This window comes from Achroia grisella, unplaced genomic scaffold (genome assembly GCF_030625045.1).
Source record: "Achroia grisella isolate CSIRO2021 unplaced genomic scaffold, CSIRO_AGI_Agris_v1 utg856, whole genome shotgun sequence".
Classification (NCBI taxonomy): Eukaryota; Metazoa; Arthropoda; class Insecta; order Lepidoptera; family Pyralidae; genus Achroia; species Achroia grisella.
The window spans coordinates 2584515-3088475 of record NW_026713045.1 but is presented as its reverse complement, the minus strand read 5'-3'; the positions used below and the strand labels follow the sequence as shown (position 1 = coordinate 3088475).

The 503961-nt window shown below is 31.9% G+C and overlaps 20 protein-coding genes and 1 long non-coding RNA gene across 34 annotated transcripts; 13 read left to right on the top strand and 8 right to left on the bottom strand.

The window, feature by feature from the left end:
- Nucleotides 1–9184: 9184 nt before the first annotated feature.
- On the top strand, nt 9185–11226 carry LOC131852694 (protein Wnt-4). Its single transcript, XM_059203408.1, has 2 exons — nt 9185–9258; nt 10278–11226. Exons 1-2 carry the CDS (start codon nt 9185–9187, stop codon nt 11224–11226), a joined length of 1023 nt encoding a protein of 340 aa, XP_059059391.1.
- Nucleotides 11227–48596: 37370 nt separating this feature from the next.
- LOC131852598 (protein Wnt-1) lies at nt 48597–70438 on the top strand. Its single transcript, XM_059203283.1, has 4 exons — nt 48597–48743; nt 58561–58823; nt 66367–66665; nt 67547–70438. The coding sequence occupies exons 1-4, from the start codon at nt 48649–48651 to the stop codon at nt 68072–68074; spliced, it is 1185 nt and encodes a 394-aa protein (XP_059059266.1). The 5' UTR covers nt 48597–48648; the 3' UTR covers nt 68075–70438.
- Nucleotides 70439–72865: 2427 nt separating this feature from the next.
- Nucleotides 72866–76755, top strand: LOC131852741 (bone morphogenetic protein 1-like). Its single transcript, XM_059203466.1, has 6 exons — nt 72866–72878; nt 73378–73632; nt 74320–74507; nt 75203–75344; nt 75819–75952; nt 76169–76755. Exons 1-6 carry the CDS (start codon nt 72866–72868, stop codon nt 76664–76666), a joined length of 1230 nt encoding a protein of 409 aa, XP_059059449.1. The 3' UTR covers nt 76667–76755.
- On the bottom strand, nt 76668–119123 carry LOC131852580 (protein Wnt-6). Its single transcript, XM_059203252.1, has 6 exons — nt 118816–119123; nt 97473–97693; nt 79004–79110; nt 78143–78352; nt 77508–77648; nt 76668–77081 (listed from the first exon to the last, which is right to left on the bottom strand). Exons 1-6 carry the CDS (start codon nt 118875–118877, stop codon nt 76761–76763), a joined length of 1062 nt encoding a protein of 353 aa, XP_059059235.1. The 5' UTR covers nt 118878–119123; the 3' UTR covers nt 76668–76760.
- Nucleotides 119124–146471: 27348 nt separating this feature from the next.
- Nucleotides 146472–183028, top strand: LOC131852619 (protein Wnt-10a). The gene is made up of 6 exons (XM_059203312.1): nt 146472–147134; nt 157070–157317; nt 169857–170146; nt 179391–179522; nt 180442–180563; nt 181299–183028. Exons 1-6 carry the CDS (start codon nt 147043–147045, stop codon nt 181531–181533), a joined length of 1119 nt encoding a protein of 372 aa, XP_059059295.1. The 5' UTR covers nt 146472–147042; the 3' UTR covers nt 181534–183028.
- A 2861-nt stretch (nt 183029–185889) lies between these two features.
- On the top strand, nt 185890–194680 carry LOC131852651 (neither inactivation nor afterpotential protein C). Its single transcript, XM_059203350.1, has 16 exons — nt 185890–186180; nt 186595–186699; nt 188141–188517; nt 188603–188693; nt 188994–189275; nt 189363–189751; nt 189834–190382; nt 190463–190755; nt 190944–191242; nt 191317–191606; nt 191814–191963; nt 192076–192179; nt 192504–192572; nt 192836–193023; nt 193382–193581; nt 193861–194680. Exons 1-16 carry the CDS (start codon nt 185890–185892, stop codon nt 194678–194680), a joined length of 4497 nt encoding a protein of 1498 aa, XP_059059333.1.
- Nucleotides 194681–194721: 41 nt separating this feature from the next.
- LOC131852645 (protein tramtrack, beta isoform-like) lies at nt 194722–206529 on the bottom strand. The gene is made up of 7 exons (XM_059203343.1): nt 206309–206529; nt 206040–206231; nt 205071–205211; nt 203611–203998; nt 203173–203284; nt 202045–202264; nt 194722–199311 (listed from the first exon to the last, which is right to left on the bottom strand). Exons 1-6 carry the CDS (start codon nt 206489–206491, stop codon nt 202045–202047), a joined length of 1236 nt encoding a protein of 411 aa, XP_059059326.1. The 5' UTR covers nt 206492–206529; the 3' UTR covers nt 194722–199311.
- A 743-nt stretch (nt 206530–207272) lies between these two features.
- On the top strand, nt 207273–214018 carry LOC131852629 (lipase 3-like). Its single transcript, XM_059203324.1, has 6 exons — nt 207273–207346; nt 209085–209214; nt 210585–210783; nt 211998–212359; nt 213214–213372; nt 213536–214018. The coding sequence occupies exons 2-6, from the start codon at nt 209086–209088 to the stop codon at nt 213914–213916; spliced, it is 1230 nt and encodes a 409-aa protein (XP_059059307.1). The 5' UTR covers nt 207273–207346; nt 209085; the 3' UTR covers nt 213917–214018.
- Nucleotides 213306–216655, bottom strand: LOC131852628 (uncharacterized). 2 transcript variants are annotated; one of them, XM_059203323.1, is made up of 7 exons: nt 216327–216655; nt 215733–215855; nt 214529–215350; nt 214335–214455; nt 214102–214268; nt 213942–214018; nt 213306–213391 (listed from the first exon to the last, which is right to left on the bottom strand). In XM_059203323.1, exons 1-6 carry the CDS (start codon nt 216552–216554, stop codon nt 213980–213982), a joined length of 1500 nt encoding a protein of 499 aa, XP_059059306.1. In that variant the 5' UTR covers nt 216555–216655; the 3' UTR covers nt 213306–213391; nt 213942–213979. The 2 variants fall into 2 exon arrangements, with proteins under 2 accessions (XP_059059306.1, XP_059059305.1); XM_059203322.1 differs by lacking the exon at nt 213306–213391 and having other exon boundaries at nt 213891–214018.
- Nucleotides 216656–217235: 580 nt separating this feature from the next.
- LOC131852647 (repetitive organellar protein-like) lies at nt 217236–231901 on the top strand. Of its 2 annotated transcripts, XM_059203346.1 has the most exons (21): nt 217236–217762; nt 218080–218121; nt 218920–218952; nt 219293–219316; nt 219577–219600; nt 219784–219807; nt 220495–220518; nt 220881–220968; nt 221512–221597; nt 221982–222101; nt 222493–223338; nt 223404–223593; nt 223666–224888; nt 224954–225082; nt 225165–225366; nt 225712–228407; nt 228501–228764; nt 229155–229302; nt 229741–229906; nt 230944–231106; nt 231518–231901. In XM_059203346.1, the coding sequence occupies exons 1-21, from the start codon at nt 217415–217417 to the stop codon at nt 231665–231667; spliced, it is 6990 nt and encodes a 2329-aa protein (XP_059059329.1). In that variant the 5' UTR covers nt 217236–217414; the 3' UTR covers nt 231668–231901. The 2 variants fall into 2 exon arrangements, with proteins under 2 accessions (XP_059059329.1, XP_059059330.1); XM_059203347.1 differs by lacking the exon at nt 219577–219600.
- A 32-nt stretch (nt 231902–231933) lies between these two features.
- On the bottom strand, nt 231934–243100 carry LOC131852633 (integrin beta pat-3-like). Its single transcript, XM_059203327.1, has 9 exons — nt 242928–243100; nt 242821–242865; nt 240287–240696; nt 239345–239846; nt 238196–238524; nt 236718–236828; nt 235157–235364; nt 233908–234289; nt 231934–233492 (listed from the first exon to the last, which is right to left on the bottom strand). Exons 1-9 carry the CDS (start codon nt 243018–243020, stop codon nt 233290–233292), a joined length of 2283 nt encoding a protein of 760 aa, XP_059059310.1. The 5' UTR covers nt 243021–243100; the 3' UTR covers nt 231934–233289.
- Nucleotides 243101–245315: 2215 nt separating this feature from the next.
- On the top strand, nt 245316–254113 carry LOC131852634 (integrin beta pat-3-like). Its single transcript, XM_059203328.1, has 8 exons — nt 245316–245486; nt 245928–246325; nt 246610–247108; nt 249194–249540; nt 249645–249791; nt 251094–251286; nt 252196–252592; nt 253434–254113. Exons 1-8 carry the CDS (start codon nt 245358–245360, stop codon nt 253631–253633), a joined length of 2310 nt encoding a protein of 769 aa, XP_059059311.1. The 5' UTR covers nt 245316–245357; the 3' UTR covers nt 253634–254113.
- A 1583-nt stretch (nt 254114–255696) lies between these two features.
- On the top strand, nt 255697–299774 carry LOC131852754 (integrin beta-1-like). The gene is made up of 7 exons (XM_059203483.1): nt 255697–255991; nt 271723–271911; nt 273349–273653; nt 276646–276721; nt 278192–278558; nt 281253–281469; nt 296623–299774. Exons 1-6 carry the CDS (start codon nt 255818–255820, stop codon nt 281462–281464), a joined length of 1323 nt encoding a protein of 440 aa, XP_059059466.1. The 5' UTR covers nt 255697–255817; the 3' UTR covers nt 281465–281469; nt 296623–299774.
- A 204-nt stretch (nt 299775–299978) lies between these two features.
- Nucleotides 299979–392665, bottom strand: LOC131852753 (serine/threonine-protein kinase 26). Of its 2 annotated transcripts, XM_059203481.1 has the most exons (13): nt 371012–371141; nt 370104–370605; nt 360971–361195; nt 318012–318228; nt 310024–310316; nt 309436–309581; nt 308474–308631; nt 306476–306636; nt 305778–305921; nt 305260–305355; nt 304546–304656; nt 304214–304294; nt 299979–303895 (listed from the first exon to the last, which is right to left on the bottom strand). In XM_059203481.1, exons 2-12 carry the CDS (start codon nt 370392–370394, stop codon nt 304214–304216), a joined length of 1923 nt encoding a protein of 640 aa, XP_059059464.1. In that variant the 5' UTR covers nt 370395–370605; nt 371012–371141; the 3' UTR covers nt 299979–303895. The 2 variants fall into 2 exon arrangements, with proteins under 2 accessions (XP_059059464.1, XP_059059465.1); XM_059203482.1 differs by lacking the exons at nt 370104–370605; nt 371012–371141 and adding an exon at nt 392205–392665.
- Nucleotides 392666–393831: 1166 nt separating this feature from the next.
- Nucleotides 393832–401270, top strand: LOC131852657 (tubulin glycylase 3A-like). Its single transcript, XM_059203359.1, has 10 exons — nt 393832–393962; nt 394242–394404; nt 395776–395969; nt 396493–396668; nt 396779–397219; nt 399027–399238; nt 399325–399415; nt 399494–399664; nt 399751–400004; nt 400071–401270. Exons 2-10 carry the CDS (start codon nt 394281–394283, stop codon nt 401060–401062), a joined length of 2655 nt encoding a protein of 884 aa, XP_059059342.1. The 5' UTR covers nt 393832–393962; nt 394242–394280; the 3' UTR covers nt 401063–401270.
- On the top strand, nt 400780–406190 carry LOC131852658 (tubulin glycylase 3A-like). Of its 9 annotated transcripts, none has more exons than XM_059203365.1 (6): nt 400780–400799; nt 401459–401547; nt 402796–402874; nt 403099–404245; nt 404322–404837; nt 405363–406190. In XM_059203365.1, exons 3-6 carry the CDS (start codon nt 402836–402838, stop codon nt 405854–405856), a joined length of 2196 nt encoding a protein of 731 aa, XP_059059348.1. In that variant the 5' UTR covers nt 400780–400799; nt 401459–401547; nt 402796–402835; the 3' UTR covers nt 405857–406190. The 9 variants fall into 9 exon arrangements, with proteins under 9 accessions (XP_059059348.1, XP_059059345.1, XP_059059344.1 ...); XM_059203362.1 differs by lacking the exons at nt 400780–400799; nt 401459–401547 and adding exons at nt 401573–401851; nt 402352–402502; XM_059203361.1 differs by lacking the exons at nt 400780–400799; nt 401459–401547 and adding exons at nt 401573–401856; nt 402352–402502.
- Nucleotides 406191–407872: 1682 nt separating this feature from the next.
- Nucleotides 407873–413649, top strand: LOC131852692 (UPF0430 protein CG31712). Of its 2 annotated transcripts, XM_059203407.1 has the most exons (5): nt 407877–408138; nt 408218–408377; nt 408956–409156; nt 410046–410129; nt 410396–413649. In XM_059203407.1, exons 1-5 carry the CDS (start codon nt 407984–407986, stop codon nt 410558–410560), a joined length of 765 nt encoding a protein of 254 aa, XP_059059390.1. In that variant the 5' UTR covers nt 407877–407983; the 3' UTR covers nt 410561–413649. The 2 variants fall into 2 exon arrangements, 1 of the variants encoding a protein (XP_059059390.1); XR_009357949.1 differs by lacking the exon at nt 410396–413649 and having other exon boundaries at nt 407873–408138; nt 408956–409689; nt 410046–410130.
- An 833-nt stretch (nt 413650–414482) lies between these two features.
- On the top strand, nt 414483–417355 carry LOC131852642 (mannose-P-dolichol utilization defect 1 protein homolog). The gene is made up of 4 exons (XM_059203339.1): nt 414483–414758; nt 415098–415296; nt 415835–416039; nt 417032–417355. Exons 1-4 carry the CDS (start codon nt 414671–414673, stop codon nt 417272–417274), a joined length of 735 nt encoding a protein of 244 aa, XP_059059322.1. The 5' UTR covers nt 414483–414670; the 3' UTR covers nt 417275–417355.
- Nucleotides 417356–418870: 1515 nt separating this feature from the next.
- Nucleotides 418871–433639, bottom strand: LOC131852608 (tetratricopeptide repeat protein 14 homolog). Of its 2 annotated transcripts, XM_059203297.1 has the most exons (19): nt 433506–433639; nt 433043–433349; nt 431379–431455; nt 430998–431120; nt 429515–429735; nt 427993–428133; nt 426581–427257; nt 426091–426326; nt 424862–425031; nt 424082–424234; nt 423710–423784; nt 423109–423294; nt 422838–422928; nt 422336–422482; nt 421441–421664; nt 420818–420997; nt 420245–420484; nt 419588–419710; nt 418871–419422 (listed from the first exon to the last, which is right to left on the bottom strand). In XM_059203297.1, the coding sequence occupies exons 2-19, from the start codon at nt 433341–433343 to the stop codon at nt 419251–419253; spliced, it is 3537 nt and encodes a 1178-aa protein (XP_059059280.1). In that variant the 5' UTR covers nt 433344–433349; nt 433506–433639; the 3' UTR covers nt 418871–419250. The 2 variants fall into 2 exon arrangements, with proteins under 2 accessions (XP_059059280.1, XP_059059281.1); XM_059203298.1 differs by lacking the exons at nt 423109–423294; nt 423710–423784.
- Nucleotides 433640–444208: 10569 nt separating this feature from the next.
- On the bottom strand, nt 444209–445943 carry LOC131852702 (uncharacterized). Its single transcript, XR_009357950.1, has 3 exons — nt 445687–445943; nt 445462–445596; nt 444209–444353 (listed from the first exon to the last, which is right to left on the bottom strand). It is a non-coding gene; the product is annotated as an uncharacterized LOC131852702 (long non-coding RNA).
- Nucleotides 445944–475892: 29949 nt separating this feature from the next.
- On the bottom strand, nt 475893–481632 carry LOC131852616 (uncharacterized). Its single transcript, XM_059203310.1, has 3 exons — nt 481537–481632; nt 481090–481316; nt 475893–480342 (listed from the first exon to the last, which is right to left on the bottom strand). Exons 2-3 carry the CDS (start codon nt 481312–481314, stop codon nt 480061–480063), a joined length of 507 nt encoding a protein of 168 aa, XP_059059293.1. The 5' UTR covers nt 481315–481316; nt 481537–481632; the 3' UTR covers nt 475893–480060.
- Between the last annotated feature and the right edge of the window lie 22329 nt (nt 481633–503961).

The window sequence follows — 503961 nt, the reverse complement described above, 5'->3', positions numbered from 1 at the left end:
TTGTCTAATATTATTTAATATTAAATAAATAAATAATAATATATACTCGTATTAATAAGAGAGGAGGTGATTGTTAGTAATGGAAATTATATTCGATCGAATATAATTTCTTGCTAATAATGTGTTATTTCGACCACCACTCAGTTTCTTTTTGAAAAATATGCATTCACCCTGAATTACACACTGACCTGACTTCATATTCATCCTATCATCCTCCACTGGTATACCGCAAACGTATACCATTAGGGAAAGCGGGTCTACAATACCATATTTGTCTATTAAAAAAGGGGTTTTACATTGCCAACAAGGCCATTACATTTTGGCCTAATATAAAAAAAATAACAATTGTCAAACCATAACAATACTACAGTTCACTACTAGCAGACACTCTAACTGATATATAACATCGCATTCCTGCATTACTGATTGGTGGAATTTCTAATAAAAACTCATTAGACGGCACACTATGGCCATATTCGAGTTCATTTTCACGTCGTCTAAAAATAATGGGTCAGTGTAAAGTTTCGACAAATACATTTAACAGGTAGTTTGTTGACAGACACATCAAACAGTGACCTAACTTACTTTGTCATCTGTGACCTAACCTCAATAATGATCAAGTTACTCGGCGTTGAGCCAGTTCAGTGGATCCGTACAATTTATCAATTTCTATAACTCAATAACTTGAAACGACGTCGGCCCTAACATTCTAGAATACCATCTTTGTTGGTCAGTTTTAATCATTAATTTCATGTCAATATTATAAACGTGAGTCTATCTGTATAGGCGTATGCTTCTTTGATACCATTTCATAATTGCACTGAAAGAATATTAATAAATCCTGAGTTTACTATCTTTTATCTCAAAAAAAAAAGGAGCTAAATCACTTGTAACAGCTAATAAAGGTATAGATTTGGTAGTTACTTGAGCTACTTTAGCATGGTATATATTTTTAGATCACATTTATTTATTTATTATTACTCTATTTTTTACTTGAAAAATCGCGTTCAAAATAAAATTTAATATGACTATAAATTATATCACGATAATTTATATTCTTTCTAAATTTTATTAACATTTATTCAGCCGTTTAGTTAAGTAAGGTAAGTTGTAGAACAGATATTGTTGTAGCAAAGTAAAAAGACAGGACAGAAAGATAGACAGACGGACACACTTTCACAATTATATAATTAGTATTGATATAAACAAGATAAGGTAAAAGATGAACTAGACAATAGAAATTAAGTTACTCGTAAGTTCACAGAACCCTAAAAAGGGTTATTCACTCTCAGCCATTATCATGCGTATATCGTGTTACTTTACTACATTTATTTTATCTAAGCACAGATAATATAATACTGTAGACTTATCTAAGAATATACATGTAACAGAGCATCTCGTCAATTAATAAATAAAAAAAAATGAAATTCTCATATGAAGAACGGATGCAGAAAATTTTCTCAAATGAGAAGAAAGTTGAAGTTTATTTATCTTTATTTATTGATATGAGAGCGTCGCGGCCTATTGGTATACTACCGCACTTAAGACTTCGTAGATAGGGAGTTCAAGTCCGCTTGACATGTGACAAAATAATTATGTAAACATTTAAATTTCTGACTGACTCTCATGATAATAACACCGTTAACAAATCAAATTAGTCTGAGCACTGATAGTAGACTCAGCTCTGCTAAGTTAGATTCAGATGTAGCTACCAAACGAAATGCAGTATGACAAGGAACTATAATATCACTTCTGGGATAACGGTCGCCAAAGTATATATTTTTTTAATAGTATAGGGAACAAACGATCCTGCGGACCCATCTGATAGTAAGTGATTATCGGCGCACATGAGCACCTATTACCACCAGGGCCATTACAAGTGCGCCGCCGGTTTTTTTAAGAAGGACTAAGCTCGTTTCTTGAAGGTTACAATATCGTATCAGATCGGAATTACCAATGCTGGAAGGTGATTTCACAATATGGTTGTGTTATTATATTCATTATAATAAAAACAAAACACACACGTTCATTGCATGATCACGTCTCACAATGTAATTATTTTCTCCTATACGTAGATAGCCCAGTTGGCTCTACGCCAGGGGTCGATGACCTCTCGTAGCACCGCTACGGTAGCACTGGCTTCGTCTGGGGTGGCAGTGTTCTGTTTGTATTAACGCCTTATTCCTGTAATTTACAGATAGTAAACTTATTGTCTTCGTTGTTCCATATATTAAATATATATGTATCTACTTAATAACAGGTGTTGCATTAATATTGTAATTTCGACATGTATCTGTTTTTTTCTCATTTTTTCATAAAACAATGGATTTTAATTAAATTTAAAGGAAATTATATACAGACATATGCAATGTATTACATAAAAAATGTATACGAAGTTGTAGGATCAGCTAGTTTGATTATAAAGTAAACTTTACTAATGGCTTACTAATATTATAAACGTGAAAGTTTGCAAGTGTGGGTGGATGGATGGATGTTTGTTACTCTTTCACGCAAAAACTACTGAATGGATTTTAATGAAACTTTACAATAATAATAATAATATAGCTTATAAATATATATAGCTTATACATCATAATAACATATATACATTTGATTTTTTATTTTTAATAGATATAATATTTGGTAATTTTTTTTATGTTTAACGAAAATGTGCAGATTTACTTCGAATTCACTCTCTGCAGTTTAAAATATAAATAATTTTTGAACCTAATAATATTAATTGATGGAAGGTAGAGATTTTGCAGTTTATTAGGTTCGGTAAACAAACAAACAACTTTGTTTTAATATTTGTATAGAATTTATAAATCTATAAATAATATAACTATCGGACGGTGTTCCTAAATCTGTATAATCCCTTTGTCAAACATACAAAATAGACGTGATGTTTACGTAACAACTATGTTTATTTAGGATCAATGTCTTGGGGAGTGTGAATGGTTTTATTATCAGTAGGTAATGTTTTCTTACTACTCTACATGCCGACTTCTGTTTGGAAATTTATCCGTGTGGCTGGTGACATAACCTCACTGGTGGATATAGAGATTAGTTTAACATATATACATAACTATGTGGTAGTGGACAATAATTATCTATGTCATTAAGATTATTTATATATAAGTAAATATAGAAATAGAAATAATGTTTATTCAAATAAACTTAATATAAGCACTTTTGAATAGTCAAGTTTTTTTATTCTACCGCTTATTCGGAATGCAGATTCATCACAAGAAGAATAACCAAGAAACTTGTGTGTTGCTTTTTTAAATAAATATTGATTTACTTATAATAATGATTCTCTCTAGTGAGTATTATATTTATGAAATGATCTCTCTGTTCACCAATGTTTTTACAGTACTTACAAGCGATTACAAGCGATTACCCATTACTTAGTCTGCTTTTTTTAAATAAAAGATACCTATTTCTGTCCTCGTGATATAACCTAATCTTTATGCCTAATGTCCCTAAGATTGCTTTAGTCGTTTAGTTATAGTAACAAACAAATAGACTATGTATAATATATTTGTATAAGTAAAAAAAAAAGTTACTTTGTCTACATTGTGGTAGAGACGCTATGATTTCCCGCCTCTTGTTCCTATTTCAAACACAGATTATATACAATTAGATTACCTCAGACGGTTCCAGTCTGTGACGGTAAATTTAAAGCCGGTGGCACACAGTTGGGAATGTTTTGTTCCGTTTTCAACGAGAGCCGGCGAGACGCCGCAGTCTCTATCGATCCGCGCCCAACTAAGCATGGAGATGTGCGAAATGTTCTCTACATAAAATCGTGAAATTATGACGAGGCGAATACTATTTATCTATCTGTTTGTTAAATTTCACATAAGAATCACTGAATGTATTAGGATGAAATTTTTACAGAATATTTTTAAAGGGATACATTAACTAATTTTCTATGTAATAGATTTAATACGCAATACACTCTTATTGTTTAAAATATTATTAATAGTAGTGGTGTTTGCGACTTATTATGCGTGTACTTTATTTGTACATCGCGTTCTATTTATGGTAATCAAAAGATAACAATAAATAATAACCTTTATTTAGGAATATTAACGGTGTAATTTTACTAGTCCTGTGCCAATTAATAATCTTCGTCAATAGTACGTTTACGACGCTATTCAATATTTCATTATGAAATGCTAGATAGACAGACAAGTCTTCCGCACCCCTCTAGCAGGGTGCAGGTTGGGGCCTCGGGACAAGCCCCTTCGCCTCGACATCGACTCCAGGGCAACAACCTCCGAGGGACTGGGTTTAGGCCCTTGAGGGCAGGCGTTCAGGTATTTAAAGTTAGTTAACTTAACAAAAAAATTGAATAAAAACACAATATTTACAATTAAATCTACCTTAAAAATTAGTGCCATATCTGGGGATTTTTTTAAATATATTTTTTCGATATTTGTCTGTTGTTTTTTTTATGGATGGCGTATTGAACATTTACAGAAAATTAATTTTGGGGCGTACGTTTCTGAGTTTTGTTTAGAGCATATGTATACTCATAATTAATAATGTATTTTCTTTGAAAATTTCTACGTTGTGAAATATTTTTAAAATAATATATAAAAAAATTATATACCAAGGCAGTAAAAACTACAAGCATTTCTAATGTATGTTATTAACTTTTACCGTATTATATTGTAGCGTTTAATAAGAAACATGTAATTACTCTAACAGTGTCTGTTTTGTGTCGTCGTAGGTTGGATTGTTCTCGAAATTAGGTTAATTACAAGAAGGACATGTATCAAAAACATTAAATTAGTTTGATATTACGTGTATTACAAAATACAATATTAATTAATAATATCAATTCAAATTATCTCTATTTACAATTAATGTTTTAACATCATTCACTTCAAATAAGGGGCAAGACATCTACTACTTCTATAATTATCATTATATCTATACACTTTTAGTCCTATCGGTACAATTAGTTTAAGAAGATTTACAATACGATAGAAATAAAAATTGAAAAATCGAATAGCATTGTATTAGTCAAATTATCGCCAAATGGGGGGAAATGAATTACTACTACTATACTATACTATAAATAAATTATAATTATATATATATAAATTATAATAATTATATACTATATATAAATAAATATACTATAAAATTACTAGCAATGTACCATGTCAGGTTGACCTCTACGCAGTTCCCCCTGGAAACCATCGTGATAAATTCTTGGTGAATTTGTCACGATGGGCTGACTGACCTGACCTCATGCTCATCTCCACTGGTGGCCCGCCAGCGTAAACCTTAGGGTGTAAAGCGCAGGCGGGTGCAACATTCCATTATCATCCACAAAAAATAAAAATTTCGCCAAATAATTATATAGGACCACATGAATTAAGTTTGAAACTTCCTAAATTTATTTAATCTCATTAATCCTTTGGAATTTACTTAGCAAATTACTTAGAGATAATTATATTTACTTAAGTATCTATCGAGACAGATACATCTTATATAAACTAGTCTGAGTGGCTACCACTGTCTTAGCTATTTCTGCCGCCAACGAGTATGCTTTGTTAGATACAAAGATAGGATAAAGAGGTCAAACTCCTGAGTTCTCTGAATGGGAATGCATGAAAGTTACCATAGAAATGTGAAATGGTGATGGGATATCCGATAAATTATTTATGTCTACAGGCGTCTTTGCCACTTTCCATCGGGTGATCTTAAGTCTTGTCATTACAGTTGTATAATAAATCTCAATGTACCTAATTTCAAAAAAGAAAAACATTTTTATTATTTTATTGTTTATTTTCTTTTACAAGTGTAAAGTTTACAGAATTACCCCAAACATCTTTTATGGAGTAAAGTGCTATAAAGAAAACTCAGAAATAGACAGTAATTGTTACTTCAAAGGGTTATAAAAGCTAAAAAGTGACTGTGAAATTGAATTTGAGCTTTATTTAAGGTGGATATTATACTATTTCACAAAGGAGTGTTATAAATAGAAACGTCGAGCTCTTATTTTCTTTCGACATCTCCGAATATCGGAATAAATTCTAATAATCTATTATACCCGGGTTTGTATTCTTAAGATATATCCCTCTTTAGTAAATGTAGTAGCTATATATATAATAATAACAAGAAAATATTATTAGTATAAAAAATATATATTTTTTATACTCGTATAACTTATACATATACATGATACATGGAAATTGTTAACTTCTGACAGTAGCTATGTTATATAGATATATATAATAAGACCACGAGACTATTCCCGACGGTTCTTTATTATTCCCGAGGATTTAGGTGTTATGTCCCTGTACCCAGTAATTTAAACAACACAACTCAAAAACAATAACAAACACCGTAACTCATTCAAACCGGATATAATTTGCAATGTAAATTGCGTGGTGATAGAATAAACTATAAAGGAGGTACTAAGTCAGATATTTGGTATCGGAAATTTCTATAGGTATCCATATGATTATTTTATTCTAGAATATCACTAGTTGTAAGTTGTAAAACTCTTCAGAACCTTCAACAAAATGCAAATTTTAATTGTGTTACAAGTTGTTAAGGTTCTCCTCCAATTATTTATAGGCCATGTTAGTATTTTATTATTACAAGTTTATAATGTATAATTGCCCATAAATATACAATTGTTGGAATTAATTCGCTACACTAAAGCTACAATGCGCTAACGTATTCTATGTATTGCATATTTGAATTTAAGAATATTTTCCAATTTGTTCAGCGATTTTTAATACAACAATTAGGTAGACAGCAATATTTCATTATTATATTATATTACAAATTATATAACATTTAGATTTATCATTAACTAAATATTAAAGACGAGGACTGTCTCATCATATTATAAATGATAAATATGCTATTTGTGTCTGTTTATTACCTTTTTACAAACAAATGGATGAAAGGATTATAATCAAATTTAACGTGAGAATAAATTGTATTATGTGGACATAAGACAGACAGACAAATATAAACTTCTTGTATAGGTATCTTTTTTATAAAAAAACAGGCGAAGTCGCTGGTAACACCTAGTTAGAAATATTTGCAACAGACAGATTTGGAAAAAACTTTTGCCTACATGAAGGCATCTTTCAGTCGATTTCTACTAGTTTATTTACCAAAATCCTAACATATTTTCACATGTAATTCTACACTAATATTATAAAGAAGAAAGACTTGTATTTTTGCATGTCTGTAACAGATAAACTAAAAAACTACAGTAGAGATTTCTAAAATTGTTTCACCATTGAAATATTACACAATACCTGAGTATCCTACTAAAACTTTAATAAAGTAATCCAAGGTACTCGGGGGGGCTACTAGGATGTAATATTAAGAGAATTGCATTGCAATAGTTAACTCTTTCGCACCATGTGTATACAATCGTTTGACGTTCAATAATCTGAGCTTACGAGAGCATGCAAATTGCGAACTGCATGCGAGGCGGAAGTAATCACCGAGTCCTTCACGGTCTGTATGTCACCCATATAGACGATATATAGGCACTACAGATTGCAATAAAAGATAGCAATGATCATACTAGTTCAAATGTATGTGCATAAGTTTAAATTATAAACACTAAGCATTACAACACAGAAATTACAAATACTAATATTCAAAATTGCGAAGGTATGCAAAAAGGTAAAAAACACAGGCATTTTATCTTGACAACGAAAGAAATACTTAATTAGCATTTTAAATATTAATACACATATAAAACACCCAGACCACCAATATATCCAATCCAAGTTTCATGATGCTAAGAATCGAATCAGATTCCATTGGAAACAAGGTGCTATGCGGTTAGGCATTAATTCTTGTTAAATTGTTTAGATGTTTTTAAGTACCAAGCTGACGACCTCCTAATACCTTTGCAGGACCTACATGATATATATCACGGACCACAAGTTATCATGTGACACCTGTAGTACTACTACTTATAAGGTGCCATTCCGAAGGAATAAGATGGTAAAGAGAATACAGGACAAAGGAATGAACGTAGTAATTTCTTTAATATCGTCGCCATATCTCACATTTGAAATGAAATACATCTTTCATACCAAGCTACTTGGTGGAAGAAATAGGTGACACAAAGATACTCTGGAAGACGACTTATTACGAAAACAAGCCCGGTGCGCTCTCTAACCTGGAAATAATTAGAATCTATTTACTTTACTATTCTTATACATCCTTTCACTCTTGATTATCTAAAAAAGTGCTTTGTGGTTCATGACGATTCGCAAGACTGAGAGCTGCGCTATTCGAGACGTCTTTGTCTGGTAACCTCGGCTTCTTGTACTGACTTCTTTTATTCAATTATAAATAAAAATAAAGTAATAATAATTATACTGGTGGTAATAATAATAATTAAAAATACATTATAGGTAGGTATAATCTTTAATTGTCGATATAAAATAAGTATGGAATTGTTATAATGTATTAATGTAATTGTTAGGTTTAGTAATAAAAATTTGCATGCCTATTGAAAAAGGACATAATACAACGCTGACTGCTTATATCACTGTGGCTTAATTGTATATATAATATATATATTATCTGTCTACAAATGATTATTACTATTTTTTTTCTAAATATTTTTTCTGTACACAATAATGAGTTATATTATTAATATTACAGTAATTCAGTATTACTCAGTAAGGTTTTGTTAGATTTTATTCTTGGTCAATTATCTTTCACTGGTCATATTTACCGTTAGCGTCAACATAAGCACAATTCCATTATTATTCATAAAATGATGAGTTAGTATCCTAAGGTCTAGTTATCAACATGACAAAGTAGACACAAAGTCAATATTGAATATATGATGTTAGATTTCATATTGTTTAGTCTGAATAGTATTCCCATATACAATTTTACCACGTAAGTATTTCGATGTAAAAATGATAAAAATGGCAACCAGTCTAGTCTGTTAGACACTGTGTTTGCTTTTAAATGTGCGTGTCATGTGTGAACACTGATTTCTTCGTTTACTAATACCATTTTAGGGCTGAGCACGCCCTATTTTGATTATCTATCGGCTGTGCCTTTGTCTTACCAGCCAAGGCTCATTGCATTCTACAATGTCATCAATGATGCAAGTTCTGTCTGATATTCCATCAAGTCTTGATCATGTGATAGAATTAATGTAAACATGTTTAGTTGTAGTGTCATCACAGTTCTGTTGTTATTTATCGTTTCAATTATTGTGTCAAAAAATGTTGAAGGGTAAGTTTGCATATATTTTATAATATTCGTTTTGAATAGCACTAACTTATAAATTTGGGGTAATATTGACATGATATTCTAAAATTAAACATTATTCGAAATAAATAAGCTTAGGTAAAAGATCTATTTAAGAAGGCCTTTATAAATTAGATCAAATATACGGACTATGATAATAATATTTTATTATGGTATCTTATAAAAAAAAACTAAAAAACTTAGTGATAAAATGCGTGTGTATATGTATAATATTATTATACTAACTTGCGTTATATATTATGTATTTCTACATGCAAAGACGCCCTAAAAATGACTAATTATACTTTTATTGTATTAGTTAATTAGAATGTATATAAATAACTCCTATGATTAATAATTCTACTTACTTATTGTTTTAATAAAATTGCATCATTTCCATCAAATTATATCTACTTACAACTGATAAGATACATGACTAGATAGCACTATCATCCAAACATCCTTTAAAGTTCAAAATTTTCCAGAATCCGCAATTCCAAAAACACATGCTCTGTAAAAGAACTTATAGTACAATATAAGTAAAATAAACATGAAATAGTAAAGTCATAATTCATTTTCAAATTGTATTTCAGTGGTCGTGCCAATTTATCGTTAGTCAATATATTCTAAATACTAAATAACAAAGACTATAAAATATAAATAGGTATTTTTACATTTCATCTGTTGTTTCTGAATTATTTAACTTCATATCTGATTGTATAAATTAGTTATTGTATTTTAAATAATATAATTTACGTAATACATTAAAAAGTTCAGTATAGGTAACGTTACGGACTTGGGGAATTATATTCAGTCATTCATTGATAAACTGACAGTCATCAATAGTATAAAAGGTGAAAAATACATCTACACTGTGCGTAATGTTTTATGCTATTATAATTATATTATTAAATGGTATAATTAATATTAAAATAAAGACCACTACTGTATTAGTCGTATTAAAAGTGATAATTGAATCAGCCTGTGTTATTTAATGTTTACAGATATCAGCCTGTACTACAAAAGACCGTAGAAGCATTATTCACAGATAAATCTCAAGTTATTTATCCTGGGGCATGTAAATTAATTACGCCTTCGTCTCGACAAGCAAAAATGTGCAAAAGGAACCCGAGTCTCCCGAAATTCTTGCAAATAGCAAGAAATCAAGCAATCGCCGCTTGCGAGGAGGCTTTTCGCTATGATAGATGGAATTGTTCTTTAGTTTTCAACAGGAAAGTGAAAAGGAATATTTTTAATAAAATATACAGAGAGACAGCGTTCGTTCACGCATTGCTAGCGGCTTCTATGACTCACGCTGTGGCTAAAGCGTGTGCATCAGGAGATTTGACACGATGTTCGTGCTATGGCAGCTTTGGTAAAAATTCTTCTTGGAAAATTGGCGGTTGTGGCGACGATTTCAAACAAGGAAAGCGTGTAACGAGAAACTTCTTGGAATTCAAGCAAGCCGGTACCGACCAAATTGGTCAAGTTCTGAAACAAGACGTCGTAGTTGGAATCGATACTATGGGAGAACAAATGAGGGAGGTCTGCAAGTGTCATGGTTTTTCCGGATCATGTACAACAAAAACATGTTGGAAGAGGCTTGGACCATTCAACTCTGCAATGGGATTATTGAAAAAACATTTCCACCATGCCGTGAAACAAAAAATCCTTAACTACACCGTCAAGAGGGCAATTACGCCGAAATTAAGAAATAAACTCAAAGTTGATAGGACGAAATTAGTTTATCTACACAAAACACCTAATTTATGCATTAGTACAAAAGGCAGAGTGTGTAAGGATAGAAATAATTGTGCCACTTTATGTTGTGGTAGAGGATACATCACTACTAAAAAGACGATACACTTTAGATGTAGATGCAGGATGGCGAACTGCTGCGCTGTGCAATGTGATACTTGTACTCAAGAAGTAGATATTTATACCTGCAAGTAGTAATTTCAATATATATGTGGGTAGGATCTCATAATATAAGATTGGATTAAAATTTATTTCAATTCCTGTTGTTCTGACTGACTCTCTAGTGACTGAAACATAGATAACAAAACCAAAAGTAAACCAGGAGACTGCGGTAGGCTTGATCCCTAATAGTTTTGGTTAATATATAACATATATAAAAATGTTGATATGTGATGTGTTTGTTCAACACGGCGTCGGCAGTTCATAATAAGTCTGACTACCCGATACGTGATAACAGTCATTAAGGTTATTATTATTATTTACTTTCTATTAACAAGAGCTATTCTATTCTGAAACACTGTAAATAAGCTAGTAAAATGAGAGTGTAGCAAAATTACAGGTACTTGTATAACGAAATTGTTTAATTTACGAGAATTGAAATGGTAATTTTCTTTTATATAAAACATGAAGTTATTTTTTTTTATTTAATTAGTTTTTTTTATTGACTAAATAAACTACTTAACAAGCTTTATATGTGGCATTTAAAAGATAAACACAATTCGGCCCGTATAGGTACAAACTTATTGTTAGGTAGTTCACAACCGTTAGATAATTCGCCTCGCTATATCCGTAACCGCATAGTGGAACTCTCCGTAATTAAACTGTATCTGCTCAATCAAAAGGAATGTAATTTGGCTATTTTTGAATTAGAGTAACCTAAATTAAAGGTATCATTTTTTTTTTATATATTATACTAAGTAGACTTTTAATAGAGAGAGTTTACAGATGTGCTCCGTATTAATTTTATTGATCGTATTATACATTTTTCTAATCTCGATTGGCTACTTTTGATGAAAAAAGTTTGAACTTTGAAAATAAATATCATTCCCCTGTATCATCTTTGGCGCAGAAAATCTGGAAGAATTTCGATTAGTAAGGGCATATACGAGTAATACGGTATGTATAAACATTAGGGGAAGGTCTATAGGTCTACCATTAAATGCGTTCATTCGAGGTGATAAGATTTTGAATCTAATGAACTAGAAGCACTGTTTTATTAAATTATATATACCTATATATTTGATAATAATCGTAATTTTATTTATCTCAATAACTGTTATTTAGTATTACATACCTATTTAAAAAAATGTGAAACCGAATACATCTACAAATAAAAAAAGCTAACATCACTATCTACCCTTTTTGTATAGTACACGGTTCATTTAGGCCTACCCCTTAACGAACCTATATAATATATACCTATGAATGACTATTAAGACAATTACCTACATTGAAAATTGCTTTGATAATGTTTGAATTTTAGTAATACTTTTTTCATTTCAAAGAACAGTTTTCTAGAGATATTTCTAAAATCTACAACTAGCGTGTATGTGCTTTATACTGTGAGGAATAGAAAAGAACTTATTGTGACAACAATAATCACATTATTTATTCCATACAAAAAAATCGATTTAGACTTCTTTTTTATGAGTCGATGGATTTTCTATTATTTTGTTTAATTCCGCTACAATTATCATGTGTGATACTACAAATATTCGGTGTGGAAACCTGACCAGCGCTACGACCTTCTCTAATGGCGATCAAATTCCGACCGTTATTGAGTCTACACCCATATCGCGACAAATGTCTCGCCTGTGAAGGAGGCATCATCAGATGTTGAAGAGTTCGGGTACAGCTCAGAAGCCTAGTGTTGACTCATCGGCGACCAAACCGCGACCCATTCTTTTTTATGTCCCTAATTATAACGGCAAATAAGTAGATGGTCTACTTGATGTCAAGCAGTAACCTTCGCTTGTATACCTGAACAGCACTACGGACTTCACGTTATTATGTGACACCCGTGATATCACTCATGTGTTGCCAATCCAGAGTACTAAGACATCATGCTTTTTATGCTGTAATTTCACAGCCTCATTTGCATCCCGTAACCGAAATATAGCTTACAGAACAAGCTGTTTGGCAGTTAAAATAGGCAGACGACTTTTTCAGTCTACCTCTGGTTGTTATATCTTTTTTAAGAATAGGCACGAGAAACATTTAAAAGATATCAAAATATAATGAAAATACTTTAAATACATACATATACAAAAAAGAATAACATGGAATTGAATAATCAGACTCGTGCCTTTGGTCAGCCAAAGAGATGTACGAGGGAATGTTTAGTGCCATCTATGTAATAAACGGGAGGACTTTAACTTAATAAACTTGGCAGCGAAAACTTGAAATAGGACGTTTGATTGTTACTGAATAAAGTAAGTACATATAGTAGTAAAGTAACCTAACTATATAAACCTCTATAGGCGAATATAAATTACTACAATATATTGTATATTTAAATTTTTTTCCTTGTCATACCCACGCCCAAAAAAGGTATCTCTTTGATTTAGTTTCATAAAATATCTGTTTATCTGTTAGCGGTTCTGAGATTTATCTGTTATGGTATTCTTAAAATCTGAATATTTTTTGAGTTTCTGTATATAAATACACAAATTTAATTATAAATCATCATCAATTTTGAAACTTATTGCCATCTATGTAAACGATACAGTAGTAATAGCATATTTTGAAATCTGCTTATGCGACTCTGTCTGCTTACGAGTGTAGATTAAATAGTTCGATAAATATACAACAGATGGCGCTGAAAGATATTTGTCAATATTGGTAAAATAAATTATAGCATTGGTCTGTTATATATCGTTGTGATAATAATAAACTAATACATTTTATATGTCTCTATACAGAATAATGTATTTAGTGAGAATTCGGATTAAAATCGTGCAAAAAAAAAAACGATTTACTATGTTTTATAGAGACGTGACTAATGTAAGGATGGTAGGTAAGGGTCATATACCCAGGACCAGATGTATAATAAATACAGAGCGAATCAAATATAGTCGAAATGATAATCTTATCAATAGATGGCTGACAAAAAATGAAATAGTATCTAAATTAGAACCTACTTAAGTTATTGACACTAAACTTTGCATTATGGAATATATAGATTTACTAATAGAGATCTGGTAAAAAAGAGACTTACCAGCGCATATCTACATACTCGAAACTTACTCGAGATCATTCAGAAATAATTCTGTTTATTTAAAATAATTAAAATCGTTGATATTGTTTTTTAAATTACTTAATAAAAACCTTCAATGTTAGATAATATTTTTTTCTTGTGACTGTATCTATCTGGTATTATTGATTAAAGCTCTGCATACAAATGTGTCCACTCGATTGAGTCGCTAGTCATTGGATTGTGAATGATCATACATGACACGTTCGCTCGGCAACTGAGGGAGCACACTAAATAAATTTCACCTTTAGGCCAACCTTCTCACAATATTTGAAATGTCAAGTCTGGAACTGATATACAGTATGATTATTTATTGTAAACATGTTTTTAGTCATTTAGTGTTTTTGGTTACTCACCCAGACGATTTTGGAAAATCTTAGTTATGTTAGTACAGGAAGATGAGCCGCTTGGTCATAATCTATAAGAATATGTTATAACCGAAATTTTCTAAAATATCTCACTTTCAACTATTTTAGCCGCCAAGCAGCCTCCTTTGTAAGATATGACAGAATATAACGAGAGTCGTATATTTACATCTTACTGTCCTCTTCGTGGTGCTGTTGGATGCAGGCGACCGTTACCACTTACTATCAGGTGGGCCGTGAACTTGTTTACCATTCAATTTCATTATGACATAAATTACCAAAAATTAACTCATCCTGATATCTTCTCTTGTACTGATGTTGTTTTCTCTTACATGTCAGTACTATCAGCTGATAAATAATACAGCACGCTACAGCCAGCTGACTATTGTTTTATCTTCAATATATAGATTTAACTATGATTTAATAGCAAATTCAATCAGGAGGAAATATCTGAATTTGTTTCTCTTTTACATGTTTGCGAGAGTGCTACTCTTCAACCTAACCTCGGAAGGGCAGAGTTTCACTAAACTTCATAACACAATTTTCTTAACCATGTTAGAAATAAATAACGAAATAAGCCCCTGATCTGACCTCATTCTTTCAGACTCTTCTTATCTTCCCTTAGCTTATACCTTTAGCTCAGACTGGTGTAGAATTCTATTATTTTTCATTAAAAAGAAACTTGGTATCCACAAATTACAGCGACAAGCAGTCACAATATTTACGGTTAAGCAATTCATGCGGCAATTTGCAAACATAATTATGTCTACCTACCTAATTGATTACACTTAAAACTTCGTAATTCACGTTATTCAGTTTGCATATTGACATACTAAATAACACATTACTAGTCATATTAGTTTATTGCATACTTGTAAATGTATTAAGCATTAAATTCGAAGATATGTTGAGATTTAAAGTCAGTTTGTTATTTAAAGAGATCAGCAGAGAAAATCGACTCGTCGGGTGCTCTATTCATAAAATAAACATGCTTAATAAAAAATAAACATACTTTTTTATATGTTTATTTTTTTATGAAAAATTTATAAACAAAATAAGTTGTCTAACTTATGTTTCAATAAAATACCAGCCGAGTCTCTTGTGCGGTATTTTCTGCAGATTTTGCATTCTTTGTGTGGCGATAAAAACAAATATTATTAAAAAAAACGCACATTAGTTACTTGAATAAATAATATTTATATTTTCTAATATTATAAATTATTTAATGATCTGCCTGTATAATATAGCTTTATAGTCTGAAGTCTAACAGTCTGAAATGTATTATTATTTTTATATATGTTATATTTTCCAATCTTTAAACGTCTATCTAACTAATAATCGCAATTAGTGACTAAAACGACCTAATATATATATACTATGTTATAATAGTCTAAAGAAGCAATAATGTGATGATTATAACGCCTTTAATTGACTCATAAAGCTGACGTTCGACCACAAAATTGCGGTTTGTTCTCTATACCAACACATGTAATTACCACGGTTTTAATAAAAAATAAAATCGTTCAAAAAACTATAGCTTCGAGTTTATTTAGTTATTGGCCCTGCAGCGATGTTTGACCTACTATGAAATTAACTCAATATCAAATCACGCGCGATTTACTTTTTATACTCTTAATAGGTGAAAAAAGGGGTCAATACTTAAAAATTTAAATTTTTATGTAGTAGAGTAAGGTTGCCAAAAACTGTGCTATTATATACCAATATATCTTTTTTATTTTTTTTCTTTTTCCAATGAAATGTAATATAATATAAAACTGTAACAGTAAGCTACAGTTTCATGCTTAGAGCAACTATTATTTTCGGTACGATGTGTGAAACTAAATTAGGTAGTTATAATATATTGGCCACGGGGGATTACATTGATAGCAATGGGAACTAGTGCCTCATTGCTAGCGGTTCTCCCTGGAAACCATAGTGGTTATAGTACCTTGTTTATTCGCCCGAATGGGCTAACTGACCTGAGTTCATCCTCATCTTATCATTTTGTACTGGTACCCCGCCAGTGTAAACCATTTTCATACCATACCATTTTCATCAAGAAACGAAAAAAAATATGGATACTACGTTTCAACAAATTCTTAATGTCACATTATACTCCTATGAGTACAATGTGACATTAAGAATTTGTTATACCTATAGATAAATAATAATAAATAAAATAAATAACCTTGGACAATTAATAGAGCACCATCTAGTCCCATGGAAAGTAGAGCTTGTGTTATGGTTACTAAATAACTGATATAAATACTTTTTTTGTAAATATATATATACTCTACATAGAATACATCGAGACCGATACAAACAATCACACTCATGAATACGATAGTTTGCACCATGCGAGGAATCGAACTCGCGACCATCGGAACGAAAGCGATGTGTTAATCTGCTAGACCACCGAGGCTGTCATCGATAAAATAATAATTAAAATTCTTTAAGAAATAGCAAACATAATCATGTAACATAAAATAATTGAGAGTATATATTTTTAAAGTCGATTAATAAAAATGAATCATCACATTGGTAGTGGGCACTGTTAGTTAGCTGAGACAATGCTAATAAAAATTATGTTGTTCTAACCAATTACTGGCCATTAAACAAAACTTTATGGTCTAATTCAATCCCGATCGACATGAAATTTTAATACGAGCCATACTTTTATTTATGTTTTGGTTGAAATTTTAGTTATTACAGTTTTTGTTCTTTATATATTTTAAGTTCCGGTTACGTGGGCAAAAGAAATAATTTCGAGAAATGTATAATGATAGGCCACGTGGACGGAAGAAGGGAGAGAGGCACTATGGACTGATGCTATTCGATATTTTGTCAAGCGAAATATACAGTCAGCGATCCACTTGGTACAAGGAATCCACAAAGAAGAAGAAGTCTCTTATTATTGTGGGTGTAGCGTTTGTAAGTGTTCATTAAATTAACTTAATTTACTATAATTTAAAATTGAGTCTGTGTATGTATATAAACGACTGAACGGATCCTAATGGAATATATATATATATGTATTTAATATAGGGTATATATTGATTGTGATCGCATTTCTAGTTATTAATCACACTTACTTCTATAAAATTTTATTATATACAAAGTGCTTATTTTATAAATAGTTTGTGATATGGGCGTAATAAATGTTATCTTTCTTTCTTTTTATTGTTTTAGTACCAGTTTCAGTCCAAAAAATAATAAAGTAGGATAAAGAACGGGTAGAGTTCTTTATCCTACTTTACTAAGGCCAGTAGAAAAGAATAACAATTATTTAATGTCCAATTGAAATTAACTATATTATTTATATTCCACGCTATCCAAGAATAACATGGACTATCTTATTATTTTGTTTGGAATTTCATTTAAACACACGCTGTAAACGTCGTCCAAAGAAATAATTAGTGTCTAATTAAATCAATTGCGTCGAAGAACACTCCGTATATAATAAATATCGGACGGAAATCAACCGTCACTACATATTATTAATGTTGGCTTACACCGATGAAGTTGTCGATACCAAAGCATAAAGACGTAAAATACTTTGCTTTTTGTTTTGTCAATCTGTCTGTTGCGAGGAGCTCACTAATTAATTACCTATGTTAAATAATGCGATATTATGCATATCTCATCACACGCATCAGTTCACACGGAATCTGACTTGAATATCTATTTTTTTTTTGTTTAATATTTTATTAGCGATTTCATCTTTTAACAGTTAAAATTATTATTTTTATTATTTTTAAATAAATAACGTACAATGTCAGTAATTAACAGAATAAAATTCAAATTGTAACGCAATGTACAACAAACAAAAATTTATATTATTATTACATTTAATTATTGAAGTTAATTTATTAAATTACATTTTGAATAAAGTTTTACCGTACAATGTTATTATAGGATAAAATTTATAATAGATAATGTAATCTGTAATAATAATCATATGGGTCAACATTAAACTACAGAATAAGCAGCATTTCAGCACCTGTATGTCCTTTAAAACACATCCATTGTCCCAAATAACAATTTAAATCAAGTAAATTCAGTCAATCTATTGTCAAAGTAAGTAATTGAGACTACTTAATAATTAAATGACGTTATTCCAGAGCTATTTTAAACTGCATAGATGTTTGGATTTCTAGACATTTCAATACCTGTAACTCAATCATGTTACTTATATAATAAGTATGTTGCATTAAGTACGAATTTTATGGAAAAAACATATTTATCAACACATGTACAAGTAACTTAATTTTTATTATTATGCAACTATTACATACTTTTTGCACATATGATCCATTCCTTCCGTTCGTACATTATACCATGTGGATATTGGTAATAAAAATTCTGTTACCACCCGCAATCTCAGTTACCAAGAAAAATAAGTTCAAGAGCGATTACCGGCTTAATAGTTTCAAAAAATAAAAATGTAATTGAGTACACATATTTTAGAACTCAATAGACACGTAACTCTTTTCACTTACTGCTACTTGACAAAGCCTTAAGTAGACCCCGAGTATTAAGCATAATTTCTATTCATTGTGAAGTATTTAACAATAACATCTAGTAATTCAACATTAGACAATTAGAAAAAAGTTCTTTTAACCTCACACATTCAGAATACGTTCAAAGGATATTTAGTTTTAAGTATTTGGTAATAGATATTGCGAAGTCAGTGGATCGGAAAATGATGATCCCAAAGAAAGAAAAGAAATGCAAGTAGAGAGAAAGCACATCTATTATTGTATGCTTAATGTGTATATAAACACCTTAACAAAATTAAGTACATATTTTACTAGATCAAGTTTTAGTATCTTTGATACTTGATATCATATTTATTTTAATACTGATATACAAGTAAAGCTTTTAAAAACTGTTTGGTCCACACTTTAAGTCTATTTTATAACAATATAATGTAAATATAAATATTAAAAAATATCAGCCAAATCGCTATGCTTAAATTGTTTTTTTTTTATTTTTATCTTAATGCGAGCAAACTTTAGCTATAGGTGAGTTTATTTAATAACAAATAAATTATATTAATTATATATGCTTAAAAATGTTTCTTTTAATTATTATGCATAATTTTGTGTAACAAAATTTATACTCGTCATAAGTATACAGAAATTCTTCGTTATACTTAATAGGGTCTTGCTCACTTACCTGCATATTCAATAGGCGATGTCCATGTAATCCCTACACAAAGGGATTAGGGCCAATAAAATCTTGTATATTTGTTTGCGACAAAGTTTACAGTTATCCAGTTGCTTTCGGAACTGGTGGCGCGTGTGATCTGCTAAGGATAAAGGGGATTGCGTCTATTTGTTCAAAGTTTGTTGGTTATAGCAGCAGGCTCTTAGAATAGTAAGAACACCATTTGACCGAGGTAAATTTTATACAAAATTATTTGCGTGGGTACCTCTGTCTCGCCTATTTCTGGTGCCAAGCATTTTGCGTGCATATATAAAAATAAAAATAAGTGTTATATCGCCGTGTTATCTTCAATTTAGTCACTCTTAACAATGCATAAAAAACACACAAAAATTTGAAAGTCGGTTGAAAATAAGTTTCTGTACATTGTACTTATATATACGATTAACAGAATACTTATAGGGTAAAGTTTGTATGGAACTAGTATTGAAGTATACTCTATAATCTGTAAAAGGAATGATCAAAATTCGTTCAGTATTATGTATGTACATTACGTCCATATTTACAAAAAAAAAATGTACCTAAGCACTTCTATCAGTTACTAGCTTCAAGCATCCTTTTTATATATACATATAAATAAAATTGGAGTCTGTTTGTAATAAATGAAAATAAAAAAATGAAATAACCGTTTTTTACTACATGCATTTAACATTTTTTATAATTTTTGTCTGTCTGATAGTTTCGGCTAACCTTTGAAATGGCTGGACCGATTTTGACGGGACTTATGTAATAAGGAGTAACTTAGGCTACTTTTATTTTAGAAAGATAAAGTTAAATTCCACGCGGACGAAGTCGCGGGTACAGTTAGCCCCAAATAAGTTCTGCTTATTTAGGGAAAAATTGCCGCTGTGAAAATTATTCTGAGTTATTATTATTAAATACAGATCGTAGCATACACAGAAAACAATTCAGGACCTATTTGCAACATCAACCAACTATTTTATAAAATTAGTATATCATATTTTATATAAACATAACAAATAATTGATCAGTAATTAAATATACTTCAATATAATTCAGTCAAGCATTAATTAAGTCTAAAGAAATCCTTTAGATCAAACTCACGCACACTTTACAACCTCATTACCATTTCAACATAGAACGCAACCAAAACTCAATAGTATTAAGGGCACGTTCAGATATTTTGATTATTTAATTAAGAGAGCACGGTTGAGGTCCGTTGATAATTGGGAATGACGTTGGACTGGTCCGGAGTCGTTTTGTTAATAATTTTAATCTCTTCATTCGTAGCCAACGGGTTTGGTCATAGTTTTGCTTCTTCATTTGTTGTTTAATGTTTGGTTACAGTCGCGTTCAGTGAGCGCTATTTTTTATTTTTAATACTGACTAAGTGTATATATATGTATATCTTATATATAAAATTCTCGTGTCACAGTTTTCGTTCCCATACTCCTCCGAAATGGCTTGACCGATTCTCATGAAATTTTGTGAGCGTATTGAGTAGGTCTGAGAATCGGCCAACATTTATTTTTCATCCCCCTAAATGTTAGACTACCCGTCCACCCCTAAATTTTTATTTTATATTTTTTAGACAAAATTTTTAGTTTCTATTTTTTATGATACAATTACGATACAATACAATATATAAAAATACATACAATCCTAAATTTTCACCCTTCTATCATCAACCCCTATTTTTTTATAGCGTTATTAATTTATATGGCAAAACAACGTTTGCCGGGACAGCTATATATATATATATTCAACGACAGTAACTGCGTTGCATACCATGACTAGAGAAATAAGCATTAAGTAAGTAAGTAAATTTTGTTTCTTACTAATGGTAGAGATCTACGACGACTTTACTGGCAACACCTATATATATATGTTTCCCGATAGAAGGTTAAAAATAACGATTTTAGTGGTAATGGTAAACAATTTGACTGTTTTACTGATGACGCCTACTGTTGCCTACATACTTATATCACTCAGCAGTACCATTAACATATCTCTGTCTTGTGCGGATCGGAGTATCCTTCATGCGTTGATATTTTCAAGGATGGAATGATGCATATGTAACCTATTATGTTTAATAAATATATTTCAGTTCCATTTTAAACAGTATATCGTAGATATAAGTCCTCATGAGCTACATACTCGATCGTACCAAAAAGGTGATAGAATTAAAAAAAAACCTCATCGCTGCATCTTTTAAATTATGTATTACAACATCGATGTATTATTTAACACGTGTTCGAGCTTTCGACACATTTCTTGTTGGCTCCCTGTAGAGAACCTTGCTGTTTACGTTTGGTCTAAGTTACAGACTTATAATCCTCTATTTCAACAATTATTATAATGGATTTTTTTATATATGAAATATTTGTTAAATCAAATCACATTACATCCAATTACACATCTAATATGCCAACCTATTGTAGAAATTTTTTTTATTATTTTAAAACATTATTTATTAATTTCATTTCGGGCCATTTTTTACATTTTGTTAATAATAAAATTTTCTTAAAGCAAATTTTAGTAAAAAAAATTAAAAAAAAAACCGAAATCCTACTATCTGTCCATACATAAAAAGTAATAATATATATGATAATAATAACTTTAGTATTCTAATAAATTCTCATATTGACTGAGTTGCAAGAGAAGACTTAAGGGAGGGATTACCAGTAATAGACATTATTAGTTCAAAGCTAGCAATACACCCTGTCAGGTCGACCTCCACGTGGTCTGCCCTGGAAACTCTTATGGTTATTTTTTTATGCACTCACCATAATGGGCTAACCTGAATTCATTATCATCCAATCACTCAATCATCCTTCACTGGAACTTCGCTAACACACGTCGTTAGCGCAGGAGCGTATACCATTTTATATATGTCCATAAAAAATAGAAAGGTATTGCAGTCTATAGAATTAATCTGTTACAAATGAACTATTAGTTACAGTTTTTTATTTTTGTACCATTCGACTAACCTTGACACTGTTGGTATTTTTTATAATGTCAAATGGATTGACGTAGACAGCTTCAGAGACCTGTGACAGACTGTGACAGAAGGTAGTCTACTACAATGTTAGCCTACGTATTTTTTGTCACATTTTACAATATAACATATCCCTTTTTTATTTGAATTTATACTAGTTCATAATGTATTAGATTATAATAAGATTCATAGATAGAAACATAAATTTATCTCAGAGACGGAACGTAAAATGTAAAGGACTTTCTTAAGTTAAATCTTACATATATTATAATCGCAGAAGTTAGTGAGTGTGGATGGATCGATGAATGGATGTTTGTTACTCTTTCATGCAAAAAGTACTGAATGGATTTTAATGAAACTTTCCAATAGAATAGAATACTTGTGCTTATACATCAGAATATCACGCAGGCTATTTTCACGCGGATGAAGCGCGGGCACAGCAAGTTTTGTATAAAGTTGTCTGGTGGCTACCTCTGTCTCGCCTATTGTAGCCATCAAGCACCTTGCATTGTATGCAGGTACGGTATCTCAGTCCTTCTAAATGGAAATACATGATTCCTACGCGACATCACATATTAACGTGGTAAATGTGTTTCTCATGGGTTGCCATCATACTCGTGCTTTATCTGTATCAATTTCAATTATGTGTCCGAAATTGCGATGGTCTGAAGTTCGAACCCCTATTGATGCCCTCAAACTAAAATCATGTCCGTCTGGCAGGAGTTGGTCTTCAGAATGCTAATGCGATACCGTGACTCTAGCATCTGTGGCTTGTAGATACTCCATCGTGTGTTTTTTTATGAGTAAGAATATCATACACCCAACTCGCTTTCACTCTGACGCAGGGACTAATTTTGTGAAGATTATTTCATATGTAAAAAACAAATGGAGTTTGTTTTCAGTCTCCTTAATATCCTTACATTGATCCAAATCTATGGTGGAATCCATGAAATGGAAGGATTTATATCTCCTCTGTACTCGCCCCCATTTCAATCAGTGATGCTGTAGAGGCCAGCTGCAGCTAACAGCTCTAGAATAGATCGAAAAATAATAAACAATCAGGTGTATCGTTATCAGAATCAAATATCATATTTTACTCGTAGTTACATCTGCAAAAGTAATTAGACTATAATTGTAAGAATGATAGCAAACTATGTACTACATTTGGCTAGTTAACGGGGTTGTATTGCAACTAAGTATATCTTATCGGAGTATGTCCATATAACTCTACAGACCTAGTTGTGAACATGATCTTATGACTTCCTATTTATCTTGTTAATGTATCAATTAATATTGGAATATAGAAAACTATCTGTATTTCGCGTTTTTGTCTGCTTTATTATGTCCATTCTCATGAACTGTTACTTGCTTGGTTATTGTGGTGGACTAAGATGTTATGCCTTTTATTCTATAACTAGCTACCCACTCCGGCTTTGCACATGTGTACATGTACTTACTATACATATAAACCTTATCATACTATCTATTGCTCAGAACTGAATTTTATACTATGTAAAGATTTCGTAGTAATATATCCTTTAACTGAAACACAGCTTACAAAGATAGCTACTAGTCGGTAGAAATAGATGACACAGAGGTACCCACGGCATCTAAAAGTATGTATGCGTTAAATACTCTTATACTTTTTGTGCAGAGATATTGGAAATTATTATAGATATTTTGGATACCAAATTCACTATGTATATTGGAATAAATGAATGCTATATGTCGAGTATTTGTAGACATGTATATTGTATAAGTCTTTACAATCGATGCTAATATAATTTGCTCCTAGTTGTAACATTAATAATTCTGGTTAAGAAGAAATTTCTGCATCTCAATTTAATCAATGTATATGAATACTTAAGAAATATATTTTTAAACATACTTAGAAATTACCCCATTATAAATATAATGGATAATATCTATATATATTTGCAGTTTTCTAAAAAGCCTCCTGTGTAATATAGGAAAAAAAATATCTGACGTATCTTTCGAAACGATCTGGCTAGTGAGTAATAAATATAAAAAAATACAAAATTTTGCTATTCATAATGTTATAAGGATTATATGGAATAATACACATCGCTCATAATAATAGTTATAATGTTAAACGCCAGTACATTTCAAACGACAAAACTGGATGTCGAAAATTTGAATTCGAATAAAAACTACTAAATTGTTTTCTAGTCTTGTGGTTGCTGTCTTAAATATAGAGAATGTTAATAATACGCCTATTGGATAGTGAGCAGTGTTAATTAGCTCCACTCACATAAAATACATTGATATATCTTTTCAATTAATAATATTTACTTACTGCTACGATTAATAAGCGAGTTTGCGTGCGTAATTATTTTCAACGCCTTCGCGAGATTTTTATCGAATGTGTTCTTAAGAAACTGTGATACTGTTTTAATAAGAAATACTTATGGCTTGTTTTTTATCTCCTACAAATATTTTATCACAAACAGATGTCAATTATTTTATTTAGTAAAAATAAATGTAATTAAATATTAAATTATGAACCGTAAACACATTCCAAGTTCATTCATTAAGAAATATTTGTTGACTAAAAAGCACATGTATATAAATCAGTATTTTCAAGACATATTTCTTATAATAATCAATTGCGTTTATTAATATAATTGGAAAATAAATATAAATATACCTATAATAACTACTATTGTATATAATAAGTATTCTACCAACAAACGTACATACAGGCTACATACAAAATTAAACTTATTAATAGAAATAATGTGAATTAATTTATTAAAAAAATAAATAATGAAACGAAGGCATATTCAAGTAATTTCATTACCTAATAAATATTTGTTGATTAAGTTAAAAGTAATTACTCCATACATTGGATCCTTATATTTCAAAGATTGATTTTTATAATCAATAAAATCTGAAAATAACATGTATGAAAAAGATAAAAATGCAAAAGTAAATTCACCTTAGTATTGTACCAAGAAACTTATTGCTAACGTATTGAAACGATTTCAGTATCAATAAAATTGATCTGAATCACGGTCGACACTTGAATTTTCAAGCCAATTAAGTACAAGCAAGTGTATAATTAATCCACGTCGTCGAGTATGACGACAGAAAGGTCGCTCTGGTTGCGAGATTAAAATACATATAGCATGCGGAGTCGATCCAATGACGGCAATAATTAAATTTTTGGCGAAAGAGATTGGAAAGTTTTAAGAGTACACTCCTCATAATTTTTTACACAGATATTTTTTATTAACAAACATTAGGTGAAATTGTCGTTTTCTTTAAGAATTGTTTAATTTTCGTAATCATGGATTATTGTTAATTTAAAAGGTTTATTAGTTGAGTAGCTTCTTCAGTAATTTCCGCCTTTTGTTTAATTTCGTCAATAAATAAATTCTATAATTCTATTTCTATTATTAATGCAGATTTGTCAGATTCAATGTAAATCAGAATAAACTATAAATAAAGAACCTATGAGCCTTCAGCTTAGGGTAAACATAAGGAATGACGACTCATTTACATGCATTGGATTCTGCCGATATATTTAAAACTGTACTATTGTATAAGTAATACCAACACTGCATTTTTCTATACATGCTCGTTACTTGAGAACCGCATGATTATTGGTAGGTTGATTGAGTTATGTGGTTACCTACCCCAGTAGTGTAACTGGCGCAATGTATGGTAGAGTCGACCTCTACGTGGTTCGTTTTTAAAACTGTTATGATTCCTTCTTTATAAAATTGTCATGATGGGATAATTAACTGACCTCATGCTCACCTTATTGTCCTATACTAGTGCACGGCCGCGAGTGAAATATATCATTCTCTTCCATTAAAAAAACCTATAAAATAGATTGACAAACATTAAATATAATATATACCCGTATATGCTACAACATCAGTGTAAGATGTCCAAATCAAAATATTTAGTTCACATCACGAATAATTTCACTTCTCAATCACTACAATCTCGCGCTATCAAGGACTGCACCGCATTTTTCATCGCTCCTTACGATCTCTTTAATTTCATTTCGTTGTGATTTTTATGATAAACCCTTTACTCCATGTTGAATGTATTGATTGATAATATTAGATAAGATGACGGCACGCGATATTCTTAACTGAGTGAAAAAGGAGGTTGACAAATCGATTTCATTCAGTTTTTAGTATTGGTCTTATTGGTTTTATTTGGTCTTATCTTAATTATTATTTATTAATTTATTGATAAAAACAATTGAATAAACAATCATAAATCATACATTGAATTAAATAAATTATAGTAAATTATTATATTACTGTAATTGTTTGTCATTGAATTAATTAAAAATAAAATTATAAATTTTATTGTTTGTTGTAAAATTAATTATATTTTTGCCCATAAAGAAGCAGAAAGTAAAATTCTTTGCTGATATTGAAAGTTCTGTCACATATTTTTATTTATTTATTTATTTATTTAATTCAGGCTACATTAAATGACTCAAATAATAATCAAATATGTAAAATAAAATTGTCTCTATGGTCACGGCACTGACGACGGCAATCTGCCACGGTAGCGCCGATAGACCACCCCCTTCGGCCAGTAGTCCTCCTTCATGAAGGTGGGCCATTAGACATTAATTAAAAATAAAATTAATAATTTTGGAAATAGAACAGCATTCGTTTATTGTTTGTACACATGAATAACTGTAGGCTCATTCCGCTGATTGGTTTTTTAACGGTACAATTACGCGGGACGAGGAAAAATCAAACTCTAGATGCTATTTTACATTTCTAGCGTCATCATAAAGAAGCAGAAAAGTAAACGTGGTCGAAAGTGACGGGAGGAAGCTTGTTAATATCCTTCGCCACAAAAGTCGGCACGTTCGCTGATATTGAAAGTTCTGTCACATATTGCATTATTATAAATATTTTGGATGAAATGAATCATAATCAGGTAACCAGAGATTTTAATGTTCATATAATGAAAACGTAAGATTATAATAGAATTCACCTTCTATATTTGCACTATATAAATAAAGAAACACAGCTGATATAATATATGAAAGTGAACATGTATATATATACAGTAAGACGTTAAAGTACTTCCTTAACACCTTATTGTTTTATCAATGTTAAGTACAGGCAACATTGACTGGGAAAAACAAGAACAGGATTCAAAAAATAGTTTTGTTTAACTACCAGTAATATTCCCATCATTTAACTCATTGTTAACATAGACCTCCCCATCGACATTGTTATTTATTAGATTTGTGTATACAGTAATTCACTTTTATTTAAAGTCAACAAGTTGGTTGGACAAAACAGTATCTATTATAAACTCTACTATCCTGCAATTATGCCAGTCTCGAAAATAATCGTCACGATTACCTTTCAAAGCCTCACGCAGCCACATGGCGCCATCATTTACAACCCTAAGGTTCCCGGTTATTGTTCTTGCATCTTCATTCAGTACAATTCTCCCATTAACTGGATTAGTACCAATAAAGCCCTCCATTCATGGCTGTGCGTAGTGACCTTGGTCTGCGTTTGACTTAAGAGTAATTGTAAGAACACAGACTAATGTTGGTTAGTGAAAGCTCATGTGGACTTTCTTTGTTCTGTATTAAATAATTTCCTCACATACGCTAACTAGTCGTGCCCCCCGGTTTTCACTCGCTGTCTAAATACGGTTTAAAAAGAATGGCATTCACTGTCAGTCTCTGATACACAAACAGAATGATTGTAAAACGTGACAAGAAGTGAGACGTCTTAGTTCTCTGGAATGGCAGAACATGAGTGGTATACTAAGTGTAACATGACAACGTGATGTCCGCAGTGATGTTCATGTTATATAGGTAACGGTTACCGCTTACCGTCTGGTGGGATGTTAGCTTGCCATTTCAATTATAAAAAATAGCATGAGAAGAGTTTCTCTCTGGAACTACTCTTCCTAGTTGTGAATCTATGGTGTGAAAATAGAAAGCAAAGTATGATTCTAGCAATATTATTACTGCAACGAATAATCATATCAGTTACTTTTTTAAAAGAACTATGAAGTTCTTCTCATTCCATTGATTCATCGTGTCTGTGACGGGTCCATCGTGTGCCAGTTGAGAGAAACTTCGTGAAGATCTGTTACACAGGTGTAGGTTAAAAGGGGTTCTCTTTGATTATCCACAGTAATAAAAAAAAGAGTATTCTATATACTTTTAAATTTTTAATCTAATATTTCAATAATTCCCATATGAATATCAAACACAACTGCTAGAAGAAATGATTATCCGTTATCCATTTTGGTATTCGTTATGCCATTCTTTCATATATTTATATTATAAAAAAGCAAAAAATATTATTATTATTGTATATAATGTACCATTAAAAATATTTTATTCATACGCCGCCCGCCCAAGTAGGCTATATATCTAATTGTCAACGTTGTAATGAACACCCGGCAATAGGAACACCTCCTTTTCACCTATTATTGCCATCAATTCACATAATGAATATATTTGTATAGATAGATACAATATCCTGGGATCCATTGCCACCATGAAAGCGCGAAATCGCCGCATAACCTCATGAAAAAAACCAACAAATTCATTTATTTACGTGTCAAGACAAGAATGCACAACACAAAAATAAATATGTAACTGACGCCCATTACAGGGAGATACGCCTTAGAACACCTTTTAGAGAACCTTTCGAGCCGGCGCTAGATGGCACAAAGGCAACAAAGGGGAAAAAATAAAAAAAAAATATCGGGATTGTAATGGTACAAGTGATAAGAGAAACTGTTAAAAAACTTTAATAATATCGCAACAATTATAATAGATAATTAATTTAAATAGTACATACTGGTTATTAAGAAATGGAAAAAAGTTAAATACATACATAATATAAAATGAACACTACCTATGTAAGAAAAAATAAAAATTAATCTCAGAAAAAAATATTATGTTCAAAATAATTCTGTTATAACTTATAAAATTATTTCTTATACGAAAATGAAAAATATAAAGTAAGCAGACTTAGACTTTCATATTCTAATTAAAAGATGAATTAAACGTAGTAGGTATTTTTAATTTTATTTTTGAGTTACAACAATTGATTAACAACCTGTTAAAGTAAAGAACGGTTAATTCAAAATAATCAGTTTTCTAGACAGTTAAACTGCTACCCGCTGCCGCTATTACCTGGTAACACAAGCAATATTGTCGGATCTTTTAAGAAAATACGGACGCGCCGGGTGCGTCCTTTTTTTAAAGATTCACGTGGGAGGTGCGAGGTAATTGCCGAAATTCCTAATTTTTGACAATCAATGGACAGGATATTGCTATTATGATGTACCGAAATGGACTGCGATGGGGCTGCCAGTTATTGAACTGTTCATAATATCTTTATTATGTATCTAAATGTATATCTTGGGATAAAATTAATAAAAAAAAAATTTTATATCGGCGCGCTTCGAAAATATAGGAAAAATGTTGCCACAAAATTTTTATAATTCTTTTAGGACAATAAACATTATGGCGATATTTTAGCAATGTAATTTTACTTACATATGAAATTTGAATATGAATTTTACCTTTTCTCTATTTATGATGTAAATAATTAAAATTTGTTGATATTTTAGAATGAATAACTTCACAAATAAACATTACGACGAATATAATACTTGTATAGTTTGAGCAGTATTAGCTAAGTAAAAAATACAATAATACATAAATAGGCATGCACTTTGGAGTATATTATAAATACTCTTTATAATATTACAGTTACAGAGATATAAAATATTTTAATGTCGTGAGAACGAGGTGTTGGACCCACACGGAGTCGGGATTTTTAATAAATTTGTTTGTTTTATATCTCTTTTTAACACGATGAAGAGGAAAAAAGTAGGAATATCAAGAATGAATGCCCGACAGCAATACAAAATGCTATCCAGCACTGGTTCATTCGTAACGCTCTGATCTTATGCTTCGTGTGTAGTTTAGTGATGGAAAAGATATCGACAAAAATAATATTAAATGTACTTACAATTCATACTTTTTTAATTTTATTTTGTTCCTTAAAAATATTATAGATATTATCGTTTTAAATAATTTATGTAATATAATTTCAGGAAACGATAAGTAATGCCATTACAAGAATATATAAACACATTTATTACAGAAAATTTTATTTTTTATCTGCGGCTCTATGTATTAACAGTAGTGAGATATTATATCATCGATAGAATATAGAACGGCTAGTTAAGTATGTGTCGACCTATCTAGTCAGCCACGTTATAAGAAAATAAATATCTAAGGTTGTTGTTTACCATGTGATATATTATTTTTAAGTATGAAACTCATGACTGATATCGAAAAAGTCTCGATATTGTCATATTATGTTATCAGTGATATTCTGGATAAAAACAGAACAGTATACAAGCAAATAACATATCATGTATATTTTAGTTGTCTAAGGCAACATTAATTATTAAGATAATGTGACTAATAGAATCGACATTACCGTTTTATCGATAAGAACAGAGAGAATCCTTTAACATCACTCAGCCCCGCCCTTGACACATAAATAATCTCAACTCACAAAACAATATTCAAACACTGTAATTTGAAATCAAAATGTGGCGAGTTTGTCGCCTAATTTGTTAGAATTATTCCCCTAGATTTTTTGTCCCTGTTCCATCTTCTTGCGAAAATGAGTAAGCGATTGCTACGCTTGTTGTGGGCTCCAAAGATTAATTGTTAGATGAATCATTATGTATAAAGTTTTTTTATGAATCTCTATTAATATTAGTTTCTTTAGTTACCTACCTGATACGTGGGGGGCGTATGGCGAGTTGAATTAAATGTTAACAAATTTCTTATTCTGAATGGCTTGTAAGTTAGACAGTTAATTGCTTTGGAATTCCTTCAAAGTTTTGAATGTATTTATTTTAGATGGGGAGCGATAGAAGTTATATTCTATGTACATATAAAATGGATAGATGGATATAAATGGATAGATATTACTGGAGACGAAATTAATATAGGTACCTACTTAATTGCTTTGTGCATTAAGTATGGTGATTTTTCAAGCAATTATTATTGAACTAATTAGAGCTCTTAGATATTACAGCTATTTCTGAGGTAGACTTTGTACTGTATAGGTGTTCTTGTCTCAGCTAACTTTATAAGTTAAGTTTTCATTGAAGAGTATAATATGGGGAAGAGATATGTCAACGCATTAACGCGAAACCATATGACATCCAGTTACATAAAAATGAAGAGATACTTTGTACCTGTGAAATCCCTTTTTACAATTTAAACGGAAAATTACAGAAGAGTTAGTGTGTTATTTAATACGTAAACAGTAAAATCATCTATTGTTCATAATCATTGTTCTAAATTGCAAATATCGGTCGGATATGAATAGAATACGCAGTCTATGTAGTAGGTGTTCAATAACCATTAATTTATAAAAAACAAAGAGTTACAAAGGATAATCCTTTGTTTGCCCTAATATAACGTAACAAGACACAAAACGAGAGTTTAAAAGTAAATGTTCTTAGAAGAGCGGTAATTGTAAGCCACATGTCGGAAGAAAGGTAACTGATAGCGAGCAGATAAGGCTTTTTAGATCTATTGTGCTGATGAACAAGTGCGAACAAGATACTGTATTCATTGTGGAAAGGGAATAAAAAGACCCACAAAGGTTACCCGCTGTAATAATTTTTATGGGCCCTACCATTGGCCGTGCAATAACAATAAAATCCGAGCAGAATATAACTGTACCAATTCTAACTATCTATTTGTGTACACATACGACTAGTAGTGCAAAATGGTTATACTTAACGTGTGTGTTAGAAAGTAAACACTAAATGGTGTTTTCTTAGAATTTTAGTTTAATACCATATGGTTGTTGTGTTGTGTATAATCATTTTTAGGTGTATTCAGACATGTGCTGTCCCTGTCCTATGAGTAAATATAGCAAAAACCTTCAGTAACGCGACATTCTTCATTCCTTTTCTTGATTAAAATATAATCGTACAAATTAATAATGTAACAACAAAACAACATTAATGTCTTCTACATGATTAGTGTACCTAGTAAAAGTTTAACCAAAATTGCGTAGAAAACTAACGAAACGGATTATTTTTTATCAAAAAAATTGAGTACAAATTATTATTTAATTGTGAATATAAACGTGACCTCTAATTTTGAATAAATGTGTTCTGAATTCGTCCCTTCCTGAATTCTCTTTCTCGCCACCGTATACAACAGAAGATCAATATTCCATCATCATAATACATAAAAGAAATTGCACTATTGTTTAGTTGTATCACCGTTATTGCATTGATATGTGAAACAACTAATTCACTTTAGAGGTTTCTTCGGGCGGTCTATACAAAATCGATGTTACACTCGCCAATGATAAAACCACATTCCTAGAAGAAAATAACATGAGTACTTTGTAAATTTCGTAAATAAATTTTTACTTAACAGAAAAAGTAATTGTTAACTAATTTGTTATCAATGGTGTTATAACACCGCGGCGCCAATTCCAATTTACATTGGTGTGCAAACAAAGGCTAGTTATCTATGACGGTGTAAGTTAGTTCTCTTCCTTTTGCTATAGGCGTGTTCGGAATTTGTTCAAGATAATAGAACATCTACATAGTTGTTTATTGTAACATAAAATAATATACTTAATGCAAGTACGTTACCACAACTAACAAAGATCATGAGCCAACCACGAGTTAGAAAGATATGTATAATGGATTTGTATTGCAGTGAGTATTTCTATCTCGTTCTCACGCCGGTAATATTCTATCCCATTATGATGTAATAAGATGGAACCATCACCCGCCATCTGCAATCATTAGTAACTACTCAAACAAATAGAGCACAAGATCTCTGTGATCCTGAATTTGTGGAAGATGACCAATCTTATTTAAAAGAAACGTGTAGACAATAGCAAGTCGAAGGCAAAACAGTCATGTAAGTACATGATTATTTGGAACCCCTTGATCGATCTCCCGTCCAATTAAACGGGGATCGAAATTACGACGGCCTAAGCTGAGGTTCGAACCCATAGCGGTGCCTTTAGACTAAAGTCTCCGTCAAGCGGGAGTAGCCTTCAGCCGCTCGTCGTCCGTCTGCGGGTTCGCTTCCTATCGTCTGGTGAAGCTCTAAAGGTCGGCTGCGGCCAACAGCATTAGACTAGTTAGAAAAAATGACTATTGGACTGACATGAGACAAGTTGTGTTTTGATGTTCTCACTACATAAAAGTCGGAATTTCTAAACATTAATTGTATACAATCATTTATACCGACATTACAGGTAGCAATCTTAACTAACTTTTCTTCGTAACTAGTCATATCTTAATGCACGATATACCAAGACCATTTTATGGTATTAGAAACCTGTAGGTAATCAAACAACCTCTAAATTTTTGTATGTACAAATCGTAAAATGTCCATATCTAACAAGTTATTTACCAACTACTACACCTCTTAAACGTTTACAAACTCTAATATCAGTTGAACTATAAAAACGGAAGGTTTACAACCTAACGAATATACACGAAGGATCAGGAAACGAGATTATAATATTCAGTAAACTTTAGCTGATTTTTATTGGACCATTTCGTATTCATTTGTTTTTTCGTTCATTTGGATTTCGTTCATTCGTTCAATTGGAACTTTTATTGCGTTCTATAAATATCATAGTACTAATTATAAACCAATAGATCGTACATCCTTACATTATTACCAAATACAATATATTCGTTCTAATTATTAATTTAGTGACGTATTGTAACGAAGTCTATGTATGTCGACGATCTGAGGCCGTCTAGCGGTTGGCGTCGCTGTTTGATTCCTCGCACGGTATGCACATGTATTCATGATTGTTTATATTTTCTATGTATATTATATATGTAATTAAAAAAAAATGTTGTAATGTGTTGTAAAAGTGAGTATGTAAGTGTAAATATAACGATAGGTTATTTATAAATTACTTGTCTTATATTCACGAGTATAATAAATTCAAATTAAAATTCAAAATATCTTTATTCATGTAGGTCTATTACAGACTGTTATGATTAGTCAAATCTACCGTCAGTTCGGAATGATTTCGAGATGAGAAGAAACTCAGCTCGTATTATTTTCAAATTAAATTAAATTCAACTTACGATAATAGATTTCACCCACAAACTAACTTGTGTATTGTATATAATTCATAAATATTTTACTTTAAACTAAAATACTATTTATGACGAGCAAAATATAAATCAAAGTATTCCTTAATTCAGAGATGATTTAACAAATAAATATATCTATTATATAATGCTCCTAGCTAACAAAAATATAGAAAACGAGTAATTTGTTTTATTACGTACATTACATAATATCTAATTACCTATAGTTACTTCGAAAATGTTTGGACAAGCCCCAAGGTGAGATAAATATAATGAAAAATAATTAAGTTAACTCGAACATGTCAATTCTGAGCTCGAAGCTATATTTTTAGAATACAGTCGCGTAGAATCGTTTTACTACAAATAAGTGTATAATGTTAGAAGTGCTAGTTAAGGAAGTTAGAATGTTTAATTATTTTGATGATGTGACTCAATCATGCTCAAACGTGGATTCGAAAGGAAATTAAATTCTAAAGATAGGAGAACCTATGCAGGATAGGAAATGTCGGTTTAGGTATGAAGGATTTGCAATGAGTATTATCATTTATGATGCATTTTATCTTTGCTGCTCACTTAATCATAATGAATGGTCCATATTGTAGTAATGTCTATCGTTTATGATTATAGATTAGATTTTTATATAATAGGGTTTTCATTTTTTGTACGCTTAACCCCATTCTCGTCCATTTCAGCCGCCAAGCAGCTCGCTTTATGAGCTACATATTTCAGTTGAAGGAGGATATAACGTATAAAGCAGGATATAATAATAATAAGAGGCATGATATCTTAATCCTCTTGAATGGCAACACATAAGTGGTTTCACAGGATAACGTGATGTCTGTAGTGCTGTTCAAGAATATAGCGGTTATCACTTACCATGAGGTGGGCCGTCAACTTGTTGGTCATTAGGTATATAAAAAATGCTTTATTGAAAAGCCACGATGACGTTTCCCTGATAAAGTTATGTATATAATTACATTTCACTATGTTATTTCAACTTGTAATTTTCTATGTTTACAATTAATTTTCAGTGGAATAAACAAATCTATCTACTAAAAATCGACTCTAGCGAGCTAAGTATAAAGATTAATAAGCTAAATACTTTTGTTTGCAACAGTACACCGTTACATGAAATACCGACTCATTATTACGACAAAGAGTGGCGCCCGCTCCCACAGTAACATTTCGATACATTTCTTCAATGGCGGCCATCTTGTCCTTTTTTCGGGTCGAAACGCCGAGATTCACACGCTCCAAAGTGAGTTGTCTCTTTGTCAGTTATTTTTAGTTAAACGTTAGCTACAATCATTCGACTATTAGATAGACACTGTATCGATTGATGGTTTTGATAACGTAATTTTACTGTTACATTTGACATTTAAATGTTGGCGCTACATTTTTTTTTATTTCAAAATGAAGTGGGTCTTGCAATAACAATATTGACGTGTTTTAGATTAGTATCTCTAATATAAGATTATATTACTACTTTAAACATAACAAGCTATAGTTATGGGGATTATTATTACCATATTTTAATTTTTTATGCAACTGAATTGAAATATCAAATAGGCATATAAATGATACAATATTATCATTAAAAACAAATATCAGTATAGATGTATTTTGTTGTGTATAATGTTTAAACGGATTATGTCTCCATTGTAATATAGATGTATTACACAAAAGATTTTTGTGCTTTTAAACTGTGTTGACCAGAAATCCGAGAGGTGAATTAAAGAGTCTATAAAAGTTAAAACACATATAAAAATAATAAAATCATGTTATGATGGTAGGTACTTCGATGAGATGAGACATTTTATAGAAGAATCCCGGAATTGGAATACTGTACACAGGTTTTAATTTTGTATATTGATATCGCTCTGGTTGAACAGTAACAATTTACAGCTCAAATAATAAATAAATATATAAGGAAAAAATAGAAAAGACGTTTAGCGAATTTTAAATTAAAAATTATGACCATTAATGTTAAAATGTTACAACACTGTCATTTTTTTTCTTGTGTGACCACACACACAATTAATGTATAATGTTTACCTAATTTCTGTTTCGGTTGCAGATAAAATCAAAATTTATGCTAATATCGATATTTAAAGGGTTTACGGCCTCCAAACTTAATGAATTTAGGTAATCGGAAATACCACAAATATAAGGTTTTATTCTTGGGTGGTAGATTTATAGATTTGTTATTACATCTAACTTTAAATTATGAGGTGTCTTAACTGTACTTAATACAGATCTACATACAATTACAACTACTATAATACACGTATTACATTCAGACAAACCAATATAAGTATTGGCAAGACTTTATTATACCATTTCGCAATTTTTATTATTATTTTATATATTTATATTACTGTCTAAGCAATATTGTACATATTTTTAGTAATATTTATTTTTATTCGACATCATTGTTTGGTTCTAGTATGTATCTACTGATTAATTCATTTCTTGTATTACATATGTAGTGTAATAAAGAGATAAATAAATAAAAATAAGTAGCTAGTAAGAATATTAGCCGACAACTGCCAAGAGAATTAGTGGCTTATTTATAAACGAACCATCAACCAATTCTATTACTGTGACGGCAGTCATATAACAACATTTTAATCCGGCGAAGTAAAAAGTTTGCATAAATTATGTGGCGGTGCGTGCGGGCGGCCTCTCGGCGTGAACTGCGGCTCAAGTTAATTATATTAAAATGTGCTTGTGTTATAGCCACTCATGTCTTGTGGTGACCACTTGGTAGATACAAGAGTCTACTAGATCCGTGGAAAATTATAGTTTTTTTTTAATATAATCGGAATGGCAAACAAGCATGAGCAGTATCCGTTGCCTAAGTAACCTACGACATATTAATTTTTTGTATATTTACTACACAGGCAGACTAGCTAAGTTTTCTTTTCGGAGTACTCTAATGTTGGCCGCATTTAGCCTTTACAGCTTCACCGTACGACATGGGGCGAGTGCAGATGGCACTCAAACCCGCGGAAAGACTTATGCAGCGGTAGAGGGCCAACTCCCACCTGACGTATACAGCTTTAATCTGGGGGTACTGCAATGGGTTCAAACCTCGTAATATCTTTTTTTTTTTTAGTTTGACGGGGGATTGATCAAAGGAGAGACTGGATAACGGCACAACAGATACTAAATAATTACAGCTGATCATGAGCACCATCAACACCAGATGAATTGCAGTTGAGTTTTTAAGAAGGGTGGACAGTGCAACAAATAAGAAAACAGTTAGGAGGGAGGAGGATGTGAGTCCTGAATCACGATTCATAGTGCGAAACTCAATAATATTTAACGCCGGTATTCTAGAGGTCGATTCGAAACGGGACCTTTCGTGCTTCATAACCACGCGTGCTCTACCACTGAAAAAATAATATTATTACGTTAAATTGTGGGAGATCGCAAAATAAAGTGTTTAAAGGACACTGTGGCGTCGGTGTGGTCCACAGTCCGCCTGCGGCTCACCGCTTGACGGATCAATTACTTTATTGTTGCCCTCAGCCCCAAGCCTTCAGCTCGGTGCTTGCCGCGTTCACATGCCGCCTCTGAGTGTCTTATGTAACACGACTGCTACAAATTATAATATACGTCAAAATATAACTCACAGCTTTATTTCTGAGTATACTGTTTGTTTGTTCAGTTCATTTATCACGAAATTGTGTCCGATCTCCAAGCAGAATGAAATGGCAATACGGTTTGGGAACTGATACAGATTTAGGATGACCTGCAGTACTATTTTTTATCTGTGGATCTAGACAGTAGTGGACTGTGAATGGCCAAAATTATGACTATTGTGTATTATTTGGATTTTACTTAGTTGGGTTTGCTATTCTTTTCTATTTTATTTTTAATAAAAATATAGATTCAAAATTGATTCTAATTATATTATGGATAAATGTTTGCAATGTTTTCCAGGAAAATAATAAAATAATTACATTACATAAATTTTAAATACATTTATAATTTAATTGAATGACAGTCTCGGTGGGCTGGCTGTTTAGCACACCGTCTAACTTCCAATGGTCGCGGGTTAGATTCCTCGTACGGCACAAACATTTGTATTCATGACTATAATTGTTTTGGTGTTTCCTATATATATATTGTGTATGTAATAATTATCTATGTATTTGTAACAGTTGTCTATTGCCCATAACGCATGCTCTACTTAACTTGGGACTATATGGCGTTGTGTGAATTGCTCTGAAATATTGTTATTATTTAAATATAAACTCTGACTTTAAGAACTGTTTCAATATAATATATTTTAAATAAAATAGTATATAAAACACATACTTGATTATTACATCTTAAATAAAGACTTTAATATGTATTATAAAACCAAATTGAGTCGAAAATGTTTGGACCGGCATGATAAATTGTATGTTTGCAATCGCACAAACTTAATTTTAACCGTTCAAACGCCGCGCAGTGAAAAATGTTAAAATATTCGTTTTATAACCCAAGCAGACAAGACCCGGGGGCTATGAAAAATTACCTGAGGTACTAAAATGCCGCTTGCTGACGCTTTACGTCTAAATTTTTGCATGCTTATGTGGTAATGAATGTTATACAATTGAACCGGTCAACGATGGGAAGTCCGCAATCATATACAGCTAATAGTAATGTAGTACTTACGTCCCCCACTATATGGTTACCTACTACTAATAGCGCGACATAAATGTCATATCCATATCCTTCTCCATCCAATATCGTATATCCTATAGTACTTGCAAATTTCATAATAACTGGTCAAGCCGAAAACAAAGGTATGACATATTTGTCACGCTTACTTACTTTCTCCTTGATACTTAAAAGTAATAGCTTTGCCTCGACTGTATCTGAGTAGAGTTAGTATTATGAGTAATCTATGTAGCAATATAGTAACAATATGGCTACATGTACCCCACGTCTGCCCAAGCAAGTTATGATAAAAAGTACCTACACGTTCGCAGACGGTATATGCTGGTGAGATACCAGAAAAGGAAGATAGAATTAGCTTGAAGTCATGATCAGTTAGCTCATAGTTGATAATTTACTGGAAATTAACGATCCTCGTTTCCAGGAGGGACCACGTGGAGGTAAACTTGACATGAATTACTAGCATCACTAGTTCGAATCATTAGTTCCTATTACTAACAATTCCTTCTGCCAACTCTATGTGAATAAGTAAGAATATAAAAAAATCCAATCTCTATTTTTCGCTTTTATAATCTTAAAAGGATTACTATATGTGTACTATGAGTAATAATCCTACAATACTATTGGAATGGCGGTTTAATGATAACTTCATTTTAATGATACACATGGTCAGTTTCCAGTGGACTAGCCCAAGGCCGTGACCTTGACCTTCACACCACATAATTGCTACTACCAACCTAGTTTTTGCTCACGTCAGTCATAACTGCAGTGTTGGATTTTATTAAATGCCTCCAAGCAAATTTAGGGGTGTCAAAATGTATATTTACACTATTTTTAACCAATTTTATGAACCAATGTCCCAAAATAGTTCTAACGATGTTTTAAATAATTTTAAAGAAACCTTCTGGCGAAAAATAAATAATCGATTTGTATACAGGCATTGAAATATTTGTGTACCTAAATACGAGTATAAAATAACTATAACCTGCAGTTTCATCTGTTTTGTACAAGGCAGAAGAGGATATAACGAATATGAATGGTATATATATATATATATATATATATATATATATATATAATATAACGAATATAATGAATGCATGAAACAGACATACAGTCACATTTACGCATTTATATAATTACAGTAGTACAGATTTTTGTGCTATTGTTAATGTTTTTTGCAATCGAAATTTTGAATTTTGGGCTACATTGGTCATTTAAATGTAGTACAATAGGCAGATTTAACGCTGTGTGTTTTTTCTATTAGTTAATATTTGAGATGTGCAGTGAACAGTGACTTAACATTAAATATGCAAATTATATATAGATTAATGATATTAGACATTGTTAAATATATACACATACATATATTATATATTCATAAATAAATCACATATTTATGACAAAATACTTTATAGATTAATATGACATACATTTTTAATATTACATATATTGGGAAGAGATTGTATATAAAATACATTTCAAAAATAAATCCAAAAGGTATCACGTTCCTTTAACGTAATAATACCTAAGTTTTTATATACACTTTAATATGAGCCCAGAATATGTTAACATATATATCCAGAAAATAAATAATTTTCCTCATCCGTTACTGCATTATACTGCGATTATTAAAGACGACACGATTATATTTAAAACCCATAAAGAAATCAACACCATCAATGACGACGACGAAAGAATTCAATACACATTAAACAAAAGCTAATCGAAGATCAGATCCGATTTAGTATAATTTTTATTATCATTAGCGACCAATGTAAAGGTTCAATGCCTTTATAATTTTATATATTAACAACTAATAACTTTAAAAGATACAAATGGAATTTCATTGAAACCAAACCTGGGCTTAAGTCGAGTTTTTATTGAGTCCAATCACTCACACTTTTTTTTTCGGTACCTCAAAATGACTAACCCGTGATATTAAAATGCTATTAGTCTATATGGGAGCGATATATCATTTGAGGGCTGTGATTTTATCGTTCATAAATGCGTACAAATATTCCGATGTCTCTATATTTTTTGTTAGTTTTTGCGAGGTAGTAAAGCAATGTTCGGTGGGCTATTAGGTGGTCGAGCTTATGCGAAATGAATTTGGTATTTCTTTTGTTTATGTGCGAGCTCTGATTGTCTCACGGTCTACAGGCGGAGGAGTTGAGACCTCCCCGAGGCATAGTGAGATGCCATAGCGTCTAGCAAGTTGCTCTTTTGATGTGTGTTTATTGGGAAATTATAAATGAATTCCACGGAGTCTATTCATTCATCAATTTGATATATCGATCGGTCGGTAAATCTCAGATTTTTTTAATGTAGATATTATACATACAGTCTGGGAGTCATCTTCCAATGTTCACTATAGCTACTTAATAGTGTATCTCACATAAATATATTAAAGTGGTTTCGTTTATTAGAACAGGTCCGTTTTTTACGACAACTCTCACAGGATAATAACTAAAGTTACCACTCAATTTACAAGCAAAACTACAAACCATGAAATGAACAGAACGGATTAAGCGATCATGACATTGATATTTTCATCACTGAGCATCTCTATTAAAGAGCATAAAGCTAAAACCTGCCCCGTCATAGATAAATCATCAGATGTGTTGAATTTGACGTTGCCCTAACAATTCCACGCAGTCGGGAGGAAAATGAACGGCTACTTATATATATTTGTCGTCATCATAAACCGATTGTAAGGGGCGGATGGTCATTTTTTCTTCGCTCTATGGGAGGCGACCACACCGACTTGCGACCGCCTCGCCTATCCGTAAACACAATAAACCTTCATATTTACGCTCACTCCAAGCAATAAAGATACAATGAGCAAGTACTATAAAAATGTTATCCGCTGCCCGCTTTTCTATTGCTCTCGAACGGAAAAGCGATCTTAAAATTTGAACGAGAACGTTTAAATTTCATCGTGCTCGTTTAATACTCGTGAGTCGATTCTCATTGTCCATTTATAGAACTTATTTGTAAAGTTGCGCATTGTCTTAAAGTGATATTTGTGTTTCGTAAGAGATAAGCGTGGGGTTGGGAAAGCCGACTGGAGTGAATCATTCGATCCGTTTTTGTATGTATTTGCTTAAGCAGTAAGTTTGTTTGTTGTTTTCCCTGCTTTGATAATTGCAGTTTTGGGCTTCAGGGTGTAAAATAGATATTGTTTGCTTTTGTTATCGGTGTCCAGTATATTTAGCGTAGTTTAATTTTTTATACACGTAATAAATATTTCAGTTAAAATAGTACAAGAACAGAAATAAAATGTGGCGAATCTACGAGTACAGTCGTAACTTTTAAGAGATAAGTGAGTTGATATCATTGACCAATATTAATTTGTATTTAGTCATATAAAAATATCTATATAAATAAGGAAACCTATTATGTTTGACACGAAGATTGTACTGCCAGTTAAAATTAAATAAATAATTTATCTTTTTTATCTGTTTAATTCTTAGAAGTCCTAATTTATTTTAATTTGTATTTTGTGTAATATATGTAGATATCTATAATAATTGTATATGTATTGTTATATAATAAACGCGTATGTTAGCATTTCATTTGTGCCATTATATGTGTACATAATTTATATTATACTTATAAATTAGTTTACTGATGTAACATTATCAATATATTTTCCATTACTTATCTACCTAAATGAAATAAGATTTTTAGGGACCTAATAAAAAGCAATAGTACCTAACAATGGTAAATTTTGTTGTGGGGAGAGAAAGATCTCAAATCACAGTTGCTCAGAACATAGAAGAGAGATGAAAGCTTGCAGTCATAATCTGCAATTTTTTATCTATTATCAATTCCTAATAAGGTAGTATCGCTACGAGAGGAGAATAGAAACCTTTTAAACGTTTGATTCTTATTTGAGATACCTATGGTTGATAATGGTAATTGATAAATGATTGACTGATCATCACCTACAAACATAATTAGCGAACAACAACTAAAATCATCTTCTGGTGAACACGCTCTATAGAAAACAATAATCTATTGTGTACAACTCATTATTTACCTCTGTTACAGTTAAACACTATTGTTGATTATTGAAGAATACCAGTCGAGCGTGAAAAGCTTACTACTTAAAATATCTGCAAATTAAAAGCGACTTTAACTACTACATTTTTAAGTTACATTTCGCTTATTCATTTACAAACTCTTATTTTGCTTGTAATGTATCTTTTTTCATTTTCACTAGTGTAAATTTCATGGTCCTCTTTGTTAGTTGCACTTCTGTTTCAGTGAATGAAGTCGAGCACAACCTGTATGTCGTTTAATTTTCTACTTTATGTCTTAGGTGATAGAGCGCTTATAATATTAAATCAGTTAATGTTAACGGCTACGAAATTAAATTTATGGTGCGGTATTGGCAGTAGCGAGGAATTCCATTGAAAATACGACAATATATTTACTTTAATAGGCTTGCCTTTGAAGCACAACAAGGAATACTAATTATTTCACTAGATAAATGCAATGGTATAAAATTCTGTTGTCAGTGATTTAATAGTTTATTATGTACACTGAATTATTAGATACTAATAGCCCGCCGCGGCTTCTCACTGGGTGATCACAACTTTGGGACTTTTATTTATACTATATACTAACTTAATATACCTACCTAATTATAGCCTAATATTGTATAAGTAGTGCTAGTAGAAGATACAAAGGAAACAAATAAGTAAGGAATTAAAGGAAGTAATGGGGACTGTTACTAGCACCAAATAATTATTTTATGTTTGAGTCTATGGTAATAGATTATATTATCTGTGGTAATAGCAATGCATAAGTGCCAGAGGATGGCACCATTGATTCCTTGAGCTCTCTGGTTTTCTCGACTTTGTCTAACCTACGTTGCTCGGTGTAATTAAATTAATGTGTGATTAACATATAATAAGTTTAGTTTAACAAAGATGTTTTTATCATCATCAGCAACCCACAGTTCACGTTCTAAACAGGGACTAGTAGCCTTATTGCTGCCAACATCAATTCAACAACAACACAGTTGCCCTGGAATCCATCATCTTTACTTCCTGGTGACTTTGCTACGCTAGGCTAACCTCATCTTATTTTTTTCCCCGCCAGTGCAACCAGGGGAACTATTCCATATTCATCAATTAAAAAAAATACACAGAAATACTAATGAATACGACTTTGTACAATAATAATAATGACATGGACAATTCACATAACGCCATCTAGATCCAAGTTAAGCAAAGCAGGTTTGATATGAATACTATTTTTTGTGTTAATATTATACAAACATAATTTAAATAGAAAACATGCAGACCGATATAAAAATCACACTCATGAATACAAACGAATCGAACCCGCGATCATTGGCAGTAAAGAACTGTGCTAAACCATCAAGATCGATAATGTTTTCCACTTCTGGTGCTCAGATTGGAAGTTACTTTTGGTAACATATATATACTATTATAAATAGAGAGAGAGCGGTATATATACGTAAAAGTATACTCCGGAACAGCTGCTAGACTACACTCGAGAACAAATGAGAACTGTCAGCACGCAATACATTGATCTCGAACATTCCAGATTGTTCTAGATCACTCCGTCAACAAGTTATTACAACAAGGTATCCTGTCAGGGTTTTTATTCATTAATTGCCAGACACTATAAACGTGTCAGGCTATTTAAAGAATAAATCTATTTTACATGTTTATAGAACATGTATCTTTTGTATCTCAGTAATTTTTCTAGTGTCAATCTATAAACAATATTATTTTAATATTTTATCTACTGCGAAAATTTTAACAAACTCACTAATATTTGAGCACCTCCGGGGCGGGCCACTAGTTTACAATATTTATAAAGTGATTAAATGTGTATCTATAGAGAATCGGTTATAGCACACATCTGCTTCCAGATTTCAAGTAGAACTCAAATACATGGATATTCAATTAACCACAACACGGAGATGTCATATGACGAACATGTGGTTAAAGGGCACGTGCGGGCTTGTTACTGTTTTTTTAGTCCGCACTTAAATTTTAATATTTAGCTATTTTTATCTTAGATTGATTTATCTATTCACTATTGTAAACAAATTACAACGTATACATTCATGACTGTTATTCTAAATGGGATGGTCAGAGGTATTGTTAAAGGTCGATGTTGTTGTAGTTCAGTTTAAAAAGATGATATTGTATTATTGATAGTGTAATATACACTTAATATATGTGTATATTTTAGTAATCCAAATGTATAATAATAAGGAAATGGTTTATTAAAGTGACCATAATGTTATATGTCGAGACAAAGATCGCGTTGATGTCTTTTTCAGCAAAATGCTGTTTTCGAGAATTTATAACTTTATTAACGTTATTCCACATATATTTTAATACACGTTCTATCACTCTACAACCACTACCATCATTATTAACTATATAATGCTTTCCATCACATTTATAAAATAATAGTAAACAATTAAAACCAAAAATTAATCTGAGGGACGACAGTAACACCAAATGCTATATCATTGCTAAACTTAGACCAATGTTTCGTTTAATTTTAGATATGGATTTTGTTAGGTACTTTCTTCTTCTCATGCATTTCTACCCTCAGGCAGCTGTGATTATATAGCTGTGTTTGTGGTATAATGTAGGTAATATGATGCCGGCATAGAACCTTCTGTAATGGATAGTATTTGTAATGATGACTAGTGACCGTATGATAGTAGTAGAGAGTAGGATCTAGTCGATTTTTACGTGATCCCGCCGGAAGATGTACAGTTACATTGATTATAATTAAATTTGTAAAGTTACTATAGAATATACCTAGAGGTCACGCAGTGTTCGAAATTTGACCAGAGATTTTAACAATAAACAAAACAGTATACGCGTATACTATATATATGTATATATATATATATATATATATATATACGAGTATATAGTATTTTCTTTATGATTAATTTATAAAAAAAAGTATTCTGTAATCTATAGATACTCCTTCTCTATATAAATTATAAGTGTTGTTCACAATACTTGTTCAAAATATTTTTAAGTATATCGTGTATATCGAGGTGAAGTCATTACAATGAACTAATTTACTTCCGATGGTCGCAGGTTCGATTCCTCGCATGGTACAAACATTTGTATTCATTAGTATGACTTGTTTGTGTCGGTCTGGATTCTATGTATACCAATACTTACATATATATATTACAAAAAATATGTATTTAAATATTTGTAGCAGTTGTTTAGTACTCATAACAGAACTCTGATCTATTCTAGATGGCGCAGTCTGAATTATCCAGATTTGAATATTATTATATTAAGGCGCAACAAGTGTACCCATAACTACGTAAATCTTTTCAATTAAAATTAGGTTTTTATACTATTGTATAATTTAAAATAATATTATCTACTTTATAATGTAGGTATATTAGATGGGCATGTGAAACAATTTTAGTAAGTATTTTTAAATGTAATAATTTAGAGTATTGTGATTGGTGTAGAAATAGCAAATATTTAAATATAACTACAACAGTATGATTGAAAAATTTTCAGCCGTAACAAAGTAGTGTCATAGTAACCTTAAACATAGGAGATAAGTAATACCTACCTACTTATAAATGTGGCGCTTCAGAAATGCATTAAACCAGTTAATTTTGACCATACCATTAAAAATAATTTTAATTACTTCAATTTCAGCACAAGTTAATTGCCGTTAATACTATATTTTTTACATTATTTCATTATTTTTTATAGTCCTTTTAGATATAAATTACAGATTGCTAGTTTTATTCCTAATGGTATTAAAAAATCTATATTAAATTTGAAATACAATTGAACACCAACCAATTGTCGACCAGTCTCGGTGGCGCGTTGCGGCGAAGACATCCGAACGTCCGGACACGTGCTCTCGCGCACATTGCGCCGGCGCAGGCCAGCTTCGCCGTGATTGGACGCCACCGCCCCTCCCACCGCGGCGGCTCGCGCGCGATCTGCTGACTCATACCTCCGTACCAGGAATCAAATTTCATCTACTCCCGATTTGCTGCTCCATCCTTTTCTTTTATCATATGGAGCGAGATGGATAGCGAGATTTATCTATGAGAGAATTTTTAATTCAGGATGAAGGGTCTGTTGTAAAAATTGGAACAGTTTTTTACTATAATTAGTCTGGAATGTTACTATGTGAGACTACAGAATAAATATTTAATACCATAATCTTTAATGACTGTATAAGTTAGTGGCTTATATTTATTATTTTAATACTGTACCGAATACGCAGGTAGTAATTTATAAAAATGAAATTATGTACTGTCTTACATAATTGTTTATATATTTAATGGGTACCTACCAACGAAGGTGTGTAGATATATGATATATTAATACATTATTCTATATTGAATAAAAACAGAATTGAAAATAGTTAATTGTTATAAAAAGCCGCAGATATGTCTAGTGCAGAACTGAGAGCAAAAACTCGTCACCAATCCTGTCCAAGTTATTCATCTTAGATCATCTGAAGCTATGCTTATAAAATCGCATCTTGAGATAACTAGTCTGCAACTAAATAAGTATGTAAGAAATTGCATTCATTGTTGCAGCAAAAACTAGATCACTGTCGGCCATGTTCCCTTAATAAGTACTTAAGAAGATTAAATTGAATAATGATCCTATTGTATACCTCGATACTAATTTTGTCACACAAACAAAACAATTGCTTACCGAACAAGATCGTCATTACAATATTATTCAACGATAGCCGAATTGCATAACGTCAACCTAATGACCTAAACACGACAAAGATTACTCGAAAAAAACACAGAAGTGCGAGACCAATCGGGCGGTATGACAGGTACGGCCTCCCACCATACGACTCCGCCTCGAGAGTGAAGCCGGTCCGCCGGCAGACGTAACCGTGCTGCGACCGACCGCGCTCATGTAAAAGTACGCGGAACCGCCCATTGCAGAATGAAGTGTCCGTGGTTGTTTGTGTTCACTGTTTTGTGTATGAGGTGCGAAGCCGCCGGCAACAAGCCGCGGAGAGGACGCGGCAGCATGTGGTGGTAAGTACTACCCATTACTGCTTTAACGGACTACAAGACTAGCAGGTCTACTCTGGAGTTCAATCACAATATCAATTTTAATCCAATATACAAATCGGTAACCATGTGCCTATATCACTTAATTTTTACACCGATCACTAAATATGTAATTAATACGTTGCTAATCTATGTTCAAGAGTATAAAAAAGTGCGAATCGGTATTGAAAGTCATTGGATCGGATTTTGTTTCTAGATTAGACGTTGGAATGTTTGAGATTTTGAGTTAGTATAGCAAGAAAGTGAATTTTTGAAATTCTAACAAAAATACATTTTATGAAACTTTATAGTGGAATTTATTTTTTAAATGGAAAATTCGTGTGCATTTTATATACAGTTATAGTTAATAGATAAGCTTACTATGCTAGGTGTAATATTGATTCTCAATTCTACATACTAATTAACAGCGAGCGTTTTATTACGAGTATGCACCCGCCTGTAATACATAACTAGGTAGTAGCAGATGGTTAACTAATTACTCCATGCACTTATAACACGTTACTGGTGACAGTTCTGTTGACATTTTAACATTATTCACTGCAAAACAACAGTTCAGAGAGACAACAAAAGTAATGCTAAGTAATCCCTATTTCATAATAATCTTTACTAAGAATGATTATTGCGAAAGTGTGTCTATCATATATTTAATACTGAACAGCTGAAAGGATCCTAATGAAATTTTACTCAATATAATAACAATATTCAATCTAATGGAAAATAGGAAAAGTCATCTGTTACAGTTAGTAATGTACTTTAGGCAAAATTTAATGATTGGTTGAATTCAGTAAACCGTCGTGCCTTTCTTATAAACTATCTTGTGATAACAAAAATAACTTAATTCACACATCTAGTCCCAAGCTAAGCAGAGTTTGTTTTATAGGTACCTACTAGGCAACTGACACAAATACTTATTTTTTTTAAAATAGATTTATACATAATATAAGTATACAAATAAAATAAACAAACATCAATAAAAAAATCTTATGAATAAAAAAACAAATGTTTGTACTGTGCGTGAAATCAAACCCGTCACCATCGGAAGCAAGACGGTATGCTAAACCGCTATACCACCGAGGCCGTAAATAAAAATATCAGTTAAACAATCTCTCGTATTAAATATTTAAATATTATTAAAAGTTACACACTTCCGCGTGTCTGTGCTTATCTTAAGTTCATACATAGTGCACGCTATGTAGCCAGATGTTCTTACCTTCATAAACAGTTGTAATTAGCGACTCATTAATAAAGGCGTAAACACACTCGCGGGGGATCGATAATGATGAATAAATACCTTTTACGTTGTACACAATAAATGAATTGTGTGAAACGTGTAGTAAAAGGACAATTAATGCGCGTGCGCAATTTAGTTTGTTGTTTTAATACATACGAGTATATACCGTCACAATTGTTATTATGATGCATTTTTTTAATGGATGGTAATGGTACGGCCTATGCTAACGGTTTACTTTGTCAGGTCATCAGAGGAATATCATAAAATGAACATGAGGTCAGGTTAGTTAGCCAGACGTGAGAAATTCTCAAGGAATTTATAACGACGATTTCGAGGAGGAATCGTGAAGGTCAACCTGATATGGTGATATGGCCCATTGCTAGCAATGGGGACATTACTAACAATCCCCTTCCTGCCAGTAAGAAACTAATTATTAATTGTTAACCTCATGGAGAAATTCAACACTTGACATGACCAAATTTCCTTGGGCATTAAAATCCAACGTGGCAGTGGCGAACCTACTGCTTTATTTCGATTTGAGTAGGTTTTGTTATCCATGTTTCCTTTACCGGAGAGTCAGTGAAAACTATAAATAGACAGTCAGTCAGATTCAGTCAGTTCTAATGTCAGTCAGATTTCAACTCACGACCTTGTGGGGTAAGTCATATAATGAACCATTACAACGCTCTCATTTTAGTTTAGCGTCATCCTTATTAAAGTTTGGTGCAAGTAAAATGCAAGCTATGTGGAAATACTTTTTAAATACTACTTTCGATTCAATTTAAAAGTACTCGATATCATAATATCACTACCCCTAAATAATAATCTGTACCTACAAATTTTAGACAGACTATTCTTCCAATTCTTTTATAATTAACAATAATAATAGAAATTACTGATGACTAAAATTATCGGTTATTTTAGTTTGAAGTTACGTATAATATTTATTGGACTTAGCGCAATATCCTAGAATAAACTACGCCCGTCACCCGTCGCGTCTCGCGATGACTGACATCTGTGTATTTGTCCACACTATCATGTGCTCCTGGAATGTTACTTCTAATCCTCCCGGGTAGACTATTATATCTATTAGACCTACATTACAATTAATAGAATTATCATAATAAAAAGTGATATAAGAAAATTGTATTTTAACATAGTGGCCTTCATAAAGATATTAAGTGCAGGATGGAAAATATAAGGTTGGTGACAAATTGAAAACATATATGTATATATGCCATTTCGTCTCAAGGTAAGCAGAGCTTGTATTATAAGTACTATACAACTGACATAAATACTTATTTTTTTTTGTATATACAAACTGTCATACTTATAAATACAAATGTTTGTACGGTGCGAGAAATCGAACTCGCGACTATCGGAAGTAAAGTGGTGTCCTGAACTGCTAGACCACCAAGGAAGTTAATCTTAATAAATAATTAACATAGTACCTATGTTCTTCATTATTTAAAAGTCATCGATTACATGCAAAAGGTTCTTTCCTCTTTTGAAATACCTACTACGAAGATATTAAAGATAATTTAGAATTGACTATTTGTAATAATTGTTGTAAGTTAATACAATTCTAATTATTTAAATATTATATCTATGAGCAAGTGTATAAAACTTTTTTGGCGCTTAATATAAATTTGACCACCCTTGACGCCGTGATCAGCAGTTGTACTGAAGTCTAACGTCCTTACATCATCATTCTTTACTTCTATTATAATTGCAACAATTACAAACAATTGTATTTGCTGGTACCCATTTATATTAATTGTTAATTTACTTAAGTATTTATTACTGAATATAAATTCATATTATTTCAATTAAATATTGATTTGCTTTTAGAAAGCAGCCATGTAAAAAATATAGCTCATCATACAAAAAGATTTTTGTTTACTGTAATTTATAAGAAAAACATTAAGGCAACGATTTAGTTAAAGAAGAAAAATTACATATCTAATACAAAAAACCTATTCAGGTAGGTAATATAGGTACCTAATTTACTAGTGTCATTAATATAACTAATTCTTTACTAGCCAATTTGTCTACTGGTACCTATCTAATACCTATATTCATCTAGGTATTTAAGCTATAATATATTTTACAAAAATAATATTCAAATATCAAATATAGCTACCTATAGGTATATATAGTAAGTACATATAGGTACTTATATTAATAAAAATTTATAATTTACAATCTATAATCTAACAGATGGTTAAACAGGACAAAACTCTCACGATTAAAATGCTATCATCCTCATAAATACGGATTTAATTATGCATTTATCAAACATAACACTAATAATATTAAATTGATAATGTGCAAAGAAAAACTATAATTCGCTATCTTAAACTTTATTTTATGGGCTCATAAAAATACTTTTCGCTTGTCCATTCAAGCCACTGATTTATATGTAACTTTCACTCAATATTTATAACCAATAAATTAACAATCACTCTTTAACTACTCGATTAGCGAATGTACAAGTAATAAAACAGCCAAAGAAATATTCGATTTTCAAATTGGAATTTATTGAATGATTTCATTAAATGAATTCAATATAATATTTTCGAATGATAAATTTATGTTATTAGTTAATATAATTAATTTGAAAATGTTTTCAATTTAATTATTTATAATAAGACTGGTCTCAGTTCAATTTATTAAATGAATATAATTATTGCGCGGTATACAGCAGCCAAGTGGACGCCGACGGCTCGTCAATTACGTTACTTGATTCACTTGGAAATGTCTATATAATTCTATAACTATGTAAAATAGTCGTATAGATTATTGTTATATCTTTAATTATATAACTCTACTTATTTACGTATGTGCCAAATGTAATGCTATTGTAAAGATTCTTATAGGTATTATTTATATTTTGGTATTGTTATGCTATTACGACTACCTACTACATTTTGTATATATGTAGGTACCTTTATAATAGTATCTAGTACTATTTCATAGGTAGTACCGCTACCTAATTATAAAAGGACAGCCTCTTGCAGCATTTCTAAAAAAATTACTACTCAAATTTCATACCAGAACATCTGGTATGAACTTTAACTAGTATTTTTTTATGATATTAGTATATCATAAAAATATATTCAATTTATGAATACTGCAATATATACGGAACGAATATATTTGATATTGTCTCTTGTAAATGAAGATAATATTTAAAATGTTTTATAGACCAAGCCGCAAATAACAGTTTGTATTGAATAAACATGATTGGGTAAAATACTTAAAATCATCATGACAACTCATTATGGTTCTACTGATGGTCATTTATGTCTTATTTATTATTTCATAAGAGAAGTATTCAGATCAGGAGGTCTTTCTATATCACGCTGAGCAGGCGGCATTCTCCAGGAGTCTTCTTCAATTTCAAGGTTTTCTTCTCTTGCACTGGTGTATTTCTCTATAGATAGGTATCGGCTGTCTCTTCTATTCCCTGTATAGATTTAGCATTAACTAATATGCATTAGTTACTAGCCATTACTCTCCACTTCTTCAGCAGAAATCTGGCACCTATATGCAATTACTTCTGCATGACCTATATGTCACTTGAGAATGTTTAAGACCTACCAATAACATTTTTATAATTTTATCAGTACCTAATAAGCAGTTTTACTATTACATTTAAAATTACTGTCAATTCTAAATATTTGTAACATCATTCTTATATTTTATCTATGCCACTGTCGCTGAGAAGTGTGGCTCGCGTTCATTGCAACGTACAAATACGGTTTCAGTTTGTATATACGTAATTAGTTCAACATGATTACGGCATTTATAATGATTAAATTTATTATCATTTGTACTAATATTAATATGTTCATAATATGAGATTGGCGTAGCATAGATAGCCTATCCCGATTTATGCCGCAAGGTCGTGAGTTAGAATCTTCGACATCATGCGTATATAATCTATAACTTCACTACTTATCTCATCTTTCTAATTGGTACTGGCTGTACGAATAGTTTAGACAGAGATGTTTGTATAAAATCTGCCTGGTAAACTATTCATTTTATTTATCAGGGTATCAACCGCCTAATGTTAAGAAATAACTATCTCCTATATATATTAATAACACGAAGAATCACGAAGATCACGTTATCATGTGACACCCGTGATACCACTCGCATTTAGTTTTTCCAGAGGATTAAGATGTTATCCTGCAATGTCAGTGCATAATCTGACCCTACAGTCGATATACAGCTTACAAAGCAAGCTAGCTGCTTGTCGGCTAAAATAGGGTAGACAGAGGAGGTAGATGACTTTAAAAAAAACTTTGAGTTTTACTCATATACCTATGTCTTACTAATATTGTAAACGCGAAAGTTTGTGAGTATGGATAGAAGCATGTTACTCTTTCACGCAAAAACTACTGAACAGATTTTGATGAAACTTTACAGTCCTATAGCTTATACATAAGAATAACATATAGGCTATAAATATCACGCGGGTGAAACTACAGGCACAGCTAGTACTATATTAAACACCCGGAACTTTATCCGATATAAAGTAAAGATACGTGATTCATGACTGCAAATAAAATCGTCTACATTAAAAAAGAATATCGCCACACCTTACTTAATTCGTATGCGTACCGCGTAGTCCATATTACATTACGCTCAGAATCGCGTGCCGGCGTCACGATAACTCTGATAACACTAACCAATTTAATAAGACACATCGTCTCCATACAGAGTTATACCTGTTAACTACAATACCACTGAGACGGAAGACGCATTGGGTTTCTTTATACTGGTTAAACAACTTTGTGAGACGTCAACAAATTAAATAATAAAGGGCTTATTTGTATGCGGGATGCGTTTCTCGAATAAAGCAGTCCGTTTAAGAGCAAGTGTCGCCTCTCAAATTATTGCGAAGCTAAAATATTCGCATGTACGAATATGTAAGTAAAACTCAAAGCATACTTTAAAATCTTAGACCAACAAAATTGACAAGATGGATCACTACATACAGTAGTGAAGATTTAAATACACACTCACTTACCCTTACGTACAAATCATCAAGATGGAGCATTACCCTGATTACATGAATATCTAAAATCCTGCTCTAAAGATATATACACTTACTAACCCACATATACATTTATACCTACAACATTAATAAATTTGACAAGCTATTGCAAAATTAAAAAAAATATATATTTTACCAGAATATCACCGAGATTGGTTATTTTTTCGAATTTTATTTTATTTTAATGCAATAGTCAACATTTTGGTTATTGAAGTCCATTTTAAACTATCTTGCGGTTAAATTAAACATAAAAATTATATACGTGAATATTCCAAATTTAAATTAGCATTATAAGTAGTTTATGTTTATAATACCATGTACAGTCGCAACAAGAGCTTCTATTTTAGCGTTAAGTTACCGGAACAACAAGGTACAAGGTCCTGATTTATCTTTTTAGTTTAGTACCATACGTCACAGACAAAAAGGATGTCCTAGTTAGACTAATTTATAATTTTTACTATATTTTATTCGATTAAAGTTACTTATTTATGTACTATAAATAAAAAAAAAACGCACCCAAAAGTCAAAGATGACGTTTAATTGCCACAAAGAGACACAAAGCGCACCAAAGACAATATTTGTTATTTTGACACATTCACACAGACTTTATCTCTGTGCAAACATTACGTTTGCCCGTGAAAGCCATTCAGGGATTTTTTCCCGTGGTATTTGGTTTCCTACCAACAACGTGACAAGTGCGAAGGACTTTTTATAAGAACGGGCAAGTATGGACATGCGTAGTTTTTGTTTATATGCGGCCGTGGGTGTAAATATGACAGGTTTTTTAATTTATTGCACCCACGGACGGATTAAGTTCGTTTAAATGATCGTCACGAGTGCATACCTGTGTATGCATTTCAAGGGTTATAAATTAAAAATAATAATTATGGCCAGTATGAATATTGATTTTATTTTAAAATACATTTATTCTGTTTTTTTTGTATTAAATGTAACGATCTTCATAATATATTTATATTTTTTTTTAGGTTGAAATGGCTGAACAATAAATGTTCTATGAAGATTATATTTTTTTGCAAAATGTATGACATTATATAAATTATTATTGTTAATATTATAATAATCTTCATTATATAAGGTAATAATAATTAGTATGAAGATTTATTATAAAGATTGTTTTGCATGTTGAATAGATTGAATGTCAGGACTACCATCGAGTACATGTCCATAAATCTTTATTACTAGATTAAATAAATAATTTAATTTTTTTTAGTTGTATGTCTCCTATTTATGAAGATAAGTTGTATCTAATATAGAGAGGTGACCCGAGATGCATTATCTTTACTATGTTTACATACAAGAAATCTCGAAAACTACTCTTATGAGTAATAAATTCATACGAAAATTAGTAGTTTGATGGTGATTTTGTTTATCAGATTTTCATATTCTATATAAAAAGTTTTTTTTTTATATTAAAATACGAAAATGAAAGTTTCGACTTACGATTTTGAAAGTATGGAATTGCGTATATTGGTCTGGGTGGTACCTATAGCGATTTAGCACACCGCTTTGCTTCCGATAGTCGCAGGTTCGATTGTGCGCAATCATTTGTGCAGTGCAAACATTTGTATTTATGAGTATGATTGTTTTATCGGTCTGGGAATTTTCTATGTATATTGTGTATGTATTTAAAAAAATATATCTAAGTATTTGTATCATTTGTCTAGTACCCATAACCACAGATAATATAATATTACATCCATAACACAAGCTCTACGTACCATGGGTACGATGGCACTGTGTTAATTGTCCAGGAAAAAAAAATACTACAATGTAATCTATATTACTACTAGATATAGTGGCGCCCTCAACAAGCATATTAGAATTAATTTATTACATGCAACTAAATATATTACACAAATTTTATTTTATTCCATTGATCGTTGTTATAATGACCACACAAGATTATTACATATATTATAATACACAAACTCTATTAAAATAGACTGTATTATTTTAGCCATAAAACTATGACTAATATGTTTATAATTAAGAATAGAATTAATTAATATTATGTCAGAATATAAAGTTCAGTTTTGACATTGTATTACAATTAAAAAAAAATATTTACGTATTAATTTACAAAATAAAACGCGACTTATCTTTATTGCCATAAAATATTTTAAATAATATGTTCAATACGTAGACAAATCATGGATACGAATAATATTTTATTAGGAAGAGGGGTTTGTTAATAACCGAGACCCAATGTTGTTGGACCCAATGTCCATTGCTAGTACTATATTTATTTTATTTACTTAGGATCATAAACAAGTTTACAATTAGAAAACTTAGAACTATTTTCAATAATACTACTCCTACTGAGGTAGACTTTGTACAAAGTACTATATATAGTATATAACTATGCAGTACCGCCAAAAATAGTCAGTATTATTTTAGGGAACCTAAGTACAAATTTTACGAGTACTACTATCAGAATAATCTAAATAAACATTATTATTATCGAATATTCCGTGGCACAAGGATTAATCTTTCTCTGTTGGCTGGTGACTTTATAGCCGCACGCTCGTTTGCCAGCTATTCTAAAAAAAAGTTTGTACCTGTATAATTTTTAACATTATCTGCAAAATATTGATTAAATCTGTTATAAAGTTTATTTAGTTAATATTTACATATGAAACCGACTGTATCAACTGTTGTAATGAATAATCTGATCAATATAACTACTTCTTCATGGTGATGCACACGTTAAAACATTGTCTATGCGTCTCTATTTCAATTCTCTAAGGAAATGAGAATTTCCGACGAACACGTTCATATTTGCGTAGCACTCGACTACAAAGAAAGGCAAATAGAAAAGTAATACGTTTTCCAGGGCGCATAGCGCGCGAGACACGGTGCGCGCGAGTGCGTCCAGTTTTTTTGTGTTACCCTGCCGAGACGTGGTGGTTCGGTGCCCGGCTGGGGCGCAGTCAACACACCGTGATCTCGATCGCTCTCCACTCTTGTTTACTCACTCAGCCCTCAAGGATTAATGCGCGACGCAAATATTTGTCTAAACGTCTGCAGATTGACAGTTCGAACGTAAATTGTTTGTTGTCTTTACCTTTTCAAATGAGCATTTCATTTGGAGTTGAACCCATTGCCTTAAGTGGCGTTCTTGTCGTGTTTACTTTTTTCAAGTTTCGAGAAGGCTCACGCATTGTCTTTAGCGATGTGCGATGTCGAAATTCATTCATATCATGCGTATTTTATATACGATGTGGTTTTTATCGAGTTTTGAAGTATATTCACCAATGTATTCCCAGATTCAGTAGCATTGGCAACTGCTGACGTTGTGATAAGGGCTACACTATAAGTGTATAGGGTAGAAATATAAACTGACATAAAAACTTTTCAGATAACTTGAGGTTGTCAACCACTAGAGCTCGTATTCCAGTGGTTTACAAGCTCGAACGAGAGCATCGTCGCTCTCATGCGATAGTAAAATTAGTATTTCTTTGCAGGGGTATTGCAAAAGCCGGTGAACCAAATAACTTGTCACCTATATCACCTGGGGTCCTATATATGGATCCAGCAGTACACGCAACGTTAAGACGAAAGCAGAGAAGACTAGCCAGAGAGAACCCTGGAGTATTGGCAGCTGTAGCCAAAGGTGCCAGTATGGCAGTTGCTGAGTGCCAACACCAATTCAAGTACAGAAGGTGGAACTGCTCCACAAGAAATTTCCTGAGAGGGAAGAATTTATTTGGCAAAATTGTCGACAGAGGTAAGTCGATTATCAGATTTTGTAATGATGACTAAACACTTGACAAGGGTTCGGCTAATACTCATATCACGCGCTCGAACGAGAAACGGCAATAATAAAAAAGAAAAGAGAAGTAATCATAAAAATAACTTTATAAGCGATTATAGTATTTACCTAAACCTCGTTAATCTATAGTTAAAAGTAATAAAAAAAACATAACAAAGCAGATGATAAAGTGGTAACAATTGAGTACTTATTTTTCAAAATTCATAAAAAGTAAACTAGCAACTTACAAAGAGGTAAGGCGTGATATTTAAAATGCTTTGTGAAATCACAGCTCTAAAATATGTACAGTTTAGCCCTGCAAAAAGCAATGAATACAAAAAAGGCTTATATTTTTTTACTCCTAATTCCGGCTACAAAGAGTAGCTACAAATTAAGTGATATCTTTAGTTGGCAACCCTTTTAAAAGATTTTATCTGTATTCAACAAGAGGGTAGCGAGTCGGGGGCATATTATAAAGGGCTCATCAAGATAAAACATCCCGGATCAATTACATGAGACCGAATGACGTTTGAGTTCCCGTTTCTCTCTTTTTTATTTTTATTTTGAATGTGTTCCATTTCGGATTTCTCTTTTTAAATGCTTTATTATTTTGTTATAATTAAGAGAATTTACTTTGTTTATTATTGGTATTATTTATTTGTTACTTTTTATTGTTTAAATAAAATAAAAAATTAAGCATGATCTATATTATATGATTAAATATATTGACTTAATAATAAATACCATTTGAATAATTAAAATGCATGTGTCTATTTTACAAACTAGTCATAATCACGCCAGCGTGAATAGATACATTTTGTTGATCTGAATGGATGTAGATTGCTATCAATAGATACAAATCAGCTAATAGATCTCCATTTGCTTTACGATATCGCTTCACAACTCTATTTAAAAATATCTAACATAAATATCGGTAGGTGTTTTAAGTATATACATTGATTTAAAGCTAAACAATGTTTATAACTCTCATTCTTTAACAGAATACTTAAAAAACTATAATGTTTTCTGTTCGCATCTAAAATCGTATTGCGTAGGTTTAATAAAATTACAATGTTATATATTACTTTTACAAAAACGAAGTAATACCTTTTAATATTTAGAAGTAAGGTTCAGAATACTTTGACCTTGGATTGGTTGACGACAAAGTGTTATTTGTAGTTTGAATCAGGGCTGTCCTATCTCCGGTGTCCGATTACGATTCATTGTACGCGATACGGCTTATTATGAGTTTGCGAACATCTGGTCTTTAAACATTATTCGCTTTAATAGCACAAAAAGCAGTTGTGATTCACAAATTGTTTTTTAGTCTGCTTTTTTTTAGCGTGGATAAATAATTTGTGTAATCGAAATACCAAATGTTTTGTAACAGTTTTTATCGATGTGAAATATTAATAAACTAAAAAACTTACAACAAAAAGATTTCAATGGATCGAAGTTCACCGCGCTTGCATTAGGGGGTTATCTCGAAAATTAAGAGCGCTCGCCTCCGCGTATCTCCGTCTAATTCGATCTTATTCCGAATTCGCCTCGATAGCGATATCGAGACGATGCGTTACGACGGACTGTGCACCGGTTATTGACCCACGTTTCTAACGTTAATGAATTGTGCAAGCGCCTTCATGTTTCTATTAGTTCGGATGCATTTCGAACACTTTGAAGTCAAGATAAGAATGAAATGAAGAATGAACGAATGAATAATGAATGAATGCAAAATAAATCTGGATCAGAATAATTTGGTGATTTATGTGCAGAATTACTATTTTTTGCAACTAACTTGTATGTTCTTACATACAGCACTACATTCTCCAGGTATGAGTATTAAGTACTAAGATTCTGGATTAAATGTTTATAGTCTTATAAATGGTAGAAGTAAGAAATAAATAAGAATATACTTACAGACAAACAATGTTATCAGAAACATAGCTGTTTCTAAAAAATTTGGCAAATAATAGACATTATTAAGCAGCAATAAATTCGGATAATTGACAATAAAAAAAAAACTTAGATGAGGTCAACTGAATCACAAAATACGATTTTTAATTAGTGCAAATGTGTTGCGATATGCCATTAAGAATTAAATATTCATAGAATAGTAAATTGGTAACAAATTGCAATTAGATTTATATGTTTACACAACATTAATATTATGTTATGATAAAGAAAAAGATCCAACCCGGGGTCGACACTGCCTTGAGGCGAATCCAACCAGAATAAAATGCGTGAATGAGCAGGTAAATCAAAAGAATTATTAAAATAAGGCTCGAATCCAATTTATTTATGTGTCCAAAATAAAGTTTATAAATGGAACAAAACCAATTAAACTAAAAAAAAACAAACTTTATGACCGTTACCACTGGCCGTTAATTCAATCATTTATCATCTAGACTAAATCCTACCAAACAATGTCACACAACGTAATATTTATACCATCATAAATTCATTTACCCATAACAAAAATAATACTAACAGGTATAAAATAGAACAGAATGAACTATAAAAGCTAAGTACCATTTTTCTAAATTAAAAGCCAGATACAGTATGAGAAGCCACGGGACCACCATCGTAATAATTTTACTCGATAAAAAAAGCAAAAAGGAGATTACAAAATTTATGTTATATGCGTGTGCATTTAGAGCATATTACTTTATTAAGGGCAGGCAGGGCGGGCGAATCACGCGGCTGACTCCATATTACAGGCCAGACGCAAATATGCACGATAAACATTTTAATACATTGTAATTACGTTCATTTGAGTAACGCATAAAAACGTACAACCGACCGCGGCGGGGGACCGTCGTATCTTGCTACTCATTAAAGAAAAAAAACGGCAAACTTAACTGAAATCTATATAGAAATGGTCATCAAATATCTGTATAGATTTGTTTCGAGACATAATTAAATTCTGTGCGTACAAAGCCCTCCTGGATGGGACACGAATAATTACTAATTTACACGTTGACACTCCATTGACGCGTCGGACACGACAACTTCAGTTCATTGTGGTGTAAACCTCAAGGATCGTATTAACACAAATGATGACAACGGCACAATAGTTTGGCCTTTATTCGACGTGCCATTGTCGCCCCGAGAATAGAAAACTGTATGGTTCGGAATCCCGCGGCGAGCCCCCTGCGGCGTAGTTTAGCGACGCGACTCTTCTCAAAATGAGTCCACGGAAGCCAGATTTACACCTAACATACCTCCTAATAGCAGGTAATTTGGTCAATAAAGTCCCTTTATTTTTTTACATATTTCCTGTTTTGGTGTCTCTGTTAGCCCCCGAGATTCCATCGTCGTGGGTGGATAAAACATATAAAACGATCGACACCGAAAATAAAACGGATATAAAATGACCTCGACGAAATATTTAATGCATAATTAGATAAGCGTTTTGGGTTTTGTGGCGTTTGAATTGTTTTCGAGATAATACACGTTTTGTGAAACTGAAATGGGACGATTAAATTTCGATGTAGTTGCGGTGACGGGCGAAGTGTTTGTTGCTCCTTTTTATCGAACGATGCAGCCTCTTGTGATTTTCGAATTTATTGTTTACGAACAACTCACTTAAAAATAAATTATTTTCGGTGTTTTTTTCTCGAGTTTGAAAACAAATGTCCATTGTGTGAATGGGTACTGTGAATCGACGTGGTGGATAGTAGCGAGTGGTAGCTGCGAGCTCTTTGTGCCACTCACAATGAGTGATATACGACCGACGTAATTTCGAATTGTCGCAGAGAAGCTTCGGAACGCGGACTCAATGTGAAATTATCGCCCATACACGGCATAACGAAAATGAATTATTGCTCTTTATTGCCCCATCTCACGTCGTCAATATCGGTACTTTAGCATTGAAGTAAAAATCACCTCCGCAGTTCTATTTCTGTTTCAATAGCCGCAGAAATTGTAATCTCATTAAATTCACGAACGAATTTTAAATGTATGGGTATAGAATAGAATGAATCCAAATATATAGAAGTGATTCATCTTTTGATACATTAATATGTTCTTGTAAAAGTCTGTTTAGATACGTTACAAATAATGGCGTCAATGACTTCATCATTTATCGATAAAGCTGCCCGATAGACCGATTTCTAAACCGGACAAACATCTTATTATAAAACGAGTGATTTATGGCTGTTTTGAGTAATTACGTCTCATCAAATTTGAATAATATAAAGTCGTCATAAATAAGGCACAAGAGACGCGAGACACGATGCGCGAAACCCTCATAAGTCAATCCTTCAAATTAATCTTGTGGTAACACCTCGTCGTGATGGCTTAATGCGGACAGGAACATATTTAATTAGTGCATTAATTTTGAATTATTTAATGGTTTACTCTGTGAGGCCAGGTGTTCGTCAAATGTCAACAGTGATTAAGTTTTATTTTACTGAGCGGATGAGTGGACACGAGGTAGGATTTACGAGTTTTTGACTTTTATAAATTTTCAACGCCTCGCCTTAACTGCCAATCCGTTGGGATGGAATTATCGCTCGCTGCTCGCGTTGTAAACCGACTTCGGGGCCATTTATTATCTGCACAGATAATCCACGGACAGCACTTTATTATCAGTTATAATAATAATTTACTTTTATAGATCCACATTATTTTTGTTTGTTCTTATTTGATAGGTCAAAATTACATCAATAAAATAATAATATACATAATTTATTTCAGTATTTTGAATAGATGAATTAATAACTTTTCTGTTGTACATGGTCGACGTCAGATTAACATTCTAGGTGTCTAATTAGGATAATAAAGAGAACATCTATTATGTTTAATACCATAACTAATACACCCTATCGAATGAAGACTTCTTACATCTGTCATAATTTTTCTACGTCGCGATTTATTCGCATAACGCGACAATCGGATTGTAGGTCGTGAGCGCACCTGGTATAAATTATTCAATTATTTATAGTAACACAAATATTCGTCTGTTGTTAGTTCCAAATAAATAATCACTACTGTCCGATGTCAAACGAGTTATTGAGGCTTGGCGATGATTCATCTACTAGACGAGCCTTAAAAATTCTCACAGAGCAATTAAAAATTGTTTCCAGTTGTTTATATGTATAATTGGTTAGATAAAATTCCGTTAGATGATGGTTAGATAAAGTAAAAGTAACTAAATAAAAATCTCAGCGGGCATAGAGTTTAGACATCTGTCGCGGGACAGATGTTTAGACATGAGGACCGTGTTAGAGGATGTGCGTTGATCAAAGTATATATGGTTATGGACCACCTGGTCTATGCTTCTAACTGATATACTTCAAATTTTAAGGGTATATTAATAGAAGTATATGATTTACGTATTGCGTTGCAACCAAATATGTTTATATCAGTAGTGAAAATTAACACTAATAATATTATGAATAATACTTAGGTACCTACTATTAAAAATAAATCGATTAATAAATTAATAAATAAATTTATTTACATAAATAATATTTATTGTCTTTTATATTAAAATAAAAATATTTTAGGCAAACAATATATGTAAGATATAAATTGTCTAAATAATTAATTATACCTAAATTTAAATTTATTACATACTTTTAGAGTTCTTTAATAGACAGTCTCAGTTTTTCGCACTTAAATTTCCGCTTAAAAGTAATGAATACTTAACCCTGAATAATGTTCTTAGATTTAACTATTTGATATAGATCATATATTTCGAAATTTGCAATAGTTAGAATGTTATTTTTAATACAACTAACTAGGAACTTCACATTCCGTCAGCTGTAGGTCGTGCACCTATCGAATTAGCCGAAAGCGATTACTTTACGACTGTTATTTACGTGTACCTACTATCTTTAATTGGCTAGCACCTATTCGTTATAGTTATTTAAGAAAACGTTCGAACTCATTACGGAAGATAAATGCACCGCTCGGCGTCCGCTCGCATTCGCCTTGAATTAATTTCGTTCGAACATTGAATGATGGCGAAATTGACATTAAAAATCCCGGTCGAACGTCTCAAGTAATTGCTGAATAAAATACTTTTGTATAACATCCAAAAGCGAAGCACAAAAAGCGAATCCCCGAGCGGTTGCCGCTGTGTGCGCGCCAGTAATTTATATCCGTACACGATGACAACTCAATAAAAAAATGATTTCATTTGCTTATTGAGTCTTTAATAATGCTGGCGCGGGATTCGCTCGGCCTGTTCCACATATTATTATTATAAATAACAACAAATACGCGTTCTTATTATTTTTACATCCATACAAGGGTCCGTTTTTTTCCGATTGCATTTTATTGTAGGCTGCGAGGTGGCCGGAAGCCCACCAAAGGCGCACGCGAGCCGCAATATATTCCTAAGTGAATGGCATCAGCCGCTGAGGTGACATGTGATTACGTGTATATTAGGACGGTATTAATTACGCATTTTATTTTTATTCAGATATTCCCCGATCGCTATCTGAGTCAGCGGTTTTATAGCCCTTGAGGAATTTCATCATAACCTTGACGCCGCACGAGCGAAAGCTTAATGAGATGGGCTTCCACCAACAATAGCTCTGTTATTAATACGTATTATGCCGTAAAATTACAATGTCTACGCATGCGAATTAATAACAAGATAATGTCCATACACGACAATCGGGAGAGTTTATGCACAGTTTTTAATGAGTATACTAAAAGACGTTCATTATTCATCGATGTCCAGTTTTATCCGTTAATAATATCGTCCCACTGCGAGCTCGACTCTCGTAGACAATGAGTTGGTATGGTATTAATCGATAAAAGTACCAGGGCTATTAAATCGATATTAAGAGAGAGAATTCGATGCGCGCCGTACCACTTGTAATGATCAAATTTATAATCTCTCGGGTAGGTAAGAGGCACTTCTTTTATTTTCAATCGTCGAGATATACCCTCTCTCTTTTAATTGTATTTTATGAGTATTTGATTCTAATGCTGGGCCATTAATTATTTATAGTATTCGATACGGGATGAGAGCATCGATTTATGCATTCGTCCGTTCGAGATGAATGAATGCTGTGCAATGATTAGTTTATGCTCAAATATGTATGTTGTTATAAAATCACATACTCCGCGGTGGGTCATATCCTTATAATGACAGTCACAAAATTAATTTAATATCAAGTAGGCATTCAATATATTTTTAATTTTCTAAATTGAAAAATAACTACAAAAGAATTCAAAAAAGTATTTGACAAAACCAATTCAGTAAAACATTGGGGTCCAAGCCCTCGCCATCTGCAATTCGTTGATGAGCTTGAATGTTTTGCGTATCGAAATTTAAATACCTATCAGACTTATTTGAAATGATATGAGGTTTTTTGTCCCCGAACCCAGATAATAAATATTGATTAAAATATGATACCTTTTGTTGAGGCTTTGTATTTATTTTAATGTCACAAATATTAATATAAAAATAACTAATCAAATGTTAATATAAAAATATTTACATTTTATATTTGTTTATAAATATTATTGTAATAAATAATACGTATTTCTTTTGTCGTAGGTTGTCGCGAAACAGCGTTCATCTACGCTATAACCAGCGCTGGTGTGACACACGCTGTCGCTCGTGCGTGTGCTGAAGGATCTATCGAGTCTTGCACGTGCGATTATTCGCATGTCGATCGCGCTCCACACCGCTCCCGCGCAGCTGCCGCAGCTAATGTGCGTGTTTGGAAGTGGGGAGGATGCAGTGACAACATTGGCTTCGGCTTTAGATTCAGCAGAGAATTCGTAGATACTGGAGAAAGAGGAAAGACACTGAGAGAAAAAATGAACTTGCACAACAACGAAGCTGGCAGAGCGGTAAGTTACAATTTATCTCGTCTCACGATTGGTCCCTCCCATACTCATCCATCAATACCAGTTATCCAATCGCCACTTAACAGTAGCACCTTATAAACATCCATTAAACAAAACAGCCATCGAGTCGACAACCATTGTCAACGGTACGTGTTTACATTACCATTACGGTTGACGATCGATCGTCGGGCACTTGACATGTCGCTAAGTGTAATATTAATTATGCGTCAGACGGCTCGGCCCATCGCGCAACGACTACGCAACAGGCACCCATTCGTTGCGCTCGCACATCTCCCTCCCACCGTACACCCACATTTGCATATTCACTGTCCGTTCCTTCCCAAAATCCATCAAAAAGGGACTGCATGCGCCTCGAGCCACCCAGACGCATCATTAAGCCACGCGCTTAATTCCTGTCACGGCGAACGCACTGGGTGTCCATCTGATGAATATTCACAACATTCCATCGATTGTTTAACACATATTTGGACACTAGACTGTATAACATTACCAGATATCTACATGTGAATGAATAAATACCGTCGCACATGTTCTCCGAAGCGCCTGCGCTTGGAGATAGGAAAATATTGACTGTCTCCAATCCTCACGTCATTTATCTATCTTCTAAGAATGATAAATGTCCCTGGAATATGATTTATGATCAGTCCACACGCGGTGACGACCGGCCCACCACTTCACGATTTGTAACAATTTGCTTGATCGTGAGATGCGATCGATGGAGTGCGCTTAAAAGATAATCGATCATTTGTATCAACGCTTATCGAAAGAATTTAAAGATATTTAGACATGACCAGAGACCTCCTAGTTCATAACTTGGAAAAAACTTTGACTATTTAATACTAATTATTTTATTTTGTTCACAGCACGTGCAAACAGAAATGCGGCAGGAATGCAAGTGCCACGGTATGTCCGGATCGTGTACAGTAAAGACTTGCTGGATGAGGCTACCGAGTTTCCGATCTGTGGGTGACGCACTAAAAGACCGTTTCGACGGGGCCTCGCGAGTCATGATGCCTAATACTGACTTGGAAGTGCCGGCACAAAGGAATGATGCCGTACCACATAGAGTACCGCGAAAAGACCGATATAAGTTTAAACTGAGGCCTCACAATCCAGACCACAAATATCCAGGGAATAAGGACCTTGTATATTTAGAGTCTTCGCCTGGGTTTTGTGAAAAGAACCCCAGGCTCGGCATTCCCGGTACGCATGGGCGCGCCTGCAACGATACCAGTATCGGTGTCGACGGGTGCGATCTCATGTGCTGTGGTCGGGGTTACAAGACAGAGACTATGTTTGTAGTGGAACGGTGCAATTGCACTTTCCATTGGTGCTGTGAAGTCAAATGTAAAACGTGCCGTACAGAAAAAGTGGTTCACACGTGTTTATAGGCGTCCATGAGATGCTAATGACTGGTACACTTGTGATCAATAACTCTACATATTTAAGTGTTGAACGGTTGTGATTGTGACTAAGGAGAGAGTGCAGTGGACCTGTTTAAGTACTCGAGAGCAGATAACGGACCTTGTATATAATCACGTCACTTTTTCATCTATCGAAGTCGTCGAAATCGTATTTAATGTTGACTAATGTACATAGTTCTGTTTCACTCTTTATATACGATAATTGATGCGGCGTGAAATTAAAATAAGCTACTCGTTCGAATAATTTATTTGGCTATTAAGTGCGAACATGTGATCTAGTAACGTTATTCTCTTTTTTGTGGACACTGACGTTAGGAAATTAATGATACCAGATTAACGACGATTTATTTATTGCAGTTTGTCATCTACATTATTGAGATTCGGTTTATTGATTTCCTTACGCTCAGCTAGGTAATTAAATTTTAGATATCACTACGCGCGGTAAGCTAAAACCAAGTGGAAATATTATGCGAATGCTTACGATGACTTTGACTGGTATTTCTTAATATCATTTTCAAAGTTTATGTCCAAGTTATGAAGGAATAATCCCTTGTAATGGTTGTAATAATCATATGGATTTTATAAATGCTTTCTATTTTATAGATATCCGCGTCTGGTGCGTCGACGCGTAACTGTTTTGAGATCCAAGAGCAAAATTATCTTGTAATTATAATTTCATATTATAATTAAGCCGGTTAATGGAATTTGTGACTTAACAGCATTTGCATAAAGTATCTTCCTGGGTGTCCGCGATCGGAGGTTGCGCTCAGGCTTATCAGTGAATAAGTAGCGCCATCGTAAAAGTGTCCTACATTACGAGATAAACGCTCCCGAGAATTTTAATTAAATATTAAACGAATTAAATAATCAGTATTATACGTATTATATTTGTATGCGTGTCGAGTCTGATATTTCAAAGATAAAGATGCACGCAAGACCACTTGACACTTGTTAAGTATTATACATTTTATACATATTGCTTGTTCATGTAAATTACTATTATTATAGTTAAATGCATGTTACTATGGTGAATTTTTTAGCCATTTCTGTGCTGTTCTACTGCGAGTAGATAAGTTATTTTTGGGATGATACAAATCAATGGAGTGTACTTTTCATTCACCAAATCCCGACGCCCTACTTACCTTTATAACAATTAATAATATTCCTTGAATTCTGGAACTGATATTGACAATAATTATGAAATAAATCACTTAGTCGATAGAAGCAAATTAAACCTCTATATATGAATAATAAACCATTCAACAATTAATTAAATTTCCAAAATTAACCGCTCAATTATACTAATCAAAATTAACATTTGACTCACTTTAATAGATAATTTCTGTGTGATTCTGTTCTGTACTAATAATATCTGACAGTCCAAATTAGACAGTTTGCCATAAAATATAAAAGCTTTATTAATCGTAAAAGTACACTTATATCAACGTGAATGATATTTCATATGTGATATAAACATAGTTTTTAGCTTATAAGTATCGATAGAAGGCTTAACTTAATGCGCTTGTATGATAGGCCACGGCAGTGAATATAATAACTAATACGTATGTTTTTATATAGAAAAATATTTATTGAAAACTTGTTTTAATTTATTTTATTTTACTTTAAAATATGCTTTTTAAAGTAAAATAATTTGGTAGTTTTAGTAAAGAAATCCGATGTTAAAACACTCGGTGTTTTTTAAAACAGGTATTTGTGTACTTACCTATATCTATTTAAATATCGCTTGTATTATTGGATCTCTGTACATAGACTTACTTATGGTAAAAATATAATACAGTGACAGAGTCTAAGTAATGAGGAACTGATAACGCGTCGGATTATAAAAGACTGAAATATTTTTTTTTAATTTCGTAGTTGTAATATCCATGAGTGGATTCATAGGTACAGCCTTTGTTTGGAGTTTTTATAACGAGAACAATTGTGATAAAAAGTATTTTAATGTTATTTAAAGCCAGTTCATAAGAAGTGTCGGAGAGGTTTGGTGCCATTTTTTTATATTTCTTTTTTTTACATCTGACAGTCCTATTCTGTTTTAACAAAATTATTTCCATGTACCAATCAAATTGTCGATATGAAATTAATTTTACGCATGTAAATATTGTCATTAATTATTAATGTTATAAGTTATTTATGTGAATGTAGCATTTTAATATGTTAATATTAAGTAAACAATACAAATGAAATCAGCTGAACTTATCTGAATCTCAAACTTATTGTTGTGTATAAATTTATGTACCTTTTTGAAATATATTTCGTCCATTGACCGCTTTTGGGGTTGACACATTATTATAGTATTGGTTGTACATTAAGCAGTATCTATTTATAATTAAAATATTGATTAGTTGTTACTAAAAATACAAAAATTGATCAAAAATGTTTATTGGTTTTATTTGCCTCAATTTAATGCTGATTATGGAATACAAAATATTCACATACTAACTATACATTAACATAATGAAAGAATTAATAGAATAATTACTATAAAATAGCTATGTTATGTAACTATTTTATATATATTAATGTAGTATGTGAAATGAATATTTTATTTCCTTTTTTCATAATCCACGACTTCAAAAGATATTCATCAGAGTTCATGGTGTTCTTGTCTACAAACACTCATTTGATAGGAAGTGGACTCCTTAGCTCCTATCAGATGAGCTGATAGGAAAAAATGTTCAACATTAAATTACACAATATCTTAAAAAAACTCCAGAACAGAATTTAAAGACTTTGAAGTCACAAAAAATGTCTAAAAGTTTTGTAAAAACTACAAAAGTATGTTAAGTAAGTCTTAAGAATCACATGCATTCAATAGACCGTGCTTTGTCCGTCTAGCAATTGGTCTGTTTGGTGAAATTATAAATTTCTGAAGTAATAAATGAATTGGGCGCTTTTGAATATCCACACGCAATGTACATTTCGATCAATTTGTAGTCTTTTGAGTCTCAATTAAGTATAATATATTATTTAATTGTATATAAGCTCATGTAATTGTTATGAATAGACGTGAATAACTTTACATTTATGTATAAATTTACTATTGTTAATACATGTATTAAAAAAAAGTTAATTTATGTAATGACTAAGTACGTTAAATAAGATTGAAATCCACTTCCGGGCATTTACCAGACAAAATACATCGAAATGTAAATCAAGACTTTCTCATTGCTAACTGACAAAGAATAACAAAGTATCGTCTCGAAATATACGAGACAGTAACATCTCCATTAGACGTTTATCTGTCCGTATTTCGTGTCGAACGTACTTTACAGCAGCTATTAAGTATCGAGAGGCTATTGCTATTCAGTATCTATCTCACTCCCACTACAGAACGAACAGAATAAGCGTTCTCATTTGGAATACGACACGTAGTCGGGTTTGCGGCAACAACCCCTGAGATGTCCACCGCTCGATATATGACGATGTTTCCATTTCGTTATTTATGCGCGTACACTACGTAATGCAACTGTCATAATCTCTGCCATTTTGTTTTATTGCGAACGCAACCGTTGAGATCGGTTTTGATAGCGCGCAATTTTCTGAAACAGCTTTATTTTCTAACAAAGGATCAATGGTTCGTCCGAAATATATCTTATGGCTTTGTTTTAAAGTTCATATTGGTGTGTCGTCGTAACTTGAAAGTGAAAAGTCGATCGGTGTTGGTGGTCGCTGAGGGCCCGAGGCACGTTCCCACGAGTATCGCGCACGCTGGAAAATTTATGTTTATGAACTGAGAAATCTGTCATAAGGGATACGAATGGCGTGGCTGAATCTGAAATAGCGTGAATAATTTTTCACGCTGTAGGATTTTTGCATATTACAAGCGCATTGCAACATTCCTTAGCGATGCACACGTAGGATGTCGATGTAGGTACAAAAATATAATTTCTCGTAGAAAATATCGACGGGATATATTGATGCGGAACATATTCCTGTTAAATTAGAATAGAAATTATGTACATTATCCTATAAATTCACCTGATATATTGCGTATTAGTATTCCAAAACTGAAAGGCCAAAATCTGATGTTTAAGAAGAGATAAAGTACGAAAGAGAATTGTTGTTGGTAATGTAACATAACAGGTAAAAATTACTTATAGGGTACTTTTATTTTGTAGGGCTTAAAAGGGGTTAGAAAATTGTAGTCATTAATAATAGTTTAAAGTATAGATATTATTATTGATTGCCTAGAGATTTCGATTTTAATTCGCATTAATTGAGACAAGTAGGTGCGTATGAATGAAATGAAAAATTTGAAGTAATTTAAAGTTAAATGAGAACATTAATTTCTCAAAGTTGACCATTAAAATATAAAAACAATTATTCAAGTCTGGTATTGGAAGGTCTGCTATTTTAATATATATATTAGTATTTGTAATACATACACTAGCGACCGACTTCGTATAGTGGTGTGTGGGCCCGAAGTTACGGTATACAACCTATATATTATAACAATGAAAACCGTATTAAAATCCGCTGCGTGGCTACGAACAGACGACAACAGTCATTTTGTATTATTCAACTCACAAATCCATGGAAATAAACAATGGTAATATTATAAAGCCTGCTGTTATCAGTTTTGTTTTAAAGTTATAGATGCCGTTTCAATATTTGATTACAATATTTTATACTGCAAAACCTATAAATATTAAAATCAACGTGCACTTATTTCAGTATATCAAAATGTGGAATACCTTTACAAGAAATTCTATTTATTTATCTTGTATTTTATTTATCATGTGCCCAAGAAGTTAGTTTATATTATACTGTAACATTAAATTTAGCATCTCTTTCGTCACTGATGACTAATAGCAAAGTCCATTATCACTATAAATAAATCATCGACAAGTGACGTGTAGGATTGACATCTGTTGACTGAAATTATTGGGGGATTTCCGGAGGGTTTGATTGAAAGTTTCCATTCTAATTATTTTAAAGTTCATTTAGTTTATAATTAAGTTAACAATTAAATTAATTTATTGTTAGGTTTCATTAAAACTTTCCATTAAATTTAAATTAGTAATAAACTATTTTGGGTAAATGAAATGGCAAATAAACGCAAAGTGCCTTCACTTATAATATATTTCAGAAAAAGTGAAGACACTAAGTATAAAATTCTTAGATTTTTTTTAATATAATATAAATCATTAAAATAATTATAAGTATTCGTAATTGAAGTAAACAAAATATACTTTCAATTGATGTTATATATCTTGCATATAACATTATTTTTCTTACTAATTTCAAAGGAAATCGTGTGCTAACTTCACCCTTACAAAATAATCCGGCTCTGAGAATTATACCAAACATAGTTGATGATTTTGCAATACCAACTAAATCAGGAGAAAAATGGGCAATCAAGCGACCTATAAATGACAATGACAATTCTGCGAGCAATTTACAATCACCTGAACCTGGCTTTGATTTATCTGAAGAGGAGATGATTCGGTTGAAAATTTGGTCAAACGGAGTTGTACCATATTACATTGATAATTTGTCTTTTGGTGTGTATTATAGAGGTTTCTTTTATAACAACTTTTGTAAATATAAATAAACAACTATACCTTCAGTAATTGTCAACTGTCGATGCCAGTGTTTTGGTGAACGTAAAACTATAGACATGCTGTTCATATTTCACTGTAAACAACATGCGGAAGCAAGTGTATCGCTATCCCTTAGGTACATTAATTTGAATTGTTATTGAATTTCATTACTGAAGTCAGAATTTTTTTTATTCAAATTATATATTAACTTCTACTAAATGTTACTTAAAATTATATGAACTTAACCTATTTGCTATCAACGTTGTTTGTTATTTTATATCCATATTCAAAGAGTACCATATTTTAAACTCCTGTCTACAGGTAAATAAAGTGATCTATCACTTTATTTTATTAACAAGACGGTATTTAATTATTTTTCTGCTTTTATTTGACATTTGAAGTGTAAATGTAGAACTTTGACAGGTGGTATACTTTCACATAATATTTAGATACACTCTGAAATAGCACCTCTTACATAGTGCAGTGTTTCAGGAGTTTATATTAATTATAATGAAATATGTCCACTCTGACAAATTATTTCACAAAGTACCTACCATTATAAATGTTCATAACAACTATAAGTAAGAACGTATTCTAATTAATTTAACGTATTTTTTAAACCTTTACGTATTCTTTCTCTAAAATAAGACAAAGTACTGCGAGACAGAATACGGAGCTACTTAGAAGTGATCTCAGGTTTGTCTGGTTTACATTTTCTGGAGTTGCCTGCACCACCCGAAGACAAGACTACTCGTTGGGTGTTTTTCATCAACCGCCGAGGACAGTTGTCTTGTGGTGATAATACTATAAAGGAGTTCACCAATACAGGAGTTCAGGTATGTAATTTATTTTTACCATTCTTAATTTATTATTATTATAATCATTTGTACTGTCCTCATTATTTTTTTCATTATAATTTCAGTTCATTCCTAATTTTTGCCACTAGTAGGTACATCCTTCGGACTGACTATTTACTGACATAATTGTATCGTATTGTAAGAAAAGTATCTGTAATTGTTTTTGCGAATTTCAACTACTTCCTGTGACTAACCATTATTAAAAGATTAAATGATTAATTTTAAATTATTAAATGATAATGGGTTGCTTCTGGGTATAAGTAAATAGTTTAAAAATTCGACACCTATATTTGATGCCTACATTACTTAGATATATGTACAGTATTTTTATATTTTTCATATGGAAAGGTCTGTAGCTATCATTTCCATATGGGGTTGATGCAAAGAATTATTTTGTGATTTTGTTTTCTGTTATATTTATTACAAATAGTAATAAATATCAAACTCATGGCTATTAGATAGTTATATCTATAGGTAGCCAAAATGTCTCCTGTATCTATCAGTAAGCATTTTACAGATTGTTCATTTTAAAATTATATAACAAAATTAATTACCTTAGAGTCGTAGTAGTTTATCACATATCTTTATCCGCAAATGGTTTATAATATAGATACTTATTGTTTTATAATTGCCAATATATTTCTTTTTTTTTTTATTTTATACCACTAATACAGAAAGTGGTGCTAGGGTACGACTGCTTGAGTACAAGCGGAGGGATGGCAGAAGTCATTCTGACACTGGCCGGAGTACCACCACAGCATAACGCTCCCAACCGGAATGAACACATTACTGTAGTTACGGAGAATATTATACCTGGTAAACTAAATATTAACAACTAAAAGTGAATTAAGGTATTATTATTATAAAAATAATCTTTTTAAGTCGCTTGAACGGTGTTCTGTTTTATAAAATAAAATAATTTGTATGTATTTTAGATGATTCCTATAGACCTAATGTCGAATTTACGTAGAAACTAAATAATCGTGTGACTACATAAACATAAGAACTGAATAAAATAAAAATACAGATACTATAAAACACGTATATTTTACACGTTTCAACAATATGTACCTTATTAATTATCTACATTAATTCAGTTGATTACTATTAAACGGTAAACATAGCTGGGTATGAAGAAATTGATTATTTCCCTGAATGGTAGGATATGTTATGAGAATTAATAGAGAAGGGACATAAGACCTTGTTTAATTAATAATATATTACTTAAGTTTTAATTATAGTAATAAGTCCAACTAATGAAATCTCACTAAAAGACACTTCTTTTTTTAGAAAAGAAATATTTGTTCGAAGCAGTGAAAGACAACGAATGGTTATTCCATGATTTGAAGTATGACTTCTCTAGTGCTGGACACTATAGCTTTCATAAATACACTGTAAATGGATCGGCGACTATTAAACCAAATGTAAAATTATTTATTAAAATAATTCCCTATAATAACATTTTTATTAGTAACCTAATCATATTTTGTTTTCACGGCTGATTTTAATTAATATTTAAATAATATTATGAAATTTGTCGTGTCTAAATATACAGCCGCAATTTTTTTTCTTTATTAAATTTCAATAGGTATGTATATTATTATTTTCTGAGATTTTAATGCATTTTATTAATTCTATAGTTATATGTACCAACTCTAATTGTTGGTGAAGGTGATGGATTCAGTAACTTGGATATATTAAAAATTAGGATGCTGTACAACTATATTTCTAAGAAGCAACCTAATGCTGCAAGAGTACCAGATTGTATTAAAATATTTGAACCGGGAACAAATTTTACTAGTTATCAAACAAATAACGATGATTATATGGAACCTCGTAAGAAGCCTAATAGATTTTTAGGACTATCCAATGATGAAAAAGAAGCCGATAGCAATGATGATAATAAAAATAATCATAATGAATTTAATCAGCAAACGCATCATGATGATGATAAAGAAAATGACGAATATAATAGTAACCCTAACATAGAAGATGAAGAACTGAACCAAGAAATTAAACTGGTACATAAAAAAAATCATGGTTCTACTAAAAACATAGATATTCTCGGTCACTTATCAGACTATAATACAGATGATATTCGGCGTCCTGTACACCATAAGTCTAAAATAATGTCATAAAATTAGGATATCAGAGAAGTTTCGAAAAAGTGAATAAATATACAAATATTTAGTAGTAGTTTAATTTTTAAACATTTATTGCTTTTTTATCACATTAAAGACATTTTTGTATGTCTCGTTTGACATAGCATGTGTCACATATAACTTCGCAACACCATTTAAATTGGCAATTGCAATTTTCAGTCTCTTTGACCGTCGTATGCTTGTAACCTCTTCGACAGCAGAGCTGATCACAACTATCAGTTCCTGCAGAGCTTACATTGCATTGGCGTCCCTCGGTCCCGAGAGATCCAGTCTTCATGTTTGGGGAACAGAAGTCTGGAGATTCTTCGGAATAGATTATGTCTTTCTTGCCAGGCCTTTTTATACTTGGACTTTCTGGCATGAAACTGTCGCCATCGTTGCTCGCGATAACCTGTCAAAGACAGTAATAAAGTATTTACTTATTTAGTAATATATAATATTGCTGTCAAAAGCAGAAAAAACTGCTAAAAGGCTATCACAATACTGATTATACACCAATGAAATAACATATATTTTAACATAATTATGTAATAAAATGTGGCAACAAACAAAACCTGCATGGTTTTGTTATACTTAGTAAACATAAATTATTTATTCAAGTACCTAATAATAATCATACATTAAAAAACATCTTTAAAATTTTGGCGTTTAAGCCTAATTTAGTAACTAATATACAAACATCCAAATCTCACATTTACAACATTAGTAGAATTATACACTAATAAAATAGGGTTAGATTTACCACTAAAGTAATAGATCTAAAACTGAGAAAAGTGTAATGAAATTATTACTTTAATTTTCAAAATACACATGTTACCTTCGCAGCACCTTCGAATCTGTCACGTAACTTATCGCCGACTTCTCTGAAGGTAGGCATCCTCCACCAGCACGTTCTCAGCATACACGAGCCTGACACTCCATGGCATTTACACTCTATTCTCATGTTATTTTTAATTGCCTGGAACAAATATATGTAATATAAATATATGAGTTAGAATAGATGAGCTATTTAGCTACAGGATAAAAAACAAATAACCAAGGATGAAGTTTCTCAAGTGAAGCTTTGTAAATTAATTGCTAGGTTGACGCTAGATAACGATCAGAAATATAGTACAGTTAGCGCAAAAGCATTTCTTATCGAAATAATAGAGAAGCAATGTGTTTGAAGATGTAGTTTTATATTTATTATTAATAATAGATTTATTTGCATTATCTACTTGGATCTCGGTTCCTTTCAGATATTACTTTGTACCTAAATTTATAGTTGTTAGTGTATGTATTGCTAATATATATAAATCTTCACAGAAATATTTTAAGACATTTTCACATGTATCTGTTGCACTTAAATGTTATTATACATGTTCTTTATTTGTATTATAATTTTATAGTATGTTCAATTATTGGCAGTGGATTATGGAACCTTAGCATTATGGAGTAAGAGTTCTTACTAACCAACCTCCCAGCGTTATGGTTATGCAGTTTGATCATAGTCTTTATGTCGCTTCGTTTTCTGTACCGGCTGTCCATAAATTCCCTGGATTTCTTGAGGCCGAAGCGAACATTGTCACTGCATCCGCCCCACTGCCACCGTTCTGTTGGTACAGTCGATGGTGGGAGAGGGACGGTTGTAATACGTCCTCGACGAGGTTTTAGCGGCGCACCCTATGGAAATAGGATATTAACTTAAATAGAACAGATATGTAGTTAACTTCACTATTCACATTTTGCGTAAAGTAAAATCTTCGACAAATTTGAATTGATTGAATTTTTTTCTTACTAAAAGTATATTTTATCGACCAGTTTCAACCAAGTTTGATTGACAGGTTGTTGGATCACCTTATGGTAGGCAACCGTCGCCTATATACATGAACAGCGCCGCAGTTATCATATTATCATATGGCGCTTGTAATATCTTGCCATCATTCATAACGAATGTAACGACATTCGTATGTTGCCATTCCGGCTGACTATGATGATTTACCTCTGTATGGCTGTAATCTAGTAAATTAGAAGCCTTATCTTGCCTTATATCTTCAACATATACAAGTCTTACAAAGCAAGAAGTTTTGCGCAGGTGGTAGAAGAATGATACGTAGGTACCAAAGCAGACGAATTTTTACAAAGTCTACCTTGGTGAAAAAGTATTTGAATATTGAAGGTCAGGAATTTTCAAAAGAAAATATCGTACTAATGAATATAAGAGTATAAGAACATTTATAGGGTTCTCTTTGATTTATTGTCGATTATCATGGTGTACATTTAATGATGTTCACCATACTTAAATTAAAAACCTAGCTTATTAGATAACACTACCTTTTCACATGAACACTCTAAGAGAGAACCAGCTGTGCAAGCTCTCGTTATGGCGTATGTAACTCCAGCTGCCGTGATTGCATTTACGAAACCTGTCTCTCTTGTGTCTGCAAAAATAGAAAACAAATGAATGGTAAGTATCAATAATACAATGATATCAAATTGGTGATAAAATTTATAGCATGTATATTTTCCTCCTATGTAAATAGTGATAAGTGGTAACGAAGAATTAAAACAATGTGTTACCAGGAACTATTTGTTCCCAGGACGTATATGCAACAGGATTAATAATAATAATAATAATAATTTATTTATAATAATAATAATAAATTTCTTATAATTAATGTTAGTAGATACGTAGAGACACAAAATACACACTCAAAAATAAAATACAAATAATATCAATAATTAATATTAAATTAAATAATAGCATAAAAACTATAAGAGAGAAGAAATTTTGACAAAAATCTTATATTAATTATACTCTGTCATAAATACCTAAATAACTTTGCAGGTTGTCTATTACACACAGTAAAAGTTAACTTACTAGTATTCTTCTTAGAAAGAAAACCTTTCCAGTAGTAAATGGAAAGATAATTTCCTTAAACACATCCTTGATCCCGCAATCGCAGGAATGAACTTGTATGACAGGTTTGTAAATGACTTTTGTAAGTTTACTATGTCTTTTTACTTATCTTTTATTAATGTACAACGTAAGTTTTATATACATTATTACTTAATGATTGATCTTTTTACCCCCTTTTTGAATAAATGTGGTAGGTACAATTAGAAAAAAAAGCGAAGTATAAAACACTGACCGTTCCCGCTACAAACACTGTGGAACCTGTATCAAAGTAATTGCACACTATTCATTCATTATAGACAATTTATACCATTTACAGTCATATAGAAATAAAACAGTGAAGAGTAAGTTAATACAAAATGATACAAAGTGAAGCGTTTGACCCAAAAATCAATATTCACACGAGGCTCGTAATAAACATTGATGAGCTTCACGAATCGAAGGTTCCATCCATAAAACATTTATGGGCGAAGTACGGTACCAGCAGACCTCGAGCGAGTCGACAAGACTTAGTAAACATTACCTTTTCTGTATTTATAACTATAAAAGATTTTTTTATAAACAACGAAGGTGGAATCTTAAGAATATACTTCGTACGTCAGCGAAGATCATTGTAGACCCCTTACAATCTTGTAATTTTGCTTGCATACTACGAGTAGTTACACCACACCTTCATTATCGATTGATGTAAAAGAAAAACTTGAGTCATAAAATCTGATACACCCATTGATATTTTTTTATCTCTGAATCCTTCATATTTAGTATGTACCGATGTGGTGGCGATATTAATAATGTGACTATTTTCTACGCACACTATTAATACTGATTAGTCTTCATACTTCTTCTGAATCTTAATTTTTATTTCTTTTATCTATAGATTGAGAAGACTTTATATGGTGTAGTCAGGAATGAAAAATGATTTACAATAGAGTTTATATAGTTTTGGAGATGTTGATGAAATTTCCTTATATATTACAGACTACACTGAAAGAGATAACTATGAAAATATAATGTACAGATTTATGCTTTTAGATATAATACAAAGTTTTTGCAAAAGGGTAGACAAGAATGTCTAAATATCATCTCTTAATATGATGTATACTCTTAATGAAACAGAATATTATCTTCAACTTATTAACGAAATATTAAGCAATAAATATCTTGACATCTCAACACATTTGCTTGGCTATCTTATGACTTACTCGTAAGTACGCTGAACTATTGAACAGTGTGTCAATGATTTTAGAGGCACTCGGCTATAACAATTAATGGCGAGTCAACCGATGTTGGATGAATATTCAGACGCCATGAACAAAGTGAAAATTACTGCACAACTCGCTGAATATGCGTCGACCATCATCACTGTGCGGTATGTTTTTGTTTAGGTCGATGACTTTATATTAATGACCATTGGATGGTTTTATACCCCTGTATGATGGTATATGATGCTTTTGTATTCATAGCTTTTATGATAGTTGCACTGCATATTTTATAGATATTGTGTTTGTTGATTAACTGGTACGATAAATTATTTATAGAAGAAAGATATTACCTGAACTATGCATAAAAATATTAATTGATCGATAGGTTTGCATTGAACGAAAAATTTATAACAATAATGACAAAATTATAGATTGAATAAAGAATAATTAAAATCGCACATTCTTTATGGAAAACATTATGTATATTTAGAAAAACATAGATATTGTAGAATTAAACAGATTTTTTGTTCGACTTGGTTAATATATATTTTTATGTTTTTGAGAATCTATTTCTCATTATTGGATTTCTGTTCTCAAATAAAGATCCCGGTTATTAAATGGAAAGCTAAAACATTTCGCAGACGCAAACAGTTACAAGTGTGGTAAATCATTAGAGGTTACGTTTCGCATTTGCTTATTTATTCGCAAAAAAATACATAATATGTATGCATATCAAAACAAATTACGATTGTCGACTAGATTTTTTTGTGGTTGAACATGGAACGACGCTCCCGCCTGTGTTAACGGTATAAGCTGGCAGGCATATAGAGGACGACGATGGTATATAGTCAGGTTATTTAACCTAGTGCAATGAATTCACTAGTAATTAACTACTATGATTTAGATAGATATATAAAACTTTTATTTCTGTTAAAGGCGCACACGCATACAAGGAATCACATTTTAATATAAAAAAGTAGATACACAATTATATTGGTCTGTTAACAAAATACAATATAGGTTTCTAGAGAGAATAGCGTAGAGGGCGATCTGATTGCTAAAAATGCACCCTATCAATGGAGTCTCTACTCACAATTACTAAACATCCCTTAACTACCAACAATTTGATTTAAAGTGACGTAAGTCACCGCCTTACTTCCTATTGTCGCGGTTTCCATAGCTCGCACGGTGTAGACATTTGTATTTATAAGTATTTATTATAGTTTGTATCGGTCGGGATGTTTAGTATGTATATTATGTATATATGTACTAAAAATTGTATCTATATATTTATATCACTCTGCGTAGCGTGTGTCTAGCGTGCGACTAGATGGCGTTGTGTAAATTGGCCTGAGATATTGTTACATATGTTACATATACCTAAAATAGCAACAGTGATAGTGCTAAATGTGAATAGATACACAAAGAATTTTTACTAATGTTGTTTGTTAAGTTTCAATATTGTAGATCGAATGCCATATATATATACTGTCATAAAACGAAGACTAATGAACAATATTTCAATTTTGCCATCTCATTGTGAAACATGTTAGAGCTCCAGAAACTAAATAGCGTACCATCACACATAACATTGCTAACAAACCGTTTCCTATTAGCCATAAGCGCAAGAGACAGTTACATTGATGACATTGGTCATTGTTGCGCGCGCGCATTCATTTTAATATTATGAATGAGATGCTGTTTTAAACAATATTTAATATAATTCTATAATTATTTTTGAAGATATAACTTATACTAATAATGTATTCTATAAGCAAAGGCCAGTACGAAACTAGTCTGTTAGATCATTTTAGAACTAAGTAGATTTTAGTGTAACTTACAGGTTGAATATTGATAGAATCGAATCGGGAGTATCGAGAGATGACTATTAATGGGATATTTCACAAATGTAGTTTATTTACATTTCATTCAATCATATTCTAAGTCCAGACTTTAGATATCTAATCAAGCAGTGAAAATCTACGTATGTATGTAAATAATAATATACTTATACATATGTTAAATTAGCAAAGTAAATAACCTGAAAATTGTAAACACGATATAAGTCTGTATTAACAAGGAGCAGTCGACTAGGCGAACAGACATCACTTTATCCAGTCTATCTTCTCACTGGACAGGTGTTCCAGAATAATATATTGATCACTAGTGGCTAAGCTCGGTTCGGCAATAGTAGCGTGGCATTCATTAACTTCAGATTAGATAACCGCGAGGTTTGCGCAATGCAGTGCAGTTGACGGCAGATCGGCATCGGGGGCCTATCGATCCCATGCTAATTGGGCCGACCGCGGTCCGACGCGACGTCGTATCGTCGCCGCATTCCCGCACCGCTGCAGCCACCCGTCCCGAGAGATACAGCAAAATTTATTGCACGAACAATTTATATAATTGACGTGCGACAAAAAAGCGAGAGTGCACACCTATCCGCCGCAGAATTCGACCCGTAATTACACGGCCACCGATTGTCGTAACAATTTTTATCGGGCCGTGATTAATTTTCGCCGGACGTCGTCAAGGATGCGTCCTCCTCTGGAATTATGAGAGGAATGTCAATTTCGAGATATTTTGCTAGTCGTTTAGCAGCCGAGGGGGAAAAGTAAGGCAGAGGGGGCGAGGTGCATGGGAACAGGTCCGCCCCATGCATGCCACGGACGCTGCGTTTTTTATGGTGCGGAGGGCGCGCGGTCTGTCGATAGGACGTCGTGCTCCCGACACTCGCTCGTCATTATAAATCCACAGCGGTGAACTCAGAGCGGGGCATTCCACGCGCTCCGTCCGCGTTATGCGCTGTAATTATAACAAAACGCGTCTCCGACTCGCAAATATGTCGTTGGAAACCAGGGACATGACATTCTCATCACCAAACGTTGTGTTTTTTATATTGTTCGACCTCGAAATTCATACTGCGTCGAGCCACTCCCACGACGACCGTCGATTATATTCGGGGATGTCGCGATGGTAACTTTTTGTGGTCGCTGCCACGAGCGCCGGCGGAATGTCGGTATTCGTGTCCACTGCATTATTCAGCGGAATTGTCGATCAATCAATAAAACCGATTGAATGAAATTGATTCACACATAAAGTCTGTATGGGTTCCATAACACTCTGATGGCGAGCGTTTTTACAAAAACAAAATACTTGGAAGTCGTTCCGCCATTCACATCAGTCCATCAGTAGCACGTGCGATTGATTGTGCCCATGAAAATGTCTCGTACTTTTCTCAGGACGAGTAATTGGAAAACAACTTAGTAAGGTTCATTTACGACGGCGCTGCAGTATTTGTAATGTCGTGACCAGTTCCAGTAGGAAATGCGTAATTAATTCTCCTATCATGGAAGTCGTAGTTAGAAACTTTTTGCTCATTGCCACTACTCAGTTCTTTCCAGCGACGATGTTGTCACGATATGTCATATTTAGATGACAGATAATAAATCATTCTGAAAATGGATTATCTCTACTTTATCAGTTGCGTTAAATAATAAATATAAAAATAGACAAACGCCATGGATGTTCCTTTGATGTTTCATTACTTTATATTTGCTATAATCATATATAATTCTTGGCAAGATGAGGATGAGATTGAAGAAGCATATTATATTGAAAAAGTGGGCTAGATTATTACATTACAGTACTAGTTAATAAGATTATATTAAAAATTGATGGTTATGGTACATGATTTTAAAAAGAGACTCTTTTCCCCTGTAAATTTTCGATATTTCTGAAATTCCCCTGTAGCTAACAGGGGACTTTTATTTCTGATGAGACTACGATTTTTGTAGCACGAAATAGGTCTACTTAGCAATGTATCTATTTAATACGTTAGTACTACAGCCTTGGGAAACTCTGTATAAAAAAATAAAGGGTCATTGAAATAACTACAGTACATTTTACCATTATACAATATAATACATAATTATTGTAGACATTCAAAATTCCTGACTTGGATTAAGTAGCCTATTCAATAATTAAGTAAAATATGAAATATATTTCACAAAATTTTAAATTTCAAACTGCTAGTATGGTTTTTATATACTTAGATCAATTGGTTACATGAGTATTAAAAAATCATTATGCAATTCCAGCACAGCAACAAACGAGAAAACGTGGAATAGAACATGTACACATTATAGTTGAGGACAATTCTAATAAATATAAGCAGCGAGGTATTTCCAAAAAGCAATCCACCGGACTGAGCTCTTTCATATCCAGTGAACACATCAAAGAATTAAAAACAAAATGACTGAAATTATTAAGTATTCCACCTTGATTCAATAGATGAAGCCACAAAAAGAATTAGCGAAGTTGTAAAAAGCCAATTACAACATTAATCATTGTATTATCAACATAAATTACGTTGATATACCAGAAAGTGAATGCATGGTAACGTCAAATTGGGGAGATAAGCCGACTGCGTCCCATCCTCCACGCGATCATCTACACAGGCCATATGTGAAATTGTTGAGAATTTTGCAATTTTAATTTTATTTATAACGAGACAACCCAATGCATAAGCGAATAGCGTCAATTATCTGGACTTATCGATGAATTTTTCATGAGATCTTTTGCTTGTTATTTTAAGAGCAAGAACCTCTTTGTTATAAGTTTGGTAAGCGATTATAACATTTACTACTTATCATAGGTATATGAAATTTAGATGTTATATTAAATAAAAATAGCAGTTTGCTTACTCCTTTCCAGTGTAATGAAGATTAGTATTTTTCTAAATTTAATTAAACTACTTATGTAATCAGATATGAATAAACTGTTTTTCTTTTACGTTTTTTTAATTAAAAAAATATTTATGTACCTATTCAATATTGTTATTTCAATAAAAAGATAGGTATGCCATAATTTTATATATTTCAAATACACAATTTAATATCATGAAGATGTAATAAATAGAATTATGTTGTATTTTTGCAAATAATTTTTTCTTTTTATAATAATTACGATATTTTCCCCATTATCTGTGTTCTAATTTCTACTATACTGAAAATTAACTATTTATTAATTAAGGTTTCAAGAAAATTTCCATTTTTTTATATTTATACTCTAAAAAGGGCCTTTGTTATGTAGTCATTGAATAACGTTTTTCTGAACTATACTAATACTGAAAATTATATTTTAGATATCCTGCACCTACTTTAAACATAAAGCATACATTTAAGTTATTCCAGATGGAATAAAATTAAATTAGAAAGAATTATCAATCATATTCTTAAAATTGACGAAGATATATGTTAGCTTAAAAAAAATAATCGCACTGTTTATATTTTTAACGTCTGTTGAAAATAACAATAATTAAACTGCCAGTCGCACATGACTTGTACCGCACTATAATCGGCCGGACGTTCCCGCTAGAAACTGATAAACTGAAACTCGCTTCTCGATACAGATCGCAGTCGCATTGGCTCGTCTGACGCGACTTTAAATTAACCGTTCACGCACTCCTGTTCAGGAATTTTAGATTTGAGATGGATGCGGGAGGCGTCGAGACACTTGCGCTTGCGCAGTTAATAAACAGATGATATAATATCTCGCTCGCTATACGATAAATCTCGCGAATCTCGTTGTTCCTATCTAGCTGTTGTGTGTAGGTAAAAAGAATAGAATAGAAATAATCTTTATTCAAATGAACTTATTATATTCACTTTTGAGTAGTCATATTATTTTTATTCTACCGCTCATCCGAACGCAGACTCATCACAAGAAGAACGAGCAAGAAACTTGCATGTTGCTGTTTTACATAAATGTTATTTAGAAACATTTTTAAGAATTTTGTGTGAATACAAACTGCCAAATAGCAAAGTTGACATAAATAAATTAATAGTTACTTGAGTAATAAAATAAATCAATTATAGTTACGTTAAAGAAATAGCTTTTTAATTTCAGGGCAAAGGGGATTTTTAGTAATGGGGACTAGTACTTCCATTGCTAGCAAACGTGTCAGGTTGGCCTCCACGTGATTCCTCCTGGAAATCATTATTGTTAATTCCTGCAGATTTCTCTACGATTGGTTAACTAACTTCATTCACATCTTTCTCTACTGATACCCCGGCACCGTATACCGTACCGAGCAGGCAGGTCAAAAAAAATTGTACTTTTATAAACGTCTTCTATTCTATTATAATATTTGTTAATTTTAATAGTATTTTGACTATTCTTTTTGAAATAAAAGATCTTAATAGTTTGTTATTTTGTTTAAAATGACAAAAAAAAATTAAACTATACAATAACCTCCAAATAACCAATTCGCCTTTTCAACACTAGTTTTTCTATATCGAAATAATTTGTTTCCAATAAACATTGTAAGTAGTAAATAATTAGAGATTTTTTTAATCACAACACAGATTTATTATAATATTATCGCTATAATTTGATATAGCATATAATAAAAACAGTAACAAACCAATCAAGAGAAATGTATACCATCCGATACATTGTATTAACTCTTGTTAACACAATTTATTCATGTACCAAGAGAAATTCCTTCACGTAACAACTTCATCCATTTCTTTACTTGAGTGAATGTACGACGCGATTTCCTTACACAGTCTGCCAAGTATCGGATGTCGGACGAAGCCGGGCGTCGTAAACATGTATGTCATACAGGGTTATACGTGCGAGAATAGCGTCATCGTTAAATCATATAAAATTAAATGCTATGCTAAAGTACACGATAGTTTTATGTTCCTGGGCTACCAAACAGGATGATTTTGAAATATAAAGTTTTATCCAAAAATTGTTAGAACTGTTTTGTATTACATTACTCGTCCCTCATAACTATGTATTATAAGTTTTGTATATACTAACGTATACTATAATAAATGTATACCTCTACAGCAATGTCACTCTGGAATAACCTTTCAAACAGTGAAAAAATTACTGTTTCTGGAGTTTACTTTTATGATAACAAAAGATGTTATCTCTCAAAATTTCTTTACTATATTGTTTGATTGATTGATTTGTTTATTTAAAAAATTATTGAATTATGTATTTATGTATAACCATTCTAAAAATATTCCAATGTTGTATTTAATGTAATGAAACGTTCTTGTATTGTTTTTAATAAACTATGTAAAAATTAACAATCAGCTCGGAGTTATAAGATTGAAGTTTCTATATCTTGTGTGTAATGTAATCGTATAATCATATTAAATGTGATTTCTTTTAAAATGGTTTATTCGGAATTAGTAGGTATTACCTTTTTTATAATTATGTTCAATAGTTTTTTCTATTTTAATTTCGCAGATTTTCTGGTAATTTTGCTGTATCAACATGGTAGATAAAGATCCCTTATATAATAGACAAAAAAATATTTAAAAAATATTTTAGTACCTGTTACAGCATTTCCGTGTACCTCAAATCCTTATGGTAAAATATCCTACTACTAATAGTACGGTAGGTACAGTATCTATAGAACTACCTAATCAGAAATTTACTGCTAAATAATGGTGTGGTTGATAAACTTCAAAATCTTATTATTTAGCACAGTCAATTCCTATTTTACATATATAAGTCTGATTTTTGTTAGTATTGTACTTACTATTCGTAGGTACTCAATTACCTATCTAAGTTAAACTTAGAAAGGCTCGAAAAACTATGGAGGATAGAACCCAAATTCTCGGTTGTTCATTATCTATACACAGGAAATAACAGATTGAATTAAAAACATATTAGTTATATGGTGTAAATGAAAAGTAAATTACGCCTGTATTTACGATACGCAAATTGTATCTAAACATAGCTGTCCCATTCACTTTCTTCATTCTGTCTGATACTCCAACTAAATTACTTCAGTAAAAAGACGCCCTTAAACGTGCATCAGTTCAATACGAGCACAATACATCCAGTTGTCAACGCGACCGCATCGGAATTCTTAAGCGGACGCGAGCATTTTATCTCATCTGATTAATTCAAATATTTAGCACAATAAATACAGGTCGGCGGGGGTGAGCTCGCGAGCGGAGAGAGGCCAGCCTCGTAACGTTGTCGCGACTGTCGGCCGGTGTGACGGCGACGCGGCGACAGCGGACGGTCGACAGCGGACGGCGCATGCGAGCAATTGCGTCAGTGTCAGCGTGTCAACGCGCAGCCATTGTGGACCGTCTACCCAATATATGAGCAACGCCCGATCTCTGCGCCCGAGCACCTGATTTATCGACGTCCCAGCACAACCCGCGGTACGGGACGCGCTGTCGCCGCCCGAATAAAGCGCATTCTCACGCTACTGAACGCACGCGAACTCTCCCATCTCCTACCCGTATTTAAATGGAACGATCGTTTCTCATTCCTTTCCCCCAGATATTTTACGTCGAGTAATACGATACGACACTGTCCGGCTCTTTCTGCAGTTTTCGCGTTCGTTTTTTCCATCGGCCCGCTATTGTTCACTTGTCAATTTCTTTAGCTAATGCGAGTAAGCGTCTCATTATGCGGTGCGGTGCGTCCGCGACGCGCATTCGGTGTTGTGACAGCAACCACCCACCGGAAGGGGCCGAGCGTCATTCAGCCGCGCACAAAACGCGAATACTTTATTCAACGAACGTCCGATGGCTAATTTGAATGGATTGTGCCTGTTTAATGGGAATAATTAGCTCTATTAATGCTTTAGAGTATAGCGATGAAGTGTCTCAATGGTTGTATGTGCGTCGTGTGTTATCTTTTGTTCTCCTAGTTAGCGAGTAATTAACGTTGCGCATTCAACGGCGCAGATGCGGTCGCGAGCGCAGGTTGCATCACGGGCCGGCCATTAATTTGTAGCAGATATGCTGCTGCACGCACAGAGCCTCGAAGCGACACATAATAAGGACAGGCGAGATTTTGCAATCAGTCAAGCTGTTAACTGTCATAGCGTACCGTAAATGCATTTCTCACGGTGACGAATGCGCATCAACCAGCCTGAATACCACGCAATGACTTCCCTTATTTACCCTCATTAAAATCAAGAGAAAGAACTCTTTAACACAAAGTTATTTCTTGGTATTATAATTCCTTTAAAGTCGTATTTAGTTAAAAAAGTAAGTTACCGTGGTCGTTCTCACCGCCTATTTTAGTGTGCTTCTGTATTTCCTTTAATTTGGCAAAGGCGACTGTGACAACTGCGGATTGTCGGAGTGTCGCGCGCGCCTGTCACTCGTGACGGACAGACGGCCTGTTGTTCTCGGTGAAAGAAAAAAATTAATTCAGACTTAAAGTATAAAAGGGAAGGGGCTACCTGCTAATAAGAAGGTGTGAGTGAGAGACGGGAATGTCACAAGATGCTGCAGATTTCCTACTGAGTTGGAGATGGTTACGAGATGTTGGCGCTACCAACAATTTCGTGCTTGAGACATCGATTACTCCTCGCGAGCTGATGTTTGAATTTCAAATAGCTGAGGAGGGCTATTGTTTATCCGACCGTAAGCCAGCATGCTGACATGCTATATCGAGCCCTTATAAATATTTAACGAGTCTTTATTTGGTGATCCGCAATCGTTTGTCAGGTTTTGAGAACTCTAATAAAGTTATAAATGAATGCGTAGCTATTAAATTTTCTTTTTCATTACAGTTTCTGATACAATGTGTAATATTTAAATTATAATATCTTTTCTGTTATATTATTAATACACCCGTATTAGGTATACGGGTATATATATTAGGTATATATTTCGGATGAATTCTTGAGAGATCTCTGAGATGAGCATGAATAAAATTCAATTGCTATATTTAGGATATAATAACAATAACAGATTATAAATTAATGATATTACCATACATCTATGTTTCGTAATAATAACCGTAAGTGTTGTGGTCGAATCAATTACCGATATCGATGAGCTTATGACCACCGCCTACACCGAAAGCATCGACTCAATGGAGATCGTACTTAAGTGAAAAACAGATTAGATATAAGAAATGCGCCCTGGATATTACACTATAATTAAAAACATTTACGTGTTGAGGGCGCCAAATTTATCGCTGAGTTTTTTGTCGATATAAAGCCATTCGTGTGTATTTATGTTGGGTCCCGGGCATGTGTGAGGTCCGTTGGGTCCAGTAGTCAAGTTATCTTGTGGTAATCTTTATGGCCCCCGCGGACTCCTCGCTGTGACCTGTCGACAGTTAATGGCTTTCCGAGATTAGTATTAGGTTTGGGTCCCCAATATTTTGGGAGTCCGTGTTTGTGGCTTTGTTTATAGCTTAATTAGGCTGTTTTGTTTAAATGGATATCATCACCGGCGTCGAGTCTAGCCAGATAAGGTGTCGAGGTATTTACGATATGATATGTCGGTGCGTGGTCCGATTAGTTTTGTTTTGATTGAGTTTTATGCCACTTCACTATTAAATGGATACTAGTTTATTTTGGACAAGCAGTACCAGCGGCTTCGCGCCATTTATTTCCCTGGATCTGTTTGGTTATTACATCGAAGCAGCGACATGATCGCATTCATCACAAAAATAGCTTTGTCAACCTGATATTAGAATATGATAGAACATAATTTACTTGCAGACCCGCGCAACTTCATTCTGCATTATTATTATATTTCACCCAACTTACATAATATCTTTTTAAATTATAGCCTTTGTGTAAGTCTGAGGTATAAACTGTATTATTGTAAAGTTTCATAAAAATCCGTTCAGTACTTTTTAAATGAAAGAGTAGCTAATATACATCCATCCATTTATACAACCATACTTACAAATATTTGAGTTTGTAATATTAAGTGAGAAGCAAGATTTCACCACATATTTCAAAACATAACAATGTATAGACACATTGCGACGTCATATAATTATTATCTAAACGAAAAGTAGAAATTGTCAGAACAAAATCTTTAACAACATAAAAATAAAACAAACAATTAATGACTCGCATTAGTAAATTGAAACGGCCGGTATATTGACATAAAATATAAAACCTATCACATAAATTAAACGAAAATAATAATTGTACCAAGATTATGATTAATTTTGTATAACGTCATCTATGTAGGTACCTCTATTGCACGTATTTCAGCTGCTTTGTAAACTGTTTTTCGGATTAACTGTGTGATATAACTATGAAATTACAGAGTACAGGGCCATGACCTTCTGAAATTCATCAGGATCCTCCTGAATGAAAATCTAAAATGGGATCATAAGCATTAGACAATAATATCCGTGGTACTGTTGATATATATTGGAGATAGTTATCACCTACCATCAGGTGGGCTCTCAGCTGGTTTGATATTTTATTTATTTTAAAAAAATATTTACATTTTCATTTTCTTCTTCTACATGGTGTATTATTACGTAAAGTTGAGATAGTTATAACCTATTTACTATAAAATTATTTGTGTTAAGAATCGATTATCATTAAAATTTAAAAAGTTAAACATTAAAAAGTTATTCTATAAGCAATTAAATATTAGATACTAGTGACCCACACCAGCTTTGCTCAGGTGAAATTATTGTAAGAATCTTCGATAGATTAGATGTTCCTACAATATATAAAAATTAGCACTTAAAGTGTTCTATATATAAAATATTTTTAAATATTAATGTTAGTTTTTTCAATAGAAACATAAAATCTTTTACATAAACATAAATCTTTACTATATTTACCTACCTAATATTATTTTAGATGAACAAATGAAAATTTTAAGTACATATAAAAAATTAAATGATGTTCATATTTGTAAACTTAATTGAACTTTTCTAATACGTGTAGACACAATTATTAATATAATGAATAAACCGTAAATGAATCATTACTTAAACGGTCAGCGGTCAGTGGACACTGTCCAATAACTGATTTAAATAAGAATGAAATCTTTTTTCATTGATAAAGATTTGACACCGAAAAAACAACGAACCGAAGAATGCTCGGACTTACTAATGAAAGGGGCCAATTAACGACGATTATTTTTTCTCATGAGTACTGTAATATTATATAGGATGTTCGGTTATATTATACTTAATTACAATATAAAATATTAATTACAATTTGAGTGAATAACTGATACACTTTTCACTAATCTATTTATAAAATAGTAGATAATTAGATGTATTTGTATAAGTGCCTTCTATGTACATTATTAATGTATATATAAAAAATATATTTATATGTTTCTAAGAGTTGTTTGGTGCCCGTAGTATCAGTTCATACTTGTTAGTTTGCGACTGTTTGGCATTATTAATTAAAAATAGTAACTTTACTATTTGTTGGAGCCATTTGGTTTTATTAATAGCTAGTGATCACGCCCTGGATGCGCCCTAGTACTTATAATTGTTTAAGATATATATTAACATAATGAATAGATAATGTTTTAATAAAAAAAATTGGTCCAGTGATTCTAGAGCTTACTTACCTCATAACGAAATGTGGTCTCGCTCTCCCTTTATAATATTAGATATCTAAAATTAATTTAAATGATTTACTGTAAATTTATATTTAACATAGCGTTGGGTTATTAATTATAATTTGTAATTTATATGTCTATTTAAACATTCTTTAAATCTTTCGGAATAAATGGTATCATGTTTAATAATACTAATTCACATTTTAATTAGGACAATCCGAAACACTCTGTACGAGTTATTTTTTCTTGTCACCAAGTGATAAAGAATCCGGGACTAATTCAGGTCTGTAGCCGATGCGCCCGCGCCACCCAACGCTGTTCGCATCAATTTATAGGCTTTTAACCTAATTTGTTGACCGCCCCGCGCCCCGAACCGAACCCCATACCAGTCCGACCCGCCGCCCACGCGACTACCACACTTGTTTTACTTTTTCAATAATTAATTTAGTATTGAAACAAAGTTTGCTCTTATCTCCGAAATGGGATTTTGATCCTGGATTTAGAAGCTCAAGAATTCATTAAAGCAGATAAGATGATCGAGTTTCGCTAAAAAAAACGCAGGATGATGAAAAATAAAAGCACCGAATTAAGCTATCATGCGCAGCAGTAAAATATTTAATTAATGTATTTTACATTAGCAAAATGGCTGTCAATATATCCAACAGAGTCGTAAAAACAAGCGTTGACATTTAATATCTGAACGTATTTAATGTCTCGTGTATGTGTGTGTGTAATAAATACTTTAGTTTTTTTTATTGTCAAATGGTTGTTGCAAAAAGGTGTGGGGACAATCGCGGATAATTTATTAAAGAATGTTTTAAAAGTCCAATGGTGGTAAGGTTTATAAATATTTTGTATTCGGACGAAATTTTGACAAATACCACTTAATTTACGCTAATGAATCCCAAATGAATGCACGAAGAAAAATAATGGTCGGGACCCTAGTGCTTACCCACACTCATTAGGTTTTATCGATAATGCATTTATCGTGCATACTTAATTAGTTCTACTTTATTATTATTTATGTTTTACATTATATAAATTGTATAAATGAAATATTTTTTACAGCATAAAAATAAATTAAATGATATATTAATAATAATAATAAATTCTTCTTAGCATTTGTTTGTTTGTTACTTCTTAATGATATAAGAATTCTCGAGTATGTAGTGTTTGTACATAGTCTATTTTTTATCTACAACATTTTAAGTGGATAAACAACATAGTTGACAGTGACTAATATTTAAAACAGACACTTACTGTATAAGAAAATAAGAATAATCAATCTAATTTCACGCAAGACCCTATTTAGATAGGTGTATAGTATTATGTGAATTTAATTTCTGATTTATAAGAAGACATAAAACATGTTTCTATATTACTTTAACACGCTAATCACATGAAAATTGGCAGAGCGCTAGTTAAAACTTTAGGAAACAATCCACGTAATGTTTACCATTAACGTCTCATATACGGATCTTCAATGAACAAGTTAATTTCGCAAAACTATCGACAGCATATACAGAAGTGCAACCCTAAAACGGGCGCATTTAGATAAACGAGCGGCCACATAAAAATCAACTCTTTTGCTCTAATCGAATTAGGCTCCGATATCCATCTGAGCGATTTAACACATTTTGCGTTCTTTTATTCATCGACTAATAAAGGCAGCAGGTAGCAGACCCACTACCCACATTTTATAGTATCACAAATGTTGATGAACTCATTTCGTTGACTCGATACACCTATTGGACGACTATGCGATTAGTATCGAATATCGATAGATTCTGATTGCCTGTAATTGAGTAATCGTTTGAACGTCAATCAAGTAGAATTAAAATACCGAAGGCTTTTTTTGAAACAGTATTCGCATATTTATAAATACTATGTGATATTATCTTATCTGTGCTTATACTAAATATTTAACCTATATATTTAATAGTGTAAACAAGTAAACTAGTGAAATTAGTATTGAGGCGATATATTTTATTATACTGAAAATTAGAGTATTATCTGAATAATTATTTCAATATATCAACACAAAAACCCTATGACAATAGATACAATATAAATTATTATATAATCAGGGACACTTCCATTATCATAATCGTACAAATACACTCTAGAATACATTTTAATATTAAAATAGCTCTTTTTGTAGTTAGTTGAAAAGTGTATACATAATATAGATGCTAAGAAATCCAGATATTGGTCCAAGAAAATACTTTAAATTTACATTTTTTCGATTTTTTTTAAATATAGCTATATCCTGTATCTCAGTAGATTAATATTTGTTCCTTGAATTTGTAACTAATCATAATTTTCTTAAAAAAAATTAAATACACAATATTTTACTGAAATAATTACTTATAAAATATTTTTGTATTAAATCAAAAAGATTTTTATTTTTATTTTAGTCTATAACTAACATAGTACTCCTACTAAATACACAATGAAGTTAAGACGCCAATTACTCATAATACTAATTAGCTAAGTCGAGTTAAAAGTTAGAAATTAAAAAGGAATCATCCGCATTTATAAAACTTTTGTATTGATTGATCGTAAATATATGTGGTACAGTGTTTATATGATGTGCGAGCTTTGAGGTTAAAGTGTTACGACGGTAAATTGCGGTTTTATTAGCTGCCCACTAAAAAGGTCTGTTTGATTGCACCATTCAGCTCTTTAATGATGGGTTAATGAGTCAATGGTTTTATTTTCACGTAAATATCATAAATAAGCTATATAAATGCATGCTTGTGCTTCGACTAAACATCTAGGAACATAACTAACACAAGCAATTAAGGACTCTGGGAATTTGCAACTTTTTTAATCCTACGAATTTTTTTTAAGGCAGTCAAATGTAAGCGACAATTGAACATACTTCACTGAAGATATCTGAATCCAACATTACAACGTAGCAAGTCCAACACCATATATCATATTAATTTTGTTCGTTATGGGTGTTTCCATCACCGGGGTGTCAGTCAGAAATAAAAATTCACCCAACAAAGTATTTGTTTTGGTATCGATCAGATTCGAACTTACAATATTTCGGTGTAAGTTGGTAGTAAATACTAGGCCATGTTTCTCATGTAAGGCCCTTGTTTATATACTGTGTATGTAATAATAAAAAAAAAAACAATTTCTTCACGATGTATATAAAAATTTGTTTGAATTATTTGATTGATAACCATATCTGTATGAGTTCATTTTGCACCTTACACAATTTTTATTGCGCTTGTCTGATTTTTTTACATACCTAATTGAAATGGTAAACAATCTAACAGCAACATCTTATAAGAAATGGTAACCGTCATGTCGTCACCTATACATATAAACAGCCCCACGGATATTACGTCATCATGTGACGCTTGTGGCAACCATAACGTGTTACCACTCCGTAGAACTAATATATAACATGCTTCCATATACCTACTGTAATTTCAATACCTTATGCTTCAACCGAAATACATCTTACAAAGAAAGCTTGTTCGCAGTATGATTAGGGGATGTATTTATATGTCAGTTTTGTTGTATATCTATAAGTAGTTTAATCTAATAAAAGTAATTTACAGACAGATAAAGTAATGTAGAACGGTATAAAAAAAAATTGTGAACAGAAGTACTATAGTTTATAAGAATGTCTGCAGAAGAAGACATTTTGTAGTTAGTTTTTCCCGCGCAAACGTAACTCGCCACAGATGCACAAATGTTGCACAGTGCGCAGATCCAGTAGGATGACGAGCGCGTCATGGCAGTATGCGCGATATTAATACTATGAGTATTAACAAAGCCGCTTGTCATTTGAAATAGAGACAGAGCTAACCACGCAAATGACTTCGTACAAAGTCTACCTCGGTAATTTTTTTTATAGTAGATACAAATGAGCTTGCGGCTCACTAATGCTAAATGATTACCGCCACCCATCAGCGTCCGCAATACCAGAGGAATTGCAAGTGCGTTGCCGACCTTTTAAGTAGGAATAAACTATTTTCTTAAAGGTAAGGTTTTCTTAAATATGGTATCACTAATCTGTTTATAATAATATGAAATTACCCTGGACAATTAACACAACGCCAACTACTCCCACGATAAGCTGAGATTGTACTATGGGTACTAGACAACTGATATAAATACTTAGATTACATGACATATAATTACATACGTAATATACATAGAAAACACCCAGACCGATACAAATAATCATACTCCTGAATACAAATATTTGCACTGTGCTAGGAATCGAACCCGCAACTATCGAAAGTAAAGCGGCATGCTAAACCGCTACACCACGGAAGCCGTCAAATGTGTAATTTCTAAATTGTGATATAATATGTTACCCCTCATAAGTATTTTCCTCATGCTGCGTCTCTGCGTTGTGCAGTTCCACCTTCTAGTTCTGAATTGATGGGCGCACTCCGTAGCACCCAGGGTGATGCCCCTGATGATCTCCTTCAGTAAGCCAGTCTCGTTCTTGCAGATTTGGGCGAGGCGGCCCCGCGTGCGCCGGTTCTTCTTGCAGACCATACGGGGATCTAGAATAACTGCGCTGCCAGACGCCCTGTAACAAATTATATATAATTAATAACCGAGTATTAGTTCGATTAGTCTTCAAATCTGATTATGATACTTTTTGCAATCGATAATGTTTATTTACTTAGTCGTTTTTTTTTTTAATTTTTACAATTGACTTCGTACGGGATTTAATTAACTTTAATATATAAGGTTGAACTATAAGTTTATTAATACATGGTAGAAGGTACATGCAATATAATCATAAGTCTAATATAATATATCGGGGGAAGGGGATTGTAAGGGGGATTGAAGAGGGCAATGTGGACTGAAGAACTCATTGCATGCAACGTACCATGTCAGGTTGATCAACACGCGGTTCCTCCTGGAAAACATTGTGGCAAAATCCTGGTAAATTTATCACGATGTTACTATTGTAGTTATATTACGAGTTAACTGAATTGTTCTCATACTCATCTTGTCATCCATTGGTGGGTACCAATGGATGACAAGATGAACGCCAGCGCAAATCGTTAGCGTAGACGGAAGCACCATACCATGATCATCCAGAAGAAAAAATATAATATATCAATATGCATACATATATAAATAATTACACGTGAATCAGTAGGTACGATCAGTAATATCATAAATTTTTAAATCTGTGTTACAAAATCACAGTCATAAAATCCGACATCCTCACTACAACTAGTGTTGTGGTATTAAATTGTTGGAATCGATATACGACTGGCCACGGCGGCGACGACAGCCAATCGCCAGGTTGTGACGAAAGATCGATTGTTTACTCGATAAGAGTTCATTGTCAGAACTGAGAGCATTGAGTGCAAAGCTGGTTAGTCGGAATAAAATTAGACGTGTCTGTAGACTGCTTTCCGGGAACTGGGTCTCGACATTGATCGAAGTTGATCGATTATTTTCATCATTCGTTTGCTTCGATTGTTGTCGACGGTGCTCGCGTCGACAAAAAAATGGATGTGATGCAGATTAAGATTTCGTGGGGAAAGACGAAATGCAGTGGATATTTGCTAAGTTTCAGGTTCGGTAAGTATTCAAAACTTCCAGTCAATCACGGTCAATCATAGTCAATCAGTTAATAGTTTACATTACACCATTATGTAAACCGATTTTGTTTTTCTGACTGAGATTATAATCATTGTTTGCATTGAATTCGCTCCTATAAATGTGGATTGGATTTCAAAAATAATATTTAAACTGTTTTCCGGACTTCAAGATTTCGTGTAGATAATTACCTAATAATTGTTAGCTAACCTACTATGTGGTATTATTATCTAATAACGATATGTTATTACTTTTTATTGTAGTATAATGTTAGTTACACACAGCTGTTTCATTTCATAATATTTAAATTAGATGAGGTTATTTTAATATTATTATCTTCTACAGAATTATAAATCTATAAAAATAAATTAAATTGAAGTCTCTGTTTGTAATTTAAAATTAACAGTTTTTCATTAAATGTATTTATGTATACAGAGGTATATACGGCCCTCCATCAAAAAATTAAATTTAAGAAATTTGTCAGTCTGTCTCTTTGTTCTTGCTAATATCTGAAATAGCGGGACCGATTTTAAAGGGACTTTCACTCTGTAGCTAATGTTAAGGAGTAATTTAGACTACTTTTATTTTAGAAAATTGTCTATATTAATAAAAAAATAAGTTTAATTTCACGAACAAATTTGCACCCGCAATAGCTATCCAAAATATAAATAAAATTGTTTTAAATTCAACTAGTATGTTTCGAGAAACTGGAGTTTCTCGATGGTTGTTGGCATTGGAATGCTAACAACCATCTAACCAACATGGTTACATAAATGGCAGAAATTTTCAATAAATAAAACTGAAAATCTTCACTCATTACCTTATCTCCTCTTACTCAGTAAGTTATTTCTTTCAATATTTTGAAGAAGACCTAGAGTCCAGCTGTAAAACACAGATGGACAAGTCTTTCGTTAGTCGCTATTTAGACCGTAGGATATTATTGGTAGATAGGTGTAGGTACCTGCTTTATTATTTTATTTGATGCTGTCGCTTAATAATCTGCCTAGTAGGTAAATTGTATTCAATACATTTAAATGAATGTTTTGTACTTATACATATATGCATTCTAAACTATTAATCTTTTTGGAAACAAAATTATTTTTTTTATACATATGCTATAACAATTTCAATAAATGGTCAATACATTCCGAATTCAATATTCATCACTGACATCATGAGTCACACTCATCGATTTGTAGTATGAAGTACATATATAAATCTTAATAATTCAGTAGTAATTTAATACTACCACAAATAAGATAATATTACATACGTATTTGATAAGTAGTAACAATTATTCAATAAAAATTGAAAATTGACAAATAATACAGATAAAGACAGTTCAGTAGTGAAAGCTCTTTACTATTGAAGCTGTAGTTGTAATTGTAGTTTGGTTTTTCAATGAAATCGACCGACAGAGTTTCATGAGCTGCCTATCAACAGATGCGAATGCAGATCAAATCTAAATCAAATCGAATACTTGCATGACATACTTGTGCCCTACACTACAGTTTAGACAATCTGTATATATATAAATTAGGCAAAATTTCAATACTGTCCGATAGAAATATAATATTAAGACTACGCAGACATATAGTGGTAAGTACAATGATTAATATAATGTGTTGTGATGGCTTCAATATAGACTAACATACTTCGGTTATAATTTTCTAATAAAGTGATATAGACCAACCTAGTTATGCAATTGATAAATAATGAAAGTGTACACATCTGGCATCTCTTCGAACGCTCTAGATGTTACGTAAATAAATATATCAGGAATCCATCTAATTCATGCAAACAACTAGAAGTGTTGACCTACAGTTTTACTACAACAGTAAAAAAGCGAGTACAAGCGTAAAAGTCAAGATGCTTGTAAGTTACGACCGAAACACAGGTGAAATACAAGATTCCAGTGCGAAATGATTTTATTAACCCTCAAATTGGCGCAAATGTTTACTTGATAGCCACGTCAGTGTTTCATAACACTCCTGTATCGAAGTTTTGTGAGTTGATTCAATGCGGTGTGTTATATCGGAAATTATTCAAGCGCCATACACGATTGTTAGTTTTTTGCTTCAATTCCTCACTTGTTTACATGTTTTTTTCTTATACCATAAATCTTTTTTTGCGTAAAACCTGGTACATAAACAAAGATGTTATAACGTTAATAAGTGCACATCTATATATACTAAACTGTGGAAAAAACTGTAACTAGCCGGTGTCTGTAGCATATCTGTAGATACGAAATATTTAAGACACTAAGTAGAGGCCCAATAGAAACATGCAGATATATAAATATTTTAGTAGTTACAGTTTTGACCACTAGTTTGGTATATATATTTATTATTACATAGTATAAAACAAAGTCGCTGTCGCTGTCTGTCCGTATGTACGCTTAAATCTTTAAAACTAAGCAACGGATTTTGAAGCGGTTTTTTTAATAGATAGACTGATTCAAGAGGAAGGTTTATATATACAATACATGTACACCCGTGCGAAGCCGGGGCGAGTAGCTAGTATGCTATAAAGAGAAATATGATTAAAATTCATCGACATTTCATAAATTTGTTATGATGAATTATTGTTAGTTGGTAGTTACACCAGTCCCCGGCTCTAATCACTATGACTGATTTACTCTTATTTAGTTACTCATCCAATTGTTTGTATATTTAATATTTTGACTCTATATATATTGTTTTAGTTGGTAGTTTGTATTCACACATTTCAACTTAAAAATGTAAAGTTACAACAAATTATTTAAAAGAGTCACACGCAATTTTTTTCTTATGATGAGATAGCTATCCGAATGAGTGGTAGATTTAAAAATAAGCAATGATTATTCAAAAGTACTTCAATATATGTTTACTTGAATAAAGAATCTTCTATTATTTTTTGAGGATGAAGAAATATTTCTAATATCGAAGTACTATCCTTGTTGGCGACTTTCTACAAAGTCTACTTCGGTAAAACATATATACAGGAGTGTACAGGTTAATACAAAGCCTCGGCGAGTCATTACCAGCGCTTACATTAGGCGAATCAATCGGCTTACAAGTGGCATCTGAATGCGGCCGAGCTGACACCGCGACGTTTGTCGTGTGTTTCAGCCCAATGGGCGCGTAACTGCTGATTTATGTTATTTTTTTATTTATTATCAATTTATACTTTTTGTATTCGGTACTTAAGTTAATTTCATTATATTAATTCTCTTTTTGTTCGAGATCTGTCTCTCCACGTGTCATGGCCACAGTATACACGTATCTTACTCTACATCGATTAAGACAAAAAATTGACTTGTAGACGATAGTACATTTCAAAACTTTAAAATTCAATTGTAATTATTGTTATAACTAAAATAAAAATACGAATTACTTTATGCAATAGGTATACACTTATTTTATAAGACTTAGGATAAGAAAGGTTATGTGTTACAGATTATATTATTTTGTTTATACCACAATATATATGTATGTAACTTTTTAATTAATGGATTAATTGTGGAAGTGTGGATGACATTTAAGAAAATGTAAAATCAACATAAAAGACAGAAAGTGTAAAAAAATTGTGAAACTTAATACTAACGTTTTATACTGTAGTATAAATGTTTAATGTAAATACATCTTACCTATTTGCTATTTATGAGATTTCTTAGCGACAATTTTTTTTGGAATACAAAATGTATTTATAAACAGTCATGCCTAATCATCCATATTAAGTGAATATATCTAAAAATGCTACCAAAATGTACAATCTAATGTATAATAATTGCATGCTAAAACGAAATAAGCAAGTCTACCTATGGCTAATATAAATAAAGGCGCTGCTTAGAATGCAAATAGTTTTACTCAAATCATTCTTAGACCAATGCCAAATACTCTAATCTTTCGTTAACGTGGGAAGTGTTATACATGGTAATAGCCAAATACTGTGCCCATACAAATATAATGCATAATGTGTCTGTATGTCTGTCTGTTTGTTACATTTACCCGACTTAATGGTTGATCAGATTTCACAGAAATTTGACGTGAAGATAGACCAAGAAGAATATCACGAGAATAATAAGAATGTCACAAAGCCAGACATAGTCTATGTTTTAACTAAAAAAAAAAATGCGGGCAAAGTCGTACGGAACAGTTAGTGTATAAAGCTGAGGAGTTTATTTGTGTGGTTGAACTTGTTAATAGTAGAAATTACTTATTCTAATTAAAAACTTCTATTAGTGTTGGATAGCTCATTTATCGAGGAAGGTCATAGGCTGTATAACGTCACGCGACGACGTAAAGGAGCAGAGCAACAATGAAAAACGAGGCAAATGTGACGCAGACGAAATTGCGTGGGTAAGCTAGTTTGAAATAAATATATATTATGTAATTATTATATTTTCCATGTCTACTTAAGACCTACTTAAGCTATTTGTGGCGAACATTTAAAATAAACATATTTGTCAAACATCTTGGAGTACCTATTACGAAATACTCCGTTGGTTTTAGTTTATTTTGGCTTCAATTTAGGTGTTACCTAGGAACGGGTGTTTTAGTTAACGAAGAAAACCGTAATAACCGATTGCCATTTAAAAATGTGCTCTACTGGTTGTGCGTTAGTGTTAATATTGTTATAACTGATGTAGCTATGGACAATTGCCAAACGGACGACACGTCTGTCTATTCAGATGAATAAATTAGCTGTGATAAGTTGAATGTCAATTAATTATTCTTCAAAGCACCATATGGCGAGTGGTGTGGCTGGCCGAGGTGTAACGAAGTATGTATAGTACTGTCGGGGTTCGAATGACAAACACTTATAGGTCATTTTGCTATGTAGATATTAGTTTATCTATCACTATTTTCTTCAAACCGTTCCGATAGAGCGGTAATGAAGACATTTGCAACGGAACCACCAAACTCGTTGAAATCACTGCGTTCTGTTCGACAACGTTTTAGAAAGCAGAAAAAGGTAGTATCGTAATCAGATACGAAACATTATTTTCCCATACCTAATATTTTAACACTTGGTGTGTTTTAAAGTGGTTTAATAGTAAGTGATAACCGCCAACTTACATGAATATCAGTATATATATATGTATATGTAGAAAGTGGTGTTACGGTCATGCTTGATATAGAATTTTAGTGACACGAGAATAACAAGATAATGGATTGGGCTCACTATATATATAAGTACCTATATACCTTGTATATTTTATTACGCATGGTAATTGAATGATGGACTTAACTGAATGGTCAACAAAAATTAGGTGGGCAGTGCTTTCAAAAAAATTGTATATATTTATAATAACAATGTAAAAAAACATGATTCGGATTAAATGAGTCTATAATACTGAAGACTATAAACAACAGAATGTATCAACAATAACCTGTAATAAATGGAGCGATGATATACCGCAGGTAGCATTACGGTGGATATCGACTTGAAGAAAAGAATCCCATGTAAATATTGCACAGTTCGAAATTTACTTACAGAAGACTATAAAGGGCTAATGGTATGATGACATTTCCTTTCTACAATAGCCAAATGAAATTCATATACGTTTAAATGCAACGGCGGGTACAAGTAATGAACACGTCGCCGTTTCATTTAAACGTGATAGATCAAGCAAGCAAGAAATAATAACTTTACTAATACAATAGTACCATTGCACTTCCTTTGAACTGCACGAATATATAGATTTGACACTACTACCACCTACTAACCTAATATTGTCTAAATGCCAGAGGGCGGGTCCGACCTACGGAGTGGACAGGTAAAGACAGGCTGACATTTAATGAGTTAGTACTTCACACTTCTAAATATATGGTACGGAACAATTCATTACATTGAATATTAACTTTAATGTATCTAAAATTAACAATACCTGTAGTAATGAAACTTAAGTTACGGAAAAATATTTAAAAAATTATAAAGTGTCCCTATCTTTTGCATTTTTCTTACTAAGACTAATCTTTTCGATATTAGATTGTATAGCCTGCCCGCCCGATGAAAAGTGATATTAACTATTTACTTTAAGTAAATTTATAGCTGTAATAAATATTTTAGCATATGTAAAAATTACAGTAACTTCATGTAGATATAACAGACTTTTTCATCCATACTAATTATAAATTCAAATGTGTAGCTGTTTTTCTGCTCGTCACCTCTTCACTAGTAAACGGCTGAACGGATCTTAATGAAATTAGACATGAAGATAGATTGTGTACAAGGGCAGGCATAGGCTTTTTATCCATACATACTTATAAATAAAATTAGTGTCTGTTTGTAATATTGAAATAGTCGTTTTTTACTATCTGCATATGAATATAAATAAGGCACATACACCAAAACAACCTTTTTTAAAATTTTTGTCTGTCTGTATGTTTGTTCCGGCTAATTTCTGAAATGGCTGGACCGATTTTGACGTGACTTTTTTTGGCAAGTAGCTGATGTACATACAATAGGGAGTAACTTAGGCTACTTTTACTTTAGAAAAGTAAAATTAAAATCCACGCGGACGAAGTCGCGGGAACAGCTAGTCTAAAATAAAGCAGGTGATGTCCCGGGTAACATTTAGTATTATATATATACTAGTTTAATTTGTATTCATGCCATACTGAATTTAAATATAGTTTTTCCTAAAGCATTTTCATCCTAATCTACTTTATATCTATGGTATAATTTATCTGTATATAATAAGAATCAGCGTTTTTGAATCTGTTTGTTGTATTCCATTGCATTAATGTTCAACAAAGATACATTAATACCGTGGGCATGAGCTATTTAGTTTGCAATTTATACGTGCACATTTAGTCTGATTTATGACATTATATTACCGAGTTTCATCACTCGGTGCTCGTCTAGTTAAATATGATAGTTCGGGCCACTGTCACCATGACCTACGTCAACAATAGGATTGCAGTTGGCACGAACACAATCCACTGTTTATTGGATCAAGAGATATTTGCTGGCTGTAACCAGTTTGCGATTTGTAAATTGTTGATCTTTAACTGAAAATGAATGTATTAAGTCTATAAATTTATTGTGTAAATATCATGGAATTGAAAATGGCCGGTTAATCTATATTCTGGCAACTGTGAATTAAATTAAATCTTAATAAGTACAATGCTGACGAGTATGTAACAGGGGTAAGTAAATTGTATTTACGATTTTATGTAACCGTTTTAATAGTGTAGGTAAGTATTGAATACTCAATAAAGAAAGGGAAAGATAATATTGTGAATTAAAAGAAACGATGTCTATCAATAGACGGAGGAAAATAAATGATTTGTTTATACTTGTTTACATCATAAGATACTCAGTGTTTAAAAAAAAAAAATAGATTTAAAACTTAACTGAATAAGTGCAACCTAGTCAAATCGTTTAATCTTTTCTAAAAAAAAATAAGTCTTTAAATCCACTTAATATTTGCTGTTCCCCACTTAGCCTTTTATGTATATATTATACATACATACGTATATTGTAGAGTGTGTAATTTTATTGTTATAATTTTATTTTAGATATTACTATAAACAAAATATTTACTTTTTCACCTAAATAATGAGATAAAGGCAAAGCAATGATGACTTCTTTCTGCGTATAAACTTTAACCATGGCATATTTCATACGATCGTTTATGTTTTGTAAAAACATGTGCAAAGTTGTTGCTTCACGTATTAATATATAATTATCTAGATAAACCGTATCATGATAGACTGTCGTTACGTCACTGACCAATGGTTCTAAAATGTTGAATAATTACTTTAAAAATAAAATAACCCAACTCTCAATAGCTTCGTTATTGATTCGTTTCTTATAATAGTATTTCATGAACAGACTAAGATGTTACAGTTTTATGGATCTGGTATGTTTTTCCTCGTCTGGATCTTGATTTAGATGTTACCGGGAAACGTTTTGATTTAAAAAATGTTTTTATGTTTATTGTACTTAGAATTAAATATTTAAATCATTATTCTGCAAACGCTATGTATTAATCATTTTCTTTTTAAATAACATATTTGTTTTAGTAGTTTATGTTTTAACATCTTTTTTCTGTCTTCTTGTTAACTCGGTTTTTGTATTTTTTCATATATAGTAAACTATTTTAATTTTTTTTTTACATTCTTATTTCTTCTGTGACGGAATATATTAGTAAAAAATATTGCTTTTTTCTAAATTCTAAGAAACACTTCTCCCGTCATATATTGCGCTGTTTAGAAAATTAATCCAATTCTCTGTATTTCAATAATGCTAAATTATTATTTAAAACTGTTGATATAGTGAATACTTATAGAAAAAGTAGGACTTGGAGTTTCAAACTGCTACAATAAATTGTAACATTAATGGTTATTATGTGTTTGATCATTTTATTTTAAAATAATAAATGACTGACTTTTAGGGCAAAATGAATGTTCTAGGAGCTCATACCAGAATACTTGTTAGAAATATTCAATGTAAATGTTTTTTTGAAAATTGATAGGTAACGCAGACGTATCCAGTATACGGTACGAGCATTCATCACGCGGAAGGGCTGATAATCATTCAACTAGGGTGACAATGAATGAAGCTGTTTGCGGACACCGGGCGAGGCGCTAACTCGCGACTTCGACGCGATTAGCGACTGCATGACGAGTTAACTGTAAACATCATTACCATTACCTATTCAACGTCATCCAGAGTTCCAATTTCAACCTTAAGCAATCGAAATACAAGTTGGGATTGTGAGGTGGTTGAACGCAAATGTCAACAGCCAGCAATCGTCAGACTAGATCGCTCTGTCACAGTGTATGTGAGCAAACACTTTTAAAAGTTTATGTGGCTATGAGCAATGTTGTCGCAAGGTTTTAGCGGTCGCATCATGGCCGTTCATGGCGGCTGTGGCATGTAGCTATGTTTGTCGTGTCGTTAAAATTGGGTCTGAGACTCGTGGTCGCATTGTTGTCTTTTTAAACTTTCGAAAGTTTGACCTGTGGATATTTTAAATGATTCTATCCTAATAATAATATAAACTTTTAGTTACACTACAGTCGATTGACGTTTAGTTGTCAAACTAATACATATTCATAAATAACTGTTTTATTAAAGTATTTGAAATTAATACATTAACTGAAATAAAATACCATTACAATATGCTTCAATTTGTTTACATTATTATGGATTTGTTACCAATATCTTATTAGCTGCTATTTTTTGATATTGAGAAACAAATAAACAATTCTGTACTGTTACTGTAATTCTCGTAAGTATATATAGATATTTGTTAATATGTCAGTATCAGCGAACAAAGTAAACTCTAAAATTGTGACGTGACATACTTACTATATACAAATTTTATTATGGATATCTTATTTCTTACTTTAGAAGAATTATAGTGATTGACAATTTTTGGCATTACGTACTTTCTGGCCCTTACAATCGATCCTTCGTCCCATTCTAACAGGGGTCGAAAATACAAGCCTATTCTCTACAACCTGAGTCAAGATTCAAATCGCTACCTCAACCTACCTCAGATTAAAGTCGTATCCGTCAGGCAGGTTTTAGCCTACATAAGTCCGTCCGCAGATTTGGAGTGCCTTCTTCACTCGAACTCATGTCGTTTGGTAAAACTATATACGTCAGCTACGGCCAACAGTAATAGAATAGTCTGACAAAAAAAGTTCTTTCTACCTATCCCGTAAAAAACTAGTATGAAAATAAAATGATACTTTTGAAACTAGAGCACACTTGTCCCTGAAAATATTCGAGCATACCGTAAGTGGTCAGTTGTCATAAGTTTTAGCGCCACCGCAGTTTACGTTCATAATGGGTGCGAGATACGATAATTGGTGAAGTTCTACGCACAATGACATGCACTGTCCTCTAGATGTTACGTTGGCAAAGATTACATACCGTGCGGGTGGTACAATTTTATATGGACTCAAATTATGAGGTTCTCCTGAATGGCACGTGTACAAAAAGAGAGCTGAGTAGTAATGCATGCGCCAATGCAACTTGGAATATTCTAAATATATTTTTTTACCATATATCCGGTATTTTTACTGACTTTACTTTTCTTTGGTTATTAAAATTAATGAGAAACAATGCATTACTATGTAATAAAAAAATATGTAAAAATCATTTGAGATATTCCGTAAGATATAAAAAGAAATAAACTCTATTGTTAAAATTGTTAGTTATTCTCTACATTTTATTATTAGTACAATTTTAAGTACTGTCTATGTATTTTAATTATAAGATTTTTATACATCCCAACTTTAAATATGTAGGTACTATATCAATTTATAAATAGTTTGTAAAAACCAAATTCGGTATATTCATCTATCTGTATGTTAACTTATTTATTTTAAACCATAAAAAGGATTACAACGCAGATTTTACTGTCATTTAGAAAAATTTTCGGTGCATTAATATGATCAACCATCTCCAAAACGTGTATGACAAATAGTATTTTTTTTCTAATCGTGATATATATATATATATATAGCAAAATTCACCGAAATGTAAGTTGCAGTATCTGTCTGTGCAACTAATCTTTGTCTCGCTGACACGCTGTTAGCAGAGCATTGCTAAGCGCACGACAAACATGCGCGGGCGGTCGACGTTGCGCGCGACAGGGCATCGCACTGCCGTCGGTGTTAAATGAACTAGTTCTCTCTTGCTGTGTACAGAATCTTTGATAGTTTTCCACGTACATGTGCGTTTTGTTACATTATTTTCTACCACTACTGAATAAATTGTAGATATTAAGATGTTGGTACTAAATGATCTTCTGAAATTTTTTTTTTAAATTTTGATATTTTTCAACATAACAAACATAAATAGAAAATAATATAACAAAACGCACATGTACATTATTGTACATATGCGTTTTGTTATATTATTTTCTAACACTACATATTATTCGTGTAAGAATGTTTATAAGTTAGAAATTATATAATTACGTGAAATTGGCACACGTCTGCATACGCGTTATTTACAATACCAATATTATACTTTATTAGTAGATACTCTCAAAATATTTCTTTTGAGATTTAATCAATAAACCAAAGTAAATGACATGAATATAACAGGAACTTTATTAACAATAATATTCGCATTCCTAATTACAATATCACTCTTGCTACATTATTTCTATCAAACATCTCTCGCACTTTGAGATGCGTCGTTAAAAATTTTAATTCAAGTTATATCAATTCCTTTTTCAAATCCGTCCAAAAATTTAAAGATTCGTCGATTGTGAATATCTTGATTCAACCACTATTATTTACAGTATGTTCAATATTTATTAAATGTCATTATTTTTTTACGTATCTGAATTTTACGTAATTTATCTTATCGATTAATTTTAACGTCTACATCCTATTACAAGATTATAAACCATTTAATTTTGTTACAATCAGCCACTAACATTAATGTTTTGAAGTAGACCAGACTTTCGCCGATAACTAGTGAAAATTTTACTGCCCAGCATTTAATGAGCAATAAACTACGCAACGAAGGCAAACCTAGAAATTACTGCTAGGTAATACTGTAACTGTAAAGCTGTTTTTGCGACTACAAAATATTACATAATAATAATAGGTCAATGGAACTCGCTTGTCTCTGGTTATCCTGTAAGAAATCTGCCGTGAAGACAAATTGATAGGGATATGACATTCGTTCATTCACAATTTAAGAGCCATGCTCTTGTAGATGGAGCTCTTGCTACTTTCCACGATATTCCATCATGCTTTTTAAATGTCAATACCATACGACTCCAATTTTGGCTTTACGTCTCCATTCCTTCCATTAAATTTTTCTAACAATAATAATTGTCATAAATTCATCGTATCGCATCAAGTGTCTTAGCATTTTCCCTTGTCTATTTTATATAGTATTCAATATCTGCCTTTTTTCTTTCACCCTGTTTTTTTATACGGCGATTGTAGCAAAGATGCAAATGGTCCATCTGATGGTAAACGGTTATTGCAGCCTAAAACACGAGGATTATGGTACGAAATAATCATAAGATACTATTTCTATATATATACATTGCAATTTATAGTAAACATAAAGTATATAGCACTTGGATTACAACTTGTCATTTGAATGACAGAAATTATAACACACATACAATCAAAAATTTTGTTGACTATTCACATCGCGCTAAGCTAACCCTTCGTACAACGTGCTAATTAAGTATATCTAATTATTTCCTATGTTTACGGATATAAATTTCCAATTAGAGGTAAACAGTGAAACGCCTATCAGTATTATCTATCAATTTTTATTGTCATTAGAGAACCGGAATCCAAATGTTGTGACTACTCTCGACGTTACAAAGCGGATATAGGCTTGTCTGATACCATTAGACAGTTAAGGGTCGACGCTTTTTATTGAAATACTAGTTATGTTATTTAGGTTTTTGCGGAAAAGCGTAAATTCCGTGTCAACAAAGTATTTTCTTTATATTGGTTCAGATAATTTTTTTTTTGTGAAATAATTAGAATAGTTTTTCTGTTCTGAGTACATAGATTGTCAAAATATTAAAATATATACAAGTAGATAGATATATATATATATAGGTATAAAAAGTTATACAAAATACAAGTTGATTTTATCTCCACAAAGTTGCTACAACTACAGCTTGAAACATATGTTTTGTACTACGTTTCTTTATTTGGTGTTCTTACTCTAGTTTTGCAGTAGTAAGTATATAGATATATGAAGTGATATTAGCGGAAGAAACTTCGCCTTAATAAAATGAAAAGTAGCCATGTTTTAATGTGAAGTAAATAAATTAATTACCTCATAAATCTTTAGATATGTGGAATTGAGGCTACCTATTAACGATCTAATATTTTGTAATAAAAAACAATAAAATTAACTAATTTATTCCACTAATGTAATGGCAGAAGCCAATAAAGTTTCCTTTTCCGTCGCAATGTCACGTCCGAACCATTATTACAATATACTTATATGCTTTATTGCTCGTAAAATTAGCAAGATTTGCATTGAAAAATGGCGTAACACTTCAATATGTTTTTTGCTTTAAATCGTATATTTTAATTTATTTTATCTTTCTTTTTGATGGTGTTGATTGAAGACAAATCAATTTTTATTAGTCTCGCTATTGTGATATAACCTTATGAGGATTTCTGTGAGTTGCTCATCATGTTATCGAATGGGAGTTTCACTGCATAATAGATTCCGAAACGGGAATGTCTGTAGTACTAATGCGTAATACTAATAGTACTAATGCGGCCGATGTAGACCGAAAGATCAGCTAGCTAAAGTAGCAAATGACAAAAAATAGCGCCATATAAGAAAGATGGAAGAAAAAGTCTAGTGAAGACATTGTAAGGAAACGTCCATCGCTCTAGATATATGATAATCTGTAACAATATTACAGAAAGTTCATATTGATGTTATTGGCTAAAAATCATATTGTATGGCGCAATATTCTTAATATATTGACGGCTTCAGTGGTCTAGCGGTTTGCACACCGCTTTACTTCCGATGGTCGCAGGTTCGATCTCTTGCTCGATGCAAACATTTGTGTTAATGAATGTGATTGTTTGTAATTGGTCTGGGTGTGTACTATATATGTAGGTATTTATAAAAAAAACCATTTTTATACTTATATCAGTCGTTTAGTATCCATAGGCCAAGTTCTGCTTAGCTTGAGGCTAGATGACACTGTGTGAATAGTCCAAGGTTATTATTTTTATTATATCCCAATTTATACAATTATGTCTATATTCATGAGTGAATAGGTAAATTGAAACGTTAGTGGTAAATTACATCACTGAGGTCAGCGAAAGCGAAGTGCTGACATGTTTCGTAAATATCATGTCAAATTACATACAAACCCATCAGGTATCCCTACTATAATTCTTGATTTTATTTATCAAGATCTCTTTAGCTGCCAGAGAGTTATTAATTAACTAATAGATATTTTATTTTTATACCAAAACGTGGGCGAATGATTGGAATCTCCAACCGCACCCACATAATAGCTTTTAAATACGTAGTTTTATTAAAAGCTTTATTAGTAAATTATTTAGCGTTCAATTGGTTAGGCAAGCATTTGTCCGAGTCAGACAAATTTGCTTTTGTAAGAACGGAAACACAATATTTAGTGTTAATTGCTTTGTATTTAATTAGAAATATGATAATTTATATACAAAGACCGGGATTTTCATTCGTGCTTCAAATTTCTAACAATACTATCTTCCAAAAGGTTTAAAAAAATACTATAGTGATAAGTAACTTATAAACATTGGAATACATATTTGAATATAGATTTTATATGTATTCAAATGGGTTCAAACATCTTCAGTTCCAAAAGGTTGCAAATAAAAATACGTTTACATACATGATTTTGAAAACATCTCTTGTGAGATGTATCTTTCTGGTGCTGCTGAAAGTGAGCACATATAGTTAAACTTTGAATACTTTGATGTGCGCTCTAAACCGACCGGGATGGCTAAGTGCAAGTGTTTCTCAAAGTTTAAACCCGTGATTTTTCATATTTCATTCACCAATGTACTTGGAGAGAATTGTTTTTTTTTTCTAATAGTCATGATTTTCAATAATTAAAGTTTAAATAAATATAAAAGATTCGTACTTACAATAATTTAGATCAATTCATCAATCTGTCACAGGCGGCCAATTTCGCATAAATTGAATCATTCTTCACCATGACCGCTCGTTGCCTTCTTTTGATAGCCTGTGATTATGGCTGTCTCATCAATGAAGTTGCAACTTAAATGTAACATAATGACTTCACTTAGGCTTAGGCAGCAAGTTATTCATTATGCAAATTATCTACACTAATATTCTATAGAGGAATGATTTCTTTTTTTTATTATTCATGTTAAATTTATTCGGATAATCTCAAAAAAAAATATCGATTACGAATTTTCTTATACATACAGATTTTAATAACGTTACATTTTAATAGCTATTAATATAATTCTATTTATTACATAAAAAAAATAATTTTTTCAATGACTTTATCGTGTATAAAAACACACTTAAAAACACACTAATTGTACAGGATAAAGTCATTGGAATCATAAATAAAAGTTATTACGAAACCATTGTCATAGAAGCAAGTTGGAATTAATTGAAATATTCCTATATATGTAATATGCAGGTAATAGGGTGTATGAGGATGTCTGATCAGACATCGTTATTATACATCGATTATTGATCGTCGAGGTGGAGAATATTAATATAGGGGACTAATCGGTGCTAATGATAGCTCTGAGCACCGTTTCAGGTGATTTCCCTTCACATGGTTTCTTTCAAAAAACTAAGTTTTGTATTTGTTTGTTGTATAACTCTACCATTTTAATTATGGATCGTGATGGTGTGCACGCAACAGTTTTGTTGCGTGCACTAGTGCGTAAACATTACTAGTGGATAATAATAGGATGAAGATAAAGTCTTGTACAAAGAATCAACGTCGATGGTTTCCAGAGAGGATCGCGTGGCTGTACTGTCCCTGCGAACACTATAATATTACAAGCGTATGCGGAATCACCAATTCATTATTAAAGTAATCGTTACTACATTTTTGATTAACATATTTGGCATAATATCTATGCTAGGCTACTTTTATCTTTGTCGATCAGTATATAGGCAGAAGAGGCCTCTTTGACGAAATAGATGGCTGGCAAGTTGCCAAATAAATATGAACATAAAAGTATTCTAAATTTTACAAATAAAATACCTTAAATAATCAAGAAACTAAGCATGGAATTTACCTTAAATTTAAAAATTAAATAAAAAATAATATTAATTATAAAAAAATATGATCAGTACACCTTTATAAAAACACCATCACGTATTGTATATCGACTTGAGGTGTAAAACGCAGGCTGAAGGCATAAAAACTGCACAGATTCCATTTTTTCCGTTAGCTGAACTAAAATTAAAAGTTCAAGCACTTATATAAAACGCTTCGAAATTATCCCACAGTGCGAACGGTCTTCTGCCCAACCATCATTTTTGTTGTTCATGGACGCTCCTAATATAAGGTTCGCATTGATTAATTGCAAATTAAAAACTCAACTGAGGTGGTTCGCCTCTCGATATGACTTTATTGAATTTCATGCCTCGTGATTTATGTGTTGTATTACGAATTTATTATCGACTGAGGGCGTAGCGATTATGGCCGCTTTCTAGTGGAAAGCTTGGGAAGGAATTTCGGTCTGAATGTTTTATAACATATTAAAAGTTGTTACAATACCACTACTTGTAGTAGTTTCAGTATAATTTAGAGTAACAAAATTTCATATAGTAAATGTATTAGAATAAAATATTGTTCATCCAATTTTGTTCCATTTGTAGTAGAAATTATAACTAAATAGTAGTTTTTAATAGTTAATTATCACTACTTGTTTGTTAAACAAATACTAGAATTATAAACGTTTGGTTTGTTTCTTGTGCTAAGTGTTGGCGCCATAATTATTTATTTAATTTTCATGAAGCATAAAACATATACATTGGTCAACCACTATATCTCAGTCCCAGTCAAGCAGACAAATAGTATATTTTAATTAAATTTAATTATGAAAGGTCTGTTAGTTATCTAATATTCATAACATAAGCAATTAAGCATTACTTAGTTTTTAATAGACGGCGCTGTGTGTGTATCACATGCCCAGAGTTCTTTGTTTATCTTTTTAATTCTTTCCATAATTTTATTTTTCATTGTTTCTCTATTTCCTTCATAGTTTTTAGCTTTCTTTAGACTATCTTACCATAATCATATCTTACAATATCATAGTAATATATAAGGAAGTATACATTACAAAACAAATTCAATTCAAATCAACGACACTGTGATTTAGATTAAACCAAACAGTAAGGAGCGTTGAAAATCTTCTTTATTGCACTTCCTGGTAATAAATTGCAGTTCATACTAAATCTACTGGTGACTTTTTAGTTTTATACGAGTACGGCCAGACAGAAGATTCGTCGCGGGATATTTGTATCGTAATTGATATACCAGTTAAATTGATAAACGTACTATTGCCAACCCAAGCCAATGAACTTTATGGTACCTAAAATAGGGGTACCTCGGAAATTCACGTTGTATTAAAGTTACGTATATATATATATAAAATAAAATGTAATCCATTATTATTTGTTCATGTCAAATTAGAAATACAATATATAAGTACTAAGTCAGTTATTTTAAGTGTATTGTGTTGTATCCAATATATATGTGTAAAGTTATATATAGGTAATTATTTGTAGTAAATTGAAATCTATTTCCATTTCGATAGGAAGCGTAATTAAAGGGATATGCCTAATTTAACTGATGGCGATTTAATATTAAAAGGCAATTAAACACTTAAAAAGGAAAGGTATGTAAAAAATGCACGTAAGCGTCTACAAAGGCCATCTTATTGGCTAGTGTAATCTCTACAGACAATCTTTTCATATAGATTTAAATTAAAAATAATCACTCTACTGTCACCTAGTGTAGGTGTTTAAATATAGTTATTTATAAAAACAATGTAATTACTGCAATCGAACATTTATGTTTTAAACTTTTGATTAAATAAAGGTAGTGACATGTATGAATAAAATCAGACATTTATTACATTGCCTCACACAAACTTGAAAATTATATGACAGAATATATCATAAACGATTTTTTTTTGCTGGTAAACGTAGAAAATCTTACGACGAAATTTAATTCTAGTAACAGTTCTGCAGTAATACCATTTGCAGTTTATTCTTATTGTAATATTTAGTTTCAGTTGGAAAATTCAGTTGAAAAATACGAATAAGAAGAAGATTTAGATAAATAATGAAAATTTAATTCAAACATTTTATATATTTTATCGAATAGGTGTTATTTTGTGGAAGGCCATTTCTTTACTTAATATAAATGTTATATAGCGAATTTTATCAAATGAAATAAATCCATTAAGTTTACATATTTTACCAATATTAATAAAGCGGTACCAAATTTGTATAATTTTCAAAGGATTGGATAATTTAATAAAAGATAAAGGTAATTTTAAAAGCATGTTCAAAAGTTGGACATTAAAAACAATTACATTCGTATATATTTTTCCAGTTTCATACACATTAATACCTAAAGCCCATTGTCCACGTCCAGATGAAATATGTTTTTGTAGACGAAATCAGATTATTTGGTAAGTATAAGTTGTTTGGTGGATGAAACTATAAATTCCAGAGTAGACAAGATGTCTGATCAGCCAATTATACATTAAGATCTGATCCTGATCCGATCCTCCATCCATCCATCCATCCGATCTGATGCTGATCTGACCTGATCTGAATCCTGAGTAACTAGCACAAAGTAAAGGGATGATGCATTACAAAAGATGTATGCTGATTGTACGAACTTTTTTTGTTGTTAGCCTATTTAATAAGTACGACGTATAGTTAACAATTTGTAATGTAAGTTTGACTCTATCCACATACAGCCTATATCATTTGTAACGTAAGTAATGTATATTGTGTAAGTAAAGTTACAAACAGATTGTTTATATTATATAACATATACATATACAAATATATAGACAGTATATATAATATAATAATAAACCAAATAAAATGCCACAAACGCTTTTTCAAGACTTTTCTTATGCAAATGAAGTAGCGTGTAACAGCTAGTTCATTATGATTAGACAGAATAGAAAAAGATGTAATAAATTTGTTAATATTAATAAAAATGCTATCTATGACTAGCAACAAATGCTACGATTCAGTGTCCAGCGGACCTTAACTTGAGCCGGTATTTGAAGCAACTGTCACGTGGGACGAGTAAAAAGCGCCGCCGGCTGTTATCGGTATCACTTTCTATTTTTAACCGACTTCCAAAATGAGAAGGTTGTGTCTATTAAACTGTGTTTTTCAGTTGTTAAGAACAGATATCAACTATTCTTTCTTTGTATAGTATATTGAATATGACATAAGTTAAACTATTCATAAATGTGATTAAACAATTTCATTATGAAATTTCACAGTTAATTTATTTCTATTGTCAATATGCTGTTACGGAATCAAACATTATTTTTATAACAATATTTAGAAATATTTAATTTCATGTTAAATAACTAAATAAATATAAAATAATTATTAATAGTGCTCAATTAGTATCTGAAACCTTTTCCACTAGTTTCTTTTAAATCAAAACAATGTGGCCAATCTACGGATATTCTTTCTTTCCTGGTGCTGTTGCTACAAAGACACACACATATGAATAATAGTTGCCATTATAGCAGCTAAATAAAGATTAGTTGAATGTAGGTATTACCTTTACTACATAAAACAATAATGTCCCTGTACAATTCACACAGCGCTATCTAGTCCCAACGAAGCAAAGTTTATGTTTTGGGTACTAAACAATTGATATAAATACATAGATATATTTTCTTGTAAATACATATATAATATACATATCAACCACCCAGACCGATACAAACAATCATTCAAATCATGAATACAAATGTTGTCACTGTGCGAGGTATCGAACCCGCGACCATCGGAAAACAGTGATGTGCTAAAACGCTAAACCACCGAGGCCGTCATATATAACTAAATAATCATTCATAGAATGCAAATTACATTTTAATCATCTTAGTATGTTGAAATGAAACGTGTGCCGTCGGCTATCGAACGACTACAACGAAATTTGAAGCAAAACATCAGTTGTTTTATATAGTTATAACAGATAATAATAGTCGATACTTACCTATTTTTAAGGCATAATTAATAATAAATTTGTGATATTCAATTAAATGTATTATTAACTTTAGTATTGAGACAAAACGAGAAGTTTAACTAGTAAAATGTACGTAGAGACTTGAACAAGAAGATATTTTATGTTTATGAAAGATAGCGATACTTAATAATAAATAAAACAAGAAATATATAACAGTAACGTAAATAATTTATTAATGCTTCAGTTAATAAAAATACTCATAATTATCTCAATAGGTAGAGTTAAGTAAATTTTATATTGTTTTCAATTCAATTTCTCGAGCTCGTTATCGTTTGTAGAAAGATTCTTATAAGGTGTTGTAGCATGCTTAATTTATTTATGGTATTCCTCCCAAACTATGAACTCACCACCAAGAATCGGTGATGGGCGCAAGCAGCAGCAAGCACGCAGCGATGACAACGGGCCGCATCTCTCGTCGGACATCACTGCCCCCACCTCAATCCCTAAACATGACCCCAAAAAAACTTCTACTACTAAATCAATAATGCCATCCCTAAATTACAGTAATTTCAAATTTCGAATCGCTGCGAAGTTCGAACGTTTGTGAAAATGCGTTCGATTTTCAAAACAACTCCGAATTTTAGCGGTGTGTCGGTGTCGCGTGCGTCGATCCCTGTCGGCGGGAGATCGCGGCGCGGACTGACGCTCACCTGAGCGCCCACCCCGCCGCACGCGCAGAGCAAAACAATTTTCGCGCTATTTTGGCTAAGATTTTAGCGGATTAGGCTTCGCGTGATTAGATATATAAAGGTGGGGATATGAACATTTATTATTTTAGCGACGCGTGTGGGCGATTTGATAAATTATCGTTTATTCTCGATTAATGAAGAACTCTAATAATCCAGTTTTACGGTTTAATTAACTGCATGTACAATTATAATCTTGCGCGTCAGTTGTAGAGTTAGGATTCGTGGGAATTGTGCTCGGTGTATATTTTCGATGCACATTTGTTTAAGTTTGGATAGGGCAACACTTACAGCTGGCTGATTACAGAACGAGTGATCGACAGTGAAGAGCGTTCGAATATGTTCTATAAATAGAGAACACGTGCGAAAGTCTAATTGTGTTAAACAAACAACTTGTAGCTGTTGTTACACCTGGCGCTTCGCTAGTGACTTTAATGTATGACATTTATAAAGCTCTGCATTATTTTGTGAACAACTTAGGCTTATTGACTTGTATACAAACTTCAATAAAAAAAGTAAATTAAATCGCCTACCCATATGTATCTATCATTAAAAATGCGGGTAACCTATGAACATATACTTTTAATATACCCGTAGAACGTAATTATCGTACACTTTCGTAAGTACACTTTAATAAAATAATATGCTTATAATAGCATTTAATAAATAATGATCTTATGCTCTGAATGATAGTGAACCATTGGTCAAAATGCCTCGAACGATATTTTAGATATAACGACGTCCTCAAAAAATATCTACAGGTGGAGTTACTCTATGTTGCTACTCGTATGTTCGACAATAGACAATGAATTACTAAAATAATGATAGAAGCCTAAAGTTAAATGTTCAATTTGTCCCTGTTTATACATATAAATCTATATCATAATAATAAATGTACACTTGAATATTATTTTTATTTATAATTCAAGTATATGTAACGTTTAAGGACAGCCGTCTCTTGAGTACTTATCTATATTAGTCGACAATTAGATGACAATAACATCAAATCAAATCTTCGTTTAGAAATGTATAATATGACGATAATACGTCATATTATACATTTCTAAACGAAGGCTTTTTATTCAATGGTCCTGGGAGTGAGCTTTTAAAAATTTGTCGACTTAATCAAGGTATTTGAAGCATATCAAACAGATGATCCAATGAATAATAGTATTTTGATTATAACATACTTATCTGGATACTAAATTCCATAGGAGTCAGTGCCAATTTTAAAGTTTCCAATTTTGTTTGTTTAATGTTTTGCTAAATTACAATCGAGATAATATGTAGAGTACGTAAAAAAATATTGCAAAAGAATGAGTAAGCATAGATAAGATAGTCGACCCGCGTATGGTTATAATTGTACAAACCCGGGAGTTGTTACGTTCACTAAAGATTTTCGAGGCAAAGGAGGCATCCTAATATCGAACCCCTTACTCCTCAAGGGATAAGGAAAACCTGATGCTGTTATTGACCAAGCGCTTATGTCATTTATTGACGGAACTAATATTATTTTGATTATATTTTATAATTTTTTAAATTAATTTAATCTATACTTTTGAGTACTCTCATACTTCAACCGCCAAGCAGCAAATTTGTAAGCTATTATATTGTAAGTTTCGATTGAAGGGTATAATAGAGCAGTGAAGTTAAAGGGCAAGAGGCATGACATCCCTTTCCTTGTATGAACTGTGTTACTGGCGGTACTATGATAACTTGATAGTAGTACTGTGCATGTATGTATATAGGCGACGGTTAATACTTATCATCAGGTGCGCCGTCAGTTTGTTTGCCACTTATGTATATAAAAAAATGAATTTGGGGCAGTATAACTGTTAATAGAAATTATTGAGAAGCTATTTAAATATTATTGTTAAGGTTAAAAGTATTCTATTGATGTGGCAAGCCAAATAATAAACTATTCTCACAGGTCATCGGAAGCGATTGTTATATAATTGATTTGCAATTGATAAACAGGGATATGATATCATAGTCAGTGCATGTTCTATGATAAATTGTTTATGCTTACTTTAAATTGGGCGAATATCAAAAGAAGATGGAAAGATGCTTAACAGGCTACATTGGTTGCATCAAACGAAGAGAATTCGTAATTGTCGGTGAGCGGTTTTGCATATTTTTCTACGAACATTCAACATTGTTTTTTGAATGAATTGTTTAGTATCACAATTGAAAATATGCAGCTTCCAAATAGATTAAGTTTAGATATTGAAATACCAAATAGTTACAGCAGCTAGGTATTTCGTTTGATTTTTTTACGCCGGCTGCATTTTGTCAGTTTTTTTCACTAGAAATATTTTGGCGCCGCCGCGACGGAAGGCATTTATCGCATTTTCTGAACGTTAGTAATTCTGGCTCATACCACATGCGTTATCATAATAATTAGACATTACAATTTGGTCTGATCAAGATATTTAAAAGCATGTTTCAAAATAGATTTTTTGAAGATGTAAATTGATTCAGAATGAGCATAAAGTACTAGCTTTATTCTACAAAAAAGTCCCCCCATGTATAATACTTAAATAGTGAAAGTTTATTAGTGTCATGGTAAAGTCCTGATAAGTTATTTTGAATCGAAAGAGTCCAAAGTATTGAAAAAATAAAGTATATGTAGCAATTATGCACACTACACTATAGTTAACCGAATAATATAATAGATAGAATAGAACAAATGTGAAAATACTTTTTTTAAAGTTAGTTGAAAGGAAAATGTCGCTCAATTGCCTATTACGTTTTGCGGTACTTTAATTCAAATATTATGCTAATGATAAATAATACTTCATGCGCGAGGAAACAGTCGTGTATACAAACACACTCCTCTAGTTAGTTTGAAGCCCAAAGAAACCGTTCACAGTGCCGACTTCTGCCTATACAGTCCACTTGCGACTACTCCAGAATGCGAAGAAATAACACTGCAGTTCAAACAAAAGGTCCCGACAATCCACTCGACTTAAAACGATTCCGGTGTCCACTTGATTCGAGATCTTAGCCTCTTGACTTGGGAGCTTGAATAGTATAATCGATATAGAGCGACATTCAGTACTTATTCAAATATTAATATATTATCGAATAGCTAAATCGACTGATTATAATAATGACTGAATTTGTAATTATCAGACCTATCTTGTACTATATTTGTGGTTACAAATAATTCAGACTGTTATTTATGTACAGTAAAATAATTTTACATATTAAATAAGAAATTAAATGTTCTTCTAGTAGACTAGTATTAATTGTCAGTGTAGCAAAACTTGCAAATTCTAAATTGGTCGTTCCTATTAATATTTATGTAGTATAATTAAATAACATAATGTAATAAAATAATATTGATAAATGAACGTAACAATTTTTATAGTAAAAGTAACCAACTTGTTATTTAAAAAAAAAATAGATAATTTATACAATTTCTTTTGGAATTACTCTGAAAAAAAAATTAAGATGCTAAAACATTTTGAATAAAACTATTTAAGATAGTTTATTGAAGGATATATACCTATTAAGTAGATCTGTATATTACTTTCTATATTCAACTAAAGATGGTCCACTTAAGAGGAAATACCTAACAAATCGATTAAGTAATGTAAAGAACTCATTCACTAGTAATGTCAAATATAGTTTAATTTTATCGATATCGACATTAAATATTCTTTTAGTAATTATTCTACAAGTGTTGTAAAAGTCGATTATAAAACTTGAAATGAAATAAGTCATCCCGAGACACATGCACTGTAGTAATACGTTCAATTGATTGTTATAATTGGTATATTAAGAATATTTTTTTTAATTAAGTTCCCTAGATATGGTATATCTACCTACCAGATAGAAGTTATATTTTTATAAGTTTAATGTGCCGTCATATTATAAATACGTTCATATTTTGTCGATAAATTAACTTTATCAATGATAAAGTTAATTTATCGACTTTATAAATGAGCACATCACTGATGTTATCGCTTCATCGATTAAAACATTTTGATTAGCTTTCAACCTACGATCGATGTCATAATCGGTTATTTTATACAAAACGGCGTAAGCGCCATTATAGATACTTCGTAATACGTCATTTACATTCGACATGCGCTTTAAAAAATAAATTCCGTACATTAGTCGCTTATTATAATAGTAGATAGATGTAACACAAAGAGACATGATGCCACCCCAGTCAAGTGACTTTGCAGGAACGAATATCGACTCGATAGTGATCAGAGATGTTAATGTCGATATGTCAGGCGATAGCAGTCAGTCGACATCCCAATTGAAGTCATGAGCTTGACGAAAATCTTAATGAATTGTGACTTTTCATGACGCATATAGAATGGATGTATCTGTTTAAAGAATAATGTTATATTTGTATTGTAACGGGATATTATGTTGTTTACATAAGAAGATTTGAAAGTTTAATGTTCCAAAATAGGTAGAAGCTTGTCTATAAAACATATAATGCTAATGTTTTTATTTTTACTAGACTAGGTGACTCTATGCCATGTCATATGCCTTACATAATTACAGTATCCTGTAAAAGACGATTTCTGCGAAAATTCATTTTTATAGATTTTAGTACATATGTACAAATTATGCATTGCACTAAAATTCTGTTTCTATTGGACGTTCATACATCCAATAGAAATTATTTTTTCTTTTCTTCCTAATTATGACAAACGTACGTAAACTATAATAGTAAGTATATTTTAATGCCAAAAATATATCTAAATGTAGAGTATAAGTTTACATTCTATTATTAGACAAGTTTCAAAGAAAAAACCATTTTATTTATTTATTTATTAACAACATTTATATTTATATTATTTATTTAGTTATACTCTTTATATTTTTTCACCACAAAACAAAACAATTTTTATATTTATAAATATCCTATTTTTGTTTTTCGTAATTAATAATCAGTTAGTTCAATAAAAAGTTTAGTTTCACAATTTTTTAAAAAAGTTTTTAATCAGCATTATTGTTAGAAGTTAAGTTGTTTACGGTTCTGACTACCCCATCTTGGATTATAGTCATGACATATTATTTAACATCACAATCTTAGAGAAGTGATTTATCAAAATTATGTCGAATGGCACTGACTTTTAAATTTCGGCTATCTGTGTGGGACATCCTATACAACATATAAAGTAATAACCTAAAAAAAGTGATCTCAAACTAATGACCATTACTGTAATTGCGGAGTTTCAAAGTGAAAAGCGGCGTCAAATCAATTGTTAGCGCGGTTTGTTCGTGCGGTCGTGGAAATAATTAGTGCCCCTTGAAAAATTCTCATTTACAACGCGTGATAAATATTTACGAGTTATTGTTCCTTGATGGTACCAAAGAATTGTGTGGATATACACACGGACAGTTACTATTAATATATATTAAAACTTCAATACACAAATGAAGCTTCAGGTTTTCACAGAGCTTTTATTATATGATTTTTTGTAGTCATTAGTAATTTAATTTTTCATAAAAGGTTTATTATTGCCTCCTCGGATCTCTGCATACTAAAAATATATATAATAATATAAAAAACGACATAAAAATATTTTAGGACTTAGCCCTTAAAAACCAGTTTTAACTAGAAAAAACGAGTATGAGCCTAAAACGTGTACACAAATAACAAATAACATGTCGAATTTATCTTTAAACACTTTTCTATAGTCAGACTTATTTTTTAATCTAACGCTCATTCGAAAAGCTGTCTCATCACAAGACGAAATACAAAGAAGAAAGAGGGTATTTCGTTAATACAAATGAGACATCCACACTTTTCTCACGTCAACAAACATGTATACGCTTAACACGGGTTCACAAACGTTTACTGTAATTTCTTAATAACATAACATAATATTTTATTAGTACCAGTTCGCGGTAAAATGAGTTAGTTAATTAGTTGTATTTTAAACAATGGTGTTGACCTACAGAGCTTGTGTTTTATATTCAACATAATGCGCCGATATTTGATATCGTTGTAGCGTTTTATAGATTTTTTTTAGAAGGGAATCCTGTCAACCAAACACTCAGTGTTAACATTCATAGGAATGTGGTGATTTTGTAAAGATTTAAAGAAATATGAGTTTCCGAAGTAAGTAGTTCTAAAATAAATTTATTTCAGTTACATACATATACACACCATAAAATAAGTGAAAATGAAAATTAACAAGCTATTTTAAGAATTCGGTCCTAAAATAGTGATTAAAAGCATTGATATTTCAGTGGTAATAATTTTAGATCAACTGAATTTTCTTTTATTACATTTCAGATTGATTACACTAGTAAAAAGTAGCCTACATAGGGTATCTTAGTCGCCAAACAGCTTGCTTTGTTAGCTGCCTTATGGTTGTAGAATCAGATTAGGCATTAAAATTACAAGACAAGAGGCAAAACAAGTTAGAGGCATGAGTGGTATCACAAGAATCGTTATTAACGTTAAGGTACTGCGCTTCATGTTGTATGGGTAACGGTTATCACTTACCATCGTGTATATCGTCAGCTTAGCAGCAGTATGTTATTCCAATTACGTCAAAAAAATATCAAAATATTGAATAAATACATCGTGCTAATCAGAAACATCGTAAGCATTTTGCGATTATAAAATTCCGAAAACAGCGAATATTAAAAAAATATATATGTATTATATTAAAAATTCGCCCAATAATTTTCTAAAACCATAATTAATAAATGATTTATTGAATTACAAAAATCGTCATTTTATGCTGACGTAGTTCAATTCTGCTAAACCCCACATTTCGCACCCTGGGTTTCCCACAGCATCTGAATCATTTCAGTAAAAAGCGTGCAATTATGTTCTGAATCACTATTAATTTCTTGTCTGTAATAAGTTCTTATAGAGTATTGACGTATTTTATTTCTAGGAAATGATGAAACATTTCAGAAAAGTGTAGGTGATAAATAATTTAAGCAAATCATTACACATCCGCATTGTTAGACAGGTTTTTTTCGAACTACGGCCAACTTTTAACATTTTCATCTGATAAAAATGGGGACGAGTATTGAGAGTACTTCAAACCCTCAGAAGAGTACAACTGAACAGCTGACATCCAAATCTCGCTACGTGAGTCTGAGATCATACTTCCTAGGGCTTAAAATCTTGTAATTTCGATATACAGTATAGCTAACAGGCTTCTACTTTAATTATACACAATACATACTGATAAATTTACTTTAATTATTGAGTTAGAAAGTTGATTCCCCAAAAGTGTTTTTAAAATAATGTATTCTCCGTCTTAATCGCGACTTACTAAGATGTTCAAAGTACTAATACTAACTAATACTAATACCACTGTATCTAAGTACTAATAATCACAATGAAGATTTTGTCATTGCTTTAAATCAATTGAAATATTACAATTTTGTAATATTTCAATTGATTTAAAGCAAAACCTAACAGTAATAATAATAATTCATTATTAGAAATCAAGAATAACTAGTTACAAAATTGTGTAACTGTATAATATCACAGATTTTTAACTATATTTGGGATTATTAGTAGTCTTCCACTATTAGATATTCCTTTTCACCAATGACTCACATCAACTAAAATGTCGCATTGTTCAAAGATAATTTGTGCGATTCTCACGGTCTTGGAATGTTCTCAGGGGAAATATTGTGTCTCTCAACTGCACAGCCTACCGCATCCGCGAACCACAAGAATGGAAGATATTTGGGTTAACATATATATTTTTTTTGTTATATTTTAGTCTTGTTAGACTAGATTTATACGGTTACTGAGGCAAATATGTATTTTTCCCTACGTTCTTATGCTGTATATTTTTGTATAGTTTCGAAAATACCCATAAAGAATATTATTATTGAGATGAATCTCAATAAAATTTAAATAATAAGTATTTTTCAATAGACATATTTTTTATTGTAATAATGGTTAACATTTGAAATTCAGCCATGAAAACATTGCTAGAAAGTTACCTGTTGCTCTTTTAAAAAAAAGACTACATTTTTAAGTTAACATTTGTGTGAATTTAAATGACTAAATTGTACCAATTCATTAGAATCAATATAAACACATAGCTGGTTGAGTAACAAACATCAGTTGTAGTGATCAGAGCAGACAACAAGAACAATTTATAAACCGTATTATAACTCTTAAAAACATATTATAGTAGGTACAGAGTATCAATGAAGATAATACATCACACGTGCGGGCCTCTTTGTTCAAAAGCCTGGAGCCCAAAAAAAAGTATTTTTACCTCAATATCCATGTAACACGCCACCTACACCCCGAAAGGCAAAAGCGCACCGAACGGACGCCGTGATGTAAACAAAACGAGCGAGGCCGCAATAAAAACGCTGTAAAATTTTGATGTTTCTATTCACCATCACCTATCCTGCTTCTATACTAAGAAAAACATATCTCCATCCCGTTCTATCTCTTGAGAATGGCTCGGATTATTATCAATGCACTTTACAGAAAGCAGAAGTTCCGAAGTCCGTCTGACATTAATGTGATTTTGAAAGTAAATTGTGTAAGTTTAGTGCGAGATAAGTAGATGGGGAACGAGGTGTCAAACTATAAAATTAATAAATGGAGCTAGAACTCGTCACGAGCGCAACGGTTGTAAAATTTTCTATGAAAACAGAATAGAGATTAGCAACTGCAGTCACGGACTCACGGACTCTCATCCCAGAAAGGAATATGATGTTACGTCGAAAGGATTACAATTTAACGTAGTTTAAAAGACGATTAATGATCACACTAAACCTGAAACATCTAAAACCGTTCTGTATCACATTCATGAAAGTCTTAAAAATATATAACTAACTATAGGGTATATAACTATAAAATATAAATAATTATAAGAATGTACCTATTATGAATGTTTGAATGTATATTGGTAATACCTAAAAGATCTACATATAAATATGAATAAGCACTGACCAATTTTCGTATGACTAACCAATCACTAATATTTCTTATTATAACATCAAAATATTGTTGTTTTGGAGGGAATGAAGATTATAATAATAAAGCGGGGATTTTGGTGCGAGTGTAATGTTAAATAAATTAATTTTGGGCGCAAAATACATCGACGCAGTCTGTAATCGACGAACCGCGCCAATCTCCACGTCTTCCATTTACTAATCGAATAAATATATTGGATGTGGTATAAATAATATTCTATTTAATCATGCAACTAGGTCTAAGATTAACAAAAATTTGCAGATATTGCCAAAATAAAGTGAAAACGCCACTACATATCTTACGTGGTTATAATCCACTCACACATTAACAAAATGTCTTCTTTGGAAAGTACACACTCTACGCTGACGAGGCAAAAACTATCGCTCATAAGATTATTCTTAAATTCTCATCTCTGACAAGACTAGCGAATTCTGAAACAAAATCATCAAATCCAAAGTAACCCAAACCTCCTTATAAAAAATCATACAATTAACAATAACATACCGACGAAATTATTGTAGGAGTCTTTTTTTATTAAAATAGCCCATGTTACTTGCTGACAATGTAGCGTTCTGTAATGAAAGTATTCTTATTATAAGCCAAGTATGTTTTGAGAACAAATTAAAATTTAATTCTTTAGAATATTAATTAAGCGTAAGAATATGATAAATATGAAAATGATCAAAAAATGTCTCTCAATTTCCTATTTAACAATACGATCCTGGTTATGACCATCCCAGCCCGACCTGACTTTACAGCATCGTCTGATCTCTAAGGCAACTATAATATTAACCTACCTCTATATACATAGCTAATTACATTTTTAATACATACATAATAATATAAACATATACCAATCCAATTTGAAGTAATTTTACTCTTAAATACAAAGTTTTCCTATCGGAAAATAATGTGTTAGTTGTCTGGTACGTAAAAATATATATATATTTATTACATAAATTTACAATTATATATATAATTTATTTTTATACATCACCAAAAACTTCGTTATAATATTAAAGACTAATAATATATACCGCATCCAAAATATATCTAAAACGTATATGATCTCGATTGTGTCCAGTAATGATCCGAGATCCTTATCCGATCACCAATTTCATCGGAATGCGAACAGTGCCGAGTGCAACAATCGATACAGATCCCGACCTAATGGATCCATTTCGATTGGGATGTTAGGCTGCGCTTGATTGCTCAAATTGTGCTAAGCGATTTAAATTAAAAGGACATTCAAGTATTTATAGTTGTTCCTTGTATTTAAAGAAACGTTTTCTTCTTCCGATTGTCAAAATATTTAATTTGAGTTTTTTGCGTGTACTTGTAACTGTAATTACGACATGTCTTCGTTAACACATAATAATAATAATAATCTTGGACAATACACACAGCTCCATCTAGTACCAAGCGAGTTCCTGTTATGGATACTAGATTTTTCTGTAGATCGATACATAACATGCCTACATAGAAAACACCGATACGAACACTCATACTCATGAACACTCATAATGTTTGAGTAATCAAATCCGCCACCACCAGAACTAATGTAAAATCTAGCTATTTTACATTACTTCCGATGGTAGCGGATAGACCATTAAGGTGGCCAAGATTTTGATGATTATTTTTACTACCCATGGGATTTTTATCGGAATATTACTCCTAATTTTATAAAGGTAAGTTTTAAGAGGCCTGTGGCACCATATAATTAGACGTATGTAGCAGTTTCTGTGTGAATCTATATCCAGATCATTAGAATGACGTATGCATTAGTCATCCCACTCATCAATGAATTGCATGTGTGAATCACTGCGATTAAGCTTTAGAGTAGTTTTTTTACATCCCACTTGGGAAGCGAGAGTTCCTGTAAACGCAGTGACGTCATTAGTGCTGAGATTTCCAATCTGTATTAAGTAATTTGATTACTTGAAACAAGTGAATGGACTTTTTATAAATAAATACTTATATCTGTTTAATTACCTTTTTATAATAGCTGCATGTACTTTTTGTAATAAAATAATAAAAGTTGACTTTTTATTTTATTATAATATACTTAATCGAACATTGTACCTACTCTTTCATTTCTAGCAATTTTTTAAAAGTAATTGTGCTTATTAACTTTGTGTCTTATTTATATTTTATACAAGAAAGTGTTCAATGAAATTAGATTTAAATACCTACCTATGTTATAGGTGCACAGAATATAATAACAAATGAACCAAATAATATTGTGGGTAAAACCAAAGATCTCGTCTTGTCGTTTCGATGACAAAAAGAATCATCAAAATTCATATATAATTAAAGATTAATATTAGACATAAAAATCATGTAGAATCGTTCGTTTGAATTCACTATTATTCTTTATTACACATATAAAATTAAATATTATATAAAAAGAAGTGAAAACATCAAACTGAAAAGAAATTTGTTTCTAAAAAGGAATTGCTCAAAAAGTTGTATCGTAAAGTTCGCCCATATTCGATATTCATAATAATAACAATGCTACATACACACACACACTGCCCATCTCTGTCTGCAACATGACAAAGCATTATCCCACCTTAATATAAAAATTAAATAAAATTAATTATACAAGCACAAACCAACACCGGCAATTACCCAATAATAGCAATAATCATACAAATTAATACTTACTGACTAAAGAAATTTCTCACGAGAAAACTGACATGATTATTAATAACGACTCAAGAGGGAGGAGCGATTGACACGTTAAGACAACACAAACAAAAATATCAACGTAAACAAATATAGTTAATTTAAACTTTACAGCTATAGATTTAAGAGTTACAGTGAATGTAGATATAAATGTGTGATGAGATCCATCCGATGGTTATCAGGTCCACTGTAGGATATCTTCTTAGTTTCAAGCATTGGCGTTCTGGACAGTGTATGACGGGCCGCATTGTCAGCGATTATTTGCGTATCATTGTCGACAGGTATCGTCTTTTAACATTCCTTAATGTAAAAATGTTTTTATCTATATCTAAATAGTGTAGTAAATTAGATGTTTGAGTATCTATTCCTTTAGATGTAGACTTTATTGTAATTTATCTAAGTATCTTTATCAATTCTATTTCATTCGCCAAGTAGCTTGCGTTGTTAGGTGCGTTTTGGTTGAGAGGTGACATTAATCAGAGAAATTACTGTATCTGGATAAATACATTTACCTATATAATATATCTATCTCTATAGAAAACAGCCAGACAATATTCATGATTGTTTCATGACATGAAAAGATTGCACCGGCCGAGGAATCGAATCCTCGATCATCGGAAGTAAGGCGGTATGCTAAACCGCTAGACCACCGAGACCACCGTACTACATATACAAAGAGCTCTCCAAAAGCAACTATCCATCAGATTACAATTGTCAGATACAAACTTTTTTTTCTAACTGCAGATGAGGTAAGAATAACGTCAGCACCTTTTTCTGAATATGCCATAAGAGGCAACAAGGGGAGTAATGCGTACTATACAACAGATGGAATGAAATTCGATACCAAACCGCCTGGAAAACATGATAATAGTATACCTAAACTCCTTTACTAGGAGAAACTAACACTCTGTTCTGAGAAATAAAAGTTAATAATAAATAAACGTAATAAACAATATCTCTTGATATTTCTCACATATTTCGGCCACCAGGCAGTTTCCTTATGCAAGCTGAGATCCAATTTGAAGGGAGAAAATACCGTCTACGGACTTATAGATTTGGGTATCCATAAATGTGTATTGATGATGTAATTGATAAGTTATCGGGTGATAATTTATGTATGTATGTATTATATATACATTTGATATAGTACGTGCTAGGGCCACAGGCCACGCCCCCGCCACACCCACCGCCCCCGCAGACGCCGCCCGACCAATTTCCCACTTTTTCAATTTCAAATTCTAAATTCCAAAGTTCGAATTTCAAAATTTCTCGACGCGAAACAATTCCGCTCCGCGGAACTTGACGAAACAATGCTCTTCATACAGTTCGTTTTCAGCTTGAGCGAAAGAAAGGAATGCTACTTTTGTGGTATGCTTGTTATTTTTTTAATATAGTGAGGATTTTGCATTGTGCTTTTATTGGAAAATAAATGCTATTTTCTAAAGAATAAAGTTTGAATTATCTGAAACTGCAATTAGAGATAAGTAGGATTATATTTACTTACCTATATGAATTATAATAAATGTAGAAACTTTGATTGTGTGAATCAAATAGAATGTGGAGAACATTTCAAACTATTCTACAAAAAATATCGAAATATTTTTAAAAGCACAGGCAAATTAAATTCTATATTTAAATATAAATATAGAATTATCAAATTATTAATTTACCCATTAGATAAATTTGACTAATATAATAAGAAGTAGCTACTTTTATTACTAGATAGACATATTCCGAAATATCACACGGAACTACTAGTCATAAATTAAATAGAATTACCAAGCAATTGATAGACATGCTTAAATATTTCGACATATAGTTATATGTTGCATCGAGCTCGACGTTGACAGCTTGGAATACCCCTGACTACCCCATCTAGTATAACAGCCGTGATGGTATATTGTTATTAAAGTGCATCAAATTAAATATTAAGTAGATACCATTTTTAGTTAGTACCATTTTTTTAATAATAGGTAAATGGCACGTAATATTTTTGTATTACAGTGCCTTATATTTTTTTATTTATACACTTTTTTGCTCCAGTTACAGAAAAATATTAATTAATATAAAAATAAGTATATACAATGATGAATACAAAAGGCGGTCTTATCACTAAGCAATCTCTTACAGACAACCTTTAGGTAGACGGTGAAGATATAAGAAAACGAGTAGTAGGTGATGTAAATGACAACACAACTAATATAGATATATAAATAATACCTGCAAATATACATAAATATAAATGCCCTTTTTATCTGTGTGTGTCTTTAACACAAACAAAATATTTAGCTATCTATTAAATTTGTGTAATATTAGCTGAACACCTTCTCTATTTGTAAGAAAAATTAAGTGAAGTTACTATAATACCAATGTGAAACTCAACAATTGCTCAAATCGGTTATACCGTTTCAGAAATACACAAAAATTCTAACAATCATTATTTTGGATTCTATTATGTTGATAGAGTGACACGATAATAGTTTTTCTCATATCGCACATCCCGTAAAAAGGCCGCAACTATAAAAATGTTTTATTACATAAATAAAGCTGTCAAAATCTCATGAAGCTATCGACAAAAATGAAGGAATAAATGCAAAAATACTAAAATTTTGCGACTTTAGAAAACATAAAATTTCAGCATAAAATAGAGGTATGCATATGTGTGTCATAATTGTATTTACGTAAATTTTAAAAGAAGATTTACAAAAAAATGTTTAACAAATATACAAAATATATCTTACAATCTAGCTATTGTGTAATTCTAATTACTTATTTCTTCTATGAAACTTTTAGCTGATAGTTTATGTGATTATTGTTACATACTTCACAATGCGTAACATTACACGTTTTTCATACCTGATGTTGGGTAATTTTAAATACAGCATGTATTTACAAGAAAAAAAAATAAGAATATGTTCATGTAATTAAAATTAAGTAAAAAATAAACTATTTTTAGCTAATTGTATAAACTGACGGGCACCAATGATGGATGATAGAGGAGCAGGAGATCAGATGAATTTGCAAGGAATGGTAATAATAAATGATAGAAAAATCGATCTGCTTTTAGACATTTACCATAGAAGAGCGAATTGATAGAAGTGTATATAAAAACAATAGATAAAAAGAATACTTCTATTTTAAATATGGATAAACGAATATACAATTGCCAGTGAATCTTATTGTAGGTCTAACAGGAATTTACTAACCATGGTTTCCAGGATGGACCGCGTGGAACTAAATGTACCTTATATTGCTAGCAATAATATTCAATATTAATTCACACATACAATACTAGCTGGTCCCGCAAACGTTACTTTGTTATAAATCTAGCTGTAAATTTCAATAAAAAATATATCCTGTGTTATTCAGATGCATAAGCTATATTAGTGTAAAGTTTCGTAAAAATCTATTCAGTAGTTTTTGCGTGAAAGAGCAACAAAGATCCATACTTACAAACTTTCACGTTTAGAATATTATATTAAGATTAAGATTTCTGAAAACTATTAAAGTACTAATCATCATAATTTCAACTTGTGTCTATCCACAGTTGGATATAGGCCTGTCCCAATTTGGCTTTGGTGGTCTAGCGGTTAAGCACACCGATTTACTTCCAATGGTCGCGGGTTCGATTCCTCGGACGGTGCAGATATTATTCATGAGTAAGATTTTTATATGTTTCATGTATGTATATAAAATCTAATATAAAGCTATACCGTGTGACTAGAAGGCGCTGTTATTGTTGAGTATTATTTATTTATTTCCCGATTTCTTACACCATGTGTGATCATCGACTCCCGGTCACCTTCGTGATATCTTCGGTTCATCTTGCAGGATCTAATATCGCTATTAAAATGTAGGAGTTGATGGTAGAAGCAGGAAATGTAGGAGTTCGATGTATGTATTATTATGATTTTTTTATGATTCAGTTAACGATGAAGGTGGTCCAAATCGAGAAGGTTGTCGATGACATACTAATAGACCAATCAAAATAAAAAGTAAACCAAAAATGTCATTGATCAAATTAATATGTTTCCACATAAAGAATCGCATTATCTCCGCAATCTAACAATGATAAATTCTAGATGAAAAGCATAATAGCGCTAAAATGCATCGTTTATACTTATAGTGCATTAAGAAAAACCCAGATTATGAAAATATCTTAGAGATGGTACTATAATACATATGAAATTGGTGTCTTGTCGTACTGGCCACTTTGATCTCAAATATCTCCTCTTTCGCCAGGAATTCAAAGTTCAAATTTGTACAGTTATTTACTCATGCATTTGTTTTTCGAAAACCGTAATCCATATGTTTTTTCCATCTTTGGTTTTTTCTTTACGTCACTGAGTTTACAAAATGGAAAACATAAAATATCACGTTTTTTAAGAGTACGAATTCCGTCGTGGCACCAGTGTACAGAAACGACTTTAATGATGTGTATGGCGATGGTGTCGCAAAAGAAAACACAGTGCGTTTTTGGTTCCAATGTTTTCGTTTTGGAAATTTCGATCTGCAAAACAAGCCCCGTGAGCAGCCAGAGTCCAAGGTTGATAATGAAGAATTAAAGGCTAATGAAGCGGATCCATCGCTAACTACGTCCGAGTTAACTGCAGGCTGCAGTGTTAGTAACAAAACTGTTTTAATCCACTTGAAGCAAATTGGGAAGGTGAAAAAAGCTTGAAAAGATCATGAATTGAATGGAACAAATCGACAAACGTGCGTAGACTGCTGCGTTATTAGCCAACCGGCATAATAATGAAGAGATTTTAAATCGGATCATTACCTGTTATGAAAAGTGGATCTTGTACGATAATCGGAAACACTCATCGCAATGGCTGAAAGCAAACTATCCTGCCCCAAGCGAAAATTCAAACTGTTACTTGTGAGCACTTAGTGGACTAGTGCCTGTGTTGTTCACTTCAGCTATATCTGGCCAGAATATTACGACAGATGTGTATTGTCAGCAATTGCAAACCATGATGGAAAAGCTAGCTGCTAAACAACCGAGACTGGTCAATCACCGTAGGCCACTGCTGCTTCAGGACAACGTTATGAAATTAGAAGAGCTTCAAATGTCCAAGATATCCACCATACTTCTTGCTTTCTTTCAAAATTTTGATAACTTCTTGCAAGGGAAAAAATTCCGATTTATCGATACCCGTCCTAATGGTTTTTTAATAAAGGGATCAATAAAACTACATTTTTACATTTTGATTAAATAAATATATTATATTTTGAAACCTCAACTGAAATTGGCGTTTTGTAAGGAGTAACTCACAAATTTCATATGTTAGGACCTAATATATTTACTACACAAGTTGGAGTAAAATTAAAGAGATTTCGACAGATCCTCAATGTCCGGGGAAATTCCAAATAAAATACGCATTCGCTGATGAGACACCAAATAATAGACAAATAGAAGGGGAAGAGTTATGAGAAAAAAAGAGCTGCACACAGCGAGCCTTCTGAAATCAAGCATTAGTATGATGCACCGCTACCGATACCTAAAATATATACAAAGACTTGATGAATCTATATAAAGATAAAAACATACCACCACACTATCAGACGTTTTATAAGAACTTAAGTACTAAATCTAAGACTAAACTAAACTAAACCACAGAGTCCGATTCCAAAGTTGAGGATAATGAACGTTAATAAAAATAATAAAAATATCACTATTTTGAACATTTTTTGATTAAGTTGATTATGGAGGCAATAAACATTTCTTTAAAAATAATAATAAATTAATAATAACCCTGTTTGTTTTCATATTCTCTAAATTAATTTGCCCCTATATTTATACTTTTGACTTACATGCACGCACATAGATAATAGACTATTTACTGTAAGAAGTAGGTATTACATGATACAAATTAAATATTCAGTTACTTTCCGCATTATAAAAGCTATTTTTATAAATACACTAACTAAACTAAAATAAATGGCTCCCTAGAAATACGTAACTCGATGTACAAAAAATTATATTTCGTTAAATAACAACGTAATTATACTTGCAATTCTAGATTTTAATGAAATATAGGAGAGTATAAAGTAAGTAGAGTTAAATTTGTTCATATATTTAAAAATACATAACAATAAAGCAATAATTGTAGTTACCCCTGCAAATGTTCTTTGTGTTTCGTGGAATACAGAAGTAACCGTGTTTTTTTTGATTATCTGGAAGTACATGAAGCTGTTCCTAAATTCAATGACACATGTAGTTGAAGGCAACTGTGACCTACGATTTTCTCTTTGAAACTTATTTCTAGAACTCATACAAAAAATATAGGACAGTTTTTTTAAGCTCCTGAAAAGTTGGTGAAAATCACTTACTTCCTTTTTCCACGAATGGTGCGATATGAGTATGTATTTTTGATGTACAGACAGCGATTAGTTACATTTTTATTATAATATAACTATAGATAAATCATAATACCTTCAATCACGTCGTGTCATTCACTTATTAATAAAAAGTAGGGAATATATAGACAATACAATTTAATATGAATGGACAAATCACAACACATTGGAAATTAAACTCTACTTCGCTTCAAACAAGACTGAAATTCTAATGATACGTTGTTCTACATGGTATACTAGATCCTGTAGTCGATGTGGTTAATCGTGAGCACTCACAATAGACTGGAATCACTGCCACAATGGGAGGTAATTAAACCACAATCCAAATATTCTCATGTCTTGGCGGATATCTCGCCGGTGGTCGCAATATTAAAAATATTGTCAAAGATCAATATTCTAATTGTACGCAAACATTTGTACCTACAAAAAGGCGACCTCTTAGAGACAGATTGCGTACGTTCAAAAAATTTATTTTGTTATATTAGTTCAACTATAACCATAAAAATATATTAGAAATAATTCCGTATTAAATTATTTCTAGTATTAGGTATTACAAATGTGAAATCAGTTACGTGATCACGCTTAAACTATTAGGTTGTTTTAAATATAATATTTATGTTCACAGGTCATATTCTAGATTATCGTCAGTCACATGAATATATATCGTATACAATTGTCTCTGTAATATTAAAATAATATTGAAATCAGACCTTATAATCTATCCTGTCCAATGTAATGTAAGTCCTATTTAATGAAAATTAGAAACTCTTTATTTACTTATATTTGTGAACAAAAATTATGATAAAATTCACAGTACAAATAAGTTCATTTATTAAGAAATTCATCTTTCTTTCTTTATTATGTCTATAAGTAAATAAAGTTTTATGTGAGTTATTAGTAAATAAATAACTTGCAATATTTTGCAACAATCAATAAATAATACAAAAGACAATATAACGATATAAAATAATATATGATCTCTATTCAAACCAATAACAATTATAATCTGTGGCATGACTGCGCACCCGCAGTGGCGTTCCCACAACGACCTCCATCGCTCACCGAACGAACTGATGAAATTAGATCGATTAACATGATAAATTTATCGATTGTTGCATCGACGAGTCGATACAATCGATACCACTGACAAATTACGCCGTACGCTCTCAACTCTGTCCCGTCTACACTCAATCGAGTTGATCTCGATTTAGATGACTGACGTTTGTTTAGTTGAAAGTTAATTAAATTGCAATTGAATCGATCCAGCTTTTTGTTATACTCGAATCATAAGTATTGTAACTTGCGTGTTTTTGTACGAATGAATACATTCTGTTTAGTGTCAAGTTCATTGACTTAATGTTATTAAGTTATTTAATACTTTTTATTGGTTCGTTGGTGATGTCTATTGAATAGCGATTTTGATCCTTGAACTCTCGGTTGAGATTCCCAGGTCAAGCAACCGAAATAAAACCAATATGTTCCGCATACTCGTTTAAGCAAACTTAATGTTTTCATTCATCACCACAACAACTGTGCATGGGGATTAATAACAATACATATATGTATTAGATATACTTATATAAAAACTGTTACGATAATCATTGTATCTGTTTTTTGAATATTTATTCAAATCGTCGAAAATAAATGGAAATCTTTGTACTAAGTTCAGTTATAAATTGCAAAAAGAATGCTGAAAGAATAATGAAAACCTTTTAAATCAATTTATCATTGTAATGACCTGGTAAGTATGATAATCCACTTTAAGGTCTCAGAATATTAAAGAAAACAGGATTCAATATACAGTATCATAAAAAAGGTCTCAGAATCGAAACTGGTAATAGTTTTACTTAATATCAACATTGATAAAAAAATTACAGCATCACGGATCTCTCGCATCATAGTCGAAATAAGTGACAGAGTGTAGTTAATGAAATACGTACCGAGATACATCGGTGTATGCGCCGGCGCAGACGCGCGGGGTATGCCAGTGTCGGACATAAATCACTATGCGCTGACACTCGCTGACATCTTGAAATTCGGCTAATTGACTAGAAAAAGGCATTCAAAGATAGATAGAAAAAGTATCTTTACGATTATAAACCGAGATGGGGCAGACATAAAAGGACATATTTCGACTATTGCAATAATACTTAAATAACCACAGTCTGCCATATAAATCTATGGGTCCTCGAGAACCGAAAGAAATACTAGAGATCCAAATTAGCACTGTGCTGAGAGTTTCACAGTACCTATAGAGCCAATTTGGATTATTTCAATTTGATATAGGAAACATATAAATATGCAGGAATGATGTATCTATTTTTGTATTGAATGATGTATGTATTTATTTATGTACATGTAGATGTATCCTGCAACCTACCTACATCTGTGCAATGCCAATAAATTATGTTATCTATTAGATACGTTTTTACCGGTTGGATTCCATCAAAAGTTACATTGCTATTCAGTAATATTAATAATAGTAACCCAGGACAATTCACAAAGCATCATTTAGTCCCAAGCTAAGCAGAGCTTGTGTTAAGAGTACTAAATAACTAATACAAATACTTATATACATTTTTTTTCTAAATACATACATAATACATATAAACATAGAAAATACCCAGACGTATACATACAACCATAAGCATGAATACAAATATTTGTACCATACCAATCAAACCTGCGATCATCGGAAAGTAAGGCGGTGTGCTAAACTGCTAGACCACCGAGGGTGTCATACAGTCAAGGGGTAATCTAATATCCATATAAATTTGTGTGTACTCTTAATAGAGTTTCCTATTACAAATTACTTTGATTATAAAGACAGTACACAAGTTTGTCGTGTTATATGAATATACATATAAGTGTACCTATACATTTGTAAACTACTAACATTACTATTAATTTATTCAAAACCTGTACGAATTAACAAATTATCTTACTACTGAGGTAGCATTAAAACCATTCAGCGATAGTTGGTCAATACAATACGAAATTTATAGCCATGTTTCAATTATCGTTCACTTTTGCATTTTGCATAGAGAGAGTGTTTAGAATGCTAATGGAAGGAAATCTAAATACTAGATATTGTTGATCATCTACCTCTAGATATTTCTATAGGCAAAAAAAAGTTAGTAGAGCCTCTGTGAGACAATAACATAATGTATATTTTCATAGTATATATATCAACGTAGCTATGATATTTTAAAAACCATAATCTAAGTAATAAAATGTATGTAAAAGGTTCGGTATTTGTTTAATTTTTGTGTGTGCCTTAAACAATATGTTTGACAATTCTGTACTATTCCTGTTTTAATCCTATAATGTCCTATATTATTTAATAAGCAGGTAACAGGTTAATTTTTAAGAGGGGACGCTCATATCCAATATCGGGGCATTATTACACTGCTATTGTCGCTAAAAAACAATAGTTATTATTTTAACAATTTTAATAAATCCGCTATATTTCTTTATCAAATTTATAAACTTTGTACTACACCTTTTAAGTTTATTTTAAATTATATAGTGCAATTAAAACTTAAACAGATTCTGTAATATGCCTAATTAATGCGGATGTCACCATCCGCCGATTGGCTGCTCTACATCACTGGGATGCGTGTAGGGCAGCCAGGGCAGTTTATCAAGATGGCTAAATGCTCGCAATTAGCCCATGTGAAATGTCGCATACACATGCTAACGAGATACCGCCTCAGGCGCGCGTATGCGCATCATAGTCTAAGTCAGCCCGCACATAGCACGATTGGACGTCCTTTCAAATTAGATGGGCCGTGTACTTACGACTTTTTTTTTCTAAGTCAATTGTGTCCTTTTATTTATAATATTATTGTACAATAAAGTATTACAAACAAACAAACAAACTTTTTTATGTAATTACTAACAAATTAAAGGCATACTCGATTTCATTCATTCATTGTTCTACCGAAATATCATATAAGGCAAACTCTTGGGCAGCTGAAATAATTGAAGCGGAGGTACCAGGTAGGCTTATTTTTACAAATTCTGACTCGGTAAGACGTCTACACGTTTTACATTTACTTTTAAAGAGAAAAGATAATTAATTTTACTCTGTCTTTTATATTGTGCAACGCAATGAATAGTAGCTATCATTAAAACACAATCGGTAATAACATGTTGAGTACCTATAATATTGTCATTTTTGCATAAGCCTTCAGTAAAATCTGTATGGCAATGGAAATAGATGTAATAGAGATAGAATAGTCTTCATTCCTGAAAGACATATATTGTTTTAAATTACTATTTAATTATATATGTTCAACTTTAGCTCCTTGCATACAATTCTTCAGTCCTTAGTTCATTCTTCACAAAATAACTAATATATAAATATTCAGTAAAAAGATACTCATAAGTTAATAAATATATTGCATAGAATTATGGAATAATGCTGTTAATTTAAAGTTGTTGTTTAAATATTTAAAGGCTTCATTAATTTCTCACTTTTTTTTCACTTGTTACAAAATCGTTACGTTTTGTCGTACGTTGATAGCCCGCCTTAAATATAGCGTTCGGCCCTCTACTGATTTATAACCCTTTTATATAGTCCCCTAAAGTTTTCTAATTGTGCTCGTATGGAGTCTCCACAAACTTTACTACAATTAGCGCACTTATGGGAACTGTGTGTTGATGAGACCGTGTAACTTTATGGTATCGTACACCATACAAAAACTATGAATTTATGATCATAAAATGTTAGCTATACATTTATTTTTTGTGTTAATATTGGAAATGTAAATAGGGATGTTTGCATTTGCATAATGTTTTCTTTTTCTAAAACTTAGCCACAGCTGGCTATCACGGCTGACATGAAAATAAAAGTCAGAGAGCATTTCAAATCAGTGGAAGGTATTGTAGAGCGGCTATAATTCAACTACTAATTACACCATTTAAAAAAAATGTTTTTTAAAAATAGAATACTAATAAAAATAAATTACACCATGATCTAGTTAAACGGGTATGTCTAGACCATTTAAAAAAAATGTTTTTTAAAAATAGAATACTAATAAAAATAAATTACACCATGATCTAGTTAAACGGGTATGTCTAGAGAATACGCTATTCTTTTCTTTTCGATAAATCTCTGTATAGAATGTTTACTGAATATGAAAACAAAATTGCGCAAGATTGTAACAAAATGTACTAATAATTGTCTCTTATATTATTGGTAATTTCATCATACCGCTACCAACCCTTACATACCGCAAAATATTTCCCAGCTAATACCGCAGAGTTGCGATACGTTCGCGAGGTAATTGTTAATAACAGAAAATGATGCGTGACAGTAGCAAGCGATGTTTGTGTGTAACACAGAATTGTACGTACACTGTTCAATCGCATTAGGTTGCCAGATTAAAATATTCTACTAAAATTATAGGTGACATATTATAAGTACAGATATTGTATCCATACTAATATTATAAATGAGAAAATGTTTATGTCCGTTTGTTTCTTACTACTTTACGTCGAAACTGCCGATTGGATCTTAAGAAATTTGGCGTGCAGATAGATTGTATCACGAGGTTGCATATAGTCTATATTTTATCTCAAAAAACACAGATTTAATAATATTTATTTCCTTTTTATCTCCATTTAAAATATCAGATGTGTGTGCGTAATACGCCAGGCATTTCGTTCTGAGAACTTGGCAACACTGCAATTAAATGTGGTAAGCTATCCGCTATAATCTTGGATATTTATTTAAACACAAGTGTTTACCCACTAATGACAGACAACAACTGGTCATAAGCCGACACTTGCGGGCAGCACCTCGTATATTATTAAATACATAGCCTCGGAAATTACAGTTTAGTTATCAACAAATTCTATACACTGGTTATGAATAAATCACTGCAACCCTTTTACTAAGGGAACATAGACAATGTTCGAGAACTTTCTACCATCAATTTTTTTTTTGTATAAACGTTCTGTTATCAATGTATATAATTGCAATAGACCGATGTCTGTACATTATAGGCGATGAAAGAAAACGAATATATTTTTTACCTGTCTGTCAGTCTGTCTGTATGTTTATATACACCCATCGCGCAAAAACTGCATGGAATTGAATACAGTTTTCAACAATTAATTGCTATAGATCTACCTTGAAATATAGGTTCTATTTTACAGCATAACATTATTATTACACGCAAAGCAAGGGGGTTTTATAATAATAAGCAAATTTTTATAATAATAAGTTTTTTTTATAATAATTATTATTATCATCTTTATTACACAACATAACAACATGACAAATAAAAACTAATATAATTCACTAAAACTAATATAATGGCAAAGTATAATTTTTAGGTATAGTTTATATATATAGAATTTTTCTATTATTTTCCATCAAAAATATAAGATATTATATTTTGAGAATGAATCTATATTAGCCGATTGGAATTATGTGAATGAAGCTAGAATTGTGTGGAAGGTACTTTGAGGTTGCCAAAACCCCACATAGCTTAATTCTCTCTTCCTAGCGCTAAACTAATTGAACTATATACGTACTACATGATAGAGAGAGGGTGTGAAACAGATAGATAGAAATACTATTACTTTTTATTTCTAAATATGCTCTGAAAGCTCTATTTAACGTGAAAACCATGTAAATTATAACTCTACACGCTAATTATAGTCCGAATAAATTTATTTAGCGTTTACAAATGACTCAAAACATTAATTAGCGAATGAATTTCATTTAGCGTTTATACTCGTAAGTGAGAGGTTCGTTCTCAGTCTTTAATAAATACCTTACGTCTCCACGATAATTATCGTTATCGTTAATTTGTGACGACAACAAACCTAATATTGACCGTTAATCCACCGTGACCACCGTAGCTTTACGACTAAGTTATATTTATGTGAATGACTGTTTTGTCAAACGCACCATCCATTACGGTCATTAAGTTATCCACTAACTTTTCTACAGTTTAATCTCAGTTTGTGACATAACTGAACGTAATGGTTTTGAAGCGGTTATTAAACGTGTCTCGTACCCAAGTGAGAATCGTAAAAATGATTGAAATCTTTTATAAAGTCTGAATGGTACTTTACGTTGGAAATTAAATGTAGTGAAGCTTCCAGCTCTGTTTTTATGGAGTATGACTCGCCACCTGTTCATCATTATCGAGAATATATACCATAGGTGGTCCATGATATTCAATAGCCATTCAATCCCAAGGTTAGGCATTAGGGTTTTATTATTATTATGCCTACTAATGTTATAATTGCGGAAAGTGATAAAGATTGTTTAATATCTCTAAGTCCATCACACTTAAATACTAAACATGGGACACAGAGAGACTGTGCTTAGAATTAATAAATAACAAGTGCATGACATGGGAATAAACTATAATGACTGTCAATATGAAAATGAAAATCTCATTCATATTTGGAGTAGGTAACATTGGAACAAATAATCACTATTAAATCTATGCAACAACCTATAATAGTTATAAAAAAGAATAGTTCGCAATGCCATTCTTTTTATGTTATAAGATAAGAGAGCTTTTACATGCAAAAAATCATCAAAATTAATCTATACAAACAATTGCTTAAATTATACAAGGAAATTAGTTACACAGCACAAATATTACTTTGTTCCAAGTGAAGCATAGTCTCGTGTCTGAGTGTCAAGTGAGATCAAAGAGATGACTGCATTTACATAATGCCTGACCGCGCATAAGCAATAAATATCTAAATATAAGGGATATGATATGCGATACATACTTAGTTAATAATATAGGCATTAATGCTGAGGAGTTAGTAACACAAATTAATTAAAATAATATAAAAAAATAATTAAAACAATACAAATAACAGTTCAATATTTAATGTTAAAGTAATGTTTGTAACCTTAAATTACAAAAAGCGATTAACTATCAAAGACATAAATCCACTCTGACAAAACAAAGTGGATGACTTTGTCAACAGTATATCTATATGTTAGAGTACAAATTACACATATCTTTTACAATTACATAAAAGGTAAAGTATAAACTTAGAAGGAAAAAATATTACAATGAAGTAGGAGATTTTTAACAATGAGGACACTGGTCGACTTCCTCGCAGTTCCCCCAGAAAAGCATTGTGATGAAGTCAGGTGTGGTGGTCCTGACTTCATCATCATGATGTCATCCTCCACTTGTGCCCCTCTAGCATATACCGTTAGTGCAGACAGATGCATCATCCTATTGTCATACAATAAAAATAATAAATAGTAATAGGTACTTACGCAAAATATTGTAAGCACTATGATTACAATTCACTATTTATTGAATTGTTACAATCTTAAGAAATAGAATATAAATTAAAAACAATTGTTCACAATTACAATTTTGTTCAAAGGATTAGTATAAAATAAGAATTAGTATAGAATACATATTAAGAACGCAAAATATTTTAATATTCATATTGTGAAATTTAACCCTTGTAATAACACAACCCCTTAACTACAGGAAATTGAAAGCTCTATTTCGCCAATACTGAGCTAAAAATGATAAAATACTACAATGAAAAATAGACGCAGCTTAAAAACTCTGCTAGGGACATCTCTATGATATGACATTATTAAATTTATTTTAACATAAAAATACAAATGAAAATATATCTTATAGTCATAGAATTAAGAATTACAATAAAAACAAAATTATTGAAAGTTAAGAACAGTGAGACACGCGACCAAATCACCCCTAATGAAGGGTTGTTATCACCCTAAAGTTAGGGGCTAGTGTATTGTATGGACAAGCGGTTAGTACTTCTCTCTTGATTATTGAGCAATTTGTCGTTGTTGGGTTAAGCTTTTTTAACATTATTATTTGGTGACATGCATATTTTACTATTCGTATCACATATCCAGTCTATACTGAAAATAATTAATATCAAATCAATCATAATTGAAAAGAATAAAAATATGTTCGTATAAATTCCATTATTTATACTTTTGAAGATAAATATGAGTAGACATAAATTAAGCATTTTTTCTTATTGTATAACACAAAACAGTACTTTAAAAGTACAAGTAATAATGACTTGATGATATTTTTCAATTCATAACTGTCTCATCTAAATACATTATAGCAGTCACACAAATAAACAGTTACATCAACTTTATAGCGTTGACAGTCATGTCTGCAGTCATCATATCATTTCGTACACAGTTGTAACTACAAACAGTCATCTAACTCGAAAACAAACCAATGACAACGGGATAACATTTCCCATCGACGGGAACATGCGTGGGGCGGCGTTTTATATAGACAGGGTTTGCGTCCACGAGGCCACTGTCAAACGAGACCTCTTTCTGAGCACACGGCTATTGCCCATCAGTGCTGTGCCGAAATGTTGGTAATGATCGCGTAAAACGTACAGTAATGAGAAGTAGGTGTGGCCGTTCCGAATAACGATAGCACGCCCCCATCTTTTTTTGCCGGCGTCTGGGCGGCGCGAGGAGTACGCCTCATCCTACGCGGTTTATGAACGCACCGCGCGCACCGTACGCGTCCCGAGGTAGATATACCGACGGCGCGACGCCGACGGACACTTTAACATAAACAAACAAGTTTTTATTCGAGGAAAATGCGAAAAAAGTGGTACGAGCCATGTGTGAGACGATTCCAAACGGGAAAACGACACTGTCACATCACAGTGATTTTTTACCAACTGTAATTTATGTTCTGACACATTTATTGAAGTTTCGACGTCAACAAAACAAACAAAAAACGATTGTAATGTAGTGAGCGGACAAATAGAAGTGTGTTAAAAATTTTCGCGGTTAAAAACTAAAGTGCCAACCTTATAGGTACAATGTGCCCGCAGAATAGGGAACTAGTGTTGCCAACATAAGAAGGATGTATAAACCGGTGTGGAAAAAGTACAGAATGCAGAAAAAAATATCAAGGGCTATAGTTTTCATATTGTTTCCTATATTCAATATGGTCAGGTGAGTTTATCTAATAAATTTTAATTAATACTGTAAAAATTACATTTAGATATTTCATCTAATATATAATTTGATGTATTTTATTTAAATTATCAATAGAAACCAAAATATGTAACTATAATATAGTGTCAGCAGGTAGGTAGTTACCAGCTGTGTTTTTTTGAAGTATTATTATTAGTTAGGTGAGATGCTATTAAAGCTATTTCAGCAAATAAACCTTTATGTGAGAATCATAAATACATTAATTGCGAGACGTTTTAAAAGAATATTCATTCCAGCAGCAGTTTGAAGATTGTCATATTAATAATAATAAAATATTGGAATACAATTTTGACAATTAATGACACATATCAAAATAAATAGAAATAGAAATAATCTTTATTCAAATAAACTCATTACAAGCACTTTTGAATAGTCATATTTTGATTCTACCACTCATTCGGAATGCAGATTCATCACAAGAAGAATGAGCAAGAAACTTGTGTGTTGCTCTTTTTAATAGATGTTTTTTTTTATATAAATAATTACAGTATAACAAGTAAGAGGCATGCGATAATCAACATAGAAGTCGCTACGCACTCATTATTAATGTAATCAGATAATATTGTCACTGCTATAGATTTAAAGTTTTTCTATAAAAACATTATTATCGTTAACGAATTCTTCAATTTTATAGTAAGCTTTTTTGCAAAGGAACTGTTTTATTTGACATTTAAATCTTTTTTCTGGCAGATTTATAACAGAAATATGATTCACTGCGTCCTAATGGCTACGATTATGAGGGCTATCGATTTTTTTTTATTTGAGGTTTTTATTTTATTTTTATTGTTTGTAGATAAAGTCAAAAAACTACAATAAGTGGTTTTTTATTGCTACGAGATATTTACAACGAATACTTATTATAGAAGAGTTGTCATATAAATTTTGTCAACCCTATCTCACTGTCAATATAATTGCACAGTTATTTATATTATAACAATAAGCCAACAAGCATCAAACAAATAGGGGGCAGGCATTGAAGAATACGCAATGAACGCGACACCAATCATGCAAAACAGGCATAAGTAGACATCTCACTGAATAATGATACGGTAATGAATGAATAATATTACAGCTACAAATAATCGAGCTTGTGTATCTATACTTATATCATTACTCTGTAGAAATATTACTGGAACAAAATATGGCGACTAAATTTTACTATATACAAGTATATGTGTGGTAATACGTTAAGTAATACGTTTTTATACTTTTATGAGTCTTTTTTACACTTTATTGTGTTTTCTATTTAGAAATTTTGGTTCTATCCCATTGATACTCGATCTATTCGTTGTATCTATCTTCTCTTTAGTACTCTCATCGAATGTACATCTTTATTTTTAACATTTAAGGTGGTGAACTAAAGGTATAAAATACTGGTAAGAATCATTCTCTTACCAGTATTTTAAATAGTCTTGACCTACCCGTAGTCTTGATATGTGTGTAGGTTAGTTATAATGTTAATATAATTTGCTCTACTATACATACAGTTCTCATATACATACTAGTACATATTATTATCTAATCTATTTCAAAGCAACGAATGCTATTTAAGACGTACTTCATTTGAAGGGTCATAAAAGATAGTGATATTATAGAGCAAGGAGACATGGCACATGATATTAATTCTTCGGAGTTTCCATTCCGGAAAAAAAATGTTGTGTCTTTATTTTATACAAATTGTACCAAAAATAAGACTATGCGTATTCCACAGGCGTCACATGATAACGTGATGGCGTTACAACCTTATATTTTTTAGTATATATTAGCGACTTCAAACCTCCACGTGTGCTATCAATGAGTTTGCGTCTCAGTCACATAAAAAATAGCAATTAATGTATTGTCGTAACAAGTGTACACTCAAAGTTGACATTTTAAACGCATAAATATCTGAGATATTCTCCAATCAGATGCAAGTAGGTAATGAGCGACGTAATGGATGGTAATGAATGCAAATTTAAAAGGTGACAATGATTTGTCGGCCCACCCAATAGCTCGTAGATTTACTGGGCATGTTAATGCTCGATATGCCACTGCACGCGGCTGCATAATCGTCGGTCCGTTTGTATCGTGATTGATATTCAGCCTCGATACTACACTCAATGGAACTTCCCCTTCTATATATTGAACTAGCGATCCGTCGCGACTTCGCACGGGTGGACATTTATGTTTAGATATTTACTGTTACCACTTACCATTAGGTGGACCGTCAGCTTGTCTTCCATTTCAATATATAAAAAATAAACAAAAAAAATAAAGGTTAGGTTAATAACCTTTATTTTTTTTTATGTAATTGAAATGGAAGACAAGCTGACGGTCCACCTAATGGTAAGTGGTAACAGTTACCTTTATACCTGCTCAGCACCACGGACATGACTCCATTGACACCATAAATGCGTTGCTATTTCAGAAGAATAATATATTAAGTTTCGCGTCCAGTAATTTCATAACCAGTAATTTACACTGACCTAACGGTTTGTCCTGGCTAATAACCGATGGACATCTCTTTTTTTAATTATTTTGCTTTTATTTTCCGCAGCGCAAGCGATGACAATTATTTAAGTTTTAGTAGAAATGTATTTTTTTTTTCACTGTAATAAGTAAAGTCAATGTTACTCAGGAATAATGTTATAATTTTTGCAATTTTTTTATTTCGATTTAGTAGCTATTCGTTATAAACACGGGTCGTGCTGTTGTGAAAAGTTCACAAGACAAACACAATTTCGCGTCTTTCGCGTCATGTCTTCTTACATAGATTAATTTGAAGTCTAAAGAATAAGGGTTATATCTATATCAAATTCCCTGTTGATTATTTGTTATGAAATGTTTTTTAAATGAGAATAACAACAACATTAAGATAAAAGATCCAAGTCCATATAAAAGATATGTACCTACGTCCTCGTGTGATCATATAGTCTACATATATTCCCATCAAAATTCATTTAGATCTGTTCAAGCTTTTAGCTAAAGGTATCAAACAGATAAACAGACCCACTTTCGCATTGATTAATATTATCAGTATACTTATGGATATATTTTTTTAACAAATAGCATAATTAATGGTCAGAGTAGATATATATCTTACAGATAGTATTCTTTTTTATTGCTTGCTGGTGGAGAGACTACGCAAAGGTCAAATAAAGTAAAAATAAAACCCTAAGAAAAAATAGGACAATAAATCGAGCTGACTTGCGGTGAAACTCTAAATGGAAGCTGTATCCGTAGAAATCGCAATATATCTATTTCACTTAAGGGCCAGACTCATAGATATTATATAATAATATCAAAATGGACTCTTATTTTAGTTTTTGAATTCAATTTATTCATTTGCCACGATTATATTAAATCCCTTTTAATAGCCGGCCTCATTTGTCTAGCGGTTTAATTCCAATGATTGCGAGTTTGATTCTCGCACGATATAAATATTTGTATTCCTGAGTTAATCTACTTTCCTAAGTATATTGCGTATAATAAAAAAGACTATTTCTTTTTTCGTATTTATTTGTTTACTACCCATAGTACAAGTTCTACGTAATTTGGTACTGAATGGCGCTGTGTGGATTGTCGTGGGGTAAAAATAATAATTATAGTGTTGTGATTTTCTTATGGCAATTATTGATTATTCAAAAAATATAATAGAAAGGTAGCAGAAATACAACCATTATTTTTGTTAAAGATACTTTGATACCAGCATTTATATACTATATAATTTGCCAATGGCACCCATTGGTTCAGTCAAATCTTGACATTTTCCTCTGAGCGAGGAAGTTCTTAGTCTTATTCTTAAGGCGAGTGGGCTTGGTACCTATAATATAAATACATATGTCATACTAGTAATTGTATGCAAAAAAAATGTCAATTACGAGTAGATATATATAATACAACAGATCTATGTAATGTAATAGGTAATAAAAAAAATACATATCTGAAATATTTATATATATTTCCACACGGCAGATAAAAATATACTGATAATGTCACCTCTCCTTAATAATACTATATGTATTCGATTTATGCACTTCTTAACACTTATCGAACTAATTGGCTATGTGAGTAACATTTTTAAAGATAACACAATACCACAAATCAGTCCTGTATCTGTTGCTTTCTCGTTGTAGATTATAAATTGAACAAATACGTATTAAATACATATACACATTGTTCATACAAGGAATTTCAATCAGGTTGCAGTGTATTGGCACCATAACGACATAAGTAAATCAGACTACTTTCCAAGTTTGAACTCAATGGTTAATAGAATAGAGCTAGTTTTTTCAAATCACCAGGACACTTACGTCGTTGTAAAGCAAAGTGTTAGAGAAGAGAAAAGTATTTGCAGAATTGTCGGCATGCAGAGAGAAGCAATGCAAGTAGCTGTAATTTGTATTGAAATAACCTCACTGAATGGGTATGTATCGTAGCTTTTCATCAGACCCGTTCCGACATCAGATTTATTATTTTTTGCGTGCTCTTAAAGCAGGGAATTATTGTTTTTGTCTCATCAGCAGGAATTTTTAAAGCAATTATTAAGTTTCACGGCAGGGTTTAATTGGATCAGGGTTTAACAACTCGTATGGGGACGATGTTAGGTGCACTGCAAATGCAGTTAATCCAGCAAAAAACTTTGCAGTTTTCTTAGTTGTCATACGTGACAGTCTATAAATATTTTTAATGAAATACGTTATTTAAAAAGGTATTAAAATATCCTCCTAATATAGCATCTACGTGAATATAGTAAATATTATATTTATAGACAGATATTAAAAAGATAAATTGTTTACTTAAAATAAAAGGACAGCCTATAAAAATTGTAAAACTTACGTAATATTCTCATAGACAAATACATTGTGTCGAATTCTTGGAGTCACCCTGAAAAACAATTCCGGATGAAGTCGAAATGACAAAACAGCAACTAAATACATGAAATTTCCTTGCTCAGTTATAAAAAATATTAAAGATAGATCATTTATTCATAAATTTTTAAAATAATTATATAATTTTTTTTTTAAATGTACATTTCAACTAACGCTAAATTATTATCTAGAAAGTAGGTAACTGAAGGCGCCGCCTTATATGATTACCGACACTTAATAATTTGAACTTTAGGTGTAGTATGACCTCAAGCAACAGTAACAGGTACATAACAAACTGTTATTACACTCATCGTTTCAATTTAGTCACCAACGCTACCATTTACGCGAATAATGATACAACATTCACAGTAATACACGTTTCATTAAAATCATTAAATGAATTACAATTCATCAATTTCATCATTCAAGTTGTCCTTTAATAACACACGGGCATACCACGAGCGTGGGAAAGGGACTTGATAACTTAAACAGTTATGTAAAGACGGAAAACAGTGTTTAACTTGTTTGTTATTGTATTTAGTGTTCCTTCATGAAATGTCGTATTGCCGCATTTAATTGTTAAATATAAATAGGTGAGGCGGAAGACATATGGCCACAGAACGATTACACTGCAATCTAAACGGAAGTTATCGTACCACCTACTTAAGCATCTATAAAAAATACTGAAAAACTTTTTTCTTTATTTTCTCTTCGGAGAAAATTATAACCTATACCTATTAATATGTACATATAAAGTAGAAAAACTCTACGAAATAAAACTGAAATTGTTATCAGTACAATTATTTTTTCTTAGTTATCTTGTTTCAACTAAACTATTTATCTAGGATAGCTATAGCTGAAAGACTTTTCAAAATTATGTTTTTTCGATAATTATCAAAAAATATAATTAATGGTTTTGTATTGTAAACTTAATGGATTTGTATTATTTTGTTTAATTCCGCTACACAGCTCAACACTGAAAGATTGAATTAAATTGAATTGATTGAGTTAAACAAATTAATACAAATCTTTAATAGATTTGTATTAATTTGTAATAAAATGGACTTCTGCAAAATAATATTTATTATTATAAAAATAAATTGTCTAAAAATAACATTATTTAACCACTCTGTTATCTCTACATATATAAGTATATAATATAAAGTAATAAAAAATTGTAATATCAATCTAATTGTCTTCATGTATTTCTGTCCGTACAATGTATAGGTAAACTGGACTTAGGTTAGACATAAGTTGTATTTGACAAATAAACTGACGATTCACTTGTTATAAAGTGGCAAACATAGCCTATACATATACATGAATAACACCACGGTCCTAATTTTATAATATAACGACTCTACTGTGTAGTACTGGACTGTCTGTACTAATTTATAACTACCCAAGCTCTATAATTACTATATTTTACTTATTTTGCCTATGTTTAATAAAATATACTTGAATTCTTAGAATGTATTTATTATATTCGATTATTCGTTCTATTGCTATTCGATTGCATTTCTTAAAATCTATGTCAATTAATATAAATCTTAACACCTGCTCGTAATGCGCAATCTAATCTTATTTTAAATGAATTTATTTAACATAAATAACAAATTAAATAGTTGACAGCGGCTTGTAAATTAATAATTTTGTTGTAACTTACTAACAGTTGCACACTTCATTGTGCATAATTAAGTGTTTGTTAAGTAATATCAAGTTAATGGATATAACAACTATAGTTGCTATAATAAATATTACTTAAAGTATTTGGATAGGTATTCTGTGAAAATGTTTAAAATCTCAACTTATCTCACTCCCTTTACTGTATAAAATATATATCTTTATTATAAAATACAAAAGTACCGCATAGCCAGGCATGGATGATAGAAAAAAAATTAATTGGTTGTAATCAGTATGTTGTTGTTGGTTGTATCCACAAATAATTAGTAGTATCTACTATACTACTAAGAATTCCTACTAGCGACCTCGTAAAGACAAGAGCAGTGATGGACGATGTCTCTATATTTAGAGATGATTTCAAATATTGCCAATGGATGCAAATAAGATATTCATAATAGATGAAATTTGGATATTCATATTAAGCCTGTACAATAGATGAACAATAATAATAAGTAAACGTCACGACTATTAGTACAGATAGGGTAATCAAAGGCTTCGTCAACAATCGATATCGTGGTGAACGCAACACTTGACTTGCCAACATTTCACTGGGTATGGTTGGTATATTTTAATCCAAAATGGTAGAGGGCCGGCCTATTGCCATTTTTCAGATTTTGATGTCTTAATCAGTATTCCCTTCAACGGTTTTTTGATATCGGCCTGATTTGAACTCACGTCTTCGTGTCGGTGTAATAAACAATTATAAGTAACGAGTTATTCCTTCTAGAAGCTCTATTATAAGTATACATATTTCTGAAATAAAGCAGGACACAAATGTCCGAGATTCCATTGTTTCAACTAATATTACGCCACCACCATCCTTCATAAACAATTCTACGGAACACTAAACTTTACACATTAAAATCACACTTGTTTAACCATTTCCTGGTAACTGCTCTCCACTGATAAGGTTTTGTATGTCTCAAAAAAACAAATACACATACAACGCGCCTCAAAGTCCAAGTTTTATTTACCATCAGGGTTAAATAGATGAAGGAATTTACGTCTATGTATTCTATGTTGTTTGTTTAATATATTCATAATAATAATAATAATAATCCAGGACAATTTACATAGCGGCATCTGGTCCCAAGCTAAGCAGAGGTTGTGCTAAGGGTGCTAAATGAGTGATAAAAATACTTAATCCATTTTTTTTTTGTGAATGCACACATAATTACATAGAAAACACCCAGACCGATACAAAAACTCTTACTCATAAATACAAATATTTGCATAGTGCAAGAGATCGAACCTATGACCAACATTTGCAAAGTGGTGAAACCGCTAACCCATCGTGACCATCAAAAATTTTTAGTATAAATTTTGTAATCTATTTTAAGGTTATATTAACTCGACCGGTCTATCGATGTAATTATTTTGAAAGGCCAATTTTCATTATTGAATTCTCTGATTATTATATACAGATACATATTAACTATTATTTATATTCGCATTTTATAAAAATATATGAAATATTGATTTCTTTTAAATTAAAAAATATAGTCTTTATATAGAAAAATAGGTGTGTAAATGATAATTTTTCATCACAATTATTTATAAGTAACTTTTGTCTATAAATCACATCATAATAAGAAGATAAAAATTACAATTCAACTCGGACCTTATTTAGTATTTTTATTTATTTATATACAGGAGTACCACCACGATTTCGTCATAAACGTCTGACAACTTTAAAATTGATTTATTAGGCTAGACAAAGCTGTTTGAACGCGTCAACTACACCTCCAAACATGCAAGAAAAACGTTTCCTATCACCACATCGGTTAACAGTCGCGTAGATCTCATACAGATCTGTGTCGCCAGTCGCTACGTGAGACGAGCCTTTATTATCTGTCACAGTTTCAGCAATGACAGCAACATGGCGACTATTATTTTAAAGATCTAAATTAGAGATTACACCTAATTTACTTTATGTAAATCAATTTTATAATTACCCTTATGGGTATTTATAATACCCTTATGGGTAGAGGATGGCCGAAAAAGAGATGGATGGCCTGCATGAAAGATGATATGGCAAGAAAGAGAGTGACTAACAATATGACTGCGAATAGAGATGAATGGAAAAGAGGAAGTGAGACCAGTTTCGTAGTGTAAATAAAAATTAATATTTTACAGTTATCTACGAGTACAATACTATTAAGATTAGTGCCCTGTTAACATAATTTCACCTCATATTAAAACAATAAAATTCTAACGCTCTTAATTTTTATAGCTCACGCTTAACTATTCTAATATTCTTAAAACTGAAACTATGTATACATAAAATTGAGAAATTATTTCCAGAATTAAGTAAATTTAAATAAATAGAGGGTATAAAGTATTAGAAGCGATCGTAATTTTTTTTTATTCAGCAGTATAAATACACAATCATGATAGTAGATGCCACGATACTATATTCATTTGTAGTGTAACGCGTAAAAAAATATTTAATCACATCCTATAAATATAACTTATGATGGGATTTCAATTGCATGAATCTCTCTTTGAACTTCTAAATATTTAACATAAAGAGAGAACTTCCATCGTCAAACAATACCACTGAGAAATTCCTCGCTCGACTCTCAAAGTCCATTAATTAAAATCCTTCAAAACTTACGAGTTCCGCAGCTGAATACTTTAAAAATATCTGTTTAAACTCGGGAGCTGCTAAACAAATTGTTTCATCCACAAACTATTTCAAACTCGATACCATCAACGCTCAGAATAAATTAATTATAATGACTTTTAATTATAGTAAATAAATGCCCAATTAGTGGCAATATTTTAGAGGAACGTGGACGTTATTGACTTGTTTTGTTGGCAATAAAATGAAATACATCTTGGATAATTTGATAATAATTTTAATCATATTGAATATACTTTCGATATAAGTTACTTAAGCTAATTAATTATCTATACTGAAGTGCATAATAATACTGTCAAAAATATTGTCTGTTTCATTATTTTTTTTATTATCTAGGCTATATGGTTGTTGTAGATATTCAATTTGTTCTAATTATAACAATTTGTTGTGCTTTTATCATAACTAATCATTCTATCAAGTGATGTATATGGGTAGGTACTCATAACTAGGTATATATCATCTATTGATAATACTACCTCTAAAACTTACATGATTAGTCAGAGAAATGTACCACATCAGTAGGTAGGTATTTTCTACTTTCATAGCTCATACTAAAAAGCTAGAACACAAGCTGTTGAAAATGAAAATAAGTTAAGACATGTTTTTATATATATATACGTACATATGTATGTAGTATATCGTGCGTATGATTTTGTATATTTTTTTAAGTGATCCATTAACATAGGCTCTAACATATGTAATACTGTATATTTCAGTTCAAGAGACAACATGCTACCACATCACCTCAAGTTGAATTCAGCTCTAACATGCCGCCTAGTCGGAGGGTTGACCAGAGAACAAAGAACTTTGTGCCATGATCTTCCCGATGCAGCTGCTATAGCATTCGAGGGTCTACAGCTAGCAGTTAAGGAATGTCAACACCAGTTTCGATGGCACAGATGGAACTGTTCAAGTTTATTGGCGAAGAGTTCCAATCCTCATGCTAGCTCAATTATGAAGAGAGGTGAGTTTTTTCATACCATAGTCTCAGAGAATATTATGAATTTGTAATCCAACTGGCCAACAGATTTTCATTTTTTACCACTATATTTGACATGTTTCGGACTTACATATAGGACTATATTTCTAGATAGGAACAAGTACGAAAGTGTCTATCCATAAAAAATTGGACCATAAATGGAGACAATATAAGGAATGCATAAAGTATGCACAAACTAATTCGCAGAGAATTCATTTCCGATACACCGAATTTTAATTATTCCATTTTCTTTTATTATGTTTGTTTAAATCGATCATATAAATATAATATACATATATTATTAATAATAACAAAATCCAACTAGAACTATACGTACTAAACAAATTATAGAAATAATTAAATACATCTTTTTTTAATATATTCATAATATACATAAAAAGACTTCAGTAACACCTATGAAAAATTTAGACCAATAAAAACATTATATCAATACCGAATCCTAGACTATTAAAAAGAAAGAAGTGTCCTAATCGCTAAACCACCAAGGCCGTTAATCCGTCAAATAAAATTCCGGGACGTATTCATAATTTGTAACTTTTTAATAGTTATACTTGATAGCAAATTGACAATCCAAAAAGTTAATTATCGAATTCATAAAAATAACAACTTGGATTTCGATAAAGGTTTATGAAGCTTTATCCGTTAATGGGGGACCACCAAAAATACAATATTACGAAACAAAGTGGTGGCAATCAAACGCCGATGGCAAAACCAGTCCCATGTAATCCCATATAAGAATATATTAAAATAAATGCAACTAAAACCTCAAACCAATCGCGATCAGCCATTACAATCTGAATTTATTACGACGAAAAATTATTCACGCACATTTAAGGCGCACCGGGAATGACAGACGGACGGACACATTCGTAATATACGTATTTACAGAGCCATCTTATTCCTTTATCTACGGGTGTGAAAAGGCTTTGTCAATTTGTTTTTTTTCCACAATCATCGCACACGTTGACGTGTAAATTTACGAGCATAGGAGACAACAAATAATAAGGTTCTTTATGATAGCCAGGTGGGCCCCGCTCCCGCGCCCTGCGATTTCACGCTACGTGTGGGTCCAAGAGGCCCGCCCCCCTTCTCTACCCGCAATCGCATTACCAATTAATATCTTAACTGGAATTACCTCTTCGGAACCAATGCAGTCACTCTATTTTCCAGGCGCACTTTTATTGCTGCACGCGTTTTAATAACATGAAATTCACCTCTTTATGTGTTGTAGCTTTTTACCGATTTCAATATTAACATTTATTGGCAAGGTTATGTGGACGCATTAATGTAATTACGGATTATCTGAACGACGTGGAATACGGCCTCGGAGTTGTTCTGACTAGGATATCTAGTTTTATTAGTTATTAGTAATAACCCGTGACGACACCTTCCGGTCCTTGACGGACACGACTCCGTTTAAATTGAAAAATTGTGAAAAAACAGCGTGGCTAAATACTTAAACATCTTTCTTAACTTGCCCATTGTTGGGGTCCCGAATTGAAACGCCGACGGGAGAATGAAACCAACAAAAAAAAAACATGAAGAACAAATCGAGATGCTTTTAAATAGGATAATAGCGATCGATGATCGAAAGAGAAAGATAATAACGATACCGGGCCGTTGGTTTTTTGTATGAATGTTGGATACATTGATGAAAGAATGCTGTGGACTGATGGCATTCTGGGCAGATCATGAGATTTGTTCCGCTTCCCTGAGATCTTCCACACGTTGTTAGCGCTCTTGTTGTACGTGACTTCGTAACAATACACTCACAATGGCTTAATGACTTTTGTGAGGCTAATGAGCGCATTGTAGATTTTCACCTCCTATTTGATAACCGATGGTGGCTGAGATTAGCGTGGAGACTACTCTCTCAGCCTGGATCACGTGAGAGAATGGCGCGCGTCGGACCAACAGGGTGGCGAACATGCGTCGATACGAATCTGTCGGCGCGGACGCACGTGACATGAATCCACGAGGGGAATGTGTCATAAAAAAGTGACATTTATTGGCGTTTTATATCAACAACGTGTTCACAGGTGACGGAGTACCGACGACAAAATGTGTTTAGGTATGATGCTGCAAAAACGAGATCCGTTTTATGTGATGCTCTTATCTGTCTAAGTGTCGTGGGAAATTCTTCACCGTCAACGATGAGACATCTTTATTATTAAATTTTGCACGATTTTTATTCGGTCTCGTAACATAATGAATTCCACCCAACAATTATTGTAACTCTTTTGGTTATATGTCAAAATATTGTTGCCAAAATTGTAAAGGTGTCTGCATTAGTCGAGAGTCATGGTTCACCTAAAATAACAACTATTAAAGGGATTTAAACAAAAAGTGGACGTGTCGAAATGTCTCAATGCGGTGATGTGCCTCAACCCTCTAATGGCAGCGATAACATCTTCCTCGGTGCGTTACCGAATCGTGCTCCTTCAGATGCCCCTAAACTGTGAGAAAAAACACACAAAAGATCCCATAAAAAACATGAATTTGTCTAAAGTTCCCAGTTTCAAACGTGACATCGAGTGCCTTTTTTGTTTAGCCTTTTTGTACCTTGTCAGATTATAAAGCGCATTTACGAGTTAATTAAGTCGAGAACTATATTAGTGATGTTGCGGAAATTTTATAATAGTATTAGTAATGGAGTGACTGAGTTATATAATTTTGTTGTTTTTTGTTCGTTTAGAGAAAGATTATCATCGTCGTATACGTCAAGTTCATACCATATTTATTTATTTCTTATGCTACTCGTTTTTTATAATTTATTGTGATATACTTATTTCGGTTTTAGTTCGGTTTTGATAATGTAATTGTAACTTATCTACCTATTGTCAGTATCTACTTACAGAGAAAAAAAATAACCTTATTGAATACACAAAGTGAATTCTGAAATTAGTATAAAAAATGTATAAAAATTAGACATTGTGGTAAAGTAACCAAAGTTGTTCCAAAATGTAAAGTAGAACTAGAAAAAAAAATCTATAGTGGTGACTGTAGCACTGATAAACATAATGAAATAACGTTATCATCCAATAATGATGAAAAAAGTCTAGAATTAAAGATTGCTGCTGCTTGCTATAAAACAATGCTGTTTTATAAAACAGTATATAATTACGTTATAGGATATTTTTATGAATATTGTGACTAATAAAATAAGAACACTACAAAACCTGTGTTAAGTATAGAGTAGTTTGTGTAGGTTCTAGTAAGTTTAGGTGACGTTGAAAGCAATGACTGGACAATAACTATGTAATATAACCACATACTTAACCTTGTTACTAATATAATCGTTTAACATACATTTAAAATGACATTTTCAGTTATATGAATTAAGCTATTTATGTCAATTCGTTTAGAATAGAGTTAATACTAGACTTGCTATAATTTAGTCATAGGTAGATTGGACTAAATATATTTAATAAGTTTGCGAATTAACTATAGACTGTACTAACCATCTTTTTGCACAAAGACGAAGAATACTATCAACTTGATCTAAATCCATCTTGGGATGCAATTAAATATGAGATCAATAGGCACCTATATCCATTAAAATTTCTCAAAATGTATGCGTAAAATGCGGTCGTCTGCATACACTCTTGGTTTCGACCAGTGCCTTAATTTGTCGTGGCTGACGTCACAGCCGGTATATCGTCAGGTTTCGGCAATTAGCGATTCGCAACAGCCATACCTCAGGGCTTTGTCCGGACCTTAATTGAAACAAAATATGTATTAACGAACATTTTAAGTGGACTTTTCAAAAACGAATATGAACGGATAAGAGGCAGATATCAAATTGTTTTGTAAAACTTATCGTCAGTACTTCATTTGAAAGTATTTTAATGGCAGGTATTATAAAAAAGACCAATTAGTTTTTTTTATGTAATTAAATTGGCAAACTACACTAGTGTATGTACTATATGTGTATATACTATAGTACGCCTATATATAATACTTACATGAAGTACTACGGATATCACATCATAATATGATGTCCGTACTACCCGTAATACGTTGATATTCCAGGGGACTAAAATATAATACCCTGTAACCTAATTTTCCCTGCCATATCTCACCCTACTACCAAAACATAGCTTCTAGGGAAATTAAATGATCAGAAATAGAAAGATATGGACAACTTTGTAATCAAATAATGCTAAAATACAGTTAGTACAAATGTTCCAATTCTATATAATCTTAAAGTTTAGATGCTATCAGTATTCTACTTTATCTATACATACAAAGTAACATTCTCTTAGGCAGACCCAGGCGATATTATCAATGAAGAAGTGCAAAATATATGTCATTGCACAAAGAGCCTGGAGCATGCAACGGAATTGGTAATAGACCGGCCACATGGCTCGACGAAACTACTTATTTGGAATTGCTTGAAGATGCTTTTAATTTTCCATCGACAATAAATGTCATAGTAGTGTACAACCATTAGATAAATATACATATAGCGTATGGTAAATTAATAATAAGTGTATAATAATATCTGTACATAAGTACCCTCCCCCTTTACTTATGGTATATATACAATGTACTATTATGGAAATAGGGTTTAAGTTTGGGGCTCTCAGGATACTGGGACTGGCACTGGGCCATAAACTGGGCATGGTTTTATAATTCGATGGTGGCAAACAAAGATACGGCCCGTCTGATGGTAAATGGTTACAGTAGCATAAGGAAACTTGAGACACCAGGGTTTTAAGAACCTCAACTCAATTTTTCAGTTTATTAAAAAACATATATTGGTTGTGTTATAAAATTGGCTAATAATGTGGTCACAAAGATACAAATTTGGCTTCTTACACAAGTAGTTATATTTAATATATTTCACTTAATATATTATCACCGAAGAAGTAAGAACAATAATTGTCAATATAAAATTGTAATTTGTAGAAAAATAAAAAAAAATATCACTAAATAACATAGAAAGTACACAAATGACTAAATCATTAAATCCAATAAATCGTATTCCGTTACATATTCTGGCAAATACGAGTCGTAACTAATTAAATCTGTTTAAATGTCTCCACCGGCATATGAATATATACAGGCAATTTGCACTCATTGACGAAAGAAAATCTGCAGGAGTTCATTCATTTTGGCGCCAGATTTATGAGCTATCGACTTCGAAGCGAGAAGGTGCACGAAAAAATGTTTTAAAAATCACAAAGTGCGCAATCGTAAATCGTGCACGTCGCGCCGTGCACGTGAGCACACGAAGACGTGTGCGTATCAAAGTTACACACGGGAAAAAGTTGGCCACCGTCAACGGCGCGCGGAAAAACTACTATTATGCGCATCCCATTAAAAGAACGTTCGAGATCGCCCATACATCTTTAAATTGTTTAAATAAAGAATGGCAGACGTATAAAACGTTTAATGATAATTGAAATTTGTGTTTGCTGTTTACTTAGGCCATTCTGTTTTTTTCTGTTCAACGGCGTCCACGTAGCTGTCTCGTACAAATATTGATTTAAACAAAGTTAATTCTCGATTACCAAGACATCTGTTATTATTATTCGAATATTACGATTACTCAATGTTCACTGCGATCTATATGTATTTGAGAATGAAAGGTGTCATCTAACCTCTTAATAAACATAAAGTTTGGTTTTGTCAACAAGTTTTCAATATTTTGTTGAATTAATAATGTACACAAAAATCGATTATTCTTATATATTAATGTATACGAATATTAAATAATTTAAATGTCTGTAATAACAATTAGTCTAGTCAATCAAGTCTCCACTATATAGTAAACTTTCATTCGTAGAATCGAAATAGTGTTGTACTCGTAATGACAGACAAAACTTATAAATAATTAAATTTAATAGCGTCACATGCTTTGCCCACCATCCCTGCAACTCTAGCTACTATAAGTATTATAGCAATAAATGTAATGTTTTAGGTCTGGTCGTTTAAATATATAATGTTAAGCTAGAATAAGAATATCAAGTGCAACCAGCGGCTTCACTCTTGTAAATTAGGATAAATATATACCAAATGTTATTGCGAAGGACAATATATTCTTGCGTTTGTCTTGTTCTGTGCTTACTTCAAATTCATAATTCTTAATACAACAAATATTATGATCTTTACATATAATAAATGTTACTCTTAACCTAAATCTCCATCATATTGCCGGGTTAATTTCGTATGGTTTTACTTCGCACTTATAGAATCACAATACTTTTTCACAGAATATTGCGCCTTCCCTTAATAACCGTTTATAAAATGTATGTTGACATATTACATACATTTTATAGACGGTTATTAATATGTATATAGCTAGTATAAATTATAAATTATCATTATAATACAATACATAATGATATATTATGGGATAATATACTTTTCAAACAGAGAAAGGTTTTCTCAAATTGATTTAGTGGTTTATGACTCATTAATCCGCTGCCTTCCTCATTATAATATTAGATATATAATTAGTACCTAAATATACAAAAAATAACTATCAGCATGGTTGTCTTACCTTTTAATTATTATTTGGGATCAGCGCAGTATCATATGATACTGCGCTGATCCCAAGTCCCCTGCGTTTGAATAAATACTCACATAACCCTTATCGTGTTTTATGTGAACACATAATATAGTCTCCCTGCAAGTGCGGTCGTAAATCTTTGCAACTCGTTCCCTTGACAACTCGTAACGAAAATAATTACATGTCATGCATTATTAAAACAAACACAGACAAAAAATAAAAAGGCGAGTCAAGTGTAAGGGAAGAATTTAAAATCTGTCACCCGCTTGTAATTCGGAGCGTTTCGTTGGAAAAAGTCGAAAACGAATAATCGGAATTCATTCATGTTGATTATGGTATTCGACAGTTTTTGGTTTGGATGAAATACAGATACTAAATACACATACATACATAACTTCACAACTATAATCCTAGATGGGGTAGTCAGTAGCACTGGTAACTGTTACCGGCAACATGGCATGCATGATATTAAAGCGAAAGAGCCTGCCGCCGTCTCTTCAGATTAATAAATAATACCTAAGTATTATTTCATTACTAAAGAATAAAAGATTATTAATTAAAAATTAATTTCAAATTGTTCACAACAAACGAGTCGATAATAACTAGTCCAAGACCTAGAGGTGTTAGTAATATGTAGAGTCGAAATATCGAGTGCTATGAACAATGTTATCATGGTAAATATACCATTTTTTCAATCTGTAATTACGATACATATAACAAAATATTAATACGTAGCACACGCCGTCCTTCAGAGTTAACTTTTCGAAACAAAGTTAATTTATACATATTACCTACAAGAGAACACAGTAGTTGAAAATCATCGATTGAAACTGTCATCTCATATTCTCTAATAAAGTATTCAATAACAAGTTATTCCTTTAATAAATAATGTTGTGGTACTACAACATAATAAATATTGTACGTAACAGTAAACCGAACATAGTCCGGTCACCCATAACACAGAATGTTCCAAATCGATCAATCGAGCGTGCTATAAATCGAAGCACCGATTCTATCGCGAATCGTTCAACCGACAAATATAAATTTGTCATTGGACAGACGGAAAAAGCTCGTCGTAGTGCAGCAGAGTTTATAAATAAACAATAACATTACCTAATACGGTTGGTACACCGTAACATTCGTCAGGAACCCGTATGCGATCGAATGACAACCATAGAATGAAGGTGCACTTATAATACACGATTCACACAATTTGATTCGTTTGTAAAATATTCAATACCAGTTTCCTATTTAAAAATTCCTTAAAAAAAAACTAAATTTTGTTGCAATTAGTCCATTGACGTTTAAATGGGAGAAAAAATCGCAATGTGTTTAGAATATCTGACTTAAATTAAGATAGTTTTCATTTTACAAGTAAATTGTCAAAATGAATTAATTAAATTATGTTTCAAGTATTTAATTAAATTTAAAATTATATACTAAAAATTTAAAATTAATATTTTATTTAAAATCATGTATTAAGTTTTAAATCATGATTAATAATTTCTAATAAATAAATATCATTCTTACCTGTATGAATTCCAGAATGATTTCTGGCTATATAAATTGTATCAAGAGCATAATAATATATAAAAAACCTATTTTCTTCCATAGCTTTAAATCTAGTAGTAGTAGTAGGAGTATAAAAATATATAAAGAAATTTCTAAGTACACAGTTATTTCATTAATATCCGCATACCTTTCTAATGTAAACCTAGCTATTTATAGATATCTTCCATTATATATTTTTTACCAATTTTGACACGAACCGAAAACTTATATTCATCAAAACAAAGGAATGACTCAATTTTTATGACAGACCAAGTCTGCATCGCAAACTGTAAAAACCGCAAGACTGTATTAATTCATCTGAGCGGACGATCACTTCTGCGAGATAATGTTTGATATATAATGATTATCATTTTATTAAACGTGAGTCATCCTAAATCATTACTTGCGTGGTTTTTACTCCAAGTTTGATGACCTAGAACCGTGCTGTTAAGGCCGGATAGCAAAAAACACCGAATCGAGAACGAATGAAAGAAAATAAAAGAGATTTTTATAGGAAAGTGAAAGCAGCAGGTATTATGACATACTGGGTGCCGTTTAATGTTTATAGGATTATTCTGTTCTTGGATTAGGCTTCATTACGTCGATTTGTATGAATAGGCACGACAATGAGGTTCCGTTTAATTTTAGAATATCAAAATAAACTAATCTAAATCTAAATCGGAAAAGGTTCGAATCTCAGAATGCACTTTTTTATTTAGATATGATTTCCGTATATGCCATACATGAATATTGTGATGTGATAGATATACCTATCTCATATGACATATATCTGATAACTAATATTTAATTTAAATTCGATATAATTAATAAGAATACTGAATAATACAATAATGGATGTTTATTTCCGATTTATTATTGTCGTAATAAATAGGTTGAATTAACATTATTCAAATGAATATGAAATTTCAGAACATTTATAATTTAGCACGTATCTGGTTATCTTTGTTTTGTATCTCGATATGGTCTATAAATTCATCCAGAATTATCTTCATTTATATAGACATAGTATTGTCTACCACATTACTAAATCTATATATATGAAGACAATACAATATCTCAGTATTATATAATAATAAATTTCAATAATAATATAAATATGATCTAATCTTATATGTAATAACATTAATGAGATTCAATACGTTATCATTAAAACAAAGATCAACTAAAACAACTTGACGAATGGTATTGAATTTTTACACTTTGATTTATTATAGATATGACTCAATGAACTCCGAACAAAAGATATGTAGAGAAATAAAAAGACGTTTATAAACCCCTTATAAGCTTATAACTGATGGAACAGCTTTAAATTCCACATATCGCAGCAGTTCAATGTGATCGTAGTGTTATAAAATACAAAAAGAGAACTGTCATAAAAACCTGTAGATATCTACAGAGTTTGTGAACGACCCCTAACTTCCAAATAAAAATGCCATTATTTAATAAACCGTATCTCTGACCGTCAATTAGACTCACTCTAGAGGCAGAGCCACTAATCCGGTAGATAACGTACGGCGATCCTTGTATTAATCATGTGCCAGAAACTAATTAATTTATTCGTTGCATTCGTATCGGATTCATCAAGATATTCCCCTCCCTGTGGGTGCATTTGAATCACGTGATCAAATACAAAGCATTTAAATTATTTCATTTAATAAGATTCTTCACATGCCTCTATCAATACTATTTGTAACCTACGGCTTCGTCTGCGTTTTAAAATAAAAGATAGTCTACATACATCCTCGTGGCAATCTATCTTGATGTAAAATTTCAATAAGACTCCTTTCAGTTGGTTCATTATAAAAAAGTAAAATAGACACACTTTCACTTTTAATATATATCTATATATTAAAAGTGAAAGTGCACATGTTCAATTATAGAGAAAGAATATTTTTTCAATAAAAACTTAGATTAGATTAGACATTTTACAATTATTTAAATATTTTTTGAGTTTATCTATTACATAGAAAACTTTAAAGATTTCTTCTTTACACTATATCTATATAGATTAATGATTGTTGTATGGTTATAAAAATTATCCTTTCTCAAAAAACAAGATTGATTTCTACTGTTATATCTTTTATAATACCATTACTTAGAATCATACGTATACTAACAAGCTATATAATAATAGTAGCCATCACTTATGTTCCATAACACTATACTATATGAACATATTATCTACAATGCCTCTCCTGATGGTACAATATGTCAATTCATCTCTCCTTACGAAACTTGAAAATTAATAATTTTCCTATTAGTATAGCAAAGAATTACCATTTTGAATGTTCGAGATACGAATTACCCATTAGGCATTAGTAGGACGGTAATTTACTTACCAGACTGCATCAATAGAACATTAATCTATTATCAACGCATATTAAATAGCAGACCTCAATTGATTACAGATTATGTAGGTGCATTAACATAAAAACCAGGATAAACTGATCTCGTAGCAAACTGCTTTGTCCTTCACTAGTTTAATTGCCCATTAAACGGAGATGGCTCTTAAAATCTAAAGGTTCTGCTTGACACAATGAAATAGCAAGAATAGCACATTATTAACTTTCACAGACTTACAACCGAATACAATTAACCAAGCTACCGGCTTCTTCCGACCTAACTCAAATGCAAATCGCCAATCATACTATTTATGGTAAAAAGATTACATTGTTCGAGGGCAATAGCTTATCATTACATCGCAAATGGATTCACCATTTAATTTACTGCAATAAAATAGATAAATGGTGGTCGCCATGTCCAGCGTTCCCATAAATCGAAACGGACTTGAATGCCTTTACCAGATTATTGTGTTGCAGTATCGCGATATATCCAGAATATCGTTTTGTGCATACATTTTTATGCGCATATTTCATAAACATATTTGTTTTTCTGGTGTAATAAAATCTATTTAAATATATACCCAAATGATTAAATACTTCAAAATATATATTGAAGTATATATATGTATATATTTTAATAATTATTACTTACTTACATTAATATATATTTTTTTTTAATTTCATTTACTTAGTCAAAAGTATATACAAAACCGTTAATACATTGTGCATTTAGTTTCTTGTTAAAAAAATATCCAGAAAATTATAATTTATTTTAAATTATAATTTTCTGGCATTCTCACGTCAATTTCTCATAAAATGGTAAATTGGAATACTAAATATTAACAATGACAAAAATCGAATATCTTTTAAACAAGAAACTAAATGCAGAAAGCATTAACGGTTTTGTATCTACTTTTGACTAAGTAAAAGATATTAAAAAAAAATCAACCAGCATGATATTATGAGATTTCTTCTATCGAGATTCTTGCAACTAAACCATTTAATATGCATCTCCATACCTTGTAGGTTTGAGAATATATTATCACTTCAAAATGTACAAGCATACTGAAAAAGCTTACTCGATCTGGATCACCTATCAACTAGTCAACCACCGCTATCTCGAAGAATTATTTACTCATTGTAACGTATATGTAATAGCACAGTGATCCTACTAGAACCTCCTTAGTTATTCAAGACAAGTCGACCACACCGAATAAGGAAAATAGGAGTCAGGTTATTCAGATACAGTTTTGTTGCACTATAGTTTTTACTTTGGATTATCACACTGTTTTGTAATATGTAATGTGTAGGCAAGTGTGAATGTCTTAAAACTGATTTTCCCGTGGCTTTATAAATAGTTAGCTGTTTCCCAGCAGCGCTACCTTCGAGAACAGATCACGCTAATCTCGAATTTTCTATATTTGAAAGTATTTAAATAATCGGTTAAGAACTTTTAGATATTTATTATAAACAAAATGTTTCTTCTCATAATTAGTTTAGATATAAGTGACGTAATGTAATTTTTCCTTTACGTTACATTACATTCTTAAACTTAACATATATAATTTTCTGTGCCTTTGGCCTTTGTCACATATGTATCTCTTCCTAAACCTGAGTCTATTTGTATAAAATTTTGTATGTATATTTCACACAAAATTCATACATATCCAAATCGATTCATACATAATTTAGATTTTATTACGGTATTTATTATTAGTTTAGCTAGAAAGAATAGGGCGGGCTGGGCTATCACATCTGCTTTAATTTTGTTACATACCGTTCATTTCCCATTCACCCTTGTACATGTACAATAACATCTGCTTATCTCATATGTTTAAATGTATTAACTAAACTAAATTTAATCAATGTTTTTAATAATGAGATGAAGTAGATTAATATCTTTAAAATAGAATAAAATAAAATACCTTAAAATATATAGAATAAAAAACGATAAAAAATCCGATAGAATAATTAATAATAATAATTTATTTATAATATTCTATCTACTAATATTACCTTTAGTGTTTTAAAATTACCATTCATCTAAGTTAATAAATATTACATTCTTTTAGGGTTCAGAGAAGCGGGATTCCTGTACGCCCTAACAGCAGCGGGGGTGGCTCATTCTGTAGCGCGGGCATGCGCACAAGGCCGTCTCCTGTCCTGCGGTTGTGACCCTCTAGGCTACAGAGCCTCCCACGACCCTAGGGGTAGGGCGAAAGCTAACAAATGGGAGTGGAGCGGGTGCTCCCATAATTTAGCACATGGCATTGACTTCTCCAGGAAGTTCTTAGATGTAAGGGAGAAGGTGGATGACTTGCAGTCGAAGATTAATCTTCATAATAATAACGCTGGCAGATCGGTGAGTTTTATTAAAATTTGTTTAAATTTTAATTAATAATGTCAATTTTTCATTTCTTTATGTAACTGGAATGGCAAATAGGCTGCTGGCCCTTTTGGTGGTGAGTTGTAACCATACAGACGGTTATCATTATCACAGATAACATATCATTATTAATACGTGAAGCGAAAACTTTGTGACAGCTGTCATACGGCTTATGCTAGTTCAGAAGCCAGGACTACACATAAATACTGAAAGGATTGATATTGTCTGGAATGTGTACCTATTGTATAAATAATATTGTAACGATCCTTCTGAATTTAATAAAGATTATTATTATTAGCTTATTCCATTAGCGAACTAATTCACCATATTCACCCATTAAAAATCATACCTACAAACTCTTAAGCGGTCTCATCTCTTAATATTCTTTGATTTTCTATTCAAGTGCAATATTCATAGGTTCAAAAGACACTAGAAGTGCTGTATAACACTTAAATTCAATTCATAAATAGGACTGCATATTTACTGGTTGATCATTGTATGAAGGGTGCATATCATTTGTTTATACGTGAGTTTGAATACAGTTAATTTAAAAACAGAAGAAGATTCCTAATTTCAAAGTAATTGGTTTGAAGTACACAATAATAAAAGTATGCTAAATAAATTTACAGAATATTAAATTTATAGGTACGTATAAATATTAGCTGCTGCAAACTATAGGTAATTATATGTTAATATTTAGTAAAAAAATAATTTATGTTCGATGTTATTATTCTATAAGTAATTATATATTCAGTACTTTTACTGGGTATATAGGCAGACGAAAATAAATATTATATAGGCGTTTCGTTATGCCTTAAAGTTAGTTCCACGCAATTTGACAAATAGAGAATAAGTCATTTTGAACAACAATTGTTAGGAATGCAATTTTCAAATGCGTAATAATACTATTTATTATTAAATTCAGTTTACGACTTTAAAGTTATAGTATGAATATTTGTATGTAGTGTCGCCCAATACAATCGAAACCTAGCGTACCAAAAGGATACTGTGTGTGTGTAAGTACTGAAATAGGTGAGATTAAGATAGATACCCACGCAGAAGACTTAACAAAAGAAACGTCTTTTCGTAAAAATACATCTCATTTTTCTGTATCATACGAATATGAAGATACCAATTTGACTCGACAACAAATCATCAAATGACTCAATCACAATAACAATGGTAAATTATATGTAACGACCCTATTATACCAAAACAATATGACACGTAACCAATTTTTTATTTTGTCCAAATTATTACGCTCTACATCCGCCTATTTTAAAAGATCTCTGGAATTTTATACATTCTTACTTTTTTATATATCGGTAAAGTAAAATGGGAGGTCAGAATACATCTGTCGCTCTGAGGGTAGAATTATGTAGGTGTTCAAATTGATCCGCTGAGGCGTCAAGAAGGCGAAACACTTATTTAGTTAAATTTGAGAGCGCTAATGGGCGTGTCTTACGGTAATCACCCATTTGGGTGGTCCACAATTCGGGGCATGCAACTTACATAATCATAACATGGTATTACCTCAATGAAATACGTTTTTGGTGATCACCGTTCGTAAATAAAGTAGCCAAGCTTATTACATTATAATTATGCAATCATGTGCAAGTCTGGTAGCAGTGATATAGGTCCTACTTGTTGAAAATGTAGCCAGCAATCTTACTTAATCTTTAGAAGTACTGTAAATGTAGAAGACATTTAGACGGGAATTTATAACAGATGGGAAGGAATTGTTATCTGCTTATTCCCTAGTTTGCCCTGTCAGTTTTCCATTCCTGTCACACCCCGTAAAAGCTGAGATATCGCCACGTTTAACCTCATTTCATTTCCATTACATCTTCACTGCCCGCGTATACCAACTACTGGCATTGTATGTTAGAATGACCATTCCACCATCACCCACAATAAAATACCGTCTTTATAACTCATGCTGACAACATTGCATTTTACAGTTAGTAACAATTAATTAACAATTTTATAAAATTGTCATATCTTTCCATCTCTATATTCTAACAGCTAAATACGTGTCCACCGTTTATAAATACTTAAATATACCCATCTAACTACAATGTCCAATAATTTATCTACCGCATTGACACACCCGCGTAACGAAGCCAAAATACCGGACCTGCCCGACGGGATTAATTCTAATAATTTAACAGGCCTCTTCCGATTCATAATAAACATGTCAAGCGTGAGTTTAAATACCAAAACACATACTGTACAACTGCCGTCAGGTATCATGAGTTCGGTTAGAGACGAAACCGTATTCCTACTGACATAGATGACTTAACTGTTTCGATAAGTACAACGATTATGTTTGTTTATAATATTATATTGGTGTCCATAACAAAATCTGACATTAAAACGGCATACGTGTGCTTACCTATTAAGAGTTTACGATTAAATACAATTTACGTCGGTATAGTTTTTTCTATAATACAAACACGACACGTAGGTACAAATTATTTAATTTGTAATACGTTTGTAGTGCTTAATTATATGGAAGTCGAGTGCTTAATTTATTTCTGTGCTATCGGTATCTCGTGACATTTACAGCCAGTTAATAAGGTTGTTTTTATTTTAGTAAAGTTATGTGCATACAAAAGGATGTATAAATGGATATGTTAACATAACTTTGACATTTCAGATATTATAGGTATGATGTTCTTGGTGGCCTAGCGGTTTAGCACACCGCTGTATTTCCGATGGTTGCGGGTTCGATTCCTCGCACGGTACCTACAAACATTTGTAATTCTGAGTATGATTGTTTGTATCGGTCTGGGTGTTTTCTAAATATATTACATACGCATTTGCAAAAAATATATATAAGTATTATCATTTGTACCCATAATACAAGCTATGATTACCGTGGGACTAGATGACGCTATGTTAATTGTCCAGGGTTATTTATTATTTATACAAGTTTATATATATCAATATATTACTTTATGTAACTACAGGAAATAAAATAACCTTTCATTTAAAAACAATTAAATAAGTGGCGAGATTATACTAGTATAACTACACCAGGCAATTTCATAATTGTTCGGAAAAAAAGGCACAGCAACCAATATTTTTTTAATTCTTTCGAGTTTGGTTCTTTTTTATTTGTGACAAATTAAGGAGGATAATTAGATAAAATATTAAAAGGCCTATTATATATAGTATAATAAAAAATAAAATTGTATTTATTATCTACATAAACATTATTCTCATCGAATAACAGATGAGGTTACATATTTCTTATGTCAGCTATTTACATTAGACCAAGTGTATGTCATATTATGTATATATACATAATATACTTGTCTCCGCTTGTCAATTTACTAACTAGTAATAACTTACAAATTATATATCATGTTAATAACCTAATTTGATTACAACAAATTAATAATAATGATTATGGTAATTTAGACGCCAACTCAGTAGCGGCCATGCGAAATAGAATTTAAATTTTGCTATAATTTGCTATAATTTACTATTAACACGTAGTTTAGTATGACATTTTACGAGCCAACGATGTGTGGTTGTAATAAAAGCAAACTCGAATATGTTACAATGTTGCTTTTATGAGATAATAATATATAATCGCTCCGTTTAGGTTTAAGTACCTACCTGGATGGGCAAATTAAATATATAGGTATATACTAATGATAAAAAAATACGATAAATATATATAATGCATCCGAAGGATATAATTATATAATTTTCACCGGTGCAAACTTTGAAGTCTGTGTTTGTTTCCTCTTAAATCTCTCTCGTATTTCAGCCTCCAAGCTTACTTTGTAAGCTGTGTTGCGGGTAAAGAGTGAAATTACAGGATATGAGGTATGACTCCTGGAATACAATGTGATATCATAGTACTGTAGGGTATATACGCGATGGTTACATCAGCTTTTTTGCGATTCCAACTACACAAACAAAGAAGATTTATATAATAAATTAGGTACTATTAGGTAATGTGCTAATTAATAATAATAATAATAATCGTCTTTATTTAACTCAATAATAAAATTAATCGAAACAACACATACTCTCTGCTTGTATTGTCAGAATATATAGTAGAGTGACTCAGTACAACACATGCCCCACTTTCATAAATCAGTCCGTATTCGAATAATCAAATAATATGTATATTACATTTGACATATTTTTTATGTTAATTATTTAATACATTAATCCCAAGACATATGCTAAGGAACATGTTGTGCAATATATACTATCTTTTATGTAAAATAATATGAATATGCAATATTATATATAAAAAAAAAACATGTATTATGAAAATCATCGTCAAATCATACACGATGGCCTGACTTTATGCTCAGTCATCGTTCTCCCCTGATGCCGGCGCAAGTGGATACCGTTATTGCTGGCGGGTGCAGCATTCCATTTTCCGTCAATTTAAAATCTGAAACTATAAATTCATCTTCATATAATATTTATGTAAGAGAATTAGATATGTATTTATTCATTTTTGGAGGATAATTCAATGATGGGTTCCTACGTTGCTAGCAATTCAAATCCATTACTAACAATCTACTTCCCTGAAATATATCCAGAGGTACTGGAGTTCTATACACTGTTACGGTTTCAATGCATTTAGAGGTGGACAAAGATATATTTTTTTATATCATACACTACTAGACTAACGTATCATAAATATTAGAAATAAATAAATAAAAAATAGTAACTATTTAATACATTACTAATGGTTTCGACACTTACAACACACGCGATATAAAAGCCTATGCTTACTTAAACTAATACTTTTGCGCAATCGGGTAAATATAAAACGGCACATTTTCAAATATTTTAATGTCCAATTATTACCATAACCTATCACGGCGTGAAGGTAAATTGAGGCAGAGGTAAGCGAAGCCGGTGGTCCAGGACCCCACACTTGACCATTGTTCCGGCAACATTCTACCATTTTGTTTTGTAGGCACATAATTAACAGCCTCCCAGTGAGATCTCTGTTAGACACGCTCGCTTATAATAACCCCTGCGATGATATTTTTATTAATGTCAAAATAAAGTCGAACGCATTCACACTGTAACGTAACCGTCAGGTATACAAATATATTAGTAACAATTTTTTTTTATATAAAAAAAAATATTGTATAAGTTTGTTCCAATGTTGTAAAGCCATATATATTTCAATAAGAATCATCAAAATGGACTAAACTTACAGCTATAATATAAAAATCTGTGGAATTCAGATGTCCTTCTAATGACACCTAAAATTAATAATACTTTCACAAAAATTTTGATTTTGTCTATTAAACTTTATCTAAATTATCAATAAGTTAGAATAAATAGGCATGCTCACGAATGTAGTCTATAATGTATCCATCTTTTTGGGACTTCAAACTTGAATAGATTAATATATAACGACTATTACCGTAGTGGCGGAAATTTTTCGCAAAGTGCACACATTTTTGATGTATACAATTCGATATAACAGAGTATAAATCTACTATAATTTCAAGGATTATCCGTAAGTGGAAAATTTTTCGGGTACAGTATTTTCCAGATATTAAATGTATATCACTATTTACTCCACCTATCAACTATATAATATTCATTTTAAAAAATCACTGCGAATGTATGAACTATTAACTGAAACATTAAACTATCTAACAATGAAACTGTTTATTAAAATAGCACATGTGGGGCGGGGCTATCTCTGAAAGAGACCTCTTCCAGTCAACCTAACTCTGTGACTTAGTTGGTAACAAGCAGGCCATGGTAGAGCACGAGTGTTGGACAGCCGATATAAATAGAATAGTGGAATATGGTCAAGAAATTTATGTAATCAAATTTTATATAAATATATATTTTATATACTAAACTAATTTTAGATTAACATAATATATAACAAAATACCATAAAGTACTAAAATAAGCAATATAAGTATAACTACAAAATATACATCAATTGAAATGAAAATGCATGGCGCCTCAAAATTAGAAAAGCCGACCCCGTCGTAACGGAAAGTAGCGGCGACGAAAAAGGAGAATCTATATAAATATACATACACAAAGTAACGATAATGTAATGTAATGATTAACTTTGAAACCGCGTCATGTGTCAGCAATGATCATTAGATAAATATAATTAAATTCGTATGCGGTGTAATAGGCAGCCCCCAGCGGGACTATAAAAGATCTCGCGTCCCGACCCACACAAGAAATTAGGTACCACATTAGAGAGCCGAGGTGATAATTATGTTACAAAAAATCGATTCGATGAGTTAATATTTTGTTATGTCCCGATGACTGTCCGGTATCGGTTTATAAATATAATTATTGCTATTTTTAATTACTTTACATTCTTGTGTGTACTCGTAATTATTTATTTTCTAACTAACGTATTTTATGATATAATATTCATTAAACTTTCACTGATATCTCAAAACATATGAAATAATTTAAGATACAGATTTTAATGTAAAATCAGAATATACAAAGCGAATATTAATTCTGTGAATTGTTAGTGATAAATTAGTAGGTATAAAGTACGACTTGAATTATATCCAATCTACCAAAACATGTATGTAAATTTATGTATTTCTTAGAAAACTGATGTTAATAATTATAACTAATAAACGTGACGACGTTTACATTTTCAGACCATAATTTGTTATATCTCACAATGTTTCATTTACCTTAGAACAAAAAGTAATCGGTACTTTAAGTAAATAATAATGTACTCATAAATAAGACTTAACCTCAAATACAATCCAAATTAAATAACACACGCAGCGACGTGGCCCGGTTTGAATTTGTTAACGAATTAGATGCGCTTGTCTCTGATAAAATATTAGCGTTGGTCACTACTGTAATCGAATGTGAATAATATTTTTTTATTAAAAGCATTTTAAATTGCTTATTTAAGTGATTTAAAAATAGTAATAACTTTGACGCTCATAAGTAACTTAAAATGTCGTATACCGAATAACGTTTTTGTCGTTCTGGGAAAGTTAAGGCAAATACGCTATACAAAATAGAAGCCTTATACATATTCAATTAAGAAGTACGATCAATAACTACTATGCTGTATGAAAATACTGTAAGAAAATGTAGCCTATGTACTGGAGGCAGCACGGTGTTCGTATAACTAGAAGTGTATTCGTTATAACGTCTATGGCTTAAAGACATAAGTAGAAAGTATTGTATTGTTTGTTTGTCAAAACAATGTTATTATATGTTTTTTTATATTAATGAAATCATTATATCATTAACTTCATATACTTATGACGCCCCACGCCACTTGACAATACCTCTATTGACTATCTCATCCGGGATAACAGACGTGACGTTTGTTTCCGTTAATCTATTTTTATATAACCTCTGATTATATTTAGAACATAAAATAAAGGTTATTTGATTAAATAGATTATTTTTTTTATTCCATTCTAATATAGAGCTATTAATATTATTATATGACAGATAAAGTCACCTCTAAATTAAAATATTCATGCATCAAAGAAAATTACATAGTGTCTGTATATTTAATTGGAGCTGTTCTAAATAATTGTATGTTTACAACACTCGTATTATTATGTTATATAGCTACCGGCCATATAATGACATCATGTTTAGTCTAGAGCCACAAGAAAATGAAGGTTATTAACACATCTGCATACTAATAATGTCTGTAAAGCAAATAGTACAGGGGTGTTAAAACCCTGTTTTATATACTATACTCTCAGTATAGTATTTCCTCAATATTACAGTACAAGTACTAGAGGCCTATTTAATTTGGCGGGTAACAAAATAAATCTGGCTCTTTTATAGTTCTTTGTTATTTCTCTCTATAACATCTAACTAATACTGCGGTGTTCAAAAGTGGCTTAGTATTAGACCGAAAAGCCATAGGACGAAACTATAAGAACGAACAGAAGTGGTGTCAAAGAAAAAAAAGAAATGAGAGCTGCTGAAACTAGAACAGAAAAAATATTTCCAACTCTATTGTTTTTTAATTTTTTTCAAAACAAACGCTACTTTTTTAGTCTAGAAACTGATATGCAGCGAATATATATAATTTGACTACAACAGCTGGTAGTACCTACTTTGAAAAACCGACATTTCAATGCGGCCGTTACAATTTAATAGTCACGTTTCAATCACCATCAGTAGGTAGATAATTCCACACAAATCAATTCGAGCAAAACACTCATTGACAGCACAAAACCAACTGTTATGGCTTAGAAGTAATAACACAACAGACTCTAGCCAGATACATTTGAACAGCAGATGGCGCCACCATTAAAGGCTATTGAAAATGGTGGCACGGCCAACGCAGCCGCTCGAGGGCCCATATTAGCCCGCCGTATTTCACGAGCCGCCCGCAGAGGTGAGAACATAATAAGCGGTTGAGGCCATTTTTAATATTCCAGCTTCATTACGTCGTCGTAGCAGTATTACAAACGTCTTGGGTGGCGAATTCTATCGCGAACACTCTTAATACCGGGTTATTAAGGCTGACCGGTACGGGGGGCGTTCCGAAACTCCGATTTATTTGAATTTTTGCTCCGACTCAATTTGGGAAATTGTTCGACTGGCGGCATTGGCGAAATTAAGACGTCAGCGTGATTGCGCGAGGTGTTTAATTATGTAAATGATATGGCCAGTGCGGTGGGTGGTGGTGCAATTACGCCAAAATCGGTCACGTATTAGGACACTTCAGATTTATTATTACTTATTCTCGAGTATTGGATGGATGAGGCGATTCGTTCGAGTTTTATTTTATTGAACTTGAGGATTCGGTACGATGCGTTTATAATTCGAACACAGATTAAAAAAATATGCATACTGAACATAAACCAATTGTAGTCATTTATATGAATAATATGATCAATTTCAAATAAATTATAGCTTATATATAAACTTTAATTCATACAATAACATTATATCCATATTTTCATACTAATGTTATAAATTCAAAATTGTGTCTTACTGTCTGTTGCCTTTTCACGTCTAAACTGAACAGTTCTGGATGTACACGAGGTTGCAGGTAAGAGCTAGTATTAATATAAGGTTGGAATTCCCGGAAAGGAAAATAATTAGTAAAGTAGGTATTGAAGAAGCCCAGATTGTGAAAACTTGGCGTAAAAACATACTTTACATTGCAAATTTTCGAAATATGTAATCTCGTGACAATATCGAATTATTGGAATTATATATAAGATTATTGGTTATAGATACTGGCATCGCATATGGAAGTGCGTTGCAAATGTCACGGTCTCTCAGGAAGTTGCCAGCTCCGGACGTGTTGGAGAGCTACTCCAGATTTCAGGATTGTAGCTTCTACTATCAAGCGGCAATATCGAAAGGTAAGCATCTAAAAATATTGAAATCATAGACCGTCTCGGTGATCTAGTGGTTTAGAACACCGCTTTACTTCCAAAGGTTGCGGGTTCGATTCCTCGCAAAGCACAAACATTTGTATTTATGAGTATGATTGTTTATATCGATCTGGATATTTTCTAAGTATATCATTACATGCATTAAAAAATCTAAGTATTCTATCAGTCATAACACTCATAACACAAGCTCTGCTTAGCTTGGAACTAAATGGTGTTATGTGTATTGTCTAATATTATTATTATACAATATTTTAGGAATGCCCACCCAAGTTATAGTGGCAAACTCAACTTCCCTACATATAACATTACAAAAGCAATAACTTAGTCTGTTACGTGTAAGCGTAACAGCTAACGGCTAAACTACTGAACCGGTTTAAATGAAATTTAGTCCATAACCTGAGAGAGGACAAAGACCTACTTCTTAATGTGATAAAAGAGTTGTAAGGTTTCAAAAGTGGAGATGATGAGCATCATCTATGTCACACCTCGGCATCTGCAGCCTGTGGTATTCTTCATGCGTTGCCATCCCGGAGAACAAAGGAGTCATGCCTCCATATCCTGTAATTTCACCGCCATACCTCTTCAACCGAAGCAACTCACAAAATAAGCTGCTTGACAGTTGATACTGATGAGGCAAACGTGTCCCCTCGAACGACTTTCTACGATATCAACCACGGTACCTTTGTATAGAAAAGAATATTTTTAAACTTGCCTTTTTTAACATGTTAATATATATCCTAATAGTTAGAGGTTTATGTTTAATATGTAGACTATAATTTCTGTACCTAAGATTGATACCCAAAGTTTGCATTTCGTTTACCATAAAAGATACATTGGTGCGTAATATATCAAAATTTATAATTTACCAAATGAGTTTTGCCTCTAGGCTCTAATGGTGGCGCAAGAGGGACTAAATAAAGGAATGATGGTGCTAAAAGGCAGACCACGAGGGCGAAGACGGAGTAAGGCGCGCCCAGCACCAAAGTCAAGTCTGTTGTTCTTTGAGAAGTAAGTCTTCTTATCTAATATATAAAATTCTCGTGTCACAGATTTAGTATTTATACGAAATTATTAGTTTATACAAAAAGGCTTGACCGATTTTGGTTAAGGGTGGCTCACCGCAAAAATATTTTTTTCATTTTTTCGACAATAGTTTTTTTTATTTTTTATTAATTATTTATGCACATACCTACATATTACGTAGTATATTTTCCAGCAGATATTATTATGTTCAGTTTATTTGTACAATAATAATAATAATGACACTAAGCACTGTTTGTACATGGACGATATATGAAAAAAACTAGTGAACCAATGATCTTTAGAATATTTGTCTGTTGCACACAAACAGACAAATATTGGCTCAAAATGGTTCAAGAAATGGCTTATTCGATTGGGATTCGGTTTTCACTAAAGTTATTTACGATTTACTTGAATTTTTGTGTTTGTTGTATTTCAATTAGTTTCCATACTAAAATGTTAAACGAGTACGAAGTCGCTAGCTTAACTAGTATTTTGATAAATTTTATTTTGACTATCGTTCGATGTAATATAATCTATATACCTATAGCTATATCTACATCTATGCTAGTGTTAATAGGCAATAGACAATTGAATTAATCAAGTTGATATTAGATACAACATCCTACGATTTCTATGTCGATGGTGACATTATATAAAATAGAATACAATATCATCTATATATAAAAAAAATAAGTCCCTTCCCTTGAAAACTTTCACCAGATCTCCAAGTTTCTGCGAAGCTGACCCCAGAACCGATTCAGCAGGAACATCAGGTCGGATTTGCCGTATTGGCAGAACATCTCGTACGGGTTCCTGTGACCTCCTGTGCTGTGGTCGAGGCCATGCCTTGATCAGGAAGTCCAGCATAAAGCCATGCAACTGTACTTTTCACTGGTGCTGCCGAGTAGACTGCCAAAGGTGTAGAGATGATAAGTGGATCGCGATTTGTAAGTGATCACACAATAATTTAAGAAGCACGCAAATTTAATAAGAAACTCTATTAACACAAACATTAGGAAATATATTAATAGGTACAGTTAATGCGGTTTTAACACGAATAATTTTGTAGTAAATAAATAATAATAGGTCTTTCATTGGACAATCAAAAACCGCTGGCACCTCGTGACCACGGCTAGGTAACCTAGTCGAAAATTATATTTACTATAAAATTATTCATGTTAAGATTCTATTAACCAATCTAATAATGTGTACTAAAACGACAGTTTGAAAATACGACAGTATTGGAAAATAGACTCTAAGATTTTCATATTAAAGTCGACTTCTCAAAATTTGAAAATTATTAAGTAATTGCAATTTAGTATTAAATAAGTATAAATGCTACAGGTCTAACTAATGTAACAACATAGCTCCCCTATGAATAAAAAGTTGTAACTTAGGGAAGGGTTTCTATCTATTGGAATATTATAGCTAAATTAAAACCAACTACTAAAATTTATCGTTCTATTAATAATACCTGATGGTCTACCCTTAAAACCAATTCAAATCGATCGATATTGGATTTTTTTCATTATAAAACATGACAGACACAAATATAAAATCAGGTGGCATAACATTAATATAGATAAAACAAAGCCACTGTCGGCGTCTCTTACTTGAGTTCAAAGGTAAACCGAACAGTCGTTTCACCTTTGAAATCACGTAAGACATTTTTATACAGATTTTATACGAGTTTTCATGTATACAGTACATATAATATTATACATATAAATAACCCGGGAACAATCGGAACGGGCCACTAGTTTTAATATACTCGTGAATAAAAAAGACAAGGCTTTAACGTTTCTTCATATGGTATTTACCAAAAATGCCGAAGTTAGAGTAATTAAGTTAATTGTTTTAATTATTGTAACATTTCCACACCGATCATTCCTTTTATTGTTTATTGTTGACTGATTAAAAATTAAAGTATGTAATGAAATACTCAATTCCTTCTTTTATTTAATTTGAGTTAAATGTACATAGGTACGTCAGTAAATATGATATTACTTACAAGGCTGAAATTACTGATACAATTGTTAAGTGCAAATTTTAAAGACTTACCTATTCTCTTTTTTCCATGTCAGTTCATGCAAATAATAAACACAAATTTATTTAATAACTGAAATAGAAATAATTTGGCAAACTTTGGTTGATAATAAGAAAATTCCGTTACTATGATCCATAGATTAAAAACAACATTCCTATACATTCCATTTTACCATTTTTAAGTGTCCATAGTACCTAACTAACATATATGAAATAAAATATAAAATAAGTGACCATTATTAATGACAATCAGTATTAAATTTAGGCAAAAATGTACATTGTAACCTAGTATTTAAATCAATCATTCCATAAAATGTAAATATTTCATTAACTACCAATTTAGGTAGGTAGGTACATTTCCAGTTCGTGATATTTATTGACTTTGCTATTTATTGTTAGTATTAAGACCAATTTGTAACGAATTTTTATTTTTATTGAAATAAAATAGTGAATAATAAATATTAAAAACAGTGTTTTATTCTCTTTGTACTTACAATAATCTATGGGTGTTCGTACACTTTTGTGAATAAAATAAATATCAAAACCCATTAAAAAAAGAGAAAATATCGCGTAACATTCAAACAAAAAATATATACAAATACCTAAAAAGCAGGAGATTCTATGTCTGTTGAAAGGCAACAAAACAAACGGAACCATTCTCCCGTCAAAGATCATCAAGAGCGTACTTGAACAGAAGTGACATCTCAATGAGTTTTCTCACCAATTATCTTGTTACTTCCAGTTAATTTGTACACTCGACTCAAGGGTATCAAGAGGTCCCTTTGTTGTGCTTCGACGCGCTGATGTATCTGCTTACATTATATCTGTTTACGTATAGCTATTGATACTTTTTTTTAATAACTTGAGTAGGTACGTATTATTAATGTTGACAATAAAAACTATCCCAACACAATTGTGTTAGATATTTTTAATGTTTAGAGTTTATGATGAGTAATTCCGAATCTATTTAGGATTTTCATATAGACTCTCCATATGAATCGAAACAAGAAGTGACGCACTGAATTGACTTACTGCTTCTTCTGAAATTAGTTTTAAATCCAGATCCAGTCTAGGAACTGGGACTTTTGCTATAAAAGGACGCTACATTAGCTTCCTCTTAGCTACCACGATGGCCAAGTCATCATCATCATCATCATCAGCCCACTGCAGTCCACTGCTGGTAATAGGCCTCTCCTAAGATACGCCACTGGGCACGATTTTCAGCCCTTCTCTTCCAGTTTTTACCCGCAACCCTACGGATGTCGTCGCTCCACCTAGCTGCGGGGTGTCCTACACTACGTTTGTCAATTCGCGGTCTCTACTCTAGAACACGCCTACTCCAGCGAGCATCGGTTCTGCGACAGATATGACCAGCCCACTGGCACTTCAACTTGCAAATACGAATAGCTATGTCGGTGACCCTAGTTCTCTGGCGAATGACTTCGTTACGGATTTGATCCCTCAGAGAAACTCCAAGCATAGCCCTTTCCATAGCTCGTTGAGCGACATTGAGTTGGTGGACCAGTCGTACCGTCAGTGTCCATTTGCACCGCCTACAGTTTCTCTGCACAACCTGTGGTTGACTGGTAGAAAATGCCGTAAGGCGTTAAGTCCGCCATATGTACTTTTACCTTGGTATTTTGTGCATTGCAGTTATATAAATAAATAAATATGAATATTTAATATATTGAGTATACCTAATTATAATAATTACTGTATCCTATAATCATTGTCTACAATCTTCTACTTATAAAATGACCATCTAACGAATATTCTATATCAGTTGATCCATATGTGTATCAATTGACGTACCACTTTCTGTCGACAAGCATGACGGAACCTATTTAGTTTTAAAATCGATTCGACTCGCTATCACCACATTTCTATAAACTAAAAGTTCCAGAAATTTTGCATTCAATAATATGGCCAACCAAGCGGATGTAAGCGGAACATTTATTTATATCCTGTACAATATAAAATTCGGGTACTAACGGATCTATTGTGTTTGTATACATGTCAATGAGTGAGGTACGTAATCCTGTCGAAAGATCTCAATCTTCATTCAGAACAAAATGGAAAGAATTGGTGTAAAACAAAATTTGAAGAGACGAATAACAGACACTTTATTTTCTTACATACATCCTCTTCTATCTTTATAAAATAGACAAGGAATACTATAGTTGATCGATCGCCTATTTATGCAATAATGTACTCTTTACTCTATTACACTGTTGGAGTAACGTGTTTCGATGGAAGTACAGATATATTTATTTGTGTGTTTATTCAAATAAATGTATCGGTTAGACTAACGGGATTCTATGTATAGGTATAATATTTAGTTTTATTTATGACTGTTTATTCATATCTAATGCATTTCCCAATCAATATTAAAATGATTTTCACAATTTAACTATAATTTCTGTGCGTATATTCTGAAAATGGGGTAATTAGGACGTTACCTTTCATAACCGATAGGATTTTATCCGATACGCATTAGCAGGTATGATAAAAAATATTACAATTAATTTATTAAACAAAACATATCTACAAGTATTAATTGAAGCATATTTAATTATAAGTGTACCTATACGATTCCGCAAGGTTGTAGAGTATTATGATTTAATACTGTTACGTAGGATTAGTGTCGTTCCTAATTCCTGAAGCCCCAGTAGTTGTGAAGGCTCTATGTGGTAAAAGTCACTCGCCCTCGGACCGCGAGAGCGGCGTAGTCGTACAGTGTAGTAGTGTAAAATAGTAAGTAAATTCTTATTTTCTTTTACTATTGCAACTAAATATGAATATATAAAAAATAAATTAGAATATTCTCTTATCAGAGCATTTAATAAACAGAAACTAATAATAATTTAAATTTCGAACGTGTACTAAAGTTAATTAATGTAATACCTATTTGTATGTAGTTTGTTCAGGCTGTTCAAAGTTGCTACCTAAATCTATAATTAGGTACATAACAATTTATACACACTACATACTGTACAATACTAATACTGTAACGTCTACCAGAATCATTTTCCGATAGAATAGAAACTGTAGAATAGAATAGAATAGAAAATCCTTTATTGAAATAAACTTAATTTAAACACTTTTGAATAGTTATAATATTTTTATAATCTACCGCCGAATTCTTTTATAAAATTTTAAAATGTATTTACAACTAGATCTCTAATAAATAAAGTAATTCATTGTTATTTAATATAGTTATTATTTTATTGGGACTCAAGTCGGTGACGAAATATAACCTAACAAGATGAAGGAGGGTCTTAACATTTCCACTCTTCCAAATCCATTGCAACGATATGAGCTTGGTACAAAACTTGGGTCTGGAATCTTTGGTGAAGTATACAAAGCAATTGATACACAAGCTGCTGGAAAAACTGTTGCTGTTAAAGTCCAAATTAATACAGACGATAACGAAAATCACATACAAGAAGAATATAAGATTCTAAGAGATTTTACTAAACACCCTAATGTAATAGATTTCTATGGAGTATTCTGTGAGAGGTCAGAAGATGTTAAGAAAATATGGTTTGTTTTGGAGGTATTTATAAACTTTCTGTACTAAAATTTTATTTAAAAAAAATTATTTACTATTGACTATGAAGGTTGTTTTTCATAAAGAAGTAATTACTAATAAAACGTACATCACCAACAGTTTTCAATTACTTTTCAAGCCAAATTGATAATGGACTGGTTGTTTTCTAAAGTGAAGGTTGAGAATTGGCAAACCGTAAATAAATATATATAATATAGAAAGACGACCTGGACTGCTCAGGGTAATCAATAATGGAACAGATTATTATTTTACTATAGGTACTTGACAATTACTAAATATTCCCTTAGGATTACAAGATCTATTACAAATTATGATATTGTGTTTACATAGAAAAATTAGCTAAATACCTACCATCTGTTATAATAGTGGTGAGTATACAACAAATAATTTATGTTCTAGTTGTGCGAATGCGGATCTGTTATCGACATTGTCAGAAAGCTACTTGCGGTTGACAGAAAAATGTCCGAGGAGCACATCGCATATATCCTGAAATATACAATCAAGGTAAGTCCATATTCGACTGACTATAAACATGTCTCTCGTCACATTCGAGTCGAGATGGCTGTTTATAAAACAAAGGGAATGCCAGTCCACCTTTCAACGGCTGAATCAATTGGTGGGTACTTTGAATGCAAACTCAATTGTTCTCGTATCCGTGTTCGAGCGATTTCTGACCGTCGCGTGACGTCGAATAAAATATTACCCTCCGAATGTCCCCGTACGAAATACTATCTAGGGCCATTACTTAAAATGCACGCCGCTTTATTTGACGTGATTCGCGACGGAACAGTCGAACTTGTCGATGCGAATGTCTGCACGCACCCGACAACACCATGATGACCCCCCATCGCGGCGCATCGCTCAATTATCGTAAATAATGCTCGCGCACACAAGATATACGGATCTGTGGCGCAGTAGCCAATGATCCCTCGGACTCCCACGCAACAATTTAAATTCTTCCTTAAGGTTATCAATATTGAGTTCCTAATCGAAAATGAGTATTGGTCCTTTAGACTTTAAATGTAAAGGTAAACGATAAATGAGTATTATCTTTATGCGAACCACTTGCCTCACAATACCAGTGCTCTGTCCTTTTCGTTCGGCAGATCTTCTACGCATATCTATCGATGTTAAAACTCGTAAGATATATAATCGAAACCTTGTGGCCTGGAAAATATATTTATCGATATTGAAATGCACATCCGTTGTAAGAACTTAAGTTACGCAAACATCACTAGAACTACATGGATATATATTTTAAATGCTTTTACAAATTTTTAAATATGTTTTCTACCGAAAACTCCTCAAAATTAGTTAGTTATCCACTTTTATAATTATTTTAAGAAGTAGTTAGAATTACTATTTGTTTTATTTTCCTCATATTTTATTACAATGGGCAATCAGTTTTAACACATTTTAAATATATCATTCTACTTGTGGATCTTATTGGATCGCATGTGAATTCTTAGTGATTACCATTCCCTATTATTTCAACTTCTTATGAATATTTTCAAATGTGTAAGTATGTATGTATACGATTCTAGATATTTCATATTACATCATATGGATAATGTATTAGGTAGTAAGTTCTAAAGTTTTATATTTTATTTAAATGTAGAATAGAGTATTAACATTAATATGTTTATCGACATCTATCAACACAACCCTAAAGCGAAACGATCATAATGAACGCATTAAACACACTGATAAATCAGACAGTAGAGACTCGGACAGACCGCCTGTGACAGTACAGAATCCGATACGTATGCAAATAATCCCAATGAATCTCTCGGGCGTGGACCTCATGACTGACACTGACGTTCCTATCGCTGAACTGTCTTAAACATTCGATGTGAGGGACAGCACACTTCATTCATTAAGGGTGGCCTCTCCATCACTATTGTCAAACACGTGCTGATTCCAGCAATTGATTCTTCATTTCCAGGCGGTCGTTTATTTACACGAGAACAAAGTGATACATCGGAATATTAGATGCAGTAATATTTTAATCACTAGAGATGGAGAAGTGAAACTTTCGGATTTTGGTCTGTCATGTAAATTAAATGGAACGCTTGGAAAACGTAATACAAACATTGGATCTCCAAGCTGGATGGCCCCTGAAGTCGTGACGTGTATTGGAGGTTATGGGAATAGAGCCGATGTGTGGGCTCTAGGTATAACTACAATTGAAATGGCAGATGGCAAAGGTCCTTTTCAAGAAATGCACCCTACCAGGGCTTTATTTCAGATTGTCAGAAATCCACCACCTAATCTATCAAAACCAGCTATGTGGTCCAATGACCTCAATGATTTTATTACAGAGTGAGTAATAATGAATTGAATGAATTTGTAGATGTTTAAAATGTAGGATATGGGATGGTAATTTAAATGTATAGATTAATTTCAGATGTTTAGAAAAAAACCCTGAACATCGACCATATATGATGGAATTAGTAGAGCATCCATTCATAAAATCTGTACCGGAAAATGATTATCACGTATGTATAAATTCAAAAATACTATCCGTCTAAATCGTATGAAAAATGATATATCTACCTAATTACTTAATAATAGTAATGAATAAGTTTGCATTGAAAAAAACTTTTAATAAATACCACACAACAAATAATTTGTAAAATACAGGCACGAGTTGATACGTAGACACATTACTACTTTATCATACTGATATTATTGAGATTTAAAAATATTTTTAAAAAATCGATATTTTGAGAGAATTTAAGTCATCACGTTTTAGGAATTAATTAAATTAAATTCTTATAAATATACTCATATTTTAGCTATCAATGGAATTAAAATTTTTAGCAAAAGACTTAAAAGAAATAGAAGCCCCAAATAAGCCGCTGGAAAGAATAATAAAAAACGGGGTTTTAATAACCGAAGGTTCTCAAAATCCAGAAATTATGCAAGTGGAAGATTTGGCAGCATTAGAAAATTTAACTGAAGATAATTTACTAGTTGAATTGCAAACTAAATTAGCAAAAGGTTTCTTTACATCTTTTGTTGGAGATATTCTTCTCATACTCAATCCTAACACATGTGATGATATTTACAATGAAAGTGTATGTATTAAACAAACAAGTAATATTAATTATCTACATTAATATTGTTCTAAGATACATAAATTATATTCAAATACTTAATTTCAGTATCACAAAAAGTATGAATGTAAAAGCAGATCTGACAACAAGCCGCATATATTCGCAGTAGCCGATAGTGCATATCAATATGCCTTGCACCACAATGAACCTCAGCACATAGTATTTACTGGAGAAAGCAAATCAGGCAAAACAACAAATATGATTCACGCATTATCACACTTAACCTATTTAGGTGCTATGAAAAATAATACAGCCGAAAGAGTACAGAAAGCTACAAAAATTATTCAAGCTGCGATTACTGCCTCTACACCTATAAACACACATTCTACCAGAGCAATTTTTCAAATACAAGTGACATATGGAAGTTCAGGAAAACTTAGCGGTGCTATTTTTTGGCTTTATCAATTAGAAAAGTGGCGTGTATCATCTACTGATATGTAACTACTATTATTAAGTTTTATATAAAATATCATGTAAAACAAATTAGAAACTACAATCCAGTAATTTTACTTTTTCCAGGAGTCAGGCAAATTTCAATCTATTATATTATTTCTACGACGCAATGGAAACAGCAAATAGGTTAGAAGAATTTAGTTTGGAGAAAAATAGAAAACATAGGTACTTAAGAATACCAGAAGAATTGGCGAAACCGACGATTAGCGTAAGAGAAAGTCCTGATCAAAACTCAGAAAATTATAAAGAATTTATAGAAAACTTGAAAATATTAGATTGGGAGGAACTAGATATCAACTTTCTTCAAACAGTAATAGCTGCGATTCTTGTTCTCGGTAATGTGAAATTTAAAGATGATAAAAATGGTTCCGCTGAAATAGAAAATCCTGAAGAAGCTAAAAAAGTTGCTAAATTGTTATGTCTTGAAGAAGCAAAATTCCTGTGGGCCCTTCTTAACTATTGTTTAGTTGAAAATGGGACGGCGGTAAAAAGAAAACATTCTACTGATGAAGCGAGAGATGCAAGGGATACTTTAGCTAGCGCTTTATATAAAAGACTAATCGATTGGATGTTTAATTTGATAAATTCGAAATTGTCATTTATGAGATCAGTTTTGTAAGTAATTTTTAAAAATAATTTATCGACTTATGTAAGTTAGATATGCCCAATATATAATATTGAATATTTTCTTGCAGTGGAGACAAATATTCTGTCAGTTTGTTAGACATGTTTGGCTTCGAATGTTTTCATAGAAACCGATTAGAACAGCTAATAGTCAATACTACAAACGAACAAATGCAATTTCTGTACAATCAAAGAATATTTGCATGGGAAATGCAAGAGGCAGCAGATGATGAAGTTACTACGGCTTCCTTACAGTTTTATGATAACAAAAATTCCGTTGATCAACTTATGAGTAGACCAATGGGTCTATTTTATATTCTGGATGAAGCTAGTCAAATAGGAAGTGGACAGGAATACATTATGAGTTCGTATTTTTTTACCTACTTGTATGTTTCTCAAAGATTATAAAAACCAATAAATAATTGATTTTATAAGTAAGACAATATACGTATAGTATATTCTACTTTATATGATAAATATTTTATTGTACTATTATTTCAAATGTTTTGTTAATGATTGAACTCTTTAAATATTTTGTTTGGATTTACATAGGTAAAATAAGAACAACATGCAAAGGACCCTACATAAGATTATCTGGAAGCCACGAATTTAGTGTAGCTCATTACACAGGCAAAGTAAATTACGACGCCCGAGAAATGGCTGACAAAAACAAAGATTTCTTGCCCCCCGAAATGATAGAAACTATGAGAGCTTCGACAAATACCACAGTGCAACAGTTATTCAAAAACAAATTAACTAAAACTGGTAATCTGACAATGTCGCCGAACCAACCAAAAGTAACAGTAGTGAGGTCGAAATCAGAGAAAGAAATAGAGAATACAAAAGCAAGAGTAAGTTTATAAACATATTCCTAACTTTTGTAGTTGTAGCTATTATTAGTTAACGTTATCTTAATATCTTCCAGAAATATAACACAGTATCAAGAGGTCAATTTTCACAAGTGCACAGAATGAGAACAGCAGCCGCAACATATCGTGCATGCAGCTTAGAAATCCTCAAACAATTGTCTATAGGTCCTGGTAGTGGAGGAACACACTATGTGAGATGTATCAGAACCGACCTTAATGGCAACCCAAGAGGATTTCAGACAGAGGTCGTTAAACAACAATTAAGAGCTTTAGCAGTTTTGGACACCGCTAAGGCTCGTCAAAGTGGATTTCCTTGTCGAATACCATTTGCCGAATTTATTCGCCGGTAAATTATAAAAAAATACTATCAAATACTAAAAGAGTTTCCTGTTCCTTTTTTATTGAGTAAATATTGAACTAACGATTTGCTCCTTACTAGAATGATGGTCTTAATTAACTTTTAATAATTATATATATTTTTTTAATATAATAACAACTTTATTAATAATAAGTACCTATTCGAAATCATTAGCAAAATCTTCATCACTTTCAGGTATCGGTTCTTAGCTTTTGATTTTGATGAGACTGTAGAAGAAACTAAGGATAATTGTAGACTATTATTAATTCGGCTGAAGATGGAAGGTTGGGTATTGGGAAAAACTAAAGTATTCCTTAAATATTACAACGAAGAATTCTTATCAAGGTAATGTTATTCTTTACGTATCTAATATTACATATAGTAGTAGATGTGTATAGTAGATATGTCTCTGCAATCAATAAAACAATACAAAAATGTAATCAATTTACATTAACAGGTTATATGAAACACAAGTCAAGAAGATCATAAAAGTGCAATGCATGATGCGAGCATATTTGGCTAGAAGGAACGCTATAAAGAGTAAAGCCAAAATAATACACAGTAAGTACATTAATATTTAAAGAACATTTGAGGTTTACTATACAAATAAATCAGCTATAATAAAAGTGGGTTCGATTCCGCGCTCTGTGCAGATTTGTATTCTTGAGTGCGATTATTTGTATTGATTGTATTTCCAAAAATACCTATGTATTAAAATATTATATCAGTTTTCTAGTTCCTATTACACAAGCTCTGCTTAGCTCGGCACTAGATTGGAATATGTGTATTGTACTTGTTGTTATTATTCAATACCTGTAGGTATATCCCTAATATGCACCTGGTATTGAATATACCAATAATAAATTTCAACTAATTACTTTCCAGTAAAAGAAATAAAGAAACAACAGTCTTTGAACGTATCGCAAGATGAAGCTGCACTGTTAATACAGAAAGGTATTTATGAACTTAAGTTTTATTTGCATCCTTAAAATAAAAACTATTCTTCATAGACAAATCAATCAGATCAATCTTATCATATTAAGAATAATTATTCTTATATTGCACCTCCTGGAGACCGATATTATGACTACAATCATAGTGTCCGTTAGTACTTTTAATACCTTGGAAACGAAATTTAATCCACGTCGCTGTTGATAAAAAAAAGATTATTGAGTTTACTTATATAAATAGTTTTTATGTATCTCCTTTATTTTTAGCATATCGTGGTTATATAGTACGAAAGGCGTACGGTCCGCTTATCAACAAAAGCACGGGCCAGATAGATGAAGAAACAGCTACATTCCTCAAAAGGTACGCCATGAAGTGGAAAAGCCGGTCTATATTTCAAGTTCTACTGCAGTACAGAGCTGTTCGTTATCAGGACTTAGTACACTTTTCGCAACAGGTAACAAAAAAGAGCATATTAATAAATAAAAGCCACACGATCACACTAAAGATGTCACAGAATAAATGCGATGAAGGGATGCAATTTGTCACCGCTCCTTTACCTATTTCAAAAATTTCATTAAGGGCAGCCACCCTACGGATACCCAACACACTAATGTGTAAAAGGAAACATCAAACTCATGAAGAGAAGTGAACCCAAGTCACTACTTTGGACTTATTAATTCTGGTGATATTACATAAATTGTCCAATACTTAAATGATCCTGTTATATGTATAGATTATATAGACTCTGTATTATGATAAACCTCACAAGCATGAGACCCTACCTATAATAATGTGTTCTAATTTACATGCAGGTGCATATCTACAACCAAGCTGTATTAGAAGCACTCCTAACAACTAGCACCTCAGTACTTTTAGACAGAGTTGATCCGCAAGCAAAAGAATGTGACTTTCTTGGGTCTGGACCACAGACAGTCTGGAAACTTCCATTTCGTATAGATCAACTGCAGTATTATGATACGTCATATATGTGCGATCCCTGCGCTAAATCCACGTAAGTAGTGTGTGTTAGACTAAAATAGAAGTTTAGTCATGAAATCTATTGTTTTTAAAACGTCCTATATACTTAATTTACGATTTTACAATTATCTATACAGTAGGTACAGACTACTTAGGTACTGTTAATTATTAATCTAAGTATAGGACAATTTAATTTTCTTTTAATAATCAAATTAATTTGCTTAATAAAAAGTCGAGAGAGGTCTAGAACTTTTATTTTCATATGTGAAATATTCAATATTCATCAGGACGTTGTAATTATTTCTCATTATAGTGACACATTTGCCAGTCAATACGATTCAGACCACGAACAGTGGGACGAACCGTTGAAACGTCGATTTAGTACAACACAAACAGAGGCCACTGTGGTATCGACTAGTACACAGACGCTTATGACCGTGCCATTCTGCAGAGACCCCACGCAACCTGTGCCAACGTTACCACCCGAACCAGTTAAAACTTCAACTATTACTAAACAATTAAGTAAAGATGGTCAAAATATCCGACCCACTGTATACAAAAAGAAATCTGCCCAATCTACTCAAGCTTACTACCAGCCGCCTGAACCCTGGGTGAAACCGCGCGATGACACTAATATACTAGAAGATAGCGTTCCAAAACTAAGGAAAACAAATTATAGTAGAAGCTTATATGGCATTGATGGTCCAAACTTGCAAAACCCAATTAAAGAGTTGCAATCGTTAGCAAAATCGACGAGTGATATGACCGGCGATGACCCACCGTTTAATTTCCAAGCGATGTTAAAAAAGACACCACGAAACAGAGCATCTATGAAGAGGTCTGGTGAAACAGATAATGGTATATTAGAAGATAGAACAGGCAAAGGTGTTATTGTGCGTGGTAAGGTTTCCTCTGGTAAAGTAACACCGGTTAGTGGCAAAGCCAGCCCAGCTCCGCCGCCCCCGCGTAATGCAAGCAAGGAATTGTTGAGGAAAGATTCAAAAGATGTAATAATGTCAGCACTAAATAAAGATACCAAGACGGATCTAATTTGCACTTTTGTTGACAACAACTTACAAATAGTTCAACTAGCCCCAGGAATCACCGTTGAAGGAAACGTTACTGATTTATAAAATAAAAATATAATTTCGTAAAAAATATATTTAATCTCCATTGTTTGGAAGTCCTCATCTATACTTTTTAAACAATATTATGGCGTAAATATTATTAATTTTAGATAATTAAGTTTTAAAGCCATACATTTTATGTTAAGTCATAAGAATTTATTATATTTTTAATAAGTATTATTATAATGGTTTGGTAGGTGTATCAACAGAGTTAAGTATATTGGATACAAAGTTTCCCTTAAATCGAATTATGGCGTAAATTTTACACACAATTTTTCTTAATAATAAAATAATATCTTAGGGATTCATCACTTCATATAAAAATATATCAATTTTTAATCCATCTAAACATACCTAAATCAAACATTGCTTTGGTAACTTATCATTTACTTAAATAACTAGAGAGAGTGGTCGTATTATTTTAGTTTCTAGATAATATGGAATTAATATCCGTTCAAAATTTTACTAAGATGGGTGAGCACTGATGGCACTTAAATAATTCTAAAATTCTTTTACATAATATGTCAAATTTCCTACAAGCATGTCAATTGTAAACTGAAACAAATGTATTTGGTATACCTACATTTGTTTCAGTTTACAATTTCTGTGTGACTCGAAAGTAACATAACGGGTCCGTGGAAACATTTTATAACAGCAGCAAATTAAGAGAAATATTGAATATTGACTCAAAGGACCAAATTATAAATAGACAAATTGTTATTTAACTTCATTCAAATGAAATTAATGTTCTGTGGATACATGGCCGATTTCTTTTCCTTCGTTTATATAACACTGTAAAGACGTGCTATGATAGTATGTATAATTCAAACAATGATTGACATGAGTTGATATACTCACCCATCTTATTACAATCTTTAAACCTGCGCAATCGAGGGAAATTCTCGGCGTACAAACTTGTAATAGAATAATATTTCACGCTATAACATATACACGTGTCCTTGCAAATACTCAGTTTTGTAGCTACTGACAAAATATCCTTCGATTGCGCAGAATGGTAATTATAATGTATGTATGAGTCCTGTTTCTTTGAAGCTCTTCACAATTATTTGTACAATCGATATGTTATTCATAAGAACATTGCATTAGATACCAACTATTACATATTAATACTTACATATTAAATTACGGTAATACATTTTATTGTATTGTTTATTAGAATCACAAAGTCACAACTGCCTTTTTGTTGTAATTTTAATGCTTTCAAACAATACCAAAATATCTAGTACAATAAGTTACAAAAATATACCATTTTATCCCCGGATTTTTCTTATTATTTAATTAATCTCTTTTATATGTTTTAGAATTTATAATAATAATATATATTATTGAACATTGCCAATACACGATTTCAATATAACTTTCTTTTTAGTACCAATCACATCCTAAATTTATTGCCAAATATCTTAATAATTGACTTACAACTAGTAATATTAGAAAATAATCTAAAAGCATATAAAAATACCAGCATTTTCTTAACCTAGACATATCTTAAGCTCTATGAATTCAGTCAATATTTCTTCTGTCACACACACACACACACCTCGAAAACATCTTTCAATCTACTGATTCCGAAACCATTCGCATATTATTACTCAAACCATTAATATATTCATATTACTATTAATATAAAAAGTGACATGGTAATACATTATTTGCTGTGCATTTATAGGCCACAATGCTGATATAATACGTGTAAAAAATTCCGTATCATAAATCCTTTTATAAAAATACATATTATATAGAAGATCTCTTTATAAGGTAATATAAGAGTACCTCGTACTTAGTAATATATATTATTCATACCTTTTATACTTCGATTATCCATATTTAAGTATTTGAATTTGGATAATCGAAGTTTAAAAGCTATGAATTATTATGATTTGTTTTTATCTTTCATTATTTTTAATGAAGAAAATTAAAATACGTTACTTGAATGCCTTAATAGAAAGTATGCTAGAAGCAGTATTCTTTAGTAAACAAAAATAATCATGTACGAGAAAAATAATATAGTCATTATGGACTGTATGCACTTAATTAATACATATACATGACGTATGGACGAGTAGAAGGCACTGACAACTCATGTCCTACTATTGATTACGTAGTAAAAGCATACCAACAATATTAATATCAATATCCAATGCTTCCATTCAGGGGCATCCATCAATAATATGAAGCAAACATGACCATTTTAGTTCCCACAAAATATTGTAAAATATTACCAGAAAACAAGATCAATTAAATACCTAAAACAACCGAATTATGTTTGAATCTCACCCAATAATATTTATTGTGGTTATGCAACAAATATTATTGTGGCATCTAAATTGTTTAGTTCGGGCCAGTCGAACGCAGAAATTTTCAGGTGAGAATTAAGCAAGGAAGTAAAGTTTATCTCATAACACCTCACCAAGGAATGAAGGGGTTTTTAAATTATCAAAATTGCCTCACGTTTTAATTGGATATCCCTTACTGACTTGTCAACTGTAATGTATAAAATATCGTCACAATTAAATTAAATCTAAAATTAGAAAATATCTTTAATTAAAAAACTAATGATTTATCATTAAAAATAAGAAATATATCTAATACTATTTAATGTTAAATGGAAATTGGATAATGAATCTTATTAAATTAATATTGTAAATTAACCAAACGCCTTACTTGAGATCATCACAACGTAATCATATTTAAGACACGTCATAACTTAATTTTAATCATATATATCATGGACCAAGTGATTCATCAGGGCATTATTTAGAATATGTAACCAATATAAATAATTACAAGTATAAGTAGACTATGTTCTTATATCTTTTCACCTCACCTCATTGTGTGAGGTGAAAAGATATAAGATTTTGTATTTTTTTTAGTGTAATTGAAATGGCAAGATAGCCCGCCTGATAAGTAGCAACGTGACTATATAAACAGAACCACGTATAATACGTCATCATGCGAAGCCCTTGCCATCCTTCATCCGTTGCTATTCCGGAAGATTCAGATGTTATCCTCCTGTAATTATACTGCCATATAAAAACAGCTTCAACTGAAACAGACATTACAAAACACGCTTGTCGGCTGAAGTAGATAAGACATAGGTGCCCACACAGACGACTTGTAAAACATACCTTTTGTGTTGACGTTATAAGCAATGTCCTAATAATTACTTAGTCCATAACATATACAGGAATTCCTAAAGAGTATACAAGTCAAAAGCCAGATAGAATACTGACAAAACTAAACGAAAAACAAAATAGAAATCTGCATAATATTTTTTAAATATTTCATATTAAATTGATCACTGGTTTTAATAAATATTTTCTAATATCCACTTTACTACTTGGGAAGATTTGTTTAGTTTCATGAATTATCACTAGCCTTTAAATCGTACACTCTGTATAACTAACCTGTATATACATTGAAATCTCTACCATGCAGTATATAAGATTAAAACGAAAATCTATCGCAGTAATCCTGAGCGACTATATGATAAAATTAATTGCATTTTTTAATACATTATACAGTTACGCATATATAATAACTTATAGTTTAGCTATATGTAATGTTTTTATTGAAAACAGTTAAAAATTAGGACCAATAAGTGTATTTGGTCATCGTCATACATTAATTTAGGGCCCTACAAAGGTTCTATTATTTAATTTAATTTTATAAAAATAAATTATTTGTTAGTTTTAAACTGTCCCTTTTTAAGAATGTTTAAATTAATTGTCTGTAGTCGTCATTTCACGTAAGTATTTACTTATATAGTATGCATATATCACACTGTAAATTTCTAAATATTGTACAATTTTAATAAAGACTATTTGCATTTTGGAGTGAAGGAAAAGTATTTAAAGTTCGCATGACTTAAAATTCAAACCATTCTTCAAAACAAGAGGTTTGAATCTTCGATTTTATCATTTCTTTTAAAAATATACCTCTTTCATTTTAAGTTCCTAACTACATCCTTGTAATTGTGTATATATTCAATTCTTAAAATTTATAATTATTAATTTTATGATAATAAAAAAATCCTATATTAATCACGGGGGTTTGTTTTATGTCATTACAAAATCAAATGTGTCCTTTTAAAAATAGTTTTAAATATCTTTCAATTTTATAGCAGTAAAAAAATAAGTAGAAGTATATCATACCATCCAACTACACAAAAGTCCACTAATGCCATCATATTAGCAAAAATCTGTTTCTAAATAAGTATGCTTCAAACAGATCTATTTATAAATATCACATTTTATTTGTAGGCCAATAATTCATAGAGATTGTTTTAGATCATACATATGTACTCAGATTTATATTCCAGATTAATTTCAGTCGGTTTTATTACACACAACACAAATTGATCGATTTGGAAACTATAAATTATAAAACAAAATTCTAAATATCTGGAGTTCTTAAATAATATTATCAGGATATGGGTATAAACAACCGTGAAAAAAGTTTCAAAACATACACAAGTGGTAAAATAATATGTCGATAGAGAGTCCGGAGAGTCGTTTCCATGTAGATAAGATAGAACAATGTAGCAACGACCCGACGTTTTGTTCTTTTCATGTTTATGGATCGATTCACTAGACATGGGTTAGTCTGTCACTTGTCTATGATCAGCGAATACATGTAATAAGATATCAAAAAAAAGTTATTGATATATTGCTCTTAATATGGCGGATTATATAATATATTTTTAATAAATAGCCTTATACATGTTTCAGATACATGTAATCATTAATAAACGAAACATGATCGCTATTCATTGATGTTAAGTCATACAACATTCATAACAATATTATTTAATATTCAAAGTACTTGAAAAAGTATAGTATTTAAAAAAGGTAAATTCAGATAGGACCTTATATTATTTTATAATGTAGTATGCCCTTAAAGGACAAGGAAACTTTAGTCCAAAACTGAAGTTGCAGCGTGAATATAGAATTAATTCAAATAAAAGTCTTAAAAACTATCGTGTTCCAGTATCTATATTACTAATGAGATATAATGAATGGTCTGTCAATTAAGTACTCTGAAAACAATAAAGTGTAAACGAAACGGCAGACACATAAAAGGTTGTGTAACAAGTTGATATTTACAAGCACACATTTTATATCCAAGGCGCAATTTCGATTTGGTAAACTCTTTGACCTTAACCTACAGTTATAATAAGTGCAAAAATAAAACAAGTGTTTATTACTGACCCCGTTAAGCGAATGAAATCAATGCCGACACTGGCCATGCGGTGATTATAAATGACTATAACAATTATAAGTATTGGATAATAATTAAACTTAAAATAACAGTTATCGTGTGGACCAGATATCTCACTATGTAAGCTAGATTAAAAATACTTCATTATACTATTGGAAACGTGTTAACAGCGTGTGAAAGGAATATCAACATATTTGATTAGTAGTATATTTTAAAGCCAACAGCAGCAATGAAACAATAAAAGAATTAAAAAAATATGTGTGCACTATGTATATATAGCAGTATGTATACAATAGTATAAAAATAAAACTGGATGAAGTGACTTTTTTATAAAATAAAGTAAGTAAAGAAAATAAACTGCTAATTTCATTACATTAGACTGTATACAGAAGCAAATGCATTAAATTGTTATTCAGTAGTGTCTATGGAAAAGGGGTAAATTTTATTGTATTGTACTACTACTATAAAACTGGCATAAACAGTTTACCCCTTATTTACAATAGACCTTGTTTTTTTTTAATAAATATTAGTTTGGTAATTAATATAGACACATTAAATAAATGTTTACCGAAATATACGAACGCAGCGAGAAAACAAACAGCCTTTATTATTCGTAAGCAAATTAAAAAAGTATAAGTAAATAAATATAGTATAAATGTAGTTTTTTTCTACTAAGGTTTATATTTAAATCATTACTACTTAACAGCAATTTTTAAGTATAGCAAGAATTACTATGTTGTATACCTAACTACAATGGCTCGGTGTAATATATCCCTGAAAATTTCATTAAAAGCTTAATTTCCATGAGACTAGAATGGTGTTTGTAAAATAAAGAAATATAATTAGAATTCTGATATGCAAATACGTAATTATCATTCAACAGATCTATTACTTTCGTTTTAATTTAATAGTATGTAATATATATGTAACGATTTTTTATATGGTAGTCAATACCAATATAAACATTATTACAAAAAAAATATTAATGATGATAAGAGACTAGTAACAGCACGAATTGCCATTTACTGAACAGAAATTGAAATGATAATTAAATGCTGCGTTATTAAGGTATGATTGAGTAATAAAAATAAACCTATGGGGAATACTCCTCAAAAAAATAAATAAGAATATGAAAACAGAAGATGGAAAAGTATTTTTTTAATTTATGAATCTTAACAATAGTTGCTTTTACACGGCATATTCATTCACGCGCGATTAGAAGCCTGCACGATGAAGCGCGGGAAAGCCAGCTCGCGAAATCGTGAATGATTGCATTTTACTATTTTTTGTGACCACTCTTTCGCGCCATAAAGCACGTATATTTCAAGTCATATCACTTTCTTTTAAATGAAATTATAAATTATCAATAACTCTATAATCATGTTTTTGCTCTATAGTCTTCCATTTTTAAATGATAATTAATTATTACAAAAACACGCAAACGCACTCATGATTGAAGAACACGTGAATGCGCGGTCTTTGTAGTACTCTTTGCCTACATTTACAAACACATTGAATGCGGTTTCCCGCGTGAAAGAGAGCACGTGTAAAAGCATCTATTATGTATGTTTTATGTTCACACATTATAGAAACCTAAAAATTTCAATAATTTCTAAATTTAAAATGTAAACTTTGAAATGCACATTGACTAAGTAAAGTTATTATTGCATCATTTATTACCTATAAAGTACATTGAAGGACCGTATAAGTCACATTTTAGTTGAATATAAATGGTAATAAAAACTGCCAAGGACAAGATTTTATATTATTAAAATACTACTATTAAAAATCCATCCAATGCAATCCAAAATTCACAGATACGTCGGTGACTCTATATTCCGAACAAAATTGTCAGATTTACTATAATCTGCATTAATTGAATATGTCCAGCAGATACTGTAATTTGTAGGTAAGCTAGATATATTGTTATCATCATCAATATACCTTAAATAATAGCAATACCTACTCGAATATACACCCAAAACAAAATTAAACTGAGTTTTTTGATCAATTCAAGACCTTCCGCTCCTGACAACAAAGTCTACAATGTGACATTAAATAACCCCTAAGGGGAACATAAAAACTCATCCAAAATAAATGCGCACTGCATTTGGGTATCGATAGCGTACCTAGTTACTCTTCTCTGTTATGTTCGTGCCTTCAACCATACCAACTTGTCCCAACAACTGTGCTACACTGGGTTCGTTCAGAGTTAGAACTGCATGTGCTTCTACCATCACGACTAGAGAGTTCCGAGCTTCTTCGTGGGGTACACCGTGGACGCGAGTGGCGTGCGAATACCACGCTCCGGTCGAGGCCAAGACAGAGACACACCACTTGCAAGATAACCTGGAACGCATTCAACTACTGTTAGTAAATTTTAAAAAAGCATTGCATTGTTATATAATAAATAATAAGTAATAGTTATGTTAAGTATCTGCATGTATTACGTACATTTATAAATGTATACATTTATGGATATAGATGTAAGTATAAAGTATAAAAGTATTAATAAATATAAGCTATATCTTGACAACAAAATGTTCTGCGGTTTGACGAGACATTCAGTATAATATATGTAGCAATATATATATTATGCTATGTATATATATAATAACTAAATTAATTAATTTAAAAAATATAATATTCTATAAATTTGTCCATAAAACGTTAGTTATTTTTATGTTAGTTAACAAAGTATGTTTCAATCATTAGAAAATATGTTTTAACCATATCAAAAAAGTCTTATTGATTTGATTACCTCTTTGTTTGTTTTAACAGAAGTCATCTATTTGTAAAGTTATTTCGAAAATTCTACATGTATATAGTAATAAATTTACTAGAAAATATAGTTATTAAATTAATTATATTAAAGTAAATATTTTATACAGTTAGTTTTATTGTGTTTATGATCACTAGAAAAGTGTCAATGCACTAAGGGGCATCGTTTCTATTGTGGGATCAAATGAATTATTGAATAAGTACTTATGACTACATAAACTATTAAAATTTTTACCATTCATAAATTCATCATAAATCAAACAGCACACATTTGTGCTTATTATATATAACTTGATAACTATATTTAAAAATTAATACAAATAAATTCAGAATTTTCATACTGAATTGATTATATGACTGTGTAGTCGGTAAGAAGAAAAATTATTTTAAAGATCCCACTTTTGAACAGTTTTTATTAAGTTTTAGAAGTTGTTGGATTTTCGGCCTAGTATTATAACAAACCCTGTGACAGTTACCTGTTTGTCACATGCTTGGATTTTACATGTCTCCTTCTATAACCCCAACTGTTGTAGACACGTGGACAAAATGGGCAAGGAAAAGATGGATTGGCATAGCATGTATTTTTATCTGAAAAATCATAATAATACATTGTAATTTGTGCAGGGTTGGCAATTCATGAGACATATTACATTCCAATATATTGCATCCTTAATTATAAAGTGTTTTAACTCAAAATAAACATATGTGAAAATCAATTGTATAATAGCGTAACTATAAAGTCTACTTCCCTATTTGTTCTTTTTATTCATTTCATGCAGTTTATTATTCAATTTTAATATTCTGGAAAAAGAGTCAAATCAAATATGATTTCACCCAAACATCTAATAAAACAAATAGCACCAACTAACTTATTTGTTGTTTCAAGTATAATATTGATGTTATATTATACATACCTTTACAAATCTGCGCTTCACTGGATATAGAATTCAGATTTTCCGTTGTTATACTTAAGGATTCAACTATTGTGCCACTTTGCAACACTGTTTCAACTTCCTTGTCAATCTCAATACTGTCCTTATCATCATCATTTGAATCTGTACCGTTACTCTTTTCATTGGCTATATTCAGACAGGGCTGTGTACTACTTACTTCGTTAATCCACTTCTTAACATTACGGTTGTCTCTTGACATGCTTATAGATTTGCTGGAGAATGTTTCTGAGTTTATGGAATATTTTTTTTCAAGGCTATCATCAAGTAAAGCTATGTCCGTGTCATTTGTATTTTCTTCTGAATAATCTGTTAGTGGGGAATCTATAGGTTCTACTTTTGGTATAATATTCTGAAAAAATAAATTATAAGTAATGTTAACATTAATATTGTGGCTATACTCCATTCCACTAGAACTTACGTAGAAGTAAACAAAGAGGTCACTTACATGAACATCGACTATCTAGAAATCACCAAAATCTTATGCAATAATAATAATAAAATTATTAAATATTAGAATATAATTTGATTAATCTATTGAATGTTTTCTTTTACTAACTTCATTTTACATAATTACAAAAATGTTAACATGGCTGACAATATATTTATTGAATGAATACTATTTTAATTTCTTTATTTATGACAATGTTAGTGTTTGTACCTTAAATAATACAAGTAATATTTATTATTTAAAAAATATCTTATCTTACTTTTGTTACTTATTATTGTTATTATTATTTATAGTTTGCAATTATCTATTCTATTATTATGATTGTATTGAATGCCTGAATGATTTTGATGGTACATAACTAAGCAAACATAGACAAATATAGTTTTAAGAAAAATACAGCTTCATTATTTTATAAAATTGTGAAAAATTATTTTAAGTTAAACTCAGAAAGTGAAACCAATTAAATATTGCATGGTTGCATATATATAATATGCAACCACGCAATATTTAATTGGTTGGAGTTTAATAGTTAACATTAAACTCTCAAAATTTAGATTAAGGTACAATTTCCATTTAGCACTGATAGTTTCAATGATAAAATGTTTTGTTTACCTTTTATGTAAGTTCTATTGTAAAAGAGTACACATATAATTATTTTAATTTAACTTCTTAGCAGTTATATTGTTTAATTAATATTTGTAATGTAATATTTATATTATGTTATTAATCTTAAAACCCCAACATGGGAGTTATGCTGAATAAACAAAAACAATAAAGAGCCAAGGGTAATATATTCAAACAATTTCTATTTATTACTCTTGGCCTGACATTGGTTCAGCATTGATTAGAAGTTCTAAACCGTTTCTTTGAAGTAGACACCTTCAAAGAGACAGATCAGAACCTGTAATATATATTTTGCAGTCGACAATCAATGGCTAAAACATAATTTATAAAAGAAAAATAAATAACTCACGGAATTTTGAATAAGATCTGAACTAGCACTAAGATTAATCACAGCATCAGTTTTAGGCATTAAAGAACATTTCTTAGTCTTGTTATTGTTGTCTTCATGTTCACTTTTTTTGCGTTTCTTTGCTTGTGTAGTGGGAGTCTTCTAGAAATACATGAAACATGTTCTTATAATATTGTGGTTTAAAGACTGTGGTGACTATCCTAACACATAAACCCTGGGGGAAAGGAGATTGCTGCTAATGTGGACTGAAAGCAAGGTATATCACGAGGTGTGTTCTGAGGAATTGTTCGGATTAATACCAGCTGCTGAGTTTCACCACCGTACCACCCACCAGAAACTGAAATACCATCCTGATCATCTGGATGAATGGCGGTCTTCCACAGTGCGGTTTTCTAGAAACTTTTTGCCTCACACAACCACATTGTGGAATCACCTTCCAGCAATGGTATTTCCGAACCGATATGATATTGAAACCTTCAAGAAAAGAGCTTATTCCTTTTTAAAAGGCTGACAACATACTTGCAATTCCCCTGGTGTTGCGGGTGGTCATGGGGGGCGGTAATCACTTACCATCAAGTGAGCCGAATGCTCGTTTGTCCTCTGTGTTATAAAAAAAAAAGGTAATGCAAGGTCCTTACCTCAAGAAACAACCAATGCTAGTCCACTGCGCTAACTAATCAGTTTTTTTCTTACAATAACCTGCAGCCTATAGCACTAATATAATAACCACATATTTTTAATTGTTTTGTTTCTGAACAAGTGTTATTCAACAGAGTAGCTACTTTGGAACTACATTGTCCAGAAAGCATTTTGTATAAATAAATATGCAATATATATAGTATAGTAAAAGTGGTTACTATGATGATTAGCAATCTATACAGATGTAGCAAAAATATATAAATAAAATAATAAATACATAAACACTGTATTAAGTAATAGACAAAAAATAATAGACGTTTTAATACTAACTTCAGCTTCACGCGCTGCATCATTGCCTGTTGACAAACCACAGATTCTCAATGTCTCAGCAGTTTTTAGTAAAACAGGCAAAAATTCCTCCGTAACATTCACTTCTCCATTGTACATAAAAGTTAATAATGTCCTCAGGGAGTCCGCGTTAATATCATGAAGGACTATAATTGGATCCTTGTGGGGGTTTTGCTGTAAAAAAACGTGCGTAGGCGTTAAGTATAATGGTGACGATAATTGGAAAAAACATTACCCAAAATATATTTTACCTGAAATATAGTTCTGAATACAGTACTATTGGCGGATAATATCACTTTATGGGCCTTAAAATTGAGACCCTCGGAAACCAAAGTCACATCAGATAAACCTTCATCTTTAAAGAGTTCTTTCACATTTGTCAATATATTGTTCTGATAGCCATTCCACTTGAGACTTATCTCCTGATTTGCCATACTTATTTGTTATACGAACATTCAGAATAATTATAAAATTAAAAGAAGAAACGAAATACAAACAAAACGTAACGCAAAGTAATGATTTGACAGGTCCAGTGTTGCCAGATCCAAATTTTAAAATACAATATTTATTGGAAAACAAGGAGATTCAAATTACACTTAATAAATAAAAGGCTAGTTTTAATTACTTAAATTGTTAAAAATTAGACAAATTGTGGTGACATCATTATGATAATAAATAATTCATTTGTTTCAATCATAATGTTAATTCATTCATTCATAATGTTACTCGTTTAGAAAAATTAAGTAACACAGCAATATACACAGTTAGTCCAGAAACTGAGAAAATACAAATTCGTTAATTTCATGAACTTTCAATGTTTTTGTCTCACTTGTTCTTTCTTCAATTATTGACAATTGTTTCGACATTGTTCAAAATGTTCTTGTTTTGACAATTGTTTCGACTTAGTCTGAGTTTTCTTCAGGGTGACTACGGGCATAGCAATGCGCCGTACTCACCCTGAAGAAGACTTGGTTACATGTATGGGTGTCATTCTCTCTCTTAGTATGGTTTGCTAGCGCCAACAATAGGATTCTCTATTAATGTTATTTATGCCCCATTAAATGAGAATTCGCTGCAAAAAATAAATTATGATCCAATGGAACTAGCCCTGGGAGAAATTCTGTTTTTAGATACCGGGTGCAGCTAAAAATAGAATTTCTTAATATGTTGGACGGAAAAACCTTTGTGATTAAAATAATACTGGTACAAGAACGAAATCAAAAGGCAAAATTGCTCTTGCTGTAGCATCGTTTGGAATAGCAGCCACTCCACTTTCTTTATTTTAGCAGGTGATAAAACTGCTCACACGATGTTCAAGATCCCCATAGATATGGATATACATAAGTGTTCGGGTGTCTGTGGTATCTCTACAAATAGTGATGAAGTGAAGGTTTTGCGCGATTTCTGTTTAATAATTTGTCACGAGTGCACTATGGTACATCGAAAAGTAGTAGGCATTTCTTAGAACCCTCAGAGATATTTGCAAAATTACCAACCTATGGGCGGCGTAATGATACTGTTGTGTGGGGATTATGTATGCTTAAATCTTGAAAACTAGGCAACGGATTTTGAAGATATAGTGATCCAAGAGGAAGGTTTATATAATAGATACATGTACCTACACCCGTCCGAAGCCGGGGCGAAAAGCTATAGTTAATTAATATTTATTGAGACAAGGTACAAAACAAGAGTCTGCTAAGTGTTGCTCGTGACCTTAAATAGCTTAATCTAACCTTCTGAAATTTTATAGTTACGAAAACTATTCTTATCTAATTAGAAAATAAGTACTTGCAACTGACCTCGATGGATAATATTGATAAACCGTCTGATTTTTCATTTTCCATGAAGGTTAGATAAATTTTACGATTGGAGCAGTTAGTTATCAAGAGGGAGGAGATTTTTAGTAATAGGCCATTAGGCCCATTAGGTATCTACTAATATCCTATCAGGTCCAGCCCGTTGTTGTCGGTCTATACCTACCCAAATTTGAATATGTCCTGAATTTGTCACGGAGAACTAACTGGTCTGAATTAATGGACATACTATCGTCTTCCACGGCGTACCATCAGCTTATAACTTTAGCGAAGGTGAATGCACAATATCATCAACCGTTAAAAAAGAATTACATAGTTATTTATCGACTAGATATCTAAAAAAATGAAACAGTAGGTAATAATAGAAACAATACATTGTTCAATATTCAATTGTAGTTATAATTTGTGTGTGTTTTTTGTGTATGTATGTTAGAAATTATAATAAAAATATTCAAAATAGTTTTCTTCAACGAGTTACTTGTTATATTACTTCAAGTATATATTTTGTGTGTGTAAAAAGAGAGGAAGGGGAAGACCAAGACACAGCTATATCATGCAAGTTAAAGAAAAAGTTGGACTCGTGTCGTATCAACAGCTAAAAGGACTGATGGAAGATCGTGGAAGGTGGCGGGAGCTCCACCGACAAGAGCACAGCTCTTAAATTATGAATTAATTAATTAATATAATTGACTGCATTACGGTATAGACGCTTGCTGATCAGACTGATCAGTTCCCAGTTACTTCACTGATACCCCATCCCATCCTGATGGGGTATCAGTGAAGTAACATAAAATGAGAATCAGTCTGATCAGTTAGACCAAAGTGGCAAATTTTGGAAATTTGTCGGCCTGAGATATTAGTACACGGTGCATTGCTACTCGTTACATTGGTATCAACGAACGTTTAGTCCCCATTACTTACGCATCAACTATTAACTTCTAGATATATGATGAATTAGTTGATTAGCATTTTACAAATATAGCAATACATAATTAACCTTATCAATACAATTTCCAGTATATATAAGATTAGCTATCCCTACATATTTTCAAGGCTTGGACAATCTTAAACTTTATCAGAATTGTTACATACGAAGAAACTTGGTTATAACTTCAGTCTATTATCTATCCAGTCTATAAAGCGCCGGCTTCTGCATAGTAGTTAACATAATTATAGTAGCTCCCTTGTTGGTCTTGTTATACCTATATTTCAGAATGCAAGATAAATTTCAAATTTACAGTATAATAATATTATTTTTTTTAAATCACGGAAGAGCAGATGAAAATAATATTACAGACAGAGCCACCGATGCGGGTATTCTAGAAGATGCTGCTCTGGATACAGTATGTATTTTTGTATTAATAACCAAGTATACATTACTCATAATAACAAAACATAGAATCATATTCAAATTAGTCCGTCATAATTAAAATATATATATAACTTATAATTCACTTTCGTTGTAAAATAATTCAATATAACTTGCAAAGCGTATTCATGTGACCATTTTTGTTTTCTGTATTAAAAACAAACAAGTCGTAGTTTACACTTAATATTATGAATATTTATTATTGGTACACTATAATCTTTATATTAATACGTAAACTAAAAACTTTGTACCGCTTTTACGAAAATTGAGCGGAGATATATATATGTAGAGAAGTAGAGTAAAATGCTAATAATATTTTTTACATCATCATCATCATTATTACATAGTACGCATGTATACTTAAATCTTTAAAACTACACAACGGATTTTGAAGCGGTTTTTTTAATAGATAGTTGATTCTAGAGGAAGGTTTATATATATAAATACATGTGCACCCGTGCGAAGCCGGGGCGAGTAGCTAGTCTAATATATAAAATTTTCGTGTCACAGGTGTAGTGTTTATACTCCTCTGTCCTCTGTTTTATATGTGTATTCAATAGGTCTGAGAATAGCTCTGTAACTAATTTTTATACCCCTAAGTGTTAAGGGTGGCTCACCCCAAATTTTTGTTTCTTTTATTCGACAAAATATTTATTTATTTATTATGAAGCATTAAAAATACATACAGCCTTAAATTTTCACCCTTCTACCACCAACATTTTTAATAGCTTTTTTAATTTATATGGCAAAACAACATTTGCCGGGTCAGCTAGTTCTGCATATAGATATATATATATGTATAAAAATATATTACTGCCATGTATTTGAAGCACATATGTATACCTATATACTATTTCGTTTAATTGTTATTGCTGGTTCAAATATCTTCCTCTATTTTTATTATGAATTCGACCTCTAATTACCACCACTGGGCGACTACTAGTTAAAATTAATATACCTATTTCAACATGTTTTTGTCAATGCCGATGCAAGATAGATGAAAAGAGTCAAGTATTATACAGAATTCTTGCATTTAGTTCATGACATAACTCTAACAATTCTCTAATCATAATAGATTTATAAAAAAATAAAAAATAAACCTAAAGTATAGATGATTAGAAGCAGGACCGATCGTCGCGGAGATCTTTGGGGGAGGCCTATGTCCAGCAGTGGACGTCTTCCGGGCTGCGATGATGATGATGATGATAGATGATTATTTCTAACGTGTAGCAATTAATTAGCATATTGTTTTTTTTACTACGATGGTGGCAAGCCTGATAAACCAGGTGTGTCACGTGCACGTTGCAGAGTTTTGTTACACACACAATTATTTTAATTCCACAGTTTTCACTCATTAGAAAATATGGCTACCCATGTGAGATTCATCGTGTCTATACAGAAGACAAGTATATATTGGAAATGCACAGAGTGCCGAATGGAAGAGATAACATCAGTCAAGGACCACGTCCTGTGGTGTTCCTCCAACACGGGCTACTGTCGTCCTCCGCGGAGTGGGTCTTGATGCTACCAGGAAAAGGGCTAGGTATATTTTTTTATATAACATAGATACTAGCTATTCTAGCCAAGGATCCATTATTTCCGTTCCCGCGAGAATTTCGTAAATGAGTTCAAGTCCCTTCTTTAATTAAAAAATATTATTTTTAAATTCAAATAGTTGTACTATTTAATAGTGTAATTAATATATTATAAACAATAAATAAAAAAAATATATAAAATAAACAAATTTATTAAAAAGTCAGAAAAGTTAGTGAGTACTCATACTAAATGTTTTAAATCATATAAATATTAAAGACAAAAATTAGACCTGTTACAAGAACTTCAAAATTGTAAAACAAATTTATATATATATATATTTGGAACAAAATAAATTAAAGAGTAAAATTCAAGAGTTAGAATCTTTATTATATAATTTAACAAATAAATATGAGTGTGCTCATGGCATTGAAATTAATAACTATAGTAAATCACTGGATAAATTAATAGAGTTGAAATTACAACATGGAGCGGTCACCTCATTGACAGAGAAATGTTGTTGTGAGACACCTGAATCTCCTAAATCTTGTCAATATAGCCGGCAAAATTATTTTTAAATACATTATATTCGTAATAATAATGATCCAAAATAAATTTGCACCTATTTCTTTCATTAAAATTAAACAATAGCCGTGGCTATTGTTAATTAATATATTATAAACACTATTATACTTATTATTTAAAATAAATGTTGGATGGCATTGTTAAATTATTTGTCATTTGTTTTAGGTGTTTTGTAGTTTTGAAACAGATTACCGGCAATAGATTGCATCTACGAACGGTCTAAATTTAGGATAATTACACCCAGTCAACCGAGTAAAACTATGAACCCATAGTTTCACGCGCACTCCATCCCACTATTACTTAAAGAAAGTGTCTAATCTAGAAACGACACTTAGGAGTAGTTTTACAGCACTAAGATTTGGACAATATGCGAACTGTCATGAATTTTAGTTCGTACAAGACTCTCTAAATTTTAAAGAAATAAATAAAGAGTTACTTTTAATATTCAACGTCTGATGAACATGATAAACATACACTACAAATATCTATCTAACTTTAGGTGAAATGTAAGAGGATGAACAGAGATAAATTGCGCTATTAAAAATCTACATTATATATATATATATATATATATATATATATATATATATATATTGCAGGAACAAACAGGTACCTAATGGATACTTATTACATTCGCAGCGTACATACTTGCAGAAGCCGGTTATGACGTATGGATGGGCAATGCTCGTGGTAACACTTACTCTCGCCACCACGTCTCCCTAAAACCAACATCCAAGCACTTCTGGCAGTTTAGTTGGCATGAGATTGGATATTACGATCTTCCTGCAATGATCGACTACGTTATCAAAGAGACTGGTGTCTCAAAGATTCACTATGTAGGATTTTCACAAGGAACAACAGCGTTTTGGGTAATGACATCTATGAGGCCAGAGTATAATGATAAAATCGTGGCAATGCAAGCTTTAGCGCCAATCGCTTATGTCGGAAATATAAGAAGCCCTCTTATAAAAGCTATGGCTCCATTTGTTAATTCTTTAGAGGTAAGTTTAAAATTACTATGTTTTCTTCATGAAGAGAAGAAATAAAAATACAATATATACTCTTATATACTACCACTTCTTAGGAATCACAGCTTAAATTAGTTTAAGCTGTGATTTCCATTAAATTGTCATTTTTTGTTCTTTAGGGTGTTTTGTAGTAGGTTTTGAAACTGTTTTGAGTTTTAAGAATTATATTGGTATATAGGTATACTCGTATAGGCATATATATCATAAAAATATGTCTCTTTTATGTTTTGTGGGCATGTTTAACATCAATAGATAACACTATCACACGCCATATCAATATTGTTTATGCATTTTGAAATAATGTCAAGTTAATTGTTTGATAAACGCTAGATAAATTAACTACAAGTTTATGTTTATTTTCACAGACTTATGTGTACAGGCATATAGTTCCCTCTTACCATAAGTAGGCAGTTATAATTTCTCTTCTAGTCTCTTCTAGAAATATAATACATAACCTACCAATGGTTCCACCGTTATGTCTAATATACCTACATAAAATCTAGCTAATATGTAGTATTTAGTATAGAGAAAGACATAGAGCAATTCAATCCTGTAATCCTGGTTAGTTAATAAGGCTTAAAAGGGACCATTCTGCCCATATCGACTACCGAACTAAAATTTTTTTCAACATTTGAATTATATGCAATACAATACCACATTCCGTAGCCAGCAATATTCTGAGCTGTCTCAGTACCATATCTCAGATAAATTCGATATTAAAAGTGTCTGCTGGTCATATAGATAGATTCAGCTGTTATCATAGGTATTATTATCGCTATTTCTAACCAAGACAGACCGCTTTTATTAAAATAGATTGAAAATTTCAGAGGATTTTCAAAATTTTTGGAACTAATGAATTTCTGCCTAATGGTAAAGTGAACGAGCTGGCTGGCCAGTCGTACTGTGTTGAAGAAGCCATAACCCAAGTTCTTTGTACTAATTTGTTATTTCTGTTATGTGGTTTCAATGAGGAACAATTGAACGCTGTAAGTATAGTAAGATGAACTGAAATAAATAAATAATTATTATATGTAGTTTTCTGTAAGAGAAAATTCGAACATATTATCAAATAGGAAAAATAAATGAAAAACTGTAGTTATTATATAGAGAATTGAATTTAATCTTACAAATAACTGTGTTATGTTTTAGACTATGTTACCAGTTGTGTTGGGACATACGCCAGCTGGTGCATCAACACGACAAATAATACATTTCGGACAGTTATACAACTCCAAGAAATTTGTTCAGTTTAACCATGGATGGTTGACAAATAAAAGGATTTATGGAACATTCAAACCACCAGCTTATAACTTGAGTGCCATTTCTACACCTATTTTTCTACACTATGCCGATAACGATTGGTTATCTACGCCACGAGACGTAGATCAATTACTAAAAGAGGTAAAAACTGTGGTCGGCAAATATAGAGTACAGTTGCCAAAGTTCAATCATTTGGATTTTGTTTTCGCAATAGATGCAAAGCAACTTATCTACGACCGTTTATTAAAGATAATGGCACAATTTAACTAGAACATCCAAAAATAAGATTACGTACTATAATAAATATATATTTATTATTTGGTAGTATCATTTTTATGCGTCAGCTTTGTCACTTTGGTCTTTTGCAGATACCTATATAGAAAATAAAAGAATTAAAATTCTGATAGAATAGAATATTAAAAAACAAACACAAGATTGCTTATTTCTAGACTTACAAAATAAGATTGTGCACTAAATGAATCGGATAATATTGTAGAGCAAGATGGAGCAGATTTACTTTCTGTTACTCTATAAAAACTTGCATGAATCTGTGAGTCCGTATTACTACTGGTTTTGTTAACTATTATTTCTCTTCTTACTAACTCGACGAATGTATTCTGAACTGAAAGCCAAAAATAATATGTAAAATGACATACATTTAAAATCAATTGTTTACTATTTATACTACCTTTAGTTAGTATATCTATTGGGTTTTCCTTTACATCATTTCGTCTATTTATATCGCTATTAGTCATAACTGGATCATTTGTTTTGTGAAGGACTTTTAACAAGGAAACATGTCTATAACTCTGAAATTAATAAACATGTATATTATGTTTAATACATTGATTTTTTATTCCTACTTACATAAATCACACTAACCTCATTTTTACAAGTCTTCATTGTTATAATCATTTCGGAATCAAAATTTTTAACGCTTTCTTCGTTTTTGTTTATTTCAACGCAATTGTCAAAAGGTTTTGGGATAACGTTTTTGCTCGATGGTATATTAACAGAGTTGTAAATTGTATTGTTCCATGAAGACCTATTATAAATGTTGTGAAGTTCCAATTTTAAGGAATTGTTTTCTTTTTTCAATAGATCCATTTCATTTAATTGACGATTGTATCTCTGCTGTAAATATTCCAAATTGCATTTGTATGCCTGTAGTTCACAGTATTCTTTCTCGATATTACAAGTATCACAACTCTTATTAACCATTTTAACTCTAACTGATGTGCATCTACTTAATTTTCCTCTAATTGGTTTTTCATTGCTGTTACTTGCACTAGAATTTAATATGTGATCGCTTTCCATTGTTTGAGATTTTCGAGAGTTCTTATTGTCATGTTTAAATATGATCTCTTTTTCTATTTTGCAAGGGATTGGATTCCGAAAATACAAATCTGTTTTTGGATCTATATGCTTTCGATTACGACAACAATCGTTACTATTTAAACTTGATCTTTTCTTTGATAAAGAACTGATATTTTTAACAAATAAAGCCTCTTCTACCATTTGTTTTTCCCAAGTTTTAGCAATAGATTTAACACTGTCTGTTCGATTCATGGAACTACCACAAAAATTCTCACTATTGCTATTTATATTAAATATTCTATCAACTATGACCTTCCAAAACATTTTAATAGTTTTTAGAACTTCTAAGCATCTTTTGCAAGGCCAGTGACAAGTTTCGAATTCTTCCTAATAAAAAAAACATGAAATAGTGTACATAATACTTAACTATTGTATTTTAGTTAACAGCATATCTTTATACATATTTAACATATATATATATATATATATATATATATATATATATATATATATATATATATATATATATATATATATATTTATAGGTACTAAAGAAGCTATTTATATAGATTACATACGTTTAATGTTGAATATTTTTTTAATTAAGTCCACCTTTGCTCACTTTGTATATATTTAAGTTTAGAACTGTATTTAAAAGTGCAATAAAGAATATATATTTGAGATTAAATAATATTTTGATCATTAAAAAGGAGCTAGGTCGCTTGGTGGTTACCAAAATACTGATTTATTTATTAACGAATAAACTTACCTCCTCAAAATATTTTTCGAATTGTCTGTTGTTCTTCAAACATTCCTTCATCATATGGCAGGAAGAACATATGCTTTCGAGTATCACTTTCGACTTGCAGTCAGGATGGCATTTAGGCATAGCCTAAATAATATTAATTATTAAATGATGCGTAAAAAATAAAGTTATTTCACCTACAGATTTAAAACTTTAGTAGGTCTGTACTAATTGTAGGATGCTCGTTAGTTTTATGAAGTGAACTGAGAAATGAATTGATGATTTTAATTAGTCAACTTAAAGTATGTATTCGTCAACTTATGTTCAGAGTTGGAACTCATTGGGCTTTCTCTCATATACTAACCAAAATAAATATTAAAGGTTAAACGAGTCGGTATTGTAACGTACAATCTCGATTTAATAAGTATATTAGCCTAGCCGATTAACGGTGGAAACAGCAATTATGACATCTCCACAATAAAAAAAAATACATTTATTAAACTTGATATGTATATTTATTATATACATTAAGCTCGATCAGACATGCAAAACATAATTATACGTTTGTAATTCATTGGACATTTCTATATATAATTCCGTTTCAAACCAATTCCTTACCCTTCTTCTGCTTCGGTACGTCATGTTTTTCAAAAAACTGGTCAAAGTGTAAACAGGTATGACACAGATAGGCATATCACACTTCATCCATTCCCTGAGATACCGGTCCCGCAAGGCGCCGTCATGACTCCATGCTCGTATATCGCTACAAGACTCATATGATTTTATTTTCCCCTCGTTTCGTGCTACCAATCGATGTCTGTTCCCTGCTAAAATTATATAATTCATTGAACGAATATACCTCTAAGTATATTCATTAATATTTAGTCCATTTGGGTAGAACAGGCGACGCAAAATTTTGAGATCCAAATTGAAAGTGATATTTGTAGTGAAATCTCCCAAATGAGTTACGTCAAAACGACTGTTGTAGATTGTTAATAAAAAGATTGTATATAAAATTTATATGTAGGTTTCTAGGTTTTTATTCTTGATATATTTAAAATATATTTTTTAAAAGTGTTACATACACTGGTAAGGAAAGGTATTGGGGAGAGCCACGACCCTAATACTGAACTAACTAATTATAGATAATCCTGGATTTAAATAATTAAGTCTTTATATTTATAGTAATGCCTGGTACCTAAAGTAGACTGACCTAACAACGAATATTTACAATACCTATTAACTGGTAGGTATTGTAAATATCCTCTAAACGACATTTATGTACATCCATATTCTGGTAGATACATAATTTGTCATGGATATTTGGATAGTTTGGATACAAGTGTATTCGAAAAATAAAAAAAAGTTGCCCAGTTTCATCAACAAATAATAAAGATTTCTAAATACATTTATAGTGCGATTTATTGCTTAACAAAAATACTTGATGGTCAGATTTTGAAACAAACGTAGAAAAAACTAAATTTAAAACATGACATTCGACAACAAACCGCCATTCCGTCTCGATTTCTGTTGACATTACAATATATTTGATATTTTCATTGTTTATATTTCGTAGTAATTTAAAAGCAATCAAATATTTCAAATCTTAACGTTATGCGTAAAATGGATGGCGACGAAAAGTAAATACATGTATACATTTAGAAAAAAATTACATTATATAAGTGGACAAGATAGTTCTCGTAAATATGTCTTTTATAACGAAGAGGGAGCGAGTTTTCAACGAATATGACCTTTTCGACTTACCAGCTCGTAACGAAGGGAAGTTGAAAGCCTATGCATCATGTACGGATGCGAGGGCATGGTCACACTTCTGTTCTGATAAGAGCGAACACTTGATAGAGATTATAAAAAGGAATAATGACACGTGCAGAACTAAGTATGTGCCAACGAATGTCATTGTGGACACATTAATGGTCGCTAAAAATGCTGAAATTGGTCGGCTCAAACGTAGGATAGAAGAATTTGGACAAATGTTAGCAGCATACGATCAGCTCGACCTTACATGTGAGCAGAAATGCGAAATAGCTGGTGCGGTACGTTCATTTTTAACCTTAAATAATATTAATTTCAAATAAATAATTTCCAGTCCCGTCATATTTCTGGTTACTGAAAAATTCTGCTTTACTTTCTTGTCGTAATTAGTAAGTGAGGTTACTGAATTTTTCTGATCAATTTAAATACATGTTAGTAAGAAAATTAGGTATGTATGTACAATTGCTTATTCATCAATATTGGCCAGAGGGGAATCACAGCCAGGGCTTGTAATAGATATTTAAATTATATGAAATACATAGTATTCCTTTCTTTAATTGTAGGATAGAATGTCTTAATCTAAGTATTCTATTTTCAGCATGCAGCGATAAAAGCAGCTAACAAAGAACTTGATGAGTTGGTAAATATTAAAAACAGGCATCTTTAATTTTATGGTATCTTTAATTATTATATATTATTAATAAAATCAGACGATGAAGTTTATTCAGATCACCTTTCTTCTACGCTTCTTCAAAATATCAGAACTTGATCAATTAATATTCTATTATATTATATATTTATTAGTTCATATAGCTCTGGTCAATTCCCCGTCCTATTCCTACGGCGATTGAATTACTGGAACTACTGCCAAATCCAAAATTTAAACATCAATGAGTGCTCTCAGACTAAAGTATATCAGTTTCACAAGTCCAGAGTATTTAAATTAACTTTGGCCTCCCGTTCATCATCGTTCGGTGAAAATGTAAAGCCCTGCGCTCAACATAAGAATGTCTCGTAATAGTACAGTACAGTAAAAAATAGAACATATATAGGCAGAAAGTATTTATGTATTCTAATATTTTAAGAACGATTGTATTAGAATATATCGTTGTTATTGTATTCCATGTATGTCTAGATCACGTGAACAGGGCACTATTTTATTATTATGTAAATCTACTAAGAACTGCGTACTATGTATGTACCTCTAGCTCTTTGATTTTGGTACACTCGCCTCTTTTTCATCGCTGACACTATTCAGATAGTGCTGCTAAGACAATTAGCTCACTGGTGAGGTACTGGAATAATTAGTTAGGGTACAATGGCACTGGCATGTACTTTTAGAGTGTACAAAAGTCTCTAAATTTTTAAATAAATAAAAAAATACACACTGTACGATGTAATGTCATTGGAAATTAATTCATATTGTCATTATTTACAGTGCTTGGATTTGGATTTATCCGGGTTCACCGAGGTTAGTTACTATTAATTCGTATGATTACACGTTATTATTAAAGCTAACCGTATTATTAAAGTTTTAAACTAGCTGACTCGTGCAACTTCGTCTGCATCACACACACTGCATTACTTGACATTTATCATTTCATTTCATCCAATTTACACAACTTTTTAAATATTTGCTATTATCATGATGTATAAGCTATATTACTGTATGTTGCTATGTTTCATCAAAGTCTGTCCAGTAGTTTTTCCGTGAAAGAGTAACAAATTATAAACATCCATATTCACAAACTTTCGCGTTTATAATATTAGATACGATACGATATCCATTAAACATTTGCTTTGCATTCCAGGGCGTAGACTCGGATGCTTTTGAGGTATGTTTGTCTTCTTTAATGTTTAATTCTATCTTTATTCGTATTATTTACATATACGTAGTGTATATCTTTACCTAATATAAAATGAAATCGCTTTCGCTGTCTCTTCGCTTAGATATTTTATACTACTCTACTAATCATCTTTAGTCAGTACATGTATACATCCTATCTACCTCCTCTTGTACCAGCCAGCTTCTACCATTACCGGAGGTGAGAGCACCATTCCAACATCTATCTAACTTCATTATCTTTCTTTTCAGACTGGCAAATCAAGAGGTGATGAGGTAATAACAAATATATTTATTTTTTATTGTAGTATATTAATATATCTGAATTAATATATCTGTACAAATAAATATGTTCTCTAATAGTTAATTTATTATACGTTTAATACATAAATAGGAAACGAGCTGATTTAACTGTTCTAATCGCAAATTATAATTGATGACTCAATTTGTTTGTTTCAGTTATCGAGGTTTAGGGGAGATGAGGTAATGAATTATATATTTGTTGATATTATTATTGAATAATTAAATTAATAAATAATTATTCAAAATTTATAATAAGATACCAAAGAATATACTGGAATTACCATTATATAAATTCAAAACATGTGTTTAATCATATTTATTGAGCAAAGAATATTAAAATATAAATGATTACTTAAAAGAGTTCATGCACGAGATTTTCAATTAATGTTAGATATAGACATCTACATAAGTCCACAATGTAAACTAACTGGCTTTTAAAAAAATGAATATACAGTTTAGTTATTTGCTAGTTCTTCTCAATTGAGTCTGTATGCTGAACGAACGACGGTAGGGAAATTTATAAATACTCGTATTAATACAAAAAAATTGACGTCCATAAGCGACTAAAATGTCCTCCATGAATAAATCATTTTTGATACGATTTGATTTGATTATAACTCTAGTTATCATACTTTCGCTTTTTGTATATCTTATTACATCTGCTATCTGCATCTTAATACATATAATACTGTATATGTATATGCAGATGTAATAATAGCAGGTATATGTATGTTACTACATATACCTGCTACCGATAATCATTAGTCTCCATTACCATTATCATTAGTTTTCAATGCGCTTTATGTACCTACATGATGTCGTTATTAGAATACAGACAAAAAGAATAATAGTGCAATTTTTTTTCAGAGCGATAAATCTCGTGGTGATGAAGTAAGTCTTTCACATTATTATAAAGTAGCTATACACTCTGAATCCGTAAATAACATACCTTCAAGACAATAATCCCAAACGGCATAGTCAGGGGAAGTCGACAGTTGGTAGATACTATCGTCGCCGTGGTGAATGTAAAATTTAGCATAGTTACTCCTTATTTCACTAAGTCTACTTTGAATCCAATGTGGTAGGAGGTAATGCTATGTTTATTTTTAGTATTAATTATGCTCGTTTCTAATCATTACTGCAAAATGAGAAATATGAATCTTAAAAAAAATTTTTTTTAATATTTTGGTGCATGAGGTTTTGACAGGCCGATATGAATATTAAGTATGTTAATAATTTGAGATAATTTTAAGTGGCCATTTGAGAAAGAACCAACTGCAACAATGGAAAATAAAGGCAATCAAATGGAACTAGATGAGATGAGATGCGACGTGAGCACATGTGAGTTTAACTTTCATCACTATACTAGTACTCAGCTTTTTAGGTTTATGCATGGTAGGGATACCCAATTCGAGTCTCATGCTATGGGTACAATATTTTATAATCTTCTGTACGTTTTATCATAGGCATTCATACAAATTTGTATAACGCGTTTACATATAGCAATTTGCTCGTTTTTTTGCTCAATTTTTTACATTGCTCGCAGAATGTGATTTGTAAGAATTCAAGTTGTAAAAACAAAGTATGATATTGCGAAAATGGGTAACCCTGACGCGACAGTAATAACGAGGAGCATTAACTGTATATATTGTTATTCCATTCAATAGACCGTATTCTATAAGGGCAGGTCTGCATTATATAACTAGTCTTAGATAAAACTAAACCGATTTTTTGTCTTTTACAATAACTACAATTTTAACGTAATAACATGGTCATGAATAAAGTATATCTTTTATGTAATTATTATAATAAATAATGTCATATCCGTCACCCTACTATTCCCCGTCATATATATTAAACTATATTAGAAATAATTATTTTTAGCCGTCACCGATCCACGAATACAAGAAATGCAGGATACTATCATTAGTAAGGATGCCAAATTGAACGCTATGCAAAATACTATTGCTGTAAGTAAAACAGTCTGACATGTAGCTAACTGCACATTTTGTAAAATACTATACTATAATATTTTATTAACTTTGAAATGGTTAGTATACATGTAAATAAGGAAAAAAAGGTATTGGGAATGGGATGAAGATTTCGCTTACAGTAATGGAGTTTTATAACAATTTTACAAAATCTATAAAACGCATCTTTTATATCATCCATGTGCGTCTCTCTCATGATCTCTTCTATTCATTACTTAACAATCCGTGACTTTAGAGGTAAAAGAAAGTGATAGTATTTCGAATTTGTTCATTAATACAAAGAATAATATATAATTATTTACTTAACATCTGGTTATTAATATATATATTGTTTTCTTTTTATGCTTTCTGTTCAAATTTTAGGTAATGGAGAACGACGTTTGTGAACCTTACTGCATCTACGCCCACATTTATACAGCTTTAGAAAAAATATTTGCCATACTTTGTCAAAATGACAAATACAGACTATACCTAAATCTAATGGTTTGTCTCCCTTTACAATTAAATGAAAATTATTATTATTATTAGATGATTAATTATGGATCTAGAGTATGTGATCTTAGTTTTTAATTAATATCTTAAAAGATCTATCACTATTTTGTTTAAACTGAATACGTATACATATTGTTACCTGTCCGTTTATATCACAAACAGTTGAGCCCTTTCCTACACCGGAAGCCTCGCCGTAAGGACAATAATAGACTACTATTATTATGTGTTTTGGCCGCTTAGTCTCTCTTACCATATTCTGGGGATGAAATAATGACATAAATATTGTTAACTGTATACCAACATAATAATTCCGTAGTTATTTTTACAACAATTTGTCAATATTTATTTAAAATTTCATACTTTATTATAAAATGTATTACAGATAGGCGGAAAAGATACTTGTTGTATAGACATAAAAGGGAAAATACTTTTTAAATTGAAAGTACTTGAAAAATTTTGCCTAGCTTTAATAGCGCCCTGTTCCCAAGAAACGAACTTTGAATCGCAAGATTGTTCCTGTTTTCGTGCTGAAATTACATTTGCATTAACGTCAGCTGAATCACAACAACCAAGTCTAGATAATAAAAGAGCTCACCTCGTAGCTGACATTATGGAAAATCAAGAAATGAAGGAAATATTAAGTAAAGACAATACTCCAGAGAAGAATAACATCGAACAAACTGATGACAAACTTGTTGTAGGCGAGTATAATATAAATTCCGAAAATTTGAAAAGATTGAAAACTTTACAAGAGAATTATGATGATTTGATGACTTGTTATGAGAATTTAAAACATGAAAAGAATTTCTTAGTACTACGTTGCCAAAAATATGAGGATCTCGAATTAGAGTATGAAAATTTGAAAATTCAACTAAAAGAATATAGTTATTTATGGAATGAAAAAGAACATTATAGAAAACGATCAGCGGATCTTGACTCTTTAAAAGAACAATATTTAACTTTAACTGATGAAACTTCAAATTTAGAAACACGACTTAGAGCTGAGTGGGAAATTAACCACATGAAAACTGATACAATAGAAGGACTACGAGCTCAAAATATTGCTATTGAGAAAAAACTGAATGATTCTTTAATTGATTTTGAAAAAGAGAAGAACAGTTTACAATGCAAATTAAAAGAAACTGAATGTAAAGTGATGTGTCAAGAACAACAAATCAAGAGTTTGCAAGTTCAAGTGGATAAACTTCTCGAACAAGATAACGACAAGGTAAAAAATAACAATAATTACCACAATAAATGATATAACTCTATTATTATTATTTTACATTTTAGACTAACGAACGTGATGTCACATCACATTCTTTATTATTGATGGATGAAATAGAATTATTAAAGGAACATATCAAAAATCTTAAAGATGCATTATTCTGTAATGAAGAAGAAAAACAAAGTTTGCAGTTTGAATTTGAAGATAAATTGAAAATCATCAATGAATTAAGAATGGACATAGAGGACTGGAAAAGTAAGTAATGAAATAGTTTATATGATTTTAATGTTTACATTAAACTTTAATTAAAATCTTTGCTTATTTAAGCTACGTACGAAAAAACAATTCAACATAATGATTATATGAAAAATAATTATGAAGATGAAATATTAAGATTAAAAGAGGAAAATCAAAAATTAATGAAAAATGTTGAATTAAGAGACGCAGAAACTAACAATTTTGTGGATATAATAGAAAAAAAATCTCAACAAATAGAAAAACTCATGGAAGAAAATAAACAGAAAAATGATGAAAATATAGAACTATTTAATAAAATTAATGAAATTCAAGATATTTATGATAATCACATAAAGTTAATAGAGACTGAAAAAAAACAAGCTGTTGAGTCATTTCTGTTAGCGAAACAAGAGAGTAAAGAATTAATAGACAAAGTAAACGATTACAATGAGCTTGTAAACAGACAACATAATATGACATTGGCACTTGAAGTCCAAGCTAAAGATTACAATGCATTACAAGATACACTACTAACTACAATGGAGCAAAATAATAATTTACAAAATGACTTGAGATGTCAAAAAAGTAATTATTCTGCATTAGTTCAAGAAATTGAAAGACTGAGATATGATAAAAATGATGCTGTAAATAATATTTACAATTTAAGCGATGAAAATAACAAATACAAAACATCATTAGAGCTAACCAAAAAAAACAGTGAAATTCTGAAAATAGAATTACGTGATAAGACAAATGAACTTGATAAAGTAATGCAGTCCATGCAATTATCAAATACAGAAAATCAAAACTTGAAAGACGAGTTAATAAAGCTACAACAAGAATTTGCTTACATACAAAGTTCGTATAATAATCTTTTAGTTGAAAAATCTGCACTCAAAAATGAATTAGATATCAAAATACAAGAACATAATTGTTTACATAATAATCTGAAAAGTAGAATAGATTTTTTAGAAGATAATCAAAAAGCAGCTACTAATAACATAGCAGTATTACAAAGTGAAAACGTACAAGCTACAATATCAATAAAAACTCTTCAAAAAGAAAGAGCGTTGTTGATTGACAAACTTAAAGATAATGAAAACTTAGAAAATGAAATAGTGAAACTAAATATCAGTATTAATAATATGAGAGAAGAGAAAGACAAATTAAATATAGAATTAAATGAAAAAGATACATGGTTAGCAAATTTAAAAGAAATTGAACAAGAAAACGAGGATTTACATAAAGAAAGTAAAAATTTATTAGCTCATAGTGATGACCTCGAAAAGGCTTTATTACATGCAAGAGATCAGGTATATTGTATTATTTTGTTAATGCGTTTCTTAATTTTTTTGTCTTTTACTTATTTATATTTCAGCTCATCAATAAATCTACGACTTCTCACGATTTCCATGATACAATTTACAAAGAAATCGAACAAATGAAAAGGGAAAAACTAGTAAATCATAATAAGATCAGAGATCTATTAGATAAATTAGACGAAGCGGTACGTACAAAAATATTATAATATAAACTAATTTAACAAAGAACATGGCCCTTGTTTTAAAATTATCACCGTCATATTTTAGGACTATATCATATCTACACTTAAGGAAGATATTATAGCACGCAACGACAGAATCTCAATTTTGGAAAATCATATTAATCAATTAGAAGAGGAGGTTAAGCAATTACACAAAGATGTAGCCAAAGCCGTCGATACAGGAGAACAAATAAGTATCGCAAATTACGAGAAAATGGACCAATCGCTTAAAACAATAGAAGCCCATCGTAAGTGATTGTTTTACGATAATAAAACGTTTTAATGATTACTAATTATTATAACTAAAAAAAATCAGCTAATACACACAGCGCCATCTAGTCCCAAGTTAAGCATAGCTTATGTTATGGATACTAGAAAACTGATATAAAGTATTTTTTTCTTGTGTTATAATCTATGAGTTAGCCCGCTGATATTTCGAAGTGTTTTTCAAGCTTTTTTCATATGTTTAAAATATGTCCGTAAGATATGTTTTATGTGTATTTTTTATGTTACATTGATTAAAATTTAACTTAGTAATGCCAAACCAAATCCATATGCAAATTATTTTAAAATATGTTATTTTTATTTTAAAGATTCAAGAGCAACTCATGACATCAAAATGGAATTAACTATATTACAAAATGAAAAATATAAGCTAGAAGAACAACTTTCGCTAACGGAAATTATATCACAGAATTCAATTAGAGACAAAAGTAAATATGAGTACCAAATAAGACGTTTCCAAAATGAAAGAGAAATTATAGTTACCGATATTAAACAACTTGAAATTGAAAGCGTAGGTGATAGTCTTTTATGTCCGGATAAATGTGACATTGAAGATATTCTAGCATCACTAGATCGGATACGTAAAATTTTGGATGAAAAAAATTCTAAAAGTTGTTCTTTAGAGCAAACGTTATTGAAAGTTCAAACTTCATCACAATTACTCTTAAGTGAGGCTAAAGAAATTGTAGAAAAAGAGAAACAAAAAATTATTAATGAAAAAGAAGAGGCTATACGTGATAGAATAAATATGGAAAAAAAATTAAATGAATTGAAGTATCAGTTAGAAGAACAAATATCTCAGGATAAAAATATTATATTAAATATGGAAGCTAAATTACTTAATCAAAAACTTATAAGCGATAGAATAAACAAATCCACTCAAGACTATATATCCAAATTAGAAGAGGATATGCAATCTCTTCAAAATTTGTATCAAAGTTCATCTGCAAAAGTAAAAGAATTAGAAGGAAAAGTGGAACATTTAACTGAAGATAAGATTAAACATTTAGAAATGTTAGACAAAATTAAATTGGAATTAGAACAAAAATGTGGAGATATATCGGAATTACAGAGAGCTTTGGAAAAAATAAAAACCAGAGAAGGTATGAATATTGCGATTCAGAGTAGCTATTCAAATATTCAAAAAACCGTCGCATCTGAAACAGATAAATATTTCCAAAACCGTGACAATAATATTCTATCATCTATGGAATCTGATAATTACACAAATAGTACAAATGATAAATTACAAAATCAGTCAGATATATTGTTAAACTATAATGATGTACCTAATATAGCATCTAAACAAAAGCCACACTCTGTTAATGAAGTACAAATATTGAGAGCCAATATTGAATCTTCATTTGACTTCATTAGGATCAGTTATTTGAATTACAAAATGCAACGGCTTAGTATGGGTAACTTAGAACTGTACTCATTTTCTAATGAAGAACTGCCTAATCAATATAATAATGAATACGATAGAACGTTAACAACTGATGAAAATGCCGCTAAAATTCATACCTCTCCTAATTTTATAGATATTTACAATAAAGGATCTTTACACTTAAATGCTTCTAAGATCAAGGATGACCAAAAAGACAATGAGAACAATCAAAAGTCAAAAGTTAGTAAAAGTGCATTTACTAATTTAGATTTTACAGCAGATAGTTTTGAAACAGATAGCAATAATAATAGTAAAAAACATTCCTTGTCAGGAAAATCTACAGATAAAGATCTATTTATTATTTATAAGGATAGTGGTAGTACTTATGAAGATTTGTTCCATGATGATAAGAAGACATGGGATGGGCAATCTCAAATATTAGTTGAATCTGTAACTGTACATTCAAAAAAAATTAAAACCCATGTTAATTCTGATATACCCGTAGAAAATCAGAACAAAAAAGGATATAATATATGTATAAAAGAAGAAGAAAATAATGATGATAGTGTGAAGCCTAAACTTAATATAAATTTACCACGCATTGAAACACATAGTCCGACGACGTCGGAATATGATAAGAAATCGTTAGATTCGTACACAATAGCGATATACTCAAGTCCCAATCCGTTAACAAATTTATATAATAATAATAATAATAACGGAATTATGAAAAAGTCTATTCAAGATGTATTATCTATACCTACTAACTCTAATAATGAAAATTATAATACAGATTCAAATCTATCATTAAAGATGTCATTACAGGATATTCTACAATCTACTAATGAAACAACTGAAATTGCTAATGAAAATAACTATAACTTTTCTAATGAATCTTGTCATAAACTTGTTCGAGTCAGTGCTGATGTATTTGTAATCAAATCTAAAGTTAATATTAAAAATTTAGCCGACAAAAGTAATTATGATATTAAAAACAAACGATCACTAGAAAATTTTGGACTTCAATACATTTTGGATAGTGTTCAGCAAGAAACAAATCCAGATAATAATGAGATAAAATCCTCTGTTAAAGTATTTAGAAAAAGTAGAAGTGACGAAAGATTTAGTAAAAACAAAACACCTGAAGGAAGTGAATCTAGTCCATCAAAGCTAAGTCAGTTAAAATTGTCTTCTATGGAATATAAAACTACATCAAATACAAGTGCAAGCAAATCCAGTAATGAAAGCAGAACAAAATCGTTTGTCGAACAAAGTGTTATGGCTAAACTAGAAGATACTGAAAATTACGACATTAAAATACAATATTTAACAAAAACTTTGGATAATATTGAAAACGACTACAAGAAAAAAATTGAAGTTATTAAATTACATTATGATAGCAATATAAAAAGCATAATAAATAAACATAACGAAGGTGTCAAAAGCATACAGAATTTACATGAAGAAACGCTTCAAGATATAATCACAAGACATGAGAGTGAAGTAGAAAACTTGAGAACTTTCAGTATTGAAGCCATGAGAAGATCAGATAAGCTTGAGAAGGAAGTAAGAAAGTTAAAGATGAAAATTCAAGGTCATAATTCATGCTGGGATATCGTAAGTTACATAATATATTCTTATTAAACAGCATCCTATATATTTTTAAAACAGTGGTGAACTGCGATTATATTATTAAAATTTTTTCATTAGGATTCATTAAAAATAAACGGACTTGATACGAAGAAGCGCAGGAGATCTAGATTCGATACTAAAATGCTTACCAAAACAAATATAGAGGCTTTTGATGTTAAACCGAAATCTCGACGACATGGACCTTGCACTTGTTCGCTTGATATCAACATATCAGATACGATAAGGAGCATATTTGATCAAGTTGACGTCGAACAAAGGAGAATAGCTGAAAATGCCTATGTGAAGTATATTGCTAATAAAATGTTAAAGAGCACTGTTGAGGTAAACCAATAGTATAATTGAAATAACATAAAGAACTACTAAAAGACTAGGGGGCGAGTGCAGATGACACTCAAAACCCGCGGAAGGACTTATGGAGCGAATGAAAGCCAACTCGGACAAAGTTAACGAATACGATCATATCATAAACATTTAAATATAACTTCAATTATAACATCCACTCGAATCAAAATTTAGAGTTATAAATTTAAGTTTCAGATAGTTCACATTATAGATATAGGGTAATGAAAACACAAAAAAGTGTTATTAATATTTTTTTTGCTTTTTTTAAACAATATAAACGTTCAATGTGAAAGAGACGGTTAAGAAGCAGTTTTCTATTTTATTTCTGTTGTGTACATTAATACCGATGTTTATCTGTTGTCACTACAGGCTTTGGATTCTCAAGAGTTATCGTTTTTGCATTTAAAAGTGTGTCGTACTTGGAAAACAAAAATGAGTAAAGAGGAAGCTCTACAAAAGAAAATAAACTCGCTAGAAAATGAGCTTATAAACAAACAATGCTCCACTCAACAACACAGTAACTCATTAATTTCTACATATATATATAAATATATTACACATATGTATAAATAGGTGTTATATATTCTGTATTTACCGAGGTAGTCTTGAAATGACTGGGTAACCTATGCAGAAGCGTAACTATTATGTGTTTTAGTCACCAAGTAACTTCCTTTGTAAGATAAGTCTTGATGGACGTGTGAATTATATAAAGCAGTGGAATTCCGGATATAAAAGAATTAATTCTTAATGCCAATGAATGAATGATGACTTGATGTTCTGTGATGCTATTCATTGATATTGATATAAACAACGGTCACTACTTACCATCTAGTGGGCCGTCAAGTAGATCGCCATTTCAATTACATAAGATTTCCCGATATGTTTTTATATTAGCCGCAAATTTCTTGATTGTGTAGAATTGAGTTGTACAATTAACGATGCGACCTAAATTAAGTTGCAGAATTAGATCGCAAAGTGGCAGAAGAGAGACGTCGACTACAAAAAGTGCGCGAGGCGATTTTCCGAACACCACCAACAATCTCGCGCGACGTCAGTCCAGATGTCAACGCACACGATGAGCCGCCTCCACTGATACCTACTGCATCAGAGAAAGACTTAATGTAAGCTGTACTAATTAAAAAACAAAGCATAAGTAGTGAGGGTACTTAAAATATTGGTCAGTCAGATGTCAGACACCTTGTCAGTGGAGCCTTACGTATTTAATGGTGCATAAGTAGTAAATTTTGTCGTTTTAGAAAGCATTTTAACAATAATATCATAAAGTATTAAAAGACAATTTTTAGTTGAAATGGAAAATCATAAGAATTTCTCGCAACACCATTTCAAATATAGAAACTGATACGGATACCTAATTAATAAACGATTAATTTTCTTATTTCCGATAACAAAAGTAATCGTTAAGCCAACAATTATACCTACATCTGTAAAATATACATATATTGTATTTCTAGAGATGCGTCTCTTTACATTATGTACATACATTTATCTCACTACAATTTCATATTTGCAGAAATGTTCTGCAAATGACTTAATTTACTGACAGGATTTATAATACAATAATTAATATGCTCTTTAACAGCCTTAATAATATCAATGTTCCTCCTACCTCAAATCCGCTTTAAATTCTTACCTTCTCCTGCTAAATCCAGGTGGCTTTACCAAAACCACTTAAAAATGTTAAAACTTCCAGACTGTAAGTCTCAATTTTTTTCAATTCGCGTTGTTCAGTTGAGAAACAAACTAGCTCTACATATAAAAAGTCGATCAATTGGTTGCTTTCAGGATAGGTTATAAATTACAATACTTATACGACCTTAGTATGACTAGTGACATCATGTATTTTATTATTTGTATTTTGAGTAATATATAAATACATATTTATAATAAATGTATTTGTGTTTAAAACATATTTATGTATGTCCTTGATTTATTTTATTTATAGTTATGTAAATTCAATTATGTTTTAAGGATATCATTAAAACATTATTAAATTTGTTGATTATTAAATTATATATTACCAACTCACTACTAGCTATGCCACGCTATGTTAAGGTAAGTTTACTACTGTATTTCAAAATGCAATAAAGAATATACAAAATACTATAGTACACTTAAATACCACCATTATTTCTGTTAGGTGTAATTCCAATGCTACCTCATGCAATGTGGAAAAGAAAAATGAATGCAGTAAAACTGGTGCCTCTAATTTTGAGATTAAAGAGAGAAAGTCAGCTGGGGATCTTGAAACAGGCCACGTGAACAGTTGTTACTCTAAACGCACTAGAACTGAATCAAATAGAGTAAGTAATACATATATTTTTGAATAACTCATTAACATATCATCGATTGATACTGGCACCAATAAAATGAGGATATTGCCTTGTATTTGTAGAGATATAGATTGTAATATGTAATCCCAAGTATTTTTCTTTTCAATCGACTTCATTAGAGAAGGTTCTCAATTTAACTGTATTTTTTTAATGTGTGTTTCCTCACAAGTCCGTAAACCGATTTTGATGATTTTATATGATGCCATATAAATTTTAAGAATATCTAACAAGTAGTTTTTGAGTTGTCCTTAATTTGTCAGGTTTTTCGTGTACTAAACACGGTAGACATTATTTCAAACACGAATTACAACAAAAGTGAATATTTAGTAATTAATTAATTATTATTAGTACGTACTAGCATTCGCTATTTATTTTCACCAGGCGGTCTTGGGTAGACTAGATGCTGAAGAACGACGCGAAAAAAGGATTTACAGTGAGGAAACACCAACTCGCTTACGTCGGCCCCGTGCATCCCACGACACCGAACGAAAAACGACCCAACGATTGTCTAAACCTAACACCCGCACATGACCTTACCAGAATAGATATTCCAATGTATAAACACAGAAAGGAATCGTTGATTCTAATCTGAGAAGAACTGAATAAACTCTAAATCTAGAAAAATCTAGAAAATTTGGTAAACAAAATTATAAAATAATTAACACGGTGTGAATGTACTGTAAACGGTTTGTAAACTAAATTGTCAATTTTTTTATTTATTTTACATATATTTTTGTTAACTTATATTTGTATTTTATTTATTACACGTTGTAAATTGTTGTAATAAAACAAGAAAACAGAAGCATTTCATTATTTAATATAATAAACAATACGTACACAAATGAATACCAAATGAAACATTTTTACATATATTTTATATACGAGTATAATTGTGATAGAAAAATTAGTATACATACAGAGTTAGTCTGAAAGGGTTAAAAGTACTAAGCCACAAGGGTTAAAAGTACCCATGGTAACGAATAACTTTTGTACTACAAACCCATGTTTTTTTAGAGAAGAAGGACTTTAACAATTCTTCTTCAAAAAAATATGGATTCTCTAAAAAAATTGCTGTTATATAAAAATAGAATAATAACAAAAAGCACAGCTGTCATGATATAATTAAATGTACGCATGCTGTGGAAACCAGTAGGTAATTAAGTCGACACTATATACCTAAATTACTTGCGCATGATACTAATTATAATTAAATATTGCCAATTGTCCAATAAAAAATAAAAATCAACCCTACCATAATACGAATAAAGAACAACATTGATAATTTTTGTAAACGTGCTGTTTTATATATTACTACCCCTACTTACTATTCCACTACTTTAGAGCGTCGGATGTTTTAATTAAATACGAAATAATAGTATTGCCGATTATAATAAATAGTAGGTACTGTTTATTTTTGTATGAAACAAAATTAATCGAAAAAAATATTGTTTTCGGAAATAATATCACGCGGGCTCAATTAGTTATTAGTGAAATGTTATAGTATAGTCCCTTATGTATACCCTTTCCAAGTATCCCTGTATGTATATGTGCCTACGAGATCGTCATCTAAATGTACTATGAATATCACGTCATCATGTAACGCCTGTAGCACCATTGACATCCAGTACCTATTACATTGATAATCTACCGTCGAATTATTTTTGGTTTCGTTTAGAAGTTCCTTTTATGTTGAATGACGGCCTTCATTCACCAAAAAAAAACGATTTCAACTCACTGCCTTTTAGATTAAGTCTGTATAGTAAACTACTAGGCCACGATGGACGTTCTCATATTATACATTAATTATTGTTCAGCAGTGGACGTCTTCCGGGCTGAGATCATAATGACGATGATGATGAATAAAATTAAACTAATCAGTTTAAATGTACCTGCTATATAAGTATTTTTATCGCAATAAGGTTATAATAATTATTTATTTACTTCAGACAACAATAGTCCAATTCATTAGTAACGATTACTTAACCTATGATACAATAAATATATTTAAAGCAAAACCGTCCTATCCCCCACAGAATGGGACAGGTAATTCTTAGGACACTGTTGGTATAAAATAACATAAAAAGCACTAAAGCTAAAAAAATAAAATAATTATAATAAATGTTATTACTTTGTTGTGACATCCATTCTCGTATTTAACTATTTTTAAAAGCGGGATTCTCAAAATTGTGGTCCGGCGGTCTGTACCATGGATTCGATACAGCAAATCCTTGTGCTTGAGCTTCGGCAGAGAACTTATCATACTCTTTTTTATCGTGTTTATCTATTAGTATTTTCCATGCGATCCCCGTCAATAATCCGATGAGTAATACTACTCCTATAGCAGAGGCGACAGCAACTGATGGACATAAATTTGTTTTTACACAAGCGTAATTAAACAAATACAGTTAACAGCATGACCATACATGTCAGATATTTTGCCAGTTACCCAGCAAGCAGTGGTGTACTTCATCCCATAGTTAATAACTGAATAAATTATTCTAATTAAATATTTCAATAGTCTTTAATTGTACATATATCGCTAAAACATAACTAAACAACCAAACAACCAATCAGCGGCAACTAAGAATTATCATTGACACTGAACCAACTGATTTACATCCATATTTTTTATAAAACTATATCCCTATTTAAACTCGCGTTTAATCCAGTAAAAATTAACTACTATTAATCAATATATAAGTCAATATGATTCCACAAGTTATTTGGTGTCATTGTAAATATACCATTTATTAGATATTGTATATACTCACCCCAAATTTTAGGCTTTGGAAGTATTTTTAACTCTCTTTGAACTATAAAATGTATTTTTTTGTCGTCATAGTAATATTTAAAGAATATAGCAGTGCCATTATCCAACTCTTTATTGCACTCTAAGGCTGTATTCCAGTTTTCTGTATTATTATGCGTCTTTGATACTATATCTATAATGGTTTCTGTTTCCGTAAACTGTTTATCGCAATGTTTCTTATTATTAAACACGACGCAGTGAATGTATGCGCCAAGCTCTTGACAGCGTTTTTCTGTACAATAATCGCAGAGATCACAGAATTTCCCACCGTAGACTTCATTTCCGTCTTCCACATTTTTACATTTGCATTCACCGCACTGACATTTGCCATTTCCGGAACACACCTGGTAAAGATTTAGATTTATTATGACCTGTATTTTATTTGATACCATAAAAACGTATTTTAAAGTTTAGTAATTAGAACTATTTTTTTGAAGATATAACTATTTTATATTTCGCTCAGTTATTTAAAAATCAAACTATTGAATCAGAGTCAATCAAAGTTCTATTGAACTACTATGAAGGGTACTCTTTTCCAATTGATATAAGAATTATCAAATCTTATTAAAATTTTTATTATTGAAAATATGGAATATGCATGTAAATTAAAATGAGTCAATTACTTTAGAAAATTATTATATTACATTAGAAACATAACCCATATCAATATTTTACTTCATAGTCTGTATGTGAACAATACATTTTTTTGTTAAGAAATGCTTAAATTGGTATATACGGCAATTTGTAATAACATTATAGATCAGACCGAAACTTATGTAGAAGCCTAAAACAACGAATGTCAATGTTACCGAGTGCGTAGTTATCCGGTTATCTATATATATTTTTTGTTTTGTTGTCATTTCATCCACGATTTCATTTCAAGAAAAGAAAAAACTGCATTGACCGTATTGTACCTTAAGTTTTGCATTGGCTTCTAAATGTTGTTCCATTATTCCTGATATTAGTTGAAAATAGAAAATTTCAGGAAAGCACAATACCTCTTCGTTTTTTGTTTTTGTTATAGACCATTAACTCACACCAAGTTAGCCAAAATAGTTCATTTAATTTGGCTATTATTTACTTAAAAATACTTTTTTATTTATATATATATATATGTAGTAATGTAAACAATTGAATAGGAAAATACAAAAAAATACATGCATAATCCCTATTCCAGAGTAACAATTGTGAATTCAAAAGGCACCACCTACTTCTTTAGAATATGGTGCTATGCAGTCGTTATTATGATCAGGGCAACTACAATCACTCCCAGACCAGTGGGCCTCACAGTCGCATCTTCCGAGGTGACATACACCTTTGTTTGCGCACAGTTTTCCATCATGATGTTGACACGCCGTATCGTCGAACTGGCAAAAAGCTCCAGAAAAGCCAGGTGAACAATCTATGCATGCACCACACCTTAGAAACACAATATAGGCAAATCAACTTATGGACGTTTTTACATTTGTACTGTAGTCACTGTCACTAAAATGATCATCAGTTCAGTGACGTTTCTAATGCTACTTACAGCTGTAAGTAGCATTAGAATCGTCACGCCATTTTGCTGTCCATTACTGTCTCAGTAACGAATTCATTTGTAGTTTCACTGACTGGAAGTTACTGAAGTGAAAGAATTCCCGATTAAAAATAACATTTTATATATGCTAATAATAAGCACCTGTAATATATGATATAAAGGATTTTTTTATTTATTTATCTACTGACCGAACACTACTCCAAACGCAAAATCGTCTTTATGTTGATTCTCCTACACCTTATGTACACAAAATGTTAGTTAATATAAATTTATGGGCATATAAGTAATACTAAAAATATAGAGACAATATATATAAAATTTCCATCATCTTCCTACTCTTATCCCTACGAATTGGGACCACCATATTAAGTTTTATACAGACAACTACGGATTTTGGCTAGTATTGGTATAAACGGTGCTGGAATATTTCCCCTCCTCCCAATATCCGTCAATATCGGGAGGAGGGGAAATATCCCAATATCCCAACTTCAATAAGAATCTAATATAATATAAATAATTCAACAAGAATCGTAATTACGGCGGCCTGAGCTGAGGTTTCAATTCATAGATATACCTACGATCAGACTAAATTCGTATCCGTCAGCCAGTAGTTGGCCTTTAGCGACTCCATAAGTCCTTCCATGGGGCTGGATTTAAATCGATATTCAACAAGACTCTAAAGCAAATCTGATAATGTGTTATCTATTGTATGTAGTATTATAATAATGAGGTAAGAAATGTTTAACAAGAAAGGTTACATAATTTTTTTCGGTCTAATCTAATGCTATTGGCTACAGCTGACCTTTATAACTACACCGGACGATGGGGGGGCGAATGGAGATGACACTCCAAACCCCCGAAAAGACTTATGGATCGGCTGAACCAACTCCCCCCTAACGGATACGACTTTAGTCTGAGTCGGGCACCGTTAGGGGTTCGAACCTCGGGTCAGGCCGTCGTAATATCGATCCCCGTTTGAATCGTACGGGGAATGATCGGAGGTTACATAAATTGATAGAAAATTATATATAGAATATCGCTGTACTATGGAACGTGTGTGTCTCGTCTGTAAGCGGCGACTGGCCGCAAACACACACGTTTCATTGACATGAAAAGAGGTAATGATGTGAAATGATTATTATACATATATGTACAATACAGCTGTATCTATTTGTATAATATATACAATAGACCATAAAAGCTAGTATTTCAATAATTACGATTAATTTACTTACTTGCAAGTACCGCGTCCACTACATGTATGTATGTCTGATGAGTTAAATTTACATTTATTCAGGTCTGTTGAGCTGGTTGAATTACTATAACACTGGCATTGATCACCAATTCTACAAATTAATATATTAATTAATTCTGCAAACATGAAAGTTGCTTGTGTGCTAAATCGAGATTTGGTATTTATTAGCACACACAACAGATTGGCATTATACTATGTGCGCTGTAGTATAGTGCGAGTGACCATGTGGTCACCCGCACCGTGCTACAGCGCGGCATGCGAGGAGTTGCCTGTATGACGTTTTATTTGTAGACTGGAACATTCTGGCTGGGTTAAATTTAAGTTACTAGAGTTAATAATGATTTAATATATTACAAATGTGGTACAACTAAAATACTAAGCCATAATTTGCAAATCGCGGCAAATTTCAAGAATGAAACGAAACGTTACTGAAACTGTTACCCGCACCATGCTACAGCGCCCATTGTATAGTATAAGCATTTTTTTGAAGCGTGCAAATGGTACAAAACGGGATTATAATAAATGTGAGATATAACAGTGAAATCATAGGTGTATGTATTAAATACGGTAGACATTTGCCATGAACAGACGAAACGAATAGGTTAATAAACATTTATTATTATATACCGAATTATATATTCGGTATATAAAATTCGAACTCGGTATATTAATATGATGACCATGGCAAAGGGTTACCTACTACCGCCTCCCGGAATAATTCAGTCTGTTGTCAGTATCATTATCCCCAGCGAGATAGTCGTAAATTTAAATTGACATGAAAATTAACATACACGATGAGTCGACACGACTTAATTCATTGTCACGACTTTTGACACCTATAAATCTGGGTTATAAATTATTATTATCAACAAAAAATAAATGAGTAGCATTATTAACATTACACCTAGGATGACTGCAAAAGATCGTCAGCCTTTGTAACTCACTTATTTCAGCTGCCGAGCAGCTTGTTTTGTAAACTGTTTCAATTGATTGGTGAGACAAATAATATCCCTGTACAATTCACACGCCATATACGCGCGTGTATCTAGTCACGCGACTAGCGCCATCTAGTCCCAGGCTAAGCAGAGCTTGTGTTATGTGGTAGACATCTGAATGATATACTTAGATACATTTTTTTTGTAATACTATACATAGAAAACACCGAGACCAAAACCAACAATCATACTCAGGAAAACTCATGTGTGTACCGTGCGAGGAATCGAACCCACTACCATCGGAAGTAAAGCGGTGTGGTGAACCGGTAGGCCACCACACGCGTCAGTAAAATTACAACGTACCAAAGCATGACATGTTAGTCATCCTTGAGGGCAAAGTGCTTACCCTTGTGATGATGACATGTGGTAGGTACCACAGTCATCAAATGACGATGCTTAGCATCAGGCGGACAGTCAACTTGTTTGACATTCCAGTTACATAAAAAGAAATGAAATCCATTACCTTCCTTCATTACATTTACATATTCCACATTTCAAATGACCAGCATTGTTGCACATCTCGGTCAAATTTCTGTCGTTTTTCTCGCACTCACAATTGCATATTACTTCAATTTCTATTTTCAATATATCTTTGAGATTTATTGGATTCACTTTCATTACAAGTTTTTCTGTTTTGTTTGGTGCACATTTCTTGACTACGAGAGTGGCATTCATTGTGAAGGTTTTATTGTGCTCAATTTTACACGTCTTTTCTTTTGAACAATCAGGGTCTACCGTAAATTGGACATTTTGAAGTTTATCATAATATATTTGCATATGAGTAACGGATTTCTAAAATAAAGATAAATTACACAAATTTTGATTAACAATAATAATAATAATGCAATTTTACACAGTATCATCTAATCCCAAGATAAGATAGATAGGAGACTTTGTGTTATGGGTACTACACTTCAATACATTGTCATAAACACCTAAACATTTATTATGTATTCTTGTAAACAATAACATAATATACACAGAACGAGGATTCGAAGCCACAACCATCGATAAGGCGGTGTGAAACCCCGGTTAGAATCAACAGCTCTACACAAAAGATATAGTTTCAATTTATATTTCTGGCTGACACACCGGTAAAGGAAACACAGATAACAAACAAAAAAAATTACGCGAAAGGGAATTGATATCTCGGTAGTGTGGCAGGCTTGCCTTCTGCCATGTCGGATTCAAATATACAAGTTAATTGTATGTATACCACCACCGACGTCAATAGTTGACAATGCGTCTGTCTATTTCAGGTCTATAATATACCCTGACTGTATGTTATATGAATCTGAAGAATCGTAACAAGACAAAGCACAATTTCGTTCAAACAATACTAATAGTAATATAGCGTCGCGACTCTTGGGGTAGTCAAGGTACCTATCAAACTAAATGAATCCTCAGATTAAGTTAGTTTAATATTGGTGATTCCATCAAGCTGTATGTATGGCATAATAATGCCAGAAATATAAATTGTTACACAAAGTGTTCGGTGTCGAGTAGATTCGTACTCAGTAGGTCGATCCAAGTCTGTGTAACTACAATTATATAAACAATAATTTCATAAAAACCCCATTATCCAAAAAATAACTATGTTTAAGATACGTACCATATATTCACTCTCTATTTGTTCCACAATCATAGAGCTTTCTTTAAACTCGACATACTGAGAACCTTGTATACTTTGTTTTAATGCCTCATATTCTTTTTTAACAGCCTTTACAGCAGCGAATATAATTAGGAAACCCCCCTTTGATGCAACACTATTAATTTGAGAAACTGATGGATAGTCATACACTAAATTTGAGTCATAGTATCCTGTGCTATTTAAATGACATTTCATATCATTAGGAATGGCAGCCCCTACCATCTTGCCATCTCCCGCGCTGTGATATGTGTTATCTGTACATAGAACTATAATACGTCTAGCTGCAGGTCGCCATCCTAACTCCTTTTCACATTTCATCACTTGCATCAATGCGTCAAGTCCTGCCTCTGGATCATCATAGTTCGACCCTGAAGGTACTTCGTCTAATGCATTTTCAAACAACGACATATTATTAGTCAAGTTAAGATGGTTTCTAAATGAATATGCTTCATGAAGTAATGGGCTGCAAATAAAATATAAGTTTCAGTTCAAATCAACATAATTTGGATACTTGTACTAAATAAGTACTTTTTTTTTGGTACGTTATATTCTTGTCATTACTTATAACTCTACCCTCTAGTTCCGATATTATTTTCCACGAAATATATAGTTTTTTTTAATTAATATATGAATTATGTTGTAATAACATGCAACGCTTATGTCCAGCAATGGACGTCTTCCGGGCTGCGATGATAATGATGATGAACATGCAACGAAAATCTACTCTATTCAATGTGTTTGTGATGTGCCTGTACAACTAAAGCCAAGTAATCTCCTAAGTAGTCGTACAGACTTGACTAGTACATAATAGACTAATTACCTAATAATAATACAGGACAATAATATTTATAGCTTTGAAATGTTTCAAGAGATTAATGAAAATGGTATTAAGAATAAACATACTTAGCATAAGGAAGAGCCGCCTTATCCACAAAACTTCCAACACCGAATTGAACATTATTAGTAAATAGTTTAAGTTTTTTTAAAAGCTTTCTACCCTGTTCACGAAGAGTCTTTGTCAGATTCGCCATTGTATTAGAGTAATCCATAAGATAATAAACATCTAAAGGATAATGTGTAGCCTCCTTATACGTTATATTAAAAGTAACAGGGACTCCGGGTCGGGTTTTTATTTTCAAATGCTGCGGCCGAAGCTGTATGGCTTCAGATATGTTTGATGAAAATTCTTTGTTTTGCATGACAACAGGTTTTTCAGGTTTTGGATTTATTATGTAGTCCTCATTGCACCATGTTTTATTAGTTTTACTGAAATTCTCCGTTTGACATCGTCGACTTGAAATCGTCGGCCCTGACTGTAATGATAAAATCATTATTTATAATGGAAGTAAATATGACAAAATTTGATAGTGTCATGTACCAATTTAGTATCTATTTACATATTTCGTTCAGTTCAAAAATCTATCAAATGCGAATCGGGTATGGTTCCTTACAGTAAGATTCCTTACAGATGATCATAATCTTGATATATATAATAATATTATAAATGCGAAAGTTTCAAAATATACTTGTTTGTTACTCTTTTACGCAAAAACTACAGAACGGATTTTGATGAATCTTTACAGTGATATAGCTTATGCATCAAAATAACATATGGGCTATATTTTATATTAAAATTTACCGCGGGTGAAACCGCAGGCACTGCTAGTATAAACTAAACGTATAGTTTTTATTTGTAAACATAGTTTTATTTATTTTTTTATATAATTCACTTGTCATTACATGGGCAAATAGTAACCATCGCCTATATACAAGAACAGCACTACAGACATCGCAGTATTATGTGACATACGCAACTGTATTGCCATTGTACAGAACTAAGACATCATATCTTTCTATTCACTGCAATGCAGTTACAGGTAAAGATACAATTACCATCGAAAGTCTATAAAAAGGTTTTTTCCTGTATATATGGAACTAACTGGCATATTTGTTATAATTAATTAAATTCCTCTTTAAAATATATTTCCATATTTATTGTTGTAACTTGTACACTTTATATTAATAACACCTAAGACAGACTAAATACTTTAAAATTGGAGGGACATGTGAACCGACAGTGACATCATAAGGGTTCTATTTATAGCTTTAGTTACGGAGTTGTATACATATTTTCCTTAAAATAATAATCATTTTTCCATAATAAATATAGTGTCACAATAACTCTTTTGCATACTATAATAGGGTATATTTTATATACGAGGAAGATTTATTCCACAACTTAATGAGAACATGATGTTGTAATATTTCGAGTTTCATTTCCTTATTAGGGAAACAAAATGTTTTCGTAGTCTTACGAGAAAAGAATTCCGCTAGTTTATATTCTTACTCTATCACCACACGGAGTATTTAAGATTAATATAAATAATAATAAATAAGCTGTTGATGTAATCTCAGATCCGAAAATTCTACCGAACTTTACATTGCTTTGTTTAAGGTAGACTTTGTAGGAATTTGTTTGCGTGGAATACCTCTGTCTCGTCTATTGCAGCCGCCAAGCAGCTTGCTTTGTAAGACATGTTTTTTTTTATTCTTTATTGCACTTTAAAAGAGTGTACAAGAGGCGAGCTTAATGCCATATGGCAATCTCTACCAGCTAACCTTTGGGTAGAACTAGAAAGCGTTGTAGGGCAGTAATGGCGAAAATTTGTGATATTAATACTATAATAAATAATTAGCTAAACAAAAAGTTGTTTCGTGTAGATATTGAGATAGATACAGGATATGAAGCCATGACATGCTCCACAATGGCAACGCTCGAGTGGTGCTAACGCGACATCCGTAGTATTGTTCATCTGCATATGCAAACGCTAGGCAATCTATCGACCTACCTGATGGTAAGTGGTAACCTTTCCAATTGCATGAAAATATTTGTTTTATCGAATTATAGTTACCAGTCCAAACATTTCTGTTACATTGAACTGGCGACTTTATAGGATAAATAAAAATATTGTGAATCTTTTGGGTTGTCATTTCGTAGTAAATACCATATTTGTAATTGGAAAGGCGAACAAAATATATGTCGTTCCAATAAAGTTTAATAAAATAAACTTCCGCTTTCACTGGACTATTCATTGTTGTTTGTATTTAGTATATATGTATATTATTATGTGCTTATTATTATATATGTATTCTTATTTAAGTATGTATTTGGGTGTTATTATTTAGGTAGGTACTTAAATGCACTGGCGGTGCATTTAAGTAAATAATAACATGAAATTAAGAATAATAAAAGGAAGTAGGTACAATTATAAAAAAATCATATATTGAAATATATATATACAAATACATACATACCAATCTCTGTATGCTTATGGTCGACTGGGAAAAATGCCTTATAATGTTAAGCCCGCCATATGCAAGTTTTAATAAATAATTAAATATATTAAGTAATAAGTGCCTATATCTATAAAACATACCTGACTGCACCACACACACCTGGCATCACCGAAACTGATGCATTTGTCAGGAAAGGCACGAGGGAAAAATCTTGCTACACGACAACGCCCCGGCTCACAGGACAAATGCGACAAGAATCAAAACTAGTACAAGTAACATTAATACCTGCTTGTGATAAATGTATAGTCGCAAATAATATTAGTACAGTAATCACGTACATTATTACTTCAATATTGTTATACACGATACGTTAAAAAATGGGTTTAATAATTAACCGACATCATCACCATAACATTAACATTGAACATGACGAAATGGTTACTAATATATTATTTCAGTTACATTAACACGGATACCAATTATTAATAAGGATAATAAATATACCTAAATCTAACATACATACACTACACACATACACAATATCCCATATTACATGGGATATTGTGTACAGAACTGATATTATGTATTTAAAGACCAGACACTAGGCGCTTTTTTATATAAATAAACTGTAGTACATATTTTTTTAAAACTTGGATTTAGTAATAGAAATAATAATGAAACCTGTCTGTAAAATAACTCACCTGTACACTTTTTTAAATTTGACGCGATCATTGTTTATTACACCTTATTTATTATTGCGCTTTATTTATTACTAATTGTACCCGCGACTTCGTCTGCGTGGAACTTACTTTTTATTTTTGTAAATTAAGTTTTTTCTAAAATAAAAGTAGTCTAAGTTACTCTTTATTACATCAGCTACCTACCAAAAAAAGTCCCGTCTAAATTAGTCATTTCAGAGGCCATTTCAGAGATTAGCCGGAACAAACAGACAGACAGACAAAAAATGTAAGAAATGTTATTTTGGTGTACTGTACCCAAAAAAAAGTACAGTGTACTGTAAAAGCGGTTATTTCAATATTACAAACAGACACTCCAATTTTATTTATACGTAGGTATAGATTATTGAGTTCCCAATATTTGGGCTTTTTTTCAACAGGCGAAATGTTGAGAACTCAAGTAATAAATAAAACGTGATATTTTTAATTTTACATATATATAACTCACCTGTAATTCCTCTGATCTTATGAGTGCTCATGGGCGACGGTAATCACTTACAATCAAGTCTGTTGCAATCTCGTTCAAGTTCGAGTTTTTTGTAAGAACATTTTAACCTACCGTTCAGTTCTATTAATATATGTAACAAACGTAATATTAATTATTGTTGAAACTTTTAAAATATATGGTCGAAATTATAAAAATGTATATCTATGCTCTAAACGGATTTGTAATGTAGTAGTAAAGGTAACAAAAACGGTTAATGTTCTTAAAAATATGTATTGCGTTAAAGTTTTTATTAAATTTAGGTACGCAACATACGCCTATTTCTCACAAATTTACAAATTTACTTTTAAACCTTCTTTGAATTTCTACAAATTTAGCTAAAACAGTCTTGCATTTCTCGAGTTTCAGTGAATCTATCAAACATCAATTCATTTATATATACATATATATATATGTCTGTCTGACATTTAGAAATAACAATGGTATGTGACTTTTTTTAACGCTTGCACTACGGTACAAAAAACAATTGGATAAAAAAATCTTTATTAACAATTATATAATAATACTTTTTGTAATTTTTTTATAATAAGTTCGCAAATTCACAATATTTTTACTGGCAAAATAATCCTTTAACAAAAAAAAATATGACAACGATAATGATGTTAAATGTGTGCAGTTGAGATATAATGTTTAATGTTAATAAAATGGTAAAATCGTGAACAACTAATGCTGCTGATTGTTTGTAAAGATTTTATAAGTATATTCAATACAAAACAGACAATTACATAAATTAATTACAGTAGTCAAATAACAGATGGCATCGTACACGTGCTTTATATAAAAAAGTTTTTTTATTAACGTCATTAGATGGCGTTCTAGAAATGTACATGTATATAGTAAAATGGTTGAGCACAGTGATGGCTGGCTCATCCGTCATACTCGTGAACAAGTGCTGCTTGTAGCCACTGGTCTGCTTTGCTATTTACACTTAATTAGTTACTCAACCAGTTGGCTGTGTATTTAATAATTTGATTGGAATAATTTAGTGTTTGTTGGTAGTTTGAATTACACGTTTCAATTTAAAAATGTAAAGTTACAACTAAATTATTTAAAAGAAACAACACGCAAGTTTCTTTTTCTAAATAAGTGACGTGATGACTATTCAAAAGTGCTTCAATGTAAATTTATTTGAATGAATAATTTTCTATTCTATAATTATTATAAATTATAATCAACGATTACATTTTGAAAAGATGAATAAAATCTAAATGTATGTATATATTTATATAAGCCAAAATAGTTTCCAACAACCGCACTGCGCAGTAGGTGGAAATTGAAACAAACTTCTCTTTAACTGGTATATTGTATAAAATATATAGGTATTACAACGCTATATTATCCTTAGGCGGCAATTTTTTCCTCAATATTACTTATAGAACCTACAATCATTTAATACAAAGTGTAGTGACGGACGTTATGTAAGCATTTGTTGAAAATGAAATCTTTTTTGTATTTAATATCATTCCTGTTTATCGATGGAGTTTGTTCAATTGATCCTTGTGAACTGAAGACTACTTGTGGGGACTGTATTACTGACAAAAATATTTGTATTTGGTGTTCTGAGGTAAAATATATACTTCTTTTTAATTAAATATTTTAGGCTAGATGTTGTCTTGTAACATGTATGTAAATAGTATTCATGAGATACGTAATGCGTATCTGTATATATTATGGTAAAAAAACAGTATTTCTTTATATGTATCAGCCAATTGTATAATTAGCTTTGTAAGGTAGGTTTCGGTAATATCTAAAGGCCAATTAGTATACAATATATAACAAGTAATATAGCAAGCTAGGAAATATATGACGGTTGCCGCTTTCGATAAAATAGGTGATCAGTTTGTTAATCACTGCCGTTACTTAAAAACAAGTGGATAATGAGGTTAGAACGTATGTAGATAATGAAAAATTGAGTTCATCATTTCCTAAAAATAAATTGTAATGAGCAAAGTATAAGTAAGGATGTTTATCAGCGTCGTATAACAGCAATTGTGTCTATTTTCAGAAAAACATAACGGGTGAAAGATGCAAATCTCTGGATTTATATACAGAAAATTGGTGTCCGACATCACTACAAAGACCAAATAGTACAATTGAATTATTGGAAAGAGATAATAAAAACTTTAGTTCTGATTCAAGCGAAGTAACGCAAATACGACCGCAAAAATTGAAAATGAACCTCCGAGTGGGAATTCCTACGAATTTTAATTTTTCATTCAAACCGGCCGTAGACTATCCAGTCGATTTGTATTTCCTATTAGATGTATCTATTACTATGAGTGACGTTAAAAATCAAATAGCAAATCAAAGTGAAAATGTATACCATACTATGAAAAGTCTCACGAATAATGTTCATCTAGGAATGGGTGCATATGTTGACAAAAACGCATTGCCGTTCGCAAAGTATGTTAGACCAGATTGATTTTATAATTTAATTTTATCAATATTAGTAATAATAAGTATACTACTAGTAGTAATAAGTAATAGCATTAGCATTGTCTTTCTGTAAATTATATTAATTCTCTATAATTTATTTATGTACATGTGACATCCAGTCATTTGTTTCTTCTGACTACAGAATGAAGAGTTTATTATTATTATTCCAACACAAATAGCAATACGAGTTTTGTATTTATTAAAGCAAAATTTTTACTCAATATTAATGAAAATTTACTTTATATTTATAGAGAAGTTAACAGCAGTATGACTTATTCTTTTCGGAATCATTTGAAATTAACTAATGATGCAGAAAAGTTTAGAGAGGTCGTGAAAAATGTGCCGTATGGAACAAATTTCGATACACCGGAAGGGGGCCTGGATGCATTAGCTCAGGTGTTGGCCTGCAGTGATGAAATTGGTTGGAGGAAGCAATCAAGAAAAATAGTTGTATTTTTAACAGACGCGGAATATCATGCTGCAGGGGATGGTATATCTGGAGGAATATATACACCCTATGACGGTAAATGCTATACTAATAAGGAAGGCATTTATACAAAAGAAGTAGAGATGGATTATCCATCCGTCAGCATTATTGACAAATTAGCTACAAAAATAGAAGCAACAATTATATTCGTTATAAATAATAAAAATACTTTTAAAACTTACGACATATTGAGTACAGCCATTGATGGATCAAAAATTGTAAATGAGAACGACTTTGTTAAAACTTTGGAAAAAATTTATGAGGTTAGTAAAACAATATATTTTGTTTCTATTATGTATGACATTTATTCGTACCTTACACATTCGAAATTTTTAATATATGCTGACGACACTAATATTTTTTCTCAAAGTTAGGAGCAACAGACATACAGATATCTTAGCTATAATAATTTACTCATCTTATTCTAATTCTTCACGAATCAAGAGTGTTTTCTTTACATATGTTACAATTGTCCACTAATTTGGTTCAGTAGTCTGATCTCCCTATTACCAAAAATATAAGAACCTTCTTCCTCGTACGTAGGTAATTGTAAAAAACATGAAATGCTTTCATTAGAAAATAGTCGCGTAATAACTGTTTCTTCAAAAAACATGTCCAAAACATTTAAAATGTTTAGTATATAAGGAATGGGAAGATCGTTCGATTGATTGTCTGTAAAGTTTTTACCTAGTAGTAACATAGGTGTAGGTACACAAATGTCGTAGGTCTTATGAAATGTAATGATACAATTTAAATAGACACATTGTCATATAAACACATTTCATATATATATATATATATAATTATACGGATGACTATTATGTGTTTGTAACGTAATTTACTTATTACATTACATTCCTGTTACCTAACTTTGGCTCTGACCTTAACTGTTTACCAACTGAAATGGTCAACATGTTCTCTTTTTGTTTTGTAATTAAACAGATAACGTTATTGTACTTCGTATTGGTGCTTAAATAAAATATTTATTAAAATTGCTTGATAATGTCACTCTGTTACATATTACGATAAATTTATGAAATATTTCTCATTGGCTTTACTAAAAATGTAATACTAAACATTAAATATGTATTGTATAAGTTGTTGATTACCTAAATAAATAAATAATTATCTTCAGTGTAGGGGGAAGTGGGGCAGATTGATGCACAAAAATTCAAAGCCTTTTTTAATATACTAAAAACATCACATTTCAACTTTTTTTTTGCCGTGTGCATTGGTCAACAATTCAGGTTTGTGTTTTGGTACGAAATACCCGCTTAATTATATTAGATATAACGATATATTGATTTCAGTAAAAAAACAGTTTAGCATCATTCTGCCCCACCTACGGGGCACTTTGATACACACATTGAGGCACTTTGATACAGAGTGGAAATTGTATGAATCTGGTTTAAATAATAACACTTTCATGTAAAATAATACATTTATTGTGAAATAATTAATTTACAATCAGTTTTACATTTTAACAAAAAAAAAACACTTCTTTCTTAACAAAACTAATACTTCAGAATATCACCATTATTCAAAACAGGATCGCTAAACAAAAAACAAATTATACTTGACTCGTTTATTAAAAAATAAATATAATAATCTAATAGGTTAACATAAATTCTAAAACTAAACTTTTCAACACGATTTTATAGAGTTCCAGTTAGATATTTGTCATCTGCTTTCCGTATGGATAATCTCGTTGAAATAACTTTAGATACGGCCCACTTGATCGAGTCATCACCTGTACTACGTCTTTCAGTATTTGGTTTATATGTTCGCACCATTTTCTGAAAATACAATACAATTTTTTTACAAAATTAATACTTTATTGAAGTCACGGGGAACATTGATACGTATCATTGTGCCCCGTACTCTCCTGTATCAAACTTCCACAAAAATAATTTTTATAAAAAGCAGGTTTCACTAAAGATACTAAGTTAATTATTGTAAAACACGTGCAAAGTCTTTAATATTTGATGCCCTAACTTACCTTTGGGATACATTGATCATCACAAGATGGCTCAGCAGATCGTAAAAACACTTTTAAATCTCACGTATTTTTTTAGTTACCCACGCTCGAAACATTTTCTCTCCTGCTAAAAGCCACCGGTTGACTGGCTGTTAGCGTAATCACAACGGTCGCGTTCAGAAGTTTAAAGACGTGTTTCAGAGTTGTCATTTAATCGTTACGAATATTATTTCGTAAACATTTAATCGTTTACGAAATAATACACGTGTATCAATGTGCCCCTTGTCCCAATCTGCCCCACTTCCCCCTAATCTAATACGGTTAGTATTACATTACATTAGGTCTTAAAAACTTTTTATCTATGTTTAAGGAAATATCTACTACTATAAGATTAAAAGCTAATATTAAATCAAATCAAAAAAGAGATTACGAAATAACATTTAATCCCAATTGCACTGGTCTAACAAAAACTAAAGAGTATTGCAATATTAAAAAAGGCGAAGAGAAACATTTTACTGGCTCTATAAAACTTAAAGAATATCATGAAGGCGATGACATGTTATTAGATATAGTAATAGAAGGTATTAACGAAAGATTATCATTGGATATAGAAGTAATAAAGCAATGTGAATGCGAAAATAAGAGGGAAATTAACTCCGAAGAATGTAGTAAATGGGGAACTTTGGAGTGCGGAATTTGTAATTGTAATGCGAACAGGTATGGGCTCATAAAACGTGTAACTTTTTGAAATTGATTGTAACTTGATGTGTAAATAAAATTTTTTGAGTGTTAAATAACCTTACTACGCATGCTTCACTCAGACATGGCGTTAAATGTGCCTGCACAAAGAACGAGAATAACTTGGCCAACGACAACTCCACTTGTAGCCCCACTGGCGATTCAAGTGGCATCATTTGTAGCGGTCGTGGATCATGCATTTGTGGAACATGTCATTGTTTGAACTTTGGGTGATATTACTTTTTTTATTTTTTTATTAAGAGAGCTTAATATACAATTAAAGTCGAATAAATTTTGTCAGTTAAGTATATACTTGACAATTTTGTAAAATGGTTGCATTTTCATATTTGATATTTACTGACGTAACGTTGTACGTAATATTTTCATCACCCCTTTGAATACCTTATAACTCTTTTTTCGCATTAAAAATTAGCCTATGTCCTTTTCAGAGATTAATAACTATAGGGTACTTGAATTAATAATGAGCGTTTCGATCAAGAGGCCGCCACCAGTGTATGTTTCAATATTCCAATTTGCAATGTCTTCCCGCTAAAACCTACACTCTCTTCTCTGTGGTCGTCTTAAATAGCTAGTATCATTTGGTTGTAACGTATACAACAGTACTAAATATTGTTTCGAACATGTCCAATTACGTAGCAGATGACATAAAGAAGAACTCCCCGCAAATACGCTTTGTATTTGCGGGGAGTTCTTCTTCATGCCAAAAAAGGAAGGGCTTTTTGAATCGCATTATCACTGGCGATGAAAAGTGGATTCGTTATGATAACCCTAGCGCAAAAAGTCATGGGACTGCCCGGACAGCCATCAACATTCTTCGCAAAGCCATGACATGAAGCTTATGCTCTGTATTTGGTGGGATCAGCAGCGTCATCTACTGCTGAGCTGTTCGAACCGAATGAAATAATCACGGGGAATGCTATCAGAATCAACTCATGCCAATAAGCGTCATACTGAAGCAAAATCGGCTAAAATTCGAAGAAAGGCACAACAAAGTGATTTTGCAGCATGACACACGCTCGGCCACATGTTACAAAACCGGTAAAATCTACCTAGAAACTCTGAAATGGGAAGTCCTACCCCACCCGCTGTTGCTCCTTCGGATTATTACTTATTCCAGTCGATGACACATGGGTCTGACCCAGCTGAGGTTCACTTCATATGGACAATCCAAAAAATGGGTCTATGATTGGATTGCCTCAAAAGACGAATAATTTTTTCGAGCTGGCAACCGAAAATTACCAGAAAAATGGAAAAAGGTTAGGCCAGCGATGGACAATACTTCGATTAATATATTTGGAACCATTAATTGAAAACGAATCCGTAAACTTCGAAAAAAAACACTCATTATGAATTCAAGTACCCTATATCTATCTAAAAATTTAATTTACATCGATTTAGTAGTTTTGGCGCAAACTAGATACTTCCACACTGGATTTTATTAAATTAAAGTGACATTGTATTTTATCAAAAGTATCTTTATTGCTAATATTTTATTAAACACATATTTACAGAAACAATGGTAAAAAATACACTGGTACATATTGTGAGTGTGATAATGAAAGCTGCTTGAGAACTAGCAATGGTATATGCAATGGACATGGAGATTGCGAATGTGGTAAATGTATTTGCCATGCAGATTGGTCTGGCCCTACTTGCGAATGTGACGAAACAAATGTTGCATGTACGAATAAACAAAACGACAAAGTGAGTTTAGATTATTTTTTATAAAATTACTAGCTGTGCCCATTACTTCGTCGGCGTGGAATTGTGAACTTGACCCAAAGAAAAAGTTTCATCGTTCTAGCTTCAAAAATGACGATAACTCCATATAACTTTTCTGTTTATTAAAAAGTAGCCTATCTCCTTTCTCAGAGTCTAGACTATCTGTTCGCCAAATATAAATCGATTCAGTTGTTTTGGCATGACAGATAAATAGACAGACGGAGTCACTTTCACATTTATAATATTAGTAATGATATACATATTATTAATTGCCCAGAGCAACTTCGCCTGCATCACATTTTTGCAACATTTCATTACAGCCTCGCTCCTTTTAATACTCCATAAAGTTACATAACCCATAGTTTTCCTTGATAAATAAGCTATCCAACACATAAATTATTTTTAAGATTACTTCGAAAATCAACAATCAGTAACTATAAATTAAATTTTTCGCATTACCATGAAAATCTATTGAGTGGTCATGTTCACAACATTGTTTATATTGTTGGAGTATAAGTTCAGTAATACCAATTTCCGGTAATTACATATATACGTAAATAGAGCTTACATTTACACGTGGAACTCAACAAAGTAGTTAGTATGTGTATGGAGTAAGTATTTCCTGCACTAATAAAACCACTGTAAAAAAATTGTACATTATACGACTATATTGAGAATATCCTAAACAGTCATTGACCTTAATAATTTAGAGAGAAATGATTTTTTTACAATTCTGAATAATGAATGATGGACGGATGGATCAATTACGTTATTTTTTATAATTAACAAAACGTAACATAACTAGAACATAAAAAAATATAACCAATAATGTAAAATAAATATAACCAAGTAATAATTGAATATATGACAATATCCACTGATTTCTTTCAGTTGTGTAATAACCAAGCTGAGTGCGTCTGTAACGAATGCAAATGTAAACAACCCCCGCATTGGGATGCACGTAAAAAAATAAATGAATACTGTGAAATCTTGCCTTGCACCGACTGTCCTACACAATGTACTTTATTAGAGGACTGTGTCGCATGTTTACACCAACATCTCGATACATACACACCCGACATATGCCACGTATGTGACCCGTTTAAATTAATTCTTGTTGAGAAACTAACAGAAGTAAAAGAAGTCAACGACAGCATCAAGTGGAATATTTGTCCAGAAATTAGTGTAGGATTTGGATGTTACACGCTTTATCATTACCGTTATACTGGAATCGATGGCATAGAAGTATTGGTTCAAAAGGATAAAGACTGTCTCCAAAATTATTATGGTAAGTATAATAATTTTGAGCACAAAATTGACTACGGCTTGTATAATGTTATGATTAATATTTAGATATTGTAGAAAGATTCAAAACAGGCATACCTACTTTTAAAGAGTTTCTGTTGTGTCCTCAGATCAGGCATTATAGCTGCGTACACTTATTCTAGTCAATACACTATTTTATAACGTTTTGAGGCTTGCTGGAAAAAATCTCTTTACAGAGAGCCCTTGTACATCGCCCTTGTAAATCTCTTTATATATTTTTTAACCAAACTAGCTGTACCTGCAACTTCGTCCGCGTAGGATTAAAATAAATAAAATTTATCAAGTAATATTACTCTAAATTACACCTTACAACATTAGCAATCTGGTAGTGAAAGTCCCATTAAAATCGATTCAGCCAGAAATTCGCAAGCACAAACATAGTAGACAGATATGTTTTTTTAACAAATATTTTGATGTGTAAGTTCCGTAGATGTATCATATACATTAAATGTATACAGTTATTTCACTGAATTTTAGTGAAATTACTGAATTTGTAAATTAACTTACAAATACACCTTAATATTATTTATTTGTATAGATTTGTAATGCTTCCTACAATATATACAATAAAGAATAAAAAACAATCATCAGATCATAACCAGCGATCATTGGAAGTAAGACGATGTACTAGACCACTGAGTCAGTGTAAATCACTTATTTAAAGTCGAAGTCTATATTTATCACTTAATCTGTTAAAGAGTGACAATTACTTTAAATGACTAGGAATAGTATAATTTTTGGTTCAAGAATACAATTGCATGAAGATTCTGCAATCTCCTTCCTCAATATTTCTGTATTTTCAGTACTAGGTGGTACGTTCTTAGGGACCCTCATCTTGGTGGGTATAGGAACACTAATTGGCTGGAAGCTTCTAGTAAACGCACGTGACCGTCGGGAGTACCAGAACTTCATGAAGCTGGAACGCCTCTCGAGTGTCAGGAACAACCCTCTTTATGCAGCACCTACTACTACTGTAAATAATCCGACATATGATTGTGATTAATAATAATAAATAATCTATCTCTATCTTAATTATAACTTTATTTTCTTGACATTACAATTAAGTACTAAGAAAGTATGCTTAACCAAAACTTACCAGTCTTTTTAAAACGAACATGCTAATCCCAATGACACATCTCTTCTGTCATCAACTCGTGTATAAAGTTACGATTGTTCTATGTTTTAATTTTTTTTGTATAATATTATTTATCGTTGGATGTTTTTGTTTGATTTTAATGAATAACTGTATGGTATTTATTTAAGTGCCTATATTATGTCTTTATCCATTACATATAAGTACATATTATTCATTATATTATGATATCCCTTTTTTTATATTTTACGATTTGTTTATGTTTTATGCCATTTTTGTTTTTTATTTATAATTTTATTTCCATGATTGATTGGTAGAAAATACAGTGTGGTGAATTCCGCCAAACTGTGTACTGTATGCCTTAAAATATATTTAACTAAATATTAAATAAGTGAGGGATATAATAAAAAATATAACATTAAGTGTACATTTATCATTTAATATGATAGACCCTGGGTCCAGTAAATTTTTAAAATAAATTTTTATGGACTATATACACATTTATAGAAAAAAATAAGTCCGTAAATACGTGAATAATAATATTAATAAAGAAAGTTTATTTGTGTTGACGGGAAAGGGATGAAAAAACATAAAAAGGGTTGAAAAACGCTTTTTTTTTTCAAAGTAGTTTCGTAATTTTTTTCGTTTTGTCAACAGCAATTAAACTACAAACAATAGCAGATAAAGACAAAAATTGTTTAAAAAATAAAATAATTGTTTAAAAAACCTTACTATTGTAAGGTTTTTATTATTATAAGAGCATATTTTAAAATTACTCAAGCCCTATTTATGCTGAATTGGTTCTTTACCCTTAAACTTGGGAGAATTCTGTCTGAATCAAAGATTTGGTTTAAAATTTGAAACGTAATAAAAAAGATCAATCAGATTTGGTTTATACAAATGTTGGTACCGTTGTAAATACATACATAATACACATAAAAACACCTAGACCGATACAAGTAATCACTAATACAAATGTTGGTACCGTGCGTGGAATCCACCCCGCCACTATAAGAAGTAAGGCGGTGTGCTGAACCGCTAGAGCACCGACGCCGTTAAATTATATTCCGCGTATGTGAGTTTTTAATGTATAGGTACAGGTTAGCAACTGTGGTAAGTGATAATCACCCCCCATTCTTAGACGCCCGTCCCATGAGTTATTGTCATTTCGGACGACTAAGCGGCATACTCTTATCCCGTAATTTTACTACTTTATTACCTTTACCCTATATTATTTACCCTGCAACCAAAACACAGTCTATAAAACAAACTTTCATGAAAAATCTCATGATAATATATATGACTTCGTCATAAAATTTCGATTTCACAGTTTACAATTAAAACAGAACCTCTGATAGCGCCTAATACTTTTACATAGCAATGACTTGGTAGAGCAAAATCTTGCAACAATATTATTACAATGGTAATAATTGAAATAAATTTATAGCTTGTCCACTTTATTAAACTTTAATAAAACTTTATAAAAAATAACTTTATTATTATGCTAGGTACATTAATAATAATTGAAAAGAAATATATAGATAATATGTTATTATTAGGTATATATATTTTTTGGTAAATATGCTATCTAATACTTAAATTTTATGGAAAACTATTCACTAAACTCAAAATGGAAAGGAGTAACCAATATAGTGCTTTATTTATATTTTTTTTTATTATGTAATTAAATATGTTATCTAGTAAATTAATATATATATAATATGTATACTGTACTAAGTTGTAACATCGATTTGGATATATTGTAATGGTGTTGTAATATTGAAATGAATAAATAAATAAATTTTGAATAAATAAGACAATGTTATATAGACAGCAATATTATTTAATTTGTTGCTAATACGTGCATAATAATTAATAATACTCTTCTCAAATGTAATTTCCGCGAATTTTCATAACGCTACTCGATGATTCATCTTCGCTCGTACTCGTCTTTTGACATGACGTGAGTCGTTTACAGTCTGTGAACGGACGCGATTAAGAACGCGCGCATTTTGTAAAACGAGTGCTGTCTCGAAATATCGTTCGATACATTCCTAGCTGATTTAAAAAAAGAACGTTAAATAATAATATATAATGTTTAGGAAACCTAAAAAAATGGCGTCTTCAGTGAGCTTTGTGATTGTGTTATTTTGTATACAACAAGTTTTCGCAATTGATTGTTGGAATAGTAATATAGAAGATATTAAAAATTGTGACGACTGTATCAGATGTGGTGGTGAATGGTGTAAAAAACCAAAAATTAAAGGGGTAAGTTCTTTATGTACACCAAATTATGTACTTCAAAATATTAAGATATTAATTTATATATAAAGACAATGACTTCTTTCAAGTACCTATAACATAAAATTCATTAAAATCTCACTCAAAAATAAAAATTCGTTAAAATCGAACTCATTAACTATGAGGGTACTCAGATAAAGTAACTTCTTGATTTTGTTTTTCAAGTAGTTGCCAAAATGTATATAAAATTGAGAACTTCCTTTCCTTAAGATATTATATTTTTATTTTTAGCTAACTTCGTAAATACCAAACACCAATATGTAATTATTTAAAAAAAATGTGTTATTAATAAATCTATTACGATTTGTTTGGCACTAATCTGTAATTCTACTTTATAACCTCAGATTCTCAGTAAAAATTATTCTTGCATTCTTAACTAAGTACATTACCAGAGCCTTTTTAGAAGATTGTAATATATTCAAATAAATAAATAGTAAACACAGCAACCTGCGCTGTGGTATGGAACATCATTTATGAAAAGTAAAATTTATCAAAAATTTTGCCTTCTACTTGTAAGCACTAAAGTAGTTGCACTTATGCTCTAGGTGGACGCACTTAGCTTGATGTCTTCTTTACAATAGACCTATAGGTACCAGTTAGTTATCCTGTTAGATAGCCCAATAATACTGGAATCACAACATACGGGGGAAGGGCTTGTTAGTAATGGGGATAGTAACGTCATATAACTAGCCATTATCATGTTAGGTACAGACCTGCACCGGGAACTACTGTAAACAAATTCACTGTTTCCAAGGTATGTTATTCCAGTAGCAGTAGGCATATATTTTAATGGATGATAATGGAATGGTACACCCGCCTATGTTCACGGTTTACTGTGGCGGAGCACCAGTGGAGGGTGATAAGATGAGCATGAGGTCAGACTCACACTGACCTGAGTCAGTTAGCCCGTAGTGATAAATTCTGTAGGATTTTCTCGTGGCTAAATCGTTAAATGGTTGAAACCATCTCAACCTGACATAGTACATTGTTGACAATGGAATTTTAAGTCTACATTACTAACAATTCCCTACCCGCAGCATAGGTATATTAAAAACATATAAATTCAAATTCACATTCATAATATCTTTATTCATGTAGGTCTATTACAGACTTATGAAATGTCAAATCTATCGTCAGTTCGGAATGATTTCATTTAAATTCCAATTTGGGAGAATAGAGTGACATCGTATGTGCAAATATTGCAAAAAATAAAAAATCTGATCAGTGTTCGCAACCTGAACAGACCAGTCCCCACAAGCAGCACCCGTTCAGGAGTAAAATACATATATATACATACATATGTTATGCCGTTATAGCAACCCGGGCGAAGCCGAGACGGGTACTAGTATATTAATAAAAGGAAAACCGTAGATGTACGTACAAACGGAAGGAAACAATTGATTCAATGAAACTGGCGGTCACTGCTCATGCTTGAAGTCAAATCTATTTTTGAACCTATCATACTTAACACTGATATACCGATACTACAACTGAACTCATCCTGACTATCTGTCGTTTATGATAGTCACTGTTTATATGAGTAATAATTAAGATTCTTGCCAGTTCTCCTCGATTGAAATTGCTTACTTTCTGAACAGAAAAGAAAAACTAGAAGAAATCTGTTTCATAAAAATCTTGTTAATTTAATTTTAAAAATCAATTTACAATTACTTTATAAGAAGTAACATGTATTCCGGTCTTCAGTAATTCCACATTGCATACGTTAATACATGAACAGACTAAAAAATCTTATTTAATATTAATATATAATAATAATTAATAGCGAATGGCTATTATGTACTATTTGAACTATATTTCTATTAATTTATACAAGGAAAACCGGAACCACTGCACTGATTCGAGAAATTCTTTAATTATTTAGAAGGATTAAATACTTATATATTTGTCTATCAGACATAGGCTATGTATTAGTAATACTCATACGTTATCTCATAATAATATTGTTTATATATGTTAGATTATATGTAGATTTATAAATCGCACAGGGGTTGGTGAGCTAAATTCTCGATTCAAGGTGTTTTTATTTATTATTTTAAAAACTTACAGAGTATTGAGCACCCGGGTGAAGCCAAGGCGGGCTACTAAAGTAAAGATAAAAAGACATTATCTTCCATTTAGTTAATGTTACTTTAATGCACACTTATCAATAATTATACACTAAGAAATGAAAAATATATTTTTATTGTGACTAATTTATAAATCTATGCTAATATTATTTATAAACAGGAAAGATTTGATTATTTGTTTACATTGAATAGGCTCTGAAACTGTACCGATTTAAGAAATCCTTTTACCATTTAAATCTTACAATATCCCTGATGATCGTAGGCGACTAACTATAGAATACTTTCAAATACGTTAGGAATCCACAAAACTTCCATAATAACCCAACGTATGAAAAAAAGTTCTAAAACAATCCTTATATCGCGTAAGCTGCCGAAATTATTGACAATAGAACAAATCTACATTACACAGTTTTATACAGAACTTCAATATCTACAAAAAGTCCGCATTACCTAATCTATATCTAACTACATATTACAGTTGTTTTATAATAAATACTTTTTCACATTATTTGTACATTTATAATTATTTGTTAAAAACGCTAAAAACGTTAAAAACGCGTGCGAAGCCGGGACGAATAGCTAGTAAGTATTATTATTACCTTAAATTGAGTCAGTCCCTTGTTATATTCTCAATTTCATCATGACATCAACGTAATGACGATCACAGAGAAACGCATCATTCCTCTACGTTACCGTATATTATTATCAACATACCTATTGAAATATGTACATATTATTAACGGAATTACCCATTGTCGATATCTATTCCATATTTATATGGTAGGCATACCACCAGCGACTAGACTAGGTACATAACATTCTAGAATGAATATTACTACATTTTTATATTCAAATAAATTAAAATTAGAATCCATTGTCGCATAACAAATAGACGAGACAGATATAAAATTCAAACAAATGAAAGAGGACGGATGCAGGTACTTTTCATACTTCTACTCTCTTCTATCTTTTCATCTCCTTCGTATTTCTTACTCATACCCGATGAAATATATTCCATTGTCGGTTCAGAATAAACCCTGACATGGCTAACTCGACTCTTTCATCTCTTTCTTTATTTATCGATCTTTAAAATTCTCGTAGTCATCTCTATTTGAAGTTCTTGGATGGATGTTTATCCATATTATCTAGGGTAATCCATTTAATTAAAAATTTATCGGCCGTTTCACAATCTGCGTAAAATTCATCTTCATTTGTTTCGTCGTCATTCACCCATTCATTGTAAATATCTTTATCTACTTTAAATAATTCGTCTGCTATACCTTTAAATAGTGAATGACACGCCTTTATTTCCGCAGTATTTCGTATGGGTTCCTTTAATAATTCTGATAACTGGTTCCCAGTCTTTGTGAATAATCGGCGTAAATTTGTTCTGGATTTTCTTAATCTCAACATTTTTCTTCTAAGTCACGGTCGCCAGATGTTGTGGTGGGGTTCTTTTTTGTTGAGATGTGTTAAATAATAATAATATGTATGTTTGCAGAATAATTGTATTGTCTCTTTTTATAACATATTTACACTGATGTCAATGTATATTTTGTATTTTGACAACTAAACTATTACTCGTAATATATTAAATAACAAATTAATAAGTAGGTCGTATATACTCGTAACAACTACTATGATGGCAAACAACAACAACGGCCCATCTGATGGTAAATAGCTACCGCGGCCTATGTACACCTGAAATATCAGGGGTGTTACGTGCGCGTTGCCGACCCTTTAGAAACATTAAATATACCCTTCTTGAAAATGCTGTACTCTCGTGAGAAAATCTCGCCTGTCAATTATCATGATCAGATTTATTATAGATATTGTCTAACGCTGGCGGGGCACCAGGAATCAAATGAACATTCTCCGGCCCATCTGACGTGCATGCATGTCGATCTGACATGGTACATTGCTAGCAATGGGATCATTAGACTATAAATATAAATGACATAATAATATGAATGAAAAACCATGAATATGGTTAGAAAATATTTTAATCTCGAATGGGCTTAAACATAATCTGTCAGCTGTCCAGGCCGAGTGTATTATCAATTACACTACTATGTACATATATTATTTACTTAACTTTGTTTGTTTAAATATATATTATATGCACTCATAACTTCGACGTTGTTATTATATAGGCTTACTCTTTAAATTAGTACCTTTAAAATGTAAAGTTTCATCTAATCTTCCACTACATTAAATATATTTTTTTAAAAAACGTATCTAGATGCTTAACAATTAAAATAAAAACATGATGACTCTTTAGATTTAACTTAGAAATACAAATAACAATATAGGTATGCTACGAGTATATTTAAATATTGCATCATATTTTGTAGATAATTACTAAATGTCCTTATTTCATATTGTAATTATACATATAGGTACATACCCGAACAAAAACATATGTTTTATCTATTAGCCAGTTCGTATGTTGATACGTGACCAAGACACTCATTGTCCCTTCGCTAATTACTCTAATTATTATGCAACGACTACAAAATTCTGATATTACTATTATGTATAGTCCATTTTCCCAGAACTCAGTAGTAAAACTCTATTTATGAGGATTGATGGAGAAATATATTGATGCATGTTTGGATGTTTATCGATAAAAAAATTAAACGAAAGATTCGAATTATACTACACATACACAAATAAACCAAATCCTAAATTAACACATTTCTAATTAAAGTGGTGAGCAACACCGCGGGTTATTACTAGTAAACACAGTTAATTAAGAGTCCTTTTTTAAGTCGATTGATTACTAAACTTTCGATTGCAGCATAGAATATATTATAGGAAATAACTATCTAGAGTCCCCGACTAGAAATACATACCTATATGTATATACTATATATGTAATGGCGAGGCGAATGCACTCGCTGATCGCCTTGACTCCACTGCGTGTAAACGCATTATGCTACTGTGATCACATCGTCACAAATGCAATCTAGAATTGTGTTTTCCCATTTTTATAATGACACATAAATATAGTGCACATTAAATTGTGTTTGTGTATCGCTATACTTAATGTTTGGACAATTGCCGTCTCAGCCTTTTTTATTTCTAAATAGATATTACCATGATGTATTGAGATACTGTGTAAGTCATAATAAAATCACATTTCTCTCGTAGTAAAGTTATGTGTAGGTCTACATTTGACATGCCCATATTAACTATTAGAATACCAAGACTCGAACTATGCGACGTGGCATTATATGTACACATTTCAATCCCAACTAGTAAAGGCCGAGTCTACCGAGGCTTCTCAGATCAATATTATACCAAATATATATTTAATGTACCTACTCCATAATATAAATACCTAAATAAAACTTCACTTATCTATGTTCACTTCAAAATCACGTACTACAATCGCGGCACGTTTCGTACATGCTAAATAAATGTCAGATTACCTATAAGTAACTTTAGCACAGCACTTTATATCATACATACGAAAAATTATTTATTTTTTTAGCAGCCGTATTCGTTATGATATATGCTAGCAGGGTTCCAGTAGATGATGATAGGGTGAGCTTGATGTTAGATCAGTTGGCAAACTAATCTGACTTCATACATATGCATGTCACATTGAATTTCATCGTGGAATTCACCAGAAATTATCTGCTGTGAATTCAAGGAAAAGATCACGCGAACATATGTCTAACGTATACGAGACTACATCATCTTCTCCGCGTTCGTTACTAATAATCCCCTCAACCCGAAAAGGTGTGATTAGTAGTATTACAGTCAATTTAAACATTTCTAACATCTCTACAAATCAAAGACCATTGTGAGAACGGATGCTATTAGGACTCATTACTTCGAATATAGGTTATAAGTTGTTTGAGTCATTGACACTATATTACTGTACTCGGTGACTGGGCTAACCCCTGTGGAATTTCCGGTCAAGGATGTAGTTGCCGAAAACCAATTCACTGTTACACTACTGTTTGGTACTATTTAAGTTACGTTTTACTTGTTCTAAACAAAGAAATACAAACTAAAACAAGTTTAATATTATATAATATTGTAAATGCATAAACATGACTCTGTACTTTAATTTGTACTTGTACTTTAACTTATCAACCACGGCTGAAAAGATCTTAATGAAGTTTGATATAATGTCTACGTCAATCCTCGAAATGTCCTTATTATAGGTATGTGGGCGGATATATGGGTAATAGATTAACTTTTATCTTTAGAAATAATCTGGAAGGGTAGAGAAGGCTAATATAAATGCATCAGTGACTTTCTTTATTGCTTATTGTATATACCTTGACGGCTTAACTAGTCATCATGAAATTTGTCAATATAAGTAGCATTTAGGATGCAGAAGGGCATATAAGCTACTTTTTTATCCCGTCAATCATGATTTGACGAAGTTGCTAGAAATAGATTAAAATTTAATTTGTTTGTATCTTATTACCCCATGAAACCATTTCTGCTCACCAAATAGCTTCCTTTTGAAGTCAGTTAACAACACTTTTAAATAAATAGTATATATATATATATATATATATATATATATATATATATATACGTAGGCACGCAGGTAAGTGTGCTTCAGTATTATCTTCTACTGATGACTATACGCAATCAAGTGAAGTGTTCCGTACGATCGATCGACAAATTTCCTGTGCCAACCCCATTTTCCAATATCCGCTCGTAGACAAATAAAGTACATACTTACTATATATCGATAGCACAATTATAAGAAGTATATTTAGAAGGGGTTCTAGGCTTTTTTTATTAAGAGGCATGGGTTATATCTTGGTGCTTAGACCTATAACACTGCGACCTGCAGAGATCTATTGTGATCGCCCTTTTTAGAGTAAGCTGCCTAGGCTCGTCAATGTTTAAAAATATAATTGGAACAGTACAATGTCTATCCTGGTCCATTAATATTATGATAGTGTACCATATTCAACGTAAAGTATGCAAATTCAATTCCTGGTTTCATGAATCACGTGTTTATCATTGCTATTTTTAATATAAGCATTGATAAAGGATATCTCATGTTGGCTATTAGCCATTTTTTATACTATAGCATATTTATATTACCAACATTGTGTTGGAGTTATATTATTGGTGTTTCTTTTATTTCACATTCTCAGTTAACTAACGGTCTTGCATATATTATTAATATTTAAATGTTAATAATATTAACTGCGTTTATATAAATACTAGCTTAAGCCCGCCACTTTGTCCACTTAATAATGATTGGTCAAAAGGAGGCTATGTTGTTATCCATCTCTAATTCTAGGCATATAAAATCAAAATTACGGTTCATAATAATTATAATAATAGTAATGCAAAGTTTGTATTATGGGACAAGATAATTTTTAGAAATATTAGATCATAATACATATAGAAAACGCCGAAAAGAATACCAACAATCATATTCATGAATACAAATGTTTAATCTTGCGAGGAATCAAACCCGCGACTATCGGAAGTAAGGCGATGTGATAAACCACCAGATCATCAAGGCCTAGCGATTACTTCTCTATACTATATACACTTACACTTTTATTATATTAATTAAAATATCCATCTACATAAAATTACTATATAAGCATTCTATTACTTATTAAGAAACAAACTGCTTTCCTACTATGTTAGTGTGACGAGCGAGAACACGACTATTTTATTGAAAATCAAATAATAGTTATAAACATGTATATTTCCCAAAAAGGCTCACAGCGAAAAGTAACAGGACCTAGTGACATATAAAAAACATATATTAAAAATATAAAGTTTATAGAAAGAATGGTAGACAAGCTGCCAGCAACACTTAGTATATAATATCACAACTAAAATAGTTGGCGCAATAAATAATCACATAAATTGCATGGTCGCTAACTGCAAGTGAGTAAACAAGGAACGTCTAGACGCCAAGAGGAAGCAAACAAGTAAAGAAACTCATTTTCGGATAAAAGTAAGAATGAAGTCCGACTCCATCTTCCAAGCACAATCTTAGGTATTATTGTGAAGTAAGGAAACTAGTAATGATTAACTGTTAAAGATAAACTCGTACTTACGAGTATTCATAGAAAAAACAAATAGAACTCAAGATCACTAACAAAGGAATGAAGTTATTTTAAATATATGTAGATAAGATGGAAAAATGAAACTGAAATGCAATCAGAAATCAAGCCAACTGTTTAATAGAATAATGTCTTATGAATAAACAAAAAAAAAACAACATCCTTCTGTTATAAAATGCATTGAACATGAGTAAAATCAAAAACGCACTATTTGCAAATAATAATAAATGTTTACTTTCTCAAATTTCCCCTAACCCTTGCAAACAATTCTCCCCAGTCGGTTAAATTCGTGGTTATGCATTTATAAACAATAATCCCATTCTGAAACCATTAACGGATCATTTACAATGTAATCCATCCTGTATAAACTTCCACTAAATGCTTTAAATATGTAACATAACATATGCACTGAAGTGTACAAAACCAACAAACTTCCGCCCAATCATACCATTCCAAGAAATTATAAACACAACCCGTTGACCTATATCACCGGTGTAATGTATAAAACATTAAAATGTTACGCAATTTAGATAAATTCATTCATTGTAAAGCTCCGCGTTACACTGTCGAGCAGATGCTCGACAGTGTAACGCGGAGCTATCGCTAAAGAGCATATAAAATATAAACCCCATAAAACTTATGCTATCGTAATCAATCATTGTTAAAGTTCATTATGCTTATACACGCAATATCATACAATTATGTTGTTGCTGAAAATATTTAAAATTAATATTTTTTCCATTTATTTGTATACTTAACACCGTTTCGACATCTCTCATCTCTTTACCAGTGTAATTTAGATGAAAAAAAAAACGCGGAGCGTTTTTTTTTTCATCTAAATTACACTGGTAAAATTGATAACCCACTTGGTTTCTTGATGGATTGTGCGCTGCACACCCACAGCATTAAGGGCAGTAATTCGCATTGACAGTTGACATTTGGTGAGGTCAGGTCAACCTTTAGATTTCAGCTGATATTTTTATGAGTGTATATATTCGTAAGTCGTGATTCACATTGATCTGAAATCCTTAATTTGGATTTATTTTTACGCTTGCCTCACGCCCTGCGGTCACAAAGCGGAAAGGTCGGAATGTTGTAACTTGAGGTATTTTAATGTGCAACATTGATATCCCGACATTAATGTGCACCTTTAGAGATTGAGAATTAAGAACTAGCTGTTATCCTTACGCAGAGGAATTAATAAATATATTTTCTTATGCGTTTAATAGACTAGTTATAACAATAATCGCATATTTATTTTTTCTCGAAAATTAATAGATCATGAATTACTTATGTGTAAAATAGATCAGAATGATTTGCCATGAAATATTTCTAATAAAGTAAGTATTAAATGTACTTAAAAACAGATAAGCGTATTTTATCACCATCGGTTGAGCGAATCATGGTAGAGTAGCCCCTGCAGAAAAATGTGTAAAAAGTATCAATCTCATAAACTAAATACCTATTAAATAGTTTTATAATTTAGACTCCATAAAAATATCCCAACCGCAAGGTTATGTATATTTTTTTACTATTGTATACACATTTATTTGTATCCGGTTTTCTATTTCAAATCCTTAAAACAATACGATTTCTGGAAGCCAACAAACTATTAGCTTGGTTCTACGTGTTTATTTTGTAGTGTAGCACTATATGAATGTGTACATTAAACATTTACTTGGCTTCAGTATTCAGGCGAAGATATCATAATAATAACGTTATTTAATAATAATACATAATTCAAAAACAGTAAGGCATCTTACATTATATAACAATATCTCTAGTATTATTATAATTATGTAATATTATGTTATCTGTTATACTTGTTTTCAATAATTTGATGGTTAAACCACCCGTGGGCGAGTATGTAGTGCAGAAAATGTTTATTTCTACTGTAATCAATTAGCACGCCTTTATTATAAAGTTCAATAAATTAATGGAATAAAAAGAAAGTATTATTCAACCGAGAAGTCTGACCATGACATGATAATGTTGAAATTTGCATTCGTCAACTCGATAAAAAAACTTGATAAAAAAAGAGTAGCTACATTTTGTTCACCATAAAGAATCTATCTATGAAATTATTTGAAGAACTATATGTTAATCACCAGGTTTCAGTAAATATAATATATATATTTATAACCCGTATTATAGTAATTTGTGTGTTTCTTATAATTTGTCTTCCCGCTAACTGACAATTCAGTAAATCAATATTTATTTATTTTATTTATTTATTTATTACTAATTATTATAAAATTTGTACGAAGACTTTAATGCCTTATATCATTATCTATCAGTTACTAACTTTATTATTAACATTAACTACTCAAGTTTTATATTTATCCTTATATCCTTATGAATAAGTCAGTTATAATAATAATAATAATAAGAAATCTGCATTGAAACACCTTATAGCAATGCATTCACTCGTTTCTTAAAAATGTGTTATTTTTACATTTAAGTTTTCTTGCATCCACAATGGATGTTTACAAACGATATAAACTTCGTATAACATTTACAGTATAAATTAACTTAATAATACTTATTAATCATTTTTCATAAACCAGAATGTTTATACCCAATGCCGTAAATTACGCAGTACCAATTAAAGATACCTACCATACTTGCTAATTACTTTAGATAAGATAGCATCGCTTAATACCTAAATTGTACACGAGTACTATAAAGGGTAAATTCGAAAAGAAAATCAATCAACGCAATTAAGTTCAACCGCTCCATTTACCTTTTAACATATTTTACAATATGCATAAAACATCTCACTAAAATTAACACGGCTTGCGCAAGCTTTACCTTTTAAAAATTGTGTATTACAAAGGGCGCGTTATTTCACTCCGACCCGCTCGGTAAGTTGATTCAATCTCGCAATCAACGGCACCTATCTTATTACACGAGTGTAAGTTGATGAGAGCCAGCGAGAATAAAATAGTGGGTACACACAAACTGCAAAATGCTAATAATAGATTCAGTACATATCGTTACATCATTTAATTACATATATTTCTGGTGTATTGATTAAATTTGTACTTGTATAGTAATACAAGAGATAAGGATTATTTTTAAAGCACAAACTTTACTGTCACTCGTGACCACAGCTACCTAGTCTAAACGTCAATAGCGGTAAATAATTTGTTTACAATGTTGTTTTGAGTTACGACCCGATTATATGTATTACAAGGAATATTAGGGACATAGTAATATCTACTCTGTAGAGGTAAACTACTAATAACTAATATACTACATTTTAAAAAGAAGAAAAAGATATCTATAGTTTAACGATGGTAAATATATTTAACTAGCTACTCGCCCCGGCTTCGCACGAGTGTACATGTATTATATATATAAACCTTCCTCTTTAATCACTCTATCTATTAAAAAAACCGTTTCAAAATCGATTGATAGTTTTTAAGATTTAAGCATACATAGGGACAGACAGCGACAGCGACTTTATTTTATAGGTACTATATAATGATGATGCTGCTGCCACAAGTGTGAAGGAACACGTTATAATAAATAGCTGCCTAATAACTGATAAATTGGTTTGCTAAATCAGAAAGTAGCTGTCTCAACAGCTATAAAAGGATTTATCTTTGAGCCCCTACTAAACGAATCCCTCCGATCGATCCCCCGTGCAATTGCAATGGATGCAAACGGGGAGCGATATTACGACGGCCTGAGCACAGGATCGAACACCAGCGGTGCCCTCAGACTAAAGTCGTATCCATTAGGCGGGAGTTGGCCTTCAGCCGCTCTGCAAGTCCTTCCGCGGATTTGGAGTGCCATCTGCACTCGCCCCCTATCGTCCAGTGAAGCTGTAAAGGCCAGCTGCGAACAACAGCATTAGAGTAGTCCGAAAAAAAACCTACCAATCGAACTCTTTTTGACCATCTTGTGACAGCTATTATGGAGTTACCATAATAGATAATCTAATAAGAAATAAGAATTTAATAGATGCTTAAACTACGAAAAATAGATGTACACACAGGAATAGGTAGTAAGCCTACTGTCGACTGTTGGATTAATTTGTTTTTGCCAGGAATAAGCACGCGCCAATTTACATTCAAACATGCTCGACGAAATGTATGCAAGTAACTACATCAGCGGCAGTTAACAATGCCTCTGACTAACCCATCTGGTATTACGTTCGTGAGCTATATCATAATTTAGACATGTCTAGATAAACAATAAATTAAACGAAAGAGTTCATTTTGGAATAGCGCCAGCAGAGTCCATCGATTTTTCCAACTTATTCCAATTTGTGCGTCGTCTGAGACAATTCCTAGTATTTTTATAGCAGTTGAACGACCTTTGTCTCAGGGAGCAATAGAATTCGCACAACAACAGATGTATTGAGGTATTTTTACTAAACATTATAAATAAAATAAATACAGAATTTTAAATAAGTTTATATTCAGCCTTTTGAAAAAAATAATATCGCCACGGTGGTCATCGACCCCTGTTTTGTGCAATATAAGCTACTTTTGTAATATAATTCGCGATAAAAAATTCTTTAATGAAAATAAATTTCGCAATACATCTTATGCTAAACAATCTCAGAATATATTTACGATACCAACTTTTTTATCAGCAATTATATTAATTTCCGTTTAAAACTATAAAGAAAACTAATAAATCAATAGAAAATAAAAACAAAACAATTCTAATAATCTTATACAAAATAGGATAGTTAATATATTAACAATGTATTAACGCCCCACGTGCATTGAGTCAAAAAGTTTACCAACAAGCGAACGTTATGCGGGTGTGATCTGATTACATCGAGATAACAATATGTTTAAAAATAGTTTTATTATTTTGTATTAAGAAAATTTAGTAAAATGATTGAATTCAGATACACATTCGAATGCATAAAAACAATTTTAAGGTCTGATATGAAGTAGTATTAGGCTTCATTTTTTACAGTTTATATACTGAAATTATTTTAATAATAAAAAGTAAAAAAAGGTAAATACCAACACATGATAATTATTGAATCTATTCAAGCATTTTTAACAAATACATATTCTATAATTTTGTCCGTCCATCTTTACATGTTTATCGTACCATTCACATAAACGTTTGCATAGATTTAAAATCCATTTGTTTACTTATTTACGCGTACATTTATATCCAAACAGGCAATAATACTACTCTGATACTACACCACCACCACGTAACTGGACTGGATGATGTTGCGACAGCGAGACTGCGTTTCTCTAGATAGTTCATGCCACCCACACTTTTGGTACCTACTCATTATAACAGTAATTGTAGATCCTACCTTTCGATATCTATATCTATCTTTATCCTAATTGCAACGTATGAAAGAGAGGGCCATATTCTGACTCAAAAGGGCGGTAAAAGGGAATATAATCGTCATCATAGCTATTACAGTGACTCCCACATACTCTGTTTCTTACGCGCTAAGTACTTACGGGTTTATTGGCCTGTTAAGTGTTAGTATGCAATCTCAGATTAAATAGAAATTGCGCTTAATGATACCCACGAAGCTTTTGGCTATGAACCAAGATACTCTTAATATTAATTTATAAATGTAGTACACTATAGGTACAGCTACGTCTTTAAAATTTATTAGAAACCTAATATTTTTAAGTATATATTCAAAGTTATCTTTTTGTATACACTAACGAATTGTAATATTCTTCATATAAGTTATCGGTATTCTCTATATTAAATAAAAATCTTATGACTATTACATTGTCGTGAAATTCAGGATTGGAGAAGAACATTATATACACATATATAGTATCTAATGTCGAGAACTATGAATCTTTGAGTTCAAGTTTCTTGTAAACCCAATTTCGCTCAGAAACGACGTGGTTGCATCATGCTCTCCAGCAAACACCCATGTCCACTATCTTATTATAATTTTAATTCTGACTTTTCCTATTATTCATGCGGTCAATATGACTGTGTTTAGGTGTATTGCTTCTTAGAATAAATTATTGTTAGAACTCTTATTTCAAATGCAAGTCTTATTATTATCGTTTGGACAACCATGTCTTAGAATATAAAATAATTATTTGAAAGTTTTTCCTTTTATGCTTAATTTGTAATTTACTTAAAATAGCATACTGTAATAAATAAGAGTAATTCAATAATTTACGTTTTTTTAATTAATGTTGAATAACATTTGCAAGTCTGGTTTCAAATCAAAAACTTCTCCGATTCCTTTTATTGGATATAAAACAGAATTAATGTCGTATATTAATGTGTACACCGCATATTTTCGAGATTCGGGACATTATTGAAATCGGGAATTCCCGAAAAATTCTAATTCCTGTGAGTAATCGGGCTATTTTAACTCCACTTCAATGTCATATGTATTCTATGAAAATAAAACTTCCTACTTTTATAAAAGTATTAATAGTTTACAGACAAGATCTTTGTCTTCATTCGTTATACCATTTGTATTTATCTTACACATATATGTTACTTATGATATACATGTTGACTTTCATACAAGCATCAATAGTATTTTATATGAAAAATATAGCAGCATATACCGCGACTTCGTCTATTCTTTTTTGAGATATAATTAGTTTACTTTCGTCGTCGTGTATCAGTCTTCGAGCCAAATCTCATGAACAATTAGTCGTGAAAAGCTAACAAACAGACGACCCGACACACTTTCGATTTTATAATATTAATATGACTATTCTATTAATAATATAACACAGAAAAGATTAATATAAATTATATAACATTATATATAATAATTCCACAGTTCTACGTCCTTCACACTTCATCATATTAATCACTCTGATCTAATGCGGTTTAATGAGAACCATTTACGCATATAAATCTTATTATATGGACATACCTAGGTAGATAAAGGAATAATACTAATGGTATATGGCAATGTTAAATAAATATGAATGTTTGTATTGCTGTTTGGTTCCATGTCCGTAAGCAAGTTACCAAGTGTGACTTGTAATATGCAGACTCTTTGTGGCGCCAGCTTTATAATTACATGAAATTATTTTAAATTGAAGTGTCCGTCGTACAAAATTATTGACAATTGCGTAAACACTACCTATACGTATACTTCATCCAACGTAATACATCCAATATGATGAATGTATTTTATAATTACATATTTATTATTAGGGATCACCCGTAAATTAAAACCAAGATCGTATAAGCTACTTTGTGCCTTAATTTAAAAAACGAAATTTGAACTAGTATTATTTTATTTATTTAATTCGGATTACTTCCATATTGTGTTAGTAAACAATATATAAACTATGTTAGTAAATTATAATACATCTAATTTAGTTCTGGAGTGGACAATCTGATATATTTCTAATGGTTGTATATTGACGAAAAACTTAAAAATATGCCGCCTTATTTGTCTAGCGGTTTAGCACACCACTTTACTTCCTATGGTCGCGGGTTCGATTCCTCACACATTTCAAACATTTCGGATATATTCGTTCGAAAATACATTTACATCTAGCCTTGTCCAAGGCTATTTATATTTAATAAAGAAAAATATTTTCAGGACTACCAATGCTTAAAATCTCCTGCCGACGACTGGTGCCCCGGTTATAAAGAAACACCATCATCCAATGGTCGGTTACCACGCACGGTCGAGGGGACGGGCATCAATCCTATATATAAAGAGGCCTCAACAAACATTAACGCCCGCAATTCTGAGAAATTTGTATATAACTCGACATCCGAGTTAAACGTAAGTACCTATTGTATATAATCTGGTAATCCTGTTACAATTCACAAAGACCCAGTTGGTCCAAGTTAACATACACAGAAAACACCCAGACCATTACAAACAGTCACACTCATGAATATATTAAGATGCCACTGTTGCATTATATAAACATACAGTTACATAAAGTTGCATTATGATTTATATTACATTTTTTATTTATGGTTGATATTATTAATTAATATAAATCATAAAGATGATAAACCCATCTAGCGTCCTCCTGCGAGTATGGTAATGGAGCTCCATTACCATACTCGCAAGTAACTACTAATCCCCATAAGAAAGAATCCCCCTTCCCTGTTTTACTATTAATTTGTTTCTAGCACAATTATTTCACTAAGAAGGTTAACAAGTCTATAAGTACCAATTACTTGTATTCCATAAAAGGGAGTTGGTTAGAAGTGTTGGACTGATAAATTTATACGATGTATTGAACAAAGTACGAAGTTGACACTACATGCTCTCTGCATATAGTGTCAACTTCCAATAGGGGTGAGAGAAATAGAGATGCCAATTCTAATCTACTAATAATATGATACCCTCAGTAGTCTAGCGGTTTAGCACACCAATTTATTCCGACGGTCGCGAGTTCGATTCCTCGCACGGTTCAAATATTTGTATGCATGAGTAAGGTTTTTTGTATGGATCTGAGTGTTTTATATGTTTCCATGTAGGTTATGTATGTATATATAAAATATCAAAGTATTTATATCAGTTGTCTAGTACTCATAACACAAGCTCTGCTTACCCTTGGACTAGATGGCGCTGTGTTAATTCTACAGATTTTTTAAATTTCTTTAATTATTTAATTTACTAATACATTAACCTTTATTTATATATTTTTAATTATACAACATCACCTAACCGGTTTCAACGTAAACCTATAGATTTTGAAAATACAATCTATATACAATACATACAAGCTACAATCAATATAACTAACTTACATACTCATCTAAAAACAATATAATCTTGTTGTACAAGAACAATGAGGTCTCTTGTATCGTATGCCTTAGGATTGAGCGTATATCAATGGATTTTCTATTATTAATTAATTACATACAAATATACCAGTAATTGTCGTTTTCTTTATAATTATATCTATACATAAATTATACAATTTGAATACTTACATAAAGTATGCGTCACACACAATACACATCAACAAATTTGTTTCTACGAAACGCTTTTGATAATACGAGTATGAATATAGACATGCTGGAAATCGGAAAACATAAGGAGAAATTCTGCTCCTTAAAAAATCTTGTACTCTAACTTTAGAACAAGCAAGCTTCTCTATATTATTATGACGTAAAGCAACAGATTATAATCACATCTTACGTCGTAACACAAATGATTTTTTAAATGTGGTATATCATTAAAATCGTCTTAAATCCACAGGTGAACGTAGACATTAATTCCACGCAAAACAACGTTACAATACAAAAAAATATTCAGAAAAGTGGTGTCAATGAATACTCCATAACGCTAAAGTTTACGGCAGAGACGGACTTTTGTTCTAGCAATTCAACCACTGATGAGTTTTTCGTAGCAAAGATTCACGTAGATACCGTGGAAAAAGATGCCTACATGAAGTACTATGTGCCATGTGCTTGCGAATGCAGTAAGACAACAGAGACGAACTCAGAAATTTGTAACGGAAATGGAGATTATTCGTGCGGCATTTGCCAATGTCATGATGGATGGTAAGTACCTATCTAGATTTTTTATATGACTGAAGTAGGACACTAACTGTAAGCCCAACTGATGTCTGTAAACATTATGTGCACCACTGGTATCATTTTTATTTGTGGACTGATGTTCTTATTGCCAGCAGTGTACCATATCAGGTTGACCCCTACGCGATTCCCCCTGGAAATCATCGTGATAAATTCTTGGTGAATTTGTCGCAATGTGCTAACTGACTTGACCCCATGCTCATCTTATCACATTCCACTAGTGCCCGCTAGCGTAAACCGTTAGCGGGTGCATTATTCCATTATCATTGATAAAAAAAACATTTCATCGCAGTGAAATTATGGAGTAAGGAGGCATGACACTTTATTTCTCCAGAACTTAATGTTGTCACGTGTGTCACATGATGTCCATAGTGCTGTTCATGTATATTAGCGAAGATAGCCTACTTACTATCAGGAGGATCATCAGTTTATTTGTCCATTTAGCTCCATCATAAAAGAAATCACTGTTGCATAATATAAACTGCTATATACGACTGTAAGCAATCAACGCTGGTAAATAAAAAGTACCACACAGCATTGAACACATCTTTCGTACAACTATTAATAAGTAATAATATCTATAAAATTCTGATGAATAATATATAGATCCTTTCACTACATAGAATTAAGTTTTATTAATGATAAAAAAATATAGTACCTATATTTATTTATGTTTTTAATATATTAACATGTTTAATACAACAATCACGTGTTAACTTACAGATCGGTAAAATTAATATAAGTTACCTTATCGTTACGCAATAAAAACTCTATAAGTAATGATTAAGAAATAACGAAGATATAATTGAATTATGGTCATCAGAAGATCGCTTAAATTCACACCCACAATAACCTCTCTGTTCTTAGCTCTCTGCAAAGTTAATTATAGAGAATGAGACCTACTTTCGTATTCTTTAAAACGTTTTACATTACACTGTCCGGAGACGACAGTGTAATTAATCTATTTTGAGAGAAAGCAAACCTGTGACGTTTTCAAATAACATTCACTGACACTAAATTTTGAAAGTTGTTCATTTGTAAACGATTGACAAACGATTACCTGTTTGAGCAGTCTTTATTGAACATATTGAATATTTGGTCGTATGAAAAACAGAAATGACATGAAGTGTAATACACGGTGATGAAAATTGTAGTACACGGACTATTGAAGAATAAAACAAAAATATTAAAATTTGGATAATATTAATTTAAAATTTTTAACTTACTTCAAAATGCCCTGAACCTAGCCATAAATTAATTTTCCAATCAATAGATTATATTTTTGGAAACGAATATAGATAACAATTACATTAAAGTTGTTTCTATAGCTCTGCTTATCTAGCTAATTCTTTTTTATTTACTTTTTATAATATCACTTATATACTACATCTATCCACTTATATTAATAAAAACCTAGAAATAAAAATTGTATATAGGCCCTATCCTAACATGTTAGATTAAAATATACCCAGCGAAATGTGGACATATCACTACCACAGCTGGGATAACAGTTGAAAAGTTACATATTATTTTATTATGATTTTACCAGCTCCAAATTAATATAGAGACAATAGAGAGTGTTTTATTGTTGTGATTAATCTAAGTGCTCTTACATACGAGCGTCACTTGTCAACTATAATATAAACGCGATGCTTCATTAGTTTGGCTACATATTCATTGCATGATTAATATTGTCATTAAAATGGTTTTACAACGTCAACACGACCACAATAGCTCTATTTTAAAACATGTCATGAGTACAAAGTATAGTATAGTTGCCCAAAATCGTGTAGTCCGTACCGGATGAGTATTTAATTGCTACCAAACGTGACATCCGTGTTAGGTAGGTTATATTCAATATGATTATTTGAATATGAATAAAATTTAAGACACTTCGGAATATCACTCGCATTCGATGCAAAATTAACTTAGTATTGCGGAAATTGAACGTAATAAAAAAATGTCGGTTGAAATATAAATGCCAATAATGATATTATTGGCGTTTATAAATTAATTATATACAACTAACTGCACAAATATATGAACTCAGTTGCCTGTACTTGTTGTTGAACATCTTTAGCCCTAATTAATATAGGCCTGATTTCCATTGGTGAATCCGTGGTTTACACCTAGTGTTTCTGTAAATTAAAACAACTTTACTATTATGGTCTGCAGTCGCATAAATATGTTAATTTGGGTAATAAATATTATTTACAACATAATGCATTTACATACACATAACGTATTTCTCCCAATATAAAGGATTAGTCGGAAAGGATATACTAAGCTGCAAGGATATTACTAGATAATTACTTTCTTCTAGAAAATTAGGTTTAAAGTTCTGATATCAAAAATACAATACTGACAAAAGGCTCAGCCCTAACATCAGCAAAGCTGTCATTATCATTATAGGAAAATATGTAATATGTTTTTGTGAATGAAATCGGAAGCGTGGTTTTTTTATTATGAGCCCTACTTATCGTTCCAATAATCCAGGGCGTCGGCTGTATTTGATTGAATACTAAAGACTGGGTTGCCGATTCTTGGTTGTCTATTTTTGTATGAATAACAATCTGAAGTAATATCACGCAGAATTAATTAGTTATTGGGCAGTACTCACTAATAACGTACCCACGACATAACTTTACGTAACTTTAACGTACTCTTTCCAACGAACCCTGAATATACCGAATAATTTAAATAAACTCATAACTCCCATACTTTACTTATTTTTAAACTTTTGCGTTTAGAGTACACATTATTAATATAGATAAACGAGTTTAAACAACAAATATTTATGATGTTTGTTAAAAGCTTGATGATTAAACGCGATATTTTAAGACCTTTACCATAAAATTATTCGTGTTAAAATTAATATAATAACGATATTAATAATTCCCATAATTTGATGGAATTATTCACATTGATTTAGAGTATTCAAAACTAATATTATTTACAGGAGCGGTGATTACTGCGACAAACCCGAATGCAAAGCCCGCGGTGATATCGCCTGCAAGCATCCGTTGAGGACAGAGGTTAGTGTCAAAATTATAAATGACTATTTGTGTCCGCAACTTCGTCCGCGTAATTAAATATTATAAAAAATGCTGTCATAGATAACATTTTTTATAACTTTAAACTATTTTACAAATAATACGTGTACGTGTAAATAATAGAGAAAAAATATTTAATAATATAAGCAAAATAGTCAAAGAAAAATATTTCATCGTTCTAGCTTCTCTTCTATATTTATTTATATCGATTTAATATATAAATAAATATAACATTTAAAGTTTGTAATACTAAATATTACAAACTTTAATTAATAGTAAAAAATAAGTTTTCTTCTGGCTTTAAAAAAAACGATACTTCCATATAACATTTCATCTTTTTCAACCCCTTACTACTCTTTTTTCGCATTAACAAGTAGCCTGTGTCCTTTCTCAGGGTCTAGACTATATGTATACCAAGTTTCATTTATTTTTTGGCATGGAAGCGTGACAGCCAGAGTATACAGAGTTACTTTCGTATTTATAATATTAGTAAGACTTGGTAACAATCGCCTACTAAATGCATCACAGACGTCACAAAATATATTCTTTATATTTCTCGTGCCTGTTATACCTCACCTTTTCTCTTTCTTGACAGAGACATAACTCTGTACGATTGGAAGCGGTTTTTTGCAGAATTACCTAGTCTTTGAATATCACAAGTTTTTAACAAACATCAAAAATATTTTACAGTTTGTCTTAAAAAGTATATCAAATAAAATACTACATGTTCATCTAAAATGTATTTAAATGCGAAATGGAAATAGATATTAAATATTATTATAATTAGTAGTAGGATATGCACATTAAAATTTAAATAAATAAATAATTTACTTATCACTTAATATAAATTTGAAAGTGTAGCTGACTATTTGTTACCTTTCTGTACTAATGTGTACGTCTATACTACCTTTTATTAAAAAAAAATTGGAACCGGTTGCAATAGGGAATAAAAGTTTATGTAGACGAAGTCACAAAGAATAGGAGGGTTGCCAAAAATACTTAGCTTTATACGAAATCAATAAGTTTATAAAATCATATACGAAGTTCAATTTGACTCCCTGACCTTGTATGTCATAACATTTTTACCGATTTTCGTAGGTAATACAAAATTACGATTAACTTGTATGAGTTTTTAAATTTTGTCGTACCAAAGGCCAAATGTCTCGTAGTTATAAGAGGCGACCGGTACCTCTTTCAAATACAAGATATTTGATCTTTAGTATGAGAACATTCGCTCTAAGAATATCCTTCAATTCTTGTCCCTTATGGGTCTCGAACTTTGGCAAAGGTCGAGCATAATAGAGCGCAGTGCTACAGGTCCTAACAACTGACAATAGCCCAAACAACCCAAAAAAATTAAAAAACCATGAGGATATTTTGACTTTTATATTTGTGGTTTGCATCCCTGGATAATAGATAATAATCCCTGGCTAATTGCTGTATATTTCTCAGGATTGTTCAGGCAACGGAAGGTGCGACGCTTGTGGCTGCGTGTGTGATACAGACAAAGAAGGTTCTCAATACTTCGATCAAAGTAACTTTTGCGCCGACCTGTGCCTGAACGCTTACGAATGTGATAGCTGCTTCGACAAGCCCGCTGGCCGGTGTCCCGACTGTCACTCCATAGTCATGAAGACTTATAACGAATCCTTGATGGCGGAAACTGATGAATACGGAAGGAATGTATGGGTGAAATGTAACGACATAGTTGATGACTGCAATTACCATTACGTAGCCAGTAAGGATAAGAACGACATTATACTGATGGTGATAGATTCATGTAAACCAATCGCCGCTGGTGTCACTCAAGGTGTTAATGGTAAGCACACATCTGTAATACATATCCTTGTAACGTTAATCCCAATGAGGTAGTCGTCAGGTAGTTAGAGATAACTACGTCGGCCTCGATGTATCTTTAAAAAAAAAGCAGGACAATTCACAATAAGCAGATTGTACTATAAGTGGGCACTAAACAACTGATAAAAAAATGATATTTTTTATATAGGTCCATATATAATATTCACAAAAACACCATTCAAACAACACACAGACCAATGCAAAACTCATGTATACAAATGTTTCAATCGTACGAGGAACCGAACCTGCGACAACTGATAGAATATCGCTAGACCATTAAGGTCGCCAAAACATGCAATGAATACAAATAATGTAGTTCATACCAGATGAGTAGACTCGCCTAGTGTTTTGATTAAAACATACTCATCGAGATGTTACTGTTTCATTCACCGTCTTGTCTACAGTCGACAATTCAGCTGACTACCCCATCTGCGAAAACAGTCGTGAAAGTACATTACATTTATTACTATAATAATATATACTAATTACATAGTGTAAGTGCTATATGTGTCACTACGAAATTCCTTCCCAATGCACCAAGTCAAGTTTACACAGTTGTATTCGATATACGCGTGTTGACACGTTAGTACATAAATATGCAGTGGCCAGCTGCCACTACTCGTTAACTTTTGTTTATTTCTTATCATATTGAATAAATAATTATGGATCTTTCCACATGTCCACGTATTGCAAAAGCAAGTGAACATGTAAATTTATTATTCATTTTATTATAGTCGTTTAAAATTATTTTATTTAAAGGATTAAATTCATTCTAACCTTGATAATGATGACCACCAAGATCAAATTTATATTTTTTTATAGAAATATCCACAGCACTAATACACAAGTAATAATACATTTCAAATTAATTTTATTACATTGACATAGTTCTAGTACGTTAGACACTAGCAGCGTTGTTTGACTACGTAATCTTTGAAATAAAACTAATGTAGCGAAACTCGATGAAGTATTAATCTAAGATTAATTTCCAGCACGTAAATAGCCATTATTATAAGAAGTTCGCATTCTTATCTCATGTAAAATTTCAACTCAATCGAATTCTAAATACTTGTATTTACAAGTCTTTAAAAAAATTTAACTATATTTTACGACTTAAATATAATCACTCGTGGAGACGTAGTCATATGTAGGTATACTTATTTGATAACATTTCTCCACATATCTGTGTACATAGAACATCCTTTGTTTAAACCAACGAACATTAATTTTATGATTTCATAATTATTTATTTGTCGTGTGAGATGACGTCGAATAATGTAAATCACTTTGTAAAAGTATGACGAACTAACTGTAATTTCCCATATAACACATTCAAACAATTCTTGATTTCATTATTATAAATATTTACATATGAACGGAAACAAACAAATTATATAAAAATTTAATTACATCTGTTACTCATTATGTAAAATATATGTTTAAATTGTGGTAATAATCTGTTTGATATTCTTTAATGTTATATGTAATTGATGTGTGAATGATAATATGGTAAGAAAGGGAGTAAATAACGAAATCACTGTGAACAGGGATGAATGGAAGAAAAACATATTACGCCGACACCAAATAAATGGGATAAAGAAGAAGCACATGATGATCATGTGCAATTATAGAATAATTGCATGGTTAGTAAGTGGTCTTACCAAGAACGCGATTATTTTATAATGAAGGAATATTAACCTCAGACTCATTCCCATACCAGAAGTCTTAAATTGCTGTATGAAACTCACTGACACTTTTTGAAGTATAAATATATATGACTATTTAAAAGTGCTTGTATTGAGTTTAATTGAATAAAGATTATTTATATTTCTATTAAATGAGGATGGATTTTTATCGATATTTGTTGAATAGTTTTGGATCTGGTTTAAAGTCTCATTAGCAGTAATTTACCCAATGCACATGCCACACTGTGGTACGCTTATTTGAAACTATAATTATGATGTTGTGATACATAATATAAACATAGTTTTTCAATAATTTTAATAAAATTTAAAAAATTTAGCTATTTATAGTGAATTTAAAATCTGAATAAATTTTATTTCAATTTTTGTCAGTTGTCAGATAAATATAGTGAGTATTATTTTACAAATAGTGTCTAGCGGTTCGATTCCTCGCACTGTACTAAGATTTGTATTCTGGAGTATGGTTGTTTTTGTTGATCTAGATGCTTATTATATATTATGTATGTATTTACAAAAAAATATACCTATATATTTAATCAGTAGTCTAGTAACCTTAACACAAGCGTTGCTTAGCCTGGGCTAGAAGGCCCAGTGTACAGGGTTATTATTATTATACCTGTACTTGGATTATAAAATACTCATTAATCTGATAACTCATCAAATCCAAGCCAAAGTATGCAATTACTGCATACTATAAGCCCGCCAAATCATACTGATAGCCCCGCTATATCTGTTGGGACTGGATGGCGCTGTGTCAATTGTCCCAGCGTATTATATTTCTATCTTTTCACCCTATTATCATAATATTATTCTCCGTGGATCGACGACCTGGTCAAGATCGCTGGAAGGCGTTGGATTTGTTTATCAGTGAACGTCTTCCGGGCTGAAATGATAAATGATGACGAGACAATAAATATGGACATGGAAGTTACAATTTTCCTTTAATTCCCCAGTAACACTGCCTCTCGTGTTGGTCGGTGTGGCGCTGGTTTGTGCGGCAGCGGGCGCGGCATATATGATTATGAGAAATCGGGCAGCACCGATGCCACCTACCAGCGCCCAGTACCAAGAGCTGGACGGGCCCAAAACCAGAGTGGAAGAGAACCCCACATACAAGTCGCCCACTACTTCGTATAACAATCCGTTGTGGAGACAGAAGGTGTAGTTTTCGTAAGTATTTTTTATCTTAATACTTGTCTTCTTACTATATAATATATTTTTTTCCTTTTTTATAATGTAAAATAGAAGAGAAAACTTTTACGTTTGCAATTACACAACTCTAGATGCAATATCTATGAAAATATACTATAAGAATCGTTTTCCTTTAGGCACAGATAACATAATATTATATACTGTACTACTACTACTATTAGAGTAGAAATTAATATATATATAAACACCTCTCATCACTCTCACATCAGCTATATATGGGGTTGTGGCTTGATCAACTTACCACAGATAAGATAATAGTTGTTACCGACTAATTTTATAAAAAGTCAATCCGTTTCATAACGCTAATTCCAAATTCTTAACTATATAACTCGGCCTTTAAATAACTTTTCCCTGTGTTGTTTGTGTGGTTGATTTAATCGCGTTACTCAGTTTAGGTACACATTGACGCACAATGTACCAGTATTGTGCAGTAGGTATTGTTATTCATAATATTATATTTAATAAAAATCAAATACATCGTAATAAATATTGTATCAACCTTCACTAATTAAATTACTGCATTTTATTTGATTTACACTAATTCACTCAGACTTAGGTATTTCAGCAAGCCAAGCAGCTTGTTTTATATATTAAAAAAACAACCGATTTAAATTGAAATTGAAACATGAGAAAGGACTTAGGTTATGTAAGTTATGTTACGACTGATCTCACCGTTCAGACATGACATCTTAGTTCCCCGGTGAATGACGAACCCAAAAAACTAATACCACTTTCTTGTTCACTAATATTTGTAATAAGTAATTTTATACATGCATATTATGGTATCATACTTATATTATATAATTGATTAATTTTTAAATTTCAAATTTCGAAACATATGATTCGAAATTTTAATAAATTACCACTAAAATATTTATATAAAATCATGAAGATTTTATATTCACATTTAACCACCAGGAATGGTAAGGCATGAGCTGTATCACGGGCATTACATGATAACGTTGATGTGTATATGCGACAGTAACCACACCATCCGGTGCACCGTCAGTTTGTTTTCCATTCCAATTTCAATAAAACAATATTTTTTATCTCATATACCTAAAACCATGTAGCTTTATATTTGTATTGGAGACTCAAATAATAACATGTTTGAGTCTCCAGTTCTTTCCTTAACGGTTTCAGAGAATATAATTAATTATCTAAGTACTATTATGTACAAATATTTTTGGGGAGATTATCCAGACAAGGGGTAAATAGTATAGCAATTCAACTATTTTGTTATCTTTTTATCTAATACACTTAGATTTTGTTGATTTCGCCACTCTCTTTGTTACAGAAATAGGCTAATGTTATAAATTTAATGATAAATCCAGAGTAAGCAGCATTGTAAGCATAATTTAGCCTTGTGTCATTTAACGGTGGTCAGTTCACAGCCGAATGTCGGACCGTTCACTTTTAACAGTTATCTCGGTATTGAGATAAATCTTATAAACCTATAAGGCTATTGTTTAATCAAGTAAAAGATAAAAAAAATACCGGTCTGAATCTGAGCACAATTGAAATTTATGTTTAATGAAAGTTATAGTATCAGATATGATCACACTTGGGTATAAGATCTAATATTATGAAAGTTGGTTAGTTACAATAGTACTACAGGTATACTAATCGAGCAGTAGTCGAAAGTAGGTAATGTTCATGTTATTCAAAATATGTTTTCACTTTTATTATTTCACATATATTTTTCATAAACTAATGACTTTAAATATAACACATGGCTACGCAATTCGCAAGACATACGAGGGCAGTTATAAATAATAAGCTAGTGAATTTTAAAAAAAGAAAGATAATTTTTCTCTCTTTTAATCTCGATACACTTAGTCCAGGCTTTTTCAATTTTCTAAGTGATTTCTCCATTCATATATCTAAACATATAAGGTATAAGTTAAATAGTACCTGGGCATTAACACTTATTAATAAAGTACAACATTAGTTTCCATTGCAATTATTCCTCATACGCAGTTCTTTCTAGTTATCATAATACTGCAAAATACGTGTTTGTAATTCTCTCACGTAACAATTGATAAATGTTAAGTATGTCACATAATTGGTCCAACCAATTTCAATCAGTATGTTCTCAGTCGGATGATTATATTTTTTTACTACCTATTTCTTTAAGATTCATTTTGTCGTGAAATGGTAACCACAGCCATACTTCCACATTTATAAATTTAATCAATATTATGCTTAGTCTTTATTAATACATATTACTCTTGATAATATTATAAATTAATTCATAAAATTGCTTTAATACTTTATTATGTATGAAGCAATTTTTATAATTGTATTGTAATGAACGAGTATTAGACAAGTGATAGACATTACAAAATTAATATTTCAATTTCAAATCGAAATATCCATCACTGATATATATATAGTATTTAAAGTGTTAATTAATTGGAATAAGAAGTGATTTTAAAAAATCCATTAGGTACAACATTAAAATTAAATAAATCTACCGATACCTAATACTCACAACAAACTAGTTAAATACTCTGCGGTAGTAACTCATTGCACCTATATTATAAATCAATTAGGTACAAACCTTTGTCCTTTGTCACACTGTTTTATTTCTGATAAGCAGCAATTGGAACTTCTTATAACAAAAACAATTGAGTTACTATAAATACGTGCCCTAAGGACAATAATGTTATTACCATTTTATATATTGTAGTGGTAGTTACCCGCAAATTTCTCTACCTTTTTTAGATATTTATATACTATTTTCATATTAAGTTTCATTAAGATCTGTTCAGCCATTTAGCCAAAAGCAGCCAGACAGACGGACAGCTCCACTTTCCAATTTATAAAGTTATTATGAATTATATTGTTAGTGCTAGGTAAGAATTTATAACTAACAATGGCAATATTGTCAAATTTATAGCAATCAAAATATCTTTATTGAACTGGACTATATGTAATACATAAACTGATATATTTAGGTTCATTATATTTTGACGACCTTGGTAAATGCAGCGGTTTTATACACTGCCTCACCTTGCAATAGTCTAGGGTTCAATGCCCGCACAATACAAACAATTGGATTTGTGATGGATCAATTTGTCTGTGTTATAAGTTTATTTTACACTTAAGTAAGTTTTCTAGTCTGTGTCTATCAGTTGTCTAATCTGTGTTTAAAAAATACAGAATTGTTTTTTATATCGTTACGTTCCTTGGAGAAAGATATCCGTTCCATTAAAGTCATTATATCAAGTCCTTGTCTGAAGATTTGATTAAATTTAATGTTAGTTCAAAGAGTTACGGAGTTACCAAATAACACACTTTCACAATTATAAAATTTAAATTAGTAAAAATATATATAGGTATAAGAATACCAACCTTCATAGATATATCTATCCACTTATAATATAAAATAAAACGTTAAAGAATTATGATTTCCAATAACGCGGTAAATTGTCCTGTCGAGAAAGGCCATAATTCAATTCGAATGGGAATAAAAATGAAGATAACACCTTTATATCTCACGCCTATACTTTATTAAGGTTGTTAAGGATCCGCTTTACTACCAGCAGCATTTTTTATATCACGACCACAAAAAATGTTGTGCTAAGTATAACTTACTTAGCACAACATTTTTTAATAAATATAAATGTGAGGTCCAGTTTTCTGCGAAATATTTGGTTTTTAGATTTTAAAAGTACCGTGTTTTTTCTATGTGCATACTACAGACAGATAAGGATGTAATTAAAATATAGGTATTTAAATAAAATAATATCAACTTTTTAATATTATTTATTGATCCTGAGAGATCTTTTAGACCTTTACTTTATATTTTATTATTATGATAGCCCGCTCTTGCGTACCCTACTAAGAACTACTTCACTGCCATAACTAACGATATTATAAATTGGCAACAAATAGAGGTGATAAAGAGGTCTGTATTATCTGTGGACACATTGCATACGATGCATTTATATTGCTATGCAATTGCATGCATTTTGTATTATATGCCAAGTCTCTCGTGTTGTTAAATTAAGTTTGTAAATTCTATTCTCCTTTTATACCTTCTATGTTCATGTATGGAATGTTATTTAAACATCTCAGATTTTTTTAAACATACCATAGCAAATTAACCAATTTCAGCTAAATTGGTGTTTACCATATAATAATTACGAAATAATTTTCTTTACTACATTTAACCTGCATTATTATATCTTTACGTCTCTGTACGTACGTATGTTTCGATATAAACATGTACTTGGAGAACAAAAGCATGTGGCGCCAGTCTGGGCGACTAGCGTAACTTGTTGAGAATTAAAATAAACGATGCCCTTTTATGGCGCAAGAAAAATAAATACCAATTACAATTTTTACATACTTCTTAGTTGAACACTGACTCGCGTATCTAATATAGTAAACAATTATATATTATTACTAGCCAAAACGTTGCTTTGCTATAGAAATTAAAATCAATATTAAAATATAGTGGTTACCTTGGTGGTAGAAGAGTGAAAATTTAGGGTTGTATATATTTTGAATGCCATATTATAAAAAAATAAAAATATAAATTGTCGAAATAATAAAAACCAAATGTCAGGGGTGGACAACCCTGAAAAATAGATAGTAACCGATTCTCAAACCTACTGAGTATGTATAGGTATAAAATTTCATAAAAATCGGTCAAGCTGTTTCGGAGGAGTATGGTAACTTGCATTGTGACACGAGAATTTTATATACAAGATTATTAATTTACTAGGATATTTATTTCTAAAGTTATTAATTAACAAAAATACTTTATAGTACAATACAGTTGTATATTTTTGACCCCTCATTAGGCGAACCTGTATCGCAAGTCCTTTATCCAAAACTATCTCGGATAATTGATTTTCTAAAAACTTAATATTACCTATAGTAATTCTATCTGAAAGTGTAAAACAAAAAAGATATGTGTATCAATAACATTACTAGAGTCGAAGTCGTAATACATACACACATACAAAAGTGCATTACTTGATAAAATGTCCCTAATTTTTTATATAAGGATTCCTACTGTGATATAATTATTTGTTTATGGTATATGTCGATGTTGTATTACAAATTATTATTGCCGTTATTATATTTTATTAATTATGACTTAATTTTTATGACTCTTGCAACGTTGTTTACTAAGTTGTTATTCTGTATTGCGTTATGCCTTATTGTTGTTGTTGTTAATCACGAAGGACTAAAATATTATACCTACTACAATCATATTATTATAATCTCCGACCCCTAGATAAGAGAACATCTCAAATAGTGGAATTATTTAGCAACAAAGGTAACAAATATTTTTGCAAAAAAATCTACGCAGTGTCCCTCTATTTTCCAGAGTACAAATCACAAACCCGTTTCTGATTCATTTGCTATACAATCTCGAACAATGAGAAAACTTGGATGTAGGTACGTTGTGAATCATCATCGTTGATTGACTGCCGCGGGTTGAATATTTTTTTCTATAACGTTTTCTGTAACGTTCTATATGCGTCATAGTTTTATAACTTCCTTAAAAATACTTGAATGTGTCGATGTAGCGTAGAATCTAATTTTATTTTTATATTGTAACATACTTACAAAAATTTTTTTATTTATTAAAACCACGCTGACATTCATCAATCCCAATATTTATTATTATAAAGTCTATCGATATAATAAAAGAAAACAAACCGGTGTGTAAAAAAGAACCAAGAAACGCCGTGCGTAGGAGGTTGTGAAAACAAGACAGACGAGTCCGTAAACTCGTTTATAGAAAAGAAATGCATTTTATGTATGTATGAACATATAACAGAGCCGTAGTAATCACGTAGGAGGATACTAGCTAACTTGCCACTACTAATGTAATTTGTAAGTCACCTATAGACCATGGCCAAATAGTATTCATTAACACATAAACATCAGTAACTAAATAATATTTATATATGTACAGCGTCTTCTACCAATATGGTAGGCCAATGGATGCTCCGATAATGATAGGGACTGATAAAGCGAAAGAGTCGTTCAACAACAACTCTTTTGTTCTCTTTATTAATAAAGATTCTTACATGCACGTCTAAAACTTACTATTAATATAGCCATTCTGCACTGAAAACAATTAACTAAATTAGTCGATGTACTAAGAAATAAGCAAACTTTTGTAATAAACATAAATTATTCATAAAAAACTAAATTAGTAGCCAAACTATTATTTGCTTTATCCATCACTATTTTTCAGTAAATATACTCTTTAATATATTAGTATTTATTACTAAAGTTGGGTAGTCACTTTTGCAAACATACTTTTTAGTATAATTACGTCGACACGCCTGATGATTTCGCGCTCTGTGAAGCCATTCAAAATACTTATTTATGTTTGATTAGTCGATGCATAATAACTATATAATTGCCTACAAATTGGCAAATAATACAACCATCAACACATGATCAGCACTATGAACGTCACAGAATACACTTTGACGCATATCCGAACAGCATGCGTTAGCGTTCTCGAGTACTAAGACGTCATATGTCCTGTACTGAGTAATTACGCTGCCCTGCATTCATATTTTTCCTTTTTCCTTTAGGAATTCAGCATTCTAGCAAAGATACAGCTGAACATTTTTACAAAGTCTTTAGTCGGTTATAAAACTTTATTTCAATGTACTATGAGATTCCGTTTTAATATCTCACATCAAGATAAATATATCTTTCTAATGAACCTTTAAACCAACCTTTCTGACATTATAATGCATCGTTAGAGCTTTTCTGTTCGATAATATTTTTGAGACCGGTTGTCACACTGTTGTGTATAAAGTACATACACACTACGTACACTATTTGTATTGAATGCAATTTTTGTATAAATTTAATAATGATATAGCATTTGGTTAATGATAGCATATGAACGTTATTTATTGTTTTATTTTGTTTATTCATTAGTCGTTTTGAGTCGATAATTATATTTTTGATCATACTCAATTATCATATACTTATACTAAATATATTATTTACTCACCTACGTAAGTATGCGTTTACGTTAACAGCTTTACCCCATCCGCTGGTCAGTTACAAGACTACAAGCATACAGTATTGTGAAAAACAAATTCCTATTTACAGAATGCAATAATTATCTAGTAATTGGTATTCTAATAAAACAGAAAGTGTTGAATTTGCACCTCGAAACTTAGAACTAAATGATGCTGGATTGTTTCACAACAAATATTGCTATTATGATTGATTGTGTCTCTAATCGAACATGTTATTTGTGTTTCTAGGCTGTTATTTGCAATTAACTTCGAAAAGGAGGGCATCCTGGATTCTTACTGTATTTTCTTGTGTGTATGTTAAACGATGTCTTCATCAGTTCAGACCAATTTTTATAATTCATGTTTTAAGTAACTATTACTCATAATAAAGCCAAAAGGATAATTATCAAATAACTCAACATGGCTAATCTCCAAACCACTTTGAAACATACACATTGCCTAATGTTTTTTCATGTAGGTATCTATTAAATTAAAATAGGAAATTCTATCATTATGTTATATACAACATAAATACAAAAACAATAGGAATCAATAAACTCGTATGTTTATTTTTATAACAATGCTATAAGAGAATCATACATATTAACATTGAGTAAAACCCGGATAGGTGCCTCATTTTCAAAAAACCATACTTTCGAAACTCGTGACTAAGAGTTAATAGTATATGTAGGAGGCGAAGTCACCCCCCATCTTAACTATCCACGGACTTTTGTTCAATGATGATATATTTCGCATGGGCATGTAATCATCTTCGCCGCGAACTTCAGAAACACGTAAAAGATTTAAAGGTTAGTATTTGCCGATGTGTAACTTTATAAATAATATTAAATTCTGTTATATTTTCTATTAGGTCAATATATTGGCTCATTAAGTGTGCATATAGATGGTAAATGAAAGCTCTTTTCATTTTACTTTATTTAAAAAATACTTGGACATCTGTCCCTATCACAAAGGATAGTTGCCCCGAATTTTGGAGGTTTAGGTGCCCTTAGGGGCATCTATACCGTAATTTAGTTTTATTAAACGAAATCCGGTATATTTTAATTTAAATAATATGTAACTTTAATATTTCATAATAGCAATTAAGAAACTATATCTTTGTTGAACAAATGCTTTAAAATTTTATTATTATTATTTTTGTTATAAAATTAGGTATTTAAAGTGATAAGCAGAAAAATATTTTAAAAAATGCAAAGTTCTTTATTCTACCCATGTCTCTTGAAATCAATTGCTGTTTGAGGAGTAGGACGATCTCATCTTTGGTTACGCTTTTCGTTTACACAGTATAAAGGGCATCTATTCTTCTTAGCATTTTCATAGTGGGGCAACTATCCATACAGATAGGCATCTATCCTCAAACAAAAGGGTTCCTCAAAAAGCTAAATTCTGCTAAATCTGATAATGAAAATTGATATGAGTATTCAATAAGTCTGGGAAACGTCCCCTAACATATATATACAACCCTAAATTTTTAACATTTAACATCAAGGCCTATTTATTAATAGCGATTTTAATTTATGTGGCAATCCAACATTTGCGGGGTCAGCTATATTGTTAAATAATAAAATTATGAACTAACCTATGTATATATTCCGAATACACTGCGGATAATGTCAATGATTGCTTGATACTTCTAACTAATTGGGATGTCGAGGTCAAACTCATGAAGGTGTCAGCGTGCTCCCATATTGTGTATTACCTAATTTACATTTTACGTGTCTGGGATGGGAACGTAAATACACTCTGGATACTGTCTAGACACCAGTCTCTGTCTACAAATCGATAGCGTTCAGCTTTAGAGTGCTATAAGGTTTACTTTTTCATTTACTAGGGAATTGTTTTATATTCTACACATATACACATACTCGTATGACCATGAATACACATGTGAACATATTTGTAAATTAATGTCTAATCTACAAATATGTTCACGTTTGTATCTCTCACATTAGCAATTATTCATTTCATTGTCTCATACATATATTAAAATTATAAAGAATCGTGTGTGTATATTAAATACTACTTATGTTACCGTAAGTGGACTGATAACCCCATTGCCAGCAATGTACCATGTCAGGCTGGCCTCGACAGGCACCCGTTTCCACAGAAAACCATGGTGATAAATTCCTCATGTTCATCGTATTATCCGCAATTGCTGCCCCGTCAGCATATATATACCGATATATGTATATTTATATTTTTTCGGTGCGTGGCCTGCACGCTAATTTCAGAAACAGCTTAAACTTTTTTAATGCACTTATCACTGGTGTACATACAAGCTTCCCATAATATTTCATATTGGTTTCAATCCCATCGGTTTACAAACAAATTAAATTAAACAATACGCGCTATTCTGGAGACGATGCGCAAGAAGACGCGGGCACAACTACGAGTTGGTAAATATTTTGTTCATTTCCGACCATAAATTGAATCTCACTAGAAAAGTGGCGTCAGTCCTTAAATAATATTAAAGTGTTAGTCATAAAATTAAATAGATAACAAAATCTCAGATACATGTCCGGTCATAGCATATAACTGTAATTGATCCCAATCATAGCTCGGGCCACTTCTTTAAATTCAAAAGAACATTGTTTTACTCTAAGATATGACGTAAATTAATCACCCGATACAATAAAAATGAAGGGGGAAAACTTGCAAAAAATCTAAATCAACCAACTGTAAAACAAATAAATGAAACTAATCCTTCATGCATATATTTAAATAGGTTTTTATTAGGTATTTAAACCCAAAAATATATTAATTATGGTAATTGATGTCCTATATTTTTAAAAATAAACTTATTTGTACTATAAACGTGTTACGAGAACAATGGGTTATAATTGCCTCAAATTTCTACGAATCTTGATTAACTAATAATACTTCTAAACAATGTAATATACCTACTCTATTAAAAACTCTTTGACGTAAATAAGCAATAACTTAACATAATTTTTTTATGTATAGAGTATATGATGGCTTTCTGGTCGTTTTTCACCACTTAATTAAACATAAAAGAAAACGTATATATTGGTTTATAGAATGTATGTAATTTTCTGTTACTATTAGCACAGTAAACATACTCATAATATTACATTCTATTAGCTTGATCATAATTATTTTCCCTAAGACTTATTACTTATATTATATTTGTATTCCTTATTACATATTTCCTTATTATTATTGTTCATTAATGTCAACTATTAGTTGTACGTAGTTCCCGATGACTATCGTGAGTTCACTCTGCTAAATTGAGAAAGTATCATTAGGGTACGCAATTCTAAGATTAAAGTATTCTTAGAGCTCTTGGTGATATTACTTTATTACTATAAATATGCTGTATTTAATTACTACTGTATGCGTTATTCTTAGTAATATTTTTATGTCATTAGATTAATCATTAAGAACAAATCGCGCAAGTGAAGCTACAAGGAACAACTAATTTCATATATGTACCTATATCAAATTAACAATTATGATCCAGACCAGTAGTTAAAAAATACTGGCGACCGGTTTACCATCTGTCGTTATATCTGTTACTAAGTCAATGGCCGCGGTCATCCCAAATGAAGTTGATTTTATAGAGTAAATTATAATACACTATCTCACGCCCAACTTCACCCGTGTTATAGATCAAAAGTATCGATTTATATGAAGATTAGTCAAGCCGTTACGGCGTGAAAACATTAAAAAACCTGCTACAACTTTTCAAATAGGCATAGAGATTGTCACTTCATTTGTTGATGTCAATCTTCATAAACAAAGTTGGCTTTCAGTATTGTCATATTTAACAAATGACATTAATGTACAGTATTCTTTTAATCGATGAATATGCAAGGCAGTAGCCGGCTCTACCAGTATACGCTAGCAGATCGCCAGTGGAAGATGATTTAATGAGGATGAAGTTAAGCTTCCAGAAGCCACGGCCATTGGGCATTGGCATTAACGACGACGAGAATGTGCATGTACCTAGTATGTTACATTGATAACAATGGGTCTTCCAGTCTTCGTTACTTAAAATCCTCTCACTCTCCCTAAAAATAGGTTCGTAGAGTTTTTTTTTAACGTATAAAACATTAGAGATTGTCTGTTCGCAAATGCGGGACATTTTTTATCTGACTGAGGACAACTGAACAGATATTCAGAAAATGGGACAGTCATGAACAAATGAAAATGTATGACCACGTTATTTATTTACTAAATTCCTGTAATTTACTGTACTTAAACTAAAACAATATTTCCTGTATTTTGTTTATTTCGTTTGGTATAGGTAACTACTCTATAAATGGGTCAGCTTCGGAAAATCGAACAATGCATTTCGTTTTAATAATTAGAATTTGTCTGTTGACATTTGCGGTTGGGTAGCGTACCTACATCGACAGCGGGGTTTTTGAACGCCATTTTGTTTTTTAAGAACTTAGTCATTCATATACCATACCTATTATTTTAAGTACTTTTAATGAAAACTAAGTATATCACTCATAAAGAACATGTTTTTTGTTGGCGATGATGAAATTATACTTCCACCTCTGTTAACGGTATATGCTAGCACACCGGTAGAAAATAAGTTGAGATTTTAATCAGGTGAATCAATTTCATCGTGGCCTATTCACTGGGAATTAGTTCAGCTAGCTTACAAATGCATTACCTATTTTAAGTGGGAATACTTAGTCCTCCTGGTAACCGTCCCCCACCATCCCCGCTTATGATAAAGCATCTTGAAATTGTTGTTTACATTATTATGACAAAATATGTATATATTGTTTGCGGTGACTAAACGGAATGTAGAATATTATAATATTAACAAAGACATGTAGTCGTGTAAATATTATTTTAACTAAATAAATAATAATATCAATGGATGTATTCAATGTTATACTCGTAGCATTAGCCTTAATTAGTGTTTAGTGGATATTATAGGAAACTAATTACGAAAACAATTTGTAAATGATAAGACATTCATTACGTACCTACAGTAGGTAAAATCAGTATAAGTAGTATGTATATACATTGCATAATATTACAATATTAATAATATTAGATGCAATACCTTCGTATAAACGTATGAAACTATTAAATTTAGAATCATGTCATAAATATTGTATACAATATTAAAAAGTACAAACTTACGCTTAAAGTATTATTATATTACAAAAGTTACTTCGAAGGTTAAGTGTAAATAAAGGACCCACGTTCCAGGAATATCAACCATATTGGTGTTACCGTTCAACAAAGGCGGACGAGACAAGACCTAACTCAGACATTCATGCGTCCAGTGGCCCACTCGATACTAAGACGAGCTTACGATAAGAGGTCAGGAGTGGGTCATCCAGATGCAGGATGTCTTGTACACAAACAAAGGACACGTTTGTCTGTCTGTGTCCTGCACTAACTATATATTACTCACAATGTAATGGGTAGGTGCCCATTACATACATTACATTTTTTTCCTACATCATCATTATAGTTTTATTGCTTTTCGTTATGAGAAAATGTTCATAGTCAATAAAATTATAACATCAAATACTCACTTAGTTACTCATTTTCTATTCAATCGTTCCCGTATTCGATCTTTTAGTTATGTTCTAAGGTGTCTTTATTCATGGTTGGAGACAGTCATCAAAAGCCTGTTACTACATCATTAAGAATAATGGCGTCTGCACATACCGACGCCAAGTTAATTTGATAAATGCAATCTATTACAAATGCTAACTGCTACCACGGGACTGAATTATATTATAATAGGCACGCATAACGTAATTACTTTGCATAGTTTAAGTATAATGAATTCTATAAATTATAATAAGTATAATAATAAACTCGTAAGAGATTACTTGACAAATATTTGTCTTAATAAGTGAACCAAACAAGAATGTTCATATATTTTTAGTCGAATACTTACATGTTCTTATTTTAAATATATACTCGTATTATCTTGTCATAAGGAGGAATTAACGGATTTTAAACACCAAAATAATAAAAAATATTAAGCACATAATCTATTGGTAATTGCCCTCAAGAATTTATGGAGGAAAATTTAATATAGCATATACTATCATTATAAATATTACATTTTTTAATATTTTAAGTGTGATTGTATAACAATCTTACAAACTGTATTAATAATATTTATAATAGATAATAATAACATTCGTATTGTAGTACAAGCAAATAAACACTGATTTACTAATGAAGATTTTATCCTACCTATCCTATATTACATAAAGCTGCATCAAAAACGAATTAATATGCTAAGATACAAGTCAGTCCGCTCGTTATAGAACTGCACCTATAATTAAACAGGCTAGATGTACTCACAGACGAAACTGCCATGGCAGGTAAGGCAACCATAACGAGGTGTGCCAATTAATTTACTATAGTGCAGCGTGCAACTTTACGAAATCACAAAACAGTATAGTAATTTGAATAGGTATCTATAGCTGATATCGTTAAGTACGAATAATAATAATAATAATAAGTACCCAGGAAAATCCCAAGCTATGCAGAGCTTGTCCATAATTATCTAGACAACTGATACAAATACTGAAATAAAAGTTAATTTTATTTGTAAATACATACACATACATAATATTAATAGAATACACTCAGACTGATACAAACAATCATACTCGTAAATGTTTGCAATCGAACCCGCGACCATCGAAAGTAAAGCAGTGTGCCAAACCGCCAGATGAGCGAGGTCGTCGAATGGCTATAATGAGGATACATTTTATTTGTACTGAGTACTTTCGGTTAACCAATTGTATAATCAGACGGATGCTTGACCGCAGTTCGAAATGTAATTGAACCAACGACCTCAGTCTGTAATCTTATTGAGTACCCACCAATGATGGATGGAGTTCTAAGATGTAGCAATTCTTAAGCAACGTGCTCTTTAATTAACAAATTGAGTATTTTCAATAACACTTTCGATTTCGGCCTTACTGTTTCGGCTGACAATAGCAGTTCTGTCAATAGTTTTTTTCTCTGGAAAAAACTATGCAGAAACTATAAATGAAAATGACGTTCATTTCAATTACAAGTTCAGTAAATAAATACATTTAATCAACGAAGCTAATAATTTATAATTTAACTGATTTTATTCAATTATAAACCTATATTTTCAACTGTTGTTATAATCAAGAGAAATTTAATAATTATAGTAAAGGGGTTTTTCAATGAAACAATAATTCAATAAAAATTGGTATCTGAATGTTAGGAAAAACAATGAATAGCCATGTAGTGCAAACGTACAATGCTGCGTCAATTATCTTAATAATAATAGTATCTATAATAACTCAGGACAATTCACACAGCGCCATCAAGTTCCAAGATAAGCTGATCTTGTGTTATGGATAGGTACTAGACAACTGATACGAATACTCATATGTATATATATTGTAAATACATACATAATATACACAGAAAACACCTAGATCGATACAAACAATCATACTCATTAATACAAATGTTTGTACCGTGCGAGAAATCGAACCCCCTACTATCGGAATTAAAGTGGTATAATAAACCGCTAGACCACCGAGGTCGTCATTTGGATAATTGAAGTATTGTTATAAAAATTGTTTAGTGCCAGGGACGTAAGCTGTTTGTCAATCAAGAATCATCTATGTAGAGTATATACTTCATTAATCACAATATTCCTAAAAAAAATTAAAATTTTTACCTTATTGATATACAACGCATCTAAAGATATCGAGTATTTATGAGTTTTGCATGGATCGAGCTATTCTAAACTATCATTAAACATTATTTGTAACCAATACGTTACAACATTGTATAAGTATGTTCGTATAAGGAGGTCATTGTACCTTTGTATGAGCCACTTTTTTAAGATACGCTTTCTTACTGTTCATTGCAAAAGCCCAAGGCAAAATATGTTCCTTATATCATTGGTTGTCAATCGAAATACGTCATCCCGGTAAAGACATCTGCAAACAGTAGTTGACTTTCAGCTGTGACCGCGAACTAACACAGTTGACTCACATTCTGCGTCACAACCTGACTCACGCAGGCTTCACTGCTGTCGTAATATTAATGTTATTTTTCTTTTCCATAGGTGTTACTTTCTGGCTGATTCATCGAGTGGACGAGCATGGGATCATAAATTTAAAGGTCGATATGAAAGAACTATCGAATACTTTGAAATGTCATTTACACGATCCCCAAATGCGGCCCTGTCGACCGCTGCCCATTCCAACACTGCCTGTGATCCAACACCACGATATTATGATGAAGAAATTGCATTCGTCCGGTGTTCGTGTCACAAAACTAGATTACGTTATACCTACATAAATATATACTATGTATCGTGTAAGTGTGTATGTAACGCTCTGTGATATTTAAGAAGATTAAGTAAGAATGACTCATCGCCCAACGTAAGTTATTTGATCAGTACATCATTTCATATAAACACTCCATCACTATGCAGAATGTTGACAAACAGACAGCGTGTCTATTCATTTCAATAGATGGCACGTGTTTATGATATCATTATTACAATTTCCAAAGTTACCATTATAAAACTGGAAAGTATACAAAAAAACTGATTGATACAATGATTTGCAGTTAGAGTGAAAGCATCTAGAAAGTAGGATAGTTGTAGTAAATTATATTGATGTGTGGGTGTTACAATATGCAGCCGTGGGCACGATGATTCTGAGAGCCGGACACCAACGGCACATGAATAACGGGTTTTTTCAACTCCAAGACATAATTTACTTAGGCAGAGCTAGAATAAAATTAATTGAATAACAATGACTCGGTTTCCTTCCCCTTTTTTTCTTTACTTAACAATATGTTTCGGGTTCTAATATTGACTCTGTCTTATTATTTATGTTAGCATTTTTATATTAATTTGCCATATCAGCAAACAAGTTCCTATGAAAGATAAATTATGAGAAATTATTTGTTTATGTTTTAGTGGATATTTTTAGGCATAATATTTGGTAATCTTTCTCATATTTATTGTATATTTATAGACGATTGTTATTGCTTTTTGGCATTGGTGCACCAAAGTATATTAACAGTATTTAATCAAAAAGTATTAGCAAAATATAACATCAATCGATATTTTTTAAAACATATTACGAAAGTATGAGGAGAGACTTGTAGCAACTGCATTTTTTTTTATTTGATAATTTTTGATATAAACGTGCCTAATTAGCATCGATATAAACGGTTATTGTTAAATAACTAATGTATTATAGTCGTAGTAGTATGTCTTTTAGTTTAGTAATTATAAAGTATCGTCATACTAATGTACTCTTATATGACTTTTTGTGTTATAACTGTGTTTTAAGAAAATACATTCATATGTATTATATTATTTACTAACTTAAGTAGGCTGTTTTAAGATGATTTATAGCGTTTCATATTGATAAATATTGTAATGCCTAATTATTAAGGATAAAAAACGATTATGCGAAAAACTTTATTTAAGCGATGCGATTTTAATAAAACTGCTTATCTGTATAATCAATCCATGAAAAAGGAATAAAATTCCTAGTGTTGATTAGCAGGTAGTTATATAGTTTTATTGACCAACAAACAATGTACTTACTTCATACAACAATTCTAGGTACCTATCTTGTTATTTATTTGTCAGTGGTAGAGACATTATAGGAAAACAACTATATATGTATATATATAACCAAAAACGTAACGCTTAAGGAAAATACACTTCTGTTATGATATTTTTTTTTCAAAGAAGTACATTTTGGGCAGAGTATGAGTTATTTTTTGCAACAGTGTGGATATATCTTATGTTCATTTATTGATATTTTTCGATGAATTGATAAAATGAAGGAAAAGTATGTTTCGTATACTAGTATGTTAGTAGATTCTTATACAATCGGCCTGTCACATACATCAACTTAATTGTCAGAAATACACAAATGCTACTTTTAAATATAAGTTGGGTACCTAAATTCGAATTACACAAATATATAATTAGTATAGAAGTAATTGTATTTTTTATTAAGATACCTTTATTTCACGGTCTTATAATACATATGTATATACTGCGATAAATAGAAAGAACCAACCCGAAAACCTAGCACCAGTTTATGAAACTGAATGTATCAGTTATAATTGTAACAACAAATTGAACAAAAATCACCTTTTATATTTAATGATTCATTATTTTTATATTTATCCCATTATCCTTGTTAATAATGAACTTTGTGTACCATCCACTAATTTAATTGCTTCGGGTTGTATACCCTCTAGGAGGTACTTATATGGTCAGAAATAGTTACACTAGTATATTTATATTATCTAATTAATAACCTTATAGATTAGGAACATTCATTAGACCACATAAGGCCTACGCTTTTGTAAATATATCATAGACACATACTTAATATCTCAAAGCTTATGAATGTAATGTAGAGATGTTGTGCATAATTGTATTATAATGTAACTAACTTGAATTATATCTGTTATTTGTAATTATTATTTAATTCACTACATGATAAACGATTCATCGCCTATTTTATGCAATTGTAAATGTGTAAACCTACGTAATTATTCGATGCTAATTTATAATTCTTTAGTGAACTGCTAATAGCAGGGGTTTAAATTCAAAAACTCTTTCAGGTACTATATTGGTTTTGTTCATTCATATTCATCAGATTGCGCGTGGGCAAGTGTGTGCGAATACTCTTTTGGGTGGTCCTGCTTCGTTTACATTTCTTATTGAATAGAAATTAGAAACATTACAGATATCATTATCAGTTTTATGTTTGTGCATAAATTTTAAAGTTTTATTTTTAATGTATAATTGTGTATAATTTTTCCACAGTTGGTTACAAGTGTGCACATTATATAAACAGATACTATGATATTATTTATGAGCTCCCGATATTTCAAAACTTATTAATGACCTGATCACTGGAATCGTGCTCATTAATTTTAATATCATTGCAAATATCCCGTTTATATCGTGTATACAATTGTATAAATTTTGTTATGTGATTATTATTGTCTGGAACAATTATATATTATACTTCTAATAAATCATATAACCAAGCGTACACACATCACAAATGTACCTAGTAAATTATCTAATGTATCTCGTTATACTTTATCGTAATGGTAATGCAATAATTATAATCGTAATGTTAATGAGCTTCGACAACGTACATTAATCATTTATATTTTTGTACATTTATATCTGAATAATTTTTAAGCTAGTCAATAAAACTTCGAAAGTAACAAATTTGTTTTAATTATAGATTAAGATAGTTTACTTGTTGCCAGACTTATAGTTATTTAACAATTGTAAACGACTGTAATCTTTTATAGTAAAGATTTTCTGTAGGATTCATTATGGGGATAGGTCTTAGAAATGATAATACTAAATAGGTAGGTCTATCAGCTTACATACAACGAGACAATAAATGAAACGAACTCTTCCAAAATTAAATAACTTCTTTATTCCGAGTCAAATTTGTTTCCTACGTAAACGTGTTAGAATGACAGACGGCGTAACATTAATTGACCATTACACTAATGGTACGCGCCGTTAGCTTCAACTTGGTGCACGAGTGGAGGGCCGGTGACTTTATTTCAATATACTGTGTTACTTCGCGCGTCACGTTTCGAGGAATCCGCACACATGTGCATATATTCCATGTGCACTTGCATATTCGTCTTTAATTAACTTGCGATATCAGCAGTCTATATTTATACGAAACAGTCGAGCCATTCGATTAAATACGTCTGAATACCCAAAAAGTGACGCGCGAAAAATACATCTAACAGAGAACAACTACCGGTTTCAATACAGACTTTTATATTAATATATTAAATATAGAATTTATTTTAACTATTCATTTATGATCACAAATACCCATGAACCAAACGACGTCGTCCTCTACATTCTCCAACTCTTGATGACAATAACAACTACGCTCTGCTACCGAGCACTGGCGTTCTGAATAGCGGCCACTTCAGACAACCAATACCTCTCATGTTTCCTCTATTCAGACGTCCAGTGCGGTGATATCGAACATGTCTCAACTACGATCCAATGCCATGAACACCTAATTTTAATCAATAATCAACAATTATCGCCCACCTCTAACACTAATCGCTTTAATTACCATTAAGTAATCAAGTGGAAAAATAATTTTTGATTCATCGAAATTAACATTATCCATGCTCGATATACATGGCGAAACAAAAATTCAAGGCAAAACATGCCAGTCAGGGGTGAAACCCATTTCTTATTCTACACATCAGAGGCAATATTTAGTACCTTCCTACAGACAGTAGCAAGGTGTTTCTGGACACTACAAACTAGTTGAAAACAGCGTGGGTTCCACTCCGGACTGGGCATAGATAGGTAAATTGGAAAGACTTTATCTACTCTCCATATGCTTATAAGAACACTTCATAAACAGTTTTTTTTTATATTATACTACACAATTTATACATTTATAATAAGGTTTACATTTTTACACTGCGATAATAATTGTTTTGTAGTCTTCATAATAATATATCTTATATACTCCCAATTGCTAAATATTGTCGCATGTTAAGCATGTTTCTTTTATTTCTATCGACACCGAATGGTCGTTGGTGTCTGAATACTTTTAAATCCACAAATACACCTTCGATTCGCCTTACAACCACTTACATCTCATCGCGTAAAATCAACGGAAATTGAAAATAAAAACATTTTCTCCATATTATTTTCAGAATAAAATATTAGTAACTAATTAATTCAAATCGGTAAGTAGCCAAATACACAATTAAACCTAAGTTTTCATAATTAATCTAAGAAATTTATAACAATTTTTATAACGTATGTATGTAGTTCACAGTTGTTCAAAACTCACAAAGTTGAATCGAAAACACAAGTTACAAAACAATAAAATCTATAAATGCTGACAATGCTGTCTTTTGTCTGGAATGACACTTAAAACAGAATGTACATCAAGCTTCATAACATCTTTTTTAAACATACAATATGTTAGAATTTAGAACAGTGATCACAACTAAAATCAGACTATACAAAAAACTCATGTTAGTAAAAAATATTTTAGAAAAAAATAATTATGGCAAAATATTGGCGAAGTGTAGCTTAGTAGCTCTCCACGAATATTTAAAATTACAATAAAAGTACCAATACCATTGCAAAACAAACGCAAACATTCAACAAACAGCCGCTGACAATAATTATACTACATAATAATAACGACTCACAGTGAAAACTAAACACACGGGTCTCTGGACCACTATAGTATATCTACGAACTAAATGGTGACGAATACAGTATAAATAAACATTCGCTAAAACTTTATATAGAACGGATAGAACAAAATACAGTTCATTACAAAGAATAAACATCAATAACCATTAGCATGACAATAAAATGATGCGTGGCGGGAACAAAAAATGATATTTACATAAATAACGTATACAATATAAAATATGTTAGGACATAACCATCTTTAAGTATTTATTACGTTATATTTTTAACTATAACACTATGGCATAGCAACTTTGTGACTCGGTTGCGGCTACACGCGTCTACGCTCCATCACGGAAATGGCATACACCAAAACACACTTTACAACAATGGCTTCTAAGTGACTATTATAAAAAAATAATCCAATCTATTTTTGGGTTAGGCCATTTTCCATGTTTATGCGTCTTCAATCTATTCACAAAGGCGTGATAGCGAATACCCGAAAACACTACTGGCTACGAGCATCTATAAATTTCACGACGGCTATGACAGAAATTGATTGAAGATAATTCAACATTATTTAAAACAGGAATAAAAAGCATGCAAAGGAAATCAATAATGAGCATATGTTCATTACAATGCACGAATAACTGTTTGACAATTGAGTGTACGTCGCCGTACGACCGCTGATGCATTTTGTGGTAAACCAATTTAAATGGAATGGAAAGGTGGCTACAACACACATGGGTCTGAACGAGACAACAACATCCGGCGTCTTAGTCATCCTCATGGGCGCAGTAGCGATTATTTTCGTTAACAATAGATTCCTTAGCCTCTTGTTCCTTAGTATTGGTGTGGAAATTACAATTGTGATCACAGCTATAGAGGACTAACTGCTGACAAAACGAGAATAGTAATAATTGAAAATATTTTATTATTCAAAATACGAAAAATAAGAGCTTGCGCACATTGCAGTCAACTTAATAGACTTCAAAAATGCATACGGGTCTCCCTGCTGACATAAAACCGTAGGGTTTATATAATATAACAAACTTGGATAATCATCACTTTTGAATTGAATTGAATTATGCAATTAAATATGAACCTTATGTCATTTCATGTAAAACTAATTATTTTATAGAAATGCCAAATAGTTTATACATTTCAATATGGCAATCTATTTACACATATTTTAAATGCGAATGGATTGCTACCGAGATACATAAAGCCACGGGTGTGGAGACAAATAGATATTTATCTCAACAGATTCATTCTGACTGTAACATGCCCGAGCTCCATAGAAAAAAAAATCTCACCTTCAAACAATATCTAATATATAATTTTTTGTATTGCAAAGCCTGTCCGAATCTTGTTTAGATAAATGAATAGTATCACAATTGCAATAACGTCTTATTATCCTTATCTATTGCACTTAGGTCTCATATGATTAAATGTGTTTAAAATCCTGGCATTTAGTCACAAATATTGAAGTGTCTTATAAAATAATAAACTAATATAAGAAATACCAGCTAATATCAACAAAGATACAGATGAAATACTAATGGATACGGGGAAATCACATACGAATGTATGTGTAAAATTCAACGCTCAGATGAATTTCAAGTTGAAACTCAGGGTGACTTTAAAACGATTCCTTGCGATGATGCTTTCCAGACGATTTTAATCACAATTATCTTTCACCAACATTTACTAGGCAAGACCACAGATAACTCCACACATTATACAGAATGTAAACTTGAGCATTGGTTCAATATCTGTTTTTTATTTCGCTAATACTGTGGTATAATACAAGTGTGTATTAGTGAAACAATAACATGAAAAATACACAAATGTTGTGAACCACGTTTCAAAATGAGCACTGGCTGAAAGCTTTCACTCTGTATTAAATGAATGCGCTGTGGTAAGACTGTACCGCCGTGGACGGACGACAGTTCACACAATGTATCGAGATCGTACTGTCGAATGCAACAACGTTAACTATAATACATAAACAGTTATGAAGTAAAAACAGTGTCCGGTGGTCAGGTTGTGTGTGGTGCAGCGAGAGATAAGGTAGCGGTGAGTGAACAAGCGGCAGCGTGTAACGGAGGCGCCGCCCGGAGATTATAGGTCCCTGTAGATTGCAAATAATAGTTCATTTCACCCGATAGTATAATTAGATATATATGTATATATATCATTATGTATATATTTTTATTTCTGTCTAATTAACACCAGCAGATATATCGCAAGGGATACTAAGCAAGAATGAGTATTCCTTAAAATTCTTTTAAATATCGTATAAAAATCATTCCATCCAATTTCTATAGATTTAAACAATAGAATATTTATTACTCAATCGTTTCATAAACTCATAAATGGATTTTCAATTAATTTTCTCCATCATGGTAATCATGGTGATCAGACATAAACAAACCTTAGTGACACGTACCTAACTCATCCACTGTTGTGAAGACGCGTTGTGTGAGGGAGTCGAAGGTTGGTGGGTCTGCGTAGCCACCCTCTGCACTACCTGTAATGCATTCAATTATTTGAATATATATTGATTATTTTTACAAATCACTCACATCTGCATATCGACATAATATTAACATAATATACATAGTTTGTAACTAAGATGTTATATTTTAGTTCACCGTCACATAATCACGCAATGTCGGTAGTACTGTTATGTACACATATATCAAGCGACGGTTACCACGTACCTTCAGGTAGGCAATCAGCATGTATTTTAATTACATAAAAAAGCGTGGAATAGTGTACCTGCTGTACGAATGCGCGTGTAAGATGCGGCGCACTTCGTTCCGCGACCTCAAACGCACGACGTAACTCCTCGATTGCCGCCGCACTGCCCGCGCCGTGTTTACGGGACAGCTGCAACATCAAATACACTTGTTAATCCATACTGTTATCATTACAATAATATCTGAAGAAAAACCGGTCAATTTTCGTATAGGGTACTCTTTACGAAAAATGTGCGGACTACTAATATATTTTTAAATTAAGTTAAAAAATGTATTATATCATTAAAAAAAAAAGCCTTAACCATACTACCATGTATTTGACACACACGCGCATATAAATTTATAGTCTGATAATAGAACATTCATAATGTTCAAACTTATTATTTAAATTAATTATGAATTTCGACAATTGGGCGACCACTATTTATATTATAATAATATCTATCTGTAAATGTGACAGTTTATTACCTTTTCACGATTGATGATGAAGAATGATGTTATTGTCTAAAGCTATACTTATTCTTGACGTTTAACCGTCAATAGATCTATAAATGTAGAAGAGTAAGAAAACGGGCACCACTAATTGGTCTTGTTAAATGTATACAAATAATTAACTTTGTATACATTTAACAAGACCAACCAGTCCCAAACTAAACATAGTATACATAAATACATATGCAAACAAAGGCACGTCTAGATGAATTACCCTATATTCCATTGGTATTACAATTACCTCGTTGAGTAGTGGGTAGATGAGTTGCTGCAAGTACGGGTGCCTTCGAACTTTATTCTCTTCGCTGTTCGCTCCTCTATGGTCCAAAGGCGATGCCTGTAAGTTAATAAAATAATAATAATCATTTATTCATAATTTTACGGTACAATTCAATACATTTAGACCTGGCTATCGATATAGGTAAACCTAAAATAAAAAACCCAAACAAATATATACGAAATAATTGTATGTTTTTTTATTAAGTATTGCTTAGACTGTACTGCGTGGATATCTTTTAATATGTACTGATATGTATCGCCACACCGGAAATAAACGTAGGATAAATTTGGTTTGACCCTAGATTTTTGTGACCACTTTCCTTTAATAAAGAAAAAGATAATTCCCAATTACAGTTAAATTAACTAATTCTAATAAGTACTGCATAATGGTAATGAAAAATATTATTTTTATTGGTTTCTAAGTCTTTTATGTTGTCAATTATTTCACAATTTTACAATACGAAGAGAACATAAACTTACGGCTTTATTATAAACTACACTGTCCCTGTTCGAGGATTGGTGTTCGTGTCTATCCTTTCTTTCATCTCGGTCTCTCTCTACCCGGTCTCTTTCTCGCTCCTTTACATTTCTGGGTTCTACCGGCACTTGTACAGATTGTCGCCCCTATAAATATATAAACATGAATATTACTGCACAGTAAGAAGATACATAAACAAATTAGTGTTCATTTATTTAAAAGCGATGTCTGTTATCTATTGATATAAAGTCATACAGTGTATATTATGCTATTTAGACCAAATCTAACCAGATCTGTTTTTATGCGTACTATACCACTAATATGAATTCTTAGACACATTTGTTATACATACATTATATACATAAAACACATCCAGACCGATAGAAACAATCATACTCATGAATACAAATGTTTATATCGAATCATCGACTATTGGAAGTAAGACGGTGTGCTAAACTGTTAGACCACTGAGACAGTCGATATTTTGTGATTGATTTGTGTTTCAATTAAAACGAGAGTAAAAATGTGTGCTAAAGCGCTAGACCACCGACCCATCCGATCAATCCCCCGTACATTTCAAACGGGGATAGAAATTACGACGGTTTGAGCCGAGGTTGCAGTTGTCAGACTAAAGTGGTATCCGTCAGGCGGACCGAAAAAAGATGGACCACCGACCGTAACATTTATATAGTATACTGACTGCGTGCTTGTCGTTGTTGTTGAGCGGTGCCGTCTTCTCTGGCGGCTTGTCCGCTGGCGGCGTGGGCGGGTCGCGCGACTGCTGCGTTTGTAACGCGTGGACTTGCGCCTGCACCGAACCGTTCTGCTTGGGCGCTGCGGGCGACGTCGGCGACGGAATCACTGCAGATAGCACATTCACAATACAATTAGAATTACACTGTGTTTCCACTAACACTAATATTCTGGCTGAAAAGAGTTTAACAGAATATAATAATTTATGATCTATGAATTTATTTACAAGTGAATGTGGATGGTTATAAGGGTCGATGAAAGCCGAAAAAGAGATGTGTGGACTGTGTGAAAGATGATATGGTAAGAAAGGGAGTAAATAACGAGATGACTGCGAACAGGGAAGAATAGAGGAGAAAAACATTACGCCGACCTCAAATAAATGTAATAAGAAATAAGCGTATAATCTTATGAATCACATTCTTCATCAGAATCTGGCTTGTACCTAACTTTTTATCTATTTTACTGGAATGACAAACAAGGGGCCCATTTGAATGATAGTGGTAACCTACTATATTTATGAATATAAATAACATCAACAAAGTAGTAACAAAACATAATAAAGAACATATCGTTATTCGTTATCGTCATTATCGTATCATATCGTCATGTGACGAATGTGATACCCACAAGCATAACCATTCCAGATGAGCTACGGCGTCATGTATTTATTGCCTTGTAATTTCACTGCCATATCAGGCGTCAACGAAAACACAGCTTATACATACATAACTATAGTAAGTATGTTACTAATGAAATCTAATACATGTATGAGACATATTTCATTTGTGTATGTTGTCTTGGAAGCAAACTCCTCAATAAATGTGAACATAATGTAACCAAAAAATCTAAAACACTTTTTCGTTGTATTTTATAATTTATTTTAAATTATAAATAAAAAGTAGCTGGTCCAAGTGCTCCGTTGTTTTGAATAAAAAATTTGTTTAGTTTATTTTTAATGAATAATGCTTGTTAACAAAGTAAAAACTAATGGGCCTGGTTACGTAACGCCATAAGCGCGGGAACTCCCAAAATCAACTATATCGAAAAATTCCATGTCCTTAACATTGACTGTTGACATTGGTAATAATGCGTGTAATATTGGTATTAGCGTAACATTCACTACATCGTGACATTCCGAATATCTGTGTATTTATATATAATGTGTGTTTATTTCTATGTTGTGCATGCTGTAGAAAAATTGAATTGCTCTTAGTTACTCTGTCAGTTGTGTTCCTGTGTGAACGATGAGTGAGTAAGATATAGCAGTGACTTTGCAGACTATGCCTCCGTAGTCTGTACTTAGTCCATAACGGTAGCAATGCGGGTCTCACAATCGTTATAACGTATTCTCTCAGCCCCTCTTTATGTATATAGTTGACGACAACCACTTACATTAGGTGGGTGCCATCGGCTTCTTTGCCATGCCATAAAAACTACTGGAAGATAATTGCAGAATCCTATTTTAAGTTATATCTATAATATCATTTTGTTGTTGGTTTTAATTTTCATTGTCATTAGTGAGAGTGTAGTAGAGCTGTTTAGATACGTCGATTTTATTGCATGTGATCTCGCGTATGTCCTTGGACAATATCCCACAGCTAGTAGTTTACTGCATCAGCAAACAATACAGTGAAGTGCTGCCTTTTTTGCACATGGGCAATGCACACTCACTTTGTTCCTCATAAGTTGTTTATACCTAAATTGAATATTGTTAACTGACTAATCTAGTTGTATGTATTTACTTTGCATCATCATCAACCCACTGCTGGACATAGCCTTCTCTCAAAGCAAGCCACTGTGCACTGTTTCAGCCCTTCTCTTCTAGTTATTACACGTAAACCCTACGTATGTCATCGCTCCACCTAACTTAAAGTTTTATCTATCTATCTGTTAGAATAGAGGGCTAGAAGTGAATCAAAATATACATATATACGCGTATAATTACCAGCGTCTTCGGCCGGTGCACGTCGCTTGTTGTCGTCGGGTAACTGCAGCGGTGGTAGAGGCTGCGAACTCTGCAGCGCTCTGGCGGTTGCTCCCCCACGAACAGTCATGATCCATCCGCTCTCATCCGACTCGCCGTCACCACGACCGCACTCTTCGCTGGAAATTGAAACAAGCAACTATTTAGAAACGTAGTAAATGTTAGTGAATCAGTATAGGATAGTAATATATAAGCTCATAGATATCTGAAACATGAAAATAGTACAGTCTAAACTAGACTGCACTATTTCATGTTTCAGATATATAGAAATAGGTCTATTTATAAATATCTCTATAATTCTATTTATAATAGTCTATTCTAATCTATTTTAGCACCCTATGGTGTAGAGAGCACGTTTAAATCCTGAAGAAGATATCAGGTCATACATAAAACAATTTGCATTGCATTAAACAATGCAATACTTACTGCATTGCATTGTTGATAGGACAGACAGATTGAAAAATAATATTCAACAATAATATTACAATATAATGAGAGTAAAAAATATTTTTGTACGTATAAATACAAAAATGTACTGTGCCGATTTAAATAATTCTTTTATCATTAGAATGCTATATTGTCCCAGAGTAAAAAAAAATGTCCACCCGTGCGAAGCCGAGATGAGCCGCAAGTAATATACAAATATATAGAAAACATCACTCACACATTACTAAATGTAAACCTAAAGTGACTCCTCCTTTTTTTAGTTATTTTGAAATCCAGTCGAAACAGTTATGGAACGGAAAAATATTTTTCCATTCACGCAAAATTAAAAAAATATAAAAGTACGTACAATATGATTTATGTTGAAACGTGGGTTAGATAGAAAGGTTCAATAATTGTTTTGACACTTCGACCCACGTCCTCAGTTTCAGCTTATATTATACCCTTTCCGTTAATCTTTGAATATTTAATATACTTACGAATCAGAATTTTCTGACTCCGTTTCACTCTCCTCGCTCCTCTGCGCCTTCCACTTCTTATACCTATCTATAAGATCCATTAGATATGAATTCTTCTTCGCTTTCCTGATGAACTGGAACTTCAGTAATTCTTTTGCCGTTGGTCTCTGGAAATAATATATAAATATATGAATATGTATTTATATTTTATATATATTTATTTGTCTACATGTACAGTACGAGTAACGAGAAAGGGCAAACGCTATTTAAGTTTTTGTGATATGTATCTAGTAGCAGTAGTAGTAAACACTCATAGTATTTCTAAATGGATTGCCATTCAGTCTAAATTATTACATACATCGAATGACATCCACTTTACCTCACTTACACCTAACAGCATAACTAATCAGCAATGTCATATTATTGAATATTCTTTAAATTCATTGTATGAATAGTAACATTACAAAACCTTCACCACGTCCGAGCCATCTACAATAGTAGGTATCGTACACCGCTGTAAATAAATACGAGACGGTATGATATTTGTCTAGGATAGCGAGGGGGAAATAGTAAGAGGATTAGCAAACGTACATAAAATGGAGCACTTACATTTTCTGGATCTTTATTCAGACACGCTTCGACGAACTCTTTGAACGGCTTCGAGTAGCTCCCTGTGAGTTGCGGGGGGTTATTCTTAGGTATTAGAAAGAGCACCCTCATGGGATGTAATTCCGAATTTGGTGGTTCCCCTTTAGCCAGCTCTATTGCTGTGATGCCCAGTGACCATATATCCGCTTTGCTATCGTAGCAGGACTGTTTTATCACTTCAGGTGCCATCCAGAATGGCGTGCCGACAAATGTATTCCGTTTACTTGTCGTGTTCGTTAATTGACCCGCAACTCCTGTGAAAGAATATGATAATGAGATTAGTACTCTTACTAATATCAGAAATACAATGGAAAATTTCTTTACTATATCTAGACATCTGAAACGTTAGTTATACAATGTGACTTGATTTAATTACAAGTACCTAGTATTAAAGGAGGTAATTAGATGATGAACGTAAAATGCTTTATGCTATGCAATAAACTTATCCTTAGTCACAGACGATGTCGCGAATAAAAACTAGTATATAAAAGATAATATTTTATATATGCCATGTCACAATCAATATGTTATTTAATTATGTATAGTGATTATTATTATTTCTCAATGAAAATTCTAGGAAGGGAGGGCACAGATTGATGTATTTTGATACATCTTGCTCGACTTGGGGCGGCCCGAACTGGCGTAGTACCTCCACCAAGCAGAAAACCACAGCCAAATAGTGCTGTACTTGCGACAGCACTGTGTTCCTGTGGTGTGAAAGGTGACCAGAGCCCCGTGGGGATTGGTTGTGCTGGTATTGGAGGACCTGTGTGTTCAACAGTGCCGCGGGATTGCATAGGCGCGACGTGGTGGCGCAGCGTTCAGGGAGACCCGGTGAAACGGCTAACCGCTGGCCGCCCGCAGGTTGTTGGGTTCCCGAACCCAGGGATTACTTAATCTCCGCCCTGGGAGGCTGAACCTGCGCATAATCCCTGGTGTAGTAGTCGTGCCGGAGAAGGAGACCGGAGTGGACCCGGCTGCTACACCAGTGGGGGGACCGGGGGCCCTTCCGGCCGCTGTGCCACCAAATTGCCAAACCTGTGCAATACTGGGGTGCATTGCCACATACTTTGTCCTTTCTAATACCAGCGCGATCATTCCCCTTCAACCTTAAAAAAACAATACCCAAATGGCCAGAAAAAAGAAAAGGAATCGCAGTAAATCAGCGGCACCCCTATCCACTATTAATATGGATTTCTGTAACATCAGGGGACTACACGGACACATCAATGCGGTCCAACATCATCTCGAGACCGCCAAGCCGACCCTTCTGTTCCTTACGGAGACACAGATATCCTGTCCGGCTGATACGTCGTACCTTACGTATCCCGGGTATACACTTGAGCACAAATTTGTGCGTCGAGCTGGGGTATGTTTGTATGTCCGGGAGGATATTTGCTGTCGCCGCCTTCTTGGCCTAGAAAAAAAAGACCTGTCAGTACTATGGGTACGCGTAGATCAGGGTGAGTACACCGGTATCTACGCGTGCCTATACATCTCATAGCGGTGACGAGGACACGACTCGTCTGTTTGAGCACCTTCAAATCACGTCTGATAAAGTTCTCGAGCAATATCCCTCCGCGAATTTAGTGATACTTGGAGACTTTAATGCCCATCACACCGAGTGGCTCCGTTCTCGAATCACTGACCATGCGGGGAGAACTGCTCACGAGTTTGTCCTGGCCTATGGATTCTCACAACTGGTTCATTCTCCAACGAGAATACCAGATATCTAGACCCATACGAGCTCCTTACTGGATCTTCTCTGACTACAGGTCGGACGAATATTCAGTCACCGTGGAAGATCATCGATCCCAAGTACCACACAACCTGCCACACACCGAACACCTGGTCGACGTCGCATGTGGCATTATAAGTCAGCAGATTGGGACAGATTGCTTCTCGTACTGGAAGCTATCAGAAGACGTCGATACCTGTACAGCCGCCGTTACTGAAGTCATACTTGCGGGTATGGAATGTTTCATTCCAAATCTGCTTGTTGCTTCAGGGGCCAAAAAAGCGACCGTGGTTTAATAGGTCATGCAGAGAAGCCAGACAGGCTAAAGAAACTGCTTATCAGGCTTGGACCACGGCTCGTTCCAACAGGGATGTTGGCGTATCTGATGCGAGGCGGAATATAAATGCTGCATCCAGGTTTAGTAACAGAGTAATTGCTAGAGCCAAATTCGACTTCATCAGCAAAATTGGGGAGCGACTAGCCCGTCATCCTTCTGGAAGTCGAGCCTTTTGGTCCCTTGCTAAGGCTGCCGAAGGTAATTTTAGTCAGTCGTCCTTACCACCACTACGGAAGCCAGATGATAACTTGGCACATAGTGCAAAAGAGAAGGCCGATTTGTTGTGCGCTCTTTTTGCCTCAAATTCGACTTTAGACGCTGGGAACACCATACCTACTACCATCCCATGGTGTGGTAACTCTATGCCGGAAATATCAGTAACACAACGGAGTATCCGGCGAGAGTTGCTGTCTCTCGACGTCAACAAGTCGAACGGGCCAGACGGCATACCGGCTTTGGTGCTAAAGAAGTGTGCTCCTGAGTTGTGTCCCGTACTCACGCGCCTCTTCGCGCTTTCATACTTCTCGGTGTCGACATCTCTAGCACAGTTGAGTTCCGTAGTCATCTCGAAGAAAAGGTCAAGCTGGCGTCCAAGAAGCTCGGTGTGCTGAATAGAGCGAGGCGGTACTTCACTGCGAACCAGAGACTTCTATTGTATAAGTCGCAAGTTCGGCCGCACATGGAGTACTGCTCTCATCTTTGGGCAGGAGCACCTGGATACCAGCTCGGTCCTTTTGACTCGGTTCAGAGACGTGCTATGAGAATTGTCGATGATCCCAATCTCTCTAACGGTATCGAACCACTTAACTTGAGGCGAGACTTCGCATCGCTTTGTGTGTTCTACCGAATATACAACGGACTGTGTTCTGATGAATTGTTTGACATGATGCCTACGGCTACCTTTTACCATCGCACCGCTCGCCATCGACAGGGAATTCATCCCCACACCCTGGAACCTAAGTGGTCTCGGACAGTGCGGTTTCAGAGGAGCTTCCTCCCGCGTACACTTAGATTGTGGAATGAACTACCTGCCAAGGTTTTCTCGAGAGACTACAGCATGGGGGTTTTCAAGAAGGGTATATTAAGGTTTCTTAAGGGTCGGCAACGCGTATGTGACACCCCTGGTGTTTCAGGCGTCCATAGGCTACGGTAACCGTTTACCATCAGATGGGCCGTATGCTTGTTTGCCACCTAAGTGGTAATAAAAAAAAAATGTGCGCATAAGTTGTGTAACACTTGTATTTTATATTGTATTATTTTATAAATAATAACGACAATTTCCCATACTTCTTGTTTATACAATTGTTAGTTTACTGAACATTTTACAACCTCACCTATTCTGAGGTCTATAATATATAAGGTAAATAAGATCCACTCCCAGTGTCCCATTGACTGGAAATTTTGCACGTATGTAAATCGCATTACACAGTAATATTAGAGAATGGTAAGATTATGGTTGGAAATCGGAAAATATCCATTTATGTTGGCATTTTCAAATCCTATTTAGCAGATTCTGATGTTATAAAAGAAACCTATTTTTTGCAGAGTTCTGGAAACAATAGTCTGACAGGTGATACTATTTTTGTACGCAGGACAACTCATACAGCGACATCTAGTCCCAAGTCAAGCAGAGCTTGTATATGGGCACTAGACAACTGATATAAATACATTTTTGTAAATACATATATAATATAAACAGAAAACACCCAGACCGATTCAAAAAATCATATTTGTGAATACTGTACTGTAAATGTCTGTACCGTGCGAGGAATCGAACCTGCGACGTCGTAAAAGGCGATGACCAGACAGACAGAGATTAGACAACCGAGACTGTCGATATATAAGTATAGGTCAATGTTTTGTAAATAGAAGCAGATAACCGATAATAAGATTTTTTTTTATTTACATCGTATTTTTTCAGTTATGTAATTAATAAATAAATATGGAATAATTTGTTCGTTTATTTTGAAATTAATAAATATTTTGATAACTTAGGAGTAATAATGCTAAAGAGTAGATAGTAAAAATTCGTAATTGGAATCTGTTTATCGGAATAAACCGTGAATGAATTCATAATTACTATAAGTGGCCTAACTCAAACAAGAATCAATAATAATATGCTATTTTCGGACATACGACAGCTTCAATTGGCGGAAATTTATTCAAATCAAGACCTTATTGTTAAGACAATAAGAACGTTGAAATAGCCTTGTATCAATAAAAGTACATACGCCGGAGAATGACATCAGATTGCGGCGGATCATCGATCGGTGAATTCATCGCTGAAGCAAAACTGAATACTATTTGTAAAACAGAATTGTTATAAAAAGATATATACTAAAATTACAAGTTATCACCTACCAATCACCTACCATCTTATTTTCAACGAAACTATATATATTTTGTTACATACACAATGACAAACGTGAAACTAAGGAAAATTTATAAAAATATATTTAGTTTTAGTAAATATACTATAGATTAGTTTTCGTAAAGATGCATTGTTTTTAAGATATAAAATCCAAGGCATTAACATTTTTTAAGGAAAATGATAGTATATTTAGAAATGGATAACGAACTATCGAATATCGGATGAAAAGATTCAACTATCGCGAGTCTATAGAGACTTGAACAACGATATGAATATCAGACAAACTCGAAAGAGTGCGTTTGTGTACTCAACGGTTTCCTCTTTTCATCGAGTCATTCGGGCAGCGTGTTTGCAGTTCGAATATTATAAAGAAAACTGGATGCCAATGGAGATATAGACATATTACTTTACAATTCTTGTACACAATTCATATAGCCACTTAAAATAGTTCTATTCGTTTTGAGTAAGTTGTTGAAGGGAAATTTAAATTTTAAAATAAATAACTTAAGACTACGATGGAGGTCAGTTGACATTACAAACTATTTTTATATATAAACTATTTTAAAATATTTTTACATGTCTCTAATTAGGGTAGAATACATGTAAAATAAATAAAATTTAAAACTCGGATAAAAAAGTTGGTAAAATCCCTTTGAATACTCAAATGATGCCTGCCAGTGTACTCAAAAATTATATATAAAAAACAATATTGAATAACTCAGCTTTCAAACAAAAAATAACACAAAATCGGCCAATCCGTTGGGAAGCTATATACAGTACCAGAAAAAGACCGATAGATTATCTTATAATACCCGTCTTTTAAGTCGGTGTTTGAAAGGGAATAGATAATATACATACACAGTACCGGAAAACACCATTGTAGCGAAGATTTTACTGTATTTGGCGCTACAAATATTAGCATTCAACTGTAGTATAAATTCAGAAACAAAAGGGCATACTGTTGTCTTTGGCGGCATCCGAACCGCTTTGTAAATGTTCAAATATTGGCCTAAAGCCAAACTGTCGCCAACGGCTGCGGTTAGCTTATTGTGAGAAATCTCAACATTGTACTGCCTTAGCGTCTTTCATTATATATTACTATTAATTAAGAATGTTAAGTAAACGCCGTTTCATCTAAAGGTACTTAATGATAATGGAGAATAGAAAATAATGACTCGCAGAGAATACAACTTTATAGTAAGCATTAATAAAATTCAGTGGAAATGAAACTTTATAAACAGAAGTACTGAGTAAAACAGTAAAAGTTTTTTTATATAAAAAATGACATCGTAATTTTATGCATACCTATAATTATTTGTTAAAATCAGCGTTCTATCCATTAAGGACGGAGGAAATACATTTGACATTTTGATCCGACAACGAATAAATTAATGACCTCCGCGAACTGGTGGTAGCTTTCGTTGTTTTGCATAAATGAGTTCCCAGTTCTACGCGAAAATAGATCTAGTAACCTAATCTAACAGATAACTAAAGGAACAATAAAAAATACACTACAATCTACTCTATCTAGGAATCTAGTCTGAGAAACGAACATGACATTAGCTTGACATTTCATTTTACTTTGGAGTACCGTCTGGTCTAGGCAGTATGTTTTTATCTCACAGAACACTGTACTGAGCGTCTATTAATTACGTAAAATCAAAATGGCGGATACGTCTGGAAAATATCACGTCAACTGTACCTACCTACTTCTAATTCACAACATACAGCAAAACTAGAAAATGAGTAACCAGATACCTAAGGCAAGATCCAAATTTACCAAAAATCTCTCCCATAAATGAGATGCCCCACTTAGACTTAAGGTGTGTCCTTTCTAAAGACTGATTCCGTGAAAATACATATAGTATACATAATTTAATTATAAGGTGGATCTCCATATTTGATTTGAATAATAAGCCTAAGTAATTCTCCTGTGTTAATATTTAGAGAAATGTTACTCTATAAAGAAATTTCTTTGACAACAGTAGCGCTTCCATATCCGTTTAACATATAAAGCTAAATATATTCGATGCTATCAATGCATTTCTCTCGATAACAACTATGGGTATCTTGTTAAATTTACAACAATAACGCAAGCAACAATAATTAAAAGTATTACAAATTCCTGAGCATCGGCGAGCTATATCAGAAATTATCGATTAGATTGCTGCTGTAAAATATTTCGTGCTCGAATTCCACGCATCGCTTAGTTTTATAGTCGTAGGAGCGGCCCGGTAACGTTACTAGTCGATCTTGAATCAATAATGCATGGCAATCGCATAACATATTTATTACTTCCTATCCATAGATATACATTTGAATAGATACTCAATTTATCATTTACTATAAAAGAAAGTGTACAAAAATCATACAAGCGAAAGTTCTAGAACCAAGATAATCAACATTTTATGAATTATTTTCGATGCAGGAATTCGAGTGTTTGGCCTGTGTTTTATCAACTCCATATTATATTAGAACTACGAAAGGAGTAAAACAAACAAAAAGAAAAACGATGCTATGGATGCAATAGAAAAGTTTCTATAATATACATCGGAAACATTTATTAAGCAATATCTATTAGAAATTACCTAGGTATATTAATATTTTGTAAATAAGTTTTATATTTAGTTTTAAACCTCGTAATGATTTCTAATCCAACCACCATTACGCTGACTACTTTTTTTAGATCATATTTACTGAGACTAATATGATAAAAAATCAAATGAATTTTCGTTGTGTACATATACCTAACGGCAATTCTATTACTAGCATTTCTTGGTATGTCTATATTTACATTAGATAAAATAAGTATTTTATTTTCTGTTGTCATGCAGCTGCAGCGGAAAAACACACCACAATAGTATAGTGTCCAATTCATACAGAAGAATTGTAGTAGATGTAGAAATATATTACATATTTCTACAACAATTCTTCTGTATGAATTATTCTAATATCAATTAAAACTATTTATAACGGTATAAATGTTTTGATGGTAAGATGGTAGACAGTGAAGTTTTGAATAGAATTTGTTTTATATGTTTTTGATTAAAGAATACAAAAAATAAACTTTGAATATATTATCAAAAGAGTTTCTCAACAAGAATGCTGGCATATTATACTTATTTTTATTACAAACAGATAAATTTTAGCTATATATTTTATCAGTTTAGTAAGATGAAGACCCATAAAATGAGTCCTAGAGCTTTGAAGCTCTATCAAAAAAGTAGTTAATTATAAGAATAATATTATTACAGAGAAGCATGAAAGATATTGTAATCAAACCTAAGAGGTAGAGCAATCTAGATATACATATAGCTTAATTATTCGCACCTTCAACGCTCATACTACATAATAAAAAAAGGATTAAAATATGAATAAAATTATAACTTTTCATCTGATGTTAAAACTTCTTTGACTAAGAAATCTATTCTCTCCCTGAATGTTTCGAATAATCAGGTTTAATCCTTATTTCACAAACAACTAGTAGTTGTGAATACACTCACCAAAGTCTGCTAATTTTACATCGCCCATCTCACTGAGTAGCACGTTTGCTGCCTTTATATCCCTATGGAGTTTCCTCTCAGAGTGAAGATAGTCTAGCCCCCTGAGCACCTCCCGCAGAATGACTGCTATGTGCATCTCCTCGAAGCTACCCGCTTTCATTAGGTCGAGGGCCGAACCCCCGCCGAGGTATTCCATTATGATCCATAGTTTTGTTCCCTGAAAAGAAAAGTATATTAAATTACCATCATTTCATAAAAAATACTGTGAGCGTCGCTATCAGTTGTTTTGTTGTGTTGTGTGTTCTTTAATTCGAGTACTAACTCGAATTAAAGAACACAGAATTCTGTGCTAATTTAAATAATGACTAATAATCCGAGATACATCATGATGGATTTAACTGTTAATCTAACATACATGTACATTATACAGATTTTTATGTATCTGAACGTAATAGAGAACGTTCATTCGAAGACAAATGCACGAAATTAAACAAAATAAAGCATTAATATTTTACGTTCTTTGAAATACAAAATGTCATATAATATACATATTAATCTGTGCTTAAACAGTAAAGTTATACTCGTATACACATGATGTCTTACAAACAGATGATACGTAATAATTTTGGAACTTACACTTTAATGAGTTAGTCACTAATAGGCTCGTTAAATATTATTACAAAGAGACTGGCGTGCGGCACTGACTAAAGTAATGAAAAGTTGAAGCGAAATTAGGAAAAACTTTTAAAATATAACAAAATGATAAACATTTTCCAGACTAGATCTTGTACTTGAGCATGTCATCTTACCTCCTTGCTTGAGGCCATTAGTAATAAAAAAATAAGGTACAACGTAATAATTCCTGACATTCTCCCGTTCAGAGTTGAAATGGGAAGGGACCAATTGTAATTTATTAGAAAACTTCGGCCATGAATCTTGTTGAGATGTCATTCTTAAAATTGATGTCACATTCAATAGAGATAATTACTACACGCGAAAATGACATTACAAGCTACAAACTTATTCTGAAAACTTGATAAGAAATTATCAAGTTTTCTATTGGAGAATAAGTTAAACTAATGAATATGATTATTTGTATCGATTTGAATACTCTCTATCTAATTACTTGTCTATTATGTATGTATTTGGAAAAAAAATATTTAAGTTTGTATATCAGTTGTTTAATAACCATAAAACTAGTTCTGATACATAACATGGCACAATAGCCTCTAAATAACTCACTACAATCAGACTATTTTTTATTCAGCGAAAAGCCTTTTTGGCTAATTGTGTGTCTTTACCACATGGATATCGTAATAACCTAAACGTTACTGTGTTTCCTGTTTTAACTCAGAGTCAGCCGTCATTTATAGATTTATTATGTTAATTAACTTTTATATTATACACTAGGTATACCTTTGGAATTCGTGACTTCCAGTGCCTAAACATAGATAGATGAAAGTACGTTTAAAAAAATAGTTTATTCTTAACCGTGCGAAATATTACACACGCATCTGTTTTGTCATTTATTATACGCATTCTGTATTTTTATCATTCATTAACCATGGTTATTCGCTTTACAATATAAAAATACATGCATAATATACATATACAAGCTTGCTGTATTTTTATCTTGTAGAGCGAATAAAGCATTTACCTACCTTATCTATCTTAACGGAAATATACCTTAAAAAGTCAATGTTATGAGTTGATCTTAGTTCCGTTCACTTTAATCTTTATATTGTTTATTGAAATATGTTGACAACACTCATAAATCATACATAATGCACGGAAATGGTCCACATGTGCTATTACGTGCGACGCACGCGGTGCGGCAGCGCGGCGTGCGGCAGTGCAACGCGGAAGACAATGCACGCAACGGAGCGCGGATCCGGCGCGGACCATTCACGGACCATCAGCCTGGTTTGACAAACACGCATCAGGGTCATCCAGTAGTTACAACCATATTGTACCCTTGTCGTTCGGTCACTATTTCCATAACATTTATATGACGGTATGAAATCACATACTACTGATATTATAATTAACATCCCTCGTCGAATTTAAACTTTTTTAGGCAACTGGAGCTGCAAGTGTAGTTATAACTGGTACACATAAGGAAAAGGTGTGAGTTTACAATAACAAAATACCACATGACTAACACATATTCCTATTAATTATACTATAAATATTAGAACCCATTTTAAAATGTTTTTTATATCAATGGTATCTTTTATAAACTAGTTTAAATAACTGTATCGCTTAAGAAATCGTATCGTACCGCAGAGATACTGGAAGTATCTAATACACATTTTTTTTTAAATTGCGAAGTAGCCCAGATTGTTTAATGCAATTAAGAACCACGTAAAACCTCTTTTCAGTTCAAGACATTTCATACCAAAAACATCAAACAATAAAAGGTAGGAGGAAAATAATTGAACGTTCATGACAAATAAATAGATCCCAGAAAACAGCCCCGTATGTTTAGGACATAATGTACATGACCCTGATTTCATCTTATATTTGCATAGCAAATAAAGAACGGTTACAATGTTATCTGTAAAATGGGTGCCCTTTTTGCAAACTTTTGGGATTCAGCAACTTTACCCTTGACAGCCCAAACGTATAACCGTAAACATTCTTTAATAACAGCTTCGCCGTCTAATATAATTGAACACGAGTAATAATATAATGGGAAATGGGATTTGCGAATCAAGGACGATGGTGACGCCTTGGGAAAACATTGCCCAATATCAGTATTGTTACGTTGTTATATTAATCTTGCCACAAGAAAATATATGTCAATAAAAATGAATAACACAGTAACATAAATATATAACAAAAGAGGAAACTCGTTCAGTGAATATTTTAAATATAAAACAGATACTTAATTATGTATTTAAATACATATTCAGTGAGAGTACACATGTATATATAGTTTATTATCATTCACTTCAATAATACTCTCTTTATGATATCAGTGTATAGTTATATAATACAGTAGTGATGGAACAATGAAACGGAAAACAAAGCATCTCGTGGTACCGGAAATCGGGCCACGTTAGTACTGGCATTATTAAGATCGGGTCACCGTCACCGACGAAAGAAGTTCATTCGAGAGCATGCTAAACAATTATAGGCCAACACTGTCCTTTTCAATGTTACATATGTAGGTATTTAAATGTCTATTTGTTTGTTGTCTAATTAGGCACACAGATAGTGCTTAGAATGGGGAAAGATATATAGAGACAAAAAGAGAAATATTAATTTGACATTTTCAAGTTGGAATATTATTGACTAGTTTAAAACTGATATTAAATAATGCGAAAGTAAACTAACATGCAAATGTAATACGTTATTAATAAATGAATACCAATATATTCTTTCCTACGTGTCTAATACCCATTACAATTGCTATTAACATAATTTTTCGCCGTGTCATATAATTTTAAAACTTTCATACCCTAACACACAGGATTATTTGTTTGTGCTTCAGCGAGCAAGTAATTAGAACTCATTAAAACACACGCAAATTGCAAACTTACACAGCGACTTACTACAACATAAGGTACTCAAAGGCAGAGTTTTAACGAGAAATAAAAAGACTAAGGCTTTCGTAAAAGGTTTTTTTCTACGGTGTTTTCAGGCGCAGTATATGAAGCTGTGTACCCAACTTATAGATTCCCGTTGCCACAGTAACCAATGGCGTCGGTCAAAGACCTCGACGTCGCGACACCCACCGAAGTAAAACAAGAAGTGCACTGTTATTAATTCTATACAAGTCAAATACCTAACGAACCAAAGTTTACATTTAAGCAGACAAGATTAAAAGACTGCAAGACTGCCTCGTTATGAAGTTGATTCAGTTTTCAACTTGTTAATTCATTATAACTTTAATAATAACGGAGCCTTACAGCGCAGTTAAGGCATGCAAACAGCTAATTACTTTTGAAACTCGCATGTTAATCACGAATTATAAAAATATTTGTGATAAATATAAACGCTTATTATAATTATATAGTTTTTGTTACTGTAATAGTAAAACACTGAGATATTAATTAGTATTCACTTGTTCAAAGTATGTTTAGGATATAATTACTCGGTCAAAGTTCAAATACGTGCAATATAAACGATTAATTATACCGTAATCTAGAAGACCCGTAATAATTAAATAGATACGTAATTGCAGTCTTATATCTTGTTTGTTTCCACGTAAATTTATGTGTCTTCAAGTTTATTGATAATAATTAGTGTATACAGATAAAACTATTCAAGAACGTAATTTTGTAAACATTCGCTACATTATGATAACATGACGTAGGTTTAGTGGACACACAATCTAAGGAACAAAAATATCTATAAACTTCGTAGCTAACAAATATTGTTACACCTAGTTGTTAACTGTCGGTGAGTAAATCATAACAAATCCGTTGCTCCTTCCACCACCTTGGAACGCTGTTTGAAGTTTCCAGGTATATGCAAATAAATGTTCTTATCTCCTGTATAGATAAAAGCTGTGTTGCAACTGTTCTCTTTTATAAAGCCAGTCTATTATCATATTTTTATTTTCACAATAATATCAAGAGCGATAAATTTATAATTTATTTCAAAATAGTATTATCTATTATTGCAATGTTTTACGTATACTATTGTAATGTTAGAATTTAAGATAGGTATTACATTTTCACAATTATCTCTATACTCAATTGTCAGCGGCGGGTAAGATGATGATATTGGTGTGACGCAATCGAAACAAGATAATACATAATAAATAGATGAACTCGTAGCCATAATCTAGTATTATCAGCCAATGGTAATACTCGTATGTATTCAATACTATAAACGGAGGAAATTATCATCCATTCATGATATGCTACATCCCAATTTCGAAATACGAACGCAGGCTTTGACGGCAACAATCGAACAGGGGTGGATGTTCATCATTCGTTAACTAATTCAGCACTCCCGTCGGCATGGCAACGCGTCGAGGGCGGGCGCCCGACATCCGCCCGCCTTAATAATTTCCCGGACGATTGGATGCCGCTAGTTGCCTGTAAACACGGATCCGACCAATTTAAGTTTACAAGAAGTCTGAAACTATTGTCGGGAATCGAAAATCCTACTAGTATAGTCTAGATAGAACTCAATACCATATTGTTTCTTAGAGATTACTTTTGGTGTTTAGGTCGCTTTTTGTAAGACACATTCTTAGGAAGTTCTGGTACTGTGTTCAGTCTGCAATATATTATAATAAGATACCTTTGACTATAACTTTAGTATTCTGATGTTTTGGTACACTGCCTTAAGTTTGAATAGTCAGGCATTCGAGCCTCAGACAACAAAAAACATTTGTGTATCCCACAAATGTATCGTCCAAAGTTAATATTTAATTTGTTAATAATATTTTTAAATATAATATTAAACTGAATATAGAAGTCTGACAACTCATTATTTACATTAACTTACAATTTAAAAACAAAATTTTCTGAAAAAGTATGCTATCATTATTAGAGAGCACAAATGATTCAAATTAGACGTAATAAGATAAGAAAGTTATAAGGAAGCCTAATATAGACGTTCGCTTACGTTTGGCATAGAGCCAAGTTATTCAACTCATATAAGCAGCCAAAAGAAATGTGATATCTTATACCTCCTACTATACACATTTGATCATTAATATTTAAAATAAATCACTTATATTTTTTCACTTACAAGTCTATAACTATTCCTTACTGTACAAGTCTATAAATATTACTTACTAATATCTCTTTTCAGTTTTTTGGTCAGACTAAAATGATAATTTAGCAATATTAAAATATAGTGACCATCGTCACAGCCTCGTAAATATTCATTACGTTCAATTGTCAAGAGCGTCAAGGAGGGTTAAAAACGTTTTTCAATTAGATACTTCAAATGAGGTGTCATTGAAATGGTCTAGTAAAATGCTGTTGGCAAGTCTGATACAGTACCTACTACGGTACGGTCTGTACTTACAGCAATTCTTGTTGACTATGTTATCCCTCATTATAATAATTTCGTGAATGCCAAGAATGAAAAATTTTATGAATACTTGATACGAGATTACTATTTATTTGGCTATTGTACTAACAATAAATTAGCCCGATAATTAATGTATTAACAAGAAACGGTTCCTAAATTCCAAGTTCATTCTGTAAATTCCCCCGTCGGCAGTTGACCTTCATTTCCGTTGAAAACGGAAACCATTATCATTTACTGTATTTTTGGAATCGTATCATTTTTTCAATTATTTTATATATTAATAAAGAGTTATTATTATATCTTAGATTAAAAACCTGCTCTATGCATATCATAATACGATTCAGTTTTAACCGTCGACTACAGTTTTATCAGGGGACTTATAAAATGAATCTTAATAAAATCTTCTTAATTTGATATGTATTCTCACACCGCAACTTTTCTTCTAAAATATTCTATTTATAAATTCTTACTAGGGTATCTGAAGATCGGATGCGTAAAATATAACCAACGTGAGGTGACTGATAAATCCGAAATCAACATTCCAATATTCAACCTACATAAATCAGAAGTTAGAAACTTTTCAATCAGTGACAGAATTAATTCAGTGCACTTCAATCCACGATCCTCGTAGTCAAATCAATTTTATTTCAAAACGGGACGCCCCAGTAAAATGTAGATCCAAACGAAATTGCGGAGATAAGACGGTCGTAAGAGAAATCCCCGATTCCCTGAATGTGGTCTGTTTCATTGGGATGTTGGATTAACGGGAATCCCTCTTAAACGCCGAATTAGTAGTATCACATGGGGACCATTTTTATCAGAAAAGTGATAAAGTATCTCAAATTAGTTAACCTCGATATAGCTTTTGTAACTGCTCATTCGATTCTATTTTTACTTAATCGCATTATTGTTGTATATCAGTATTGGCTCGTCTTTAGAAGAGGATCATAATAATAAAAACTGATACGTTGACTTAAACTTAACATTTACAATTTTGTTAGCAATGACGCACTTCGTCGTCATAACTTCTTCTTAGTTATAACATGGCTATAAAAATAAAGTTACTTTTCCCATAACCAAAAACTTCCAAATAGTTAGATAACGATATAGCGAAGTTACTATTTCCGACATCTCGTTTGTCATTAAGAGGCTGCAACGAGACCAAGACGCTGACTAATCCCAACATTACACAGACTTATCCCAGAGGTCTCCATGTGTAGGGGCAAACTTCGCAAGATGATACGCTGTGCTCTTATAAACGGCAGTAGTTTCGTCTCTAGGGTAGAAATAAATTTATCTTTGTAGTATGATGCAGTTACGGAATTATTAAGACCTGATATATTGGCTTAATATTAATGTTTCGTTACTAAAAATAAGAACCGATATGACGTATTTGTTGCTCCAGAACATTTTGCTACTCGAGAACGCCTTGGCCATATAGCCGCCGGCAACGAGGGTGGAGGAAATAGCTACTTTCTCTGCGTTGAAATAAGAGAATAACAGAACAAAGAGCCGCGATAATAACTAAATAAATTATTCATACAACGTCCGTGCGTATCGGGCTTGTGTAGAAAGATTTGATGATAGCTGAAATAGGTTGAAGGACTGTTGCATGCTCCTCACCATATCTGTTTGCTAAAATCGTATAACATATTCCAAAAGAACAACGGGCGACATAAAGAAACGGATGCCGAGAATGGGAATTTCGATGTTACATTACTAGAACCCTTATTCGCTACCGTCGTACCGGCCGTAAACCCGCCCATATCACAAAGCCATAAAACTTTGTGAAGGGTTCTCTAGTGCTACACAGTGAGGTAAGAAAGATAGTGATAACTAAATGAAAATATTTAATTACAAATGTATTTGTCATGGTATCCCATTTCTTGTACGTCGCCACAACTACATCATCTCACGTTAGATTAGATGTTCTACTTACTAACTTATATCACATATAACAACGCATGAATTGCCGCATCAAAGAAGAACTATATCTCCATATAAACTATCTAACTATATACTATTTGGCAAAGTGTATCATGAAAATGTATATTTGATGGTAGTATATATGTAGATGAATGTCTAGTAAACTTTACATTAGAACATTAAAAGGTTAACAATAATTTCAAAGTTTCATACAAAGCTAAGATAAGTTACTTTTATTTTATGAAATAGTGAAATCCTTTTTATAGACCAAGCCTTTTCAACAGATAGCGTTTAATCCGGATAAAACATTGCTAACGAAAAGTTGTCTTTAAAAGCATTTCATTTTTCGCTTTCGTTTGATCTAAAAAATACATCTCTAGCTATGCTACATAATATGTCAGTAAACTAGTCATGGCATAATAAAGTTAATCCATACCAGCTATAAAGCCATAAGTGCGTCTACATTTAAAGATAAAGGGCCATTTAAACGAATATTCTTGTAGCGATCGACATAAATCATTACAATATTAGTATGGCTTCGTGACATGGAAGTAAATGCTTACAAAAATAATTATCAACACCATACGAGCAAATTGAGCATTCTTTTTACCATGTTGCTTGAAGTAACAACACTATAGTGTGCAAACAACATAACAGAATTCGAATATATGTGCCTAATATTGTGTGCTTATAAACGGCGAAAAGTTATACCTATACTCAAATCACATAACATGGTTTCTCAAAATTTCAAACACGCAATCGTGAAAGTAAATTACAATATCATAATATCATCTGAGCGAGAGTAGAAACGTATAACTTATGATGGTCGTGTCACGAAATGTCATAATAACAGTCGTTATGACCAAGTGTAAAACACTTATGGATATTATCATATTACGTAATCGATATTTGGGACATATCTACCTATAATTTAATTGACACACGGTCCTTCATCATACTAATGTACAAATGATTAAATAGTAGCCAATACATCATTTGTAAATTATACATCTTAATTAATGCATGATTTAATAAAAAGGCATAAATTTGTTATTCTCAAAGAATAAACTATGTATATCATAATAAGAGATAGAAAGGTACGTCAGTTGCGATTAATACTCGAGAAATCTGTTAGTTTCCAAATTAAGTGTTTTTGGAAATAGAATATTCATTAAAATTAAAGTTTGCTATAGCTTAAAAACATGTAAATTATTATGTTTTTATCAGCTAATCTTTATAGACACTATCATTAGTTACATCGTCACAAACAGTGTTGTTGTCCTAACACATAAAACATGCCATATTGCATCATATACTCATACAGATATCGAGAGAGTAAGGGACATTGCGGGCACGATAAGATTCTACGATTTATTTATCAGAAACCACGACTGTGGCTAAAAGGTTAACTATAAATAAGTTCGATTCTGACAGTTTTCGTAAACGAGGATAATGTGATCAGGTCATACCAATTGTTATAAATCTCAGGTATGTTTCGCCCTGCTTGAATCTCTTTAAGAAGAAGCATTTATTAGAAAATCACATCCAATTTTCTATAAATTTATTCCAAACAAAATCTATGCCTAATTAAATAAAAAATAATAAAACTACTTTAAAATATTATATAAAATTAATTATAAATAACCAGTAACGTGCCGCGTCTTCGTACGGATACACAGTGTATGGAACAGGGGTCGTAGGATGACATACAAACATATTATTATAATCCTTATAGTAGAAATTATCGAAATAATAGAAAAGGAGTATAAAAAATTGTTATTACATTGTTTAGAAATAAGCGATGAAATGGACAGATGAAAACAATGATTATGTCTTTTTTAAATTTTACATGCAATGTATAAACAGTACATGAATGTACTGTTATATATCGCTTGTTTTATTTGCAGTATGCATCCATACTAGTTGAAATCCCAATGGGAGATAACATAAAGTGGCAGTGATCCAAATGATTGTACATAATGAGCCTTACCAACATCAAATATCTATAATAAACTGAGCTATTATGTAAAATCCGATATTTCCAGAGTCCCAAACCTCGCGTAAAACAACCCATTAAATAAATGCAGAAATTACGTAGAGAATCAAATTTTTTATCGGCAGGGTGTTACCCCAGTTGTAATATAATTTTATCGCTACAGTAATAACGATGTGAACTTTATTCAGTCCTCGTTTTGAAGTAAATTAAAATACAAATGGTTTGATATTAATAACGTAGGGTAGCTTGTTTGTATCAATATGGGTAACTATATTGATACACACAGGTAAATAGATAGGTAACTATGATTAAAGCACTGTTAAATATTGTCTTAAAAATATTTTTTAACTACAACAAATATCGATCCGTTAAGAATATATTTTTACATTTCTTATGGACTATAAACGTTACATTGATCACTATCGTTTGGTTGATTGATTATTGATAGTACTTACCTAAAATAAAAGCCGTAGAGATCAAAAGGAAGAAGCTTTTTAGTTATCTATCTCATGTATTATGAGAGATCGTTTTAACAATGCTAACCTCTTATTGAAAAGCAAAGCAAAATGAAATGTATCATTTTACTATCACAAAATATAAGCGCTTAAAACAGATTACAACATAAGTACAAAGACAAAAAAAAATATGAAATATATTACCTCAACCGTAACAAAAATTTCAAAGTCTAAACATTTGGTTATACTGACAGCAATAGTAAAGTTATGTATAATAATCATACCAGTACTATTAAATAAATTATATGAAACCTATATATTTCCGGCTATATAAACAGACTTAATAAGGAAACATATCGTCGTTCCTCTTCACAACACAAATCTTCCAAAACCCAATTCTACATACCCTTTGGAAATAGGAATGCTAATCGCGTTCCTAACGGGACACTGCTCACGACCCTACACATAGGGTTGCCAATATTGACGGAATGCAAATTCCTGTAATCTCATTCACTAGTCCTTTCTTTAGAAAGGAGCATTGAGTCACATTTTGGTACAATAAACTGTTGTCTAACTGGCATGCAATCTAAAACTCGTCAGCGCAGTAACAGAATATAAATTAAATTTCAGAGCAATGTGTGAACGTCCATCGTGCCATCAGAGACATGAACATGTTTCCTGTTCTCATCAAAAACAAACATTGTTTTTCGGTGGTAAATGAAAAAAATATAATTGCTATATACAAAAACAATATAAGACGAATGCATGACATTCCCCAGTTTAAAATTCATGGACATTAAAAAAAACTGTTACAAACTTTTGTCGACATTGTACGAATTATACCTATTAGATAGATTAATAAATTTTGTATCAATCATTAAATCTGTGAAAATTGTAAATATACCATTAGGTGTCAAGTATGATCAATAATCATATTAAAAATCGCAATAGAGTAACTAATAATTCACATCTTCATTTGAATCATGTTTAACTACTTACAAAGGCCTCCCCCCGGTATATGGTTACAAAATTACTAATGACGTATAAAACAAGTAATATAAAATAAATAATAAGTTAAGAGAGAGGCAGACATAAACATAGCGATCGTGAGTGGGTCCGACAATATCTCGACCACAACAAAGCCCACTATCCTTGACCCACAGTTGGCCACTCTGCACACTCACAATGAGCACTGCGTGAGTGAAAATAATTCTAGTGCTTAGATTATAACATGTAATTCAAAACAGACCATAGATCCAGTCAGTATATTTATATTATTTTCATTTATAATGTATGTATTTGGTAAACTTTCTCAGTAAAGTGAAATATAGAATCATTTGTCAGTCTAGTATAACATCTCACCGATAAGATAGTTCACCGAAGATTTTATATAAATCTTTTGTAAACAAATTTTCGTACAAAAATATGGTAGTATAAAAGATGTCCGTTTATAAAATCGTTATAAGTTATTTATGGAAATTAATTTTCAATGTAGATAATAGGTAGATGTGACATGTCGAACAACAAAAGTGTTCGTAAAATTTTCAGTATGTGTTAACGATTTACACAAAAACGGCTAGATTGTGATTAAAATGTCATAAAAATATGCTTTTAAAAAATAAAAAAATATCCCTAATTGAAATTTAAATATACTTTTAAGGTAAAATTATGTTTTTCGAAGCCATCGACTGATTACTGTCAACCAATGTGCTTGACATTGGTTGTCTCAATCTTCAGTGTAATGACACTAAATATTAATGTATTTATAATAGAGAGAGAAAATAGTTATTTATTTATTACCATAAATAATTAAAGTCTTACGAGTAATTATTTTAATGTACTCGTACACACAAAGAACGTTTCAGGCAACCATATAGGTAATTTAAGATAAAAATGAAACGGGTGCTAATAAAAAGATGCCTTGATTAAATGAATATACAGATTACAATTGCGGCTTAGGATTTAGAATGTAGGTCACGTACAAAAGCTGTTATAACATTAGTCAATTGAGCATTTCCTAATGATACAAAATTACAAATTAGAGCAAGCACATATGAGTCATTAACTTGTTATCTAGTTTTATCAAATATCATAAACTAACACCGCTATCATACGAGTACATACGTACTAAGAAACGGTGTACCCGTTTGTAAAACTAATGACACTAGGTTTTAGTTTATTTTTATGTTGAGGCAAGCTCTATGAGATATTAATAGCCTATTTTCTTTTCTATTCCAAATACACATGCCAAATTCCATGACGATGATTTAGATATTAATAGCCTATTTTCTTTTCTATTCCATTACATTTATTTTAATTTATATTTTAATGATTTATATCAAATGATTAGTAATAGATCGCTGATCTGGCAACAAATAAGTTCAAATATTTACGACGAGCCTCTTCTAAAATTATTTAATTTCTAGGAGTTTCGGCTGTACATTATATACTTTATAAGGAAAGACTTAATACCTACATACACATATAAAAAAGTAAAACAATTCACCGTCTCTATCATATCTCCTGTGTCCAAAATCATGTGATTATAAAAAGCGGATTGTTCATATGACTCATGGAAATCAACATCCTGACTGCAATAAAGGCTCTCAAAATAAACAACTAGTACTTATAAAAATGAACAGTAAGTCATCTTAGCTTATGTTACCCTTCCTAATGACTAAAGCTGCGTTATACCTTCGTAGCAATATATGATATTTCAAACGTATTCAATATGTGATACTTCAAACGTGAACACAACATGCAAGCGCTAGTGGACTGCAGTAATAATAAATTCCTCGTGCGAACTTCGTAGTCTCTCTCCGGCATAAAAATATCACAATTACGTGCGTATTTATTCTGCAGAGTAACACGTTAGCGTGCCAATAATACGTGAAAGGCCCACAAGCCATGTGCCCCTGCTAATCATTTACAATCATCACAATACATCAGGCACAATGGCGTCTCCCACGCATCGTGTTATGCGTGGCGTTACCACTTCGTTATTACTCTGAGTAGCAATGATGTCGCTTTACTACCCATTATAGCAATGAATGGCAGTTCGTATGACGAAACATATTACTTTCTAATGTTGCAATGTGCCGTAATTTCATTTGCGCTGGTTATAATGATATGATTTGTTATATGCATAATGGAAATTTGTTATTACGTTGCAAATTGCAATTTGCTCGCAGACGTCAAATGTGCGACATGTTCATATTTTTTTATTTTGTCTTAATTATTGTTTGTTATTTACTACGAAGTTATAATATAAATTCAATATCTCTGTGTTCTGTCTACTAAACATAAAACTGTTTTAGATACTATTCAGTAAGTTCCCTAGCCAAAATGTATGGGAGTCATTAACATATGGAAGACACGCAAGCTTGCCAAATATAGAAAATGGTTCACTAGCAATAAAGGTCAAGTGAGTCGTAACGCAGATACGCACTGTACAATTAAAATAGTATACCGTTTCAATAATCAATGTACTGTGTAGTATATACCTGTACTTTGGCGATGATCATACGTACAAATTATAAATTATTACTGAGTTGTATTAGAATTTATTCAATATTTCAATTTCCAATAACATTCTCGTAAATAGATAGGAAGATAATGTATCTTGTTCCTAAGACGATAATCCTAAATCCCAAATCCCAAGAACAAATTACAACTAGCATATTATAGAGGTATAAGTTGTATCTCAGTTGCTATTACAAGTTTTTATAATAAATTAGTTATTAATGTTATTTTAAATATTATATAATACTCATATGTGAGCTAGTAATATTATTTTAATGTAGCTAAATTATGCACATAAGCACTCCCGACTGAATCTCCCACAACCTGCCCATCAAACCAAGGACTGAATTAATTATAGAGTTTACGCTAAATCAAAATAAACAACAAGTAACTCCCCTTTTCCACTGGGATGAGGTTTCATAAAATATTACATGTGTGATAATATGTGCATAATTAATAATAGGTGACATTAATAAATCATTACATAGTATAAAATAAAGTCGCTTCTATAAATGCTATGTATGTATGTCTTATATAAAGTCTATGTATGCTTAAATCTTTAAAACTACGCAATGGATTTTGAAGCAGTCGGTTAGATACGAGTGTGATTCTAGAGGAAAGTTTATATATATAATACATGTACACCCGGGCGAAGCCGGGGCGGACGGGTGGGGGGGACTTATTCTACTTTTTGCGAAAGGCCATTTAGTAATTAGAATAATAATATTTTTACTGAATTTTAATGTTTTTTTGGGCATATGCGGTTATTGGACTCGGCGTATCATCACAAATAGAGGCAATTCACGAATACACCTCCATCCAAATACTGAAAAATATATGTCCTTCAATTAGAGACGACCCTTTGTTAAATTTGATTGAAAGTTATCGGCGATCGCAAGCGATATGTAAGTATCGTACGTTATAGTTTTTATTTCAGATTTCACTGAATTATCTATTGGCTGATAATGATGCCATATTCAGATGCTACAGCCATAATTCATGTTCATATTAATTCAACTCACATCTTCAGAACTGTGATATTTCGTAGGTATTTACAGACTGTAAATATAAAGTGACAAAGTGATAAACTCCAGACAGCTTAGATTAGTGTGATAATCCATCATAATTATAACAGTAGGTAAAAAATTTGACCCTCGATGTTGTCAAGTACGATATTTAGGTAAAATATGAATAGTTTGCATCTGAAGGTTGCATCTGAATATTTCTTTAGTATATATATGTATTAATATGAAACATTATGAAACTCCAAATTGTCAATAAGGAGCCGTCGACATAAATAGTGAGATGTTAAATAATATTTATTATTAGTATTATTGTGCAAAAAAAATACTATAAGATAGATATTACTGTGTCAAAAGTTATTATTATAATAATTCTAAAAGACGCAGATCTTGCAAAGGGCAATAAAGGTATAGGTACCTACAGGCAGTGTTATTCGAATACCTATGCTGCCATTTACCGGGACGTGAGTAATAAAAACATCAAACATTAATATTACAGGAACACTGCGGGTAAACATCCCGCCTGCTATGTAAAAACAAAATGAAATTAAAACATCAACTTTCCGTTAGTCGAACTGTGTCGCCGATAAATATAACGAACATGTCAGAAGTCTAGGTTGGTTATAAGATTCTGCAATAACACCTATCCTTTAAGGACGGTTTACTATAATTCTATCAAACGGTACTTTAGCTCTACTACACTCACATTCAATTGCCAGGTATATGTTTATATTACACAACTCCTGTTTTAGGGACAGTTATGGGGATATTTATGTAAGTAAAAACATTAATGTAATTAAAAATTCAAATCGATTAATCTAGGTTAAATGTCAATTGCTAACCCGAATACTTAATTAACCTAAGACATTACTCAATGCAATTAGTTCAGCTAGATTTAAATACGTACGTGATAACCTAATGTCCAGCTTAGACTGTGAAGTAGACTCATCGTAATATAATCACATATTGTAAGAGTTAGCATACTAAACTAAACTGACATGCCAATGAATACTCAAGCGAAGCCCATGTAATTTATTATCACGCAATTTCGTTAAACAAAATGTCAAGGTTACAACGTGATTGTGGGAGTTAATTATGCAATGAAATCGGATATATGTTCTAAGAAAACACTATATTCAGCTGTACTATATGTAACACCAATTAATTTAAATAAAACCGAATTGTTTATTCCACTAGTTCCTGTGCTAATATGTGTAAAAAACCCCAAGTATGCAGTTCATTTGCGCATTAGAATTAAGAAGTAAGAAGAAAGAGACTTCCTATAAGAAAAGGATAGTAGCCCACTATCTACTCGTGACAAAACAGTTTGACAATTATTATTAAAAATAGCCATATTAAAATAGCAAAGTTTTACTGCATGATTCTAAGTAAAAACAAAAAAAGCAACATCTTAAACATATCACCAACAATATCCTATTTTGTAATGTTAGTAAAATACGGCCTAGGAAATGTAAAAATTCCGATTATTTCACTACGTACGTACGTTAAAGTAAATGGAAAGAAAAATATCGATATTACAATATTTATCAAAAAATTAGCTTTCACATTTTTGGCAGATGACAATGATAACACAAAAATATTATGACGATCGGCACTGTATCTGATATCTGTCCAATGGCATATTTTACCTAGATTCGTATACTGCGTGGTAATAAATATAAATGCAACATACTTTAAAATTATTAATTTAAGAATTTATTCGCTAAAAGGAAATTACAATGTTTAATGTAATATGGAATTAACATGTAAATTTACCGATATCAAGAAGGTATAAGAAAAAATATTGTTATAAATCGCGAATATTTTGGATAATATTTGAATATTCTTGTTTTATAATAAAGTCCATCCACAACAAGTAGTATTTTTAATGCACCTTCGAATATCATAAATAAATAGTAATCGAATATCATCATAAATATAAGTAAATGTTTATTACACGAAACCATATTTAATTTAGAAGCTGGTCACACAACGTAATAGTATCTATTATAAATCCTTTTATTTGATTCGTCTATCATTTATCTTTTGTTGGAATTTATGAAATTCGTGGACGCTCCGGAATACATGCTGCGAGGGTCGACTATTCGTTCGGACACAAAATAATCTCGATGCCATATGAACTTCAATTACAAAAGAAAAAGGAAACAAGTATAAGTTCATTTCTTCAATTTAATTTAAAAAAATATATTAATTTTAGCAAAATAATAATATACTTTTTTCTGAGTTCAAATTACTATGGTAACAAGGCAACGACTATTAATTATTCCACCCATTTCAAGATTAGAGTACTAGAAGGATATTTGCTTTAATACTTCAAAGAACGGAATTAAAGATAAACTTATTAAAATTGAAAGTAAAATTTTGTGAAATTTAATGTAGTAAGTCCAAAGTTTGTGGATTTATATTATTTAATTAACTACGCTAAATATGTGACTACATTTTAATTAAATTTGGCAATAGACCATATGCTAAATTATCGCATATTGTACGTATAAGTTTTATTCTAAATTTGAGTTGAGTTGTAGGTATTCCAAAAAACAAATTTCAGTTTATTTGTTTAAACTACACTCAACAATAAGTCACATGGTGAAAGAAGCTTCAGTGTAGGTACTCTTTTAAGTATAGCGACCATCCAGGGAGGAACAAAACGGGGGAAACAATTTAAGAGAGCCCGTTGCACTTCAGCAAAAGCAACGAACCGAATAAACGCGACAGTATTAAATGGGTAAACACAATAGACTAGAGACGTCCTCGTGCATCTCTAGAGATCCCGACGTTTTAAATTGGCCACGTAAAGAACTTCGTTCTGCTTTTGTGTATCTTTTAAATTATAAATTCCAATAAGAAAGAATTCGGAAGTACTATTTAGTATGCAAATTAGATCTAAAAAAAATAGAAATTTTGTAACACGTATAAGCCTTAGAAAGCCGTTAGGTAAGTCTAAACGAAACCAGAAAAATGTGCACAACAAATTTTGATAAACATAGTTGTTATTCGAAGTGTCCATCGTTAAAACGGGAAAAATTTTAATCGGGTTTTTTACTCGATGAATATTACATTATTGGAAGATGAGAGCCTCGTAGATAAGGCATGATTTACATTACGAAACCAGTGTCATTCATCATGTATAAACTAGTTGTGTGATGTATTTTTTTTAAGATGATGGCGACAGTAGTTCAAAATTCAAATAAACAGTAAGCAATTACCGTGGTCTATAGATGAACAAAATTATTGTGTCGTGACCCTGATCTGTATTTATGAAACGAATGTCAATAAACTAATCTCAATGTCTCGTAGCAGACAAGAACAAACCAATCGATTTTTAAGATTGAAAATTAATAATATGTTAACTGTTAATAACCGTAAATTAATTATAATAATTAAAAGTAATAAAAGTAAAGTACAAAACGATTGAGCTCCATTCCATTTTACTACAGAAAGGAGCTCTACCAAAAGCCTTTTCTATTTTGACAAAAAGGTGCAATCACATCTATTTTTTCTATACATTGAATACCTGTATTTATAGTATTCATCGACGACCCCTCAGATGAGCAGTCAGCACAATTATCTAATTCAAGTCAATTAAGTTAGTATTGATGAATATATCCAAAAATTGGGAATATGAATGCAATATACAAGGTTAGCAATTACCTATATACGCATAAATTTAAACAAATATTCAGCAAATATTTTATGTGGACGACTCCTAATCCAAATCGGGCTATATTATGAATTAATTCAATGTACCTAACATTGAATTAATTCATAATATATCATAACCAGTGTTTAATACGTAGTAAAATAACGCTTTAATATTTATTCAAGTGAACTGAAGAACTGAATTATTTTTAATAACAAACCTTGAACGATTGTTGAAATTTCTATGTGCAAAGTTGTAGAGAAATTACCTGAAAAACAAAAGTAAATCCTTATTAAAAACTCTAAGTTTTAAAACCTTATATTAAAAATGATAAATGTTGGCACGGCTGTAATTATAGATACAGCTCGACAGGGATATTTTAACAGCTGATAGTGTCCTATGTCCGATACAGAACATAATACTCTTCGAGCTACTTTATTATTATTATTATTCGTTTGTTGAAATTACCAGGCGCAGAGGCAATTTTAGCTCCTAAGCCTATATATGTGCGCCACTATATTTTAGAGGGGCGACCAGTATAATTATTAATCGCATGGTACATAATGTTTACCATTCTAGACGTATAAAAATAACATTGCATTAGGGCCGGAAATGCAAAAACATGATGCACGACACTATCGACACGACAATAATCAGTTATTGACATCGCCGAGGATGCTCTTGTAATATCGACAATCATATCCTTGTATATTTTCCAAGAATGACAATTACCATCTAACTCGAGTTGTCTGGCGAATTCTCTAGTAATTATTAGGATACTGATATAGTACAAGACGGAGCTTACTCGCCGAGGAACGCCCTCAAGCTCAAAACTTTTCCCATTACTGAAAGGTTAAGCGACATGGAAGTCGGCCACCCAAAATAACTCTTAGACATGAATTGCAGTTAGTTACACCAATTCTGACCACACAATCATCAAGTTTAAAAAATTGTAAGAGTTAATTTTGTAAAAAACAGGCCGTTGATGTGTAGACATGATTACAGGTTTAATATTCTGTTAATTTAGGAAAAGAACTTGTTTAATAACACTCATCTTTCGGTTAATATGTATGCATGACACTACTCTCTGGTCTCCATTTAATAATTTACTATGCATTAAAACTTATACTATACTTGCTTCTCTAAATAAGTAAAATGGGTTTTAATTTTTGATGAATAATCAATGGTAATGAACTGCGTATAATAGATAACGACATATGTTACATTTATCTATCAGGCATGCGATATGAGGCTTACTATATCAGGGAAATTGTCCGATATTTTATTTAAATTTTTATCAAACAATATCTATTAATAAAGAATATAATCAACATTCTGGGAACAGGAATGCAATAAAATTGTAGCTGTAAAACAACTGTAACAATTTATTAACGCTTAATAACTAATATGGATGATATAACGATAATTACATTATGATCATATTACGATTTAATAGAAGACTAAGGCAAATAAAACCTTATCCGCCGTAATAGTAAGTTGTAATATATTTCACTTACACCATTGCCAGGATGTCACAACAAATGCTTCGCTGCCATCTTTACCCATTATGTTATGGACATATTATGAATACTTAACATTACCTATTAACCTATCGCATTCTACCCAAACTATTTTGATCGACATCAATCTACTTTGAACGTTGAATTAAATCCTTAAAGTTCGAAACAAATAAACAAGATATAATTAAGTTAATTTCGCAAGCCTAATCACGCTATATTTGACTCAAATACTAAAAACAGTACTGGAACCAAAAATGTTATGTTGGGCATTTTGTGATTTAATCACTCGAACTAAAATGAATTAGCTCTCTTATATTTAATATACTTTACCATACATCAGATATATAGATCCAAAGATTAAAATTTTAAGAATAAGAATACAAACTAAAAGGTATCAACTATACTTTCTTTTGTACATACACACATAAAAAAACTGATTTTATTTATGTTATTGGACTATTTTTCATAACAATACAAACTAAAACTGTTACGGTTTCTGTTTTTGGTAGTTCCAGTAATAGTAATACAGTGCAAGTCTATATTCACATCAGCTAACTGAAAGTTAAGTTCATGTAACGTATTGTATGAATGAACGTATGAAGAATCTATTCACATAGTCCAGAAATAATAAAATTGTATGTTTAGGTATGTAAGTACTTAAGTATATATATCTGTATATTACATCATCTTTCAATCTATGGAATATTATAAACATATGCCACGATTATTAAGCAAATACATAAAAATAAACTATAACTATAAGAAAAAATAGGTATAAGATCCTTGTAAGATCATTTACTAAACCACAAGGAAACCATTACTACACCAAGACGAGCCCTACCTCAACGCGGAAATTATTATAGCATCCATAAATCAAGGCTCTTTTGCAAAGGCACAGCAAATTTATCACGTTGCTTGAGAAAAATAGATTTAGCAAAATTGGGCGAAACAATCAACGTTTAAAATTAATGTGCAAAATTCGTGTGATTTATTCATATTAATAGATTATACCTGTTCGTTATCATACTATATTATAAGTGCAAAATTTCGCAAAGATTATTGGCTCTTTGTTGATTCAAAACTATTGAACGAATGAAATTTAAAACACAGATTGAAGAAACATTAGCAGCGCCGCAAGTTAATGCTAGTTGTTTATACGTTCAAATTTATTATTATTATAGCTGAGGATTAAATTTATTGTGATATTTATATGACAGTCTTAGCTTTCTCTTGGGAGTTTCACGATGTTAAGCGACCATTGTTTCAGTGCAATGCTATACAAGTTGGCAGACTATACACGACTCACGTTGGTGGAAATGTGCGCCACGATTGTCCTGATATGTAACATATTGGCATAAATATTATTTTCTAAATTAAATTTCATCTAAATCGCTCTAAGTACCTACAGAAATTTAGCAAATATTAATAAACACCAATTCTGACTTACATTACCTAATTAGCGATTCTGAAAAAGGTTTCAATACATATGTGTTGCATACTTCTACGCCTTTTATAATTAATACCATCTATCTTTTTATATTAAAAACTAATTAACCTTAAAAGATATTATGATATTTTCCGATGATCAAATATTAATTAAATTTAGGTAGATTATAATCGCCGACAGAGTTCAAAAAGCTTTTTATGTATGCGTGTATTGATAAGGAGCACAAAATAGGTGAATGTAAGTCAGAATTAGATTAGAATAATACAGCCACAAATAAATAATACTTATCCTACGTTTTATTTCAATGTACGTTGTTTATATTTTTATTCATGATACTTAGAAAAATTTCATGAAGTGCCACTTCACGAAATGTTGGTGCTAAGCCCCTACCTACACAAACTTGCAAAAATCTAGTAGACATATAAGAATCAAGAAATGATTGACTTATATTAATATGCAGATAAGAGCGAAGCTGACTTAATAAATTATGCCAGAGAATCGATTAAGCAATATCATGAGGACATTCAATGCACAAACACGCGGGAGTGGCGCGCGACGAGGCGCACCGCTGGACAATGGCGGCCGTCCTTGAATTAGCACCGGAACTATTGTCACCGAGCACAATAGTTAGGATTTGCCTAGATTGCCGTCGGCACGCGCCGCCGAGCAAAAACCACACGGACCGAACGAACTTCTGAACGAAGTGAACAACTGCAGACTGACTTCACTCGTCAAATTAACAAACGCAAAACTCTTTTACACTATTGATTCTAACTTAAATGTTTAATTATTACTAAACTATTATACGCATATTAATACTAATTAAAGCTTGCGTAAAAAATAAAATGCGCATTAATATATTTTTTGGTTTAAATTCTATTTGATTCTTATTCAATTACACCAAGAGTCTATTGATGCCAATAAATATCCACCACCTACTGCTAAACGCAACCATTATCTAAAATAGCCTGTGGAGTTTATTACGAGCGAGATTACTTAATATACCTACCTGCCAAGATATACACAGTTGAATTATGTCTCTTAATAACTTTCTTTATGATAAGTATCCTCTTAATAGCGCTTGAAATATAAAACAAACAATTCAAATGGGGATCATGACGCGAAAAGCTTATAAATTGGTACATTTGACCCAATAATTGATAGCCATCAAGTGTTCGGGGCGTTGAATTTTCCAACGATTTATCAATGTCAGAGAATCTATTATGGACGGCAATGAAGATGTACAGGATGTCACTTATTATCGTAATGCATCTGAAATATAAAGTAATAAAGATATATTCTATATATAAACTTTCATAAACTAAAATGCGTATGCAATTATTACAATTTTTACAACGATTAACAATACTTATAACTCTATCATAAAATTACATATGTACTAGAATATTGCCTATATATAAATCAATAAATTGCGATATCTACAAAAGTATGTTTTACACGTAAACTTTACATGACTAGACATGAGATTAGGATGTCTTTGAATTCACATAATTATATTTATGTGTTGAGGTTGAGGATTTCTCCAACACCAAAGTGCCAAGATAAGGAGTCCATGTGGTATTTTTGACACATTGCAGTTTTTCGAATGTTGCTTTATATACTAATTGGCTATTTTTTATCCGAAGAAATACTAGTCTCTGATATCAGCCTAATTAAGTCTAAAAATTAATATTAATTAAAATTAAATAAACATTATCTTTTAAACTAGATATTCTATATTACCTTCTATCCATATTGCTTAGTAAAGAACCACAGCCTAACAATAGGAATAGGCCATAAATTATAAGGGTTAAATTACAATAAATCGTGAAGAGTTTGAATTTTTTTACGTAATAGAATTTAACTGACCCAAATACATCTAATTCCTGAGTCTGAATAGAAAAAGTGAATGAAATAAACATAGCCTCGTTACGAATTAAGGCTTGAAATAAAACGAGGTTTCCATCCATTAAAGTTATCCTCGGCGTTCATTAAGGTCGAGGGGCATGAATGAATATTTGAGGAGATGTGAAAATGGAACAGTTTACGAGGTTTATCGTCGCTAACAATTATATTAAAAAAAAAGAAATTCAGTCTCTTTTTTCAACATAATCGAGTTAATCACAATGTCATAATGCAAAACAGTCACGATTACGATCTATAAGCTCAACAATAGACATTGCCAATAGCCGATCGTTTGGGTAAATGACAAGATTTACAGAGTAACTGTAGACAGTCAATGTAGGTCGCGAGGCCTCCGTGCCAGGAGCCGTCATCGCATCCCTTCCTAACTAAATTCATACACACGCCCGTTAATTATAGCACCAACGAAGCAGCAGTGAAGCTTTGCGGAAAAGTTTATAAGCTAAAAATATAACGCAATAACAAACATTGATGCAATATTCTAATAGAATCACAGTAGCTCAATGGATATGTTTAATAAATTGTAATGATATTACTTATGATTGTAACATTTTTTTACTCAGCGGTATGCAAGAATACAATGTCTTACAATTCTTCATCTACAGGAAGTAAAAGACGTCAGGATAAGACGAGTGTAACTAAAACCCATATGCCATCCTGCATGATCTACAAGTAAATATACCAGGTTATGTTCTCCGCTTAAGAATAATTATATCCAAAACGTGTAAATTGCATTTAATAGTTACTTAGGATCATTTCACAACGAGAGAATATTTTGATTAATGGTGACTTATAAAATTAACAAACAATATTACATAAACATTTATTATATATAGGAGTTAAAATTGACATGGACAATAAATCAATAGAGCACTCAGCATCGTGTCCCGAGTTCCTGAGTGGTTTGATAACGATAAGGGCATAATTAACATTAGCAGCATTGATATCACATAGTATGTAGCATTATGCGTCATCGACGTAGATTTGAAGGATATTTATTCAGCGGGTATGCGCTGCGATTTCTCTGGGAACACACGAGGCATTGTTCAAAACACAAAGAGATCGAATAGTAAGAGAGCTCTGGGGAGGTAAATTATGCAATCTATTTGAATTGTTCTTATAATATATAATCTCATACAGAATTGGTACTGACTTTGATGGATCTCTTTTCATATACGTTACGCATGATCGCGTTGGCAACGTTCAAGTTTTTGCACTCTACGAAAATATCCCATGTTTTAATATTCAAAATTGCTCGTGCGTACAAGGTCTACGTAGTTCAGTTATATTCACTCTGGTTATATAAATTCTACGTCACACAAGAAAAAATGAATAAAAGAAGTTAGATGTTATAAAAATACTTGCTGTATTTAATAATGATTAATTATGATAAAATGTTTCCTTTGTAACAACATATCTTAAAAAGTATATAATATAAGAAGACTATATATATATATATATATTTTTAAGACTTGAGTAAATATCGAATTCTTACTTATGTATATTGCATAATAATCATGTTTTTACTCAATTTACTACGATCACCTATGTATAAATATGTCGATTAATACTGTTGTGACATACCAAAAGCTATAGTCATGATTGCAGGATCAGACTTATACATTTAAGTGTCAACAGTTGCAAGTAGAGTGCACGTTTTGCGGTTTAGGTGCAAAGCACAATCGCAGCACCCTCTTGCAGTGTGTTGGCGAAAATAGACATGCAACACGATTGCGCAGAACAATATCGTAGAACTATCATCACATATTAGTAATCAGTAAATATTAGAAGGTCAAAATAATAATGTCCGGGATTCATACATTTGGACAGTAAATTAATGATAGCGTGATTGAAACAATCAATATCCACCAGTGAATATAATATATTGATCATTTCACAAGTTTCATTATAATAAACACAACATGGAAATTTCAGTATTTACAAATTTCCTAGAAGACAATAAACAGTCAACTTTCAAATTTAATCAGGTATCGAGAGAATCCAATTGCACTTAGTACGATTACTGATTCAAATGGGTCTGTTACCGCTCGGTAGAGAGGTATTATTCCTCACTTCGTCGCCATTATCTAGATTAAACTGGTAATTAATCACTTATTCATACTAGTTTAATGTTATTTATTAGAAGAGGACACAAGCTGTTAAATTCTTCATCATTAATCTATTCGAAAAACGTATATATAAAATTGAAAGGAGACTTTTTTATTTCACGGAAAAATTAAATATATTATAATTATTGTTATTTACTATTACTTTGACAAACAATTATGCAATAATAATTATATATATTATGAATATGCATATATTATTTAATATAATTGTTAATAAGTATGATTAGAATTTTAAAACATATTTGTACTTCAGCTCTATGGAGAGAACAAAATATGACAACAAAATTAGCTGTGCTGTTAAGTTAAAATTCCTTATTAACAGGTAGACCTGTAGCAGTGCATATCTTCATAGATATAAAATTAACATATATGTACAGACACCTCTTGTATAGGTATGCATCGTACTGTATATGTATATAATGCAAGTTGTTCCAAACAATTGTATGGAATTGAACAGCTGCTATCAATTCTACTAAGTTTGCGAGTTGAGTCATACGCCCGCCCGCGAGAATATCATCTAGCTGTAAAATTATTATCTTTAAGTAAACATCTTCATTGTACCGCATATATAAATTTATTGCCTATAATATATACAGATTAAGTATGGATCTATTATAGTCTTATTATAATTAATTATATATAAAATTAACTATATATTGTTACATTTGAAATATGTAGAGGTATGCATCGTACTGTATATGTATATAATGCAAGTTGTTCCAAACAATTGTATGGAATTGAACAGCTGCTATCAATTCTACTAAGTTTGCGAGTTGAGTCATACGCCCGCCCGCGATGAAAATGGGTTATACAAGTATTATGTCGCAACTCCGCTCGATGAGCATCGATGTCGATAGATGCGGGTGTAACAGATACTGACGCTGGATGATTGATTACCACACAGATCATTCTATAATATTCTATGTCATTTTTTCATGAAGTAAATTTAACTCGAAAGTTGTCTTTTATCATTAAACGTCAAGGATTCAGACTAGATAGATTTCATACCAATACCAATAGTGTTGTATTTTAAAAGACGAACCAAACTTTACTATATAAAATAATACAATACGTACGTATAGAAACAAAGATTATTATATTATCCTCTCACCACTAATGAAATTGTAAGGTATAACTAGGAGTACCACGTAGCAGTTTAATCAAATAACGTGTTACTGAACCTTTACTATCCTTTTATATATATGTATCTCATGTTTCAAATACTCTGTTAAATAAAGCGAAGAATATTTGCCGTCTGCAGAAAGATCTGACTAACAAGATTGAAAGTTAGTACAAGTACTGAAAGAGAATACTAGTTATTTACTTTAATGTGTAGTCAGACATGACTCCTTAGAAATGCATATTTATATTAAAACATTTCGCAATGAACGCGCACATCTCCAAATATGTCACAGATACACGTCGGCGGAAAACAATACGCTGATTCATGCAGTCGATAATGCAATTGTTTTGTATGCCGTCATAAAAACAATGTGTTTATAGTACTGCTCGTTCGGGTCTGTTATAACGATGGCATTCATTTCACGATTTCGTTAGTAATCGAAAAGTGACGGGTAATTAGCCAAAAACGAAAAACCCGGCAGTTGCAAGTGGGCAAAAAACAATGTGTAACAAGGATTCAATTAAAACGTATTATTTGGCTGCGTAATCGGAAACCTGATTGTGCTAATGACTCGTTCACAGTGGTTTTGTTCGTTATTTCTGGCGGAAAATTTCAATCCGAGCAATAAATATGATTGTATTTATTTTATTTTGTCAACAACATTTCGGGCTACTAATTAATGTAATTAGAAGGATATTATTAAGAATATAACGTAGGAGAATATGTACCCAATGATAGATGCAAAGAACAAGCTACTAGTAGTATATAAAATTACAACAACCAAGTAATCATAACATACCCAAAACAAAATGAATGTGTTATTCTGTTAAATAAAATAGTAATAGCGTATATAGTAATATAATATACAGTGCAATGGGACGTTATTCACTGGTTGCTTTTATTCCATTATTTAGATATGAAGCGGTTTCTTCTACATATTTTTGTCAGCCGCCATACCTGATCTTATAATCCTTTTTACAATTATCTTCCTGAATATTATGTGAATCGACAAAAAACTAATAAAAATAATAAATTGACCAGAATCAGCAAATAATTGGAAGAATCATGATACTCTCCTTGCCTTGATTGTGATGAATAATAATTGGAGGCACTTAGAGACAATTATTGGATAGCTTTTTTCGCATCTTATTATAGATCGTTTGAGTCAACATCTAGCTGTAGTTATAGCATTTATTTATATAATTACAATAGATACAATTAAACTCTAATCGAGTATATATACATTTATTTTATAAGAGAAGGTTGTTGCTAAATGGTGCAGAACTTGATTAGTTTATTAAGAATTTAAATGGAATTATGAATGCAAGGAAAAAATTTAAAGAAACTGTATTTATTTAGTAGGTAAATATACTTTCTATTAAAGATATATATATATATATATATATATATATATATTTAATTCGTATATTTTGTTCTAATATGAGCTGAAATCTTATTATATAATCATCACAGCTTGATGAGAGAATTAATTTACAGTTTAAAAGAGTGTGTTTGGGAACGATGTGAAAAGAATACTCGTGTTTACTTCCGTAACGAACGATCTATTCATTCAACTAGGTGATTTCCTCGCGTTTTCACTCCGTACGTTCGATATACAATAACATAATGTTACAGTGGAAACGGAACCGACGTGGGAGTTAGAGGAAATTGGATGCGATTGCTTGTCCGCTCCATTCTGTTTACCTTTGGCTGGTATACGGCAGCTATTTGATTTAACTAGTCAACAGATTGCCAAACTTTTTTATTATTATATTTTTATGATTGTTCAGAGACTTGGTCAAATACGATTTTGACTATTAGCAAAGCAAAACTTGATTGTTAGTGTTTGCAGATGAAAAAAAAAGTCGGTTTTTTAAATATATTGTTGGGTGGTCAATCAAAATAAAACAGAATATTCACCTTAAATCACTTAATTAATAGAAATAAATATGATTACTTGTGACACGTTATTTAAAATTGTCTAATTTTCTTAAGATGTTATTAACTCGAAGAGATAGCGATAAGAATATGAGCAGCATAAGAAGCAGAAAAGTCTTATGTGAATTTTGAGTTTGAGTTTTGAACAAATTCCGACACATACTATAAAATTATTACTTTGCTTGCACTTTGCCACTAAGGTCTCGTAGCATACGCAATGACGTACGTACGAATACGTTATACCAGTAACATGTACTGATATCAGTTTATACGTAGGTACAATTGTTTTAACTGTATGTGCATAAAAAAACGTACATACCAGTTTTTTAAACTTATTCTATTCCTTTTAGAGGCGCACAATAATTTATATGCGTGGTTGAACAAAACGATAACATCAATTAGCTGAACTAGATCATGGGTGTCCAAACACACTAACTAGCAGGAACCAGGAGCGCTACGCATGCAAATCGCTTATTGACGCGACAATCAGATCGCGACCGACGGCACCGGTCAGCCGTACAATCGTCGGTCGTTGACTCCCACAATAATGGCACGTACTATCGCACGAAAATACTTAACAAAAACCGCGGCTCAATAATAACAAAATTAATAAATGTTTGCTTTTAAGTTGAGGAAATTCATTCAGAAAAAGAAATTCAGCATAAATACAAATTAATCTCAGAGACGTCCATTTATGATTAACATTGCAGAATCGTAGTCAAATCTCATCAAATATTCTGAGTAAAGAAGCAAATTATCAAATATTATGAATTGGCAAGTAGCCTTATATACTTTCTCTCTTTGATGACTATCAAAGTTTTGAGAGTGAAAACATCTTAATTGGATTTTCAGGTAAGTATAATTAATATTTACAACCAACCTATTTGATGTTAGGCTTCAAAACAAGCATATTATAATTTATTAGCAGACCTGATGCATTTGATTAATAAAAGAATTTGAAATAAAGTTGAATGTAAATATATAGATAAGATAGAATATAATACACAAGTCAGCGGCAAACCTTTGGAATTGACACTTAAGATCTAATGTTATCATATCAATTTAATTCTGCCGACTGATAAACTAAGTTTTTTAGCAAGTATCGTTTTTTCATTTCCGCTGCATCTATAAATACGTGGAAACCAAACAGGTGCCTGTTTAAAGGGTAATGAAGTCATCACAGGTAATAATAGCTTAATATCTACAGCTGTCCTATTTTTTCTTGACATTTAAATGTCGCTTACTTCATTTATGCCTTACAACATTATTACAACAATTACACTGTAAAGTGCTTAAATTCATAAGTATATTGTATTGCATTACCGCGAAAATATACTTTTTACTTTTTTATATTTCTAATCCAAATGCTTTGTAATCCAATTCTCCAATACTATTTTGAATACTACTAATTACTTTAAAATAATACCAGACTATAAGGATTACTTATGCTGTATTAGCTGTATTAATAAAGAAAACTTAATGATTTCTATTATATATATATTATTATAATTCCAGATAACTACTACTGTTTCTTTAAGGTATATAATTTGCAACGTATATGTATACAGATTAGCATTATTACATTGAAAAAATACGTATAAAACCTAACCTTGAAAACTTCCGGGTCTTACAATCTGAGGGTTCCACATTAAATAGCACTCCATTAGCACATCATAGCGCAAATAACCGCGGACCCCATGCACACGACCGAAGGCCGACCACAATAGATTGTTTCCGCATGTTGATGCTCAATCATGATTTCTCAACTATAAGTTCTAATGAAAACACTCTCAAAGAACTTTAGCACTAGCATAAAACAAACAAGCCAGAACATTGAAGATTTACTTACAATATATATATTCAGGTTGAGTATTTTGATTTCATCGGTTCAGAAAAATGAAGAATTCTATCTATTACGCGGACGTAGTCGCGGAAGATAAGTAGTAAAATAATATACAAAAGCGATCAGGTCCGATAAAAACCCCGAAGAGTTTGTCTTCTTTCGGAGGCTGGCAACGGTTGTGTTGAAGTTTTTTACTACACCTTCGTCAAGTCAAACAAAGAGGCGGAACAAAGCGGAGAGAGCAGCCTTTGTGTGGATACGTTGAGTGAGACGGCACTTAACTCTAACATCAGTGACGGTGACAACGGCCGTGTCCACTGGGACATCATGAACCCGACACAAACGTCTTTTAGTGGACTTTGAATGGAAATAATAAAATATGCGTTATACTCAATACACTCATATTTTACAATAAATGTAAGATAAATATTAACCTACATATTCATAAATAAGTCAAACGATTTATAAACCTACTGAAAGAATTGAACTGATTTTGAAAAGCAGAATGCAAGATAGAGGTAACATGTGTTTCAGCTAGTGAAGACAATTATTGCCCTTGCAATAAATCAATAACAGTGAACTAGCGACGCGTCTAACAACTAACTGAAATATATATATTCACCATTTATTATATAGTAACATTCAGTACATAATATACCTAGTTAGTTACATGAGAAACGCATTTATATAGATTGAATAATACTTACAAAGAAACCTAGAAAACATTGCGATCATAACAATTAACAAATATTAGATACATTACGTAACAGTAACGAGTACATAACGCTGATTTAATAGCATAACGCATCGAGTAAGTAACAGCATGTCTGTGATGCTGATGCTTTACTCATTCGGACTAATTGCTTCCAGCTTCACGTTAACGCCATCAACAGCGACCCAGATACGTTCGGAGTTCGACCAGTTTCCACATCGAGAAATATTTTTACGAGTTACGTTTCTCGTTATACCAGTGAGCGAAACCTTATAGCAAAGCCCTTTCGGTGATTCAGCGAAATGTCAAAAGAGAATTTCTCAATTCAACTGAACGTGTATATAAAGTACTATTCACATTATACATGTACAATTGTACATATTTTTAGACCAAGGTAGGCTTTGTACAAAGTCGCCTACGTGGGTGTTTTTCTCTCATCTATTTTAGCCGCCTGGCGATTAGCTTTGTAACATGTGATTTATTTGTTGGATGAGATAAGGCAGCGAAATTACAGGAGATGGGCCGCATGACACGTTAGTCCTAAAAAATGGTACCACATGACGTTCAAGTATATAAGTTACCACTAACCATCAGGTATACAATCGCCTAGTTTGCTATTCTAGTTACTTAAAAAACCAAGGCTGTCGTCATATTAAGTCTTAAACACACAGCAAATGTAATCAACTAAAGGGAATAAACGAAAAACGGACGCGCAAATTTCAATTTTCCGAGCGGGCAGTCAGCTGCGTCAGGATTATCCGGAATTTATCTTTTGCTTTCGGGAAGAGCAGCCTTTCAATCGGCTGTTCTATCTGTCAGCAGGAAATAGGATAAGAGGCGAATAATTGTTGTCTCAACCTCTGAAATTACATAGACCATTGCTATATACCTATTGAAATATTTATATCATATTTCATAAGACGGCCATATGACGAGAATATAATTTAATTCATTGCTTACTTAAATGCTTATAAATACTACACAACAAGGTATTGTAAAAACTTGCACCTATCCGTTACAGGTGGAATTACATCGCAGACCTGAGATCGAGTTGGTCCGGTTTTGTGTGACGGCGAAACGCAAGACTGGCAGGCTAACTTTGTATACCTAGCAGCTAGTGATGTGTTTATGTTATGGTTTCATTGCGAAACCGAGCGCATCGGCCTCAGTGACGCATGCCCGCCTCTTGCGGCCAATTTAACTAAATTTATAGTAGCTGCAAGGTCGCCAAAGGATGATGACCCCAGCCTATGGCCGAATATTATGAAATTAATTTTCACTTCTTCACGGTATTTGAATACTTTAAAATGAATAAATTGAACTCAAAACTGAATATAATGGATAACAATGTTAACATCGTTGAATGGAGAACGTATTCAATTAATCGCAGTGACGAGGGTCCACAGCCAACTCAATAGTAAATTGAACCCAGATTGAACGAGTGTACGGCGAAAAAAGTTTTGCACATAGATACGATAGTAGGTAATCTAACATAGGATTAATTGAATCGCCTAAAGCGAGTCCATTCCACTTGTCGGTAGAGAGAAAAAAGTGAGTATTAACGCCATCATTGTAGCTAACACGTGTCGGCCTACTTACAAATAGTATTAGTCACATTTGCTATACGTTTTCAAATGCTCCTAAACATATAAATCTACATAAGATGGTTCGAAATATAGTTGGATATTTAAATTAAAAAACGTATAAATATTTAGTTTTATATTAATTTTGATAATGTATAAAAATATATTTATTTATGATATTTTCTTTGCATCTATACCTATTCTTAATATTATATTACAAAAACCAAAAATTAAAATATCTGCTATTTCTCCGACGTTGCCCAAGTCTATTTGTGTTCCCTAATATACCTCATGCACAAAACGTTCACGTCCGCCAATTAACTTTTTAATTTTAAATGAACCAATGAATTGCTACTAATGCAATGTAATATAGCACATCATTTCATATTGTACCAGGGCCAAACTGCCAGGTACGTATGAGTTACATGACCTCAAATGTTTACAGGTTAGATCCAGCCGACCGTCCGAGGGCACGGCTTGTTATCGAGTTAGCTGTAATGATAATACTTAGCTTTATTCCCCTTCATCATGATTTACGACGTACCTCCGTAAGTAGACTTTATTTATCTAATTTAAATAATAAGGCCACAAGATGAGACCGTTATCGAACATTAAATTTGTGTTGTCAGTAAATATGAAACCGTTTTTTACTTTACAAAACATAAAAACGCTAAATGGAACATTCTTAATAAAATGAAAAAATAATCGAGATCATTGAATGTCAATCTATCTTGATAACAATTTTATTGAGCTAAAATATTCTATTTGTTTCTAGTTTGTGCACAACTCGTCAGGGGCTGGAACGCGGTGTATAAGTTATGAAGGAAGCCTCGGGGCTACACTCCCTAATAAGATTAGCCGCTGAGACGCTACAATAGACAGAGGCGACTCAAACTTCAATCAATAAACCAATTTTCGTCACCAAAATTATGGACCACTCATCCCTCAGGTAACTAAGCTTGACATCTGTAATAAACGCTAAGCAACTACATAAATATATCTAGAAGTATATTATTGTATTAATAAAATACATATGCATCGTAAAGGCCGACGATGTAGAGAAAGTACAAGGATTCTTAATACCAATAACTGTTGCTAATTAGAAGCAAGTTGTAATTTGATCGGTCGGTATAATTGCAGTTCATTATACTCGAGGTCAGTTATACGCATCAAATTTATGCCTTATTGCACTTTCTAAAAGAGACTTTAACCCCATAATATGTGATATCATAACATATTTCTACGAGAATAACTATCGGCATCTAGTAGAATGTGATGACACAAGTACATATAACTATGTAAGTACCTCGCCGAAGCAGTAATCTTGTTTACTGACGGTGTAGTCACATGCTAGTTCTGGTAATACGTCCCGTGCCGTTAATTTACGACAGTCATACTGTACTACACGTAATTGCATGTGGAGAGGATATTGCTTAAGTACATACACCGCGCTATAATATAGAATATATAGGACTAACAGTATTGTCTCTTTCGGATTACTTAGTACTGTACTGTATGAGACGTATTTATAAGATCTAAATATATGTGTATTAATAAAAACTAAACAATTTGCTACTGGAGTAAGCGTATGTTTTAACAAGTATGATAAGCAACTTTCATACCATAACAATCCTTTGACGTTCCACTGCAACGAACGTATCTCTCCCTATAAGAGAAGAGGCTGACTATTTCCACGCTGGCAAAACAGCTCTGCTGTTTTATATTCTGTAAGTTTCAGAAGACTAATTAAAAGAAACTTAATTACTTGTTTTTGCAGCAATTGTCAAATGACTATCATATAACATAGTTTGTGTTAAGAATTTAAAGGATAGTCAGCAACTAAATTGTATAAATTTAGAAAGTTCTACCTAAGGGTTGATACAGACAGCGTTTTTGAAATGTCACGTGTTTCACGAATGGACGTAGAAAAGTAGCTAACAGGTAACAGTTGAGTACACAAAGGTTAAAGTTTGCGTCTGTATCGCCATTGCAGCACGTTTGGGTTCAACGCACGTTCATGGCACGTGAAACGCATAGCAATCGTATCTTAAGAAATTTTCACAAATCGATTTTCAGTTAGCAAACACTGAAGACGGGAATAAATGATTCCCATGATGTTTCTTTAATGTTTTAAAGCGAAAAATTTGTATGTAAACTAATTAAAAAGGAATGAAGAAAAGTACTCTGCGTCTAGAGCTAACACGGGATCATAAGCCCAATGCTTAGGAGACCTATAACAATGTACATAATGGAGGGAAATGCGATTACTAATGGTTTGTTTGCAGAGCGGAACATGGCATAGCCCGAATCGTTACTTCGTAATTCCAATGGCTTTACCGACTGACAATGGACATTTAAATATTCATTGTCAGTTTAAATATTAATATAACTGCCGTTATTCTTTTAATTGAATATGACGATTATTCTGATATACAAGCTATTAAATATACGGATTTAAGTTTAAAGGGTCTTAAAAACAATTACCTACTTATTGTTTTGATTGCTCTGTAGATACCCTATTTGAATAGAAAAACAAAAACCTTTATTTATTATCATTCATATTTGGAATCAATTCATAATCAGCTTCATTTATTATTATCTATGCGCATGAATACAAACAACTCATGATGAATTACATTAATGGATTCATAAAAAAAAATTAATACCAATAACCAATACAAAATTATTTATTTACAATATTTATATCACAACGTCACAGATAGAAAAAATTTTATTAATTACCATATGTCCTCTTACTTCACACACAAAGTGCGTAACCCAAATGGCTAAAGATAAGGTGATTGAAATCTATCGCTATTATTGGTGAAATAAACTTGTACAAATTCAAAGCGACATCTAAAATCTGGAAGACTGATATTTGACACATTAATCTAATAACATTATTTTGTAAAAAAGAACAGGCGTTTTATTGACGTTAATATGAATGGCAGGTCCTATCAATATATTTGTTATGTAAAGGGAATGTAAACAAGCTGACAGTCCATCTGATACTGGTAACCGTTGCCAATATACATGAGCAGTACCGACGCAATAGCAGCGACGATCGTGACACCTCTCAGTCGTGGTGGACTGAGATACCTATGCAGAAGACATATGACAATGTCTACCACGGCTGTAAAAAGGCTATAACTTTATTCGGAAAAAGATAAGTACTATTAAACAATTTCGAAAATGTAATAGTATTCTAGAGACTCAACATGCAATTATTTAATTTTCAATTAAACTTCTTTATAATTTTGACATCAGTCGTCACTCTATTGTAATCATATTAAGAGACTTACCGACCTGACAACCAAAACATATAATCTCATTTATATTAACATCGTCTGAAATTATATGAGCCATTACTCATTCATTACAAACCACCAACCAGCAGGGGAGAATGGAATCAAAATGTAATTTGGTAAAAAGCGACGAAAGGACGTGACATGCCGTCAATTTGACGAGAATCTGACGATGATAATGACGATAATGGAATTAATTTGGGGAGACAACGGAAAGCTAACGAAACAATTATTGTGTCGTACCCGAAAATCGCGGTAATGAAAGTGCCATGCACACTGAAACAAATACGAAACGTAATATCGAGTTTATGTTAGGCGGCGACATATATTATTTTTTAAAATTACTGTAACTTAAAATACTTAAATTTATAGATATTAACAAAGATTTAGACAACAAAGTGTTATGCATATTCAGTAAAAAGTCAAGAAAATAATGATATAATATAATGATATAAGTAAATAATGATACGTGTCTTAATAAATGAACATTTGTTTGTTTCTGAACATTTTCAAAAAATCGCAAGCTTACTCACGGGTACCAATACTTAACAAACTGGTAATACTTAAGGTAAGGGCTCTTTGGGAATTTTGTGACTCATAGGACTTTACCAATGCAGTCATACTTTGTATCCTTTTATATATTACAATTAAATAAAGTCTCCTATACTAGCATGTAAATATTCAGTATCTTTTGTCGCACTACTTAATATTATAACTTTTCAACTTATAGTTTAAATCACTTAGTCTAATTTATTTTAATTTGAAATTATTTTAAGTTTTATTTGATTTAAATCATAAGTTATACAGTGCGGAATACTATAGTATTACATTAAAATAAAGTCAAATATAGATCAAAATAAGAACCCTGCCCTTTCTTCCCAAAATAATGATAACAGTATTAACAATATGCTACAATATATGGATCCACACAATCAAATATTACATTGACAGTATATATTTCTAAAAAATACCGTTCTCATTCATTTTAATTTTCTAATTTAATTTATCGTTATACTAGATTTTTTTTACTTACAATAACTATTACAATAACTCCTTTTAAAGATATGTAACAATTTTGAAAAAATAGTAACCGCTTTTTCATTTTATAACCAATTTTATTTCTTTAAAAATAGTTGCAAAATATGTAACCTAAAGAAATTATGATTGTAAATAATTTTGAAATAATAAATTTAACGACCTTTTATAGGAAGCATTGTATAAACATAAAAATAACATTATAATAACAATATTAATAATGTATTTCAATTCCAATTCTAACCGATACGATAAAGAAAGTCAATAAGCAATAAAAACTTTTGGGGCGAAGGACGAAACGTCCGAACCGGTGCGAAATCAATAACAGTCAAGTTTTAACTTTATAATTGAGTTCAAATCGAGCTGTCGAAGGCAGACGGCCAATAAGGAAAATTACAAAGTTTCGGAACTTGACCTTCCAAGTTCAGATATGAACGTACGAACCCCTCCCACAGTCCCGTTTCCCGCACCCGCGCACTGGCCGCATTGCAGTAAAGCTGAAGGACGATTCCTTCATCAGTATTTACAAAGAAATGCCAACAAAATACTATACGTGTCCTAATGTTGCACATACATGAAGTTACAATCACATTAAACTAACAATCATTAACGATTATGAATGAATACAATTTGTATACCTACGCAGCAAAAACTAATTTCGACTATACATTAAACCTTTACTGAAATAGCAAATAGCGGGACAATTCACTATTTCGTGTCAGGGCTCAAGGGACACCACTATTGTAATGGATTCGCTACGAAAAGCATCAATAAGGTTGTCGGGCCCTTGACATCAGCCGGTATTCAAGCGGAGGGCAAGGTGGTACTAATGCATTTATAGCTTGCGCACTTTATAGTCATCGTACAGCCCTGAAAGGCCATTTCTTCTTTAAACCTAAAAATAAAAATGGAATAAAAATCGCGTAAAAGGAGACGCTAGCGAGATTTTGCTTTGATATGGGATTTATAGTTCTAGCCGTAATTCAGTTAAACCAGTCTCAAGTTGACGTTTTCAGGGTTGGGTCATACAGACAAATTAATAAAATTTAAAGGAGTCAGAAAAGGGATTCAATCTTTAATAGGATTTCTATAAAGAGTATAAATACATATGACATACAAGTAATTTGAAACCGTTTTGTCACACAAATTACGAAGTAAAACAGTGACTTTACAGATTTAAATAATATAATAAAGCTAACACTGTTTCTGTATTCTTGAAGTAGGTACCTGAATTCAATAAATCGAGGTAGGTTCATGCATATGCGTTGGTATAAGAGCGTACAAAGAACTTTACGATCCCAGTGTTAGCGCTGGACGATCCGCTAGCGATAAAACTTACAACCGAATGTATCTACCTATTTTATCGAATAAATGCCAACTATGGAGATTCTCCACATTTTTCCTTGGGGCCGGGCGTTCTGAGTCACCGCTGTCCTTCACCTCGGCTCAACCGTTCTATATCCGCATTCAGAATTTTACCGACTAAAAGCCTCTCTCCCCAGTAGAGCTTATTCACGTTATATTTAAATTCATTCACATGCCACGGACGTAAATAAGACGATTCTTGGATGAAGGTCTTTAGTATTTATTTATTTCTGGTTTCAACCATAAATGTGAATATATGTACCTACATTATAACAGACTGAAAAATTTTCTGCCTTAGAGCAAATAATAATTTATGCTTAAGTGATGCTGGTATAAACAAAAACAATACAATAATAGATACAATGTGTGTTTTCTAACAATCCTATTATTACGTTTATACATACAATACTTCTACACAGTATAATATTTATATCAATAAACATAACCACAAATAATAAAAGGTATTGACAGATAAAAAAACTTTCAGTAACGCAAACTAACATTAGTAACATTTTTTATGAGTAAAAGATCACCATGATCATTAAGTTGCTAAAGTTTCCATGTGTGGCTTTTTAAAATCTAAACACAATATTATAAAATTAAATCAATCATGAAACAAAGCAACATAAAACTATCTACGTCATGAATTTCTTTGAAATTACAATTTTCTTTTAATACAAGATATTACGTTCTGTAAACTCAACGAATCCCACAAGTCATTTTCATAACAAAACCACAGCAATACTATTAAACTTTCTCTGTGAAGTAAAAGATACTAATATCAGAAATGTTGCAGATGGCTCACAATAATTTACAACGGTTATATGAACTGTTTATTCTAAAAAGATAAGTTAAAACTCGCCGTCCAAACTATGTCAATAATGATATAATCAATGTCGTCATTGTTGACTACATAAAAACTCAAGGGCGAATAGTAAATCTAAATAGCACAGGGAAAATTCATGGTCATTAACAATAAACATGTAGAGAATGTCGTAGGTCCTCGCATGTTGTCATATTATGTCCCATAAACATAATAATAATGAGTTTATTCACTTTAACCTTGTAGTAACACTCCAGTTTGTATCGTGAATTGACAAATAAATTCGACCGCATTTTAATTGTTATTAGTTATTCGCATGTTTTGTAGATAATGATATCAGATTAGGAACTGTTCTGAATATCATAAAGAGAAGGACGACGACAAACATACTTAAGGTGAATTTTGATTAATCAACTGTAGCATATTATAGACTGATAATTGATCCATAACAACCGTTCAAGTTAGAGTCAGACTCTCTAACCAAAGTTTATACATATATAGTATTATATTATGTATATAAAATAATACTTAATAAAAAGCATATTTTATTAGTTTTAACAATGAAACTACAACAGACGAATAGTTATCATATTAAATTGTAATAGCACAAACGTATGCTATAACACAAGTGGAACGTACATCATAAAATAAGGATGTCACGTTCATTTGTTAATTGAGTTCCACCTTTTCATACGCTTAGTAGGAATGGGTGACACCTTTAAACACCTTAGACTTTTTTTTTTCAATCCGATAACTATATATCATTTACAGGAAATAAGTAGCTATCGGTAGAATCCCGTGTCTTGTTTTATAGAGGAACAGTAAATCATTCCGATATGTGGATGAATATAATAAAAAAAAATTCACATAACATATTATACTATCTATAATAATATAATAAAAATATATATTATGTAAATTTAAATTACTTTTTATTAGATTTTTTTATTAGATGTTAAAATGCATTAGTCCTCCGAGATACAACGGAGTCAAATGTATATTCAGCATATTGCTGCATGTGTTTTGCAAGGCATGCATAACAACAACATTCGAAAGTGTGTCAAGATTGCAATAGTAACATGCACTCATCGCGATACGAATACGCTGCACAAAGCGGGAAATGCAACACATCAAAAACATTACGCTAAGTAGATCTTTTGTATACACATAGCCAAAATATGGATTAAATGAAACTTTACGCTAAAATCTTTCATCTGTTATACTACTGGAATGGCAAACACATCATGTGTTACTGTTGGTAAGGACTAAAATGTTAGGTATATTATGAGTAAACCATCAAAAATAGACATCTTGGTTAATAGTGCCGAATATAAACATTCGTTTAATCATTCTCTATACAATGCGAGCATAAAAAAAGCATGTGTTAAATAAATCTAAATGTACTATAAATCTGGGTATGGGGTAATAAAAATGCAAATATCGATCATAACTGACCAGACATTATACTGTCTATCCTGGCGGGATGCCGCCACCCATTCTATTCATATTTTTGAAGGGGACCACGGAATGTGCTGAATATCCATTTGGGTTTCGCTTTATTTTACGCTGCCGTCCAATGTCCGGCGTCAGGACATAACGAGGATGATATAGGATTAAACGGAACATTTATGATAAAAGTAAATTAACTAAAACACAATTTAATACCGAAGTTATTTTTCTGCTTTATGAACAGACATGAGAACTAATCTTATATTAGAATCTAGAAGCTTATTGTTTCCTAATTCGTACGTACAGCCCACACACCTTTTACTCATCAAGTCAGATAAAAATAGCAAAGAGCATGTGATTAATGGCACATGTAATGTTAATTTCTTTGAAAGTTGTACGCTAACGATATAGGAAATGAGATGTAATTTCAGAAAAAATCCAATCATGGTATTTATCATTAAAATTAAAGGAGCAAAAAACAGCAAACCATTAGTACTTACAGTAGTACGTCAGTGAGGACAAAAAGTTGAACTAAGATTCGTCATACTCAAGAGTATGCCGTGTATGCTGTATCTACCGCACATTGCTTTGCTTTAGAAATAATGTAATTATCTTTTCTTTATCTTTATCATATAATAAATTCTATTTAAAATGCGCAATCATAATCATTGCATGTCATTGAGGTACACGTATTCCATTCCATTTCGGAGTTTAATTTTAAAAGAATAATGTAAAATTCAGTAACAGAGCAAGTAAGATAATATTTAAACGAGAACGTACTTAGTAGAGAAATTTACATAAGGTTCTGAATTGAAACAAATACTGGAGCTAGAATTTAATCTAAGAATATGGTGAGATAAGAAAAAGAAACTACAATAATTACATTATTCAATTATACATAACAATCGTTGTACATAACGAAGAATTCAGAAATAATTAAAAACATCTGTACATTTCGTATCAATTCCCAGAAAGCTTTAAACATGATTTATTAATTTAAATAATATATGTTATAGTACTAGGTTTACGGTCTCCCAAAGTCTCAAAGGATGATAGTATAACAAAATGCAACATGAAGTCTAATAAAGTAATATTAGTGAATATTACACTTCGTATCTATTGCTTTGTGAATATAATAAACCGGTTTCTAGTTTATTCGTATTCTGACCTCAAGACTTGGTGCCGGACGTCGCTCCAACTACGCGGTAATACAGCACGCAAACGAATTACACGAACGGGTGAATGTTCTTTTGTAACCATGTTACAAATGTCGTGACACTCGACTGATATTACGCAAGGGTCTTAATTTAATAATCTCAATCAAATCGGTTTCAATAACGCCTTCATAAGTAAATTGCTAGTAACTTGAAAGCGAAATCCTATACCGCTCAGTCACGACTTCATCAATGCCCTATTACCTAGACATGGAAATAGCACAAGCACAAATGCGACTGCATCAATTCCGCAATATAAGCAGGAAAAAACTAATTGTTTATTTCACGACAGTATTCCTTTTTTATATTATAAAGAAAATCATATTGTCAGCAAGGTTTCTTATTAACTAGCAGACCCCATGAATTCGTATTCGTAAAACTTAAATATTTGTTTGTAAACCGATTAGAATGAAACAAACACCAAATTTAAAATGAAGATTACTATATTACATTTGAAAAAGCCGCACTCAAATTGGTTAGAGCGATTCTCAGATTAGCGCAAATAAGCGCACAGACAAACAGTAAAAAGTTCTAACAATCATTGTTTGGACACAATTTATAAAGTTGAAGATTCCAAAAAATCTTTTTTCTCATACAATTTATAATTTTTATTGTATATTGTTCATATTTCTATTACAGCAAAAGGAAAATTTATTACAGAGGGACCTCTTCTTGATAAAACAAATAGTCTTAATAGAATCCATTGTGGATAGTTCTTTCCCATTTCAAAGGCTCAGCAGCAGATAAACAGACGTGAACACGACTGCACGGACAATGATTGATGCTACATACACACACGAAACGCGACATTTATCTACAACAAAGCTTTGTAACTCTTACGGTTTATCTTAGGATGTAACTTTATACGATAATATGCCACATAGGTTGGTTACTTGCTATAACAAGATTACCTCTTAATTTAGAAAACTCAGAGTACTTAACTATATTAATTTTATATAAAATCTTACCTTCAAGTAGGATCCGAAATATTTAGTGACATATGGACTATCACACTGTGATAGCACCATAATCTCCTGTTGAATGTCTTCGATTTCATCTTCAGCTTCCTCAAGGTCTATAATCTTTATTGCGACCACTTGCTGTGTTCTGTTATCTACACCTTTGAACACTTCACCGAAGGAACCCTTGCCGATCTTCTCTTGTTTCGTGAAGATCAGCTCGGGATCGACCTTCTGCAAAAGAAGAAAAATTATTGGTGAATATTCTTGCTAATTAAAACCTAATCTATACATACGTAAATATTTTTTTGTAGCCATAGTAGAACATGTGTCTATAGAAATTACTATATGAATATAAGACAATAAACTAAATGTGTTTTTATATTCAAGCAAAAATTTCTAAAACCAATTTGATACATTATGAGTACATAACAATATTAAGATATCATTTATGGAATAAAACATTTAAACAGCTTATTTATACGCAAATATAATGTTCAAAGCGTAGATTGATTATTCATGGCATGTCATTAAATATTCATACACACGCCTCGGATAGGCTGAAGAATTGCCATTTCATATTTTAAGAATCGTTGCGTTTCATTTACTACTAAGGTATCTGGGTAGATATCCTTTGTATTTTAAGATCACAAGAAACCATTACAAAATAAGTAAACAGATTTGTTCAAGTGGTCGCATTTTAAAATATTTCAACATAGAGCATTTTTCTGCTTTCCAATTCCTAATTTCCTTTTTATACGTCTGGAATGGCAAACAGTCTGACGTCGCACCTAACAGTGGTAACCGCCTGTGAATGCTTTTTCTTAAACACAGCTGAGCAAATATGTATTATATTACATATTCTGCTCTTTTGTCACAGGTAGACTTGTTAAACGCCACAGTAGAAAAACTTAATGAAATATTCGTATCGCAAATAGAATTACCGGTATTTGGATTCAATCTTATAACTAAAATAATGTGTTTGTGTTAAATAATTTATCCACTCCATACTCTATAACTATTATGTAAACTGTAAACCACATTCATAATATTTAAAGGAAATGAGTTATAATAATTAACAATGAATGCAGACCTCATTAAGTTTCAGAGAGGATATTACAATATTAAGAATCAAATATCCTCACCGTTGCTTCTCAATACATTTATGAAAATATCATATATGCCAGGAAAAATATAGACAGTTTCAAAAGAGTTAGTGATTGCACCAATAAAAGCTTACGTAACAATAACAAACTGATTTTACCTAAATGTCGTTTGGCTAAAGTTAGTAATTCGTTTTATGGCAATTGCATAAGGTTTTACAATAAAATACCAGAGTCGGTTATTAATCTGCCTGAAAAAAGATTTAAATGTTAAATAAAACAGTTCCTTTGCAAAAAAGCTTACCATAAAATTGAAGAATTCGTTAACGATAATAATGTTTTTATAGAAAAACTTTAAATCCATAAGATAAGACAATATTATCTCTGATTACACTAATAATGAGTGCGTAGCGATTTCTATGTTGATTATCGCATGCCTCTTACTTGTTATACTGTAATTATTTATATATAAAAAATATCTATTAAAAAGAGCAACACACAAGTTTCTTGCTCATTCTTCTTGTGATGAATCTGCATTCCGAATGAGTGGTAGAATCAAAATATGACTATTCAAAAGTGCTTGTAATGAGTTTATTTGAATAAAGATTATTTCTTTTTCTAAGAATTAAGTAAAATATGAGGATAAATGGCCTTTACATCTTACAAAGGCCTTTAAAGTTGATGACTATAAAAGCAGTAAATTTGCCTTCTCGAGTATAAGGTTTAAGACCATATCCATTAAGTAAGAAAAGTGAAAAAATTTTCTGTTTCAAAATAATGTGCGTTATCCTTACTAATATTATAAATGCGAAAGTAACTCTGTCTGTCTGTTTGTCTGTCTCGCTTTCACGCCAAAACTACTGATAGAAGGGTTATATAATAATATAATATTTTTTTTTTCATTATTTGGTCAAGATCACTATTTTCGCGGACGAAGTCGCGGGTACAGCTAGTTGGTTATATCTACTAAAAAGATGAGGCATAAATTTATATCACATCACGACTTACTTACCGATTTTAAACCGATAACAAGTAATAGACTTTATTTATATTAGTATTATTTTATTTTCAACAATTTATTTTAACACAAACCGAAACAAAATGTTTATATCAAATTTAAAATCGTAACATATATTTTAAATTATAGTTTATATTTGCAGTAAATCATAATTATTCATATTTTTTTTAATCAAGACGCATTATCTGTTTAAGGAATTTTATCGATTCTATCAGAAGTAAGGATTAAGCTAAGAATTGTTGGGGTAATCCTAGTTATCAAACTACTTTTGTAACAAAATATTATAAACATAGTAGTAAAAATTTGCATACATTATTACTCTTTTATTGCCCTAACTACTTTTATTAGTGTTAATCTAGGAACATAAATAACATTCAGTACCTATGTATTGAATAATTAAGACTCAATATTGACTTACAATATATGTAACAATAAATAATATAATAAATAAATACTCTAGACAATTTACACAACGCCATCTAGTCTCACGGTAAGCAGACCTTGTGTTATAGGTACTGATATAAACACTCAGTTTTTTTGTAATTAGATACATAATATACATAGATAACAGCAAGACCGATACAAAATATCATACTCATGAATAGAAGTGTTTGCACCGTTCGAAGAATAGAACCCACGACCATCGGAAGCAACGTGGTGAGCTAAACCGCTAGATCACCAAGATCATAAAATACACCGCCGGCCACCAATAATTCTACAATACCGGCCGTCAAAAATAATATTTGTAGAGTATTCAGTATGCATGCGTGAGTTAAAAAAAACTCTTTGAACGAATTTAATAGGTTTTGGTTTATATATGGTTCCATAGATATATATGTATGTTTAAGGGTGTATATATTATATTAATTCGTGAAGTACAAGTAAAGTAAAAACATTGTACCCCTTTTTAAAAAATAGCGCAGACGGACTAGTACGAAATAGTTCGCATGCTTATTGTTTATATACATAGATGCTAATATATATATATATATATATATATATATATATATATATATATATATATATATATATTCTGCAGAATCACCCTAAATTCATAAATAAAACATTACAAACAATTCCATTATATTACGCGACTGATAAGAATACGTAAATGTCAAATAATTTCAATTGTCAAAATAGTGAATTAGGGGTTGTTTCTGTGCTATTATTAAACTACTTAATCAAAATATTAATACATGAAACAAGTCTTTGCCGTTTAGTTAAAATATGAATTCATAATTTAAGATATTTTTTAAGAGGCATATTTTGTAAATATATCTTTTTATTAATTATGAATAAATGAACATACAACTGTATAAAAATATAATTAATAAAAATATTTTATGTTAATTGATTTAGGTAGTATTGTACTTTATTGGTTTTTAAGTGTTATTTATAAAACACTAATTCCGTTATAAAGGTACGCTAATTAATGTTTAGTAAATATGCAACTAAAAGTAAAACGGAACGCAGAAAGGTTAATAGTTCCGTAGTTTTTCTATATTTATCAAGTCATACCTACAGAACAGGAAATATTCTTATCGATATATTACCGACACATGAAGAATCCACGACCTCCGCCATTTGCCAGACATTGCGCCAAGTGTCAAGGTTCCGCACGAGCGAGATGCAGCAGAATGGTTTGCTACGTGATATATTTACTTAAACACGAACTATTTCTGTGCAAGTAGTATACATTATACCTACCTAATTTTATACTGTATACAGTATAAAATTAGTTAGATATATAGTTTTTCGTCAATAAAATATTTACATTTTATTTAAACTTACTCCAAAAATATGCGAATATGTTAATGTTTGATTATATTAATACAATAAAATAAGTTATATAAAAATATAACTTATTTTATTGTATTAATATAAATATAGAGTTTAATACTCATATAAATGGTTTGTCATAATAACTATTATTAGTAATTATTTTGTATTTTGGGAATCGGTTGAATAACAATGTGATCAGTTGCCGATCAACGGAAGCTTTACAAATTTTCCGGTCCAGCGAAACCAAGCAACCTTATAGCCGCAGACCTTTATTTTATAGCGTTTTTATTTCCTTAACTTGCACGTACCGTTCGTTTCATACATAACAAAGCCATTTAGCCGTTCGTGATTGTAGACGCAATGGGAATCCAAATATCGATATAAATTGTACGATAAGAGAGTTTAACGAAGTTGCTCGTTCGCTATTCCGAAGGGTATATACCTAACATATCTTAAAGTTTCAATAACATGGCTGTTTAATTAGATTGAACCTAACTTTAATACAATATGTCCAAATAGTTAGGATAGTTAATTTGTAGTAGAACGGAAAGATATGTTGGAGGATAGTGATCTTTTAAACACAAACGACTCAGGTAAAAGTTTTTATTGAAAATGAAGACTTTCATGCTAAATAGATTTTAGTGAAAGTACCATAGTTTCCCGACTACGATAAGTTGAGCACGTGGATCGTTTTATCCGGATAGAGCTAGCACGAGACATAGTTGGTACAAGACGTGACCAGACTCCAAATGAGAGAAGCTTGCGCGCATATTGAGACGTAAATCTCAAATGTTTTTAATCTAGCGTTGCAAGTAGGTTATTTTTACGTATCAACGTAGTAACAAAATATTTTACAAACAATTCAAGAGTTTTTCTTCGTCGTAGCAGTACATGGTAACACACCATGTACTGATACTATTTTTCTTTACTACTTTTACTACTACCTTTTGTACTACTTTTTTTTAGAACCTTAACATAAAACTTGTTTTGAAATTGATGCTTTTGACACGAAGAAGTTGCTTGAGATGTTAAATGTTTATATATTCTTTAAGCGATAGTTGAGTTTTATATAAATAACCAAGGTAGATATCGCGTCATGTCTATTCCAAGGATCACAGTTATTTTGGTGTAAGTATATATTCATTATAAAAGAAAGAGTATTATATGACATCTAACAATAATATTAATAACATAAAAAAACGTTATTTACATGATATATTGAAAGACGAAGTGACGGTTACTATGTGCTAAACAAAATACTTTTAATTATACAAATAACTTATTGTAGTACAAGAGAACAACAGAAAAATGCTATAGAGGCAACCCAAGAATACCGTCTTATGCAGTCGATAATAACTCCCTCTAAACGAACAGACAACAAAGAAGATACAGATACAGAAGCAGAATTAATAGACATGGCTTACTTACCATTACCAGGGCCGTCGACTTGTAATATATTCGAATTATATAAAAAAATACAACCTAAGATAACAATGATATTGATACACTTAGAAATTAATATCAGGTATTCATATTTTTGGTAGACGGTTAGAATATTTACCATTCGTATATACAAATTCCTACCCTATTTGTAAATTATATTTTATTAACGTTTAATTCAGACAAATAGTTACCTATTCCTCTTTTAGAAAATAATTTTACGACGCGTCTAATTCTGTAGCAAACGCGGGATAATAAGGTTGAAAAGGACGTAACGTCATTATTTTCTCTTAAAATTCCACCCAAAAAGGCCAGGGAGGTGAAGTGATAAAGCGAAGGGCTCATCGCGTGAACAAAACGGCTTATTGAGTTTGGTAGGCCAATTTTACACGCGAAGCCCTAAAGTCGAGAACAATTTCACAGGCGATGTAAAACTGATTTCAGCACAACCAATTTTATGGTAAAAGGTCAAGCAAACAGGATATTTATAAATCTCTGGTAGGTACACTTAATATTACGAGCAGTACAATAGGCTGTAATATGACTTAAGATTTATTACCTTTACGTTTAAAAATGCTATTGAGAAATATGAATGTGTAATGATGACATGTTTTCTATGCGTTTACCAATGCATTCTTCGATACACTAGAAGCATCTTATCTACATACACTAGAAATAGGCAAAAATAAGAGGATAAATACCTATCTCACAATTAAAATTTTCTCTAAGGTAAAAATATTTTTAATGTAAGAGAATTATTTGAATTAATGTCAATGGCAACTCATCTAAACTTTTCTATTAACACAGAAACTTTTTTAAAGATCAAATTTATGCGAAAAGTTATAGCAAATTAAAAATTCTTAAGATAGCCATGAAAAAAATAATTTAACACTTAAAATTCTCTAGAGGGTTGGTGTCGTATAAAATGATAATACTGAACAAACTACTTTGATTATATCGATGTGCCGTAAAATACTAATGACATATCGATTGTAAACTGAATCGCAAATATTAGTCACTTGTCACCGATATTGTTGCTTACTAACAATAAAATTCACACAATAAACAGACTGACATTTTAGTCGCGTCTATCTCGCTGGGGACATAAAAATTACAGTCACGGAATTCAATTAGAATGGTTATAAAGCAATTTGTTTATTGCATACAATAATTTTTCAAGAGTGTTTCATGTCAGTCCGATTATTTTACTATAATAGTTATAAAATAACTAAAATAAGGTACATATTCAGTGCTTTTTTCTAAATATGAAACAATACCTTTTGTCTGTTTGAATGTCATCATAACATATGCAATCTAATGAACAAGAGATATATTATAGATATGTATAATAAAATAAGAATTAATTCACATAAAAATGAAATAAATTACCTAAAAAATCATATTTAATTAAAACCTTAATTCTTATCAAAAGATTGTAGCCTTATCAATCTAGGTTCGAGACTGTTTAGGCCTATATATATGTACTTAATTAATATTACGTAAATGAAGTTACTATCATTTTCAATACTTAAATAAGTTTGAAAATGGATTAAAAATAATTTGTTTTGTACTTTACATTTACTATGTGAAGTGACGTTTGTATCCGTTAATCCGTTTATGATAAACTCTTAGATAGTAGAGCCACATTAATTTCCTAAGTGATAATCGACGTTTCAATAAATACTAGTGTCAAAAAAATCGCAATCACGGTAATCGTCGGCAAAATAAAAGATATATAAATAGGATACAATATATTAGCAAACTATAATGCTACTGAAGCTAAGTGGAGGACTGTACTCGTATGTAGATGTTAGCATTTGTAAAAAACTTCATACATCAATAGATAAATACAGGATTGAACGCTGATTCCAGCTACTGGTAAGAACTACGCATTGAGTGTGAGAGAAGCGAGCCTAACTTGTAATAATTTAGGAGAATGACCTAAGGAAGAAACAACCATCTTCATATCCTGGAAAGTAAAAAAAATTACCAGTACATTATTCTTATGTGATGTAAATTTATTTTCTTCAGGATATTCAAAGAAATCTCAAAGACAAAAGGGAAAAGCTTGTTATAATTATATCTGAGTATTGGTTTAATGATATATAAGGATTTTAGAAATTTAGGCTAAATATAAATAAGCATCATCACTATCATTTCAATCATTGGTATACCTACATAAACATTGCAGTTAACATATCCTTCTTAGAAATGTATATATATGGATTCATGAATAAAAATAAAAAAATCGCTAATTAAAAAAAACGATACACGTTGTCTCTAAATTAAATCCGTTGCAACTACTTGACTTAACACTCTGTGATACAACTAACATTATTGGGTTCAGTCGCCTTGGCGTTAACTCGCACACCGTAAAGAGAACAACCTCGGTTACGAATACATTTACTATTCATTAGATACCCTATATAGGAAACCAACTCACTCCATCGTCCCTATAAAAGGGCTATTGGCATGTATTCAACAAGAAAACGATTTTTCTTAGACCGGTAAGAGTTACGTAAATAAATAAACATAGACATTCTAGTGATAGATAGGAAAGTAAGTCAAAGTATGTAAGTATTACATAATATGGCTCCATTTAGATTTTACATGAATAATATTAATGGGATAATCCCTTGTGTATGAGAATACTTATAAAAGTACAATTAACAAAATTGATTTATGGTAACGCGCATTTTACAAACATTTAGTAGCTTTTATTTATATTCTTTTGTGAAATATTTAAACTATATTTAGATGGTTTTCTTCCACCGATTTACCCAGAATTAGAAATGCTGTATATAAAATGTAATAATAGCCTGGTATAATTATGTAGCCGGAAGATGACTATAGTACTTTATATATTGTAGCTATATATATTTAAAGATTGATGCTTAAAATTAAAAAAGAACACTACATCTTGGTACTTCATATATGTGAGATCTAAATACATTTTGTATCTAGTCGATACATAATAATCACCCACCACCTATGGTGAACATTAGAGAAACCTGCAGTCGTGTCGAATAACGCGTACATAGTCGATATCGGACATGCATTGCGAGAGACGAGGAAATAAATTGCAAGAACTGCCGCTCACGCACATAGTCAGGATGTGAAACTACTAAACACCTTATAGTTAAGTACTTTACTCAGTTAATTGAGTTGTATGACAATTATGATATCCAATGCAATAACATTACTGTTATTTTTTTAAATATTCCATGCATGTATGTGTATTCTAGGTATTATTTCGTGTATACCTAATAATATATTTTTAATTATATACATTTTAAATATTTTTTTCTGTACCTCAATTATCTACTTCCTTTTGACAAAATTGCAATAGCATATGCTGGTGGTCAATCTATTCTCCCAAATTTGCATTTAGTAATTAATCTGTATTATTGCAAACATGTCCAATATTGTACAAACTCATTTGAAAAGAGCTGAGTTTCTTGTCAGTTCTTCACAGCTCGAAAGCACTCCGAACTGACGGTATATTTGACAAATCATAAGAGTATGTAATACGTACATGAATAAAGATATTTTGATTTGATTTGACAACTTCTTTCATTTACAGCTTTCTGTCAACTATGTCGCAAATAGTAATGTACTTTGAGCTTCTTTATCTAGGAAGGCAAGGTCACCAAGCAACTGCAAATCTTACCCTCGACATTGTAATTTGTACGTACTTAATACACAAGTTGTCTTGTTTAAGGTACAGCTATTATTTAACCCTTTACCGCTGTTTACAGAATCCTACTCTTAAATGCCCTTAACATATATTTGAACTTACATTGGTGCCAACGTGTCTATTCTGTGATGGACGAACGGGCGCAGGGCGCGCAGGTTCAGGTGGCACTTTTAGCTGCCTTCGGTCAAAAGAAGACACATGGCTACCAGCCCAACTCCATCGACCTGGCCCGTTACTCCCATGAGGCAAAGAGTACGACGATTGCGGTCTCAAATGTCTATGGTTAGGAGGTGGCAATAAAACGTTACCACTCGGCGTTCCCTGAGGAATAGCACCTGGTGGACCCTGAATGTAATGATAACGCGGTGGATTAGACACTGCTGCTCCCCACATGATACTAAACACTATTAAACACACACAATCACAACACAACACTGATTACTTCATCACATCGATTATAATTGCTCACAGATATTGATCGACATTCCGTCTGGTGTTATCGCCGAAAATGATAATTGAAATACTTTATGCGAATTCTGCTCACTGTTTAGATAACGTAATTAAACCTAATCGGCTACCAGTCCGTTGCGAGCGATCCAGGCCACTGTTCGCGATGGAAAGACAGCTTGAAAACATGAACGCCTCGAAAGCAACCGTCACCGGACGCAACCGAGACGCGTAAAGAATTAATTTATATTTGATGGACGAATGTTTCTATGAAAAAGGTAATGTGCTTTGTGTTATTTGAACATTTGGCTACTGCGCTAAATTACTTTTATATTTCGGTCAACAAAAACACAACTACAAAAGAGTACACTCGACCATAAGTTAAATGATGGCAAAAAAATATAAATACACTTCTAAGTGCAAATACATCTTTTTTCTTTCTAAAAAAATATGAATAATAAATGATCTATATAAAACAATAGACCCCACTGATACTAAATCTAAACATTAGATGCATGGACACGAAAAAGTTCATATGACTGAACATCAACGTCCAATAGCACCTTTAACATCGGATCGCGACCGACCAACGTGGGGAAATTATACACTGATAATTTCCACTCCAACAGGCAACTCGAGAGAAATCTGTTTCCCGACACTATTAATCCATAGTGATGGACGGCGTCTGAATATCAACGCATTTGAATGTACACTGGTTGCGTGTTGCCAATGGTAGCCTAGCGTAGCACGCCGACTGCCCTGGCGATTGCATTATGATTTTTTCGCAAGGGACCGCGGGGGCGAAGCGGGTGTGCGGGAAACGACCAGCGCCAGCGAAGCGTGCATCAGCCGCTGCTTGGTCGGTGCAACGCAGCGAAACTTGCGTACTCAACCTCCAGTGGTGCATATTCATATCATTGCCATCTGTAAGTGACTTATCACGATATATATAAATACACTCAGAGTAGAGGGTGAAAATTACCAAGGAATTAATTGAACTGCACAATTTTTTCATAAATTTAAAACTGCATATAAAGAGCGAAAGTAACAAGGTCATTTAATAATAACCACAAAAATGCAACTAAAAGTGTATCAAAGTGAGAGTTCTTATTACGTCTGACGGTCTAATGTTAATGTTTTGTTAGAAACATATCGCCAGTATCAATAGCTGTCAAGAGACGGCATGGTAAAAAAATTTCATTCGTGGCGCTATAGTCAATCTGTCAAAAGAACGTTCCAGTTAGCGAACGCGAAAGTCAGAGCAAGACAAAGGCGTTACAAAACTTTCGTTAGGCCACGACGGCGAACGTCTGAGTTCGGACACAATAGAAGGTATTAGTATTCCGAATACACACTCCTTCAGCAATAGAAACAGGGTTGACTGTACCGAGGAGTCACCGCCCGCATAACCGTGCAGTGAATACAATTCCTTCTGAACTAGAGGAATGCCGTACGGCCACATTATCGCTACCAAACCACGCATCGCCATAATCGCCCGACATTGGGCAATGCGGTCCACATACATTATTTGGCTTAGATACCGTTAGGCCCTGTTGTAGGACTGTAATGTATTCCAAGTAAAAACAATGCCAGAGAATAATATGCCGCACAGATTTCCTATATAATTAGTATTGCAATTAGATAAGTCGGAAAAGAAAACCGTTGTTAGATGACAGAAACGATGCAACCGTAAATAGTGTCAACAGGTGTGCTACCTTGCGTGGGCTTCACATAGGAATTCTACGTGGCATGCCTGGCTTGCCTTTTGTTCCGCATTCTGAGCAATATATAAGGCAAGAGACACAGAAATATATAAATAGACACAAAATTATATAAAGTATAGTGAGAAATTGAGAATAATATTGGAAAAGAATAATTGTTAACATAAAAATAACCAACAATCAACGGGTGTTATAAGCCATCCAACCGACAGACAGCAATGCCTACGCGTGACTAAAATCGACGAGTCAAACAATGTATTTTAAAAACTGGTACAATTTGTACGTATTTAGGAACAATGATCGTTCATTTAAACCCACTAAACAAAAATGAGCTCAACACAAAATAGGTACTGTCCAAAATTGAATTTATTTGAATAAATTTTACATATTCAAGTAAGGCATAACTACGACATGAGTCTATTAGTAGTTATATATGTGAATGAAATCACCCAGTTACTTGGTATTAAAAAAAAGTGATAAGCAACGTTATCGTGATACATAACATCCCAAAAATATTAGATAAGCCATAGCGAAAATAACAAGACGCACAAAGAAACGTAACAAGGTTAAACTACTTACAAACCAGTAGAATACAACGAGACAGAGATAGAAATAACAATTCACGTGCATTTAAAAAGTACTAGCACTATGAACAATCCAAATGTGCGATGTTACGATACAGTATCTTACAATTTACTTAGGGCATTCGCTATCATCTTGATTGTTTTTGTCTATCAGAAATTAACATAATATGAAAGATTTCCTTATAAATCGTACAACATGGTAGTTTGGAAACGCTTCGGTACGGTTAACAACATAAATCGTTTGAGAGCACCGGCTCTAGAATTTGCACCGATTTAGTTTTCACTGTTCATGGCGCTAAACCCAGTTCTATTTATTCACAATGTGCACAGTATTCACATTGTCCGCCAGTGAAAATACATGTCTATAACATATCTCTTCTGTGTACATCCTTTTGACACTATACGAAAACAGATTTGTAAAGATTTTAAGAGTTCTCGCTCTCTTATGAAATAGATGGTAAAAAATACACAAATCAAACAGATGTAAAATAATCACACCGTAAAATATATCAAGCAAGATGTAAACGCATTTACTAAAATAAGAAATGTAAAGAATTAAATTTTAAAAAATCGTTATTTCACATAACAAATTAAAAATATATATAATATAATCAAAGTTACTCATTCATTTATTACATCATCAAATTGGCAACAATAACGTTGGTCATTCTTCAATATATAATATTTTTTATTCATATTCTATAAAAATATCATGCAATAACTTGACCAATTGTGTAAACTTCTATCACATTAAACTTTTTATTCAAGCTTTTACGAGGAGGAACTTCCAAATGTCATAGGGAAAATATTTTATGAATAATAAAATACAGTTGATGTGCTTTAATACCTTACAAACACCTTATTTGAATACCAGAAGTACAGAGTACCTGGGCATATTATTATACCGAGATACTATGTATTTATGACACATCGGAAACGCTTTAAGCAAACCGGCGAAACCATAAAAGCGCTATATCCGAACGGTACAAAACAATGCGATGCTATTTCGTGAAACACTTTCATTTACAGAAAATTTTCAAATAATCGTATATATTTGGATGTATTTTAAATAAAGTTTAAAATACAAGCAAACATGTGCGAGTACATACAAAGAAACAGACACGAGAACGTACACGAGAAACAGTTATATATATAGATATAAATAAAATATTAAACATTGGTGACACTTTAAAAATACGCGAAATATTGTCGATAGATACTACTAGTTACAAACTTTGCAGCTATTATGAACGCTGAAATCTATGGCAGACGTAAAAAGATAAAATATGTAACGTTTTTTTCAAAATATAATACTATCCTGGAAAAACGTACAGTTTCAGATACAGGTCCACCTGGAGGATTATGTAAATAATTTAATCACATTTCAATTTAAGTATTCGTAGTGATATCAAAGCTAATATTTTATAAACGATTAAAAGAGAAAAGTTTCTACAAGTTTCCAAATAAAAAAAAACTTGTATTCTATCCATTCTGTTGAAACCACGCATCTTTAAGAATTCATCAGTTTATGAATAAACTTTGTAGTTTGTATGACAGTTCCCTCATCTGGGATGCAAGTGGAATAACAGGTTATGTGAGTTACATGAAAACTTTCAGCGCAGTTTAGTCAAAATGTCGAGGGTGGTATACATCAGGCGTTTTATTTTACCCCGCTGGAACATTAAAAGTAAAATTGTGTCACGCTGTTTATTACACTATTTTACGATCTGAGTGTTCGTACTAGAGTAATAGTTGGATGTCTGCTTCATGACTTCGCTTGTAATCGCTTTCGTATAAATAACATTAACACTCGACAAGCGTGGCACTCAAACAAAAAGCAAAGCACGGCTCGTGACTTCATCGTAAAAATATTTATTTATACGTATACTGTGATTTTCATAGTACCTATCTCTTTAAAAAAATGAGAAACTTTGTCTTTTATGCCATCGTTATCATCCCTCTTGCCATTTATTGCCCGCATCTATAATATAGACCTCCACCATAAACTGCTACAAGATACGAAGAATCCACTGCCACTCTGCGAATTTATTATACGCATAACAGAATTTATGTTATGTTTAATTCTGAAATTGTACACAACTTATTATATGTAAGCTATATTTCAAATAAAGTAATTTGTGCAGTACATAAGTAAGCAATATAGTGCACCATGTTGATGAATGGGATAAAAATTCAAATCCACCAAAGCTTCCCATAAACATAAGTTAATCAAATATCAATATAGCGGGTCCATGCCCTTTCGTTACTGCAAAAAACATCACGTCTCACAGTAAAATATTATAAGCCTGTATTGAAAAACGACGCCATGTTCGTTATGTACGTGTGGCAATGTACGATGAATGTTATGTGTGCACATACATACAGACGTCGTTTAATCTTGTGTATAATATGGAATATTGATGTAAATATTTCGCTATAAGGTATAGTATAGTATAAGAACTTTCAACTGTATGGATATTTAAAAATGTATATATCTTCAAAAGTTACATTGAATCAATGTTTTGTTGAATTATTTACAAGTATTTTTTTAAAGAACAATTGTCACAAATATTTTTATAACTACACCAGCGAATAAATATTTGCATTTTATAGGACTTATTTTTATTTACACGTGTGTCAACATATTTTTTTTTATTTTTTATGTTTTATTTTTAGTATTCTTTATCGACTCTTAAATTATTTCAAAGGATGTGAAAGTGGCCTTATTCTAAGACATGTAATATATATTGTATAGTAGAAGCACTCAATTTAAATTAGTAAATCCTCTGTCCATAATAGACGTAATAAATTTGGTATTTATTCCAAAATTTATTTGTATTTCGTACACTGTATCAAATGTATGGCAATTAAGTAATTAAGTTAATTTTCTATAAGGATCTCGTATAGATAGAATAATATTGGTTATTTAACATCTACATAATATAAGATAAATAATATAATGATTTGAAATTGTTTGTTTGCAATGATTTGATAACATTTATAATAATAATAATAATATTAAACCTAGTTCAATAAGAATTATCATGACAGCCATGTCATCTAATCTTTAGGAAGTTAAGAAATTTCACAACAATATTTTAGGTAACTGAATCATGATGAAAGACATTCACAAATATTTGTATTAATAAGTATGATTGTTTGTATCGGTATTCGTGTTTTCTATGTATATATCATGTATGTATTTGTAAAACAAATATTTATATTAGTAGTCTAGTGCCCATAACATAAGCTGCTTAAAATAGAACTAGATGGCGCTGACTTAATTGTCCCAGGGTTATTTATTTATGAAACGAGTACGGCTCAGTGAATAAATGTCATAAAATATATATTTAAAATAATTATATATACATACTTATATATTTATTATTAATACATTAATAATTATACATACATTATTATATATTATTACACATATATATTTATTGCAAATACATTGTATAGGTATTGACTAATACAATGCCTTTTAATATCTACATATATTAAAATAACGGCGACGACGGACGCCAATAAATTAATAGAGGTTAAGGGGCAGACCAATCTCAATCGTGTTTATGCTCTCGTGCATTTATAAACAACAGTATCCGGTCTTGGACTTGACAATGACATGAATATTAGAATGAGCGTTAATTACTAAATGACTGAAACGATGTGCTGCGAACTAAAAGAATATTATTCAATAATTCTGTTAAGTCCAAATTATTCGTATTAGTTTTTCGTATAAAGATTAAGTAAAATAAACGCCGTAATAAAATAAATAATACTTCTGGCTTCAAGTTAATAATCAAAATAAAAAAGTATATTTCTAACATGGAAAACATTTTGGTAAAGCTAGTAGAGTAAAGCCATGAAGAAAACCACTGGCTCGAAATCACATTACACAAGTAGGTACATTAAAAAAAAGCTCGTACTCTGACTTAGACGATGTATTATCAGCAAATATTGTCGTATTCTGACAATACATCGCCTGGAGCAATTTATGGATTTATATGTTATTATAAATAGTATTTGAATAGGATAATTCGCTATTAACAAAACAGTTAAGTTCAAATAAGAGAACGTTATATCACACAATTGAATTTGTCGCACGAATGCCTGCACAATGACGTGACAAAACTTGATGCATACCTAACAGCTTAATACAAAACTTGGGCGTCAATATGTGGTGGTGCCCTATTGTGCAACTTTGGCAAAAAATGTTGGGCGTCAAATGTAGTTACGTATAGAATACAAAGCGATCGGTAAGTTACATGACTAAAATATTGTGATATTTAATTTTTTTTTTATATACATGATTACTTAATATAAAAATAATCAATCAATTTAATCTCTTAATAACCAATAAAACTTAATCTCTTAGTTTCTACATCACGCGTTAACAGCTGGACCTATTTCGCAATTTTGTTTTTGTGTTTGTATTGCAGGAGCAGGTTCTTAAAAATGAAAAAATAAAAAAATTGGGCGGACATTAGCATTTATTAATTAAATCAGCTAATTAAACTTTCAAGACAATTTAGACGAAACATCTATTCAATCAGCAATTCAACTAATAAGTGTAAAAAAATAGACAATGTAAATACTATCGAACTTTTTAAATTCATATCTACCTGGACAGAATTTAAAAAATTAAGATGTAAAACAAAATTCGTGTATGTAATAATGTACTGCAAATTCTAATTACTAGTATTAGTAGTATTATTTAAACATATTCATATCAGTGGCACTCAATGAGGAAGTAGCCATTATTATTGCTAAAAGTTGCATATAGATGGCGTGATTGGTATCGATGGAATTCTTCATAGTTTTGCAAACGTTTTAAAAAACAAAACTGTGTTTTCAAAAATGTTTAATCAATTTTTAAAAAGTTATATATACATGTTAAAATGAAATAATGCGTTTAGAAAAGTAATTTTCATATATTTACTCATTTTGTTATGTTCCAGTACTTAATTACACTTTAATCAGTGCTAATATGGGGCTCAATGTTTTCAAAATGCTTTCATAGATGGCATTGTCGTCATTTGTATCGGCCTAATTAAATGTCTTTTTTATATTTTCCAATAATAAGCACTTAATATATTATTATTGTAAATTAAACATATAAAAATTTTTTAAATAAATTAAAAATAGCCGAACAAGCAAGTAATAATATTTCCAATAATACTTATGTATGAAGTGTTGTCATATTAAAAATAAATACATGTATTATCGATTTTTTTAATAATCGATAACAGGATTTTATTACGCCTTATTCGATGATGCTTTTAATGAGTCGTTGTGAACAGTAAATTTTCATTATTTTGTATTATAGCAGTGTTCCGTTTCAAAGAACGGAATATAGTAGTACATTATTAGTGTCGTTGGTTATTTGCATTTGTACTGAAAAATCGATTACATAATAATTTAAAATATCGAGTACGAATCGTAGTTGTCTTCGAATACTGGCAACTGGTAAGATTAAATTAGTATTTAAAAAAAAGAAAGAAATCGATCCTAATTCGAATACCATAAAGTTGATTTTCCTTTCTCATTAATATCATAGCAGTTTGTTTTTAACTTGCGTATGACTCTGTGGTATGATGTTTAACGTGTATTGTTATTGTACGGTGCATACATTTCAAAAATTATATTTTAATGTAGGTACATACATTACTTTCATACATTTCAAAAATTATATTTTAATGTAGGTACATACATTTCTTTCATACATTTCATACATGTCAAAAATTATCTTTTAATGTAGGTACATACATTTCTTTCATACATTTCATACATGTCAAAAATTATCTTTTAATGTAGGTACATACATTTCTTTCATACATTTCATACATTTCAAAAATGAACTTTTTATGTAGGTACTTACATTTTTTTCATACATCTCATACATTTCAAAAATTATATTTTAATGTAGGTACATACATTTCATAAATGTCAAAAATTATCTTCTAATGTAGGTACATACATACATTTCTTTCATACATTTCATACATTTCAAAAATTATATTTTAATGTAGGTACATACATTTCATACATGTCAAAAATTATCTTTTAATGTAGGTACATACATTTCATACATTTCAAAAAGTATCTTTTAATGTAGGTACATAACACCCCATGTCAGACCCCTTGTATTTGGAAGAAACTTAAAAATAATGCCAAAAATATTAGATGAATATATTTTTAATACGAATATTGTTTTATTTTTGTTCATCAACTTTATCCCTCACTAACAATACTAGTAGTAGTACATAACCTGGTTTATACCGCTAAAGATATTGAAAGATATACGAGTAATTCAGAATGTTTGGCGTGAAAGCGAGACAAATAGACAGACTGAGTTACTTTAGCATTTATAATATTTTTAAGAATATCGCTATTAAAAATAGGGGTTGGTGAAAGACGGGTGAAAATTTAGGCGTGTATGTATTTTCAATGTAACATTATAAATAAAAAAAAAATTGTCCATAATACAAAAAAATATTTTTTCGGGGTAGGCCACCCCTATGACTTAGGGGTATAAAAAATAGATAACAACCCTACCTCAGACCTGGCAAGTATACATATCAATTTTCATCATGGGAGAAATATGGCAACTAACACTGTGATACAAAATTTATATATTGTAATACACTACCTCTAAGTAGATATATATATATAGCGGCGCACCCGCCGGTAGCCTCGCGCTGTTGGCTCGTTGCTAAGCAACGGATACCCCGGTAGCGGTTGGGTAACGGGAGGCCGGCGGCAGTTGGTCGTTGAATACCGCACGCAGCGCGATAGTCTTACAACTTATTTTAATTATTTTTATGACGATCCAACAATATAAGATATAGCGGAATTCTCATTAGGTAAAAGAGGGGTACATCGTAGAATACATGAGGTATATACCAGTAAATTAATTGTAGCTAAAATCAGTCTCATACATATAACGATTGAAATAAAAAAACGTATAGCCCGATTTTGATACGTACGAGTATAAACGTATCAAAATCAGGCTATACGTATAGCGCAGACGCGTTACAACATATCAAAAAAATAGGCATGGAATGTAAAATAAACCATAACATAATAGGTATATACATTGGCACATAAGCCATATCTGCAGAGTGTCGGCTAACGATATTATACCTACACATTTACATTGAATCTTGAATCGTCCCTAATGAGGTACACGATACAGTAACCTACATATCTATTATATACATATCTTTGCAAAACAGATGTCATGTAGCTGAATTGACTGCCATCTATTTTCATGCTTTGTTACTAAGCACCCACTAGTAATCCGAACTGCTTCAAATCTAGCGACATCTAGCGGCTACGGTGGCGAAATAAAATAGCCCGAAGAATAGCCCGAGTTAGGAAGGAACCATTTTCTTGTATGGGATGGGGTATCTGTATGTAATATTATGTTATCTGTGTTCATATCAAGGACATATTTAATACTAATTAGAGGACGAAAACACTAATTCACGAAAGACACATCTGATCAATACACTATTTCAAGCTCTAGGTAATTGAACTTCAATGGACGTTTATTAACTCGTTCAATACCGTTTGTGATGAAGTGTAAAGTACATAAAGTATATACTACGGCGAAACGGAATGCGTGTGAATTTTCAATAATTTATAGAGAGCGACCAAATATCGGTAATACTACCTACCCATAATATAATATAAATAAAGTTAGGTATATTGGAATTGGGAACGTTTATTACATATATAAATAATATAGCTAATCGTATCTTAAAACTAATAGTTTTATGGGAAATAAAGTAAATATCTCGACATTTCATCAAAGTTGCCCTAATAACTAGTGCAACTTTGTTGAACGAGCCACGAGAACGGGCCACGAGCCGACTGAAATCTACAATACATTTATTTATAATGTGTACTAAATACAAAAGTTTAAAAATAAGTATTTCTTACATATTTTAGGGAAACTTACGAGTTTAATTTTGTTTAATATGTAGGCTAATATTATAAACGAAAGATTTAATTTGTGGTATAAAACAGTGGTTTGATAGAAAAAACATAGTTGACCATTTTAAATTTTATTTCACCTACCTATACATAGATACAGGCTACATTTCTAGAGAGTCAACACAGTCTGTATTTCACACGGGTAGCGCAGAAACAGTTCGTAATAAAAATATTCTCTTTACTTCAAATGTTTCCACGTGTAACATGTAGTTTGGGCACCCACTAGGTATATGAAATAAATATATTTAAATATTACCTATTTACATCAATAATGTATCTAGAGCACATATAAAATATCTTACCCAAAAAATTATCAGAAATAATTATTATTACAAACTAAACACGCTAATAGTAGGTTACGTATAATATAATTGGATTCTATTGATATTATTATTAATATATTTTAGGCATGCGCAGAATGAAAACAAGTTCGGTAGGATTCCTATTCGGTTTTTTACGACAAATAGACTAGTTATTATTAACCCAATCCAGTCGACATCTAATCCTAATTCAATATAGTTACAAATTAGTGACATTATGCAAACAAATAAGCAAATGAGATAACCTCACTAGAGGTTACACAAAAACAATAATATAATAAACTGTCAACACGTTTACAGTGGAAATAAATAATATACAATATTTGTATGTATCTAATACATACAAATAATTTTATCAAATACAAAGGAAAATATTATATTTAAATATGAATAAATTATGGTATAGTATTAACACAACAATGCAATTCTATTATGATATTTACTTGAAATGTAGATATATTATCACACATACACGTATACGGTATACCCAGTTCAAAGTAAATTGTCTAAAATATATTACTAAATGTATTATCAACGGGGACAAGTATAACGTATCCAGACGAGTCATAACTCATATGCTATGTAGGTATTTAATTGTCATTGTGACTGTATGTGTACGTGATTATATATATATATATCGTATGTAAGTATATACATATATACAACAAACATAATCAAAGTATTTTATGGATGTTTATTAGTAGTTCATTCCATGCAATTTGTAGACAATCACTTTTTATTACATATTACACCAACAAGACCGTTGAGCAAGGCTGTTAGAGCCTGCTGGTTGTTTTTTTTTTTATTTGCACAAACACACATCCACTTGTTTCATTCAGAATTGAAACTATAATATTTGCAACATAAAAATTTCATACAATAAAATAATTATGGAAGCACGACTCGATGTTACTATACATTCTTGACCGGTATTGTTTTAGTTTACCAATAATTTAAACATGTACCTATTTGCGATGTGGCCTGCCGCCTACGTCATGTTAATTACTTCTGCATTGTGACAGAATCGTTAGAGCGAATGAATGTAATTTTGGAAAGTGACTGCGGCTAAATCGGGCGGTCACGCAACACTGAACACTTGATTGGTATTGAAGATATCAGACAATATTAGATCACAATAAATACTTTTCACTAATCTCTTAAACAGTCAAAAATATATATTGAAAAGATAAATATCCCATAAAACATAAAATAAAAAAGATCCATTATTGCTTATTGGACGAACAAACAGCAGTGTCGACGTAGCGGTGGGGAAAAATATATTCTAAAAGAAATAAACAAAAAGGAGAATAAGCCCAAAACGGAGCGTTCAATAATAATAAAACCCTATACTAAACCAACAAGCGTTGTAATAGTAAACTAACACCGTTATCTCATAGAGATAGACCCATGCTCAGCGGTACCCTTGGGACATAATGACAAATTAATTATTATGGATGAACGGAAATAAACAAACATATAGATATTACTTTACGTGAAATAAATAGTGAGAGAAATAAAAATGCATTGTTTATATAGCACATTTTACATTTCCTCAAGGTCGGTATAACACACGCCTCACTAAGAACGTAATTAGCATAGATTTAAAGTAATATTGTGAATACTTAATACGTAATAAGCGGCGTAAGTGTAAATGCACACCCACACAACGTAGTTATGATGAAACATTCAACGCGACCTACTGGCATTAGAGTAATCAGGCTTACTTCATTTGACCGTTCCAGATTACAGCACGACTAAATAATTTAAAGGATTTAATTTCTACTTTACAATGACCTATTTTATGTATTAATAAGGTGAAGTGACTGAACAATGTGACCACAACTGATTACAATCAGTTTGAACAGCAATAAAATGTTGCAAATAAGTGTTATGTTACAAAATGGCAGTGATTTTTCGGTCACTGACATCTTTAAAAGAATTTTAATCTTTCTGTCTACAATAATTAACCTATGATAATAAAACTTTAAAAATTACTCCATTTCAAGCGACTTTAAAAATCGCCAATTCCGACTAGTCTTATTAAAAACGAATTAGATAGTATTAACTACCTAATTAGTAAAAATTATTCGCTTTTATTATTTAGTACAGGTTTTTAGAGTACAAAAATTTTAATGTAACATTATAAATACACGATATCAATAAAAATTCATCCGCAATATTCTAGTAATAATCTAGTACTTCTATTATTAGGTATATATTCTAGTACTCTTGTTTGGAGAGAGAGAATTGCTACTAACGAGGGCTAGGGCTATTGCTAGGTCCGATTATCCATTCCTGGTAAATCCCTCACGGTGGGCTTACTGAGCTGACTTTATTTTCATTCTGTCATCCACCACTGATACCCCGCTAGCGTGTACCATTAGTACAGGTGGGACCACATTTTCATTCTCAACACTTAAAAAAAGGTACTCTTGATATATTGATTTTGAAAATGTTTCAGTGCCGGTAGTCGTGACTAACAAATTTATAACAAAATGACCATAATGTCGATATTGAAGCACAAAGTCAGACTAATTAGGTTACGTTACCAAGGACTATATTTAGCATACCGGCACCCTTCAGTGAAGTTCGCTGAAGGGTAAGTAAACAAGTATCGCTGCTTGTGGAATAACTAATGCTGGGAGTCCTAAGACTGTCGTACACGTAAATCCAATTAATGCCCAAGTACAAACTACCCGAAGAGTCTGTCTTAGCCACGTGTAACTGGGTACATATGTTTAAATCTGCAAATAGCTTTGTTTTCGTTGGGTACTTATATACATATAATGTAAATAGATAGCAGTCTTTCTTAAAGTATATTTGAAAAAACAACCTTGTGGGCTTTATATTTATCGGAGAGCAAGAAAAAATTAGAGGACGTAAAAGCGAAGTATGAAGAACGAGTTCCGGATAAAAAAATAATAAAAATATATGTAGACATGTAAATGTATGTAAATATATATGACTATTCATTATGGTTTAGTAAACCAGTTAAATAATAGTGTAGTTATTTCGTGTTCAACAATCTAGTAATTGTTATTGGAGAATTTCTACCACAGACAAAATAACAGTTTTAGTCATAGGGTTGTTCACAGGTTCAATTGAGGCTGGTTGAGATTGGTAATTTTAGATTCTCATTGTGGGTCGACGAATCAGTTAATTGGCATTTATTATTACTGTTCCTCCCACATATTTTTGCTTTGTAACATAAGAGACGCTACTCAACAAGAGATTCTTGTGGAGTTTCGGATAACTAACATGACATATAGAAAACCTTAATACAGCAGTAAAAATGTTTTACGTACGTCGATTGGTGTATTTATTTAATATTACCGTATAATATTAGTGTATGTCATTTTCTTTTATTAAAATATTGTTTTTTTTTAGCATTACTAAGCAAAAAACATTTTAGTGTTTTGCACTCGTTTATATAAACTTGGACCCAAATAGCATACATTATAATTGATTCTAAATATGCAAAGACTACCGCACAAATCTTGTAATATACAGCCGACGCAAGTACTCTATAAATCGAATAATTCGTATTACGCGAGCAAAGAAATAAAAACATATTTGTCGGCATAACAAAAAACATAATTTCATTAAAGCCGAACAAATCGGATTGGATCCGAACATTAGCCGTACATACATATATGCCACGAATACCTGCTACAAACCGTTGATTATTATTTGCATATACACCAACCTGTGTTACAACATGGCCCCGTCGAAACATGCCTCCTAACGGAACCAGACTTATAGTCGCACGCAGTTATAAATTTACAAATTAAACTCAAACAGTTTCGGAATATTATCTTCGATGTGCGTTAAATAAAACTGTATAAATTAGCAATGTACCCAATACTAAAAGTAATTCAGTATATTTCATAATAACCAATAGAACTCTCAAGAAAATCGGGATGAATGAAGAAATATCTTGAGGTATATTTACGAATATTTACCTACGATTAAGACATCGGAAGTATGGTGGCCTATATAACAAACCTAAAATAATTCTACCAAATGGATATGCATACAATAAGTATAACACTATAGAAAACCCGTGCGAAGGTCATATATGTTTAAAGTTTTGACAATTGTAACAACATCGTAACGATATTTGTAGTTTTACGACTGATTACGTGTACTACGTTACCCAAAATTTGCAATGGAAAACACTACCTAGAGCATGTAAATTTAATTTAAATTAAGTAATACTGAAAAATTCAGTAGTAATTTTAATTATAACAACAACCAACAGGAAAATGCAAAATAAATATAAAGGCGAATACTTGTAATTATTGGAAACACTGACTAACGGTGCCAACAGATGATTGATCAATAAGAAGTCCACCTAGTTTTTAATAATTCCAAATGACAATATAATTACAGTGACATTGTGAACATAAACAAGATACGGCGATATAATATTTTCTAAGTACAGGTAAACTTATATAGCCTATTAATGCTATTAGTAATTACCATTTAAATTACTAGTAAATGTTGTGTCTATATGTAATTGGAATATACATTAGCCAAGTACCTTTGTTGCATAAAAGTAATGATGCATAAAGCCCACTAATAATAAAATTATATTGAAAAATTTATGAACAATGCTCTGTATGAACTAAGTACTCGTCTCTGTTTACATCTTTATGAGTATAGGACTACAAACATTTGGCAGAGTTTGGCTAGCAGAGAATAGCTCTGTATGATGCATTTCAAACAAGTGTGCACGAAATATCTATAACGAAATATAAATGCACGTACACTTGTTTTGGACGTGCATTTTGTTTTCTATTTATACTAAGTACACACAACAAAGACGAATTAAACAAAAGTAAGACTATATATAGACTTAAATTTGAAATGCTCGAATAAAGAACAAATAATAACATCGGTGTTACTTACCCTTTTACATCACCATCGAAGTTTACAAAAATACTTATATATATGTTTCTGTCTGAAGAATACCGTTCAATATATTTAGTTTCTATTAATACGAGTAATGGTCATCTTGCTGACTTAATAAATTCATTTCAATAAAAATGCCCTGTTTTCCCTTGCCATTGAAAATAACCATTTTGTTGATACCATGTTTATTCAAGACTTCAGTAGTGTTTACGTTTATTTGTTTATTACTAATTACTAAATATCGCGTAACATTTTCGTTAAGGATTTATTTCGAAGCGCTTTTCTATCACTGTATCTATTAATATTGATGGAACAGCGTCGGTTGTTTCGTATGAATATTTAACACTCGCTTTATTACAGGGAGCCTCAGTGACATTCATTTCAAAGCCTTTCCTAAGTTCACGAGAATAAATGGTAACAAATGTTCGTGACTTACGCATACACAATAGAATTAAAGTCTACGACAACCATTTATAGCGACTTGGTAAAATTAAGAAACGCAAAAAGTATTTATTACATGGTTTTATTATGGACATTAAACACTAGTTATAGGTAGATGTGTGGTGTGGTGAGGTAACTGATAATTATTCAATAATAAGCTGATTTTTCTTTATTGTCTTACATCGAAGAAAGGTTTTACTCAAAAATAGCATAGCTTTTTATTAGTGATAGTCATCTATTTCTAGCTGAATAAAGGGTTCTATAACTATAGATAAACGTTCTAATATAATAAAAAATATCTATTATTGTCAATACAGATTTAATATATTAAGCTTGGCAGAGCTTGTGTTATGGGTACTAGACAACTGATATAAATACATACATATAAAATAGACCGATACAAACAATGAATACGAATATTTGTACCGTGCGAAGAATCGAAACCGCAACCAAAGGAAGTAAAGCGGTGTACTAAACTACTGGTTGATAGAGGCAAATATTAAAAGTAAAAAAATAGAAATTTCAATCAATTAATATGACAAATGGCTGTCCATAGAAATTACAGTGCATGTTACATTCGAGTTTCGCTCAACATTCCTTCACGCATGTTTGTTTTATTAAACGATCTTGAATGCCGTGGTGGCTAAAGAAATGCTATCGTAAGATTAAAATAAAAACATAACAAATATTTTATTAAATACATTTGGGTCACAGTTTTGGCATTCGTCACAAACAACAACGTTGCCGTCCTACTTACGTGCGGCTATAGAGTGAATGTGATTAAGCAAGCAAGCAAGAACGTGTGGCTTAATATTAAGACTATAGCGTTTTTTAGAAAAAATAAAAAGGTTATTTTTCTTTTTATAGGTAATGCAGAAGCTTCAGCAATGGGGTGGACTGTCTACGTTTTGATATGGCGGATGAAATACTGAGAAAAAATTGCACCTCTTATAAGAAAGTTTGTTTCTTATTCTCATCTTTCTTCCCATATTTTCTTTTCAGACATAACGGCACTCAGTCCCTCGACAAAGCCCTATAGTTTGACACATCGGTAGCTTAGAGTGCAGCCATTGGAACATAATCAAATTGATAAGGAATATTTTTGTGCTACCGTATATGGTAAAAAAAGTAGACCGCCTGATCGATTGCGATAAATATGATAACTCACGCCGATATACACGAACAACACAATGGACTCCACAGATTACACGAGTATCAGTATCAGATTACTGAGATCCATGAAGTGTACGTTGTACACGTACCTACATGCTTCTAGAGAAGCATTGCCACACCTGCAACTGATATGGTCAATATGTTGAAAATTATATTATTACATGGGTATTCCCCTTCATCCTTAAGACAATAACAGATGTGTATTATTGCTTAAATGCAAGACTAGTAAAACGTGCATATACCATATGTAATGTAGGTAGTGTACCTACTGGTGTAGTTTTTCTTATTTATTATATTTCGTAATACAAAACTTTCTGTATTCTCTCTACCCAAAGGTTGTCTAGAAGAGATTGCTTAAGCGATAAGACCGCCTTTTGTGCCTTATTACTTACTTAATAAAGAGTACTTAAATAAAAATATTGTTAAAAGTTTTAATATTTCGAATAAGAGTTTTAAAAAAGAATATTCAGTATATATCGCATTGTTTCACACATTGTACCACATAACTTATTCACATAAGACATAGAAATAGTACGGTACCCCACTCCTTTCACCTATCGAGCCCAAGTGCCGATAGTTCATAAGAATCACGACTCGAGCCGGTCAGAGGTGAACTGTGTTACATTCGCATTCGCGTTCCGTTTAACATAGTTTGAAAGAACAACGGCAATATAATTTTAAGCGACATCCAAAGAAAGGTTCTTTATGCTTCTGAAACTTTTAAGCCTATGTTAGACAATATCGTTGGCAAAATTAAATGTATTTTTTCAATTGAGAGCATTTAATATCCCTTATTTATTTTGTCAGAATTACATAACATTTTATTTTTGGAACAGATTATATATACTTATTATAAAAGTAAGTCTATAAGGTATGAACAAATATCATAATTTAAAAAGCAGGATTTACATATAAATAAGTTTTTAAGTAAACAAGGATTACTTAGTACATACACATTAGCAGATACACACATTTAAACAGTGCACAAAATAAATATTACTACAATCACTAGCCGGCACCTGTAATACTGGGTAAGATTTTTAACAACTATAATAGTCAAACAACGACAGCAATGTTTGAGAAATGATTACAAAGTAGGACAAACACGACACTGTCTACGATCCTGGAAAGTATCCAAATCCCAGCAGAGTAAACCATCGCACCTTTAGAAAAAAAATCGAATTTACTGCATACAAAGGCTATGAACAAAACTTTGTAGATTCATGGTTTTCGACAAACTTAACAGCTCCTATGCAAATATGTACGAGTTGCATGTTACACAGTCGGAGGGCTCTACAAATTTGATTGTTGATAATGTCCGGGTCGTTGACCCTGCGCGCACGACTTACTAACTGAGATTTGCTCGAATCGACATGGTGGAGTTAATACCCATTCAATAGGCTTTTTCGATAATAATCTCAATATGAAAGAGTATGCTAAACTAATAATACGTATAATGCAAACGTTTAAAAATACCAAATTCGTTAAGTAGTCAATACCATCTACTGACAAAAACCATAAGTTTAATGGTTTTCAAAAGAATACGTATGTATGTATAATATAAGTAGGTACACGACTAAGTCTACTTAAATACGTTAAATACTCAGAATTTCATTAAAACTTTAGTGGCGGCACTGGCGGCCCAATGCAAACATCAAGCGGTTGTGGTTACATTCACAAAGCGTTAGTTTGGTAGGTTCTCTATACGGGGCCAATTTAGTGAAACCACTGAAAATGCTAACCGTATGTAGTGAAATGGTGTAATTACAATGATACCGCGTGCCAAGCCAAACTGGTGTTTGATAGCAAATCTAAGTTTATGCCAACATGCGGGTGCGATCGGGGGCTCTATGAGGAAACCACGGCCTATATAGATAAGACCCGTCAGAAATGCTATGCATTCAGTAACACCACCTAACAGAAAGTACACATCGTGCCTTAAATTTTTAACGTATATAACATAATGAAGATAATATTTTAAGTTGTTATATATGAATATGGATTGTTATAAGAGCAGAGGAAGGCCGAAAAAGAGATGGACGGACTGTGTGAAAGATGATATGGTAAGAAAGGAAGTAAATAACGAGATGACTGCGAACAGGGATGAATGAAGAGAAAAACATTAATATGTTTTTCTCTTCTATTATTTGTGGTCGACGTAATCGTCGACCACAAATAAAAGGGATAAGGAAGAATCAGATGATAACAATATTCATTACTTTCGAAAGTTATTAACAATATACTAACAAAATGCGATTGCCATTATTAGATATTTAAATACAACAGCCATAATGACCATTCTTACTGAAGTGCTAATGTATCTATATTTTAGTCTCAAAGGTAACTTAGGTAATATAATCTCTGCTCAATCATGAAAAATCCCTACTATGTATTAATAAAGTGACAAAGTATGTTGAGATTCGATTCACCTATAACTAACAGTAGCCGCTTTCCATCAGATGAATCGAGCCCTACAGTTAACCTACTTACAGCACCACGTATCACTATTATTAGAAAATTCATTTGTATTGTCAGTATAGTACATTACTAAATACCTTTTATGTCTTGATTTTCTGAAACATTATACTAAGTACAGTTGTGTCTCACGCAGCGACATCGCTCACCTCAAACACCGGCCACGCACGAAGCTCTCGCGGTACAGAATAACAATTGAGCCGTGGGAAAACGCCACTAAACGTTTTGAAACGCCTACTACCAATCGCACGGAGGATGTTTCACCTAAACCCAAATAACATCACTAAGTAGTCGCTTCTGAGGAATAACAAACCAACCGTGTGAAATGTTAACGGTTGTTGCGTCACAATCGTTCGTGTAACCACACACTAAGAAATTATTGAAAAAAAAAAGGTATTTAAAGCAAGATGACCGACTTTAAGTTTGTATTTGGATTTGGAACAAACCGCGAAATGTTACATAGATTAGAGTTACCGAAAGTTGAAAAGAAATATAGGTATAATGTAGGCTTGAATAATGGTAGTAAATAGTGATAAATATAAAGTCTCATGTGCAGTCAACTGCTGCATCAAATTCTGAGATATACAATTACATACATGAGTATATTGTACCTGCACTTACCTTTGTAAGATGTTGCTTTTAAACTGCACTATAGGCACCAAGGATTTTAAATTATGAACTTATAATAAACACCAAATAATCTAAAATTAGCTTCCTATTTGTTGTTACACAATCCAATGCATTTAATAGGCACATGTTATCTGAGTAATAATACTCAAAAATATGAGTACTACAAACAATGTGGCTTACAAAATATGCAATGATGTGTATGGGACACAGTTACCTTATAATTACCGAAATGTTTATATAGCTTTAATATGGATGCATATCATGAAAATAGAGACAAAAATATTTACTATCATTTTTATCCTAAACCTAATATTCAAAGAATGCATTAAAATGCCATAGCTAGCCATAGTTAGCCAGAAAGCCAGACAGATAGCTCATTATTATAAAAACAGTATTGGACTATTATATGTACAAAATATATTTGTAATTTATTTATTTTTGAGCCCATATCACACCATGACTAAATATATAAATCCCCAATGAGTTACAGTTATAATTAATTTAGAATTTTTTAGTTATTGAAATATTTAGAGATTATGTTTTTTCCTAAAATTATATTTTCGGACAACCAAATTTGTCTTACATAATACAAATTTTACTTACTACCACATCCTAATATTATATATGTTAAAGAGTTCTTATTGTTTGTTTGATACTGTTATGCCTTAATGAGTCAACCAAATACATGAAATTTGACATTTTAACACCATTCAGAATACAGAAAAACATATTATTTATTATTCCGATCAGTGAACATTTCTTCTCATATCGGCAATATCATGGATAAAAACTAATCATGACTACAAGTGGAAATTTATTAGTTAAACGAAGGTAAGTTAGTTAAATTCTAAACCTCATTACAATTTAATAGGTATATTTGTCATTGATAATAGGTATATTATATCCATATTTATGTAGCATTACAATATAATAATTGCAAATTATATTATAATTTAAAAATGAGTTCCATTCTCCGATCACTTTATAAATTCAAAGAATGTACTAGATGACCTAACATGTAAAATATTCATATCTTATGATAAAAATGTAAAATAAGTAGGTACAATAAGAACAAATAATCACAAGTGATAACAGTTATGATTACACTTGGAACATATTTTTTTATACATATATATAGTCAGCACACTTTAGCGATAATGCAACCAATATAATTTAATATTAAGAATAAGTTCCAAATGCATAAAGTGCATTGTGCCTTTTTAACAAAAGTTTTAGAGTGACAATCTACATCTAACAAATTGTTAAATGTTGGCAGTAGGAAAATTATATACAGAATTACAATGATGTGAGCTCTTGTTAACATTTAATTATTGTGGTATAATAATGTATGAAATAAACATTCTCTAAACAATTTTTAATTTGATTGGTAATTTAACATGCATTTGGTACAGGTAATGTTTGTAAAATTTTCGAACTTTTGCTAGGTAAATATAACAAAAATACAAATCTGGTAAATAAAAAGTCAAAAACACTTACCTCACTGAAGGCCATCACTCCCGCCGGAGCTCGTACTCAGCCCGACCTTCTTAATTTATTTTATCACGGTCGATCAAAACAAATAGTTCACGCTTTTGTTTTCCAACATTGAAAATAGTCCCGACATATAGCATCCCCACAGCACAAATACATCTGAACTCTGTAACTTCACTCACTGCGCAAGAACAAAATTTTAATTTTGATTCTAACGAAAACACCTGACCGAAACACAAATCACTGAAAAAACCAACATTCCTCAGGTGGGTTACATACACACCTAAATTAAAAGAATTGCATCCATATTTTAAACACTTTCACGCAAATTTCTAGATTTTGAATGGATGCTTATATTAAATCATTACGGAATAAGTTCGAAAATATGACATTAAATGAGAAAAATATCACAGAGTACCATCAACCGGAGATGAACTCGCCATCTTGCTTCATTCATGTCATGTCATAATCAGGAGTACCAACATTGAAATTGAATGGATGAAGTAAACGTCATTGAATTCATGGTAGACAACATAACGAAATTGAAGTTGAGTGTTTGCGCGCGCATAGATAAGGTACCAATGTAGGTACAAATTCAAATAACATTGTGCCATATTTACATATTTATGTGTATTTCACAAACCGCAAATCGTATATTTATACATATGTTACGTACAAAGTTAAGTATTGACAGTAGATTATTTTGTCATTTTAATTCAGTAAATTATAATAGCTCTGAAATATGGAAAATACTATTATCTTCTTGTAACGTATAATTTATATTTTTGTAAATATATATACACAATTTTATTAAAATTCACAAGCACTGAATAAGAATTACATTTTATTTCTATATTGCTTCTCCGTATTACTTTGAACTTCCGGTCCGACATGTCAAGTTGTATCACGCGGGAAAATTAAAATACGATGTAACATTTGTAGTCCGTTTGAAATGTTTAAAAGTAACTATTATATTACTCACTGATTTAGATTGAGGAAAAGGTTGAACATTACACCTACAAATAAATTCAGCAGATTTTGAAGAGTGATTTATTAGTAATAGCTATCTATAGTAACTAAATCATTATAGGCAGAAAAATAAATAATAATTATATTTATTATTTATTTTTCTGCCGCTTTATCTATTTAGGCCGTTATTGTTGTTATCTTAAAACAATATTGTGTATAAATATATACTTATACAGACTTATTAATGTAAAATAATTTGTGATTGATTATTTGTTACCAATTCAGAAAAAAATTACTGAACAGATATTAATAAAATTTGGTATACAGAGACTTTGAATCACGAGGACACATACACCATCTTTTATCTTAAAGACAGCAGACAAAAGTTAGTTATACATCTAATACATATAATAATTTCGCATTCATTAGTAAAGATATCAGGGTGTTGTGATCTTTGGATAGTAATTGTAAATAATATTAATTACCTATGTGATTATTGAATTGAATAGATTTTAATTTTATAATGTCTCCATAAATAATTGTTCTTGAATAAGTTAGACAAAATATTATTAAACAACTAGCCTCTTTTATAAAAAACGTTATTACATTTGACTTAGGCAAAGTAGGATAATAATCTACATCATTTACATTTGTCAAACGACATTAGTACTATTACTAAATATGTCAAAATAAATTTATAGTTTCTAAAATTACAACAGTTGTCATCCATCATTGTCTATAAATGCATTATCGTTTGAATTAACCTAGTTTTCTGAGACGACCTGGTTACAAGAGGTAAAAGTAATTTTAGCTTATTAATTTCCGCGTGGATACCGGACGATTTGCGAAGGACCTACCTAGATTGTGACGTCATTCGTACAGGTGCCAGGCAGTGATGCGCGCGGATCCCTCGTTGATAACCAGGGTCCCTCAATGTAGGTTAAATTAAAGTAGGTTATTGCACTAGTGGTTTATATTTAGATGGCCAGTTCATCATTGACTAGCAAACTGTGCAGACGTACACATGAGTTAGTCTCTAAAGATGTTAGTGACTGATCAGCTGGTCCGTTGCAGGATATCAGACTTACAGGCTTATCACAATAAGCTGGGCCCATGGCTGTAACGATGGAATTGGAGGAGAGCGCGTCAGACTCGAAACTGCACAAGGATAGCACAGCCAAGAAAGAGCTGCGGCCGTCGAGTGCTGTCTCGTTCTCCAAATCTGAACATGGGACAGGTTTGTCACAAGCTAAAAATTCACGACAAATGCGGGGCAGTCATAAAAATCTCTTAAATAGTATACTTAATGACAAAAACAAAATTAATTCCAATATATAATTTGTGAATTAAAAAATTTATGTACTTTAATAATTTAGTATTATATAACAACAAGCCTGTCAATGAAAAATAAATTATTAATTAAACATATTTTACTTTGAATCTTCGATAGTTTAGGTGAATCTATACATATAAATAAAATTGGAGTGTCTGTTTGTGATATTGAAATTACCGTTTTTTACTACCTGCATATGAATATAAATACGGTACATACACCAAAATATTTTTTTTTACAATTTTTGTCTGTCTGTTTAATCCGGCTAATTTCTGAAATGGCTGGACTGATTTTGACGGGACATTTTTTGGCAGGTAGCTGATGTAATAAGGAGGAACTTAGGCTACTTTTATTTTAGAAAAAATATTTTATTTTAGTAAAATAAACTTTGTTTCCACCCGGACGAAGTCGCGGGAACAGCTAGTATAAAATATAAATGACGAGTTGTCATCGTCAAACTTCCTTTCAAGAGTCAATGGAAGCAAAACCTTTAAACTCCAATTTCTAGTTTTACCATTATTCTCTGAAGTGTTACCCCTTATAACAACTATAATCAATTATAAAAATTTATTTTGACTTTGAAGTAACATGGTAAAAGGTAAACTTATTATATCAAAATAATGACTTACATAGATTGCTTATACCATTATCTTATCTGTGCTTATACTAACGACTAAGCAAAAAGATTTTAAAAATCTTTGGTCACTACGGAAAAGACAGAGATTCGAGTGTTCATAGAGAGTCTATAAATCCTCAGACACAGAACTAGCTTCATCCATTTTTTTACAGTAAAACCTCAGCTCACTCCTTTTCGCCTATTCTGTATTTGTCCACAAAGATTTTCACTTTGTACTCTTTTAAATATCTTTATATAATAGCCTACATTTATTCGAACTTTATAATATTTACAAGCAAACGTTCATATAATCACGTGTCTCACATTGGAGTAGGCAGAAACTAAGGAATGTCAAATATTTCGATTCATACACACCACTTTTGCTCTTTTTGACATTCATCAATCTATTCGTACAAATTCACCAGTTATTTTGAAATAATTCGAAAACTCTGTAATATATTTGAAATTAGGTATATGATAGAAATCTTGTATGTAATGGATAACATTTTAGATCGTTGTCATATTAGCATTCAATCGAGTGTGATAATGTAAATTGAAATTCGAATCATAATAATTAGTTTAAATTTGGCAATGATACATATATTATTATATATTATAGGATAACTATTATTATAAAATTAATATTAATCATATGACAGAGACCACAAATTCAACTGAACAACTGAGGCAGTATAAAAGTTGGGTGAGCAATGAACGATGGAATGAACTGAGGAAGATAGCTGAAAACGCCATGAAGGATAGAAAAGTGTTCATGATCAAGGGAGGCGGCTTCCCTGCTATACGTAGAGCACTGCTAGAGAGAGGTTGGATTGAGAAGTATGAGTCCCATAAGGTATTTAATTGCATCTATACTCTACTATACTCATAATGGTATTTAAACTTAAAATGTCGATACAATTAGTTAATTAGTAATTTATTTCTTTATTAAAATAGTTTATCGTTTTATTATATTTATGAAGTCATTTTAAATATACAAAATTCAAAAATTCAAAAAAATTACGATTTCTACGATGTAGAATAGCTTAACACGTAATATAACAATATACTATAGCCACAGCAAAACTTTTTAGATTAAAAGATTAATTTCAAATGAAAAATCTGTAACACATGAAATCAATGTGGAATAAACTGCAAAGTAGAGAAAAAATATTAGACAAGTACTTATGGAATAATCTTAGTTACTTTAAATTAGGCCATTAACTGTGAATATACGTCCTACGTTCTCTAATAAAATATGTATGTAATATCTAACATTTGTTATATTTTACGTAGCTCTTTATTGTGACAATGCATTAAAACTTTTTGTATATTATTATTTATCAAATGGTAAATTCCACTTTTATTTATAATTGTAGGTTCGTCATCCGCCCACAAGCGTAGACCCGACGAAGGTCAGCGGAAAAGAGCTCTCCAAAGTCGAGAGGATGATCCTATACAAATTCATGGAGCACCATTCAGTTGACTTTCTTTGGACGACCAAAAGAGATAAATATGACTGGTTGCTTAGTAATAAGGATGTCATTATAAGCAGGTACATAATTGCCATCGATGTGATATAAAAAAATACAGCACGTATAGTTACGTGGAACTATTATTAATTGATAATTATAAAAAAACAATAACTCATTTGACTTCAAACAGATTTTGCAGATCGATTTTCACGACCAAAGAGGGCTTGACTGCGTCGCTTACTCAAATGCATTGGTACACGGAGCCGGGTATAGCACTGACTAGATTTCCACGTTGCTATAACATATACAATTCGGATAGCCTCGAGGAGTTTATCGATGATTTTCGAATCACAGCATGCATCAGCATCCTGAAATGGCTATCTAACACACTGCAAAATAACGGTGAACAAAATCTTGTTGTAAATCACGGCAAGGTTCCTTTTACGGCGATAGAGTTTGCTATATGCAGATTGAATGAATACGTTACGTTCTTTACTCATAAGGACATAGATGACTCGGAGGATCAAACTCAACACGTGTGGGAACATGAATGGGACCAATTTCTAACACACCATTATCTACTGGTGCACGAGAAAGCTATGTTTATAGAGGACAAAAATACAAATATAAGGTAAGTGTAGGTGGGTCTTTACATTATATTAAGGACATAGAAGATTTCCTATTCAAAGTTTAATAATTTATTGTAAATATCCATGTTGTTATGAATTGATTTATTACTTTAGCACACCGCTTTACTACAGATGGTTGCGAGTTTTATTCAGTCTTGCACGATACAAACATTTGTATTCATGTGTATGATTGTTTATATCGGATGTTTTCTATGTATAAGATGTATGTATTTACAAAAAAAGTATTTCTATCAGTTGTCTAGTACACATGTGTTATATGTAAACTCTGCTTAACTTGAGAATAATAACGTTGTGTGAATTATCTAGAGAACAAAAATATCAGTAAGAATTTACGTTCGTACTCACTTCACAATCTTATTGCTCTCTTATAAAGTCAAATAAAATATTACTAATATTATTGTTGTGTATGCTATTGACGTTTGATTGTAGTGAATCTTGACAACTTTTCCCAAAGGCGTACAGTTTTCTTTTCCATGTTTCGTGCTTAAATAGGACTAGATCACGCAATGTACGCTATGCCGCATGCCGTCCACGTCGTCTTTTCGCGTTATCATTCCTCAGTATTGCAGTAGGCATAATTCTTGTGTCAACATTTTACTGGTAAGGAACATTAGACGCTTTAGATACTGCAAACATGACTCTACCACCAGCAACATCACGATCTACATATAAAAGAACATATATGCATACAATAAAAACCAATTATTAAATTCATATCATATATTATATACACTATTTCTTTTATTTCTGTATATACATATTTATTCTGTACCTTTGATGCTATATATTTATGATTGGTAAACAAAGAATTTATTGTCATACAGTAAATATGAAAGTTATCTTTACATAGTTTGAAATATTGTAGTCGCATCCGTTGTCTGTTCGCTTAGATATTTTAAACTACACAACGAATTTTAATGCAGTTTTTAGCAATAGAGTTATTCAAGAGGAAAGTTTATAGATATTTGTACACCGATGAGAAGCCGGGGCGGGTAGCTAGCTAAATTTGAAGCCTAATTGATATACGACACTGGTATCATGACCATTGTGACATTATACCAGTTTTATCATTAATAAAATCGAATATGCAATTAGATTTCGTAATGCGTGTATTAATTTTACCAAACTTAAATAGTATCTTGAATGAACATGAAGCACGGTACTGTTTACATTTCTTGACAGTAATGTACATTACGGAACTAGTTTCAATAATGCAGACGCCATTATTGTTTCGGTCATTCATAGTTCGCTGTTGAGGTTAGACCTATCCCACAAGTTACTATTAGAAACAGTGCTATTCTTTGCTATCTTTTCCGCAACGATTCACTTGAGGTCTAAGGCGTGACATGACGATGTTAAGTCTATGAAAATATTCATATATATATACGTGCTAACAGCTTCTGTTAAGCAGCTTTTGCCACTACTGTTACATAAAAAAAACCTCACACATGTAATTTCGTGTAATGAGTGAATGTAATTCGTACCCTGAATAACTTTTTGTTGAAAACGATTGAAATAAAACTAACATAAAATTTTAAGTGCAAGCATCACTTAATCATCACAATTCATTAGTGTAAACTACACCCAAATCGCTCAATTTTTTTCTTAGATTAGCGTGAACAAACCCAATGAATAACAGACAGAAATTCTAAATATTATTGCAATCAATCATTACGACGATAAAATCCTCTAATAATAGTTTTTCTCATAAATGTTCCTGGTACAGACAGCGATCAGTTATATATTATATTATATGTTTAGATGAGACTTTTTAAGAGCATATTTCAGGCAATTGGAAAGAAGAGCATCCAAAGTGTTAGCTATGATGACGAAGTTCTGGCCTCAGATTGATATTGACGGAGTACTAAATATATGGATCGTGAAGCCAAGCAATAAGTGTCGCGGCCGAGGCATCCAACTTATGAACAATATAAAAGACATTATAGGCCTCATCAATATACCTGCTCAGAAAACTAGATACGTCGTACAGAAATATATAGGTAACTATTATAATCCATATAATTCAAATGAATTAGTTTATATTTTTATTTCTTGTTGTCCAATAATAATATAAATTATCTTTCAGAAAATCCACTTGTAATATACGATACAAAATTTGATATTCGTCAATGGTTTTTGATAACAAATTCTCAGCCTCTTACAATTTGGGTGTACAAGTAGGTATCAAACAATGGATTATACTTACTATATAGTATCTATACCTGTTTTTATAATACATATTTATATTATTCTAGAGATAGTTATCTGAGGTTTAGCTCACAAATATTCAGTTTATCAAATTACCACGAATCTGTACACCTCACAAACAACGCAGTACAAATCAAATATAAAAATAACGGCGAACGTGATAAAGCACTACCTGATGAAAACATGTGGGATTGTCACACATTCAAAGCTTATCTCAGGTAAAAATTATATAAATAGTAATGTGTTAGATGTACAACCTGTCTACAGATTACATTAGTATTAAAAATATATTAAATCTTTGAAGACAGATAGGAAAATATGAACTGTGGGATACAAAAATCTATCCTGGGATGAAGCAGTGCTTAATAGGAGCAATGTTGGCTTGCCAGGAAGGCATGGACAAAAGGCAAAACAGCTTTGAGTTATATGGAGCTGACTTCATGTTAACAGAAGATTTCACACCTTGGCTCATTGAAATTAACTCGAGTCCCGACCTAGCCCCTACGACATCAGTCACAGCACGATTATGTCCTCAATGCCTAGAGGATGTTGTAAAAGGTATCTGTTGTTTCAATAATTAGATCTATTTTACTTGCAACCGCTAATAACTACTATGAATTTCAGTTGTACTCGATCGCCGTCAAAATCCTGACGCTGACACAGGAACATTTGAATTAGCCTACAGGCAAATGATTCCAAAAGCGCCGGCATATTTAGGACTGTCGCTATGTATAAATGGCAAGAAATTAATAAAAAAGTCGAAAGAACGCAGACATGAACCAAGGATATGTAGTACGCCAATTGCACCTCAAATGCCAGCTGGAGATACTGTTCTGGAAGATCAACCGGTGCCTACTGAATATAATGGACCTATCATTACTGACTTTCTTACATGGTTAAATCCTTATGACGCACTGCCAACTAACAAAGATGGTTTGGTTCTAGGACCGAAGGAATCGCTTACGGTACGCCAAGCAATTACTGCTGTAAAATCCGGTATTTCGTTGAAAAACGGTTCGAAAAAACGTAAAACATCCGCAATCTCTTGTAGGACCCATCGAGGAAAACGAGAAAAAAATACAGATTATAGGCGTCGTGTTGTCCCTCATTCATGCTATCGGCCTGATGAGGACCAACCCGATAATCACACTCGTAAATATCGGACCGAATCGGCGAATAAATCAGCGAAACCTAAGGTAGACAGGTCGGTCGGTAACAAAAGGTGCTATATAGATCCTGTAGAGTGGGAACGAGAAACGGCTAGTATTCTTAGGTCGACAATATCAGTTCAAAATAAAGTAGCAAACAGAAATGAAAACAATAACACAGTTCCGGTACGGCAAACAAAATCAGGTACATTAGGCTATCAGCAAAAACCTTTGGAACCACACAATTCGCGAAGTAATAATTGCATAAATGACACTGATCCTATAAAAAAGTTGAGTGCAATCGGTAGGAACATTTGCAAGCTGAGAGATGAACATAAAGTACAACAGAAAGGTATTACAATTTCCAAAAGTTGTTCGACAATATATGCACCGTATCGAGTTGTAGTCACTCCTTTAAGTGACGAACCTCAGAACGCGCAAAATTTATTACTGAAACGTAAAAAGTAATATAGTTATGTACCTAAGTCTGGTCCCAAAAATGGTGGTGTTCAATGCTATGTTACGCTTTTTAGAATTACACTATTCTGTGATTTCTTATTACAATGATAGCAATCAGACAAACGCTAGCAACTAGAACGTTTGAAAAATGCTATTTAACTGCATAATAAAACTTAAGGATCCATTATTTATCTAAATCATATTTACTACGCTATTTATTAGTAACTCTACATAATTGTTATTTACATTTTGTCAAGAAAAAATATTATAATTTTGAAAGTTATTAAGTAGTTAGCTAAATATTAAAATATTTTCTTGCTAAATATTGTTGATTAAAATTTTTAAATTCTATAGTACCAAATAAAAGTGCCGTTAATGTTGTGTTTTCAATTTTCCTTCTTTCAGTTTCCATAACCTGGATGATGTATCCTGATTCCTTCTATTCCTAAACCTTAAGAAAATTAATATTTTACAATACTGGTGACGCATAAATGGCTAGTACTTAACTTTTTATTTTTATGTCATGACTATCATACAGACAGTGTGTCAAAATGAAGCAAAATTCATTCATGTCGAAGTAATATGTAAACATAACAAACATAACAAAAATTAAATACAGATATAAAATATTGTCTACATCGGAAAATATATTTCTGTTTCTTGAAAAAATAAATGATACGTATATAAATAATTTGTGAAATTATGTCCCTAACCCTAACCTTGCGCAAAAAATAGAACTAAATTATTGCTTCTAGGGATGCTTAGAATTTTTATGATCTAATTAACCTGTGATAAGAAGTAAGGTATAGTTTGTAAAGCATGTTGTATTCTAAATAATAATTGACTTGAACTGATTTTAGATTTAGATGATAACGTACTACGTACGTAATCAAGACCAACTGGTATTCAAGTAAAATTATACATCCTATATTTTAACTCTGAATGAGTTACAAATAAACTATGTGAGGGGAGTTACCTCCGAACTTCTCACTTTAACAGAGTATCTATAATGGTGTCCAAGTAAATAACGTAGAATAATAGATAAACAAAATATATTTCTAATCAAGAAAAATAATATAAAAACACGTATTACATATACAATAATATACATTACACGGTAGCATGAATAAGAAGACGGACAAGATGACAAAGAACACTCTTTTTTCAAATATTCAAACATACTTCGTCTGCCGTACTAGTCAGTGTAGTCATCGATTGCAAACCTTGTCCTAACAAACTAGCATAGAAATAGAAATTGAAGTGAATATCCAAATAAACTAAATAAAACTTTTGAACAGACTCATCACAAGAAGAATGCAAAAGAAACTTGGCGTGTTGCTCTTTTAAATAAATATTGTTTTACGTAAATACACATTAACAAGATGGAGGTATGCGACAATCAACATAGAAACCGCTACGCGCTTAATCTCTGTTCAATCAGATAACAATGTCAATAATTTTAAGTTAGATATTTTCTACAATTACATTATTATCATTTATTATATACTCAATTTTATAATAACCTTTTTTTTTTTACTATATTTGGATCTTTTCTGGTAAATTTAAGACAGACTTTGGCAATTTGTTGTAAAACCTTAACTAATTTCCATATAACGAATGAGTAACTACAGTTAAGTTATATAGGTAAATATAGATTGGTGCCTATGAATTACATCAAAAGCTATTATTTAAAGAATGCAATTATGTATCTATCTATGCTAATTCGGTTATCATTTTTGTAGGGTTCACTTACATTTTAATAGAGGAAAGAATGATACCATAATGCCAAATAAGAAAAGAAAACTTTCAAGAAAGAAAAAGGTAATAAAATATTATAGTATTTAGGTATATAATAACTACATATAGGTATTAGTATTAATGTTAGTAAATTAAATTAAGCACTAATGTAGAAAATTTTGGTTCATTTTCTATGAGATTAATGAAAATGTAATTGGTACTTCCAGAGTCAGATTATATTCTTATGTGTTTCTTCTTATCTAATGCATCTATTTCAACAATATAAAATATGAACATACTGATTACAGAAATCAAATTCAAGGAAATGTGACAATGGAGGCATTGAAGGAATATTTCCCCCTTTCAATAAGTTTGCTTACAAATCAACGCGTGTAGGGGATACATTAAATAAAATATCTTATGAAAGCACGTATCGTTCTACTGGTCTTTCGCCAAAAGAGAAAAGTTACGTAATATGCAAATGTCAAAGTAGGTCCACACGATACGTAAAACTCAAAAATCTCGCTTCTAATGCTATAAGATATAATAAAATATTTTCTGTATACGGAAGTTGCAATGCTATACGCAATGCCTTATTAGAAAGAGGATGGGTGGAAAAAATTCCATCAAATCGAATGAACCTATCTAAAATACGGAACGGAACCTGTTCAAACAAGTCCGAAATTCATAGTGAACTGGAAAGATTGCTTTTATCCAATTTGGTTGAAAAATGTAATCCTAATTTTATATGGCGAACCAAGGATGAAATTTATGATACTACTATAGATATGACAAAAGACTATAATACAATTGTCAATAAATTGAATACTGATGCATTGTGGACGACCAAACAAGGTCTTTGTTCTTCCATGAAGAGAAATTATTGGTTTTATATTGACAACATAGCTGAAGTTAATGGTCCCAGAACATACAATAGTTACGATGGCGGGGAAATTGAAGGATTTATCAAGGACTACAAAATCACGGCGTGCACTAGTTTATTAAAATGGATACTCTCAATGGTTGCGAACGAGAGGCCAGTATTTATGAAATCAGGCAAAGTTTCCATGACTGTTGTCGTATTCGCATTGAATAGATGCAAAGAATATTTATTTCGTAAGCAAAATAAAGATATAGATCATACTTTACCTTCAGTTAGTAAAGGACAGTGGAATGCATTCCTAAAGAAATATTATCAAATAATTGCTAAAGATGATGTTTTTCAAGCAGACACTGAAAATAAGCTACCTCTTTATTTAGGATACGCAAATTTTTTGCTCAAGGAAATTCATAGATATCGGCCACAACTAAGTTGTGAAGGTTGCCATAATATCTGGATCATTAAGCCAGCATACTGTTCAAGAGGTAGAGGTATAAGAATGGCTTCTAAATTAGGAGTTATTACAAACTTATTGAATAAAGCTAATGCTAAACATGTGATCCAAAAATACATCGGTAAGTAAAATCTTTTTAAAGTATGTATATATATCGAATATGAATAAAATTTTGTATAATGTAACATTATTTACAGAAGAGCCTTTGTTGATTTATGACACAAAGTTTGATATCAGACAGTATTATCTTGTGACAAGCACCTATCCTTTAACAATATGGATGTACGCAAACTGCTATTTGAAATTTAGTTCCCAAAAGTATAATTTAAATAATTACCACGAATCCATACACTTAACAAATAACGCAATTCAAAAAAAATATAAAAATTATATAGGAAGACATCCTGATCTTCCACAAAGTAATATGTGGGATTTGGAAGAATATAAGGATTATTTGAATAGATGTGGTAAAAGTCAAGTATGGGATAATATCGTCTATCCAGGTATGAAGAAGTCAATTATTGGCATAATGCTCAGTTGCCAAGATTCTTTATCAATCAGTAAGAATCGTTTTGAATTATATGGATGTGATTTCATTCTCGATAAAGAATATAAGCCCTGGTTAATTGAAATTAACTCCTGTCCGGATCTAAATAATACAACTCAAGTTACAGCAAAAATATGTCCAGATGTTGTTTCTGATATAGTAAAAGGTGAGTAAAACATTTTACCATACTAGATAAATCTGAAATCCATTTCCTATATTAAAAAATAAATTTTGAAATATACATTTATTTTATATGTATATAAATATAACGTGAAAATATAAATAATTTCTTTTTTAAGTAATTGGGCTAGCTAAGAAGCTGACGGTTCTAACTACGGTAAGCTGTAGGTAACCGTCGCCTATATGGGCCTGAAATATAACTGTACATAAACGTAACTATGGACATCACGTTATCATGTGATATTCATGATATTGCGATGCTGTAATTTGTCTTTTTATTGTCTAATCTCATCCTACAACCGAAACCATACTTACAAGAATAAAGGCGACTGTAATAGGTGAGACTGAGGACAACCGACAATTATTTACAAAGTCTGCTTCTGTAATAGAATTTAAATTGATATTAGACTTGAAGTTAATAAACTATTTTCATAAATGAAGTGTCCAAACTTTCGTTTCCTTTATTTCACAAATGTTTTATATACACTGAAACGTTGTTTTCTCGTTATAGTAATCATTGATTATGCTGAAAACCCTAATTCGTCCACTGGAAAATTTGAGTGCATCTACCGCCAATCTATGACTGTACCGAGATATGGTACTGCCGCTGATATATTTGTGAGAGGTTATAGACTGTCATCAGAATATTTCTTTAAAGGCAAAATAGAAATTAATGAAATATATGAAGATGCAAATATTGGAAAGGAACGAGATATTAAAGCCACACTTGATAAATTAAAGCGCCTCTATGAAACAGATATAATGATGGAATCTGAAGACGATTACAATTCCATTAAGAAATTACAACAAGAAACATGCAGTCATAATACACAATCTGAAAATGAACTCTGTGTGGCTGCAACCGTTATTACTGAGCAATTAGATAAACTTATGGATGGAATCGATTCTGAAAATAGTATCAGATTAAAATCAGGACGAAATAAAGTTTTATCGTCAGTTTTCTCTAAAACATCCACATGCCATATTCCAATGCGAAGACTGTAACTAATAATAACTCCTTACTTCAAAAATATGGTAATTCATTTAGCTTCCGTTAAATCTGTTAATCTGAAGAAACCATTTCGTTTTAGCAAACTGGATAAAGGTCCATCAGGAAAAGCCAGCTATTATGGATTTAATCCAATCAAAAGAGTAATTAATAATATCTCTGACATAACTGATTTAAATAATACTACAGTTTCACCACCAATTAAAAGTTGTAGTAAAACACCAAATTCAGAATGAGATGTAGCACAAGCAACTTAAAAAATTGTATCTTTCATTAATAAAAAGGAAAGAGAATATTGCAGTGAATTTCGAATTACAAACAGATAATTTAGTAACACATTACTGTCATTATTTACCTCCATAACCTGCTTCTGTCAACTCCCTCACATATTTCAGGCTCTCTTTATATCCAGCTCATTTACGGTTATTGCAATCAGCCTTTTGAATAACTAACATGTAGACCTGCATAAGCACTTATTAAGCAACTTTATAAAAATAAACTGTTTAATTAACTATGAGTCATCAAAATAATCAGAATTAACTTGAACTACTTCTAGCATTTTGTTGCTTTAGTATATTTATCTTTACTTAGTATGTATGTATATGTATATTAATTTATTTAATAATGTCATATATATATATATATATATATCACCTTAACAACCTATTCTTAGACCCACCGAGTATACCTACGTATAGAATTGAATCAAAATTGTCGAAAAAGAATTCATCGCGGACGTGTCACGATTTTTTATATATAGAAATATACTTACATTGAGTATAATAATTTATTTATATTGTATGATATGTACATCCATTAAATATAAAGTAAACAAAGACATATCTCTTGTATAGTTATTTATGTACGAGTATATTAATATATTTGTCACGGTTCATATTACTCCACAATCCTTTTTTTATTATAACCATTATAACTAAAGGTTAGCTGGGTGAGAAACCATACGACATTAAGCTCGCCTTTAGTACAAGATATGTTGTTCAGTAAAAATAAATAAATACATTATTCCCTTTTTTATGTAGGTAGGTAGGTGATTAATTAGTAATCATACCCCAAGATATTATTTATTCATTATTACCTCAACCTCTCAGATTACCTTTAGTAGGGTCATTAGTATTATGTGGTATTACATGTTTGTTTCTACATCATCGCTGATAACCTAATAACATTTTTTGACTGCCAATTAAATGTAAAATAATGCATGCATGAAATGATACAAGAAAAAAAAGATGAAATAAACGACGCCAAGTTTGAGAGGTCGCTGCTCCTCAAACTACCCTAGGAACAGCAGCTGATTCATAATACAACTTTCTTAACCATCTTACGATTAGTAGTTTTCGACCGGGAGGAAATATTTGACGAAAAAAGCCTATGGCTCGCGGACTATAATATAACTGTAAGTACTGGTGGAAAATCCGGATCCGGATATGCAAACTGTCAACAAAGTCAAGCCCAGTTGAAGGTAAGATTTCACTATGATGATACACTATTTAATATGATGCACCCTTAGATTTTTAAATGAACAACAACTAAAATGGGTGATATAAATTAATAAGAAAGTAACAAGACCTATTTTGAATCAATATAAGAAAAAAATAAATACAATAACTTTAATTTTCAAATATATTCCAACATTGTGACCTATTTTTTAAGTTGCATAATTAATATTTATTAATGGATCTTTTTATCATTTGTAGTTGAAAAATATTTTTTTTTATTTAAATCCATTAAAAAACCAGAAACAAAGTTTATAGTGAAGTTTGTACAAATGAATTTTTTACACACATTTAACTCGGATATGTTGCTAAATTGAAGTCAAATAAATTGAAAATAATCTTCAAATAAATTTCATTATTTATAAATTACTTTATTATATATTTTTTATATTTTGATAATATATTAGAAGAGAACTATTATCTAACGTTTTCGTTGTTAAAATTGTGTTTTATGCTTATCTTTCAAAACCTCAGATTGTATCCGATTGTAAAAAAACATGGCGGAATCGTTGTCATTCGCATATTGTCACATTGAGCGTTAGCCAATTTTGTGTTTTGCATATAAAATTGAAATCTTTTGATTTTAGTTGTGTAGAATATAATTTCAAAATGGGCCGATCGAGGTCGCGTAGTAAATCTCCACGGCGGCATCATAAAAGCAGTAAACATTCAAGAAAAAAGAGTAGATCTAAGGATCGTTCTTCGTCACGCAGCAGAAACTCAAAACATGCCGAAAAATCTAGGGAACGAAGTTCCAAGTCTAGGTAAAATTTTAATTATGTTCTTTTCTATTTTAAACATTTATTTTGCAAATTTGCTAATTATTATGTCATATATCTACAGAAAAAGATCTCATTCGGTTTCGTCGTCAAGTAGCACTGATGCTTCAGTTGAAGGGAGTAGAAATAATAGAAAAAAGTCTAAAGGACGCAGCAAAATGGATGAAGTAGACCGGTTAGCTGAAATGGAAAGGCAGAGACGTGTAAGAGAAGCAGAACAAAAAGTAAGTAACATCATGTTTGTTTTGGTAATCTTAATTAATACTTAACTGCACGCACTAAACACTTTTCACATATGTCGCGTCAGGCTAAATAAGATATACAGATTAACAGTTAACACACAAAAACTCATGTTTCTCTTGACCTTATGTGTGAACACAGAATGTGTACAAGATATAGATTTGTGATATTTTTGTTTAGCTTAGTCATCCCTGGTTCTGCATTACTGCACCTTCTGTAGCATCAAATAATATTTTCGTTGATGGAATAATGAATTTATTCCATCAACTAAAATATTATTTCTTGTTTGCCCAAAAATCCTCTGTGTAATAGTGTTTATTTATTTTAAATAATTGCTTATTTATAATATAATTAATGATATAACTTGTAGAAAAACAATTATTAATATTTAATTTCAATCTTATATATATGTAGTTATGTTATTATTACATAACAGTTATATGTTATATAGAATTTAAACATATATAACAACATTTGACTGTTAAAAGAATTACAACTATATGTATAATTTTCCTTGTAAAATGCCTGCCAATAATATGTGCAATTGTAATCATAAATTCAGGTTGTTGAAGAGGAAGCAGCAAAACGAATAGAACTTCTGGTAAAGAAACGTGTTGAAGAAGAATTGGAGAAACGGAAAGATGAAATCGAGCAAGAAGTAGCTAAAAGAGTGGAAGAGGCCAAAAGGAAAATGGAGAAGGAAATGATGGAGGAACTGGAACGGCAACGAGAGCAACAGCGACGAGAGGAAGCTGCTCGTCAGGTAACTGACCTTTTCATCAACCAGTCATGTGCAATGGCAATTCTAATTATTGCTTTTACACATGACAATCCTTGCCCCATGAGAGCAACATTGTTCTCGCTTATCTTAAAAATTGTATATGTAAAAATTCTGTTTAAATACATACAACATAATATACCAGAGTAACTAATAAAAGTATTATTTCGATCATATCTGTTAAAGGTCCAGTCAGGTGTAGCTCGAGTGCTTACAAGAATTTTATTAATAAATTCTTTACAATTGTCACTCATTAAGGCAGAGCCCTCCAAATATTGTAACTGACATTCCCAAATAACAACATGCATGTCATTCACATTGACAAAGCCGAATGCCTTGATTTTTTACTTTACTATATGATTGCCGTGAAGGCGACTGGCTAGCATTTTAAAATTGTTCGCTTGACTGTCCTTGGCAGTCACGTAGTCTATAAGTCAGGTCAGAAGACTTATCAAGAACAAGAAGCTGTAAGAATTTTATGGAGACGCCGCTCGAGGACCCTCTCATGAATGCTGAAGGTATTTGTTGAATATATTTTTTGTAAAACAATATTTTCTGTTTTGTATTAGGTTACACAGTTCACATTGTAACCAGTTGTTACAGTAGACCTATTTTTATTGTACATACAAATATTTTTACTGTATCATAATATTGTTATGAACATTATACTGTTTACTATATTGAATATTTTATGCATTTATACCATTTACAAATGAAACTGGACATTAAAAACTACTTTAGAAAATGCAAATATACATGTGGAACAAGTTAGACATGATTGTATAATGAATGTGATGACTTACAGTTACATTGATATTTTGTTTGCATAAATTATGTTAGGGAGCTAAATTAACATAATCTTTTTATTAAACAGGAGGAAGAAGCACGTAAAAGGAAAGAGTTGGAGGAAATAATGGCAGAAAATAATAAAAAAATTGAAGAAGCACAGCGCAAGCTGGTAAGATCCCTATATATTATATAAACAGCTATTATAAAAACTAAGACATAAAGGGCTCCATATTCAATTTGACTATTCTAATAATCTCACCCTTCAAATTGCTTAGATTCTACGAAATCTCCTCACTTACGGGATATTAAATAAGACAATTTATAATTACATAACTGTGAACCTAACTGCTAACCATAGTTGGAATTACAAGTAAACCTTGTCTTCTCCTTCCCCCTCTTCGGTATTATTAACATACAATTAATATTAATTTCCAGGCTGAAGAACGGCTGGCTATGATTGAAGAACAAAGAAAAATGGATGAGGAAAGACAGAAACTTAAAAAAGAACAAGAAAAAAGAGTTAAAGAAGAACAAAAGAAGATATTAGGGAAGAACAATTCAAGGCCCAAATTATCATTCTCTTTAAAGCCACTGTCATGAGTACTTATTATTTTATGTTGTCTTTTGGACATTACAAAAGACATGAGAACTATGGCGTTACTCAATATTATGATTTTATATTTATGAAACTTTATAAATTTCATTGTCAAGTTTGTACTCTGTAGCATTAGTTTAAGAACTTCACTCCTTATTCCTAATTCTTATCATGATTTTTTTGTTACTGTACAAATATAAGATATAATTACTGAGCTTGGACTCTGATCAATTAAGAGAAAGTAAATAGTGAAGCCTATGAACAAATTCATAATTTAAAACCTTCTTGCCACTTACAAATCTAAAAATTATCTCATTCATATTTCTGCTATTTTATCCATAACAGCTATGTACCACTACTACACGTATTTATATACTACTATGGCTATAAAATAAGTAAACATTTCATCTTGTATGCAAATAATCAATTGGTCTTACAATCCATCTCAGTAATTTAGATATTTATCTTTTTACCAAAGTAGATATTTCATATGAAGTCGTCCATATGACACGGACTTTTATTTTAAAAATAATAAAGTTAAAATAAAACTATAAAGATTTCTTAATGTGGGCGAACATTAAATAGGCTTATCTTTAAACAGATACTTGTATATAGTTTTTTCATTTTATACATAGTAATTCATAGTAATGTTTTACGGAATTTACAGATTATTTTTAAAATTTGACATAATTGTGTAAATTGTAGTGTTTAATAATTATTTTATTACAAAGAAATGCAGTAGCATTAAGTTTTTATGTAAATATTTGTAATAAGTAAACCTGGCCTAACAATAGGTTCATTCGGACAATTTTCCTATGCTAGCCTGATCAGATTAGCGCATTTCCGAAGAGTCACATGGTGCAGGGTAATTTCGCGAATCAAAGTGTAATCGCATAGGACGATTGTTCGACTGAATCTAATAATGTGGGGCCAGTTTAACACAGTTTATTTTCAATATAATAATCAATTTCTCGTGACATTTTGTAAAAGTTGTTGAGCGTTTTATACACAATATATGTATGTATTTGTGAATACTGTAATCGAGTCATTCCTTTGTAATGAATTAACAAATAGAAAATAATGTGTATCATATACATTTTATATACCCAGCTAATACAACTATATTGTAATACAGATGGATATACGAAATGAATATGTGATTCATCTTTAGGGGATAAGTGACATTTTTAATTCTCTCCAGAAGTATTGTTACATTTTGTATTAAATTCATACGCATTTCACTAAAATCCTGTGGAGATTATGAAGATTTCATTTGTTTTTTTAATATTTAAGTTATTACTATTCTACTAAAGATAGCTGAAAACTTGTCATTAGCGCACAAGTTTTCTGCACCTGTGTTCAATTGCTAACAAGATTTTATAAACATAATGGAAACTTGAGCATTGTAACAAACGGTTGTTACACATAAATTGCAGATTAATTGAAAAAAAAAATTAATTATATATTGGTTTTAAAATTACGATTATTTTATATTTTTAGGTTTCGATCTTGTGATAAATTATACTGTCTGTATATCTTCAAATCGCATCCCATATAGGATAGGTTACAGGCTATTATATGGTGCCATTATGTACATATACACATACATAGCGGCAATAAATACTTACGTTAAACAACTTATCTTGCTTGAATGTTTACAAATCATTTATGGTATTGCATAGACATGGGACTAAATGGTTTTTGTGCTTATTTTTTTCTTTGCTCAAAATTAAGTGCTGGCTATATATATATCTTCCTCATATAAATTTAGAACAGTAATAAGAACAAAATTAGTTGTGGTACTATAAAAAATAATCGATATCCCCTTAGTAATAAGTATTACTTTTTGTAATCAAGAAAAATATACCACATATAATTGCTAATATTGTTTCAATATCGTGTAATAGGCTTATGTTTTTATGTCCTTAAGGTGCCTAAGTGTATGGTCTGTGTTTAAGAAGTTTCAGCATAAATTTAGGCTATTGGTGTGATTTAAGAACATATTTATGTATTTGTCTTAGGATATGATGTTTCATTTCATGAGTTTTCATTTTCATTCATGAGTCACCAATTTTCTGTCTATTAATATTTTTTAGTACAAACAAATGCCTTAGTCATGTTTAGCATCTTACTAGCATGTCAGAATATCGTTATTGGTATAAGTAAATAATATAACAGATCAAATTGTATGTTCTTTAGACATTTTAGTTTGAAATAATGTTGTCATATATTAATGGAATGCTTTTACATAGAAATATATAAGAAGTATACTATAAAATGTACTATATTTACAAAGAGACAAATATGTATCTAATATGTCTCGATGTTAAACTCACTTTTAATACTGAAAATAATATAGAAGTGGAAACTGGATTCAACCACCGCTTGTGTATCCAGGTGCTGGCGTTTATTAAGAGTTGGCAGATACGAGTTTTGATCTACAGCTATGGGAGACTATTTTTTTTAATTGCAACCAACTCATCTGTATAGTAATCTATACATTGCCAGTAGCGCCGCCTGTCTTATAAAGTACGTTTAATTTTGTAATATTTATCCTACCATTGTTTGTACAATTCATATAAGTATAACAGTTTGTAAAAGGTTTAACTTATACTAGGCTGGCACTATGTAATCTCTTTAAAAATTATTATATTTGCTATCGTGAAGTGACTAATGTTATGTTGATAAATTACTATCAAGCATGATGAAAATTTTACAAAAGGCTGAGTTTTGTAAAATATAACAAGGTTGAAATATAGCGTCTACCTTGAAGCACGTGAACCCATGTGGATATACCGCCGGTGGACTAATATAACTAACATGTCGCTACGAGACTACGACAAAAAAATTCACGAATGCCTGAAAAATTGGTTCCTTACGCAGGTACCAAGTTTACATTACTCAAGAAAATTTTGTCTATTAACTCTTATTACTTTACATTTATTAAGCATTGTTATTTTCGTCTTATGATTATATTCATAATGTCTTCAATTCCCTTAATATATTTGTCATAATATTCAAACTTTAATATGCAAGACATTTTTAATACTGTAGTATTTATCGATTTGATTTAATAAACGAATTCGCTATTTAATTTGTTTTTCCTTTCAATATAAATAAAATTATTAAATGCTTGTGATTAACCCAATCGACTACAAATAAAGTGGTATAATTTGTAAAATTAGTTGTTTGGACTATAGAAAATCCGTAATACGACGATTTGTATTCATTGAGGACTGGCAACCGTAAGATAAAACACTAAAAATGTCCTTGTAGGAGGTTTTTGGTCATCGATACGAGTATAAGGATATCATCGTCCTTTTATGACTTACGTTGAACTTGTCTTGCAAAATTTTGCAGATTGTACAAAAGTTGCAAATTTGCTTGTCATCAAAAATATTACAGTTTCGAAATTGGCAACTCTAAACGACACTGTCGACTGTCACTGCCTCTTACTCTTCTCATTAATTTGCTACACTGTGCAATATGTAGTCTTTTACACAAAGCTCGCGACTAGGATTCCATGAGCGAACGAACTACTTCGCAAAAAAGTCGGAACTAAATTGCTCAATTTAGTTCTGACATTTTTGCGAAGTAGTTCGTTCGCTCATGGAATCAGAGAAATGCTGTAGGACTTGTTAAAAAATACTTACAGGCGTGGAAACTGACCGGCTATTTTTGGAAGTCTTTCAAAATGGACTAAATGACGAAACTTCTCCAAACTAGCTCCCACAGTTCGTCTTTGGGAGCGCTCTTCGGCACTAGTTAAAAACCAAACAAGATTACAATAAACCCACAAATATAGCATATAGTATATAATAAGAACACCAGCATTTAATAAGAGGTTTAAAGTCAGGGATTTGGGGATCTAACACTCTTTAGAAGACCAAGTCGACCAGGAACTAGTTCTTTCGCGAATTACACAAGCCTAGGTTTGCGGTACACATCAGCAATATATAATAAACATAATATGTATGTATTGTATACATGCTGTCAAATACTGCATATCTAATCTAATCTATTAATTTATTTTACAATTGAGTAACCTATTGGCTAATTATTTTTTATTGTAAAAAAAAGACATTTAAAGCATTAATACAAAATAAAGTGATACAATGGGTGACATTTTAAAAGGCGTAATATCTTCAATATTCTCTCCTGAATGTTACGAAGAATATTTTACTAAGTTTAACTTTCTCGATGGTAATTATGACACTCATTAAATACCAGCAATTATCAGCTTTTTTTGGGACAATATCTTGTCTACGTCCGTCATAGTGATATAATCTACACGTCAGATTTAATAATATATTTATAATCGTTGTTCTTAATTAAATAGATAATTAATAAGAAACAATAATAATAGAATTAAACATACGAACCGATAGTCTCGTATTTATAATATAAAATTCATAGAATAACTATATATTGATGTTTGGATATACTGTTTATAAAAGACTACCAATATCTCCTATCTTAAATACCATTGTACTGGAAAGTACTTTTTTATACTTTCTTATTTGCAACTCTAATTTATTTCAGTACCATGTTTTAAAGCTACACTGAGTAAAGGACTGGGCATTGGTATCATTGCTGGATCAATATTGGTCAAAGTGCCACAAATCTTAAAAATTCTAAATAGTAAAAGTGCCAAGGGGATCAACTTTTATGGTGTTTGTTTAGAACTGTTTGCAATTACTGCAAACTTTGCATACAGTTATGTTATGAGTTTCCCATTCAGGTGATTATGTTTTACTTTTATTATGATATTAATAAAAACTTGTCAGGAAATGTTTTTGAGGCATATTGGGCAAAATTGCATGGGCACAGGACCCTCGGATGGTTATTAGACACATAACTTACAAAAACATTATATTTAACATTTAACATTAGTGTGTTTTTCACTATACAATTTATGAAATCAGTATAATGGACATTTTTTAATTTATTATTCCTAGTTATACATTGACATTTTGCTTTCCATAATATGTTTTTATTTATTTATAAAAAAATAGGACAGTTCATTAATAAATTATAATTTGTACAATGTATTAAAATGTAATTCAACAGAATATAAATTGTTAAGATTAATAAAATTAATAAAACACAATGAAGAAACTACATAAAAATTTTGAGATAAAGTAATGGTACTTGATTAATATGCTGTGGGCTCCAGAGGGCACCATTCAATCTCACTTTACCTATCAATCTTCTGTTATGTTTACTCTAATATAAACATCTTATCAATTAATCTGTTTCTAAAGAAATTTTTTTTTCAGTGCATGGGGTGAAGGAACTTTTCTAGCTATACAAACAGCAATAATAGCAGCTCTAGTTTTACATTATGGAGGTGGAGCAGGGAGGGCTGCGGTGTTCTTAGCAACATATGTGGGACTTGTTTCAGCTCTAGTCAGTGGTTTTACACCTACAGATATTCTGTGGTCAATGCAAGCTGCAACTGTACCTATTATATTAATAGCAAAGGTATTATTGCATTTTATTAAATAAATTACAAATTTAGTTACTAAGGTATCACAAATATTAAACAGTGGGAAGTTTATAAGCATTAAAGCAGCAAGATATATAGGTTTAATTAAATTAGATTCATAATTTAGTCCAAAGGGCCATACTATACATTCCCATTTTGTATTTCCTTGCCTATCATAGGTATATTTATTTTAATAATAATAGTGACACAGTACAACAGTAGTAACATATACAAAACAGAGCAATTCAATAATAACAAGTGAAAAAGGTAGTTTACCTTGAAGTTATTTTTTTTATTAAAATCCAAAGTCCTTTCATTTAGAGAATTGACAAGTTTACTTTTATGTAAGAATAGACAACTATTGTAACTAAAAAATAGAAATAGAAATAATCTTTATTCAAATAAAATCATTACAAGCACTTTTGAATAGTCATATTTTGATTCTACCACTCATTCGGAATGCAGATTCATCACAAGAAGAATGAGCAAGAAACTTGTGTGTTGCTCTTTTTAATAGATGTTTTTTTAGCGATGTTTTTTTTTTTTGTTATACTGTAATTATTTATATAATTACAGTATAACAAGAGGCATGCTATAATCAACATAGAAGTCGCTACGCACTCATTATTAATGTAATCAGATAATATTGTCAGTGCTATAGATTTAAAGTTTTTCTATAAAAAAAAAATATTATCGTTAACGAATTCTTCAATTTAGAATATCAAGACATCCTGAAAATATAAAAATTTCATTAAAATAGACAATTTTTTTCCCCGCAGAGTAGACTCTGGTTATGGTTTTCATTCTTGGTTGGATTATAGACCCATAACACATAAGTCAATTGACATTTCATAGATTTGAGAGAAATCATATTTCTTAGCTTATCATGAGAATTCAAGATAATTTTTTTAAAATTATTATTCCACTGTAATGGTCATCTGCAGTAGATGATATACAGAATGTAATAAATAGTCTTATTTGTTTTCAGGCTATCCAAGTTATTACAAACTACAAAAACGGTAGCACAGGTCAATTATCTGCTGTCACCTGTTTTCTCCTATTTGGTGGCAGTGTGGCTCGTATTTTCACTTCCATTCAAGAAACTGGTGACTTTATTATTATTCTCACATACAGTGTATCAACCTTTGCCAATGCTGCATTGGTGTTGCAACTGCTTTGGTATTGGAATGCAGACAAAACAAGCAAAAATAAGAAAAAGAAGCGTTCATAAAATAATGCTTGAATACTTTAGAACAAATGTAATTATAAAATATCATGAATAAAAGAGGTTGTAATTTAATAAGATCTTTGTTATTTCCACCCATTCTTGCCTGCAATTTCTATATAATTAAATTCATAGAACAGTAATGAAATCTGTTGGACATAGGTAATAAAAGAGTTGACTATAAATTGAAGTGTAGTATATGTATCTTCCTTAATTCTGACAAAACCCCGGAGGCATGTGGTATATAATATACTAGATGAAATATTGCACTCATTGCCATTATCATAAACTGCAGCACTACTACTGAATATAACTGTGTCTGAATAATCTAACTCTGTATATCCTATCAGATATCTTGACGTGTCACTATATTGCTTGCTCCAGGCATTACGAAGCATGTATGTAATATATTCATTTTATATTATTCAATATAATATATATTATTCAAATTTTACATATTTAAGTTATTATTTTGTTGTGGACAATAAATTTTCTGTAGTATTTAAATTCTTTACACACCCTCTCACATGCACGCACACAAATACATATAGTAATATTATGTTATCTGTGATATCAAGATAAAATTGTATAACTAAGTCATAAACCGATATATTAATAATTTTTAAGATATATAATATAGTACTGTAAGGTCCTACAGAAAGACTGAAGTACAGATTTCGAACTAGTTCACACTTCACTTTCACACGGAATACCTTGAAAGTTTAAACATAATACATATTGTAAGGTTACCTGTGAGTATCAAATAATAATAATTATAATATACAAAGCCGAAATGAATTTATCTACATATGAAAACAGATAGCTATAAATGGCGACTAATTTAGTAATTATTTTTACAGTTGTAGAAAGTAATCACTATTACTTTAATTTATTTATTTCAGGTTACTAAAGGCCCATATCACAAATATGTATCTTGTCTGACATAGCTATGTAACAATATATAAATATATGTCGTGCTCACGGCACTGATGACCGCAATCTACTATGGTAGCGCCGGTCGCTTCGGTTAGTAACATGATTCTTGAAGGAAGACCCTTCATGAATCATGTTAATGCGGACCCAAACGCTTTGAAGCTCGCGTTGTAACTATTCCACCTGCGTCATCCTTAGATTCAGGTTACTTTTGGATATAGTGAATAGCGATGATTTCATATACATACATGTTATCACTTTGGTTTGGTTGAAAACATTGGAACGAATGAATTTTGACACATTTCTCAGTGGATGTTTGTCAAAATCACGCAAAACATTACACGTGGATAGTAATGGTATGATGCTGCACCCACCATGCTGTCCGTTCGGCAGAAGTTGGTTTAGAGCTGTGCCAAAAGAAGGTTCCGCTAGTTTGGAATGCCACCCCTTTTTTGTCCGATGAAGCTGTAAAGAGTAATTGCGGACAATGGATACCGGCACGGTGTATTCACCTGCAATGGTATAGAGTTAAGACTATCGTGATGAATTAACCACAATGGTTTCCCTAGAGAACGCGTGGTCAATCAGATATGGTACATTACTCACAAGGACAATATGGTAAGGGTTTGGAATTTGAATTGTTGGAAATAAATAGACAATTTGATTAAATTTAGTTTATTTTTGTAATACAGGTTTAGGTCTTTTTTATATATAGCTAGTTAGCAAATAACAAAATAATTACTAAGATTTGGTTAATGTTTGGTTACCAATTATTTCGGATTGGAATGAATAATAGCTATTACTGCAACAAATATGATTTTAAAGCGTAATATTAATTACATAGAATAATGTATAAACAAAATATCATTGCTTATGGCAAATACAATTGGGAAATTAATTTGAAGATAATCAAATGTGAGAAATATAACTATTTACATCTAGAAGATACTAATTAATGTGCTTGAATTCACTGCACTCAATTATTTTATAGCCCTAAACACTTACATCTAGTACACTCTTTAAACAAACAAATAGGTGGCTTTTTATCCCTATTGGTCTTTAGGGGGTTGCTGTTGTTCTGGGGCTTTCTCCTCTGCTGGAGGCCTCTCTGGTTCATTACCATCTGCCCACTTTCCGTCATATTCCTTTCTATCCACAAACCTTTCTTCTTCATATTCTCCTTCACTGCGATGGCTGTCCCGTCCAGAGTAACGGGAGTAGCTAAAATAAATAAGTGGCCATTTTTTAAACAAATTTTACAGTAGGAATTTTAAAATAATCGGCGTTGTGCTGAACACAACAATAACATATCTAAATTTTAGGTAAATAGAGTATTTAATTGAAATATTAATGATGGCAATACATTTAAGATTTGAAGATACTGACCTATCTCTGTCTTTTTCGCGTCTCTCCGGACTGTACGACCTGGAGCGTCTGGTGCGGTCTGGGCTGCGCGAGCGCGAGTACCGTCCGCCACGTCGGTCACGGAAGTCGCGGAATCCTCCACCTCTGTACAAACAAACAAAGTTACACTTATTGTCTCGCAATTTAAAAATTGGGTCATTAGTAATGGGCGATTTGTATGTTTCCTATTTTAGTCAAATAAAAATGAGGATGCACATAATACATTTACATAGTTTATTATATTACCAAATATCGATACTTTGATCAGCAAATTTATGAAATTTTTATAGGACAGGGCATAAACGAGCTTGAGGTTCACCTGATGGTAAGTGATTACCACCGCCCATGAGCACCCGCAACACCCGCAATTGTAAGTGCATTGCCGTCCTTTTAAGAAGGAATAAGCTTTCTTTTTAAGGTTTCAATATCGTATTGGTTCGGAAATACCATTGCTGAAAGGTGTGCGTGTGTGCTTTGGAGCTCCCCCATTTATCTAGGATAATTAGGATGGTATTTCATTGTATCTATTTTTATTTTGATAAACGTTGTCAATACCTTCATATAAAAGAGAAATTTGGATACATTTGTTGAATAGTATTTAATTTTCTTACTCTTTCGGCAAAAATATGGTTATTGTACCTGAATGGTCTCCCTCGGCCGCCGCCGCCCCGTCGCGGACGGAACGGTCGTCCTCCACGGGAGCGGTTGTCGCGCCACTCGTGCTGGAAGCGTCGCCCGTCGTCGCGGCGGAAGTCTCCTCCGCGACCACGGCCGCGGCCGCCGCCGTTGTACGTGTGGAACCGGGGCCGGTAGTACGTGCCGCGTTCGAAGCCGCCACGCCCGCGCCAGTTGCCACGCCGGTTGAAACGCGAACGGAATCTGTCGTTACAAGCCGGTTTTAGTGGAAATTAGCTGTCGACATTTCTAGTTTTGTTCGATCACCTAAAGGAAATATTTGGTGTAAGTTTCTGTCTGAGGATGTCAACCCACACAATTGACCAACATCTGTCCGAGCGTAATCATTTATTCTTATTGTAGAAACATATTAGATTTTTATATCTCAATCATTTTAAACAAGTGTGTGTTAAATAACACGACCTTTTAATATTGCTGTTGTTGTTTGTTGTTCTGTATTCATTAGGGCATTTTTTCGAGATGATTTATCAAAATTTTCCTATTGGATTACCAACTACATTATTTTCATAACTGTACCTTTCTCTGGAGCCGGAGCGAGAGCGTGAGCGACTGCGCGAGTAGTACGAGCGGCTGGCATCTGATCGTGAGCGAGATCGCGGCGATCCCGAGCGGCGACGTCGAGACACCGAGCCGCTGGCGCTGGAGCCCGAGCGGGAGGCCGAGCCTGAACGTGAACGGTACTTTCGGGGCCGAGATCTGCAAACAACACGTATTACTCATATTTTGTTATTACTTTCAAATTCGGTAGTGGGTATATTTAATAAACAATTTTAGGACAAAAAAGATTATTAATCAATCAATTGACACAAAAAATTTGAAGTTTAAAATCAACAAGGTAATGTGTTATTACACATTACGCAGGCGCACCTCTAGAAATTAAAGATAAATAGATAACTCGACGGCCTCGGTGGTCAAGCGGTTTAGCACACCACTATTCCTCGCACGATACAATCATATGTGACAATTAAAAGTTTTCGAATCGCTCTGTATATTTACTATGAATCTATATCAGCTCTCTAGTACACATAGCACAAGCTCCTCTTACCTTCTGCCTAGAAGGCGTTATATTAATTATCCGGGGATATTATTCCTATAAAATAAATGTATGAGGATAAAAACTTGTTTATAAGAATACTGACCGGCTACGCGACCGCTTGGGCGAGCGTCGGTCGTCCTCCGAGTCGTCGGTGGAGCGGCGGCGCGGCGACGGCGGCGAGCGAGGCCGCCGCGTGGCCGGCGTGGGAGGCTTGATCCGCGTCACGAACTGCTCGGGCCGACCTTCGCCCACAGACACGGGCGTCTCGCCCTCCTGCGCCAGGCGGAACGAGCCGAACTTGTCGAGCACTATGTTGCCCTTCCGAACCTGTATATCACATATATGATTATGCTACCGAATATGAATTGAGACGATCGTTAGTAATTGATAACCTAAACGACACATTCTTTCCTGAACACTTAGTTGTCTATTACTATGTGAAGCAGAAATATTGTATCCCTTTTTACGAAATTTGAGCGCAAGGAGTATGAAATTTTATTTGATCGATTTCATCATTCTCCACTGGTATCGCGCTAGCGTATACTATTAGTGCAAGCGTGATCACAATATCATGATTGTTAATAGAGAGTGGAGCCTGATATTAGCAGTTTTTAGACATTAATTACACTTAGATTGTGGAATGAACTACCTGTCGAGATTTTCTCGAGAGACTACAGCATGGGGTTTTTCAAGAAGGGTATATTAAGGTTTTTTAAGGGTCGCAACGCGCATGTGACACCCCAGGTGTTTCAGGCGTCCATAGGCTACAGTGACCGTTTATTACCATCAGATGGGCCGTATGCATGTTTGCCACCTACGTGGTATAAAAAAAAAGCAGTATTTCCATTGCTAACAATATCGACTTTCATATCCATTTTATGGTTACTACTGCAGGTCAATCAGACGTGGCCCATTCTTGGCAATGTTTGACTAATAGTGTCAGTTACTGTATGCGCCTGCTGTTTGCACTTAAGTAGAACTTAGTATAGTGTGTGTACCGGCGGGTGTGGAGAAGGTTCCGTGCCTGGCGGGTCGGGTTCCCTCGACTTCCTGGGCGGCGGCGGCGCGGACGGCAGCGGCGGTGGTTCCTTCATGGCCATCGCGCGGCGTACAGACACATTCTTATCACCGCTCGAAGGAGACGGCTGCATACAAATATTACAAGGTATTAATAGATCACCTTGTTTCGGCACTTTTACCCTAGGTAGATTTTGTAAAATGTATTCTTATCTCACCCATTTTAACAGCAAAACAGATTATTTTGTGTAGTGCAGTTAGCTGTGTTTCGTATGAATGCGATTAGGCAGCGAAATTACAGAATAAAAGGCATAATTATTCTAATGACAACACACTAGTGATAATACTAGTGTCAGATGATAATTGATGACAATTGATGTTCATAGTGCTTCATATGCAATGGTTAACGCTTACCATCAGTTGGGTGGGTAATGAACTTCTTTGCTATTCCAACTATATAAAAAAATACAAAAAAATTCATACCTTAGTAACCTCCTGTGAATCATCAGAGCTGTCATCAAAAGCATAACGCTCTTTATAACCTTTAGGAACTGAGGCTTCCTTCTTCTTAACCCTGGTCAATAAAAATATAATTAATATCCTAAAATAAAGAAAGAATAATAAGCTATGTCTAAGTCAGACAGCAATGAACAATATGCGAGTGAAATGATATTAGTATTGTTTTGTTTACAGTTATTATATATACATATATACACAGTCTCATTCGTAGGTGCTTTATATTTTAATAACTCACGAGTCTTTGACCGCACTCATAGACATCTTCCACTTGGGTTTCTCGAGCGGTGGCGGCGGCGCCTGGTCAATTGGACTGACTGACCCTCGTCCATCGCGCTTGCCCAATACCTCCTTTTCCACCATAACGTGGTAGGCGCTTAGTTTTGACTCCAACTCTTCTAGACCGTGCATCTCGTCCATTATCCTGCAGTGAATATTTTCAGTATATTCATTATTAATTTAATGTTATTGAAAAAACTTATACAAATAAATGTTTACCATCCTGTCCGCCCCATGAGGGCCTAATGTAAAACATATAAATATATAACATACAAATAAACATAGAATGCAGAGACACAAAATGTGAAAATTAATATATAATATTAAGTTTAATAATTTAATCATAACTCACAGTTTTAAGATATGATATATATGAAAAGGAAGAAACTTCTCTATACGTTATTATCATGTAGTTCATAAATCAAAATAAGTTAACGCATACTGACAGCTAACCTGCACTATAACACTACTTGTGATATATATTAAGTTGTATAACATAAGGAACCATAATTCACCACTCTTGTAGATTACAAACTAAACATTTAGATAAAAGACAATACCTTTTGTCACCATGTTTTCTGTCATATTCCCCTTCTGAACTCAGATCTCTCTTTGATTTCCCTTTCAGTTCTTTTCTGTGAAATAAATATTTGGTTTCTAACCATTTCCATTTGTAACGTGACATTTTAATATGTACATACTATAATTTATGAAGTTGTAATGTATATACTATGTGAAGTTTATATATGATTCATTGCTGCTGTGACTTTATGAAGCTTTATTTTATTGATTTGTAAATAAATTTCTTGTTCTCAGTTTCCTAGCACGTGTATAGTGGTTGCATATCTAAATATAATTGAAATAATTCAAGTCTGTAACTAATTACAAGAAATTTAATCAAATATTGTAATAAAATTATTTTGTATTTTTACCTAATAGCATCTCTTAGTTTCTTGTCTCCTATATTGTCCAATTCACGAAGATTGTATTCAGAATTGTTGGCCGCTGAACGTGCCATCTTAGCTTTGCGTTTTTCTTCTCTTTCTTGTTCTTTCCGCTTTCGTTTGGACTCCTTTTTCTTTTTTCTGTATAATTCAATAACAATTACTTCAATCATTTTTATGTATTCTATGGAAGGGCCCAAAGAATTGACAGCCCACCTTTTTTTTAAAGAATTCCTTTAGATACAAGATTAATAGCTAGAGTTATTTGCAGTAAATACTACTAAGGACATAGTTTTTATTATATATTGTTATGCACTGTAATCCACATTTCTAGCATTATTTTTGTACAATGTTAGCATTGTCTGTTAAATAACATTTTTAAAAAACTATTAATTCAATTCTATTGGAATATAAAGAAGTATTGATACAAATTATAATAAAATATCACACTACTAATAGATAGTGTAAGAGAGAAATGTACTCACCTGTTATTTGATAATAAGAACATTTATATGTTAGGTAGATTTATAAATCGTACAATGGTTACCGGCTAAATCCTGGATAGATGTTACATGTTAAGATACAATAAATGAGTAAGTAAAAAAAAATGTATCATATACTTTGACACCATTATCGCCCACACGCGCACATGATTGTGTGAAGAGTAATATGTGATTTATAAACCTGCATATTAATGTTGTTGAATAACAGATGAGGGTAGAGCTTCGTTATAACGTAACTATAAATGAAATTTGGATTGATACAGACTTGTCTTTCTTCTTCTTCTTTTTCTTTTCATGTTCGGCGCCTGGTTGCGGTTGCTGTCCTAACTCTTGCATCTTGCGGTTGCGCTTGTATTGAGCAGTTTCCTCTAAGAAGTTGCGCACTTTGTCTTCATAGTCCGAGTCTTCTTTGGTCATCTCCAGGAATTTCCGTACCTGATATAATATTGATTATAGGATGAGATAACAAGATTCAGAGCTTGGTATTATTTTAATATACAATAGTTTGTTGCTTACTTATATATACCTTTCATAAAATAGGCACATCCTTAAAATTTGTTTAACATACTTCAGCTTTTACAGGAATACTTTATATTCCATTTGAGTGGAGTACAGACAGTGGAGACAGAGGTATCCTCTGTCTCGCCTTTCAAACAGATTGCTTGCAAATTACAGAACATAAATGATGCCACCAACCATGCCATGATGAGATAATGATCGTGACGCTGTTCAGCTTTATAAGTGACGGTTAATAATTACCAAAAGGTAGGAAGTCAACTAGATTCCCATTCCAGTTAAATTATAAAATATTTGAATAAATTGTTCAACTACTTACTGATTTTAATAGACAGTACAAACTACTGCTATAATCTGAAATTTTGTACTAGTATTCCTTATGTAGATTTTCTAAACCTTGTCAATAGATAAATCGTCTAGAGCAACATTAAGTAGAAGCAGTAGAGAGTGATTATGTGACTACTTCAATTCTATTGATCAGCGTGTAATCTAGATGAATGATGAACATGATACGATGTAGTTATATAATTTTATCTAAAAATTACCGTACGGTATTGTTATTGTCTGCAACCAACCAATTATGATCCATTTTTAAATTATATTATAAAATATTGAAATTTAAGTTGGCTATTTCCATTTACGTAAATACGAGTGAATTAGTTTATATAATAATAGTATCTCACATTGCTATTTGAAATTAATAGAAATATTATTAATTTATCTATATAACTTTAATACACATAATTTCAAAGTACATATGGCGGACTTAGCATCATGCGGTATTATTTACCATTCAACCAAGGGCAGAGAATAATTGTTGGTAGTGCAAATACAAATAAATTATATAATACATATATACAAAAGTATGAATGAATAGCTACACATGTTTATGTATATATAAACCATACATAAATACATATCTAATTATCTGACAATGAAATATCGTGTACAGCCTACATGTCTGTATGTGTATATTACCTTAAGTTCGTAGTCGATGTCGGCTTGCGACCGAACAGGCACGTTATTTGCCTCCTCAGCAGGAGGCGGAGGCGGCTGGTAACCGTATGGGTGGTTAAATTGCGAGTTGTGGGTACGTGATGCTGAGTCGGAGTCGCCCAGCATTGCCATACGCTTGCTGAGTGGCGATAGAGAGCGTTGACGTTTGTTGTTGGATTGCGAGCGCCGTTTCTTCTTGCGGTTGGGTCCTTCAGAATCTATGTTCAAATACACATAATTGATATAGTACCCAAAGTTCGGTTACAGTATATTTTATATGACTAATACTATGTATTTTTTGTTTGAATCTTAGTTAATTAATTATAGTAATTTGTGTAAAAGTATAAGATATATGACATATTATAATATTGGTATTGTGACATAAAAAGAGCTAAATAAATAATTTAGTATTTATTATTATTATTATTCTAAAAATAAAAAAAGAAATAATATATAATAAGGTTATTCTTACCAGTTGTCTCAGATGATGATGAGGATGAATCAGAAGATGAACTGGAGCTGGACGAATCACTGGATGAAGAAGAGGAACTACTTGATCTCTTCTTTTTACCTTTACCTTTTTTCTTTTTTTTCTTCTTCTCCTTTTTCTCTGTCAGATTTAAGAGCTGTTTAAGTGTTTCCTTCATCTCAAATGATTTCGCACCAGTGAGACCAGGCAATAACAATTCAGCTGGCTCTATCAAAGGTTTGGTGGTTGATGTTTTGCTCTTAAGGAAATCCAGAGAATTTTGTGCTTCTTCATGGAATGGTATAATTGCCAGACAATCCTCATAAGCCTTCTGGGCTTCAGTTATCTTGTTCTCATCTTCGTAACTCCGACCTAACGCAACTAGTGTCTCTCCTAGGTATTTCCTAGCATTAGCATGGTTTGGGTTTAGTTTTAATGACGTTTCAAAGTCCTCTATAGCTTTCTTGAACGTGCCGCTGTTTGCATACAGAGCGCCTCTGGCCACGAGACCTTCTACATTTCTAGGATCGATACTCAGGGCTTTGTTTAAGCATTGAAATGCTTCGGAATGCCTTCCGGCCTTGAAATGCTCTATGCCTTCAGCGACAGAACGGAACGCCCATTTGCTAGCTTGAGCTTGACGAAGTTCATCTGCATATTCTGTTGATGCGAATCTTCCCCTGTAAATAATAATGATGAATTACAATCAAAATTGCACTATAAATGTAAGTAGAAAGAAGTGTATTCTACCCATACAAATTTTAAAATGGCATGTATATTTTAAAATATATATAGGTAGAATAGTAGTCAGCTTGTAAGTTAAGTCCATCTAGACGTAATCATGGCCTATATACATGAATAGCATCACTGGCATGTTACTATGTGAAGTCTGTAGTACCGTTCATGCTTTGCCATTCTAGAGGGCTACGATGTCATGTCACCATAGCCAGTAATGTTATCGCCTTATGTCACACTTCAACACAATAATTTTACAAAGTAAGTGCCTTTATTGCTGGAATAGATGACACAGCTAGACCACTTTGTAAAAAGTCTACAGCGGTCAAAGATGAAAGTCATACCGATTGAACCCAACTACGCTTACATTGCTAGCCATGTGAGAAAAAAAAATACTGCTTAATTAACGTTAAAAGGATATGCACTTTACTACGTTCTACATAACAATATATATAGAATGTAGTAATGGTAAGTAGAGAATGTTTAATATGAAACAATACTATAGCTATTATAATACCTCATTTATCTAAATAGATCCAACCATTCAGTCACTATACATTCAGTCATACTGTGTGAGTGAACGTCGGCAATGTATTTATATTAATATTTTGTGGTTACAACGTCACAATGATTATTATAACTTGTACAGTACACTTTTATAATGACATAATAATACATACCTCAACGAAACAAAGTTAGTGCAGTGCGTGTTGGAGATTCCAAGAAGTTCAGACAGATATTGGACGCAGTTGGGGTTATTGAAGCCTGGGCTCTTCTCCAAAATGGCTTCGTAACTTTCTCCCTTCATATCCACTGTTTTCCTATGAGAAAACGTAACAAATTAGTGTACATGGTCATTTTCGTAAATAATCAGTCCTTTTAATGATGAAGAAATTCCATTACAATTTTATAGTAACATCTTCGAATTATGATTTATTGAATTCTTTCAAGCATTTTAAACCTATATATATTAAGTCTTTTTAATGTCACACATACGTATCCTCACCTGTTCCAATGGAGCTGTTCAAAAAATGTTATTTTACTTGTATTTTATTTCTTTCACACACAAATAGAACATCGTATATGTATTAGGTGATGCCTCCGCGACTATGTGACATTAATATTACCAAAATGTCTCAGCTAGTCACAGTACAATGCGGTAGATGTGACCCGCTGGTCTTGGCAAGCGTTGCTATACCTAGAAAAGAACACCCTAAAATAGTGGAGGGAAGTGCATCCATGGTGCACATCAGCCAGTCTTATTTAAAACGCTGGAAACGGCCGCGATATCTCTGTGCATCTCAGACAGTTTCAGCTAAATTGATAATTGCCAGTAGATAGTCCTTTTATTACAAATAAAAACTCCAACATCCAATAAATGCTCATTATAAAAGTCCAATCATAATGCTCTGACATATTGCTGGAATATTAAATATTAGCTTTAATACAGAATTACAATTTTCTGTTACAGAGAGATGAGAATGAGACCCTAAATTTGTACTGACCTTATTATTAATATTAATAAAAAAAAGATGTAAACAATGTCAACTACCAATTTCTGGATCGTCCTCAATAGTATCTAATGCTTTACGTAATCTTCAAAAATGTAGTTTAATGATAGAATCCTTTTTATTCCAAGTGTATTCTCAGTATATCATCAGTTCCTAAATAATGTCATGCAATAATTCTCAGATATTTGGTGAAGTGTGATTTTGTACTGAAAAGTGATCAGAAACCAGTGAAAACATCAAAGCCCGATTTTCGGTTTTATATATACCTACCCAAGTGTACGTAATATTTATACAATAGCCGTGTAAAAACCAACCACATAGACAGTCTACAAAAACAGGGGTATTCCTCGTATCAGTTTTACATTGAAATAAATGTTCAGCGCCAATTAAACGTCAATATGTCCATTCAATTAAATGATATTCATTGTTCCAATTACTCATGGTCATCTTATTGTTTTATGATAAAAATTCAGTCTTGCTTGTACAAATGTTTCAGATTATCTTCCTTCAAACATTTCTCTTCTTGACAAACAAATACCACTGATTTTATAGTTATAAAAAACTCTTCACACATAAATTAAATAAATACATAAAAACAACACAGAATAGTGAATCAATTCGCCAATAATCCTGTAAAAACAGCGTGGGGACAATGTGATTACTAAATGCGACCAATTATGTTTATACATACTTGTAGACGAGTGGAAAGTCGTCTGTGCTGAGGAGTCCAAGTGGAGGCTTTGGAGATGGGTCATCAGGACCCCGTGTGACCCCCTTCATGCCGCACACCATTTTGTCGGTATCAGGTATAACTTCAATGACTTCACAGCACACAGTGTCATTCATCAGGTAGTTTCTTGACACATTTTTCTTGTCCACGGCTGGTATGATATTTGCAACAGGTAAAAATGCCTGTCAAAAAAGATAAATATTTTATTGATGTAACTTTATATTATTTTAACTTTTATTATTATTATTGAGTGTATCATTTGGTAGCATTACAAACAAAGTTGTAATATTAAAACAGTTATAGTTTGGCAAATAAAAAAAACTAGTTCGTAATTGACATGAGAGGAATAATACATATTCATTCGGGAAATGGCACAGGTGCCCACCAACATGAAGTAGGGCCGAAGAGGGTCATGTATCGGGCCTTGGCACATTGCCGTTGCTACCGAGACTATAGGAATTAGATAATTTATTAATTAAATCAACAACTAGGTATATAGAATGATTCAAGAGTATATTACGGTACGATGCTAAATTTACTTATGATTAGATAAACAAAGTGCTGTTTTATCTGAGGGAAGCCTAGAGTATATAGAATTAGCATTCATATTCACGCCAAGCTGTGTAACAAGGATTTTTTTATTAGCATAGTTGGCTATGGCATTCGACTCATCCTGCTTAACCAAGTAGGGATAGGGACACCCAGCAGGACAAGGAAACTCACAGACAACTTTGTACAAAGTTGTCTGTGGGTTTCCTTGTCCTGTGTCTCTGTCTCTGCTTTTTCAGACGCCAAGCAAATTGCTTTAAGATGTTGCGATTTGAATAGTCAAATTTTGAATTATAGGGTACAAAAAAAAATGAAAAAAATCTTAGTCTGCGGAATGAAAAAGCACTCACGATCTGTGCTACCTGTTCATGCATACGACGCTACCATTACAATGTGATGGGGTGTCAACTTGTTTGCCATCAGTTACACAAAAAATAAGCAGAAATGAAATTGTAACAATTTTGTACTAATAACTTTGCTTATTTAGGCAAATGGGAAATATAATTCTGGAGTTAAAATATTAAAGATGTATTATATTAGTATAGAGAGAACGTGACATGCAGAAGGAATGCTATGTTAATCAATCTGAAATAAAATGGACAGAATTGGATGAGATATAAGAAATTACATCACATATCACAGTAGTATTAAGTGTATGAATTTATATTTCAATCTTCAATCAAAGGGTATTGCTATATAATTGTGTCCACAAAGAGTAGAGATATATAAGAATCATTGGCTATGTACATGTAATACTGTTATCACAATAGATCAGAGTATTGGTAATTACTTATACCATACATGAATAAAATATTGAGGCACAGTGAAAAAATAAGACTTGATTTTAGGAAACATTAAAAGATATTAGTGAGTAACAGAAAGAAATATATATTACCTTCACATTAATATCTGCAACATATCGAGATGTAGGCCCGGCTGTGCATAACACCTTCAGCATCATTCCCGATGCTGTACGATTGATCACAGCCCCTATGATCAGTTCTCCAGTCTTCACATTCTATAAAATATGTACAACTTAGCATTTAACATCAAAGATTGCTTTGCTTGCTTGCAATTTAGGGCAATATCATTATAGTATTATGATATGATTGTAAAAAAATTATAATGATTACAATTTTTATCTGAGATCTCATAGCAAGATTCTTGACTAGTGCTGTTATAATATAGAGTACCTACATACTTTATTTATACTACATACAGGATGAATTGAATCAAAGAAGGAAACTATAAAGTGTTATTATGAAACAGTACTTACATCAAAGAAGTGTCTTAGTCGAGCTGCCTTATCTACATTTAGAAAAGTCTCGAATGGCGGCATCAATGCATACAAATCTGCAACAAAACATAGAAAAGTTTTAATTTTGTTATTTAATAGATGTTCAATAATATAATTGCAGCTATAAGACATACATTGTATATTACTGCATTTGTCAATATATAAAAAAACATAAATTTATAAATAAAAATAGCACAAAATGCTGTTAAAAATTGATCATTTAGGAAGTATTAATAATAGAAATTTGAACTTCAGTGTGTAATAACAATGTATACTTCATTACATAGTATAAAACAAAGTAGCTGATAGAGTCTGTCCCTATGAATGCTTAGGTTAAAGTATGCAACAGATTTTGAGTTGATTTTTTTAACAGATAGTGATTCAAGAGGAAGGTTTATATATATAATAAATGGACTCTTGTGGAAAGCCAGGGCGAATAGTAATTAATAATATTCAAAAGATGACATTAAGTAATGTAAGTTTGATCACCTATGGACCTAGGTGACCAAACTTTCATTGCTTAATGTCTTCTTGTCAGTGTCATTCTGAACCATTGATTTCTTTTTACGAGTGACATGACTTATGAAATGGAACTATGTCTGCCAGTATTAAAGTGCAAATTTTATTTATGACATTCATTAATGCTGAAGTGTGGCCACAAGGGTGTTGCGATCATATTGAATGTATAATCAACATACATTATCACTAAATGACTTTGCAAATAAATACCCTAATCAGCAACATTAATATCTAACTTTACACTAGATTATCATGGGAATGGCAAAGAAACTGATCACCCATTTTATAGTAAGCAGTAACCATTGCCTATAGGGAGGGGAAAGTGGATTGTTTGTAAAGTGGACTGATGATCATGATGCTAGCACAATACTATGTCAGGTTGACCTATATGTGGTTTCCCCTAGAAACCATCATCATTGATTCCTTGTGAATTTGTCATGTTTATCTAACCAGACCTCCTTTTTAACTTATCATCCTCCACTGGTGCACTCCCAGCGTAATCTGTTAGCGCAGATGGGTGCAACATTCAATTATCATCCATTAGATAAAGCCATTGCCTATATACATATTTAGCTAATACATACATTATAGTACATCATCACCTACATACATGTATAGCATGAATGCATTGCTATTCCAGAGCACTAAGATGTCATGGCTCTTATTCTGTAATTTCATTGCCTACTGTCGTCATACAACTATAACAGTTTAGAAATCAAACTATCTGACATAGTTGAGACTGAGGTACACACTCAGACTACTATTTACAGTTCAACTTTGGTGAGGTACCAGACAGAACCAAGTGTTAGTGGCTTCTATTGTCACACACAATTTTTGGTAATGGTAATGTGCTTTTTGCACTGTTATTTATTAATAAGATTATTAAGTTACACTAATATTAAAGATAACAGGGATTTTGATATGACAAGAGTAGACTCCGGAATTAATTTACAGATATGGGAAATTAATTGAAAGGCACATTATACCAAAGAGAGGCTATATGTTATTTTAATATAATCCACGAGTACTCAGGTGAAATCAGAGTAGGGTTTATATAGATTTATATAGATCTACAGTTTTATTTTAAGCATAGAGTATTTTATTCGAGTACTGAAATTACTTACTGTCCTCTGGTGTGGGTGCATCCGCTCCAAGGCTGGATGATGACGGCGCTTCCTCTAAGACAGATGCATCAAACAAGGCATTAGCTTCTTTAGCTATAAACTGATGTAATTTTAACCGTTTTCCTCTATCTTGGAATGTAAGGTGTTTGTGCCTGGATTGGTACACCGCAAAGTCGAGCACTCCCACGCCAATCTTGGACAAGTCCTCTTCTCCGCGTTCCGCCTCCCACGTTTTTTGCAACTGCTGACCATGATAATTGATGGACTGCGCCACTAAGGACGCGTCCAGTGATGGTTCCATAATTTTCTGTATGACAGAACAAATTTACTTTGTATTTATTTCCAGTACAAAATAGTATTAGATCAATGTAAATTGATTACTGTCGCCATGATGGATGAATGTAAGTATGGGTTAAAACTGATAAATTTAGAGGAACTACCACAATTTTTTTTAAATACTTACCACACTATATTAGTTGACACATTTATAACTTTATTATCAATCTAAAGCTTTAAAATAAGAACTAATACAATTTGAAATATTTCATAAGAATTAAGAATAAATTGCAATTTGCAAATGGCGGCCGGTGTGGTATAACAGGGTTGCTAACATTAAAATTTCGGTTCATACGCCTAGTATAAAGGCGTTGCCAACATTCAGTTTGTATGCCTCGTGAATATTGACGTTCTCGAACTAACATTTGCTACACTTACTCACATAGATTAGGTGTAGCAAATTTTCAAGATTTACTAAAAATAATACAAAATTATAACTGCACTGAAAAACTACTTCATAAAAATTACGTAGTTAAAAGATCGAGTGACTCTCATACAGTTCGCAACTCTGCAAAGTACTTCACTCAAATAAACTTCTTCTATTTCACTTAAACTCATCCAAATTACCTGTTATTGTAAATTACTAATGCCCGTTAGCCCTATAGGGCATGCTCTTCGCATTTCCTAAGTTAACACCACCTACAACCATCCAAATTACAAGTCACGTTTATTTGCTATTTTCGTGCGAATTATCCAAAATATTCCCCCAAAAGTTATTTAAAGAATGACAAAATACTCTGGGCTGGGCTCAGAGTGGGGAGTAGTCTAAAATATTATATAACCAGCAAACTGTACCTGCGGTCTTACTACGATAAATGTTTCCTACAAAACGGCTACACCCTATGACACTCTGTATCTTTATGTATAATTTGTATTATTCAAAACACTTCACATCGTTTTGTTTTGATCGCATTTTGTGGACTGTCGAGTATGAACTTTCTTAAGCATCGTAATCAGTACTTAAATATATTTTTTTATAGTTTTGGTTAGGTACCTTACAGGTCTGAGGCGTGAGTCGGAAAACCTCCTCGTATGTCCAGCCATTGGGAGGTCCCCCATTATCGTAGATACGTCCGCGGGGTAAGGTGGCCGAGCAGTGGTTTGGTTCTGGTACGCCCTGGGCGGGAGGGTAGTAATACCTTCGGGTTAGTGCTCCCATGTTGGCCGATAGTCCGGCGAAGGGGGGCGACCCAGGCTGGGGCAAAGGTCCCAGGTGGGGCTCGTTCCGGCTGTTAAGCGTCGCGTTGGTGGCCCGCTTCTGCTATGACTCTATTCTTGTAGAGACACTTGCGGAGCGGGCGCGGCTGTGTGTGGGCGGCAGTCTCAGGGGTTCAAGTCTGCCGTCCACACAACAGGAGCCGAGGGTGAGGCGCAACGTATTCCGGTGCGTCTTCCCCACGGTGGGCGCAGACGGGGGAACTGGGCAGAGTTCCCCCACGCGTCGAGGAGGGCCCGCTTGCGGGCAAACGCCGCTGGGGTCGCGGTTGATTAGCTTGATCCTGGCACTTTGGCGGCGAGGAGGAATGTCATGGAGTTTTTGGTGAGTAGGAGTCTCACAGTACCCGTCCGTCCACCCCTGAGACGGACGGATCTCCATGAGAGTTTTCCCCATGTTAAAAAAAAGGTACCTTGCAGGGCAGGGTATGTAGCCCATGTAACCCTAAGTATCTAGGATGTATCAAAATGAAGACTATGCACTACATTTTTTATGTTAACAAACAGACTGACAGTCTTTCTGATGGTAAATGATAACCGTCGCCTATATAGGTACCGGACTATCAATGTAGAAATCACGTTATCATATGTCGCCAGTGATTCCGCTTATATGTATTGTCATTCCGGAGGACTAATTTGTAATATAATTTTATGCCTGAAAACCCCTATCTAAACGGCTCATTATGTTCTTATGTATAATATATATATTCTTTATTGTACTTTTTAAATAGGTACATTTCAAATACATGTCAGAAATTATGTTTGCAAAGGAGGACTCACAAAGTTCTATGTGTTAAGAGGTCTAAGTTTTTATAGTTTGTTGTGAACGCACGACGCTACCTGTGTACCTGCGATTCAACGTTATAGAATAAACCCAGTGAAATTTAAATTCATTAAAATTGAATTGAATTGAATTAAAAAAATATTATGTTAAATAATTTTATTAAGTTATCTTTATTCGACGGAGTTGTATTAAGTTTGACTATATATTGGAAGCTACCTACTTATCCACAGGGTATGGTATTAGATGAATATATGTTATGATGGAATTTAGTGCTCTTAATGTTTTGAATATTTTCCAAATAAAAAATTCCTTCATAAATCGAAATATTTCTTTTTACGTTTTGGCTTTAAAAACAACTGCTGTCATTTCCGTCATAACTGTGGTCATAGTATATGTATTGTAAGGGACCAGTCACTACATAATTTGTAGCATTATTAGTACCCAAATAAAGAGGTATTTACATGCAGTGAATAATTTGTAATCATATTAATTGAAATGTATATTTTTATTATTGAAGAAATGAAAACCTGAAATATAAAAATACGTTATTATCGTAAATTATTAGCGATATACCTACTCTATAATAATCAATAAAAATTTGGTAGCATCTTCTTTTTAATAAAGGTCCACAGTATAAAACAAAGTCGTCGCGTACGCTTAGACAAATCTTTTAAATTAAGTAACGGATTGCAATTCAATTTTCAATAATACATGGAGTTTTTCAAAAGGAAGGTTTATATATACCTATATACATGAATACGGTTCCCCAGTACTATTCAATAAAACGGCTATATTATTTTTCTCGCATGTCAAGGACCTCGGTTTAACGGTTGTTGTAATTTCCTACCTAGCAGTACTAAGACCTTACTGATTCAATCCCTCGTGCTCCCCATTATTGATTATGCTGATGTGTGCTGCTCTGATATGAATGAGAACCTATTAAATAAATTGGATCGTCTTCTTAATAAAGCTATCTATATATATATATTTATTTTTGTATTTGTGCATTAAAGTTATAATAAATAAATATATACTACATACATATTAAAGTATAAAAATACAGAGAAATTCAAATTTTATAAGGTACCCGTGCGACGTTTGGGCAATTCGTTAGTGTAAGTATATAATATGTCTACCATTACCCGCTGCTATTTAGTTTAAACATGTATCACCTGTAAACTTGGTAGCAAGTAGTTACATATCTACTTTTTTAATCCAATTAAGATAGTTTACAGAAATTTTCATAATATTTCAATTAATAATTGAACTCCGGAACTCGTTTATGCGGAACTACTCATTCACTGGATAGCTAATGTGAATGGATTTCCTCAACCAAGACTCGTGTAATTCGATCACAATAAACTAACAAAATCATAATGTAATATTTCAGAATTATGTAGATGTAGCGGGCCATATCTTGAATACTTCAAAGCGCCCATAAAGCGTCATTGGGAAGGTCTCACTTCAATAGAAGAGGCGAATACAAAGGACGAAAGAGGGCTAGGTAATGGCGGACACAATGGAAATACTGTTTGGACTAGTCGGTACGCCCTCCACACAATGGTGGACCGCAAAACTTATTTTATTCCTCAACACTTATTTATTTTCAGTACAATGTATATAAGTACGCAACTACATATATAAGCAAGTAAGTATGTATATATGTATATAGGAAGTACGTATATTAGAGGTAGACTTTGTACGCAGTCGTCTGTGTAGGTAGGTACCGATGTTCAACCATTTCAGTCAGTAAGATGAGGGTGCGAAATTATAGGGTAAGAGACATGACATCTAAATGTAGACCGGTTTGGCAACACATACCAAGCTATATTGAGGGCGTCACATGATAACGTGATATCCGTAGTGCTGTTTATGTATAGACGATGGTTACTGCATACCAGCAGGTCTAGTCTAATAAATTGATTCCACTTTATTACTCACCCCATATAGATGTAATTAAGAGTATAAACACTTTTCCTAAAGTAATCAAACGCTTCTTAAATGATAATGTGACAATTTATAAGTAAAATTTGACACGCAATAAGTATGCCCTGTGGGTTGTATATTTGCATTAGTTTTTCGTATATATTTTGGCTGCACGTTCTTATGTCTTGCAAATATGGTTTATAATTGTTTGATTATAGTTTTTTATTATGAGTACAATTTGTTAGTCTTGTATATGCAAGGTGTATTGTGCGGATTCACAATACACCGCGGGGCTTTGTGCTTGTATTGGAACCTTTGTATAGAGACATATTACCCAACATTTCCACAATGTGTCTTTTGCTTCTGGCTTCTTCATTTGATGAGACGTGTTACTTATTTATTGTAGACCTTTTTGTGGAGTGTTGCCATGGGATACTTTGATACAGATTTTACGAAAAATTGTTTCTACCTACCGAAAAACAATGAAACTATTTAAAATATAAGAAAAATCTATGAAAATTGGTTTCAGGAAAATTAATAATGAAAAATTAATATGATATTTTGTCTGGTCATGTATAGTATAGAGTAATAATTTCGTATTGGAATAATATTAGATCCATTAAAGTAGGATCCTATACGAATACTAAGCATAAGAATAATGTAGAGATACTACGGTCTTTATATTATATATATAGGATGCGTATAGAATCAACAAACATATATAATGAATGTAGTCACACAGTATAAAATTAAATTTATATTAAAAACCAAAAACCCAAAATTCTTTATTTGTGTAATACAATTTTTACTTAATTATACTACAGATATGATAATATTAGAAATAATACATACCTATGTAGTTGTCAAATTAACTATATTATTACTATTAAATATATTAACCACAATGCAATTTATTTACGTTCATTTATGTATAATATATATTAGTAGGTATATAATATTAATACGTACGTAAACTAGTATTTCAAAGTCTTTTTTATTAATACAGATATTTTGCATTACCTAATTAATTATCATTTAATAGTGAATATATGGAATCTTTATGCGTTTAATTCGATTGATTTAAACTATATATTAAAAGTTTGCGGAGAAGAAAATGCTCTGTATATGAGTGACGTTAAAGGAAATGTGGTGCGCATAGAACTTGCGCGTATGACTATGAGCTGTTATGGGGTAAGAAGAATGGCACCCACGCCACCGCCGCCGGCCGGCTCGCAGTCTGCGCTCACCTCTGTATGAACGCGTTCGTACGCCTATTTGTGTTGGTATGCCTTAGCGACTGAACTTTTTCGTAAATAGAATTTTCCCGCCTAATTTTTTCGTGTGATAATTGCAGAATTTTTAATGGAGTGGTTATTTATTGGATGCCAGCATTAATAACCGTACAGTGTGCTTGTGTGTGAAGTATAGTGTGTACACGTGTTGTGATTGTGCTTATTTTTTGGAAATGTAGGTACATTTAAAGTACCTGAAATATTTGGGTAAGTTTTTATTTTATTTTTCCTATAAGAATCTGTTTACAAATTGTATATATACTATTAGAATCTATTTGTTTCTATTAACTAGGTTTTATACCTTTCATTTATCAACTTTACGAATATTTACTGAGTTAATGTTCGCAGTTGCAACTATTTTTAATGTTTATTTTGTGTCTTTTGAATATGATTTTTATAATGTATTAAAATTTTAATTTATCCATAATAAATATTTTATAATTACTGGCATAATATAATCAATAATTGGCTAAGTATTTTTATTGTCGTAAAAAAATATAAGTTCCAAAATTAATATAATTTACAATAACACTAATCTGTAATTTATTTAAACTTGATTCAAAAGTGAATCTGCTTTACCTGGTTGTTGTAAAAACTATTGTTTTAAAGTTAATAAAATCTTTACCATATCATATATAAACATACTATATACATAAAAACGGAGGATCTATATTTAAGTACCTATGTACATGTCAAAGTAATTACCTATTATTGACATCTAGTTGGTCTCAAATACAAAAGTAGTGCCATTTATGAGCCAATAATACTATCAAACACATGTATATATTTTTATGAACAGGTTGTTTGTCTTTTAAATTAAGATAAGATCAATACTCGTAGGGTATCGTTTCTATTACAAAATTCATAGATGGTTAATAGATTATTATATTGACTGACGCATATTATTATATTTTAAGAGTTCTTATTTCTAAATAAATATTTGGATCTTAATTGTTCACTTTTTTTTATCTGTTTAGATTTATTAATATCTAATATTTTTCACTGTTTTACGCTTTATCATATAAAAATCTGATATCATACTATTCAATATAAATTACTTAGATAATGATGAAATGATATAGTAATCATGCGTAAATTTAAATGAACAATTTGGGGTGTTTTGTAGAAGCGCCTGAAGGGAGATGAACCATCCAGATATCGAGTTAACTGCGTCCTAGCACACAGTATAAAAATAATAATCAATTATACAGTTCCATTAACAATGTTAATAATGATAAACATTGTCGTAAAATGTGCCATCATCAATAAATGATAAAGTTGCCAACAACAAAATAATGGTAGAGTCGCGGAATTAACGCTCCTATTGTGTTAGTACAATAATCCGCTATCTAGGCCAGCCTCAGTGCTGCAGACGAACCTTTTGTCTTTCATGTTCGCCGTTAATAATGGCGGGCACCGAAACAGCCGCGCACAATACCGCGAAATGTGCGCGTTTTCATTTGCAAGACAAAACGTGCTTTGTTGTGTGTCCGCTCAATACTAAATTTATAGCGGGTGGACCGAGAGCCGTATTGACGGTCCGCTAACGAACGACCAAACACCATAAATGCATTTTGATCGGGTACTTGCAGCCCAATTTACAAGAGACGAGCGACGCGGTCGCGGCTGGTCGTAATTGCAACTTTCCTTCCCTTCGTAATTTACAATTAATTTCCAAAAATAAATCTATTTGTATGAAATACTAAATATTTCAAATACCGTGTATTGTGTATGTATTTAATTTATTTTACTTTTATTTATTAATATAATCGTAATTAAATCGAAATTGCATAAATATCATTCTATATGTAGATTATGACATTTATGACTTGCCATATATGTAAAGAAGTTTTTTACATTTATAAATGAAATTATAAAAATATCGTCAAAAAATAAAAGTGAAAGACCATATTATTGCAATAAATAATTCAAATATGCAAAACTAAAATATGATACGCACAAGAATTATCTATGATTGATTGACACGTGATGCGAGAAACAGAGATATTGTATTATTAGCAAATTATTTTTATTTAAAAGTAGTCATAGGACCACGTCAACCTTTTTATGTATAAATTTTATGACCTATTCCTCATAAATATACACAAAAAATTGGTGTCTTCGTACTTGGCGTGGTGATGACGATTGATAGATTTTATCCATACACACAAGATAATTTAATTTTATGTTTGTTTATAATTGTATAATTTTAACTTCTTTTTGTTGTTTGTATTAATGGAATTGCTGTAAATAACAATAAAAAATATTACTAATCTCCTAATAATATATACGCAGCAGATGTCATCAATCAGTTAATACACCGGTAAGAGAAGTACATAATCATAATATACACATAGTAGTGATACAATTTCACACTGAAGTTTGCAAATTATCTAATAATGTGAGAGATGTGAGAGAATGATATCGCATCTTACTTTTATCTACCATTGGATATGGGACCTCTCCAATGTCACCGCCTACCTTTTTCTGTTTTCTTTGATTCGGATTTGATTTCTGATATACATATCTCGTAAATAATATTTGATAAAAATAAGTTTGTGTTAATAAATTATCGTGTTGTGCAAAAGGATTAGAGACTGGTGAGAAGAATTTTTATACAAGTTTAATCAGGCTGTCATTACAAAATAATTACAGATAGAATTCTATGTATTTTGTAATGACGGCTTCTCCATTGTTAATCTCCTTGTGATACTGCTACACTTCGCGATGACTGGATCGACGATGAGAATAAAACTCAGTGAACGTGTTACTTGTGTATTCAAGTTATTATATACTCTACTTTAGTTTAATTATAGATATATACTCGTAAATATGTTCAACAATATACTACCTACGTGTTCTTAAATAAAGTGATTATAAACATTATCTGACATTTTATGATTGTGCGTGGGATAATTCACCTATTATATATAAAATGTCATAGGTTGTTTCATATAACAGTGACTGTTTAGATTGTCATGGGTTCACTGAAGTCAATGTTTTGCTTCGGATATCCGAAATCGTAAAAAGATTTCTTATTTCCTTCCTTCTGGAGGATTTCTTATGTAAAACTATCCGTTGTTATAGAAATCAAGTTAGCTGTCTTCGTTCCTATACATCCATTAAATGTGAAATAAAATTCATGATGAGCGTTCATCAAAAACATCAAAGGCACCTGAACATAATTTCAATAAATGGGCTAAATTTCAAATTAAATATTACTGCAGAAGCCAGTCAGTAAATCAATACAATAGCAGGTATAGATTCTTAGAAATGTTTACGACAATTTTCTTCAGAAACTTTTAACAACAGTGTCCAATGGTTCTGATAAAGTACGCAATACCAAATGCCCACGCGTAATGCAAATCATACTGTCACAAATTTCTCATTTTAAAACTGAGGCTAATGATATACTAAGAAATAAGGTAGGTACCACTGAAAGTAATATCCACTTTTCAGTTTTTCTAGTCAATTCACTGTATCCACTTGGGGGTATGTTACTCCAAACAGTTATCACCTTTATGACACATGCCACTAGTTAGAAATGTTAGAAGTACCTACTTGCAAATTCATTCATCCAAAATTTAAGAGCCGCGCTCGTTTCGGTGGAGCTCTTGCCTTTTTCAATGATTTTCCACTGTCTCTTTAATTGTTGATACAACACAACTCCAACTTTTTCCTTGATCTACTTAATATAGATGTGTCTTGGTCTTTACCTTCCACTCTTGCCTTTTATTTTTCCTTTGATAATATTATTCATAATTGTAAAATTAGTTAGGTTATTTTAAAATATTTGTTCTCAATGAATTAATTTGTTGCGGATTTGATATCATAGGACAGTATATTATGATAATGGTATATTATAATAAAAATTTGCTATCTTTTCATGACTAAACAGCTAAATGCTTTTAATGAAATTTTATATGAAAATAGATTGTGTTACGAGAACGCACATAGAATACTTTTACCTTAGAAAGTAACCCGAAGGCGATGAAAATTAGTGCAGAGAATGACGCAGATTACAGCTAGTAATTAATAAATTAAAAAAGCTTTCGAAGAGGTACTAATAATTAAATCCAATCTATCGCATGTAATAATAATTCCATAATTAGTATAGAATGTAGGTTACGATTAAGAAGTAGCACTTTCCATTAAATACTTGACTTGCCAAGAGAAGTGTCTCTGATTTCTTGATTTCTTGCCAGCTTTCTTTCTGATTATACTCTAAATTATTTTATGAAGAGAATTAATAAGTTCATTATATTATATGAATATAATAGAGTCGTATCTACTCGAGTGTTATTGGCTAGATTAGATCAAAGAGATCAAACGACAATAATTCTTCAAGGATAGACCGAAACCGCACCGACACCGAAAACCCCATACGAAGCTACACTCAAGGCCCTAAGAGGTCGTCACAAAGGCGTCGTAATTGGCCCGTTCTTTTTACTTCCCTGAAGCATTCAAAGCCAATGAAACGTGTGCATTTAAATGACGTGCCGCAGCTTTGTGGGGTCACACTAAAGTTCGTGAAACCGCCAGTCTACTTTTGTTAGGGGCTACTAAAGAACCTGCTTCTTAAGAACTCATTAGTCATGCTTATTTCGTGTAATAGTGCACTGTTATTGTGTTAGTAGTAGTAGCTATAGGTAGTGATACGCTCGTATACTTACGAGGAACACAGTCTACGAGCGTAGACAATTCAAATTTTAATTTGTTTTATTAAAATGTTACTACCAATATATTGATATACCTGGTCAACTGATATTTTTTTAATTCTTCAGAAATATAACTTTTATAAACTTCATTGATGTCTATGATTACCTAACCAAATTTATAGTCGTTATCATTTTCATCAGTTCTTCAGCAATCGATTACAGACACATATTGAATAAAGTATATAATATTAATACATACAAGTAATGTTCCCAATAGATAGCGCTTATGTGTTATAGGAAATGTTTTCATATGTTACAGAAGATTTTGTTTGTTTTTTTTTTGTAAAAAGTCATCGACGGAATATTTCAGCCTCAAAGCAGCTTATTTTGTAAGCTGTATCTCGGTTATAGGGTGAGATGAGGCAGTATGAAATTATAGTATTAGAGGCATGATATCTTAGTCCTCCAGAAAAACAACCCATGATTGATATCACAGCATGCAACGTTATGTCGGTGGTGCTGTGCTATGCTTCGATACTACATACCAATATGTGGGTCGTTTGACGTTTTCATTACATAAAAAAAGGTATACTTATATGAATATTATCCAACATCAATATCAATTATTATTCATGTTGGATAATATTGTCACTTATAGAAGTCAAGTTTCAAAACATCTAGATCTGTATCTACTAATAAAAGGACTGACAGATGCGATATTAATTCTATGTTGCCTAATTTTAAACAAGTGTCAAGAGTATCAACACAAGATTTTTTCTCTTGAAACTTTCTGTAAGGTACATATAAAACAATAAATAAATAGGGTAGATTCTGTCAATCGTGTGTTCATAAAATAAATGTCGTTTTGTAAGTGCTCGCGTTTATTTGCTTAATTATCCACATATATTACACTTTCAAATACCTAATTCGATTTAAAAAGTGACTCACTCCCTCGTAAGCACCACAAAACATACTTACATAACTACACATCCCTCCTTTCTCCCATTGAATCGACTCCTCCACCCACTCCATTCATTCTTTACAGCTTTTGTAGAAACGCTCAGGCTTTTTGTAACAATGCCGTCCGATGTGAATAGTAACTGTCGAAATATTGTTAAACATGATGTCATCTTGTATACATTGGCTTATTTTTCTTACGCAGTAAAAGACTATGTATTTCTAAGATTAGTTCGCGTCATAGTTGCTATTAAAATGTAAATGAAACATACACAATTACAACTCTACTTGAGATTTTTAAAATGTTTTAATCTGTGGTACTTACTTTCTATTTTGATTGTCTGTAGCCATTGGCTATTGTAAAAATGATTACTGTCTAAACAAAAGTAAAGCGGTAATATAAAGTTTTTCTTAAATCTGAGCCATTGGCTATTGTAAAAATGATTACTGTCTAAACAAAAGTAAAGCGATAATATAAAGTTTTTCTTAAAATCTGCTGGAGCATAATTTAAATACATCACAAAGTACGAGTGAGATCCCGAAAAAATCTGCTGAATTACACAATTACTTGATTGTGTTCTATCTTCGTTCGATAATATACATAAAAGTCGAGTATTAAAGTAAACAATGGTTAGGTACCAAGTTGACGAGGGGGTAGGGGGGCTGGGCGATCGGTATTTGGTGCTCGCATTGTCGTTGAATAACTTTTGTCCCTATTGTGTTGCTGAAAGTAGAGCCACAAAGACTCCGCGGCGTGGAACATAAACCGAAATTCATCAGAGCGCCGATTGTTCGTCCTCTAATGGTGTTTGAAGCTAGATTTTGATGTATATTTTCTTTTAATACCCTCCCTATTTTTGGATTACCATTTGTTAGTGGAAATGTCAAGTAAGATTTTCATTGTTCTAAACTATTGATTCGGTACATGGACTACCTTTTGTAGTTTCAGAAACGGTATATTTCTTTCAGAAAAGTTTCATTATTTTATATAAAAACAAAAAATAAGCTGATATTCCATTTAACATACACACGTACCCATTTTAATGTACAACATACTATTTTATTTTATTTTTACAATAAAGTTAGAATATCTAATATTTTATCCATAATTTTGATTCCGCGATAGTCTGTCTGTATATTGTTAACTTGTCTGTTCATGACCAGAAGTCACAGTACTATAATATATATTTTTTAATTTACAGTGTGATAGGCGAGAGAAAAAGTAAGAGACAAGAGCTATTTTTTACTGACCTCTGGCATAGGTGTTCAATGGGAGAAGCTTTTCAGAGGTCAATTAATTTTTACTTTGTATAAACTGTTTGATTTGTATACCATATTACTGTTACCAAAACGGCGTACTTTGCTCTACTGCGAACTGTAAGAGGCCTATAAATTTGTTAAAAAAGACAGTATTTTTAAAATGATACTCGACGACAAAAAAATACGGCAATTAACCTATATAAAAACATTGCAAACCTTTCATCTAAGGTCACGTTAGCGGTTCTAGTCAAGTAGTGGTGAATTTAAAGCTTTACCACTTAATCTTTTTCTCAAAGCGAATCATCCTTTTGAGCTGAATAGCCCTATTTTCCTTAAACGTAGAACTTTACAATTTCTTCTTGCAGGAACTGAACCAAATAGGTTGGTTCAGGTCATTTGGCTCACAAAGTACTCAGTTCAGAATTTCAGTGACTTATAATTTGAGTAGAATTTAGTATGTGTTCCTTCTACTGTTGAAGTTTCAAACTTCAGTAAATTAATAAGTGAGTTACTGCAACATGTCAAGTTATTCTAAATTTTAATTTGGATTTGTTCCTATTTGTCAGTTTTTTTTATAAAAGTAGCAACAATTAAAATGCGTAAAATAGTATTTCTTAGTCAAATAATTCAATACTTTTTTTAAGAGACCTTATTTAAGATTACTTTATTTTGAATTACTTTAATTAAACATATTGCTATCTCTTCTATGTCTCTGTTATAGTAGTGTTATTTATCTTCGCTTTATTGAGTACTTCATTGTGAGGCTGTTTTATCAATGTGTCATTATTTCCACATACAATCAGCTCCACATTGTAATCATTGAATGAGCCGCAGTGGAAGTGATTGTTAAAAACATTTCATATGTATGGTATGATATTCATTTCAAAATCACATTGATATCAAAATTATTTAATCCACAATTCATCATATATTGTTATAAAGTAATATTTAATATCTTCAGTGTACATAGGTGTTATATCATTCTTATTATTAACAATGCAGTTACTATTGAAACATGAAAAGATACAACTGTAATTAAATATCGCTAATATTTGGAGCTATATAGAGAACAGAATGCGAGTTATATTATTACTAAAGGTCGTTATCATCGACGAATGTCAAAATTGAAAATGATCCAGTTTATTGAATTCACGGTGCTTAAATTTTTTTTGTCCATTATATATATTTTGAAATTACGAGTATCATAATAATATACTACACTACTACACTACTAATATACATATTGTATGTATTTCATAGTCAACTTACTTTACTTGTTGTATTTAGCTAACGCTAAAATTGTATTACAGAATACAACAGCCTTCGATTAAAAATCGAAACATTACGAATTCTGTGGAATTCGTAATGTTTCGATTTTTAACAATAAATTAATAAGTACAACATTATTTATTATTATTTTTCATCTCCTGTGAGTTAAGGATACCTATTTTATTTCTTATCATTTAAAAAAAATCCTAAACTATTTTTGGATCTTCTCGCAACAATTTTCTGTTATTTGATGCTTATTAGATTATACATATATGCCATAATACTCTTTAATGTGTGTTAAAAAAAAAATTATGACCTTTATCCTGATGAGTAATTGTTAGCAGCAAGGTTTGATCATTTGTAAAAAATAGTAATATTAATGCACTGCACCACTGTTTTGCTGTTTGGAATAGGGCCAAAGTATCATTTTTATTGATTACTCCAAACAATGACTGAGTGATATTATGTGACACAATAGTTGTGAATGGCACGCGATCGTAGATTAGGCATGAATCTCCTGCGTTTTAGATTTATAAAAAAATTACCATATAAAAATATGGCTTCGTTATCAAATGCTTAGGGTAATATTTAGTATCTATACTCACGAATTACGTTAAGTAAATTAGACATATTAAAATAGGACATTGAGAAAATTAGATACTTTGGTTAGCAGGTTTTAGAGCAAGCACCAGATGAAAGTACCAATGTCATATGAAAGTAATCATAAACCATTAAATATAACACTTATTTTATATATATGCGTAATGCATTTAAACCTCTCGTCTTACGTCAATGTTATTTTGTGTCTATATATATATATATATATATATATATATATAAATATTATTAAATATCCTTTGGAATATGGAATGTTGGAAGAAAGCTCTTTGCTCCTTGTAATATGTAGGAGTAATAAAGATGTGTTACAAAAAGAATTTACCTAAAGTTCCATATTGCAGTCAATTGATGTAAATAATAAACAACAAATATTACATACTTTTTGAATAAATAGTTCGGCAAAAAATGTTCAATATGACAAAGCAAAGGAAGCAAGCAGAGTAAATCAACCGTTGCTTGCATTAAAACTGTGCTTGGTTTAAATAACTTGAAATACGCAAAAGGGAAAATTGCAGTTACATTGTGACTAGACATGATATTTCAGCATACTCTGAAAGAGGGAGCCACAAAGTGGTAACTGTAATATTGGTACTAATTTTAAAGCAACATGGGGTGACGGTGGCCGCGTTGCACTGTATAAGGATAATATCATATGTGTAGTAAGGTAAAGATTGATTGAGCTGCCAAGAAGGAGCAAGTAAACTTACTTTCCAATAAGAGTACGTAGTAATTGCATCGTTAAAGGGCTTACATGTTTACTAATCGCAAAAACAACCTTCAATCGTCGGAAGCTTCCCATAGTAAGTACATCTTAAACGATGTCTCAGTGTTCTAATTATTACATCCACATTGTGTTACGATATCATATTTGTCGACAATAGCGGCCTTTATGTAGCAAACAATCGTGTAGCTGATGAATTTCGGTCTATGTCTGTGCCGTGTCTTTGTGTTCGGGCCTCCCTCTAGTGGACAACACAATGGGACAAAAGTTGTTCAATGGCAGCGCAAGCACCTAATACCCTGCCCTCCCTCCATTGTTTCGTGTAATGTTCGACTTTTATGGATATTTTCAATGGATCGCCTATAATCTGGAGAATGAAGTTGCGAACTCTTGCCTATTATCGCTTATGGTCTGTTGGAAGGTTTGGTAAGCTTACAATGAAATTCTCTGTATTATTATAGGTACTTATAGTGTAATCTTTCAAGATATCTACGACACAATGGCTTCCAAAATGTTATTGCGTATATTGGCAATATATTTCATTTTTAAAAATCCATTTTCTGAGTAAAATAATGCACACATATTTCGCCTGATAGCCTCACATCAAAAATTATCATGCAATCAAACTTACAAGAATGTTATTAATCAAATAGCATGCACAATATTCAATTTATTTAAAAAACAATACTTTTCAGATAATGTTTGTGATATAATATTGGGAATAAACTGTTATTAAATTGACATACAACTTCTCAATAGTGAAAATAACACAACAATAGCAAATCAGTTTACAGTTGAATTGAAAACGCCTCCTTTATGAAGTCATTCCGTAAAATCGTCATCCTCAGTCGACGCGGAGATGCAGTAGTTTACGGAAATGTTACTTATTCCCAAGTATTTGTAAAGAAACTTGAAACGGAGAATATAGCCGATTCCCTATTGACCAGGCGGACCATTGACTACGGACTACAAGTAATAGTCTGGCCGTCCCGTTTCACGCAGAATAGTAGATTATAGAGTTGCGCCGCTCACAACAATGGCTCAGATAACTCATAATGCAGTTTGCCGATGTTGAAAGCAACCGCCACACTTCCCTCGATCGGATTTTCCATGATAATCGTGACAAAAGAACTTTGTGGACTCGCGCGCGTATATTCTATTGCGAGTTGGACGCATACGTTCTATTCATACCGACATCGACGGATAACTTATCGATAGAATATCGTGTTTATTCAATTGTTAAGCTTTAATAGTGTACAACATAATATAGGAAAAGTCACGGAAGATGTTACATTTATGAGTTGAGATTTAGTTTATCTCGTGACCGTAATTGTAAGGTATTGGTGTTATATGATAAGGATATCTAGAGAAGAAAGGTACTGAAATTACCGATATTTAACCAGTAATTTCAGTACCTTTCTTGTAAATTAACTACGAGGAATTATACCCACATGAAACTATTAAATTCTATTCGCCTTTTATTTTCAATCAATCTCCTTTATTATTTTTATTGAATATCCTAATTTCGTAATTTGAAGCTTGTCACCGCGATTCGTGGCAGGCGTATTAAGACTGCCCATCTATCTAGACATGTTCACTTGTACTCGTATGTACATATACTACATCGAAAAGCAAAAAGGGAGGCTTCTCGATTCACCTGTTAGAAAAGTGATGTCACTTGTGAATAAACGATTCAAACAAACTTCATATAAGAGGCTTTACTCCTTAGTCGTTCATGTAACGACTAAGGAGTAAAGCCTCTTATATTTTGCATTAGATACGAGAATATTACTTTTCCGAATGACATAACAATATGATACGCATTGTTGTCCGTGACAGAAATAGGCAAGAAGATAGGATAGCTGTGTATGTAAATGACACAGGTAATTCTATCTTGAGAGATTAGATCTAAGACCAATAAGTTTTGGTAGTGTGTGTGTATGTATAAGACCAATTCTGATATTATATTCTCCTATATTTTTTGATCTCTATCTTATGTACCTAGCCAATTTTAAACCGAAATTTTATTTCTATGTTAGCAATCGGTCCTTCCAAGGTTTAATGTATATTTGGATCATTTTAGTATAGGCATTTTAGTGTAGTTTGAAATAGTGTTTTATGAACCAGAATTTTAAGCATATTTCAACAACTAAGAATGTAAAAAAGGCATAATAAATACAGGGTCTTTATTTTACTTTACGAATAAGTATGTAATGGTATTAAAATATTTATTACTATAGAGAGATTTAAATGAAAGTTGATACTTGGATAAACCAAATCGAATATTAACTTTTATTACTATTTAACTAAACAAGATACGAGCCGTACCCTAGTAGGGTACGCCTCGTATCTTGTAAGTACTTACTATTAATAATAGTAACTCATTATTACTATTTAGATAATATACACAGTTTCAAAATAAGTGTCTGTATGTTTATTTTATTTGATAGTGCTTGTATTTTTGGGGGGCTAAGCTAGAAATACTTATATAAAGTATAATAATACGTAATTACTAATAAACATAAATAATTTCTTATTATATATATAATGAATGGATTTAGAAAATATCCAGATCAGTACAAACAATCATGAATAGAAATATTTTTATCGCGAAATCAATCAAACTAGCGGCCATCGGAAGTCGTCGATTTAATCCTGATTAATTATTAAAGAATTGGGAACATTCTTCACTCTGGATCCGTATTAATATATAGATGAAAATTTATATTAGTACAACAAAGCAGGTCACTACAAAGTTATAGTCTTCAAACATAAAGGGCCCGCACATTACTGTAGTGTCTGTAGTTCTTTGACCACGGTGAATACGATCGGTAGAGCGGCAGGATTGCAGCTATTGTCCACTAAAATGTTGTGTCGTAGGGGAAAATATGAGTAGAATTTATTCCTTAGAGTCCTCATTTGGGGAACTTTTATGTTTTTTAATTGGATTTATTATGGATCCGGCTCAAGGCTTAAAAGCTGGTTCTGTGAATATTAATTTAATAAATAATTAGAACGCAATTAAAAGTTAGTCGTCAATTACCTTGATTTTTGTAATAATTCTCATATATACCTAAATAAGTTTCTAATCTATCCTAGATTAGAAACTTATCTTGCAACTAGACGTAATAAATAAACAGCACCATAGATGTTACAAAAGAGAGATAAAAAAAAGAATTCAATGTGTGTACGTTAAATGTGATAAACAAAATATTTTTTGAATTTTTAGAAATATGTTTTTCTTTGCGTATGTGAACGATAATCTTAAAGAGGACTTTACGAATTTTGATATGGTTTACACTAATCTATTGGAGAAAGTTTCCCTTACTATTTAATATTTGGTTTATAACCACAAAGGTTAAGCTGGTTTGACAACATTTTGAACATTACGTTTATAAGTCAAGTATTTATTATTATAGTATATGTCTGAGAATAGCATAACTTATTTTAGACATATTAATGACGCATATAAAAACCTACATAACGTGTAAGAACAAGACATTAAAATATCACATTTGGGTATAAATATTAGCAACGTTAGAAGCAAAGAAACTGCACTAACAAATACTGGGGTTGGGGTGCGGAAGCTTTCAGAATGAAGTGTACGGCAAACACTCAATTTGCGTTACACACATTTTTGTAGGGGAATCAAACAGGACATATCCGTTTTCACGTTTTTGTCCAGTAGAATATCTATTTATAAACATAAATGGAAAAAATGGAATTTCTATATTGCTGTCATGTTTAGTGATGTTAATTTGAGCATTTTGAGCTGCAAAATAGAAATCTATATGTTGTGGTGGGGTTCTTTTTTGTGTTGAGATGGTGAGATGATATGTTAAAATAATAAATAATATGTACGTTTGCAGCAGAATAATTGTATTGTCCTTTTTTATAATTCTCTTTTACAACAATGTCAATCTACATTTGACAACTAAACTATTACTCGTAATATATTAAATCACAAATTAATAAGTAGGTCGTATATACTCGTAACACTATACATATAAATAAAATTGAAATGTCTATTTGTAACATTGAAATAACCGTTTTTACCGTATTTATATTTATATGCATGTAGCATATGAATATAAATACGGTACATACAACAAAATATATTTTTTTACAATTTTTTTCTGTCCGTCTGTTTGTTTTCGTAGAGATTACCCGGAACAAACTGACAGATAAAAATTGTACAAAATGTTATTTTGACCGTCTTTATATTCATATGCATGTAGCAAAAAACGGTTATTTCAACATTACAAACAAACACTTCAATTTTATTTATGTGTATAGATTAATAATAAAATTCAAATATATCTCTTACAAAAAGGAGATGTGTAGATTTTGCTTTGTTAATCTTAATTTTATTAAATGCTCTGTTAAAATCCTATTAATTACGAATATGATTTGCGGTAATCTTAAGCTTTCAAATCATTTTGGTAGGGGTTTACCGATGCATGTTATTTTTTAAACTATTGTATTTATCATATATCAACTTTATAGTTATTGTTAGGTAAATAACATAATTAACATGATAATAAGGCAACATATATAAAAGAAAACATCGTATTCTTTATATTACTAAAGTCACATTCTGCAGCTGATTTAAGAAAATTGGCATCGGGTAAGTGTTCGATACTCTCATAGTACAGATCTCACATATTTTTTCTAGTTATAATAAGCACTATATAATGAAATAAATGGATTAGCTTAGGTTGATTTCAGTGTTAATAAATTTTAGATAGATTTCATTCCACACAAAGAAGCCATATTTATACTTATGAAATAGTAATATTATCTAATTAGATTGTGCTACGTCGTACTCCGCCATTGTGTCAAAGACAATGACTGCTAATTCCTGATCCATGTAACTTCGTGCATTGTTCCCGTGTTGACAGATTTTCCTATTATCAACCCGAACAATGTACACACTTGTATTACATCAATAGTTTAATGATAAATTCAATATGACGTTAAATAAATTAAAAGCTATTGTTATGTTAACAAGCTTATCAATTATATGAAAACTGTATCATCATTTTTATTGTTATAATTGTATTGACTGTTAGACTCAAGTAGTTAAATTCATTCGTTCATTATTTTTGGTCCATTTTTTTATGAATTAAAATTTTGAGTAGACAAGTTATAGTGATAGGAATACTTTTTTTTATTTCATACTACTAATCTCTTTTATTAAAACACAAAAACCACTTAATACTTGAGGCATTTTCTGCCAGTCAACCATCGGTCTAATAGATTAATGTGGGCGGTGCATTTTCAAATATAAATTTCAATTAAAAAAAAAAAAGATAATTTTGAACGTATGTGATAGAATAATCTCACGGGATAAATAAGAATAATATATAAGTGTATCAGATCAATGTGACCTCTGCAACGAAGTATTTAGATTTATTTGTTCATTATAATTCTCTTGTAGGGATATTAGTAGGGAATTATCATTATAATTCTCTTCTCTTCATTATTATAATGGTCGTCAAATATATAATACTAGCGGCTCGCCCCGGCCTCTCATGGGTTTTTACCAAAATATCATAAATCATAAATTTTAATACATCCACTAACTTATACACACTTCTGGTATTGATGTCGCTCTTTAAAACTGTCTGTCTGAATAAATTCCTCAACGTGCGTTGTATAAGTATTTCTTTCACACGTTCGGTTACATTATCAATGTTTCATATGGATCTGTAACGTTTTTGAAAATATCCTATGTTCAGCAGGGATAATGTAATAGTAGTAAGAGAATTTTTCAAATTGGTTCAATGGTTTCGTAGCTCTTTTAATATAAACTTAAATTAACCTTTAAATATAAATACGGTCTTTAAATATAAATACTCTTTCTAATATTAGTATAGAAAAAAGTTGAATATTATACTAGTAATGTGTATTTCGTTCGCATATTAATTGGCAATGATGTCACAATGCGATAACTCACATCTATGGGCAATTATTCCCGATGAATCGGACCCTTGTAGGTTTAGAACCTATATTTGTTTCCGAAACGCATTAATCGCCATTTCCTCTTGTACCGTGCATGTTTATTGATGTACCTATATGATACAGTAGATATGTATTACATAAGAGGTGGTACGTAAATTGATCGACAGGAATATGATCTTTTTTATCTTCATTAATTTAATCTATTATGCATTACGTAAATAAATATATATTGTCTTTTGAACCTCTAAATTAAACTTCCTAAAATAAACACAATTACCGCAGTGTATCGTGTATTTCATACTTAGTATTCGTCAGGTAAAACATGTGAAGACTTATGCAGAACTCATCCAAATATAGTGAGACATATTGCTACTCTACTAGTATTCACAGATAATGTCAGTGATACAGAGATACATGTCATCAATCTGAAAATCTATAAATTATATTAGGTGACTTCTCTTTATTATTGACTCTTCTAATTAAATTGCTTACTGTTGAGGTAACCAGTGTCAACTGGTCAAACTAACCACCGATGCTTCTGCCAATCGAATCTGGTGCCAACTCGTTTGTTATTAAAACGATTTTCATTCGATTTGACCGTTTGACTGAACACAACAGTAGCAGATATCGAACGAGTCCATTGTTGGAGGTGACATCTAAAAGCATTGTGCCAAGCAGTACAATCGCGCCATTACCGCCGCCATTGTGACAATGTTAACATATCGTTATCTAGATCAAGCGCCATCTATTGTCCGATGCGGAGACTTTTGTGTAAGGAATTCCATTTCTTTTTACTGTTTGCGGGGGTGAATAGTTTTGTTACTGTTTATCGATCCGTGAATGATATACTGAATAATACTGGTATTTTCATTAACTTTCTCGTATGTAAAGAAAGTTGTTTACAGATGTAAGTTTATCCTATCTCTCTACATCTATTTGTACGTAGTAATTATCTCAAAATATATACTATTTCCCTTATCATGTATAAAAGAATACAAGCGTCCTTATTTAGTTTTATTATTTCTTAAGAAACAACTTCTTCAAATTTAACATACCTATTACTTCTAAACTTATTTTAATTTTTTTTAAAGAAATATTTAAAACCAAAGAAAATTCTTCTAATAGCATGTTAACATAAACAGCTACAATAGTTTATAGAAAAACTGTTTAGCAGTTATTTACATATAATGTTATTGTTTTAAATAAAATTTAATATTTTCTTTCTTATATTTATTTATATACCAATTATTCGCCCGGGTGTACATGTATTATATATATAAACCTTCATCTAAAATTAATATCGGTTGTGTACTTTTAAAAATTTAAGCATATATAGGGATAGACAGACAGCACCAGCGACTTTGTTATATATTATGTAGTGATGATAATGTTATTGTTTTAACAACTGTTTAGCAGTTATTTATATATAATGTTATTGCAAAAATAAATTATCTACTCTTGCTAACTGTGTTTTAAGTATAAAATCTGTCATTACAGGTTCAAAGAAAAATAACGATGGACGGTTTGAAAAAGAAATAAAAATCGTTCCTAAAGCTTTAAAATTGTTCCTAAAGCTATAAAAATAACGGTAGCTACAAGTGTACTATGTGTCCTGTATGATAAGTTTTACCTGCACCTACGAAAATTGACTAATAGGTAATTTGTATCATCTCACCCTTTGATCCATAATGCTTAATAACTAATTGGTTATCATTGTAAATGTGATATCTGTTTCGTAGCACGTTTGTAGCTGGGCGCTACGAGATTCTACGAGAAAATGAAGTTCTCCTTTCGGATTTTTGTTTAAAACTTTTGTAACATAGTAAAAGCTATTTATATAATAATAATATATAAAATAACAAATACAAATAATAATTAATAATTAAAAATTAATTATTTAAATAATAAATATTGTAAACATTTACTAGTCCAAATCAAAATCATCAAATATTTTATACTAAACTTAATGCCAGTTTAGTTATAGGTCAGTTCTTTTTCATACGAAATTACAGCACAGAATATTACACAGTTAATATTTAATGGGTAGGCATTTTTTGCACTCCCTCGTGTCTCAAGTTTGAATTAATAATATTAAAATGTAAATTTATTAAGTTCATGTATGTTTCTACACATTCTTACTATAAAGTTGAATAATATTAATTGCATACTGATACTAACAGTCTGGTTGATTGTATTACTTATAGAACTTTGTAGGGTCTATAACTAATACAATAACCGTACATAAATACAGCTACTCTTTATTAATCACTTTACACAACTCTTTAAAGTATAATTTTGACTTTATTATAATATTGACACAGTGTAATAGTTACATGTAGTTGACATTTAATGGTCTTGAAATATTTTAGGTTCCTTTTTATAATTAGTTTATTTATTATCATTTTAAATGTCATTGACTATTATTAGCGCAGAGATATCTACTACTCTTAGATACATCTTATCAACAAAAGCAAATCTGTATCTATACATCTAAGGATGACGCGACGCGATAGAGGTGTATGCCTGCTGACCATCGGCTTTGTTCCACGACCACCACAATGACTGGTTAATGAGATCTGATCCATCCTTGTTGGACAATAGCCTCCCCGCCCCTCAGATTTTATTAATTAATTCATTACAATGGAACCGAACCTGGGCAAGCCACTATTCATTGTTTGTAGATAGTGACTCGGCAACACTGACCTCCAGCGGTTATAGATAAAGGATTGGCGAATCGACATACAGTCATTTAAATTAACCTGTTTTTTACCAAGACCTAATAATCTTTTTAGATATACATATTTATTAACCCTCAACACTGCCTCTATCTCTATGTTAGCGATAATCTCATAAATTACAACAAATTTTATGTATATTTTTATATATAGTAATTTCTGAGAAACTAGGTGGATTTTGTATAAAGCAATTGAAATACCTATGCGACGCCGGGACGGATCCCTAGTTAATGATAATTTTTGTAACTGTTATAAAATTCTGCCCTTTTTTGGCTAGGGATTAGAGTCTTGATATTTTTGAAATTTGGTATCGAGCAGTTTTGGAATTTGTTTCTAAACAGTAGGTAATGTCGTGATGTAGAAATAATAACGTGAAAATATTAACAAAAATATACATTATATTAAAAACTATATACTTATTTTTTTTAATTACATATATTCATTAAAAAGGAAAATAATCAATAATAATAACTCTGTCCTAAAGTCTTACCTTAAGTCTGATAAAGTATACAATGCATATATACATTATATTTGATTCCTATTTTAACAGTTACTTATCCAAGACTTCGTCTGCATATTTTAAATAAAGTATAATTAATATCCGGCCTCATATTGCAATCTAGGTACTTAAAATTTGAATAAGATTTTTTCAATCTTTTAATCGAAAAAATATTAAAAACTTATAGCTATACAGACACACTTTTGCAATAATACTATATGACAGTATAGTAGTATATAGAGTTGACAGTTAGTAGTAGTATATAGATGGTGACTTAATTTATATACTTAATAATAATTAATATACATACTCCTATATACTTATGAGTAAACGCTGGTTACCTAAAGCGTAGTGCTGCTTCGTAATTTCTCCATTGTTTTTGAAGTACAATGAACACCCCGGTAAAATAGTAGTCGGGAGTTAGCATATGAATAAAGTGGACAAAAGACCCCTACTGGCCATTGGGGAATTTTATTAATTGTGCCTAGGCACAGTCGAATAATGTTATCAATAGTACAATAGGCACCCACTCCTACCTAATGTACTAAATGAAATAGCAAGATATAAAAACGATAGAGAGGTATGGAAATAAATACTATGAGTTTTGCCGAATTACTCAATATTAACGTCCTGGGGGCCAACGGTTTAGCAAACCGCCTTACTTTGGATGGTCGTGCGTTCTATTCCTCGCATGATGTATGAGTTTCTTTGTGGTGTGGTGAGGTGTTTCCTATGTATATTACGAGTATGTATGTATTCACAAAAGATGTATTTATTTATTTATTGTTCTGCTCAGTTTTTCTAGTGTTATATTATTATTATTAATATATCTTACAATTTACTTTAGTACATATCACACATGTGGATATATATCATAGTAACAGGATGATATAATATATCTACAGACTAAAAAGCCTTATTTCTCCCCTCTTAACCTCTTTGAAAACTGTAATCACATGATGACCAACAAAATTCAATTTTCATATTACGATGCATCTAACAGGGATATAGCATATATGTATGTGAAAGATTGAATTTTGATACGTTCCGCGGAGTTGGAGAATCGTCGGCGGGCGGTCGCCATTCAGCGCCGTCCGAGCGTGATCCACATTGCAACCGTGTAGTTACTATTTAACCGAACGTATAGAATTAATACTTGTATCTATATATTTGCATTCATAATTTCTTGGTTATGTTGGAATTATGGGATTATGTTGGAAATTGAGAACTATCTGAATTCCTCTGGAATGGTAACGTATGAGTAACGTATATAACGGAATTATGTGACGTTACATCAGAATACCGAAGTGAATTAGTGCTAGTCATGTATATAGGCGATGATTACCGCTTAATATCAGATGGGTCGACATATTAATTGACATAAAAATTGCATATTACATGTTACTATTTAAGATGTCTATATATTTATTCTCTATTTTCTAATTTACGAAGAGAAGACATCAATATGTCTAGATTAAATAACAAAAATATTTCGCAATACTTTAGATAATTTATAATGAACATATTTGTCTCATTTTTACTTATAGATTCGTTAATTAGTTAGACAAGATAGTATCTATTCTATAGAAATGACAATTAGAAATTTCGATGGTTGTTAGGGGAAGAAGGGTGAGTGGCGTTCACTGAAGGAAAACATGGTGTATTTTATAAATTATTTATTGCAAATCAAAATTAAGAAAAGTAACAAAGTCTTTAATTATCGAGTAACCAACAATTTAGCAACAAACGCATATAACTTTATTCTACTAAAAGTAGGAAGACATTATTTAAAAAAACATGTTTGAGCGGCATTGCCCCTGACTATGAGTAATGCCGCTCAGGGTTCGGGGTAATGTCTAATAACCAGAAAAATATATTAATTAAAGAAATATTCATAAGATCGATCTTATATAATAAAAGTAAAATCTACAATCCCCAATTATTCCCATTTCTACATAAAATTAGCCTTTTTCAATTGAATAAATATAGTACAGGCTTAGATGTCAAATCAACTTCAATTATTGTAATATAATGTAAAATAATAATAATTATTAGAGGTGGGACAAATTAGAAATAAAAATATTATATCCTTGGATATATAAATCACATATGTATCTATCTGCGAATCCCACCCTGAACATGTAGCATGAGCCCACAGTCCACAGATGGTGCAGCGACACCAGAATTCTGTGTTTTTCCAAATTCCTGCTAAATAATACATTTGTTATAATTTATATAATCCACATTCATTTTGTCGTCACTGTCATCATAGCAAAGTTGTTCTTTATCTTCACTATCTGAAGAATTTTTATGCAAATTTTTCTCTTAAGATTTTTGTATCATGTTTTTTTTTCTTTCTTTTGGACAAACTATTTTAATCATAGTTTTAGCAGATTGAAGGTCTTTTTTGGTCTAACAACTTCGGCGATCCTTTGACGTTTTCTTGGTATATCTACAACAATAAAAAAAATAAGTCACAAAGGGGTAATGGCGCTCAGGTGAGCGGTATAACTCCCAACCGGACGTTTTGTAATTAATTAGAAATTTAAAAAAATCATACGCAATTATTAAAAATTTATTGCATTACGATAAAGTAGAATAGTTTTATTATCAGAAAAGTATACTTCATAATTAAATAAGCATTAAAATTTTAGACTTACCGCCATAAAACACATGCAAAAATTAGATCAGTATAGCCGCAAAAGAAAATCCGCACTTCACGATCACATGACGCGAGCTGACTGTCTGTTTGCATTGCTGTCTTTTAGAGGCTACCTCTTCTCGTGCTTTAAGCAACGTGACGTGTTACTATATTTCATTTTGATAGAGTTACAGAGGTAAGCGCCATTACCCGGTGAGCGCTATTCCCCCTCGCTCCCTATTACTTTTTCTTAATGAGGAATTTTCATGATTTAGTTATTGTTCTCTAGTTAGGTTATCCTTTAAGATAAGGGATATATCTATTCTTAGTGGCACTTCTTTATTCATCACAGTCATATCATATTTAATCATTATGTTAATACGTGAAATTATGTTAGTACGAAAAAACATTAAATACCTTTTTAAAAAAAATGTTTTTGTAGAATGAGTGCAGAATGCCAATATTTTTATAAAAATATGCTTAAAAATACATTAAATTAATATAAAACCAATATGTACACTACCATGTATTTGACACGCACAAGCACAAATCTTCGTCTAGAAAGAACCTTAATAATGTTCAAACTTTTAATTTAAATTAATTATGGTTGAATTTCGACCATCAGGCGACCACTAGTAATGTTAAAAAAGAAATATTTATTTAAAAGTATAATTTAAATAAATTATGTGTATTTTGTCTAAGCCGCTCAACATGCCGCCTCAGTGTGCGGCGCATCGGTCCTGCAGAAATCATAAAGGCGTAAGATCAAACGTGGGTCCATTTGTAGGGACATGAAATAATAGTATTCACAACATTGAAAGCATTACCGATAAGGAACCAAATATTATATAGGTACGTGCTGCAATTTCAATAGTTTACCAATTAACCCACTTCAAAAAGAGATAATAGATTAATTTAATAAGTTGATGTTAAGAAATTCATCATTATACCTATTCATTTTTTTGTGTGTAAAAATATGATAAGATCGAAAAAGGAAGTAAACCTTATCGATTCCGATTATAATAAGATGTCGTTTGGTATTTACTCAAAAACAGTAGTGATGTTACTGTTATTAATCATTAGGTAGGTACTTTTTATTAACGTTTTGCTTTTTTAACAAGTGGAAAATTGTTGGCTTTTTATTAACGCTAAGATGATTGAATATAGATAAAAATAGTGAGTCCTTAGTACTCACCCTTTTAAGAAAAGTATCAAAGAATTTATTTATCCTAATATTCTATGCAATACAATTTAATTTTCTACAGAGAGTTCTAAGAAGACCCCTCGCTTCGTATTTGAAAGTCACGTATTTTTTAGGGATAGTTTGAAAAATGAAAGAAAAACTTATTTGTGTATTTATTGAATTAAGTCTATATTTTGAGACCTCTTTTAAAAAGTGAATCTTTACATGTATTCAAAACTCGACGTTATCTGTGTTTTCATATGCTCTTATTGAGATAAAAGATAGCATATATCTACTAGTGATACAATCTACACATACTCGTATATTATACGTCAAATTTAATTAATTTCTGTGTGGATTGAGACTTTAAATCTATATTGCAGTCCGTATGCATGGCATGGAACGCGGAAATAATATATAGCCCTCTAGCAATGGGTTTTTCAAGAAGGGTGTATAAAGGTTTCTTAAGGATTAGCCATGCGTACGTAATACCCCTGGTGTTTCAGGTGTCCATAAGTTACGGTAACCATTTATCATCAGATGGGCCATGTACTTTTTTCATCACCATTGTAGCACAAAAAATAAGCTGTGTGTGACGTCTACGGAACCCATAGAGTACGGTTATAATTTCGTTTTCATCCCATTTTTACGTGATTAAGGATCAAGTCACGTGCTCAATATTTCATGCTAATTTTGACGAACGTAAATAAACATTGACAATACATGAATAAATATTACTTCGTGAAATGTAGACACTTGTACCGTTTCACTTATATTATATATCTTACACATATATAGAAAAATTCACGATAAGAGAAACAGTAGAAGTGTTGCTTTTATACTGTCCGGTGTTGACATTTTTTTGGAGTTCCTATAGCATTTTATCCTTACTAGTATTATACATTAAAAGGTGTCATAGGCTATTTTATATTAGTAAAAAAAGCAGACCAAGTTACGGCTAACAGCTAATACAACTATATATTACTCGGTAATTATGAATATTTTCATACTATAATTAAGTAAATAATTAGTTATGTGGTGGAGGCTAATATAAGAATTTATTCAATTTTCAGACTATGAAAAATCGATTCTTACAGTCTTTAAAATAAAGGCTGTTCAAAGGGGCACCGTCGAGTCGCGTCGCGTCGCTCCGTTTCTGCCTAGTCACGTGTGCTAAATGCATGTCAAATGTCGAGAAACTCAACCACAATTCTAACACATTACGAAAGTTTGTGTAAGCCGGCGATAGTTCATACATTGGAGTGTATGGTCAGCTACATAATATCTGAAAAACAACCGAAAACAACGGAAAAGTATTTACAATATAATCTTAAATAACCCATATTATAAGATTTGCTTAATGTGATACTTATTGGATATGTTTGAATTTTTTTTTTATTATGACTTGTTTTTACTTGCGTCATTGTCCACAGGATATTAATATTAATTATTATGTTGATTAAATTGGGATGAAATAAATAATGTAGTGAATATTGGTGACATGACAATTATACAAAATTTTGCCCCTAACCACAATATTTACCTATATAATTAAGGTATTATTAGGTATGAGGAGTATAAGTCCAAATGTTCATATTACTACTTTTATTTTTTTACATTAGAATATTTTTCCCTTTATACCTTATATAGTAGTCGTATTGATATGTATTTTATTTATAGAAATAATTTTATTGTCCTATAAACATGGTATAAAATGCTAGCTTCTAGCATTATATTCGCCTTCTACCAGTTAATTAAACAACTTGCATTATACACGGGATAATACTAGCTTCTAATACATTAGGTTTGACTGTTGCGATAAAATAAAAGATTGTAGATATCTTTATAAGGCAGTACTCCTCAGTAGCTAAGACAGTCCATTTAGTATAGTATAAGGTAAATATTGTCAGATTTTCCATCTGACCATACACTCCAACGTTCCCAACGTTTGAACTGCCGCCAGCTTGCATAAAGTCAGCGTAGCTTACAAGGCCACCATCATGTCAAGTTCGCTGTACATACATATTCCGCTAAGCGCCGCTACAGTAACAATAATGGCAGAGCTCCATTGTTTGGGTCCGTGGCACATTACGCTTTTGTCTCTGCCCTCTCCCGTTCCTGACAATGCGGCCAGGAAACAAGTGAGCCTTTATTTCGCCTCTTTTTGTCTCTGAGTATCGCTGCTTATTGTCTTCATTCGATTGTTCGGAGCTCTTCAGAGGGCACATTGTTGTGGACTCCGTCGTTAGATGAGCGCGGATGTGCAACGTTCTAAGTCGTTTGAATATTAATATGATCATAGAGTTAGTGTGTGAACACGTAGTAGGGATCTAAGATATATCCATTAAATCCATATATCCATTAAAGAACACAACAGAGTTGTTTTATTGGGAATTTACGGAAGTCAAGAAGGATTGGTTATTTTATTTAATTCCGCTACAGATACTCACCAACTTCGAGTTCTCACTTTCCTTATTAGTGAACAAATTGTGGCTGTTTCCGACTTTGTCTGAAGAGTCAAGCTATATCTGAGATCTATTAACTGTCTTAGAGTCGAAACCAGTGTCGCTAATTTATTGTTTTATGTAATTGGTATGGCACTCAATATACTGGCCCACCTGATAGTAAGTGGTTACTGTCGTCTATATACATGAACCACACCATGGACAACACATTATCATGTGAGACCATTCATGCATTGCCACTTCGGGGAGTCTTTAAAATTTATGCTGACCTACAACCAAAACACAACTTACAAAGTAAGCCACTTGACGGCTGAAATAGGTGAAACTGAGTTATTCAACTAGACGACTTTTATACACTATTGTCTATCTCGAGTGATCACTAATAAGGAAGGTCGTAACACTTCTAGTAACTATTATTATGAAATTTATTGCCTAATTGACAGTTGACTTTTTAACCAGCTATTCGCTACGTCTATGTCACTTTCTCGAGAGAATATCGGAAGACCTTTATTATATGGATGCCTAGGTCATCAAAAGAATCTAATTTGGTGTAAATTTTTTATGTATTTATTTGTCAAACGTAGGTGTATGTAAAACAGGGTTTCTGAATCTTATGACTGAAAATATGACCAAATTTGACCAGCACGGATGGTACTGAACAGTAGTGAAGAAATGTGAATGAAATACGCAGCTTGTATTATACAACAATATATATAATAGAAATTTATATTAGCTGTTGCTGCTTCATATGTATCAATGTTTCACTACGGGATAATCAGATTTTTGTTCATTAGATTACCATATCTATAATAATGAACAAAAATCTGATTATCCCGTAGTAAAATATTGATACATACGAAGCAGCGACAGCAAATATAAATTTCTGAAACTGATAATACTAAATTAGATATTAAAGTGAACATTATCTTTTTCATCACTTGTTTTACTAAATCGGCGTAAACTGCAACCCAGGGGATCACCTTCTCGGCCTCTCTTATCCCATCAATTAGATACACTCGTGGCATATGCTGTAGAAATCCGAGAGATACAAGTATAATATCTTATAGCGAATGGCCATAGCGTAATCCAAAGATATTGAACGAAAAACCTACGTCACTTTTCATTTTGAAAGCCCAGGTTGGTTGGGGGCATATCAGTAGACATCTACTCTTCATACTACACAGGTCTCTATGAAGCTTAAAATAAAACAGGTAAGTAACTAGAGAGAGTCGTGACTTAGTGGTTTACTACCTCTATTTAAATCGAAAAGTCTTGAGTTAAATTCTGGCCAAGACAAAAGAAGACTGTGTAAAATCATATTTGTGATTGATTCTTGTGATGGAAACCCTGAGAATCTACGAAATTAATTCAAGTGACGCCGGTAGGCTTGGCCGCTACCACGTTGTATTCAAATATATACCCAACATAACGTGGATCTTTGTCAAGTGTTGCGTTCACTAGGATTGACATTTCACAATGCTTCATCAGCTGTGAAGGTATATTGTAAAAAAGTACCTACAATCTATGATATAATTGTTTGATTTAAAATTAAATTACATTTTTATTATTGATGGCCTCCGAGTTCTAACAATTTAATAAACCGCTTTACTTCCAATGACCGCGGGTTTGATTCCTCACACGATGCTGACATTTGTATTCATGAGTATGATTGTTGATATTGGTCTGGGTGTTTTCTATGGATACTGCATGTAATTAAGAAAGTGTATTTAAGTATTTGTATCAATTGTCTAGTACCCATAACAAAAGCTCGGCTGAACTTGGGACTAGTAAGCTGCTACTGCTTGCTGTGTGATTATTATTATTTTTGCGTATTTAATGTATCTAGCTATTAGGATGTTTACTATCAAATCTAATATGCAATGTTCCATGCAATTCTTGTCATTTAATATTCGATGCAAATATTTAGGTACATTACATTTACAATTATAGTAAAGACCTATTAGAACTATTTATTTCTTCAATATCACATGATGATATCGCAGCGTCTTTATCTGCGAATGATACAAGCTACACCAGCATCTCTAGTTAGCATTGTTCGCGCGGCCCTATTGTAAGGTTGCTTTGTTGCCGGCACGCCCCGTTTTTTCCTATCCCCCTTCGTAGCGGTATAGGACGTAGCCTGAAAAACGGCTACAAGGGTTGCCGTTGTAATTTTATTCGCCGCAATGAGTCGTCATGGCATATTTCGTCTATACTTAATTCTTGTTTAATGTCTATAATTTAATTTCAGTTCTCGATTGTGTATTAATTTAGTTCAACTATTACATTACTCTAAAGTATAAATAAACATATATGTACATACTATGTTTATTAATAGGTACTTTACATTTTGGAAATACATTCTACTTTGTACTATTAAATAGGTACTGTATGATTAGTTATATTCTACTTTCTTCTATTTGTTTAGATATTTATTTAACAATTATTACGACATGTTATAATACATGACATGGATAAAACGATTGTATATCGAGTTAGACTGTGACATTATTACACAGATAAGATAATATTACATATTATTAAAATGTATTTTTTATATTATTTGTAACTCATAAGTTCTAATACAAATATACTAAAGTTAACAAATTACTACATAATAATTTATTATTAGAATATGATTTTACCGGCTACTTTTATTTCATTACAGGACTCATAATAGAATATAAAAACTAAATGTTATTCGAGTGTGTTGGTATTGTCGAAGGTTCTGCGTGAGCCGCGAGCAGTTTACAAAGTCAACCGACGCGTCCCTTTCTATGAAACGCCATTCATATTTTCCGCGTTTTCCATACACAATATTGCGACTTTGTGAGGCAGCGCGCTTCTCAAGTCTCCAAATAGTCCATTGACGAGCTCCCAGCAAACTCGCTATAGCGAATTAACACTATTCATAGGAAGTTTTGAAAGAGGACTACTCTCATACAATTTGGTCGCATTCATAAAGATTCACTCCTTAGCTAGCTCGATGAATACCTTTATGTTCTGTATTTAAGTTGGAGTTATATGTTCGCATTCATATTAAACGATTCAAAGACGCGCTCGTCGTTGAAAGTTTATTGTTTTGAGAATTTCAAAACTTCATACGATTAGGCGAGAAAATAAGTATTTGCCTGTTTATACAATATATTTTCGTCCTAATTAATATGCCCACTTATCATTTTCGATATGTTTAGGTATATTAATGTAAAAAAGTATTTTTAGCATTTGATGCTCTCTTATTATTTTTATAATAATAAATTCTTATAAATATTGACCAACTTTATAAGTAGAATGGTAAAATTTTAATTGGTTATTTTAGTTTAATTTTCATACATAGGGTTGACAGTCAAAAAAGTTTTTAATATTTATTATTTTTTATAAGTACAATACAATACAATTTTATTATAAGTACAATACAATACATACAAAAATATAAATATTGTAGTTGGTTTGGATAAGAATTGGTTCAGGCATTTTGGGTTATATAGTAGTTGTAACCGTACCAGAAAATTTCTGGATATCAGTGAAGACGGCATGGAGGTTAATTGGTAGAATAGAAAATCATTTATTTAAATAAACTTAATTTAAACACTTTTGCATAGTCATAACACTTTTTGTTTATTCACCGCTCCTTCGGAACGCTGTCTCATCACAAGAAGAACGAGCAAGAAACTTGTGTGTTGCTCTTTTAAATAATCCTTGTTAGTTTACATTCACATAGGTACAGGTCGAAAAGTGTGAATACAAATATAATGGTAAAATATATTACTTTTAATAAAGATAAAGATATTGTATATCTTCCTAACTAAAAAAAAAATAGTAAATGCAACAATATATAATTCTTTTTTTGGCGGTGGGGATTAACGCGATAAAAAAACAATTTCTGTAGACTGAAGACTATGCTCTAGACTCTCGACACCGAAGTCGAGACCTCGTCTTAACTCAGCTTTATTTGCAAGTAAATTACATCGCCATTAGCTCACCCTCGACTAGATGAGGCAAGGGACAATTAACGCGCGACAATAGTGTGCTCGTATTGTTGAGCTATCGCTCTAGAAACAGTTGTTACAGCCGGCTGAAAGAACTGTGGAGTCACGGAACAAAGGGCCGACCAATTGTGTTACAAGCAAACTGCTTTTTGTCATCAAGTAGGAAAAATCTAGGTGGTCCTGTAAATAATGATTCGGGAAAATGTTTATGTGCTGAAGAAAATTTACTTTATTGTGTACACAATTTATATATCAGATGTGTACTAAGAACAGTAACTAAAGTATTTTTCTATAATCTTAAATATAGGTGAAGAAGCAGTTTATACATTCATACGTATTAATGATAGCCAATCGTAATTTTGAATTAAATAATACGTAACAGAATTAACGCGATTTCTTATGCAATAAAATTTGGCTAGAACTATATATATGTTTATTACTTTCAATTATATTTAAATTCATATCTTATTTCAATACACAGTCGTAAATGGCCTTTATAGGAATCTTTCAGTATTCTGAATGGTGTTAATTTGGTTCTGAATTGGCAACACCCGAGTGTGAGTCAATAGGAGATTCGGTCGACATCAGAGTACAAAATTGTATATGGTAAATGTGGAAAACATAAATGGAGGTTGCAAAAAGCGACGAAAGGAGGGTGATTTTCTAAAGGTTTCAGCTGGTTTCAATAGGCCACTGTTTAACATTGCTCATTGAGCGATATTTTCTGTTTCCTTTTGAAAATACGAGCCTCCTTATACAAATAGGCCTTCTTGTGAAAGGGCAAAGGGAACTTTTTGAACATCTTCACTTGAAACTCGGTTTTGTTCTACGAACAGAAAGAACGAAGTCTTACTATTGAGTTTACAATTTGTATAAATTTGCAAAAAAAGAAAATTATTCTTCTTGTTGCTATCTATGGTTTTCAAATGTCACATTGAAATAAAACTTTGTACATTGTTATGTGTTTCTTTGATAAAGTTTCACCGCTCATCTTTGAAGTAAATCTGTGTTTTTGTTTGACGAAAAATTTTTGGGGCTATAGAAAAATCGTCAACAGAGTTCGGAAAGTTTTCAATGTTTATACAAATCAGTAATCGTACATAACAAAGACTAAAGATAACCTATTAATGCAGCTTTTTAGTAATATCTCATTACGTTTTAAGAAACTTCGAATATAGCAGTGTAAAGCTTCGTGTTCTTATGACACATTATTATGGGAAATTTATTTATTTTTTAATAGGTAATCTGTTTGGAAACCAGAAAAAGTTAAGTCAGATTTCGATAGTAAATCAAATGCATTACAACCCATTAATATCCCACTGATTTCTCCCGTTGTTATATGTAATATTCTCCTATCTATGCTAAGCTACTACTAAGTTGTCTATGTGGTTTAATATCACCACAGACTATCAATAGAATGGTTTAATATTTTGCTTTCAGTGTTATTACTTTAAAATTATTTGGAACTGATGATTAATTATCCAGTGGAAATAAATAGCGTTTATTCTCTTCTAGCTCTTTATATATAATCATTGGTTTCAGGTAACGTCTATGAATATATTCTCTTCAGAATATGGGTAAGTGAATACAAATATTTTTCTTTTTTTTTATTCTACATCTACTTGACATGGGAAATGACTTGATAGAAAGTAGATGTCTATAGATATGAATATTAAAACTCTGCTTTAAATTGAATGCCATTTATTTTCAATGTCTGTTGTATTCGAAATTTGTGCTAGTGTGACCTACCACAAATTTAGTAAATTAAGGTAAATTTTAAGTTTATTTTCTTTCTATTTTGAACGAAATATACAAGAGTTATTTTTCTGAAAGCAGAAATAATTTACTAGAAATAGTCATATACTTTTTATGCAGTGCTTAATGTATTTTTTTTTATTGGGGGCTTTGGGCTATTATCAGCTGCTAAGACCTGTAGCACTCGACCTGCATACATAGATCTATTGTGCTCGCCCTTGTTCAAAGTTTTGCTGCCAGACCCGCGAAGGACAAGAATTGAAGGATATTCTTAGGAGTTTTTATCTTCTAAGGATAGAGTGTTAATGTACTAATATTATGATACATATTTAGTACAAAAAAATAAGTACGTATATTATTAGAACATGTATTTTTGTAAGTAACTGAAATATAGCATTGATTAAGGCCAGGAGAAATATACCGCTTCCGCCGCGCTTATGAATCTCAATAGCGATGAAAGGAAGCCTGGCCCAATCACCGCTCCCCCGCTGACGCCAATTTCTTCCTATTCATACGTTTTGCCTACACGTTCGAATGTCATATCCGGATTCTTGTGTGAACTGATTTCGTTAAATTTTATAATTTAATTTAGAACATTTAAATGTACCTTGGTTTTTAAATCCTGTGCGTGGCAACTTCGTAAGTTAATCCACTCATTCGCTTCAGTGGACTGGTGGTTTTGCACGCCGCCTATTTTTTTCTCTTACTCGAAGGGCGAGGAATATTAGAAATAGGTATTTCTGAGTATAACTGTTTTTTGGTGTGAATTTTTGATGTACAATGTGTTCTTAAAAAAGTATTTAAACATGTCTAATAGTACAAGCTCTGCTGCTCTGCATGCTATGGATTTAACATAGATTTGTAGTAATATCTACCTACGGTTAGACCTTGTAGGTATTACTACAATGATATTTTAAATTTACACCTTTCTTTCGATTGTCTCGGTAGAGTAGGCACTTACTCTAAGTATTTCTCTTTAGGAACTTGGTTTTGAGTTCAGTTGCTAAGCGAAACTTCGAATAGGTTCGAAGTCATATATGACCGCTGTTTGTTTATCTTTTTTCCACTGTGAAATGTACTTACAATAGGTAGTATATTGGCTACGTCGAATCACAGTACGTGCTATGGGTAGAGTACACTAATACAATGTGACAAGCTGACGGGTCATTTATTTTTTATGGATGATAGTGGAATGATGTATCCCCCTGCGCTAACGTCAGCGTATGGCGGGATACTAGTGGAGGATGATAAGATGAGCATGAGGTCAGGTCAGTTAGCCCATCGTGACAAATTCACCAAGAATCTATCATTATGGTGCCCTACCGCGTGGAGGTTAACCTGATGTTAACATGGTACATTGCTAGCAATAAGATCATCAGCCCACATTACTAACAATTGCTTTTCCCCCTTACGGACCACTTGATGGTAAGCGATAACAGTGGCCTATATACCGGAATGTCATGTTTCACCCATGTGCGATGCTATTCATGGAATGCCATTCCATTAAGATATCATGCATATGTTGTAATTTAACTGTCCAATCTGTACCATACAACCAAAACACAACTTTCAAAGTAAGCTGATTGGCCACTGTTATAAGTGACACTGAAGTCCCATGCAGTAGACTTTTTGCAGTCTAGCTCTGGTAAACAATATGGCAAATATTTTAAATGGTTGTCATATTGCCGTTCCCTTACTGTGTCTTCTCCGATTGGCTTCAGATCAATGTGCGTACCGAATAAATCCGCGAAGCGTGTGCTAGTATGAGAGATATCGGAGTATCATTATTTTCGAGTATCTTAATACACTCACTTCATTAGGCTTTTCTTTACTTCAAATTTACGGAAAAATTATAAGTCTACATATGTAGGTTTATATTACTTGGCTCAAACAGACTGTAGATCTAGGAATGCGACAAAAAATTATTGAAAACATGTTTCATATCAGTTACAACGATAAAGTTGTGTTAGAGACGAGTTTGTTAGACTGTCCTTGTCTTATAACCAAAGAAAATACTTATTCATATTTCTCACAAAGTACCTTTTCGACAGAATAAATTTATAAAACAATAGAACAGGACCGCTTTATTTCATGTCAGCGATACTCAATCTACGGCCGTTTGTGATCAAAACACGTAGAATATATAGCAACTAAAGTTATTTTGTTTTACGTCATAGATGCGAGTAATCTGATCGTGTAGATAGATAAGTATTTTATTTGTATATTAGTACTTATAGCATAACATATAGGTTCTACTACAAGCTGTATTACAGCATATTTATGGTAGACCTATACGATTGAATATAGGAAAACTTGCATGTATTTGCCACATAAATAATTTGTACAGTGTGGATAGTCACTCAAGGAGTACAACACTGGTTTTCAGCCGCGAAAGTGAATGTACTACATATTTCTTTAAAAATAAGCATCCGTTCAGCCATTTACTGGTGAATAATAAAGAGACAAACAGATATTTTCGTATTTATATTGTATTTTTAAATATGAATGTAATTGAATTAGCCATCAGACTAGCCCACCTAATGGTAAATGGGAACCGTCGCGTCGCCTATAGGTTTACCTACATGAACTATTTACTTACGGATATCGCGGTATCGTGTGATATCATTACCGTAGCCCGCAATACCACTCTAGCGTTGTCATTCGTTCATTCGTTTGACTTTTATTCTGTAATTTAAAACTGGTTATAAAGCATATTTCTTGGCGGTCAGCATAGACGAATTTTATGAATTCTAAATAGGTTAGTTAGGTTACCGATCCCATAACATAATGGCAAACAAACATGGCCTTTCTGATGGCAATAGTTTAGTTTTTCTTTGTATATTATCGCCCTAGCTCTGCACGTGGTTTTATAATACCCATGAAATTCATAATCTATGTCTTATTGTGACGGATAAGCTATGATATCTACTTCAAATTTTCAATAAAATCTGTTCAGTAGTTTTTGTGTGAAAGAGTAACAGACATCTATCCATTCATAGTTATAAGCGTTCGCATACATAATATATATTAGTAATATAGTATAGTTACAAACTTATAAATGCATACTTTGTAGGTAAAACAATGCGACTCGCCTTTTCCGAGTTGCGACCCGCAAAAAGAAAAACTTGGGCAAGGCTTGTTTTTCAATGTTCTACAACACTGGTCGTTGAAATCCGTAATTTCTTTGATTCCAGTCTATTGTGAGCCTGATAAAGGCGACACTTTTCAGTCGCTCCGGTCTGAATGAATACACCCATTATACCAACACAAAGTGGATATTCCAAACAAAAACATCATCGTTGTCGTTATTACGTTCTGTAAAAAACAATTCTAGATCTATTGTGATACAGAACAATTATAACATGAAAAGGTATTTTATACTGAATAATGCGTAGTCGCTGCGACCTCCTATCCTCATAGTTTGCTTCCAATAACAAAATGGAGGAAACTGACAGAAAAGGCGAGACCACAGAACGCAATAAAGAAATTCATATTAGAATTGTAACAAACAAGATTACAATATCTAGGGTATACATTATGTACTACGGTTTAGGTTATCATTTCGTCGATATCATTTTGATTATTCATTGACTGTTTTTACATGTATTATACATATAACAGACCCCACCCTGTTGAATCACTCTATCTATTAAAAAAAATCGGATCAAAATCCGTTGCGTCGATTTAAAGATTTAAGTATACATAGGGACAGACAGCGACAGCGAGTTTATTTTATACTAAGTAATAATAATGATTAATAAAATAAATTAAAGGTTCATGTTTGAAGATGAGAAATAGGTACACATTCTACGTTACACCTAACGTTTGTGTCGGCTAATCAAATTACGAAGTTCTTGAATACAAATAGCTACGTAATGGCCAATTAGTGCTCCCTAATAATGCATATAGATGCACTAGACGAGTAAGGACTGTTGTTACAGAAGTGGAGACTATTCTTCCCATTCCAAGAAATTGCAGTAGGCAATTGGATGATAGTCGCGAAGTTCCCTTTGGAAATCATTTTGATTGATTCCTGTTAAATTCATCATGGTGGAGAAAGGCAAGGTTTCATTCTCATTGTTTTATATTTCACTTTTGGCCCGTTAGTGTTATCTACCAATAGGTATTATGCAAACTGGGGTAAAATTTTGTTAGTTCGAAGTCGACCTTTATTTAATTACTTTAATTAGTTAAAATGGAATATAACCTAATCTTTCTACGTCACGTATATTCTTTATCTAAGATAAAGAATATAGTTAAAGAAACTTATATTGTAAGACTAGCTGTACCCGCGACTTTGTTTGCGTCTGTCTTGCGTGGAATTTAACTATATTTTTCTAAAATAAAAGTAGCCTAAGTTACTCCTTATTACATCAGCTACCTGCCAAAAAAAGTCCCGTCAAAATCGGTCCCGCCATTTCAGAGATTAACCGGAACAAACAGACAGACAGACAAAAATGGTACAAAACGTTTATTTTCATATTACAAACAGACACTGCACTTTTATTTATATATGTATATAGATAAAAGAGTCATAATTATTTATTCGCCATTATTTTTTCATTTATTGAGAAGATTACTAGATGGCGTTAGTAGTCTTCAAAGCATTTAATATCTGTAATACGAGGTAAAAAATATTTTATGATATTTAAAAATGCTAAAATTAATATATTCGTTTTGTAAATTAGGAAATTTATATACTTTAATACATATTTTTTACATTAAAATAAATAAATTACTACCAGCACAAATAAGATAACATTAAAAGTACATATTTCAGTTTATAGATTGGTGTCGCCATCTACTAGAAAATAAGGAAACTCCTACCGAGTATTTGATCATACTCTGCTTCGCCATAGTTCTCGAAGTATGGACATGGGTTTACTAGATGGCGTTTATTGAAAACACATCTTGTGCTACTATTTGTTTGGTTTGTTTCGTACGATTTTCACTACATACATACAATAATAATAAAACCCTATCAGTTAGACAGAGATAGCACATTGTTTTGGTGGCGTCCATTTTGTAAAAAAATACCGCTAACTTGATGCTAATGTCCTTTTACTTCACAGGTACAATACACAGTATAGTCACTATATTTTCTGTAGGTAATGAATGGATTGAAATCCAATATTATTTATATACGTATCAACCTATCTTTAATAAAGGAATAATAATGAACTACATCTTTGCAAATTGTATATTTATTTTATAATTTTATTTTTGTTTTCGTTAGCTATTTTGCTATAATTGAAACGCACAGTTGTAAATACCTAAATAAATACATTAATTACGTAGGTATTTATTTATACTAAAATAATATAAACCAATAATTAAATAGGTATATTGAAGACCTACGCAGAAATACCATGAAGTAGGTATGTAACCTGCTAGCCACGAGTACTTTCGTAATCTATTTATCTACATGATAAATGATGATTCATAATAATTATGACATCATTTTACCCAAGTAGATATTTATAAAAATCTCCGATTTTAATGTAGGTACCTATTAGCAGTTATACGAAACTGTATATAGCAACAAAACTATAATTATTAATAATTCAATAGTTTTAAATGAATTGTATAAAATTCATATATGGAACAGATACCTACCTAAGTACCTACTTAATATCTGTATAGGAATGAAGAATTAGGAGCAGTAATATATATATTTTATGTAATTACTGATGTAAAACAGAAGTGTTAGGTATATGTTTAAATTTAGTCTAGTCCGATTTTGATGCGGTTTAATTTATTGCAAGATTTCAGATAATTCTTAGCTACAATTTATAAAAATATGTGCAGGCGTGTAAGTATTTTTATTTTGGAGATAAAAATTTAAATTTATATTTGTGAACCAATAATTATAATTACTTACTTCTATTTAGTTTTAATTATTTGAGCTCGTATATGGCTCGTTATGACTATATGTAAAATTATAAACATAACATTATCTGTGTAAATAGATAGGTATTGCTTTATCTCCATATGTAAACGTTAACAACTAAAGAATCTGTAAATATTTATTCACACACAAGATTTAAAGAAAAAAGAAAATATTTAAATAAGGTATTCGTAACTTATTTCTTATTATACATAACATTTATAAATTCGTGATACATATGAGAGTAGAAATGACTAAAAATTGAATTGGAACATGCTCATTTATTGAAGAAAATAAAGCTGTGTGTAGTTTGTTATCGGCGTGTCCACCGGCGGGACATTCCCTTATAACGAAATCATAATTGTTTAGACAAGATACTAATTTCTTACTGCAGTCTTCATTACCCTTTTATGCTATATTTTGAATATATGTAGTATAGGAAGCAATCTGTTTTGACCTAACACTTGTTTGTGAAACGTTTCTTTATTGGCATTGTGCCCGAATAAAATGTTTACGCCAAGAGTCGTGACCAAATTTATCGTCAACGTCCATATCCTAAGGAATTATATCACAAGTGAAATAAAAAGTGCTCTATTTATGTACTGTAGTTAAGCGTTACATAACACTGTGTACTGTGTATTCATGTTTAGAAATTAAATCTTTACATAAAAGGAGACACGGAAATAACAAGTCGAATGAAAGGACATCATACATATAAAAATATTTTATTAAAAACATTTTGGTAACATTTAATAAGAACACTTAGGTAAAAATAAATCGACCTCAAAATCATTTTAAGAAGAAACAGCCTGGACTTGGAAGTTCACGGAGGAAGCCGGAACAGCAAAAAAAAAAACTAAAATAAATAAAAACAATGATAACACTCTAGGCAGACGTGTCTAATTGACAACCAGAATTAAGGCATCGCAAGAATAATTATTTAAGTACGTTAAAATACCTACGGCTATTATTATTATAATTACAACAAATAAATTTCTAATGTCTATCGTTCAGTTGTGTACGCGCGAGCCCGTGGGGGCGCGGGCGCAGGCGGCGCGCGACCCTGTACACTCTCTTGGCAGGGAACTTACATCGAGTATTATTGCCACAAAACATTACTTCACTCACAAGACATTATTCTTGCCACTACGCCGTAATTATACACTACTAAATACTAAAACATCCCAATTATACGAAGCTATGTTAAAATTTTACCTAACTAATAATAATATTAAACATCTTCGGCTAATTTTGATACTAGAATGATATAACATCATCTCATATTGTACTCTTAACATTACGCTGGATTAAATTATAAGTGAGGAATTAAATACATAATATTGCAAGCATTACTGAGATTGTGCACGTTACGTGATTCCATTTATAGTAACATTTGATAACTTAAGTCTTACAGAAGGCTTATACTGACGTTAATGAAGGTAGTAATTAACTCGGTGCAGCCAGGGGGCTGGACCCAGTTCTCACAAACAGCTACAAACACAGAGGAACAGTCATCATATAGATTAAATTACGAGCATTGGCACTTTCAATATTAAATCTTAATTACACTCTCGAAATAGCACTGCATATAATAACCAACTTAAAAACTAAATTCAGATCAGTCATTTATGATATCACATCAAAATAAACGGGGAAATACATATGTGATTATCGATTGGATATACTATATAATATATATTATATTCTTTTCAAAAGAGGTATTAATTTTCTTAAGGGTTACTAAAAATATTGAGCTCTGCACCGCGTGCGGTGCACTATATCACCATAATACGAGAACAACATTGAACCAATAAGTTTTGGTACTTGGAGTTCATCTCCGAGTTAATTCTATTTGGCTAAACCTATATAATGCTTATCAGATATAATACACACTGGACGCGCGTCCGCCTTGGCCGCCGCAGCACCGCACGCAGTGCCACGAGGGCTTCAACGGTCGCATCGTCTAGGCAAAAAACCCTTCAATCCTTATACATTTTCATTACAAAAATACTGTCATTTGACTACAGTTCAATGAGAAAAAAAATTATTTAATTATAATATGAATGACCATTATATATAATATTATGTATAATATCAAGTATATGATTTGACTAAATAAAATAAAATGCATAAAATTGAAATGATTAAAACATTGTAAAAATCACTTGAAGACACTTATTAATGGAAGGTACTAAATTGATATTTTAGAAATTTTCATTCAATAAATAGCACAACAACCAAAATATTTGGCAATGCGGATTAAATAAACATTAACAACTACTACCCTCTGCTGCTACATTAACACAAAACTGGAATGCAAATATTGCATCGCACCTCGACCTCTTTCTTATAGTTGGACAAAGAGGCGGCCGGCGGTCTCACACTACATCAGACACGCCTGCCACTTGCAAGGGCCAACAGGGAATCGATACTAAACTTAAGGAGACATTTCACAACAACAGCTAATCTACACCTGTGCGTATCGCTCCAAATACTTTGAACTACATTCGATTGCAGCTTTCTAAATGTATAATAAAAACTAAAAATAATTGAATGCAACATTAGATTTAAAAACCAATAACAACCATTTGTCAGTGTGTGACTGAGAATATAGCACACTGAGCATCAACAAAGACGCGTAATTAATACTATATATTCATTGTCTACCAACAGTATGTTCGAGGCATCTTTTAGAGGCAATGTTACTACTACTAGCTGCATTCTGAGATCCATGCTATATGTTCAGTCATTACATGACATATTGAATCAAAAATATACAAAAGATACTCTGATTCCGTATATTATATGCTCTAACTAAATCATAGTGGCTTGTATTCATAGCCTAGTAAATTGATAACAGACAAAAACAAAGTTGTGGCACTGATTCAACAAGTTCAAATAAAATGCAATAATCATTTAGATCGCGATAACAACTGTTTTGATATAAAATTTGTCTACAGTAATAAACAAATAAAACAATTCAATATAAATCATTGCATGGATGTTGGTCCCTTCCAAAATACTTGCCAAACCTTTAAGCGAACTCCGTAATTATATCAGAAAGAAATTTTTGAAAACTACACTGTATTGTCTCGTATTAACAATTATTTTTATAAAAATAACTTTGTGGGAAATATGTCAACATTTTTGTGTACAAATACTCCAGTTCAAATTTAAAGCTGATCACAACATAGCAGAACTAAAGTTGCATAAAAGGACAGTATCAATTATTAATTATTATAGTTAGTATGTTATACATTACTTACATTGTAACATGAAGAGACTCACACTATTAAATATCTTGACTAATTTAAGAGACCTTGAATATTATATTTATTACATATGCACATACATAGAGATATAGCCAGTCTGTCAATGACACTTATAATAATTTCACTAGAACCCAGCATCTGGGCACATCAATGACTCGAAACGTTTTTAAACGGTCTGTAACAACTACTAATACCTTAGAATATCTAATCACTGCAATAATTTGTGATGATATGCACCGATAACCCATTTTGACTATGATCTGCATGGGCTCGTCATACAATGAAATGAGTCATTTAAGCCATTTCATTAATTCGATAGGAATTTTATTATAGGATAATTATGTCAAGAAAGTATTATCTAAATTATATGGTCGTCACTATTATTATGTAATGCTCGGACGGTAAATCCAACAATAATTAAATCTTAAAATTAACCTATAGCTTGGCTTAAATTCGTGCCTATCTCGTTATAATCGTAAATTTAAATAACATCCGAGAAGCAGCCTTTTGGTTAAAACGACAACGATCCTATTGATTGTATGACTGTGGAATATAGCTAAATCATATTACTAGACTAAAGAATTATAATAATAAAACAATATTTAAATAATAACTATTACACGTAATGGTGGGAAGTATATAACTCATTATGATATAAGTAAATGTCCATAATTTAAATATTGCTTTAAGACTACATGGACATATTATAATCCACCGGTTGATCTCACTCAATCCTTGTATTTTATATTTATATTAATCAGTATAAATTGTGTTGGTGTACAATTTATAGTTAATATAATATGCACATTAAACAAATAAGATTCTTTGGATAACAAATTATTAACATATCTAAGAGGAACTAAGTAGCATACGTTAAATGTGTCAACTTATTTTAATATTGCAAGATGGGGTTAAAAGTGTGCACTCAGACTAATTTTGATTCGATTCATGTCAGTTTGAACTTTTAAAGAAAGACCTAGAAATGCTGGTTTGGAATAAATCTGCAAATCTTATGGCAATGCAAGTTCATAGCATTAATTAAGCCTAAAAATATCACACAAATAAATAAGTTAAAATAAAAACGAAAGTAAAAATATCGTCGCGCGTTCGATTCACAGAATTTGTCAAATTGCTTTGTTTAAATTAAGATCACAGTATTAAGTCACGTTTAAAATTTAACTCTAGGAATGCGCGTGACGATAGGTACGTAAATATTCCACAGTCATTTACAGGACTGAGCCACAAAAGGGAGTCAATCAAGTCTACACAATAAATAGGAAATTGTCACAAAGCCAACAACATTAGCACACAAGGAACTTTACAAGTATTGCTCAAATTATAATGTAATTACATTTCATAAGTTATAATAAATAATTTAATAATAAATGAGCAAATTAATATAGTTAATAACAAATTCACCTTTCCAAAAGGCAAGTCATCAATAATACATAAAAAAATAAACTAGTTATTGGCTTATAACTAACAATGGCATTACAGCCACTATTATGTGACAGTGAAGTTGATATGCACCCTGATGTGTCCCAGTCTACCCACTCAACTTTGTTCTCTGTTTACATTGACGCATAGTCACGTCAATCTGTGGCAGCTACCACCCATGTGAAACCGCAGTCACGGCAAGTGTCTTTTACATACTGTGTACTAGCAGCATACGGCCCCAGTCGGTGATACTGTGAACGGTTGGCGAAGAACAGGCCTGGATTGTTAGGTGGCAGTACTGTTGCACGGTAGCTCCACCTACGGTCGGTGAGATTGGCCATTAAGTTGAGGACATCACGACCAGCATAATTAATTTTGATATCTTCAACCGTTTCCTTGGGACGAGGTTGTGGCTGCACAACTGTCTCAAATATTTTCTGAAATAAAATAATTATGTTATTAAAAGATACCAGTACAAAATTATTAATATTATTTATTACTTACAAATTCATAGGCTGAACAAGTGTGGTATGGAGGAATTTGGATATATAGTATATTTAGGTAGGTAATAAACAAAAAATTGTACAGGGATGTTTACTGACACTTGTCATAAAAGACAAACAAAAGGTATATAAAAAAAAAATTTAATTAACTATTTAAAAATAAATAAATTATAAAAAAATTAATATTAAACATGGCTGATAAATGACATTTCTTTTCTAGACCGGAAGTCATATTGCATTAGTACTAGCAAATATAAATTATCTCACAAGTGTATATTATATTAATAATTTTATAATAGTTCTATATTTATTAACAATTCCATTATTGTTCATCTTGATTGGAAAATATTTGCCATGATATATTCTCAATCACATACCAGTAAATTTGTACAATACACCTGTAGGTACTATATTATTTACCTACACATTTTTGGCAACTTCTATCATTGGAAGACATTTTGATATCAAATGCAATGTATAATCTATAACAGTTCCTATAAACATAGTACAAAGTGTTCAAAATAGCATAACCTGTAATACTGGAATCTTCCTATTATCATGTACTGTTAATAAACATACATTTGATAGCGTAATATGGATTCGCCATTACGGAATATTATGAAAACAGAAGGGTCAAGGACATAACAAATGCAAACAAATATTGCAAATTTCATAACTCACCTTCTCGGTCGTCTGAGGACTAGACGGCAGGGAGTCACTGTTCACTGACTCTGACTTGAGCGACCCCAGAGAGCCGATGCCGCTAGATTCGCTGGAGACTGATGGGCTTGGGCTCGTCTGGGATTGAGAAAGCCCCGCTATGTCTATGATATGCCCGAATGAGCTGTACGAATTAAAATTATCCGTCTCCAATCCAACTATGGGTAGTGCGACGCTCAAAGCCATGTCTGTAAACCAAAAATCACAAATATGTTGGTTTACACGTGCATAAAAGATACTGCGTGCGAATGCGAAAACTATTGCCTAAAATTGACAGAAATCAACGCGCCAAATTATTACGATATCACATCACAGCACTTCCGAATCAAGTTGGCATTCACCTCTGATAAGAAAACAATAAGATTCTTTATCCACCACACTTTAAATAACTAGTAAAATAATAATTACCGAAAAGTGTAATCTCCAGAAACCTCAAGCCTCGACGCAGTTACAAGAAATCGAACATCTATGAAGTGAAGTTAGATACAGGCTTGAATTTGCGTATGCGTGATATTGTAGAGCGCCAACCGGAAGTTGTATTGTGGATAAAGCAGTCTATTACGCAGTGAACAAAAACAATTATTTATATACTGAATCTTATCATTTAGACATTAATTAAAATATAACAATAATTCGATATTAGAAAATGTATTAATTGCACTATTTACTGGTTTTATTAAATATTAAAATTGAAGAAAGGACATGTATTTACTACCACTAGAACAGTGCCATCTAGTGAACATCATTGAAGTTAATAGACGTTCTTGGATTATTTACAGAAGATAGAGCACAGATGGCGTTGTGCTATAAGCAGTCTACCTTCATTCAAGTTCCTTCTGATGTTAATAGATGGCGGTTTATAGATTATAAATGATTGTAACATAGATGGCGTGCGATCGTAGTTTTTACCGAAATTATTTTATCTTATTAAAAATATAACTTAATATTTATAAAATATGACATAAATTATGCAAGCCGACTCTGGGACTAACTAAGGAATAAATCGTTTATATCAGAATAAGTTGATCAGAATAAATAACTATAAGGAACAACAATTGAATTCTGAGTCACCTCCTAAAATTCCGGTAATAATTCAATAATTATTCTAATTAGATAACGTTCGATGGAAATAGCTCTATAGTTATTTAAATTATAATAATGCCACAAAAAATATGTCTCTACATACTTTCTTCATTTTTTTAAATGTGTAGTAAATTACACGAACAAGAAAAGTGTCTTAAAAATCTATCGAAACCATAAGGGTATTTTTTAATGGTGTTTTTTAAGAGTCACAAGTTTTACCCTACGTTCAAGTATGTACCTAATTAAAAACTGGGTAAAAACTTGTGACTTTATTATCCAGCACTGCCCACGTATAAGCAAATGCTTAAATAACTCCACATTGAAAGTTTTGATAAACGGTATCACAGATAGTAGTAGGTCGCTGTTTGAATTCAACGTTGCCTCTGAATATAATTTCTACGATTTTTACATAAGTTTTAGATTCTGTCATCGGGTCAGATTAGTTTGTGGCATTGCACTTATATTTTGATTCAGGCGAGATTTTATCAGTTATCTTTAAATATATTAAATATTTTCATTAATAATTATATTTTATTTTATCAAACAACTAACTACAAAGGTTGGCACTAATTATAATATATCTAATATAAAATTAACTAAGTCAGCTGCTTATCTGTCATTCTTTCAAATAATGCGTGAGAATTCTTGTTTTTTTCCTAGCTGCAGTGACATGCAGTAATATTTCATTATTGTCAATTTTAAACACTGAAACTGGGTTAACAGAATATTAAACCTTATCATGTGATATTGAATAAATTGCTATGTTTGTACAATTAATTTTATCAGCTTCTATCGTTTTCGTTGAACATAAACAGTAGATAATGTTTTAAACGCTATGTAGAGCAGTCTAAGAACGTTTGTCACAACTTCGTACCAATCAATAATTGTTTATATATTTTTTTGTAACCCGATTGGATTAAACTAATCACTCAATTTTAATAAAGCTTACCATAGTACATAATTGAAAAGCGCATCCTAATCAGTGAGAGTAATTCCGAGACAAATTTTTAAACGTACAGCAAAAAGAAAGAAATATAATTGTTTTAGTTTGCGTTACTTGATTTTGGTTACTGATAAGGTTCTCAATAAGAGGTTTTCTTATACAGTTACGAGTATTTTCCAGGCTCTTGCAGACAGTGGTCATTAATAGTTTTATTATAATATATAGTAAGTATAAATATTTGCATTATTTTTAAAGCCCTTTCGATCGATCCCCAGTTCAATTCAAAACGATTTACATGGCCTGAGCCAAGGTTCGAAGCTCTAGCGGTGCCCTCACATTAAAGTCGTATCTGTCAGGCGAGAATTGGCCTTCAACCACTCCATAAGTCCTTCCAGCAGCAGGTTTGGAGCGCCGTCTGCACTCGCCCCATACAGTCCGGTGAAGCTGCGGCCAAAAGCATTTGAGTAGTCCGAAAAAATATCCTTTAACTGAATATCCACACTGACTATTGGTGGCACGAACCTACCTAACTAAAGTTTTGTTTTGATCAACGTATTCGGTACCTATATAGAAATGGGCTACCTATATAGATATTGTAATAATTATTTACATTTTGTATTAGTGCATTTTATTTATTCATTTAGTGTATCTATCATCTTTGTATGTTGTATGTTGCTCTTTGTATTGTGATCTAGACTGATATCTGATATTATTTTATTTGATCAATTCGATTTATATAAATAATAATGAAGTACCTAATTATGAAATAAAAAATATATTTCTTTACAACTGTTATCTCAGATAGAGTAGTCAGAAACATTGTCGAATGTAGATATCGGGGTGGATGTAATACTTGACATGTCCTTGTGCGCTGAATAGGTATTTGAATCCCGTGTGGCAGAGAGCGAGCCTACCTTGTATCTCTCGAATATGTTTTTATCGATCTTTTCTTATCTTTTTTAGCAATCTCTTATTTTTATTTAAATCATCGATGGCGAAAAGAAGAATAAAAAATTATGTACAAAGTTCTTTGGTATCAGCCAGATTCAAACTCAAGGTAAGGTCTTCGACTTAACTCGGGTTAGCCTATAGTACTAGTACTACTAGACAAAAGTCAGGACACACGCTTATGTGACTATTTTATAGAAAATGAAATTAATGAAGTAAATGACAGATTTTATTATAACAATTCGTCGTTCTTCTGCACTTATCTCTACTTACTTATCTCTTTTCATAAGAGAATATGATACTGGCTATTTGTGGGATTTGATTTCAAGGATTTCTTATTTAGTACTGATTTACATGTTGGTTTTTAGGATGAAAAGTGTGTGATGAACATCGTATTTATACTCCATAACCAAATGAAGTATAGGTACAGAATTGAATAAAAAGCGTACATAATACAATAGTAATAATAATTTTATATAATACCTACAATTCATACAGCTCTAAGTATTCCTAAACTAAGCAGAGTGCTGTGGATAGTAGACAACTTAAAAAAATTGGTACATATTTTTTGTTATAAATATAATACTGGTTTACGTTGCAATCATCGGCAGAAAGGTCGAGTATTAAACCACTATGTACTTAGGTAGTCAAGTAATTAAATTTTCAGAATTACACCTGCTTACTACTGGCACAGATAAGATTTACTTATAATAATATTTCATTTAGGGAATTGAGTTTTTTGTTTGCATAATATCGAAATGGGATGCTATCTCCGGTACTACTATATATACTTATTTTATGTAGACTGAGTATTTAAATTTTTTTTCGAATGTTTACAATTGTACACATTAAATAAAAAATATTATAATATTATTTAACAGCTCTAGTGACTAATTATTTGTAAAAGTGTGGATCTTAAATAATAGTAGTAAATGATCAATTTTCATATTTAATTTAATATTTATGTACTCTAAATTATAATGACTAGCTAGCTATAAGCTATTAATGTAATTTTTAAATTTTGACTCAGTGCAAAAAAATATATTTATTTATTTATAACTCTTTATTGCACCTTTAAAAAAACAATATTCATAGTATACAGAAAGGTAGGCTAGGTACAAAAGTACACAATATACGATGTAATCTATCCTATCTATTATATATTATAAAGTGTGTTGTTGAACTAGCGAATGATAAGTAATAAAGTGTAGCTAAGTAATAAATGTAATAAGTGTAATAAAGTGTACCTATTCTGTATAATGATGATGTTGAACACAGAAATGACTTAGGTAGAGTTGAAGTATCCTTGATGTAACCCAGAATATCTTATGTTCGTCTAGTTGGGTCTGCACTACATTACGTTTGCGTGCATATAGGCGGTAGTCGAGAATCATACCAATTGTTTCTTGGTTCTCTGAGCTGTATGTACGTAATGTGTGTACAGTTATAACTGTTTCTGTCTGCAATGTAAATCTTTATATTATATTGTTTAGATGCTTGTTTTTAATTATTTTTATTTATTTATAAGGAACTTCAAATTCACATTCAAATTCAAATTCAATACATGAACTTCTGTATATATGTAGGACATGGCGTCTATAGTTAGGCTTTCTTTATCAGTTACCGATAATAGTTTTTTTTTAATTCGTACCTAGATTTCAAATTGATAATGATTTATTTATAAGTAGGTATTAAGTACACATAAAACATTTTGTAAGTGCCATATTATTATATAAGTGTCAACATGTGGTTTAAGAGTAATAAGATTCCTAATTAATGAATTATTATAGGATGTCGTACGTACACACAATTGTTCGTAGGTATTTATTACATAATTTATTACGAAATCCATTCGAGTGAATATAAACGTTTCTCTGAAGCGCGAGCGTTATCGTGTCGCAGCGTTCTTTTAACAACGAGTTTCGCATTAAAATAGGCAGTAAGGTAATTCCTACAAATTGGGAGCTTATGATTTGTAAATATGCCTATATCGTTTAGAGCAGCCGTTTAATAAAATAATAATAGTAAACATCCGTGCAAATGGCCGGCGGGGGCGGGGGGCGCCGGCGGCCGGCGGGGCGCAGGGGGCCCGGGGGCCTGTGGGGCGGTGGGGCGAGCTTATCGATTCGCGCCCGCGCGACACTGTATCTCCATCCTCTCATCGATGCCCGTTTGCTGGCCTCACAAAGAAAGAGATAGGTTTCGCCGACTTTGATCCTTTTGTTTTTGGGCAGAGTCCGGCGTCGGGCGGGGGCTGAAAAATGTGAAGGGGCGCTGATTGGCCGGCGAGGGCCCGCCTCGCGCCCGCGCGTGCAGCCTCCGGAGGCTTAGTTCAAGGGCGGTTGCCGCGAGTGTTGTCCGCTAAATTGTTTGGGTTGCTCTATTTATAAAGTTATACCACTAATCTGAGATTACTCGATGCCAATAAGCCTACATTGTGGTATTATATTATTTGTCTAATGAGCACTGATTGTTTTTGTAAATATGATGGCTATTTCTGTATTATTTACGTATGTTACAGTACTTATATATTTGAATATAATAAGCAAAATACGAATAATACAGTTAAAACTCATATGACTAAGAATGGTTAGTGGGTTATTTTTTTAGTTTTTTTATTTTAATTTAAAACAGATTTAAAATTACGTGTCAAAATACGTAGAAAATTTTGGAATCTTTATATATAGATATAAAAATATATGTAAAGTCATACCTCATGGGTATTACATTTATATAGTATACTTATTATATAGAAAAGGATTTTATGCATGGTGTAGGTTATGGATACACTTCTCTACATAGAGTTAATTAACTATAGATACAAAAGTTCATAATAAAATCAATACATGTAATAAAGTAGGTTATAAGATAACCTACTTTATTATATGTATTGTGCATGCATATACTAAAGTAGATAGACTGGTTTATGGTGGAAAAGGTATCCATAAATACACTACTTACATTATATATAGTATTGAATTACATGGGTAGTTAACGAAAAATTTGCAAATTATTCGGTAAATAATTATTGTACCCCTAAGGTGAGGTCAAATCTGGTCGACACAAAAAAACTGAATATCAGTATATACAATTTTGAGTAACTCTTCGGTGATGGTAACACCATTAACAAACCAAATTAATGTGAGTGATGTGTCTCGCCGCCTGCCACGTTCGTATCTAAATACGAATATATATATACAGCGAAATATGGGGAGAAATGCCAAGTATTGTGCTCACCATAAAGTCATCGCATTTACACTAAAAGTCGTGAAGATATATTACATAATATGTATTGCTTATCATAAAACAAGATTAGAGGGTTGTTATACCTGACCAGTAACTGCCGCATATTTACAATATATGATAAAATACGGGACTTAACAAACCAGCTAAGTAACTCTACATCTAGTATTAAGTTAAACATGTTATACGTGGGCAAGTAGTAGTTATATGACATAACATGCAATAACTAAGGTTACGGTACCTACCTACCTACGGTACGGTACGGTACGGAGGTATTTATACTTAAACGAAACTAACATATAAGTATCTATCTACACCTGTAACATTCTATGATAAAATTGGCAGATTTAAATTAGCTCTACCTAGTATTAAGTTAAACATGTTATACTTAAGCAAGTAGTACGTGACATCGTATGACACGACTAAGATTATGATGCCAAGAGGTATTTTTATTTATACGAAACTACTACAAAAATGACAGAAAAGGAGCTCTACTTAGTATTAAGTTAAACATGTTATATCTAGGCAAGTAGTAGGTGACATGACATGACATGACTAAGTTTATGGTTTCTAGAGATATTTTTATTTATACGAAACTACCACATAAGTACCTATCAACACCTGTAACATTCTATGATAAAAATGCCAGAAAAGGAGCTCTACGTAGTATTAAGTTAAACATGTTATTCGTAGGCAAATAGTACGTGACATCGTATCACATGACTAAGCTTATGATGCCAAGAGGTATTTTTATTTAAACGAAATGAAATGGCTTTTATTCAACGAATACTTACAACCACGACACATAAGAACAAAAGTCATATAATAGAAATAATAAGGGATTAGAAATTGTAAGATTTGGGACATACCGAAACTAACAGTAGGTACGTGGGTAGGTACTTATATCCTGTGGTTTTTAGTAAGCAGAAATCCCTCACGAGTGGGATTTTATTAAAGATTGTACACATATGTATTAAAAACAAGGTAAATGGATATTTTTTTATGTATTTATTTGGTGTAACAAAAGACTTCTTATAACTATTTTCTAATTTAGAAATATAAACACTCTTAGGCAATTACAGTAATTCACGATATAATTAAAAAATACGTTGCACTAAACATAAAATTAAAAAATACCTAATAATAGGTATAATTGGAATGGTAAACAAGCTGGCGAATGGTAAGTGGCGTCGACTATGTAGGTACCTTAACCTTACCTACTTAAGTACATGAACAGTACTACTGACATCACGTTATCATGTAACATCGTGATACTACAAGTGCTCTTATACAATCACGTTGTCATGTGATTTATAGTAAGTATGTAAACATGAGACAATAAAAACAGGTTGTAGTGAATTATTGTAAGGTAATATATAATATTTGAATTACAAAAATTACTTACTGAAAAATATTTCAAGTTACAAAGATAAAGACATTAAACAATGTTGTTTAGTAGTTTCTAGAAAAGATTTCTTTTTATAACAAGCAAGCAAGACTGTGAATCATTAACGTATCCGTTACGTTTTGGTGTCGACAATAGGACAAAAAAAACACTAAGTACACATTATTTAGACTAAATAGAAACACGATTTGGCTATTAATGTACAGTTACGAGTACGGGCTGAGCTAGAGGTCATCGGTTCGGTCTTATTTAGGCTAGCGCATTGTGAAAAGCGGAGCGGAAACACGTTATTTCTAATTAGACACATAAAGTAAACAGGTATAAGAGGAACTGTTTAACCAGTTTAATAGACTTCATTGCAAGTATTTTTTTGGCCCAGGAGAATATTGGGAGAGGCGGCATGTTAAATTTTAAGGCCGGGTTCATAATGTATTGTAACGCAATTATCAAAGAAGAAAAATCACAAAATTATGAATTCCCAGTCCGGCTTCGTCCGGGTGCATATTACATATATTTCAAATACAACCTTTAGAATCATTAAAAGATAATCATATAATAAGTATCTAATAAATAAATAATAATAATATCTCAGGACAATTCACACATGCCATCTAGTTCCGAGCTAAGTAGAGTTTGTGTTATGGTTACTAGACAATAGATATAAATACATAGATACGTTTTTATAAATACATACATAGAAAACGCCTACATACGACATATATATACAACCATACTCATAAATATAAATGTTTGTATCGCGCGAGGAATCGAACCCGCGACCATCAGAAGTAAGGCGGTGTGTTAAACCATTAGACCACAAGGATGTCACGACACGTCCAACATAATAATATATATCATACGCATCTTATAGCCGGACTCGCTCCGCTCGACAATGAATATACCTACACCTATAAAATTTAGTGGAATTTAAGTATAAATTCAGCAACATTTACGTCCTAAAATATGGGGTTTTTTATATTACCCTAAATAAGGTGATATTTGAAGATTTTGTTCACTATGTAGACAGATTAGATATAAATTTTTCTGGAAAATTCACATGTCGGACTGAGGAAACCATGGAGAAAATAATGTGTATTATGTATTTCGTTACGCGGACTTGTAAAGTTTAAAAAATATCATAAGCTATATCCCGGCTTTGCACGGCTGTAATTTTATGTAGATAATGCTTAGGAAACTGTACAATTAACAACAAAGTTAATCTGTCAATATTTATTAAAATAATTATTTAATTTAATTTACTTATACGTTCGTACTTGAAAGATTTTCTTTCATACTAAGCTAGTCCTGACAGTTACAAACAACAACAAAAATATCTAAATAGATGTCTGTGCAACCGTTCTGAAGTGAAGGCTTATATACGAGTACATTATGTAATTGTCTTTCATGTATATAGATTGATAGGTGAGTAAAAAAATATACCTACATAGATAAAATTGTCATAACAAGATATTTTGACATGAATATTCTGCATATTCGTTTTTAGATATTCTCGACTTTATTGCTGTGCATATAATAAACAGTTTCATTTGTGACGTCATCTCTAATGCGACTATATTTACTGTGATTGATTTGACATGAATGTCATAGATCTGACTGACGGTAAATGTGACTTGTTTGGTGACATTTGCAGATATGTCAATCATCAGTATAGGCTTGCCTTACTTTTATACTATATTTTTGTGTGAAACTGTGATGTAATAAATGGAAAGTAGCCATCAAATCAAAATCCAAATGCAAGCAATTATTTGATCGAATTATCATGTATGAGCCTATTTGAAACAAAACAATTTCTCCGTGAAACTCTCCAAGCTGCATAGATTCAATTTACAATCAATTTTCATAATAAAACATTGTATTTATTGGTCTATGAAGTAGTAGATACCTATTATATTTATATTACTGAGTAACGTCAACTAATTCTCCTACTTAGTTCTAATAATTCTTGATATATTCCGCAAAAATCTTCAAGTGAACGTAACTGTAAGGTATTTCTTGATAGTCCAAACTCACCTGTAGCAAGGTATACGACCTGCCACTAACATAATGTCGTCAGTGGACCATTAGCGTCACGTCATGTATACCTTTGGAGGCTAAACGACGAAATATTTAAATAGGTATCCGCGGCTATCTCCAGATAAAACGCTCCAATTCACATGCGTGAGCCGCGTGATGGATGAGTCCGGCGATCAGACCCGCCCCTCCCTCCCAAATTTGCCTTCCCCTCCTCCCCGCCGGTCCAGCGGCCTAAGTCCACTAGGTGATCCATTACACTGGCATTTTTACGTAATCCCCATTTATAAATATGAAATTGAAGGAAGAGCTAGTGATGCTTAATCGACTGGAGGTCGGGGTCACAGCGCAGCGGCCCTCTGCTGCGAATAATTTATGGCGGTACGGATGTGGTGGAAAATATTACAAAAATGTGTTGTGATTTTTTTCTAAATATTTTTTATTTTGTTCTATCTTCCAAGGATAAGGATAACGTTCTAAATTTGAATATTTTTCTATGTGATGTCTTTATTGGACTTAAGGATTTTGGTGTTCATTTTTTGCAATAAATTAACTATTTATTCGTTTATTTTCTTAGTTCTCTTTAATTGCATTTGCGTGACAGTAAGTGAAATGATAAATGTTTGGGACAAAAGATTGATGTTATCTATGGCTACATACTATGGCTACATCTGACAATAGCCCAAACAACCCAATAAAAAAAAAAAAATATGGCTACATAATTTATTTTTATTTATTTATTCATAATGCATCAATGCACAAAGTACCAAGGTAAAAGTACATGTGGCGGACTTTACGCGTTATGGCATTTATTAAGTATAATATTTGTAAAAAGAACGAATATGTCTAATAGGCTACATTCGGCCATTGCTGCATGTTGTATAAACGTGACCTATTGTGTATGTTTAATCAATTTATAGTAGTATTTACGACGTCGTATGCAATTGTTGAGATAAATAATAGTTTCGTGTTAAGTTCATTATGATCAGTTTAGTAATTTAGTCGTAAATAGATAACAAACTGACAGACATACAAATTATATGTAGTTGTTGTATCGTAAATACATATATTAGCATTATAATCCTTACTTTAACAAAATATAATGATTTAAAATCTTTGCCTATTCCGTAAGAAACACAGTGTAAGGGTGTAAGTATAGTCAATATATCTTGACATAGTTCTTAAGTAGAACCAATTCTTTCAATCTGTTACTTTAAACAAGACTGCACACAATTATCGAGTAGTATTCGGATTGACCTCAAACACTATTCTTCCAAACAAATCCATACGGATCGTGTGTTCAATCCGTCAATCAAGTCAGTACATATGCAAATAACAGTAATCGTAATTATTGCGTTGCCGATTGATTATAGTCGGGGAGGTGTATTCTGATTATAGATAATTATAGTTGGGGGAGCCGGCCACCGCTGGCTCTGATGAGCGATTTGGGTATTATTTGCGCTTTATTTGGGTATTTATTGCGCTTGAGTGACGACGCAGATATTATGCTCGGTTATAATATTGTGCGTCCCTTGAGGGCTTTCACCCTTCGCTTGTGTGGACATCGATTTTGTGTTTGCAACGCGAAAGTCTATTTCAATCGTCTATGTATTTTTTATTTTATTCTGTTAGAAATTAATTTTTGTCTCATTGGGTTTTCTTCAAATTAGGTTATTTTTGTTAAATTGGAATAGCAAATAGTATGCTGACACACAGGAATCTCAGTAACGTGACGCCCATAGTTATATTTTTTTATTTTCATAAATTCAGAAATAATTTAAATTTGTGTCTGATATTTGTGTTCTATCATTTTTACTGGTAATAAACTCATTAATATTATAAAAATAGTGCAATTGTATATTGTTTTTAAACTACAAATGACAATGAGTTAATTAGCTTCACTACCACCATAAACCACCACCGTGTTTACAATATTGAGGTTGGTTTTATAAAGTCCATCCTGCAAGTGGACAGTATCTCTCATGTGTATGAAAAAACGTGTTTTTTTATGTAACTAGACGACAAACAAGCTAATGTTAATACGTCGCCTATATATATATGACCGGCACTACATACATCATTCCAAAGGATTATCATGATGTCATACCTCTATATACTGTAATTTCACTACCATATCTCACCATTCAACCGAAACATGTTACAAAGACATCTGAAATATGGGATATGATAGAGTAACCACGTAGACGACTTTGTACAAAGTCTTGGTTCGACATGTTAAGGTATAAATACAATTATACACTTATATGTACAATATTAGCAGGCACGACGGCACACTACTAAAACATAAGGTTCTACATTAGAGTATTTTTTAATGTGTGATTTTGAATGTAAATGTGTACTTTTCTGTGCTGACGAGGCACCAGTGTATCCTACACTAATAAATGAGCTTGAAGTCAGGTCAGTGAAACCCTCTTAGTGAAATTCCTAGGTATATCCCACGAACGGTGATTTGGGGAGATAGCAAGCAGGTCCAGGTAGAAGTCGGCCTGGTATGATACATTGTTAGCAATAGAATTACGTGGTGGTTCCATTACTAACAACCCCCTTTCCCCCTCGCCTTGTGTAACCTATTAATGATGAAATCCTTTCAATATCGGTTTTCCTGATTATCCATTGAGTAGTCATATATTTGTAACCCCGAAATTCGAGCTAATACGTGTACTAACAAACAGTAATTATCAAGATTATGTCAATTCAGTTTACACACGAACAATATAAAATTGTATAACTTCACCCCACCAAACACGTCTCTCGAAGTTCACAAAGTTTTAATTGAATTTCGGACGTGTGGTTTAGTTTCAATTTGTGTTTGTTCTTTGAGTACCTATGTTTTATATTTCGATTGAATTTTCAACGAGTGTACGTGTGAATTAAAGCTTTAATTAGATTGAATTCAATTATCTACGTAAATAACATTCACACATAGGTAATAATATATATCTAAAATATTTAAGGATATTAATATGTATTAGTTCTTAATAAGTGCATTTTTTAAATAAATTATTTATTTATTAATTCTTAATAATAATAATTATTGTGCCGAATTTCAACGTACACAATTAAATAATCTAAATCTAAAATAACCTTGTCAAAATAATAATAACAATCATACCAATGATAAGAATACCAATAATAATTTACGAATTGAGCTACAGTAACAGTCATTCATCATAAAATTCGTCAACGGAGTAAAAGCATTTTTTTAATAAATATTTATAAAGTTTAGTTTTGAAATTGGTTTTATAAATTGCATCTTTTAAATCACTAGGCAATCTATTAAATAGTTTTACAGACTGATAACATACACTGTGTTTAACAACCTCTAATCTAGGTAGTATTAATAGATTATGTTAGAGAATGAAGAATATTTTACGTAAATATTTTAAATAAATATATACATAGAAAAAAAGAGTTACGAAGCTATAAAACTTTAATTAGAAAGAACGTTGGGTCTTAAACATGTACTAAGTAAGTAAAGAACAAGCTGTAGAGAATAAACGCTTTTTGTTTTTCATAAAGCCAAAAAGAGATAAATTTCTGGTTGTACATAATGCAAAAACATATGTCGGTCCTCTTTAGTCGCCTTCGTATAGCTTTGAAGTAGTCATGTTATAGCAATACCTGGGGGCTGTGCATTCATTAGCCGCAGAGGGCGGCGGTTGCTTAGTGCACCGATGTGGCGATAAGCGCTTATTTGGGGTTACCACTTCTTTCACGAATTTTAATGCCAATTACAGCACACAATATTACGCAGTTGCGTACAGATGAAAGGATTCAGGGCTTTATTACTGTCGGATATTGTTATAGCATCGTTCGCGCGGAAATTTGGTGGTCATAAGTAGCGACAGATAACAAGGTAATTGCCGCAGGGAACTAATTCTATATACATGTTATGTTGACTAGTTAATTAATAGTAGAATGCAACATCATGCGCTGGTGGAGTTTTTTAATTAATATTTTTTTTTTATTGGGTGATAATGGAATGATACGCCCGCTGATGGGCCACTAGTGGAAGATGACAAGATGAGCATGAAGTTCGGTCAGTTGGTAGTCAATTGTGGTGAATTCATCAGGAATTAATCACGATGGTTTCCAGGGGGAACGCGTGGAGGTCGACCTGACATGGTACATTACTACCGATGGAACCCCAAATCTTCATTACTAACAATCATATAGATTTGGTTGATTTTGAATTTTCCTTAATTCATTTAAAAAAGAAACCTTTTTATAGTTATCCTTATAAAAAAACTTCATATATCTATGTGAGGCCACATTATTGATATAGTCTCAATCAAGTAAGCCTAAGTTTACCTAAATTAGATGTCGAATCAGTCATTTTGCAATTTCAAATATTGTAAGATTAGATCGTTCAACTAATCAAACAAACAAACAAGCTCATTAGCTTTGTGATCTATTATATATATAATATTATATAAATCTCGTGTCACAGTGTTAGCTATCTAATTTCTCCCGCTTCGTTTGATCTATTTGTATAAATTGTTTGTTTTAGAAACGCTTATATAATAAGATTGGCCGTATGCAGAAATAATTTATATAATGTTAAAGCTTAACAACTTGTGCCGGATCAGCTAGTATTAATTTAGATTTTAGCTATGATTTTTTTATTGGCTAGTTTATTAACATTAAATGTATCAAACCATATCTCACCATTTAACAAGCTAATCGGTGGCAGAAATAACATAACAGATGCATTACTGGCAAAGACTTTATATCAAGTACAATCACCATTGTTTTATAATACCTTTCTTTAATATCTAAATAAAGAAAGCCAGTGAAACTATCTATCCCATATATAAAAAGTAATTTCACTGATAAAAAAAGCATTGAAGACTTTCACACGTGCAAATAACCTACCAAATGCAACAGACTACATATCAGTCTTTCTATTCAACGCGGCCTAATGTACTCCATACATCAAAACATTAATCTGACGTTCATGATGGATTGTTCGACATAACCTACAAAATTTTTGATGTTTTTTTTATTATTGCGGGGGCTGAGGCAAGTGTGTATTCTCACGACTCTCTTATAAAACAGTTTGTGCGAGATTAATTACATTATTTCGTGTTAGATAAGTATTAATGGTGACTATATAAGGGGTATTCGCACCCCACACTTTAATTATGGAGTCTCGTTTATCATAAGATGTAATGGCTGAATGAATTATTATATTAATTATTGTTATCTATGTGGCAGTGCAAATAGTGGTATTTGATGCTATACTACGGAGATCATCGTGACACCTTGTTTCCCAAAAACGCGAGTTCGAATCAAATTTTGTTGGTCAATTCATATTTTTGACTAACATAATACACACATAATTGGGCAAACGTTAATAATTCTTAGTTAATCAAAGAGATAGTGGTTATCCTTTCTGGTCCCTTGAAACCAAATTTATACTAATATAAGAGAGCTGATTTTGCCAGAGGGAAAGTACACTCCTGAATCACTTCACCAATTTGAGAAAATATTTGACCATTCAGTGACTATTTTTTTATTTCTATATACAAAAAACACAAAATTATGACCACGTCGGACGGTATCCAATAATGTTCTATTATTAGTAATGTACAATTTGTACTATTAAGTACATTTGTATGAGTAGTACTATTAATGTACTAATAGGCAATGGCGACCGCTTAACGTCAGGTGGATCGTCAACTTGTTTGCCATTCAATGCCAATTATAAAAAAAACATAGCATCAGTTTATAATTTGTTAATTTCTTTAAACTTCATTTATCATATAAATGTACAATACAGTAAAACACAACACAAGATACAGTCGAATTAATAAGCTATTGCTTTTTGAAGCTAGTTGAAAACTATAACTATAGTCATTTCCCAACGGAATCGACATGGAACGGTTGTCAGTCGTCAGTCGGCTGGCTGACTGTCGTCAATTCGATGTCCGGAGGGCGAGACATTTCACGAGCGGCTGCCCGCCTGACCTTTCTGGCTCCGGGGACCACGCGAAATGCCATCATGTTTTCATTTTTTCTGCCGCTCCACTCGTCGGCACTCGATTAATTTTTCACGGTACGCTTGTCAAAATCTGATTTAATATAGGACGCGGGGGTTGATTCGGACTGCGCGATACTGTTTACCTAGGGCTGCCATCGGCGACTAATTTGATAAAGATTTCGAATTTTACATTTCATTGTAAGAAATGTAAAATTCGAAATCTTTAATCTAATTTTCTTTTTTTGTTGTCTAATAGGTGTTTCTTGTTGACGCATTGAAAGAGAGTGAAGTAGGTACTACAATGCAAATGTTGCTATATCCATAAAAAATAATGTGCAGTTTCTAACAGTGATTGAACTGAAATATTAAATTAAGATATAAAATATTAAAAGCTAACACCTATCCTGGTGGAGAGTTATAACCGTTGTCTTAAGATTTAATTTACGTTATTACATTTTCATATATTGCTATCCCATGACGGATATTTACGTGTAGATATATAATCTTCAATTCAAATCAACTTAATAAGCATATATTATTTTTAATTCTACCGCTCATTTGGAATGCAGATTCATCATACGAAGAACGAACAAAAAACTTGGGACATGTTGTTCAGCATTACATATTTAATATTTGTGTGAATACAAACTACGAAAGAGAAAGATTGACAAAGGTTATTTTTAAACTTTCGTGTTTAATATACATTATTTTTATTATTAACCGGGTCTCATATACATACAACTAGTCCATCCATAAATAAATTCAAGCAAAGTTCAGTAGCATCAATAGTCAATAAGTGTGCGGATACCGTGAGTGCTGTATGTCGCGAACTTTCTTTGAACAATCTAGTGACGGTAGATGAAAAAACTGCTGTCACCTGACCACGGCTAGTGCAACCTAGTCGAAACGTCGAGAAAGGTAAATACCTTTATTTGCCATAAAATTAGCTCGTGTTAAGACGCGGTTAATAATTTAAATAATTGACAAAGGTATTCAAATATAATAGATACTTGAGTAACGAAATAAATCAGTCATAGTTATTAGAGCAGATCAGTCTCAATATTATATTTTATAACGTCTGTAGTATGAGTTTAGTTGGTTCCTTATTTCAAAGTTAAATAAAAATGATTTCGGACTCTTATTTTCTTAAATATTGTTCAAAGGAATACTAATTCGAAATGTCTATTAAGGTTATCCTTCTATTCACTTTTTGGCAGCCCTATATTTTACCCCGTTTTGTCGTGATGTGTGTGATGCATGCGGTTGCGATGTCGACGTGCGGAAAGCAACTTCGCCTAGGGTGTGTTTTTGTTTAACAAAGTTTTTCGATGATTTAATTTTCGTAGCCCATATTTCTGTTACAAAACTATTTTGTATTCGTAAATATAAACAATAAAGCACATGTATGTATATAGTTAGATACGATTTATAGATAAGTACAAGTTAATTAACTCATATTAATATTTCATTGCAATTAACTTTTTCATTATACAATTTTAGTTACAAAATTCAGATCAACATTAGATATTTATAATATGACCGGATAGAGAATACACATTGTTACCCTTACTATTTTTCTTTTTGTAACCAATTAAAGTACTCCAGCATTGAATGATTTTATGAAATATTACTTGCAAATTTGCTCTCCAATGTTACAAGTGGCATTATCTATCAATAACACCAAAAATGGAACCGCAATTTCCAATTTGCCGCGTCACTCCGGATTCCAATAGGAAGCGGGGGATAAATGGAGTCGCATTCCAATATGTCACTGAGCGGGCCGACCATTTGGCTTTTCGGCATTCGGGTACGTTGTCGAATATTCGTCGATGGGCGCACATTCGCCGAATAGTGGTCGCACGCATTCCAAATTTTCACTAATGAGATTCTGAACATTATTCGATAGCATAACTAAACGATTTAATAAATAGTTTTTGTTAGTTTGCATCCGGCCAGCCTATTTTTAGATATCATTTTGGTTTTTATTGTTACCCGACCTCTCTCCATGAAAGAAAAATAACTGTCATTGTGGTCTTAAGGAGTTAGGTCTATGCATTAAGCAAAAAAGTCTCTACCGATAGGCAAAGAGACTACATAGCTTGTAAATAGATAAATAGTATTACCTATCCACATAATAATTAATTGCTTCACCCCTTTATTGTTAACAATTACAACCAATTTCAATTATTGGAATATTCTGTCACTTTTGTTTGAGTTTTGTAGTTTGTGTAACCTACACGTTACAATTGTCTAACTCTAATGTTGTCATATACTAAAGTAGGTCATCATCTGCTTCTTCCTTATCCAATTTATTTGGGGTTGGCGTAATATGTTTTTCTCTTCCATTCATCTCTGTTCGCAGTCATTCCGTTATTTACTCCCTTTCTCACCATATCATCTTTCACACAGTCCATCCATCTCTTTTTCGGTCTTCCTCTACCCTTATAACCATCCACATTCATATGTAACACCGTCCTTAGGATATATCTTCATTCCTACGCATTACATGCCCATACCACGATAGACGATTACTCTTTAACCTCTCTGACATCGGTGCCACTTTCATACTTAAGTGGGTAATTTAAAAAAAGTTCATGAAGATGTGACTTGTGAAAAACGGTATAGTATCGAAATAACGTATGATATCAGAATTATGGAAGAAAATATATAATACTATAATACACTAGGTAATAATAGCGGGGTTATTAATTTGTTATACGAGTATACTGGTGCTTGACTTCGTTATAATAAAAGCGAATAAATACTGTTTTTAAAGTGGTTACGAATTTGTGCTCTCTAAATCTAATTTAATTCTGTATAGTGCCTATAGTGGCCTTATTACATATGTGCCTCTTTATTCCTCTATACCCGCCTTTTCCAAAACACAGACCTAATAAATAAGGTGAAAGGCCCAAGATCCGGCCCTTTCAGCAGCACATTAGGAAGTCTACACACGGGCGGCATGCGTGTCACGTCAATCGTTATTGCCTGTATAGCGCCATTGCCCGTTCTGATTTGAAATATTTCCACGGAACCACTTATTCGCACCTTACAAACATGACGTTGTAGAGTCTCCTACATGGTTTTGATCGTTATAATAGAATTGGTTCATCGACTGGATATAAGTATTACTACCTAATTTATTTATTTTTTCTGAGAGAGAGAAAAAAAGTCTATGGTGACAATTAGTCTGCTCAATTTTTGCTTTTTGAACTATTGAATAGAATCTGGTCCATTTTTATTAATGGAATTTAAAATATTATTTTAAAGACATTATAAATAGGTTTTGCAATTCTTAAGTTTATTCTTTATACATTATGTATTGGGATTTCTATACGAAAGGCTTTAAATTTGATTTAGGGAATTTTGATGAACAAAATATGTTGTTATACGTTTACCATGTTATTTATATTAGAGGGGTTTATTAGACTGTAAATATTACGCATGAATAATTATTAATCTACTTTAAATTTAATAAAAGTATCAAGTTATAGAAAGCGTTTAATATTCGCGACTTCCGTAGATCCGCGGTATGCGAATCTCTCATAGGGCGAGAGGGTAATCGTTTTGTAGTGCCGATGCCGAGTTTTGTGCCTCATTGTGAGATCCGATGCGAGGCAATCGCAACCGCGCATATTCCCATCGCGTGCTATTCTAATGGGGTACATAACTGGCACCTCTACCCTACCTACTTGAAGCGGAATACATTCGCGTTATTATAAATGTGACTCTTATGGAACACGTCGATGTCGTACTATGAATAGGGCTCGTGTCACGATGTTAAGCCGAAAGTGATGTTAATTTAGTAACGCATAATATCTGCGTTTGACGCATATTTATATTTAAAGGTAACTTTGAAAGGAATAAATTATTCCTATTATTAAAAATAAGTTCCTATAACAGAAAATATTTGTGAGGTAATTTCAGTATGTAGGTTCAACATTGTTTCTATCATTCTATTATATTAATAACCACATTAAGTGGTTTTTAAAATAAGCATTTTAAATTTATGAAATTGTTGATTTTAACATTAGCGCAGACGGGTTCCATTAGCATCGAATAATAAAAAAATTAGGAATTAATTTTTAACGTAATAGCTATAGTTTTTAGGAATTAAATTGCTTTGTATTGCTAATCTACGAATATAATAATAGTAATAGATCTTATATCTTATTTCTCTTATAAGATCTATTATTGATCATAAATTTAAAATAAAAGTGTAAATTTTGATGAAAAAACACCCATCTGCTGAGCCGCGGGGAGCCGTTAGATTGCCGCGAAATACCTACAGAACTGTCATCGTTTCGCTAAAAAAAATCGATTAAAATCTTACGCAAGCCGACAGAACGTTTTTGTGCGAGCAGATGTGCGCGTGCGCACCTCACCTGTCCCACGTGGCCAAAAATAATAGCGGACACAAAGACGTCCGAAATATTCTATTGTGGCGCTCTACAGTGCATTGATTTAAGGAATATACCTTATGGATATATATCCATTGTGACAACTTACTGACACAATGACTTTTCGTTAGCGACACCTGCCTATTCATTGATATATTTATGTATGAAATGTCTCTTACATAAGTTAATTGGTTAAAGTACATGCTTTTTACATACTTTCCATTCCAGAATTAAGTAATAATATCAAGCATTTTTTCAAATCATTAATGTTGTTGTGTTGTAGCTATAAATGTCAGTAATATGAAGCCTATAATTCCATAGGCATAGATAAACCAAAGCTGCATATGAACTTACGTGCTATTGAACTGGGATAATATTAGTCGTATTTCGCATGTGAAGAAATTAATAGAAAGAATAAAGGAGGCCTCTAAATATCAACTGTTATGATGTAATATTTCAAATTTTCTTTCAGTGATTATTATTTAATGATCTATAAAAATTTAAAATTAAAACATTAAAAACATTCATTTCTAAATTTTATATTGAGTTTACAAGTTATGTTAAACGAGTCAAAGTCGAAAGGATTAATTGTTACATAATACATTATTTACTAAGAGCCTTAGCTTTTTTTTCTGATTTTCTGTCAATGCAGTAGTGAAAAAAACAAAAACAAAAAGCACCAGTTTTTATAACTATTGAAATAGTAAACAATTGCGTTATAAGTTTTAAGCTGTAGCTAATGAAACTACATCACTCTTTATACCTGTAGTTACCATAGAATAATAAATAATTAAAACATGGAAAAACCTTGACCACACAGTTATTCTCAAAACTGTTACATAAAATTAAAAGAATGTTAAAAGTCATTGGTATTTCCCAAAAGTTATTCATAGATCACTGAGTGTGACAAAAACAGAATATGGTACCTGCTCATACAGTCTACGCACTTTGATTTATATACTAAACTAAATGATTCCTTAATGAGTCTTATAATTATAGATCTAGGGTACAATTTTCATTGTTTTTATCGCATTTTATGTTAGAAGTTTTAAAAGTCTTGCAATGCATTCGTCAATTGCTTCACAATTGTCAGCATTGGATGTCCGTCGTATTTCAAAGGTTTTTACGACAAGTCGTATTTCACTATCTTTGAACTGTCCAAGGTGCGTTGGGTTTAATTTTAAGACAAATTAAAGTAAATTATGGTCGCGTGTACCTTGGTGGCGTTTTAAGGTTATTTTATTGATATACTATTTTATTCTTTATATCTAAGTATAATAAAGGATATGCTATTTTATTAATGTGTGAAAAGTGAAATTGAAAGAATAAATAATATTTCATAAGTAAATGAGTGAGTAAATTTATATTTTATATTTTAAGGGTGAGTCTTTGTACATGGTAATTTGCATAAAAACCTATGTCAATTATTTCTGCTCTCAAATAGCATACTTTGAAAGCTCTGTTATAGTTTAAAAGGTGGAATATATCTGGTATATTATAGGTTATCGAGGAATAGCAAAGCATTATAAGTTAATGTCTAAATATTACATTTGCCACTTTGCAGTAGGTGGTCGTAAGCTTATAGGTATGCCATTCTAGTCACATAAAAAATCTACCGGTAGTTGATCGTAATTTAAAACTATATCCATAAATTTGAGCTAAGAGTGCATCGCTTGACTGCCGCCTACCTGCCTACCTGGTACCTAGTTGCAATCGTCGCGCCGCGCTTTACGCAGAAACACACAATGGATGTCATTTTTTTCTTCAAATCCAAGTTAAAGCGCACTTTTTCGGCGCAAATTCCAAAAGGACACCTGGTCGGAAACATACCCCGGGGGTCCTACACTCTGATTGATAGAGGTCCCGTCACAAACGCGATTTTCACAGGACAATGCGAGAGAAATGCTCGGTTCATTCGAAACGGTCCAGGCGACGTCGAGTCTGTTTAAAACAATCAATGATCCAGTTTTGTGAATGGAGATTGAAACAAAAATTCTTTGTGAATTATGTATACCCGTAGAGGATGGGTGGCAGGAAGTCAGGTGAATTATTGAAAGTATTGGATGACAATGCTCGTAGGAGTTGCATGCAGCTTGGGTTACCATCTTGGTTTTTAAACAAATTGTTAATTTCTTAAAAAAATTTTGCGCAGTAGTAAAGATAATATTTTTTTTGATTTGTAATTCCAGTAGGCATCTTCTGGATCTTAACATTTTTGCCAATTGTCTATTTGGAGATTTAATAAATGTTAAGTTATAACATTCTAAATTAATATTTTTATAATTTTTTACGTATTTAAATTGTAAACAAGGTGACGACCTATATTATGATTGTAGCAACCATCGCCTATATATTGTACATGAACAGCATTACGGATATTATAATGTTATGTGTTGCCATTTCCGAAAACTGAGACATGCTTTCGTATTCTTATCCTTAGCCTTCAACAGAAATACAGCTTACAAAATAAGTTGTTTGGCGGCTGGCATAAGTGAAATAGTATATATATAGGTATCCATGCAGATGACTTTGTATAAATGTACCTAATAAATTAAAAGCCTATATTTATGATTAAGTGAAGACATTTACTGCTACGTAGATCTATGCGTGTTACGAGACTATGGAATCCGTGCACACACGAACAATAATTTGATTGATCTCTTAATGAATATGCAGATATGTTAAATGACGATAAGATCCCGCAAAAGCCGACTCCCCTGGGAGTGATTGTAGGCGCCTACTGCTACGGAGCCAGATTTTAATCTCAGATAACTGG

Bases quoted from the DNA above. Each gene is read 5' to 3' on its own strand.
- LOC131852694 (XM_059203408.1), top strand. From the start codon at position 9,185: ATGTTTAGTTGTAGTGTCATCACAGTTCTGTTGTTATTTATCGTTTCA. The intron at 9,259-10,277 runs GTAAGTTTGCAT...TAATGTTTACAG, and splicing joins GTGTCAAAAAATGTTGAAGG to ATATCAGCCTGTACTACAAA.
- LOC131852598 (XM_059203283.1), top strand. From the start codon at position 48,649: ATGAAGTGTCCGTGGTTGTTTGTGTTCACTGTTTTGTGTATGAGGTGC. The intron at 48,744-58,560 runs GTAAGTACTACC...ATTTCTTTGCAG, and splicing joins GGACGCGGCAGCATGTGGTG to GGGTATTGCAAAAGCCGGTG. The intron at 66,666-67,546 runs GTAAGTTACAAT...TTTTGTTCACAG, and splicing joins ACAACGAAGCTGGCAGAGCG to CACGTGCAAACAGAAATGCG.
- LOC131852741 (XM_059203466.1), top strand. The intron at 75,345-75,818 runs GTAAACTAAATA...TTCTTTTTTTAG, and splicing joins TACGGAGAATATTATACCTG to AAAAGAAATATTTGTTCGAA. The intron at 75,953-76,168 runs GTAAAATTATTT...TTAATTCTATAG, and splicing joins CGGCGACTATTAAACCAAAT to TTATATGTACCAACTCTAAT.
- LOC131852580 (XM_059203252.1), bottom strand. From the start codon at position 118,877: ATGCGGCCCGTTGTCATCGCTGCGTGCTTGCTGCTGCTTGCGCCCATC. The intron at 78,353-79,003 runs GTAGTGTTATCT...CTATTTCCATAG, and splicing joins TAGAGTGTTCATGTGAAAAG to GGTGCGCCGCTAAAACCTCG. The intron at 77,082-77,507 runs GTAACATGTGTA...TGTCTTTGACAG, and splicing joins GATTCGAAGGTGCTGCGAAG to GTTATCGCGAGCAACGATGG.
- LOC131852619 (XM_059203312.1), top strand. From the start codon at position 147,043: ATGTATAAACCGGTGTGGAAAAAGTACAGAATGCAGAAAAAAATATCA. The intron at 147,135-157,069 runs GTGAGTTTATCT...TGTATATTTCAG, and splicing joins CCTATATTCAATATGGTCAG to TTCAAGAGACAACATGCTAC. The intron at 170,147-179,390 runs GTGAGTTTTATT...TATTGGTTATAG, and splicing joins ATAATAACGCTGGCAGATCG to ATACTGGCATCGCATATGGA.
- LOC131852651 (XM_059203350.1), top strand. From the start codon at position 185,890: ATGAAGGAGGGTCTTAACATTTCCACTCTTCCAAATCCATTGCAACGA. The intron at 186,700-188,140 runs GTAAGTCCATAT...CTTCATTTCCAG, and splicing joins TCCTGAAATATACAATCAAG to GCGGTCGTTTATTTACACGA. The intron at 190,756-190,943 runs GTTCGTATTTTT...GGATTTACATAG, and splicing joins TGGACAGGAATACATTATGA to GTAAAATAAGAACAACATGC.
- LOC131852645 (XM_059203343.1), bottom strand. From the start codon at position 206,491: ATGGCAAATCAGGAGATAAGTCTCAAGTGGAATGGCTATCAGAACAAT. The intron at 206,232-206,308 runs GTAAAATATATT...GTTTTTTTACAG, and splicing joins TATTCAGAACTATATTTCAG to CAAAACCCCCACAAGGATCC. The intron at 205,212-206,039 runs GTTAGTATTAAA...ATGTATTTCTAG, and splicing joins ATGCAGCGCGTGAAGCTGAA to AAGACTCCCACTACACAAGC.
- LOC131852629 (XM_059203324.1), top strand. From the start codon at position 209,086: ATGCAAGATAAATTTCAAATTTACAGTATAATAATATTATTTTTTTTA. The intron at 210,784-211,997 runs GTATATTTTTTT...TTACATTCGCAG, and splicing joins GCTACCAGGAAAAGGGCTAG to CGTACATACTTGCAGAAGCC. The intron at 213,373-213,535 runs GTAAGTATAGTA...GTTATGTTTTAG, and splicing joins ATGAGGAACAATTGAACGCT to ACTATGTTACCAGTTGTGTT.
- LOC131852628 (XM_059203323.1), bottom strand. From the start codon at position 216,554: ATGAATTATATAATTTTAGCAGGGAACAGACATCGATTGGTAGCACGA. The intron at 214,269-214,334 runs GTAGTATAAATA...TTTGGCTTTCAG, and splicing joins AATAGATATACTAACTAAAG to TTCAGAATACATTCGTCGAG. The intron at 214,019-214,101 runs GTAAGTCTAGAA...TTTTCTATATAG, and splicing joins TTAGTGCACAATCTTATTTT to GTATCTGCAAAAGACCAAAG.
- LOC131852647 (XM_059203346.1), top strand. From the start codon at position 217,415: ATGTCTTTTATAACGAAGAGGGAGCGAGTTTTCAACGAATATGACCTT. The intron at 219,317-219,576 runs GTATGTTTGTCT...CTTTCTTTTCAG, and splicing joins TAGACTCGGATGCTTTTGAG to ACTGGCAAATCAAGAGGTGA. The intron at 228,408-228,500 runs GTAAGTTACATA...TTTTTTCATTAG, and splicing joins ATAATTCATGCTGGGATATC to GATTCATTAAAAATAAACGG.
- LOC131852633 (XM_059203327.1), bottom strand. From the start codon at position 243,020: ATGTACGTGATTACTGTACTAATATTATTTGCGACTATACATTTATCA. The intron at 236,829-238,195 runs GTAATGGATTTC...ATTAATTTGTAG, and splicing joins TGTAAATGTAATGAAGGAAG to AATTGGTGATCAATGCCAGT. The intron at 235,365-236,717 runs GTAAGTAAATTA...TGTGTTTCTAAG, and splicing joins AGTGGACGCGGTACTTGCAA to GTGTGGTGCATGCATAGATT.
- LOC131852634 (XM_059203328.1), top strand. From the start codon at position 245,358: ATGAAATCTTTTTTGTATTTAATATCATTCCTGTTTATCGATGGAGTT. The intron at 251,287-252,195 runs GTGAGTTTAGAT...GATTTCTTTCAG, and splicing joins CGAATAAACAAAACGACAAA to TTGTGTAATAACCAAGCTGA. The intron at 252,593-253,433 runs GTAAGTATAATA...CTGTATTTTCAG, and splicing joins CTGTCTCCAAAATTATTATG to TACTAGGTGGTACGTTCTTA.
- LOC131852754 (XM_059203483.1), top strand. From the start codon at position 255,818: ATGTTTAGGAAACCTAAAAAAATGGCGTCTTCAGTGAGCTTTGTGATT. The intron at 273,654-276,645 runs GTAAGTACCTAT...TATTATTTACAG, and splicing joins TGCCAATGTCATGATGGATG to GAGCGGTGATTACTGCGACA. The intron at 276,722-278,191 runs GTTAGTGTCAAA...TATATTTCTCAG, and splicing joins AGCATCCGTTGAGGACAGAG to GATTGTTCAGGCAACGGAAG.
- LOC131852753 (XM_059203481.1), bottom strand. From the start codon at position 370,394: ATGTGGGGAGCAGCAGTGTCTAATCCACCGCGTTATCATTACATTCAG. The intron at 308,632-309,435 runs GTAAGTATATTA...TTCAATTTCCAG, and splicing joins GAGTCAGAAAATTCTGATTC to CGAAGAGTGCGGTCGTGGTG. The intron at 306,637-308,473 runs GTAATTATACGC...TGCTATCTGCAG, and splicing joins TGCACCGGCCGAAGACGCTG to TGATTCCGTCGCCGACGTCG.
- LOC131852657 (XM_059203359.1), top strand. From the start codon at position 394,281: ATGGCTGTAACGATGGAATTGGAGGAGAGCGCGTCAGACTCGAAACTG. The intron at 399,416-399,493 runs GTAGGTATCAAA...ATATTATTCTAG, and splicing joins CTTACAATTTGGGTGTACAA to AGATAGTTATCTGAGGTTTA. The intron at 399,665-399,750 runs GTAAAAATTATA...AAATCTTTGAAG, and splicing joins ACATTCAAAGCTTATCTCAG to ACAGATAGGAAAATATGAAC.
- LOC131852658 (XM_059203362.1), top strand. The intron at 404,246-404,321 runs GTAAGTAAAATC...CATTATTTACAG, and splicing joins TGTGATCCAAAAATACATCG to AAGAGCCTTTGTTGATTTAT. The intron at 404,838-405,362 runs GTGAGTAAAACA...TTCTCGTTATAG, and splicing joins TGTTTCTGATATAGTAAAAG to TAATCATTGATTATGCTGAA.
- LOC131852692 (XM_059203407.1), top strand. From the start codon at position 407,984: ATGGGCCGATCGAGGTCGCGTAGTAAATCTCCACGGCGGCATCATAAA. The intron at 408,378-408,955 runs GTAAGTAACATC...TCATAAATTCAG, and splicing joins TAAGAGAAGCAGAACAAAAA to GTTGTTGAAGAGGAAGCAGC. The intron at 409,157-410,045 runs GTAACTGACCTT...TTTATTAAACAG, and splicing joins GAGAGGAAGCTGCTCGTCAG to GAGGAAGAAGCACGTAAAAG.
- LOC131852642 (XM_059203339.1), top strand. From the start codon at position 414,671: ATGGGTGACATTTTAAAAGGCGTAATATCTTCAATATTCTCTCCTGAA. The intron at 414,759-415,097 runs GTAATTATGACA...AATTTATTTCAG, and splicing joins TAAGTTTAACTTTCTCGATG to TACCATGTTTTAAAGCTACA. The intron at 415,297-415,834 runs GTGATTATGTTT...TTTTTTTTTCAG, and splicing joins GTTATGAGTTTCCCATTCAG to TGCATGGGGTGAAGGAACTT.
- LOC131852608 (XM_059203297.1), bottom strand. From the start codon at position 433,343: ATGGAACCATCACTGGACGCGTCCTTAGTGGCGCAGTCCATCAATTAT. The intron at 423,295-423,709 runs GTATTGTCTTTT...TATTCACTGCAG, and splicing joins AGAAAACATGGTGACAAAAG to GATAATGGACGAGATGCACG. The intron at 422,929-423,108 runs GTGAGTTATTAA...TTTATTGACCAG, and splicing joins ATGAGTGCGGTCAAAGACTC to GGTTAAGAAGAAGGAAGCCT.
- LOC131852616 (XM_059203310.1), bottom strand. From the start codon at position 481,314: ATGGCTTTGAGCGTCGCACTACCCATAGTTGGATTGGAGACGGATAAT. The intron at 480,343-481,089 runs GTGAGTTATGAA...ATTTTATTTCAG, and splicing joins GTCCTCAGACGACCGAGAAG to AAAATATTTGAGACAGTTGT.